This window comes from Perna viridis, chromosome 5, assembly GCF_037379345.1.
Source record: "Perna viridis isolate PV_CMFRI_1.1 ecotype Kerala chromosome 5, ASM3737934v1, whole genome shotgun sequence".
Classification (NCBI taxonomy): domain Eukaryota; kingdom Metazoa; phylum Mollusca; class Bivalvia; order Mytilida; family Mytilidae; genus Perna; species Perna viridis.
In genome coordinates, this window is record NC_142449.1 from 12,261,462 (window position 1) to 12,827,585 (window position 566,124).

The 566,124-nt window shown below is 32.5% G+C and overlaps 21 protein-coding genes, 4 long non-coding RNA genes and 1 pseudogene across 55 annotated transcripts; 12 read left to right on the forward strand and 14 right to left on the reverse strand.

Annotated features, from left to right (window-relative positions):
• Window positions 1-17,085: 17,085 nt before the first annotated feature.
• LOC148616061 (adhesion G protein-coupled receptor D1-like) lies at window positions 17,086-24,044 on the forward strand. Of its 4 annotated transcripts, none has more exons than XM_088582728.1 (10): window positions 17,086-17,151; window positions 17,417-17,520; window positions 17,987-18,086; window positions 18,936-19,028; window positions 19,330-19,454; window positions 19,903-19,969; window positions 21,155-21,240; window positions 21,503-21,629; window positions 22,255-22,448; window positions 22,624-24,044. In XM_088582728.1, exons 1-10 carry the CDS (start codon window positions 17,110-17,112, stop codon window positions 22,775-22,777), a joined length of 1,092 nt encoding a protein of 363 aa, XP_088438854.1. In that variant the 5' UTR covers window positions 17,086-17,109; the 3' UTR covers window positions 22,778-24,044. The 4 variants fall into 4 exon arrangements, with proteins under 4 accessions (XP_088438854.1, XP_088438855.1, XP_088438856.1 ...); XM_088582729.1 differs by having other exon boundaries at window positions 22,627-24,044; XM_088582730.1 differs by having other exon boundaries at window positions 22,255-22,452; window positions 22,624-22,759.
• A 3,042-nt stretch (window positions 24,045-27,086) lies between these two features.
• LOC148616062 (uncharacterized) lies at window positions 27,087-33,418 on the reverse strand. The gene is made up of 2 exons (XM_088582732.1): window positions 33,252-33,418; window positions 27,087-30,922 (listed from the first exon to the last, which is right to left on the reverse strand). Exons 1-2 carry the CDS (start codon window positions 33,273-33,275, stop codon window positions 29,042-29,044), a joined length of 1,905 nt encoding a protein of 634 aa, XP_088438858.1. The 5' UTR covers window positions 33,276-33,418; the 3' UTR covers window positions 27,087-29,041.
• A 60-nt stretch (window positions 33,419-33,478) lies between these two features.
• On the forward strand, window positions 33,479-46,130 carry LOC148616063 (lon protease homolog 2, peroxisomal-like). 2 transcript variants are annotated; one of them, XM_088582733.1, is made up of 17 exons: window positions 33,479-33,631; window positions 34,732-34,822; window positions 35,242-35,437; window positions 35,656-35,771; window positions 36,058-36,210; window positions 37,005-37,192; window positions 37,546-37,644; window positions 38,194-38,268; window positions 38,620-38,805; window positions 39,087-39,234; window positions 40,016-40,143; window positions 40,939-41,171; window positions 41,660-41,919; window positions 42,389-42,601; window positions 43,336-43,533; window positions 43,991-44,101; window positions 44,643-46,130. In XM_088582733.1, the coding sequence occupies exons 1-17, from the start codon at window positions 33,525-33,527 to the stop codon at window positions 44,751-44,753; spliced, it is 2,613 nt and encodes an 870-aa protein (XP_088438859.1). In that variant the 5' UTR covers window positions 33,479-33,524; the 3' UTR covers window positions 44,754-46,130. The 2 variants fall into 2 exon arrangements, with proteins under 2 accessions (XP_088438859.1, XP_088438860.1); XM_088582734.1 differs by having other exon boundaries at window positions 40,016-40,095.
• Window positions 46,131-47,922: 1,792 nt separating this feature from the next.
• LOC148616064 (EKC/KEOPS complex subunit TP53RK-like) lies at window positions 47,923-52,571 on the reverse strand. Its single transcript, XM_088582736.1, has 2 exons — window positions 52,278-52,571; window positions 47,923-48,429 (listed from the first exon to the last, which is right to left on the reverse strand). Exons 1-2 carry the CDS (start codon window positions 52,486-52,488, stop codon window positions 47,939-47,941), a joined length of 702 nt encoding a protein of 233 aa, XP_088438862.1. The 5' UTR covers window positions 52,489-52,571; the 3' UTR covers window positions 47,923-47,938.
• Window positions 52,572-52,580: 9 nt separating this feature from the next.
• LOC148616065 (ganglioside-induced differentiation-associated protein 1-like) lies at window positions 52,581-70,029 on the forward strand. Its single transcript, XM_088582735.1, has 5 exons — window positions 52,581-52,717; window positions 58,249-58,441; window positions 58,729-58,902; window positions 60,130-60,330; window positions 65,877-70,029. The coding sequence occupies exons 1-5, from the start codon at window positions 52,598-52,600 to the stop codon at window positions 66,200-66,202; spliced, it is 1,014 nt and encodes a 337-aa protein (XP_088438861.1). The 5' UTR covers window positions 52,581-52,597; the 3' UTR covers window positions 66,203-70,029.
• Window positions 70,030-72,327: 2,298 nt separating this feature from the next.
• LOC148616066 (uncharacterized) lies at window positions 72,328-76,559 on the reverse strand (annotated as a pseudogene). Its single transcript, XR_015922103.1, has 2 exons — window positions 76,431-76,559; window positions 72,328-73,629 (listed from the first exon to the last, which is right to left on the reverse strand). The product of XR_015922103.1 is annotated as an uncharacterized LOC148616066 (transcript).
• A 4,004-nt stretch (window positions 76,560-80,563) lies between these two features.
• On the forward strand, window positions 80,564-114,516 carry LOC148616067 (maestro heat-like repeat-containing protein family member 1). 11 transcript variants are annotated; one of them, XM_088582738.1, is made up of 41 exons: window positions 80,564-80,734; window positions 81,120-81,265; window positions 83,319-83,450; window positions 84,075-84,237; window positions 84,721-84,819; window positions 86,398-86,552; window positions 88,079-88,219; window positions 90,011-90,103; window positions 90,810-90,888; window positions 91,090-91,203; window positions 91,459-91,532; window positions 92,192-92,314; window positions 93,113-93,217; window positions 93,677-93,821; window positions 94,390-94,572; window positions 94,722-94,777; window positions 95,506-95,613; window positions 96,041-96,160; window positions 96,684-96,806; window positions 97,977-98,129; window positions 98,613-98,744; window positions 99,294-99,416; window positions 100,293-100,372; window positions 100,933-101,170; window positions 101,581-101,691; window positions 102,657-102,792; window positions 103,168-103,280; window positions 103,773-103,925; window positions 105,143-105,297; window positions 105,703-105,859; window positions 106,419-106,556; window positions 107,129-107,220; window positions 107,491-107,628; window positions 108,109-108,229; window positions 108,712-108,858; window positions 109,290-109,478; window positions 110,225-110,380; window positions 111,448-111,582; window positions 112,008-112,110; window positions 112,623-112,688; window positions 113,348-114,516. In XM_088582738.1, exons 1-41 carry the CDS (start codon window positions 80,677-80,679, stop codon window positions 113,428-113,430), a joined length of 5,136 nt encoding a protein of 1,711 aa, XP_088438864.1. In that variant the 5' UTR covers window positions 80,564-80,676; the 3' UTR covers window positions 113,431-114,516. The 11 variants fall into 11 exon arrangements, with proteins under 11 accessions (XP_088438864.1, XP_088438870.1, XP_088438873.1 ...); XM_088582740.1 differs by having other exon boundaries at window positions 80,584-80,734; window positions 107,144-107,220; XM_088582741.1 differs by having other exon boundaries at window positions 80,584-80,734; window positions 107,147-107,220.
• A 1,530-nt stretch (window positions 114,517-116,046) lies between these two features.
• Window positions 116,047-132,532, reverse strand: LOC148616068 (uncharacterized). Of its 2 annotated transcripts, none has more exons than XM_088582751.1 (14): window positions 132,393-132,532; window positions 130,089-130,272; window positions 129,085-129,163; window positions 123,850-123,906; window positions 123,481-123,592; window positions 123,147-123,188; window positions 120,991-121,067; window positions 120,587-120,696; window positions 120,184-120,280; window positions 119,471-119,553; window positions 118,522-118,702; window positions 117,077-118,171; window positions 116,590-116,682; window positions 116,047-116,346 (listed from the first exon to the last, which is right to left on the reverse strand). In XM_088582751.1, exons 2-14 carry the CDS (start codon window positions 130,232-130,234, stop codon window positions 116,212-116,214), a joined length of 2,307 nt encoding a protein of 768 aa, XP_088438877.1. In that variant the 5' UTR covers window positions 130,235-130,272; window positions 132,393-132,532; the 3' UTR covers window positions 116,047-116,211. The 2 variants fall into 2 exon arrangements, with proteins under 2 accessions (XP_088438877.1, XP_088438878.1); XM_088582752.1 differs by having other exon boundaries at window positions 130,089-130,239; window positions 132,393-132,528.
• A 56-nt stretch (window positions 132,533-132,588) lies between these two features.
• LOC148616069 (fatty acid synthase-like) lies at window positions 132,589-170,986 on the forward strand. Of its 2 annotated transcripts, XM_088582737.1 has the most exons (35): window positions 132,629-132,768; window positions 135,837-135,936; window positions 136,946-137,092; window positions 138,596-138,770; window positions 140,232-140,390; window positions 140,731-140,875; window positions 142,432-142,508; window positions 142,825-142,940; window positions 143,777-143,891; window positions 144,291-144,434; window positions 144,850-144,939; window positions 145,603-145,785; window positions 146,757-146,902; window positions 147,322-147,430; window positions 153,696-153,863; window positions 154,257-154,415; window positions 155,165-155,279; window positions 156,101-156,342; window positions 156,922-157,059; window positions 157,289-157,419; window positions 157,770-157,908; window positions 158,110-158,221; window positions 158,547-158,731; window positions 159,096-159,317; window positions 160,742-160,900; window positions 161,647-161,853; window positions 162,397-162,605; window positions 163,002-163,208; window positions 163,568-164,135; window positions 164,768-164,873; window positions 166,297-166,417; window positions 166,656-166,745; window positions 167,171-167,331; window positions 169,738-169,937; window positions 170,466-170,796. In XM_088582737.1, the coding sequence occupies exons 2-35, from the start codon at window positions 135,850-135,852 to the stop codon at window positions 170,660-170,662; spliced, it is 5,529 nt and encodes a 1,842-aa protein (XP_088438863.1). In that variant the 5' UTR covers window positions 132,629-132,768; window positions 135,837-135,849; the 3' UTR covers window positions 170,663-170,796. The 2 variants fall into 2 exon arrangements, 1 of the variants encoding a protein (XP_088438863.1); XR_015922105.1 differs by lacking the exon at window positions 164,768-164,873 and having other exon boundaries at window positions 132,589-132,768; window positions 170,466-170,986.
• A 5,367-nt stretch (window positions 170,987-176,353) lies between these two features.
• Window positions 176,354-190,012, forward strand: LOC148616070 (DNA topoisomerase I, mitochondrial-like). The gene is made up of 19 exons (XM_088582753.1): window positions 176,354-176,479; window positions 176,751-176,784; window positions 178,070-178,956; window positions 179,143-179,225; window positions 179,479-179,581; window positions 181,786-181,880; window positions 182,430-182,545; window positions 182,820-182,941; window positions 183,133-183,255; window positions 184,239-184,426; window positions 184,680-184,824; window positions 185,068-185,211; window positions 185,569-185,823; window positions 186,156-186,270; window positions 186,508-186,635; window positions 186,773-186,867; window positions 187,174-187,252; window positions 187,529-187,599; window positions 187,828-190,012. Exons 1-19 carry the CDS (start codon window positions 176,438-176,440, stop codon window positions 187,928-187,930), a joined length of 2,928 nt encoding a protein of 975 aa, XP_088438879.1. The 5' UTR covers window positions 176,354-176,437; the 3' UTR covers window positions 187,931-190,012.
• A 3,417-nt stretch (window positions 190,013-193,429) lies between these two features.
• LOC148616071 (trafficking protein particle complex subunit 2-like protein) lies at window positions 193,430-198,353 on the reverse strand. Its single transcript, XM_088582754.1, has 5 exons — window positions 198,266-198,353; window positions 196,252-196,424; window positions 194,431-194,518; window positions 193,962-194,041; window positions 193,430-193,646 (listed from the first exon to the last, which is right to left on the reverse strand). The coding sequence occupies exons 1-5, from the start codon at window positions 198,347-198,349 to the stop codon at window positions 193,604-193,606; spliced, it is 468 nt and encodes a 155-aa protein (XP_088438880.1). The 5' UTR covers window positions 198,350-198,353; the 3' UTR covers window positions 193,430-193,603.
• Window positions 198,354-198,545: 192 nt separating this feature from the next.
• LOC148616072 (FACT complex subunit SPT16-like) lies at window positions 198,546-227,367 on the forward strand. Its single transcript, XM_088582755.1, has 25 exons — window positions 198,546-198,706; window positions 201,444-201,542; window positions 202,045-202,209; window positions 202,643-202,702; window positions 203,268-203,360; window positions 203,734-203,880; window positions 204,534-204,685; window positions 204,946-205,118; window positions 206,671-206,835; window positions 208,349-208,443; window positions 208,808-208,972; window positions 209,434-209,549; window positions 209,777-209,859; window positions 211,578-211,648; window positions 212,142-212,269; window positions 213,702-213,837; window positions 214,496-214,622; window positions 215,569-215,687; window positions 216,449-216,574; window positions 219,979-220,167; window positions 221,527-221,696; window positions 222,442-222,571; window positions 223,873-224,002; window positions 226,364-226,438; window positions 226,787-227,367. The coding sequence occupies exons 1-25, from the start codon at window positions 198,638-198,640 to the stop codon at window positions 226,948-226,950; spliced, it is 3,147 nt and encodes a 1,048-aa protein (XP_088438881.1). The 5' UTR covers window positions 198,546-198,637; the 3' UTR covers window positions 226,951-227,367.
• Window positions 227,368-231,165: 3,798 nt separating this feature from the next.
• On the reverse strand, window positions 231,166-247,189 carry LOC148616073 (aurora kinase C-like). Of its 3 annotated transcripts, none has more exons than XM_088582756.1 (8): window positions 247,057-247,189; window positions 244,540-244,694; window positions 241,088-241,199; window positions 237,578-237,657; window positions 237,034-237,172; window positions 236,173-236,321; window positions 235,358-235,589; window positions 231,166-233,148 (listed from the first exon to the last, which is right to left on the reverse strand). In XM_088582756.1, the coding sequence occupies exons 2-8, from the start codon at window positions 244,677-244,679 to the stop codon at window positions 233,005-233,007; spliced, it is 996 nt and encodes a 331-aa protein (XP_088438882.1). In that variant the 5' UTR covers window positions 244,680-244,694; window positions 247,057-247,189; the 3' UTR covers window positions 231,166-233,004. The 3 variants fall into 3 exon arrangements, with proteins under 3 accessions (XP_088438882.1, XP_088438884.1, XP_088438883.1); XM_088582758.1 differs by having other exon boundaries at window positions 232,855-233,148; window positions 247,075-247,172; XM_088582757.1 differs by having other exon boundaries at window positions 232,855-233,148; window positions 247,089-247,166.
• A 4,874-nt stretch (window positions 247,190-252,063) lies between these two features.
• Window positions 252,064-277,902, reverse strand: LOC148616074 (uncharacterized). Of its 3 annotated transcripts, none has more exons than XM_088582760.1 (24): window positions 277,685-277,902; window positions 274,581-274,800; window positions 273,709-273,861; window positions 271,732-271,937; window positions 270,598-270,733; window positions 269,767-269,984; window positions 269,049-269,268; window positions 267,911-267,989; window positions 266,686-267,136; window positions 266,242-266,377; window positions 264,507-265,859; window positions 263,641-264,012; window positions 262,168-262,431; window positions 260,502-260,804; window positions 260,130-260,348; window positions 259,088-259,258; window positions 256,990-257,088; window positions 256,327-256,422; window positions 255,838-255,952; window positions 255,236-255,354; window positions 254,940-255,053; window positions 254,473-254,618; window positions 253,109-253,277; window positions 252,064-252,513 (listed from the first exon to the last, which is right to left on the reverse strand). In XM_088582760.1, exons 2-24 carry the CDS (start codon window positions 274,737-274,739, stop codon window positions 252,475-252,477), a joined length of 5,337 nt encoding a protein of 1,778 aa, XP_088438886.1. In that variant the 5' UTR covers window positions 274,740-274,800; window positions 277,685-277,902; the 3' UTR covers window positions 252,064-252,474. The 3 variants fall into 3 exon arrangements, with proteins under 3 accessions (XP_088438886.1, XP_088438888.1, XP_088438887.1); XM_088582762.1 differs by having other exon boundaries at window positions 277,698-277,835; XM_088582761.1 differs by having other exon boundaries at window positions 277,610-277,714.
• A 31,374-nt stretch (window positions 277,903-309,276) lies between these two features.
• Window positions 309,277-310,587, reverse strand: LOC148616075 (uncharacterized). The gene is made up of 2 exons (XR_015921899.1): window positions 310,448-310,587; window positions 309,277-309,567 (listed from the first exon to the last, which is right to left on the reverse strand). It is a non-coding gene; the product is annotated as an uncharacterized LOC148616075 (long non-coding RNA).
• Window positions 310,588-317,923: 7,336 nt separating this feature from the next.
• LOC148616076 (uncharacterized) lies at window positions 317,924-319,524 on the reverse strand. Its single transcript, XR_015921900.1, has 2 exons — window positions 318,923-319,524; window positions 317,924-318,214 (listed from the first exon to the last, which is right to left on the reverse strand). It is a non-coding gene; the product is annotated as an uncharacterized LOC148616076 (long non-coding RNA).
• Window positions 319,525-322,202: 2,678 nt separating this feature from the next.
• Window positions 322,203-361,069, reverse strand: LOC148616077 (short transient receptor potential channel 7-like). 3 transcript variants are annotated; one of them, XM_088582763.1, is made up of 15 exons: window positions 360,884-361,069; window positions 347,623-347,781; window positions 337,224-337,715; window positions 336,369-336,542; window positions 334,386-334,550; window positions 333,417-333,684; window positions 331,911-332,050; window positions 331,086-331,185; window positions 330,175-330,326; window positions 329,285-329,433; window positions 328,914-329,112; window positions 328,158-328,385; window positions 327,778-327,909; window positions 327,223-327,289; window positions 322,203-325,340 (listed from the first exon to the last, which is right to left on the reverse strand). In XM_088582763.1, the coding sequence occupies exons 1-15, from the start codon at window positions 361,052-361,054 to the stop codon at window positions 324,994-324,996; spliced, it is 2,943 nt and encodes a 980-aa protein (XP_088438889.1). In that variant the 5' UTR covers window positions 361,055-361,069; the 3' UTR covers window positions 322,203-324,993. The 3 variants fall into 3 exon arrangements, with proteins under 3 accessions (XP_088438889.1, XP_088438890.1, XP_088438891.1); XM_088582764.1 differs by lacking the exon at window positions 360,884-361,069 and adding an exon at window positions 351,729-351,917; XM_088582765.1 differs by lacking the exon at window positions 360,884-361,069 and adding an exon at window positions 351,445-351,463.
• Window positions 343,169-396,279, forward strand: LOC148616078 (uncharacterized). Its single transcript, XR_015922106.1, has 3 exons — window positions 343,169-344,114; window positions 377,746-377,859; window positions 394,867-396,279. It is a non-coding gene; the product is annotated as an uncharacterized LOC148616078 (long non-coding RNA).
• Window positions 378,372-379,983, reverse strand: LOC148616079 (uncharacterized). The gene is made up of 3 exons (XR_015921901.1): window positions 379,892-379,983; window positions 379,197-379,274; window positions 378,372-378,564 (listed from the first exon to the last, which is right to left on the reverse strand). It is a non-coding gene; the product is annotated as an uncharacterized LOC148616079 (long non-coding RNA).
• A 7,219-nt stretch (window positions 396,280-403,498) lies between the features above and the next one.
• LOC148616080 (uncharacterized) lies at window positions 403,499-415,197 on the reverse strand. The gene is made up of 8 exons (XM_088582770.1): window positions 415,050-415,197; window positions 413,945-414,195; window positions 413,012-413,431; window positions 410,339-410,417; window positions 409,183-409,314; window positions 408,484-408,622; window positions 406,532-406,648; window positions 403,499-405,731 (listed from the first exon to the last, which is right to left on the reverse strand). The coding sequence occupies exons 2-8, from the start codon at window positions 414,179-414,181 to the stop codon at window positions 405,461-405,463; spliced, it is 1,395 nt and encodes a 464-aa protein (XP_088438896.1). The 5' UTR covers window positions 414,182-414,195; window positions 415,050-415,197; the 3' UTR covers window positions 403,499-405,460.
• On the forward strand, window positions 415,145-444,326 carry LOC148616081 (cytoplasmic dynein 1 light intermediate chain 2-like). 3 transcript variants are annotated; one of them, XM_088582766.1, is made up of 13 exons: window positions 415,186-415,309; window positions 422,470-422,543; window positions 424,156-424,272; window positions 425,312-425,542; window positions 427,480-427,667; window positions 428,720-428,813; window positions 429,061-429,196; window positions 429,926-430,037; window positions 431,027-431,128; window positions 431,778-431,870; window positions 435,281-435,398; window positions 437,291-437,362; window positions 439,921-444,326. In XM_088582766.1, the coding sequence occupies exons 1-13, from the start codon at window positions 415,230-415,232 to the stop codon at window positions 440,028-440,030; spliced, it is 1,527 nt and encodes a 508-aa protein (XP_088438892.1). In that variant the 5' UTR covers window positions 415,186-415,229; the 3' UTR covers window positions 440,031-444,326. The 3 variants fall into 3 exon arrangements, with proteins under 3 accessions (XP_088438895.1, XP_088438892.1, XP_088438894.1); XM_088582768.1 differs by lacking the exon at window positions 437,291-437,362 and adding an exon at window positions 437,157-437,177 and having other exon boundaries at window positions 415,187-415,309; XM_088582769.1 differs by lacking the exon at window positions 437,291-437,362 and having other exon boundaries at window positions 415,145-415,309.
• Window positions 444,327-455,639: 11,313 nt separating this feature from the next.
• Window positions 455,640-460,454, forward strand: LOC148616082 (kyphoscoliosis peptidase-like). 2 transcript variants are annotated; one of them, XM_088582772.1, is made up of 4 exons: window positions 455,640-456,192; window positions 456,347-456,462; window positions 458,913-459,008; window positions 459,841-460,454. In XM_088582772.1, the coding sequence occupies exons 1-4, from the start codon at window positions 456,190-456,192 to the stop codon at window positions 460,451-460,453; spliced, it is 828 nt and encodes a 275-aa protein (XP_088438898.1). In that variant the 5' UTR covers window positions 455,640-456,189; the 3' UTR covers window position 460,454. The 2 variants fall into 2 exon arrangements, with proteins under 2 accessions (XP_088438898.1, XP_088438899.1); XM_088582773.1 differs by lacking the exon at window positions 458,913-459,008.
• A 722-nt stretch (window positions 460,455-461,176) lies between these two features.
• On the forward strand, window positions 461,177-463,158 carry LOC148616083 (uncharacterized). The gene has a single exon (XM_088582771.1). The coding sequence runs from the start codon at window positions 461,177-461,179 to the stop codon at window positions 462,176-462,178; it is 1,002 nt and encodes a 333-aa protein (XP_088438897.1). The 3' UTR covers window positions 462,179-463,158.
• A 20,821-nt stretch (window positions 463,159-483,979) lies between these two features.
• On the reverse strand, window positions 483,980-494,955 carry LOC148616084 (ras-related protein Rab-35-like). 4 transcript variants are annotated; one of them, XM_088582775.1, is made up of 3 exons: window positions 494,579-494,955; window positions 488,409-488,592; window positions 483,980-486,196 (listed from the first exon to the last, which is right to left on the reverse strand). In XM_088582775.1, exons 1-3 carry the CDS (start codon window positions 494,635-494,637, stop codon window positions 485,744-485,746), a joined length of 696 nt encoding a protein of 231 aa, XP_088438901.1. In that variant the 5' UTR covers window positions 494,638-494,955; the 3' UTR covers window positions 483,980-485,743. The 4 variants fall into 4 exon arrangements, with proteins under 4 accessions (XP_088438901.1, XP_088438900.1, XP_088438904.1 ...); XM_088582774.1 differs by lacking the exon at window positions 494,579-494,955 and adding an exon at window positions 492,861-493,227; XM_088582778.1 differs by lacking the exon at window positions 494,579-494,955 and adding an exon at window positions 492,399-492,775.
• A 4,553-nt stretch (window positions 494,956-499,508) lies between these two features.
• On the reverse strand, window positions 499,509-512,631 carry LOC148616085 (dnaJ homolog subfamily A member 2-like). Its single transcript, XM_088582779.1, has 10 exons — window positions 512,523-512,631; window positions 507,814-507,873; window positions 506,854-506,959; window positions 506,234-506,360; window positions 506,000-506,080; window positions 504,384-504,517; window positions 503,683-503,825; window positions 503,048-503,246; window positions 500,821-500,948; window positions 499,509-500,471 (listed from the first exon to the last, which is right to left on the reverse strand). Exons 1-10 carry the CDS (start codon window positions 512,589-512,591, stop codon window positions 500,283-500,285), a joined length of 1,236 nt encoding a protein of 411 aa, XP_088438905.1. The 5' UTR covers window positions 512,592-512,631; the 3' UTR covers window positions 499,509-500,282.
• Window positions 512,632-515,185: 2,554 nt separating this feature from the next.
• On the forward strand, window positions 515,186-543,204 carry LOC148616086 (uncharacterized). Of its 2 annotated transcripts, none has more exons than XM_088582784.1 (9): window positions 515,186-515,261; window positions 523,414-523,497; window positions 526,325-526,392; window positions 527,052-527,110; window positions 529,132-529,190; window positions 530,297-530,374; window positions 530,879-537,608; window positions 538,042-538,056; window positions 538,862-543,204. In XM_088582784.1, the coding sequence occupies exons 7-9, from the start codon at window positions 530,886-530,888 to the stop codon at window positions 539,117-539,119; spliced, it is 6,996 nt and encodes a 2,331-aa protein (XP_088438910.1). In that variant the 5' UTR covers window positions 515,186-515,261; window positions 523,414-523,497; window positions 526,325-526,392; window positions 527,052-527,110; window positions 529,132-529,190; window positions 530,297-530,374; window positions 530,879-530,885; the 3' UTR covers window positions 539,120-543,204. The 2 variants fall into 2 exon arrangements, with proteins under 2 accessions (XP_088438910.1, XP_088438911.1); XM_088582785.1 differs by lacking the exon at window positions 515,186-515,261 and adding an exon at window positions 515,652-515,767.
• Window positions 543,205-566,124: the final 22,920 nt, after the last annotated feature.

The window sequence follows — 566,124 nt, forward strand, 5'->3', positions numbered from 1 at the left end:
TACACATTGTATCTGGCATTAACTGAATTTTTCATTCGATACAAAGGTTATGTAAACAAAGCCATACAAAAATGCATTAATCTGCAAATTTTTGGGTAGTTGTATGTATAACTTTATCGAGATATTTACTTGGAAAATCTATGGTACGTTACCGTTTTTTTCATTTAGAAACTTAACAGTATACAAATTTTCTTTTCTTTTTTGGGGGGGTGCTTTCTCAAATCTACGATCAACTGAACAAGTTAAATACTTTTGTCATAGATATTCAGGGATAAGTATGTTAATTTTGCAAATGCATTTAAAATATCTCAATGATAAAAGATTAAATACCTGCAACGATTAGTGTATACATGTAAATTGATATGACTACAACGCCGATGGTCATCGTTTAATTTGACTTACCGTGAAAGACTCGAACATTTTTTTGCAATTAAAGGTAATTCTTCTAAAGTAGATAAAAATAAAGAAGTTACATCTTGTTCAGTTGTTTGACTGAGATGTTTATGCTTGACTGGCAAATGCACATTGTAATGTCTACATAGGACCAGAGCGGAGTCACATACTGGGACTGTAAACAAATAAATCACTAACAAAATATAGGAATAAAAACAAAACTTACCAAAGATTAGAATGCTGTAAAGCGATGAGTGTCTCTTTATCTGTCAACCGAAACGAACCACTTTCCAACTGCTCTTAATCCATCATGTAGCCGGCATGTAATATGAGCTGGCCAAAATATAATGAAAAATAGAAAATTGAAATATTTAAACCAAGAAAATCATTGAAGCTCAAGTGACAACAATATCATTGAACCGTTAACAGTGAGATGATGGTTTGTCATTACATCTGATACTGAGTAATTATTATAATAGCAAGGACAAAGAATGTAGTTATTACCCTCGAGGAGAAACTTGGCTTAACGTTTGAAAACACGCTTCGTGAAACAAGCAGATAACTTGTTGACATGTATCATAATATTTTTAAAATACTTGTGTCATACTATTTGTGTAATTTTACTCGAGGATAATTTCCCCCGGACTTGAGTCCTGATGAGGACAATTCTATAAAAAAAAAAAAAACAATACAGTTTTTTTTTTTTGTGAAATTCAAGGACTGGATCGTTCAACAATTAAAATTTCGATTAACATATAAGTACACTGCAGAGTTAGGTAAATAGATGACCGTAACAATGACGTCTGAACACATTTCAAACCACATGAAGTGAATTGAAAAAGCAACCAAATTGTAGGGGAGCAATATGATTCAGACTGCACATATTTAAGACCACTTTATGTTCTTTGTAAGGGATGGGGGCACGAGACTGCATTTCAAGTAGCACAACAATCAAATATGCAAGATTTCGTAAGAGTCTAGTCGTAATTATTCATGATACTCTTATACTGTTCAAAGGATAATGTGCGTAAAATTTTAATTGGCACACAGGTAATATCAAAATGCTCTGAGTCCTTAACTTTAGATATAAATATAAAGGTGAACTATAAAATCATTTCAAGTTTCCCAATGGAAACTCGTGATTAATGGATGTCGGGGTATTAGAGAGAATTATGGGATTTAGGAGGTTGTTGTTTAGAACCCTTTGTAAGCTGGCTTCTCACAACTCGATCGTCGGTTTTATTTGACTGATCCTCGTTCCAATTTACAGATTCAAACCATTATTCATCCAAAACCACAAACTTTAACATTTCTTTTTTATTAAAATAAATCGCCCAATTTACATGCGAACCGCTGTATAAGCGATAAATATATAAGTAGTGTAAAGGCCAAAACAATTTTTCCAAATGACATTGTACGTCTGGGGCTTTAATTTCAATTTAGATGTTTTCAAAATCATTTCAATTACATCGAATGGTAAAATGTATTATTTCACACTTTGGGGTGCATACTCTAATACCTACCTGTTTGTATCTATGAATAAAACTTAAACAATTAAACACGGAATACAAATTATGATTAATATTTTTCATACGAAGACAAATGTTTGTTCAAGATATTGGTAAAATATTTTAAAATGATTTTCAAAACTGTACTTCGTGGGTTATACAGGTTTGGCAAAATTTCAGATTCTTGTCGCTAAAATTTGCACCCCACTTTCTGAAAATATACTCATTACCTTGTGATCAACAGACAAGTGAATAACATCAGAAACGATCAGAATCCCATGAAAACCAAACACTTTGAAACATTAAATGCATAAACAAAAACAATCAAGCACTAGTTAGCAATTTATGGCAAATTTTGAAGGGCTTCATTGCTCGCAGAAAGACTTCAGACAATTTCACTCTCAGGAACACTTTAGTAAAATAATAAAAAGCTGGTTCCATATCAAAGCGATATCTTCATATCTTGAAACTGGCGAAAAACAATCTTGGCAATTGAACTAAAGAAATTTGATAAATGATTAACACATGTTCTGAACATAAAAATAACTTACATATTTGGAGAGAGTGTTACGTCCCAAGTGAATGGTGGAAAGTTATTTCTCACCTTACAAGGAAAACAAATATAAACTGTCAGTGATTCGTCTACCTGTCTTCTGGTAATATATATCTACTTATGTTACTCATGAATGAACGTGACCTTCTAACAGGAGAGAAATCAAAAGATCATTCATAACTTCAAAAACCTGGGGCCGACAATAATGAGATTCGATTCTTATTTGCTTTCGGATCAGAGTCTTACTTAAGATTTACATACCTACAGAGAAATTTTCAATAGCGAGGATTATTGACGTAGATAACGATAGATATTAATGATTCCAAACAACGCCTCACAGCTATGGACATATTTGTAGTAAATTAGGATTAATTGATCCACTCGGCGCGACCCCCGAAATTAAAACTATTTGTATCACCTGTGTTTTGACACGATCAAATGATGGTTTAAATATTGTTTTTCCTTCGGGGGAAGTATAGCACTTGTCTAGCTAGTAAGTTAACAAAGCTTTAAAAGTGAGAGGTGGTAAATGAATTAAAAAATTAACTTAAGTTTAATTTAAAAATACCGATAAAGACCAATAATATTTAAAAAGATAAATAGATAAATAAACTAACAAATCAAAAGAATAATTTTATTACAATAAATCTGTTAAAATTATTCTACAATACAGTTTTACGGATATATTATATTACGTTAATATACAGACAATTTTTCTCCATTGTTTGAGTTGATATATTAAAAAGGTATTAATTCATGTCAAATACTGGTTTTGGACTTCTTCTTTTAGGGGAAATAAATGAATAGGGACGTCTCCAAGACGGCTTTGTGCCAGTGGATGCGCTTCAGCGTCATCTTTCGTTGGAAGGTCCGTTTGAAAATTTCTTGAACTGCCATCAAATCGTTAAATTTGTAAAAGAAAATTATATTAAAAGAGCACATTACACGGGAATATAAACACATATACGCCAAGATGCTGGATGAGAAACTTGAAAAACAAAACTGAATTATTTTAAAAATTATACAATTCATGAAATCGGTGCCTTCAAAGCAATATCTTAATACCGATAAAACGTATAAAATCGGTATGCAGTTATAAATGTATTATATTAAAATATCCTTAATCTTGGTCAATATATGTTGTAGATTCAGTCTACATAAATAAATGCTTTCAGGATAATACAGCATTTCCTATTGGATAATTAAAAAAGACATAGAAACAATTCGCATGTTATAAAAGAATGGAATTGGGAGAAACTTTATTAAAAATCGGAAGACATTTTCGTTGTTTTTAAGAAATATTTAAATATTGACTGTCATGTTTTTCTCGTACCTTTCAAACATAGTTAATTAGCTAACTTCCAAAGTGAGTAATACAATTCATGTATCAGTACCTTTCGTTTTCCAACCTGTACAAACATACAGCTGTTGGCAGGCCCTTTTCTTGTTTGTGAGAAAATATCAAAAGTCATCTTTAAAATGCGTATACATGTTCTTACAAAAGAAGACACCTTCCGAAGTCTTGTGTCCTATGATAAAGAAAAAAAAAACAACAACACCAACAAAACAGACAAACGAACATGATATTACATTATCTAATATTATATTAGCATAATTTAAAGGATGGGTTAATATTATCACATGATATAAACATCGAATGGAATCACGACTTGGTCGATCGAAATGCTGTTTCAGTCTTCGGTACAGATGAGCGAATTCCGTCGGCCAACTGAAATAAAACTACAAGCAAATTGATTTGGCGAAAGCAGAAAACACTAATCATATTATTGGATCATTTACTATATTAGTGTTCTATTTTTTTTCCTTTTAGTTGTCGTTATTTGCTGTATTCATGCATGATTGTCCTTGATAGCATCTATAGTTTAATTTCCATGCATATCAAGACATTTTTGTTTCCATCACTACTTTTATTTTGTTTCCAATCTTCCAATTATTTATCTTCTGTTGTCTGTAAAGGTTGTTAAAATTGCTTCATGTATCAATTTTGTTTTGCCTCTGACAATTTGTAGAGACTAAAAAAAGCTTTACCATCGTAATTTCTGTCGCCATCTTTTTGTATACAATGCCATTTAGCTATAACCAATCATTGATATGAATACTTACTTACTTACTGCCCTTTACGCCACTGGCATGTAGGGCAGCAACGAAGTTCCTCCACTCTTGTCTATCATTGGCAAGTTTCTGTAATGCGCCCCAAGTCTTCTTATGTTCTTTGACTTCTGCTTCAATGGTGCGTCTCCAGGTGATCTTTGGGCGTCCTCTCCTGCGTTTTCCCTCAGGTGTCCAGAATAGGGCTGTTTTTGTGTTGTCTTTTGGGTCTTTTCGCAGGACATGTCCTAACCACTTCCATCTTCGTTTCATAATGATGGTGGCCATGTCTTCTTGTTGGCATCTATTAAGGAGGTCCTGATTACTGATCTTAAGAGGCCAAAATATTCTTAGGATCCTCCTCAGACTCCTGGTGTGAAAGGTTGAGAGTTTGTGTTGGTCTAACTCTATTATCCTCCAGCACTCTGACCCATAAAGCAGGATAGGCAAGACGCAACTGTTATACACTTTTAGTTTGGTGCGGATAGTGTACTGTCCTGATCTCCAGACAGGTTGCAAGCTATTAAATGCTCCTCTTGCTTTTGAGAGTCTAAGGTGGATGTCGCTCTCCGCACCTCCATCAGTTGTAATTATACTACCGAGGTATGTGAATTTGTTGGTAAAAGGTAGACATTGTTCGTGCAGTTTGATAGGTGTTGGTGTGTTTACATTCAACATCATAACCTCGGTTTTCTTTTTGTTGATGTTTAGCCCAATTTGTCCTGCAAAATTCTGAAGTTTCTTGGTCTTTTCTTGTATGTGTTGGTGGGTGTGAGAAAGCAAAGCTATGTCATCGGCAAAGTCTAGATCTTCCAAGATGGAGAAGGTATTCCATCTGATGCCTCTTGGAGTATCTTTCGTTGTTTGTCGCATCACCCAATCAATGGCTATGATGAAAAGTGTTGATGACATAACACAGCCTTGACGGACTCAAGTTTTCACATTGAAATACATGTCGCTGTTGTTTCCGACTCTGCATCTGAAGTTCGTGTAGAAACTTTTGATGACGTCTATAAGTTGTTGTGGTATTCCGTATGATCTAATTATTTTCCATAAACTTTCTCTATGTATGCTATCAAAAGTTAATATAGAGTTGTCTCTGCCATTCAGTGCTCTGCTCAATAATATTGCGTAGCGTGAAAATTTGGTCGATGCAGCCTCTACCTGGTCTAAATCCAGCTTGTTCTTTTCTCAATAGTTCATCTACAGATCTTGCAATTCTTTTGATGACAACTTTGGCTAGTATCTTACTTGGGATAGAAATCAAAGTAATACCTCGCCAGTTATTACAATCATTTAATGACCCTTTCTTTGGTAATTTTATGATGGTTCCTTTGTTCCACTCATCTGGTACTTTGGTCTTATTCCAGATATCTTGGAAGATGGGATGGAGAATTTTTGCGGATAGGTATGGATCGTTTTTAAAGAGTTCTGCATTGAGATTATCACTACCTGGTGCTTTGCCACTTTTCAGAATTGATATGAATAGACAATAGACAATACTTTATTTAAACCTCAGACACAAAGGTGTACAAGAGGACATGATATAAACACAAACATCACATTATAGCATACAAAGCAACACATAACGTATAAGTCCATACAAGATATAAATACATTTACATATACATGTATATTTAAGTCAAAATACAGGGAGAATACAACGCATTATACCTATAATAAGTACGATATATAGGGGTACTAAACCACATAATTTTAAAGCATTTACATAAACAGTATACACTGGATGAGGTAATTTATAAAGTACGAATAAGAATTTTTAAATAACTTGCAAGATTTCTGTAAAGTTCAACATGGCAAAACATTAACAGCTATTTTAATTTGTGATCCCTTGGATTTACAGAGTGGTATTGAGGAATATATTTTTTACGGAATTTCTTTAAATCTGGATTATTACAAACAAAAAGATAATGAAATTCATCCCCAAGACCGTTTTCACAAAGATGACAAATTCGCTCTTCTTTTGGAGTATTTGTCCATCTCCCCGTTTCAATGGGAATCTTTAAATTAGAGCATCTCAGTTTTGCTATATATAACTTATCGCTCTGTTTCAACTTTAGTAAATATTTTTCTAAACCAAACTCGGTTTTGTATTCTGAATAGAAAAGACCTCTAGATGAATTGCTCATTTGGGTAAACCACTGTTGGATAAATTGATCATGTAATTGTTGTGTAATTAATTTTTTCAAAGCCAATCTCTGCATTGGAATCTGATCTTCCCAAATAATACTCAAGCCATTTTCGTCAAGTATTGACTTAACATAAGATATCCATTTAAATTTCTGCAGAAATTCTAAATGCAGTGCTAGCATTGTTCTGTACATAATAGACGATAATTTAGTATTTTCTAGTAATAAACTATTCCAGAATAGGACCATCTTACGTTTTATTGTGGTCTCCATAGAGAACCTACCTAATTCACCATACACCATATAATTTGGTGTACTAGATCGAACTTTTAAAATGTTTTTACAAAACTGAAGATGCATCTTTTCTATTGCGTCTTTATTTTCAAATCCCCACACTTCAGAAGCATACATTAAGATGGGACTTACAAGTGAGTCAAATAGTTTTAACTGTAAATCAATTGGGATACAAATATTCTTAATTTTATGATAAAGTGCAAATAAAGCTTTCTGAGCTTGATCAACGAGTTTTTTTCTAGCATTACAGAAACTGCCATTAAAATTTAATAATATCCCAAGGTAAGAATAAGCATCAACAATTTCAATATTTTCTCCATACAATTTGAAATTCTGGTTTTGTCTTATTTTCTTCTTACTGAAAATGACCACTTTAGTTTTATTTGTATTTACTTTTAGTTTCCAATTGTCACAGTAATTTAAGAATTGTGTAAGAGCTTCTTGCAAACCTTCTGGGGATTCGGAGAGCAGGGCTGTGTCATCAGCATATAAAATTAAGAACAATTTTACATATATATGTAATGATTCTTGACATAAATCTGAGATTTTCCCAAGACATTTTACATTATTTTCCGAGAAAAAAATCTCCAAATCATTGAGAAATATTGAGAAAAGAAAGGGAGATAAATTTTCAGTAAATTACAGTAAAAATTTTACCTTTAATGTTTGATTTTTGCGGTTTTTGCCATAGTTCTGATCTCCAAACGGTGTCAAACGCACTTTTAAAATCTACAAAAGTGCAGTATAGTTTTTTACCAAGGGAAAAATACATAGTGATTAGAGAATACAATACAAATATATTATCTAGCGTAGAAAAACCTGTACGAAATCCTGCTTGTGACATTGTAATTAAATTAACATGTTCAGCGTACACATTCAATCTATTATTCAAAACAGCGGAAAAGGTTTTACTAAAACAGGAATTCAAAGTAATTCCTCTGTACATTTCCGGATCCGCCCTTGAGCCTTTATTTTCAAAAATAGTAATCATTATTCCAGTGGACCAACTATCAGGAATAATTCCAGTTTCAAAAATTAAATTAAAAAGCTTTATGTAAACAGGCATCAGATCATTTATAGCATTTTTGATATATTCATTTAAGATTCCATCACTACCAAAAGCCTTACTATTTTTCAAATTTGAGACAACTTTTTTTATTTCATCTTCCGTAAATGGAAAATTTAAAAATGATTCAACCTCATCAGATATATTATCAAAATTAAAATCCGGTTCCTGGTCATTTTCGATATTGTCATTTTCATTTAATGCTTTAAAATGATCATATAATGCCTGAAGAGATATATCGTCATTATCATTTTGTTTTTTGTTTTGATTAAGTTTATACAAAATTTTCCAAAGTCCCTTCGAATCTTTTTAGACATATCCCGTAACTCGTCCGCAGCTTTTTGTTGGTAGTTTTCAAATGCTTCATTTAGAGTATTTTTGTGTTCTTTACTAGCAAGCCTCATTTTTCATCTATTTTCAGCATTTTTCAAAAAGCTATGTCTTTTACGTGCTTTATGAAATTTTTTCCTGCTATTTGAACACTTTCTATTATACCAAGGTTTTGAATCTTTATATTTAAAATAATTTTTACGAAATTTTCCTTTACCGAAAGTTTTTTTCGCTGCTTCTGTGAAAATATTATTTATATCTGAAACAATATTATTCATTTCAATTTGTGTAACATTATTAGCAGAAATTGCATTTAATTTGTTCAACACACTCTCCATGTTAACGTTAGAGTCGTCGTGAACATGATTTACATACTCGGATTTCTTTTCAGTTTTCCACTTAATAAAAACTGACTCACGTGTTCCTTCATAAACGGTCTGTTGCTCATTACAAAACGTAGCCTGCAGACTAAACTTAATCATACAGTGACAATCTGAATATAGAGGTAAAAATCCACAAATTTCAAAATCAGAAATAAAAGGAAACATTTTTGATGATACGATTAAGTAATCAACAACACTTGAATCATTACATGTTTTTTCACCTACATTTCTGTCTATACCTACTCTTGAGTTGACAATATAAATGTTATTCTTTTTACACATCTCAAGTAATCTATTGCCATAAGTCTTTGGTCTACATGTACATTTAGATACCCTCTGTAATGAGATTTGGTTATGTATCAATTCTTGAAAATCATACAAGTATGCTAAAATATCAGCATCATGATCTAAGTCAAATAAATTCACCACAGACTCGTCTGGAATTACATAATCTGGTAATACACCCGTTTTTTGAGTTAAAATCACCGATTAGTGCAACATAACTATTTTCGTTATTTACTAAAGTTCTTAATTCGTTTTCCATTTCTTCAAAAGCTTCCAAACTAGAGTAATTCGAATTTTCAGGTGGTACATACACACATCTGAATAGTATATCAGAATCACTTAGAATTAAAGAATTTGATATCTTAAACCACTGAACAAACTGGCTTTCAGTTTTGTAAAATTTTAATTTTTTTACCTAAACTTTTTTTTGAAAATCACTATTATTCCACCTGACGCTTTTTTAAATTGTTGTCTATTTTTTGTGACATAGTCAAAACCTTCTGGTAAATCTATATTATCTAAATCTGTAAGTTTTGTTTCTACAAATACACAAATATCATGTTCATGCAAGATATCTAAAAAATCAGGAGATAATAATCTTTTCTTTAGACCACAAACATTTAAATAACAAATTTTTAAATTACTTTTAATAATGTTAACATCATTTTGGAGATTACTACATGTATCTATATTGAGGTCCCTGTTAAGTCCGAGGCGTCCTCTTGCACCAACCCCCTATCTGACGGATGCCGAATGAGCAGTTACATTCGAAAAACGAGGAGACGGCCCCTGTCTCTGTCTTTTATAAGGCGGCGAGTTACCAGAAATGGATACTTTTGGAGACGTGTGGTGGTTAGCGGCAGAATCATTTGTTGTATCGGTGTCGGGAATATACAATTCATTGTCAATATACAGCCTATCACGGATAAGGGTAACTTGTTTTCTCTGCTGCTTCGCAGCTTTCATTACCGGATATAACGGTTTACGAGCCTCTTCAATTTCTGCGGGGAATTGCTCCCGTATTCTATAGGGTTTACCTTTATGTCTATTGGCTATACTTAAAACATAATCATGATCTTTATGGTACAGAAATCTTGCGACAATTGGTGCTCTTCTGTAGTCGCCCCTACTTTTAATGCGGTGTACGTTTCCGAATTCGATCTTGTAATCGACTCCCAACTCATTATAGAAGAAACAACGTAATAGCTGTTCAGTATCCTCATTTCGTACTCTGTGTAACCCTGCAAAAATCAAATTGTTTTTCATAGAACGACATTTGAGGTCGAGTACGGCGTCCTTGAGACTTTGAAGCTCTTCTGAATATTGTGCCACTGGTTGTATAATAGGCTGAAAGATAGGCTTCTCTTCCAGTTTACGTATTCTACTATCCTGGTGAATAATATTTCTGGTATCGGTTTTTACCTGGCCGTTTATCTGATCAAACAGGTTACTGACACCTTGACGGCTTGTCTCACAATCTGATATTTTTTTTACTGGATTCAGTAGCTTTATTTTCTAATGTTCTGACTCGGGAAGAAACAGCCAAAAAACTCTGTTTTAATTCATCAAGCTTTTTGTCAATGTTTGTTTCAATGCGCTGTATTCTAGAATCAATACTAGTAACTATTTGTAGGAACATGTTTATTATTGTACTGACATCATCATGGGAACTTTCTACAATTTTTCGGCTCTGCTCAATCAACATTGAAGTATCGCTCAAAGACATTTTGATTTGATTGGTTGATTGTAAAGGTTAAGAGTTCACATTTACTATAAACAGCTGACTTTACTACGAGTCCAAAGTCCATTTCATTAACAACTTCGTAAACACTTCTTGTTTGTACTGTTTAGCCCCCCCGGTTATGATCAAGGCGGGTCACAATGAACTCATTTATTCAAAATTCAAATATCAACAGATATTACAATATACTAAAATGGATTGAAGAGCTCCCAAACGAAACGTTTTTAGCAGTTAGATAAAGTTTGAAAAGTATATTCACGTTTGGCGAAATTAAGTGTCCAACAATATCGAAAAACTAACCAAAATCCATATTTTTTTACGAGAAAAACAACACTCCATTTTCACAATCAATCACGTGACGTACCATTGATAAGAAGATATGATATGATATGATATGAAGAAATTCATTATAACTACTTACTCCCATTAAAATTTGATTAACTGTATTTAGCAATATAACGATTGCTACATAACATCCAATTTACACGGTGAATGTTCAATACCCGAAATATTAAAACAGATTTGACATTCTTCACCTTACACTGGAACATATACTCCAAGACAAATTATCTGATATGAAGTACAGAAATCTTTATGTAAATATCGGCAAATATAGGAGTGTCAGCAGTGGGATGATTCAAATACGTCAAAATCCAAAACCATTGGCCTAAACATGAACACATGAAACAGAGACGATTTGTATACACAATGTAACGAACCGAATGAAAAATATTACCCTTAAAACTGAAGATAAGGACAACAAGAGGCTCCCAGGAGCCTGAATCGCTCACCTGTTTAAATTTTGTCTTTCAATGACAATATATTAAAAAAAGAAGTTGTCTAACAATTTTGATTCAAGAAGATTTTGGTAGGACTTATCATAAGGATCTTTTCAGCATTTGAAGGTTTCTTTCTATCTATTATAGTGTTCAAGATATTGGCTGTAAACTAAAACAAATCATTTTTCACCTTTCAACGGATATAACTCTTACAAGCAGTCGTCTAATAACTTTGATCCCTGAATATTTTTGTAGACTTACAAAAGTCTCCAGGGATCAAAGTTGTTATAAGACTGCTTGTAAGAGTAGACTTTTTTTATAATAAGGATCGTTTCAGCAATTGAAGAATTTGGCTAAACCAAACGGTTTTGGAGATATCATTAGCAAAATCACATTTAAACTAGCAAAAAAAAAACCGTCGAAATAGGGCAATAACTCCAACATTGCTTAACAGATTAAATCAAAAATTTGACCACAGATAGATCTCATCATGCTACATACTTTTACTCTATTTTAGAATATGGCTTAACCTAATGATTTTAGAGATATATGCGAAAAACTACTGTATGACCCCTATGTTCTATTTTTAGCAACGGCGGCCATGTTTCAGGACGGATCAAAAATCTAAATATAAATTTTGTGCAAGATTACCTAAGGAACATCTATGCAAAGTTTCATATAATTTCCTTGCATAGTCCTCGACGGCATCCATAAGAACTTTAAGTTATAATTCCAATTTTTGGAGCGTGGTTCACGGTACTTGGGACCTTTAGAAAGGATATTACTCAGAGATTCGTTTCGATGATGGTTAAATCTCCCGTAACGACGTGACCAGAAGGACCATATTTGAATGGAGAGTTTTTGCAAGAACAGTCAGGTGGTTTAGCCTTGAAGTCCTCAATCTCGAGGTTCTGCAATAGCCTTTTATAATTGAAAATTTTGGATGCAGTGGGTGAAGTATAGGAATATGAAATAATTGGTATGGATTTGTCTTTGAAATATGGGGGAACTTTGTTGGTAACGTTTTTGTGATGGAGGATGTTACCCAAATTAATTGCATCTATTACCTTCTTAACAAACGGTAGTGGAAGAAATGATCGTTTTTGTTCATCTTGACTTTTCACACAAACTGGTTTAAAGAGTCTGTGGAAACCAATATCCAAAATGATGGCAACAAGTCTGTATAATGATGAGGTGGGGTCAGGAACAGGAGTGTCAAGACTTGTTTCGTAAAGGGAGTGTAGTAGAGAGGTATAGAATAAAGTTTGGTTCTAATGTGATGAAGTCCAAGAGGTTTCTGGATGAATGGAAGGAGACCATCTATGGAGACATCATGTAACTTAGGTGACGTATAGTGTCGATGGCCATGACTCCTTCCCCGTCTAGGATTTTTGTAAAATAAATTCATCACATTTATGCTATTGTTATATTGGCTTGAAAGGTTTCCTATACTTTTGATGTTGTCATTGCATCCGTAAGGTATTGCAGTACCTTGTCTGCGTATCCAGTACTCCTCTCTTTCCCTACGATAGTTTTTACTTAGAACGGGACTGTTCGAAGGATGGTAATTTTTTTCTAAAATACGAACTTTCATAGAGAGGATTGAATGATCTTGTTGATTAAAGTGTTAATAAATTGTCGGGAATTTGGTGGTGTTAATTCACGAACGATGACCGCACATTCTTTTGTTTAATCGTTCTTGCGATTCTCCGACATATTGAAATTTGCAATTAGAACTAGTGAATCTGTGAAGGACGAACTCAAAAGAACAAAAGACACATCTTGCTTTTCGTTATGCTGTTTGATGATTCTGAATTTAATTTACGTAAGAAAGGATTAACTGTGCATTGTGAAAACTGAAATCTGAAGATTCACGTAACAATAGTCCTTTCTGTATACTGACCTGTATTTTGGAGAAAACCAGACATTCATTTCCCACTGGAATAAACCAATTCAAACCATATCAAGAACGATAACACTTGCAAAGTGCCAATTTCAAACACAATCTATATCATATTTATCTCAAAAGTGCAACTGTACTTGTTTCTTAATTTAAAAACATTAAAATCAAAAAGAGAATTGAGTTGGTCATTGACATGCATGAATCACCTACCGTCTGATTTTTAAAGATTGCTACTTATTGAAATACATGTGTATTTTAAAAGCAGAATACATTATCACTTATTCACTTAAACAAATTATGGTCGTTAATATGTGATTATCTCAATTGCAAGGACGGAATAATATGTTTATATTCAAATATTTACTTTTCTTCAAATTTACTAATTGGCTTCTGTGAACAGAAATATAGATGCTGCTTTCCCTACAAAAACAAGATTATACACATTGTAGACTGCTATTTTAGTTCAACAAAAACTTTCCTCAATTTTTTTTCATGTGTTCTGAAATGTGAAAATGTTTCTATCAATTTATCAGTATTAAAAGAGTAAAAGACAAAATCAAACAACAATATTAAGAAATTAATAAGAAGAAAAGTTCATTAAATCGAAAAATGATCGGTAAACAATTATACAGTAATATACTCACCCTTGAATGTAATAATGATTGATACGCTGACTTTGTTGCTGATCTGATCCGAAAGAAAGAATATCGTTTAGCTAGATCCTTTGATCTCAGTTTCCGCTATATAGATGACGTATTATCTTTAAACAATCCTAATTTTGAGGATTTGATACATCGCATCTACCCAAAAGAACTTGAGATAAAGGATAGTACAGACACTGTGAAGTCAGCCTCATATCTTTACCTATACTTGGAAACCGATGAAATGGGAAAACTATTGACCAAACATAACGACAAACGTGATGACTTTTCATTCAGAATTGTTAACTTTCCTTTCATCTGTGGCAACATCCCTTCAGTACCTGCGTATGGAGTGTTCATATCACAACTCATACTTTATACCAGAGCTTGCCGAAAGTACGCAGACTTTTTGTATGAAAACTGATTTGTTCAACGTGTCACAGTTTTCATTTCCTCTTTCGACTACCCCGGGCTTGACTTATTATGAGCAACTCGGCAGGTGTTTATAGAAAAGCAGAGGACGCTTACCCTACCGGTATACCTGGTCCAGGCTCCCAGTTTTTAGTGGAATTCGAGTTGCTCATTTGCTTTTGTTACTTTTTACGTATCATTTAATTATTTTATGTTCTTTGTTTTGTATGCTTTTGTTTTCCATTTCTGGTCTTTGTCCCTAGATAACATTCTTTTGATTACCGCTAGAATCTTGGTTCCCTTGATTACTCTTTGTCAATAAAACAATAGTCTTAAAATATAACCGATTTAATTTTATTGGTCGATATTTATTGACTGGTCGGTGATCATCATTATGCTGCTACAAAAAATACTCAAAACAAATATTGACGGTTTCCAGAAGATTTTTCGAATTTCTAGTAGAATAGAAGAAAGCTTTAACACGAAACTCTGAATGGCAATTTTAAAAAGTAACAGGAAATAACAGTTTTTAAGCTTCTGAATTTTAAAAAGTAACTAATAGATTATACATCATTTCAAAAACTTTTGATTAAGTTCTTAGATAATAAAGAATGATAAATGCTCGATAATATATACTTTTAGTCAGTCCTGGTTAATTTATCTAGTTACCTTCTAATACTGTTTAAATGATCCTGATATATATGGTTTAAATGGTCCTGATATATATGGTTGAAATGGTCCTGATTGTCCTTATACTCTCCAAATTGTCATAGTCTGAACTCCGAATGTCTGAACTGTCTTTGAGCAGAGTTGTATGGCATCAGTAAGGATTTATGGGTAAGACTAATAAAGTCATTTGCTCAAACATTTGGGTGCCATTATGTTGTTGTCTATTTTGGCAATCCCTATCTTGGAAAATGCTACAATTGGATTTTTATTTAATCATCGAAGCCAGCAAATGTTTTCAACAATAATCCCTTATAGTAAAAGGAAATAACAGTTTTCAAGTTTCCGGATTTTAAAAAGTAACTAATGGATTATACATCATTTCAAACACTTTTGATTAAGTTCTTAGATAATAAAGAATGATAAATGCTCGATAATATATACTATCCATTCCATAACGATCGAAATTTTATCGATTTGTGAATTGGAAAATTATGGTCGATAATCAGACATGGTAAGGTTATAACTGTTTAATTATATTGGCTTTGTTCGATCTGGATATAGATGATGAAATGATTACCTGACATTTGACAAAGGTCCGTGCACGTAAGCCCTTGAGAAGGCGTGAAGGGCTCAATAAATCAGAATACGTTTAATTAAAGGTACTTATACTTCATCATCTTTGATCAGTGTTCTCCGCCCTTTTAATAGGATAAAGAGACCACTTCCATCACATCTCAATCTGTCAAACTCGTCTCGTTTTCATTAGTATTCTGATTTCCATACAGGACGCCTGTTTTTTAGAAGTAAGTTACTATTTGAATATATTCATTTCATATGATTTTGGTGTATTTTTCTTAAATTATACAATAGAATTTACATATGCAAACAAAAATGAAAACCTGATTATTGCTTTTTCATATATCATGTCTCTTTTCCTGTGTACTTTTTTGTACTTAGTAGTTCAATGTGCATATGAACTCCAACTCTTAGTAAGCATAATTTGTAATCTTTATCATAGTTTTAAAAAGTTAAGAAATAAATCTGTCATCATCTCGGTTAATTCAAAGTCATTGTTTTAGTAGAGATGTTATCGTTTTAGAATTTGATAATTTTTGGTTATTTAAATCTAATTTATTTCATGAAAAATGTAGATTAAAGAATATATAGAAACTAATGTTAATGTGCTCAATATGTTTTTACCCACATAAATTGACAAGCCAGGAAAATTATGACAAATCTCCACGGCTACTGTAATTCATTTTCATGTTGCATATGTAAATTTGTGTGTATACTGTGAAAGTACTTTTATTCGTGGGTACCAATTACTGTGGTTTAGAGAAAAAATATTAGTTCGTGGATTCTTTAATTCGTGGATTTGAAACTATATCAGAAAAATAAATGGAAAATTTCTTTTTCGTCGGCAACGAAATTTCTTGGTTTACCAAACCCACCAAAACCACGAAAATTAGTACCCAACGAACAATAATACTTTCACAGTGGTTCCTACGAATGAAGTTTAAATTTCTCGACATATTGGGACGACCAGTCGTTTCCCTGGCTTTTGTAGCGCACTAAGATAAAACTGATTATTTGAACACTTCCAAGGCATCAATGTTTTCCAATCATCGTCCGTGTTTTGCACGACATGAAGTAGACCATTGTTTTAAATCGTACCAATGTACCAGTGCTTCTTGTCTACTGTTGCAGCTATTTTCGCTCTTTTATAAATGTTATTTCCTTGGTCTTTGTCACTTAAAATTACGCTTCCGATTTTAACTTTAAACAGGAGGATTTATTAAGTTATACTTATGCGAATAATATATACATTTTATTGTGCTTTATTCATTTTTTCTACATGCTTGACAGGTTAAAAGAATATTATCTTGAAACAATTATGGCAAATTATATTTTCTTGATGGAACTGGAAAACAAGACTGTAAGTATAAAAAATTATTAAAAAATCATAGATTATTTTATAAAATGTAGAAATAAAATGGAACAAATAAGATTTCTTCTCAGTAAGAAAACATGAAAAAAAGTTTGAACATACTTACTCTAGGACTTTCAATGTATTTGCTTAAAAATATATGACGTTCTTATCACCGTCTTATAGTTGCTTAATTTTTATTTTTTGAATTTTATTTTTCAATTTGTCTGCATTTACTCTATAAATACACAGATGTGTTTTTTATGTTTTCAAGGTGACCGACGGAGAATATGCAAACTTAGTCAAGTTAACTGTTACAGGTTGTGGTTTCTCATTTGTTGGAACAATGCTCTCGTTATGTCTTATATGTTTTCTGCCGTAAGTACTGTACATTTTGAGCATCTCACAGAAGCCTTTTTCATATCTAAAAGGGAAAATATTTTAGTATGTTCAAAAAATAATATCAACATGCAGACCAATGTATTCCATATTGAATCTAAAACATTTTTTCGGTTTTTGTTTTTGTTTGGCGTTCCATATATATCAAAACATGGATAATATCGGATTATTTAAATATTGAAGTGCACTTCTAATGACAATATTATCATAGGATCCTTAATACTTCCAGTTCAAGATTATTTGTCACTGAAAAATATCCAATCCAAAAAATACAAGCAACATTTTTATCATACTTACCAAAACATGGTATTTGTGAAAGTTAACAAGGCATGTGACATTTTCTATTTCTTCTAACAGATAGTCTTCATTCTAGAAATAACACATGTTTCAACATTACGAGAGGTGTATACTAAATTTAACTAATATGATATCAAATACTTTGTAGCGTTGGAAACGACAGCACTTTTATCTTGACCAATCTTTGTATCAGCTTATGTACATCCCAGTTAGCCTTCATAGCTGCAGAGAATGCTTATCCAGAAAAGGTAAGGAAATTTTAATGCCATCAAATTGATCATGTTAAGATATGCAATAAGTATCTTTGTTGTGAGAATAACTTTCACTTCCTCAACTCCTTGTCACAGCATCTGTCAAAGTTTTTGTTGAATCATTATTTATTTTTATGTGGCTCCCTTCAATGTATGTGAAAGTCAAATTCTTTCGAATGAAATGGCACAGTTGGCATTTTGGATATGTGTCGTTTAAGATTGTTTCCAATTACTTAGGGACTGAATCGGCTCAAGGAATATTGACACTATCCATCTAAAAATATGCATTTTGTTTTTGAATATTTATGAGTATCTGATCGTTCAAACTAATCATCGATTGCATATTGGTCACAAATCGAATAGTTCTCAATTGATTAGCTCTGTCATTGGAACACGTCTTGATTAACATCTCCAGAGAGTTTAATCGATTGCTTTGATGAGTAAAAAGTAACGGCTTTTATTTATTAGTGATCAGTTAGTATGTCCTAGAAATATCCTTTCTGTTCATTTTAATCCAATTTATTTAACAAAATCAAGGATTTTTTAAACCAGTCACTAATCATGTCAGATTTTGAACAGGAAATTGTAGTAAAACTCTTTTAGAAGTTTGATCGACAAATACTCGATTTACAAAGCTGGTCAATCATTATCATTCGATTTTTGACCCATAAGTGATTAATGATCAGTTTGATAGATAGGTTTGTCGGGGTGTTATCATTTGTAAAAAAAAAGGCCTACTACAAAATTTAGTGTACTAGCCCAATTTTACTTATAATATGTTTTAATGATAATGCTGCACATGATTTATAATTTGATTCATATTGAGTTTTTTTATTTCAATTTCAGAATATCTGTAAATCTGCTACAGTTGTAATACAGTACCTGTTCTTATGCGTCCACTTTTGTTCTCTATCATATGGAATACATCTGTGTTCAAAGGTAAGGTCAATGTTACCGGTATCATATAATTTCATAGTCCTTGTATACCTCTAAGATTGGTAGGGGAACGTTTTAATGAAAAGAAACAAAATAGTATTGTTCGTATCATTGTTTTTTTTTTTTTGTTTTTTTTTTTGTCTTTTTGTTTTTTGCTTTGTTTTTTGTTTTGTTCTTTCACTTTATTTGATGTCGTATGTGTAAAGGAGCAGACAACTGAATGATTTAATTAACGCATCAGTGTATGAAAATAATGTAAATATGTTAACTCAAATCAGTACTTAACCAACCAATCTTTTTTCAGCTGAAGAATGTTGGTGAAATACAGAAAAAGCGACCATTAATTATCTTCATGTGCTGGGGAGCGCCATTACTGATATCACTGTGTACACTTATGCTAAGGGGAGAGTATTTTGGTAAAGGAGCGTTGTAAGTACCAGCTATAGTCTCAAACTCGAAGACTGTCATCCAACTGATAAACTTGATTTCATTTAACGTAATGGGGCGACCATTTGATTCTAAGGGAGATGGCAAATTTTGTGGGGTCAGAATATTTAATTTAAATATTTTGAGGGTAGGAAAATTTACTTTCAACCACATCGGGCAAGATTGTTAACTTCCATTTCATTGTATGAAGTATCTGGACTGAGGTCTGATTATTTATTTATTTATGAAGTGTAGGCCAGAATATTTATTTTTAACTTTTTTGTGGCCAAAATATTTCCTCCAGAATCTACCAGATCCCCCTCAGAATCAAATGATCGTTCCCTAATGACTTACTTAGGTCTTCACGTATAATCCTTCATGACTAACTTCATGATTTGGTCTGTCTTTAAATCCTCTTTGTTTGTATTGTTGTCATTTGTAAAATTTTCAGGTGTTGGTTACCTTCAGAACATGGGACAAGATGGGCCTTTTTGGGTCCTGTGTTGATAATTCAGATTGTAAGTAAGCATTAAATGCTAATAAATGAATGATGCGACCGCTGCATAAAGATAGAAAGATTATTTGTCTTGTCACTCTCTTCCTCGATGCGTTTTTATACGACCGCAAAAAAAGAAATGCGGTCGTATAATGCTATAGCGCAGTCGTCTCCCGTGTCGTCGTCAGTAAATTCAATAAAAAAATAAAACACACGTAGAAGATAAAACACATGTACTAGTTTCTGTACAAACATGTCTTGTATTAAGTTTAATGATATTTAAAGTGTTTTTAAATTATTTTACTGCTAATTGTAAAAGACAGTCCAATTTCAATACTAATTTATGTATGTTAGTGAGTAATTTAAATAGCTCTCTAGGTAGAAATCTGCCCTACATTATACCAATGTGTCCCACTTAACTACTTCAGAACACCTGTGTGATCTTTTGGACACTGCCTTTTAAGTTTGTATAAGTACAAATATTTGTAAGTTAATAGCTGTCAATTATGATATTGGTATAATGTAGGGTAGATTTCTACCTAGAGAGCTAAACTACTTAGTGGCCTACCAAGATTTGTATTGAAATTAGAACTGGTCCTTTTCAACTAGCTGTAAAAGAATTTTCGACATAGAAAGTTGCATGATAAAATTACAACATAAATTGTATAAAGCGTTTTAAGTGGAGTCAATTAGCCATCAAATGTTCTATGGAAATGTATTGGGAATTATAGTTTTTTTTTTAATATTACAAGAAAAAAGGTCGGTAACCCATAATTTTCTTTTTGAAATATGAAATAATGTCAGTTAATTGTTATTTATATAAATTAAGAAGAAATTTTATCTACCTGTTTTTTTTTAGTTTTCGAAATAGTGAAATTCCCCTCAGAGTCCAAAAAAAAAATTGCCTCCATTAAGGATTAATGATCTCGAAATCAAGATCAGGATTATTCTCAAGTATGTCATAAAGGTCATTCAAGGTCATCTTCCATGAAAACTGGGAAACTTTATCTACAAGAAATAATACGCGTGATACACCATAAACTTTTGTACCCGAACATACTTCTATGACATTTTATAATAGTTTTTAAAACCAAACACTCATTATTGATATAGATTTTTTTCTTGAACGAATGAGCTTTATGATAACGATAAAACATTTCAAAATAGATCTTGGTCCCTAAAACGTTATTGTAATTTTTACTTTTAGATAAACTGGTGTGTGTTTGTTCTCATGTTGACCACACGTTTTGCACTTGACGTAAAACGAGGAGAAAGTATCCAGAGTATTTTGAAGTATCTTTTTTATTAATTATATACTAGTACAATGCAATCAACAACAAAAAATTGAAACCTGTTGAAATACAGAATCATTATATTTTTTTTCATTTATTTTATTTTTTTTTTTTCTTCTTCTTCTTCTTTTTGATGTTAGAACATTTTTGGTGTTTAATTGGAAAATGAAGGCTAAGTATAAGAAAGTTATTCAAATCATTTTCGATGAAATTAAAAACTATCGATTTGACAAGCTTGTAATGCACAATATTTTGATTTTCAGACAGCAGTGCATAACAGGAGCATCGTTACTAGCTGTACTAGGATTAACCTGGACGCTAGGCTTTGCTGTCACGTTTGGTTCTCCTAAATTCCTTGTATATGTATTTGTCTTCTTTGCATCAACACAGGTAATGTAAAGGACCAAATTTACCTATTGCAGCGTATATTTTTTTTCAAATCTAAAACTTATTATTTTTATAAGGTTATACGATGATGTATTTGTTGCGTTTCACCATATCTGTTCCTTTTTTTCATTGTACTAGTTTTTAGATTTTTTCTGGCTCTCAATTTTAAATTTGGGATAAGAATTGTTTATATGACAATATATTTCATTGCATTGACTTCTTTCTGGCTGGTCTGCTTGTTTCGTGTCCCTTCCCGAGAAAACTTTAATCAAGAATCGCCGGAGAATTCGATTGAAATAAAGAAGTCTTAACCTTTCAAATTATGAAACCTATTATTCGATTTAAAAATGTATTTTCGATTAGAATGTTTTCAAAGAAGCTAAAAATGTTGCATCTAAATTTGAAAAGTCTTGTATGTTTAACTTGGCAAAATACATGAAACAAATACTAGTAATATGAAAAATTCAATCATTTTTCACGGGCAAATATTTTCCACGTGAATTTCACGTGAAGGCTCGATTCATCAGAATATCAAGCTCAATTCAGGTGAAATCCATGTGAAACTTTGAAAAAAATTGCCAGTATATGGATGCAAAAATACCAACCATATTAATATTGAAAATTTCAGGGAATGATGTTATTTTTCTGTCATGTTCTGACAAACAATCAAGTCCGCAAAGTACTATGTGTGCGAATGAAACCACGAGATCCTGATGCAACTGTATCTGTTGATTACAGCGAAGATTTTACCAGAACTTCCAACATCTTCGAGAATAGTGACAAGAAGAACTCTGTATGTAGGAGTGGCCGCCGTTCATCTGGGTAGGTACGTAGATTAGTAATATGCAACTCATTCTCAGTAATGTTTTCTCATTGAAGAAAAATCACCCCTGCTTTATGTTTTATAGATGTAACGAGTAGTATATAATCATTATGTTTTTGTCATACATGTATGTGAAAGTTCAACTAAACCCATATAAATTTTTTTTTCTTTTAGCAGATCATTCGAAGACAACGAAGTAAAGATTATCCGCCGCAGATCTGACCTGACTACTCAAAAAGAAAAATTTGGTCATCAACTAGAGGTCAACCATGACAACTATGCTCATCGAAGAAGGCGATCTTCTGGTCGCAAACTAAGCACCGAATAGTTCAAAAACAGATATACATTAATTCTTCTGATAAAAACTCTTTTCTTAATATTCGAATGATCACAAGATAGTATATGAATACAACAAATTCCTGGAACCAAAAAGAATGAGATCAACAATACCGAATAAAAACAATACTTAAAACCAATCTACCAAAATACTAAATTTACTTGTTCTTACTTTCTGGTGAAAAATCATGCAATTATACATCTAGGTATTTTCCATGAACTCTGGTATTTCTATTTTCAAGTTTGATTTTGCACCCGCCGATATATCTCGTATAAAATAAAGAAAGATAAAGTACTATTTGGTTAAACAACGGACTGTAATATTTCTTTTGCAACATATATATCTTCATTCCTGATAAAACTAAATCCAAATTACCCATATTCCATAAATACCGCTTATTTTCGTGATTGGTGGTTTTTAAACATTTTTGCGAGTGTTACATTTCGCGTTATGTTAAGTTGACAATATGTTTAACTCTCAAATGTGCATATTCGCGGGTACTTCCTTCCGCAAATAATTACTCATCGCAAAATTCGATGAAATATATAAACCGCGAACATAAGTATAATATTTGGATAAGGTTTTGAATGAAAATATCAAAAGCATTAAATTCTATGACTTGTAACCCTAACACTATATGTACATTCGTTTATGCTGTGAATAGTATAACTGTTGTATAAATGAGTTGATTAATTTCACGTTTGTGTCTTTTCTGTAATTGCCGGAATCTAGTTTAGATGAAATAAAATTCGTGCACTGTCTTTCTACTAATACAATATAAGGCCCGACTAATCCAAGAGAAAAATTCGGTCATCAATAAGAGGTCAACAATGACAACTATTCTCATCAGAGCAGGCTATCTGCAAAATAGTTTCAGAACAGATACATATATATTCATCTGATAAAAAAACTCTTTTCCTCAAATTCGAATGATCACAAAAAAAGAATATCGTGTCGTGAACATATTTGTTCGAATTCTTTTAGATCTTTTTCTAGTAAAGAAAAATAAAAACCACGTTAATTGGGCTTCTTTTGATATGCTTACAGCACATGAATTCCTGTCAGACAACCGTTGGAATTCCCATGGAAACCAATTGTGCACCTCTTTCTGTATTGTTACGAGTTACAGTTCATGGCTAGAGTAAATAAAGACCTTCAAAACAATATTTGGTAGAAAAGTTTTATAACAGCTTCAGATATTTAGACGATATTTTGGCTCTTAACGACGACTTCAATACTTAAACTAAAGATATATATTCTGCAGAACTTTCTTTGAATAAAACAAATATTGATAATAAATAATGTCCGTTTCTTATTCATATCAATAATGGTAAAACTTAATACTAAAATTTGCGATAAAAGGGATGATTTTTACTCCCTACCCTTTTTAGATAGCGACGTCTCTGTCACCATCATATGGTGTTTACGTATGGTTCGATTTACTTGTATTTGTAACAATGTTTCGGATTTTAACGGAAATATCTTTATATTACAGAGAATTTTCTACATCAAGATTTTCGATATCATAAGCTCATAAAAACATTCACACTTTTTTTTCAACCAATACAAGAAACTCGTTCTCAAATACAGATGTACTTGTAAACTATTAAAACATGAGGGTATCTCCCATCCTATATTTTATGGTATTATTCTTCGCAGAGTATTGAAAGCTTACCCAATAAGCTGACTAATCCATTGAATAGGCTATTTCGTATAAGGTATATAGGTCTGATACTGTTGTCAAATCGTTAAGGATATCATTTTTGATTCGCTCATAGGGTCTTTTAGATTGATTGATTGATTGATTGATGGGGTTTAACGCCCGAGCAGCAATATTTCAGCCATATGAACATGAAATGGGTGATGAAATGAAAAATGGGATGGGACACAAGGAAAATGGGGTCGACAAATTTTGATTGCCACTTGTAATGGGGAGAGGTGGGTATGATCGGACAATTTAGCCTCCTGTGGCGGAGCCCTATGGTTCCTACTCCAGGAGAATACCACAGTAGGGTTCTTTAACGTGCGAGGAACGTGGCATCTTTCCCAACACGATGCACTACTATGGTTCACGGTCAGGTTCTCCGTATTATGGCCAGAGATATCTTATAATGTATATAAGATATATCTCATAGACTTTATAAAAAATCATATATTATATAAGATATCTCGTAAACTTTATAAGATACCTTATATTCTTTATCAAATATCTCATATATTTGATAAGATATCTTATGTATTTAATGACATATCTTATAGCGAGCATCGCGAAGCGGGGTGAGCTCTACGATTATTACGTGTACTTTCTAAATTTCCATTAAGGTTCCCAAATATATGAACGAAAAAAAAAGCCATGTCCCGGAAGTAACAAAAAGTGACTGTCCTTACGGAGAAACTTCATCATTTCCTTCAATCAAATAAATAAAAATATATAGGTTAAGGTTACGTTTCAGTAAAAATAAATTAATCATTTCGGATAGTTTTCAGGTCTTTAACTTTTTTTTACTCATTTAAAGAAGTGAATGTAATGTAAAAAAGTTCGGGAAACACGTGGACGTACGTACGTGTATCTCCGCTGTTCCACTGTTGCTGTTGTCAAGAACATAACCCGCCTTGGAAAAAATATAACTCCGATTGTATTACTCAAATCGAAGCACAGCTTTTCTAAGATAGTAAAGGCAATCACTTTCTTGTTTGCAGCTGTCAGTTACGTCTGAATTTTGTTTAAGTCACATGATATGCGCAAAATATTTCTAGAAAGCAGAGGCACTTACCCTACCGGTGCACCTCGTCCATGCTCCCAGTTTTTTAGTGGAGTCCGAGTTGCTCATTTCCTTTTGTTACTTTGTATGTATGATTTTAGTTACTTTATGTTCTTTGTTGTGTATGTCTGTTTTCCATGTCTGGTCTTTGTCCCTGGATTGCATTCTTTCGATTACCTTGGTTCCCTTGATTACTCATCCCCACCATTCGTGGAGAAGTGTAATATTTCCGGTATCTGTACAAATTGATCTGACCGGCTAAAACTGAAAAGGATGTTACTAATAAAAATTGTAAAGTGTGGCGAAGTGTTACATAGCTATCGACTATTAAAAGGCGAAGGGAAAAGGGGATGGGGTTGGAATTTTTGGGGAAAAAATTATTTCATAGTCACTCGTTTCAAGCAGTTCAAAATTAGCTCCTTGCTCACTCATTGAAAAAAATCTCCGTTATTTAACAAGACAGATTTTCAAATAAAAATATTGATTACGCTTGCCTTTGAAATTCAAATAGAAATATCGCACTTGCGAAACAAAATTTTTTTCCGACCCCCACCCTTTTTCATTTTTGTAATGTTTATATTATTTTGACGAATCTCACACAGACAGTACACGTGTGGTAAAGCTCTTGGTGCTCGCTGATTTAGGGAATGCTTACTCCATATTAAAGAGTATAGATATCTCATGAACTTTTTAAGACATTTAATAACTATACTGAAACCATATTTATATTCATTTCATGTCCAAGATATCTCTTTATAAGATATCTTATAAAAGTCATTAGATTTCTTATATAGAGAAAAAAATATAAGATATCTCATATCTTTTTTAAGATATCTTATAAAGAATATAAGATATAAAGTACAAGATATATCTTGAACATGGAATAAATATAAATACGGCGTGTCATAAGACTACTACAAAAATCCTTGCCTGGATATAGCTGAAATACTAGTACTGTTGTCTGGACATTAAACACCAATGTTTACAATGTAACTCGTAACAAGGTGTATCACGCTGTTTGGCATGGCCCTTTACTTGACGAGGTCGATTTATTACGTTTTATTTGTATCAAGCTCCCTTTTAAGTTTTGAATGACAGAACACTTCACAACTTATATTTTTTCTTAATATGTGTAAATATCCTGTCAGGAGTATCAATATACTTTAAGATTTTTACTACCAACAATGATATCATTATGCTCTTTTTCTTTGCAATTGTTTTATGAGCAACTTCGTGTGTGTTTCTAGACACTAGTGCACCTGGTCTATGGTACCAAATTTTAAAGGAATCTGGGTTGCTCATTCGTCTCTATTGTTATGGTTATTTCGTATGTGCTTTCCTTGTCTTGTCGTTATCTTTGACTTTGGATTATGTATTTTTTTCTCAAATTATCCTTTCATAAACGGTCATTCTGGAGATAGTTGAAGCATAACCAACCATAAAAACATTAAAATCCAGTAATTTCAAAGAACAGAAATCATTTCCTTTGCACAAAGTAATCATCTGCATTAAATACATATTTGAAAAATAAAATAATAAACAAGCAAAACAATTTTAATGAAATAACTAGTTCAACTTAACAACCTTATATATGACAGAAATCATAGGTATAAACTGATTACAGAAACAATTATTATTTTCTGTTATGATAAGTAAAATATTTCAAATATGTTTTGAGTTAAAACTCAAGGCGAACACATTAATATATTTAGTCACATGGATGATTATCTGATGAAACTATAAAAGTGTTTATGAATGATAAAACTTTAATAAAATTCTGAATATGGCTAGGCTGTCTGGAATGTGTTAAAGTGATATCAACCAAACAATGAAAATGTGTTTCAATACCAACATCAGTCATTTATACCTGTCCTTTTCATTAGGTAATTCATAGCATTGTTCTTTGAGTCTAGCCAAAACCTTTTATCAGAATTATTTGTAACATTTCACTGAAATTATCTCCCTTGATGAAAAATATGATGACATTTTCGATTATTAAAGAAATAACATAACGATATTGATTTTGATCTGTAAGAATGACAAGACTAATGAAGTACAAACTACTTTAAACTCTAATGTATTAATGAAATTTTTAAAATACTTTAAATTCAGAAATAAAGCATAATAGCAACGGTTACAATCCAATCATCCTTGTAAATAAAAGTTACTAATAAAAAATCCGAACAAATAATTTGAAACAATTTCCATAAAATAGTTTTCATTTTTCTGAGTTAACCAATCAGGACTCAAATAATGCTATAAAATGTCAATGTCACAGCAAGAGGGCAAGTGCACAATTGTCTATCCATAAAAAGTTTGATGTTTCAAATATTTAATACTTTTTGTCTAAAGACTTTCCTAATTTTTCTCAAGACAACCTTTAATGAATGTACTGTTAAATCTTAATATAGTTGAAAAATCACCAAACTGAGCCTTAATGACTTTATATACATGTAGATACTGAAAGTATCAATTATTTAAAAATATATATTAAAAAAGGGTAAATTGAACTTCTCAAGAACACTGATAATTGTTCATATTTCAAAGACAGAATTTGGGGTCACCAAACCTTTTTTATTGTAATATCCAAAAAACTAAAATTCCCAATTACATTTAATTAAACAATTTCCTGCCAATTATCTCCCTTTAAAAGAGACTTTCTAAAATAAATTTTACCATACATGTAATGATAATTTCTGTTAACATGTTTTGCAGCTCATTATTTTGTCCGATTTTGCAAGGTTACAAAAAGATGCTCTATATAATAGGTCAGATCTACCTAGTGATGCCAAACACAAAGGTTGTCACAAGAGCTAAATTGTCGTACCAAGAATCTTGGAGGTGTTTTTTAAGTTAAGATCTTATTTGTGGTATTTGTTAGAAGGTGTGTCCTGTAATATACACACAACTTGCAGACTCTTAAATGACTTTAACTAGAATTTCATATATAATGAGTCCTCCTATATTTTTAACCTGAGAGTCTTTTGCAGGCTTCAATAATTGAAACATTTCATAAACTGAAATATCAAAAATTTAAAAGCTTAAGGGCACACAGAAGCAACGACTGTAAATCTTTGCATTTTCAAGGGCTAAATTAGAGTAAGAAACCAAGATACAACTCCCCCTACCCTTAGCCTCTAAAGGGACATATTTATAGAGCTAGTTAAGCTGGAAAAGAAGGCAACAAATATTTTTCTTAAACCCTCATTGTTTTTGTTATAAATCAAGAAGGTATATTTATGTTACTTGACCCTTTTTTTCTTATAAAAGACATGGTGGGGAAATCTGTAGATTGAACCATATCTTTTACATATCTATTATCTGTTGAAGCAAACACACTGGGTAAGACTTTGCCAAAGCCACATCGTTCTCAGAGGATAAAATTATAAAAAAAATTATTATCACAGATGACAACTGAGTAATGAACTCAAGGTAAAATTAAAACAACTGTCGTTTTAAAAAAAGTTATAAGTCTGATATCCGAACAAGAGTTTCAGTTTCCAGTGAGTCGTTTGTTGACTGATTGAATTGTTTTCATGTTAGTTTCTAACATCCCAACACATTCTGGAGAAATACTCTTACAAAATGAAACATCTAGGGATTTAAGTCGCTTACAGTTCATTTGTAAATGGTGCATACTTTTGTCTGTAAGAAGATCACAACCAACAATATCTAAGCTTGTCAGTCTTGTAAGATGCTTAGACACTGCTCCTATAGCATCATCTGTAATGTGCAGACATTGGGATAGACAAAGGTGCTCTATGCTCGGATTTTTAGAAGCAACTGCTAAGACAGTAGCATCAGTAACATTTGTCATGGAAAGGCTAAGAGAACGAAGTTCTTGGAATTTGATCACATGGATTAAACTACCATCAGTGAGTTTTTTACAAGCGGACAAATCAAGATCTTGGAGACGGCCCAAACAATCAAGGGTATACCCTGTTTTTGTATCAAAAGCCATTTTTTCTAAGTCACTTGCAGAGAGTTTTTCATTCTTCAGTCCTGTGGGTTTCTTGAATATGATGTGGTCCTCATAAATTCGTCTAAGTCTGCCAAGGTCAAAATCATCAGGGTTTTCTTTAGCTTTATCTATTATATCTGTGTCAGCGTCCTTGTACCCAACTAGCCCAACATCAGAGACATCACGACACCAAGCAATACGAAAGTATCTGAGGTACTTGAGAAATTTGCATACAGCTTGTACACTTATATTAGTAATCCCAGTGGAACCTATGTCCAGATGGACTAAGTTTGGTGCAGCTTTGCAAAGGGAAACTAAAAAATTGTCTTTAACATTTGAGCAACAATTGAAATTGACATGGGTCAGAGTTTCACTAACTCTATGACATAAGCCTTTTATAAGCCCTGCAGAAGAAATATGATAAATTTCTGATACATCTAATACCTGAAGACTTTGAAGTCGGTGAATGTTTTTGATGGCATAATCATTTAGTTGTCTACATCTGCCCAGTCTTAAAACTTCAAGAAATGCCAAGTTTTGAGTGATCAATTCAACACCAGCACCACTGATATCAGCACAACCTTTTAATTCTATAATTCGTAAATGCTTCTGGTTCTGACACAATGATTTCAGTCCTTCATCAGATATGTCTTTGCATCCTGTTAGATTAATCTCTTCTAATTCTAAGTTCTGGATGGTAGCAATCTGGTCAAGGGCAGTATTTGAAATACCAGTTCGAGAGAAATCCAATGCTTTAATCTTCTCTTGTTGAATTTCTATGAAACTAAGGATGTTGCTAAAAGTCAGCAAGTTGTTTGATACAAAGCTTGTCTGTCCCTTTGGCATGTAACTATCAGAAATAAATGTCATCTGTGCACTGGCAAGATGCAGGGATTCCAGATTAGGACATATTGTTACCATACGATTAAATGTAGAATCAGCCAGAAATCGTATTGACGATAGGTTCAGAACTTTGACATTCTGAAGTGTACTCTTCAATTTTTGAATGTCACCATTCAGTTCCAATATCTTTCCAGACATAAATAAGGAATTACACGAACTCAGATCTAAATGGACAAGATTCTTACAATGAGACATAATATCAACAAATAAACCTTCAGTAATATTACTCCCTTTCAGAGATAGACTTTTCAATGACTCACTGAAATTCTGACATGACTTGAGCATTATAGATTTGGATTCTAGTGAGCTATCAAACTGGTCCAACATCAGATTAGACATTTTCCTCCTTATCATGTTTGGTATTCGACTTTCAACCATTGTTCCATAAAAATGTATGACAATATCTTTCTGTAGTATAGGATCAAGTGAGGCTTCGTACCAAACTCTGCTCACCAATGCAGCATCTTTCCTATCAGCAACGCTAAGGTATCTCATTATGTGGGTAATAACCTAATAAAATACAAAATTTAGTTTAATTAGAAATTTGCCTGAACTCAATAACTGTATTGTAAGTCAGTGTAGCAATGGGCTTTCTGAAACACCCTCCTAGACCGACAGCCACACGTCTTATCTGTCACATTACCATTGCATTAACGATCTATAGCACAAACTGACCTCTTATAAACCGTTACGGCCCCTCTAATCTTACAAGTGGCCACAACTTTAAATGAAAAACATAGATCTGACCTCTTGTACTTAGCCATGTTTGTGTACTTCCGGCAATTTTTTTTGGGTTTCACTTTTTCAAAAATTCTGATCATTAAACCTATTAATTTCACTGGTATAGATTTCTAAATTTGTCAGTAGTACTCAATAATTATGTGTGTAGATGTGCAATTAGTACTTCTTGCAAATAATGAAAACTTTAATGTAACTACTAAATACTAATATACTGAATAATTAAGTTCTAATAAAAATTATCATAAACTAAAGAACAGTTTAGAAATGAGGCAAAAATAAATTACATTTTAAAAATTTGAACATCAATTAAGTTTTCCATGTAAAAATGAAGAGGTTAACTTGAGTTATGTAAAAGCTTTGGCCATATATTCAATAAAGTCATCCATTATACTGGTTTAGCCCTGTTCCGGTGGTCAAAACCAAAAATTGATGGACACTATTTGCTTCTATCATGATTGTAAATGCTGAATTACTTAAGGAATGAATGAATGAAAAGGGTCATTAGTCACCATTATTGTCTCGGTTTAACCTGGTTCAAGTGCCAAAGGTGAAATTCTTGGTCATGCATACATTTAATTATCATCTGACTTGAGAGTGCCTAATACATAGCAGACCATTAATCAGTTTAGTTATATATTATTGCAGGTTGAAATCAATATTAAAAATACATATTTAATTTGGGAATATAAGGTTTTTACAGGTTACAGTAAATCATAATGGATAACTTATAAAAAGTATATTACACCCTATATCGAATGTTGAGCTGATTGACGTATGAGAGTAAACACCTCTTGACCTGACCTTGATATGTACATCAACACATGTTCTTCATTACAAAAAATCAGAATTTGCCAATTGTGATTGCACCAAAATGAGATATATGTAAGACATAATATCATTCGGATGAAATCTTATCCTGGAGAAATTATTTCAAATTTTTTTTTTTTCCAGAGGATATTATTTCACTATGAAAATTTTTTCACACCTATCAAATTGTTTCAACTACTTGAATAAATAATGTTAACTATAATTTATTATGAAAAAGCTAGAGGTATTCCTAATTGTACACAACATATAATTTCATACTACGGTATTTAATAATAACCAGAAAATAGTTCACATAGAGTGAACAGAATTCATAACTGTACATACAAATGTACATGTAGGATATTATTTCATACTATTATTAAATAATAGCCTGAATATAATTCACATATAAAGAGTGAACAGACTTAATACTCTTTATAAAATGGACAATACAATGTATTTGACATTGTCAATTAAATAATATCCTGGATGAAAAACTGTGTAAAACATCCCATGAAATATCATCCAGGATACCTACATGTACATGTGTTAATATCTGAAAACATCCAGGAGAACATGTCATATCAAAAACTATCCAAACTGTCAACAACAATAACACTATAACCACAAAAAACCAAGCCCCACATTTTTTTTACAGTTCCTCTAAAAAAACCTTTCAGATACTTGTACATGTATGTTTAATCATCATATGGCTTGGTATGGAAAGAATTTAATTGCCATGGAAAACATTTCACTATTATAAAAAAATCCCCAGATAAAATTTCATATCATTTGTTCCAGTGGAAAGTATTTCACACAGGATACTATTGGATGTTACATATACACAAGAAAAAGGAGAAAGGAGTATAAAATAAGAAAACATAATTATATACATGAAATCTCATTGATTCTGTAAAAATAAACATGGAAATTTTTCGATCTCAGAGGTACGAGCAAGAAATAATTGTATGAGAGTTTTAGTACAGAACAACATAAATGAAATGGCCAATTTTATAAAGGAACTTATGAGCAATTAAAAAAAATAATTATAAAAAACTGCAAACAAGCCAAGGTGAATTCGAGTATAGATCTGGAGAGGGTTGTTTCTGGTGCTCTGGACCTTAAGTTTGTTACTCATTTCGCCCTTGGGTTTCTTTGCAACCCTATGTCTGATTTGCAAATTATATAAAAATGATCCAGTTGAACATTTAGAACACAACAGTCAGTACATTGTAATTAGGGGGTTACATAACTTACAAATAATAATAAATTTTAGTTTAAAGCAGTATACCTCAGGGGGTAATTTGTAAGCCATTTTGCCGGTTTCTTTGATCAAGTTGCGTTCTAAGCGAATACTTCCTTTCTTAATATATTGTAAGGGGTGATGCTGAGCGAGACTTCCATGCCAATGTCACCAAACAGTTTGTTTACATAGTAAATCGGAACCTTGTCTCCTACGAAAAGGCAAAGTAAACTCCTAAGAGACTCGCATACGATATCATGTGATCGCAGACGAATTATTGTTGTCACGTGATATTTTGTTCCACGTGATCAGATACTGAAAATGGCGTCAAATATTGCGATTCCTCGTCGACTTCCCTTGCTTGTCGTCGCAGACAATGTACTCCTTCCAGGATCATCAATGAGAATTCCTGTTCGGAATATGAAAAAGTAAGCCTTTACTGTTAGAAACCCAAATAGTACAAAATTTGACTTGGTAAGTTGGTTGCAGGTTGCATAACTTAACTTTTGCCATTTGTTTTGCAACACACAGGCCGAGACTGGGACAAAAGTCTATGTGATATACAACAGAAATGTGGTGCCTCCTTGATATTAATGGTATTTTATGCGTCATAGCTTGGAAGTATTGAGAGTTTGATTTCAATCGTTCACTTCTTTCTGAGATTACCACACAAAGTTTGGTATTTTCATATCTTCTTCACTAAAAGTAAAGAGCATTTACATATGATTAAGGTGTTGCCTATAAAGGACGGAGCTCATTCTTTGTTAACCATGGACCACCATGTTGCTGTGGGCAAAGTCTCATTCAGTGAGAAGAATGTGTGAGACTCTCTCCTGTGAAAGATTAATATATTTCTACACAGTCAATAATCTCCAAATTATTTGTAAATAAATAAATATAGAATTGTATCCATTGACATATTTATACAATGTAGATAGAACAGCACCTCCACACTTGCACAATTGTCTACTTACTTGTCTACAAATTTTGTCACTTCTGTCACAGTCAGAAATTTTTTTAGCCATTCATAGTTCTGGTCTTACATTCTACATATATGGGATGTTGCTGATGTTCCATCTGTCTTCAATTATCATTTAAATGTTCTGAAGTACAAACACTAAGTAATACATTTGTACTTGTCTTACTTACAAATGTATTAGCGACAAGAAATGGCAAGAACTAACAAGATTTTTGGAAAAAGTGACAAAAAGATTTTTAATATATTTACATATCAACTGTGTCCTCTAACAGGTTGCACTTGCCTTGTGTTACCAGACAAATTTGAAACGTGTATTCTTTTCACATGTTTTATGTACACATGAGGTGTACTGTTGAGTCCCTGACGTATAAATACCATAGGCAAGAAAGAGAAATTTTGTAAGAATCTATTTATGATATGAATTTAGGCTTTGCCTATGAGGGTCGGAGCTATCAGTAATTGCTCCAAGGAAAAATATTCTGTTTTGATGCTAACATGCTCTTAAAAACTAGGGTCCGTAATTATTTGAATTTGTTTTTTATATTTCAGCATGAATATGGTGAAGAGTAGGCTAATGAGCAGGAGTACCCTCAGTAGTACGATAATTGGTGTCATACCCCAGGAATCTAAAGATGATCAGGTAAGTCAAATGGTTTCTTATGATGATATTGGAATCCACATATACACTTTATGTTTATACATATAGGATTTATTCAGTGATGCTACATGAACAAAGCAATTTGATTGCCTTTTCAACAGGTTTCTTATTTTTTTAAGTTTGACCCTTAAATCACAGTAAAATATCATCTTTTCTGCCACAATTGTGCCTGTAACTGTATTCAAAATACAAGTACTTGCTTTGTAGATTGAACAGATATTTGATATATATTTGATGTGTTTGATTTTTTTATGCTGGATAATTTGCATGTACATGTATATATCATGTAATCTTCAAATTCATGAAAAATAATTATTTTTTAAATACAAAGTATACAATATTGAAAAATGTAAATTGCACTTTAGTTTTTATCCTGATATATCTTCTTTTTATATTTCAAGGATGATGATATGTCTACACTACATCCTATTGGTACAGCAGCAGTGGTTGTCCAGGTAACAGGAACCAACTGGCCACGCCCATCTTACACATTGCTGGTTACAGGCCTTTGTAGGTTTAAGATGGATACCCTTTTACAGGAATCACCTTACATTGTGGCTTCTGTCACACAGTTAGATAAACTCAGTGATGGTTTTGGTAAGTAGTGATATTGTTGAGAGAAAAAAATTTGGCCTGTATGAATTTTGAATCAAAAAGATTAACAATAAAACAAAATTGTCCAAGGCTGCACCACAAGAAAAAGATTTGCTTTCATGAATTCAAACATTGGTTGTTATTGTTGCTTCCCTAAAATGACTAAATGAGCTCACAGTTTGATAGTTTTGTATTATTCTATTTATTACTTGTGTTTTCAGAGGAGATAGCCAAGAAAAATGGTGATCTTGATACATTGGCTGATAATTTTAGAGAACAGGCTGCTAAACTGGTTGATATGTTGGATATTTCTATTCCTGTTGTTGCCAAATTGAAGGTAACGTTCACTATGGCTAAATGATTGCATTCTCTTACTCAGCAAATTGTAAGATATGTCTTCTACATGTTACAATGTACATGTAGTTATTTGTAATTGTATTTATACTGGGCTAGGATTGTTTTCAATACATGCATCATATTCATATACTGGAACAATCTTGATACATGTACTGGTACACACAATGTTTTTAATCTTTCAGAATCCAGTAAAAAAAACTTGTTATAGTAAATTGAAAATAAAATTAAAAAGTGTGGTAGTATCAAAGATTGTCCTTTTTGTTTAGAAAATGCTGGAAAGCTTACCTAGTCAACATTTACCAGATATTTGTGCAGCCATTGTCAAGGCATCTTATGCTGAAAAAATACAAGTCTTGGATGCTGTTGATCTTAATGAAAGATTTAAAAAGGCATTGCCATTGCTGATGAGACAGATAGAGGTATGAATTCACAACTTAATTATGTAGAGTTATGATCTCACAACTTAAAAATGAAGAGGTATGATCTCACATCTTAATGTTGAGGTATAATTTCACAACTTAATGTAGAAGTATGATCTCACAGTGTATGTAGAAGTATGATCTCACATCTCAACGTAGAGATATGATATCACAACTTAATGTAGAGATATGATCTCACATCTCAACGTAGAAGTATGATCTCACAACTTAATGTAGAGATATGATCTCACAACTTAATGTTGAGGTATGATCTCACAACTTAATTTTGAGGTATGATCTCTCAACGTAATGTTGAGGTATGATCTCACAACTTAATTTTGAGGTATGATCTCACAACTTAATGTACAGATATGATCTCACAACTTAGTGTTGAGGTATGGTCTCACAAATTAATGTAGAGATATGATCTCACAACTTAATGAATGTATATGATCTCATGGCTTGTTAAAACTGTTAAAGTCAGCTTTAAACGTCTTTGGGAATTATGTATTAATTCTGAATTATTGCATAAAATAACACGGAGGTTAGATGCATGTAGATTATCGCTTTTCCTTTATATAATTTTGGAAATGAAAAATGGATCATAAAATATGGTACCGGTATGTTTTAACTTGATATGACAATAAACAGTTATATTTCCACCCATAAACTCTTTATTTAGGCATAGTACAAATATGGCTACATGCATTTGAAGAAGGTAGAACATCTTTTGTGTTATGGATACATTTTATAAAATAAATTCATAGATTAAAAATGTGAAAATAATCTTTCAGGGATTAAAGCTACTGCAGAAGGCAAGGAAAGATAGAGTAGGAGGTATTGAGATTGTCACACGTAAGAAAGGTGATCCCTTTGGTCGTTCTGGAGGTATGAAGCGTGCCCTGAATAAAATACCATCAGATCTTGATGAGGATGAGGATGCTGATAGTGATGAAATCAATGATTTAGAACAGAAAATTAAGTGAGTTGGTTATTTTATAATGGTCCTGTATTTAAAGGAGGTTAATTATCCATGCTATTTGATATCAATCACATCTGCAAGTAGACTAATGGTTAACTAAAGAAATGATGAATGATTTCAATCATTTTTAATGGAATGGGAAAACAAATTTAGGAGCCAATACATATGGCTTGTGAAAATTGAGGTGTCATAATTCAGCTTTAAGTAATTATATGTAGCATTTGCAAGAAAGCATACTAGATAAATTGTTTTGGATGGCAACACACTGATCTGTCTTACTATTTTCCCTCATTCTATGCATTAATGCTCCCCATATATTATGTAGCTTAAATGGAACAATACAATTCTTGCAGGTCAGTTCGCATGCCTGAACATGCTTTGAAAGCTTCCATGAAAGAAATAAAGAGACTGAAGAAGATGCCTCAACAGATGCCAGAGCATGCTATGATCAGGTGGGGCTCTGTATACTCTAGCTTAATAAGAAAATGATAATAAAAGTAGAAAAGTAATAGAGGTAGTGAAACACAACAAATGAATCATTGTATAACCCCTATTAATACAGTAAATACAGAGATCACCAATAAGTCTTCAATAAGTGTAACAACATCTTAAAGTAAGCTCTGAATAGCCCCTGACAACAAAATTAATAAAATCTGTGGTAACAGAACAATGACACTCCTTCAAAATGAACTAAAAAGTCAAATTCTTCCCTTTGAAGTATACAAAGAAAAACGTTGGTTAGTGAATATGTTAGTGATGAGTGTCGTTAGTGAATATGTTAGTGATAAGTGTTGTTAGTGAATATGTTAGTGATAAGTGTATGTACAGTCTATAAGTTTATGATTATTTTTTGTTGTGGTGTAAAACCATCAAAAGTTTAACTAATACTATAGTGAAGCTTTCCATCTTATTTTTCACTGCAAATTTATGTATACAGCGTGGATATTGAACTTGCATATTTTTTTTTGCAATTTAATTGTTAAGACTTGCTATACTTTTAGGAATTATTTAGAGCTGATGTCAGAATTACCATGGTCAAAGTCAAGCAAGGATATATTGGACATAGAGCAAGCAAGGTCAGATTTATTTAGGCCCTTGTGTTGACTAAGGGTTAGCTGTATTAGTCTTGTGGTCCCCTTAAATAAAACATGCTTTCAATGAAAAAATACAAATGAATCAATTTACAATACTGGTAATAATTTGCCACAGCAAAACATTGACTGTTAAGGACAAGAAGTTACTATTAGACAAGGCAGCACATTCTTTGTTATATTCCTGATAAAGCTACTTGAACTACTTGATGTGGATATTTATGGTATACAGTTTTGGACTAAAGAATAATAGATTTATCAAGATTTTTAAAATTATTTTAGGTTTAAGTAGATTTTAGCAATACATGTGATAGAGTCCATTCTTTGTTTCTTCAGGCGTGACCTTGATGTGGATCACTATGGATTAGAGAAGGTTAAGAAGAGAGTATTAGAATACTTGGCCATCAGGCAATTAAAGAATTCACTGAAGGGTCCTATCTTATGTTTTGTTGGTCCTCCAGGAGTAGGAAAAACCAGCATTGGCAGATCAATAGCTCATACACTGGGCAGGGAATTTCATAGGTAATAATCTTTTTTTTTTATTTTCAAACCCTGACATTATTGTTACAATTTTTACTTCCAATTTTGTCTTTTGCAGCTTAATGGTAGTGTTTTTTTACCTTTTCAGATTAAATTTGAAACCTTGGTAAGTGACCTGATTATAAAAAAGAAAAATATTTTGATGTTTAATATGTATTTTATATAATTGCAAGGATTGTAAGAACAAAAATGTATTTGAATAACTTTTCTGTGTTAAATTTTATATACCTGGTACTATGTGTGTGTATAATTTATGATTGTAGAATATCATTAGGAGGTGTTTGTGACCAGTCTGATGTTAGAGGTCATAGAAGGACATATATTGGATCATTGCCAGGAAGAATTATACATGGACTACGATTGGTTGGAACCAATAATCCTGTCTTTCTGTTGGATGAGGTGGACAAACTGGTAGGGTGTATTATAAAATTTATACTTAAAAAATAAATTGCAAAAGTCAGAACTGAAAGCAATACAGCATTATTTATAATTGTTTGTAAATTTTTTTCTGTCAAATGTTAGTTTTGATATGTTAATTTATTAGTAGGATGAAAGCTACTTTGTCGATTTAATTTATTTATTTTTCATTGGTAAGTGCTGCATTTGAAAAAAAGAAAACATATCATTTTTCCAGTTGTAGAGCACCGAATAGCTGAACTTTTCAAATGTGCTTGGGTTTGTTCTGATTATAAGAAATTTTGTTGGTATTTTTATTCAGTACATATTGTAAGCACAACAAAACAGATACAATATCCTTTAAGTCCTACCTGTGTCATATTTTCATTATTTTAAAGTTTGATAACAGATTATTTTTAACCTTCCATAAAACATCATTTTAAGTTTGTGTAAATAATTTTAATATTTTATTTGGATGACTGATATGATAATTTTGATATTTTATTTGGATGACTGATATGATAAATTTTAAATCTTATCTTGAAACTGGTTATAAATTTTAAAATTTTAAACTTAATATTTTTTCGATTTATTTTTTTATTTCCTTTATTGTTCACACTTTTATTTCACTGTAAATTAAGTTTACTAGTTTCTGGGTTTATATGTATTTTTAATGTATGTTATAAAGGGCTTAGAGTATTTTATTGTAAATATATAATGCGCAATAAAAGAAGCTTGTAATAATAATATTAAAATGAAATCAATATTTACTGACTACAGTTACCATCTTTTACAGGGAAAGTCACTACATGGTGACCCAGCTGCAGCTTTGTTAGAAGTGTTAGACCCAGAACAGAACCATGCCTTTACTGATCAGTATCCTTGTTGTTTGTTGTATATTTCTAATACTACTGATTTTAAAGCGTAAGTTTTTTTGTAAGAATCAGGCAAAATAGGAAAAATTAGAAACATGCAAGACAAAACCCCACCAATCTCACAATATGATTTCACTCAAGGATACTTTCTCTATTTAAAAAGACCATTATTTGATCTCTGCATTACTGGATTTGCTCAAATCTTTCAATGTAATGTTAGAGGTAAATGAGGTTTTTAACAGCGTAATCTGTTTGATATGCTCATTTTCAGTGCATTTCAATGAAATTACCAAAATGATATGGAAATTTTGCAAGTATATCAGGAGATAGACCTAGTGTAAGGGACATAACTCTTTAAAATCATTGAAACGTTTGTATTTAGCATTTTACATCAATGTCATGTAAGCATCAAAGTAACTTCGATTAATTTCATTCTGTGTCAAATGAAAGCTTGAGAGCCTTTGGTGAAATTGAATATGACACAAACACATCACTGACTTCATAAGTTATGTCCCTTACCCTAGGTCTACCTCCTTAAATTGCATTTTCAAAATGTTGGGTTTTCTCTTCCTGATTCTTACAGAGATTGACTCTTAAAGGTTAAACACATGGACAGAATACAAGAATTTGCATTATATCAATATGAGTGGCATTTTTTTTGTATTTAATGCCTCTTGACTCAATGCAGTCTAGCTAAGGGAATAACCCTGTTCTCTTCAGGTGAATATTTACTATTACTAATAGCTTTTCTCCCTTGAAAATTGTAACATTTTTGATTGGATATGAGAAGCAACTTACTATATGCGTACTATTCCTTTGATTAGCTTTCCTAACATTTCTTCAGTTATTTGAATGTGCCATTTGACCTTTCACAAGTGTTGTTCATAGCAACAGCCAACAACATGGCTACCATACCACCACCATTGCTAGACAGAATGGAGTTGATTCAGATTCCAGGTTACACACAAGAAGAAAAGTCCCACATAGCCATTAGACACCTTATACCAAAACAGTTTAAAGAGCATGGTCTTTCTGCTGAACAGCTACAGATTCCTGAGGATTCTACCAAAATGATTAGTATGTACTGTGTGCAATAGAATTATTTATTGTGCTAACCTGTTATGATATGTACATGTACAGCATATATGAACAGTAAACCTTTCTAATAAATTATATACTCTACATGTATGTCACAGCCAGGCATTTAAGAACACAAAAACAGGAGTTACTTTGCCAGCTTAGTTGTAGATTCTTCACTGTGACATACTGTAAATTTACAATTATTCTTTTGTCTAGTCATATCAGAAATATGAACAATAAAATAATAATAGACTGTTGAAATGAATAAAATATAGTTTCGTGTACATTTTACATTCAAATCATTCAGATATCCAGTTTTAGTGATTTGACTCTATTTACAAAATAGTTGGAATGAAATTTTGTTGTAATCTTGAATGTTTCTCTATAAAAAAAGCATTTGTTTATGAAAAACCCCACTAAGAACAAAAATAGAGGTTGACTTTTATTAGAATATGTAATATTTATGATTGGTATTTGTTGATTAGTTTCAAAATACACTCGTGAAGCTGGGGTCAGAAGTTTAGAAAGAAGAATCGGTGCTGTATGCCGTGCTGTAGCTGTCAAAGTCGCTGAGAATATATCTAAGGTTAAACATGATAAACAGGAGTCAACTAAAACTGGAGAAAAGAAACAAGTGTTGAATGAAAGTCTGCCAGATAATCTATCACAGGATGCCACAACAATGGCTCATCCACCTGAAATGCCTATTGTCATTGATGAAGCAGCTATCAAGGATATTCTTGGGGTATTGAGCAATTTTTGTATTTCTGCAATGCATCCAAACATACATGTATTCTTTACTGTATTTACATGATTTTGATGGGAACCAGTATTTTTCTTTTAAATTGATCTATAAAGTACATAGTACATTTTAAATTTCCTGATATTTTTCAATGGAATAGCAATGGTACAGTATAATTGTTTCTGTGAACTTTATCTGGTTTTTATTATACTGTTTTTGTTCTGATCTGCCTGATCTCTATTTTCCATTAATCAAAACAAAGGCCTTCTTCTAATCTCAATATTAACTATTGCTTAGCCGTAATGATGAATTTTCTAATAAGTGTTGCCAATTCCATACCAATACTTCTTGTTGGCAAACCTATATGCGTAGATATATTCTTTTATGACATTGTAATAAAAGTATTTTATTGTCGTGAATTATTTTATAAGTGTGAATTTAGATTATTAATTCTCTTTATATTCTTACTTAGCCACCACAGTTTGAAAGTGAGGTATCCCAGAGACTTGTACAGCCAGGTGTAGCTGTTGGGTTGGCCTGGACAGTTATGGGAGGAGAGATTATGTTTGTTGAGGCCACCAGGATGGATGGAGAGGGGAAGGTCATACTGACTGGTCAGCTTGGTGATGTCATGAAGGAATCTGCTAATCTTGCCATGAACTGGGTTAGAGCCAATGCTAAAAAGGTGTTTATCTTTTGTCTTTTATAACGCTACACAAATGTTAATAAATGTACACTATGGGTGTTAATGTTTTAACTTTGACACAACTTATAACATGAAATTGCACTATAGTAAACTCCACATAACTTGATATTGGTAATGTTTTCTATATCACATATCACTATCCTTTTTAATAGTGATGTCTTTTTTTTATTGTATGATATTTTTATTTATACAGTGGAATTTAATTTTTAAACCATTCTCTTTTTCACTTACTTTTGAAATAGAAGTTAATTGAAATGTTCTTTAATCACTTGCTTTTACTATTTGTAGTTGAATGTAAGTATTCAATCACTCAATTTAAATGCTAGTTTACCACACAACACAGATTTCATTAATCAATGTTCATTTGTACATTTCAAGTCTCATTGCTTGCTTCATACAAATATAACTCTTTGTTATTGTCATATCTATTGAATAATGATTATGTTTAAGCTATTGCTTATTGTTCAATAGTGTTTTTATTTAATATGCAATATCAAAATTGTCGTGTGAAAATAAGTCTTTAACCTTTATGCTTACATCAAAACATACTTTAAAGTGATTATTTTGATACTAAGCCCCTACCTCCTTCCAGAAAATAAGAAAAATATGAAGACAATCAGCAGAAATGTACACTTAATTTGGGGCGATGTTGAGCTCTTCTAAGAACATACTTCTTAAAAAGTTATATTTATATGAAAGAATTCTTTTTTCAGCTGCATTTAGGAAATGGGAAAAGTCTGTTGGCAGGGAAAGATGTACACGTACATTTCCCTGCTGGTGCTGTTGGTAAAGATGGACCATCTGCAGGTGTTACTATAGCAACAGTATTAGTGTCACTCTTCAGTGGGCGTTTGGTCAGATCTGATACAGCTATGACAGGGGAGATAACTCTTAGAGGTTTAGTTTTGCCAGTGCGTAATTACATTAAGCCTATTCTTTCAAACTTTTGATTCACCTTGGAGTACTCTCTAACAATGCTTGTCAATTGCAGAAGATTCCTTGAGAAAAATAAGGCCACATAATTCTTGGTGCTTCAATGTAAGTTGGCCAATAAAAATGTGTGTCTTAAATGTATATATGACATCAAGTTAAGTTGAAACACTATTATTTGTAACAGCTATATTAACCAGTTCAGCTACATATCTTCTTTACTTGAAAAAGACTCCCATATATTTCTTTTTTAAAAAAGCTTAAGGATTGGGCACCTTTTAAAAACATCAACAGTATAGAGTTTAAGGATATTTTGTTTTTACTTCTGTGGTCTTATTAACAGTACTTTTCACTGTCACTAACAATGGATAATTTCCTCAGACCAGTTATTTCTCAAAGTTTGTATCTCTGATGTCAATTGTTTACTTGACTTGTTAGGTTGGAGGTATTAAAGAGAAAGTACTTGGGGCCCACAGAGCTGGTATCAAAAGAGTAATTCTTCCAAAAAGGAATACAAAAGATTTGCATGAAATTCCAAATAATGTTAAGGTAAGAATAAACAAAAGATATTTGAAGTACTTTAGAAATTGGAAATTTGACAAAGCAGTACAAATCCTGTTTTACTGGCTGGAGGTAAGGGAGATAATAAGATAATGTTGTCTTTACTTTTCTTCAGTTCCAACATTTTACATCCAAAGCAAACTTCTTTTTCCAACTGAAACATTACACATAGATGTAGAACAGGTTTCTTTTAAATAAAGTCAGAACTTCTAGTATTTCCAGTTCCATATGAAAATTAAAGTCTTAATGAAGTTAGTTTTGTTGGCAAATGGCTGTCAAACAGTTTAGGCAAAATTGAAGAAGCAAATTTACTCATTAAAATTACAGGATATATAAAACGGAACATACTTTTGATTCTTGTACATGTATGTCCTATAGTACATTTGTTTTTTTGGTAAATTTTTCTCTTATCATTACAAGATTATGATGTACAGGCTGTCCTTTCCAATTTAAAGGTAGAATTTTTGTTTCACATCAGATCTAATCAACATTATTTAGTATGTGCAGTGTATTCTATATTTTCTTTCAGAATGAGATGTTGTTTATATTTGCCAGTAACTTGGAAGATGTTTTGAATGCAGCATTTGACAATGGATTTCCAGCTTTGCCAACTAATGATCTATCACCTAGCAAATTATGATTCTTGGATACAATATATTACTGTTATAAAGATACTGATGAAATAGAATGAAGTAGTGTTTATAGAGTGCTTCCTTCACATTGTCTCCACCAAAAGAAAAAAGGGAAATTGCTTTAACTTTACAATTCTTTTTCCTTTATACAACAAGGGTGTTATTACAAATTTCAGCATTTTTAAGATTTTTTTTTTTTGAAGACAGAAAATATTTAATATAGACATATTCTAAATTGTAACTTCACTATGCTTGGTGGACACATTGTTGAGAGTGGAGGATTAAAACTTTTGTTGGCAGTTGTATATGCAAGTGAGCATTTAAGTTTTTTCAAACTGACATGGATAATGTAAAGATGGATAAAAAGAATAGATGATATCCAGAGTGCTATATTTGTAATTATCTCAGTAATTACATGTACATAATCAGAGACATAATATTCCTGATTTATTTTTTTTTTGGATTGGTTATTTGTATTGATGGCAGAATGTATCTTTTGTTTTTCTGTTTAATAGTTCTTGTTTATGTTGTGGGGCTTACAATGCCATACTAAGAATATTTTGTACATTTTATTAAAAGTGCATTGAACTCCAAATTTTTTGGATAAATGTATATTGATAGATGTAGCAAATCTAGCATATTTCTTGTAAAAGTTATACAGCTGTATGCATTTTTACTAGTATCATCAATGGTGAAAGCAGGAGTAGTTTCCTTTTAAAAATTATTGAGACTGTGGGCTATTTCAGAAAATTGTGTCCAGGAAGCAGAACGCCCAAGACATCTAGGGGTACCACCAACACATTAAAATAAGATACATTACAAATGTTTAATAGAAAAAATCTGTAATTTTACCTCCAACCAGCACATTAATAAATCAATGGCATTCTCGTCCCTGAAGACAGTTTTTTGTGGAATAGCTCTGTACAAATACTAGATAAAATCACTTAGGTTCAAAGCTGAAAGAATGGTTGGACATGTAGAAACTTATTTATCCTATGAGCATACGAAAGTTTACTGTATGTACATCTCTATTTCTTGATTGAGGTTTAGAAATATGATATAGTCTGTTTCATGAATGTTTATGTATTGATTTCTAGCTGGAAATAGATCAATGCTTGTGTTTTATTAATTCTAGACCTGAAAAATTGTCTTTGTATACTAAGATTATAATCTTGGGTTAAAGTTCAATATTTTTCTCCCTTTTGGAAAAATGGAGTCTTGTTTTAAAAATTCTAAAAAACTTATAATTTTCTATTGAAGTAAGAAAGCAGTGTAAACAATGAATTGTATATATATTTGTTAATTGTTGTGATATTATTTATTTGTAATTTGTTATTATTCATCGTTTTAATGATGCATAAATTAAATGATTTTTAGAAGAATTCTTTCACTGACATACTTTTATTATTTCTACATGGACTTACATAGATTAACTGATAAATCAAACAACTCTGGTCTTATACCATAAACGAAATAACTTTGTAAAAAGAAATTGAACGCAGAACAACCGGCTCCCAGGAGCCTGAATTGCTCACCTGGTTAAAATTTGTCCTTCAAGGGTAATAAATTTTAATTTTAACAAGGAGATGTCCAACAATTTTTACTCCAGAAGCCTTTGGTAGGACTTATCATAAGGATCATTTCAGCAATTGCAAGTTTCTTTCTATCTATTATAGGTTTCAAGATGTTGGCTGAAACTGTAAAAAAAATAATTTTTCATCTTTCAAGGGCAATAGCTCTTACAAGGAGTCACCCGACAACTTTGATCCCTGAAGACTTTTGAAGGCCTTATAAGGATCATTTCAGCAATTGAAAGAGTTTGGCTAAACCTAACATTTTTGAGATATATGCGAAAAACTACTGGGAGACCCCTATGTTCTATTTTTAGTAATGGTGGCCATGTTTTTCGACGAATCAAAAATCCCCATATCAGTTCTATGCAGGATGTCCCAAGAAACATTCATACCAAGTTTGGTTTCAATTGGTTAAATAGTGTCAGAGAAGATTTTTGAAAGAAATAACATTAAAAATAGCAAAAATCGTTGAAAAAGGGCAATAACTCCAACATGGCTAAACAGATTAAAACCAAAACTTGACCAGAGATAGATCTCATCATGCTGAACACTTTAATCCCTTAGTCAGAATTTACCTAAACCTAACGGTTTGGAGATATATTCAAAAATCTAATGTCTGACCCCTATGTTCTATTTTTAGTAACGGCGGCCATGTTTTTCGATGAATCAAAAATCCCCACATCAGTTCTATGTAGGATATCCCAAGGAACATTTATACCAAGTTTGGTTCTAATCAGTCAAGTAGTTTCAGTAAAAATGAAACAATATGAAGAGTTTTCTGCCCTTTAAAAGGACAAAAATGGAAATGTAAGGATAATGTCCATGAACCTGGCAACAAGTTCAGTTTCTTATCAAATCATTCAGAAGACACTGACTTATCTTTTATTTTCTAACACTAAATAGCAAGTGGTTATTGCCCCTTTTAATAAAAGCCAAAAAAATATAGCAAAACAAATTTAGTGGTTGTTAAAATTGTACCATTAATTTCTTTTTACACAATGGAGGTGGAGTTTACAGGAGTCACAGTGACAATGACTCCACCATTTGAAATATGTATAAAATATGTAAATATCTAAAATATATAGTCTTCAACTTATAAAAAATACTGATTGAAATTTTGTATTACAAAGACTATTGGTGTAGATCCCTCTGACATGTGGTTGGGGACAAATTTAACTCAACCTCTGCAAACATTTTAGGAAAAAGGTCAAATTGCTGGTGGCAATAATGCAAGGAGATATAACTTGTGTACAGACTATGTCATGTGCATTTATTAAATATCAGCATTCTTCAGCACTCTGGATCTTTTCTTGGTTATACTTTGAATGTACACTCTTTTTAACTACTAGCAATCATCCTACATTTATTATTAACTATCTCAATGACTCATAATTTTGTCACATATTGAAGCAGAATGGAATATACTTGTATCATTAATCTGCAACACACCATAATACACTTACACACCAAATATTATTTCAATTTCTACGAACATTTAGGGAAAAAACTTGTTTGTTACATCCTGGGTTACCTGATGCCAGTAGAGGACCAAAAACTATTGAAGTGGACAAACCCATATATGCTTGCATAAAAATAAAATACAAAGAATTTGATATTTATTATCCAACCATTGTTCTCTTCCTACCACGGAGGCGCACCTCGTCTAACTTAGCTATTACTTCCACAGCGCCTTTCTTATTTGAGTTTTTGTAACTATCAATAATAGCTTGAAAAAAGTCATCTGTGTTCGGATGTGTGCTTAATATTGCACGTTCTAGTACATACAAGTCTACACCTTTCTCTTCTGCAAAGTTTTCAAAATGACTAAGTCCAAAATCTATCATCACTATATCCAGAGAATCAGGGGAACCTCTCAACAACATATTTGAAGTAGTAAGATCACCATGAACAATGTTGTTACTATGCATAATTCCAAGAATTTTTCCAATTTTCTGCCCAAGTGGCCTAAGATAATCATTCACTCTGTCTTTATTTTCATTAGCTTGTATTCTTTGAATATATTCTCTGATAGTTTGAGAGTCAATGATTTCTTCCATGTAAATGCTAGAATTTTCCATATTGGTGAAGTAGACTGTTGGCGTACAAATTCCTGAGAATGAAAAGAAAACAACTTAAAAGAAAATAGTATGAAGACTCTAACTTTCACTGAAGTTATTTCAACAACAATTTGAAATTTTAGAGTCATTTTCCATTTAACAATTGGTAGGAATGATGGTGATGCAGGAGGTTATTGCAAGATTTTAAAGACATGCAAAATTATTAAAAGATAAATCACTTTTCAAGCTATCCAGTCCTGTTTTTTTGTTACAATAAGTATTCTTCATTACAAAGTCAACAAATATTTGAATGACATCTATATTTCTGACATGTCTATTTTGTGCAACTGAGTGACATATTAGCTACCACCACCATACTGGTACTCTTGAACCAAAATTGACAACTGTTCACCTGACCTGAAGTTTGGTTATGTAAATGTCATGATAGATAAAACTGTAAATCATACATGACATGACTGACCCAAATAACATTTAGCTTGAAATATTGTAACTACATGCACTTAGATTTATGCTTCTTGAGTTTTCTATCTTCCTTTGTAAATCTCAATACATGGAGGCAATGAATACCTACCGGTAATAAAGAAATGAAGAACCAAGTTTTTATTTCTGTTTGGAAACTTTAAATTATATTGTTTGTTCCAAGTAAAATTTTATTTTTATGATAATCTGATATGTATTTGTACAAATACAACTGTATAAACAATTGATTTAAAGCATGCTGCAAAAGAATGTGTCTTGTTAATATGTGTAGTCTTCAAATGTCCCTTATCATCTACTGAAAACAAATTAAATTCTGATGTGCTTTTAGTATCATTTTTTTTTTTTGTCACATGCAGCATATAACATCATAAAAATGTTAATTTTATCTGTACAGTTGGAGAATTTCAAGCTCTTACTATTACAAAAACAAAGTATGTCAAAAATCCTACTATAAACATAAAATTTAATGTGTAAAATACCATTAATATTTGTCAGTCCAAAGACTGTGAAAATATATTGGATTTGTCTCCTCTGTACAAAGCTTTATATTAAAATGATAATAGTTAAATGAAGTAATACAGACAGAGGAAATTCAGACTAAATATTTAAATAATCGTGATGATTTCAATTGCATTTTAAAAACTAAAAGATTAAAAAGTAAATTAAAAACTACAATGTTTAAAATATAAATACCTGTTACTGTGAAATAAATTTTAATTGAATAAATAAAATAGATAAAATCTTGAAGTTTAACACATCTCCATTGAACATACAAGATGTATGTCACTGTAAACTAATGCACATTCCAATAAATGAATTTCTGATCATTCGTAGATAAGTTAGCTCTGAAAGAAATAAATACATGTAAATGTACAAAATGTATCATTACATGCAAGATAAATATCTTACAGTGAATTTTTCTACCTAACACCACATGAATGTAATGACTAAATTAAAATTCATGTTTCTGCTCAGCATGAAAAGGTGAATAATTTTTCAAGATCTATTTTTGAGATACAAATTGTCAATAAACTGCATATTTCTACTCCTTACTAAAGAGCGGGAGGTAAATAGTAATCATGATGTCCATCCGTCCGTCAGTCTGTCATCTGCATCATGTTCTTAACCACAGCTTCTCTGAAACCACTGAATAGAATTTGATGAGTCTTTTACAGATTCTTTATTACATGATGTCACTGTGCACCTCTTATTTTGTCTTCCTATCTGAATGACTTTTGAGGTTTCCTGATGCAAAACACATGACCGTTTGCTTTTAAAAAGGAATTTATCAACTAAACTTACATGTATATGCTCCAAAAGGGAACTAAATGGTAGAAAAGTCTGAAAATGATCAAATGAATAGTAAGAATCTGATATACATGTACAATGGATAAAAAAACTGCAATATGGCGTATAACATGTTTCTGGCATGTTAATTAATCCATACTCCCATATTGTCATGACATCACATCGAAACATGTGAAATGTCAAACTAAGATTTAAATGGACAAGCAGCTCTGAGACTAATTGGGGGTTATTGGTATATGTTTTACCATAAGTTTCCTCAAAAGTATTTCAGGTTTCACCTTTCTCATTATAATGATTTGAGATCTCAAAATTTAATAAAATGAGATAGTGTTGAAGTGGTACAAGGGTATGAATGACTGATATAGTAAATAAAATGTCTCATGGAGTGCAGATAGATACATGTACGTCCACAGAGGTTGAACCTGATAAAGAGACAAAGTTTAAGCTTGATACAGCTCTGAATTTTGCTTGTGATTTAATGTACATGTTACACAAACAGACCAACACACAGATGGACAAAATGCTTTCTATAGGTCCAGGAATTTAGTTTCTGTATCTTTATGGTATGATACAAAAAATAATCAAAAGCCTAGATCAAAAGAAATAAACAACTCACAATGTCATTCCATTTGTGAAAGAGTTTTTGAATTAAAAGTGCAAATTTGGGAATTTGCCCCATACTTGTATGAATTAAATCAAATAACTCAAAAATGTAATGCAAAATATAAAAAACATCAAAAGGGAACTTACATTAATAGAAATAAACTATTCAATTAAGTTTATAGAAAACTGCAAGAAGCTCTTTCATGTTATTGTGTAAATATGAGAAATTTCCTCCCTTTTTTAAGAAGTATGTCCCATTACATGAAAAAAAAAAGAAGAAAAATCAGAAATTCGTAAAATTTAAAAGGGATATATCCGGAGCTCTCTTTAATCTAATGCAATAATTCACCGAAGTGAAAATAGGTGCATCCACTACTGAGTTATAAATAAATTGGCTGAAAATTGTGAACCTCTCTTTTTTTTACTACAGCAATGCTAGAGGTTGTCTGGCAAGCTATTTTCTGACTTATTGCCATCCTAACCTCTAGGATCTGACACATTGAAAGCCACCACAAATGTGAATTAGCTAAACATGTGTTTTAAAATATTTTAAGTCTTTTGTTTACATGAAAGAAGTTTAACCTACCAGAAATAGAGCGATAAAAATCCTAAAATTTGTTAAATACCTAGAAAACATTTGTAATGAAGACGGTTGTCAAAATGACCAGCAATTTTGAAATAGGTCACTAATTTTTATGGAATACAATATATTTTTTACTAAACAAACTTAAAGTTGGTAAAGTCAATTCATTGATTAATTTGATATGTTTGTTTCGCAATTTTAAAACCTGTAATTTTATCAACCGGAATTACACACTCAATAAGATAAAAACCAAATATGAAGTTCATTATAACTGCATTTACTAAGGATTTCCAGGATTGCTGGATTTTCTCATTAGGTTGGTCATTTTTTTTTCTTCAATTTAGTCACCTTCTCCCATGTTATGGTATTAAAACTGAATAAAACGTTTTAAATGGTAAATAGTATACTATAATTCGGCCGATTTCAAAGAACATTGGAACGAGCGTTAAGCAATAGCGCTCGGAAGTAAGAGGTTGGGGTATGGAGGAACTGAATTCCAACCTCTTACATTGTAGGAGTACCCTTTTTTATGACAAGTATTCTGTAATATTACATTTTCAAAAATTAATAGGGAGAATTCATCATTACAAATAAATATTTCACCAAAGTTTTATTGAAATTGTTGCACTTGTTTAAGAAATATGCAATAAATGTAGTATGACAACAGAAAATCTCCCCATATTTGAATGAATTAAGTCCCATAACTCAAAAACAAAAAATTAGAAATCTATAAAAATCAAAAGGGAGTTCACACCAACCAATAGAAACAATTCACAAAATTTGGTGGACGCACTTTGAGTTATTGTGCAAAAGTACATGTATGAATGACAGGCAGACAGACTTCTGTAAACCTTAATACGACCCATGTATAAAGACACGCATTTAAATAAAGTATTTCTGATTTACCATTCATTCTACATCTTAACAGTGCTCGAACTTCCGACTTAATTCTTAGAGCAGTAAGTGACTTGTCTAGGTAAGAGTGCCTGTACGATTTTGAGAATCTCTCCTTTATTATGCATGGCTTTCCATAAAAGGTAGACCTGTACAATTTTGCTTCTGCACCCTGTTTAATCAAGATCTGTGTTATTCTTTCGTTTTGAAGTTTTTGTTCCATTGTGGACCAAAAAATGTTCAACAAAAAAATTTAGTCGATAGTAATCAAACGCTTGAATCAGACGATTCATGTTAGCTAATTCAAAACATTTTGCAGATTCAGAGGGCAAATGTATGTGTTTTCAACCTCCTACAAAAAGAGCTTGTTGAAGGTCTACACAATGACACAAGTTGGGGTGAAGAAGAAATTCACTCTCTACTATTTCCCAACATCTTTTTCTTCGCAAAAGGTAAAATGTATACAGTACTATAATAATTCTTCAATGATTTTATATAAAATAAAACTTTAAGTCTTGAAAATCAACGTATATAGATTAAACCTCCTGAACTTGTCTTGGCTGAGTGCTATAATTTTCATCAGGGAGCACATTTTTATAATACATGTATGTCCCTGGTTTCATTTATTCTTGGTCAAATATGAAAAAGTAAAAACAAATGCATTTGTAACCTTCTTGATAGGTATGGTTGGACTATGTTGATTGTTCAGTTTGGACCACTCTCCTAAATCCCTTTTGCCTTTGGGATTTGGCGCTGGAGATATTTTTTGTGTAGTTCACCACTGAATGGTGGTTAAAACAAAAAATGTATCTCCAACCCTAAATCCCAAAAGGGATTAGGGCTGAAATAATATTTTAAGCTCAATTATCAAAGAGAAATATGCTTCAAATTTCCAAAATGGCATGATGTAAGTACACTGTTGTGATGAAACATGGTGTCAAAATTCATCATTTTTGTATCCTAATGTTTATTTATTAATCTCTGATTACTATACAAATACAAATACTTTATTGGCACAAACTCAATTACAGTGCATGGTTACGGCCTATTACAACAATAAATCTACATTACAGTGAAACATGATAAATTTAAGATATAACATTTGCTTAATATTTCTGTCATATTCAGTATTATTGGAGAATTATATCTCTAATTTTAAAGCAATTCAGTATAAATGTGGAGGACATTCTCAAAATAGTTTGTGATTTACTATTTAAAAGAATACTGATTTTGGATCTAGTATTGTAATCTATAAAGCCAGGAACCAAAGTATTTACTTTATCGATTAATTTCTGTCTTTCTTGTTCATAATGAGGACAATGAAGGGGGAAATGTTTTTCATTTTCAACATGACTTAAATTGCATACCCTACACAAATATTCTGAAACAGGTACATTCACTACATTTGTATGTTGACCCTTTTCTATCATAAGTTAATGGGAGCTTGTCTGCATTTTTGAAATAGCCACAAGTTGTGAAACGTTTGCAACAATATCTACATATGTTGGTCTTAGTCCCATCTTATATGTGATTCTAAAAAAGTCTAATTTTGAAGATTGAAATATTACTCATGGTATATTTTAGAAATAAATCACATAAACTCCATTTTATCATTATTTTACTTACAACAGGCTAGCCATTAATATCGCAAGCGATGGAGTATGCTTGGTTTATTTTAATTCTAATAGGGCCAAATTGTTCGTGAGGTAGTAATTTTCGGGTTTTCGTGGGAAGACCAAACCAAGAAATTTTGTTCCAAACGAAAAGGAGATTTCCATTGAAATTAAAACTGAAAACCTAAAAACCATGAATTAAAGATTCCACAAACTTATGTTTCTTCCCTAATCCATGAAAATTGGTTTCCATGAATTAAAGTACTTTCACAGTATACATGTACCTCTGTTTCCTGTTACCCAACCGACTCATATCTTGATTCCCTGACTGACTTATATTCCAGCTAACAAACATCAAAAAGTACCACCAAACAACTTGACATTATACAGATGGTAGTCGATTTTTTTTCTTTCCACACAGTCCAGTTGGTTATTAAGTCGTTTTTGATGTTGTTTTCTATGAAATTCAGGAAAGAATAATTAAATGAAATTAAATGAAATTTTGACCTGCTGACCAATTTTTTTTCCCGACGTTCCAGGAAACAGAGGTGTAATTTTATTTGGCTTAGGCCAAGTTTCTTCATATTTTCAAAAAATCACAGCCTGTGTGTAACAAGGTTGGCAAAATGCCGGCATTTATCCATATTTTCCATGCCTTTGACAAATACTGGTTAATACCAGTAAATGCTTGCAAATGCTTGTCAAGTGAGTTAACCACACTGGAAGTTATATATTTCACTGTTTCTGAGATTAGTTTCAACTGAATTGGTCAAAGGATTTTATTCTTCAGATATAGTGAAACCTACTTTTTTAAGCTTTCTTGTACAGTTAAATCATTTTTGACATCTTATTGTTTTCATCTCTGTCTATGTCTGGCTAACCCACCTAACCGAATAAATAGTTTCTTAAAACCTGTTGTTCTATCAATTCATGACATTTATATCATAATGACCAAAGGGTTTTCTTAATTAAGGCTAGGTGCATAGGTAGAATTTTGGTTTATTCTGGCTGTTCAAAAATAGAATTTTACTGGTGAAAAGATTAGAAATTTATGTTGGAATAGCCAGAATTCTTATGCAAACAGCGGATTAACTTTTTTTATAGTGTAACAACATTTTTAGTAGGTACATGTATGAGGTAAATACAGATGAAGTCCTTTTTTGTAAAGAAAGAAAGACACTTTTTATAAATATTTATTTTAATTAATACATGTATATGCAAGTTTATTAATTGAACACAAACAAAATTGTATAGCAGCAAAATATTTGTTTCTTATAAAACAGCAAGTAATCATGATCATTGTTACATTGAAAAGCACTAATATACAAATGTATGTATATTAGGAAATTATTAAAATGCAAAAGGTCATCATCATATACCAAGTACAAGATAACACAAAAATTCAAAATCAAGTTCTCTAGTCTTGTCTTGAGGACAGGTCGACTGTCGATCTCTCTGTATTTTCTTTTCCTGGGAACAAGTTTTCCACCAGCCCAGTATTGAAGTAGAGTGTACAAGTGGATGGCTTCTTCGTGTTGCAGAAGCTTAATCATGTTGAGGATGTTTGGATGGGGTGATTTGACAAGTTTCTTGAGCTTATTGTGCCAACCTTCTATATGGTTTGTCATTCTTGGTCCTTCTGTTGAATAGAGGTTCCAAAGAATACTGTTTGGATTCCACCCTGTGAATTGTGACATAATCAGTCAACAGTTTTACTGGAATGTTGATCTCTGAATTGTCAGTATCTTCCAAAGAATTGAACCATACATCCTTTAATGAGTTTGAAGGAAGTGCACTATAATTATAGTACTGCTGGTGGGTGAACGACAAGATAAAAGTTCTGCCAACTCTTCTTCAAAGATGTTTGGAATTGATGTCAATTTCAGTCTGGACCTGGTTTCCATAGTTAACTTTAATCTGCATTCTGTCTGGTTGGTGGTTGTGGTAGACAGTAACCTTAGTTGGAATGTTGTTGCATGTGTTAGTGGTTGATGAACAGTCACAGGTTGAACATCTCCAGTTACATATTTCGCCTCGTATGGTCTTGTAGCCATTGTTAATCCTGTATTGGTAGTAAAGTCTGCTGGTTAATTATGGATACATTTGCCACGTTAAACTAAGAATGACAGCATCATGATCTTGCAAGTACTTACAATGAATCCACAGCTTGCAGTGTTCTGGTTAATAATGAGTAGTGTTAAATGCATAGCAGTTCTCAGTTGTTCTAAGCTTGCAAGCTTGGCATACCTGCATATTCTCATTTCCTTACTGTTATTTATTTATTGATATTATAAGTGTAGTCAAATTTGTCTGGTTATATCATTGATTGCCGGTAAGATCATCTGTGTTTAAGTAAATGTAACTTTTGAAATATTAAAAATGTGAAAAAACTTCATAACTTATGTTAATATAATTTGATTAATTTGAATTTTTTCAAAGCATTTCATAACTCAGAAACAGTTGAGTTTAGCTAAAATCTGGCGATGAGTAAAATTGTTCAGCATGATGAGTTGGACCTATGCCAAAATTTTGATAAAGATCCATGAACAGATGTTTAAGTTATGGGTCCTGAAATAGATCTTTTTCCAGAATTTTACATTTCCAACTTTGAAAATACTGGAATGATGGTAACCAAATATGGCATGAAAGTTTATTAATAGGATATCCATAACAATTTGTGTGTGAAGATTTTTGATCTGTTGAAAAACATGTCCACCATGACTAAAAATTGTGGATTTGTATAAATAGCTTGAAAACCAATTGTTTAGCTGAATTTTCATGGGATGAAATTGATGAGCATGGTGATTGGTGATACGGGCCTATGATGAAATTTTCAATAAGATCTGTTGATTGATTTTGGAGTTGTTGCCCATGAAGAGTGAAAAAATAAATATGGTAAATACAGTATGAGAGATTTATTTTAAAATATGGAAACCGGATGGACAACTAAGATGTTCTCTATTGATTAACTGATTCTTGTGACAGTAGTACAGTAAGGTCAAGAGACCAGCTTTAGAAGGCTAAAAAAACTTTTTCTGACCAGGTGAGCGATTCAGGCTCTCTAGAGCTTTTAGTTTTTTAACCAAAAGTATGCTTATAAACAGTGACATTTGGAATCTGTTTTTGTATACACTCCATATGAAGTAATATAGACTAAGCTGCACACATCATCACATGGCTCGAATTTTATCCATTTATTTCCATTTGAGGAATGACATAGCATACTACCAGCCATATGCATTCCCTTATTTTCAAAGCATTATTTCCATCAAATCCCAAAATTAGAGCTGAGACTCTATTCTGTAATTTTGTCTCTGCATGACATCAGGGCCTAATTTAGAAGGAGAAATTAAAGAAAAATCTCCTTGTTTGTGCTGACTTCTCCCATTTGTCTTTCAGAATAAGAAATTTTGGTATAGAACTTCAATATAGTTATTTTTCAAACAGAATTTACTAAAACTAGATTATGCCATGGACTTATCCTCTCTGGAAGCGGATCATGTCACAGGACTGGTACAAAATGTTTCCAGATACTGGTAGTCATTTTTGTTTTATTTTGAGAAATTTCTTACCAGGCTCTGCTTCTGTCTGGTATCGATATTTGTTTTTTATTTTTCAGGTTAAATGAACACTAATTCATACAAATACAAAGTGTGTATACTGAGTTGTACATGTATATACACATGTGATATGTGCAAATGTACAAAATATTTGTCCAAAATGTCACCAGTGATTGGGATTAAAGGGAGCCATTCACTTTTTATCACATTCCTGCTGAAAATATCCCATTAAAAACAGATTTTTTAAACAAAGAATGATAAAGAATGGCCTATTGACATTCTGAAAATCATTTGAATTGGCCCAATCTCAAAATTTGAATCCCAATCACTGTGTCATCATGCAAAATATCAGTTATGAAATGAATTGCATTAGAGGATATAGATGGTTAACAGGAAACACACAGTAAATTTATTTTGGTCTTGAGCAGAAATTGTATGTTATTTCAGGCAGAAATGTGAAGTCCAAATATTTGGTATACATGTATCAATAAAGTAAAACACAGACAATAAATATATTTTTGAAGGTAATTAAATTTTGTAAAAAGTAATTGTAGTACAGACATGATTTTCTTCCTTTTTTTTAATCCAGATCTTACAGTTTTGATTCTTTTTAAACTGCGTAGTTACTTTATGTTTGCTGTTTTAAGCTTTGTTTGTTGATCTAGTAAAATCATGTTTTGTAGTACTAGGTACATACATATAAAACTTACTTGTAGTTAAAAACTTTGTATCTACATGTACAAATACATGTCTGCATTTGTTTGAATGATAACAAAGATAGTTATTTTTATTGAAATCTTTTTGTTTCAGGTTCTCCTTGCATTTTATGAAAAAGAAGTACCATTCAAACCCAAGATAGTCAGTCTTTTCTCAGGACAACATAATTCACCTTGGTATGTAAAATTAAATCCAGGTGTCCATGTCCCTGTTCTTCAAGATGATGAGACTGTCATTACAGAGCCAGATAAAATAATCAAATATATTGACTCATCTTTTCCAGCTGGTAAGTGCTTTGTATTTAATAAAATTGTAATTACATGTATTTGTTACAGTTATTTCCCTTTGCATTTCATTTCTATTTGATCTAATTTTGTTCACTATAATTTCAGACCAAACCACAAAGCACTCCATCACTGTGAGGTTTCATGTATACACCTGTAATAAATAAAAAAAAACAATTTTATATAGTTCCTATAAATATAAGGATTTGTGCTAGCTGATTAAGGCAGATTTGAGTAACATACCATATTATATGTATAGTACTGACTTTGTTTATTAAATTACTTACAGAGGGCCCACTACTTGTGCCAGAAGATGATTCACAACTGGGACAAAGGGTTGCCTCCTTACAGAAGAAGTTGGACAATATACAGATGGATGTTATAACATATGGTATTATTTACCATCCCCACCTGTCAGAATCAGGATGTAAAATTCCTGGTGCTACTCAAAGAAGTATGAGAGGTATGCTATTTTAACCAATATCTTAAGTGCATGACTTTTGTATATAAATAGCACCTCTGGTAGTCTTTAACAAAATAAATTTTGATAAACATATTTAATATGATGAAGGTGAAACCTTTTAATGCTCCCAAAGAAACATTAATAAAAACAAATTTTTTGTCAGCTCTTATTTGATATGTTATACATCCAAGTATGGTAAATTTTTTAAGTATATATATTTGCCCTAAAGCATTATACTAATTGTCATGGTCTGATATGTCTATTGGCCAAAATGTCCGGCATTCATTAAGAATTATTGGTTTTTGTGGTCTGAAATGTCTTTGGGTCGAATTGTCTGGCATTGGTTAACATTATGGTTCTTAAAATTTGCGAAATGTCTTAAAAGATTTCTTTTATTGTATTTAGTTTCGCTGCATTCTGTTCCATTTAGTATAGTTTAATTATGTATTTATACGATTTGATTCATTTTATCGAATTGCTTCGTTTTAATTCTTTCTGTTATCGATTATTTTCGTTTCGTTTTGGTTCATTTTCATTTCGCAGTTTTTATGACCCGAGAATTATGGGTAATATTGATGACGTAATTTTCATAAACATCCGGGAGCAGACTATAAGGCCACTCCTATCTTGGAAAAACTATGATTCGATTTGTATTTAATTATTGAAACTAGCAAATATTTTCTGAGACTGGTTTGGCACTCATTCGCACATACACAAGTATACGCAAATGAAGCTCCCATTATGCTGTTTTTCAGCTCCCGAAGGGAGCGCATAGTAAATCGAGTATTTATATAAAATATGTTTTTCGAAATGGAAAATGGTACAAACTTTAAAAGTGGTGAACCTTTCTGAGGATGAACTAGTAGTTTGTACTAGGCAGGTCCTAATCTAGACATTCAATGTCAAGGGGAAGTTTTAGAAAATTCTGTCAGAAAAAAACAATACTGGCAATCTATTACAAAAGCTTCTCCCTGTCTAAGACAAATAGGAGAAGTGAGCACAAACAAGGAGAAGATTTTGCTCATTTAGCCCTCTAACTTAGGCCCTGCTTTAACACTTACAGTTGAAATGTTTTCAAGTCTTATCCATGAAATATTTATTGCCGGCAGGATATTTAGTATATAACTATATTTTTGTGATTAAACCTTGAATAGGAAAACAGAAATACATGTTGGTGGGTCAAAAATTGTTCATCATATTAATTAATGCATTCTGTATAATTTGTAGAAAACTTTGCCAAACGCCTTAGTGTATTGACACAGCTGGCTGCTAAACATCCTGCTTTACGTGATGCCTACCTCACCAAGAGTCAGACAGCTGCTCAGAAGTTTGACATTATTACTGATGCTGTTCAAGTTCAGAGACAGTTAGAGAATCTGAAAGATACCATCAATGAAATAGAAACTCAACTGAAAAACATGAAAGAAAGTAAGTTCTTAACATTTTAATTACTGTGTGGTACCCTATGAATAAATGATGGAGTAATTGTTTTTTTTAGTTCATTTGTATCTCTGTTTATATGATTATCCATCCATAAGAAATGATAGGATTATAGAATTAATTTTAAGAATAGTCCTTGAAATGGACAAAATTATTACATGGACTTTTGTTTGTTTACTCCAGCAGATGCAACATATTATCCATTTTGTATCCTAAACTCCTCTTATACCACTTAATCATTCTATATGAAACTTTTGGGTAAAATAATTATCCAACTAAAGTTTCGATTGTATGCAAATGAATTAGAGATTTGTTTAGACTAACTTTGACTTTGCCATTGACTCAGAAGAAGTACCCATTCTGTAGACTTGCTACAAGTACCTCTTTATCATGTATATGACACAGAAAATCTATGTAATTATCATTTTTGATAACACCACTACTAATTAGTTGATTTGCTATCAGAGGGATACATGCAATCAACAAACTTTTTCATATGCTCTTTTATATAAAGAGAGGGACTTGTAGCAAGTCTATCCATTCTGTAGCTGGAGAATATTTATTTTTTTGCCTCTTACATTTAAACTTCTGATTTGAGTAGGATTTTGGGTTTTAATGAACACATTAATATTAAATACAAAAATTAGAAAGTAATGTGTACATACATAGGGATTTGTAGAGGTATCCCTTTGTGTGCTTTATAGTTTCAATATGCAGCTTGTATTATTGATGCAGAATATGCTTTGGAGTAATTTTTTTAAATATTTGAGTTTGAACATGACAAAAAAAATGTTTTAAGTGAATCAGTTAATTGATCACAAAAAAATTTATATGTTTCATATTTATTGATGCTTGTAAAACTACTATTTTAATATCCATCTCAGTTAAACACATAGTGTGCATTCAATTAAAATCAAATACAAATTCAAATTCACAAATCCCCTCACATGTAACAAAGATCCTAATGGTAATTTATTTGAACTATACCCTCAGTAAGTGGATGGTATTTTAGCACCAGGTCCATCCATCTGTTAGTCATTCTGCTCATCCATCAAAATTTCTTCAAAATTATATTGACTCCCAATGGTTGGATTTATTTTTCTAGGAATCAGTTTACCCAAACTTTTAGAGAATTATGTTGACACTAAAACCAAGATATATATGACAAAGTTGAGTGAAAAATCTGTCACCTTTCTACATAATTACATAATATTTTGCCCAACTATTACAATTAACATTTGTTTCTTTGTGAAATAATATAAATCTGTGTTTTGTACTTTATGCCTAACTGTTTTCAAATTTTATTTGACAGTTCTTTTTTTATACTCTTCCAAGTAAACTTGTGTCATTTATATAAAATTACATGATTAGTAAATATGTGTAAAAATTATAAAATGCATCAGTAAATATATGTACTTACTGGTACACCTAGTAAATATATGTACTTACTGGTGCATTTAGTAAATATATGTACTTACTGGTGCATCTAGTAAATATATGTACTTACCGGTACATTTAGTAAATATATGTACTTACTGGTGCACCTAGTAAATATATGTACTTACTGGTACATTTAGTAAATATATGTACTTACTGAATGACCCAGTCATTACACATATTTACTAACAGACATCATTCTTTAGTGAACACTTAGCTTTTTAAATTTGCATATGAATGCCTATTCATTATAACAATAATGTGAGTGCAATCAACAGCACTATAACTAAAGTGAGTTCTTTGTTCCTCAGGCAGTGTTTCTGTGTAATTTGTCTTTTTCAACCTTTTTGAAAAAGTCTTCAGTTTCCTTTTCAGTTCCTTTTCTAAATATTTATACTGGCAAACGAAGTTAGGGGTACAAAGGTTTCACCCTGTCTGTCTCACTGTCTGTCAATCAGTCCATCTGTCCAAACTTTTTTTTTTTTTTTTTGGACAAAAACTTTAGAAATGATGGCTGTTGAACTTTTGCATTATTCAGCAAAGCTTGTCCAAAACATTTTTTCAAAAGGTTGAAAAAGACAATTAAATAAAGTAAATTCATTTAATTTGGAATTGGATAATGTAGCTTTATTAGCAAAGTGCTATTACAATTGTTTGTTGTATGTGCTTTACAATTGATGACCATATAGCATTCAGTGGAATTATGAGCATTAGAAACTCCAACAAATGAAACTAAAAGTATTTATTGCCACATGATGCTACTCTTTAGCTAGATTTTAAAAGGATGATAAATACATGTAGCATATCTATAGCTGCCCTTTCTAAAAAAAATATTCATTTTTCAGGTCCATTCTGTGATTTAGAAATAATTGTATTGATAATTTGATACTCCAGTTTAAATTGGACATAATTTTATACAGTATGATAGTGAGGTTAAAGTTCATGGAATGTATGTGGCATATTTGCCCTTTATTTAAACTGGTTTATAATTGATTTGGCTGTCAAAGGTAGTATGTTTTATACAATTTATGTACTGACACAAATACCTTGCCAATTAAAGTATAAATATATTCTAGAATAATATTCTAAATAAAGTAAGAATTAAATGAAACATTAAGAGAATTGAACATGGATAGTTTTCAGTTGTACTGATAACTTGATTACTAGTATATTAGTGGAGAAATTTGGATCAAACTTTATAGGATTTTTACTAAATGTCATGCTCATCTTCCACTTAGGCATTATGATTTGTCATATTTTATAGTTGTAATGGGACTGATGCCATTGGCAATATTATATTGTAGGATAAGGTTAGGGCTAAGATGTGTTATAGTATTAATTTTTAGTCCAGTTAATTCAAATAAGTAGTGGTAACAAAAGTAAACAAAGTTTTAAAAAAAAACTATATTTCTTGAAAGTATCAGAAATTTTGAACAAAAATCTCCAATGTCTTTAGTGTATCTTTAGGTTATTGTTATCACTTTCTGTCTGTCGCCTTTGAAATCTCTTTTTAAACTTCTGTGGGAACAGTTTTACCACAACAATCTTGTATATAGTGTCCTTAGCTGCAGTACATGTAATTCTTATTAAGCATACATTGTTAACCTTAGCGGCTGCAGTTAATTTGAATAATATTTACAATTTCAACTAGTATGACACAGGACAAATAATTATATCCCCAATCTGTACTTCCTGTTTTTCACAAAAACTTAAATTTTAGTCACATTTTTCTTGTCTACTATTAATCATGTATTGAACAATATGCTTCCTATAGGGATGTTGTATCATTCATTGGATACCTTTTTGTGCTGGTATGACTTCTACTTCCTGTTTTGCTGAAGAAACATGAATTTTCCTTACATTGTTATAGAAAGTGGGGGTATCACTGGTGAGCCATCGCTCAAAGATTTCATATTTTGAACTGCTTTCTACTCTTAGAGCCATACTTACCATATAGCAGGTAATTTTGGCATATTTTAGCTGTCTTTCTAAAACCGCCAAAATAAATTATGCCAAATATTACTCTGACTTTAAGTATTAAGTTTATCACTTAGCATCTGCCAAACTTAGAAAGGACAAAATTTTAGATATACCTTTTTTAACCCCAATATTGCCAAATTTTGCAACTGCCAAAATAACCCACTGTTTGGTATGTCTAAATTGCAATCGGACCACTACAGATAGCAATATTTTCCAACCAACCCATTTCTCCTTAGTCTGAATATTTTCCTTCCCTTTATCATTTTGATTTTTGTTTCTATTTGTTCATGACCTTATTATGCACTAGATATTTGTGACTGGATGTCAATGAAGAACAATCAGTCTATATTGAATTGAAGTTTGATTTCCATGAACAGCCAAATTTTATCATATCCTGTATGCCTGTACGGTATATGCCTATATTTGGACACCTTATAGAATATAGTAGAAAAATTAAAGTTATTTAATTTAATACCTACTAAATCTGGTCAAAGTTATACTGTAACTTTTTTATAGATTCATGGAAAGTTTTGTCTTTGAGGACCGTATTTGCTAATTTTTTCTCTATGAAACAAAATACAGGAACTCATAATCGATGAAATTTGCCTATTGCTACAGAGTTTTCATACGTCTCATGTTTTTAGTACCAGGTAGTTCCCTTAAATGACAGCTATTTCCCCAGGAGGATTGAAATACAAGTTGAAGTCTTCTGGTATTTTAAGATTAGCAATGCTGGATCTTTGGATCTTGTATTTACGTCAAGCCTGTGAAAATCTGAAGATTTAAGCTCCATTAAGGTTCTAGATTCATATTGAAAACACTGGATAGCAATAAGAAATGGATTAAATTGTTTGTGCTTTCGGCTAGGTTTTGAAATAATTTAGTCAGTTATCAATTATATTTGTTAAACTATTTAAATATTTTGTTTTTTAAGAAATCTGATATCCAATATTTTCTATAAAAAGTGTGGAATAAAATGGTATTTATTATTCATTTTCAATCTTTTAAGTACACAAGAAATTGACTATTTGTGTAAGGTATAAGCAGAAAATAGATTCCCTTTTAAAAAATGATAACATAATTGTTCTGTTTAAATGGATATGTGAAGTCGTCGATTATATATGAAGGACAGTGGTGGTATTGAATGTTGGAATAGCTATACCTTAAATGGCTAAATTGTTGGTTTATAAAAAACTCTACTTTAGAGGAAAGGCGAAAGATTTTTATAAAAAAAAAAAAACTTGAACTTAGAGCTTTATAGGTTAAGAAACCTTTTATACTCAGCAAACGAACAAATCACCGCTTACATTTATTTCTTTTGAATAAAAAAATCTGTTATATTTAAAATATACATTGGAAAGAAGTGGTACATTTCTTCTTATGCTTAGTATATTATCAGTTGTTTATTAACTACAGGTAATTAATAAACATACACAATGTTCAGTGGCTCTGAAAATGAAAAAAAAAAACCTGGACTGTTGTTTTGTCATTGACATATTGTTTTGTCATTTACATGTTATTGTACATGTAGGACTGTTGTTTGTCATTAACATCTTATTGTACATGTAGGACTGTTGTTAAAGTCATTTGTGGGCACTGATTTCGAGCAATAATTTTAGAATATGTACTTGTGAATTAATTTATTTCCTTTTAGGGCAATGTTTCTTATCATTTTAAGGTTGGCATGGATTTCAAAGAATCAAACATTTCCAAATGTCTTTTATTATGTATGTAACCAACTTGGATGTCGATTGTTTTCTTCACAAGATTTGGTTCAGAATGAGAGTTGTATCAAGCTTTAAATATCGGTCCTGATTTGATCATAGTTTGACAGTCTGCATGAAGAAACAGTAGTCCATTTTTGTTTGGGGGTAGAGGAATCATCTTAGCTGTCTATTTCATTGTTAGTCTGTCCACATCTCTTGTTTGAGCTGGATTTACTTTTTTTCAGTACTAACCTTCAATGTACTGGTACATGTATCTGTATTTTGTCTCCAGAATCAATTTTCTCTACAGTTACTGATGCCATGTTATTTTTCAGCCAATAAAGACTTTGAAGACAACCTATTGTTTTTTGGCCCTATGTATACAGTTACTGATGTTATTTTATTTTTCAGCCAATAAAGACTTTGAAGACAACCTATGGTTATTTGGCCCTATGTATACAGCTGCAGACATAAGTCTAACTGCATTACTTAACAGGTTTGCGTTACTTGGACTTGAATCTCTATATTTCCCTGTGGATAGATGTCCCTATATAAATGACTACTACCGTAGAGTGCAGAAACGACCTTCATTCATAAAGTTACAGAAAGAATGTTCAAATATCCGACTGACTTTATTATGGGAGAATGTCAAAATGGTGTCACCGTACGTGGCTGGTGTTGTTAGTATATGTATGGTTGGTGGTGTAGCTTACTGTGTGTATCAAAAATATAAATAGCAACCTCAGAACCTTGTGATGTAGTCTTTTCTGTAACCAAAATCTCTGGTATTGTTATTATAGAATGGATGTTTGGATGTCAGAAAATGCCCAAATTATATGGTTCAGTACCATGAAAAGAAGACTAAATTGTTTTGTTTGGAAACTTCCACAATGCCTCAATTTACAAAACTTGCCTAATCTCATACACATTAGAGTCAGAAACATATATATACACAGGCAAAATTATTTCACATGATTTTCACCTGAATTGAGCAAATAAACTAAGTGACAGAGTTCACGTGAAATTCAGATGAATGGAGCCTTCACGTGAAATTCACACGAAATGTTCAAATGAAATTCATGTTTAGTGAATTTCACATGAAAATAATGTGAATTTCACATGAATTTCACGTGAAGCTCGATTAACATGAATTTCATGTGAAGCTCAATTAACATGAATTTCACGTGAAAAATATTTGCCTGTGTATGTTTTGTAAAACTATAAAATTATTTTATGTCAGTTTTGGAAAAAAAAATGTAAGTTTTTAAATGATACTAAAATACATGTTATCTGTTGTAAGATTAGATAAGTTCCTCTGTTTTAGTACTTAATATAACCTTGTATTATATTTCATCGATGAATTGTGAGTGAACTTTTTAGACTTGCATGTTTTCTCCATCTTTGTTTTGCTAGATTCTTTACACATTGCTTCAGTAAATAATGTCAGGCCTTGGCACAAAAATAACTTGAAAAAAATACTCTAGACTGATAAATTCATATCTTCCTTGTCACTCCAATCAAAGTTAAGGGATTGTATAAAGTCTAAAACATTTTCGAATATTCTGAACAGTTTTTTTAGAAATTTTTCATGTTCCAGGACCTGGTTTAAGGTAGCAATAAATGAAGTTGGAAACAAAGTATACAATTTTTGTGAGCTTGAAACTGCCCAATCATCTGCTAATGATTATGTTCAGTGTTTTGAAAGAATTTTTATTTAACTCATTATCACATAAAATTGAAATAGAAAGCCTGGGTATTTAAAATGTTGAAATACGATCCTCAGAAGTAAAAACGTCTCTACAGGAGATGCAAATATTCAAGTGTTTATACCATTACTGGTATATTGATTTACATGTTTGACATTACTATTTAGTTTTTTACAGTGTGCATTGTCATTATTCTATAATCAGAAGTTGTTTCCTGATATGGCACTGATATCTTTTAACATGGTGTTTATTGTATGAAATTGTCACAACTGATTTTTGTTTTGCCTCCTATCTACACCACAACCTACATTCAGAGCAAACTATTCTAACAAACAGTTGAGATAATCTCAGAGTGTAGGAAGTAATGATTTTAACATTCTGGACATTTCAGTAGAAAATTTGGCATATTGGAAGAACTAAAAAAAAAAAAATATTTTATGTTTTTTGTAAAACAGCCAGGGTTTATTTATTTCAATTTGTTACTTTTCAAATATACAGAAAAATAACTATAAATTTCCATATAATAAGTAACCAGTTAACTCAGAACATGGAAATGTATGGCCTTAGAGATTGTAACACCAAGTAGTCATTAGAGAGTGATTAAATTTTCATTGCCTTATACCAGTGGTTGTAAATATCTGTACCTATTAACTAATTTGAAGTCATCAGGCGAAGTATCATGACTTTACTAGTTATAGATATAGCACCCGATGGTTTGGTTTGTTTAACATGACAAAATCATATATTGTTCAAACAGTGTACATTTTAATCTTTATCTGTCAAAAATTGCACAAAGAGTACAATCTTTATACACAGCCAAATACTACACATGACAATGATACGGTTTCATTCGTATGATTATCATATAATTCAAGCACCATATGATCACATGTTTCAGTTAACATGATTATTACATTATTATCATATGTTTTCAAGCCAAAATTAACATAGGAGCATCATATGATTATCATGTGTGGCACATTTGGCTGTGTATACTTTATCAGTTGTGTACAAGTACATCCCATCACAATGTAAAATGAAAGAAATGATTGTGAACAGATGAATAATAGATTTCAAGTATTGCAGCTTGATTGTTAACAGAGGGTATTGAGGATCCTAAACAACAGTTTATTACTGTTGATAATTGTGTGAAACTTCAATTATTAAGTAGCACTCCAGCTAAAGATCATGCAAAATGTGATTCATGGGTAAGAAGTCTACATATTTTTATTTTTGATATTTTGTTTGAAATGTCATAGTAAAAAGAAATTAACATGTGGTTTTTCATATAACCCGTACTCTTAGGAGATAAAAATTGTATAGAATGCACTGTAGATTTCAAAATTAAGGGAGATAACTCTGTAAATGGGGCTCAATTACAATAGAATCTACTGGATTTTCAATGTGAATTATCTCCTTAGAGCAGGCAGATTTGAATGAATAATTACACATTTCATAGTATAGACCCATGAAACATCTTAATTACAAAAGTAAAAATATGTAGAGCAACAAAAATAGATAGTAAATCTTTAATTGGCTAAATAAATGAGAAACATTGATATGGTAATATGGTGTGTCTATTAATATGCACTAATTCATACATTTTCTGAAAAATGGTTTATTAAAATAAAAGATGGCCTGGAAAATTGGTTTCACCTCATAACTCTGCCTACCAGTGTGTGTATGGCTTGGTAAATATTTTCTGGTTTCTCTATTTACTGTTTATATGACATGTTGGAAGGTGTGTGACTATGTAAATATTGCATGGCTGTGAGTTGAACTTCTACAGGTATTTTATCAGACAATGAGTCCAAGCACGTGTTGCTTGACAACTTGTTTCAGGATAGGTTCTCAGTATTGACAAGTTGTCAGTAGACTAGGCTAATTTTGTTAGGAAGTGAGTCTGACTGGCAGTGAGTCTGACTAGGTAATTTTGCCTGACTGTGTATGTGGCCATGTAAATATTGACTGGCTTTCTCTATGACTAGATTAATATTGCCTGTCTTTATTTGATTTTGTGAATTTAGTCCCAACATTCTCTATCAGTGGTTCTGGGTACTTAGTTTATTGACCAACTTCAATGCATTATTATATTTAGTAGCATGATTGTGCAAAATTGTTATTTATGGTTGACTAAGAGTTAGGCTGGGTTTATGTGGATTTGATCTGTGACTGGTTGAGTAAATAGATTTATCGTCTCTGCAGGTGTATTACACAAAGCCTGTCGTTTAAGGGCTTCATCGGTTTTTAAAGATCTGGTTTCTTGGATTTTCCCCTTATTAAACATTCATGTGACCTTGAAGGAGAAATGTATGCTTATTGTAGCCATTATTAAAAAAAATTGTGTTCTATAAATTGAGAACCTAGACTGTTAGGCCAAAAATAATGATATGTCTGTTTTCTTCTGCCCTACCTACCCTTGTTTTTTGTGCCTACCCTAAACATTTCATGGCCATTTTGGCTCAAGCACTGTTAAATCTAGATTGTTTCCCCATTAACTCACTGTAAAATGTTTTTGAAAAATAAAATAAAATTAAATCCCTTTCTACCAGCCCTTTTTTTCATGCCAGTAGCAGGAAACAAGAATATTATTTTTCTTCTGCCTAATCTGTATGTTCATTTATGTCTTATTTGTGGTTTCTATAGATGATGTTAAGCTACCCTATTTATTGGGAAGACAGAGCTTAAGCTTGTAGGGACTTGTGATTTATAGTGTTGTGGCATTGTTTATTAAGTGTACATGTATTGTTGTTTTGTACACTGTTTGCATAATGTGCAATATTATATTTATGATTATTAATGTCTGTGCTAGTTGTGTATATTAAATACAGATGAATTAAAAGTTTTATTAGACTGTTCATTGCTTTATTTTTACAGTCAAATTAATAATACATGTATATGCCAAGTTTTTTTACTGAGAGATATACCACAGTTAAAATTTTCTTTTCTTCAATACCCAATTGTATAGTTTATAAGGGACTGTTTATTTAACTTTATGGGTGGATTTGATTTTTTTTTCTTAAAAAGTCATGTGATTTTCAAGATTTTGAAAATAAATAGATGTTTTTAATAGCTTTTTTAGACATTTATTTAAAAAAAATTCAAGGATTTGATAAATGTTAAGAGCAAAAAAATCTGAATTTCTAAAGAAATAAAATAAATAATTTGATGATCAAAAAGTAAAGTAAAATGATACAAAATTAAAAAAAAAACAAAAAAAAAAAACCAGCCCAACAGTAGGGTCCAGACAACCCACTGACAAGCCAGACAATATTAATACAAATGAAAAAAGTCAAGCTAACGGTTCAAGATCTTGTAGGGAAAAAAAGGATATTAAAAACACAATTTCAAATTTCATTTTGATCCGACTGTGTTGATGGTTTTCGCTGAGACCATTCAATACACTATTTCTTTTATCTCGATGTGTAGATGTCATTATGAAGTAATTAAATAAAACTCTGATCTTGTAACGGAGATAAAAAATATTTTTATCCTTTCATACACACATAAAAATGATGTAAGTGTGGTGAAAATAAATATCTATAATCTTACAAGAGTTTAAAATACGTTGCCATATATATGATGCAGTTTGTGGCGATAATGATAATGTCACATGGTGTGTAACCGTTCTTTAAGTCATGACCAGTATAGTTGTAGAGGTCATGTTGCTTCGATTCATATTCCATTTAATCTTGTTTATTTCGATTAACCACCCAACCCCGCACATCACACTGCGTTGGACAGTACTTCGAGTGTTTACACCTGACTGAATAAAGTCTCAATAAAATTCCATTTTCATGTTTTTTTTTTCGTGTGTATTTTGTTTGGGCTTTCCTGTATAAATTTCCTGGTTCAGATTTCATACTGAAAGGGGTTATAACAAGGGTGTTTAAGATCGATGAGGTGTTATACAAAGACGAAAAATTATTTAAAACTGGGCGTAATCTTGGTTTCCGGTTTCATTTTTGCCACCTCTATACTTATTTTTCACTCTTCGAGTTCACATAAATTTTTAAACCCCAGTCCTTTCGGGTAGACACGTCTTATGTTTTTTTACCCCTCTTATTTCCTATTTGTAAATAGGCTGTTACACATTATGTTTTTGAATGATATTTAAATGAAAACTACTGAATCACATCTTTTCATACGTAAAAAAATGTTTTGGATCATAAATAGAGTTATTCGACACCCTTCAGTAGTCATGTTTTCTCATAAAAGTGGACGTTTTAACTTTTATCTTCAAAATTTGGAGTGCGGGACCTTGTGTCTATGACAATCTGGTACCCTGAAAGACCCCGGCCTTATTTACTATTTACACTGGATTGTACTGCCACCAGAACTGGCTGCATGAAATCATACTATATAGCACCACTTATTACTATAACACATCTATGATGATTTGGGGTTTTTACGGTCTTGACTATCCTTACTGATCTCGCACGACCGCCCCTTGTGGGAATTGTGTTAGTAATGCCAGTTAGTAGTAGAAGGTAGCGGAGCCCAGTCTTCCCGATACCTGACCGAAGACCTCAGAGTATGGCCTACTAGCGGCTGGGCTGCTGTGTTGACGCTCTGGCCTACTCCCAGACCCCAAGTGGGTCCGAGAGCGATTCCCCACTCTAACTATTTGGGAGTACGTCAACGTGTAATGTGAAAACATATCTTAATCACCTAAGTACCTATATAATACCTCATAATGTTAATTACGCACGTATTCTGATGGGTTATGTTCCATACAGGCGTTACTAGATAAGCGACTTCTGGTACGAGCAATTGTCGCGACTGTTTTTATACAACTACAACAAAAAACAGATGTGATACATGGCACTATTGTTGTCGACCGTAGATTTTTTTCAGAATTATTGACTAATTGTGTTATGTACATGTCTGTTCATAAAAGTCCTTGATCAACTCGCAAGTTAACTTTTTAATGTCCACATTAACATGATCTTTGCGGGCGGGGGGGGGGGGATTTTGGTTTGTTTTATTTGAAACCATCATATCCCTGTTCGGTAACTTGTTTCAGATTTCTTTTTTTTTAATCTTCCACGCTATATACAAAGGAAACGTTTTGTCATAACTTTCGGAAGTAAAACCTCTTTTCGGTTGATATTGAACGATTGTTGTTGCTGAAGTTCTAATAATTTTTATTTAAATGGTTTTTAAAAGAGATTGTTTATTTTAATAAATAAAACATGACAAGGTCATATACATGTACATAAACAAGCATATGAACAAAATTCCTCCAAATACAACAGATTGGAAATAAAGGAACGATAAAAAAATATTATTTTTGCACTGAAAGTGGAATGGATATATTTCTTTCATTTCTCCGTTACATCCCGATAAGTTCTTGATGGTCATTCTCTGTAAAAAGAGATGGAATACATCACCAGTAACTAAAATGATCAATGAATGACAGAAAGAGTAACAAAGAGGCAGTAAATTCCACGTCATATAGATGTATATTTCAACGCACTTTACACATTTTTACACTGAACAATATCTTTCTGATGGAGGTATGGGAGACATTTCAGCATCTCCTTTATGCCCTGTTCAACACTGATAGTAGAATGGTAACCGATTTTCCGGATCTTTTCGTATGACACTTCGTAATCTCTTTTGTCTTTATCCTGCCCTGAATTAGATTCAGTTATTGTACAACCTTGGACGTGCTCTTGAATCAGTTGGGCAACGTGAGATTTCGTCATATTCATTTTTTCATCACCAACGTTATAAGCCTGTCCTTGCATTAGATCATAATTCAACACTGTAAAGACGAAAGCCCTGGCGGCATCACGCACATGTAGAAAAGTACGTCGGAAAGACCCTTCATAAAGATCGAATTCCTTTAGGGTTAACGCCTTGTATGTAAGATCATTGATCAATAAATCAAGACGAAGTCGAGGAGATAGACCAAAGACAGTAGCCAATCTCAGGCCGATACCACCTTGCCTGATAACAAGCTTTTCGGCGTCTGCTTTACTGCTTCCATACAGCGTTAGGGGGCAAATGTTAGTTTCCTCTGTACAAATGTTATCAACTGCACCGTAACAAGAACCAGTACTGGCATACACTAACTTTTGGTCGGGTCTTAATAAGTCAACAATGTTCCTTGTGCCAACAACGTTAGTGTCAATTGCACTGTCGGGGTCTTTGTCACAAGCTGGATACCCTACGATGGCTGCGAGATGTATGATAATATCTTTGTCAAACATTGCTTCTTCCAGTGCCTTCTTATCTCGAATGTCACCCTTGATGATGTGGAGCCTTGGATTTGGCATTACAGATAACAGCGACTTAATTCCCCACAGGAAGATATCGTAGACCGTGACATCGAATCCCTCGTCCAACAACATAGGGACTAATGTTGAGCCCAAATATCCTGCTCCTCCGGTGACCATGATATGACCCCGGGAACCTCCTTGTGCTTCGGGTTGTTGTTCTCGTTCCATGTTCTGGAAATCAAGAGAAAAAAGATATTATTGCTACGAATTCAAGCAAATCAGTTTCATTGAAACATTAACTATATAATGATGATACTTAACTAAACCTGCATCAATTTTATGTTGTAAAGTCTTTAAATTGCTAGACTTACTACGTTGTATTATTTCTTTCATCAATGACACTCTAAAACCTTAGGGAATCATTTTATTACAAAGTAAGAACGAACTACTTGGTATTTTCTCAAGTGTCGCCCGACCTATATTGTGTCCAGTTTTGGAAAATGTTTCCAGTAACAAGCCTGCGTATATACGTATACTGATCTAATTATGTTCGAATCGAAGAAATTAACAGAGAAAACTTGTGGTACAGTATTCAGACATGCAATATGAAACTGATCCCTTGCCTTAAGTTTTTTAGGGGTTGTTAGAACTTTGTACCATTGTACCTATTTAAACTGCTTCGTGTGTATTTCAAAATGAATAGCATTGACATTTAGATAGTATCGGTTTACTTGACGGGTGAATGCACACTAAAAATTAAATCAATGATGCCGCTTAGCAACAACCATAATATAAAGTATTCAAAGAGTCGATATGTGGAATAGAGCGTAAATGAGTACGATGCACTGAGTACGGTTGTTTTTATCCACTCTGAAAATCTTGAAGAATTGATTAAAATATTGTTGGGTATTTAACCGATTTACAATGCTTTTAATACGATATGGTAACTGTAGCTACAGTGGCATTGATCATCGAATAAAATAAATTCTTCTTTTACCATTCCATGATAGTTTGTAAGGTTTTATATCAGTTCGAACATCATACAGAAACAATTTCAATTAAATCAACCACGGAAGCTTCAAGTTAATGAAGACATAAAACCTTTAAAACATTTTAGCCATGTCTATCCATTTTCAGGACCAAATATATGCATGACCATGGATAGAAAAATGAAAAAGTCATAAAAACAACATTTTAAGGCAATTGTGAAAATTATGTATCTATCTCGTGAGCCTTTTGGTCCAATGCAGGGCGACAACATCAGCAGAAACTTAATATCCGTGTTTATGCTCACATCTCCCATTTGTCCGAACAGGGAGAAATATTTGTTATAGATTATATAGACAAAAATGTCAATATTGTTCTGTTTTTCAAAACCTCATTGTCATTGATGTCTAGATTAGGCCCTGCAATGATATTGTCCTTAAAAATCCAAATAAATTGCATACGGAACGATTTGCAATGGTGCCCATGACTTATATAGAAATGCACATGGTTTCATGTGTAGATCACCGTCAGAAACCAATTGTTAATTACGCTTAATATACCCATGCTCACAAAAACACGTTGTACATGAAACCACATCTTTCCAAGATTAGTTCTATACATTTTTTTTATTTCACTATGGTTACTTAAACAAGAAAGAAGTTACACATGTACTAAAGAGCTTTTACAGAATAACCATTGCTTAATGGTAAAATTTTAATTATTGATGCTATCTTAAAAGTCGGCTAAATGACGCATGATTAATAATTTATAGAGAATGGACACAGTTTGAAAATATTTTCAGAATATTCCGACGAGTGAATTACTCAAGTATATAAAAAAATCTGATATTCTCTCTAACAAACCCCAAAATACCATCGCCGTATTTGATATACAGTATGTGGTTAAGTCCGTTTTCCCCATTACATTATATATAAAGTAAATATTTAAAAACAATTCAATTAAATCCATACTAATCGCATTTTCGTGAAATTTTAATTTTAAACAGAAATAATTGAAGTTTTAATAGATTTTTTTTCTTCTTCCGATATTCAAGAGAAATATATATGTATAGATTTAATCACTAGGGTTATGTAACTATTTGAATTCAGAAATTCAGTTCTTTTTTCATAACACTAGCAAAAATCTAACGTCGTAAATTTTGATATCGTTTTGTCTTTGATCTTCTAAGAATCCTTTTCTTGAGGTCGGGATATTGTTGAAAAGGATCAGCCGCTTACCCCGGAAGATGCACGGATACCTGTTTGGTTTTTATGAAGAAGTCGCTAAAATTATATAGGATTTTGAATAAACTTGGTTATATTTTTCCCACTACATTTAATTCTCAATAGGAACTTTCCCTTTCACATACACCGGCAAGGCCACATATTGTATCGTCGCAAAAACCTACTTATTTTGTTAGGAATTTCCAAATCAGTAAACGTATCATAACCAAAATAAATGTATACTAAATAAATGCAAAAAATAACAACACAAAAACAAAAAATGTTCAAATAAAAATAAATAAAGAGATGAATAAACAATAGTACTCATTATGTGTGACATTAAAGAAAGATACAACGATATCTTTGTGAGTAAACTATAAATTTGGCTTCAATACTATAGTAGGAAGTAAAGAAAGGTAATTGTGATGGCAGTTATCTGATCAAGGAATCAAGGACGCAATGTGTTCGAAAGCAGTCGACAGGGACCCTTCGGTGTTCTAATAGGTGATTCGACGAAATGTTAAATACACATACAGGAAAATAATGGAAAACTTCTAATCTTTTCTGGTTGACACAAATTAGTTGGACAGTCTTTGCTTTAACCCATGAATTTCTCCAAAAGAGGAGAACAATTAACCTGGCAGGTGCGAACTCGAACTCACATATCTGATATTATAGTGTTAGTAATATAACTTAGTAAATGCATAATGTATAACAAACCAACTCAATGGAATTAAACCATTAATAAATACAAATACGGTGAGTTTACAAAACTGCGAATTTATATGACATACAGATAAGTTTTATAATGTAAAAACTTACCAGACTATTAACCACTTGTGTATGTCCCAAATAACTACTCCAGAAAAGGCAGACCAAACTATCAGTGTTATACACGAGTGAGTACAATCATTGGTATTCATTACAATGTTTGCAGTAGACCAATCAGGAACCGAGTCAATATTAGTAATTTTAAATTTTCCGTTTAGTAGTCGATCATTTAATTTTGTTTGTTACGTCTAATTCAATGCAGTACTCTACATGTAACAGTGTTCTGGGTTTCCATATGTCGTAAACAAATAAACTAAACACAAGAGTAACAAAAATTCGGAAAATGTCGTAAAATTTTTTTTAGAATGTTGCTCCAGTGGGTCAAAATAAAATGTTTTTATCGAAGAAGACAAATCGTGACGAGCAAAAAGTTGCATTACTTGATAATGAAATAAAATTCGAAGGAGATTGACAATCATTTTAATTATTTTTTTCTCCACAGTAGCGAAAAAAAAATTATAAAGAACTCTTCTAAACATCCAAATATTTTAGAAATAAAACAAGAAAAATGCATTGTAAGAAAGCATATTTGAATTCGAACATGTTATCAATAATATACACACCAAGAAGGCTACAGGGGTAGATGGCCTTCGGGCAAACATTGTTAAAAAATTGTAATACGGTTTAAGCACCTCAATTAACCACTCTTACCAATTTATCATTTGATTCAAGTTATTTTCCTGAAAAAAAGGAAGGAAGCGCAAGTGACCTCCTTGTATAAAAAGAATGACTCTTTACCAGTATCAGATTACATATAAACCAGTAACTGTATTGCCAATACTCTAAAAAAATCTTGGAATAAAATCAGCTTTCAGATTACTTTGATAGTATTCTTTATTATCTGTTTTTGCGCAATTTGGGGGGTCATGGATGTCCGGGGGGGGGGGGGTGGTCATGGATGTCAGACCACAATTTTCTAACTACTAGAAGACTGGCTCGAAGCCCTTAACAAAATCAATATATTGTCGAAGTTCTTATTCCGTTTCACCACTTCGGTCTTATTTGTCTAATCAAAAACAACAGATTAAAGTCAATAGTATCCTGGGCAGGATACTAGTAGGTTGACGTTCACAAAGGTGTCCCCTAAGGTTCTATATAGAGACCCTACTATTTAATGTATTCATAAATGACATTTTTATGTGTGAGTGTGAATGATGGTACGCTGTATAAATATGCAGATGACAACACTTTATCCTTTTGTACAAAGTTGCAAACAAAATGGTACCTGTTTGCCTGAATAAGTTATTAGTTTATATATATACTCTTTCAGATATTCCAATATCTTGAACATACCAAAGTCTCAGACTACAAGGTATGGAAAGAAATCTTCCAAATATGCCGCAGCAACGACGTGATACGACCTAGCGGACCATTTCAGGACTGAAATAATTTTCAACATTTTACTACCATGCTCCAGTCCTGGATTGGGTCGAATTATCGCTGTGCAGTTTGCAAATTGTTTTTGTGTTTGGTTGAAATCTTATGCTAATCTCGCTTTTAACACTAGTGCTTAATTGTCTGTCCTTGTAAGAATCAGGCAGTAGGTGTAATATGATATGAAAAAAAAAAAAACATCATTTTGATATTGTAATTTGACTATTTGCACAATCAGAATCAAAGAAAACAGACAAGATTTCCATATCATGCTGGACCATTGAGTTACAATTTCATTGAAATGCACTGAAAATGAATATTTCAAGCGCAGATAACTCTATCAAAAACCTCATTTTTCTAAGATTCTATTGAAAAAATTCTGACCGATCAAATCCAATAATGCAGAGATCAAATAACGGTCTTTTCAAACAGAGGAAACATCCTTGAAGGATATTCTATTGTCAGATCGGTGTTTTTTTTACATGCACGTTTCTGATTTTTCCCTTTTTGTCTGATTAATCTAACAAGCACTTACACTTAAACTACGTAACTTTGTACGTGATGTTGGCTCATCTTTACAGACTATTATACCATGTAACGTTAATGACTATATCAAAGTGGCGGCGTCGGACCAGAATGAAGTATTTACTATTATAGTAATACTTTCGACACAAACATGGCCGATAGGACTTGAAAAATGGAAACAGTTTTTCCTTATCTTTCGTACTTTTTAGTTTGCAGACCAGATTTCCATGAAGTGAGTATGGATTTGCTAGTTTACCAAGTTAACACACGGTTGTAAATATCCCTCAACAAATTTGACGGTTAGTATACAAACTTCCGTAGCTCAACCTGTTTTCACCATGGCCAAACGTCGACAGCGGAAGTTAAGGTCATTCCAAATTGTTTGGGAAATTGTGTGAAGTCAAGATGCGCCAAAGTTTTGCTTCATATTGCTCATATCAGTTGAAACCTCAAATTCGTTTTGAAATATTTCATTAATATGTACAAACTTGACACAATGACAATTTTGTAGGGCTAAACATTAGGATTACTCCACCAATTAAAAGTTTCTTTCTTTCTGTCCTTTCCAATTTCCAGACTTGTCTCCAGTCCTACTACGACACTTTTCACTCCCTTGGTGGTATTAATTCAATGTGGATCCTGAAAAAAATTGAAAGATCTTCTGGAAACCCTCAATTCAATATTATTGTCAGAATACAATTGCATTAAAACCTATGATTTTTTAAACTCTACATACCTCTATTCTCCTTACTTAAAATATCGTCGCAAAAACATTATGCAACCTTGTTACTCCAAAAAAGACGGTACACCTAGATACAAATATGTAGTTCTTGGTAGAGATTCCTCATAATTTGTAAAAAAAAAAAAAAAAAAAAAAAAAAAAAAATTCCACGCAAATCATATTCCAAATATACCCAGGAAAATGGAAAACATATTTGTCCAGTGTGGTGGACACTTTTTTAAACAAACGGTCGGCATTCCTAAGGTAACAAATTGTGCCTCTATACTTGATGGCCTATTCCTTCACTCTTAAGAGGCTGACTTTATTGCTGATCTGATCCATAAGAAGGAACATGTTTTCCGCTATATGGATGACGTATTGTCGTTAAACAATCCAGGTTTCTAGGATTTTTTACATCTCACACCTTATGCCAGAGCTTGCCATAATAACATAGACTTTTTGTACCGCATTAGACTTCTCACAATTAGGCAGAGGACACTTACCCTACCGTTGCACCAAGTTCCGAACAGAGTCTGACGTTCGAAATTCACTCTAAACGCTACAGCCAGCCCTTTCAGAAAATGCAAGAATCTTGCAACGTAGGGAAAAAGTGAGTAATTTTGTCACTTTAGCGGCGTTGTTAAAGGAAGTATGATTTGAATAACGCCCGAAAATTTTCGAAAGGCCTGTCTGCGGCGGTTAGTAAGATAGGAAACAGACGTCTGGCACTGCATGTGTGGAACTTGCCGGTGCACCTTCTCCATGCTCCCAGTTTTTTGTGGAGTCCGAGTTGCTCTTTTACTTTTGTTACTTTGTATTTATCATTTTGGTTATTTTATTTTCTTTGTTGTGTATGTCTGTTTTCCATGTCTAGTATGTGTCCCATGATTACATTCCTTTGATTGCCGCTAGAATCTTGGTTCACTTGATTACTCTTTCACAACACTAGAAATTGTCCCGTTTGACGTAAAGGAACCGTCAACTTTATTGCGAATGAAATAAATCCGCTTTTGACGCTTATAATGTCGAATAGTAAAGTGTTTGAATTTTAAAAAAGGTACTATCAAATCCGCTTATATATGTCCCAGGGACTCCTTTTTTGGAAATTTTATAGAGGTTGATTTATTCTCGACAGACACACGTGTGACTGACGTAACGTTGCTCAGGAACTTGTGTGTGTGCTTTTTAAAAATTTTAAATGTGCTTTAAGAAGTTTTTTTTTTTCATTTTAAAAACCTGAAAAGTATAATTTAGCCAAATATATAGGGAAGATGTTTTTTTTTTATCTCAGTACACAGAACACAGAGCCAATTAACATTGGAACAACTATGGGGCTACAGCAATCTAATTAAAATCAGACCTATCAATTGTTCACCTCAACGATTGAATGGAACAATTGACATGTTTTATCTTACTAAGATTAGGTATTGGGTGTAATATGATAAAAAGTCCGTGGAGACGTAGAGCACAATACCGGATTATCGATCATTTGCATTCCGGTAGTGTTCTGTGATTTATATTTTTTAGACGGAAGTGCTTTCTGTCAACAAATCACATGATGTTGAAAGTTTACATTATTTGAGGGGTGTTATTCTTATTTATTTTGATTGTCATCTGATGATAATGCCCGGGCTAGATGATGATGCGATTAGAAGTACCGGTGGCCAAGTTGATGGTACATTTTTTTCCTTTTTTAAAATATAATATCGATAGTACGTGCTGTCTGACTGATGCCAGTGATGGGTGTTTAAAACATGTAAAGAAGTAAATCCTTTAATGCAACTGTCTTACTGCAAGTAATGATAATGTATACCTCTGTTCATATTATGAAGTGGACAAGGTTGAATATATAGATTTATATAAAAATCTTTTTGTCACTATTTTCAACTCTTGCTTTTTCTACTAGACACGTTGATGATAGTCCATAGGGTAACAGCCTTAAAAGTAAATTCCTGACAACTTGGTGAAAGTTACTTGAAGTCTAATTAGTATCTGACAGAAGATATATATTTTTTTGTATAAAATAAAGGTATGATTGCATTATTAAAATATGTTTACAGATCTTGCTTTGGCCATGATAGATGCTGCTTATGACAAAGAGTCTGATTGCAGAGACCAAATATGTGATGCATTGTTTGACCTTGGTAAGAGAAGACCTGGTCTTGTTCTTAGCTCTTGTTACTCATACTTAAAGAAACATAACAAGGTTTGTAAACATTTGTCTGTCTTTATCATTTCCTCATCACACAATTGCATGTTTACTGCGCAGTATGATGCACTTGAAAAAAAATAATGATGGTTCGAGTAGGAAATTGAAACTGGGCATTTAACATAGCATTTAAATGACTTTATATGCCTACCTAATGCAGCACAGTATTAATATGTACTAGTGAGAAGAAGCACCACTTTAAGACTTGACTGTAATATTGAAATTATTGTTACACTACTCCAGAAAATATAACAAGAGTGGATATGTTGAATATGTCAAAGAGACAACAATCCCAGCAGGATGAAAAATGTTGGCCCAGGGCCACCAGTGGGTCTTCAATGAATAACCCTATTACCATAGGATAGGCTGCAGCTGGTCTCAAGACAATATACACTGATACAGTGAAATAGTTGCCCCTATATACTCCAGCAACATAGAAGTAAGCTGAAAGTGAAAACAAAAAGAATTCATACTGAGGCCAGAAATTCCTGACTTGGAATAGGCGCAAAAAAATTTGGTGGGGTTAAAGTACTTTGATTTGATCACAACCCTCCCCCTTTTCAAAACTGGCCACTGTGGAAAAAGATATTACACTATTAAACACACCTAAAAGGTCTGAGTCCCTTGTTAAAACAGAAATAAAGATACTGATTCTATTTTACACAAATGCATAAACAAAGGACTACTAGCAATTAATGGACATACCAACTGCAGATCATAAGAACCTACCAAAACATTATGTCCTCATTGTATGTAAAATCAATCCCAATTTGGTTAGAACCAAGGAACATCATAAGTCATACAATAAGGACACAACTGGTGTCGTGTCGAAAAACTGCTTTTAATCATAGTGTGTTAGCTTCTATGTAGAGACCCTATGAGCAAATCTATGTTAATACCAAAAAATGCTACCTCTATTAATTTGACAACAATATCAAAACTATCCCTTACAAGTTAGCCAGTTTAATGCTTTAGTCAACTTATTGAGTGAATATTGAGCTTTCCCTGCTTTGTGAAGAATATTGTTTGCTAGTGTGGTAGTGTTATTTAAGACCTAAAACGAGAATCAGAATTTTGCAGGATTAAAAAAAAATGCTTTTGTAATATTAACTAACCTTTAATGCAGTTGTGGATTATTGTGATTTCAAGGTATTATGTTTTAATGAAACCTAATTTCTTTGGCATGGGGCATGTAAAGGAATTTATTTTACATGTACTTCAGAATTGTTTGCTTGATTTTGTATTTTCAGTATGCAGTACTGCAAATGTTGATCATGTGTGGCACTTTTTCCTATGTATAAGTTACTTTTTTTGTGGCAATACTAATAAAAAGATCCATTTTTTTGAATGCAAAACATTTTCTTCTGAAACTCATTATCTACAGTGTTCATACTACAGCCATTACAATTACAATTTAAATTGGTTTTATGTGACTTCACAGTAGGGATTGTAAATTAAAGCACGTGCATTACATGTAAGTGGATTGTTGTTTGGTAATTATTAGTGATTGAATTTAGGATATTCTACCATCAAGTTAAAATTCAGATCTTTTAAGCTTGAAACACCTTATAGCTAAAGGTCTCAATAATTGAATAAAGAAATCGTTTGCAATAGAAAAAAATGTAAAATTCTTTATATTGTTATGTACAGAAGTGGTTAGACCACAGAACAAAACTAAAAATCCTTTAAGTCAGGCTGAAAACGAGCTTTCAGTTTTTGTTCTCTCCTCACAGCCTACTTAAAATTGTTTCGACTAAAAAAAAATCTGAATAATGGTGGAGAAAGCAAACACATAATTACACATTGAGACTGTGAAGTTGTAGGATGTTTCCAACAACTACCAATTGAAACAGAAGGCTAAGTGTGCCATCAAACCTTGTTTGACCCACCTTTCATTTTGAAATGGCTGTACCAAGTCAGGACCATTCCAGTGGTATCAAACTTTCCAGTTTGTACCCTGATATTGCCATTTGTTATGCAGACTTTTGTTTTAAATACTGCTTATTATTTTGTTATTACATTTCATTAGAACAAATGTTTACTATTACAGCTTCAGACAGGTCATAGAGTAGTATTGCTACAGTGTATGGAGAGGATAATAAGGGAAACCATCAATGATCTAGATGCTCCACTCGCAGTAGATGTGATCAAACAATGTGCAATGGAACTTACCAACTCTAAGGTACCCTTACATGTGCTGACTAAAACTCAATTCAATCAAACTGGTAGTTATATGGTTATTAAACATGTGGTAGATAAAACCAAAATCTTTTAGACAAACTTTAAGATTAAAATACAAAAGAAACTGGAAATGGAAAGCAGCAACAGGTTAAGGCAGTTTATGGGCCTTTAATTAGAAATAACCCAAACACACATAACAATGATCATATAAATATGATTCTACATGTACTGACTACAACTCTTAAATGTAGTAGACAATTTGTACTGTGTCAGAATAAATGTACTCTATAGCCATAAGAGGTATCATTCTACTTGTACTAATGAAAATCAATAAGAATTTAAATGGAAATATTATTTCAAAGGCAAGAGAACCTGCCAATATGACAAGATGGTAAATTCTCTCCATAACCTTTTATTATACCCAATGCAATAAATTTTGTGTGATGTAATATTTTTAAAGTCATGAAATGTGTTGTTCTGATAGTTGTTGATTTCAACAGGATGTTTTGACTGAATATTTTTTTAAAAAGATACATGTATGCCCTACTTAACATAGAATAAAGTGTAGATATAATACAGCAATAATCTTTCAGTATATCTTCAGGCAGGAATATCTTTTTTACAGGAAATAATGCCTGAATGGCAGACAGCAGCCAGTGGAGTTCTTGTTGCCATGGGAACTAGGTTTTGTGATGAGGTCATGGATGAAATGTTACAAAGATTTCAGCCAGGTGTATTACCCCATTTCTTTGTTGTACAGACAATTGGAAACCTAGCAACTTCTAATGGTAAACTTACAATCATCTTACAAAAGAGTATTTGTTGCAGGGACATTGGAGAAACTATTTATAATATCTACTTAATGTAATGAAAAAAAAAGCATTCAGTGACAATGAATAAAAAAAGCATTCAGTGACAATGATCACAGTTTTATCTAGTTTATGTCTTCATTGATTTTAGTTCATCACATCTTAAATAGAACAAGCCATTAGTTAATTTATAATACCCCTCTATTTCTTGCTTATTTTATTGTTGTAATATCATAAATGAAAAAACTGACTATATATGTTGTAATGGCATGCTCTTTTATAAATGTTATAAACTATAATCAAACAACGTATTAACTACATGTAGATAAAACTGCAATCATTATAATTTTTGTGAACTAACAAGCTCATAAGCATGGTTCTAGATACATGTAGAGCTATATTTATATATGCCAAACATTGTATTGTATTATATACTAGATACCAATTATTGTATTTATACAGCATATGGAATGGTACCCCATTTGACTGCTGTTCTAGGAACTATGTTACCAATGTTAGGGATGGCAAAACATGAGAACATGAGATGGGTATTCTCCTCAGGTATGTATGTACCACTTTGATAAGGGTATTACTGTGTATGGAGAGTGTATGTGGAAAAAATTATCTAACCTGACATTTAGTTGTTTCAGAGGAGTATAACTATTTACCCTTATCCGTCCATCTGTTTGTGCATCACCCTTCATATGGTCACAGTTTTCGTTGCATCTACTGATCCCAACCACCATCATATCATGGCAAAAACTTAATATAGTATACCATATCATGGAATGGGATTTTGGCTTGGGCAAAAACAACTACCTGCTTGATAACTAGGTTTATACTTCAAGTAAAGTGGTAGTTGTATTGAAAACATGTTTTATTCAGTCATTCCAAAGGTTCATCCAACACTGGCAAAAATCTGATGAAATTTGCTTTTGTCTGATAAAAATGCACCGAGCATGTGACCAAATGTGTGGTTGACAATTTCGTTGCACTTTAGTTGCCACTAGCAATGTTGTCGATTAAAAAAACCATGACAAATTTGTGTAAAACCCCTTTACTATTTTTAGTTTTCAAGTAAACAAAATGGGGTATCCTTTCCTGCCACACGGGGGGTTTTCTTAATTTTTTTTCAGTAAAAATACATTGAGTTTCGATCACACACTTCAACATTGAATTTTAACCTTGGGTGGGTCTGCATTATGTAGACAGGGCAATACCAGGAAAGCCTCCAAAAGGCAAAGAGATTGCCATAGAAGAAAAAAACGAGAAAACCAATTACGATGAGGCCATCGGCAAAAAATCCAAACCAAGAGGGTTCAGTGAAAAATGGAAAAAAGGGCAAGATTGGCTTCAGTTAAACAGCAATAAAAATGTGATGACATGTACTATGAAATGACAATTATCTAGTCAATGACTTTGCTAGAGACTAAACATGTTTAATTATTAAAATAAAACTTCAACAAAAACATGTTGGCTTTTGTTTGTTTGTTTGTTTTGGTCCAGTTAGTCCACTATCATTACTAAACCAAATGTCCAGTAATGTCACTGTCACCTTTGGAATGACTGGAACTTTATAATGAATGATTGGGGTGGCCTCAGTTTACAATTTATCCTGAAAGCATTGCCTTCATATAAAATACAAGGTGTTTACTGCACATTTACTGTATTTGTGTACATAAACATTTTTGCCTGTATTTTTTTAGGCCACACCAATAATTACTTAAGATTACGATGGAACAGGGAAGTTCCTGTGCATTTGGTGTAACAATATCAAATGACTTTGTCAGGGCATATTGGGGATAAATTATAATTAAACAAATTCTACCTATATCTACTGTTTTATCTGTTTTCTTTGCTGGAGAAAAACAATATTAGAATATTTATAGATATTGCCCTTGGATCTTTTATTTGTTTCGCAGAAAGAAAAAAATGTGTGTGGATATCCAATTAGAAAATGATTATATTAATGATCAAAGCACTTTATTAGCCTGATAAACAAAGACTGTTGAATTTTTACACAGTGTTTCAAGGGTTTACTTTTTCTTACTGCCTATTAGAACAAAACTGAAATCATATTTGTCTATCTTCTTCTTAAACAATAGAACCAGAAATCTGAGAGTATGTTTATTTTTTCAGCATTATCTAAGTTCAGTGAAGCCATTATTGATTACTGTGCTAACACTGATAAAGCCCCAGATCCCTCAGTCTCTAAAGATAGGTTTGAACAGGAGATTGGATCTGCATTTGATGTTCTATTTAACTCCTGGTTACAGATAACTAAAGAAATGAAGGTAGGTGATATTTATAGCCTTTATATTCTAGAATCATCTTTGAGTACCAATTAACACACTAGTCCCTCTGGTGCATTCATTGTTCCATATAGAACAGTTATAGATCCTAGTATTGCATTAATATTCCCATAGACTTCTCTAGTGAAGTACATATTTTATGATTTTTAAAAAAAAATATGTAAATTGATTCAATAAAACTTTCACTCGTGTAGCATTGCTAAGAACATGTGAAAAATAATTTCCTGCAAAGAAAATAGGGTGAGTCCACGAAGATCGGACAGAAAAGTAATTTTGAACTATAAATAGCCATTTTCTGTACTTTTACTTTCATTTTGCACTCGTCAAACCAACCTTTTCAGTGGAACATTTTTATGTTAATATGCAAACTATTTTCTTTGAAAAAAGTTTGGCATCATATAGTGTGATGTTTGTTCTATTTAATAAGTCATTGTTCATATCTTTTGACAAAACATAAGTTTGTAGAGAGGCAAAAAGAAAATGCACTTTATCTTAATACCCTCCATGTTTTGATGTACACCCGCTCAGTGATTTGCAATGCAAAACTGGTACCTATAGTTAAAGCGAGTATGGTTATACTGACCACATGTAGCATTGATATTTACAATGAGTACACTGGCCTACCTGGAGAATTAATTGTTACAACGAGTACACTGGATCAACTGGAGTACTTACTGTAACAGTGAGCACAATGGTCCATCTGGAGCATTAATTGCTGTGGTGAGAATACTGATTATAGGTTACCAAAAAAGTGAAGGTAGGTGGTATTTATAGGTGAATTGAATTCCATTGGGTAATACCATTGTAATACTGCCCACATCCAGCATTTATAGTTTCAATAAGACTGAGTACATCTGGAGCATTTATATAGTTCCAATGAGTACTTTGGCCATCTGGAGCATTGATTGTAAAAAAATGTTCATTGGTGCGTCGGGACATTTATAGTACACTTACCCAACTGGAGCATTTATGATTACAATGAGTTAACTAGCCCATCATGAGAGTTTATTGTTACAATAAGTATACTGGTGCATTTAGTTACAATGAGTACCATACACTGGCCCATCTGAAGCATTTATGAATAAAAACGAGCACATTAGCCCATCTGAAGCATTTATAAGTACAATGAATACATTAGCCCATCTGCAGCATTTATAATTATAGTGTGTACACTAGTCCAGTTAGGGTATTTTTTGTCACTAAGGTACTTTTTTTAGGCTTGTTAACCTCTCATCTTACACGATAAATTCAAAATCAGTTCATGCATTCAATATTGTGATTTTATAATTATTAACACAAGCTCAAGTAGAATTTTATTTGAGAATGCAAAATGAATACTTTATCCATACCGGAGAAAATTTTAAAACCCATGCGTTTTTTATATTGATAGAATGTTCTCAGTTAAATGCTGATAATTAAGCCAAAGGTATGATATTATACACATAATTCAATCAGCAAAATTGTGCTGTCATTTGTTGTATAACAGAATACTTCTCTTTTTCTTCCAGTTAAGGGTAGCCATTGTCGAGGCTGTCGGTAACATGTGTCATCTAATGGCAAGAGACAAGCTAGAGGAACAACTGTCAAAGATTTTACAAGTTATTTTAGGGTTATACAAGAAACATCCAGAACCCATCCATATTACTCAGGTATGCTTTATAAGTGAATGAATGTCATTACATGCTTTTTTTTGCACTCAAAATTCTTGCTGATAAGTTAAGATTTAAAATGCCTCCTAAATTTCTAAAACTACCTTACATCCAGTAGAAAAAAACTAAGAAAACAATGAATAATATCATTATGTCATTATGTAACAAAAATATGCACACAATTAAGATTGACATTAAATATTTGTCGTTCTGTCAAATTCAAAGCTTTGGTATTTTAACCCCCCACCAAAAAAAAAAAAAAAAAAAAAAAAACAATCCCAGTACATGTACTTTAATTTCCTTTCAAGGTATTATATAGTACAGTGGAATCTTTCTGAACCTTTTGGATGTTACAATTTGTTGGTTGGTTGTTTGTTTCACCAAGCTGTGGAGTACATTTAAATTGGTATAAAGGGATTGTAAATAAAACTGACTTGTTTAGACAGGTTTAAAGATTATTCAGGGTTCAGGTTAGACAGGTTTTAGGATTATTTAGGGTTCAGGTTAGACAGATTTTAGGATTATTCAGGGTTCAGGTTAGACAGGTTTTAGGATTATTCAGGGTTAGGTTTAGACCGGTTTAGGATTACAGTCGAACTTCACTCGCTCGCTCGAACTCATATGGCTCGACCACCCGGGATTTCTCGAACACAATTCAAAGTACCAAAATTTTTTCCTATATAATCATTATAAATAACCTTGGATTTCTCGAACTTCGATTTCTCGAAAACTCAAACTGACTAGTCAGTCCGTTCGGTAATAAATCTCAGAGAATAAACCTTGCTAACTCGAACTCGTCAGCCATTTTGTCAGCTTGGGTAATAAAAGGTGTGAAAAAATGAAACCCTATCATTAATCGGTGTCATTTTAGTTAATTACAGTTAATATTTAAGTCATCACTAATTAGGTAGTTTTGATAAAAGTGATTGAAGTTTGAGAATGTTTCAAAGTTGATATGATGAAACCATGAAAGGAAATCGGATGAAAACAAATTATTGACCAATGTACCTGCACTTTGGATGTTTTTAAAAGAAAATACAGCATTTTTAATGTCTGTAAATCAACATAATCTTCCGAAAGCGAATGAAAAAGATCCATGAACTAACTCAACTTTGGAGGAAGTAAGCAATTTCTAACGATAAAGTCGAACTCGGACTGCCAACGAAAGAAATCCGGAAATATACGAACTTTAATTTCTCGAACTCCCGATAGCTCGAACACATTTCAATGGTCCCTTGGATTTCGAGCTACCGAGGTTTGACTGTATTTAGGATACAAGTTTAGACAGGTCGTAGGATTTTTCAGGGTTTTATTCTGACAGGTTTATGATTTTTCAGGTATTTTTAAACAGGTTTAGGATTATTCAGGATATGGTTAGACAGATTTAGGATTATTCAGGGTTTGGTTTAGACTGGTTTAGGATTATTTAGGGTACATGTTAGACATGTCGTAGGATTTTTCAGGGTTTAGTTTAGACAGATTTTAGGATTATTCAGGGTTTGGTTTAGACAGGTTTAGGATTATTCAGGGTTTGGTTTAGACATATTTTAGGATTATTCAGGGTTTGGTTTAGACAGGTTTTAGGATTATTCAGGGTTTGGCTAGACAGACTTCGGATTATTGAGGGTTAGGTTTAGACAGATTTTAGGATTATTCAGGGTTTGGTTTAGACAGGTTTAGGATTATTCAGGGTTTGGTTTAGACATATTTTAGGATTATTCAGGGTTAGGTTTAGACAGATTTTACTGTATAATGCTTTCTATAGTTGTATTTACTGTATTTTTATTGAAGGGTTTATGTAGTGTCCTTGATGCCGTTTGTTTAGAAGGTAACACAGTGTTAGAACCACACCTTGATACTGTACTTGGCTTCTTGTTTCCTCAGGTAAAGTATCACCTCTGTACAAGTGATAGTGTATGGGTAAAAGAGTAACTGATAATAATGCACACAATGCATTAATTCAATTTTTGCAAATTTTGCAAATTGCATAAAAATAACATGTTATTGATGAATGTTGTGTTAATGCGCAAAATTTAGAATGGGGGGGTTGCTTTTATATCTTTACACCCATGCAATGAGTTGCAGGGGTATAATGCTTTTGACCAGTCTTTGCATCCATCCATCCATCCATCGTAGAATGTTGTCATCTATATAACACTTCCATTTTGATGAAAGGTTAGTATCTGAAAAAGTTTGGATGGGATTGATTTTCACAGAGATCAGTTAAGAGGACCACTTTTTAGGCAGTTGGACTTGGTTATACATAATTGATTTAGCCCTGTGGTTTGGATAGTGCCGCCATCTTTTAATAGATTTCCTTCAAGCTTTGGTAAATGGTTAGTAGCAAGAAAAGCTTGGATGGGAATGATTTTTTAAGAAATCAGTCAAGAGAAACTACTTTATTTGGAGAGGTATTGGTCTTTCTAGAGAGTGCAAGTGTTGGTGGGTGGGGTATTGTGAGCACGCTCCCTAAGATTTTTTGATTTATACCTGAATGCAGGTATTGATGACATGAGTCAAAATAGGTGTATTTTACTGAGGTATGGAAATCAAAATTAACAAGATATATTTATGTTTAATAATATTTCAGGTGATAAACCCTCCAGATTATAAGAATCCACAAAGTATTAAGAACCAGAATGAAGTACTAAGATGTCTGGCTATCATTGGTGAGGATATAAACCATTTTATTTGATACATGTTTTTTGCTAGTAATTATATTTAGTATGAAGTTTCAAGTTTTTCATGCTTATTTATTGTAGTTAATGTATCCCTTATGTTCCAATGCAGCTTTTTTTAATTATTGATTAAGAAAACTGATGAGTGTTTGGTTTGTATATTACTGGTAAATATTTCATTTTTTTTCCTAGCTAGGTCATTCTCTGGAAAGCTGACTGGGATATTGTTGTCAAAGCTAGAGAGTGGCAATGAGAAGATGAAGATTGGCATGTTGACTGTATTCAAACACCTTATTAATGCTGCTAGTAAGTTGATATTGTGGTATTGTTGAAGTGTCTTTAGAGGGGTCATGACCTCACACTTTATGGCTACTGTTTGATATTTCTATTTTAAGATGGAGATTGTTTTGTTCTTTTGAGCCAATCTGACATATCAGTGTTTATGTGAAAGAGATTCCATTTTTGTTTATGAATCCCCCCTGAAATACAAAAAATGTAAGTCTTACTTAAATCATATATATTTTCGTAAAATGTTAAAAATAATGTAACTGTTGTTTATAGCTGAAGCAATGGCAGACAAACAGGAAGTAGTGGTTTCTGGTCTAAAGATGATGTTAGGAGAACAGAGCAATAAGGTAAGTGAAGGAGATTTTAAATTAAGATTTCATGACAGTAAAAAAATTATGATTAACTGCTTTCAATAAAATATTCTTTAGTTCTTATTTTTTTAAAACTTAAGTTAAAATTGTACAGATCCATTTTAAAATCAGGTGTGTAGTATTACATCTTATTTTTTTTTTGCAGAAATTTTTGTAACAGTAATGCATTCAACACACCTAGTAAATGCACTTGACACAAATAATTTTTAGATTGGGTTGTAAAGAGAGAAAAGTACTTGACTTGTTATGTACATGTAGGAAATAAAAATAATGGGGAAATTGGTCGGTGCAATTTTTCAAATTTTTAAATGATTTAAATCTCTTTTCACCTTCCTATACCTGCCTAAAAAGTGTACAGAGAATGTTTCAAAAGTGTATTGAGTGCAGTTCTGCAATGAAAAATTTTCCTGATGTATTACAATTACTACAGGACCTACTTGGTTTTTAAATTCATAAAATGTTCTGTTCTAGCATTATGGGTGACCATTTGTCAACCATGTTTTATTAAGAGATATTTTTATTGATGTATCAGATAACTACTACCATTTAAGTACTATCAGAAACTATATGGACACCTTCCTCATGTACCAGCACTTTCTTTCATTAGCCTACATGTATTTTTTTCCATATTTCAGTTAAAGAAGGTATTTGCCCAGGTAGTAATAGCCATGGCACATCATGGTTACCTGGAGTTAGAAGGTGGACAACAGATGATTGAGTTCATTGTAAAACAGTGTGCTCTCAAAGATGAGCCTCCTGTAAGTATCTAATAAGTTGAAGGGATTATCCTGAAGTTTACATTAAGGAGGTAGACCTAGGGTAAGGGAAACGACTCATGAAATCAGTGATATGTTTGTATCATATTTAATTTCACTAAAGCCTATCAAGCTTTCATTTGAAACAGAATGAAATCAACCAAAGTTACTTTGATGCTTACATGAGATTGATGTGAAATGCTGAATACAAATGTTTCAATGATTTTTAAGAGTTGTGTCCCTTACCCTAGATCTACCTCCTTAAGGAGTCTGCTATTAAAGATGGATTCTTGAGACTCCTAAAAAGATTTTGCTGCATTTCACTTTTCAGAAAAAATATGTGTCATAAAACAAAATTGATAGGGGTATACAATTGTATATGAACCCCTAGTCTGTCAGTCAGTAAGTGCAATCTCTCTAATCTGCTCAAGGTAATCTAATGAAATTTTATGGTAAGATTAGGCATCATATGAAGATGTAACTATTGTCCAATTACCTCTAAAATAATATACTTCAACCTTATAGTTTTGCATGTTACAATCTCATTATCACAACTACTCCTGATTAAGATAAAATTTTATAATAATGTTATGCAGACATGCCTGAAGGAATACTGTTATTGTAGAAATTCCTCCAAGGGGTGATAATCAAACTTAAGTACATTTGAAACTGGGTTATTTTCTTAGTAAGCATGCTCAAATAATTTCTATTTTTTCTTGAATACTTATATTAAAAGAATGTAAAGTCTAAAAAACAAAATATGTGATAATTCACAATATTACCACACTTACATTGGTTTAGGGGAAGAGATCACCAGACCCAGAATATGTGACAAGTCAAGCTCTACGAACAATGTGTGACCATGTTCTACAGTTACTGACCACTACTGTTGAAGACATGGAAAGTGTAAGTTGTGTGTCAATCTGTATCAGGGTGATTATTTCAATATGATGTATTAGTGTAGATCACGTATAATAACTTTGAAGCGTCACATATTATCATGCTAAGTAATATTCATTTCTACCATTTACATTCTTTGAATGAAAGGGGAAGTTCTTATCTACTCTTTATTTATTCACCATACATTGGTAAATTTATTAAAAAAAGAAATTGATTTTAAAACACTGCATATTAAGGCATATGACAAGAAGAAGAAACACTGCATCTAGATATTGTGCATGTAGGTGAAAATGGTAGCACTATTTAAGCCTTAATTGCCAATTTGCCTAGTGATACTTTAAAATATTTGTCACATTAAAACTATGTACTGACACTAAGTACTACCCCACTAGTTAGAGAGACATTATAGTGCAATTATCTTGTCTGTCTGTTCTTCTGTTATTTGTAATACTTTATATGTTAAAGGTTCTATGGCCTTATCTGTTGGAGTTAGTGGTACCAGAACAATACATGGATGCTCAAGGTGTTGTATGTAAATGTCTGGCTCACTTAGCTACAAAGAAAAGGGAGGAGCAAGCAGAGGATTATGAAATAGACTATGAAACACAAGGTAATGCTGGTTAAACCTTTGTTTATTGGCAAATTTAATGTTCTTTCATTATTCTTACTGGCTTATATTTAATAATTCAGGCTACTGCTGTAATATTAAAAAATGCTGACAATTTTAAATTTCAAGGTTACATCAAATTGACTGTGACATCAATAAATAGAATAGTGCCAGTTTTTTATATGTCAACAGAACATCATATCTTGCCCTATATCCTGCCCTATCAGGCACACTGTGATATTTCCTGCCTTGAATTCAAAAGCGCCATTATTCTGTATATCACTTTTGGAATTTTTACACATCAAAATTGAGTTTGTTTGACTTCTTACATAGTGTTTGTTAGAAAAGCTATTAGACTCATCCTCCGTTTTTTAAGAGTTTTTTTTATCCGAAATAAGAACTCAATACCTATTGGAAAAGCAATGACCGGTCAAACTTTTATATTGTTTTATACAAAATTTGTGAGGATCAAGAAAGAGTAAATTTTTTTTTTGGAATTACAAAATTTCCATCAATTTTTTTCAATTGATCAGTCAACATTTAAATGATGTAAATTTTCTTACAATTACAGCTAACATTCCTAAAGCAGAAGCTTTGATTGCGAGATTGATGGTGTTAGCAGGTAGACCTCAGAACGGAAGAAACCGAGGGATACATGTGTTAACATTAATGCAAGGACTGGTACCTAACCTTAATGACCAGCTGGTTGAGCTGTGGGATACGGTTATACCTAAATTGGTCCAGTACTTAGAAGGTTTGTGTTATTTTGCTATTGTTATTTTTATTTTTACAGTAATTATACTTAAGCAAGTTTCTATGTATTAATGTCTTGGGCACTTTTTTTCATCTCTAACCAAGAAAAATAAGCATCTTTTATGTATTTAATTTAAAATATAATTTCAGATGCCAGTAAGGAGGACACATGGAATCAGAAAAACTGGGAAGATCTGTCTCTGAAAGTAAGATATTTATCTTTTTACTCTCTTGTGTCTTTCTATACTTTTTGATGCGACATGTATTTATCTACTGATCACATAAGGCTTGTGTTAACATGTTAACATTAACAGCTTTGATCTACATGCGCATTAAAAATGGTATTTTTATCATGACAATCTGATGCTGAAAACCAATTTTTTTAGGTGATGCCATGATTTGTGTTGCCTATGTTTTGATATTTATCTAGTTGTTATCATAAATTCTATGAAGTGCTTCCAAGTTCTTAAGACCACAGCCATTGTAAAAAAGTGACAAACACATGACCAACATTTTGTGCAACTTATAGGCTGTGTCTATACAAAAATATGAACCAACTAGTCCTATTAGAATCGAAATAAATCACAGAAACTCCTTTTTATCTTTTTTTTTACCATAGGCTGGCCATTTATGTTGTTATTTAAAACAATGCATCATAAATGACCAGCCCATGGTAAAACAATGATAAAATTTAATTTCCGTTATGTATTTCTGAAGTAAGTAGTTGTAAAATTGAACAGTACCAGAATGTAGAATGGTAGCAGACTTTTCAGAATTTTTGCTGGGTAGCTGAAAAGTCTGTTTCTGTTCTGTATTGTAGATACTTTGTAAAAAATACTGTCTGTTGATAAGCTATATCTGTAGTATTACTTACAATAAGCAATTTTCAACTTCTGTGCTTTTATGATTTATTCATTGAATTACTTTTTTTTAGCTTTTAAGTAAAAGTTTAGATGTAGTTGAAAATGAGGAATGGATAGCAGAACTTGGTGAAGTGTTTGGACAGCAGATACCTATGTATAATAACTATTCAGAAGAAAAGGTAGAAAGACCTCATCGTAAACATATCCCTTTTGTATACATTGTGGACATCTAAGCATCTTAGGGGAAAAAAAGTAAAATAAAATGTATACATCTTGATTCATTGGTCTTTAAAGTTCAATGTACAATTTAGTATTTAACTTCCATTTCTTTGCTTCAACAAATTAATTGTTTTATATTTGAATATAAATTCTGTAAAATTTAAAGCACCTGGACCAGTAAATATGCTCATTCCATAACTGTTTATGCATAGTGTTTTTTTTTAAAACAAAATTTCTAAGATTTTTTTTAATCCCTTGTAAATAAAAAGCTATTTTGAAAGCAAATTGTTTTTTTTTTAAATTGATAAGAGAGATTTTTTTAATAACCACCCTTACATCGTATACCTTTAGTATTTTATATAATGTTTTAAATATTGGCATTTACAGAATTTCCTATACAAATGTCTGGGAGTTATTACAAGAAAGTCAACAAAAAAGGACTTTGTCTCAAAGCATTTAGATGTAATATTTGGTACAGTTAAACATTCAGATCAGACAGAAAGGGAGGTAAGTCCATATAAAAGGAGATTTAGTCTATTTCATTCATTAGACAAAAACACAGTGCTTTTCTTTTTGCCTACACATAAGAACCCTGTAGTTTCAGTTTTCTGTTGTCAAATGAAACAGTCAGCAATCTTAGTACAAGGTATTACCTTTTTTACCCCAACTATTCAGTATTAAAATATTTGCTGTCATTTAACACCTAGTGTACACCTACTGTGCTACACTTCCTCTTAGGTCAGATGTGCTTGACTTAAACATTGCTGTGTTTATTGCATTTGAAGAAGGAAAACCTATAATCATATGATAATTCAAGGACAGTACAAGGACACTGCTTTGAACCATACAGCTCAAAGTATGGTTATGATATATTTTTCCTTTTAACTTTCAATAGGTGGGACCCCTTTAACTATGAAAATTTAGACTTTGATCACCAGGCTCAGATCTGCTGGATGCAAATTTGTCCACTGGATTATCTGTATATATTGTAGTAAATTTAGTCGATTTGAAAATAAATACTTATTTATAGGGATGTGCTATAGCCATGGGATTCTGTGCTGCCTCACATTTAGATGCTGTTCTTTCTAAGTTAGAATCAGTAGCTAAGACAGACCTGCAGCAAAAGTCATCAGGCTTGTTTAGTTTCATGAAGGTATGATGATTATACAGACACAAGCCTTCATATGAAGACATCATAAATCTTTGCAAAATAAGTTTGTCAGAAAGTTACTGCAGATATTAAGTTAAGAGATATAGGTTTGTTTGCAAATGGGACAGTCATCCACTAAAAGTCAAGCTAAGAACAGTTCTACTGGTCACCAAACCATATTTAATAATGGGCATAACCCATACTTTTAAGCAAGCTGTAAAAGGCAAAAAATAAATGATGTGAAACTATTTATAAAAGACAAACAAATCTATAGAAAAAATACCATATAATGAATAACAATGAACAACAACCACTGGACTATAGGTTCCTGGCTTGGAACAGGCACATAAAGTATATGGCGGGGTTAAACATGTTTGTGAATGCTCAACCCTCCCCTTAACTTGGATTGTGGAGGGCAAGACAACAATAAAACAAACTATAAATATCTGTTGAATTCAGATTTAGCATTTGAGATCAATACAGAATACAAACACTTTAACAAATAATACAAAAGACAAGAAGGTGTATCTATCTCAAAAGAGTACTCGCTTTTTCTATAAGGTAGTCCAAAGTCCAAAAGCAACCAATAAACACACCTTACTTACTCAAAGGAAATTATCAGTAAAAACACATCCATCAGGATTTTGTGAAATATATCATAAAATGTTTTAGTAAAATAAGGTCTTCATGCAAATGCCAAAATAAAAAGCAATTATGTTCACATGGCACATTAACATAATAATATTACGTGGGATTTGTTAATCTTGAACTATGTGAAAGAACTATTAAACACCACTGGCATACTAGAAAACATGGAATAGAGTATCTTTGTAAAGAACAGTTGTCTGTATGTTAACCAACAAGATTCAAGTTCTTGTTTGCTATCCTTCATTTTTAAGTGTTTTATCACAAAATTTAAGTTTTGTATTTGTACTCATTAGCATATTTTGATGATGAGAATTTTGATAAATCAGTACTTTTTTTCAATCTCCAGAAGATAATGGTAATGCTAATTATGTCTTTTCTTGTGCTTGACATATTTATGCCAGTTATATGGGCTGTCCCCCATTTTAGCAGCTATTTTTGATAATGCCCTTTGCAACTGGTATTATGGTCATTAAATGTATCTCAAAATTCAAACTTTTGATACAATTTTCATTTTCTTATATTTAGGGTGAGAAGTCTGAAGTTGATGTCGAGCGAACGAAAGCTACACTAATGCTATGTTATGGTTTTGTGGCATTATTTTCACCTACTTCTCTCATTGTATCCAGAATGGAAGCAACAATCCTAAGAAGTATTCAGCCATATTTTGCAAATGTCAAGGTGAATTTTAAATATAAATCAAAGGTCCTTTATTGGTAAAGATTGGGATATTTTATCATTTTTAATGATTTTCTCTAAACTTGAAGCAGAATTCAAAGATGCATGACCTGTACCATATGTCACAGCTTAAGTCTTATATGTCCCAGGATATTTATTGCATTTGTCTATGTCAACATGAAACCATACCCAAAATTGACAAATTTACGTAAATAGATTTTTATTTTAATAGGCCTAGTAAATGAAGAAATAATTTTATTTTATGCAATTAAATCTGAATTGTATATATTCACATGACAATATTTCAATTTACAATCAAAGCATATTTCATTGGTTTGTAATCTCACAGATTTGAAATATTATAATATTAATAGTCTACATATACAATATACCCTAGTTTTGCCTTCTTGTAGATATTATGCAGAATATGTCAAGCAATTCAAAATTTCATCCAGTGAATGTAAGGGTCCAGTATTTAATTTTCAGGATGCACTGAATTTAGATCTTAGAAGATGTTTAATCAGGACTATAGAATTGATTGGGAAAGCTTTTGATCCAAGAATCATGAAGAAATCTCATTCATTCATTCCAAAGCAAAAATTCTTATCTGCACTTAAGGTAATTGATTGTAACCATGGCTTTGTTATTGGTTTAGCCTCTGATAGTGGTTAAAGAAAAGATTTTCATTAAAGATAAACTGTTATATACAAACAAGTACCAACAGGAAGATTTTTATGGGCATTTATTATTACAAGGGTCTTGGTTGTCATTTTACTTTATCTAAAAGCATTTGAACATACTCGTAACAAAATTCACATTAGAAACAAAAAACAAATTTAGATCAGATCTTTTAAATGGTAACCATGTTAATTTTTTATAATAATAAGAAAATCTTTTCTTTTTCCCCTTTTGCTGGGGTTCAAATTTGCTATTGAGAGTGGAAATTCCAAACTTTAAAAAATTTGGAATAAAGATTACTCTAGGAAAACCTAAGGTCCTGAATACAGCTCAGTTTAAATGACTAAAGGTTCAGGACCTAGGTAAATGAATTTTAAAAAGTTCTGGGTCAAAGGTCTGAGACCTTGGTCCAAACAAATTTGAACTCCTGCCTTGGTTTAAGATTTAGCTTTTTATGCATGCTTATTTATAGTGTTATTTGATTGTCAGGATACTTCAGTTAAACAAAATCTAATCCGAACCTTGGACTTAGTTGGTGATGCTTTACACCCAGACCATCTTAAAACAACATATAATTTTAGTAATCGTGGTGAATTTATCAATCACTTACAGGTATTTAAAAGTTATCTTCCCTTTTTTCCAATTGTTGATTAATGCACCCATCAGTAGTTACTATCCTTCATGATAATTTAACACTCCTATGATGGAAATCTTTACCACTATCCTTGCTTTCTACCATATAGTATTTTTTCTGAAGAACAAGACTTAAACATGCTAAATTGTATTTCATTACTTTTTTTTACTACTGAAAATGTATCTCATTGCAAGAAGATGAATACGGGTTTTCTTTGTATTGTATAAAATAATTATATTGTATAAAAAGATTAGAAAAAAATAGGGGAGTTGATATAGTAAAATTAGCTGTGAAAGTAACAATGTTTGCAGGTACTTTCTGTTTTCTAATACATAGTTAATAGAAAGAAATGAGAGATTAAGATTTAGTTTTCTGGTACAACATATGATCTATTCATTTCTTTATGTTACTATGTTTCCTTTTCTGCTTTCATACAGTTCATCAACTTCCTATGACCTATGACCTGTACTGTTTTACAATGTAATTCAGAACATGTTTACAGCACAACATATTTCAAATTTCTTTTCTTTTAGAAAACTAATTACTTGTATATATTGATGTTAGAGCATTTTGTTTTTCACTTATGATTAAAACAATTTATTGGGAAAAACTTCTAGCTTAGTTTGTCAAATATATATGATTTCAATCTAAAAATGTTAATGTAATTACTGGTACATATAAAAAATATTTTTAATACATTTTTGTATAAGAAGTTTAATACTTGTACTATCAATATTTTTCATGTTGTTTTGTAGTTTAAATTTGTATATAATTATAGTAATCAGTTATTAAAATAATTAACTTTCGTCGTTATTTAATGTTTTTCTAAGTGTTTAACTTTTTGTTCTACACAGACATACATGCAGATGGAGAGCACTGCCTCATTAGCAAATGAAACGAGAGCTCTGGCAATGAATGCCTGTACTACCTTAGTGTATCCTTTTATAATTAGTCGTTTTCTCTGGTTTTATATGTCATGTTAAATGTATGCATTGGATATTAATCCATTTGATATATACTAATACTGCATTTATTTTTTTAATCAATATTTTTGAACTCCTAAGTGGAAGAAGGGGAGATTTATGATTTCAGGATGTATGACAGTCATGGTGGAAGGTTCACTTGTTTGATCTTAAACAGTACACATATAAAAAAAATTCAAATATATTTTATGATAATTGATTTCAGAAGTAGCATGCTTTCTGATCGGATAAAAAAAATTGTTTATCATCTCATGGACCAAATTTGGTAATGTGACTATGACATCATCAACCTTTTTACTGATTTACTTGTGAATTTTGATACTGAAATTAATTTATAAGGAATGACTGTACTATATTGCAAAAAAATTGAAGCTGAAGTACAGAACTAATTCAGTGATGATAGATGTTTTTGTCCTCCTCAACAGACCCTACCAAGGTACATGGGGACTTCGATTATGACACTCAAAATTTGCAGTAAACTTACACATTTAATGTTCCTTAGCTATTATAGTAAATTAGATCCTCGTTTATCTGAGGCAGAAGAATTAGATCTCATTAGAACCTCTGTAGACTGTATATATCTTCTACCTCCCGATGGTCTACCAGCCAAGAAAAACAAAGAGGAATCATATGAAAAGACCCTGGAGATTGAGGTTCTGATGCAGGCAACCTTCGAAGCCTTACATGATCTTCTGAAAGAAATGTTACTGAAAGATCTTACTCCCAATGGTCTCAATACTATATTTAAGGTAATGTACTGTTATTTGATGTAGTTCCATTAACCTAAATTAAAAATGGTAAGTTACTTTACTAGATACATGTATGTCAATAATAAGTGGGTATATAAATTAAATGTACATGTATATTTTTGAAAAAAAAATACCTTGTAATTCTATATTATTAAAATTACTTATTCCCTTATTTACTTAATTTCTTTTTTTTTTTTTTGCATAGTGGTGGATATAGGAAATATTTTGCAAATTTTATTTATCTGAATAATATTCAATTATCCTTCAACTTCTATCAAGGAGATGTGTCTCTGTTTTTTTAGTTAGACAGCATCATTTCTACACAACAGGGATAAAAAATGCTACATACTACTTGTTATCAATATTTAAGAAAAAAAAGGTATAAGTCACAGTGTGATGTCTTTTTACAGCAATTAAGCAGATGGTTTTTATCAATAGAAGAACATGTAAGAGAAAGAAGTCTTAATACACTGTTGATTGTAGAACAATTTTTGTTGGAAAATATAGAACCAAGTTCAGGGGTAAGGCGTTATACTATCATTCTGCAGTATCTGTATACCCATACCATTTAGAGTAATAGGTTATTTATATCTTAAGGTCCTCTTAGTCTTAAAACTTGATACAAAATATATACTTATACCCCCGCTCTTGTAGGTATGCCATACGGTGGGATTCAATTTCAGAAAATTCGACATATTTCTGTTTACCGAGGATTTTGTTTATTTTCCTTATATCATGATTGAAAGCGGGGGTATCACTAATGATCCATAACTCACATATTTCTTGTACTTGTACAATTAATATACTTGATATAGAGGTGTAATGTATACAGAAAAATGACAGTTTTGAAGTAAAGACAGAAAAAATATCATAGTGAGCCCTAAAAGGTGAGATTCGATGTTCCATTAAGAAGCTCAGAACTGACTATTCTGTTTATTGATGATGTCACAGTCAATTTGACCTAACTTTGTCATTGGTAACCTTGTTTAGTATCAAGGTAGTATCCTTATATAGTAAGAAAATGGATAAACTGTGAAATTGCTTATGCATGTATAGAATGACAGAAGTTTTGAATTTGTAAGTTTCAATAGTACCATAACAAGCCCAGTCTACTCTTGAATCTTTCTATCAAGACTTTCAAGCTTAATGTTAATCTATTTTTGACAATGTATGACAGATATTTTGATGTTTATAAACACCGTCTTTTGAAATTTGGATATTTTTAGTACTACGACAAAATGGTTAAAATTAGTTATCCATACTAGATGACTCTCAGAACTTCAGGTCTCTTTGATCCACCAATCCATGATACACCAGGGTTAGCTTGATATACATGTAGTAAATATTCTGGTACTTAGAACATGAGTCAAAGTTGGAGATAAAAATTACTGTCATGTCAACTTTGTTTTTAAGTGAGCATATTGGAATTCCATAAAGGTCGCATACTTTTGCAATTTTCAGGTAAAATATAGCATTTGTATTTCAGGGTATTACTGATTTTCCTACTGAATGTGTGATACTTGCCAAGTTAGTACCTAGATGTACTGATCCCTCTATCAAAGTTAGACAACTGGCCATGGATTGTGTTCAGTGTACACTTAGAATTGCTTCCAAAATTACAGGTAATAAAAGTAAATTAAAACAATTGTTACTGAAGGTATTAAAGGTGTGTAAATGCGGTAACAAACTACCTCAATGGTAGGCTTTTGACTTAATGGTAATCAGAATTTTGTTTTTGTCATAAACTGGAGAAACCACACACTTGCTTAACTGTAAGAGAGACTATACTTCAATAAATTTGTCTGATCAATGGTCCTTTTGTAAATTTCTGGATTATTTTAAGCTTTAACTAAAAAAAATCATGTCCTTTTAGAAGATCTTACTGTATTTTCCACACAATAAAAAATAACACCCGTTTGCTCAAAATTGTTACTGAGTAAATGCCTTACAATCTGTTGAAATAAATATTTTCTATTCTAAATTGCTGCATATTTCAGGAAACTCATTAGACAAGCCAGACCAAATGATAGAAGCCTTATCAACCCTCAAAAACAGACTGGAAAAAGAAGACTCTACTATTTTATTCAGTGTCATCAATGATCTTGCAAAGGTAATGTTACTTTCACTATGACCGCACATTAAAATGGACCAATAACTATAAATAAAATACAATACATAAAGGACTTGTAAATTAGTAACTTGCTCAAAGGCTGTAATAAATTGAATTATGTCTTTGTCATATTGTGAGGTTCTTAGATCGATGAGGTCATCTCAATTTATGGATTTTTTTTTCTCAGAGTCATGGGTCTAAAATTTTCAATTTGTAATCAGTACTCTTTCTTCTTGCATTCAGTCAAATGGCAATGCTTCTATGTTAATTATAACATTATAGTGCATAATGATGAAGGCACTGAAATCTCAGTAATTTATCCTTCCCTTTTACAAGCACAATCAAGAAAACTATGGTTTTGGATAATTTGCAACTTGAAAGGCAAGAGACAAAAGTACCGGTAAGCCAAAAAAAAATATACCAATGTAGAAACAACAAGTGGTAATTGGAAAGAAATCACCCAAGTAATAAGTTCACCTGTATTATGTTCAGGTCATTGCCAAGAAGCTTCCCAGTGGACAGTTAGTTGAGTTTTTAGATAACTTACAAGAAGGTTTACTGGATCCACAGTCCCATAGCTCGTCAGGAGCATGTGTTGTATTAAATGGTATTCTCAAAGCCAGAGGGAGTGAAGTCAGCAAACAGGTAAAATTATTCACAATAATAATCAGGGCAATCTAAGAGTGTTACCAAAATGATCAACTTTCGTTACAGCATGTTTTTGTGTCTGTCGGCCGTTAACTTTTTAAAACCTCTCCTCTGAAACTACTTGACAGATTGTAACCAAACTTTGCATGAATGTTCCTTAGGGTATATTTAACAGTTTTGGGGATGTTGATCTGACATAAAAAATACGGCTGCCATTACTGAAAATATTTCATAGGGGTCAAATTGCAGAATTTTGCCAGTACTCAAAAACAGGAGGGTTTAGCTAAAATCTGGTGGGGGAATAGAATTGTTCAATATGATGGCATGTACCTATGCCAAATTTTTGAGAAAGATCTATTTTTAGATGCTTTAGTTATTGGCCCAGAAATGCATTTTTTTCCCAAATTTTACATTTTCAACTTTGAAAAACTTCTCTGAAACTACTGGATGGATTGTAACCAAACATGGCATGAATGTTTCCTAGAACATCGTTAACAACCTGTGTGTGGGGATTTTTTGAGTGTTGAAAAACATGGCTACCATTACTTTTGTGGAAACTAATGGGTTTAGCCAATATTTAACGGTGTAAAGAAGATCAGCAGGGTTAGATGGACCAATGCCCAAATTTTCATAAAGATCTGTTGATCAGTTTTGAAGTTATTGCCCTTAAAGAGAGTAATAATAAAATATGAGAGATTTATTATATAATACGAAAACAGGGTAGATATCTAAGATACTCCCTATTGGTTAAAAGATTCTTGTGACAACAGTACAGTAGGGTCATGAGTCTAGCTTTAGCAGGCTAAAAAAAAACAGTTGTTGGTCTTTTTAGCCTTCTAAAGCTCACTAATGAGCGATTTAGGCTCTCTAGAGCCTCTAGTTAACTTAAGTCATTATTTTTTTACCCTTGTTAGTCATCTTTTATACATTTTCTTATTACAAAAATTGAGACTGATTTTAGATGTCCTTCTTATTTACCACAGATATCCATCTTATTTGTTAAACACCTGTGTAATCTTTTGGAAACTGTCTCAAGTTAGAAAAGCTGTCAGTTTCTGAGTCAATTATGATATATTTCTAACCAACCTCTCTTTCTGACAAATTTTTTATAGATGGATTGTAGGTTAGGCTTCAAACAAACTTATGCTCATTTACTTTTTTATTTTAAGATGTATTCTTCCTGAAACCTTCATTCATTTTATTTCTTGTTCAAGGTATCTGCTATTATTAGATATCTCCATGATAAACTTGGACAAATAGAATTTGAACAGACCAGGACAGGAACACTCAGATCTGTGAGAACACTGGCTGGTCACCACCTAAATAATGTTTTAAAAGCTTTACTGAGCTACCCTCTGCCTTTTGATAGGTAAGTTCTGGTGACATGATTTGGAAGAATTAAATGACATATTGAAAAAGTTAAATCACCTTGTTCATTCATATACCTTGTTAGTACAACTTTTCCAAAACTGTTTAATGGAATTTAGTTAAACAATATGTTGTTGGATGCTTCAAAGGAAAGTATACCTTGCTTAATGGTTTTATATGTTCAAAGTTAGGGTATCACTAAGCAAACTTCATCACATTTATAGTTCTATCAGTTTTCTATGTTTGGATAGCAGCATAGTGGCAAATTGGGTGATTGTGCCCTAAGTGTTTTTTTAAAACAATTCTGGTTTTTCAGTTATGACAACTTGAAAGGTTGCATGTCAGGCTGACAGGATTATTAACATTCATATCCTCTATAAACACATTTATACTATCCGTATTACAGTAACATAGTAGCTATATGGCAGATGTTATGTCAAGATGCAGGGCTGACATCAGGGTTGATTGATCAGATGTTAGACATGCTACAGAGACAGTTACCATATGAAGAAAAAACAGAAGGTGAAAAGATCACTAAAACATCAACACAACAAACATTAGCTGTAAGTTTACTATTGTGAAGTACTTTAAACATATATATAATCATGGTGTCATTAATTTTGTCTTTGTAGGTAAGAGCTTTGTTTTGGACATGCGGAGGCTGAAAATTCAATTTCTACAGCTGCCTCCTGTCTTTTGTTTCTGTCATATAACTTATATTAGTTTGATGGATTTTTGTTAAACTTTGTTAGATTGATTCAAAAGTGATGAGAAGAATATCTATCAATTTTAGGGCAATATTGAAGACTGATGTTCCTTAGATGGTCCTTCAAGAAATCCTGTAGTTCCAATTTAACATTACAATTACAAAATTCACAAACATTGCCAGTATGTCAAAGATTAGTCACCATGACTTAAGTAAATATTTGTGAGGTGGGGTCTTTAGCATAGCTGGCCTTTCTTATAGCCTATATATTTTTTGTGTATCTCTTATATAACCTTAGTGTCAGACTGTCCAATCAACCTGCAAATTATCTCAAAGAAAAAAGAAAGTGTAAATGTTAAACTATAGATTCCATTAGGTTAAGATACTGTTAGATATAGATTTGTTTCACTTTTTAGGTGACATGTGCATTTAAGATTCTGTTAGATGTAGAAGAAACAGAGGAAGTAGTATTGAAGAATTACCATAGATTGTTTTCTGCTTTGTTACAAAGGGTTGGATGTTCCTTGGATTGTAAGGCACCAAAACAAGCTGTTGTAAGTTCATTCAGAGAACATTCTTATCAAAAGATTATAAAGTGCTCGTTTGATGTTTTCAAACTAGTAGGTGCCATTGTGATAATACATTTCCCCATCTCCTTGAACTGAAATGTTAATGGTAGCTCAATGTAAAATTACATTGTTTCTCTGAAGTCAGAAGGTCACTGGGAGACATAGCTGAGGTCAAGCTGAGGAAAATGACAAGTGTGAATTCATCAGGAATAGTCCATTATTATTATTGATCTATAATATTTAAATATGAAATGATCTGTTTCAAAAATATCTATGTATTTGATGTTACATTGTACATAGATTTTTACATTTTTGATAACCTACTTGTATGGACAATTTTTTTAAATTATAGAATAACATCAGATTTGAAGACTGAGAAAAAATGCTTTCTATTGAGATGATAGGTTTTTTAAGAATCATTTAGTGAGTCTAGTAATGTCTTTCATTTAAAACATAGTTTCACAAGTAGAATAGATGTTTGAGTTCCATTTTAACAATAACAAATTATGTGATATTTTTTCAATGAATTAAAGATAGATTATCCTTTTAACATGAAGGTTTTATTAAAACAGCAGGAAAAAGAAGAAAAGCCAAAGGAGAAAAAGAAGAATGCACCTCCTTCACCTTCTAAAGTTCCCCTGCCAAGTCGGTAAGAAACGTATTTATATACTTCATTGGCATGAACAAGTTTTTGAAATTGATGGCTATATATAAGCTGTTTAAAACTGTTTTGATCAGAATTGTTTATTTTAATTGTCTGGAATATTTTCAAGATAATTTTTTTATTACATTTCTATCCTTGCTACTAAAAATGGGAAGATTTCCATAGCTTTGAAGTTTCCTCAGTTTTCTGAATAAATCATTGAGACAAAATGTGTTTACTTTATATGAGTAATAAATTTATACCTTTCTTCAATAGAGCTGCAGTAGATTCTTTAAGAGCATTTCTACAGAGATCGAAGTCAGAGGATATCATAGAGGGTCTTGAGAAAGAGGATTGTTGGGATATGCTTGATGAGGAAGATCGATACCCAGAAAGTGTCACTATACTTTGCAGGTAATAGAGGATGAAGTAATGGTAATCAATGTGATCTTAACCTTTGACCTTAGAAGCAAGTTAACTTGTAATACTAAGGGGAATACAAAGCAAGGATCTTTTTCAGTTTCTTATCTCTAACAACATTAAATGTTTATAGCTTGCATCTTTAAGTTTTGTTAAATTATGAAGAAAAATAAATCCTAGTTAATGTAAAACTGTAAAAGGTATTTCCATTTTTTAAAGTATCAATATATTCAACTTTGTCCTCAGGTTCATGTTATTGTCTAGTGATTTGTTTCTGTAAATTGTTCTTTTCTGTGAAAGATGACCCATTGAAGGTCATTTTGTATGTGAATATTTTCCTGTGGTTTGATAATAAGAACGTCTGAAACATTTGTTTATTATGAGCATGATATTTCTCATTTTAATTTTTCTTTTTAAAGTAAGATTGAAGTTCTTTTCCATCTATTGTTTCAAAGTTATTTGTTGTCATCGCAGGAAACTGGTAGAAAGTGAAGCAGGAAAACCTCACGTATCTAAAATAGTATCAGCACTGATGTCAGGATTGTCCAGTTTATATGACCCACAGAGGATTACTGTAGCGGCTTTCTTTTCTGAGGTAAATATAGTTCTGCTTATCTACTATCAGTATTTCATTTTGTTTAAGTTTAATGTATTTTGGCATTATGATAAGGGAATCAGAGAGTAGAACATTAGTGGTTCTACTCCAGAGTGAGTCTTATTTTATCAGTTTGTAGAGAGTTGTCTCCCATGCTGTTGAAAAGTACATGTATTTGTTTCCCAAATGTACCTGTACCACAGATCTGGTACAAAATGCAAAAATACCAATCTTATAATTATTGGAAATTTTGATTTGCTGTACACATGTTTCAAAGGGTAATATCTCATCAGCAGCATTAGGATGTGTAGGAAATACAAGATTTAAAAAAATGTAAATTGTATAAGTAATATCAAAATTGAACCAAATAAAGCACCTATAAGGTAAAAGGAGCTATATCTTTTATTGAGAGAGACCTTTCAATTTACAGTGGACTAAGTCTTAAATTAGAAACTTAATCATCTAGTTATCTATATTTCCAGCTAATCAACTTGAAGTGTGCTGGTAATGATGATATGATAGAGATGGTTATGAATAGTTTATTGGGCAGACTGGTAGACTCATCACACATGGTCAGGATGTTGTGTATCAGAGGTTTGGGCAATGTCGCCAGTAATGATAAAGTACAGGTAGTGTACTATGGCTTTTAGAACATACAGATTAAGGAGGTAGACTTAGGGAAGGGACATGACTCTTGACATCAGTTTATATTAAATTAATTTTCTCCAAAGTATATCAAGCTTTCATTTGAAATGGAATGAAATCAGTCTGAGTTACTTCGATACTTACATGAGATCGATGTTAAATGCTGCATACAAATAATCCAATGATTTGTAAGAGTTGAGTCCCTTACTGTAGGTCCTTCCTACTTAAGTGGCATGGGAAAAAGGAAACTGTTGCTAAAAAAAAACCTGTGTAATTGATAATGCTGTATATTGAAAAAAAACTTTATTAGAAGGGAAACTGTTGCTGAAATAGACCTATGTAATGTACTGCATGTTTGCAAAAGCAGGTTATCGTTTTGTAAGCCTGTTAACAGTATTTCTACTTCTCATTTTAGGTACAGCAGTACTCTACAACAGTATTATCAGCCATGATGGCGGGTATGGATGATAAAGAAGACCCAGAAGATCTCATTACAACAGAAGCCATGTCAGGTCTCTCTAAGATCCTGTCAGAGATTGATGAAAGTCATATCAGAGCAATACTCATCAATGTATCACTCAGAATCAGACCTTGCTTTGAAAAGGTAGGATACATAATGATATACTGATAATACTATGCATTGGGTGTAAATACATGAATAAAAGGACTTATGCTGTGCAAGAAACAGTCTCCATAATTCAAGAGATTTTTATTAGTACTTGTTATAAGCACCTCTTATGTCTTTTGTGTTTAAAGTGAGTACCAGTCTTTATAAAAATCAGACAGGAGGTGATTCATGCATGTTAGGAACCCACTGAACTCCATTTTATTTCTTGTTCAGAAACCATTACAGACCACATAACCAAGTCTTAGTTTTTCATTTCGTGGTTGCGCTTTTGAGATAAAAATTTATATAGATTGTACATGAAATTAGCACTTTGCAAGAGTTATCATTCTTGATTTGGTTGATTTTAATGGGAAGTTAAAGTGTGGTTTTCTCAAAAGTACATATCTTAATACAGAAAGGACTATTGTCACAAAAAAATATAGCATATGTAGACCAAAAAAGCATCATCTGACCCATGGGTTTTTCTACACCATGAACCACTTTACCACAGACATTGTCTGAATTTTATATGGACTGTTACTTAATTATTTATCAGGAATGGCTGAAGAAAAATGTTCACTTATCTCTAAAAAAGCTTCACAGATTATTCAGTGTAAACCTATCAAAGTCATGACTATTTAACAATTGAAAACAATCCTTAAAGAACATACATTCAGTGAAGTTTTGATACTGATGTAGTCTTCACTTACAAATTTAGGACAGCCATTTGTTTCTCTTCACAGGATAGATCAACAGTAAGAGCTCAAGCATTCATCTTGTTTGGAAATTTATCCAGATTTGGTGATGGGCCATCAAAGGCTCCTTTCTTAGAACAAATACATAGTAACTTTGTCAGTCTACTACTCCATCTCAATGATCCTGAAAATGAAGTCAAAAAGGTAATAGAACTGTTTACATAGTAGCAATCATAGACACAACTTCATTTGGAGTTTATCGTGTGTTATAGCAATATTTTACCTGTTCTGTTATTTTTTTTTCTATATGTTTCTATGAGTTATTGTATTATAATTATTTCTCCTTACAATTGATACTTACCACTTTCAAGTTTTTCTACACTTCATCGAAATGGATATTATATCCTCACTCAACCAGTTGGTGGAATATTAGAATTGCCTTGTCTGTCCCTCATTTTTATGATTTTGGGTGCTGTCTGATATCTACCTCCTGTTTTGTTGGTCATTTCCCCCTATATTAAATAATATAGAAAATTTTGTCACAAGAATCTTGGTTCCTAACGTTTTTTTATGCCCCCGTAATGATAAGTTTGGGGACATATTGTTTTACCCCTGTCCGTCCCATAAGTTTTCTGCTCTTTTTTTGAAAATCCTTGAAGATATTGAACTGATTTTTTGTATGCGAGTCTTTCATGATTAGTTACAGAATGAATTTCGTTCCACTACGCTGAGTTTTACCAAAAATATGGGCCCTGGACTTTAAAAATTTCATTGCAATAACAGTTTTCCACTCTTTTTTTTGTAAACCCTTGAAGATATTGAACTGCTTTTTGGTATGTGAGTCTGTCATGATTAGTTACAAATTGAGTATAAGTTTCATTCTTCTACGCTGAGTTTTACCAAAATAATGGGCCCTGCACTTTAAAAATTGTATTGAAATAATAGTTTTTCGCTTTTTTTTGTAAATGCTTGAAGATATTTGACTGGTTTTTGGTATACGAGTCTTTCATGGTTAGTTACAGATTGAGTTTAAGTTTCGTTCAGCTATGCTGAGTTTTACTCAAAACCACATGCGGGGGCATCATTTGTGTCTCACAGACACAATAACACATCTGGCAAAGTGCTTTTTACAATTATGAGTTATGATATAGCTGTATGAAGGTTAAATGCGGGGGCATCACTTTATCTAGTCTTTTCGGAACTTATACAGAAGTAATGCAAACAGTTTTTAAAAAGCAGTTTTAATGTTCTGTATTTCTATTGTCATTTAGGCTTGCAAATTCTCTCTTAGACTCCTGGGGCCGCTGTTAGAATCAGAGGCTATAAACAACAAGTTCCAGAAATATCTTCTAGAGGATGCCAACCTCATATATGGAGAGTTTATGAATGATCTTGCTAAATGTATTGTGAGTACTATAGAGAACGAAATGATTTTTGATATTTTTTAATCTTTAAATTTTATAGTAAGAAATAATTCATTGAAACATAAGTTTATCATTTTTTAAAACATGAGCTAACCTTTCAAGAAGAAAATTACATTTTTTAAAGGATTTGTTAAACTAGGAAAGCAAGTTAAATATTTGGAGTTTCCCCTTTGAAGCTCAGAATTTAAAAAATTCCTAAAATACCACAATTGATTGTGATCACATTTTGATTCGGAAAGTTAGGCGTCATATGTAGATGTGGATTGAAAAAGATACCAACTGCTGGATCCCTGCAAAGAAAGACAATCATAATCTTTTAAAATTAATCATTTTTCTTGTATACTCAGTCTCATGACAGGTAGGAAATAAGATGATAAGTTAAAACAAGTTTATACTTTTACTTTCAGATTCAAGACTTCCCTGACAAAGTTAACTTTTATGTAATGGGATGTTTGTCATTCTACAAAAGTATGTGGTCAGAGATAAAGTGTAATGCTGCTCTTTTTACTGGTTTGTATGTTACTTGCACTAGGTAATATGATTACTTATTCATCTTTTGAGGAAACTTATTTTGCATTTATAGGCAATCTGCTTCAATATGATATGACCTTTGAAATTTCTTGTACTTGCATACATTTACAAAAATTGTGTATTTGTTAAATTCATGAATTTAAATACATGTAGAAAGCTTGAGGATTTTTAAAATTTTTTAGGTCAGCTGTTGAAAACCGCAATAACTAGAAAGAGATGTTCAAATATTGTTTTCTAACACTATATGCGAGCAGTTGATCAAAATGATGAAAAGCCAAAAACATGATTGCTTATTTTGTTTCTATAACTCAGGCTGTTGTTTAGTAGTTTTCTAAATTGGAGTATTTTGGTTCACCCTTTTCTTATACAAGTATTGCATTATGGTCAAGTAAATTATTCTTGCCTGTAAAAAGACTTTTTTTTTTTTTTAATTAGATTCAATGAATGTAGTCCATATTTCTGTTTTACAAAAATACTAAATTGAATTTTAGGTTATCTGCTTGGAAATCTCTCTAAAGATAAACAGTCATCTATTTCAAAAGAACATGTTTGCTCAGGTAAGTTCAGGATTATACTGATCTTCCATCTTATCAAGAATTAAAAACAAGTACTGTCTTTTAAAAAGACAGCCGACACGGTAAAATTTTGTTCTTTTAACTTCTAAGTTTCTACATTTTTTTCAAGAAAATAACCCATGGCACTCAATTTCAAATTTTCAATACAGATTTTTCGAACGCCACTAAATTATAAGTATTTGGCCAGTCGGGAAACAGGATTGTCTAAGTTTCTACATTTTTTTCAAGAAAATAACCCATGGCACTCAATTTCAAATTTTCAATACAGATTTTTCGAACGCCACTAAATTATAAGTATTTGGCCAATCGGGAAACAGGATTGCGTTTCCATAAAAGGGTGTCCTTAAGGTCAAAGGGTAAAAAGCGAAACTATACCGACTGCGTTGGAAAAAAGTCATTTATGATTCAGTTCTTGGTTTGCTATCGAACACAAATTATATGAATAATTTTCAAGTGGTGGTAGATGACTATGAATAAATTTGTTAACCTTTCTAGAAGAGAAACTAGTTAAGTCAGATCTGTATCTGTAACATCTATCAGATTTGAAAAAACGACATCATGTTTACAACGAGCTAGTGTATAATAATTAAAATTAAAGGTTCGTTGATACCGGAAACTAATAAACATGTTCTCTTTTTCAGCTCTGATCATCTTGTTAAAAGATCCATCCTCTAGTGTAAGGTCTGCAGCTGCTGAAGCAATGAGTTTGCTATATGAATACTAAGAAAGAAAGATGCTTTGTTATTCATAGAAATCCATTAGGAATGCCTAACCATTAATGGTATCTTAGAATTATACCTTAACATGTGCAATATAAAACCTCAGCAATTATTGTGGGTAAAAAGTGACACTTTGACCATATGTGATACTTTTATAAGATATACTAGTGCTCATGTGATTATTTGCCATAGAGATTGATACAAATTGTTTATTACAAAATAACTTTTATTTTGATTGGAAAATGAATGATTATATGAACTTGCAGTATAATTTAAATGGCATTTTATAACAATTGGTCAATCACTGTTAACCTGAAATACTCTTCTTGCTTGAAATGCCATAGAATGAACTTTGTTTTATGACTGATTTATAGTTTTTTGTGTGTAAGGTATGTAGAATGCTTTTATATATGCTGGTAACACATTATTTAATGATTTCCTGCTTCATATTCATTACATTCCTCAATGGTTCAAAGACATAAAAAAAAATACAATGTTTGTTTATAAAAGTAATTGTCTCATTAAGTCCCTTGCAATGTTTAAAAAAATGACTGCATTCCTAAAATTATATTATTTTTTAGTCTTCAACATGAAAAAAATAACTGAATATATCAAATTTTCTCAAATGAAATCACTTGACCAAAAATTGATTTTTGAAATTTTGCTGGAAGTTTTATGTATAAATTTATTTTTTTTAAGATTTGCGTAAGTTCTTGTGTATTTAAGACTTTTTTTAATTGGCTCTACAATGTATATTTTATAGAAATTTTACTTCATTTTCTACAAGTATACATTAACACAAAGACTTTGTGGTTGTGATATTCAAAATGAGTATGTATCAGTGATGTCTGCATCTACTGTTTCTTTTTCTTGAGGACTTGTTTAAACTGTTTGCATCAGTTTTGTTTTAGCAATGAAGTAATAAACTTGATTGTTCATTTGAGCATATGCTTTTGTCATATTAGTAACAGCTTTGATCAAATGACCTGTGTATGTCAGATTATTTATTTTTGTTAAGTCTATCATATTTTATTTATTACAATCAAATTGTTTTGTTATAATATTTGAAAATATAAAATTAAGACATTACATATATTTAGTTGAGTCTTGTTTATCAGAAATAGTACCAGGTAACTCTTGGTATAAGGCTGCCACTCAACGAGATTATACATGTAGTATATTTGAATCACCTTGTCTGTCCTTCCAAATTTTGCCACAAACCTCTCGGCTCCCAATGGATGGATTAATATAAATTTGATGTGCTGCTTTATATAGATAGGGCATATGTTGCACTATATTTTGGTTGCTGTTCAGCTTCATGTATGAGTGGTAGTTTACCTAGCACAACAATGTATTCAACTTCATGGTTCTTTAATAAAAAGAAAAAAAGTGTTTTGTCATCAACTAACTACTGCAGTATCCTTCAGGACCAAATAGTGTTTGTCTCATGGTTGAAAAATATAATATATATAATGAGAAAATTTGCTATGTCTTTCAAGCAACTTTCAGAGGATCAACCTGGCTTTTAAACTTGATAACCTATAAGAATCGTTTTAAGATGCATTGATAGTTTTATGGGATGAAAAGTTCCACAATTTGTTTCTGTGTATCACTGTTACTATCAGGCGTACAAGATTCTTTACAGGATCTTTATTAATAAAATACTTATAAGGCTTGATACAACCAGAGGTCAAATCCTGGACAGTTGGGACAAGTATTGGTACATCTAAGAGTTTTTTTTAATCATTATATATTCTCACCAAAATGAAAGGAAAGAATTATAGAATTGAAATTAGACACCAACCATATATGACCCAATATCAAATATTTAAATACAGGGGTATATAGGAATGACCTTGTAAATTCATCAGTTTACATTACATCTAAGTACTTCTTATTGTCCCATGCCACTACATGGACGGGGACATAGAAATACAGGTGTTAGTGCCTGCATGCATCTTGTCACACTTTGTAGATGCAACTCCTCAGAAACTTGTCAAGCCATTTTGTTCAAATTCTGTAACATTTTAAGTCATAGTTGATCTTACAGAACCACCATTTTGATTTGAACAAGAGATACAAACTATGTTGCATTTGTACATGCTATTTTATAGGAAAACTTTGTGGATGCAACTCATTGGAAACTGCTAAACAGATTTAGGATTGTTAGTCACCATAAGTAGTTGATCATATTGGGTCAAAGTGGAAATCAAGTTCAAAGGGTCAAAATTTGATTTATTTCTATCATAACCAATCTTCCCTTTGTGATATGGAACATTAAAGTGCAGTTTCATAGAGATCCATACATTTTTGCTCAAGATATTGTGCAGAAACCATATGTCTATGTATGATGATTGAAAATGGCATAAAATTTAGATCAAAAGTTCTCCTTTTAAAGAAGTATTATATCTGTAAAAAAATAATTACAAACTGAACAATGAAACAGTCAACATGAATGTTTAACACTGTGCTGAAATAGTGATTTTGACTTAACATATTGATCTGGACTAACTGTTCAGAGACTTCAACTTAATGTCTTGAATATGTCAAAAATCAAGAAAGAGTATGGAAATATGCTAATAAAACTGAGCCCCTTTTGTACTGAAAATACAACACTAGTACACTGTTTTAAAAGTTTTCAACTTGCAGTAACTAATGAATAATACTGACACAAAGACCTTAAAACATACAAATGTAAAATCTTGAAACGTGTATGCAAAATGTTATCATAAATTTTATCAGTTTTAATATACATTGTGCATGACTGTAACTTCTGTTTTAACAGTCTACTGTTCTGATACACTTAAATTCAGTAGTTTTAAAGCTTTCTCAATCAAGTCTCCTTTTTTGTCCTTTGATTTACAGGAAGCACCTCTTTCTTTCAACCAGTTTATCAAAGTTACAGTATTCACTTTGTTCAACTGTAAAATAAAAAGTGTATATGTAGTAACAAAATCATTAAAATGTATTTTCAAAAAGATTTTAAAATTGTATTGTCAGGTGCAGGTGTAAATGAATTAACTACATGTATTGTCAGATAGAACAGAAGCCACTATGACTAATTATTCAGTAGATGCACACAGTTGATCTTTTAATTAATAATAATTAATACTAGGACTACCACTGACATTTGAGTTGATAATAAAAACTCTATCATCAGATACCTGATTTGACCTTGCAAGGTTCTCAACATCTATATCTTGAACTTGCTGTTTGGGTCTTGGTTTCTTTACACTTGGAGTTCCATCTCTATTGGACTGCACAATATTTTATATAAATCTTTTTAAAAAGTGTTAGTAAAGAGGGAATATAATTATCATTTCTCAGTAAACTGGACCACCAGGTACTGCAATTTCACGCTTTAGGAGTTAGTGTTTGTTATATAGTAATTAATTGAAGTAAATGTTATAAATTGAATGAATTGCAAAAACAGAATATTATAATGAAATAGAGGGAAACATTACTTTTGGGAGTCATACACTTTACCTGGTATGGTGACCCCTGAAATATTTGTAAAATTCACTATATTTATATTGTACATCTTGTAAAAAGGAGACTCTTACACACAACTTTAAGCATGATTCTTAAGCCTTTTTATACTTTTTTTAAACTACTACCACTGAAAATGTATAATGGAAGTTAACTACTTGCAGTCATAGGTCTTTTCATAGCTGGAGTTCCATATGGTGTAGAAGAAGTAGATTTACAACTCTTTGGTGTAGATGGTATTTTTATTATGGACTTTGGTGTAGATGGTATTGGTATTTTCATAGTGGACTTTGGTGTTGCAAGAACTAATCCAATAGGCTTCTGAAATTTTGGTGTGGATGGTGGTGCAAATACATCTTTACCACTGTTTGTACTATCAACACTAGACAATGTTTGTAAACAAGAGCTTGCTGGTATTGTTGTTCTCACAGAACCATTTGAAGGATAAGTAGACTCTCCTTTTGAATTTCTACTTGCAGACAAACCACTGGCATTTGATAAAGTACAATTATTCTGAAACTTTTCTCTCTCAATAAGATTGTCTTTTGGTTTCATTACCATATTCTGCTTTTGACTAACAGCAAAATCGTTTTTCATATGCCCAGTGCTCAAACCACTTTTAACAGTTTTTGTTGGTTCATTGTGAGTTTTTCTAGTGCTAAACATGGGGACTTGTATGTGTCTATTTTGTTCTTTACAAGAAGTTTCTGTAGTTTGAGACACCTCACTGGTAGGATTTGTCCTTACTTCTGAAGCCTGTGATATAAGTTTTACAGGTTTTGATTTTTGGAAAACTGGCACTATTTTCTGATTCTGTGATTGTTCTCCTGAAACTTTCTGGCTTGAATGGCTATAAATTGATGGTTTGAAAACAGGTACAATTTTCTTTATTGGAACCTGTTGGGTTGAGCTGTGATTTAAATTGTCACATTCATTCCCACATGACATCTGAACATCAACATGTCCCTCAGTAAAGATTGATTTCTGTTGCCTGACATCAGTGTTTCCATGTTGACTAAAATCAGGTATACTTTGTGTTCTATACTGACTCCCAGGAGTATGAGATTGTGGAAGTTGTGAGGAGATTGAAAGATCCTGCCACATTGAACATGATATATTTTCTTGAGTTGGTTGTGTAAAATATCCTCTTGATATGGCAGTTTGAGAAACAAGTCTTTCAATATCACTTCCATTTCGGTATATCACTTTTCTATTTGGGCATTTTGAGGACAGATTTTGATTTGTTTTTTTCACAACCTAAAAAAAAAAAAAAGAAAATAAGGCAGAAAAATATTGTATAATTTTAAGTTAAACTAAAAGTAAAATTATCAGCTCTACTGATCTGTGGTATGTGGATATTTTTTACTATAGAAAGAAAGCCTTAAAAAATAAATAAAATATTCTATTTCCAATAGATTTTTCCCTGACAATCAAACTTTACTGTCTTTATGTTCTTTTAACTCAAATTACTGGTATTTCAAATAGGTTCTGAAATAAATCTGGTAATACAACATATCATCCTCATCTTCTGGTAGCCTGTAACCATACTACAAATATTTGCCAATATACCTGTACTGGTATATTGTTATACTTATATATACTTATACCTGAGTAACTTCTTCTAGATCAAGAGTTGGATAGTGTGCTTTATTATGAAGTTTCAGTGGGAACCCACAAATCTTGGGCATCTTTTTCTGTAAATCTTGTAGGAATGTGATCAGTATTGGTTTGGGGTCTACTCTTGGTACTCGCTGTATATCTCTAGCTCTTAGGCACACTCCTGGGTAGGTACTTAAATTAAGGTAATATTGAGAAGGGTGCTGTCATCTTTATACACTATGCAGCTGATTATTTAACTAAAAACTTTCTTTTACGAACACTTACTCTACCGATGCACCTGGCCTACGCTCCCATTTTTCAGTTGAGTCCAGGCTGCTCATTTAGTTTTGTTTCTTTGTATACACTGGTTTCATTATCTTTTTGCAATGCAGGTACCTTTGGTTTTGTAGGAGGTAATTTTCATCATTTCCTTATATAAAAATGTATGAAATTTTAAAATTCAGGAGGTACCTTTCAGTAGCTTAGGAGGGTAAAAGTACCTGGTACCGCCTCTTAATGAAAGGCCTGTGTATATGTTGTTTTGGTTGTTTCATGTTGGTTGTTGTGTGTGTCTGCTTTCTCTGTCTAGCTGTTATTCTTTGATTTCCTATTTCAAATCTTGGTTCCCCTGGTTAATTTTTTCTATTTCCAAACAATTTTGTTGGTAGCTAAAAATATTTGCTTTATTGATGAACATGAAAAGATAATCCTGAAACTTACATGTATTTACTCATTCAATTGATATAAATATCAATTTTAAATTCTTCCCACTACATCTTTACTGGGCCAGAACACCAAGCCACCTCGTGGAAGTCACCTGTATTTTATTATCTACATAGTGGAGTTCATTCTTTGATAACAACATCAAAATACTATAATGTAATTAAACTCTATTCTGGTACCCCCATCCCGTTTTTTTCCCTAGAATAGCCCTAAATACAGAAATCAAAAGGATATGTAAACAGTTTTTCTCCAAGGGGTCTGAAATTAATCTGGTAATACAACATATCATCTTCATCTTCTGGCAATCTGTAACCATACTACAAATATTTGCCAATAAACAGCATTGTAAGTATAACCATAGTATCAAAGATCAAATACTAATATTAGTTGCTAACTAGATTTTATAGGTATTGAAAGTATAAAGCATAATTAAGTTTTGTTTTTTTTCATGAAGTAATCTGGTCTCGTTCCAATTTATCTGAATTTAAGACCACATGATTTTGCTGATATTCAAATTCATAGAAAAAAAATCTAAGGGTTTTTGTTTTACATCTATTCACTTTGTTGCCAATCAAAAAAAAAAAAAAGGACAGGAAGTGTAAGGAACATGAATTTTTAGAGGAAAAAAGACTTAGTTGACAAAGAAAATGCAGTTTGTCTCTCTGTAAAGGGATAAAATAATTATACACCTTGACACTTATTAACATTACAGATCAGAATTCAGTTGTTCAATATTAAAAAAAAATATTGTACTTCTACTGTAAACATTTTGAAAAATTTTTTATTTGTTAAACTCTTGAACTCTTAACATATGTAAAACATTATTTATGATGCTCTTGTCAACTCTGATTACTAAAGTTAACAAATGCTACACCCATAAAATTACCTACACATGAAGAAATAATTTTACTGCAAAAAGAAATGAAACTGTTAAAATTGATAGTTACATGATTCTTCCAGTGTCTTTTGATTTCTTTATATGATCTAAATGGACCATCATTTGGCAGGCTGTGTGAAATGCTTACAATAGTTCCTTTTTTCATACTGAAAAATGTTCAAGGAGAAGACATACTTTATATAATGTCTTTCAACTGTCTTATATGAAGCAAGACTCACTAGTTTTTGAAACTTAAAATTTAATATAAAATTACCTTGTCCTCCAATTCCAGGGAATATAAAAAACATGTTCATTCAACGAAAGAGAGATAATAAAATATCAAGTACCATGTATATCACTTCTTAAAATCTTTTAGTAATCCTGAAAAAACTTATTACATTTGCACATGTATTTCATTTTACACAAATTTATTTTTTTTTCTCCAAGTTTAATATGTAATGAATCCCCTTTACCTTGGGAGAATATGACACCAGACCATAGGTATCATATGATGATGAATAACAGCAGATTGATTCTGTAGGAAGTTATTGTAGCATGTAGCTGGTATATCTAGATCTTCAAGCTTAAAAAAAAAATATGGTTCATTTCAACAAGATTTTCCTAGAAATGACAACAAAGACCTAATACACGTAAAAATAAAAAAAATTTGATGGTCAGCATTCAAATGTCAAACAAAATGCAGTTCATATCAAATTTAGTTATGGGAGCTAGGACAAAAGAATATTTCCATCATGTAGTAAAAGTTACATGATGAGATGACAAAATGAATAAAAACATTATGATATATACATGTAGAGTTTTATGTCTCCACGAAAAAAACTACAATCCAAATAGTTCATAAGACGTAATAACATACCTTTAGACTAGGAAATCTCACTGTTGATGCATCAACAGTGAAATATAGTTCACCAGAGGTAACTGAGACCTCCAATTCTACAAATGTAAGATAATTTTTAAGTACATATAATTTTTAATTTTTTTTAAAAGGACATTAAGTCATTGGTTCTTGTAACTTTTATCTGTTTTCATTTAAAAACATACATTTGTAGACCAGGTTCCCAACTGAATTTGTCTACTTGCATCCTTTTTCACTCAGGCTGATGAAATAACGATGTATTTTTGATCTTTTCAAAAAATTTCTACACATTACAATATTTAATGTGTATATTTTCTTTTATAGCATTTGATCAATGCTTACTTGAAATACATCTTCAAATTGAAACAAAATTATCTATAATTCAAGCAACAATGACCTTAGAATTAAATTATTGTGGATATTTCATAAACCATACTAAAGGTCTCACTAACCACTTCTAACGTTTCCATTACTTTACATGTTAAAAAAGTAATTTTCAAAGTCTCACTGTGAATTCCCAGGACAAATGACATCTTAAAGCTGCATACCGTTGCGAAGCTTGGAAAATAAGGCTTCCAAAATCATTATGCTAATGGTACGATCATAGTAGAAATTCTTCACAAAATTTACTTGAATAAATAATACTGAAAATCCACATTTTTACCTGTTCTGCTAACTGACAGCATGGAGGCAAATTACTCACACATGTAAACAATATTCATACACTTTTGTAGTTAATTACATATATGATTTTAAAGTACACATTCTCAGCTTTATTTTGACTACTTTTAATCATAATACACACAAATAATGCACTTACAATGCATATGTCTAGGTTCAGTGTGTTTTTGGTACTACATAGGGGGATGGCCATTTGACCTGGAAGTGGTTAGTGAGACCTTAAAAACATTTTATGAGTTTTTATGTTTTTCTTTTTTTACATTTTATGAAAGCTTGTGGTATTGTGAGTCTAATAAGACCAAAACTATCAAAATCAGACATAGGACTACAAAGAAATGGTCATTTTTATATCATGCCCCTCAGTGATATTTTCCCTAAATTACTAAAAAATTACAATTTTAACTAACTTGTCACACCAAATTGATACCTATGATAATTCAAGAAGTTGTAATAGTAAATATCATTTATCATTATGAAAAAATAACAGATTTCAACAATTTATATGATACCTATTTCATTACTGTGTGATTCTTAGTCTGTGCTGTGTGACTATTTGAGTACTTTGAATATCCCAAGCAGTGACGTTGTGTATTTCATGGATGACGTCAAGTTATGAGTCACTGTTACTGATAAAAATCTTGTTGCTATGTTGTTTTTTAAAATACCTTGCACAATGCACCTCTTAAAATATAGCCAGATTACCAATATCACAATACTGATTTTATGGGGAAATGGAAATAATGACCAGGAAAGGCAATTTTCCTCAAATTATGCATTTCTCTGAAATATGCCATAATTTAATTTATGGTCTCACTAACCACTTCTAACGTTTCCATTACTTTACATGTTAAAAAAGTAATTTTCAAAGTCTCACTGTGAATTCCCAGGACAAATGACATCTTAAAGCTGCATACCGTTGCGAAGCTTGGAAAATAAGGCTTCCAAAATCATTATGCTAATGGTACGATCATAGTAGAAATTCTTCACAAAATTTACTTGAATAAATAATACTGAAAATCCACATTTTTACCTGTTCTGCTAACTGACAGCATGGAGGCAAATTACTCACACATGTAAACAATATTCATACACTTTTGTAGTTAATTACATATATGATTTTAAAGTACACATTCTCAGCTTTATTTTGACTACTTTTAATCATAATACACACAAATAATGCACTTACAATGCATATGTCTAGGTTCAGTGTGTTTTTGGTACTACATAGGGGGATGGCCATTTGACCTGGAAGTGGTTAGTGAGACCAAAATTATCTGAATTATCTCCCTTGTCACAATCTAGAAAAGCACATTTCATTAATTGTTTAAAGTATCAAACTTAGCATTTGGCACAAAAATAGCAAAAACAACAAAACAAAAAACCATCAGTATAAACTAATAGTATATTTTCATTAAACAACTTATTTAAGATTTTAGTTTTCATTTTTTACCTTATAATTTCTAACAGCTACTTACTGATTCCATTCACATAGCCTGCTGAAGTTAGGAAATCTCTTCCTAAAAATAAATCCCAAAGTGTTAATTAAAAAGCAGACAGTTTTTAAGGTTCACATTTCATAAAAATATTTAAAAAATGTTTTTTTTTGGTAACTAAACTGCTTAAACTTTGTCATTAATTACAGTAGTTATGAACTTCAAAGGCAAAGCACAAAAAAAAGACAAAACAAAAACACATAGAAATCAAAAGAAAACATGTTATCAAAGTAAAAGTGCAACACAGACCAGGTGCACTGTTAGACAATAAATTGAATGATGACAAAACAATCACATTAATTTTTTTTTCTTTCACCTTGAACAAGCCATGGCCCTGCTTTGTTCCAGTTTGGTGCTAGCTTGGCAAGAAGTGTGTACCTCAAACATGACTGATACTGAGAAGGGGTCACATAAGATGGTTTGCTAACCTGTATAAAATCAAATCAGATTCTTTTCAATTCACTTCTCACATAGATTACTGTTATACATTTGTAGTTGGAAGAAGACAAAGAATACTTCATAATATCAATATTATGTTCATGTTTGTATGTTTTGTATCTATAGATTAAAAAAGTGATTATATGATTGATTAACAAAAAAGAACATCAATGTTTTTATCTCATAGGCACAGACATAGACATAGAACCTATAGTTGGAAACATTACAAACAACATAAGTTTTTTACCTCTAGTCCAAGTTTCTGAAATCTTGCTTGAAGTCTTCCGGTTTTGTACAATGATATCTGAATTATACATATGAAAAAGGTATAATAAGCACTATAGTATACTTAAAAACATAAAGACACTATTTCAATACCATTCAAGTAGACAAACTCTTGGACTGCATGATGCATATTTTTTTATATTACCATCTGCTTGCTTCTGCAGATACTGGTGTGTTTGCAGCTCTCAATGAATGGTGTCTAGTTCTGAAAAGTGTGCAATGGAAGAGATGATTCTTTGCATAATTCGTCTTCTTAAAGTGTAAGTTCATGATTTTTTCAAATTTTGCATATGCATTTGGAATACTATACTGACCAATAAAAACCAACTCTTACATCTCAAATATTTATAATGAGTCTAAAATTGGCACTGAAACATTAGAACCTCTATTACAGAGCTCATGTGATTGGTCACAGGTGGCGTTGTATTCGATGTGGGTGTTGCCAAAAATCGAAGTGATCCAATATAATCCGATTAAGTCAATTACATTGGGCAGTGCAAGGTAGCCGATTGTTTTACGGTCAGTGGCTCTGGTAAAAGTCTTTTTATCATCCATGACCTAAGGAAGAAGTTTTCACTGTGTGATCAATGGTTGCTAAACATAAAATTCCCTATTACAGCTTTAACATACGTATGCAGCAGAGTCAATTTAAAGTAGTCTGTGGAGCTCACTTTAAAGCTGCTTTGAAAGAAGTCTGATGGTAATTTATTTGTATTTTTCCATCTGTTCTTTAAAACAATCGTTATTAATTATAATTTAAAATTTTCAGGTACTAACGTATCATCGCAGATTTTGACGTTTGTAAGGTTTTAAAAAAAAGAAATAAAATCCACCATTCTTATTATTTTTCTCTAGAGCATTTTCATTCCCAATGAACTTTTGGATTAATTTCAATTTGTACAAAGATACGTTTTTTTTTCATGTTTCATGAAAATGGGTAGGATACATTGTGAATAGAATTTAGCCCACTATGTGCAAAATTTATACGAAATATTTGTTATGCTTCTAATTATTCTTCAATGTAATAATGAATTCTGACTGCAGGAATTTAAAAAATGTAATATAGTTGATATGGAAGTCCTTTGATCTTTACATTTGACAGACAATGAAAAAACTTTGCAACACTTTTTATTGACAATAAAGTTATTTAGAATATTGTCTTATATTATTCTTAATTCTTTCCCACACTTCGGTCGTATGCTGGGTGTCATACGTCAAAGGTAATTATTACCCCTTTTCTTATGTTTATTGCCCTTATTTCCCGTGTATGTTTTTTACCTGTCAATCGTGTTATACGGCAACGTAAATTATTACCCCCCTCCTTCCCAATTTCCTCCTGTGTGTATTGGCCCGATTTTCTATGTATAGTCTGACGTCTTACTTCATAGGTATAGAAGAGTTAGAATATTATCTATATTACCAGTGTCGCGCCTTTTCTTTTTCTGTTTTTTTTTTATGTTACCATTTCAAAACTAATTCTTTTTCGTGTAATAAATTATTCAATAATTTATTATTATTATTGTAATTATTATTACTATCATAATTATTATTTTATTTATTTTGTTTAATTATAGTTATAAATCTAAATATAACATTATATACATTATTATTTACACATACTTTTTTCCTGTTTCAAGGCAAATTTTTGATTGTAACAATTTTTAATTATTCAATATTTGTTCAATTTTTTTTTTTTTAATTTTACTTGTTTTTTTCATTAAACATATATCATTTCATTCTTTTAACTATAGTCATAAATCTAAACATTACTTTTTTCCATAAAGCACTCTCAAAGCACTCCATGTAAGACCCATAAGAGTAGTAAAGGACTTAAAAAACCCCAAGTCGTAATTTTTGTAAATGGGTCAATTTGTATTTTGAAAAATAACTATTATGTTGATATGCAACTAAAAAGAGATAAAAAGAAAAGAAATTAAGAGGATTGTGAAAGTTGGTGAAGAACATTTGGACAGAATTTTCTTGTGTTTTTAATTTATTTATATATACATGTCATTCAAAATGTTGCTCTAAAGTGCATGTACAAGTACAACACATAAAAGCACATCTTCGTAAAATACATAGTAGTAGGGATCGAAATATCACATCTCACTACATTTTGCTTCACGGGCCTGTATCACAGGAGGGCAGATCCAGAGAACACTCTACGATCAGAAATTTTCTTTGCACGAAATCTCAATTTTTCACAAATTCTACACCCTTCCTCCAACACCCTCAAAATTCCTTCTGCGCTTTGCCTAGTCTAAATGATGCTATGTACTTACACCCTAACAAGAACCTGGGTCCACTCCTGTTTTACTTATTTATTTGGCTGAATCATGCATGTGCATGCTCGATTTTATTTAAAATGTAAGTCAAAGAATCGAAATATTACTCTTCTAAATATTGGAGAACCAGTAATTTAGGGCTATGTATTTGTTTCATATTATAAATCCCGTTTTATGTCCATAGACAGTCTCACTAGTCAGGGACTTATATTTCACTCCCTGTACAGGGCTAGTATGAAAAAAAAAAACTTTCTATGACATTGTGTCTACAAGTTGAGAGAAAATACTCCTATTTGTATAATTACTGCTAGAAATTCTAATTGTAATCCTACATAAAAAGGGGGCGCCGTACTCTGTTCTATCATCAGAAGAAATGGTCAGTACTGACAAGTACTTGAATAACGAAAGCGGAATATCCATAATGAGCAAGGTTCCATTGGCCCTATATATGCTATTGAGCTTGTTAGTTTTTAGTATAATATTTGTCTAGTCTACCTTTTTAGGCTCTTCTCATTAAGCATTGAAAGTGCAATTGCATAAATACGTATATAACTTTCGATAATTTGGTCGATACAGTTAGTATACAATATGTTAACAAATACATGTACATGCGAAAAAATTTGGTTGCATAGAGATATCAAAAAGTCACTAATTTATATGTATATATTGTATTTAATAGGTATCCGAACTAGCGAGTCATTAATAATTTCTAACATACAAGTACAATTTTTGTTAAAAAGTATTCAAGCAAAATAAATTACATCATAAATTTACAGTAAAAGTACTTCATGTTTAAATAAAAGATAAACAACAAAAAAAAATAATCATTGCAAATTTTGATGATTGTTCTACCAAAAATTAAATACTAAAATTTTAAATTTAGTTCACTATTATTTTTCTTTAAAAAACAATTTTAATATATATTTTAATGAAGATTATAAAAAATGTACATTTAAATCTGCAGAAAAAGTATCTATATCATCAAATAACCCCACCCCCCATTCTATAACATATAGACAAATACTTTATCAATAACAATTTACAGGTAAATTTTCCGCAGATCAAAGCATTTGCCCCCAGGGAATTAACCAGTCGTTTGTCTCGATGATATAAGGTAACAACCTAATACACAAGCTAATTCCGACATGCAGGCAAACAAAAACACCGCTTGTTAGTGGTAACCCATTCTTGAAGTACACTCAATTGGCTTGTTTGTCTTTTAATTTAGGTTTTATTTTATATTAAAAGATGTGTTTATTATTCAAAATTTCATGAATACAAAAATATCAATAAACATATATAATAGCAATGTAAAAATTGTTTTAAAAATAACAAAAATAGAATTAGAAAAACTGTTTATCACAGGAGCCCCCACCTCATTTGTTAGTAGTGATTTTTTTTTTTTTTAGTAAATCAAATGTGTCTGTAAGATACTAATGATGTCCCCGCTCACTAGATTTGCCAAATTAGGAACATGTTTATCTTTATTTGAAGACATGATTTGCAGATTCAGAAATCCTTCCAAGACTTCTGTTACTCATGGTCTGGGGATCATTTGGGGATCAGAAATTCCTAAATATATACACATGTACATATTGTATCCTGGCCACATAGTGTCATGAAATTCTGTTTGGTAGTGTCAGACTAGTTGTGATGAGAAAAAGGGGACCGATGGACGTATTAATGGACACATAAAAAATGTTAATACCCCCCCAAAACAAATCCCTAGCTTTGTTGCTTGGGATAAATTTCTGACAAAAATAAGTTTAATTATCACCCAGTTCTGTAATATTTCATGAAAATCAAGATCCTATGACCTTGCACACCATCATTATGTGTAGAAACATCCTGCAAAAAATATTTTAGATGTAGTTCAAAAACTACAGAAAGCCATACAAGCCATATAGCCCCACTTTTGATGAAAATAAGTATGTCTAATTTTCACCAATTTATGTAATATTTCATGAAAATCAAAATCCTTTGGCCCTGCAGACCTTCATCATGTGTAGAAACATCCTGTAAAATATTTTAGATCTAGTTCAAAAACTGTACAAGGAGAAAGCCGAAAAAGCCATATAGCCCTGTTTCTGAGTAAAATGACTAAGTGTAACTGTCACCAATTTCCGTGAAATTTCACAAAAATCAAAAACCTTTGGCCCTGCACACCTTCATCATGTGTAGAAACATCCTGTAAAATATTTTAGATGTAGTTCAAAAACTGTACGAGGAGATAGCCGGGTAAGCCATGATCAAGTGCAATCCGGACAGACAAACGGAACGACGAACGGCACAACGGACAGACGGACAGGGGCAGTGTTCTAGGACTCCTTCTTCCCATTACCCAAGGCAAGTGAAATTTGGGTCAGGGAAAGTTAAGTACTTAGTTACACTTTCCTGTGGCAAGTTGAAAACTTCATATGCTGTAAGGATTTGTTTTCTTAGGAAAGCAGTCATTGACTGTGGGAAAGTTGATTTTATATGGATTTTTCCCGAGGAAACCTCAATTTCTGAAAAATCCTAGAACACTGAGACAGTGTTGCTGGGGCTTAAAAAGTGCAAAAGTATTTTTCACGATAACAACAGCTTGTATATTTTTTTGCAGCGGGAGTTTAATCAGAGTTATTTACCCTCTCATATGCTTGTGATGTCATAAACATAAAAAGTGGCGGACGAAACAGATATTCTATATGATAGAAAAAAGCAAATATCTTTGTTATGCCTTATCTTCGCGATGTGATATTTTGCACAGTTACTTTTTTTGACTATCTGAATTGATTTAACCCTACTTATGAAAATCGCGAACTTACCCTTTAAGTCAATTTTTCAGAATTGCTAATAAGACTGTACAACTGTAACAATTATCTTGTTAACAAAATTCAAAGAAAAACTCTATTACAGACAATTATAGTTACCTGCACTATGACATGAAACACTGAGTCCAGCTCAATTGATGGAGATGCTATAACATCAGGCTCAGTAAAAATAATTTCTCTAAAAAGAAGTAAGAAAAGTAATTGGCAGTATTTTTCAGCAGTTACCAGTGTTTCTGTTAATGCAAATTTCTGTGTAATATGCATGCATAAAAAATATCTTTTTTACCCCCTAAAATATTACCCAAAGGGTCACCTTGAAGCAGGTAAAAAATGCTCAGATTTTACATTTTAAGATCGGGTTCCCATGTTTACTCCCATAAGAAACCAATTAAACATAGCATTAGGCACAACTTAGCTGATTACGGTAGCCTTCAGTAAACTGGTTAGATGTAATTAGCTGAGGATAGCTGAATGCTAGAAAAAAAAAAGGGCTATGTTGTTGAACTTTTTGTTTACAAAACCCAATAATTTGAATAAACAGACAAATCCAGAAAACAAGGATGGTCCCAACATTAACAACAATGGAAGCTCAAAAGGTGCATTGCTAAAAAGGACCTTCAATAACTGCTGGTGAAGTGAATATTTCTATCATTCTATAATACAACAAATCAATGAAATCTAAATTTTGAACCATCAGTAAACAGTGTAATCCTTTTGGATTTGATGGTTCTAAACATATTCAATGATCAGTTTTAGTTCCATGTCATTCTAGTGATAACCACAGATTGTGATCCCAAATAGTCCGTGCCAAAGAGTCATAATGACCCTTTCATCTCAAAAAGCTCAAAAATACTGAATTACACTGTTGGCGCCTATGCTTTAAAGTTACACATTCTTACAAACAAGGTTACAAACACAAATACTTATTCATTCAAACACATTAACACATTTATATAAGATGTCTTTAGAAAATTAAGAAAAAAATACTCATAGTCAGGAGTTCCGTTTGTTTGCCAAGTACAATTGTTAATTCATTATTGTCCACAAAAATTAATGCCTAGGCTTTTGTTTCCACAATATGAACAAAGAAATGAACAATTTACCTGCACTTTATAGTTTGTATTTGAAACCTTGATGTTGCCGGCACTATTCCACTGACACTGACAGAGATTATACATAAATCTTCTAATGCTGATGGGTCAGCAAACAGTACTGTGTTGGCTGCTTGGCTTCCACTAATTCCAGACATGTTGACTGTACGTTTTCAGAAAAAAACTAGATCTAAAGCTTATTATAAAGTATATAGTATTTTAGTCAAATAATTATGTCGTCTTGAGAGGCTAATTTTTATTTTGCTTGGTCAACTACCTGAAAAAATGCCTCAACAAATGTCATGATTATCTGGATTAATTGTATGTATGCTGCATTCTTAGACACAATTAAAACACACAATCTATATGATTGTCAATCTCATCACTGTTCCATATTTTTTCTCTTGAAACTTGTTCCATTAATTCATAAGTTATAAGTGCCATATAACACCATACATATGATAAAGAAGTTCCTTCAAAACTGGAGATTTGTCATTTTTCAGGTGGAGATTTGGTTTGAATACTGGAGGTTTTTAATCTGTTTTTTTTTTTCTCCTAGCATAACAAGTGAATGATGTGTGAAGTTCATGGACAACCTTACACTTGAAGTTTGTTTCCTTTAAAAACTTTGCTGAGTAATCTAGAAAAAGATTATCTACCTTTTTTTTATTGTAATGCCATAAGTTATCTCCTAAGGTAAGCACCATCTTCCTTGACAACATATTTTCAAATTCTACAGACCATTACCAAGACAATGGGAAATTGAAGTGCAAGCTTTCTTTTCATTAACTGCATACCATGAGGTTGAATATTTGGGGAAATGTTGCAAATATTCAATAATGCTGATACCACATTTCCAAAATCATCACAATTCTAAAGGAGTATTATTTTCTTTACTTATTGCAAACGAAACTTGGAAAATATACAGTACTTTTGAAATTACAGAATATATATAAAATAAGAATTATAAGGGAGGTAACTGACATTTTGAATCAAGAATGGTAATTTTAAAATTTGTTAACACACGTGGCTCTACATAATTTAGACTGTTTAATTGACAGAAATTAACAAATTAAATTAATCTATTGAAAATGATTGGTTGGCTGTCCATAAAATGGTGATGTATCCAATCGGGATCCATTTTTTTTAATTGTCAATCATCATTGATAACCCTGAGCAGCTGATTGCTCCACAGAGAATATTTACCCGTCATAAAACATTTCTTTACCTGTTTAGACAGCAATTAATAACTTATGTCAAATTTATGGCTCATTAAATAATCAAAGGAATGAGATTGAAACACAAAATTTTGGGCTTGAATACTGGGGTTTCTAGATATTTTTTGGCAGTTCAGAAAGCGGTAGATTTTCTGTTCCCACGGTAGAACTGTAGAAAGATTCTCATTCCAATAGAAATGACCTACCAGCGGTAGGTTCACATGTATGTAACACAGTTTTATCTCATTCAACTATTGGGGAAATAAATTAACACCCTGTTTGTGTATATCTGGTCAAAAATGTTTCAGTCACGCCATGCACTTCTAGAAAGTTTACAACTACCGAAGCAGGTGTTTCAATACAAGTAAATGTACAGTATAAACAGATAAATGTCCAATGTTCAGGTACTAAAAGATTACAAGTGTCGATGAATGAATGGCTTTAAACTTATGGAACTATACATGTAAAGTGACTCATAAATAATGTAACTTAATATCACCAGCATCATCTTTAATGATACAATGTATAAAACAATAAAAATTGACTACAACATAATGTGAATTAGAAAATAAAGTGGATTTTACATCAAGCCTTTTAGTTTCAGTAATTTGTCAGATGTTTAACTCTTGAGACCCAAGACTAATGGTTCTAGTAGACCTTTGAATTTTGAAAACTGGAGGTTGGGCAATCAATCCCTGTATTGTATTTTGAATTATGCAGTGGTAGATTCAGAAAGGGCAGAGGGGGCATTGCGTCCCTGTTTTATTAGATAAAATGTATATTATAGCACAGAATCTTTATTTTCCATAAATTTACCACCCAACCTAAATTGTATGGCTCACTCTGACCACGGTCTGGGACTGGATCCGCCACTGTGTCTGATTTTTAGAAAGACTGCTACTTAAAATTACATTGTTTCATTGATGTCAAAAGGTTATTCGGAGACAAATTGGGGATCATTCGGAGCAAAATATCAAGTGCAAATTCATGCATTGCAAGGCTCCCAGTATTTGAGACTAAGAGTAAGACAGTACGAGTTAGAAATTAAAAAAAAAAGCAAGGTTGTGTTCCAGTCTAAAAGAAAGTTATTGATTTGTACCAATGAATTTTTGTCGTGGAAATGCAGACTTATTCGATTATTCTAATAGCAATTTCTCCCATTTATTCTATTTCCATAATTTTGCAGAAATTTCGTCTGCTACAGGTGTTTGCTCGTTGTCATAAGTAGGCTTGATGCCCTCGTAATGCGCGTTTTACGTTTGTACTACTCTAAACGCATCATTGACCGTGATCAGAATCAGAATCGTGCGTGCTCGTTTACGCTTACCAACGAATGCTGCGTAATACTTGTACTGGATGAGAAGTTTGGTTCTTGTCAAATGCTTTTGTTGCAACAGAACAAGAATACACAAAAAAAATTAGAGAGACAGTGAATATACTATTGACGTAGTGAACTCCTGAGCAGCCTCAGCAGGGTAAGATTCCCGCTATCAAAGTTAGTGTGGGTGCATTCGATTCGGTGACGTTATAATGTACTTGTATATCCCATTGAAAGGTAATAAATCTTTATTTAAAGTGCTATTCACAACAATTTGGTAACAAATAAATAGAACCAAACAAAGAGATATTTTTGCTAAGTCCTGAAATTTAATTGAAGTCTACATGCTTTAAGAGATTATGTAACTGGTAAATAAAGACAGTCGAAGCCCTAACTGGTTTAGTAAATTTCCATATTCAGGCGCATAGCTGAGGCCAAATTGAAAAAAAAAAAAAAATTGGCAAAATTAAGTGCAGGCAAAAGCTTTTTTGCCTAACGGCAGCTATGCACCTGATATTTCCTTGTGTTCTTCAGTTATTATGAATAAGCCCTATAAAAATCAACATTTTTTTACTAAGCATATATTAAATGTTATATTTGATCAGTATTGATAAAACTTTTGGTGAATAAATCATTAAGTCCCACACTGTCATGAACCATGCAGGAAGAGACAGAATGCAACAGAAACAGAAAATGTTTGAATTTTCCTCTGCGTGCCATCAATCTTTTTTAAAATTGATGTGTGAAGAATTTTAACTTAGAAAAAGGATCCATGTAAAGTCTTCATTAAACCTAATCTATTCTTTCTAGCTGTTTCAATTGTTCGATTCAAGAGAACAGATTGATTGACAACTTCTTAAAAAACTGCTGCACAATAAGTTGTTGGCATTAAACTCGCAAATGTTTACAGGCTAATGTTCTATGCAATTCAAGATGTCACAATAGTTACACTTACCATAATAAGTAACATTTATAGATCTATATTATTCTTTCTGTAAATTACTCCAGCAGTGCTACAGGTTGTCTGGCAAGCTATTTTCTGACTTGGTGCCGTCCTAACCTCTAGCATCTGGCATGTTTAAAGCCACCACAAATGTGAAATAGCTACACATGTGTTTTAAAATATTTGAGGTCTTTTATTCATATAAAATAAGTTTAACCTACCGGAAATCAAGCAATAAAAATCCTAATTTTTTGTTGAATACCTAGAAAACATTTGTAACAGAGACAATTATCAAAGTGACCAGCCATTTTGGATTGGGTCACTAATTTTATGGAATACAATATATTTTTGACAAAACGAACTTAAGTTGTTAAAGGCGATTCGTTGGTTAATTTAATATGTTTGTTTCACAAATTTTAAAATTCGTAATTTTATCACCCGGAATTACACATTCAAAAAACCAAACATGACGTTCATTTAAACTGCTTTTATAAAGGATTTCCAGGATTGCTGGATTTTCTAATTAAGTAGGTCATTTGTTTTTCTTCAGTTTATTTACCTTCTTTGTGTTATGGTAAAGAAACTGTATGAAATGTTTAAGTGGTAAATATTCTACGATAATTCTGCCGATTTCGAAAAATGTCGGAACAAGTGATATGCAATGTGGCACTCGGAATAAGTGGTTGGGATATGGAGGAACGGAATTCCAACCTCTTACATTGTAGGAGTATCTGTAAATTTGCAGGTACAATGTATGTTAATTTAAATATTTTTAAGTCGGCCTATTTATTGTAGTAAATTCCTGTCATTATAAGTCATCTTATGAATTACACATATTTACTAAACACACAAGGAATTACACATAATAACTAAAATGTTTAGTAATTACTAACTGATTATGCATATTTACTGTAACATATACAGCTATGTTAAGACCAACAAGAGTTACATCCATAATTTTGTTATTTTTGGCTCTATTTACTTAATTTTTGTACAAAATGAAAGCAGAATGGTTTCATTTTAAGATTTTTATACACAGTATCCACAGATATTATACTAAACTTCCCGTGACATGATTTAAAGTCATTCCATTTTTCTGTAAAAAATGACACCCAATTACCAATAAAAAGTGATGTCAAATTTTATTTAATGTTGATGGAAAGTATTTACAAGTCAACAATTATATGTGACATGAACTATGTAGGCTTGTGGCCAATGTGTGGGAAGAAAGCCTGATATTGAATGTTAAAAAATTGGTGAAACCACATGCTAGGGAAAGTTGCCCGGAAACCTGGACAAATGTGGGACTTGAACCCATTGGGGTGTTGGCCTTGTAAGTATACATGTAAGTACTAAGTTCAGCATCTTCATTACTCTGCACCTGGTCCATGCTCCCAGTTTTTAGTGGAGTCCAAGTTGCTCATTTGCTTTTGTTACTTTGTTTTGTATGATTTTAGTTACTTAATGTTCTTTGTTGTGTATGTCTGTTTTCTATATCTGGTCTTTGTCCTGTCTTTTGATTACTGCTATAACCTTGGTTCCCTTGATTATTCTTTCTGCCACCGTCCCCCTTGTTACAGTACAGTAATTCATGTTGCTTACATTTTGTACATTGGATCTGACATTTTGAAAATATATGCCAACTTGATATGTACACTAATACTAAACAGGATTAGACAATAACAGAGGCAAATACAAGGTTTTTATTTACAAGGTGTAGTATTTTATGCCAAAAGAAAGTCTTTCAGATTTACTTCACAGGAGGTCTATTTAAGTCTATTCAGATACATACAGATAAATATATGTTGATGAAAGCTGAGCTGGAGAATGGATATAGTAGTCCCTTAAGCCTCATCTTCCCATCTGTGGTAATTTTGAGAAAATAAATGTTGTATTTCTATCAGCTTCATTCCTAGCAAAACACTTAAGTGATCTCAAGGTAGAGCACTTGCCTTTTGTGCGGGAGATCGTGGCTTTGGTCTATGACCAAGTCACACCAAGGACTTTAAAATTGGTAGTCACTGCCTCTCCACCAAGTAGGCCATATCTAAGGGGATAGAATGACAACTAGTTAGCTCAGTGTTAGAATCATGTGTCTGAGTGGGGTGACCTGCATACCTGCTATAAAGATCTGGCTCAAAGGAACTTTTGAATATACTGATACATGTAAACTGGTAATAAATACTTCACTTGGTTTAGTATTACTACTGGTTAGTTATTTTAAAATATAGTGTTATTAAATCTTAATTACCGGTTATTATTTTTTATATATATTTATGTAGAGCCTCTGGGAAAATGAAGTTAAAAAATGGGAGTCGATTAGAAGGAAAGGCAGTAATTGCTGGGTTGTCATGTAGACTTCCAAAGTCCAGTAATACTGAGGTAATTCTTCTGTACCTATTGTATAACTGTACATCAATTTAAATATATGTTAGTTTTTTTCCTGCTAATTTAATAAAATTTTAACAAGCCAGAAAAAAATCGGAAAAAATGTCAGTTTTGCAATAACCTGAGCAGAAGAATTCTTATAAAAATATGAAAAGCCATTATATAGCCTTTCAAGTAAGTAAGATTTGCTCTAAAAAAAATCCTGTTGTTGTCTTCGTTAGACAAATTTACAAAATTGTTCAAAACCAGTGCATAAAAATAATAAATGTAGAAGCAAAAATTAAAACAGTCAACTTATTTATTATAAACTCCACTTCTTTGACTTATTGATAGCCATGCATACCTATTACTTATACTGGTACACGTACCTTGTTCGATTCAAGTTGATACAACTGTCTTGACTATATGATTTACAAAATTGTTTCTACATGTAATTTGACATTCACAAAAAGGCAAAACATGAAAATATAACGAGAAGACATGTAGGTATGGTGTATATGTCATAGAGACGACAACCGCACTGCGGTGAAAATGTTCGCCAAAGGCCATCCATTTGTCTTCATGAACAACGAGGAAATCCTCATACCACAGGGCAGGCTGCTGATGGCCCCAAAACATCATTGTAAGTATTGAAAAGATGAGAAAGGTAAAAGCAAAGGATTTTTTACTTTAACAGAATTCCAAGTTATCAAAATATTTGGATGGGAAAGAATTAAAAACATTTTTTAAAAATAAAAGAAGTATGCAATAATTAGAATAAGGAACAGTATATTTATAACCCAGTAACATAGACTAGACCAAGAAAAAAATGTAATGAAAGCATCCTCTACTTTTCTAGTTACACCTGCTGAGTTGTTCATATGAAGCCAGTTAAAATGGAAAAAATTAAGCTTTGACACTTTGAACAAATCTTTTCCTATGATCGAAACGCACCATAATGTTACTATCAACAAGTTCATGATGGGATGTGGTAAGCTGTAATGAAGTAATGATTTTTTTTCAGGAATTTTGGAAGAACCTCATTGATAGAAGAGATATGATAGATGAAACAAGATGGCCCATTGGACTATATGATACTCCACCTAGAGCAGGTCTTATAGATGATATTGATAAGTTTGATGCAGGATTCTTCAAATTTACCGAATCTGAGGTCATTATATAAAGCATACAAAATAACTTGTATACTGGTATACAGTTAAATGCAAAATGAATGCTTAAAACTTTTTTTTCTTAAGAAGGTATATATATATCTTACCCAATTTTAAAATATTTTTAAACATGACTGGTTGTGAATGGTGGCTGCATATAACTTTTTTCTAAAGAAGGTATAGCCTGGTTAGTTAGTTAGTAATATATATATACCTGGTATATAATTTTTAAACATGACTGGTTGTCAATGTTGGCTGCATATTATCTGAAAACATGATTTTTATTGTCTCCCACCGCTATGCAGAAGGAGCCATAGAAGTACTGGTGTCTGTGAGCGGTCTGTTACACTTTGCAACTCCTCAGATACAACACAACAGATTTTGTTCTAATTTTGTAGGATTGTTAGCCACCATATGTGGTTGATCATATTGTGCTGCCATTTTGGTTGGGCAAATTTTATAGGAGTAATGAGACTTTGTTGAATTTGTGCATGCTACACTATAGGAACACTTTGTGTATGCAATTTCACAGATACTGCTCTATAGATTTTGTTCATATTTTGTAGGCTTGTTAGTAATCAGATCTTGTTGATCATATTCCTTGGCCATTTTGATTCTTCAAGTTTTACCTAAGTTATGGGACTTTGTTGAATTTTGTACATGCTGCACTATAGGAGCACTTTATGGATGCAACTCCTCAGATACAGCTCTACTGATTTTGTTTGTATTTTGGAGGATTGTTATTCACCATATGTAGTTGATAATACTGCACCACCATTTTGATTTGACAAATTTTACAGGAGTGATTGAACTTTGTTGAATTTGTACATGCTACACTATAGGAATACTATATGGACACAACTCTTCAGATACCATTAAATGGACTTTGTTTCGAATTTTTGTCCACACCCCACCGTGGAAGGAGACCTAAAAATACCACTGTTCATCCATCTGTGAGTCTGTGCATCTGTCTGTCCAAACTTGTGGTTGAAAACCTTTTGATGGATTTTGTTCAAATTTTGTAGGAATGTAAGTCACCATTTGTAGTTGATCATATTGCGCCGCCTTTTTGATTCAAAGAGTTTTATAGGAGTTATAGGACTTTTGCACTTTTAACGTTTTTGCTTGGGTGGGCATATGGCTAAGAGTTGGTTGTTATATTACTTGTGGCTGTTTTATCTAGTTTTGTCAATATTGGAAATAACAAGCCTTTGCTAGTTTTAAAAATAAAATACGTACTAAATTATTTTACAGAACATTCTAGTGCATGTAACACAACACAAACATAGTCATGTAAATATTTAATTGGTTTTATTTACATTTTTGCTACTACAGTAAACATGTCTTCATTATTATTGAAATAAATTCTGCTATTTGTAAAGATGTTTGCTTTTAATCCTGTAAGTTCACAGTGCTTTTCCAAAGTCTTGGGTTTGAGGACATTATTCAAGTTAAGCTTGTTGATTATTGCTTTATGTATAAAATCAAATGACTTCTTATTTTAGGCTAATGGTATGAATCCTTTACTACGCCATTTAATTGAAGTATCATATGAGTGTATTACAGACTCCGGAATTCCATTGAGTGTTTTACACTCCAGTACGACTGGGGCGTACACTGCCTGTTTTATATCAGACAATGATGCTGTAGAAACTTCAAGATGTTTAGATTCTAAGTATTGTAAGTAAGACCACTCTATTTCTTAATAGTCAAATGTACAAGTCAAGTTAATTATGGTGTATATTGCATTTACGGGAGACACAGGTCTTTTCCACTTTGAAAAGGGTATACAGTGAAACTTCTCCAAACTGGCCATCACTGGGACTAGAAAAAATGGCTGGTTTATAGGGGTGGCCGGTATCGTGAAAAATAGCAATGCATTCTAAGAGCTGTTTCCATTAATGTGTTCAATAACCCTACACCTTGTCAGTTTGTTGGTCGAGACATGTTTAATGCCAATTCAAAACTTTTGGCCTTTTATTACATTTCAAAGCTTGCATCATTTGTAAATGATATGATTTTACAAACGGTACTGCCGACAAAATAATGTTCACGGTTTTGAAAGAATGTTTATTAAAGATCAAAGGGCTATTGATAATAATTAATTATTTGTATTGTTTTCGTAAATTACCTATAAATAAAGTCTAATACTTTCACCCCTATGTTGTTTTGGCTTGGGCACAGGTCACATTAATTGACAGTTAATAGATCATAAAGATCGTACTATTAAATGACCCCGGTAGCCTGACGTGTGTACACACCAATTTAACAGCCAACCAGTGACAAAATATAATGTCTGGATTAAATTTGTTGTTAAAACTACTGTCTCCTTCAGTTATCATCTGTCCATTGATGAAATGCAAACCGGTCAGTGAATGAATTATTAATTACGTAATATTACGTAATCATTTACAGTTTTGTTGACACATCTATTACAGGTGAACAATAACCGGGCGGCCAAAATTGAGAGGTTGTTTTTATTTGAAATATGTAATTAAAACTGAAAAACCGGCCGATGTACAGTTTTAGGGGGTGGCCAGTCTATTGAAGACAAAACATACAGGTTTTAATGTATATAGGCCGGGACTTTTGAAAACGGCTGGTTTGGAGAAGTTTCACTGTATGGACTTACACTTGTTTCAGCCTTTTTAATATTTTTCGCATTTACCTATACCTGTATTTAAAAAGACTTATTGGCATTAAATTATAATAAAAAGATGATTGAACTCAGATTCTATTTGTAATTTTCAATAATTTCTTAATATGAAAATGAGATATTTCATTGTCTGAATACAAAACTGCTTTCATAATTGCAGTTGTTGATGCATGTGGCCAAATAAGTCATGTATTTTTCATTTATTTAGTTGATTTTTATTCATTTCAACATGATTTTGCTCTTTAGTTTATATATCTTACTTTCATAAACTGTAAAGATGGATTTGTGAGCAAATAAGCACAACTTTTACTAAATTGTACATATTATCCATTTGGATTTGACAAAGTTCATTTTCTGAGTCATATTGGTATGAACCAAAAACACCCCTGTAGAATTCTGGGAATGCCTATGCCTGTCTTTCTCAAGTTAAACTAATGCTGCCTTTCATTTTATATTCGCTAACCATTTTGATATTGTCTTGATAGGTACTACTGCACCAATGATTACTGGTCACTTAATGAACCAGTTTCGATTTACTGGACCCAGTGCCACAGTAGATACAGCTTGTAGTTCTAGTATTTCAGCTTTAGATATGGCAGTTACTGATCTAATAGCTGGCAGATGTCAGTTTGCCTTGGTTACAGGTAAATAAATCACAGTTAATTTAAACAGCAGTTTTGATATGCCTATAAAACAACAGATTTTTATTTTATAAATGGAAGGAAAATTTCAATTTGCAATTAACCTTAAATTTACTTTATAGGAAAATGACCTGTTATTTTCATCCTAATGCATTGTATATGTAAAGAAACTGTTCTAAAAATTCAATTTTGTTCCTTAGTCTTTAGAAGTTCAATTATAAAGGATGTAAATGTTTTATGTAAGCACTTTATCTTAAAGAACATGTAAAGTCTTTGACATGTTTGAAAATAGATGTTTATGCAATGTTTCGTACCTTTGATAATAAACTGATTTTTTTCCAAGGTTGCAATTTGCTGTTAAATCCAAGCTATTTACAACAGATGTGTTTCCTTGGTATGCTTAGTCCTGTAGGACAAAGTTGTGTATTTGATAGTGATGCCAAGGGTTATGTCAGAGCTGAGGGGATTGTTGCCATATTGTTGACAAGGTAGATATATAAACAAGCAAGATTTGAATAGACCCAGTATGATTTCAAAATACAGCTTAGGGTAGCTTTTAGATAATATGGAGCAGGATGAATAAATAATCCTGATTTTAATATTTTTGTTCTTTTCTGTACATGATCGTAATTTGCTTGATCTACTTGGTAATGTTTTCTTTAAGTTATCATCAAATTTTATCCTAACATTTGTAAACTAAGTTTTAGGTTACAGACCACCAATTCAACCAATGAGCATTTGGAACGTACGCAAAAATAGTCCTACGCAGAAATTACCCCTGTTCCTCATAGTGCTTTGAAAAAAGTTCTCATCTTATTTAAAAAATTTAAACAGTTTCTGAAAGGAAAAACCTTTCTGTACATTTTATAGGTGCATTTTGCTTCTTGTGATGTGAAGCCTAATCTCCATAATGATTTTTAAATATACCCCTATCTTGTGAAAACACTGGGATTTCCCATGCTATTTATAGACCCTTCACTTCCGGTGACCAGTACTGCACTGCAAGTCTGCTAACCCCACATGCCATTCTGAGGATTGTGAGCTGACATATGTAGAATCATGCTGATATATAGTCCTCTGCAGGTTAAAGTTAAGGTAAAGTCCAGAGAAGCCATTGAATATTGTGAAATTAGCATAGAAGCCTATGGAAAGTGGAATTAGTGGTTTTTAGCCTTTATGAGTAAAGAAGTTTCTTCCATAGAACTTACTTTCTTTGACTGAAGGAACCTTTAATTATTCAGATAGGCCATGTGAGCTATTGCGATCTCTTGGTGTACGTTATTATCTGATGTCGTCTGTTGTTAACTTTTCTTTAAAAGCCTTCTCTGAAACCACTTAGTGGATCATTACCAAAAATTCTCATCAGCATCCTTAGGGTATGTACTTTAAAAATTTGTCAAAAACATGGTGGGTGTTGCTATTTTTAGACCACTGGGGTCTAGAAGCAACTTCTACATAGACTCAAAAACTATAAGAGAAATTGGAAAATTTATGTATTTTTTCTTCTTCAGCTTAAGAGCTCTACAAAACTATCTATTGAGTCAAAGTTGTCAGATGTCTTCTTATTAGAGTTATTGCCTTTGAAAGCGAAGAAATGATGTTTTTTTAATACAGTTTTTAGCCAATATCTTGAAAATTATTATGCATAGAAAAAACTTTTATTTGATGAAATGATCATTATGGTTAGGCCTATTAAAGTTTAAATTGGATCAAAGTGGTAGGATGACTCCTTGTTAGAATTATTGCCCTTAAAAGGTGAAAAATGACCTTTTTTTCATTTTTATGCCAATATCTTCAAAATTTTAATAGATAGAATAAACTTTCAATAGATGAAATGATCCTTATGATAAGACCTACTATAGGCTTCTTGTGTCAGAGTTGTCAGTCAACTCCTTGTTAGAGTTGTTGCCCTTGAAAGTGAAAAAAAAGAACCAGATGAGCCAGCGATTCCGGCTCCTGAGGCCCTCTAGTTATTGTATTACAATATGTAACCATGAACTATCATCATGTGTCATAATTCCGTGTATTGATCTATTTATTTTAGACAGGCCAGTTTATGTCAGAGAATTTATTCCTCTGTAATAGATGTAAAGACAAATTGTAATGGATATAATCCTGAAGGTATTTATTGTATGTAGACTAGCATAAATAAGGGATTATATTTCTATTGAGGTACAAGAAAAAAACTACTGACATCTACGTGTAATTTATTTTCAGTAATGCTCTCGTAATATGCGTTTTTGTTATTTGGAAAGCGATCTAGTAAAACACATTTTTTTTATGAAAGATTTCCTGCAAAAAAGTCCTTGCATAGTATATGAATCTCTTAAGAAAGTAAAGTTTCTAATTTCTAAGTCTTGTTTCTAAATCTCAAGACAAGTTTTGTTCCTAAATATCATGATGAGAAATGCCACATGGTGTCTTTTCTTTTTTATAGGAATAACTTTCCCTAGCAAAGACTGTCAGTCTGCTCTGATGAAAGATGTGTACAAAAGAGCTAAAATTAAAACTGATGACATTGCTTACATGGAACTCCATAGTACTGGTACTCCTGTAAGTTCTTTTTGGATTTCATTTATGTGTCAAAATTATTTCTAATACATATAATAACAATCCATTTGGTTCGCTTAAAAAGGTTACTGCCGAAAAAGTAGTTACCTCCAAAAATAATCAGTATGTTTGTGGGTCCATGGGTCAGTGACAAATCAACTCTGACCTTTCACTTTGTTGTCTTTCCTAAACTGGTTTTTGACATTTGACATTTGGGTAATCAATCTTAAAGAGGATGTTTTGCAAGGTTGTCCTTTTTTTTGTCTGTAAATATTAGCTTTGACATACCACATGGTCTTCTCAAGTCAATGTGTCTTATACCATGGTTGGTGGCCTTTGAACCTTGATGTCAAGGTCAAGTAAGTACTTGTTTATTTTTTTGATATAACAAATGTTTTTGAGTTGTTACTCTAAGATAGGTTTTTGATATTTAATATGAGTGTAAACCATCTCATAACCACCTTAGTGACTATTGACCATGAGCTTGACTTTAGGGACAAATAAGTGCTTATTAAATATGTACATACTGTTACATTTGTCTTGTATAATAAATTTTGATATTCAACATGTCTATTAACATCAGTTCATAATAAAAAAAAAATACCACTAATCATTCTTCATGTGATCTACAACAAAGGTTTCCATCTAAATAATTCATTAAATTAGCAGAAAAAAATAACGATGGTTTTAGTAAACTAGGCCAAGTTCAGAAGGTTTGGCATACATATATTATCTTTGCATAATAAATAACTACTATTAAATACTTGCAGCCATGCTGATTTAATTTTTTTTTAATTGTACTTTTACTCAATTTGAATCTTTTACTTTTGTTCATAAAGGTTGGTGACCCTATAGAAGTTAGAGGTGTGGCTGAGGCTATTTGTTCAAGTAGAAAAGATCCCCTGTTGATAGGGTCTGTAAAGGCAAACATGGGCCATAGTGAGGCTACTGCAGGTACTAACCTGTATTTGGTAACTAATAAATTATTTGGAATGATTCGATAATTTGGGTACAATAAGCTTATAAAGGGGAAAAGGAGAATTTATTTTACACTGATATGTTAATTACCGGTAACAGCAATCTGTACAACTATTTGGTTCTTGAGTTGTAAATTAGCATATGTAGAGAGAATGTTTTGTGGTTAAATTGATAGTTTCCAAACTGTTGTAGGTGCTTTGTAGATATTTACACAAATGAAGATCACTTCACAGGCATGAAGACAGTTTTTTTAAGATAATTTTTAAAAGACTATAGTATAGTGAGCACCTATGCCTAAGACTCAGGGAATATGATCCCCTGGTGAAGATCCAGAATATTTTATATTATGTATTTGATATCTTTTTATTTGTTTAGGTCTTGCCAGCTTGGTAAAATGTATCTTAGCAGCATACCATGGTGTTATACCTCCACAGATTAACTATAAAACACCTAATCCTAATATTGAAGCAATAAAAGAAGGAAAAGTGGTAGTTGTAAAAGAACTAACTGATCTGAAAGGTTTGTTGCTTATCACTCATTCGGATAAGTGGTTAATGTTTTGTCCCATATCAAATGTTCCTATTTCAACTTTTCATATACCTGGGTACAATGTTTATGTATTGATTTTTTTAATTAATTTTTGATAAGGTTTTTTCTTTAGGAAATCTTAACATTAATGAATAAATCTTCAGTTAAAATAGTTGTGTTCTTTAATCAGACCTGATTTTTAACTGCTTTAAAGCAGAATTCTATCTTTTTCACTACCAGAATTTACCTTTAGGATTCTTTTTTACCTCCATTTTACCTTTGTTTACTCCTGATTTCACAAATTCCGCTTTCTTGGTTGGTTCCGTAAAACCATGTCTGTTCAATGAATGGTGGAGGAAAATATAAGTATGAATTATTGTATGTAACTAAAAGGTTTTTGTCTCAGATGGATATATTGGACTTAATTCCTTTGGATTTGGTGGAGCCAATGGACATGTTGTTTTGAAGCCATTCAAAAGTAAAAGAAAAGCAACTGGTAGGCTGTATGTAATATTTGCATAGAAAAACGGAGAGCGAGTGATAGTCACTTAATTCCTTTCTGCTTTTAAAATCTTGCAAGTGTCACTAGTTATTGAATCACTCGTAAACTAAAGAAATGTCTGTATTCCATCAAAAATGTACTGTAAATGTTGAAACTGTCATAGTATTGTGTATTAGTTTATATCACATTTGTGGTTATGAAAAAAAAAAAACAACATGAAAATAACTCCTTGCAAAAATTTCCTGATTTAATTTTGTTTAAGACACAGTTTGCACCTTTGCATTGTGCAAGACCCAGCAAAGTGCAAAATTCTTACAGTCTTTACAGCAGATTCAATTGGAGTGATTCCATTTTCAATTCAAGTTTTAGGTAGGCTACTGAGTAATGGAAATATCTCTTTAGAAATGAATCTGCACTACATTATACCTATGTGTCCTAATTAATTACCACTGAACATATGTGTGATCTTCTGGTTTTTACACTTGTTTTTCTTTAAAGTTTGAATAGCTGTCAATAATGATGACCATAACCTCTAAATTACCACCCACCACTGTTTTTGGGTAGCTTGTATTGTGACTTGTATTGAAATTGGAATCATGCTAATTCAAGCTGCTGTAAAAATTATGAAAACTCACTGCATGTTTTGTTTGATTTCAGCAAAGCAATTCTGTTTGATTCCAATAACTGCACATACTCTAGCTGAAAAGGAAGCAATTAAAATGTTTGTGTCTAAGTACAAAGATGATGCAACTTTAATGGCTCACCTCAGTTCTTCACTATTGAGCTATGATGTAAGAAGACATTTACGAGGTTACATAATAACTGATCCCAACACTAAAGGTAGGTATTCTACAAATTTATAACTCCACTCAATGAGTGAATGGTATATGGGAAGGACATTGTCTATCTGTATGCCATTCCATTGGTCCATTCAGTCCATTTAAGTTTTATCACAAAAATCTCAGCTCCCACTGGATGGATTGATTCCAAGTGTTTGTGGCTTTATATAGAGTGGGTGTACATTGTAAGTAATTCTTGTTGCTGTCCATTATCAACTCCCTGTATGAGTCAGGGTATACTTAACACGACAACTTTGTAATTTCAGTTTTGTGAATTTAAAAGGGAATTAATTACTAAATATGCCAAAAGCCTATGATGTATGGTTATGCTATCAACGAGATCAATCATTCTGCACTCTCCTTTAAACGAACTACTAACAATTGCAAAAAAATGAATATATAGAATCTACAACAATAACGAGTTGATTATGGAATTTCTCACATCAACTAAAAAATTTATTTCACAAGATGTGAGAAGTTCATAATCAACAAGCTTTGAGTGTAGATTTTGTTTTTCTAATGCCCTAAAAAGGTAAAAAATACCCAAAAATAAAAAGCGTGCGAAACATTCTGTTTCCGATTCGTAAGAAACATGTTGACGTCACACAAATGCAAACATTCCAAACAAAAGAAACCCGACCATTTCAAAGGTTTTTTCACTTAAAATCTTCCGGAGTCCCTTCATAATTCTTATTTAAGGTAAGAAAACACCAAAATTATATCATTTTACTGAAATACAACTACAATGGCAATCGAGATGATTCAAGATGGAGTCCAAGACAAACGATTTCTTTGCCAATCGAACTCTGAGAACAAAAAAGTCACTAGTGATGAGAACATTTTTTTGCCACACCGGTCAAGCGGTATGAAAATTGAAGCAAAATTAGAGAAATAGACATTTGGACTTAAATACATGATTTATCAAAATTAAATCAATTTACTTTGTATATGTTGTACGTCTTGTATTTCCAGATCTGATGAGTAGATTTTCAGAGAACGCTCCTTGTTTTCCCGAGCTATGGCTGTGTCTTCAAGATTTTGTTTGGGATTTATTAGAAGTAGACCCTCAGTTACTCAACAATGGCTGCTTTATGAAGTCAATCATAGAATCCCAGGCAGTGAGTATTACAATTTATCATTCCCCTACTTCTTTCAGTTGTACTGATATTTAACTGAATCTTGTATGATTCCAGCAGTGATTTCTGTATGGCAGATTTTTTTCCAGTTATTCTTTCAGAATTGGTATAGCTTTTTAAAATAAATTTGTTGAGGGTTTTTTTTTCTTAATTAAACTTGAAACTGTACTGTAAGTAAACTGTAAAGTACAAATATTTCAGGGTAAAAAAAACATTTAATTTTTTTACATGTAGTGCTGTTCATCTGCTGATTTGTAATTGGTAACTTCCAATAATTTGGGAGTCAAATTAAAGAAAGCCTCTGTATATCCAGCATGTTGAAAAGTGATGTACTTGTAAAAGAGGTGATTTTCTTTCAGTGATAGAGCCTGTAGCTCTTTATTAATAACTTTTTTTCATAGATTGTGAAAAATGTGCTTGGGCTGAAGATGGTAATGACAGAAGCTTTGAAGTTCTCCACTAAACCTACAACTTGTAATGGATTTATTAAGGCAGTAGCTGTTCTGATAGGTATAGTACTTGTGTTGTAAGCTTCAGATGCTTAAAATACATTACTTCTTTCAAGTTCTTTTAGAAGTTGCTACTTTATTAGGTGACAATTTTATTTTAAATTCTATCTGCTGGATAAAGTTTTACTGTTTATTACTTTCTATTTGGTTATTTTCTTGTATTGTATTTTTGTAACATGACATGTTAATTTTCTTTTAACATAACCATTTATAGCCACATCCTGATATATTAAATTCAATTGTAACCTATTAAATATCCTGCCAGACATTTTTGTCTCACCTTCGACTAAAGTTGTGGTTGGTTTTGCTTTTGCAGCAACGGCTTCCACGAACTTAATGTTAAGTTTTCTGAGAAGTTCATTAAAACATGAACCCCTTATGCTAGGTCAGTGTTCTTTAGTATACAGATACATTACCATCATTGCATCACAAATTTATGCCTATTTTACGCACATACTTCCGCAGTCATGGTCTGTTGACTAAGAAAATTCAATATTAAAGTTTAACATTAAGTTTTCTGATAAGTTCATTTCAACATGAACCCCTTATACGTAGTCAATGATATTGGTGTACAGATGCATTACCATCATTGCATCACAAATTCATGCCAATTTTATGCATGTACCCCCACAGCCTTGATTTCTTATAGTTCATGTAGACATTTTATTTGTACTCCATACACTGCATGATTTAGTGCTCCCTCACTATAATGCCCTTCTTTAATGGCGGTCCCTCTTTTATTGCCATAAATTTCCTAAGTCCACTTTTCCTAAAGTTGTATAGATTCTATGCAATTTATTTCCTCAATATATCCCCGAACTCTTTAGTCTGGTCCAAAAGGTGGTGATATAATGAGGATGCACTGTATTATTAAGCTCTTTCCCTGTCAAGGGAAAACCTTTCTACTATTTGTATGATTATTTTTTTTTTCTTCCACCACATTTTGACTTTGTCATTTCAAGACAAATCAAGTTGAGTTGTATACCAAATAAATCTGTGTAACTACAGAAGGTACAGAGTCACCCTGCTAAGCAAACACATGTTGTTACAGAGTTATTTCCCTTTCTTCAAAAATAAAATTTGCACTTCTCCTAGGTTTCAATAAATAGATCAAAACTTTTTATGTTATCATAATTTGTAACGCTTCATGGTTTGAGTGCCAGAATTTAAAAAAAAAGTATTATTTGTGTAAGAAGAGTTATAGACCTTTGAACTTTAACCAAAAACTGGAAGTTGATAACCAGAAGTGCTTTCGAGATAAAACTAAGCCAAATGAAAGTTCGTATAAAAGTAAGTCAGAATATATTTACTTTGCAGGTATAAAATAAAAGTAAATGATCTTAAATTGAGTTTGAAAAAGTCCTCCCCTTTTTTTTTCTTTTTTTCTTTTGCATATATCTTGAAAATGATAAAGAGATAGAGAAAACAAAAATCAATTAGTAAAATGATTAGACTGTTATGTTTTACAACTTGAGACCTAAAAAGAAGGTCAAGGTCATTGGCCAGATTCTCAAAAAAACAGTATATCGTCATATCGGAATGGTTTTACCTAATTTTCTGGAATATGATATAAGATATACAACTCAAACTGCTTCTATTCACTTTCTCAGCTCATTCAGCATCATTTGATACTTCACGTTGTAACTTATCATGAAAAATAACGATTTTCCAAAAACTGCTGAAAAAAACACCAATTCGCAACATTTTTGAAAATTCTAAAATCATGTGTTCAGTTAACCTAACAACACCTAAATGTCACATGAAAAAAATATTTGAGTTTGATTTAGCTTTGAGTTATTAAGGGGTTTCCCTGTCAAGGTAAAACCTAACTGATATTCGTATGATTTTTTTTTTTCTTCCGCCACATTCTGACTTTCTCGTTTCAAGACAAATCAAGTTGAGTTTTATACTAAATGAATCCGTGTAACTTTAGAAGGTACAGAGTCACCCTGCTAAGAAAAAACATGTATTGTTAAAACTTAGCACTTTAAGGGTAATTAAGGGAACCAAGGATATAGCGGTAATCAAAAGAATGTGATCCAGGGACAAAGACCAGACATGGAAAACAGACATACACAACAAAGAACATAAAGTAACTAAAATCGTACAAAGTAACAAAAGCAAGTAAGCAACTTGGACTCCACTAAAAACTGGGAGAATAGACCAGGTGCACCGGTAGGGTAAGCATCCTCTGCTTTTCTAGAAACACCCGCCATGTTGCTCATAAAAAGTCAAGTCCGGGGTAGACGAAAGAGGAAAGGAAAACTGACAATTAAAACAAATCAGTTTTCATGGCGCAGATGGATACACAATAACGATCCACGAGTGTCATGATGACGGCCATAAAACTTCTGTAGTGATGACTTCTATATTGTAGCAACATAACCCTTTTCCAGAAGCCTATTTGTTAGAAGTCTAGTGTGATACAAAAAGTCTGTAGTTTCGGCAAGCTCTGGCATAATGTGTGAGTTGTGATATGAACACTCCATACACAGGTGCTGAAGGGATGTTGTCACAGATGAAAGGAAAATTGACAATTCTGAATGAAAAGTCATCATGTTTGTCGTAAAGTGGTCAGTAGTTTTCCTTTACCATCGACTTCTAAGTGTAGGACAAAATATGAGGCTGACCTACAGTGTCTGTAGTATCCTTTATCTCAAGTTCTTTTGGGTAGATGCAATGTATCAAATCCCTGAAATTAGGATTGTTTAAAGATAATACGTCATCTTTATAGGAAAAACTGAGATTAAAGGATCTTGCTAACCGATATTCTTTCTTTCGGATCAGATCAACTATGAAGTCAGTAATAAAGAGATCAAAACTTTTTATGTTATCATGTTCTTGAACACTTAGTGGTGAAATGTTCTGAAGTCCAAGAGGGTATGAACACTTTGTCAAGAGTTACGGCCACTGTCTACTTTCTAGTGTTTATCTGAGATTTGGATAGGAAAATATAACTCACGAACAATTTACCATTAAAAACTTAAATGTGATAAGGTGTTGTATTTGCATGATTTCTTTTAGAAATTTTATATCACATTTGTTGAAACTGCTGATCAATCACTTAACTATTATTTAACTTTAGGTTATATAGAAAACCTGTTGATCGATATTAGATACTATATTCGTATACAACAAAATTGATTTGTGGTGCAGTTATTATTTTTGGTAAATGTTATACACTTCTATCTTTGTTTTCTGTATTAACAAAAAACAGCATCTACTGCATTTAATGAATTTTTATATGTAACTGATTACAAATACTTTCTATTTTACGACGGTTTTGCTTCGTGGAATGTTTGTCATTCTTTTATTTATCATTTCCTTCCTCCAAATTTTATCTTGTCACAACAATTCTACGTACCGTGGTTTATGCTTTGTTTTAACACTGAAATATATGTAATAATGTACAAATTTGCTTATATGCTGTGAATTTCATATTTTATGTAATCATTATAATTGAACGGTCAAAGTGCCGTAACTCCAAACGATAATTTGTTAAGATTGAGTTTTTTTCATTGGCATACAATAGACAAGCAGCAGAAGTGTTAAATAAGTTTTTTCACAAATGTGGAAAGTCACGATAGGAAACAAACAATGAATTTTCTTTCTTTTGACACTGCTAGCTCTGAGGATCATTAAATAAGAAATTTTATTTCTTCAGTTTGAGTGCCTTCTAATGCGCTTGTAATTTTTTGTTACCTCCCTACCCTTTTACGATATTTACAGAAAATATCAGTGTATACTGTTCTTAATGATTCTTTTTGTCCCCCACCGCAACGTGGAACGGGGACATAGAAATACTGGTGTCCGTCCGTGCATCCCAGGCTTGTGGACGCAACTCCTCAGAAACCGCTGAACAGAATTTGACCAAATTTTGTAGGATTGTTTGTCACCATATGTAGTTCACCATACTCAACTGCTCTTTTGATTCGACAATTTTTATGGGAGTTATGGGACTTTGTTCATTTTTCACATTATTCGCAATAGGAACACCTTGTGGATGCAAATCCTCAGAAACCACTGACCAGAATATGACCAAATTTTGTAGAATTGTTTTTCACTATATGTAGTTGATCATACTTAACGGCTATTTTGATTTGTCAATTTTTAAGGGAGTTATGGGACTTTGTTTATTTTTCACGTTCTTTTTTTTTGCGGATTTTTTGTTGTTGTATGAAGAATTCTTAACCTAACTTGATTTGATTCATTAAGATACATTAACTTTGAATCGCTACATGGACTTATGAAAGCACATAAGTTTTGAATCTGCTATTTATACAAGTGTCAAACATTTGTAATTCAACTTTCTACAGTGACGGGGGACATATGGCTACGCGTAGCATTCTTATTTATTAATATAATCAATCAAAATATTTCACAGTGTAAATTGTTAGTTTAGTGATAATTCTTTGTAAGACTAAAAGTTACTTCTTACATTTTCCACTTTTTTGCACTTCACCTTTTACAATGTATTGATGCGACTACTTGGTAAATGGTATGGCTTCTCATAGTGGTTAGGAATTTTAATCTCCAGATTTCAATTCAATACCTCCTCCCCACTTAATTTTCTCATTGAATATATTCTTGAGAATGTGGAAAAAGTGTCGTGCTTGTACTAACATCAACGAAGAAAAATATTTGATTAATGTGTCTGTTTCCCTGCTTGGCCTTTGTGCCTGGACTACAATCTTGAATTCTGCTAGAATCTTGGTTGCCATAAATACCCTTCAACAACTTTTGGTTAAAGATATTTTAGTTCCCTTTTTTTAGTTTCTTTATGTTCTTTGTTGTGTATGTCTGTTTTCCATGTCTGGTCTTTGTCCCTGGATTACATTCTTTTGATTACCGCTATAACCTTGGTTCCCTTGATTACTCCTGCATAATACTGTCTTTCAAAAATGTATATAAAAATCAGTATTTCAGATGAAATTCCGCGTTGAGTATAGTTTTTTCATTCTACTCAGATACAAAACTTTATTCTGATTGCTTTATGAATGTTCTTTATTCGTATTGCTACATATTACTTGCGTTTGATCACCTCGGAGCATAATACATTCATAACTGTGACCAACTCTAGCTACAGGTATGTGAATCTTGTACGAAAAAGGAAGTCTCGTTTGTATTTTATTCATACCCATACGATTTCTGATGTATATAGATAAAACCATTTATTATGTTGGGGTAAACAATTGCGTTTCCTTCAAAATATCGATATTGTTGTATTATCAAAGATTAAAAAATCCATGTGAGGATGATAATTATTACATTTATGTTTTATAGTTTATCTTGAACTTGATAATTGGAACTGAAAATTCTACTGTCTTCAATTGTACGTTTTACAGGCGATCTCAAACTTGATAATTGGAACTGTATTTTTTATCATGATCTAAAATCTCTACATTTGTGTTAACTAAATGGACTTAAAGCGCGTTTAGTGAGAACCACATGAGTACACATGTAAAAGTTACATGCTTCATATTTGGTTGATGTTTTACACAGCTGGACGTATCAGTTACGACGTCAAAAAGAATGAATACTTGGTTCAGTGTTTTGAGGAGAAAATGATTTTTTTTTTTTATCATAATTCTATTGTATTTTTATACGTTACTTTTTAGTTGGATACTTCTTACTCTGAAAACACTGGGGTTTAGGAATACAAATATTCATGGGAAAGATCTTAGCAATTGTTTTGTAACAATTGCTCTTCAATTTTTTTGACTGATTCTTCTTTTTTTCTGGTTCTTCTTTCTTTGAATTTACTTTTGTTTGGAGGAAACACAAATGGAACTTAAATGATCTCTATGAAGTTTGTTCATCCATCTGTCGCCTTGTGCATTTTGTAGTGGTAACACAAAAATGATAGTTTTATAATTTCATATTATTACAAAATATGAAAGCAACACAAAAATAATATTTAAGGACTGGTTGGCTCAGAATAATGTGTCAGAGGGGGGGGAACTTAGGAATATTGGATCTGTGAGCTAGTACATTAAAATCTGGCTCAGTTGACAGACTAGTATAAAGCAGGGTTTGTTTGATTGAAATATCAGAAAACCAATGAAATATCAATCAGTCTTCAAAAAAGATGTGCCTACTTCATGTAGCAATTTGTTACCCATGTTTGTTTTTGATACAAAATTCTAAAAAAATACATTAATGTTTAATGATTGAATTAATATCTTCAAACATTACATCATGTGCCATTTGTAGCATTTTGAATTGATAAATTTTGATATTATTCAAATTTGAATTTTCCTGTGAAGGACTAGTTGACTGTTTGAAGGCAGCAAAAGTGAAAATAAGTGGAGTTTATGGAATAGGTCTATCAGAGATTGTAGCTTGCTATGTTGATGGATGCCTCTCAAGAGAACAGTGTATAAAAGTAGCCTATACCATAGGGCAAGCTCTGGAGGAACACTCTAGACATTCAGGTTAGTTATAATTATCTTCATGTATGAGTGTTATGATGTTGTACTTATGAAATAAGCAATACTTTGATATTGTATCTTTTTTTCTTGGAGAAGGTAAATATAAATATGATATATTAATGGGTCTTCAATTGTAATTTCCCCATGAACATGTGAAGTTATTATTATTGTTATTATTACAACATTTATAGAGCACATTATATAATAATAATTACTTTAACTGCTTAAAGTTATGTAGTAACTCAATTAATTTTGTGAATACCCTAAAATCAACATTAAATTATTTTTAATTAATTTACTGGTAGAACATTTTTTAGTAAATCTGAATTCATATTCATTCCAGAGTTATGGTTTAAAGTACACATTGTTTACACTGCTATATACTTTCTCCTTCAGCATCAGATTACAAAGTTATCAAGGTGAAGTTGACACTGGAGGAAGTGTATTGTCTGGGACCTAAAGTGAAAGTTCTAACTACATTGTCAAATGGTGCTGCTGTGATTGCTGTACAAAATAATCAAGTAGATCAAATACTTCAGCTCATTCATGACAAAGGTAATTTAACAAATAAATCATGGAAACTCCATTTTATCATTGATTTGCCATGGGCTGGCCATTTATATCGCATTATCTTACCCTGAGCAATAGCAAGGGGTTAAATTACGACATAAAAGGCCAGCTTTTGGTAAACAATAATAAAATGGAGTTTCTGTGATTTATTTCTATTCTTATACGACTTTTCATATTTTTGAAAAGGCACAGCCCGTGAGTTGCACAAAATATCGGTCATGTGTTTATCACTTTTTTATACCATGGCTTTGGTGTAAAGAGCTTTGAACTCGACGTATTAGAATATAGTTTACTAAAGGGGGTTGTTAATGTATAATCTACCCATTCAATGTGATCTTACTGTTTAATATTTCATTACACTTCCTCATGCGCACCTTTTATTTAGCACTAAAAAGGAAAGATGGTATGTATGTCAATAGCTTAAAGTTTTGTATGCAGTCCTCATTTAAGGTTAGACCCCCAAAAAATAATATGTACCCTTGCTGCTCTAGTTTTTTTATGCCTCCTATTTTATGACTATTTTTGGCTCAAGCAATGTTTAAGTGTAGATTGTTTCTCCATTAATTCAATGTACCATGTTTTTTAAAAATAAAACAATTTCCCTACCTTCCTACCCAATTTTTTTCTGCTGGTAGCAGGAAACAAGACTATTATTATTTTTTTGGCTTATTACATAAAATGGTCAATAGTGAAATGGTTTCTAGTAGTATCTGCCAATGATATTTATATTGAAGGTGGTTACTACCAACAGTTGTCTGATGGTGTCATAGTGTATAGCAGACTTCTTGACAAGATGGCAGAAAAAGTCCAGGAGAAGCTTGAAGTTGTAATACCAGATCCAAAACTTAGGTAATACTAATATCATGACTATCCTCATAAAAACAGTGGTGTATAAACCTATTCATAGTATGGTTTACAGTTATAGTTGTCACTTTCCTGTAAACATATTAATTTTTGCTAATGTACCAGTGAATAGAAAAGTGGAAAAAAGTACCTGCTAAATTGAATTTTAATACTATACAATGCTAATCATTTTTAGATACTGCAAAAATTGATACCTGCTAAAAATTTGGTGTTGGGTATGGTGTTTCTGTTAATGATTAGCTATATATGACTGGTCGTTTTTCTGTTATCCTTGATAATATTGATTATTTTAAATTTAAATGTTTTGAACATTTATTTCATTATTCCAAATTTCACAATAAAAACTGTCACATATTTCCTAAAAAGAGAGAAAGGGGTAGTTTTGAAAAAGTCTTCAGTATCACTTATGAAAGAGTAATCAAGGAAACAAAGATTATAGCGGTAATCAAAAGAATGTGATCCAGGGACAAAGACCAGACATGGAAAGCAGACATACACAACAAAGAACATAAAGTAACTAAAATCATACATACAAAATAACAAAAGCAAATGAGCAACTCAAGACTCCACTAAAAACTGGGAGCATGGACCAGGTGCACCGGTAGGGTAAGCCTCCTCTGTTTTTCTAGAAACACCCGCCAAGTTGCTCATAAAAAGTCAAGTCCGGGGTAGACAAATGAGGAAAGGAAAACTGTGACCCATTGAATAAATCAGTTTTCATGGTGCAGATGGATACAAATTAACTAACAGGTAACATCTGAACAAGTGATTAAACATAGGATAATGATAAACTGATTTTATTTTAGATCAGGTTTAATGAAGAATCCAAAACATATTAACAACCCTCAACAGCATGTAGATAGTGAAGTGATTGGTAGCCTTTTGAACAGAGTTGTCCATGCTGAAGACATTATCAAGTCTACTCCATCCAATGTAACCTTAATTAATGTATCAATGACAGGAATACAGGCAGAGACAACAGACAGTATATCTTGCCAACCTTCACCAGTGTCGTTTTTACAGACCTTAGGGGAGATCCACATAAGAGGTAAGAATAGATTAGGAGGACTATGAATTTAAACAGCAAGTAAAGAGCATGAATGCAGTCATAACTTACTTCCAAATGTTCAAGTTGTTTTAGGGTGTAATGTAAAATTTGCTTAAGGGCTAGGTTTTAACTATAGACAAAGCTAGAGTATCTGTTGAGGTCTACCAATAGATAATTGGTAACTCTGGTCACAAAGGGAAATCCATTTTTATACCTCTGTTTTGAAAAGTGGGAGTATACAGTGATAGTTTTTCAATTGTATGATGATGGATTTGAAATTTTGAATTGTATTAGAAAATATGTTTTTTCTAAAGACATTTGTATTGGAACAGTCCCATTTAAACTTGCAAGAATATCAGTAAAATAATTATCATAATTGTGGCTGAGCATTTTTTTTTTTGTATCTGAAACGTACAGAAATTTGTTAATGAAGTTAAATGTCTTAATATTTCATAATGATAAGAAAAAGTGTTGTACTCTTAGACAATAATAATACTCCAGAAATTTCAGAAAATTTGCAAAAATTGTGATAAAAGTACTTGTTTGTAGACATTTAGGTATTGTATATATATGTAACAGGTCACCCAGTGGATGTCAGTGTGTTCTACCAGGTAGATTTCCCACTTGATGTCAAATCACCTTCCATTAGTCCACTGGTCAAATGGGATCATTCCAAGTCATGGTACATACCTGAATGGCCAGAATTTTTTGCTAGAGGTAATATGAATTTTAAGCATAGTAGTAAAATAATGAAGATGACTATTTATACTAATGTCTTAGTAACATACCAATTTATATTATCTATTATGATTAATATGTACAAATAGTTATACAACTATCATAAAACATACAATTACATTGAACAATTCATTACAATTACTACTTATGAAACTAATTCTTGAGAAAAAAAAATAATTCTGTAAATTTTATATTGACAATGTTGTAGTGAAAGATGAAGCTATAATGCCCTATACTATAGATCTTGGAGACTCTGAAGGAATACATACACCCCTAGCAACACTACTTTATCACAGTTGGCTGGCCATAGCACAGAAAACTTCCAAAAACAAGTCTTTGGTAATTATTTTCATTTCAATTAATTAAACCTAAGAGACATTTCTAGATTTTCACATGCCTGTTTGCTAAGTTCTAAATAAAGTTAATAAATACAATATTTTAACTCTGCTGAATTTTTGTATGTAGATATACATGTATTATTTGACAAGTAAATGTCCCCTTAGGTGGGTCGAGTTTGTCCTATACTTTTACAGTTCTTTGCCATTCTTGTGCTTTAGATTGATGCTTTGCGATATTGGAATGCTTAGCTTTAAAATCAAAGTCATGTTTTAAAATTCTTGAATTTTATTTTGTAAGTACATTGTGTAATGACTGTTTTGTCAATTTTTGAATACCTTCTATCTGTTCAGGAATCAATGTTAGAACTAAATAAAGGGATATCATTTACAAATTTGGATCTGAACCCAACACACCAAGTTGATGAACTTTTACAGGGAGCTACCATACAGGTTCTGCATGGTACCCAAAGATTTGCTGTTCACAACAAAGGTAACATCTTAGTATTGCTATATTGTAGGTCCTAATCAAGTCACATCTTCCAACAGCAAACAAAAAAATTACAAAGAATCATTCAATAAAGTTAACTATGTGTCTTACAATGACATGCTTTTGATTAGACACAGTAGAAAATACTTGAATTAAAATGCTTGTGTCCATAATATATTAAATTACTGGATCAGATATTTGCAGGTGTTTTACTGTTTTCTGGGAACTACAGTCTGTCATCTGAGAAGCTTGACTTACCAAAAATTCCTGGTTATGATGTGGATATCAATGAAAATATTGATTATGCTGATGACAGGTATGCATGTTTCCTGCAGACTCACAAAAAACTACCATTTATAGTCATCTTTTTAAAATGTTTCTTTATTGAAATAAATATTTCATTTGGTTGGTTAACAATCAGATATTTATTACCATTTACAGAAAAATATAGTATTTTTAACCTCCAACTAATCTTACATGTTCATGTTGGAGATTCCGTATTTTTCAATGATTTTATGGGAGTCTCCCCTTAATGTAGATGCGTTAACAGGAACATTTTGTCCTTATCTTTGCCTTACTTTTCATGTTACTGTTATTATTTTCTGCTATAAGTTTCCAAAATATTCAACTTTTTTCTTTAGTAATCTTCTACAAAAGACCGAGATAATGTGGGAAGATGATTGGTTAGATTTCATCAATACTGTACTGGAATTTAACATGGAGTATAATGAATCTGGTATAATAAAAGTGATGATTGATCCTATATTTGTCAAGAAAGAAGTTCAAGATTGTGCTAATATACTGGCTGTAACTGAAAAATACACAGGTAGTATTTTCATGAATCAACAGTAAAAACATTTTCTCACTTTAGAGATAAGTATACTCCTATCTTTTAGCCATTTGCACCCACAATTTTATTTTTGATTGCAAACAATGTTTTGATTTTATAAAATATCTTTCAGTATATTTCAGTCATTTTTTGATGAAAAGTATGTCAGATAGGGAATATACTCATCAAGCAGGTCAAATGCTTTCAAATGAAGCACCTATTATAGATGTTTACAGCAGAAATTTAGGATTTTTCATCTAGCCAGAATTAATTAAGAATTTGTTTCTGTCTATTTGGTGTCAGTTTTGTAATTGAATATTTAGTAGACCTTATGATGAAAAGTGTTATTGTTTTATGATAGGTCTTTGTAAAGCTGGTTCATTCTTGGTGCAGAACTTAGTAACACCTCATCCTGACACAGCCAATAGAAGAAGTAACATTGCAGGCTATAGCTCTACTGTAGTTTACAATGTACTGGCCTACAGTATCCAGAGTCATGGGACATATGCAGAGAAGATCATGGTCTATCAGGGTACTAACAATAATACAAAGAAACAGGTCCTGGGTATAGTACTCATGACAGGTAAGTTCTAAGCTGGTAATATACTGTAAACCAAGGGTCCAGAAATTTTGACAGCCCATGTTTTATCAAATTTCAGCAGACGTTGATGTCAATCTTTTACCTGCCTAGATCGAGAATAAATATTAAAAATCCTTTTTGTAGTTATTTAATTATAAATGATATTGGAACTTGTGTTATTCCATCATGTACTCTGTCTTTTACAAAATATCTGAACCAGTGAATGAGTTCGGTTTCGACCACAAGTGGACGTTCTGACATGTAAACAAAACATCGTGTCTCATGGACTTTTTCATCACATTAGCAAACAGCCGAAGACTTGCAAGTGATTAAAAAAATGTTCTTTTAAAAATGAAAATCATGAATACATTTTGGTATATTGATTTGAATGGTTAGTTCAAATACTTCTGTATTAAAAAGATTCAATCGATGAATTAATAAGAACAAACCACGACTGATTCTTAGTTTCAACTCCATGTGCTTTTGTTACCACTGAAAGATCGGTGGGAAAATGGATTTGTCAATCTTTTTTCTTATTTAAATCAAGTAATAGATGTATGAAAATTCTCCGAGTCACTTCAATTAATTTGTATACACAATGATGCTGCACATGTAGCGTTAATTTGATTATGCAATCAACAAATCAGTTACAGGTAAAATCTCAGTCACAGGTGGCTGCACATCGGCTAATTAATATTGACGTACACCTGTCCAATAATTTCCAATAAACAGTTAGGAGACAGGTAGCCAGGATGTTTATAAAGTAATAAAACCACACTGGCTGTAATTTATAAGGGTTGATAAATTTTTTTATGTCCGATATTGGGAAATGGTTGTCGGACATTTGCAAAATTTGTCGGTCAATTAACAGCATTTTTGACCGTTTCCGGATCCTTGCTGTAAACATATTAATTTTTGTGGTGTATTAATTTTCGCTATTTTTGTGGTTGACAGAAAACATGAAAAATTGTACCCTTAAAAAGGATTTTAACACTACGTATCAGTAAAAACTTTTTTGAAACTGCGAAAATTGATACCCACAAATATGTTCATTTGACAATTCAGGAAAATTAGAAGGCTTACAGTATAGCCCAGTTCTAAACAGTATCGATGTAGCAATTCTCACTCATTTCATGTCCTGTTGGATCCAACATAATTTGATTTTAAACTGGACTGAATTTCCAGTGAAACTGGTTTTTTTTTATGAGAGCATAATAATGTTAGGCCTTGGTCCAGTGAGGATCCTTTGGTAAAAAGCCTTAAGTCCATTAAAAATTTAGAGACCTTGGAAAAAACTTAATTAATAATAGATAGGTTTTTTAATTTGAAAAATTAGATTATTGAAGATAAATATATTTAACTTTTAATTGAATATGTAAAAATGCTTTTTTATAAGATGTTAACTGCATTTTAAAGTTTGATTTTAGATGAAGAAGTGATCTGCAAAGAAATTCCAACAGAGGGTAGTAAACCATGGCAGACTGAAGATATACAACAGATAGTTCCTTACTTAGTGGCATTGTACCTGCTGTCTGATTCTATAGAATTTATTACTAAACCTCGACTTCTCCTTTGTCCACCCATAGGTAAAGATAGGACATCAGTTGATACCAAACTGCTAAATTGCTCTTTTAGACCTTAATAAACTAAATCGATAGAAAATATAATGATATGATAAATGGAATTATATTGGTGTCTCCTCCCCACCACTATGGTGAGTATACATATTATGTTTCCCCTGTCTGTCTGTCTGTCTGTCTGTATGTCACACTTTTGTAGCTTCAACTCCTCTGCAAACTACTGCACCAACTATCATGGAACTTTGTATGTAACTAGGATGTGATATGTTGTTGTGCATGTTACTAGGAATTTATGATCCACTGAATTTATTGGAGTTACACCCCTTTGAACTTTGGAATGGGGAGTCATACACTTTTGAAGGCAAAAACAAACTGTAATTTTCAAGAGAATTTAGCATTGAAGTGGGTACATCTTCTTTGTGAGTTTGCTCAAAGTATTTCTTGTTATGTCTGTCCTCCCATCCATCACATTTTTGTTTTTCAGATGATAATTAAAGAAATGCTTATTCAAAATTTTAAACTTTATCACAATGCTTTGAACCATAATATACAGGTCAATGATTATGATGTATATATTTCATTTATAAGGTGTATATTGCATTTAATTTTTAAGAATTGAAAATTTCACTTGAAAGCATCAGAATATTTGTGATCACAAGATCGACTTTCTCAAGTTTGTTAGTCCTTAATATTAAAATTTGCAATTAGGTTTGATCATTTTCATCAAAAAGATTTTAATGTTTTGTTTCCAGATACAGTAGGAATGTACATGATGGCTGTAGCAAGTGAAGATAGTGGTATCAGTGTATTTACCTCTAGCTATGATATTGAGACAAGGCAGATGATAGAATCAACCTTTCCATTTGTTTGCGTCCTACCAGGAGAAAACCTTCTCCAGGGTGTCAAGTCATTGACACAAGGAGAGGGCTGTGATGTCTGTGTTAAGTTTACTAGTGGAGGTAATGAATTACTACTTAGAAAATTTGGTTGAAAATGAATGACATGAAGACTTGAGTGCATGTGTTGTCTAGAAATATTCAGTCCAAAATCACTTAGTTGGCTTACACACAAATGAAGTTAGTTCATTGGAAGAACATGTCTGTTTTAACTTATTAGTTGTGACATAACATAACTTGTATGTATAAAGGGTATCAGTCATAATTGTTTTTTGGGGTTCAATAAAACCACAAATCTCTTCTCCCATAAAATGTAAAGAATCCCATGTATACAATGATGCTCTTGTGTAATTTTTGAATCCATAAAACTACTACTTACAAATAAAAATACCTCCACAGCATTTACTAGTACCAGTGAGCAGTTGTTGTAGACATTTTTTTATGTTTGGGTAATATTACCATTCTGTTTCTTTTTAACTGCATGTAACTGCAATATTTGGTTTTTTTATTTGCTCATTAAAATCATGTCTGTTGTTGAATGTTCTTAGTATATTCACAATATTTGTTTGATGGTGAGAACCTGATAAATGTTAATTTATTGGCTAGAATTGAACACCAGTCTTGATTTGGTTGGGACTGGAGGAAGATTCCTTCAGTGTGCTAAACCACTGGAAATTATAGACATGGAAAAACTTCAACAAAACAAGACTTTCAAGCTTATTGACGTGAAGAAAGCTTTTCTTAGTTTCCTGTCAAAGTCTGATGAAGAAATTCAGACTCTAATGTTTGACATGAGAGATGGCACTGTTGGAAAAGTAGGCTATTGAATTGCTATGTATTTATGTATAGATAATTTTGATTTAAGAAATTTTGTATTTAAAATTTTTCTGATATTTGACACTGAAATATGATTTGTTTGCATTTGGTATTGGTTGGATGAAAAGGCAAGAATACTTAATTTTTTCTTGTATGATTGATATAATGATAATTCATATCAGTTAAAAACAATTAAACATTGTATCAAATTAAAAGGATGATGAATTGCAAGTTGTATATAACCGAAATATAATTAATGGCCTGTGCCTGTAGATTTAATATATTTACAAACTTTCCATTCACATGTTAAGTTTTAAGTTTGTAAAAAAATTACAGAAATAAAGTTGAAACACAATCTTTTGATAAATTTCACATTTCAATGCATCTATTTGCAGCTGATGGAACAGGGTTACCCTGAGACTAAAGGTTTACTCTACAGCCTGGATGAACAGTCACACTTTCTGAATCCACTTCCGATCTCAAAAATCCTTAATATTCTAGAGGAGCCTGGTGTTAATTTGACAGATAGTTTCAAGAGTATGATGGAATCTGATATGTTGGCTATGGAGAGACTTCATAATTGTATAACTACCAAACCTAAGGTAACTTCTAATGCTGGGACTTTCTCATGAATCTTGTCTGAGACCTTTATAATAGAAATGATTTGCTGACTGGTAAAAAAGATGTCTTGGTGTCATATAAGCTGCTTTCTTTTTGCTCCACGGAAGAAGTTGCAAAGAATATAATATTTTTGTCATGTCCATCTGTCTGTCAGTCCCTTTTTTTTTATCTCAACTCCTCAAATTACTGAACAGAATTTCACTAAACTTAATATGTGAAAGTAGTAAAGACACACTAGGGATTTTTCTAAATTGAAAATAAGACAAGTTTTATGTGGCAGAAAACATTTGTTTATTGCATGGAAAGAATTTTCTTGATATTTAATGTCATTTTCCCATAGGACTTTTCTTTGTGGGAAAGAGTGAAATCAGAAAGTCAGGACTCAGCGGAGGATGGCACTTTAAATGAAGGTCTTTTATCTCCGTCAACATTAGAGAAGTCAGAGATAAGAATAAGTCACCTTGGAGACAGGTCTATGATCGTTCAAGTACCAAATGTTGTAATTATCTCCCCTGATGAAGAGAAAGAGGGCACTAATTTCCCACCTACCTCAACCCCTATGGTAAGAGTAAAGGACCCCACAAGGACAGATGACTTGCATGAGAGCTACATAGACTCTCCTCCTGCTACCCCTAGTCTGAGACCATGCTTCCTGAGTCAGCAGCTACCTCCTCAACCAATGATAATGACACCCATGCCTTTACTTCCTTCCAAGAAAAAGAAAAAGAGTAGACCTGTAGACTTGCTGTTTGTTAAGTCGACAAACTCTCCTGTGAAATCAGGATTCTCTCCAATGACTCCAGCTATTAAAAGATTACTAACACCATCACACAGAGAGCCAACAGTAGTACCCTTAAATATGCTACAGAGGAAAGAAACACCTCTGTTTATTGTTCATCCAATAACAGGTAATTTTATATTGTCCGTCTGTCTATCTGCAGTTTCATCAATTATGTTGTCCCTCATTAGGCAACATATCTAGATGAATATAATATAAAGTAACAAGTTTTAAATGCTTGAAAAAAAAATGTGTAAATATGAGTAAGGATGAAATATGGTCATACTTTCTTACAATGAGAGACAAGCTTAAGCTTGTTAATTCATTCCATGTGAAGAAGATATTTTTATGCCCCCGCAATTAGCAGTCCACGACATATTAATTTGTTCCTGTCTGTGCATTTATTTATCTGTCAAAGAAGGGGTACATCGTTCATCAGGCTACTTTCTTCCACCGTTTGTAAACTACAGCTTTGACAATTTGTAGGATATATACTTGTCATGAAGTTGAAGAAGGTTGAAAGATCATCATTTTCATGAAATGTGTCCAAAATTAAAGATAGTTGGACTATACAATGCAGATTGTGGCATCATCTGTGTCTCCCAGGTACAACAAAGTCTCCGACAGTCTCAATACAAGTTGTTTTATTTTTTTCTGGTTAAACACATGTTCCATGCTTTCATTTTCTGCTTAAGTATTTTCTTTAATTCTCCAGATGATCAGTCTTTTCCTATGATTTGTTTTGGACATTTTAAACTATAGGTAAAGTAGTGTTGTTGAAAACACTTGGCAGTCTTTTGACACGGCAGTGCTATGGAATACAGAGGACAAACAGCACTCCAAGAGATACCTTAGTTGGTGTGGCTAGGTACCTATTGTTGGTGCTGGAATTCACTTTGCATGTTGCCCCTTCACACCCTTTTGCATGAGATGTAACATCTCTGTGTAATTTTTTTTTTTTGTAATTTATTCATATTTATACATTTGTTTGATATTAAAAAATGTCATCTGCAAACTACAGCTTTGAAATCATCAATAAAGTATTAAATAAAACCATTGCTAATGAATTTGAGACATTGATCTTTGGAAATCCATTAATATTGAGTTCATGATAAAATAAATCATTTTTAGTTGTACAATATCAGCTTGCCCAGATTCTCAAAGAGTAATCAAAGGAACCAAGGTTATAGCGGTAATCAAAAGAATGTAATCCAGGGTCAAAGACCCGGCATGGAAAACAGACTTACACAACAAAGAGCATAAAGTAACTAAAATCATACATACAAAGTAACAAAAGCAAATAAGCAACTCGGTCTCCACTAAAAACTGGGAGCATGGGCAACAACTGAATTGTTCTCAAAATTGTAACTTTGCCTACAAGCTTTCATATCCCTCAAAACTTTGTTTGAGGATTGTATGTAGAAATCAATTTCTCTGTTTATTCACTTTTTCCGACGCAGTCGTTTTATTTTCGCTTTTTGCCCTTTGGCCTAAAGGATGCTCTTCTATGGAAAAGCAAGTCTACTGATCGCAATTCTGTTTCCTAATTGGCCAAATACTGTGATAACTTAGTGGCGTTCAAAAAAAAATGTATTGAAAATTAATCTAAATAATCCAGTCATTCTCCATTTTGGTTTCACTTCACTCTCAAGGATGGAGTGATCGTAGGGAACGTAATATGGTGACTGGATTATTCGGGTTAATTGAAAATTTGTAATTGCGTGTCATGTGTTATTTTCTTGAAACAAATGTAGAAACTTAGAAATAAAAAGAAGAAAATTTTACTGCGTCAGCTATCTGTTTTTAAAGATAGTACTTGCGTTGTAATTGCAATGCGTCCTTAACTCTCAATGGAGTTATACATGTAGATGTGCATGAAGAAATGCTGCAAGGGGAGATAACCCAACTTCCAGATTTTGAATTTCGGGTCTTGCTTTGGAGCATTATGTGTGCTAATGATCATTAAATATAATCAAAGTAAAGCTTTGTAATTCTTGTAAAGTAAAGTAATTCCAGTAAATTACAAATTTGTTCGAATATTTTGACATCTGAGAATTTTATGCCCTATCTTTTTAGGAGTAAATGTAAAAATGTTATTTGACAAGTTATCATATTACCCAGTAGTTTTCCAAGATGTGTGATGAAATTTAATGAATGAAATATGTTTTTTTTTTTTTTTTTATAAATCTATGTTCTTTTAGTGCTTTATCATGTTGCAAAGTCCTTAAGCAGTCAAGGTTTAATTTATCTTTAATACAGTTTCCTTTTTTTCCATAATTTGTGGTTTTCAGCTATTATAACAATGCTGTTCAGATGCAGCAGACCAAAGGACCATATGTTATTGCTGGGTACTCATTTGGCACAATGATAGCCATAGAAATGGCTTTACAGCTTCAACAGAACAAAAAGAAGGTTTGTTCATTTTGTGCTATGGTTTCATGAGTCTCTTTTTCAAAGTTGTGTGTTATATTGTATCTGCTGATATTCGATACTCAAACAAAATTTTTTCACTGTTCACTTTTCATTCTATTCAAATGTCTGCTTAAAATAAATTGTTAGAGTGACTATCACATTCTAAATTGATCATGTCATTATCTTGAAACTTTCTCAGAATTTTTATTAGTTTTATATTTAATTTTATTTTTTGCAGGTTGACAAGTTGATTTTACTAGATGGAGGACCTGATTACTTCTGTGCACAATTCAGAGCAGCACAAAAACATGCCAAGGATTTAACTGAAGTGAGATCTTAAGATATTTTTAAAGCATTTCTTTTCTAAAATATAAAGCATTTATAGTGTGTAAATTAAGTGAGATTTTTTTTCATGAAAAGTTAGGAAATAGATAATTTTGTCAAAAAGTAAATTAAGATGAATTTTGTCATAATTGTCTTGGCTCCCCACGAATGGATTTATTTAAATTTTACTATGTGGCTTCATATAGATAGGAGATATGTTGTTGGTGATTTAGGGTGCTATTAACTTCCTGTACAAGTAGGGGTATGCCTAACACGACAGCCTGTGCAACTTCAAGTTTGCATAAGCTGGTATTTGTTCATAAACCTTCTTAAATCACTGTTTTACCTATTGTTGTTTATATCAAACTGATACTTGCACTGTAAACAAATTTATTGGCACAGTGGCTAATGATTTATGTTTTCTCTCAGATGGCATTATTCTTAGAAATTGGAGCCTTAATCAACTTTCTAATGATGTTTGTCCATGTACCCAACATAAGACTGGTTCAGAATATCCTTTACCAGTTGCCTAACCAGGAGGCAAGGATACAGACAGTTGTGGAGATGTCCTTCAATAAAGTAGAAATCAGGTATCCGTCAGGGGCTGCTCTGGCTTCCAAAATTCTGTCACCAGAAAAATCGCCAGCTGCCATTTTTTGTCGCCAACTTTTAGAAATTAGCCAGAGGGTGCCTAAATATGATAGTATTAAGTCTACTGATGAATCATCTTTGTGAATTCATCAAAATAACTTCTCAATTCATGACATACATGGATGTACCAAGATTCACTCTTGATGTATGTATAATGCAGGTTTTTAGTTCTAGTCTGTCTATTTCATGTGCATAAAATAATAAAGTATTACTCCAGAAACAAGTATTTTATTTCTATCAAGGACTTTATATAACTATTCTCATATAGTCCCAGATTTTATAACATGTTCACCATTGTCATTTATGGTCTAATTTACCTTACAATATATATATTTTTTTTTTTAACAAACTTGATTCTTTTTTTCTAGTGATAAAATTTCTAGCAAACTACATTTTGTACCATGGACCATTAATTGTGTCCCTGAATAATTATTTTGATATCTGAGTATTATTTCCTTCATTAGATTTTGGGAATCCCCATACTATTTGTTTACTGATTTTCCCACCAAAAAAGTTGCATGGCAAAAGTGTAAACAAATGTCATCCATTTTCTTTTATCAATTCTTTCATTTCAAAGTATTTAGACACTTCCTGATGGGATAATCATTGTTAATTGGATTTAATTTATTTTGTTATTAGGTAAATGTGTTTCTGAATGTATTACAGGGTTGTGAATCTTGTATGTAGCCACGTGCACATGACCATAATTGTGTTTCCCTTTGACCAGATGATGAGAGTTTTGATTGGCTCAATAATATAAGTACATTTGATTGACACCTCCCATAAGGATATTGCCAGTCACGGTCGCCTGGTCTAATTACCTTTAATTGCCTTCAGTTGTAAATTGGTCATGGTCAATTAACTCTGACCAGGTGTCAACCCAATTATTTAGTTAGAGAGAATATCCTTTGCTGATAAACTTCCTGTCAATTTTAATATACAAAACTAGGCACCAAGAAAATCGCTAACTGGTTATTTTTGTCGCCAGATAAAATAAAAATCGCAGCGCGACCCCTGATCTTTGAGATTTACTGACTTATGTCATAGGTGTTGTGTATTTTTAGCTCACCTGGCTATGTGAGCTATTGCCATCACTTGGCGTCCGTCATCGTCATTAACAATTTTTCAAAACTCTTCTTCTCTAAAACTACTTGACCAATTGAAACCAAATTTGGTATGAATGTTTCTTGGGGTATCCTGCATAGAACTTGAATGGGGATTTTTGATCCATTGAAAAACATGGCCACCGTTACTAAAAATAGAACATAGGGGTCTTGTTAGGTTAAGCCCAATCCTGATTATGTAAAAGTGTTCAGCATGATGAGACCTATCTGCCGTTAAATTTTCATTTTAATCTGTTCTGTCACGTTGGAGTTATTGCCCTTTTTCGCCATATTTTTGCTATTTTTAATGCTATTTCTTTCAAAAATCTTCTCTTCTGACACTAATTGACCAATTGGAATCAAACTTGGTATGAATGTTTCTTGGGGTATCATGAATAGAACTGATGTGGGGATTTTTAATCTGTCAAAAAACATGGCCGCTGTTACTAAAAATAGAACATAGGGGTCAGACAGTAGTTTTTTGCATATATCTCCAAAACCATTAGGTTTAGCCAAATTCTTTCAAGAGCTGAAGTGATCCTTATTTTTAGGACTACAAAAGTCTTCATGCATAAAATTTGTCAGACACCTTCTTATAAGAGTTATTATCCTTGACAGGGGAAAATGACAGTTTTTTTTTTACTGTTTTCAGCCAATATCTTGATAACTATGATAGATTTATACTTTCATTTACTGAAATGATCCTTATGATAAGTCTTGTCAAAGTTTTTTGGAGTCAAAATTGTTGGACAACTTCTTGTTTAATTTATTGCCCTTGAAAGGCAAAATTGAACCAGGTGAGCAATTCAGGCTCCTGAGAGCCTCTTGTTATGTGTTCAGGCAGATCAAGGACTCTACCAGTATGGAATGCATATATGCTTATGATCAATACTGTTTTACAGAAAAATCATAAACAATAAAAAATTGCATGTACGACAAAGTTTTATTCTTAGACTCCCATTGTTCAGGTATCCCAAATGCTATTATTTTATTCACATTAGTCATAAAACTTTCAACTTTCTGTTGAAAAATATTATTGTGGGTTTAATTTTTGCCTTTTTCGCTGTAGCCCTGATACAGAAAAAAAAAACATGAACATTTCTTTGGATATTAAAATTATTTATACAGGTTGAACATTCAGTTATCAAAATCACAAACAAAAGTTGTTGCGAAAATAACACAAGATTCAGTAACATGATATCTTCTTAAAATTTTAAGAAATCTCTTCTGTGTCTGTTTTAGTTCTGGGCCTTCAAAGACTAGATGGCTTACAGCTAAAGAAAAGATTTTCAGAAAAATCAAGGAAGCAAGGGAATCTAACCCTAAGATGGCAGATGCAGCTCAAGAAGTATTAACTTGGAAACGACGAGAGCAAGCTGCTGATTTCATTAAGAGTGTAAATATGGTTAAGACATACAAGAATGATCATGGGAAATTCAAAGGTAAAAATTGATTTTAATGAACTTTTGGAACACCCATTAATTTTTTTAAAAATTTAAGATTTAAAAATCTTTGTATTTCTTTATGGCATCATACTCTGAAACATCAAGGGAAATGGATTGAGTATTATTCTAAAACTTAGATATGTTGAAAAAATTATGGTGCCTCAGTATGACAGAATCTGAGAAAAAGAAACAAAAGTTATTTCGCAGGTTATATTACAGTTAGAAATATAGAATCTACCTTTGAAATATTATACTTAACTACTTGCAATGAAAGATTCTGTTTATCTTATTCTTTAATCATTCATTTAAAAAAAAAATCCTATTTTTGAGTTTTATCTCGTTTTAGCATATGTATGTATGGGAATTTCCACAAAGTTTATTGCTACATCATAAAGAGTTAAAATACATGAGAAGAAATGTGGTGAAGCAATTTTTTCTCAAAACAGGTAGAAAAGCTAGGAACTTTTGAAAAGTAAAAAAAAAATCATCAGACCACTATATAACTATCATGATACTATTTTACAGGTGACATCCACCTGCTTAGGATCAAATCTGATCCTCCAATGTGTGACTACCTATCTGTGGACTATGGGCTTCAGGACTGGTGTACTGGGAAGGTTCATATCTCATTTTACAATGGAACACATGAAACCTTTCTCAACCACGATGCTGGAAAAGAGGTAGCTGATGAAATCACCAAGATCTTAACCTCCACGCTTTAAGGAATCTTTTATGATAGTGCTGGAACTATAATAATGAAAGTCCTAGAATATTACTTGTATGTCATTTTTTACTTTCATTTGTAAATATAGTGCAGCTTAATTGTGGTTTCATATTGTTAAATAGTAAATTGTTAACATAGTAATTAACTTTCCAAGGGCCACAACTCTTGGTACTGTAGTCTTAATTGTTATTAAGTACTATTGCTTGAATCTACTTATTTAAAATCACAGATTCATTGATGAAGTGTTTATTTGATATATATGTAAATTCTGGAGTTCATCAAAAGTACTGCATTATTGTGTAATAAACATTGATTTAAATCTTGAAGTCTTTGCTGATTAAAAATACCACAACAAGTGTCTTTTGCACCTATCCTAAGTCAGAAACATCTAGCCTATGTTAATCTTAGGTATAGTGAGGTGCATATATTGCTGAACAGGTAAACTTGTTATTTCAGGGACCAGTCAAAAGCAGACCTTTTGGTGTTGGAAATGTTTCGCTAGTCTCCAATCATCAAAGGCATGGAATGCTTTGTAGGGTTGATGTCTCTTGTGTCCTTGTTTCCACTTTCTTCTCTGTTAACTTTATTTGCGGAACTAAATAATATCATTTTTCAGCTCACTTAGAACAAGGGTAAATGTGAGCTATTGTCATCACTTTCCATCTGCTGACGTCTTCTTCCTGTAGTTTTTCTTTAAAAAACTGGTCCTGTGAGGCCACTAACAGGATTATTACCAAATGTTTCCTGGCATTTTTGGCTGATGTACTTTTAAAATTATGGGGATTATACAGATCAAGTGTGAAGCATATCTGTCATTGCTATTTTAAACGACAGGAGTCAAGTCACCAGTTTCTACAAACCGTGGTATACAGAAAAAAAAAGTATTATAGAACCTGGAAAATAAATGCCACCTTCTTTCTTCAGCAGTAAGAGCTCTATTCAAGATGCATAATGACTTAATCTTGTTCCCATACGTAACACATAGATTTATTGTCCTTGGAAGATAAAAGATAACTTTTTTTAGCTTACAACCTGAAAATCGTTATAGATAGGAACAAACTTTCAGTTGTTGAAATGCTCTTTATGACAAGGCCTTCTAAAATCCTCATAGGGTCTATATTGTGCGACAACTCTTTGAACTCTTTGTACCCCCACTCAACAAGTGGTTGGTATATTGGAATCACCTTGTCTGTCATTCCGTACATTTGAATTTTTGTTTTAAAAAATCCCAATGGAAGGATTGCTTTCAAATTTGGTGTGTGGCTTCAAATAGATGTAGCATATATTGTAAGCTATTTTGGTTGTTTTCCAATATCAACTTCCTGTGTGAGTAGGAGAGTAATCAAGGGAACCAAAGTTATAGTGGTATTCAAAAGAATGTAATCCAGGGACAAAGACCAGACATGGAAAACAGAAATACACAACAAAGAAGATTAAGTAACTAAAATCATACATGCAAAGTATCAAAAGAAAATTAGCAACTCGGACTCCACTAAAAACTGGGAGCATAGACCAGGTGCACTGGTAGGGTAAGCATCCTCTTGGCTATGCATAGCACGACATGTTAAACTTCATGTTGCACTTGAAATGACATATTTTGTGGTGTTTATAACCTGAAAATTGTAATTGATAGAAATTAATATTCAGTTGATGAAATGCTCCTTATGACAAGGCCTATAAAAGTCTTTGTAAGGTTTAAGTTATGTGAAGACTTCTTATTTTGGCAAAAAAAAGCCAAAATTTTTGTTCTTTGGTTGAACTTGAAAACCTAAGATAGAAATAAACTGTCAATTGTTGAAATTATCCTGGTGAGTTCTCAGGGTCTGAATTGTGTTGACTTTATTAGAGTTATTGTCCTGGAAGGGCCAAAAACGACTATTTTTGTGGTTTTTATATGTCCGTCTAAGACGGGACGTATTATGGTATACCGTTGCCCATCCGTCCGTTCGTCGTCCACACTTAGGACAATAACTCGAAAACTCATTCACCTACTTTTAAGAAACTTTGGTGAATTGTCTGTATCTATTGACATAAGCTCCCTTTCGATTTTTATAAATTTCAGATTTTTTGTTTTCGTGTTATGATTTTTTTTACTTAAAAAAAGGAGGATTTTCAAGTTTTCTGACAATAACTCAAAACACTTTATCAACTTTTATGAAACTTTGGTGAATTGTTCATATCTATTAACGTAAGCTCCCTTTTGATTTTTATAAATCGTATAAATGTCAAATATTTTACGTTTCTGTGTTAGGAAGATTCACTCTTTAAAAAAGGCGGAAATGGCCAAGGAAATTTTATTCGTTGAAAAATCGTTGAAAACGGACCATTTGTTATGATGATCAACTAATAAATATAAAAGGTACTTGATTACCTTGACAGAAAAGTGTCTTGAACAAGATAGAAATGTATGGGTGAAAAATCAAGACCACAAACTTAGTTAAACTTGAGGTAGCCCTGATAGTGCCAAATTTTTTTGGTGCATTTTTTATTTCCTTTTTTTAGGGGGGTTGGGGGTGTTTGACAGGGCTCGCAGTATTTCTAGTTTATCATATAAATTCATTAAAAGCATAAGGACAAGTTAAAAGAGCAACGGACGTATCGTGCGCTTAAAGCGCAGCTCTTTATTAGCTTATTAAATGAATCATGATAGAAACCTTCCATTGATGTTATGATCCTTATTACAAGGCCAGAAAAGTCCTTGTGGGTCCAAAATGTGTGTGTTTATATATAGAATGACTTTTTGTTGTTCCTATTTGGTTTCTAGGGAGGTATCGCCAAGCGAGGTTTGCTCGAAGTTTTACCAGTTTTCAATTTTGGCTGTTCAGAGAAAAATAAGTATGATTCATCCAAGACTCACTCCATTCGTATTGTATCAAATGGATAAAACGTGAGAAAATAGACGAAGCATTAATGAGAGCATTAAGTTCTTTCTTCAAAATAGTCATAAAAACAGTTGACATCCGAATAAAACATTTTGAAGAACATTTTACTCGTAATAATAAACAACATCAAAACCGTATTTCCCGCGTAAAACACAAATTGAAAGAACTTAGCAAGGAATATAAAGCTGCAAATAATATTATAGTCTTTTGTCGTAAATTTTATATTGAAATTCTAAAAAAAAGAAATTACGAATTCACGAATATTCCAATTGACTAAATTTTCAGAAAGTGAAATTGTGAAAACACAAACTTGTCGCCTAGTAGCATGGGAGTTCCAACTATGTACTGGCTTCTTTAACTTCACAAATCATCTTACAAATATACATTTAGATTAATTTCCTCTTCAAGTCATTGCTCTACAACTATGCTTTCTATTTTACTTACTAATGCGCTCAATGCCATAAAAAATCTGATTATAATTTTTTGTAACAAAGTTTATTAAAACAGTGAAATTATCTATTTTTGAGTGTAAAAAAAGCTCGCTCGAAGTGCTTGATAAATAACATGCCCATGTGGGATCTTCCGTAACTGTTTAAAGTTTCGATTTTTTTTCCAGCTTTTTACACTACACTTCCACATAATCTTATAAAACAAAAATTCATACATCTTATCAAATGGTCATTTAATAAATCGGGATGTGAATATATTTGTTCGAATTCTTTTAGATCTTTTTAGTAACGAAAAACATTAAAACTACGTTAATTTGACTTCTTTTTACATGCTTTCGGCTAGACAACATTTTTGTACGCTCTGGCGAAACCGTTTATCGTCGAGTTATTGGATGTCCTATGGGGACCAATTGTACACCACTTATTGCGGACCTCTGTTACGAATTACAATTTATGGCTAGAATAAATAATGACCCTTCCAAACAACATTTGGTAGAAAAATTTAATAACAGCATAGGATATTTGGACGATATCTTTGTTAAAACAGCAAGGACTTCAATATTTATACTGAAGATATATATGATCCTGTTTTAGAACTGTCATTGAATAATGCAAGTATGGATAATAAAGAATGTCCGTATTCTTATCCATAATGGTAAACTTAATACTAAAATTACAGTATTTGATAATAATCCCTCTGGATCTTCCCGAACACGGATTTTGTATTCATTCTTTTTATCGGTATTCCATCTTCGATATCCTGAATCAATATTTTGAGGAAATGCTGCCAAGAGATTCGATTTGAAAACTGAGAGATATCATACAGTGACAATCTGAATACAAAGGTATGAACTCCTCAATATCAAATTTGATTAAAATTGTGAATAAATTAGAAGATAGAACTAAATAATCAACAACACTAGAATCTCTGCATGTCTTGTTACCGGTGCCCCTGCCCAAGCCGACTCTTGAATTAGCAATATATAAATTATTATTTTTACAAATTTCCAAGAGTCTATTTCCGTAATTATTTGGAGCACATGTGCATTTTGACACCCTTTCTAATGGAACATTATATTCTGGTAATTTCTCAAAGTCATGCAAGTTGTCTTGTATATCTTCATCATCATTCAGATTAAAAATATTAACAGCAGTTTCATCAGGTATTACATAATCTGATAATGACCCAGTTTTCGCATTGAAATCACCCACTGACGTTACATAAGATTTTTCAGAATTTGACTCATTTTCGAGTTCAAAGAAAGCCTCGGCATTTGAATATTTCGAATTCTCTGATGGTATAAAAACACAACCAAAAATCAAGTCTGATTTCAGCGAAAGAAAGTTTTTTCAATATTTGAAACCAAGGAAAAAATTCACTTTCTGTTTTGTGAAAAAAAAAAGAAAAGAATCCTTTGTTCTTAATTACCTTTCATCTCATTTATCCAGTTTTATTTTTTTTATCTGTATAACCTGAAATTTCAATAAGTTGCATAAATGGGGATGAGCCAATTTACTACCTTGCAATTAAAAGATTAAAGAAACTTTCTTAACAGGATATAATTTTTATTGCATAAGAATGAGATTGGAATACTTAATTAACAGTTAGATGTTGACCAATTTCATTAATTTTCCCTGTGGCAATTACATTCTTTATTACCTTAAATTAATAGTTCATCGGCATAAACAGTACAAACAACAATACAGCGGAAATGTACGATTTGAAATATAAATCATAAATCATGATACGTCTGAAATTATTTAGTTACAATATATTTCTAATATGGAATGCCATATATAAATATTTCCCCAAGTTACAAAGATCATTTGTGTTCTGGACAGAAAGTAACATGTATCCTGCAGTATACACCTATCAAATGTAAATCTTATAGGCTTTTAATTTAACCAGTATAAAGACCGGGGAGGCATAGTTATTTTTTACACATTATATAGACTATTCGGAGGGACTAGTCCCTGTAATATAACGTCTATGAGAGAGATAATGTAAAGAGGAAACGAAGAAACATCTGCTTATCAAACACAGCTATTGCTAATTAGTATAGTTTAGTTCAGTTGACATTGGTTCCAGATTAATTTTACTTGCTCCCTGAAGGAAGTGTGTAATAGCGTAATTTAACCTACTCTCGCTGGTAATTTAATTAAAAGTTGGTTTCAAGACAATTATAATCATATACTGCCATTATAAGAGATAACTTGTTTCAAATTTTGTTTTCACTCTTTGGTCATCCTATTAGTTTAAATTACACTACCTGTAAAGCTCAAGATGTATAATTTAAATTTCCCGCGTTATGTAAATTTTTGACAGGTGGTTTTATCCGGGGATGTGGGCATGCGCAATACAACATTCTGTGGACTTAGCAATTTCAGCAGATTTCCATCGCCATAAAACGTGGACTCAGTTGATGTAAAAATATCTTGGAAATGGAATCTCCGCCGATGACAGAGCAAAATACTTTTACTGAGGTATGTAAAACGTTCTTCTGTACATTTATATTTACACATGTAACCAATAAGAGAGCTAGCTTGCTCCCTATACACGTAGAAAATTATCGTAACAAAGAACAGAGAAAATGACAAAGTCAAGATGGCCGCAAAATTTCTAAGTCCGACTTGGAAAGATGGTGTTTAGTTGGGATTTCAAAACGATATTTAAATGGGAAAGTGGGTGAGTTGAGCATCCCAAATTTATTTACACATAATTGAAGTGACATTGTTCTTTTTTTAATATTCACAGGGAGTTGGTGGTGGAAAAGAAACAGAAGAAAGTAGTGAGTATTTCGACAGATTTTGAAAATTCAGAAAAATGGCTAAGTCCCAACTTCAGCCGGCTTTTTAAAAAATCGCTCAGATATTAAAAAAATGTTAAACTTTTGTGTTGTTAGAATGTTTTAATTAACCATTTCAGTCATATGTGTCTTTAGATGTTATCAATTTATGTTTTAGCTTTATCTGACAATTTGTTTTACCTACCCCCCTTTTTTCACGAACCTATTTTTGGCTTCATAATCTTTGATGTTGTCAGAATTACCAAAAAGAAATACATTTAGTTAAGTGTAAGAAACATAGTAAAAAGTTTTATGTATAAATGTTTTTTCTATAATTTATTTTAAAAAATTAATAAAAAAAGTCTACTTCTGAAGTTGTTTAAAAACCTAGAAAAAACTTATGCAAATTAGAATGCTGCATGAAATTAAGAATTGTGCCTTGAGTTGTTTACCAGTGAGTATTGTTTGAAATGAAACAAAAAAAAGATATTCTTTACAGTATGAGATCCATATGGATTAGACCAAATTATTGTTGTTTAGAAAGCCATTTTTATCGTTCTACATACATGTACTTTCTACGTAGAAAGCGGCATAAAAACATAAAAATAAACAAAAACGTCAGATTAGTAGAAGATGAATGTTGAATGATTCTTTCTTAATGACAGAATAATTTGGTCTACACATGGACAAACAGGTGTTTCAGTAATATGGTTCTAGTGATTTCCAGCCTGGTATATCAGGCTTTCCTCCCCACAAGCCTAACGACCATGCAAGAAGCTCATTTTAGCCAAACTGTTGTAAATTTTGCTGTCACTTAAACAGCTCCACAGAGCTTGTACATGCATGTGTATTCAAAGACTTTAATTGACCTTTACCTTTTTTTATAATTCTTGTATTAAATTTTCAAGAAATGGAAAATACTAAAAATCCAATTCCATCCCTCAACTGGCAGATCAAATGTATGTAGTGAAATTAATGTTTTCTTAAGCTGCAGAAATTTTAAGTTTTACATATAACTATTACTCAACTCAGTCGCTAATCTTATTACAAAGCTATGTCAAAAGTAATGATTTGGTAATATATTTTCTGGTATGAAACCTGTCCCATTAATTCGACAATTTTGTGAAATAAACAAAGTTTTCAAAATCATTCAGAACCTACATAGGTATTTCAGTGAATACATATATGTGTGTGTGTGTGTAGTTACTTTGTCATTTTTAAGTCCATCTGACATTTGTTGATATAGTATTTGTTACTAGTTTGCTCAAAATAATTAATTCATTTGCAGTTGATCATATGAAAGTGAAACTAAATGGGGATGCTGCTAACCACATGAATGGTGATGCTAGTTATCAGGAAAGAGAGCATTCCTCTAGCAAGCATAGATCTGATGAAGGGAGTTCCAAGCATTCCTCTTCATCTCACTCAAGCTCATCTAAGCATGGATCCTCTAGCTCTAGTAAACATCATAGTAGCAGTAAGCATGGAAGTTCTAGCAGCAAGAGCAAGGAAGGAAGTTCCTCTTCAAGCTCATCCCACAAGCATAGCAGCAGTTCAAGCAGTAAGCATAAAGATGGTAGCAGTAGCTCTAGTAGCAAACATAGGGAAGGCCATTCCTCAAGCTCAAGTCATTCCAAATCACACAGTTCTAGTTCCAGCAAGGACAAGGATAGACACAGGGAGGGAGAAAAGCACAAGTCCAGCAATAGCTCTGGAGATAAGCACAAATCAAGTAGTAGCTCTGGAGACAAGCATAAATCCAGCAGTAGCTCTGGTGACAAACACAGATCAAGTAGTAGCTCTGGAGACAAGCACAAGTCCAGCAGTAGCAGTTCCAGTGACAAGCATAAGTCGAGTAGCAGTTCTAGTGACAAACATAAATCAAGCAGTAGCAGCTCAAGTGATAAACACAAATCTAGCAGCAGTTCAGGAGACAAACATAAGTCAAGCAGCAGCTCTGGTGACAAGCACCGGTCCTCATCGCCCAGCAAACATAAAGAATCCTCTAAATCAGAGCACAGAGAAAAGCAAAGAGAAAATAAGGAAAATAGAGAAATAAAATCTGAGCCTATGGAAGTTGATTTTAAAAGAGAACCACAATCTCCTGTTAAGAAATCTCCATCTCCAGTAAAATCTGTTAAGGAAGAGGCAATGAGTGACGATGATGTTCCTTTGGTAAGATTCATGTATAATTCACCATTATTGTTGTTTTTTTAATTAATACATATATGCCTTTATTTATTGTCTGTCTAAGTGATGACTGATTGCTGTCAAGTATTAAAAATTAGGGTCTTTTGATCCTAGAACTACTTGGAGTTGGAGATCTTACATATTTAAATTGGTTACTACTTTTTACCTTAGTCTAAGAGAGTGAAACAAGAGAAGCCTGTGAAGAGAGAAGCCCCAGAAACAGATGATGAAGATGACCAGCCACTCTCAGCAAGGTATTGAATATAGCTTACAAGATTCTCTCATCTTAAACATTTGGAAGTATTAGAAAAAACAGTTAAGTCTTTCTTTAACATTAAAGAAGGTTTTTCCTGTTTTTTATTATGTTTCTGCTCAATGTGTTTGCAGAATTAGATCAATTCTTTAAATTATTTGTATAAAAACTTAATTTATGATATAATATAACCAACCTTGAGGGTCCTTTATATACACTTATATAGAAATTATGTGTGAATTTTACTCATTTAGAATGGAACAAGTTAAAAAGATCAAGAAAGAAAAACCTCACAAGAAAGACAAAAAGAGAAAATCTTCAGGATATGATGATGATTCTGAAGATGAAAAACCATTGGTGAGTTGACTAAATTCATTATATTTTGTTTGGTTTGGCTGCTGAAAAGTTTTGATTGTTCAATTAATAAAAGAAATACTAAGTCAGGGTTCTCACTAGGATTTTTTCATGGTGAGTCCTGGGACTCATCACTTTGGAAAGGTGACTCCCAGATGAACTTGCTGGGTCCCACCATTTTCCTGGTTTAAATCCAGTTTGAACGATACATTCATTATTTTAATGCATACATAGAACTACATATGTATGTACAATCATACAAAACCATATCTCACTGCAATTATGCATGTCATCCATATTAAATTGTGTAGAGTACTGTGTCAGTATGATGCTGCATAGTCTTGAGAATATGTAGATGGAAACTTAGGTAACCCTTACTTTTCATTAAATGTATACCGTTAGGTGCAGTATATGAGGAAATGTAACAAATGTTCAAGAATTTTAATACTGAATTTCCAAAATCATCTCAGTTTTAGAGGAGTAGTATTTCCTTTAATAATTGCAAACAAAATTTATGGGAAAAAGAATGCACTGCTGAAATTACAGGAAATGTGAAGACTGCAGAGAAGGTAACTCATTTCGTATAAACAGTGATAATTTTAAAATTGTTAACACACATGGTTCTACCATTTTGAGACCTGTTAAAATGACAGTATTGTCTAATTGATTGTGGAGTAGAAATAAATCTTTAGAAAATGATTGGTTTACAAAATAGTGGTATATCCAATCAGGATTCATTTTCTAATCGTCAAACCCTAGTCAGCTGATTGTTCCTTGGAGATTATTTACCTGTCATAAACAGTGTGGGAAACCACTGCTTGCCAAATATGAGTAGATGTGTAATTTGGCGAGTTCTCATTAGCTTACACTCCTCAATTTGGTGAACATCATTTGATTGGCGAGTTCCAAGGAAAGTTAACCAGCCAACAGCTTATTTAGTTAAACATCCCTTAACATCATACATTAAAAATATGGTCCCTACATATTAAGAAGTTTAGCTTGAATATGTCAAGTGAATTTTGCACAATTTTATTGACTTGTAAAGCATTGTTTACGATCTGCCATTTTAATTTCCGGTATACAGGATGTGCCAAAACCTACGCAACGGTCCTGATCTTGTATTAGTAGTCAAACGAAATTATCTGGGTAATTTATGAAATGTTACCTTGCAAATTAGTTGTTTAAATTGTGGCAAGTTGGGGCAAAAAATGGTTTCCCACACTGCATAAAACGTACCCGTACCTGTTGAGAAAGCAATTAACACCTTTTGTCAGATTTATGACTCTTCTAATTAAAGAAATGAGATTGAAATTATTTGTCACAATTTTTTATCCTATACTTCATAACTAAATTTTGTTTTGTAAAAAAATTGTATGATGAACATCATGTGTAATTAACTTTGTAAACTTCTGGTTGTCCTTTGTTGTAAAAAACCAGAGTTTTTCAAAGACTTTTAGGATAGTTTAATGATTTTTAAGTAAATTACTGATATTAAAATGCAGCTGATATTGTGAAGAAGTGTCACGTAGACGCGTGATGTTTTAACCTGGCACGTTCAGCAACTTTTTCTTGCGTCCAGGACACGTGTACACGCCTTGACGAGTACCCTGCTAAGTGTAATTATTTGTAAGAACAGGCAAAATGGAAAGTCATGCATGTCAAAAAACCCCACTGATCTGACAATATAATTTCACTGAAGGATGCTTTCTCTATTTGAAAAGACCATTCTCTCTGCATCACTGATTAGCTCAGAAAATTTTCAATAGAATTTAAGAAAAATGATGTTTTTGACAAGAGTTATCTTCCCTTGAAATGTTCGTTTTCAGTGCATTTGAATGAAATTATAACTCAATTTACCAAAGTGATATGGGAAGTTTTTTTCCCTTGATTCTGAGATTCTGATGGTGCAAGTAGTCAAACTTTCAAAATGTTGGGGATTTTCATGCCATGTTTCACTTACAGAGACTGACACTTAAAGAAGACCTTAGTTGGTGTATTTGGTGTCCATCTTCAAACTTTTATATACAGTAGTTCAGTGTTGGATGCTGTTAAATATTTTTTCTAATAGTACAAATCCTACTTTATACACAATAATTGGTAATTAAATGTGTTATACTACAAAATATAAGCTTTTGTTTAGTGAAAAATCTACAAATTCTATAGAGCCTTGTATCTTGTTTAATTTTGTTAACATTTTATTTTTTCAGAAAAAGAAGAAAAAAATAAAGACTGAAGTAAAACAAGAGACAACTTCTCCTACAAAGAAAAAGAAGAAAGCTGATGAAACTGAGGTTTGGAAATGGTAAGTTAATAAATTAGGAATAATTATATTCGATAATCATATCAGTAAAGTATATAAAAACTGTAATAGTGTGGCAAATGGAAAATTTCTTGTTCCATTTTTTGAAAAACAGTACAGTGAAGCTATTCTAAACTATTGAACCCCTTTAGGATTGTTGTGTTAATACAAGTCAGTAAGATCAGGTTCAAAATACAGTACATGTAAACCTAACACAGAGTTTTAAAAAAAAGTATCTAGTTAATTTAGGGTTTGGGTTAGACAGATTTCTAGTTTATTTAGGGTTTGGTTCAGACAGGTTTCTGGTTTATTTAGGGTTTGGGTTAGACAGGTTTCTGGTTTATTTAGATTTGGTTCAGACAGGTTTCCGGTTTTATTAAGGGTTTGGTTCAGACATGTTTCTATTGTGTTTAGGTTTGGGTTAGACAGGTTTCTGGTTTATTTAGGGTTTGGGTTAGGTTTCTGGTTTATTTACGGGAATGTGTAAGACATATTTCACTGCACAAGTATTATAGCAATCAGATATATATTGTATATTACTTGATATTGTAGGTGGGAAGAAGAGCGTCGCGATGATGGTAAAAAGTGGAATTTTCTGGAGCACAAGGGTGTAGTTTTTGCCCCTGACTATGAACCATTGCCAGATAATGTTAAATTCTACTATGATGGTAGGTTTTATGAATTTCTCTTCCGTATGTGGTCTATGGAGTGTGTGCATTTACATAACCAAACTTGAGATTCTTATATACTGAAAATAATTTTTCCATAGTTAAGTGATTTTTATGAAAACTTCTGCATTTCTTTGCCAGTTTCAGTTGTAATTTAGAGGTTTTGGTCATTTTTCAAGAAAAAAGACTTCAAGATACAAACAAGCATATGCATTTATTTCATTTGTCCTTTTGTAGTACTTGGTGTGAACTCATATCAGCATTTTATCTTTAGGAAAACCAATGAAACTGAGCCCTGAAACTGAAGAAGTTGCAACTTTTTATGGAAGAATGTTAGATCATGATTACACTACAAAGGAAGTCTTCAATAGAAACTTCTTCACAGACTGGCATAAGGTATTTCATGATACACTAAGTTTTGTTAATGAAAAATGGAACTATTGATGGTGTCAAATTTTCTTTTTGTGAATTTCAAATATTTTTTTTTAACTATTAATTTTGCAGTAAATGCTGTTTTTTAGATTTATAGATAAATGCTATTAGTATTGTTGAAATAGTATTTTTTATATTGTCTTTTTAAATTACAGGTTATGACATCACAGGAAAGAAAGATTATAACTGACCTGAGTAAATGTAACTTTAAAGAAATTGATGTCTATTTTAAAAAGAAATCAGAAGAAAGAAAAGCAATGACAAAGGAAGAAAAACTGGTACAAAGGCTTATTAAGCTTTACAATATTCAATTTCAAAAACAGGGAGTCAATATACCGTAATTCTGTTATATGGAGACTTAGTTCTGTATAATACCTTGATGTTATTGTCGAAGGACTGCTGGCCTTTGTAGGACTTTGAATTTCTTAGCATTGTGTCAAGAAGTGGTTGCTTTGTCAATATTAAGCACTGTTATATCTCAAATTTTTGGCCCTGTGCAGGTCCGGGTGTTGAAAGAATAGGCCTGCAGCAGCGCCAAGCCTTTCGTAAAAGGCGACTTAATAGTGGTCAGAACCCTAGCCGGGTGCTAGGGTGCTCTGCCCAAAGAGCAACTGGGATGTATGTCCCAGGTGGTGGAATGGGGTACCCCTGGCGTGTTACATGCTGGGGTATTCAGGCTATGATACGAAAAACCTGACCGCAAACCATAGTGGTGCACCATGTTGGGAAAGATGCCACGTTCCTCGCATGTTAAAGAACCCTATTGTGGTAATCTCCCGTAGTAGGAACCATAGGGCCCCGCCACAGGAGGCTAAATTGCCCGACCCTATCCACCTCTCCCTATTTCCAGTGGCAATCAAAATTTGTCGACCCCATTGTCCTTGTGTCCCATCCCTTTTTCATTTCATCATCATTTCATGTTCATTTTATCATCAATTTCATGTTCATCGTCTGAATATAGCTGAAATATTGCTGCTCGGATGCTAAACCCCAACGAACAAACATCTAAAATTTTTGGGGGCAAAAATGAGAAAGGGACTTGTAAAGCCCATATTTTAGTAATATTTGAAAAAATATCAGTCCGTATTTATTATATATGTTAAAAAGATACATGAGGTTAATACTGTTATGCTCATCCATACATATATAAATATTTATTTATGAATTTTATTTTTATCGGTCATTAATTTTATTAATGTTAAGACATTTATTGGATATAAATAAAATAAACTTACAGACTTATAATGTGTTGCTGATCTAGGTTATCAAGAAAGAAAATGAAGAAATGATGAATGAGTATGGCTACTGTACAATGGATGGACACAGAGAAAAGATTGGTAACTTCAAAATAGAACCTCCAGGTCTCTTCAGAGGTCGTGGTGATCATCCTAAACAGGGAATGTTAAAAAGGAGAACCATGCCAGAAGATGTTATCATTAATTGTAGCAAGTAAGGATTTGAATTTTAATTTTAGGGAATGCTATAGTGAGAAAAAATTTTAATTAGTGGCAAAAAACCTGGGGTTTTTATTTCTCCACAAGACAAGAAAATGCCAGTTATCATGAAGGAAAAAATAATAACATCTTTGATTTCTTGGAAATTCATATTACATAGTGCTGCTTTTGTCTACTTATTTCAAAATTGTAAGATCTTTGTAAAGTTTAAGATCACCATATGAATAACTTGTGGGCATACATTTTAGGGATTCTAAAATTCCTCAACCCCCACCAGGACATAAATGGAAGGAGGTTCGTCATGACAACACTGTTTCATGGCTGGCTAGCTGGACAGAGAATATTCAAGGTCAAACTAAATATGTCATGTTAAATGCTGCATCAAGGTTGAAGGTAATTTAATTTAGAAAAGTGATACAATTATTGATTGATCAAAAAGATAAATTGAAGAGCACCATGTGTTATGGATGAAGAATTTCAGTCATTTATTTGAAGTACTTGATTAGATCTACTAAATTTGTACTTAAAATAATTGAATAAGGGGGGATCATAATGATTACAGTATGTAAGGATGATGGCATTTTTTTTTTTGGTATGTCGATATGTATATGTATATAAACATGTATATTTCTTTAGGGTGAGAAAGATTGGCAGAAGTATGAAACTGCAAGAAGTTTGTATCGTTGTGTGGACAGTATAAGAGAAGGCTACAGAAATGACTGGAAGTCGAAAGAAATGAGAGTACGACAAAGAGCTGTAGCTTTATACTTTATTGACAAGGTATGTTTCATTTCATTATAACATTTATTGTGCTAAACCAGAGGTGTGAATTAAAGAAGTTCTTATGTATACAACGTATGTTATTGTGAAAGGAATATTTGAAATTGTAGAATGACCTTCCCAAATTAATACAAATATAGTGCTCATGCTTCCCAGGACATTTGGCTTTAAATCTCAATGCTTCCTAAGCTATCATTTTTTATAACTTACCTAAAAGACCTGCAAACTGATCATTAGAAAAGATTCTTTATTGAATTACAATGAAAGAATTTTTTTTTATACATATACATTTCTTACAAGGTATTCAACTTTAATCTATTCTCTGAAAAATCCTGTAACCTAAATTTCATATTGCAGCTTGCTTTGAGAGCTGGCAATGAGAAAGAAGAAGGAGAAACTGCAGATACAGTAGGTTGTTGTTCACTCAGAACTGAGCATTTAAAACTTCATGAAGAATATGATGGTCAAGAAAATGTGGTTGAATTTGACTTTCTTGGTAAAGATTCCATCAGATACTATAATCGAGTCACAGTTGAAAAGAGAGTCTTCAAGAATTTACAGCTATTTATGGAAAACAAATCTCCTGGAGATGACTTGTTTGATAGATTGACAGTAAGTTAAGAAATTTTTACAGTTTATGTGATTAAATTGACTTAATGGGGTTAAAATGATATTCAGGAGCTTGTTCTTGTTAAGCTATGAATTGATTATAAAAGAAATGATTTGTGTAACAATCTTGTCTTTATTAAGTTTTTTTACTGCTTTGCAAACATGAACTAACCCTAGATCAGATAGTTTTATCATTAAATTATATTTATTATTATAATTTGTCAAAGTACATATATATTTGACACAATTTGAAACAGCAACCTTTAACTACATATATAATTATACAGTGGACTGAGATGTTACTTATTGATTTTTATCTTACCTATTATTTTTAGACAACATCATTGAACAAACATTTGCATGAATTAATGGAAGGTCTGACAGCTAAAGTCTTCCGTACATTTAATGCGTCAAAAACACTACAAGAACAACTCAAATTACTGACTGATCGTAAGTATTCATCCTTTTCTTCATCCAAACTTTGAAATTTTTATAGGCAGTGCAAATTAAAAATTATTCTGATCAATTTTTTTGAATTTTAAATTAAACTTTCAAAACAAATAGTCAATATAGATTGAATGTGACAAACTGTGACCATGCACAGTTACATAACAAATTCTAGAAAAGAATTGTGTTATTCTACAAGCAGTTGATACTTTAAATGACAAGGTGTTTTTTTTTCTTCAGCTGAGGATCCTATACCTGCCAAACTTTTATCATATAACCGTGCTAACAGGGCAGTGGCAGTTCTATGTAATCATCAACGTGCAGCTCCAAAGAACTTTGACAAACAGATGGAAAATATTCAGAACAAAGTAGGTGGGAGGTTGAAATTGTTACAGTTAAATCTCTAACTTTACTAGGAAGAAATAGATCTGTTTAATTAAGCACTTGTATATATGGCTTAATGTATTGCAAAAGTAGATAAAAAAATTGTTTTTATTACTTGTAGATTGAAGCAAAGAAGGATTCTATTAGAGAAGCCAAAAAGGCTGTTAAAGATGCTAAAGCTGATTTCAAGGCTATGAAGTCAGAAAAAACTAAGCAGTAAGTTTAGATCTTCATATCATTGGCTTTGAGTCATTCGTCTCACCTTAAGCAATCAAATCTTGGTTTTAATTTTTCGATTTTGAGACAGAGATTAAGATTTAGCAGTTCTGGTAGAAAAATTGAAAATAAATATTAATTATAAAGGATAGCAACATAAGAAGTAACTAACATTCCGAATTTATTTTACTATACTTAAAAAGGTATTGGCTGTTCTAAAAGGTGATCTGAATTGTTAAAAGTGTCAGTCTTCTTTCTTTTTTTTGATATATTTATTATAAATTGGCTTATTACCTTCCTTTGTAGAACTGTCGAAAAGAAAAAGAAAGCTGTTGAAAGGCTTGAAGAACAACTTACTAAACTCGAAGTACAGGCAACAGATAAGGTTTGTTACAGAATATCAAATATCATAGGTATAATCTGGAATTTACAAGCTGTAATCTTCTTAAATATTGTTTCAAAAACCATACAAAACATCCCCAGCATACCTCTGCATTTTTGGTATTTGAAAACGTACAACTCCTCCTTGAAATAAAGTAACAAAATTCAAGATTTTGGTTTTCTTTGTTTTTTTTTTAACATACATGTGCGGACTTTTCAAGTAACATTTCATATACCTTTTTTAAAGGTAATTATTAAATTTTTATTTTTTGAATTTCAGGATGAGAACAAAGAAATTGCTCTTGGTACCTCAAAATTGAATTATTTAGATCCAAGAATATCAGTGTCGTGGTAAGTATAGATATAGAAATAAGTATATGTGCTCTTGTTTAAATTATGTCAATACTGAAATATCGATTGATAGAAAGTGCCTATGGAAATTGTCCACAACAAATTAAGGACTTGTAAGTGTATGTATCTCAAATTTTGGTAAGGTGTTTCTCTCAAAAAGAAAAAAAGGTAAAATTGAGTATTTGGTGCATGCTCTATTTTAATTAAAATATGTTTCTTTTCTTACAGGTGTAAGAAGTGGGAGGTACCTATTGAAAAAGTTTACAATAAGACTCAGAGAGATAAGTTCAGATGGGCTATTGACATGGCAGATGAGACCTTTGAGTTTTGATGTTAGTCCATGTTAGATTATGATGTCTCCTGACTTTCTAAATAGTAGGATGACTGTATCAAGGAACTCTGCGCATGATGTCCCAGTTCAGTCCTTCAATGTAGCTAGAAACTTTTCTTGCAAGTAGAGTAGCACAGTCATCATGGAGTGAATGATGTAAAAACAGTCTATTTGAATGTGAATTGTGTATGAATTACATCGTCTAGATCTGTCCTTAAGGAGTATCAGATTTTATTTATTTTAATTTATATGAGTTAAGAAGAATATTAGAGTAAATTATCAGTGAAAGAAATAGTTTTTATTGCATTGTATATCTTTAACAATAGGTGATTTGTAAATATATTTGTGTGTGTGTGTATTGGTATGAATGAAATCGTTAACAGAAGCCATGTTCATCTTGAAATATTCTGAAATATTTTTGGTGGGTTTATTTTTTGAATATACACATAGTGTGTACAGGTTGGCAATCAATGTCTTACGTAAAGTCTTTGAGTTGTATGGTTCAATGTTGTTGGCAGTTTTGAAGTGGTGTAATTTATTTCACTGAACCAAAATAAACTTCCAAAACATTGTAGTTCTAATGCTTTGAAACATTTAGGACATTTGTCATCTCCATGGGACCAATTACCATATAGCAGAAAAGTAATTAATTTTTTTTTTTTTTTAATTCAGACCTTTTTGTGTATTGATGAATGAATGCTGTGTGGTGTTTATCTTTGCAACAGTAATCCTGAAATTAAGAACAATGCTACTTAAAAAAAGTTATTTTTACCATTTTAGATGAGATTTAAAGACTTTTGTATGCAATTTTCATCACTTCTTTTTTTTCATAAAGAAACCTATTTTACTTATTTGTAAGATGTCATTTTAATTAATAATTTTGTGTGATTTTAAATATAAACCTTTAATTTTTTTACAAAGAAATTTTCTTGTTTTATTGTGAAAATAGTGTCTTGCGTGACTTAGTTGTTTCTTTGTTTGTTTTGTTGCTAGATGTATTTATTTTCAATAATGCAAAATGCCTTGTTCTCAGGTGTATTTAGATACCCAGATACGCAACACTTCATTTAAAAGACTTTACCTTTTTTTTCAATCAGTAGTCTTACACATCGCTGTCATGTCAGTGGTCCTGGTTTCAGATTATTTGGACAATGCTTACTTTGTATACAAAGTATACAAAATAACAGGTAGATGACTAATAAAAATAATGAATTGATAATACGAAATCTGATCAGTATCTGGAATTTTGTTGTAAAAGGGCAACTTATGTATGAATTATCTTGTACTTCAATAAATATCCAGTATATTTCAGAATGGTCCAGCTTGGTTATTTTTACTCATTGTCTCACTGTCAGTAATTTTAGTGTTTCCGTCCAGTCTTCATTCAGTCGGAAAGAAACAATATTCATAATCTTCAGTACTTATTGAATCATAATGAATTTCTTATTGTATAATCTGTGGTAATATGTGTTTAAAAGTTCGTGTGTTCAATGGAGCAGATCTATTATTTGTTGTTTGGTTGAAAAAATATAAGCTTTATGTGTCAAAATAAAATTTTGCATTTTTTATGATATTAAGTGTGTTAAAATAAAAATCATGCACTTTCTTAGTGATATGCATATTCGTGAATTTAATGATTCAGTCCTGCTGTTCATATCAACCATTTACAATAAATAAAATTAGGCATTAAATTTACTGAGTACTTGTATATATTTACTGAGTACATGTATATATTTTTTATGTTGTAGAGAAAAGATCAAAACCCTATTAAGAAAATATGTTGTTGACAGGGATTTAAAATGAAATTATTTTTTTCCTGGCTTTTTGTATAAAGTAATGAATCATTATTTATAATTCATAGATATGAAATGATCAAGGAAAAATGAAACTCTGCATTTATCATTCAATCGTTTTATGTTTCACAATATCACGAGATACACCAATGCACCAAACACTTGTTTCATAGAAGTGCCATTGATCAGGTTTTAAAAATTGTTACCTACCAGAATGTTATTGGGTCTTTGTTTATTGTTTTATCTCCCATACATTGTCTGTACCGTCTGATATTAAAAATGACAAAAATTGACTTGTTTTCGTTTGCCTGTCTGGTATGCTGCTATCTGTCCATCCAACTATCTAACATATGTGTAATGTACTTAAACTCTAAAAGATTTCAGGTATTTTTTGGTAGAATTACTTATAAATTGTCTGTTTTGATGGGACTTGTTGGACTTGCAGTCACCTAATTAAATGGCATTGTCACATCACATGTCATTCTTTAACTCGGAAATTGTTTTGTTATGTTCGTCCAAGCAGTTTGGTACTTGATAGAAAATTGACAGTTGCGGGAAAAAGAACTTGATAAACTAAGCCTAAGCATATATAAAATGGTGGTTGGGTTAGTAATTCTAAAACTTCATAAGGATGACATCTAAGCGAGGCATGAATATATTATATGACACATAGGGACTGAATAAGTAGGTACAGAAACAAGACACACACATGTCTAGACCTTTGTGACTATCATATATTTGTTATCCCACAAGCATTTTCAATATGTATATAAACTCTAAGCAAGTTAAAAAAGTTACTGTGTGGGATACAAATTTTCCTAAAGTAATTTACTAATGACAGCATATACTGCTGAGAATGGCTTGATTCGACTGCTAAAAATGGAAATAATTAATCAAATTTCTTCATAATAGGAGGAACAAATTTTCAATTTGATGAGTATTAAATACTTTTTATTGAGCTAAAGATTACATAAAGCAAGTACTGTCCACAGCATCAAATGACAAAATATGGCTAGGCCATATCAATATAAAATATCAAATTTCTCCATAATAGGAGGCGCATATCTCCATATCTTCATGTTTGTATCGCATGAAAAAAAATTGTCATTGTATATTGACACTTTGCTTAGTTTGAATGGTGTTGGTCCATTTTTGTATTGCATGAAAAAAAATTGTCATTGTATATTGACACTGTGCTTAGTTCGAATGGTGTTGGTATAGTGGATTACTCAACGTAAGTATCTCCTAAGCACGACTGACTGAATCGAGGGCTACTAGTCTTTCTTTTACAATTAGTGACACATTATTCTGTTCTGAAAGGGGCAAATATTACTCAAGTTTCAGCCGTCATTAAAATATATTTGAGGTTATGAGGAGATTGTAATGGCATATTTAGATCATTTATGTTGCAAGTCATCAAGTAAATGATTAGGTTGGATTTTGTATTTTGTAAATTTAGTATGAACAATATAAAATACACTCTCAAGTTGGATTATCCCCTTGGAGTCATTTGACAATACTTATTTTTTTTCAAGCAGCTATGTATACGCACTGGTATGCTTAACTTGAAACAAAATATTAAGCAAAATCAGAGCAGTGATTTAGGAAGATTTGTTTGTATATGCCAATGACTTACCGTAACTTTCAAACTGGTTGGACCATATTGGCTACATTAAAAAAAAATATACCATTTTTGTATATTGACAGAATAGCCCTTCATTGGAATTTATATATATTACTGGTTTAATAAAGTAATAGACATAACTCAATAGTTGGATTTTTCAGAAATACTAGATACTTATTTTATTCATATGTGCAAAGCTGAGAACATAACATTTTCTAATATGAAAGGGGGGGGGGGGGCATTTTCACCACTTCTTTATTATACTTTCCACTTGCAAAGTAGGGGGGGGGTCTGTAGTGATAGGGGTGTCAGTCCTTCCATTTGTTACCCATTGTTTATACATACTCCTCTTCACCACTAAATGGGACCGACTGAAACTTTCACAGAACCTTTATTACATGTTCACCTTGTGCACCTCCCATTTTAAATTTTAATCTGATTCAGTTTGGGGGTTTCACATAGCAAAACATGAACTTTGTCATTTATGAATGTGGGGACATACCCATCCCTTAATTTTTACTCCACTGAATAGAATTGAATTAAGGTAAAAAGATGCAGGCTGTCAAGTAAGGGAGTGGGGAATATCAAGTTAATAAGCATTTTCATCAGTTTTTTTCGTTTGATATTAAATGCTCTATATTGACAGATATACAATTAAAAAAAAATTGTCCAATGAATCTGGAAAAAAACAATTCCTTCCACCAGATCTCTAACTAGGTCAAAAAAATAATTCAAGGATATAAATTAATCTTAAAATCACAAGATGACATCATTATTTTTATGTGGCTGTATGTACAAATATAGAACGAGGGCCAATATTTGGTGACTTTTTTCCCAAACTGAGAAACAAGGAACAAAATTGCATTACTAGCAATGCTTCAATTTTGGATGAAACATGATATTAATAGCCAAAATTGAGGGTGGCTTAAACGGTCCCCTGGGAAATTGGGAATATGACAACAACCCCATCAAACAATTAAAAAAGAGCCTAATGCCCAATGAATGAAAATTTCCCACATCCCAAGGAACTTGAAACATACTTTTTTGGGTGGAAAATTTCAAGATTTTTGTTTTGGTATTGGATCTTCAATGAATGATGAGGAAACCCTCCCACTACAGGGCAAGCTGCAGCTGGGCCCCCAAAACAACATTATAGACAGGAACATAAAAATTAATAGTAAGTGAAAACAAAATGATTCATATAGAGGCCAGAAATTCCTGACTTGGGACAGGCACAAAAAATGTGGCAGGGTTAAAGTGCTTTCATCCTTTTTTATATCATTGTGGAAAAACTATTATACAATTAAACATATGCAGAAGTCTGCCGACTTATTTTGCTCCGCCTTTAACTGTTTCAGAAATAAAGTGGTCCATACCCTTGCACATTGTCTTAAAAATAAAATTCCTGAGTGATTGAAACTAAAGAATGCACTACCAATTGTTTAACTACAACCATTTATGTGCCAAAAATGCTATATCAATCCAACATTCTAAACTTATGTCTATATCGATCCCCGCTGTACAGGGTTCAATTGGCTAGCTGCAGTTGCATCATGCTGCACTTAGCAAAGTTTTTCACTTTAGTTGTGAACATAGGTGATTCTATTTTCGTGTAATGTAATATTCTTGATCCCAGAATAAACCATATATATATAGCATAAGATGGAATAACTCTTATGAGTAACTCGTGGGTGTGTCTAGAAAAGCAGAGGTGTACCTGGTCCATGCTCCCAGTTTTTAGTGGAGTCTGAGTTGCTTATTTGCTTTTGTTACTTTGTATGTATGATTTTAGTTACTTTATGTTCTTTGTTGTGTATGTCTGTTTTCCATGTCTGGTCTTTGTCCCTGGATTACATTCTTTTGATTACCATTATAACCTTGGTTCCCTTGATTACTCTCTCTTAATTTTTAGAGTTGATAATTCAAATACTTTTCTTTCCTTTGACACTAACCATACACCAAAATTGGAGGGAAGTCCATAAATATTGAGATGCAATCCAGAGGACAATATACTGACACATGGATTGAGGAACATACAGACAAAAACAATAAACTCTTTGTGTGGGATATAATAATAAAACATAAAAGATAGACTTTATTTGCTTTATAACAAATACAGTATTGCACAACTCCATGGTATTTACAGTGGAAAGGAATGTAATAAAAACACCATTTCCTTTTTCTTGAAGTGTCCATCAGTGTATCATTTGGCACAATCTGAACAGATAATTGATCACAATAAAAATTCACAAATGTTCAGTCTTGAACCATCATTGATCTCACTGTGTTTTCAAAAGACCTGAAAAATACATTACAACAGGGTAAGTACAGTCCAACAGGAAGCAATGTAGAAAAACTTATATACATTTTACAGTTCAAACAATGAGAAAACCTGTGAAATATTAAAGATTATAATGGTGGGACCCCATTAACAGGAAATTAGGTATTATATTACGGCCAAGTTGCCAGGACTAAAGTGGCAATGATAAAAAGAAAGAAAATTAATGTGAAGGTAAACCTGGGGTGTAACAAATGAATGCAACTTACACCCCAAAAATCTATTGTTGGTGCTTAAGAAAAACAAGAGCTCTTGTGTCCTAAGACCAGTACTTACTTGGAAGTAATGTTTTCTCCCGGAGTATAAAAGGGATTACACAGCATGTCCACATAAGCATTGTGTAGTTTTCTAAACATCTGTAAAAATAAACTTAACTATGACTGAAGGCATAAAAAAAGCAATAGGATCCAAAAACCATTTTAATCAAATTTTTTCACAATAGTTCAGTTATTTCTTTTTACATTTTTCATGCTCTCATACCGTTTATTTAGTGTATTTATAAATATAAACAGCTATGCTTAAGCAAAAGCACTCGCTAAATGTGAAGTTCTTTGGGTTACTTTTGGACTTTACCTATAAGGCATACAGAATTCCACTAGCAAATTTTAGCAAGTGGAAATAATTTCTACTAGCAAAATTGAATTTCAACTTGCATTTAGCAAGTATTTCCCTTTAAATTTGATCACTGCAAGTATACATTATTAACACATATTCAATTTACATTAGACAGGAACTTATCACTTACTGATCTGATTTCATTGTCCCTGAGTGATGAGTTAGTTGATTCTACAACAATAACAAACTTCACTTTGGTGTTTGTAACATAACCATATCTCACAAAAAGTTAAGGAATATCAACACAGTGTGTTCCACTTAATCACATACCTGTTAATCACATTGCATATTCCTGTTGATAGCATAGAAACTCAAATAACAAAAGCATTTCCCATCCAATTCATGTAAAAAATTCCTCTTATTGGCATAATGTAAGACCAAAAATTAGAAAATTTCTCTGAATTGAATATTTTTTTCAAAATTTACTCAAAATGTAGCTGAATGGGTAAAGCAACAGTACATCATTAGTGAAATACCTCAGTTTTCTAAAGAACTTTGTTTTTACAACAGTATTTTCTCTTTCTTTTGACTAAACACTAAGGCATGAATCGGATTAGACATGATAAAAGAATATGTCCCACTTAAACATTGAAAGTATTGAGACTTTTTCTTCGAAATGATAATTTCTGTTAACTGTATATTCCTATTAATTGAATATTTTTTTTTTCTGACCAATAGGCTGTGCAATTAACAGGAATCAATTGTACATGCAAACAAAAATGTTTTTTTTGTATTCTGCTTGTGCTGCAAAAAAAAATATTTATGTATTAATCAAAACAATTAACCAGCTCTTTTAATGTGGATGCAAGCACCTTAAGCTTCAAAAGTCTTCCTCAAAGGAAAGTGAGTTGACTGAGTAGCATGCCCTTCATCTGCAGTGCTCAAAATCTAGAGAATAACGGCTTAGTGGTACAGTCAAGAAATAAAATGCTTCCAGGGGTGTAGCTTTATGCTTGGTATGCTGGCAGAGGTGTTGAACCTGAACAGATGGGGAAAATATTGGCACAAAATTCAATCTTGTTTTGCTCAGAATTTTTATTGTGATTAAATACCTGAAACAAAATATATAAAAATCAAAAAGGAGTTTACATTGGTTTAACAAAAACAATTGAATTCAACTAAATTATATGAATTTTCAAATATTGTGCAATTATGGGAAATCCCCCTTTTTATGAATAAAGTAAAATGAAATAAAAAATTCATAATTAAATCGGACCTAACCTAGTGGCAGACCGCAGAGTGTTGGCACTTTCCCTTTTTGTTGGAAAATTTGTAATTTCCATATGTAAAATTGACATAAACGGTAAATAATGGTCTAGAACCATCCGTTTTTCTGAGGAACCGCGGCTGGAACCCTTCCTTTTCAAAATGTCTGGATCCACCCCTGACATCAATAGTAATAAACTATTTTCCAAAAATTTAATGATAATGGGTACAAACACAACTGAGTTATAGTCCAAAAAACTGTGAACCCCTCCCCCTTTATCTAATATGAATCTAAATCATAAAATAGGGAATTTACAAAATTGAAATGGCGGTTACATCATTACAAATAAACAATTCAGTAAGTTTCATTGACATTGCTGCAAGGGTTTTTGAAAAACAGAAATTAAACCCATTTTTGTAAGAATTTTAAAAGATCCATAACTCGAAAAACAAAATATCTTTTAACTTTCTTGTACAATATTACATTACATGTACATATACCATACTCCTGTTTATAACAGGGTGCATCCCAAACAATAAACATTAGAGATTCCTAATGAAAATACATATGGTAGAGTTACAAGTTACAAAAGAAATCTTAAAGAAAGTTTTTACCTCCACCCAAATTGCTTTTTATATTTTGCTCATTACAATTTTATCTTTATTTATGCAAACTTTTGGCTATTATTCAATGTACTTCCAACACTGAAATATTTGCTTTTAATCAGCTGAAAAAAAAGGATACACTTTATAGTCTTCTGTGGGATAAAGCAAGCCAAGATATAATTCCCTCAAGTCATTCACATTCTTTCCAACTGAAGATATCTTCTCTTCAACAACATCTAATGAAGTATGCACAGTGTAATAAAATCTAAGCTCATTTTCTGCATGGACTGTCTTTATAAACAATGGATAATTCTACAAAAAAATCATCAATATCTTGTCAAGTGTTTAGAACAAAAAAAATGCAATGACAACAAATGAATAAATCAGAAAAAATGACATCAATTAAAATTTTGCAACTTTTGTAACATTTATTTTTTACAAATCTATTTACATTCATTCCCTACAATGTTTTGTGTGGTAGCACATCATGTGAAATATTGCAGTGGATTTCCTGCATGAATTTAACATGTGCAATTGCAGGGAAATGTAAAACAGTAATGTACATTGTATAAAAATTTTGAATGTCCTGTAAGATACAGTTTTTAGTAATTGCAGACATTTGAACTTGATAAATTATGGTTATTTTTTTGTCTTTTTTCACAAATCAAAGCTATTATTAGACCAAAGAAATCAGAAATTCAGATGTACAGAGTTCAAGAAAGGGAGTATTTTTACACCTTGTAGAATCCTAATTTTCAAAAGAATAAGGGATCAAAATTTGAGCCCAGTGTTCTAAATCACTGGAGGCAATTGCAATTTTGGTGTGGGAAATTTGTTTATTATGCTATACTTTCCCTTTGGCAAGTAGAAAACTTGAAATTATGAAAGGATTTGTTCAGTTTGGAAAGTAAACTTCAAATGTGGGAAAGTTATCACCAAGCAGTCTAGGGTTGGATCCATAGTGATAGATGGTATACCTTTGGTGAGTCAAATAATGTTTTCCTGTTACAATATTTATAGTGGGTACTAGGAAACTGTTATGTTTATCAGTGAAAGGCCTGCAACAAAGTTTTTTCAGCTAAAGAATTGATTCTTTAACAAAGTAACTGGCTATTTAAATCTACTACCTACTACAATGCAGGTAGGATGTCTTGCGTGACAATATTCACTTTCTCAAAGTTTCAATTTAATTTGTGCAAGCTTTTTTAGTTATTATCATATATCTGTGTTACAGAAGTTACTGTTGCACGGCAGATCAACATTAACAATGTACATATAGATCATGCAACAACCTGTGGGACAGTCAAATCAGTACAACACAATGCCCCAAACTATTAGTTGAGGGGGGTTGTACTTAAATACACCTGCATACGCCTGCCAGGCTAAAATACACCTGTAGTAAAAAAGTATATGCCTGCAACATTAATATTGTGTTTTCTGTGAAAATAATGTTATATTACCTTAGTAAGATGTATTTTGTTTAAATAAATTATACTTTCAGGAAATTATTTGTTGATGGAAAGTAGAACTAGCCGATGTAAACAATGATCTGGCAGGCATTTGACAATCGTGATTGGGCATGCATATTTGTATATGAGATAACTATAATTACCAAAGTAAGAGAGATGAAAATACATGTATTGACTTATTCATAACATGTAGGTCTGACTGTCAGAGTTAGTCTTGTCAGAATGTCCAGTCGTTGAAGAAAGAGAAGGAAATTCAGCAGTATAGAATTTGGAAGTAAAAGTACAAAATGATTTGGTACCCATGTTCCGTGACATGAGAAAGATTGAAGTGTAGGCATATTTTTAACCTGCACTGGCTGCAGGCATATTTAAGAAGGACCATTGAGGGACATTAAAAGTTGATGGTTGCAGGTTCAGGGGAAATTTAAACTAGCCTTTTTCAAGCAAATGCTTCTATTATGGCGTATAAATCTTATAATGTAATGTATACATTTTATAGACTGTAGTGTAGAGTGTAGTCTGTACAGTACAGTGTACTGACTGTCTGTAGATTTATAACGATGAAAATTAAGAATAAGTGGGCCGTTTACTTTCTCTCTGACAAAGTGATCAAGGCTAATCAATGTATTTTGTAAGAATGATAAATCAGTGGATTTGTAAAAAGGTAATTTCATCCAAAAATACCTCCTTTGCAATGACAGCTACACACACTGCCATTTCCAAAAGCAATCTGGTTTCCGCAAGACCAATGCTAAGCCAGGGGACCATGCAAAATTACTAATTTGAAGTGTTCAAATTTAAATCAAATTTATATATCAAAAAAGATACAATTTCTCCTTTTGAAATATTTTGTTGCAATAAGGAAAGTATTCTATCGCTAAATAATCCTAAAATTTTATCGATGATTGGAAAAAGAAAGATAAAAGTTCTTACCTCTTCCTGTGCCTGCAGACATAAAATCGTCACTTCAAAATAGAAATATTTTTAACTCCCGCCATTATTGCAATAATCAGCAGAAAAATAATCAAATGGGACATTTCTGATCGATTGTGAACGATGTCGAACCTACACGTCGACAAAGATGCATTTATTAAGAAGATCAAACGTTTCTACGCGGCATGGAATGTATGAAATCATTGTTGTATGGTCTTCTTCACCTGCCATGCATGTCTTGTTTTTTTCCATACATACTCATACACCATGCATGCCATGCCTTTTAGCTCAACACATGCAAAGCTTTTTGATGTTTATCAGTAATATAGATTTTTTTCCTGATACATAGCCAATCTGCATGCCCCACATGCCCTTGTGTAGAGAAATATATCCAGAATCAGAACACCACTGCAAGTCAGATTTCAGTGTTGAGGATTTGTTCTTCAAACGTAAACGAGTATGCGCTAAGTGTTTTTTTCAAATTCATGTAGACTTCAAAGCATCTTAAGTGATTCTCTGTAAAATACAAATTGGTGACCATAAGATGTAATGTCAGCAAGTTAATTAACAAGGGATAGGCATAGCCTAAATCAGTGAGCTTTACCATACACGCACTGTCTATGCGAGACTTGTAAAAATAATAATGGACATTACAAAAAGGGGAGGGGGGTCGACCCGGGTGAAAATTTTTGCTTCAAAAGTGCAATATTTTTTGTTCATATTTAAGCAGAAAGTGAAATCAGTATTTCTATTTGAAAATCTGTCTTGTTAATTAATGGGGGATTTTTTTTTTTCAATAAATGAATAACTTGAATTTTTTTCCCCAGAATTCCAACCCCATACCCCTCTTTGCTCTCAAAATGGTTGATAACTTTATTGCACTTCGAAATACTTTGCATTTTTTATCCCTTGAGTGCATCTCTTGCAACGTCCATTTCAGTTTTGGCCGATCAGATCAATCTGTACATATACCGGAAACATTGCAGTTCTCCACAGATGGAGGGAATATTTTACACATATCATGTGACATTAACAAAATTCAGACGACAGCTGCAAATTCCAAACAAGAAAATTATTGCCTTTCCTATCTTCGAAAAGCTATGCCTTGATTTTGATAATATAATTGGAGTTATATTTTTTTCCAAGGAGATGAGGCTGTTGACAACAGCGACAGTGGAACAGCGGAGATACACATACGTACATCCACATGTTTCCTGTCATATCCATCTTTCATATTCTTTTCTTTTGATAAGTAAAACAGAATAGAGAAAGACCGGAAAACTAAAAGAAAAGATTAATTTATTTTTACTCAAACGTAATCTTAACGTAATAAACGTGATTCATAGTTTCAGCACCATGTGCTTTCATTACCACTGAAAGATTGGCGGGTAAATGATGAATTTGTCAATCTTTTTCTTATTTAAATCAAGTAATAAATGTATGGAAATTTTCCCAATCACTTCAATTAATTCGTATATGCAATGGTGCTGCACATGTAGCATTAATTTAATTATGCATTCAACTAATCAGTTACAGGTAAAATTGCAGTCACAGATGACTGCACATCAGCTAATTAATATTGATGTACACCTGTCAAATAATTTCCAGTAAACAATTAGGTGATAGGTAGACAGGATGTTTACACAGTAACAAAACCACACTGACTGCAATTTATAAGGGTTGACAATCTTTTTATATCCGATATTGGAAAATGGTTGTCAGTCATTTGCAAAATTTGTCGGTCTATGACTGGCATTTTTAACTGTTTCCGGATCCTTGCCACTGAGTGAAAAAATCAAATAAGAATAAAAATGTTTAATAACTTATAAAAGTTCATATATTCAAGTTTGAGAACATAGTTGACTTTTCATAATGGCTTCAATTATATCAAGGTCAACTGAGGTCAGCAGGAGTAAGATCGGGTGACATTGCAATGGGAACCAAGGGAACAGAAACTTGATTCAATCACTGTCGGGAATTTTTAAGTGATACATATATTATAGAAGCAGTTCTGATATTATATTGTTTGGAGAGGTATTTCCATAGAACTATTACTGTTCTTGTAGCCTTTGAATCAGAATCCTTTCTTTGGTATAAAACTGTAAACCAGTTTCCACCAGGTTTGGTGTAAATGAAGAAAATGAAATCTTACCTTAGTTCGTTTGAGATTTCCTAGTCGTGTAATCACTTTAAAAAATAATTTTGATAACAGAATGCCAATATGTAATGGACTTAGTCTAAGGCCTAGAGCACACTCACATGTGTTTACAATCGATTCTAAATATATAAACTATCAGTATTTCAAACTTTTTGTTTTTCCATTGAAAAAATATCTTTGGCCTTTTTTTTTTTTTCTTCCACTTTGTCCATGAAAACTACCAAAATAAGTACCGCATGAATAAAAATGGAACCACAGTATTCAAATTGAATATGATCAGTTGAGTTTGTTCTGTTATTAAGTGAGATAAGGATAATTTTTAAAGTATTATGAATTAGATGCCTTTAAATATGATTGATTGTTTATGTAAATAAGCAATAACCTTAATGAATCACTTCTGGGGTTTTTGATCCTTCAGAATCAAAATACCTTAATGTTACCAATCTATCTCTGGAACTTCCTTACTATCTGTGAACACTACACAAAAATGTAGTCTAAATGTAATTCCTTTTATATCATTCAATACATATATTTTATTATTTCTGCAGATTGAAATGAGATCTAGTCTTCATGTGAATTGAAGATTTTAGGGACTTCTTTTACATCATGTAATCTTCGAAACTTTGTTCATGCTACAATTTTCACAAGAATCAGATTCTACCAGTGCTGACAGCACTTTGATTTATTTGGTCTTGGGTAAATGACTATTGGCTAACATCATGACTTGGCTAAGACAGGATATTTATATTAAATTCAAAACAATTATTACAGAAAGCTGGTGGAAATGATCCTCTTGCTCAAATGGATGCTATGGTTGCTGCTGTTGGAGTTGATGAGGAGATAGTTTACTCTAAGTCTACTGCAGTACAGGTAATTGTTAAATTAAAGATTTTGCTTTGCTAGATTTATCTCTAGAATATAAATCCCATAGCATTGGCAAATAAATTTTGAATTTCCAAACATTTGTTAATAATACCCATGATATTGTCCAAAACTCCTCTTTTATTACAAATTTCTTGTAAGACTTAAACAGTATGGTATTTTTAAAGGGATGAGCAATTAATCAGGAATTTACCTACATCCACTTACATATATCAGCTTGGTTACATATATCTGCTTGTCTAGTGCTTGATGTAGATGGGTATAGCTGAAACTAGCTTTAGACAATTGAAAAAGGTATGTCAAAATTTTTCTTGTCAATATCAGTGCTATGTTCCTGCAATTAGAAGTTTAAGCTTATGATCCATTAATAAAACTTCTACTTACTGGGTAATCTTTGATTACTACAACATACAGATATATTAATATTCATTTCATGGAAAATATAACATTGTCTACATTAATGATCACTCATGATTTGTTTTTTTTCTAGACCTGGTTGTTTGGATATGAACTGACTGACACTATCATGGTATTTGCTGAGAAAAAACTTTTCATCCTGGCTAGCAAGAAAAAGATAGAATTTTTAAAACAGATAGACTCGTCAAAGGAAAATGATCAGGGTATCCCAGCTATCAAATTGCTAACGAGAGACAAGGTATGTTAGTTGTCTCCCCTGAAGCAAAATCATACTTTAAGTAAATTTGTTTGAAAATTGTTAATTTAAACAGAGTGCCATTCCTTCCACTATCTTTTTTACTTTTTTTTCTTTCTGTTTTTTGTTAATTTTGCTCATCTTTTTTTAATAATTTCAAATCAATCATTGTCATTGTTTTTACAATTTCTAAGTGTCAAGCATTTTTTGTTACCTTTTTATGGCCACTCAAGATATGGAGGTATATTAAAATTTTCTTGTCCGTCCATCCATCTATCAAAAGATTTCTAATTTGGTATATGGCCTTATATAGATGGGGTATATGTTGTAGGTAATTTTGGTTTGCTGAATGAGTGGTGTATACAACCACAATGATGCTTGCAACTTCATTTTTCTACAAGTTGCTCATGTATTAATGTTTCTTTGTGTTTTGTAGGGGGACAAAGACAAAGCAAATTACCAAAAGTTGGTTGAAGGTATAAAGGGAAGTAAAAAGGTAAGAAATTATATTATACGATCTTAGAAATTGCTTGAAAACGGGAAAAACTAATGAGCCTGAATCAATTTAGGGTGATCAGAATACATGGAAAGGTTCTAGATTATATTTCATCATGTCAGAATCAAGAAAAATGACTGAGAAGTTGTAAAAGTCAGTGATAATTTAACTGGAACTAGTACTGCTTCCAATTCTGACAATACAAAACTTCACTGTGCAAAACCAACAAAAAATATGTCTGTTTCCTGCTACCCTACCTACCTTAGTTTTTTGCACCTACCCTTAACATTTTATTACCATTTTGGCTCAAGCTTTGTAATAATCTAGATTGTTTCCTCATTAACTGAATGCAAATAAAATGATTTCCCTACCTATCAACCCTATTTTTTTCTTGCTGGAAACAGGAAACAAGACTATTATTTTTTTTGGCCTAATGCAGTCTTGGTATATAGTTCATTATCTTTGCATATTGTCACAAAAACAATTTATTTGCAATTGTTATGTTGTACTAGTAATTATTTTCTAGTGCAATAACTTTTTACCTGAATGTTTTATTTCAATTAAGGGAAAGACCTTGGGAGAATTTGTTAAAGATAAGTTTCCTGGAGATTTTATGGATGGATGGAGAGCTGCTTTGAAAGGAGAAGGATTTGAAAAAGTAATTTTTTAAATAAGAAAGCTTTTTTATTATCCAAATAGAAGTAATAGTGGTTGTCTTTTTATGGATTAGATTAAATAATGTTTTGCATGTGGCTTGTATTTCTTAATATCTAGAATGAGGTATTACATGACAACTTTAGAGCAGAGATTTCGGGAAAAAAGCTTGATTTTGATTGGAAGTTTTATTTAACGAAAATTGTATAATGAAAGTATCCAATGCAATTTTCACAACTGTGCTTATTTCAAAACAAATATGAGCTAGTGCTGCAGTTGTGGTAAGCAGTTTTTTTAAAGGATTTTCAAAAACTATAATTGAACAAGAATTTTTAAATGTCCTGTCTTTATTTTGAAAAAGTGTAATATGCTTGTAGGTTGATGTCAGTGCATCATTGGCTTATGAGATGTCTATTAAAGAAGAATCGGAGTTAAAACTCATGCAAAAAGCCTGTCAAATAACATGCGATGTCTTTTCCAAATATCTTCGTGACCAGATTATGGAAATTATTGATGCTGAGAAGGTAACGTAACCTTATGATTCAGTTTTAAGTTTTGTTGTCTTATCGTGTTATAGCAAACATGGAGTGCAATATCAATCATCCTAATATAGGATTACCAAAATTATGCTACTCAATTAAGTGAAATATCCAATAACATACATATGTATTAAAAGGTTTTGCTAGTAACATACCTGTTTGCTTTTGAAAGATATTTTGCTACCCTGTCTAATATCCCACGACTATGCTTTCAGAAAATTAAGGGCTATTCAAGGAAATAGTGTATGGGAGGGTTGGATGGCACATTACCAAATACCTACAGAATTGAGATGAAATTTTAATAACAATGTATAACTATATATACTTTCAAATACTCCCATCCATACATTATTTTAAAAAGTGTTGTCCAACCCCGATGACATTTTCCTGGAATAGCAAGAGGAATTTTAAGCTTCCAGATGATGTGAAATAATCCATACAAATTTGGGGTACAATGTCAGTGTTTTTAGAAAGGTTGAACAAGATTATGCTACTCAATAATTATTCCTTTGGAATGTCCAATATTATAAAATAGTGTTTTGTTAGTTCTATAAATAGTGATCTATAGGGAGTGATATATCTATTAAATATTGAATGATATTTTCACTTTGTCTAACATCACATGACTATGTTTTCAGAAAGTAAAGCATTCTAAGCTGGCAGATGGTGTGGAACAAGCCCTACAAAACAAGAAGTTTGTTTCAGGGGCTGATCCTGCTAATTTAGACATGTGTTATCCAGCTATTATACAGAGTGGGGGAAAATACAGTCTCAAATTCAGCACAGTCAGGTCAGTATTAGATAAAAAGAGTTCAAAATAAGACTACTGAGAGTTATCAAATACTAAAAAAATGGAATATTTTAGAAATAAGAAAAGATCTGTGATATGAACAGCTTGTATATTAGCATATGTGGTATGAATGTGATGGACATTCTGAGGTTTTATGAATGACTTATTCTCAATTGCTTAACCCTTTTTTGAATAGATAATCTGTCACTTGAAAGAAAAAACATCCTACATGTATATTAATGTCATTTCTTTTTCTCTAGTGATGACAATAACCTTGATTTTGGAACTATCATATGTGCTATGGGAGTAAGATACAAGTCTTACTGTGCCAACATAGTCAGGACACTAATGGTAGATCCATCTGATAAACAGCAGAAAGACTATGAATTTCTTCTGACCGTGGAGGATGCTATATTGGACAAACTTAAGGAAGGTAAAAGCTATGAAAATGATAGCTTTGGTTCAAATAGAACATTATAGAGGATGAAGTACTCATTATGTTAATAAACATGAATTTACAGCTAGTTGAAGTAGACCAGTTCCAGTTTCAGTACAAATTTAGGTAGGGTACTTAGCAGTTTAAAATAGCTCTCTGGGTAGACATCTGCCCTACATTATACTAATGTGTCCTACTTAACTACTTCAGAACACTTGTGTGATCTTTTGGACACTGTCTTTTAAGTTTGAATAGCTGTCAATTATGACCTTAAACTCTAAAGGTCAAGTAAATACAACTCACTGAGGCCATTTAAATCATTGTTAAATTTTCTATACTGGTATATTTTCAAGTTTTTATTTTAGGACATCATATACACAGTCACTGTAAACTATAGAAAAAAAATAAATGATATTAGTATTTACAATCATTTTACAACTTTTCTTAAACAACTTTAAAAAACTGTCTTATATTAAGAAGGTCCTGAGGACTTGTGCATGCATTTATTTTGCAAGTTGAAAATATGGCCATTTTGCAAAAGTGTAATGAATGATACCATAACTTTATGTTCTTAAAACTAGATGTTTCTATGGATATTTTGAAATGTTCCCTATTATCTCACAATTGAAGAGGTGAAATAACATGATTTCCCACCATATTTCTGGTTCCCTGCTAATTTATTACTTTATGTGGTAAGACTCTTACTAAGTACCAGTTGTAGTATTTTCATTTGGAACTTCTGGTTTTGTCTTTTACTAAAGGTAAAGAGCAGAAATATGGCGGGAAATCATGGTATTTCACCTCTTCAATTGTGAGATAATAGGGAACATTTCAAAATATCTATAGAAACAAGATGGCGGATAAACAATACATTCAATGCAAAATTCTCGTAGGAAAAATAAATTTTGAATTTTTTCAATCTCAGAGGTAAGAACGAAAAATAATTGTAAGGGAATCATAGTACAGAACGACATGAATAAAATGGCAAGTTTTTGAAAGGAACCGTCGAGTAATTACAAAAATAAACGCAAAAAAACACAAACAATCTGAGGTGACTTGGGGTATAGAATGGGTTGTCCTCGATAAGACCAAAGTAGCTTAAGAAGTCATCCTCTTACAGGTTATTCATGTCACCAAATCCAATGCTTCTTACTGTTATGCTGCAACACCATCAAGGACACTTGAATAAAAACCATTGAAAGATTTATATGTTATCTATTAATATCTAGACCCATATTGATATTCAGTGTCGTAGGTTAAGGTCACAGTAGGGTTATAAATTTTAGGGTAAAATTACATAGGTCTCGGAGATACAGTGGTAAAATTTCACATGACTAGGAGAATTTTATATGTGTATTTTAGTCAGTGCTGCATAACCTTGAAAAAAACTACATATTTTGTTTTACTTTTGCTGTAAAACAAAAAAATATGCTTTTACTGTATTCATGGGGAGAATGTAGAAATATCACCACTTCCTATTGAAAATACATTAACTTGTTGGTAAATTTTTAAAAATTCTGTCTGCTTTATATTGTTTTATAATTTTTAGGAGAGAAAATGAGTGCTGTTTATGAACATGCTGTAAGTTTTGTGAAGAAGGAAAGACCAGAATTGGTTGACAAAATGACCAAGACTGTTGGATTTGTCATGGGTATCGAGTTCAGAGAAGGTTCACTTTTGCTGTCTGGAAAGACTGGTATAAGGATTAAAAAAGGTATTATTATTAAGGATTTCATTTCTTTAAGTACCAATCTGTAAAAGAATCAGGCAATTGGTGGCACATCAGTTTCCACAGTTTAGTTCAGGGATGAAAGTTTTCCGCTGATATCCGCTTTTTAGGAGCGATTTTTGAGATCAGTGTAAATTCATTGAGAAAATTTTAGGAGGGGGTTGGTTGTATCTCTGATTAAATAAAGATCATCCACAAAATTATCATGTCATTAAAATCTACCCTTTTTTCTGGATGATTCATTAATTTCATTTTAATGTTCTTACACGGCTTTTGTAAACTGGTTCCGTAGTGGATACCCTTATCGGATTCTGGTAAGGACTGAATCGTGAACCAGTCCAGACTGGTTTAAAAACAGAAGTTGTTATCTTGGTGACGACGGGATTATTCCTCGTGGGTCAACGACCGCTCTGAAAGAAAAGTTACAAGGAGCAAACATTTAAAATGAAAATATTAGAGAAAAAGGATGTACTTCAAGTGAAGGAGATCGGTATTTTGTCTTGAATCCCAAAGTTTCTTGATTTGACAATAAATTGAGAAAAAAAAATCAGTAGTTAGCATTTTTTTCCAAATAAATGCAAAATACTGGGGATTTTCTGGGGATTTTGCCCCCATGGGCCCCACCAGGGCTGGACCCTGCTTGGGGGGGGGCTAAAGGCAGCCCCAAATCCCCTGGCCAGATCTTCAGATTTGTTCAACAAAAGTCACTCTCATCTCTGTTAGTCATTTTTGCCTAGAAAACAACTAAAAAGCTTTTTAAGTTTATCCTGAAGCATCTGTGATGTAGATATCTTTTCACTGCTTATATTGAGAGTGCGGGAAAATTTTCCTGCCATTTTTCCGTAGTGCATTTCAACTAAATTTGACTTATCAATATCTTAAAAAAACAAATTTTACAAACACTTTGAAGGTTATTTCTGGTGGTTATCAGGTATAACTAATTGGTTAATGCAATACAATCTCTGCGTTTTTTTTTTCCTTCATGTGCTACATTTTATATATATTTTTCCTGATTCTTAGACGGAGAAGTACTTTACACCATGAGTGGTTGCCATAGAAATAGGGATTCAGATGGCAAGAGACCTATATGGCCAAACTTTAAATGCCTCAAGATTAACAATATTTCTTAGTTTTGTGTTAGATTTTATTGAAATTGCATGATTTGTGTCCTCAGGATTAAAGATATTCAGAGATTGTACTGATAGTTCAGACAGATGGATGTTCATTTAGCACAAACTGATAATAAAATACATTTAAATGGATATGAAGGTACTTAAAACATGTCTGGTTAAGACAGGCTTTTGGTTTATTTCAGGGTTTTAAGGGAAGTGTCATCATGTGGGTCTGAGTTAAAAGTTGAAACAATCACATCCTAACTGCATGTGTCAGTTCAGACAGAAAGATTTCTGTTTTGACAGAAGATCTACTTACGTAGGACAGTGAAGCTCCATTTCTTTTAGAATTAACACTTGAACTTAAATATATTTCATCTTTGTAGGAATGACTTTCAACATCAATGTTGGCTTTGCTGATTTAAAGGATGGAAACAAGAAATATGCCTTATTTATTGGTGATACAGTTTTAGCTAACGAGGTAAACATTAGGATTGTAGATTTGAATTACTGGAAGAAAAATAAGTGTTGAAATTCTTAAATTCTGATTCTTTAATCGCACTGCTTTAGAATGTTCTTAAAAAGAGTGCGGTAAAGAAATGTTTTAAAGGAGTTTTACATTGTGTGTTGACTTCAAGATAGTTAATTTACACAGAAACACATTTTATAGCATGAAGGAATACTCTACTTGTTCATCCAACTTTAATTATGCAGGGTTGACTATTTTTAATAAGGCATCCTCTGGGAAAAATGCATATATAATTTATATTGAATACCTATAAAAGTATGAACTTACATGTATCTGAAAAAAAAAGTGAACTGCATCATCTTTTCTGTTAAACTAGGGGTCATCTGCATCTCTGATGACAACAGGGAAGAAGAGAATCAAACATGTTGGGATCTTCCTTAAAGATGAGGATGACGAGGAGGAAGAGGAAGATAAAGAGGAGCAACAGGAGGCTCTGCTTGGGAGGGGTAAAAGGAATGCTGTATTGGACAATAGAACACGAGTTAGTATTTCTATTAGGATGTTGTCAAAGGAATTCCTAGTGATTTAGAAATTTTAAAAAAATTGTGCTTTCCACAGAACACTTTTGCACAAAAATATAGCATTTCCACAACATGAAATTCTGACAAATTTTTATCATTTAAACTTAGGTTGCTATGGGTATTGGGAAATGGTGAATTTACAGCATTGATGTTGTGTGGACAATAAGACTAGGTTAACTGTTTTGTTTCAGTCATGAACTGCATTTCAAAGTCAAAGTCTGGCATCACAGAAACATTGACATTAATTAGGAGTCAGTATAGAAAACAAAAAAAGTAAAAACAATGGCTTCTTGTCTTCTGTCTTGGTACAGTAGAAATTGATGGTGTCTTTTAAGAATAAGAAATGATGTGATGATATTTCAAATGCTTACTAGTGAAGTGAATGATTAGGGTAATATCACCACACCTTTAATTGTTTTAGATGGATATGACTGCTGAAGAGAAAAGACAAAAACATCAAAAAGAGTTACGAGATAAATTGAATGAAGAGGCTCTGCAAAGAATTAAAGGAATGAAAACAGGGACTGAAGATAAAAAGTAATTAACTTTATTAAATCCTTTTCTATTAACAACATTTGTTTAAACTAAAATATTTGTAAACAATTTTACTCTAATTGTTGTTCTTAATGACTGCATGTGTCATTAATATGATGTTTGTTTTGTTTGAAATGAAACTTGAGTTTACTGAGAGTAATTACATTTTGAAAGAGATTAACTTGCTAATTTTTGGTGTATATTTTGTTATTGTATTTTGTACATTCCAGAGTGAGAAAGTCCATTGTGTCTTACAAAAGCACATCCCATTTACCTCATGAATCAGAAGTCCGAGATCTGCAGTTATTTGTTGGTGAGTGTGATATTAGCACCTGAGTAGTACATGTATCACCTGGTTAACCTTTAACCTTGATACGATGTACAGTGAAACTTCTGTAAACTGAACCTTTTTGGAAAAGATATTTGTGTGGTTCACTCAATTAATATGCATAAGGACTGCTGTCCAAGGGAAAGTTGGGCACTAAAATGTACTTTTTTATGACAGAATTCACATTTACTTTTATGGATTGTCTGTAGTTTCTATGAATATTAGTTGCAATTTACACTCCACAGATTGTGAATTTGTCTATAATGTCTATGTTTTAATCGCAGTAAGTTCTGGATTTATGAATCATTTTCATATAATAAAATAAAATATACATGTATATGGATTGTCATCAAGTAGCATAAATAGGTCTGAAATCAACAGGATAAGCTTATAAATACAATTTCACTGTGCTAAGTTTCACTTGCCTTGTGTAATATAAATTTTTTATTCTTGAGCACTACTATATGGTGATAAGAGGTTATAAGTGCATGTACATGTAATATCTTGTAAATGTAAATACACAGGGAAAATTGTGACATGTTTTTCATGTTTTGAAAACACCATGAAAAATATATGTTTCTGACTTACAAAATAAGTCATGAAAAACAATTTAAGTAAAAGGCATTGATATTCATATGTTTTTCAGTAAAATTTGACATACAAAAGAGTATGGTTTTCTTATAATTTTCGAAAGCATATGATTTTGTGTTTTTAAAGCAAGAAAAATTATTTTTAACACACTGGTCATAAACATATGTTTCCATATGTTTGAAAAACATATGAGAACATATGGTGCAATTTTTCCTATGTAAATTAAGACAGTTGTTTTTATTATGATCATTAATGTTCATCATTTTGCTTTTTAAAACAACCACCTGACAGATTTTAACCAAACTTTATTGAACCAGTATATAAGATGACTTCTACTTACATGTAAGAAAATACATGATGTGGCTACCAATAATGTTGTGTAATTTTATGGGATTGTTAACAGCATCATTGTGTCTCCTTGAAAGCTTTGATCATTTTAGACTAATGCATGTACCAATATCTAGGCTACTGAATGATTTATGGACATGAAGCTCTTTAGGTAGACACATGCCAAACATTTTTCCAGTGTGTCCTGCTTGATTATCACATAAAACTTTTATGATCTTTTAGACTCAGTCTTCCAAGTTTGAAAAGCTATCAATTAATGTTAATTGTAGAATATTAAGAAGCAGTCTCTCTCAAAATCAGACAGAAGGTTATGCGTGCATGTCAAAAAAACCACCGAATTCTGTTTAATTTCTTGTTCAGAAACAGTTACTGATCACACAACCAGTCTTAGTTTTCCGTTTGGTTGTTGGGCTTTTGAGATCAAAATTACATAGATTGTGCATGAAATTGGCACTTAGCAGGAGTTGTCATTCTTAATGTGGTTTCGTTTAGTTCATTTAAGTGGGAGATGTATGTATGATTTTCTAAAAAGTGCAGATCTGAATTCAGAAATGATTATCGTTATGTGAAAGTATAGCATATGTAGACTGAAAAAAGTATCGTTTGTTTGGTGGGTTTTTCTTCACTATGAATCACTTTACCATTTGCTGTGTCAGAATTTTATGTGGACTGGTACTAATATAGTCATTCACTAATTAGCATAGAGACATATATAAAACTGTATTTATATGGTTCTTAACTATTTTGATTTACTTATCTTTCAGATAGGAAATATGAGACAGTGATATTACCAATATTTGGAATCCCAACCCCATTTCACATATCCACCATTAAGGTAAAGTTAACTGTTCTTATAAATATCTTTTATACAAAATTCTAGATATTCCATATTTCAATAAGTTAATTTGAGATAAATACTGTAATCTGATTGGTTAAAATAATTTTATTATATCTCAATGGATAAAAAAAATATTGACACGCCCCTATTCAGTTCAATTCAGAGCTACTTTTATCATGTTTAAAGATAAAATATGTTTTAAAATTAATTTATAAGAATTGGCAATAATAAAAATTTTGTCTATTGAAAAATAACACAAATTTTCCATGTGCATATTTTGTTTATTGCACTTTGCACTATAAACACTATGCACATGAACATTTTATTTTACAATAGACAAAATTTTTATTATTGCCAATTCTTAAGGGAAAAAGAACCTTTAAAAATAAAAGAAAAGAGTAGATAAGAAGTAATGATATGATCTGTGTAGTGATTAGTTTCTCTCTAAGTTTGTTTACATGGTTGTCATTGTATTGGTTTTTTATTTCAGAACATCAGTCAGTCTATAGAAGGTGACTATACATACCTGCGTATCAACTTCTATCATCCAGGATCATCACTTGGTAGAAATGAAGGCAATGTTTTTCCACAACCAGATGCTACCTTTCTTAAAGAAATGTAAGATACTTCAAGTACCATGCTGTTTGTAGGTTTTGGGAATGGAATATATTGAGTAGCCGATCCGTTTAGATTCTTTTTTGATGGGTATAGTTAACATTTTGTTAGGTTGTTTGTCACCATATGTGATTTAATTGTACTGTGCCGTTTTCTTAATATTATTGGCCTTCACTTTTGACTGCCAGGGAGCATATGGTTATAAATAGCCATTTTGTTTTAGCTTTAGCATCTGATTTTAAGGATCATTCACTTGTGGATATTTCTTAATATGTTACGTTTCCTGAAATAATAGAGAAGATGAGTTTTTGATGGTTTGATACAAGGGTCCAGAAATTTTGACAGCCCATGTTGGACATTTTATCAAATTTCAGCAGACGTTTGTTTCTGTCTTTTACCTGTTTATATCAAGAATAAACTTTAAAAAAACCTTGTTGTGGTTATTTAAAGATAAATATTGGAATTTGTATTATTCCATCACATACTCTGTCTTTTACAAAATATCTGAACGAGTGAAAAAGTTCGGTTTCGACCACTCGTGCACGTTCTGACATGTAAACAAAACATCATGTCTCTCAGACTTTTTCATCACATCGGCAAACAGCCAAAACTTCCAAGTGATGAGAAAATGTTGATTATTTTAAAAATAAAATGGCAAATACATTTTGTATATTGATTTGAATGGTTTGTTGATTCTGTATTAAAAAGATTCAATCGATGAATTAATAATTACGAACTACGACTGATTAGTAGTTTCAGCACCATGTGCTTTCGTTACCATGGGAAGATCGGTGGGAAAATGATGGATTTGTCAATCTTTTTCTTATTTAAATGAAGTAATAAATGTATGAAAATTTTTTCCAAGTCACTTCAGTCAATTCGTTCATGCAATGGTGCTGGACATGTAGCATTAATTAAATTATGCAATTGACTAATCAGGTAAAATCACAGTCACAGGTGGCTGCACATCAGCTAATTAATATTGATGTACACCTGTCCAATAAATTCCAATAAACAGTTAGGAGACAGGTAGCCAGGGTGTTTGTAAAGTCATAAAAACCACACTGACTGTAATTTATAAGGGTTGACAATTTTTTTATGTCCAATATTGGAAAATGGTCGTCGGTCATTTGAAAATTTGTCGGTCAATGACTGGTATTTTTTACTGTTTCCGGATCCTTGGTTTGATATCTGTTGATCTAGATATGGTTATAGTATTAAACAGCTATTTTTGGTCATTCATGCATTTATGAACGGATCTCAGAGCTCCCAAAGATTACTTGTACAGGTTACTGGCTTTCATGCGTGTATGATCGACCTGGAGAAATTATTGGCGGGTATGATTGAAGTGAATTTTGGTTGTTCTTTTATGGGCATTTCCCATATATCTTCTACTGTAGTTTAAATTAAATTTTGTACTTTAATTTGGTAACAGAACTTACAGAAGCTCTAACACAAAAGAACCAGGAGAGATATCAGCACCGTCACTTAACCTTAATACAGCCTTCAGATTGATCAAAGAAGTTCAGAAAAAGTTCAAAACCAGGGAGGCAGAGGAGAGAGAAAAAGAGGTTAGTAAACAGCTACACCAGGTCTCACATTATTAACAGTTTAATGGAGAACTTCTGTGATCAAATTTATGTATGGTATTGAAAACATACATTTTTTAAGAAATTTATTTTAGTCCAAACTACTCTTAATACAGTACTTTTATTGCGATACAATATGCATTACCGATACTTTATTTTAACACCATTACAAACTTGTTGAGGCTTGAAGTTGAGTGGAGAAACTCGAGTTGATATTTTGCAATATTCAACTTTCACACATTATGAAACCTGTAAGTATGGTATACTTACAGCTAGTTGAAATAAACCAGTTCCAATTTCAATACAAATCTAGCTAGGTTAGTGAGTAATTTATATAGCTCTCTAGGTAGAAATCTATCCTACATTATACCAGTGTGTTCTATTTGACTACCACAGAGCACCTCTGATCTTTTGGACACTGTCTTTATAGTTTGAATAGCTGTCAAAGATCACACAGATGTGGTAGTTAAATAGAACAAATTGGTATAATGTAGGGCAGATTTTTACTTAGAGAGCTATATAAATTACTCACTAACCTAGCTAGATTTGTATTGAAATTGGAACTGATCTATTTCAACAAGCTGTAAAGCCAAGAAGCTTATTTGCAGTACATTTATATAAAATTGTCCTTATGTTGTAGGGCATTGTTAAACAAGATACCCTTGTGATCAATCCAAACAGAGGAAATCCAAAATTAAAAGATTTATACATCAGGCCAAATATTGTATCAAAGAGAATCTCTGGCACACTGGAAGCCCACAGTAATGGTAAGATACCAAGGAATATTTTGATTACCTTGATTAGGAAGGGTTTTTGATGGTTAATATATCTATGTCAAGGGTCATTTATATTCATATGGAGATGTAATGATTCACCAGTCAATCAATAATATCGATCACAAACAAGAAAGATTTATGTATGGTATCGTAAGTTCTACATCATGTGATCAAAAGTGGTTTGTTTTTAATAATATTATGATTTGATCTGTTAATTTCTATCATACTATACTAGTTATACTTGTGAGTTTGAATTCTACATAATGTTTGAATACAACTTGAGAAAGTGCTAATTAAGCAAGGACGAACAAAAAAGTTGTCCAGTCGTCTCATACCATAGTAAACATCTGTAGAATCCAAATGTAGCTTGTCTTACAGGATAAGTAAAATTATTTAGTACAAAAAAAGATTAAATCTGCCTTTTATGATATGTCGCCAGTGTCAATCATATTAATAAATTTACAACAAAAAAGAATTGAAATGACAATTAAATTTGTCAATGATAACTTGTAATCGATAATATAAAACTAGTTTATCATCAGACCCTAAATATTAAGACACACAAATAGTTGCTATCCATCAGAGGTGTGCTTAGTTGGCATTGATTCAATTGCTGAAATTAAAATGATAACATTGAGATGGATTATAATTTAAGATTGGCTGACACATGTTATGAACATTAATGTGGATTTAACAAATTTTGAAAAGGATGTTAAATAAAGTTGTATTGTAATGTATCATTTAATTAATGTTTTCAGAGGATTTTGCTTCATACTTGTCCATTGAAAAGTTATTGTAGTGGCCTGCATAGATGTATTTCTAAAAAGTGTATTTATTGATATGCTACTGAAATTGTACTTTTATGAGCTCTCTCATTTAATCCAACAAGCACAACTTGAAATGAGTGATATATATAGTAATGTGGTTTGTTTTATAGGTTTCAGGTTTACGTCAGTAAGAGGAGATAAGGTTGACATTCTGTATAACAATATAAAACATGCATTCTTCCAGCCATGTGATGGAGAAATGATCATCTTATTACATTTTCACCTGAAGGTTTGTGTTTTTGTGTTTTTTATTATATTGAAAATTTATATTGTGAAAATAATTAAAAAACACACCTTTTTAATGAAAAGTACTTTAGATAGCAAAAGTGGACTTAAGTTCTGCTGTAATAGTTTTTGTAACAATTTATTTTGAATTGTCAGATGTAAATAGTGTGTCTATGTTGCCACTTTTATGGTATCAGGATGATATTTTTAGAAATTTCCTTTTTTTTTCAATCTTACATTTTGTTGTATATTGCATTTACTGTTTAAGAGTTGTGGCCCTTTCTGAACTTGGGGATTGTAGTTATGTTTACCATACCAACATTCTCTAGTTAACTGTATGTTTCCTTCAGGTTTTGTCTTTTTCAATTTTTCTTACAACCCCACCCCTAAAAAATCTGATAACTTGAGTAAATGTGAATGGGTGTCTTTGAAGATCTTCTACAAAGTACAATATCTCTTAAGGAAGGTTTGGATGAGTTTTTGAGGTTGTGAGTTGAACCATTTAGGAATTAGGGTCTGACAAATTTTTATCCAGTGTCAAATGTTTTATCACAAACAAAAATTAAGCTGTATCAAGCTTGAATGGTTAGTACATATTTGCCCTATTTGTTCAGAATTCAACCTCTGCAGTCATATCAAACTGCTCTGCAAAGCATTATATTATTTTTAAGCCAGGAATGAAGTATATATAATTTTATACCCTGAAGAAAGGCAACTGAGTGCTAAACAATGAAAAACATGTGATGTATTTATTTTACATTACAGCATGCTATCCTGTTTGGTAAGAAGAAACATGTTGATGTACAGTTTTATACTGAAGTAGGGGAGATCACTACAGATCTTGGTAAACATCAACACATGCATGACAGAGATGATCTTCATGCTGAACAGGTATTAACATATTTCACATTTATGGATGTTATTATACCCCACTCAAAGAAGTTGTGAAGGGTATAATGTTTTTGGCCCATCCGTCAGTCCATCTTCAGTTTTCCAGACTTTTTAGCTCACCTGGCCAAAGGCCATGTGAGCTATTGCGATCACTTGGCGTCCTTTGTTGTTGTTAACAATTATACAAAACTCTTCTCCTCTGAAACTACGTGACTGATTAGAACCAAACTTGGTATAAATGTTCCTTGGGATATACTGCATAGAATTGATGTGGGGATTTATCATTTGTCGAAAAACTTGGCCACCATTACTAAAAATAGAACATAGGGGTCAGACAGTAGATTTTTGAATATATCTCCAAAACTGTTAGGTTTAGCTAAATTCTGACAGGGTAAAAGTGTGCAGCATGATGAGATCTATCACTGGTCAAGTTTTGGTTTTAATCCGTTAAGCCGTGTTGGAGTTATTGCCCTTTTTCAACGATTTTTGCTATTTTTAATGTTATTTCTTTCAAAACTCTTCTTCTCTGACACTACTTAACCAATTAAAACCAAACTTGGTATGAATGTTTCTTAGGATATCCTGCATAGAACTGACGTGGGGATTTTTGATTCGTCGAAAAACATGGCTGCCGTTACTAAAAATAGAACATAGGGGTCAGACAGTGGTTTTTTGCATATATCTCAAAACTGTTAGGTTTAGCCAAACTCTTTCAGTTGCTGAAATGATTCTTATTATAAGGCCTTCAAAAGTCTTCAGGGATCAAAGTTGTCAGGTGACTCCTTGTAAGATTTATTGCCCTTGAAAGATAATAAAAAAAATTTTATTTACAGTTTCAGCCAATATTTTGAAGCCTATAATAGATAGAAAGAAACTTTCATTTGCTGAAATGATTCTTATGATAAGTCCTACCAAAGTCTTCTTGAGTCAAAATTGTTGGACATCTCCTTGTTAAATTTTTTACCCTTGAAAGACAAATTTTAACAAGGTGAGCAATTCAGGCTCCTGGGAGCCTCTTGTTTTTCAACGCTTGCAGATATTGACATTATTTTTGGTATATATGTTCACCATGATAAGGTACAAGTCAGGTTTAACTTTCGTTTTGCTCTGTTAATTTTTCCAAAATTACAGGCCTTGAACTTAGCAAAATTTACAGAAATAACAGTTTTCCGGACTTTTTTTCTAAACGCTTGCAGATATTGACATGATTTTTTGTATATTTATTCACCATGATAAGTTACAGGTCAAGTTTACGTTTTAGTCTGCTCTGATGATTTTCACTGAAATTACGACCCTTGAACTTAGCAAAATTCACAGAAATGACAGTTTTCCGGACTTTTTTGCTAGACGCTTGCAGACATTGACATGATTTTTTGGTATATAAATTCACCACCATAAGTTACAGGATAAGTTTGTAGTTGGTTCCCTCTACGATGATTTTTACCGAAGTTTCGGGCCTTGAACTTAGCTAAATTCACAGAAATAACTGTTTTTCGGACTTTTTTTTCTAAACGCTTGCAGATTATGACATGATTTTTAGTATATAAGTTCACCATTATAAGTTACAGGTCAGGTGTATGTTTTGTTCTGCTCCGATATTTACTTTGAGTTAACTAAAACTCAAAGAAATCACAGTGTGGAGTTTGAAACTACCATTCTGAGTAACAGAATTTAGTTAGAAGATAAATGTCTAAAGCCTGAAAAAAAAAGTATTATTCCTTTTTTTGATCGTTGTCCTTCTACATGTATTTCTCTTACGAACAAATTTGAGTATCCAACAAAAGGTTCTTTAATTTAATTAGAAACTAACCAGGGCTTAATAGGATTTTAAAGGTTTACTTTGATAATGAACAATATTTAATACTTATATACTCGAGTATAAGTCAGTTTGCCTATAAGTTGGACCCCCTTTTCAGTCCAAAATTTCTGGAAATCTAGCCTTGACCTGCTTATAAGTCATACTGATTTTTGACACCTGCATTGCGAACAGTCCTTAATTACAATGAGTATTGATAAATATTGATATAAATCATTACAAACCAGAGTTGTCTTTAAAGTAGTAAGTAATTAAATTCTTGACAGGCCATGTGAATTGTTTTAATATGGCCATTTTATCATTCATACTAATTTTGGTACAACCAATAGCCCAACTTAAAATCATAAATCTAGGGAACAACAAAGAATAAAGCCAAAAGTTTATGATAATCTAACAACTCATTTTTTGGAGATATTTCAGTAAGTTATGAGGTTTTATCTTAGGTAAAAAGAAATTCGTAATAAGAATTGTGATATACAACTGAAATATTGATTATTTTAAGGTACATTTTTGGGTCATGTTTTTATTATACCTTTGGGTTTTTGGCTATAAGAGTGTACACAGGTAAAATTCAATACACAAAATGGATGAGTGGGAAAAACAAATAAAAACCATAAAAGGCAGTATTGAGGAAAAATAAAGACTTAACACTAAATATTCTTTTACTGTATCATATTTTAACTGTTGAAGGTAGATGAAGACCGTTTTCCAAAAATTGACATTTGCATTTTAAACATTGGGGTAAACAGCACCAGTATGGCTGTTCAATGTTGGTTTCATGCTCATGTCAATTATCAAGCTTTTGACATTTTCAAGCTGAAAATTTTAGTTCATTAGCTAGATCTTGTCTATAAGTTGGGAACCTTTCCAGCAGTTAAAATATGGCTTACATGCGAGTATATGCGATAATCCAGATTGCCATAACTTGAAATGCTGTAGACCACTGCTTATTTGTACATCATTTTTCCTTCTCAACAAAGTTATCTTGGAATGGTATACAGTAAATATTCCTATTTACCTAGAACTCTAACAAATAGGCTTCTGGAACAAGGTTATGTTGCTACAAGATTGAAGTCATCACTACAGAAGTTTTATGGTCGTTATCATGAACTCGTGGATCATTATGGTGTATCCATCAGCATCATGAGAACTGATTTATTCAACGGGTCATAGTTTTCCTTCCCTCGTTTGTCTACCCCGGACTTGACTTTTTATGAGCAACTCGGCGGGTGTTTCTAGAAAAGAAGAGGACGCTTACCCTACCAGTGCACCTGGTTCATGCTCCCAGTTTTTAGTGGAGTCGGAGTTGCTCATTTACTTTTGTTACATTGTATGTATGATTTTAGTTACTTTATGTTCTTTGTTGTGTATGTCTGTTTTCCATGTCTGGTCTTTGTCCCTGGATTACATTCTTTTGATTACCGCTATATCCTTGGTTCCCTTGATTACTATTTTATCAGTCAATTTTTGTATTTTATTTAAGGGTCATAACTTTGCTTGATAAATATTCAGTATTGTTTCACTATATCAGTTATTTTTCAAAACTGAATTATTTTTGTGAAACTTTGGAATATGTTTAATATTGTAGGCTGAAAGAGAATATAGACAGAAGTTAAAATCAGCATTTAAAGGTTTCTGTGAAAAGGTGGAGAATATTACCAAACAGGAAGTTGAATTTGACACACCATTTAGAGAATTAGGTTTTCATGGTGTACCTTTTAGGTCTACAGTATTGTTACAGCCCACCAGTGGATGCCTGGTCAACTTAGTTGAATGGGTAAGTTATCATTATATATGTGGCAGCATCAAAATATTGTCTGACATTTGATTCCACAGGCAAACATCCATTCCATATTTTCAATGTACAATGAAGATTCTTTACATGTGTTATAGCCAGGAGATAAAATGCATTTTGAAGGTCTTGGCAATAGTTTAATTAGCATTTAACTATTTTTATTATTGTTCTTGATACAGCTTAATATTGTTTGTTTAAGACTTTCAGAAATAGTGATATAATAAATGATGATTTTAAGACCCCACCTGCAAAGTTGGGTGTATATAGTGATAGGAGTTTCTGTTCTTTCTTCTTTCTTTTGCTACACAGAGAGGTAATCCTTTCTTATCCATTACTCCTAATACACCACTGAATGGAATTCAATCAAACTTTCACATAATATTTATTATATACTCCCATTGTGTACCTCCTATTTTAGATTTTATCCAAATCAATTTGGAGGTTTCACATTAACAAAACATTTTGTTTGTTTGTTTGTTGGGGTTTAACGTCGGAACAGCAATATTTCAGCTATATTCAGACGATGAATATGAAATTGATGATAAAATGAACATGAAATGATGAAATGAAAAAGGGATGGGACACAAGGACAATGGGATCGACAAATTTTGATTGCCACTGGAAATAGGGAGAGGTGGGTAGGGTTGGGCAATTTAGCGTCCTGTGGTGGAGCTCTATGGTTCCTACTCCGGGACAATACCACAGTAGGGTTCTTTAACGTGCGAGGAACGTGGCATCTTTCCCAACACGGTGCACCACTATGGTTTGCGGTCAGGTTTTCCGTATTATAGCCTGACAACCCCAGCATGTAACACGTCAGGGGTACCCCATTCCACCACCTGGGGCACACATCCCAGTAGCTCTGTGGGCAGAGCGCCCTAGCCCCTGGCTAGGGTTCTGAGCACTATTATAGGCCTTATACGACAAGCTTAGTGCTGCTGCAGGCCTATTCTTTAACACCCGGACCTACACAGGGCTTAACAAAACATGGACTTAATAATTCATGACTATGGTGACACTAATGTACCATCTCCGATCCATTACTGCTCCTACAGCTCAAAATGAATTTAATCAAGCTTACATAGATTCATAATGAAATATTCCCATTCTTCTTCTACTACTCTAGATTTTGATCCAAATCAATTTGATAGTCAAAAGTTACATGTTATGGTATGGGGGAGTTGGGGATATTATTTTATTTAGCATTGTTCACAGTTTTTTTTCTAGTTTGACATGGTTTTCAGCCATGTAGGACAAGTAATATACCAACAGATTCTTAAAACTGAATTCATGACTCACAACCAAATTTAACAAAACGAATTACTTATCTTTTTATTTCAGCCTCCATTTGTGACATCATTAGAGGAAGTAGAACTGGTCCATTTTGAACGTGTTCAATTCCACTTGAAGAATTTTGACATGGTATTTGTTTATAAAGATTACAGTAAAAAGGTTGCCATGGTGAACTCCATACCAATGAACATGTTGGACCATGTTAAAGAATGGCTGAAGTAAGTTGAGAAGTGTTGATACAATATTTATGAATTAAAAAGGTAACTTAAATATATTAACAGTTGTGTAGTCTTAAGTTCATTGTTCAGTTTGAGAGCAGTTCAAAAAGGTTAGAGTATTCTTCACATTCCTTTTTTTTTTTCGAATAAATAAATATATATACATTCATTTAAGAGACCAGAAAACTAGTATACTTAATAGATTGTTAAAGTTTTTGTTGTACAAGATCAAAATTACAGTCTTAGAATGGTATCATACTCTCAGTGGTGGCTGCAGCTTTATTTTCTGGTGTCCATAGAATTTTTTTTTTTTGTTTTTTTGGAGGGGGGGGATGTTTGACTTGAACTACTTAGGAATTAGGGCCATAACAAACATTTTCATTGTGTCCATACAAGAACTTGACTCTTAGTGAATTGATCTCGAAATGTTCCATGATGTGACATACTATAAAAGGAATGGAAGGGTTGCTTTTGGGTGTTGTGACCGGAACCATTAATGAATAGGGGGCCAAAAAGGGAGCGCTATGGGCAAATTCTTATCATGAGTTAAATACTTTATCACATTCTAAATTTAGAGCTATATCAAGCTTAAATGGTGTGTACATACTTCACCCAACTATTCGGGGTTGGACCTCTATGGTCATATCCATCTGCACCTTGCAAAGTATATCGTTTTAAGGTTAAGGATTATTTCAAGGAATATTACATCATTTCAGAATATTTACACTTTCCTTTATTTTGACAGCTCATGTGATATTAGATACTCAGAAGGTATTCAGAGTTTAAACTGGGCCAAGATCATGAAGACCATTACAGATGATCCTGAGGGATTTTTTGATAGTGGTGGATGGTCTTTCTTGGACCCTGAGAGTGATGTATGTGATTTAGTTATAAGTTATCAGGTTATGGTAAATTATAAAATGTTTATCTTAAATCACCAGGTTGTTTTTGGAATTTTTTAGATGTATGAATATATAGTCAAATTATTACTTATGTGTTTATGATCTACAGTTCTTATATGTTATACCTGGTTTCATCCTTGTTTCTGTGAGAAGTTATAATCTATGGGTATACAAGTATTAATAATTGATTGATTTATTCCTCTTTTTAGCTCATTTGGCCAAAGGCCATGTGAGCTATTGCAATCACTTGGCGTCCGTTGTCGTCGATAATAATTTTTCAAAACTATTCTCCTTTGACACTGCTTGACCGATTAGAACCAAACTTGGTATGAATGTTCCTTGGGGTATCCTGCATAGAACAGATGTGAGGATTTTTGATCCATCAAAAAACATGGCTACCGTTACTAAAAATAGAACGGGGAGAGGGGGGTCAAACAGTAGTTTTTCGCATATCTCTCTAAAACCGTTTGGTATGAATGTTCCTTGGGGTATTGTGCATAGAGATGATATGGGGATTTTTTATCTGTCAAAAAACATGGCGACCATTACTACAATTAGAACATTGGGGTCAAACAGTAGTTTTTCGCATATATCTCTAAAACCGTTTGGTTTAGCCAAATTTAGTACAGTATGATGAGATCTATCTGTGGTCAAATTTTTATTTTAATCTGTTAACCCATGTTTGAGTTATTGCCCTTTGTTTAGACATTTTTCGCTATTTTTAATGTTATTCCTTTCAAAAATCTTTTCCTGTGACACTACTTGACCAATTTGAACCAAACTTGGTATAATTAGTCCATGGGGTATCGTGCATAGAACTGATGTTGGGATTTTTGATCCGCCAAAAAACATGGCCGTCGTTACTTAAAATAGAACATAGGGGTCAGACAGTAGTTTTTCGCACATATCTCCAAAACCGTTAGGTTTAGCAAGATTATTTCAATAACTGAAATGACTCTTATTATAAGGCCTTCAAAAGTCTTCAGGGATCAAAGTTGTCAGGTGACTTCTTGTAAGATTTATTGCCCTTGAAAGATGAAAAATGACAGTTTTCAGCCAATTTATTGCCCTTGAAAGACAAATTTTAACCAGGTGAGCTATTCAGGCTCTTGGGAGCTTCTTGTTAAAGGGAATTTCTACTAGAGGAAGCCTTTAAGAAGTATGTCAATTGTGTGTCTTTACCATATTTTAAACATGTTAATTTGTATTGTGAACTGAAATTTAGACATATCTTGTTATGTGTTATATAAAGTGTTTTGTTTGTAATATATCAGGCTGAGAATGCTGATAGTGACGACTCAGAAGAGGATGAACATTATGTACCTACTGATGCTGAAACTGAGGAAGAGGAGAGCAGTGATTTCAGTGAGGAGAGTGACTGGGAAGGAGAAGAGGAAGATTCGGGTATACATACATCGTTTGTTATTAGTGTGGTTGTTATGCGGAGGTGTTTACATGTACGATTTTGCCGTAATTTCTACGAAAATTGGCCGAAAAATACAATTTACGATTTGTACTGTTGAAACTACGGTTCCCGGATGTTAAAAACATAAATTTGTTTCTTCATTAAATCTTAGATTTAAACCAGGTCTATAGAGCACTTGAATGAAATGGTGAATTGTTATAGTGTCAAGTGCTTAGAAGACTTAATCAGAAAAGGAAGCATGGCTTCCAAGGGATGAAAATATAGATTTCGTCTTAGAAGATAAGTACAGCAGGGATGCCGAAACCAAACAATTATCTTTTAAACATAAAAGGCCTAAATTAAATCAAGTAAAGAAAACAAGTGCATTATATGCATAAAGGTGCCCTTTTTGTTGGAATATATATGAAAATTTCAAAAACTACTGAGAACATGGCAAAACTACTGACTACTTGATATGGAAACTACTGAGGTCACTTATATGGGGTAAACAGGTCTGGTTATGAAAAGGGTAATGTCAGAGTGATGTACTCATCATAAACATGTATATGAAATGAATCCTGTAGAAAACTATGATTTAATCAATTGATATAAATGGTTCACAATGATCATGATAATGAAAAAAAAATGTCTGGCACAACTCGTGAATAATGCAATACCAGTAAAATCCATGAATGTCGCTATATTGAAGAAGGGCACACTGAGAGCAAAATTTCTAGGCTTGTGCTATGGTACATACACAGTCAGACTAATAACAAACACAGACTGATTTTACAGTTCTGTGTACCACTAGCAACTTCAGTACTATTCAATGTAATGCTTCTTTCTCTTAGTTCCAATTTTCAAACTCTTGTTCCTATCTTCTTCTTTCAAAAATGTCATAGACGGTCAAAAAACAGGAAACCTTGTAAACCATTGGAAATCAAAATTCACAACAGCAGTCTTTCAGAAGGTCTGTCGGATATCCCCCGTAAAAATGTGGCAGGACTGGTAAAAAAATCCGGAACATCAGACCGGAAGTCTGGAAAATTTCCGATATTAGTCATTCTTGATTGATCCAAGTCACCCACGAGTCACTCCCTTCACCCTAAGATGACACCAAAAGGGAAGTGAAGTTGCCCTCTCATTTCAGACATCGCCCATGATCGGGATTGTACCCCATCTTTTAGCGGTAGTTTGACCAGAGTTATCTCTCTTCCGATAATAATTCAAACAAAAATGGCGCCTGTTTGAGAAAATAAATTGTGAAAATTTTTGAAATCTCGAATTATCAATTACAAGCAAGTATTTTAATCAGTTGTTTATTTCAAATGTTTAAGACAGGATATGGAATGAACATTCTTTACTTCAACTTACGATAATTCATGTTTTACCATTCACATTTCGTTTCAAAATGTGCAAATTTGTCGTATGGGTTCTTTTGACTTAGGTAAATTTATCTCAATTGATAATTCAGTAGAAAACCCGAAGCATTTCTTTTGATCTTCATGCACATGACAGAGCAATTAATTCTCCATTTCGACTGAAAATTTCTTAAGCTTGGGATGAGTTTGTACCGACCTCTACAATATGTGACTGTCAATAAAATTGTCTTGATTTGTCAGTAATACAAAATGTAAATTTTGAACATGGTTATTGATACTTGTGATCAAGTTATGTCTAGAGATTTAATATTTTGAACAAGAAGTCAATATGGATTAATTGGGATCAGGAAAGAAACAGAACAAAATGAAAATTCCAGCAGAATGTCACAGCCTGAAATTTTCTGCTTCAGTGCTGCTAAAAAAGGCCATATCAATAGGACAATGCAATGCAAGAAGCTTTGTTCTGCTCAATCATATATTCATTATTCTGTAATAAATTTGATAAGGGGTAGATATATAGATTAAAAATTCAATTTCACGAATATATGTGATACCGTCAATCTGTCAGTCAGGAGGCTGATTTCATTTTGTCCAAAATATTTAGTTGCTTACATGTACATATGTAGCTTAAAGGAAAAGTAACATTTATCTCAATAAAAGAAAATTAATATATGAATATGCTGTTTGTATTTTGTGCATGTAAGTAACATATAAGACGTGTAATTTTTGAAAGCATTAGTAAATGATGCGTGCATACATTCACTTCTTCCTGTTCATCCCCACTTTTCCCTAGTGAAAAAAAAATGAACCTTTGGAAAGACTGGCTTCCACCAGTGTTAAATGTTTTATCTCTTTATTACTACTTTTCTGTGTGCAATGTGAAATAATCAAGGTTACCTGTTATATACAAAGAAAACTTCCAGTATTGAATTCTTGAAATTATGTAACAAGTAATGTGTATCTTTTGTGTATTTTCAGAAGAGGAAGAAGAATTAGGATCTAGTGAAGAAAGTGGTAAAGATTGGGATGAGTTAGAAGAAGAAGCCAGGAGAGGTAAGATTACTGTGGAAGTTTTGGTTTTCAGTGAGGTACAACTTTTTATCATGAAGTTCAGTTCAAATATTTTTTCATCAAAAACAAGGATAGTCATATATATCTAGTAAAAAAACTAGTTATCCTAAACATTTGGCATTTACAATGTACCAAATGTAGTTGGACATAATAATATTTGTACTTTACCATGTAACTGGAAAAAAAACTATGAATTTATTTGAACGACTATTAATAAAACATGAATAAACATTTCTGTCTGTACAGTATTTGTAAACATTTCTGTCTGTACAGTATTTGAAATTTAAAATGAAATTAACCTTATATATGATAGACATTTCTTATTTTTAGCTGATGCTGAAGCAAACTATGAAATTGAGGAAAGTTCATCAAGACCCAGATCATCAAAGCACCATAAACATAGTCATGGACATCATCACAGCAGTAGTCACAAACGAAAGCGATCAGATAGCGGCAGTCATGATAGAAAAAAGGACAAGAAGAAAAGACGATAGTATCGGTGACAAAACAAACCAGTTGTGACATTGAGATCTTTTGTTCATTGGTTTTTGAGAATTTAAGACCTTCTGGTTTTGAAAGATTTGTACATAAATAGCTATTACAAACTAAAAATAATCTGATCTCCAGTCTGTATAGTGGTTCAGTTATTTGCATTACTTCAAAATGTACAAAAACCATAGTGGCTATTTTATGCTGATGTATCGTTATGTATGTATACATCAAGATTTCATTGGACCATTATCTTGTCTGTCAGCTGTTGACCTCTATGCTACATATGAACAAAATCTGTCAAAAGAAATGTTGTTTATATTACTGATGTACTATAGTCATTATGTGTATGTAATATGGACCAAAGCAAGTGCTTCATTTATACTTTTTGTTCATGTTCACATAATAAACATGTGTTTTCAGACTTTTTTAAATATATCCAGTGTTCTCCCCAGGATTTTTTGATAGCACTGTATTTAGTGCATGTGATACGACATTAAAAGGTCCTGTGTTCAAAAGTGGCCCATCGTATTTTATGTATTATTTATAAACATCTGTGTATTCAAAATGTGCTTTGCTGTTCATGTTTTATCTGAATTATACATAACTAGATATTTTACCATTGAACTTGAAGTAATAATTACTGAAATACTGTTTTTTTTTCTATTTTTTTATATTTGACACAAAAATTTAAAAAAGATATTTTATTAAATGGTATAAAGTAACTCTTAATAAACATTTCCTCTAAAACATACACATTCAGGGATCTATATTGATGTTAACCCGCAGATATTTGCTGACATCAGACCCATTGGAGATGATCTTCCATTTGTTGAGTGGCCTCTTTGAATGTGATATTCATATGATTAAGAACCAGAGTAGTCTAGTACATGTACATGATTAGATAATTCTAAATCTATAAATATATAGCTTTAGAATTATCTAATCATGTACATGTACTAGACTACTCTGGTCTTAAAATTCATGTTGCCAAAAATGCCAGTTGGCAATTTTTAATGAAGTCAGTTGCCAGGAAAAACTTAAATCTTATTCTTGTTAAGTTGACACACTTGTTTTGTTATTGGTTTGTTTTTTTTAATTATTATTATTAACATGAAATAAGTTTATTCATGACAAAAACCCCGCCTACATTCTTTAAATCATGACTTTAGTCCATATTCATCACACCGGTGGTACTATATTTCTTCATTAATATTCCCACCAAAAATCATAAGTGTTGAAGGATGATACACAACAACTTGGCAATGTGAACAAAGGGCAGGCATTTCCTTTTTCTTTTCAAAGTGTTTGGGAAGTATTTGATGGAATAAATATTATTTTGGTGTTTAATACCTTCTTTATAAGGAAAATCAGTTTCTAAATGTTGAAAATATCTTGTGATTGTGCAACATTTAACCTTGCATTTATAAATAGCCACATGCCTTCGGTTAAGGATGAGCTACCATTGATCATAGTCAGTTTTGATTGGCTCAGTACATATAGGCTAAAAACCACTAATTCCACTTTCCATAGGCTTCTATGCTAATTTCACAATATTCAATGGCTTCTCTGGACTTTACCTTAACTTTAACCTGCAGAGGACTATATATCAGCATGATTGTACATATGTCAGCTCACAATCCTCAGAATGGCATGTGGGGTTAGCAGACTTGCAGTGCAGTACTGGTCACTGGAAGTGAAGGGTCTATAAATAGCATGGGAAATCCCAGTGTTTTCACAAGATAGGGGTATATTTAAAAATCATTATGGAGATTAGGCTTCACATCACAAGAAGCAAAATGCACCTATAAAATGTACAGAAAGGTTTTTCCTTTCAGAAACTGTTTAAATTTTTTAAATAAGATGAGAACTTTTTTCACAGCACTATGAGGAACAGGGGTAATTTCTGCGTAGGACTATTTTTGCGTACGTTCCGAATGCTCATTGGTTGAATTGGTGGTCTGTAACCTATATAGGTATTTGTATCTGATTGACACTTCCCTTAAAAATAATTTGTGGCCAGGTGTGGTGACTCATTAATAATCTTGTTGGCAGCCATAATTATGCGGTCCTGTAGTGAGCAACAGACCATAGCGTGTTTACTACTATCAATTGAGTTAATTATCTAGTAGGATGCTGTAAATGACCTCTGGGCACACATGTTTCCTGTCATATTGATTTTTAATCTGACATTAAATTTTATAGCACAGTACTGAGGTCAATAGCGCTGTAAAGCACAGCACTTTTAGGGCCTGGGGAGAACACTGATGACTGCAAAACAAGGTTCTAAATCATACATGGTAGGTTGATTTCAGAGTCATTGTCTCAACCTCTGGAGTTAAGGCCAAAAAAGAACATTTCATAGAATTAACTATACATTTATAAGCATACTGATGTTCCACAATAATTTATACCACAACGGCAAGCCTAGATCGAATTTTGGGGGTTAAGCCATTATACCTTTTTACATGTAAGAGGGGCATGAAACCAGCATTTTCATGATGATTGAACAATTACTTGAGTGAATGTGGAGACTGGGAGTGATTTCGGGGATTGTGACTTAGCAAACTTGGAACTTGATATTGTCCCTAATGGGACTTGCATCCCCACAGCCTGTTGAACCCTGTACATTTGGGAACCAAGATGGACATGCAATTCATATTTGACAACACAATTTTTATGGTGGATGGACTACGCACTTTTGACACAATTTGCTGCCATTTCTAAAACACCCAACTCCAACAGCAATCAGTACCATTTTTTATTGAGAGCACAACAACAGGATATGACTACTTCTGACAATATGCACATCCCAATATAGTAATTAAATACCTTATTAAGTGTCATAATCCTACAAACTATTGAGTTGCAGACGGCAGGAAATTTTTTAAAAGTTTTGCTAAAAATGTTGTCGTGATTATATTACACTCTATTGAGTTTCATAATACTGAAATATGCTTAGAAAATAGTTTGGACAGACAGGGTGAAACCAATGTACCCCACCATAAAAACTTGGATAGTAAGGGTATATTTTTAATAGTCGAAAATGAGCTAGAAAAAAATCATTTTCTTGATTACCAGACAATAAACATGACTGGAAGTGCATGGATCTCTAAGAAATTGTACCACAAGGTGTCATACCCAAAAGGAAAGGATTGGGTTGATTTTGAAGAGTGACTGGAACTAATTGGACCAAATTTTGGTCAAATTCTTATCCTATGCCCCAAGGTTCAACTTCAATCTGCACCCTGCAACATACATTGGTCAGAACATTTAGAAATCTGCCAAAACTTTAAATTTGTGATATGGATCTCTAAGAAATTGTTCTGTAAGGTTTCACAAAACTAAGGCTCTGATTGTTTTTTTCAACCCTTACTGTTAAGAAACAATACTTTGGCCCCTGGTTTGGAAACAGGACACAAATTAAAAATTTAAACAGTTGAAGTGTATCAAGCATCCCAATTACAGTCAAACCTTGGTAGCTCAAACTCCAATGGACCATTGAAATATGTTTGAGTTATCTGGAGTTCGAGAAATTGAAGTTTGTATATTTCCGGATTTTTTTTTTGTGCCAGTCTGAGTTCGACTTTATCGTTAGAAATTGCCTACTTCCTACGAAGTTCTGTTAGTTTGTGTATCTTTTTTGTTGCTTTCGGAAGATTATGTTGATTTGTGGACATTAAAAATATTGTGTTCCCTTCTAAAAACGTTCAGAGTTCCAGTTCCTTGGTCAATAATTTGTTTTCATCAGATTTTCTTTCATGCTTTTATCATACCGACTTCGGAACATTCTCGAACTTCAATCAGTGTTATGTTAAAGATCAAAACTACCTATTAGTGATGACTTTAATTTTACCTGTAATTAACTAAAATGACACTGATTAATGATAGGGTTTCAGTTTTTCACACCTTTTATTACCCAAGCTGACAAAATTGCTGACGAGTTCAAGTTAGTGAGGGTTATTATCTAAGATTTATTACCCAACGGACCGACTAGTCAGTTCCGAGTGTTTGAGAAATCCAAGGTTATTTATATTGATTATATAGGAGAAAACTTTGGTACTTTGAATTGTGTTTGAGAAATCCTGGGTGTTCGAGCCATCCGAGTTCAACTGTATTCAATGCCGGTCAAAGGTATAAAATGCCCCCTTTTATTATTTCATAAAAAAAAAACTACACAAGTCCTGCATTGATGTACAAAACAAAAACACACAAAAAAGTAAAACTAATGTATCACAATTTTATTGTCTAGGAACATTCACACAAGCATTCAGTATTTAGATTACATCTATACTAATTGATATTCCTTTCAATCACAATAATCATCTTGTATTCAGAATGGCTGTATTATGCAAGAAATTATACATCAATACCATAAAAAATGTGACCTTCTGGCCATAATAACAGAATACCAAACTTTATTTAAGACAGGAACTTAAGCTTGTCTATTACAGTATAGTTCAACTATTTGATAAGAGAAAAGAAAAAAAAAAATTAAGCCAAAGAATCTAGGAATTTTTGTGTAAAGATTAAACAAATATATGTGTATTACAGCAATGCAATATTTATTTATTCGAAATAATTGAATAAAATTGCAGATGAGAATGTGAAAAAAAAATGTACAAACGGGAAATAAAGGTTATGTTTTGAACATGGAATCCAATTTTACCACAACTGAATAATTTCTAAATTACAATATGTACGTAAATAGTAGAATCTGTGTTCAATGGTTTGATATCTTGAATAGCATATTTACAAATATGGTCAATGGTAAAAAAATAATGCAGTTTATAGAATCATATAAAAATGGAAAAAAATACATTTCTGACAGAAGAGATGTCAAGAAAATGAAAATAAAATAACACATTTCAATAGAAAAATTTTTTTTTTACTGAGAACCATGATAATGATAAATATATTAACTGAAGTATGCTAACATATTGAAACATATTTAAATTCACTTGGTTTGAAAATCAAATCTTACATTACTTTGCAAATCTCAGCAGGCTTTCAATGAAGAATTGAATGCAAGCTGATCAACTTTCTCTTAATCATGTTTGTAAAAATCAGACCTTATCATAGCATAGGAAATAACCAACATTAACATAACCAGATATAGTGAGAATCAGATTGAAAAAAAAGTGGAATAAAACTGAAAGAAATTCAGCTTTAGAGTGAAACAAAACCAGGTCAGATCAATGAAAAAACATTACATATATATATAAACAATGCAAGTTTTATAATAAGTACGATCAAGGTTCACAAGTAAAATACATTTACAAGGACATTACAACAGCTGTGTTTAGCTTGTATCATTTTGTATACAGGTCTTCACATTCTATGCATATTACAATTTAACAAGTAATCATTCAGTTAAATCTCCCTCTCTCTTTCTCTCTATACATGTCTAGTTGTGATAAAAATAACCAACTTGCATCTTCTACACATATTTCCTCAACTACCTGAACTACTGTGCAAATAGGTATTTAAAAAATCTCTCAATGCACAAATACAATTGCACATAACTGTATCATTCTACAATACTTGTCAATGTCATTATACAATTTCTTTAACAAGTTTGTAAGTTATGAGGTATCACACAAAGACCATATTTAAAAAGACAGCTAAACAATACACTCTGCAATTATCAGCTGTTTTTTTTAAACTTAACCATAACCAGGTGATGCATTAATGTGTCCCAATTTAACTTCTTGTAGATTGTAACAATATTAAGATAACTGACTGGAAACTCTAAAAGGTGCTTTTCAAAGCACTCATACTGTTGAGGTAAACATTAAAAGCAATAATTTGAAAATATCAAATAAGAAATGTGTGGAAGTGAACTACATGCACTTCTTAAAATAGGTAGTCCACATGAAATTTTGGAATAAATTTGATTAAATGCACAAATCTATATCATGGTCTTGTACTTAAAACAAGTGATTTAAGGAGCACTATAAAATCTGTAATCACATAACCATCTAAAAGTACAATAATCTACCTGACAATAGAAAGTCTTGTTTGGAAAGACACGAGACAGAGTAATACAGAAATGATTATCAAGACTGTTCAGCTCTGGCTGGGGGAGGTGGTGTTGATGTGCTTCCTGATGTAGAAGGATGTTTCTTTGCATGAGCTTTTATCCAGGGGTGCTCAAGAATTCCATCTAAAGAAAGTCTTTTGTATGGATCGTGTTGTAAAAGCTGGAAGAAAAGAAAAGTCAACAGTTGTAAAATCAGTAACAGATATGCACTAAAAAATAACATAAAAGCATCTTTATAATATGATTATCTAAAAATAATATCTCTTACACATATTTTTTTTATTTATACGAAATATTGTGAAACTTCAAACTAGAAATACTGTGAGCAAGCTCACAAAGAGAATACCCACCACTTCAAATGAAATTAAATAAATAACGTTTAAGTTCAATTATCTCCCTTAGGAGTCCTCTAACAGTAGTAATAATCCTTCATGCATATCTACATTTGATGCAAAACCTTCCCACAAAATTTCATAATATTCCCTTGTGCAGTTTAGGAGGAGTTGCCCTTAATAAGTTTAAAATGTAAAACCCTTAAGTTGGATTATTTCCCTTTGGAGTCCTCTGACAGTAACTTCATTCTTCCATGCATATCTACTTGAGAGTAAAAACTATGATTTTACAAACTCAAAACTTGTACGAAGCATTGTCATACCAAATCACATTGGATTTAGCAAACATGCTTACCCATCTCAACACTAGAATCATTGCAAGCAGCATTGAGTTATTTATAATAATTATATAGATGAGTGTTTTATCGATTGTTCCAAGTGTAATGGACTTTGATAATGCAGACTGTGAAATAAATTAGCTAATTTCACTCTCAGTCTTTCTCCCGCCAAAGTGTCACAACTTTGATATATCAATCCGCCAAACACAAAATATAAAATTCATGATGAAAATATCGATAAATTCAGTGTAAGAAACCACCCCTTGCCAAATACGAATAGATGTGTAATTTGACGAGTTCCCATTACCTTATACTCGTCAATTTGGCGCCATTACTTGATTGGTTAGTTCCAAGAAAGTTAACCAGCCAACAGGTTATTTAGTTAAATATCCCTCAACACGATACATTAAAAATATGTTCCCTACATTTAAAGAAGTTTAGCTTGAATATGCGAAGTGAATTTTGGCATGATATGCACAATCTTATTGACTTGTAAAGCATTGTTTACAATTTGCCATTTTAATTTCCGGTAAACTGGATGTGCCAAAACCTACGCGACGGTGCCAGTCTTGTATAAGTATTAAAATGAAATTATCTTGGTAATTTATGATATGTTACCTTGCAAATTAGTTATTTATTGTCAAAATAAAAATGAACAAGAAGCAAATGATAAATATTTTCTTGTTTCATAATGATAAATCTGTTGAAATATAATTTTATTTTTAAAATATGAGTTCAGAAATGGAGTACTTGTTTTGTTACTGTAAAGTACATGAAAAGCTTCAATGGGAGGGAATATTCAAAAATGGAAAAGTTTTTGATAAATTTAAAAAAAAATGAAAAGATAGTTGAAAAAAGAAAAAGAAAGGCAGAAGATAGTCAAATCCAAGAGAAAACAGATAATAGTACGGACAAAAAAGCCCCCAAAAATTTGGCTAGTTGAATTTTTATTTGCCTAGTAAGATCAATATTCCACTAGTAATATATGGCTTCCAACACTGTAAATTGTGAAGAAAATCTATATAATAACTAGGATAATCAATTGGTTATCATGTATAACCAAAATATGATCATTTGTGCCAAGAACGCGTTAAATTCAAGCATTCTTCAGCACTCGTGATATTTTGGTTAATCACTCTTTTCATTTATTATCCTGTTATTATTTACTCTAATCATCAGAGAATGTAAAGAAAAGATTTAATCAGAGAGAAGTCAGATGGCCATAAAACACACTGTGGATGATAGCTATCTATTAATAATCAATTCTATCATCCCAATGTCTATTAAAAGCATCCAATCAAATATCAGTAATAATCAATACACATCCTAGAAATTAAATTGAACTTCGTTAACTGTTTTGAACAATTCACATTCTTTCTTACAGAACTTGATTGTTGATAATGTCAATCATTGGAAGTTTGTATAAGAACACTGAGTATTCATCAAATCACACCTATTTTGACAAAATAGTTTTCATCACACGCACAAAGAGAATTTTTACATGCATATAATTTTTTTTTTTCAACCTAGCACAGTCTCTACCAACCTTCCTATAAAGTTTCATTAAAATGACGAGCTGTTTAGGAGTTGTGCTTACAAAATGCCCCCAAAAATGGTAGATCAAATACAATTTCTTTTTCTTTCTTGAGAATATTCCAGCATATAAAAAAACTTTTATATTTAATAACCCTAAGTATACCTTCCTGATAACATCTTTAGCGCCCTCTGTGACATACGATGGGAAGTGTAAATCAACTTTAGTTATTCTCCTGTATGTTTCTGTGTTGGATTCTGCTTCAAATGGGGGATTTCCCACCAAAAATTCATAGCACAATATTCCTAAACTCCATAAATCAACTTTCTCATCGTGATGCCTGCCTTCTATCATTTCTGGAGGTAAATAATCCAAGGTCCCACACAATGTTGTTCTCCTGCAACACAATCAAGAATTTTATAATTTTACTGTCACTTTATTATGCAGTTTATGTTAATCCCTACATTTTTATTGAAGAAACTATAGTTTTTGAAGTATCTACCATCTACATAAAGTGACGTCACATAGATAGAAAATACTTCCAAAATTATATATCATAAGCAAAGTTTCAGAATTAAAAGATTTTTTTTTATTATCAAGCTACTTTCTTTTGAACAATTTTTATAACTGTCCACTTTAAATCTTGAGTTTGTCATAGCATGTAAAATTCATTCTTAAAGCATTTTTTTAATGCACTAATCCAAAAAAAAATTAAATTCCTTAACAGCCAACTAAAGAAGAATGAACTGAAAAGTTGAAGCAATAAAATTTGATGTTTAATGTTGATCCAGTCACTTTTAAAATTAAATTCTAATTATGAACAACATAAAATGAAATTGGTATTCAACAAAAAGGGGCAAAAGTATGAAGTATTTAGTACACATGTACATTTCCTTTCCAAATACATGTATCTGTAACTCATTAAAACTTATTCATTAACTTTTCAAACTTCAAATGTTCTCTAAAAACCCTCTTCATACCTTGATGAAGGTGCATGAACAGACCATCCAAAGTCTGCTATTTTGACATCCCCAGTCAGACCGACCAGTAAGTTCTCTGGTTTAATGTCCCTGTGTATCACTTTCTTGTTGTGGCAGTACCTCAAAGCATTTGACAGCTGTGTCATGTACTGAAAAATAAGCAAATGGAAATCCATTTTAACACAACTTTGTCTAGAAAAACTGATTATATCATTAGCAGGTTCACTCAATAAACTACATTATGTATATAAAATGTGGCCATTACTTATTTCAAATATTATTTCAACAAAAATTATATATTAGAAGTTCAAATTTTATTAAGGATTAAACACACATTTGAAGAAACTTATTGGTGTATAAACAGGACTAATTCACTCATAAACTAAAAAATAATCCTAAGACTATTTATGTTATTTTTGTGAGTTATTTGGTCTACTTTTTATTCACCAATAAAACCCTTATTAATTCTTTCCAATTAGGAACAACCAGTTACCATGCATTTGTTGTGTATTAGTACTTACCACTGGTTTGTCTAGCACATAAATATTAGTTACAAAGAAATAATGTAAACATTAATTATTCAAAAATAAAAATAAAAAACATCATGTCAAGAAAGTCCAATCAGAAGTTACAGATGTTGTTTTTACTGCTAACACAAATTTGTCATTATAAACAACTCAGATATTTTGCTTCATTTTAGTATCATCATCAGCCTACACACCACTCGAGTGGTGATTTATTGAAGTCATATTTTTAATCAGAACACTTTAAAGGGAGCTAACTTAATGAACACAACAACTCAAGAAGTGAGCATTAAATAAGACAAACACATTAAATTCAGTAACTGTAATCAATACATACTGTGGCTGTAGTGCTTTCAGAAAACCTGTTTTGTCGTTTCAGTTCTTTGTACAGTTCTCCTCTAGGAGCATATTCAAGTATCAAATATACTCTTGTTTTGTCATGAAAGTATCCAAATAAACGTAAAATGTTTGGATGTCTGGAAAGAAAATGATATGGAGTGAGAAACAAAGATGGTTGTAGTTTTAAACATCCTTTGGATAAATTAACCATAAAAAATGCTGAGTTAGATGTGATAGCTCAAGGAAGCAACTACCTAAAGGAAGGAATTTTCCTAAGTCAGAAATAATAAAGATATCACTTTATCTGCTATAAATGCTACACATTTAATGAAGAAGCCTTAGAAGGTTTTTTATTAAAGAGCCTCCATTATACCATTTCTATCAATATTGGTAAAATGTACACAAAAAGATTTAGTAATACATTAAACATTAACCACACACACAAAAACTATGACATGAGCTCACTTGAACCTTCTGTTCAGAATTATGGCATACACTTTTCATAAAAAAAAAGAAAATTAACAAGACGTGGGAAATAATACCTCAAGTGTGCTTGAATTTCAATCTCCCGTCTAAGCTGGTGTTCTACCCCTGCTTTTTGTAATTGTGACTTAAATAAAACCTACAATTACACAACAAGATGGTAATGATAGAAAAGGAATAAAGATGAATAATGCTATTGAAAGATTAATTGATTGATTGTTGGGGTTTAAAGCCCGAGCAGCAATATTTCAGCTATATTCAGGCAATCAACATGAAGTGAATGATAAAATGAACATGAAATGATGATGAAATGAACTAGAGGCTCAAGAGAGCCTGAATCGCTCACCTGGTTAACCATTTGCTTATTTGAAAAAACTTGAGGAATGAGACAGACTAAGTTAAAATCAACTAAATTGTCAAATGCAGGAAATGCTTTTCATAGCATTTTCATGACCTGAACCAGAATTTTGCTAAAGGCAACAATTTTTTGAATTTTTTTTCAAAAACCTGTCTTACGTCCCTGAAGTTCCATTTTTAGTATAGGCAGCCATATCTATTCATGTATTAAAAATCAAAAACAGTCATTTTGAGCACAATACACTAAAGAACTATTATGCTTATTTTCATTCAATGATCTTAAATGGTTTTAGACAAGAAGATTTTCAAAGTTGTACATGTGAAAAAAAAAAAAAAAAAACAACAAAAAAAACTGTTTCAGGGGTCGCAACTCCTACATTAGTCAATGAATGGTTTTAAAAAATTTCGGCATAGGTCCTTCTCATGATGCTTAACAATTTAACCCATGCCAGAAATTTGCTAAATGCAACGGTTTTTGAGTTATTTGCAAAAAACTGCCATCTGACCCCTATGTTCTATTTTTAGTAATGGTGGCCATGTTCTTCATGAATCAACAATCCCATCTGTCAATTTGTGTGGTATACCCTAAGGAACATACATATATCAACTTTCATTGAATTCTGTGCAATGGATTTTGAGAAGAAGATTTTCAAAGTTGCACATGTGAAAATACAAAATAAACTGTTTCAGGGGCTGTAACTCCTACATCAGTTGACCCATCGTTTTGAAAATTTTGGCATAGGTCCATCTCATAATGCTAAACAATATTGCCCTGCCATAAATTTGCTAAAGGCAACGGTTTTTGAGTTATTTGCAAAAAACTGCAATCTGACCCCTATGTTCTATATTTAGTAACAGCAGCTATGTTTTTTCATGGATCAAAAATCCCAACGATCATTTTGTGCAGAACACCCTAAGGAACAATCATGCCAAGTTTAAGCAAGTCAGTCCAGTAGTTTCAGAGGAGAAGATTTTTTAAAAATTTGTCCACAACGACGACGACAACAGACGCCAAGTGATGGCATAAGCTCACTTGGCCTTTGGCCAGGTGAGCTAAAAATGGGATGGGTCCACAAAGTTTGATTGCCACTGGAAATAGGGAGAGGTGAGTAGGGTCGGGCTATCTAGCCACCTGTGGCAGAGCCCTATGGTTCCTACTCCGGAAGAATACCACTGTAGGCTTCTTTAACATGCGAGGAATGTGGCATCTTTCCCAACACGTTGCACCACTATGGTTAGCAGTCAGGTTTTCCGTATTACAGCCTGACAACCCCAGCATGTAACACACCAGGGGTACCCCATTCCACCACCTAGGGCACACAACCCAGTAGCTCTGTGTGCAAAGTGACCTAACCCCCCGGCTAGGGTTCTGAGCACCATTTAGTTGCTTTTTACGACAAGCTTAGCGCTGCTGCAGGCCTATTCTTTTGACACCCAGACCGGCACAGGGCGCTACAGAAAGAATATTAACCAAATTATTTTCGGTCTGAAAAAAATTAGAATTCTTTTTTTCAACAAGGACAAGTTAATTTTTTTGTTTTCACATCCATGGACTAAATTTTAAACTTCAATGTCTGGTAATCAAATAAATTGAACCTTTTATTCCAATATATGCTCAGAAAGGTGTAACATAATGCTTCTTTCACTATACAAAAAGTAAATTTCCACACAAGTAGTCTCCTGTATAAATAACCTACATATGTACAGTTGAGTTCTTTTATGACAAATCTTAATAACTTCATTATATACATTGTTTGGTATTTCAGAAACTTTTTTTTTCAAAATTAGGATTGTCTCCCTTTCTGTTTTTGGAAAGTAGTTTTATCGCTTTATAAATAAGACATTTTTTATTGTAGTAAATTTTATAATTGTTTTGTAATGTTTAATTATTATAAATGATGAATAAAAAGAAAACAATTGTATTCGATGCTGTTGTAGTTGTTTTTGTTAGCTTGCATAATTTCTGATGGACATTCAGTGTTTGTTTGTCCATCCTATTTACTACGTTGAATTGTCGTCCACCCACTAAAAAAATAGTACCACACAGTAAAACTGCTACATAGTATCGAGATCAGTTGCCTTTCTCTTGATGCTGGGAATTTCAAAATTGTGAAGAATTTTAACCATCAAACCATTTTGAGCCAGCAGTAATTTACATAGCATATTGGATCGCTTGTAGTGTGAAAAACTATCGTTTTGATAGTACATGTATCACCAACAAACTTAATCATTAAATCAAAAGTGACTTAAGTTCACAAGCTAAGATGTCCTTAGGCTAAATATCTTAATGGCTTCAATAACATTATTTGATTGATATTTTACTGATTAATGAAACAAAAATCATGTAAGATAAGTCATGCCATCGATGTCGATCTTGTAACTCTTTATGTTCATCATCCATGAAATTGTTGATTTATCAATTACCGTGAGTACAGACACTGTGTCAAATGTTTATATAGTTAAATTGACCCTTCATTTTATCTAGGCAAACTTCAGCAAGAAATCTGTTGCTGGGCCATAAGAAATACTTTGTTATATCCCTGATTCCGCTATAATGAATTTGTTATATCAATGAGAAAATGCATTAGTCTTAAAAGGGAAATCAGGGGAAAGATTAGTGGTCGCCTATTAGCCAATGGCGAGCATTCTTTCTATTTTAGTAGCCCAGCTGGCAAATTGCAAAAACAAAATTATTGTAAAAGTTACAGTTATAACTGATCACCATTCGATCGGAAACGTAGCCTCCCTAGATAAATTTTATCGATAACTAGTTCTAATACTACAGAAATTGTTGATAACCAACGTTGGTTTCTTATTTAGAATTGCTTATTAATTTCCACATCCGGTATTTCGCAAAAAGTGTCAGAATGTGATAGTGATTTAGAGGAGGATTCTGTTTTTGCAAGACTGATTGAATTTTCTAGAGATTAATATATGCTTCATAAAGAATTTCTTTCATTTTCAATGAGATGTTTAACAATAAGTATGCAGACCCATGAACTAAAATCAAACTGACAACAATGGAATGAAGTAAAGTCAGCAAAAAAACACTCATTTCATATATTTCCCAGATTCCTTTACACCCAAAACTAATAAAACTCAGGATCTGGATCAGTCATTCAGCTATAGATTTATATGAAAAATAAAAGCATGCCTTAAAAACCAAGAAAATAGTGTTATAATAAGGACAACATAAATTATTCTTGGAGTACCTTTAAAGCTACAATATATTTTGTTGATTTCTCTCGTGCCAAATAGACATTGCCAAACTTTCCTTTTCCTAATGGTTTGCCAATGTCAAAATCATCCAGTGACCATTTCTTCCTACAAATAAAAAGCAGAGTAATGCTTAACTCAGTAATTACCTATGTTACACAATACAGTGGATTCCGCTTATTAACATAGCCAATCTGCCAATAAAAATTATGCAAATAACCAGGCTATTCTTATAACTGAAATTACGATTTTACTGGAAGTGTGAGTTCAGGTAAGATGACGATACTGTGGATCAACCAGGGATATCAATGTTCAACATTTCTGATCTGGTATTTAATTGTTATAGACCTTCTTATTGTATTGTTCTTTTATCTATAAATAATAATATATATTGTGTTTGTCTTGTTTATTGACCTTCTTTCATTGTGTGTATTTATAAGTAAAACCACGTATTTCTCATCTATAAATAGTCATGTAATTTTCTGACCTTTCTATGAAAGAAAATCCCATATTTCACATTACAGCCAGGATTCAGTGTAATATTCATTATAACTTCATACTTGTCAACAAGTGTGAGATTGTTACGCTTTCGCTTAGACATTGTACTGAATGAATAATGACTTAATTTTCAGTTGATACTTATGCCTAGTAACCCAAGCTCACTAAAAACTGTTCAGCTCATTAAAGAAAATTAAATTTACATTGATAATCATTTGTAGTCGGAAGAATTTAAAAAGAGACAAAAAATACCCCAAGCTGCATTATAAGTGTTCACATTGGTGATGTTTGGCATGTTGCCAGAAGTCATTGTTGACCTAGGTGCTGTTTATTTTAAAGTAATTAGAAATCATTTAAATTGTCTTTTATGTCCATTATGTTTTTAATCCATTATTAACACCACCTGATTGATGATAATCTAGTTTTTACAACAATAAAAATGATTGACATATTTATGACCCAAAGGCTTAAAATAGAATTTGGGAAAACCAGTCTTTACCTGGATGAGCGTCAATACACAAACTGATAATGTAAATACAAAAACACTTCTTTCATTCATACTTTATTTAACAAAATCATTATGACTGGCCATGACATGTTGACAAAATAACAGCTGTATTAGCAAAAAGAAACATATTTTATTATTTACCTGATTGACTCGTACTAATTTGTAAATAAAACACTGCCATTTCCGGTTCAAACAATCCGATAACAAGGTAACATTTTACTTTCATACCTATCACCGGCAAAATTCTCTATGCAATAAACCGAAATGCACCTGCAAGGCCTATGCAAATAAGCGATTTTTTCCCTAATAGAATAGGAAATGGTTTTGTGCAGGAGAAAATTATGCTAATTACCGAAATATGCAATAAAGCGATATGCGATTTAAGTGGGATCGACTGTAATTCTTGAGACATTTTTTCACAAAAACTGGATTTCTACCTGCCAGTAAGAAAGTTGTGAAAGGGACTCAACAGTCATCAATTTTTGAAATTGTGAATTCTGGAAAAAAAATAACAAAAAAAAACCAAACAAATAAAAAAACTTTTATATACATTTGGCATTGAGTTTTTTAACTAGATCATTAGGAAGCCTTTAGCTGCACCAGTACCATTAATGGTATGAAATATTGGACACCAATTCTTTGACAAATTGAAATACTTTCAAAGAAGTACATGTATTTCACTAATTTCAGAGCAACTTAGAACTGTTGGTCTAATTGTAAATATAATCAGGGCTCACGCTACTGGGCTATTCGGGTGAAATAGTGCCCCTGGAGTCACTCACTTTGCCCTCAGACAACACCAAAAGCGAAGTGAAATCGCCCTCTTATTTTCAGACATCGCCCATGATCGGGACGGTACTCCGTCTTTTAGTGGTAATTTGAGCAGAGTTATCTTTCTTTTGATAACAAATCAAACAAAAATGGTGCCCAATTCGAGAAAATAAATTGTAAAAATTTTCAAAATCTATTGAATTATTGGTTACAAGCAAGGATTTCAATCAGCTTTTTGTTTCAAAAGTTGAAGACGGGATATGGAATGAACATTCTTTACTTCAGCTTACGATAATTCTTGTCATACCGTTCACATTTCGTTACAAAACATGCAAATATGTTGTGCAGGTTCTTTGGACTTCGGTTCAATTTATCTAAGTAGATAATTCGGTAGAAAACCTGAAGCGTTTTTTTCTTGATATTCATGATTTATTATAGAACAGTAAATTCTCCATTTCGATGCAACATTTCTTAAGCTTGAGACGGGTTCGTACCAACCACTGCAATATGTATAAATTAAGTTTCAGTCTTGATATGTCAGTAATAAATTTCACTGAATATTTTGAACAAGAAATCATTATGGATTAAGTGATGTCAGAAGAAACAAGAGACTCCTAGGAGCCTGAATCGCTCACCTGGTAGAATTTTGCCTTTCAAGGGCAATAAATTAAACAAGTTGTCAAACAATTTTGACTCCAGAAATTTTTGATAGGACTTATCATAAGGATCATTTCAGTAAATGAAAGTCTAAATCTATCATAGTTTTTAAGACACTGGCTGAAAACTGTAAAAAACTAGAGGCTCAAGAGAGCCTGAATCGCTCACCTGGTCCACCATTTGCTTAGGAATGAGACAGGCTAAGTTATAATCAACTAAATTGTCAAATGCAGGAAATGCTTTTCATAGCATTTTCATGACCTGAACCAGAATTTTGCTGAAGTTCTGAATTTTTTTTCAAAAACCTGTCTTATGGCCCCTAAGTTCCATTTTAAATATAGGCAACCATATCTATTCACGTATTAAAAATCACAACAGTCATTTTAAGCACAATACACTAAAGAACTATTATGCTTATTTTCATTCAATGATCTTAAATGGTTTTAGAGAAGATTTTCAAAGTTGTACATGTGAAAAAAAAACAACCAAAAAACTGTTTCAGGGTCGTAACTCCTACCTCTCCCCGTTTTTGTCAAGTAGCTTGAGCCCTGATAATTGTTAGTTCATTAGAAGCAAACAATGTAAAGACCAATTTATGTCATTATTTCACAACTATGTTTAGTATTGGCAAGTGAGGACTTCCTTAATAGCATTTGTTTAGAATAGAAGATCCTAAAAATACTTGAAAGCAAAAGTGCATTTACCAATATACCAACATTTATTTTACACAGCAACTTGGGTGTACAAAAACAAATAATAAACTTTATATGTCAGTTTAATGCAAAATTCATCAGTAAAGGAATGTTTTTGCAGAACTTTAGACACTTCATCTTTATTGACCTATAAATGTGTGTTTCCAAGTCATGCAGTTCAAAAACCAGCCATTTTCTTTTGGTACTTCCAAATTCTTTAAGATTGTTGGAATAAACATTAATTGCTTTGCTATGTAGACCAAAGAAAATCTGAAGCCAGTAAAGGTGACCAGTTTTTGTGTATCATAATTAATTTCATCACCTGTCTCTAGAAAGGCCTTGAGCTTCTGCTTTATCACCACCTTCTGCTGAAAGACTAGGATTTTTTATCATCTGTGTTGGTCTTTGATCAGTTGGGTTAGTATTAACTTCTTTTAGCACTCTTTTTGCATGAACATCCATTTTCACTTCATAAGACTGAAAGTCAAGAAAATAAGTTTATAACAATGAGTTTAAGTCACACTAAGTTCATGTCAGAATCTCAATTGAAATTATGACAGAAAAAAAAAAACAAAAAGTCATTCAAGAAAAGAAAAAATGCAAAACACGCCAAGTATATTTCAAATCAATTTAGGAGCCAGCTGAGAAAATAATTATCATATCTACGACATATTGTCAGGGTTCAAGCTACTTGGAGAAACAGGGAGAAGTGGAAAGGGATCAAGGAGAGTTGAAGAGAAGTTTATTATGTGTACATTTTTGTCATGAATGTTTTATATTTTATATATATATTTTTTATTAATAATGATGTTACATACATGTACACCTGCAATAAGCAAGCATTTCTTAAGATGTTTCTTTTCTTTTATTGAGATTAATGTTACCATTCTCTTTAAGCTACATGTGTTAGATGCAAAACATTTTTGACAAAATAAAATTGCTAAATGAATGATTAACTGTATCATAGAAATATAACAAGAATTGGTTTGGTGTATATGCCAAAGAGACAGACAACTCCACCAGAATGAAAATATCATATATACATTAGATAACCACATTTTTTCTAGTTATATACAGAAAATCAATTCATTTTAATGAATGAGCAATGCAAAGCTTCTTGCAAAGCATTGTGTTGGACATATTCATTCCCCCTCTGCTTTTTTGCAGCAGTTTGAAAATTTAAGGCAGTGACAATTCTTTTGGAATTCTCATTAGTCATTGTATTTTTTCCTTGGTCAAACTCAATCTATAACATTTATTTTATTATATTTCATTCAGATATCTAGTCTCTGGATATAAGTTGATCAAAAGTATAAATTTTAAGTCCAAAATTTATTACTAACAAATCAAGATTGAAGACTTTATATAAACAATGTAGGAGTTGGTCCAAACTTGTCTCAGCTGAAGGAATGTTATGTTGAAATGGAAAATTACTGTTCAAATAAGAAATGAAATGATCAAATTACCTATTTTGTGTTTTCTATTAAATTATCATTTAAGATACATTGTCTTAACAACAAATTTGCATATTTTGTTACTAAGTATGAATGATTACAAACAGCAGAACAGTCAAAATTTTGTTTGATTTTTTTAAAGTCAATAACGAAACTTTCACTAACAGAAAGCAATCTGTGTAGAAGAGGGAATTATTAATCAGAAATTCTGTCTGGCAGTCAGGGGTATAAATTCTGTGTTCAATCTACAGCATACCATTTTAGGATTCTGGCAATTTTCAACTTTCCAGATTGTCCATTTGATAAATCACAGAAATTGATAATGTAAAAAGGGTAATGCATCCGATTTTTGAAAAGCCCCAAATCTGAGTCAGTTTTGCACTTCAACACCGGTCACTTTCTGTTTTCTTTGCTTCAAAGTCAAACTAATGCTTTGAGTATAGTTGCAAAGGAAAGAAGGAAATTATCTTCATATTACAGAACCCTCACTGGGGTAAAATGATCGTAACGTTGATAGAACGGTCAAAGAAAATTAGAATGAGAAGAAAATTTAATCTAACTTGAACCTGTAACCCACATATATTATCTGATATGTTATTTATGAATATTAGTGGACAATTATAAATGGAGAATACATGTACATGTATATTTGTCTTCAAACTGTTTTTTACAACTAAACAGACATTTGTTCCTTATCTAACAATTCTATTCACTAAAGTTTCATATTTTATATGCTACCATCATATCTGGCCCTATAGAAATCCAAGTTTACAAGTTTTAGAGCAAGGGTAATAAGTTTTTATAAATTATAGAGAGGCGACAGTAGAACAGAGATGGTTTTATAGCGCCAACCAAAAATGTGGAAATTGTCAAAATCTTACATTTTTGTAAGTAAACACATGGTAAAAACAAAACCCTTAACGCTAAATTCTGGATGTGAGAAAGTGGATTGTTGCTATAAAGCAGAAGAAAATCATACCTGGTAAAATTCCTAGGGCTTAATGGAAAATCGCATGTTCATGGGCAGTTGACGATATGGGAGTTTGGCAGTATAACAGGTTGTTAGCATGTACAGAAAATGGGACAATGAAAACTTGTGGCAATATGTGAGCCTGAGTCAGGGCATCAAAATTTCAAATGGTGGTGTACAAGTCCAACATTTTAAAAACAATCACCTAAAAATAATAGAAAGCACAATGACCCTTCGAATTTATGAAGTGTTAGCTTAATTATTAACGTTATTCAGTTATTAAAAAACGTATTTTTAAACCCTTTTTCAACGGCCACTTGTCTTCGATAATTCAGAGATCCGAAGATCAGTGTAGTCAGTCGATAAAATAGGAATAAATACAGAAATGTTGACCAATTAGCCCTTTTCTATTAACCTGTAAATCGTTATTAACTTGTTTTCTTCAACCTGTAAGTCCGCTTCTACTATATTTTCAGTGTATTTCTCTGTCTTTGAGACTTTGTCTTCGCGGTACGATGTTTTGAAAGAAATGCTAAATCAGTTTGGATTGGTCAAAACATTTTTTGAAAGCCGAGCATTGATTGGACCAAATATCAAAAATTGTAGTATTCTTACCACAATCGGGTCACGATGAATCCGGAAACTAAAAATAAAGAATTAAAAAAAGAAAGGATTTCTAGTTATAAAGTAGACTTACATTATTTAAGACTGAGACATTAGCCTACCTGAACCAAGGTGTGTGATATATAGTCCCTGTCAAGATAAAGGTTCTCGTGTATTTTTTTAAACGAACATAGTATTAAGGAGGGAGCCAGCCGGGGTTCCTGAGAAAAAGGAGGTGCTAGGGCATTATTTGTCATTTTTTTGTCAATCTTATACATGGAAACGACAAATTTTCCGATAAAAGAGAGGGGTGCAAACCCCCTGCACACTACCCTTAGATCCGCCACTTTTTTTTTTATTATATACATGTAGATCTACATTTCTTTCTGTTGCTGTTGTACTTTTTATTTCAATTTAATTCAAGATGAATTACAATATTTGAAATTTAAATGCATTCGACGATGGTTCTGGGGGTTAATTGGACCGATTTTTCCCTAATTAGCTTTAATTATAAATGAAGGGTAATATATTAACAAAATTATCACCCTGATAATAAACTCTAAGCATCATGCACAACAAAGTCAAAAGGAATGATTTACAGGGAAAGTCTGTATAACAATTTAATTAAAAGGCAAGTCAAGGGGAAAACATTGTTTAAGTTGGAGACCACTGCAATGGTCCTGACATTTCCGATTGAAATGGTGGGTTAAACCCGGTTTCATAGCGGTTACAAGCCTGTCTCTAGGACAATGAGTAAGAATAGTGGCTACCAGAATTAATGCCATATGATGGGGAAGCTGACATATTACTACACAAAAAGGGAATTTTTAATTTTAAAATAAAAAAAAAAATATAATCGTCTCGTTTGTCAAATGTTTTGTACTGAGAGGACTACTGTCGTCAAATTCGAAGTGAAGGACTAAAGATGAGGTGGGGAAGCTGTGTCAGAAGTCACTTTAGTTCTTGTTCTGGCGGTTAAGTAAGCGGAAGCAATTCTCCAAATTTAGGGTTAACATTATCAATATATCGATATGAAAAATTAAAGGATCTCACTTCTTTAACTTCTTCAAACCTCTTTCAAAACTTTTAACTTCTATACTCACAGCTGTCAAAGAGGGTCTCCAGTCCTACCATGACATGTTACTTCCGTAGTGGTATTAATTCAATATGGATCCTGAAAATTCTAAAGATCTTTTGGAAACCCTCAATTCAACATTATTGTCAGAATAGAATAGCATTAAAACTTATGATTTTTTTCAGCGATTTATTCTTCTAATCCCCATACTATGTTAAAATCCCGACTTAAAAACATAATACATCGTTGGTACTCTAAAAAAGACGGTACACCTAGATACAAATATGTAATTCTTGGTAGTGATTCCTCATACTGTGTAAAAATAAAAAATTACAAATCATCTTCAAATTATGCCTAACATGCTTTCAAAATACTGGAATATTTGATCAACAACATTTTTGTCCAGTGTGGTGGATGCGTTTTCAATAAACGGTCAGCAGTCCAATGGAAACAAAATGTGCTCCTCTACTTGCTGACCTATTGCTTCACTCTCATGAGCTATAAATATCAGCTGACTTTATCGCTGATCTGATAAAAAAAAGGAACATCTTTTTTCTAATTCCTTTAATCTCAGTTTCCGCTGTATAAAGGAATACTACACAACAAACGCGATGACTTTTCATTCCTTTCATCTGTGGCAAAATCCCTTCAGCACCTGCGTATGGAGTTTTCAATGCGCGTAGCTGAGGCCAAATTGAAGTGTAGGCAAAATTACGGCAGGGGGTATGGGGGGCCCCCAGTAGGACCAGGGCGCCGAAGCCCCCACCCCCGAAGCTCCGCGGAGATAGTGTTTTAGAGCATCACTTATTATGCCTCTCCTGGATGTATTTTATCTAAAAAAAAAAGATTGGCAAAAGTGCAGGCAAGCAGGCAAAAGCTTTTTTGCCAAACGGCAGCTACGTGCCTGGCCAGAGTTTGCTGTATGCAGAATTTTTGTATCGCGCTAGACTTCTAACAACTATTAGGTTTCTGGAACAGGTTATGTTTCTACAAGATTGAAGTCATCATTACAGTCGTAGATCGTTACGGTGTATCCATCTGCACCATGAAAACTGATTTGTTCAACGTGTCATACTTTTCCTTTCCTCTTTCGTCAATCCTGGATTTGACTTTTTATTATTAACTCGGCGGTGTTTCTAGAAAAGCAGTGGACGCTTACCCTACTGGTGCACCTGGTAATGCTCCATTTTTTAGTGGCGTCCGAGTTGCTTATTTAATTTCATTACTTTGTATGTATCATTTTGGTTATTTTATGTTCTTTGTTGTGTATGTCTGTTTTCCATGTTTAGTCCTTGTCCCTGGACTATTTTCTTTTGCTTTCCACCCCTCTTAAATACTGAGTACAGACAAAATTTTGGTCAGCTGTGCAGACAAATAACTCTACTTGTTGAATAAGTAGATGATCCTAGACCTATGTTTACCTTTGTATTAGTTTTTATATAGTTTTGGAATCTAAGCCTCAGACATCTCACTTGAATGAATATATATTCAATGAAGCCATACATACAGGACTTCCATCATAGTGGAACGTACTGTGTTTGTATGTAGGATTATCTTTGATTCCTAGTTTTTTGTATCATTCACATTACATACAAAACAATGTTGTAGGAGGCTTTATCCGCAGGGACAATACCATAGGAGAAGAGACATTTTGCAACTTTTTTGTATTTCAGTGGCGGATCCAGAAAGGGTGCAGGGGGTTGGCACCCACCTTTTTGTTGGAAAATCTGTCATTTCCATGTGTTAAATTGAAAAAAAGGCAAATAATGTCCTAGCAACCTCCTTTTTCTGAGGGACCCTGTTTTTTAAGCTAATCATATCATTAAGTCTAAAGGAGAAATTTGTGCAAGGAGTCAAATTCAAAGCTGTATCAATCTTGATTAGTGTGTCCATATTTCTTTAACTATAAGAGCTGCACACTGCAAAGCCTATTATTTCATATTACTTATCGTTTTTATCAAGGATTATTACCATAGACTACTACAATAATCCTTGTTATCATTATAAACCAAAAAACTAAAACCATCTGTTTTCAGAGACACATACATGTATAGTTGATAACCAGATACGTACAACACCATTATTTGATTTGGGACAGGTACATACAATGTGATGGTGGTTCTGGAGTCCTTAACTTTCTTTGATATTACTTGAAGATACAAGAATTTTCTGTTGTTGGATAAACTTTCTTATTACATCACCAGATTTAACCCAACATAAACAACCAGAAAAGGATGATTTTGTGATTATGTCTCTCTCATTCTTGTGGGGCAGAGATAATGCTTTTGTCTTATTTGTCTGACTTTAGTGAGCACAACTCCTCGGAAACCACTGCTCCGAATTTGATGAGACTAGGACACGATACAGTAGTAATGCATATCAAAGGAACATTTTGTGGAAGTAATGCCAATTGAACTTAGTAATTTTATAAAATACACACCAGAAGCATTTTATAAGCAAAACTTCTCAGAAACTACAGAATCAAATTTCATGATACATAATTACATTGTAGGTAGTAAGCACATGGTGTGTAGTACCAACAGTTTTTTTGTCCTCAATATGTTTTGTAGGAGTAATGCAAGTTGATCTTAGTAATTTCATGAAATGTACCACTGAAGCAGATGGTAAGTGCAAATCCTCAGAAACTATATAGAACCAAATTTCCTGAAACTTTATAGATAGTAAGGACACGATATGTAGCTTCTTACTAGGAAATTTTAATTCCCTTTTTTATATTAGTTATCACTTACTACTTGAAATTTGATTAAATTAACCACTGAATCTAGACTGGCAGTGCTACAAAATGGAAATGTACTGAATCAAATTTCATAAAACTGTTTAAGTAGTTATGACATGAATGTGGTCTTGCATATTACCAGGCGTTTTTGATCCTCTTTTTTGTGGGAGTACCAGCAATCATCTCTTGAACATTGAAATTTCATGGAATATAACAATGAAACAATTTGTAGGAGAATAACTCAGAAACTTCGTAGGTAACGACACAATATATAGTTAAACATAATACTAGGATATTTTGATTCTCTGTTTTTGCGGGGTAATGTCCCTTTGAACTTAGAAATGGTCTAAAATAACTACCAAGAAAGCTTTTAATCACAATGGAATCTCATGAAACAGCTAGGCTAATGATATAGAAAACATGATCCTTTCAATTTTTTTTGTGGAGGGTTATGTCCTCTATACTGAAAATTTTTCCCAAATATACAACTGGGCAGCTTATCACTGCAGCTCCTCAACCAAATCTTATAAAACTTGGTAGGTATCATTGTATGGAATAGTATCTGTACCCTTGCTATAGCACATTGTATTTCATGGATTCACAAGGTGTTTCTTTGTTACTTATTGAAGCTCAATTGTTAATACATGTTATACCTAAAAATATTTTCATTACCTTTTCAACATTTCATGGAATGGGAGGGAGACATATGTTTTGAAGGTAAAACTAACTGTAATTATCTCTACTCTTGCATTCTAAATTCAATATGGGAAAAAGGGCAATAACCGTAGAATATTTAGTGCATTGTACACCATTATTGAAATTAACCTGTGTTTAATATCAGTGTTTTTTTACAGTCATTATACAGAAACCCAAAGTTCAACTAACAGACATGAGGACCCCTATAGCCTATTGGTCATAATCATCTAGAGGTACAAAACAATGAGAAGTAATTCGGAATAGGCAGACTTTTGCAGTATCATGATGACCAAAGTGTTAACAAGTCAACAAAAAATTCTTAATTAGATTTATTTATAAACAACATAACATTTCCAGTAATAACAAAAATATGTGAAATTTATTTATCAACAATGAAACATAATGAAACCAAACAAATAAATAGATATACTGCTTTCATATCAATGACATATATACCGGTATATAGATAAAAATGTCAGCTTATTATCTAAATCATTGTCTTAACTTCGCAGAATATACAGGCAATGAATAGAAAGTTAAATACACAAAATCAATTCAAAAAACATAAGCTGACAGAAATAATAATGTCATCAAAATTCATGCTTTCACAACAACAGCACATTTTCAATAAAGACATGAAATTAAAAAAAAAAAAATGCCAACAGTAAACAACGTTTCGAAACAACGCACACAATAAATGCTGAGGTTTTCAGAGCTGAAGTTCACTGTTGTCTGTTAATAGGCTCAATTTCTCTAATAAACTGAAAAAGAAAAAAAATATTACTTTAGGATACAAAAATGTATAATTAATATTTCCATTTCAAGTAAAACGACTACTCAAAGTCACTTAATATAAGGTTTAAGACAGTGTGTATCCCCATCACTCATTAGTCCATTATGACACATGTAGTAGCATGTGTTTCAGCTACTGCATAATGATCAGGGCACATCAAGTCGAAAATGATTCACACATACATAATAGTGTTAAAGTTCAAAGTTCACTACATATAGAAAATGTGAGCAAGCCAAGCACCTAACCTGTATCGTACCAAAACAGTTCATGTGTTCAGATTATAATTGATGAGCAAAATCATACATGTATGTGCACCAAAAGTCTTTAATTATGTACCGGATCTACAATTTTTACATTTGAGCATCAGCGCACCAAGCACAGATTTTATCAACATAATTTTTTTTCACCAGTTAAACCTGAAATCCATTACAACCAAAACACTGTCTCTGCCTGTCTGGGACATTTCTTTAAAATAAAAACTATGTACAAAAGTTCAATTTCACTTCCATTAGACTATGATAATATAAATTCCTAAAGTCAGCTTAATAGAATATAAACCTTACCTGTTCCAACCTCTTCCTGTATTTTGCATCATTTTCACCTGATTTCCTATCTGGTACCCTTCTCTCTTCCCTTTCAATCAACCTTTTCAAGGCATCAACAGACATGATGGCTAGGGGATCCACATTCCTCTTATTGATCAAACTTACCAGGTATTCTTTATAATGAATTCTATAATAAAAATATTTAATTGGACAAATCTTTTCATTTTATTTATTATTCTTACGACAGGTGATCAGTCAAAAAACAATCTGCAAATTATGGGGGATTCCTACACTGCCAGAAATGAGGGCCAGCCAAAGGCTGTACTGAAATTTAATTTTGGGGAAGTGAAAATTCTGAGCCACTGGCCTAAATTGCATGGTGCTGCCCCCCCCCCCCCCCAAAAAAAAAATGTAATTTGTAGGGGTTGAAAGTTGGGAAAATGAACTATGAAATAATCATTCAAATTACAAAAATAATTCAAGCAAAGGCCATTTGTATTAATACAGGGAACAAATAAGAACTTGAATTAATTTATTATTCTCACTAAATGCACCCTTGAAGTAAAAACACCACAAAGAAGGAAAAGTTTTATTTTAAGACTATTTTCATTCTTCTATGAGCCCTTCCCTGCACATAGCCCAATACACCCCAACTTCAGAGTTTTGAGGGTTTGTTTGATATTAATCTTTGATTCGATTTGTTAATGTTGTTGCTTTTGCTCAAATGTATTTCTATTAACCAATCACGAAGGCTATTACATATCTATGCTTTGTTGGACAACAATGTTGGTTGAATTGTATTGTACATGGTCCGAGTCACGCAGGGACGAATTAATCACTTACCTAAGTATCCACCTTTGTCAACGGAAGTGGTAAAAAATAAAAACAAGAAATGACGGTAATTTTTTTCTTTTTATAGCATGAGGGAGTGGTTGCCAAAACATTTTTTTGGGGGGGGCCAACAACTTCATGTCTTTTGGGAACTTTTAGTCACCCTAATACAAAACTGGTAGCATTTGGCGAGTGGGCAACCGGCCATTTCAGGCACTGTTCCTGAATGCTGGTCCAGTGGTACATATTTATTTTAATCCCAAATTGCCAATGATTTTTATGAATCCTTTGAAAAACTGTCTTTCCCTTCTTCTAAAAAATTCACCTCCATCCAATTTAAATTTAAACCCAACATCATATGGTTTTAAAACTTCGTTTTCACATTCATATAAACAAATTAACATTATTCATTATAGAACTAGATAAAACATTCAAATGCTCACTTCATGTGCCTCTATAAATGGAATTGGGATTTCTTTAGCTTATACAATATGTTTAGTTGACAAAAAATACAAGTGGAGAAAATCATGAATAACAGTGCCCTGACTCACGTGCAGAGTCCAGCAAAACCTTCCTGGACCTCTCTTCCACAAGCTTCATCTCTCTTTCCCTCAGGATCCTCTTTCTGTTCCATGACAGGACAGGTCTGACCAGCATCTTGGTCAGGAGCAGTTGTATTAAACTGTATCTTATTGTTCTAGTAAAACAAATAAATTAACAAATGGTAAATCTAATAATTTATTTGTACAATTAAAAGATATATTTTTCTAAAAAGAAAAAAGAATGTAGTAAAAAACTATTTAATATGTAACAGTTTTGTTTGACACAGCCTTCAGACTTTAAATCTTTCATCCAAAAATCTGCGGCAATTAAATGAACATACTCGGTGCACTTAGGAGATTACATAACCATGTCAAACATACAAACATGTAGAATTTCAGGAAAATATTTTTCTTCATCAAAACATTTATGACAAGTAAGAGAAAAAAAATAATTGGTAGAAAAAAGAATGGTATACCTTAAGTAACCTCTGAAGATCACCAAAGTCCTCATCACGTAGATAATACAGACAACTTCTTGGGTGATGGCAGTGAAGTCCCTTGTTACGGCATGAGTTGTATTTCCTACATATCTATAACACAGATAGTCATGGTAATTATAAAATTAGAAAATAAATTTCAGAATAACAATTAAAGCAAGTATTTTAATAACAAACTTGAAGCAGAATGTGGCATACAGCATTAGGAGATATTATACCAAAACATACAGTAACCAATAAAAATTATACTGAATTAAAAGATGTAAAATACTTACCCCTTTTTGATAAAATGGCTGAGAACATCCACTGCAGAATTCAAACCCACACTGAGGACATTTAAAATGCATACATCCTCCTTTAGCCAATGAAAACTTCATTTTACAACTAGGACAGTCTGTAATGTAATAAAGATTTCAATCATCATGGAGGATAATTAGTTTGACAAACATGCAAGTGAAGTATAGGCACACTGAACAAATCTGAAGAAATCTTTTTTTTTATCACTTTTTTATCAAGTTTGGTTTAAATTTATCATAGGCAGTATTATAGATGGGTTGAAAAGGGGTAGTCCCCCTTATGCATGGACATTTTGTTGATTATGTAGAAAATTACTGGAGTGGACACCCTCTTAGGTTAGTCAGCGTCAAAAAATGCGCAATGGAAATGTGTATTAAAGCTTCTGTGAAAGTTTCATTAAATTCTGTTCAATGGTGAAGGAGGAGTAATGAATTACAGGTGGTTCTACGAAGGAAGGACCAACACCCTTATCATTATATAACCCTAAATAAAAAAGTATCTTTATAAACATTTCTACATCATAAAATATATACTATATTCATTTTGAGTGGGGAGGAATGTAGTATGAAATGAAAATTACCAATGCCATTGTCTTCCAGGTATCTAGCCAATCCAGCTGTCTGATTCTCAGGATCATTATCTATCTTCCACTGACGGAACTGTTCACATGTCAAGTCTTCATGTTGTTCTTCCCACTGTAATTGAGTCATATGTTTACTTGAGGAGTAAAACTTGCAACAATGATAAAAAACATCTTCAAATTACACAACTATAGCAAGCACTTGTTAATGTAAATAACTGGCAGAAACATATATTGTTGTTACATGGTCCTGAACATTTACTGAGGTCTCCATCCATGACACACTGAAATAATGATGCTAAAAATGAATTGCTGCTTTAATCAATTTACTTCATAATGATTTAGGTTTATAGTAAAACTAGGACAATGAGAATACTAGGTAATTTAAACATAATTATATGATTATGCAAATTGTGGCTTGCATCTTTTCTGATTGTGGCCTGAGAACCTTAATATGACGAATAACTCATTTCAGTAGGGATTACTTACAATTTTCTTACAGGTAAAACAAGTTCCTTGTTGACAAGTAGGACAAACCATCTTTAATGTCTCATTACCAACAGTCCATATGAAGCCATTTCCACACTGCAGAAAAAAATATGGCATCATTGCTTCTTTTATAATGTAACTGTTTCTATTTGTGGAGTGCATATATTTACAAGTGATACATGGTCACTGTCTGAATAAAACTTTCTTTTGTGATGTCATAAATCATACATTGTATTGAAGTTACCCGCTTCAGATAAAAAGTTTTTCTAGCTTTATACATTATTTTTCTTATCAAATTTTTGTTGTAGTATAAAGACAATAACAGTGAACTGACCTCTCAAAAACTTATATATATACAAATTTTGCGAGAAACAATAAAAATGCTCTGCATACTCTCACATCTTTTACAGTTCTAAGTCTCAACCATAAGTCAAGTTTATGTCCGAGCACTGTTCTTGTCTATATACAGACTTAATTATAAAAGATGGATTTAACAAAGTAAGTGGTTACTCAGTATTAAAACTTACTTCTATTCAGCACTAGGCAATAATATAGGCTATTACATATACAATATAATCAAGAAATCAATGGTGTTCTACATTTCCTTTGAAAATAATGACCATGCAATCAAAATTAAATCTATTTTCCTATCTCATAACTTACATGAGCACACCATCTGAAGTTTGGATCTTTCTGCAAATGCCAGTCACGTAACTTGGAATGATACAACTCCATAATGTCTTGGGCTACTAATGTTTGAAGCTGAAAAGAAAAAAAAAAACAGAAAAATATAAATTCAGGGTTGTGGCAGACAGAGATACGGTAAACATATTAATTTTTGTGGTTGCTAATTTTCGCATCAATTTTTGCAATTTTTAAACCATGATTAGCATTATATAGAGATAAAGCCAGTTTCGCAGGTACAGATTTTTGCAGTTTTCTGTTCATTCCAAAGTTAGCCAAAATTAGTACACAGAAATTTAATACGTTTGAAGTATTAGGTGTTTGTTCATGATATAACCATGTTAACAGTATTATTTCTGACAATCTTTAAGTGTAGGTCACCATTATAAAATATTTCAGAATTATTAAGACAGTATTACTGAAAAGAGTTTGACATTTTGAGAAATCAAAATTTTTTTAAGTGTACAACTTGTTATTGTTTTAGTCTTAGACTTTAGCAGGGATACCAGAGTATTTTTAAGTAGCAGGAAAAAAAGAAAAAAAAGAAAAGTAGTGGGTAAACTAATGAAAATATTGCAAGAGTTCACCCATTTTTCAAAAAGAGCAGCCATCAAAAGACGAGCAAGTAGCCATCCAATATTACCGGTTGTCGGCTTCTATTGACATCCCTGCTAGGGGTTTCGGTATCCAAAAAAATTAATTCATCACTTTAAGTTTAATTTTAAGACCGTACCTCCTATATTTTTGGTCTGAGTCAGCCTAAAATTTGCCAAAACAATACTAAAATTATAGGCACTGTCAGGGTTTATATCTTTTGAAACTCAATCTTAACCCCTAACTGTCAAACAAAGACATAACTGATATCAAGATATTAGCTCTTAAAAGCTTTTCAGCTTACAGCCAATGATAAACGGCAACAAAAAATCCATTTGGAATTATGAAAACCATGGAAAAGTTTCCTACAAAAAAAAGCTCCCTTTATCCTCTTTCAAACAAAATCTTCTATAACAGAACTCACCAGTAATGTAAGGAACTCATCAGTAATATAAAGAATTCAACAGTGATGAAGGTAATTCACTAGTAATGCAAGGAACTCACCAAAAATGTCAGAAACTTACTATTAATGGAAGAACTTACCAATAAGGTAAGGAACTCAACAGTGAGGAAGGGAATTCATCAGTAGTCGAAGGAACTCACAAATAGGGTAAGGAACTCAACAGTGAGGTAGGGAATTCATCAGCAATGGAAGTCACTCACCAATCATGTAAGGAACTCAACAGTGAGGTAGGGAATTCATTAGTAGTGGAAGGAACTCAACAGTGAGGAAGGGAATTCATCAGTAGTCGAAGGCACTCAACAGTGAGGTAGGGAATTCATCAGTAATGGAAGGAACTCACCAATCATGTAAGGAACTCAACAGTGCGGTAGGGAATTCATCAGTAGTCGAAGGAACTCACAAAGAGGGTAAGGAACTCAACAGTGAGGTAGGGAATTCATCAGTAGTCGAAGGAACTCACAAATAGGGTAAGGAACTCAACAGTGAGGTAGGGAATTCATCAGTAATGGAAGGAACTCACCAATCATGTAAGGAACTCAACAGTGAGATAGGGAATTCATCAGTAGTAGAAGGAACTCACAAATAGGGTAAGGAACTCAACAGTGAGGAAGGGAATTCATCAGTAGTCGAAGGAACTCACAAATAGGGTAAGGAACTCAACAGTGAGGTAGGGAATTCATCAGTAATGGAAGGAACTCACCAATAAGGTAAGGAACTCAACAGTGAGGTAGGGAATTCATCAGTAAAAGAAGGAACTCACAAATAAGGTAAAGAACTCGCCAATAATAAAGGGACCTCACCGGTAAAGTAAGGAATACACCATTTATGTATGGAACTCACCAGTGAGGCAGGGAATTCACTAGTTATGAAATGAACTCATTGGTAAAGTGAGGAACTTACCAGTAATTTTAGGAACTCATCAGTAAAGTGAGAAACTGACCAGTAATGTAAGGAATTCACCAGTAATGAAATGAACTCACTGGTGAAGTGAGTAACTCAATAGTAGTGTAAGAAACTTACCAGTAATGTAAGGAATGTTAGGTAATCAGCTGAAGCTTCTACATCTTCCATATCTGGCTGACTGCACAAAGGGCAGTTTAAATTCCTCACATGTCTCTCGCGAATGGATATTTCAAAGTTCTCTCTTACACAATGTAGACAAATTTTGCAATCACAACCCAAATTACGAATCTGAATAACAAAAATGTAAAAGATATGTTAAAACACTTATTGAAAAAAAAACTATACCATAAATTACACATAAGTTGACAAAACTCCTCATAGATCATCGGGAGTACGAAATCGTAAACATGTCAAACGTGGGCAGCCATGTGTGAAATAAGTGGGAAATTCGTTTGATGAATTTGTCATAATTACGAGCGGTAATTAGTAAACAATATTACCTGGTATTACAAAATACAATAAAAAATAATTGTTACCTGCAAATTTGGTTGCAATTAGCCATTTAGATAACACCTTAATTGAATATGAGCCATGTGCGAATGTGTTATGACATACCGTAAATGGGTATAAATATTAAAAGACCGATAACTCCAAAACATTCGATAATGTTTTCCAAGTTAAAAAAAGGAGTTTTATTAATGTATCTCATAAAATTTATTTATATATTTTAACGGTTTCAAAGTCTCAGAGTTTATATTAGCATCATCGTATTAATTCCTAAAGGATAGCAGTAATGATCAATACGATTTGTATTCAATCGCCGGTTTGACTGAGTGATGACTTTCATTGATTGCAGTTAACCATAAATTTTGAATTAAAGCAATCGAAAGTGAACTAAACAAATCTAACTAAAAGCATTGTTGATGAACATTTTTCTTGAAAAATCCTTAGATAAGTTGAAGTGGACGATAAGTAGAGGCTGAAAACAAATATCAACTTATAGTCCAGAAAATATGGTATATGAAGTTCAGAAATGAAAAGATGGTAACAAATTCACTTTAAACAATAAAAAGCAAAAATAGGCTATGAAAATGCATAATCCAAATTTATTTTTCAACATTTGTTGTTATTCTACTATAACTATAAAACTTTTTATCACCTTGGTCATTGGAAACTGTGAGTAACAAATCTGACAATACTGTTTGAGGAACACCAATGAGCTAGCTCTATCTCCACAGTTTCTAACCGCCTCTACAACCTCTTCCAAAGAGGCCTCTATATTCCCTGTATCTACCTCCTCATCCAAAATTCTGGTCACAATCTCAGCTCTACCCCAGCTCTGAAGCTTGCCTTCGACCAATATCAATCTTATTCTTCTCTACAAATAATTATAAAATAATGTATATGTTATGTAAGTTTTATTCAGTCAAGTGTAAATAAAACTTCATTACTTTCCGCAATTTGTAAAAAATTCTGCTTTATTTTCAATGGAAATAAGTATAAAGATATCTACAGAAGTAATTGCACCAACCTCCAAATCAACATTTTTGTCTTTAACAACTGCCTGAAATGAGGTATGAGATAGAACACTATTGGTCACACTGCTGCAAATATCAACTGCAGGATCCTGACCCTGTATCCTGTCCATTCTGAACCTTTCACTGTCACCACCTTGTTGAGGATTATCATCAGATGGCCAGATTCTCTCATGGAACAGCTGTAACCATTTTGAATTAAGTTCATCAATAGCACTATCAAGGTCGCCTTCAGAATGCAGCATAGCCTGTAAAATTTCCTCTCTGGCAAAGTTACCATACTTCTGAATTTCTTTGTACTGTGAAACAAATATAAAAACATTCTGAGAAATATATAAAGAATAATATATGAGCAGCTTGGTATTTCTGAATAAGTCAAAACCTCTGCATGTTCTTCTGCGAAGCAATACACCAGTAAGTGCATTGTAAGATATTTTAATAGTTATCAATGGTCTGATATCACATCTAGAGCAGACTTTCCTGATATGAGTACATGGCAAAAATAATCAGTATTTATTGCATATAGCATAATTTAGCTTTAGGTATTTTATATAATTTCAATGATTTCAAAGGCATCATTGACGCACAGAAAGTAGATGAAACACTTAATACTGGCTATTTTTTCATCACTAAAAACTTAATACAGAGATATGTACAAACCATGGATCCGGAAACTGTCAAAAATGCTGGTCATTGACTGACAAATTTTGAAAATGACCGACGACAATTTTCCAATATCGGACATAAAAAATTGTCAACCCTTATAAATTACAGTCTGCGTGGTTTTATTAGTGTATAAACATGTCCATTGATTTTAACTATACAAAATGTTCAAATGAATTGAAACCATTCATGTTCAGGAAGTCGAAAGACATAACATTCAAATACCCAAGGGTGAGTGAACTAACTCCCTGTATCTTAAGGTTAGTATAAGTGAATACCTCTTTACATTTTGGTTTTAGATGTTCTTGTAAAATATTTTGAAATAAAATGCTTTGCAAGGTGCAGCTTGATACAACTGCAAAGAAATAACCTTGAACAGCTGGGACAAGCATGGACACTACGTCAATCTAGTTACAGCTCTGAATTGATATTATGATATAATAGTTGACACATCATAAGATTCTGACTCAAATGAAAGTGATAAAAAGAAGACATACATGTAAATAAATAAGCAAACAATATAAAGTTGAAAACACTTGCTAATTACTGAACTCTTTCAAAAATGTTTGGATCTCAAACTTTTTAATCCACCTATCAGTGCAATTTATGGAGATCCATAGACTTATACTCCAGCTATTGCCTGAAAACTGATGTTTTCAGTGATACACTTTTCAGCTCAGGTCATAAACCCCAATACCAAACACAGGCAGACCTCTGCAGTACTAATTTATAACAATCCATTCATGTAGATTTGAATTCCACAAAGTAACCTTAAATAGTTGAGGCTGTAATCCAAAATTAATTCCTACCTTCCTTAAGTGGTTTGGGCTCTATTTATAAAATTCTCTCAAGCTCAACCAACTATCATGCAAGTTATCACATGAAATACAAGTGTCTCTGTAAGATCACACTGACAACACAAACTACATGGATGACATCACTATACTATTATATAACAGCAAATTTTGCGTATAAATTTCAAATTATTTTACAACTAACCATTTTCTTTCTGTTCTCTACACACAGTCTAACAGCTTTTAGAAGGTCACAGTTGTTCAGTCTCAAAGCATCTTTACTTTCTGTGACAGATATCTCTCCAACATCATTCTGTTCCATCTGGGCGCCCTGGTTAGTGGCTGTGTGTATCACCCTATCCACTAGTGGCATCCATTTCTCCCGAAGCCATTTAGGAACAGGGGTATCACCTGATCTTTCAACTGCTATTTCCACTTCATCTGCATCTATTCCATCCTTTTCACAGTGCTTTAAAGAAATGACATAGGAACTTGTATTAAAAAAAAAAAAAATCTTATATAAAATGTCAAACAAATGGGGTCTAAATCTACTGATCATATAAAAAAATCAATTCGTTTTCAACCAATCCTCTGTGGTCACATCCCTGTCATATCCATCTTCATGGTTTTATTATGGTCATAGTAAAGTTGATCACAGGCAGTTGAAGATTCATGTTATATTTAGGGATGTCAATTTTGTCCTGAATGACTACTCTTAACCACTGGCTGGGTATGCCGTAACTACCACAGACCCCCTACATCTCTGATATTACATATGATGTTAAATGTTAGATAAAATAGTGTAATATAATTAGACCCATACTTGTTTTTTTGTAAATTTTTAAAAATAAATAGTATGTATTAATGGTATTCTGTATTTTTTTTCACAACCTAGTCTGACAGCGGAGTTTCACCATATCTACAAAATTATTTTTGTCCTCATTTGGATGTTTCCAATGTAGATGGTTATTCCAGTATCATTAACTTGACCTTTCATAGTTTTTCCTTCAATACTTCTTCAAAAGAACTTTAAAACTGACAATTAAAACTCACTATTCTTAACCAACAAAGCATGCTTGCAAAGATAATTGTAATAGGACAGCGATGCTCCAATCAATGGCTTAATATTTGATTAAGAAAACATGTATATGACCTTTTATGTAAAAATTGATTGCTGTTTCTCATGAGCAAAGACAAGGATGGAAAAAACCCAAAGAAGAACAATTATTTAAAAAGTACCTGAGTAGCTAAATAGTAACTTGATACTCAAACCAACCAAGCCATACTCGAATATCCAAGTACTTGTTGACATCCCTAGTTAAATTACATTCAAAGTAATATTTTGGTTCCCTATTATATAACAATAGCAATACTTTACTCCTATTACATAGATCAAGGCATTAAACAAAGCAAAATAAGGGGAAAAAAAACCATTGGTCTTCTTTCAAGATTTATTAAGACATGTACCCTACTGGTGCATCTGGTCCATGCCCTCAGTTTTTAGTGGAGTCAAAGTTGCTCATTTACTTTTGTTACTTTGTAAGTATTATTTTGGTTGTTTTTGTTCTTTATTGCGTGTGTCTGTTTGGTCTCTGCCCCAAGATAACACTCTTTTGATTTCCACCAGAATCTTGGTTCCCTGAATTACTCCTTTAGACAATGTCCATGAAGTAATTACCTTCATGAGTACCAGTAATTTTTTGCCTTCAAATTGCAGTTCCTCTTGATTCCTTCTCCTTTGGATATCTTCCAGAGTTTCCTTAAAACTTCTTTGTGAATTGGATGACATCTGTCCTGAACCTTTTCCTTCACCAGAAAATGGTGAATCTGGTGATTTGGTTGGTGTCTCTTTAGGACGATTAATCATCTTAGCTGTAACATCGATTGGTTTGGGAGGATCTGGTTTGATAATTGGAAATGCCGTTGAATTGGAAACAGGGTCTGGATACTTGGGTTTTGGAAGAGCTGTCTTTAGTGCTGATGCCTGTTTTTTCTCACGCTCTTGTTGTTCATTAAACTGTTTTTGAGCTGCAATCTTTTCTCTGTAAATCTGGATGGGAAGAAGAGAAAAAATAAATCCTTAATAAACAGGTCTGATAGATAGAGAATCTCACCATCAGGTACATGTGTGTATTCATTTTAACAATATGAAGCAGATGGGAAAAAACTGTGTTTTTTAATCAACATTTCACCAAAGCAGCCAAAATATATAAACTGCAAAACTAGTAGATTTTGTGAAACAAAATTTTTGTGGTGTGATGGCAACCATGTATACATTTTTTGTTGTTGCTTAGTCTTATTTTTGTAGTCTATAGCAGTGCTTTGGAAACTGGTCATTTTTTTTTAACTTCAATTTTTGTGGTCCTTTGCTTATCATATAATTTTTGAAAAATTTCATATTGTACAATATTAGGAAAAATACAAGAAAATAAGAGTATGTTAGACTATTCATACATAAGCTCAGAAACGAGGTAACAATTGACCAAAACTCAGAGCACATGACTTCTGTCTTACAACTTAGATTAAACATACAGATCTACTGACCTGGTCATGTACTTCCCCAATATGTTGGCCAACCTCCATAACAACTGTTTCATTCTCATCTATGCTCATTGCCCCTATTGGTTTCGGTTTATCTGTTGTATCTACTTTGGTTGGAGTTGGACTAGTTGTTGATATATCTACTTTGGTGGCAGAATTCTCATCAACATACTGTGGTTGAGAGCTTGTTTTACTGCATATTTGACAGATTTTAGATGCGCTTTTATTGTAGAATGTACAATGAGAACATATCCATGTCCGTGTGTCTGTCACCTGTGTCTCTGCTTTTGGTGAACTTTGGCTGACAGTGGTAACATTTGGAACATTAACATAGGAATGGGGAGTTTTGGCTCCAGCAAACTGCCTATGAGGAATTGGTGGTGTCATTTTAAGAGTATTTTGTTGATTTTGTCTCTCTTCTATTGGTAGATTATCTTGGACCATTTGATGTTGTCCTGAAATTTGCTGGGGTGAGGTGTTTTCCATTTTACCTTCAAATGACCTTCTCTGAGGTGTTACTTGACCTTTCTCTGTTTGTCTCATTTGTGGTTGAATTGCTGGAGACACCTGTTTGTTGATATTTTGTGTGATAGATTGTGGTGATTGTAAGAAGCTTTGCTGGTTAGTTGCTCTACCCTGTGCAGCTGGTGGTGAATGAAATATTCCTTGCTGATCTGGTGTCCTGTTCCCTTGAGCACCAAGAACATGTTGATATTGAGGCGTGGGGATAACTTGAGGTGTTGGGATAATGCTGTATACATGTTGATGTTGGGTTTCTGGAGATATGCTGCCACCTGGTGTCATGGTAGCAGGAGGGAAGTGATAAACAACATATCCAGCAGATGGAGTAACAACACCTGGAGCTCCTTTCATGTATGGTGGAGGGTATATCACAGGCTGACTTAACGGATCCTGAAAGCTACCTCTACCCTGAGATAGGGAACTTTGCTCATCATCACGAATTGTTTGCTCAAGTTCCTTCTCATACTTCTCAAGTTCTATTCTTTCTCTAGTCAACATGCCCTTCTTTTTATAGAGTGATGCATAATCAGGATCTGAGAAAAATTGAGCATTCTGAGAAATCAACTCATTAATTTTCACTTCAACATCCTCTATTTCTTCCCTCAATGTCATCAGATTTATATCTAATTTCGCTTTCCTTCGATTAAGATCGGGTATGTTCATAATAGTAGGTAAAAGACGAGAGGTGGGTGGGCCACCTGGTGCAGCATTAGACATGTTCCTTGGTTGTGTTTGGAATGGTTGGTTACTATGATACTGCTGGTTTCTAGGAAGAGACTGTTGCCCCATGTATGATGCACCTTGTTGATTAGATAGTGGCTGCTGACCTCCATGCTGTAAAAAAAAATATACCTGAACAGACTGTGTTGTCGACGTTACATTGAAATATTTTATTCAACATTACAAATTTCAAACTGATTTATATTTGGCAAGCCTTTAGGATACCAAGGCATATGGTCTTGATTTTAAGTGTTAATTGTATTGCGTGTTGAAAGCATGACTACACCATATTACATGTATGTAGGCTGCTTATTTCTTGCTATACTTTGTTTATTCACCTACCCATACTTGTTTATCAAATCAAGCAACAATAGTTTTCCATGTAATGTATTTTAGTAATGTCCTCAAGGGAAATGGTTTGAAATAGCTCTGGAAAACAGTGGATTACAGTTATTCATTAGTAACAAAAATGTCCGATTCATAAAAGTAATAATACCATGATATTTGGAGAAGTAGCAGACATTGGTATACCAGTATGTGACATTGGACTAGCATACATTGATCCCTGTCCCATTACATTGGTTTGAGAGTACCCTGGGTACTGAACAACATGACCCTGGTTTGACCAATTCCTAAAATGGAGCAAATGTTCAACTATGAAAAAATAAAAACATTTACATTCCACAAATTTGTCATCAATTTTAGAATATTTGCATCAATTAAAGAGGAATAAAAAATTAAGTCTGAGAATATTTTAGACTTCCATGGTAACTTCAATTAAAGCCTAGAAAATTGATGTGTCACAGATAGTTAAGAATATACTACCAGATTTTTTCAAGTTTTGTGACACCAAAACCTACTACCAATTTTTACTAACAACAAGTTTAGATTACCTAATATCAAACTATTTTGAAAATAATGACAATGTTGTTGTATTTACCCAGTTTGAACACTCTGTGGTTCCACCATATGAGACATATCACCACCAGCCATACTTTCACTTGATGAATATGTTCTTGGTCTATTAAAGCTTTCAATTCCTAAATGCTGCATTTGATTTGATAAATTTCCCGTGGCTAGCTTTCCCATATTTTGTGGCTGAGCCTGAGGAGACCCATAATTAACTGTCATGTAACTTTCTCCTCCACCAACTTGTGTCGAACTTCCTTGCACTGAAGCTGCAACAGGTGTTTCACCCTGACATGATAGTCTAGGTTTTTGACTCATCACGTGGTGTTCTTCCACATCACCATTCATGTTGCGACGCTGGTGGTTCTGTCGTCTTGGATGTTGATGCCACTTATCGTCACAGTCACGACAGAGCTGTTTGTTGTCACAAACTTCACACATGATTTCAGCTGGACGATTACCACAGATGTCACAAGCTGAACCTATTGTAACGAAAGATATAGGGTCTGTACTTCTTTTTGCAGATCAATTAAAAATCTATTAAATGTGTTGATTTCTTTTCATCTTCAATTTAAAGTTTTCTTAATTTCTATGGAAACCATGTTATAGCTTATCAAATAAAATATCACCTGGCTATGAAATCCAATACTTATAAAGTCTTCTTTTAAATGTCTGGAATCTTATATCAAAATATCTTTATTTTTCCTTATTATGTGTATCACTCCGAATAGATTTTAAGGATCCAACACCCCTGAGTGTATAAGACAGAGAAATCTCAAACATCCAAGGGTAGAATTTCAAGCTCTGGAATGTGGCTTCAATGAGTTTAGTAATATAAAACATTGAAATCTTATCCAGGGATGTCTGAAATTTCCTAGTCTTGCATTTTTTAAGAAGTATCTCTCACTTTTTAAATAAATTTTGTAATTGTTTTGCCATTTTAGTACATTTTGCATGCGGAAAGTGCTTAGAATTTACATAACATAATAAAACATGTTAATGTGATGTAAAAAATAATGTTTTTATCTTATCTAGTAAATTTCACATGGTTAAAAAAAGTATACCCTTGTCTCAATAGTGAGAAATGTATATTGTTGTCTCAATAGTGAGAAATGTTTTTCTCATGTACAGTAGAAGTAGTTTTTATCTAGCTTTTAATTGAAACACCATATTCTTATACATGTACTGGTACATACATTTTATATAACAACTGACAATATTTTGATAAATATTAAAACAATCATTTATAAGCATACCACTTGGGAAAACTGATTCTTCTGTAGAGTGCTGAACTATACTTTCACTGTTAAATGGTGAGGACAGAGGTGCAACAACCTGTAGTAAAGTGAGACCAAGACGTAAATGTACAGTTCATAACTTATTGATATAATGAGTATACATTTGAGGGATTTATTATGTTATGTAATACAGCAGTAACAATTTAACAACTCAACTCTCAAATAAATGATTTGTACTACTGAAGCGAATAATGATTCTATAAGACTGTATTGCCAAATTCATATAATTTTTAATGTTATAAAACCAATAGCCATGTACTTAAGGAAATTATAAATTTGTGGATTTGCTCATCTCAGAGATCTGAGAACTAAAGAAAGTTGACCTGGAATCCTAAAAGTTTTGAAGTAAAAATAGGGCCATAACTCTCAAAGCAGCACATACAATATAGACCATAGTCTGACCTTGACTGTTTTTAATAATCAAATACATTGTCTTAAAATTTTAAGTACCATTCTGTGTAAGAATCAGGCAATGGGTGGCACATCATAATTCTAAATTTGGTCTTACCGTATTTGCCTCAAACATATTCAACATATCTAAAATAACTGAAAACTTCAAATTTATTCTGAAGCATCTGTGATGAAGATATTTTATGACTGCTTATACAGTATAAGGAAAACGTGTGGAATAATTTTCCTGCCATTTTTCCATGTGCATTTCAACTAAATTTGACCTATCAATATCTTAAAAATGCAAATTTTACTAAAACTTTGATGGTTATATCCAGTAGTTATTAGATATATATACCTGGTTAATGCAATAAAATCTTTGCACTTTTGCTTTATGTGCCACACCTTATACACATTTTGCTAGATTCTTAGACAAAGAAGTACTTAAAAGATAAATCAATGTTCATTCTGGAGAAATCCATTGCCAAAAGAAGAAGTGAGATAGGTGGGAATGAGGATCAATACATGCATACAGCAAAGATATAAAAATCTATATCCGTAAAACAATAATCCTTTCACAGGTTTTGCTTTTATCTAGTGTATACCATATATTAGGAACTTCAGAACACGAAAGAGTTATACAATTGTTTTTGGTTTTTCAAAGTTGCTTGAGATATTTCACTGAACATGGTTACTTTCAGCATACCGGTATTTGTGTTTGCTGAGAATTTTCAGATGACAAATTGGTTGATTCCCCTGATGTTGTTGTAGCTGGTTGAGACACTAAAGCAGACGGATTTCGCTCTATATCAACAGATGACAATGACCTTATTGACCTTCCCTGAGCTATAATTTTGGCTGTCATTGGTATCTGACTGGAATCGATTTGTCCAATACTTGACTGTGCATTGTGTAGAGGCAAATTTCTAGAGGAAGAAGTATCCAATATTTAATCTTGATGATTAAAATACAAAATTTCAAATTTCAAATAGCACCCCATGTGAATAAATGAAGCAAATTTATCTCATTCAAAATGTTGTTTGTCATACTAAATTACAAATAATCTCATTAATGGTCTCTGTAAATCAGCTGATACTTCCAAATGTTTCCACTCAAGAGTACTACAAGATTTCTAATTACAATTTTTAAACACCATTAAGTGGGTCATCTTGTATCTATGTTGTGCTTATATACAGTAATTGTACTTATATTTACTGTGGTTTAATTGTCATGATTTCCCTGATGAGTCATCGTTCACTAAATAAAGTATTTGTGAATATGCATATAAATCATTCAGTACATGGTAACTTTCATCATAACACAAACTTAAATACTAGCAAAAATGTTTGAGAAACATCAATTGAGAAAATCAGTACCCCAGAAAACAAGTGGAAACGATAATTAAAAAAATTACTTCTACATACATGTTAGGCTGAGAAGCATTAGGTGTGTACTGAGGATGTGTCTCCAGTGTAACAAAATTATATTGGGGTTCTGATTGTCCTGTCTCTGCAGTAACATAGCCATATTGTGACTGAGGCTGACTAGGTGGTTCTGTAGCAGTTCTGTATACCTGACTAGACTGAAAGCTAGACATAGCAGATGGGGTAGATTGTTTAGCTTCTTCCCTCACCTCCACAGGCTGAAACAGACATTCATTTCACAATTCATGATAAAAACTAAAGCAATTGACAAATTACACTGGCCTGAAAAACTATGTTAAGGTAGCACAAATATGTAATTTATTAGATCTTTTTAATTCAGACTAGTGCATGAGTTCTTGGAATGTTTACACAATTAATACAGTAACCAAACATTCTTTCCTAAGAAAAGAATAGATGTGAAGCTAACAGATCTACCAGTATATAATTTTCTAAAGGGTATTAAAAGATATTTATGTCATGCCTTACAGGCAATTTGGGTCTTGTTTGAGTCAGCATGTGTCTGATATTCTATAATACCCTAAACATAGTATTGGAAACTTGTCTACTACTGTAAACATACACAATTTCGAGGAGTACCAATTTTTGCTTTTTTTATGGTGGACAGAAATGCGCAAAAATAAGTACCTGTGAAATTGAAATAAATTTTCAGTACTATATTAGGCAAACCTTTTTTTTTCAAATTGTGAAAATTGATACTCGCTAATATGTCTACTTGACAGAATGCGAAAATATTAGCAACTGAGTAAACGTTTACAGTATCACTTTTTCCATTTTTATCTTTTATTTGTTAAAAATTAATGTTTTGCCAACTTGTTGTGCTACTGTTTCCCTGTTGTTTTGTGCCGATTGCTCTCTAACAGTATTAGGAACCAGGTTATCAGAAACACTCCTGATAGAGTTGGGATCTATCTGCAACAGTTTATCTTGGAATCTTTTTAATTCCTTCCTGTAAAACAGTAAAGCCATCTGTATTAATATAGTAATATTTGTACAAGTAAAGTTTAGCAGAATAGATTCTTCACAGAACAAAAAATTCTCAAGATTAATAAGTTGATGAGTGAAAAATCTATTGTTTTGATTTACAATAAGAGATTGATAAACCCAAAAGAATAAGATTAATAAAAGGACTATTGGTTCAATTATGACCTAAGTTAAAAATGTTTAAGTCCTAAAAAAATTGTGAAATTTGATTAGACTGTCCCTAAATCTTTCGGAGTTACAAAATGCATGAGAAAAACTGCTTCAAAATTGTAAAGTTCAACAGAAAATGGGCTATAACTCTTTGACTTATGACTTTATATTTACTGTAAAAATTATAACCCTTACAATTCTGCACAATTTTCTGTATTCACTCTATTCATTTGTGTTTTTTTTACATTAAGCCAAAAAGTGTGAAAATAACTAAATTTGACAGAATAAGTGTAATTACTATTACAAATACAGTTTACTTCTTTGTTCATGGACAATATTGTAGAACATTTGATGTTCTGACTTTCTTATTTCTTGTTTTATTTTAGTGAAAGGTATAACAGCCAGTTTTTAATCCCTTATAAGCGTTTTTTTATGCATGGAAGATTTGCATTTTCCTTACATTATATGTGAACATGGAGAAATGCCTCTAAATTTTTGGGGCAATGATTTGAGTGTTTTTGGTAAGAATAATCCAGACGTGAGCTCCCTCTGTGATACTCAATCGTAACATGTTAAATACTTTAAGTTGGATTATTTTCCTTTGAAAAAGTACAGTTGATTACTTGCTTCACGCATTATTAAAAATAGTGCTTAACTTTAACATAAAATGAAAAATAAATGAAATCTATTGAATGGTGAAATATTCAGCAAGAATTAAACTTACATGGTATATGGACAGATAGACAAATCAGAAGTATGGACAGGGGAATTTCTATTTATCCTCCAAACTTCACATTGATATAAATGACTTACAGAGTATTCTGAGGTAACAATTTGTCAATATAATGCCGATGAGGATGTGAACCTGTCAAATACATGTTCAGTTCTTGTCTTCCAAGCAGTATGTCTGCCAACATTTTAGTCAACTGTTCTGGATTAGTTTCACCATCATCAGGGAAGGATAAACCATCTTTAATATCCTTTGTATAACCCATTATCTTCATTAAATCTCTACCCCCCTGAATAGACAAAAACTGAGTATTAATAAAGAATGTTGGAAAGTTCTAAAGTAGTTTAAGTAGCTTAGAACAACTTGAAAAGCTGTTCCTACAAATTTATTTTAGCCAACAAACTGAATGCATACAAGACATATCCCAATATATTCAACTTATGGAGTTACACAACATTTATTTATCAGCTTTATTATAAATCAACTGCACTATATTACACCACTAAACAAACATAAAAAAAGTTTGACAGACAGGGGATAGCTGCAGTGCATGTGAAAATTCCTAATTACTAGATGAGAGTGGAAATGGAATGGACACATACAAAATGTATTCAGGGTTATTCAATACAACAAAGGTTATGTTTTCTAGATGTCCTATTAATTTTCTGGTACAATTACTACACATCTTTTGAATACATATATGTTGGTTCATTATAAAGTCACCTCTGATACTGTAGTACTTACGAGGTATTTAAAAAGTTCTGAACATTGATCTCATGTATTTTCATTAATAAACATTATTAAATAAAATTATATCTATGAAAACCTCTTATTTGGCTCTAAATATTCTAATATTTTTTAAACAGACTTTTCATGCTTAACTCTAACAACTGAGCAATATGCACAAGATAGTATTATACAGTGGAATAAATTTGGCTGAAAAAAAGAATGATCTTAAGGTTGAACAATGGGCATATTTTTAAATACGGGCAGTGTTAAGATGTTCGGCCATCGAAATAAAAAATGATTTGGATAAAGTTTACTGCACATCTTATCCAACAGTTTTATATAAGTTTCATCGTTTTAAGTCAGGATGACAGGCCACAGATGAGGACCCAATAACAATACCGCCACTTTCCGCCTTTGGTGAAAAAGATATGGATACTATGAGAGAACTAATAAATGTAGCTCAAGATGATTTATATAAGGTTAAATAATTAGCCTCATATTCAGGAATACATTTGTCATCAGTTTTTACAATTTTAAAACAAAAGGACTGGGTTGATTGTGCCAAAAACTATTTGAAAAATACAAACACTGTGATCCTTGTGGACCTAATGATACCGTAACAAGAGATGAAACTTGGATTTATTTTTTTAACCGGATTCAAAAGCAGATAACAAGCTTGAAGGAATGGATTAGAGAAAATGGTGAATGTCCTCAAGTTGCAAGAAGAACTAAGACGATTAAGAGATTAATGTATGCCCTATTTTTTTATGCCAAGGGAGCTGTTGCTTAAGTTTCTGTTGTGAAAGGCTTAATTGTTACAGAAAACTTTTATGCTACAAAAGTTCTGCCAGAAGTGGTTAAAAACCACAAAGCTGTCTGTCCACACACTGGTAATCATGGTATCCAGTTACTTCATGACAACGCACCCACGCAAAAGTCTGCCATGGTTACAGAATATCAAGAGGTGCACAGTATTAAAACTATGTCACATCCTGCATAAGTATCCAGATCTAGCACCCTGTGACTAAATCCATTCATCAAAGAATATCTATGTGGGAGGAGATTTGAAACCCAGTCAGCAGTCAGAAGTATTTTTTTTTCAGTGTATGAACAGTATACTGCAAAATGTCTACCGGTATAAAACAGTGTTTGAAAAGTGGATTGTTAGACTTCAAAAGTGTGTAGATGTATCAGGGGAATACTTTGAAGGAATTTACAGATAAATATAAAAAATGTGATTTGAAATTTGTGTTTATATATTATGAGTCAATAATCAAAACTTATCAAATGCCCCTCTTATGTAATAAATTAATATATTGCTGTATACATACCACAATAGAATCAACTCTGTCTTTAAAGATTTGGTTTGAGTATTTGACATATTTCCACATGTTAGATCTATTTTCCTCTGGTTTTAGAAGATGACGTGTGTATTTTTCTAAGATACTCAAAGCTATGGTGATTCTGTGAAGATGGTCTACATTCTAGAATATTAATTAAAAGTGTTTTATTCTGAGGTCTATTCTAATACTGTCACTGTGTTACCAGTCAAACTATCATTATAGTAAAATGATAATTGAAACTAATTGTCTTTGTAGGAATTTTCAATTTGAAAAGTTACCATTCAAACAGATGGAAGAATAGACACAAAAGATTTTCTTCCATTTGTTCTGCTGATATTGAACTAATGCAAATTGTGGTTTACACAGTAATAATCTCCTTCCAAATTAAATTCCATTCTTTTGGTAAAATACTAACCATTCCATCTTGATGCAACAGAAAATTGTTAAAAGGCAACACAGTGATCAATATAATTAGAAAATAACTATAATAATATATAAATAATATTTGGATTACAAGATTGATTGCTCTTTGCAATGTAGGTAGGAAAAGACGTTTCCAACAATGTTTTGGTAGGCTATGTTACAACAAAAAATGGTATTTTTCTATGTTAGTCTTCTTCCTACCATCTGCAATGTGATCTGGCAAAGCAAATCAAAACTTTAAAGGAGTGTGAACATCGTTTTTTTTTTCATTTTGAAAATGCCATTTTATCACATTTTTGTATGGAGACAAAAGATTACTAGCCTTACCTGGGACGTGCCATTTTCTTCCCTAACACTACTAAGAAGGCACATGATTGTTAAATAATTCTGGTCTGGACACAGTTATTCTGTAAAATCTCAGGAATCATAATACCTACCTGACCATTCAGATCAAGAAGACTTTCCATGTTGATGACCATATACTTTCTGGACAAGTCACAGTCAGCAGTAATAAAGTTCTCAATAAACGAAGCAGTATCCTCTCCATTCTTGATGGCTTCAACAAATGCCTGTTGAATACCTTCTAATGTCTCCATCACAATTTTGTTTTATGAATAGTTTTCAATACTCAAAAGTATCATATTGATTCTTGTAAATCTGCAATTATAAATGGAATCATATTTCTTAGTATTTTCGAGGTGATACAATGCTTTGTTTCATTTTGAAAATAATCTGAAACCATCTAAAACAGGAAAAACATGTTTTTTTTTATAACCAATGGCAGAACCATTGCATTCATGCAGTATACATTGCAGGGCATGAACATTTGATTAATCAAATCTACAATGTATCCTATGTTTAACTGGACAGATTTTTAATGCGTACATGTACATGTAATTATAGTTGAAAGAAGCAACAAACTGCTTGCCATTTCACATAGAAACATTATTCTAATTCCAAGATACCTGTGTGAACACTATCTCTTACATACCATTTGCTTATGCCCTATGATAAAATCCATGACCTCTTGCACTTGAGACACCAACCCTTATAACAATTGATCTATCAATTAATTACAATAATACAATACCTAATATTGCTTCATTCACCTGAATATAGCTGAAATATTGCTGCTCATACATTATACCCCAACAATCAATCATAATATTGCTTCATAAACATTTAATACCAATGATTATTAAGATAAATCTTGATTACATGTAAGTAATAGAAAAAAAATTAAGAATAAAGTTTAAAAAATTGTCAAAATATAAAGCACAGAAACTCCATTTTATCATTGTTTTATCATGGGATGGCCATTTATGTCGCATTGCTTTACCCCGAGCATTAGGGATGGTAAATGGTAAAATGTCGCATTGCTTTACCCCGAGCATTAGGGATGGAAAATGGTAAAATCATGGTAAAACAATGATAAAATGAAGTTTCCATGATTTCTTTTGATTCTTATAGGACTAGTTTCTTCATATTTTTGAATATACACAGCCTATGTGTTGCATGAAATGTTGGTCATGTGTTTATCACTGTTTTACCATGGGTGTGGTCTAAAGAGCTTTGAAGCACGTCATATTGGAATATCTTTACTTCTGTAAAGTTCTACAAAAAGTTTTAATGTTGTCAAATAAAATACATATATGTCAACAAACAGGGATATCATGTAAATGATTGAAACTTCAATAAAAATAAAATCTTTACAATGAATGATGTATTGATCTAGGATAATGAACACAGAATCCTACTACTGTAGGTAGGTCTGGTACACGATTTGAACAAGATGAAAGAAGCATTTGATATGAAGTACTTTGTGGAACCACAAAAAATCTTCAACAGTTATTTTTTGTATGGTGCATCTTTCCAACCCAAACCAGAGATATCAATATACAAAGAAAAAAAGAGAAGAGCTGCAAGGTCAGAGGAAAGAACAATATTCCTTATACCAGTCTCCAGCCCTGAGACAAAGAGATTCTCATTGTATGAGCTGTTTCAATGTTCATGTCAAAATGATGTCACACATTATTGTTTATGCCAATTCCAATATTTTTTTTTTTAGGAAATTTTTAGGTCGATAGGTGGTTTTTCTGATCAGACATATGGGCAGACCTGATTTTACGAGGTCAAGAAACAAACAGAAATTGGCATATCAGAAGTAAATAGGGTATGTAAGTCTTGTCATGTGCCTCTGTGGTTTCACGAGAATGGGCCCTTGTCTACCATTCAAACTCATGGCAGTTTCTTTATTAACATATCATTGGGTTCAATATTTAAAGCAATATATTTTTTTGTGTAAAAGGACAGATAAAAAATGACAAATATCTAGTTCTACAGATAAAATTGTTAAGAAAAGTCTAAAAAAGGAAACTGCATTGTGATGCAGTGTTTCGATTTTCCGAAAGTAAACAATTAAATACATATCAGTCTTCGGATTTCAATAAGAGAGTTCTTTATGATGTCATCATTTACCTGTGATTTGGTTTTGGTTGGCAAAAAATCCATTGAATGGCATGGGACATTATCTTTAAATTATCATAATTTTTTTTATTTTAAAAGATAATTGAAAAATTCTTTGGTTCCTTACACTGCTATAAAACTATTTTTATCCATGGAATTTTCAAATAAATATTCAGCAATAAGACTATATAAAATTTTAAAAATATTTTATTTGAAAATGAGTTTTACATGTATATATCATTTCAAATTTATTTTTTCAAGTAAAAGAGCTATAAATTCACATACAAAATATGAAATATTTTATCTTAATGAAACATTTTACAAAAAAAAAATTGGATATAAAATAACAAAATTATAAAGTATTGGAAATCAGGATTTTAAGCATGAAATTGTCAATTGTTTATTTAGCTGTTTATTTGCCAACCAATTTGACATTTAATGATATTCAAATTAGTGAATATGACATCGTTAATGAGATAGACGAAGTTCTACATTGGAAATTGCTGAAGGGAGACCGAAACTAGAACAAGATTTACAAATTCTATATTCAGTAAAAAAAAGGAAAAATGTAATGAAATCAAGGGTTTTTGCAAATTTGGCAGAATTGATATATTTAATCACCATTTTGCCTTTTGGCTTCTAATGGGAATGGGTGAACAATAAGAAAAAAGGTTTTAGTTTTAATATATACACAACTTTACTAAGATTTTTAGCATTTATCTATATTAATTTGACCAAGTTTATTTTCAATTTCAGGGCCAAATTTGAGTGTTTGATATTGAACAAAGATACCCCTTTGAACCAGTTACTGGAGAAATTGAAGTCACATTTGAATTTCATAATTACATATCTAAACAAATATTAAGCACTAGGTAGGGATTCTATTTGGACTTTGAGATAAAGCAATACTATGCGCGACTACAAAAATCAATCTATTTATAGTCACAAGTGACGTTAAAATTCAAATAAAGGACGGAATTACACTGTTCAAAATACTTGCATTGTAGTTAATGTCCTTTGATTTCCGTATGTTTACAAATGTACAGAATTATGGCAAATTTTGAAGGGGATTTACCGTTATACTATACTTTATAGGGAAGTCGAGATCGTTTTCGTCAACTCCATATTTTATGATCACTTCATTTCCAACTTCGTATCCGACTCATAACGTTTATCAATATCACCATGTGTTCTTATGTCGCTGTCAATAAAATTCTACTTAAATAATTATCATAATTTTACTGCACTTTCACTTCATTTTCAATGAGTGAGTCATAAAATAAGTTGATCAGGGGAGATAACCGTTTTCGGTTGGAGTTTGGACAACTCGACCTAAAAAAGAATCGCCACATTTGGGGTTGGTCCATAAACAGGACGAGAAAAAACCAACAGCACCTATACCAAACGTTCACGAGGGTACACGTTCACCAGCGTACTGGTAAAATCGAACGTAGGTTAATATATTTTAATAAACGACCAATTTAAATTAAAAAAAAAACGAATAAATTTCATAATATGTTATATTGTAATAAAATGTACTCAGTACTTTTTCTCTGTCATGATCTTATGATGATTAAATTGTTTGTAAATGTCATAATTATATATGCTCTGTAAAGGGCCATTTAATTGGAATAAAACATATTCTATTCTATTCTTTTTTCTTCTTCTCAATTTTAACATAGTTTATAAAAAAATAATTTGCGTCTTTAATACGCAGTTAAGTTTTTGTTTGTTTGATTTTTTTCTGACAATCATATACCGTGTGTAAATATTATAACTCATAAGTTACTAATTATCTCATGATTTATTTAGTACCTACACGTGCGCATTCCAGGTGGTTAGGCTTATCTGTGCAGTAAACAAACATGTACATGTAATTTAAGATGTTCACTATTCCCTTTATAGCTTCCAACTTAGATGCAACTACCAATAATTTACCAACGTTAAACTAACACATTTCTATTCTGTACTGAAACTGTACTGTTGTAATGACTACTGAAACAGTATTGTATTTTACAGTGACGTTACAGTACTGTCATTTACAGTAATGTTACAGTACTGTCATTTACAGTACCTTTTCATTACTGAATTTTACAGTACTGTTCCATTACTGTCATTTACAGTACTGTTTCATTACTGAATTTTAAAGTACTGTTCCATTACTGAATTTCAAAGTACTGTTTCTTTACTGAAGTTTACAGTATGTTTTCAGTACTGTGTTAAACAGTACATTTTAAGTACTGTATGTTTCAGTAAGTTTTCAGTATTGTGTTATACAGTATTGTTTCAGTACTACATTTTTCAGTATAATTACAGTAATGTTTACTATGAACAGATGGTCTACCTTTGAAGATTGCATAGACATTTTCAAAAATACATGTTTGACTTTGTTGTCTTATGCGACGTTACAATATTTGTAACGTCATCAGCACCTTGACGTCACCTCATTTTCATTATTTTCAATTTGGCAAACATTAGGAATGATTTGTAGCAGTCCGCAATTTTCACTGAAAGTGATTTATTGATGTCATATATTTTATCCAAATTTACTTTAAATCATTTTGGTATATCAGAAAACAATTAATAAAATGAAAAAATGAAAAATGTTTACATCGTTACCATAGCAACAACCACTCCTTAGCAACCACCAATTTAGGGCCTAATAATCACAAAAATGTCACAATTTGAATGTATTTTTTACATCTAATGGTGGAAATTTACCAAACTAAATGATTACATTAATGAAGTGTGTATTATGGAAAACAATTTAAATACGCTTTTTATACAAACTTTGTCCAGACCATAACTTTTTTGTCTTTTGACCTAGACTTCTAATATTTGGAATGTTGGTATACCTTCTCGGGGCAGAGTGTCACGTACCAGAGTGGGTGACCTTTGACCTTTACCTTTATATCAAGGTCAAATAACATACAAATTTTGGCAAAATACGATACACAATTTTTTGTGCTAATACTTTTTGGTATTTTTACTTAGATATCGACCTGTTTGACAATTAAGTAAATCACATCAAGTTAGAATGACATGTTCTAGATTGGATGACTTTTGACCTTGGTCTTTGACTCCAAGGTCAAATGATATACAAAATTTCGGCCAAATATCATACAAAATTGTGTCCGGGCTATAATTTTCTTTTGTCTTTTTTCTGAGACATCTGATATTTGTTCTATTTTTAGTAACTGGGGTTATGTTTTTGTCACAGATCTATTTTTTTGTGGAATACCATACAGAACAATTGTTTTTGAGGAGAATATTTTCAAAGTTGTACATACGAGGAATGCCAAAAAAACTTTTATAGGGGTCATAACTCCTACATCAGTTGTAAATATCGTTTGCAGAATTTCGGCATAGGTTTTCTCTTAATCCCGGACAATATTATCCTCTGCAAGAATTACGCTAAAGGCAACGGTTTTTTGAGTAATTTAAAAAAATGTCTTTTGACACCTACGTTCTATTTCTAGTAACGGCGGCTATGCTTTTTCACGGATCACAAATCCCGACAGTCTTTTTGTGCACAATTATCTAGAGGAGGAGAATTTCGAAAATTTGTCGACGTGGAGGGACGCCAAGCTTACTTGGCCTTTGGCAAGGAGGGCTAGAAATAACAAATGTTTATTTACTGGCCTGTTACCCTACATCTATTACTTGTAGCTGTCAAGAAACTATGTGAGAACCAAACATGGGTAATCTAAAATTATACATTTCATCTTGTATTGGCATTTAAGAATAAATTGCATAATTGTAAAATATGAACTACTTTACTTTATAGTCAACAAGTTTACATGAACTTTCTACTTATTATTGCCCATACATGAGATCAGAAGTAAACTTTAATACAGTCAATAAAATGTAAACTATAGGTTGCAGACTTCGTTTGGATGCTGATTTAATATCCTAATGTATCCGTATATGACTTCAGTTATATAATTTAATGAGGTATGATACCATAAGTACTAAATCGTGATGTTTTTACAAAAAAATAAGTTTTTTGTCTTCTTTTGCATATTCCTTTATATATTTTCCCTATATTCAATTATGTTGGAACACAGACATAAACATGTAGGTAGATTGATAAGAGAAATACATTTAGAAGGACCTAGATAAAAAAGGAATTAGAGTGTTAAATCAGGTGTAGAAAAGATTGCAACAAAAATGAAATTTATAAAAGAATATTGAAAATTATTTTTATAGGCATTAGAAAAGATTGCAACAAAATAAAATAAAAGATTTTTGAAAAAGTCAACAATGACAACAGACAACTACAACGAACACAAAGTGATGGCAATAGCTCACACTGACCTTCGTCCCAGATGAGCTTAAATATACGATGAGAAAACCAACCTCTTCTAACTAAATTCTGTTACTCAGAATGTTAGTTTAAAACGCCAGACTTTGATTAATTTAAGTTTTAATTAATCTGAATTAAATATCATCTATTGGTACAGAATGTAAACTTGACCTGTCACTTATCATGTCATTATCTGCAAGCGTTAAGGAGAAAAGTCCTTAAAACGATTATTTCTGTAAATTTTGCAAAGTTAGGGCCCGTAATTTCAGTAAAATCATCGAAGTGAAACCAAACACAAACTTGTATTGTAACTTATCACGGTTAATTTATAATAAAAATCATGTCAATATCTGCAAATGTTCAGAAAAAATGTCAGAAAAACGGTTATTTCTGTGAATTTTGATGATTACAGAGCCCGTAACTTCGGAAAAAATTATCGAAAAGTATACTTGTCCTTTAACTTATCATGGTGAACTTATTAACCAAAAACATATTTCAATATCTGCAAGTGTTTAAAAAAAGTCCGGAAAACTTAAGATGGACTGATGGACTGGCGGTCAGACCGACGGGTCAAAAACATTATACCCTGCGCAACTGAATTGCATGGGGTATAATTATTTAAGCTCAGAGTTCTTCTCCTTTGAAACTGGGAGATGGCAAAATGTAATGCGACAAAACCGTATATGTCTATTATGTAATACTAACAGTATTGGGGATGAATTCCACTACATTTTAGAATGTAATTATTTCTCTGATAAACGCAGAGAACATATTTCGAAAACTTTTACTAACAGACCGAATATACTTAAATTTTGTTCACTTTTTACAAACAAACGAAAACCAGTCTTGTTGAAGCAAAACTTTGGGTGGTATTTTGCCAAAATGTGTATCTTATTTGACCATGAGGTTGACATGGTAAATTCAGGTAAAATTTCATCTATTCTGGTACACAACACTCCACCTTGAGAGGATATACCAACATACTAAATATTAGAAGTCTAGGTCAAAAAGACAAAAAGCGTTATTGTATGGACAAATTTTGTATGAATGGCGTATGTTATTTGAACATGAGGTCAAAAGTTCAAATGTCAACCATCCTAGTATGTGGTGCCTGGCCTTCAGGTTTTATAATCCCATACCAAATATCAGAAGTCTAAGTGAAAAGACAAAATAATTTTGGCCACGACAAATTTTTGTATGGTATTTGGCCAAAATTTTGTATGTCATTTGATCTTGGAGTCAAAGGTCAAGGTTAAAAGTTATCCTATCTTGAACATTACACTCTACCTTATGTGATTTACTTACATACCAAAAATCAGATATCTTGGTAAAGACAAAAACAATATGGTCAAGACAAAGTTTTTATGGTATTTTGCCAAAACTTTTATGTTATTATGTTATTTGTCCTCGGGGCCAAAGGTCAAGGTCAAAGGTCACCCACCTAAAACATTACTCCCTGCCTTGATGTGATATACTTAAATGCCAAAGATCATGTATATAAGTAAAAAGACCAAATGATAATGGCACAGATAAAATTATGTATCGTATTTTGCCAAAATTTGTATGTTATTTGACCTTGAGGTTAAAGGTCAAGGTCAAAAGTCTAGCACTCTGGTATGCAACAATCTACCCTGAGAGGATATACCAACATACCAAAAATTAGAAGTCTAGGCCAAAAGACAAAAAAGTTATGGTCTGGACAAAGTTTGTATGAAAAACGTTAAGAAGAAGAAAAGTCCTTACAGGGGGTGATTTTGGGTGCAGATGAGCAAAAAACAAAGATATGCTACATATTTTTATTTTTTATATGTTTCAGTGGAGAGCACCTACTACACATCAATGCATACATTTAATTAATATCTTCTTGCTCTTGCTAGCAAAACGGGTCTGAACATAGCCTATTTTCGGACATTTCAAATTGTCAAAAATTAAGAATTTTGGTTGCTATGGTAACCAGATCTAAACCAATCTGATTGCTTTGTACTTTATTGTAAATTGTTTTTCATAAGACATACTTTATTAATATAATTATGGAGTTTGACAAATTTCCACCATTAGATACAAAAAAAATACATTCAAATTGTGATGTTTTTGTGTTTTTTGGCCCAAAATTGGTGGTTGCTAAGGAATGGTCGTTGCTATGGTTACGGTGAAAACATTTTTCATTTTTTTTATATTAATTCTTGTTTTTCCATTAAATCCTACATATTGCAAGTCAATTTGGTTCAAATGTCTGCCATCGATAAATCACCCACTGCATGATTCTTAGGTGGACTGCTACATAAATACTAAACTATATAGGTTGATCCAACTGGGGTTGGTATGCTAGCTGTTAAAAGGCTCAAAATTCAAAGTTCTTTTTTATAGAAAATCACTAGATTTCCGCCCTCTTTCTTCAGTCATGTTTCGCAACCGTTGCATATTTTTCTGGACTCACCGCTTAATCGAGTAGCTCGGGTTAAATAAAAACTTGGAATTCAGTTTAACCCTTTGACTGCTAGAGTTTTCTCTAAGAGAGTGCCATCGTCTGAATATAGCTGAAATATTGCTGCTCGGACGTTAAACCCTAATAAACAAACAAACAAACAAACAAACAAACTAAGAGAGTGCCAGACGTATTTTCAAAAAATCGTCTGAATATAGCTGAAATATTGCTGCTCGGACGTTAAACCCCAACAAACAAACAAAAAACAATTTTGAAAAATTGTTTTCCGAGCTGTAGTTCTATGACGTTTCTTTGTGAAACGATGGTATGACATTACGATGCTGCCTCTAATAAGAAGCGCCAAGAGGGTTGAATGAATACCACGCACTTGTTTCCGATTACCATTTTTTTAAATTGCTTTTCCCTTGATAGGAAGTCTGAAAATATATGGTTGCGGTGATTTCGAATAAACCTGTAAGTAACACTATTGATGTCAACAATGAAAAACAATACGGAAACAAAGTACTACGTCCCGTGTCCTTGTGAATATCATCTTGGCCGATCCTTGGCCCTCAAAGGGAGTATAGGCAAAATATCATGGCACTCAAGGGGTAAAGTGGTTTTTGTTATCATGAAAATGAATGATACATGTATATTAAAATATATTTAAGAAACGCTGCATCATTCCCGTCACACTGTCAACTAAGAGATATGATCGGAAACAGATCGATCGGTTATACATGTTACGTATTGCAGCTTGCATTATTGTTAATTGACAAGACAAGACAAGATTTTATTTATAAACCTCAGACAAACAGGTGTACAAGAGGACACAACAAATACATATATAAACAATACAAATACATATACAAGATACTGCATATTATAAAAACAGGATCATAGTTTTTAGAAAGTTTGACAAGTTTTTGTATAACTCAGTATGACAGAACATTAACATTAATGGAGTAAGTTTAGGATCGTGAAAACAAATTGTATTACTTTTTCGACAATTTCAGCAAACTGCGACATTCACATAAAATCAAAGATGTCTATCAAAATAATTATCTTTTGCAAAGGATATGTAGTTATATATATATCATTTTGATGACCCATTTTTCAGAAATACGAATAGCAATATTTCGACGTATGTGTTGTAGCTAGTTAGTACACAATAACACGTATGTCAATGATGAAAAATACAACACATCCAATCTTACACAGGACAACATAAACTAGATGGCGACACTTTAACCAGTAAAAAAGAACAATCGAAATTTTGATATGCACGATGCATCTATAAACATGCTGATAGCTTAAATGTTGCCTTTTGCATAATTTTCTGAAAAAAAGGTTTATTAGAATAAAAGACGCCTTACTCTATATCCTTTGAAAATGGTAATAACTTTGGTAGACATCTTTGTATTTTTGCTCAAATTGTCGAAAAAGTAAAATAAATGTGATCACGATCCTTAACTTGCTTCATTCTGGATCAAGCTGCAGGACTTGAGATGTATTATTGATCAGTTTACCATCATTTTTCTCACCTGACAGTATGACGAGGTGTACGTGTGGTGCACCATAATATTTAGGTTGGTTGACAAGGAACAGCTAGATGAATGAACATTAATCATTCCGACAACTAAAAGGTTTCAGATACATTTATATCTGAGTTTCGCTCACCAAATTGACCCGGTCTAATGTTGTTAAACTTAAAAAATGAAATTTGGTGGATATGATGCGTACAAGTTGTAATTTTGTACATGTTATAACATGTACAAAATTTTCCTATACATAATTTAATTTATATGACCCCCACCCCCGACAAAACAAAAGTTAAACATGTACAAATTTTGCCTCTACATGCTTTAACATGTACAAAAAATGTCAAAAAATTATTTCAACCATATGTAGTACAATATTTTCAAAATGACATTACACTTTAATTTTATGTATGCTTAATGACTAAACAATGATAAACGTATATTTACAAAACACATGCATGATTTATTTACATTTGTACTTATTGCTACAAGCTGTTGACATTTGGCACTTGGAATTACACATCACTTTCATTTTTCTGCACTTACACTTTCAACTCTTTTACAATCTTTCTTACAATTACAATACAGGTGCCCTTGTCCTCCACTTAATGCCAACTTACTAACAATCTCTTTCGCGTTATATTCATTCATAGGATCATCAAACACTTCAGTAGTTGTTGAACTGACAATGCTCTTCTCCTAGATCTCTATAACGAGTTCTGTGCCACAGGGCCGATCACCGGCCCAAAGTAGTATAAAGTAGTAGTCCTTTCAGCGCCAGATGGCCGATGCATCGGCCCCGTCAAGAACTTGTTGTTTCCTTGGCGTCACAGTAGTAAGGCCTTTGTGACGACAAAGCGTGACATCGGGAGCCAAGAAGGGGAGGGTCCATAAAGGAAAGTTATTTACTTGGCTGGATGATTGGCGGGAGTACCGTCAACGAGTTTCTCTCTGATGCTGTTACATGTACTGGTTATCATAATAATTAAAACATACTATTTGTATGAAATGCTTGTATACATTTCAGGGCTAGTCAAGAAGATACATAAATTCAATAAACAGTGTACATGCATTCATTTAAATATATGAACCTTGGCTAACATGAACCCCATGTTCCCAATTAATTGTTTGTCTTTTAAGATTGCAATTGAGTCGTTATTTTATTTATATCAGTTGCTAGAAATAAATGTTTGATTTTTTCTTATTTTTGCCCTATTTTTTTCTATTATAACTTTTTTCTAAAATATAAAATAACACCATTGAATACATAGATACGCGGGCCTATATCGGCCACTCTGTTTAAACTTGATTTTTCAACTTATTATCTTTTAATGAAAAAAGAGTGGCCGATATAGGCTTCCATACACACGATCATAATTTACTTCACATAAGTCGATAAGAATAACAACGTACGTACTATATCTAAAAACATGGCACAAATAAAGTGGTGGCAATAGAAATGATAAGTTTTTTAAACCAATGTACATCCATTTTTTGTCAAACTTAACTGCCTCTATCCCAATAATCACACTTTTGGCGAAAACAAAAATGTTAAATGTTCGCCCGAAAAAAGACACAATCGGTGTTGTCTTTGTCCGTATTTTAAATGGATTGGAAATTTAAGCATTGAAAAATAACGTAATTTGAAAATCTGTAAAAAGCTTTCTTGATTTGTTAGTTAAACCCCCCCCCCCCAAAAAAAAAAAAAAAATAAATAAAAAAATGGTGCGATGGGAAGGACTCGCCATGCATGTATCATGTCTGTCTTCCAATGTTTTAATTGCACTAGAAGTCCTTATATACTGCATTACATCTGATTGTATGTAAGACACAGTAAAATTATGGCCATGGATGCCTGCAGAAGAGATATCTTTCGATAAACGTGTTCATATATTTTGAAGCTTGTAGGTGAAACTCCTCCTAAACCTTCCTTTGAACGGAGAGACAATTGGATGAAAACTAAATAAAATATTGTCGTTATATGTAACGGGTGAACAGTAATGTATTGTTCATGAAATCATATTTGTCTGATAATACTCACTGCCTTGTGTGTTTTTCGAAAAAATATTAAATGTACAATCTAAGTTAAAAAACTACTACAAAGGTAGGTAAAGGGAGGTAGCATATTTTTTTTTATTATTATTTATCCTTTCCTGTCGACAGTGTCGTTTGCTTCTTGTTCATTTACGTTCACATTTTGTAATTGGTTTTTAATGTGTAATGTTAGCTGCCCTGTCAATATTTTCAGACTTCCTATCAAGGGAAAAGCAATTAAAAAAAAATGGTAATCGGAAACAAGTGCGTGGTATTCATTCCACCCTCTTGACGCTTCTTATTAGAGGCAGCATTGTAACGTCATACCATCGTTGCACGACCAAACGTCACAGAGCTACAGCTCAGACAACATTTTTGAAAATACGTCTGGCATTCTCTAAGAGAAAAATCTGGCAGTCAAAGGTTTAAACTGAATTCCAAGTTTTTATTTAACCCGAGCTACTCGATTAACGGTTGCGAAACATGACTGAAGAAAGAGGGCGGAAATTCAGTGATTTTCTATTAAAAAAAAACTTTGCATTTTGAGCATTTTAACAGCTAGCACACCATCCCCAGTTGGATCAGCCTATATAGTTTAGTATTTATCATTCCTAATGTTTGCAAAATTGAAAATAATGAAAGAGTAATCAAGGGAACCAAGGTTATAGCGGTAATCAAAAGAATGTAATCCAGGGACAAAGACCAGACATGGAAAACAGACATTCACAACAAAGAACATAAAGTAACTAAAATCATACATACAAAGTAACAAAAGTAAATGAGCAACTCGGACTCCACTAAAAACTGGGAGCATGGACCAGGTGCACCGGTAGGATAAGCGTCCTCTGCTTTTCTAGAAACACCCGCCGAGTTGCTCATTAAAAATGCAAGTCCGGGGTAGACAAACGAGGAAAGGAAAACTATGACCCGTTGAATACATCAGTTTTCATGGTGCTGATGGATACACCATAACGATCCACGAGTTCATGATGACGACCATAAAACTTCTGTAGTGATGACTTCAATCTTGTAGCAACATAACCCTGTTCCAGAAGCCTATTTGTTAGAGTTCTAGCGCGATACAAAAAGTCTGCGTAGTTTCGGCAAGCTCTGGCATAACGTATGAGTTGTGATATGAACACTCAATACGCAGGAGCCGAAGGGATGTTGCCACAGATGAAAGGAAAGTTAACAATTCTGAATGAAAAGTCATCACGTTTGTCGTAAAGTTTGGTCAATAGTTTTCCTTTACCATCGATTTCTAACTGTAGGTCAATATATGAGGCTGACTTCACAGTGTCTGTAGTATCCATTATCTCAAATTCTTCTGGGTAGATGCGATGTATCACATCTCCGAAATTAGGATTGTTTAAAGATAATACGTCATCTATATAGCGGAAACTGAGATTGAAGGATCTAGCCAAACGATATTTTTTCTTTCTGATCAGATCAGCTATAAAGTCAGCCTCATAAGAGTGAAGAAATAGGTCAGCAAGTAAAGGAACACAATTTGTTCCCATTGGAACTACGACCGTTTGTTGAAAAACACGTCCACCACACTGGACAAATATGTTGTCGATTAAAAATTCCAGCATTTTGTAAACATCTTCTGTATATTTGGAAGATGATTTGGAATTATTTCTTACAAAGTATGAGGAATCTCTACCAAGAACTATATATTTGTATCTAGGTGTACCATCTTTTTTGGAAAAACAACGATGTATAATGTTTTTAAGTCGGGATTTTAACTGAGTATGGGAAATAGAAGTATACAGTGTTGAAAAATCATAGGTTTTAATGCTATTATATTCAGATAATAGTCTTGAACTGATTGTCTCCAAAAGATCTTTCGAATTTTTCAGGATCCACATTGAATTAATACCACTACGGGAGTAACAAGTGTTGTGGTAGGACTGTAGACCCTCTTTGACTCTTGTGAGTATAGAAGTTAAAAGTTTTGAAAGAGGTTTGGTGGTACATTTTGCAGACCCAGCTATGAAACGTTGTTTGTATGGATTCTTGTGAAGTTTAGGAATCCAGTACATAGATGGTAAATCACAATCATCGTCCTTGGTAGAGAGACCAAAAGACGATAACACAGATTTATGGTTTTCCACAATCTCTTCTTTGGAGAGAGTGGTAGCAGTGTAGGTCATATCACTGCTATTATTTTCTACGTCTACCTCTGATAATAAACATTGGATATAAAACGTTTTGCAGACAAAAACAATGTTGTTTTGGGCTTTGTCTGCTGGTTCGACAACATACATGTCATGTATAGTAGACAATGTTTTTGCTACATCGGGGTCTTGTAGCCTTGGCACTCATTGACCTACTTAAAACCTTCTTTCGTTTCAAAATTAAAGACCTCACGGCCTTTAACCACTCTGACAGAGAATCAATGTCTTCTTGTTCTCGTTTTATCCATTTTCTTGCATAGTCCTCGACGGCATCCATAAGAACTTTAAAGTTATAATTCCAATTTATGGAGCGTGGTCCATGGTACTTGGGACCTTTAGAAAGGATATTACGCAGAGATTCCTTTTCGATAATGGTTAAATCCCCCGTAACGACGTGACCAGAAGGACCATATTTGAATGGAAAGGTTTTGCAAGAACAGTCAGGTGGTTTAGCCTTGAAGTTCTCAATCTCGAGGTTCTGCAATAGTCTTTTATAATTGAAAATTTTGGATGCGATGGGTGAAGTATAGGAATATGAAATAATTGGTATGTATTTGTCTTTGAAATATGGGGAAATTTTGTTGGTAACGTTTTTGTGATGGAGGATGTTAGCCAAATTAATTGCATCTATACCTTTGTTGACAAACGGTAGTGGAAGAAATTATCGTTTTTCTTCATCTTGACTTTTCACACAAACCGGGTTAAAGAGTCTGTGGAAACCAATATCCAAAATGATGGGAACAAGTCTGTATAATGATGACGTGGGGTCAGAAACAGGAGTGTCAAGACTTGTTTTGTACCGGGAGTGTAGTAGAGTGAGAGGTATAGAATAAAGTTTGGTTCTAATGTGATGAAGTCCAAGAGGTTTTTGTATGAAAAGAAGGAGACCATCTATGGAGACATCATGTAACTTAGGTGACGTATAGTGTCGATGGCCATGACTCCTTTCCCGTCTTGGATTTTTGTCAAATAAATTCATTACATTTATTTTATTGTTATATTGGCTTGAAAGGTTTCCTATACTTTTGATGTTGACATTGCATCCGTAAGGTATTGCAGTACCTAGTCTGCGTATCCAGTACTCCTCTCTTTCCCTACGATAGTTTTTACTTAGAACGGGACTGTTCGAAGGATGGTAAATTTTTTCTAAAATACGAACTTTCATGGAGAGGATTGAATGATCTTGTTGATTAAAGTGTTGATAAATTGTCGGGAATTTGGTGGTGTTAATTCCCGAACGATGACCGCACATTCTTTTATTTAATCGTTCTTGCGTTTCTCCGACATATATTAAACCACATAAGTTGCATTCGAATGCATATATCAAGTTTGTTGATTTGCAACTTAAGTCATCGTGACTTCTTGTATGGAAGGTTTTGTTTGTAAGGGAACTGGAGAAGTAAGGGTCGGTTATAAGAATGTTGCATGTTTTGCAATTTTTAATACCACATTTTGATATGGTACAATGTGGTTTGATAAAATGAGGTGACGTCAAGGTGCTGATGACGTTACAAATATTGTGACGTCGCATAAGACAACAAAGTCGAACATGTATTTTTGAAAATGTCTATGCGATCTTCAAAGGTAGACCAGCTGCTCATAGTAAACATTACTGTAATTATACTGAAAAATGTAGTACTGAAACACAATACTGTTTCATTATGTTCTGTTGAATCCCTTTTTAAGACCTGTACCTTGGTGAATGTTGTGTATTAGGTCCCGTTAAACCCCTTTGTAGGACCTGTACCCTGGTGAATGTTGTAATTAATGTCCCATAAACCGCCATTATAAAACATTTTTGTTCATGTTGACGTATTCTTTTCATTGGTGGGGTCGTAATTTTTCACCTAGTTCAAATATTTACTACCTGAGGTCACTGGAAAGCTAAGACACTAGATAATTGAATTTGAATATATAAAAGCCTGTTTGAAGTACGGTATTCAAAACAAAAACTTCCAATTATATGTGAAATTGAAGAAAATATGAAATTTCCGAAAATTCCCCATTTTATGAAAAACTCATTATTGTCATATTGAAACTGAAAAAAAAAAATATGCGCCTTAAATGAGAAGGTATGTTGGATACATCGATTATTAAAACTATAGTACCCAGCATGTATATTGTACATCGTTTATACATCAAAAAATAATATTTGGTTTCATAACGGGTGATATAAAAGAAATTCTAAAAATTCCCCTTTTTACGATTTTATAGTAATTGTTACCCCTAAAGGAAAATCTAATCGCCTGAATTGATCAGATATGTTTGGAACATCATTATATTAATTGTGAAATCCTAAAATATGAGTTTTTCTGTGTCGGTATGCTGTGAATGAAAATTCTGTTTGATACTGAGACCAGTTTACTTGGGGTAGGGGTTTTAAATTCTTTCTTAAAAATTCGTTTTTCGTGGTTTATTTATGTATGAAATCAAATTATCTATCGAATGATACAAAATTTGAGACGTTTTAGTTGAGTAATAACTTGTAGTGTCGAATTTACGTTACTTTTGATAGAAAAATCGAAGATCCCGTGTTTTGCATTTTTTGATAAATTGGATTTTTCTGACTACAGAAATCGCTAAAATTCATCAAAAGAACCCCAGAAGTATAAAATATGATAATACTAAACAGAGATTACCAAACAAGCCATTTTTCAACTGAAGCATTAATATACTCTAGGGGTTTTGACATGGAAAAATATATCAATTTAAGCGACTTTTCAGCGGGGTAAAGGTATTTTTTTTTTCATTTTACCCCAAAACCGTAAGTGTAACCGTAACTTTCTTTGTACCATTGTAAAGCTTAGACATTTGGCTACATTACGATATACCCCAAATTATATTGGCAATTAATAAATGATCTTAAAGACAGAGAAAGAAGGGATGAAAGTTCCACAGTTGCATCATCAAGCTGGTTGTCACATTTTAAAAATTTAAGTGACCCAAAATCTAGCTGTATTACACGTATTAAAGAGCTAAATAATATCCTAGAAAATTAATACATTTAATGAGCTTGATTTTATAATTAGCACCTTCTGAAATAACAAAAGCAATTTCTGAAACAAAATTAAACAAATCACCAGGGCTAGATAATGTGTCCAACAACATGATAAAATATGGCCAGTTACCACTTATGAAAAGTCTTCATAAGATATATAATCTTTGTTTGTCTAGTGGAAAATATCCAAAATATTGGGCTCTCGGATATATATCGCCTATCTTTAAAAGGGGTGATAATTCTTGTCCAAATAACTATAGGGGAATTACTGTCACTAATGCACTTGGAAAATTACTCAACAAAACTCTTGACATAAGACTCGATAAATTTTTAAAAGAAAGAAATGTTATTGACAACACACAAATTGGATTTACACGAAAAGCTAGAACATCTGACCATATGTTTATTATGAAAACCTTAATAGATAAGTATTGTAATGTAAAAGATGGTAGGATGTTTGCCTGCTTTGTTGATTTTCAAAACAATTTTCATTCACACAGGTATTAAAATCAAACTAATAAAAAGTGGAGTTGGGTCAAAATTTTATAATATCATCAAAAGTATGTACAGTCTAAGTAAGTCTTGTGTTAAAATTCAGAACCAGTTAACTGATTTTTTAAGTAAAATTGGGAGTAAAACAAGGGACAACTTGAGCCCAAATTTATTCAAAATATTTATAAACGACTTGCCGGCTTACTTGAAAAATACTCCTGACCCAGCATATATGAACTCAAGCCCACTCCACTGTTTAATGTATGCAGATGATATAGTATTATTGTCATCTTCAGTAACAGGCTTACAGGCTAAATTAGATATGCTACACTTATACTGTTAAGATTGGTACTTAAATATTAATACCTCAAGGACAAAGATTTTGACTTTCAACAAAGCAGGCAGACTCATCAAACATAATTTTTTATTTAATAATTCACAAATAGAGTGTGTGTCCAAGTATAAGTACCTTGGCATTACATTCAGTTGCTCAGGCACTTTCTCCTTTGCTCAGAATGAGTTATATCAAAAGGGATTGAAAGCATATCACAAGCTTAGAAATGATTTTGTATCTTTAAATCCTTCAATAAAAGCTTCTATTAAAGCTTTTGATCATACCATCAAACCAATTCTTCTATATATGGATATGGATCTTAAATTGTGAAAACTCTATTATTTTATCTGGTTTAAGTGATCTTGTTATATCAAGTGGTGTTTAAATTATAATTTTTCTTTTTTCTTTTTGTATATGTTATTTATTTATTATTATTATTATTATTATTATTATTATTTTGATCTATCATTAATATCTTCCCATATCTTTTTCTGCTTATGTTGTAATATGTAATGTAAGAATTTTGGGTAATTAAAAGCCCAGTATATGCAAATTTGATCCTTAATTTTCATACTTGAAGCCTAGAGCACCGTCCCTTGGTGTCCTTTGTCTTGTAGCAACTCAAAAGACTTGCTTCTCTGCACTGGGCACAAGGAGGCTTCTAGTGAAAATTATGTCCACTGCATTTATTTATTAATTTATTTATTTTAATGCATTATTATCACTATTGCAAATAGATATGCCCTTAAGTGAATATACATTTACATTCTTTATTCATATAATAATTTGATGATCATATTTATAATCTCCATTATCATAATCCAATTTTGTAAATGAAACTGAGGTGTGCCAGTATGATAACTAAACACTATGTGCTGATTACTATGATGTATTACTCACAATGCAAGTAAAAGCTAAAAAAATGTGACAATTATTTAGTTTGTAAATTAACTGCTGATATTATATGTTATTATATATGTTCAATCAAAACTGTTGTATGTAAACAAAATTGCATTGTAATCATGCCCTTTATGGGCCCTTTATTGGCGAATAAACAGTTCTATTCTATACATATGTCAGTTTACTTCGTTTTGTAGAAAGTAGAAATTCGTAGAATAAAAAAACCTTAAAAAAAATATTTATACCTCAACGTGACATACAAAGTAGCCAAAAATACAAAAATGCTTCGGTTTATTTTTGGCGACAAAAAGATTGGTTAAATGGGAGGAAAATCATTTTTGGTTGATAAGTGGGTTGGGGGGGGGTGGGGGGGTGGGGTGGCTGTGGGTGCACGGGCGTTTATCTAATCCCAAGTACTATAATATATCATACATGTATTTAATTTTACGCTGTTTACGCCATAAAAATAAAAAAAAAACAAAAACTTTTACTATGAACTTTATATGGTGAATAATCTGGTTTCTATTAACAACGATCCAATTAAAAATGGATGCCCTGTAACCTCACCAGTACCTGTTTATTTATATGCATTTACCCGAATAAACCATTAGTTCATTATATCATATTCAATATGGCGATATATTTAAATTGACTAAATGCAATATTCTTAGACGCATAATGAACCCTTTAATGTTTTAGCTAGAAATACAAACCCCGGCGAGATTATAAACATATTCATCGCTCATAAAAATGAATAAGAGCAATGCTTAGTGCCAATGGGAAGATCTGTCTTCAGAAAGTTCATGCAGGGCCTGGCGTATCCATATATTTACAAAAAGGGGGCAGTGGTTCCGATCAAGAAACTTATAAAAAGAGGTTCATGGCGGCAGACAGAGACTACACTCCCTGTTCCAGGCTAATGGTTGATGCTCAATTTTTGCTAAATTTTCAACAAAAGTGTAGCATAACCCCCAAAACCAACCTGATCTAACACCCACTGTATCGCGTATTTTTATGACGGTTACTGTCTCGTGACATCGTTAGCCCGAAGATGACAAATAGAAATGAAACTGCTTATAGACGATGGAATAGGAATTTCGATAGTGCATTTCACAGGAATGGTGTCAGTCTGTGGTCTGTTGATACAGCTTTTTGTAATAATAAATTTATTTGGCCATGTATTATAATGAAAGAGCTGTAGGTGCTTCAGGGCCTTAAAAGTGCATGGCGAGTGTTTCCTGCACAAGACATACTTGTTGTAAAACATGCTATTTTTTTAATATCTTTTGGGGGTTTATTTCTCCGAGTCCATAAAATGAAAATGAAATGTGGCAAAAAAACTTATTTCTTTTCTCATTTTTTTTTCATTTTAGTGCAAAAATGGGTTTCTATGGGATTTTCAATGTAAAACTCATAAAATTTTGCTTCTGGCATCACGGTAAAATTGGGCAAATGAGCTAATTACTATCTCATTTTGAGATTTTTGCACACACAGTGTCATAATAACGGCAAATAAACACCATTCATCTGTTTTTAACCTGCGGCAAAGGTCATTTGGCAAAATTACAGTGTATGTCAATTGTCTCAACCTCTCGGAATACTTCCTTTCACTGCATTGGTATGAAATTCTGAACAATGAGAGAGATAGCTCTTTAATGTGTAAAAAAAACATGATTTCCCATTCTTTTACATATATTTTGAATAAATCTGCCACTTAAAGCCCTGCAGAGTAGAAGAAAAAACAGTTATTTTGGAGCCGGTCATACACCAAATAGCCTCAAAGCCAAAAAAACCTGACCTGATATGATAAAGAAACATCCAGTTGAGTTCTTATGTACCACATAAGCATCAAAACGTGCATTTTAAAATATTTTTTCACTATTTTGTGGCTGTAGTGGTGAAATATTAGTGTAAATAGCATATTTACCAAAACCCACAGTTTTACAACCCTGGTCCTGGCTTGATTTTAATTACAAAATTACATAATAAAGTACATTTAATGTGTCTAGAGCACTTTGGAAGTAAATTTGGGTTCAATAATTCTTTTATAGCTTCTAAAAATGAGTTTTTATTTAAGTACCCCTGCACCAGGTGAAAATGCTCTAATACTTTAGTGACATGTATTAAAACACATACTTCTGACGTTAATCAGATGGAAACCTGACTAGCTGGTGTTTTCTACGTCAGAAACATGCACTGCAATGGAAATAATGAAAAAAAAATTGAGAAAATCTATCAAATATTTGAATTGGGGCTATTTAGAGGACACTTCTTCACCCAATCTGCAAAAAAATGGCTGGGTATCAGAAATTTTATTTGCTAGTGTTTGCTGGGGGTAATTTGATGTTTATTTTCAAAGAATTCAGTAAATCTACATTAAATATGAAGATTTTGGCCCTTTACTCTCCATTTTCTGAAATTTAAATAAAAAATATGGTTTCTATGGTATTTTCCATTAAAATTGCATTTTTGCTAGGGTGCTAGGTATTACATGTATTAAATATGTAACCCGGAAACGAATGTCAAACGAATATCGAACTGAAAAGAAATCCTGTTTGATATTCAGTTTGATATTCAAATCCATTCTATATTCAATATGTAACACGGAAACGAATGTCAAACGAATATCGAACAGAAAAAAATCCTGTCTGATATTCAGTTTGATATTCAATTCCGTTCTATATTCAATATATAAACCGGAAACGAATGTCAAACGAATATCGAACAAAAAAATTCTGTGTGATATTCAGTTTGATATTCAAATCCGTTCTATATTCAATATATAAACCGGAAACGAATGTCAAACGAATATCGAACAGAAAAGAAATCCTGTTTGATATTCATTTTGATATTCAAATCCATTCTATATTCAATATATAAACCGGAAACGAATATTAAACGAATATCGAACAGAAAAAGATAACCGTTTGATATTCCTTTGATATTCATTTAGAGTTGACATTCTTAAAAGTAGCCAGAAATAAATATCAAACGAATATCAAACGGCAAAATTTTACCGTCTGATATTCAGTTTGATATTGAAAAGTTTGAATGTCGAATATCGAATATCCAACGTACTTGATCCCGGTATTGCAACGTACTTGATCTCGGTTTTTATTGCAGGATCAGCATAAAAGTTGAGGCTTCAAAATGTACAGATGAGATTATGTTCTGACCTCTCACAAATCTGCTCGAGAAGTTCTATGAAAGAGTTAGAACAGTTGTCGGGCAGTTCTAGCGCCAGGTCTTCTGTCAGATTTTGTAAAGCTGGTTCCACTAGAACTATTCTCGGAGAGCAGGCTCTGTTACATTTGTGCGAAGAGCTGGTTCTACTTAGTGGAACTGTTCTCGCAGAGCTGGCTCTGGTAGAACTGTCAGAAGACCTGGCTCTACGAGAACTGCTCACACAGAACTAGCCATTGTTGAATCGACTGTTAAGTAAATCAGCGCGAGTTCCTGGGCTGACATTTTCCTATTATAGTGGTTTCTCTCGCAAATGAATGCCAAGTGAACATCAAAAAACACATTTTGTCTCGGTATCTTCGGCAGGTCAATTACGGTCCAATTTACCCTGTATCAAGCGTAAAACTTCCCAATGTAAGTCTTCCCATTCTCACGTAGATTTACGATCCGTTGCATGATAAAGGCTCAGTCGGTTCTCTTCAACCGGAGGCATGATACAGTGTACATATAAGCACGTTTGTTAACAGCAAATGCAATCTTTAAACTGATACAGACAAAGTTATAGTAGAGCCAGTTCTTCTGACAGTTCTAGCAGAGCTGGATGCTAGTTCTTGATAATTTTACTCACTGTTCACTTCCAAAGATGACATTGGTTTGTTGTAATGGTAATATATATTTTCGGTTATAGGGGGTTTCACTCCTAGATTAACTTTTGTTTATTTACCCTCCCATCCTTCCTCATTCTTTACAGAATAACTTTATTTATTTATTTATTGCCATTCTGCGGACTTTTTGCAAAACAAATTTTTACCTTAAAATCAATAATAGATAACTACAAAAAAGAAAAAAAAAGAAAAAGGAAGTCTTTGTCGCCTTTATAGACTTTCAAAAGGCGTTTGATACGGTTTGGCGAGAGGGCCTCTTCTATACATTATCAAGACGAAGTCCCGAATAAAATTTTTAATATCATTTATTCCATGTATCAATACGCAAAATGACGAATTAAATTCCCACACGGTTTAAGACAATATTTTCCCTCTAGTTGTGGAGTTAAACAAGGTGATGTCCTCAATCCTACCCTTTTTAATACTTGACACTTTGTTTATAAATGTTTTTTTTTATCAGCTTAAAAATGGGAACACTGAACCAATATTAACTGGTAATTTAAAAATTATATTACTGATGTATGCAGATGATGTTATTCTGCTGTCAGAAACAGAAAAAGGCCTGCAAAATGCACTTAATATTCTTAATGATTTTTGCATTCCATGGCAACGCGAAGTAAATCCAAAAAAAAAATCATATTCAATTCAAATGGTAAAAGTTTTCTCAACCACTTCAGTATTGATAAAATATGGTAGAAATAGTGAAATCTTACTGCTACCTGGGCATTATATTTAACTACAATGGTAATTTGAATCTATCAAAGATAACCTAATGGAGTAGGGAAGAAAGGCCTGCTTTAAAATAAAAAAAGTCATATCTATAGATGTTCCTTGTAATTTACTTGAGAAGTTATTTGACACTTTGGTAATACCTGTTATTCTTTATAGAAGTGAGGTCTGGGGAACTGGAAACACTTTCAGTGACTCTGGCCCATATGAACACTTACATCTGAAATTCATAAAAGAAATCCTTGGAGTAAATAGTAAAACTACAAACATTGCACGCTTAACAGAACTGAACAGAGCATATCTATATCTAAAAGTTCAATTGAATACAATTTAATTTTCTGGTACCCTGGTGAACGCTACACTCGTGAACGTTGTTCGTAGCCCCACTGGAAAAAACAGCACCCGTGGGCATTTTCCGATACACTTTTGGCTATTGTTATAGTTTTACTTTATGGAATTGAAAATTTTAAAATTCAAAATGATTTTTTTAAAGTGCTTTTAATTGATAGAATGTTTTTTTGGAAAATGTCCAAAAATAAAGCGAAAATCTCGACAGGACGAACTTTCGGAGAAGAAGATGGCGATAATATTAAGAACTGAAAATTGCACGAAATGTGGAAAGTCCGTTTCAATTCATTTCTAGTCAAGAAAATGATGGATATTTTTCTAATGTTTTACGTTTTTCTGAAATCAATAAGAGGTTTATACTGCACCTGAAGACTTTGGATAAAGTTTTGAAAGATTTTATATTGTTTAAAAATTTATTTTGTGTCGTTTTTCGACGGGGGTACGGTAACAAAACACCAAATACTTGAAAATTATCTAATGTCTGTCAAAAAATCCTAAATATTCTCAAAACTTAAACTTTCAGAAATAATTTCAGAATATTGAGAGTACTAATTTATTCTAACAGGAAATTTTTAATTTGGTATCGGATGTGGGAAAAAACAAGTTTAATTTTTTTATATAAATGTCTGCCAAAAAAGTTTTTTTTATATTCTTAAACAGGACGGAGTCTTTCTGTTACATGATATGTGCAGTTTTTTTTTTTCGGGTTTCGGGGTGTTGTAACAAAATATAAAATATCTGAAATTTACTTAATGTCTGTCAAAAATATTTATCATATTCTTAAAGCTTATACTTTTTGCTACATTTTGATGTATAGATATAAATAAATTCATAGATAAATCCAAATTATTCTGAAAATATAATGTAGTTGGAGGTACTGTTCTATATATAATCGTAATCAGTCTCTCAACAGTGGTTTTATTAGCAGAAATCTTGTCAGGTAGAACTGTTCAAGTATTCATCCTGATTGTCCACTTCTGTTTTTGCTGGAACCACAGATGTCTTGATTTCAAGTTTTGGTAACAGCAAAATCAGTGTTCCCCTGATAAAACTAAGGTTAACCATCTTAAAAGAATGTTATTATGTGACTCAGAGGAAGAATTTTTAGACTTGTCTTCTTCATTAAGTCCTTTTTGACTCTGTTAATTGTTATTCATTTCAACTGAGGACTGAAACCTGACATAATTAATCATGCAGGTACATGAGTCTTGGAACAATTTGATGTACTCTATGATCCGTACTCTGGTATAATTAATCATTTATCAGAGAGCTATGATGATTTATTGAAACAGGAGAATGAAAGACATGAACTGCCTGCATGTTGACATGCTTGTTCTCGGTTTCAGTACATTAAAGAAAACTTCAGATTCTTTGTCGAATACGAGTTAATCTGCTAGAGTATCAAGAAAAACAGATACAATTGAATTTAGACACTATCGAGGAAGTTGAATCTTGGAGTGAAACACGTACATATATACATATCAGTCAAGAATTACCACATGCTTTCATAGAAAAAAAAACGCATTACAGGCAGTGAACTTATCAGTGAACTTCACGATACATATCCAGATAGGCATTTTAACATAACATACCTTGGGTAGAGACGTTAAGACAAACAAACAAAAACAATCATAACCGATCAAAGGTATCTTACGTCAGACTGCATGAATAATGTGTATTTCAATTTAACAAAACAGTTTTCACGGATATCCGGTTTCCAAGACACTTGCTGACAATAAAAAAACAAAAGTTGTCATCGCACAGAAAATTTGAAAAAAAATGTCAGGAAATCAGCACAAATGCACCATACAGGCAAACACCATTGGTTAACATCAATCAAAACAAATAAAAAAAACCAGGTTTATGTTAGTAGTAGTAATGGGCGGCACTCTAGATCACTTTAATTACCTTCTCTATGGGGGTTTCTACTGTAAAATGTGCACTCGAGCGTAAGGTCTGTGAGGAGCAGTTTTCATCATCGATCACCATACATGAACTAGTTTGGCCTTTTATTATTTATCATTATTACACAATATTTGTATAGCGCATTATATAATTATACAGTTACTCTAAGCGCTTTACATGTTAAAAAGATATGAAATACATTTACAATTTATCAATACATAAAAATGAATAGCATATAATAACAATTTTGAGCACAACTGCATAGATAAAATTATCAAGCGGATACATATTAAAATAATCAAATGAAAAACCACAATTAATAAAATCAATCCTTGAGTCCCAAAATAAATTGTGTAAAATATTTTAAAATGAATAGAATATATATTACCAACATGTCATGTTGAACATTATGTTAACTTTAAATGCAGAGAAATTTTAATAAAATTTTAAATGACTGAAAACAGTGCAATTAGATATATATTTGACAAAAAGTAAAGAAGGCATGAATAATATATGAATTTTCCTGACGTATTGTCGAATGCACGGAATACAAAATGTCTGTCTTAGATGTGTTACCATACTCAGATAACTTCACAGATATAACTCCTCAAAATCTCGGTCCAATTGTGGCAGTTTACAGTTTCTTTTAAGTCTCACCATGTATGCAGTTACACGCATTAGTCTCTGATATGTTTTAAACCGCTCTATTTCCAAATTACAGTGCAATAGTGTAATTTCCTTTGAATTCCATGATGGCAATTTTTCTCGAATTGGTAACCACTCCGGCCTTTGAACAATAGTTCATTTTGCAAAAACTCTTTAGTCAATGTACCTCGAGTCTGCAAGTCTGGTTGGGCAATACCTCCATTGATTTGGATTTGTCAATGTCTTGATCTGGTCGATACTGTTTTTAACGAATCTTTTCATCTGTTTTGTTGTATTTAGCCAGTGTAATACAACTTAACGGTTTCCTTTATGTGTTGTCCTAAACGTGCTCCAATAAAGGCTGCCATCAGCTCTAATTCAAGTAATGTTAGTGTTTTCACAGGTGCTACACTATTTTTGCCATGACGAAATTCGACTTCTTCTCGTTGCATATGAAGGCTATCGCTCCGTGTGCTGTCATGCTAGCATCTACAAATACATGTAGGTCGTAGTTATTCTTGTTACCAATTGAATCGGCAGAGTAACATCTCTTATATTCCATTGTATTGGTCGTCTTCAGGTCATTTGCCAAGTTGGTCCATAACGAATGTATTTCGGCGGGAGTAGGTTCATCCCAATCTAGTTTACGTTTCCATAGTTCCTGGATAAGAATCTTAGCTCTTAATGTAACTGGTCCTAATAGTCCTAGAGGGTCGTAGACGCGGGAAGATTGTTTTAGGATTTCTCTCTTTGTAGTCAACTCTGAGCTACTCTCAATGTTTGAATCTTTGAACGACATTTTGTCAGTTGCAGTATTCCAACGTAATCCAAGTACTTTAGTTTTGATGTCCGTATCCAGTACATTTTCTTGCTCGGCCTTATCTGGAAGTGCCATACTATTCGATGCCAAGATCGCAAGTTGAAACCTGCTTTGGACATGATTGATCTTCCTTCATTGAAGGAATTGTCTCATGTATGCTCCTATCTCACTATTTGCCTGACGGACATTGGCTGGTATGGCGGGTTGATATTCACGGGCAAAACATTTTCTGCATGAGGATTCAGGATAGCTGATGTTGAATGTGTGGGTTTGGATTGTGATTGATTTAGGGAAATGAATTTCTTAATTTGATTGATTTTGATCTCAAAATTGTACACATACTCATCTGTTTCCTCAAGTTCATCTGCCACATCCTCCTCCGTTGTCAAATTCAGTATTTTTTTCGTTGATTTCCTCTGTTTCTACACGAGTATTTCCGATAAAGTCAATATCTCTTCATGTTCAAAGACTGAATTCTGTTTGAAATCGTCGAATTTCTTTCAGTAATTTTGTCACTACTCCTTTATGTGCATAGCTTTTAACGTAGAATATTCTTGTTACTTATCCTGGTCACGGCACCATAATATGTTGTGTAACTTAGAATAATGTAACAAGTCGACCGTCAAGTTCAACTATTTTAATATACAAGCTATAGTTTACGGCGATGTCACTAACGTTAGCGTCGTATAATACAAAGGTACAAAAGAATATGAACGTACTTCGCGCTTTATTCACGACAGACGGTTTGATTACAGGTTTTACATTTGTAATACATATTACAAGTAGAATACCCTCCCTTTATCAGCTTCTTGCGAATATCGTAGCATTCCTTTCCCTTAAAGTACCGATAGCAATCGGTACAGTTGATCCATTTCTCTTCTTTGTCGACTTGGTGCATCTTTTTACAATAATGACATACATAATTGCAGTCATGTTTCTCGTGGTGATCATATCCCTTTTGGCAGACAGTACAGTAGTAAGATATCGCCACGAATCCTTGTTTCGCCATGTTTCGAAATCATGAGGATCTGGTAATCATCCAAGTATTTCTGAATTTGTTTGAGTTCTTCGATTCCACACTTCTGTAGAGGAACCCTCGCACGACCATGTAATTCTAGAGCCAGCTCTTCATGTATACGTCTTCCTAGCCGAACTAAATTCCACTGGGGATGATTGTCTAATCGGGCTTTAGCGGTAACGATTGATCGAGCGCAACAGAGTTCGTCTTTGTTTCGAATCTGTACAATGGACTGCTTATCTCTAAAAAATTTCTCGGTGTCGATGAAATCAACCCTTTTCCTTCCTTTTCCGGTTGGCATAGCCACATGAATTATCTCAAACGCCAACGTCTCATCCAGTAAAAATTCTTCATAAGAATGAAGGACACGTTCAATCTCGCATAGCAGGAGTTCGCCGGTAAGTTGATCCAATTGAACAAACGGTAGAGTCCAGTGGTGGATTGTTAATAGTCACTTGAATCAGGTGTGTTGGATTGACGAACTCTGTAACTGTCTATAAAATCGAGTCGAACAGCTTTACTAAAAGTTCTAGTATTGATTCTATATTCCCTTCTTCTACTTCTTTGATTTGTACTTTATATTCTATAGCCGTCGTGTTGAATCTAGCAATGTGACTTCGCCCTTTCACGCTTACATCATACATGTCTTCGATTTTGTCTAGTCGTTTTGACTGCAGTACTCCTAATCCACCAATTTGATGCTGATGATACTCGTGACGTCTAAGGTTACCTATCCTATTGAAGACCATGCGACAAACGGTACAATGAAACTCAGTTTTATCCCGATGCCGTTTTTTGTGTCTGGTGAGGTTTTTACGCTCCGTGAATGTTTTGTAGCAAATGTCACAACTGATGACGTTATGGTTCTTGAGCAGTTTAAAGTGTTCTAATAGCTGATTTCTCCTGGCGAAGGTCTGGCTACACTTCTTACAAGTGCGCATTTTCTGAAATATAAAGACAATATTATTTCCTACATGTATTCGATAGAATCAATGCTGATACATGTACATGAATATTACAAAATGAGATTACAGCAGTCGGTCGTGTGTATATTGACAATACCATTAAAAAGTAATAAAAAGACCATTACTAATATATATTGAAAAGCTCAATTAAATGATTATTCCCTTTAATCCGCACCACTATTAAACAGTCGCTGTTATCCATCTGATAATACCTCTCAAAATAAAATAAAAAAACAACTTAGAAAGAGATTTAAAGTAATATGGGTACTAAAATCAATCAAACAATCTGAGACAATTCAAACGCACTATCAATAAAAGGCCAAACTAGATGACGACCGATACTATACCATTAGTCATCACACTGCACAACCACGTATCCGTTATGATGAAAACTGCTCCTCACAGACCTTACGCTCGAGTGCACATTTTACTATAGAAAACCCCATAGAGAAGGTCATTAAAGTGATCTAGAGTGCCGCCAATTACTACTTATGTTTTATATAGTTTATTTGATAAACTGTCAGTTTCTCAGTAAATCAAGTTATCACAGATTTACTCATGTAACAAAAACGGTTTCTCGTCAAAATCCCAGAAACTCATAAACAATCTAATTCTACGGGGCGCCGAATGGAACTCTTGTGTTTTTGTACTCAAAATTCAATTTTATACAGACAAAAGTGAGTTTCGTTCAACAAAAATGAGATCAGATTAACAAAATTTATACCATACTACAAATTTTAATTTTGTCATACAAAGTAATCTTTTAGTGGACAAAAGTTATTTTTGTCATGACAAAATTCATTTTTGTATCACAGACTTTACTTTTGTTACCTAATCTGAATATTGAGTAACAAAAGTCAATTTTGTTTGCAAATTAGTTTAGTTTGGATTCTGTGAACTAATTTGCATACAAAAACTGAGAAATATTATGACAAAATTAAATTTTGTGTTTACAAAAATTGAATAATGTCATCACAAAATCACTTTTGCATGCAATTTAAAATTCACTTTTGTGTATGCAAATTAGTTTCCAGAATGCTTTGGATATGCAAATGAATTCTCCGGATTAAGCCATAGAAGGACATCATATTAGAATAATCAGTATTGTACAAAATGTCCTATATCTGAGATATATACTTTATTAGGTATTACTTACTTTTGCAGAATAGCGCATCAACCATATTATATGCCGTTGCTCGAATTAATATCCAATGTGAAGCCTTCTGACAAAATTGTGATGAGAGAATTCATTTGCTTATCCGAAAGACTCTGTAAACTAATTTGTATACAAAATTGACTTTTGTGTTAAATTTTCACTTCCGTCGCAACAAAAATTTATTTTTATTACAAAATCACAGGATGCTGACTAATTTAATCAACATTTTGCATACAATTTCAATTTTGTCTCACAAAATTGACTTTTGTTATTTAATTTCCATATCAGGTAACAAAAGTCAATTTTCTATGCAAATAAGTTAAAATTTGCATACCTATTTGACAAAAATGAATTTTATTATTACGAAATAGAAGTGATCATAATACAAGCTTATATAACATAGTTTTATACGACAAAAATAATTTTGTATCCTTATGTACACAAATTTGATTTGATTACAAAAAGATCAAGTCCCATTCAGTGCTTCGTATAATTCAGTATATATATATATATATATAATTCGTATAATAACACGGTATGGTACTAAACCCAGCCCTACTTACATACATCAAGCAATTAAACCATACACAATTAACAGACGGTTTATATAGTTAATCTTTTTTATTTGTTCTCAAGATTGCAGTATAGAAGTATATCAATCTTTTAAGTGCAGTCATTAATTTACGAAGATGAGAGCGCAGAACAAAATTGGATAATGTTAAACAGTAAAATAATGAGTAAAAGATAGTGACTAACTGGATTGGAATCTACTATGAAAATCCTTGGTCCGTCAAATTCACGTCTTACCGTATTGACAACCTACCGAACTTGACACTCACTGGATTATGCTGAGTTGCTATTTGGCGGATGCTGCAGGCGGAGCATGGCATGTTTACCCTTCTGTCACCTTATGTCATCCCTAGTTTTTTTCGCAGGAACTCGTGTCGCAATATTTTTTTCCGTACAGTTTTTAAGTTGCAGACTTTGTAAGAATCATGCAAATTCTGTAGTATGTGATGTCTCGGAATGCCGATGTTTGAAGAAACTATCATGGAAATTTTATATTAGGTTTTCGCATTTTGCGTGTGTCTTGTATTTCGATTTTTGATCATTGAAAGGGCCAAAGCGGGAGCTCTCCCTGAAATTCTAAGCGGGAGATTTACCGAGGTATTATTTTCACGGCATATTTTATGTTTAATGCGATAGAACTTCAATTTCAACTTCAATACAATATCACTGCGACACTTTCCCGTGACAAACCTCCTTATAATACAATGATAGTAATAGTCTTAATCAATGGTTCGAGATCACTTTGTTTTAATAAGAACTGAAAGAGTAATCAAGGGAACCAAGAATCTAGCGGAAATCAAAAGAATGCAATCCAGGGACAAAGACCAGACATGGAAAACAGACACTCACAACAAAGAATATAAAATAACCAAAATAATACGTACAACGCAACAAAAGAAATGAGCAACTCGAACTCCACTAAGCTGGGAGCATGGACCAGGTGCATCGGCAGGGTAAGCGTCCTCTGCTTTTCTGGAAACGCCCGTAGAACTGCTCATAAAAGTCACATCCGGGGTAGACGAAAAAAGAAAGGAAAACTACGACACGTTGAACAAATCGGTTCTCATGGTGCATATGGATATACCGTAACGTTCCAAGAGTTCATGATGACGACCATGAAATTTCCGTAGTGATAACTTTAATCTTGTAGCAAAATAACCCTGTTCCAGAAGCCTAATTGTAAGATGTCTTTCGCGGTACAAAAAGTCCGCGTATTTACGGCAAGCTCTGGCATAACGTTTAAGTTGTGATATGAAAAATCCATACGCAGGGGTTGAAGGGTTCTTGCCACAGATGAAAGGAAAGCTGACAATACGGAATGAAAAGTCATCGCGTTTGTCGTATAGTTTGGTCAAAAGTTTTCCCTTACCATCAATCTCAAAGCGTAAGTCAAGATACCAGGCTGACTTCGCAGTGTCTGCAGTATTCTTTATCTCAAGTTCTTTGGAGTAGATGCGATGCACAAAATCCGGGAACTAGGATTGTTTAACGATAAAATGTCATCTATACAGTTGAAACTGAGATCAAAGGATCTGCCTAAACGATGTAATTTATTACCATTTCAATCCGAAAGGATTGAATAAAACGGGAGAAATTTTCGATTCAAGCAGCTAAATCTTCCGCTTCGACACAGGCACGTTTACGAGCAGAAGGTTGTTGAAATTTTGGAGATATCGGGAGACTCCCCGCTGAAAACAAGAGACTTTAAAACGCCCTTGATTACCCGAATGAATTAGAGGGTTCAGTTAATGGCGTAAGATTGGACTTTGCGGACTGAGAGAGATAAAAATTATATTGATACAGGTCGGATACCCATAGCAATTAAGTAATGATCCACAGGTACATATTTTTTAATGAAATTTTCAGAGATTGATTCTCATGATTGGTAACGTACCCGTTATTTAGATTTTATATCCGAATGAATTTGAGGTTCATATTGGCATAACATAGTCCATGATAGCCTTCGTCATTGACTAAAATTGATGTTGTGGGGTACCTATTTTGTATGCGCAACTCTACCTAAACCGAACGCATGATAATTTTACAAAAACTTTGAAACAACCTATATAACCAGAAAGGGACAAAAAGTAGAAGAAGAAAGTGATAACATAATTCAGGTTGCAGTATAAGAAAATAATTGCTAAACATAAGACAAACGATAAACATATTCGGTACGGAGCATCCCGTTTTTCTCCGATTCTAAGCCTCAGCTGTGTATTGTTTTACTCACTCAACACGACAAGAATTCTTTTAATATACGAAAGATTCTCTGAGTTTTTAGTCACTTGTGGTAACTCCCAATATGGTAGAAGGAAATCCAAGTAAGATCATATCCTATCAATTTCTCTGTTGATACATAGATGTGCCTGAAGATAATCAGCCGTCCTTTGGTTATTATTACTTGCAATGTGTCAGTGAAGTATCCATCGAAAAAGATGTCCGATACTGAGAAAATCGAAGAGAAAAAGGGTGACGGTGGTAAAACACGATCAAAATATTTTAGAGATGATGGTAACACATAAATAACCCGAAGAATTTACCGTCTTCACTATGTATTCATATATTTGAAACACACAAAAGCACCATGACTGAAGCAACATCATGAAAACCATCTGAAACTGGTCATTTCTATGGTTTATAAGGTTGATGAAAACAGTAGATACTCACTAATGTAATGTTGTGGTTGAAATTATTTCAATGATTCTGTATAGATTACTGCACTGTCACATTCCCCATTTCCATTCTCATTGGGGTACCAACAACTTCATTGTCAACATAGAGGATAAAAGGCATGATAGTGAGGGGTTGCAAAAATATGCATGTGTGACTTCATTTATTTGTTAAGTTTATGAACCGTTTAACTACAGTTTTGAAATAAGAACTATTATAACAGAACGTGGAAGAGTTTGTCACTCTTTGGTAACTTACTACCATCATGTAAATATGTTACTACACTCTTTCATAAAATAGTAAGTGAAATTACAACCATTCATTTCCTCGCTTTCTATTTTTCAAGTATCGGACATCTTTTTAGAATAACCAAACTTCAAGAACATTCATGTGATCAACGGAGAAATTGACGGGATATAATCTTACTGGGATTTCCCTCCTTCATATTGGGAATGTGGTAATTGTCGTTACTACACTCCGTCTGTCACCAGTGTTAATGGAGGTCGATCTATCTTTCGTCGTTTTGTTTGCTGTTGGTTTTATTTCAGTTCTCTTTGTTATTGTTGACCCCGTTTTCTTTGTTCTTCTTTTTGATACATTGCTCTATACAACGAGGATGGATATCCTGAATATGTCAAAGAGACAACTACCCCACCGGGATGAAAAATGTCATGATAGTTTTTTTTCTATAACGGTGTATGGTTAAAACTAAACTTTCTGACAGTAGCGCCCATTTTGCATCCGTTGGTTATGCATGATTTAAATTCGAAAAAAGACAAAACGACAAATATAATGATTTTATATCACAGTTTATCGACAGTCTGTTCTCTAATTTTATCCATGATTGCATACATTGAGACAGCCAGCCAGACCATCAGCACACTGAATGTTACAATGAGTAAGATGCGTTTTATCGTGGAACATTGCGGTACAGTTGGTCTCACACTTATGGAATGCATCATCACACTGGCAGTAGCAATGACTATGGTGACTTTGTTGATAGGAATCACGACATTGTAAGGCACAATATACATGCATCATGGCCAAGCTAACGAATAATACCAATCGTAACATCTGGATGTATAAAATGTTATACAAATGAAATTCCAACATTAGCGAAAAACAGGATCTAAAGTTCATTTGAACGTTATGATTCATTAACACTGGCCTATATGCCCTGCTTGTATCGACGTTCTGTTATTTAAAACAAATCGAGGTATGTGTGATAATTTCTGTTGGAGACAGTTGACAAAATAAGTCATAAAAAGCTTTCCATATAGTAAATTTGCATACTGAGGTGAACAGTAAAAGTTACTGTTATATTTAAAACATTCTCAAATTAATGACATTAAAGAACAAAGATACCCCACAAATACACCTCCCCCCACAAAAAAGGAAACGAAAGAGAAAGTGCAATGCAATTGAAAAAAAACCTGTGACTTTCCCCTAACTCTAGAAACTTTAAAGACGTGAGTAACTAATAGGGAGAACGTCTTCCTCTAGAAATAATTATCGGTAGACTACCGAAGCAGAATACTATAAGTCTGTTCATCATCTTGTGTTTGAGTTTAATGCTGCTGATGAGAGGTTACTCCTTGAAACACTTATACAGCAGATATCGAAATTTGCAATATTGTATGATTAGTACTTCCGTATTCAGTGTAACTATATATCGATCGTTCATGATTTGCGGCAGAAAAGCTGTTTTTTGCATGTTGAAACAACTTTTATATATTTTTAAATACACAACTCGATAATTTGTAGGTACATTCCGTTTTAACGACATTTTTAGTTACTGCGGTTATAGTACACATGGCACCATTACACACTTCGGTTAATTCAGAAATGACAGTAATGACTGATGTTTAACAAGAGAGTCGTGCTGTACTATAGCAAATAGAAGTATGTAAGGATATTAGTTTGTGATGACAAATGTCCCATAATTCAAACTTACCTTCTATAAGTGAGGTCAGTTATCTAAATACTGTGGAAGCGATATGACATTTGGACGATTAGGATACAAAGATAAGACAAAGAGACCGGACTTCACAAAATGTACTGTTTCTGTAATCAAAATTGGACACCGATCATTCGTGACACATAAATCGAAAATAAAATGGAAAAGGGAGAGTTCAAGATGATTCCAATCACTAATGGATCAGGTAGGCAAGATGAAATCAAAAACTGCAACTGTAGACATGAATTGTACAAAACTTGTACAGATGCTGAACCCGAAAAAAAAACATGGAATTTTTCTAAACCCAGCCCTACTTAAATAGGTTCATTCCACTTTATCAATTTCTTTTAATATTTCAGGTTATACAGGTAAAATGAAGTTGGATAAATGAGATCAAAGGGAATTAAAAGCAAAGGATTCTTAATCAGAACTTGGGTTAGGTGACTATTGAAATATGACTACTCTTTAAATAAAACCTGGATATTTTTTCAGGATATTTTTTAAAACATGAAGTAACAATCATGTTTCTTTTCTCAGATTTTGTTTGGTATTTTTACAAGTGTGGACACTGACTGGTATTGCCCGAAGAGCAAATTTGAACTTGCATACGTTTCGTCTTGAACGTGCTTGCATTGTCTAGAAAACTCATTTATTGATATTATACACGTTGATAAATATCCATTAAGATATGTTACTAGATATCTACTGATATCAATAAATTGGGAACAAATTCCACAATGGCTTGCCATAATCATAAGACAAGTCGTATACATGTACATATTACAATGCTTCTTCCTTGAAGGTGTACTTGCGTGGATGTGTTGAACTTGCTATGTCATGTTAAGATTGGACCATTTCGTTTTATGAAGGTTAGCTTGGTAAAATTCTTGACTCTCAGGTTTTTTAGATTAACAGAAACCAAAAGTGTGGTATCTGTGAATTACATGGATGACCTAATTTAAAAATGGTAGGGCCATAAACTCATATTAAATAGGACAATTCCTTTTGTAGTTCGTAAAATCACATAAAATTTTCATAACTATAAAGTCTTCGCACGAAAACCTAGTGAATATGAACGACGACGACACGGACGCCACCGACGGAGACGCCGCTGTCAGCACCACACCAATATACGTCCGCTATTTTTTGCGGAGACACTATTATATTAAATATATAATATACATATATAGGCAAATTCGGGGCCTGGACATGCTCTATTTTCAATTCCCTAAAAAGTCTGTCAATTACTTTTCCTTAGTAGTGTGTGATTTGCTAAAAATTTACATCTATAAGGTCTTTGTTTTTACATTAGTCCTAATTAAATAGTTCTCTAGGAAAAGAGAATAAAACTGCATAATGGAAAAAAAATCGCTCTTATAGTCATGTACTCAACAGATAATTTTTGAAATTCTTACGAAACAAAATTACAATACCGGCATATGAAGGATTTTAAGGCTAAATCCATCGATACTGGCTCACAGTTTACACTTCAAAATCATTATTTCAATTAAATCCTGTATCAAACAATTTTATCAACTTCTAAACGTTCTATACGTTTGTAGTCTGAAAAAAAAATTCCTTGGACAAAAACTGTATACTATAGAACTTGTTTTGCAGCTGTATAAAATATATCCAGAGGCACTGCCAGTATCATTTAGTTTCAGAACCAACATAACGTGTATGTCCATTCAGCACTTCACAACACTGCCATTAATTTTTTTAAGAATCTCTATTTCATTAAATCATGTAAATTTTCTTTACAATTTAACAAGACTTGGTTATTTTAAGTGTGTTGTATTAATTTCTTGATACTTAACAAGTATGGACACAGACTGGTATTGCCCGAGGGGCAAGTATGTTCGTGTTCATACATGTATTTAAGTGTTTTGATTTCAAAAGCCAGTTAACCGGGTTACCCTTAATGTACTTTTGTACATGTATAAAACATACTTGATTTAGCAAATATAGACTTGATGTAGATTTATTTAAACACAATAACATGTACATAAAGTCATATTGTGACAGTTTTCTATAAATCGGAAATTTAAAAAAATGATAAGTAAACTTTAAGTATTGAAATAAAAAGATTTTACGTGGTTACCATCTTAAAAAAGAGTAATATTTACATGCATAATGTTTAAGTATGAAGCTGATTAAAATTACATATTTTTATGTACATGTTCAAACTTTACTTTATTTGCACAAAGTCATAAACGAAAAAAAAATGATTAAATTAAAAATCATATTAAGAGTTGTCAGTACATGCAGACATATACATATATAGCAAAACTAAAAAGCATTGGAGCTAGCCCCTCGAGAATGTACTTATATGTACACAGTAAATTTATGTGCACATAACCTCTCTATGTATAATGTAGAGTCCCCAAAACTTCATATTACAGTAATGGGCTACTAATTGGACTACCCCAACCCCTTAACGGATTCCTAAATTCCATATGTTTTGCAACAAAACGTCGAAAAGTTCATATACATGATATACGCGTACGTGTATGGAACATAAACTCCTAAAAGATATGTAAAAGGAAGGTCTATTTAACCTTGGACCCCAAGTTTTTGTTTTTCCTCTAGCAAAATGTGAAGAAATATGGACCATATTTAACTTGTGCTCTTAATTAAATGCAATTTGAAGAATCTACCTACCTCCTGGACTGCTTTATGAGCATTCTTCCATTGAAAAAAATATTTAACAATTTGAAAAAAATCGGTTTCAGAACCGCTTTTGAAAACCCAAAACCCAAACCTCATATTATTTTATATATATCTATAGACTACTCCTACAATGTAAGAGGTTGGAATTTCGTTCTTCTGTACCCCAACCAAGTAAGAAAATAGCTATCCAGACAATCTCTAGCAAATAGACCATTTAGGCCTAAAATGTTTCCGGTCACCCTATCGACTCTCCTTCCGATCTTCTGCACAAAGGTTTTTATTTGTGATTTTGAAATAAATAAATAATTAAAAGCCTGCCGATTGTCTTTCAGAGAAAAGAAGAAAATAAAGCCAAAGATGTTCTTTTCTATCCTAGATATAAAACAAAGAGTTAGAAATACTGGTTGTTTTAAACTTCTCAAAAAAGTTTGAAAATTTTAATACATTTTAGCATATTTTCGACAAACAACACCTTAATTAACCTAAAACAATAGTTGGAAAAATGGGAATAGGCAGTTTTCAAAAGTATGATAAATGGTAAGACACCATTTAAACCAGACACAATTAACAGACACTGTATATTCAGTTAGTCTTTTAATCTATTATAACAGCATGTCATTTTAATTAGCTGGTAACACAAATTAACTCGATTTATTCTCAAGATTGCATTGCTTGCTCTATAGAAAAAAAATTGCATTTGCATACAATCTTGTATTCGATAATTGAAATCTATCAATATTTTAAGTGCAGTCATTAATTTACAAAGAGAAGAGCGGAGAAAAAAAATGGACGTTGTTAACCTAAAGAGTAAAAGACAGTGACTAACTGGATTGGAATCTACTATTAAAATCCTTGGTCCAACAAACTCACGTCTTACCGTGTTGACAACCTACCGAACTTGACAATCACTGGATTATGCCGAGTTGCGATTTTCGGATGCTGCAGGCGGAGCAGGAGATTTTTACCCTTCTGCACCACTTAATCTCGTCCCAGTTTTTTTTTCACAGGAACTCGTGTCGCAATATTTTTTGCGTACTGTCTTCTCAGTTTTTAAGGAGCAGACTTTGTAAGAATCATGCAAATTCTGTAGTATGTGATACACCCCAAATAGGCTACACATTTTTATTTTTGTTATTAAGTTGTTAGTTGCTTTATGGGCCTATATAATTATAATTCATTCCAATCTGTCTGTTCCTAAGAAATAATTTACATTGAAAATTCAATAGTTTGTATTGTATTTCAGTGTCTTTTGCAGAATTATCTCCCTTAATTTTAAATTCTATAGTACATTCATTATGATTTATATCTAATACGAATACGCTATATGAAAAGCCACATGCTATAAAATTTCAAACAAAATATCAAAAATAAAAATATGTAGGCTTTCAAACTATGAATCACATTTTGCATGATTCTCAGCTGGAGTACTACTTAAATGGAATTGTATTTTATTATGTGTAGATCGTTTCTGTTTCTTGTATCCGCTTTTCAGCAATTAATATCGTACTTGGATTTGTCTCGGAATGCCAATGTTTGTGATACTATCATGGAATTTTTATATAAAGTTTTTGCATTTGCGAGTGCCTTGTATTTCCATTTTTGATCTTCGAAAGCTCCAAAGCGGGAGATTTACAGCGGTATTATTGTCGCGGCATATTGTATGTTTAATAATAGAACTAGAAAGAGTAAACAAGGGAACCAAGATTTTAGCGGAAATCAAAAGAATGTAATCCAAGGACAAAAACCAGACATGGAAAATAGCCACACACAACAATTGGTCAAAGAACATGAAATAACCAACATAATACGTACAAAGTAACAAAAGAAAATGACCATCATCTCGGACTACACTAAAAACTGGGAGCATGGACCAGGTGCACCGTAGGGTAAACGTCCTCTGCTTTTCTAGAAACTGTCGCCGAGCTGCTAATGAAAGTTAGATCAGGGATAGACGAAAGAGGAAAGATAAACTGACACGTTGAACAAATCGGTTTGAAAGGTGCAGATGGATACACGTAATGATCACAAATTCATGAGGACGACCATAAAATTTTTGTAGTGATAACTTCAATATTGTAGCAAGATAACCCTGTTCGCGGTACAAAAAGTCTGCGTATCTACGACAAGATCTATGAAAACTCCATACGCAGGTGTTGAAGGGATGTTGCAACAGAAATGAAAATGAAAGTTGACAATACGGAATGAAACGTCATCACGTTTGTCGTATAGTTTGGTCAATAGTTTTTCTTTACCAGGTGTAGATTTAGATCTCCAATTAGGTCAAGATATAACGCTGATTTCACAGTGTCTGCAGTATCCTTCATCTCAAGTTCTTTTGGGTAGATGCGATACATAAAATCCCGAAACTAGGATAATACGTCATCTATATAGCGAAATCTGAGATCCAAGGATCTGGCTAAACGGTGTAATTTGTTACGATTTTAATCAGAAAAGATTGAGTAAAACGTGAGAAATTTCCCATTGAAGCGGCTCAATCTCCCGCTTTGACATAGGCACGTTAACAAGCAGAAGGTTATTGAATTTTTGGAGAATAATTGGGTGACTCCCCGCCGAAAACAAGAGACTTTAAAACACCCATGATTATCCGAATGAATTAGAGATTTCAGTTAATGGCGAAAGATGGACTTTGCGGACTTCGAGAGATAAATATGATATTAGTACCCATATACATTATGTAATGATCTGCAGCTACATATTGTTCTAAATTCTTGTTTCCAGAAATTGGTTCTCATGATTGGTAAGGCACCTGCTATTTAGATTTTATATCCGAATGAGTTTAAAGTTCATGTTAGCATAACATGGTCCATGATGGACTTTGTCCTTGACTAAAATTAATGGTGTGGGCTACCCATTTTGTATCCTTAACTCTACCTGAACCGAACGCATGAAAATTTTTACAAAACTTTGAAACAACCAAAGAGGGACAAAAAGTAGAAGAAAAAAATGATAACATAATTCAGATTGTAATATAAGAAAATAACAGTTATTGCTGAACATAAAAGCGATAAAAAAAAATTCGGTGCGGAGACTCCCGTTTTTCTCTTATTCTAAGCCTTAGTTTTGTATCGTTTTTACTCACTCTCACGTGCATGACCAACACTACAAGAATTCTTTTACTATGTGTACGATTCTCCGAGTTTTAAGTTACTTGTGGTGACTCCCAATATCATTATTATTATTTGCAATGAATCTGTGAAATATCTATCGAAAAAGATGTCCGATATTGAGAAAAGCGAAAGAGAAAACGGGTGATTTCAAAAAAGAGTTGGTGGCAAAACACGATCAAAATGCTTGAGAGATTGTGGTAACCCATAAATAACCTGAGTGATGTATCGTCTTTACATATTTGAAACACGAAAAAGTACTATGACTGAAGCAATATTATGAAAAGCATCTTAAACTGGTCATTTCGCTGGTTTATAAGGTTGATGAAAACAGTAGATACTCACTAATGTAATGTTGTGGTTGAAATTATTTCGTTCGATGATTATTCACAACTAATACGTTATGCCAGAGCTTGCCGAAACTACGCAGACGTTTTGTATCGCGCTAGAACTTTAACAAATAGGCTTCTGGAACAGGGTTATGTTGCTACAAGATTGAAGTTATCACTACAGAAGTTTTATGGTCGTCATCATGAACTCGTGGATCGTTATGGTGTATCCATCAGCACCATGAAAACTGATTTATTCAACGGGTCATAGTTTTCCTTTCCTCGTTTGTCTACCCCCGACTTGACTTTTTATGAGCAACTCGGCGGGTGTTTCTAAAAAAAGCAGAGGACGCTCACCCTACCGGTGCACCTGGTCCATGTTCCCAGATTTTAGTGGAGTCCGAGTTGCTCATTTACTTTTGTTACTTTGTATGTATGATTTTAGTTACTTTATGTTCTTTGTTGTGTGTGTCTGTTTTCCATGTCTGGTCTGTCCCCGGATTACATTCTTTTGATTACCGCTATAACCTTGGTTCCCTTGATTACTCTTTATGTATAGTGACCTTGTGTTTAATCTATCTTCCTCTCGTTGTCATATTCCCCATTTTCCGTTGTAATTGGGGTAGCAATAATTTCATTGTCAAAAGGAGGATACCAGGCATCATTGTGAGGGGTTGCGAAATATACATACGTGACTTCATTCTTTTATCAAGTTCATGAAGCGTAGAACCACAGTGTTGAAATAAGAACTCCTATAACAGAATGTGACATAGTTTGTCACGCTTTGGTAAATTACTACCATAAAGTAAATGTGTTACTACACTCTTTAAAAAAAACAGCATGTGAAATTACCACCATTCATGCTTTTTTTTGGTTCGCTTTCTATTTTCCGAGTATCGGAATCTTTTTAGAATATATATTGCAAGTAATAATAACCAAATTTCAGGAACAGTTATGTATCAACAGAAAAATTGACATCCTACTGGGATTTCCCTCCTTCATATTGGGAATGGGGTAATTGCCGTTACCACACTCCGTCTGTCACCAGTGTTAATGGAGGTCGATCTATCCTTCGTCGTTTTGTTTGCTGTTGGTTTTGTTTCGGTACCTCTTTGTTATTTGTTGATCCCGTTTTCCTTGTTCTTTTTGTTTTGTTACTTTGCTCTATATAACGAGGATGAAAATTGTGAATATGTCAGAGACAACTGCCCTACCGGGATTAAAAAATGTTTTGGTACGTAGTTTCGTTTTTTTTTCTGTAACAGTGTATGGATAAAACTAAACCTTCTGATATTAATGCCCATTTTGTACTTGTTGATATGCATGAATTTGAAAAAAAAGACACGACAAAGTAATGAATGATTTTATATCATAGTTTTTCGGCAGTCGATTTTCCAATATTATCCATGATTGCATGCAGTGAGACAGCCAGCTAGACCATCAGCACACTGAATGTTACAATGAGTAAGATGCGTCTTATCGTGGAACATTGCGGTACAATTGGTCTCACATTTGTTGAATGTATCATCACACGGACAGTAGCAATGACTATGGTGACTTTGTTGATAGGAATCACGACATTGTAAGGCACAATATACATGCATCATGGCCAAGCTAACAAATAATACGAGTCGTAACATCTGCAAGTAGATGTTATTAAATGAAATTCCAACATTAGCGAAAAACAGTTAGTCAGCAGTAAAAGTTAATGTTATGTTTAAAAAAACCCTTATTTAGAACATCAAAAACATAGGCTGCCTTCATATAAAGAAAGAAAACGGGAATAAAATAGAGACAGAAACAACAAACAGAGTCTAGGAAGTGTAACACACGCATACACATACACACGTACATTAACTAACTGGGACTTTCTTCAAACTCTGGAAACAAAGACCTGAATAACCAATAGGGAAAACATTATTATAGGTAGTCTCCGGAAGCAGAAAACTATACGTCTGTCCCAATTTATGTTTTCATCCTTTCATATGCTGCTGATGACAGGTTACTCATTTAAACAAGTGTACAGCAGATATCGAAATTTGCAATATTATATTATTAGTACTTTTGTATTCAATGTGACAACATAGCGATCGTTCATAATTTGCGACAGAAAAAACAAAACATTTTTCATGCCTAAACGAATTATATACATTAAATGCACAACTCAGTAATTTGTAGGTGCGTTCCTTTTTAACGATGTGTTCAAAGTTACAACGGTTACAATACACAATGCACTATCACACAGTTCAGTTAATAACCGGAGTCTCGTTCTCCGGTAAAACAAATAGAAGTATGTAAGGATATTAGTCTGTGATGACAAAGTCCCATTTTTTTGTATTCAAACTTACCTTCTATAAGTGTGGTCAGTTATCTAGTTGGAAAAGATATGACATTCGCGAGTTCATGGACGATATACTACGAAGATAAGACAAAGAGACCTGAGTTCACAAAATGTACTCTTTCTATAATCAAAATTGGACACTGATCATTTGTGACGCATAAATTAATAGTACATTACATTGTTTCGTTAGACTTTTGTTTTGATGAACTAGCATATCAATAATGTCCGTGTAATTGGAAAGCACAATTCGCAAAACAAAAATATGCAATTCGCCACTGATCAGTAGACCCCTTGGTAAAAGCACACGGACATACAGATTCGACCTCAGAATTAAGATTAAGTCAATTAACCGGCTATTTAAATCCACTAAATGGGGTTTCATAGTATCTCAACAAGAATCTAGCTCCAATTTCCTGCAAAGAGGTACATTTTTACCTCATAGTTATTTTACAACTTTGCGATACTGAGTACTTAATGCCGCCTCTTAATGCAAATTAGTTCACCACATCCAGAAGAGCTTATTTTCTTGAAAAAAAAGTTATATAGGATCCTCGGTGGAAGGGCTGATAAACAAAATTACACCTATTATATAAGAATGCAATAAAAAGTCTGTAGAGACTGGGCTACACAACCAAATATGCCACTTATGAAAATCATATGATAATTGACATGTCATAATCATGTGATTTTGGCTTGGAAACATGTAATAATCATATGTTTGCGGAAAAAAAACCAAACGATTATCATATGATAATGATAATGATTAAAGTTTTATGTAGGTCAGTGAGTGCCAATGCTACATCAGTTTTCAAAAACACCGATGTAGCAAAAACATTGTCTACTAAACATGAAAATTATGATGTCGTATCAGCAGACTAAGCCCAAAACAACATTGTTTTTGTCTGCAAAACGTTTTACATCCAATGTTTATTATCAGAGATAGACGTAGAAAATAATAGCAGTAATAAGACCTATACTGCTACCACACTCTCCAAAGAAGAGATTGTAGAAAACCATAAATCTGTGCTATCCTCTTTTAGCCTCTCTACCAAAGACGAGGATTGTGATTTACCGTCTATGTACTGTCCTAAACTCCACAATAATCCATACAAACAACGTTACATAGCTGGATCTGTAAAATGTACCACCAAACTTCTTTCAAAACTTTTAACTCACAGTTGTCAAAGAGGGTCTGCAGTCCTACCACAACACTTGTTACTCCCGTAGTGGTATTAATTCAATGTATATTCGAAAGATCTTTTGGAGACCATCAGTTCAAGACTATTATCGAATATTATAGCATTATAGCATGTAATGATTTTTCAACACTGTTTACTTCCATTCCCATTACTCAGTTAAAATCCCGACTTAAAAACATTATACATATTTGTTTTTCCAAAAAAGATGGTACACCTAGGTACAAATATATAGTTCTTGGTAGATTCCTTATACTTGGTAAGAAATAATTCCAAATCATCTTCCAAATATACAGAAGGAGATGTTTACAAAATGCTGGAATTTTTAATCGACAACATATTTGTCCAGTGTGGTGGACGCGTTTTTCAACAAACGGTCGGCATTCCAATTGGAACAAATTGTGCTCCCCTACTTGCTGACCTATTCCTTCACTCTTATGAGGCTGACTTTATAGCTGATCTGATCCGAAAGAATGAATATCGTTTAGTTAGATCCTTTATTCTCAGTTTCCGCTATATAGATGCAGGGTAGGAAACTCGTAGAAAATATTTACCAGACCACAGGGTACATCAAAAAGTTACCTGTCTTGATTAAAATGTACCAGCCCCGAAAATTTATGCAATAAAATGCCAATCAATTTTCCTTTTCATATTCTAATGTATTTTGATGTTACAATGTTAGCATGACAAAAAAGAATAATTTGATAAACCTAAAGATGTTCTGTAATATGTACGACTTATGACTTGTGACTGGATGAAAACACACTGCAACAAGTGCATATATAATTGAGACACTACTGGTGACTTTAAAGAGCATTTCATTTTTAGCGGGTTGATTTTTGGTCTACAATGTAATTCAGTATGCAATCTGAAAAGTTCTGCTTTAAGTAAATAAAAATTATACTTTGATTTCATTTATTGTTACTTTACTTTTAAAGAACTCGTTACGAAAATAGAAAAGGGTAATCCCAATAACCTGTTAAAATAGGACGACCACCGGGCTGTAAAAATTTAATATTTGCCGCCCGATAGTAAAACAGGCAGTCTCGGGCGGTCGGGCGGGCTATAAATTCCAACTCTATTAGATGACGTATTATCATTAAACAATCCTAATTTCGGGGATTTGATAGATCGCATCTACCCCAAAGAAATTGAGATAAAGGATACTACAGACACTGTGAAGTCAACCTCGTATCTTGACTTACACTTAGCAATCAATGGCAAGGGAAAACTATTGACCAAACCTTACGACAAACGTGATGACTTTTCATTCAGAATTGTCAACTTTCCTTTCATCTGTGGCAACATCCCTTCAGCACTTGCGTATGGAGTGTTCATATCACAGCTCATAAGTTATGCCAGAGCTTGCCGAAACTACGCAGACTTTTTGTATCGCGCTATACTTCTAACAAGTAGGCTTCTAGAACAAGGTTATGTTGCTACAAGATTGAAGTCATCATTACAGAAGTTTTGTGGTCGTCATTATGAACTCGTGGATCGTTTCGTATCCATCTGCGCCATGAAAACTTATTTGTTCAACGCGTCATAGTTTCCTTTCCTCTTTCGACTACCCCGGACTTGACTCTTTATGAGCAACTCGGTGGGTGGTTCTGGAAAAACAGAGGACGCTTACCCTACCGATGTACCTGGTCCATGCTCCCAATTTTTAGCGGAGTCCGAGTTGCTCATTTGCTTTTGTTCTTTAAATGTACTATTTTAATGACTTTATGTTCTTTGTTTTGTTGAGTTATTTGTTTGTTTTCCATGTCTGGTCTTTGTCCCTGGATTACATTCTTTTCATTACCGCTAGAATCTTGGTTCCGTTGATTACTCTTCCACAACCAAGGATAGAACGCAAGAACCCTGGATAACAACGTAGTACCAATTCGAACAATGCCAATTCAATAAATGGATATAGTATGGAAGCCGTCCTGTCATACACTATATCAATTAAACAATTGACTTATACAAGCAATAGACCCCTTCATATACAGTCAACATCTAAGTAGGATACAATAGTAAAAAAATATAGTTATATAAGATTAAGATTTTCATTGAAATCTGAGAATAGAGGATGTAGAAACAACTCAATATATGTACAATTTTTATTACAAACATAACAAGTAACATCATGACGTTGGATACAGTTATCTCCGACCGACAGAGCAAGCTTGGGGTTTTAACAAGCGGTTTATAAGCACATATAAAACAGGACGAAGTGTAACACTTCAAAATGTAGTTTTGCACTATTAATACGATGTTAATATAATTGATGTTTGCAAGTCGATTTCCAGTTTAACTCATCTCAACTTGATAAACTATATATTCGCAAAAGGCGCACAATGAGTTAACTGAAAGGTATATAAGTATTTACAACAATTGAAATGATTTATTCCAATACATGTAATTTCTCACTGTTTCCTATACCAACTTGAGAAATGCAGCTGTTTCCTCTCAACAAGTAAGCATGAAATTATTTTTAGTTTATTTGACAAAGTTATTGTTACATGTCGATAAGAAGGAAACAGAAAACTGTTTTAAAGGTAATTCCATACTTTTAGTTTATCGTACACCAAAACAAAAACTTGTGTAGGAGATAACATATTTATAAGCTAAGTAGAACAATTCTCTCGTTAAAGTACATTTTTAAAATTACAAACAGATGGTAGATTCACCAGAAATTAAAAAAAATCAATGCATTTTTTTAATAAATCTTACTTAAAATGTAAACAAAATATTAACAAACAATAAAGTTATATAAAGTCATATACTATAAAGCATTCAGAATACATTTTGGTTTCTTCTAAGCTGGAATGCTTTGAGATGCTTGAAAGACAGAAGATAAACATTTAATGTAGTGCATATTTAAATAACAGCGAAGAATACAACCATTATTTCATAATAAGCATTTCTCCTTACCAACTAATAAAAAAACAAAAATACATAAAATATGGTTGTGTAGTTTCTATTTTAACGAAAGTTGGACGTGCAAAGAAGTGTTATATCCAGAAAATAATTTATCACACAACATGGACAAAACATGATGTAACTTCGAATTGGATACACGGGTATGAAGATTTTCACATTATTCTAAGATCAGTTTAACATATCTAGCAAATAAATTCAGAAGCTCAATTCATGTCAATATTGCTATTGTTTTGGTCTGAGAAACTATGCCTGCATGAATTGGAACTTCTGGCCATTTCCGCTACGTGTCCCGTGTAACGAGAAAGGATGAGTAGTTCCGAATGTTCAATCATAGATGACATTGCCAAATCTTGTATACCTGATGTTGCTGAGTTAATATTCTGCCTATAACATGATCTAACGTTCGAATGAAAATTGCACTAATCTGTGTTGATCACATTACCGATATAGGTTAACTCGGAGTATTCCGATTTCGAAATAAACGGACGGAAACAACTAACCACTTTAACTTGAGTTTGTTAAAATGCAGTGAACGGTTTTTGCCTGAATTTTTAAAATCAAATTTAAAGTAAACAATTTGAATTTTCTATAGACAAAACCTTAGGATTGTTTTTGTGTAATTTATTGACATGATGCTTTTCTTAAATCCATTAATAAATACTTGACCTCTTAACAAACTCCTGGGTGTTTAATCTCTAGTTGATTTCACGCCCTATTGCTAGTATGCTGGAAAAGTTCGGTTGATTATTTGGAAAACAAGTGCAAATCACTGGAGCGGCCCCTTCTCGGAAACTGCATTAACCGAAGAAGGAAACAACATGTTCCAACACGCATTTGGTCTAATTTTAAAATTGGTTCAGATATTCTTCTAATACGTTTATACAAATAGCCTTCACATAAATGGTTTAGATATTATATTAATGACCTGTGAAATGTTACTTTACAGTTGAGATTTACATATAAAATACAAAAGTAACCATACACACAAAACATATAGCTTACGCGAAGATATATAAAAGTGCACCGCTATTCTTGAGTAACATACGCTAATTAGCATTTGTAGGTTATCAACCAACAGTATAACAAAAATAAACAACTGCAGCCGTTTTAAAAAAAATCGTTAGAGTAATATCAGTCGTAAGTTATGACGTCACAATATGTTGATCTACTATGACATCATAACTTAAGACTAATTTTACAATTACAATATTTCAGTAGGATAACTGGAAGGAACACATTAGTCCTTTTTACAAAATATCGTAATTGTAAAATAAGTCATACATTATGACGTCATAAAACGTTGAAATACTGTGACGACATAACGTCATACAAACAAGTTCTGATTATTCAGAAAAAGACTCAGTAAAAATACATATGGACTCTCTGAATAATGTGTATAAAATCATGTTCAAAAAGTTAATGGGACGGTCATACAATCTTTTAGACTGTGTGGTTAAGGCACAACGAAATACACACATTTAAATGGACACATTGGCTTTTAAAAATAATAAACAGAAAGATAATTTATACATAAATGCACCTACAACTTGAGGCATATATATTTTTCAATTGAACAGAAAAAAAACTACAGGTTATCAAACATATATGAATTGCTAGGTCTTATTTTTATCAAAAGATAAATTTCCAATGCCTCATATATACACGCTATTCGAATCATCCAAATATCATAACAAAAAGTTTATAGACAATAAAAACTAACATTCAAAGAGATATAAACTTTAAATAAAATGATACAATACAAATTGTGAAAAAAAATCATAACATATACGAAAGTATAAAATTACGTAAAATATACTCTTTCATCAGTTACCTTGGTTTTTGGCAAATGTAAACTTTTAGTCTAGGACAATACACAATTAATCACAATAACAATAATCACAGTTCAAAATCTTCATTATGTTTGTATTTAAAATATCACAACTTTGGTTTTGAATCAGTCAATGTCTACTTTATCGTCGTTTTCACTTGCCTCATTTTTCGGTGGATCATTCTCGTTATTGGTGATGGCGTTGTCATCTTCTACAATGGGACACGTTTCTACATTGATGTCAGCTTCACATACAACTTGATTTCTTTCATCATTTTCTTCGTTTATAGACATTTGACTTACTGGTGTCATGGGTGGGTCTTTTTTAAATTCTGGCGGTGCTTTATTCCGGATCCCAAAAATCTGGTCGAGTTTTGAAATAACTTCCTGATGTTCCTTTTCACGCATTGTTAAAGTGTTGAGCATTTCATAACGGAAACTAGATATATCCTGTTTTATTTCTTCAAAGTCGTCTGGAGAAAATGGATAAAAAAGAGTAAATTAATAAGAAACGCAAAGGAAACAAAACAACAAACAAACAGTAAACATAACAAAAACGTATACAAATAAAAATTGTTATTGTTAATTATTCATTCAATTATTCATTCATTCAATGAGCAATTATAAAATTATTTTATTTGATAAAACGATATAAAAATAAATTATTTAAAATTTCGTTTATAATTTACATTAAACATCAAAAACGGCAAAATTCAATAAATTAAGAATTTTGAACTAAAGTGTGATTTTCAAATATCTCAAGTATAGTGCTCAGAAAAATACAAAACCTTCTAAAAAAGTACCAGTAAAAACCTATAGATAAAATCATAAGTCAAATTAACTATAGATTCATAAAAAATCTCAGTGGTGCTGAAAAGCATGTATTTTGTTTTTGTATTCTGAAAATACGTCATGGTTTAAAAGACTAATCAAGGGAACCAAGGTTATAACGGTAACCAAAAGAATGCAATCCAGGGACAAAGACCAGACATGGAAAACAGACATTCACAACAAAGAACATAAAGTAACTAAAATCATACATACAAAGTAACAAAAGTAAATGAGCAACTCGGACTCCAGTAAAAACTGGAGCATGGACCAGGTGCATCGGTAAGGTAAGCGTCCTCTGCTTTTCTAGAAACACCCGCCGAGTTGCTCATAAAAAGTCAAGTCCGGGGTCGACAAACGAGGAAAGGAAAACTATGACCCGTTGAATACATCAATTTTCATGGTGCTGATGGATACACCATAACGATCCACGAGTTCACGATGACGACAATAAAACTTTAATTTACACATTTATTCGTTTAACGTTGTTACCACTTGACATTACAAAACCAAATTTAACATAAAAGATACTGTCATTGGTAGATAAAATCACTTTTCATTACTAGTATGCGAATACTTTCATTACCTACAAGGTGAAATGGTTGAATTATAGCATTTACTATTGATGCATATAACTTATTCAATTTTAAGAAACTTAAATAACCAGATCGCACATACAAAATAATTCCCGAGTCAAATATGCATTATAAAGTACCTGTATTGTTCGTCTGAAGTAGTTTATCTAACTGTTTTATTTCCCTACCTCTTTTCAAATTAGCAGAAGAATTTGTAAGAATAACATCTGAATATTTTATATATTCATTTTCTTTAAGAAAGAAAGAAAATGGTTATCGATGTAATTTTGGAATGTGTTCCCTTTTATTTGGCTGGTAAGTAAGCACAAAATACAATATCAAAATATATGAACTGACAAGAAAGCAAAGTAAAGACTGTGTGTTTACTTGAAACAAATCTACAATATTTTAAGGCCATTTTAAAAAGTATGTGGGTAATGAAAATATTGGCATACATGCTGATATGACTTACATAAAAGGTATTTTGAAAACAAGGCATGTTTTGGTGAAATCAAAGGCATGCATCAAGATAACACAAGAATTAGAAGAATATTAAAGAACTCTTAAATGCATTCTTGGACCACAGCACTCTTCATATAACAGGCTATATAATCAAGGAAATCACAACTTGTACACGACATACAAAATGTATGAAACGTACAGCATGCAATGATTTAAAACTGTAGAACGTTTATTCCTCATTTCACAATTTTAGTAAAAATGAGGGAAAACTGCTAAAAATGATCAAATATCGAATATTATCGGGTAAATACAAGGACATATGTAAACTGGACTGAAATCTAATTTTCAATTTTGTAAGGGAAAACTTAGCTTTAGAGATGAATTTCAAATATATTTTTCATTTGAAAAAAAGCAAACAAATAACGGTTTACAGTAGATGTGATGCATGTTCAACACCATTGCACAATATCCTGTTTTAGTATACCTTTACCTTCGGTGACTTCCGCTTCCCTCTGCATGTCAAATATATATCTCTGGACAATTGTCTGTATCACTTTCTGCAAATAGATTCACTTCAACGTAATGCATTGTTTGTATTAATTTTACGTTGTGTATATACGTCTCATTTAATTCATAGAAAAAAATGCCTGAATTTACGGAGGAGAAGTAATACAGATAAGTTGAAACTTCTGATAGGCATGGAAAAAATTAATCCCTAAAGTATTTGACAGATAAAATAGAAAAAAAAGTTTTTTTTCTTTCAGGGAACTTATCTATATTTCTTTTTTTTTCAAAAAGTTCACAATATTAGTTGGAAGAAATATAAAAGCAGTCATCTAAGACAATAGATGCTTTTGTATGTTTGTGTAAAAGTACAATGCAACAAAAACCTTTTAAAAAGATAAGTTTGTAACATTAATCATACTACCCCGCATAAAAATGCATATCTTGTTAAATAGAGATGAATTTATCATCTAAAAGAAAACTAACTGTATATAATAAGTAATTGTGAAATGATATATATATTATATTCCATAACACCTACATGATAACTCTGTTTGCCGGATAGACTTTCAGTACTCCGTCGTCTGTCTATATCTGCTGGTTTTAGATGACCATCACTACTCTGCAGATGCAGATTTGATCGAACATTACCCCTCGGCATGTGTTTACTATTCTAAAAATATCAAGCATACAATACGATCACTGTTTGTTAAAGAAATAATGTATTTAGAAAGAAATCTCGTATTTTATTGTATTTGTTTTAGATAAAAACAGACATAGAAATCTGTAGTCTTGAGTGATTACATGATACATTTATTTACTGATATCCTTCATTGACTGCTGTCTTTAGCTACATATTTCAAATACATTTTCCCAAGTCCTAAGTAAATAAAACAAGAATAATCTACACCCGATGCTTACCGTCCCATTCTGGCGTCCATTGCTTTCAGGTGCAACATCAGGGTTTGCGTCCTCTGGTGTTTCGTTGTTGTCACTTTTACACATTTTTGAACAGCATCTTGTAAATTTGCTAAAAATTGCCTTTGGCAGTCCTAGCATGTTTAATGGGACTGGTAAAACCATTCCTTCCCCTATGTAGTCCATATATAAAACACTTCTTGCAAACTTCCATTCAGCATCGGCATCTTCCTGTTACGAAAATAGTTTTGACGACGTAAGATAAATATTTGATGAAGCTGAACAATATTCAAATAATTCCCTGTATTAAGCAAGGGGCTACAATGTTATAGTTATTTTGTCATACTTGTTGTAACTCATTAATACTGGATTCGGCTTCCAATTTCGATATTTTTGGTTTTTAGTACTTTTTGTACATAATTTATTGTTGCATTTTAACTTTCTATTTGGTTCTAATGCTGCCGATGAGATGTAACTCCTTGAAAAACATGTACAGTATATCGAAATTTTCAATATTTATATGTTTGGTATTTTTGAATTTAGACACTACAGGGTCGATTCCACTGCTTATGTAAAATATGTCCCCGGCCAATGGGATTCACTACACAGTAGTCAGCCTTGTCTGACCAGAACAATGTATCATATATTATTTGCATAAATTTTGCCGCAGCATGGAGCTTCTTTATCAATGTTTCAAGGTGCAGAAAGCTAAATTCTCAATGACTATAAATTTTGACCATTCAAGAACAATAAACTTACAGTGATGTCTTGGTAAGATCTGGTCATCATGGCAATCAACATATTGAGCAACACAACAACCATAGATATATTGTAAACACCATATATAATATAACCGATGTCTTCCGTAAGTTTGTTATCGTATTGGTCTAACTTGACAACGTCGGTATCACCACGACCAAACATCGACCAGAAAACAGTTCGGAATGTGGCTAAAACACTGATAAATATAAATAGCATCTATGGTAATTAGATTAGGAATAATCAATGTTTGCACGATGATATTTGAGAAATCCAGTGTATTGGCATCAATATTGAGTATACAAATAATTCACTAACAAACCATTTTTTAAAACATTTTACGGCACCATGGACCTGATATTTATACTTACTCGGCAAAGTTTTCTTCTGCTTTGGTGGTAAAGTTATGCCTTGTAACTTCGATATTTTCTCTCATACTGTAGTACCAGAACAAGTTGTGTAAGCCAACCATAAATGCTGAGAACACCAGGACTATAAATGCCAAGAACTTCAGGATATCCTAGAAGGACGAGAAAATTATCGGAAAAAATAAGACAAAAGTTTGTAAAAACTGTTTCGCAGGGCGCAGATTAATACGAATGGAGAGGTCCCTTAACAGTTGGGGCAAATATGGACACACCATTCAAATTTGACACGGGCATTGGCAACTTGTAGAGCAATTTGAGAAACATATTTTCTCATGGTCAAGTAATATGCGCATATCAATAAAAACGTCTGTTTGTGGGCCCCTCTTGGTTCATCTTTCGTAAACAGGTTAAATTTAACCCCTAAAATCAACCCAAGACTGTCTTTTGTGGTACAGAATGTTGTGAAACAATATCATAGACACTCATAATTATGCCTTTACAGGAATAATATACTAGTAGATAAATTATGCCACCCTTTTGGTCCCTCTTTCCAACATGTTTTGAGCTTTTTTCTCATAGTACTACGTTGAAATTTTCATGTAGAACCTATCCAATGCTAGTTTTGGATAACTGAAATTAATGGATTTGTTTTATGGTTTCCTAATTTGATACCGTTCTTTATAAAAGAGTCTTTGAAATATTAAGCAAACAAGACGTAGGTTTCATTTCATTTAGACCTTGATTGCTAATTTGCAACATGTACTTTACTTTGAGGTGCTGTATTGTTGTCTATAGCCTTCCATCTCAAGTTTCATCTTATGATATAATATTATGTATATTATGGCGTAAGATGACACAATAAAGAAAAAAAGGGATATATGTAAATTCATTACCTTGATCATATTTCCCAGTGAGATTTGCAGTGGTCCTAAAGCCTCATTAGCTGGAAGTAAGTAGGATATCCGAGAGAAGCTGAGTATATTAGCCAGAGCAAACAAACCTTCTGCCATATTAATGGGATCCCATGCATCCCAATAAAAGCGGTCTAAAATATGATGGCTTAATTAAATATATATCTATTTATGGTAATGAGGAATTGAACTTACCAAAGAAATACAAAGTTGTAAAGATAAGCTATATATATAATATATATTCATATATGATTCACATTTCAGTTGATACTTCTAATATCAGCTTTCAAAATTTTATAATATTAATATTTTTTTTAATTTGAAGTGCCTCTACCAAAGTCATGACCACTGCAGTACCAGCTACCCCGTTTGTGTTGTATATATTTTAACATTTTAATTTTAATTTTAATTCGGACTTGACTTGATTATGGATCGGATAAGTGTTCGGTGATTTTGTTTTACCCTTATTTCCTTCTTTTATACATAATTTCAAGCCTTTGAACATTTTCAATCAACGATTTAAATGTCTACAGAAATCAATAACCATCGATTTTATAACAAATGTCTTATTGAAAAGTCATTGCAAATCTTGATAGAAGTTACTTCATTTGCCAATTAATGTAAATATGCAACTACCTTTAATTTAAGAGCATGACTATTGAATTAAAAGCTTGACAGAGTGGTACATTTAAGATCTTAATAGAAGTTACTTTATTAATTAATATTAATCAATCAATTAGCCTCTTTTAAGACTGAGCTATGAAGTCTTGCTAAAAACAAGCTGACCCAATTTTAAGTGACAAAATCATTTCCAGCTTTGTCAGTAATCGTCAACATTAATTTAAAAGCAGATATGTGTTCAATCATAGAAGCAATTAAAATCCCGTATTTACCTGCATTGAACCAGTAAAAAGGCCAATTCTGGTCTTCGAGTAAGTCATTTGCTAGTGCCTGAACTGATGCTGATCTTACATACTGAATACCAAAGTAAACCTAATGGAACAAACGGAACCAAATCATAGCACAAAAAATTGACAGGTGTCTTTTTTAGAATGATTCCGAAATAATGCTTGTGATGATGTATCCTGCAGTTTATTGTTAGGTAAAATATTGAAAAAAGTTCACTTTTTATATACATCACTTAGAGGATAATTCATAATTTTTATATTCCTTTTAATAACTTTTCATGGAATCAAAACTTGTTCAGTTACTACAATAACATTACAACAAGAAATATAACCTTCAATTATTGCATTTAAATCAACAAAATGTCACAATAAATGTATAAATCGCATAATGGTTTAAACAATATGTAATCCGTATAGTAAGTGTTATGATCATGCACTACATCACACCAGTATATAATAAAATATACTCTAAATATATATATATATATATCACTTTTTTCAATATTAGCCATTGGATTTTTCTGACTGATGTATTTCGGAGGTTTTCACTACAACTTGCTTATAATTAAATAAATAAAATATTTATTGTTTTTTAATCAGCTACCAAGGGTAATGAAACTCAAGTGACACACAAATGACAAATATAAACGACGATCAAAAGTTCTTTTTAGTTGATTTTGCCCTTGTGATGTATGTTTAGTGATTTATAATTTTGACATATTCTCTGTAATATATTATTGAATCAAATTTGTAGTCATTGCTTTCGTATTCATTTTAATTTATGATCAGATGGTGGTTTACTGTTCTCACCTTGAACATACAAAAGTATCGTAGAGTAAAGGATGAGAAATAAAGTGTCAACAGGGTAATATCCATCAAGTTGTACCATGATTTTGCGTAGGCTTTCAACCCTTCTGTGAATATCTGATTACACTCCTGGCACGCCATACCTTTAATTTAATTAAACATCACACAACGATTGCATGTCGTGCGTTTATTTAAGGAGGGACTTAAATAATCATTGAGTTGAACAAGAGGTATAAGTTAGGTACAGATTAATAATGTAATAACCGTATATCTCTCAACTATAAAGTCTCATGACACGAATAAGCATACATTTATCTGCTGATGATGACAATGAGTAATTATTAAAAATAAACACCGTCCGAAGGATAATGATTTCAGCTGCTACTATTGTTTCCTTTTTCCGCAAATACAGATTATCGACTTTTCACTGAGCAAATATTTACATTTATATCATGTGCATAGGCTTTGTACAAATATACCAGAAATTCCGAATGGTTTAACGTTTAACAGAATATTGAGATTAGCTGTGTCAGCAAATCATTGTGCAATATTACGATATCGAGCTATATATAGTTTTTGTGAAACAATCACGCTTTTGAAATTCACTTCGTTTTGGAAGAGACATTGTTAATAATGGTAGTATATCAAAGATAAATCGAACATAACATTAACTTTTATTGACATAAACATAGACAGGAAACTTGCGACCTAAAAATGTTTATAATAAAGGAAATAAAGCACAAATTACACCATTTTCTGTATTAAAGTTAAAATCAAAAAGAGTAATCAAGGGAACCATGATTCAAGCGGAAATAAAAATAATGTTATCCAGGGACAAAGACCAGAAATGGAAAACAGACATACACAAGAAAAAAACATACATTAAGCAAAACGATACATGCAAAGTAACAAAAGTAAATGAGCAACACGGACTCCACTTAAATATGAGAGCATAGACAAGGTCAGCCGGTAGAGTAAGCATCCTCTGCTTTTCTAGAAACTCCCATTGAGTTGCTCATAAAAAGTCAAGGTCCACGGTAGACGAAAGAGGAAAGAAAAAATATGAAACGTTGAACAAATCAGTTTTCATGGAACATGGTGCAGATGGATACACCGTAATGATCCACGAGTTCATGATGAAGACCATAAAACGTCTGTAGTGATGACTTCAATCTTGTCTTGTAGCAACCCAACCCATTCCAGAAGCCTAGTTGTAAGACGTCTAGTGCGATACAAAATGTCTGCGTAGTTACGGTAAGCTCTGGCATAAAGTATGAGTTGTGATACTGAAACTCCATACGAAAGTGCTGAAGGGATGTTGCCTCAGATGAATAGAAAGTTGACAATACGTAATGAAAAGTCATCGCATCGTTTTCCTTCGATCTATAAATGTAGGTCAAGATATGATGCTGATTTCACAGAAAAAAAACCTTTAACAACATTCTCCTTGTATATGAAAAAAACTCAATATTTCGCAATATAGAGGGGACAAAATAACAAAGTACTCACCTATGACCCAGGTTGTAATCATAAGTTGTGTGATAGTTGGTATCAAGGGCCTCATGGGAAAATCAAGCCCATATAAACTCTGGTTGGTTGCAGCAAACAACTGTTGGTATTTTGAATAAATATCTGGATATTCTGTTTTAAGAGTTGTGTCTCTTGAAACCGTCTGTGATGTTTCAGCCGTTGACACGATAATAAGAACCAAAAACGCCATGAAAGACATCGTATGGCAAATAAACTTAACACATGGGTATTTAAGAATCCGTATACACTTAAAAAAAGAAAAAAAAAGTTTTGGGAGAATGAATCATGTAAATGAAGAACAAGGTAGTAAATCATGCTATAAAATGCAATAAAAAATATCTTGTATGGTTAAACAGTAACTGATACGATCACCATGTGCGATCTTTTCACTGGTAACATCTATAAAGTATTTGGCAGATTCAAAAATATAAGATCGTACTGAAAGTACCCACCGAAATCCCAGCATGAAAATAGGGACGGTGAACAGGGTACAGGGAGACAGGGAGAAATTGGGCAAAACAAAGAAGAACGTGGACTTGAGAAAGGAGAACAGAGTTCGGAGAAATGAGAACGGCCCCCTGTCTATCCCTTAGAATAGAACAGAGTAAAAATTTCCACGGATAATGATCGCGGTAAACAAAGTATGATAAACAATTAAACTTATTCAGCACTGTGTTATTTTGTAACATTGTAAAAATGACGTCATTTTTGTATATTGAAAGTACGATATCCGCTATCATACACCGGAAGTTTTGTATCACCTTTGGAAGTGTTATCAAAGTACAAGTAAACACCAGTGCAATTAACACTGGAAATAGTTCAAACCGTGCTCAATAGTCTCCCTCGTATTAAAATTAGCTTTTATTATCTATTATGTAATGAGAGGTTCCCAGACACAACATGCTTTAATGATCGTTTTTCTGTCAACACTTTCAATAGTAAGTTTACCTTTCCTCGTGGTGCTATTAGATATACAGCAACAAGAAATGGGTAAGCCATGAAAAAAAGCATAAACAATAAGATACGTTTGGCCCAGCTGGCTCGTTCTAAAACTCCTATACCCTCGTACCATGTACTGACAAGTCTCTGCTGACAACTTGAGTGGGCAACAAACTAAAATTAGAATGACGAAAGACGTTTCAAAGGCAACATTTTTCTTATATTTTCATTCTTTTTAGTCTTATACAATAGTCGAGTCCGTTAGGCGTCGAAATATGTAACATTGTTACGTTAAGGAAACTCGTATATATAAATGACATGCGGCACAGCTTCGCCCTAGGCTTAAAATTGTTTTGTCGGAAATGACGTAATATTTGAACAGGTCTGTTCGAGACATCTCCGCAGCAACATTGTGGTGCATTGCATCATCAACAAAATTGTTATTGAGTATTACAAGTGGTAAATTGAATGTGATTTTACAAAATGGAGTCATACAAGTCACTTCAATTCTTTTTTTATGAGCAATACAATTGTTTCCAATGAAACAAATTGAAAATGTATTTACATGAATTTCAAATGAAAATAGCCGGTTATGAATGTTTGACCCCTATACTTTATTAGCGTGGACTACCGCATACAAAGTAATCCGTCCCAAATTGACAGTTTTTACACGACGGCATAAAACTTCGAGAAAACCCATTGCTTTATCTGTGAAATTAGTTTTGGCATATTTTGAGAAAACATGAAATATGCATGAAGAAAAGTTCGTGATTTAGGTTATCTTTTAAGAGCTCAAATTTTACCATTTAATTGTAAGATAGAATCATAAAGTGCTCTTAGATAAAAGAAATTTAAAATATTCAGAATGAGTTATATAAGAAAAAAATTATCATTTGAAGATAAATTTTCTTCAAGTAATCAATAGGTTTGAAGGTGATTACAAAAAAGCAACAGTATTTTTATATTTTAAAGCGTGTTCATTATAATCTCTGAAATGATCTTGATCGTACCACGCCTATAATTGCACTTCTACAGACGTGATTAAAACAGTTATTTTTAGCATAATTTGACTTTGCACTTTACATATTATATTATTTTATTTGTTCTAGGTTTTGATGAAAACAACCTTCAATATAAAAGTCCAGTTCATTCAGTTGTGACATCAAAAGATTTATTTCTCATATTAATGTTATTTTTAAATGGTAAAACCATGTTTTTAGCGTATTTTGTGCTGTAAATGACTATAATGTAGTCTTTTAGTTCTTTTTGTATAGCAATTTTTGGGGGTTTGGCATGTTATATTTCACACCCGGTCCATGCTCCCAGTTTTTAGTGGAGTCCGAGTAGCTCATTTACTTTTGTTACTTTGTATGTATTAATTTAGTTGCTTTATGTTCTTTGTCGTATTTGTCTGTTTTCCATGTCTGGTCTTTGTCCCTGGATTACATTTTCTTGATTTCCGCAAAAATCTTGGTTTCTCTTTAATTGTCCCCATCATTAGTATCACCTTCAACAAAAATTCATCAATAAACTTTGATTATCTTTCGTGATAGATGGAAACTAGTTTTGATAATTTTTTATTCTCTAATAGATAACCAGCTGCGAATTATGACTTTACATTGTAAATCTTTCAATTGTTACTCAAAAGTTTTTTATTTGCGTGAAATGTTATATAAATGATAGTTCTATACAACAGTTATAGCATGAACACATTATAACTTTAGTTTTTAGACTTTTGAGAAGATAAAGACCCATATTCAATACAGGCAGAGAGCTTGAAGATTAAACAATATATTTATGATATACAATATTTTTTTAAATACCATTATATGTGTATATTTTCGTCTTTCCAAATTTCATTATGATAGAGATATATTATTGTCTTACTTTGCAGGCAAAAATTAGTATTCATTTTTATCGAACATCGATAAAGTGAAGAATTAGAACATGTCTTAAACTTAATTAAGAGACCATGTTAATGCAACAACGAACCTTCTTTTCGTTGTATCGAATGGCCAATTTAAATCTTGCTAAGCTTTCAAATTTATTATCTCTCTGCGTTCCTGTCTTGTTAAGAACTAGTTCCAATTCTTCCTGTGTCCTTACGCGGCCCAGTAATCGTACTACATACTCACTCAGGCTATCTGACAAATCTTTGTATTCTCTCTGTAATGAAGGAATCATTATCGATTATGAATTTCTTAAAAATCAGTCTGGATGAAGCAGTGTAACTCAACGACTAATAAAAAACAAAACAAAACAATACTAAACCACCTAATAAAGACAAACAAATAAAACAAACAAACAAAACATAAAGAAGGAATCAAGGGAACCAAGGTTATAGCGGTAATCAAAAGAATGCAATCCAGGGACAAAGACCAAACATGGAAAACAGACATACACAACAAAGAACATAAAGTGACTAAAATCATACATACAAAGTAACCAAAGCAAATAAGCAACTCGGACTCCGCTAAAAACTGGGAGCATGGACCAGGTGCACCGGTAGGGTAAGCATCCTCTGCTTTTCTAGAAACATCCGCCGAGTTGCTCATGAAAAGTCAAGTCCGGGGTAGACAAATGAGGAAAGGAAAACTATGACACCGTGAATAAATTAGTTTTCATGGTGCAAATGTATACATCATAAAAAGGAAAAGGAAAACATATCAGCAAACACATTATATTACTAATATAAATAGATGGTATCATTGATATTATTACAATATAAGACCAAATAAAAATGAAAAAAAGGAAACAAACAATCAAACAGACAAACAAAAAGAAAGATAACCAAACAAGACAAAACAAAATAATGGTATATTTCATAGTTTTAAGTCGTATTTCTACCTTGAAGTATTTTTCCATTCTTGAAAGATGCTTCACTTCTGCGCCCAACTCAAATGCTGTAAGTATTGGGTCTTTACTTGATAATGATATGTAAGCCTCACTTGCAAGACCTCGGTATGCATTAAGTCGATATTTGGCAGACCGTAACTTGTCAAATTTCATCTTGTTTGTACATTCCTGGCACGCACATTGAAACTTGTGTGGTTTGTTGATTATCTCCCCTCGAAGCATCAACAACTGTACAATTTCATACTGGTTCTTATGTGCTGCTAAAATCAGAGGAGTAATATCTGGCGAAAACTGCGATTCTTCATAAGTAGTCTTGTAGAAGTAGTCATCATCACCAAGTTTTTTGCGTTCTTTCCACATTTCAAGGTATCTTCTATGTTTAAGAATTGTTTCGGCGATCTGAATATGACCTGCACTGATGGCTTGAAGCACAGCTTCATAAATATGGTGTCCACTTGACCGATCCAGCAATACCTCGACAATCTTCAAGGGAAAAACAACCATATCAAGTATGAAATTTTAAAATTTTCAGGAATCAGGAAGACATTTTGCCTTTGTTAATAATACACAATAGCACATTTTGGTTAAATGACATAACCCAATTGAAGAATATTTGTTATTGACATAAACCAACAGTAGCTATCAAAATCAGATGCTAGTAAAGGCAGATAAGTAGTCGTTTCATTAGATTTAATGTATTTTTTGTTGCGTTATTTCATTAACTCTCCTACCAGACATGTTGTAATCTATTCCAATTATTATACACTAAAGTCGATATTAACATACATCGAAAACATCATAAAATTTCTTGTTATTATGTATCGGGTATTGTGTTTCAATTACAATGATTGAAAACGCTTTTGCTACTATCAGATTAATTGTGTAGATTTTTTTCTAATTATTTGAAAAAGTTTGTAAAAGCCTTTGATTAAAGAGACTAGCGTTAATCTTCATTGTAGTTGGCATTGTTATCGTAAACAGAAGATTACATATATTTGATACTTTTTTAGTTTTTCTTATGAGTATTTCTGGGTGTAATAAACCATTTTTTTCAAAAATTAAAATAAATTGCGGATCTTAAATATCGATAAAAGATTCACGTATTTTTCATCAATAGTCAGACTTCATTTATTTGCAAAATGCTTTACACCCTTTCGGTCAAAATGTGTCGTTTATTGTAAATACATACAAATATGTCTCACGTATTTGTAGTTTTATTTGGAAAAAACTTCGATAACACATAAAACAATTTAAAAAAATGAAAACATCATTTTTGAATGACAAAAAAAAAAAAAAAAAAACCAAACAAACAAACAAACAAACAAACAAACAAAAAACAAAAAACAAAAAAAAAACAAAAAAAAAAAAAAAAACAACTAACAGTCAGATTGATAGATCTTAATTCAAATTGGAATATTTCGATTATCCATGATTGAGACTGACATTCCTTGCAGTTTGGTCTAATTGTATTTCCATCTTTGCTTAGGCTTCGAACTTTTGTAAGATCTTCGCTAGTATGAAAGCTGCCTTCTTAAATGACATTTCTGGGTTTTGATAAGCATGCATTTGAATGAATACTGATATTGCTGTACATCTTACAATATTGAATTAGGCTAATTTATATCAAATGGAATATTCTGAATTATGAGCATATACAATAAAATCACATCATCAACACATTATCATATGAATACATCGCTTATTGTTTCGTATTATCGTCACTGATGAAATACTAATACATTCGTTTAGTACGTTAAGAAGAACACTGAAAACATAATAGGACGTAATTGAAATATATATGCATTGTAATGTTTATTAAAAAAGGTTCTATGGATACTTTAAGAAAAAACAATCCCACAAACATTGGGAGCACCGGAAGGGTATACTCCATTTTATTTTACAAACAAAAACATTTATTCCTGATGACAGTTTAATATGCATTAATGAAATGTATCATGGTATCTGAAAGTATATAACCCGATTCAAAATGCTTCTCTCTTAGAACTTTACACCCTGGCAAACTCCCGAATGACGTATCAGGACAATTTTACTACTTTCCTTTGCCTAATCAACTTCAATGTCTTTACTTACTTCTTTTCGGCATTCATTATCCTTTATCTATAAAGCAGGTGTTCAGTGTAAGGAAATCAAACATAGCACGAACTTTTTATTCGAAATTTTAATGAAATATCAACAAAGTTGAGTTTGGATCAGCTGTAATTTGATAAAATATTTTTGGTGATATATCATGTTTAGCCACTTTTGTTCGGTTACATAGGTTACAACACATTTTAGGAACTATTTTAATTCATGCAGACATAGCTTTTTACCTGAATTGTATCCAAAAAACCAAACAAAAAGAAGAAAGGTAAAACACACACACACACACACACACACACACACACACACACACACACACACACACACACACACACACACACACACACTAAAGCTCAGCCCTTAGATTCGTTGGAGTTTCAAGGAGTTACCGCTCATTAGCAGCAGTTTACATATATAAAGTGTTTATTGTTGTTCTGACAGTCAAAGCGAGTAAAACTGCAGGGAATAACGAGAGAGTCATTTTTATTGAATGACCACTACCTGATGAACTGCCTTGTATACTGAACAGTTGGGCTGATATCAGACAAATAGTAATTAATCAAGCCTCAAACGTTAGAAACGTCACAACGTCGCTTTCGACCAATCAGGTTTTATAGAAAGCGATACACCCAACAGCGAACTTTTCATATCACTAGTTCATTGTCCGTGGTCTGATATCGCAAATATCGAAGTTGATAAAACGACCAAATAATAGAAAATAGAAAGTTTAAACCTTTACTCACAGTAGTCAAGCAAGATAGTGTTGAAACAGAGGAGTACATATTTGGTGTCTGTACAACATTTGTCATCGCATATTGTACACGCGTGTAAATTTGGCAGTTTTTTTATTTCTAAATTACATAAAATGCCCGCTTCCAAAACACAATACAATAAATGGTACTACTTTTAAAAAAGAATGTCAACTACAGTTGGTACTTGATTCGAACATTCAAAATGACGGAAGACATTTATTTGCAAATTTTGATATGCTGAACACATGTTTTAAGGAATTAACTCTCATCAGCAGCATTTTAAAATTAAATGCAAAGTAAGATCTAAATCCCAAAATATTGTATACAAGAAGTTCTCAAATCCAAAAGTATTGAAATAGAAATTCAAGGCCAGCACCAAGAAGTTCTACCATGCGCAATACATGGAATGAAGCTTTGGTGTTTTACAAATTTTTGATAAATAATATATATATAATGATTTTACTCACTACTAATAAATGGATTTTACATTCGTTTTGTAATTTTAAATTTTATTTTAAATCTATGTATATGAAAGGTTGTTATGTGGTGTAATTTTTTTTTATCAGGCGACCTTTATTTTTATGCCTGTACCATGTATAGTTTTACTACTGTATGTTATGTACCGGTATTATGGCTTGATAACTAAGCATTTAAGGATCAACATTTTCATGAATATAACATTTTTCAACAGATTCCAAACGGGTATTTTTGGTATAAAATGAATCTGAATGATACTATATTCAGGCGCCTATTAAATGCTTATGAAAGTTTGCATGTTAGCACAAGCCACAAAGAATTCGACTAAGTTAAGACTGTGAAGGAGGGCCGTTTCTACTGATATGACGCAATAAAACGTAAACAGAAAAAGGGAAATAAATACGTATTTTGTTTAAGCTTAAAGTGTTAGATGTTTTATTAGACACGTAAACCAGCTCTGTTTTCTCAAAATGGTCGTAGTAAAGAAAGGGAAAATTTAGTCAGGTTGTATGTTAACATATTCCCGGATTTCGATGCTATAATCAACGGAACCAAGATTTTAGCGGAAATCAAAATAATGTAACCCAACGACAAAGACCAGGAATGGAAATCAGGCAATCAAAACAACGAACATAAAGTAACTAAATTAATAAATACAAAGTAACAAAGTAAATGAGCAACTCGGACTCCACTAAAAACTGAGAGCATGGACCAGGTGCACCAGTAGGGTAAGCGACCTCTGCTTTTCTAGAAACACCCACCGAGTTGTTCATAAAAATTCAAGCCCGGGGTAGACGAAAGAGGAAAGTGTTTATAGTACAGATGGAAACATCGTAACGATCAACGAGTTCATGATGACGACCATAAAATTTCTGCAGTGATGACTTCAATTTTGTAGCAACATGTCACTGTGCCAGAAGCCTAATTGTAATAATTGCGATACAAAAAGTTTTCGTAGTTACGGCAAGCTTTGGCATAACGTATGAGTTGTGATATGGAAACTCCATACGCTAGTGCTGAAGGGAGGTTGCCACAGATGAAAGAAAAGTTGACAATTCTGAAAGATAGGTCGTCACGTTTGTTGTAAAGTTTGGGCAGAAGTTTCCCTTTACCATCGATCTTTAAGTGTAGGTCAAGATACGAGACTGACTGTATTGTAAATATTCTAAATCTTGTATAAACTTAAGACTCAATATTTATGATATTCGGATTATGTTTACAACACTGCTAGCGTTATGTTGTAAAACAGCCCAAACGTCGAGCAAAAGACATTATTGCATGGTTTTATTTGCCAAAACAAATTTCAACTGTTCAAATTTGTATCAGTTAACATTCCTTATGAAAGCCCAGCCTTATACATACTTTTTATTAAAATGACCTGTACAAAATATACATGTCCAATAACAAATTTTGTGTTGACAAAAATTGTAAACTTTTATTTCTACCTTGCAAGTTAGTACCAAGGAGTTTTTCAGGAATGACTTTTCAATAAACAAGAACAGCTCTATGCCAAGGGTAAAGCGAGTTTGATTAAAGAATGTTTGAATCAGGTGCCGATCCTTAAATTCAGAATTATTTTGAATGAAATTTTATTTTTCACAAATTCTACCCCAAAAATATTCTTGCCACGCTTCACGCGACCTTACATTTACGTCACCCTAAACATAAGCTGGTATACTCCCTCCCCTGCAGTTTATTGCCACAGTACCGGAAAGCTTTGGTATTGGAAAATAACCAAAAATCAGAATACGTGTGTATATTCATAGTGTCATAATGGTCTTTAATTTCGTTATCATGATTCATTAATTAGATATACGAGAATGAAGTATAATTAGTACTGGTATGATAATTATGTTGTCATTAACATGACAATCCCAACTCTAATGAGTCTGAATTATAACAGAATCTACGTAATTAAATCCTTATAAAGTTTTCATAATTCATCTTTATTAGTCATTCTTGTCTCTCCATAAATGTATATCAAGATACTTGACTCAGGCCTTATACCCTGACCTGACTATAAAGACTTAAAGATAATATTAAAAGGAAAATATTCATCTATATATATTACATTTTTTTACATGTTTGATACAGCTTGTCAAACCATTTGTCTTAAAGAAGTCATAAGCCTGTTCACCGAACCTAACTAGCAGCTGATTTTAGGTTACAAACTAACTAATCTACGACTTAACAATACAGAGTTATCAACAGCACCAAATGATATAAACGTGATTAATTACAGGTTCAACTATGAATGAAAGAGTGATGATAAGTGCATATTCATTGTCGACTTCAACTTTCTATCAAAGGGATTTAATTCAACTAGTATGATGTCCGATTAAGAATTCGAGAACCTTTAAGGTAATGAAAGAGGTAAAAATACGATAATAGTTAACAGGTTAACTGTCAGAACAGAAATAAAGTAGAAATAAAGAAGTGATGCATTGAACTAATTGTTAGGGCAAATCTAATGTATGTCGCCAAGTTTTGATCAAAATCTAAGGATCCACTGTTGTTTATGGGTTCATGTAGATTAAAACGACAATTTCTCTAAATCAACTAGTTCAGTTATAGCTCTCTGAATAATGTGACCATAGACAAGTACGATGTTTCTTTACATACCAATAATGTACATTTCATATAGAGAAAATGCAATCATTGATATTGCTTTTAGTCCAAATGATTACTGCTTTCATAAAGTGTATCAAACATTAACTGTTTAAGTAAAATTTGTTCTCTTAAAACGAATGCTAACATTCTGATGAGAAATTTATGTTAATTGACCGAAGTTCAGCAATCCAATATCGTAAAATAGATACAATAAGTAGAAGTATAATATTTTACAAGGTCTTCGTTTACCATTTCCTTTCTTATTATTTCAATTATACTTTTAGACTTCTCTATTTCTTAAGAGAGAGATTATCTAAGTTTCCACATAATAGGCTAGTGAAAGAGATATTAATTCAACCACGATTCTGGCGGCAATCAAAAGAATGTAATCCAGGAACAAAGACTAGACATGAAAAAAAAAAAAAAATAAATAAATAAAAAAAATAACCAAAATAATACATACAAAGTAACAAAAGTAAATGAGCAACTCGGACTCCAGTAAATGATGCAGCATATAAAATGAAAGTTGATAATACGGAATAAAGTCATTGCGTTTGTCGTAGAGTTACGTCAATAGTGTCCCTTCACCACCGATCTCTAAGTGTAGGTCAAGATACTTTACTGTGTCTGTAGCATCCTTTAACTCAAGTTCTTCGGGGTGCATGCGACGAATAAAATCCCAGCAACTAGGATTGTTTAACGATATTACGTCATCTATATAACGGAAACTGAGATTAAAGCATCAAGATAAGCTAACGTTCCTACTTTTTGATCAGATCAGCTATGAAGTCAGCCTCATAAGAGTGAAGAAATATGTCAGCAAGTAGAGGATCACAATTTGTTCCCACTGGAATGTACTTTGTCCCCATTTAAAGAAATCAAACGTTATTTACTTTTCTTTCTTAGTCGTGAAAAGAGTTTTCCTTGTGTGATTTTTGATCAGGTCAGTAATCTATTTTTATACAACTTCACATATTTGACACTGTTATATACATTATTTTGGATGTGACAATAACAATGACCTTTATTATCCATTGTTTACTTAGAAATAAATAAGTATACGTATAGAAAGATAACGGCAACTGAAAAGAAAGGAATAGGAATTTCTGACGGTGACGAAATATTGTCAAATTATTTGCCTATTGTCAATTGCAGATAACTATGTTGTACTATAAACTTTGCACTTTAGATGTTTGATATGACTTATTAGTTAAAATTATAAAGCACTTTGAATATTTGAATAACATTGACAGTTCATTTATATATCAGTTATAAAATGTAGGTGCGCAGCGTGGCGTATAAACAAAGTAAAGGCACCATTACGGCGTGGGGTCAAGGGGCCGCATAAGATCCCAAGCGGGTCCAGGACAGAGCCGGGGTAGGGAGGTTCAGAGGGGCGAAGCCCTTGACGTAAAATGATCTTTTGCTGTTAAAAACTGAAATGTTTACTCGGTAGACGTGATTAATTTAACAAACATAAAGTCGGACCTCCATGCATGTCTAGCATGTGATATCAATTGTAAAAAGAGACAGTATGTAATGATTTATATAAAAAAAGTAAAATCAAATCAAATTCTGGTTACAAACTTGATGATGGACATGCCACCGTGATTATCAACTGAAACGGTATTGCTCATGTCCTGATCAATGGCGGATCTAGAGAGATAATTCCTGGACTTCGTTCAGTACAACAGCGAGCAAATACTAGTATTATCCCCTTTCGTCTGGTACTCCTCTGGAAATTCCCTCTGGATCCGCAAACTTTGATATAATTCAAATATTATTTCACCATGAAATTAAATACATGTAATCTACCTGTTGGGAACTTGAAAAGATGGATATCGCCCTCCTTAACGCCCCGCAATTCCCGACAACATAGGAAAGTATATTTTGCAGAGACACTGATAATTCAGAGAGCTATAGTTTCTGTTGGGTTTTCAATGTTTTGTATATTATTTGTAACTTTAAAGTCGTTTTCAGACTGAACAGCTGCACTCTCAGTTATGTCGTCAATTCGGAACGTCTCCCTCATTCGTTTGAAAACCTGACCAAGTTTTCTCACTTTCCGTTTTGATTTAGTCATGACTTCCCTCTGGTCGAAAGCGGCGCTTACTTTGTCTATTAACTTAAGCAGTAAACCGTAAGCGTTTAATACCACGTGATGACGTACCGGAAAATAGAATCAAAGGAGACAAGATTCGAGCGAAATCGAAAGAACTTATTCCCAGGATAAAGACTAAATAGGGAAAACAGACACACACTTGCAATAAAAAAAATAATACGTACAAAGAAGCAGAATGAAATGAGCAACCAGAACTCCACTAAAAGCAGCGGGGGCATGGTGGGGTAAGCGATCTCTGCTTTTCAAGAATGGTCCATCGAGTAGTTTGTTAAATGTAAAAAAATGCCGGGGTAGATGAAAGATAAAAGGAAAACTAAGACATGGTGCACTCGGGTGGGTAAACAATAACGATCCACCTGCCCATGATTCGAGAAGCCTAAATGTTAGAAGTGTAGCACGGTACTACAAATGTCCGCATATTTTCGGCAAGCTCTGGCATAACGTATGTGATATGAAAACTTCATATGCAGGTGCTGAAAGGATGTTGCTACCGATAAAAGGAAAGTTGACTATTCGGAAAGTCATAGTGTTTGTCGTATTGTTTGGTCAATTGTGTCCCTTTTTCATCGATCCTTAAGTAGTGGTCAAGACCCAGTGTCTGTAGTAGCCTTTATATAAAGTTCTTTGGAGCAGATGAGATGTATGTTATACTCGACCGAAATTAAGATTGTTTAAAGACATTATGTCATCCATTTAGGAAAACTAAGACCAAAGAATCTGGCTAAATGATGTTCCCTTTTTCGGATCAGATCAGCTATAAAGTCAGCTTGATAGAAGTGGAGGAAGAAGTAAGCGGAGAACAAATCTTTCCGGTTGAAATCCCGGTATGATTAGAAGATAATTTGGAATCGTTTTTTTTTTTTTACAAAATATAGAGGTTCTCTACCAAGTGCCACGTATTTGTATCTAGGTGTTCCGTTTTTCTTTTGTTTTTTTTTGTTTTTTTTTTTAGTAACAACGATGTTTAACATTTATTAGGCGGGATTTCAACTGAGTATGGATACTAAGAGTAAAAGAAGTGTATAGAGGGTTGAAAAATCATAGGTCTTGATTATCATGCATTTATTATTGAAACATTATTATCGATCGTTACATGACAGATATGACTTGTATATGCAAGGAGTGTATAAAATTGCAATATAAATTCCCGTTATATTGGTTCTGATTATTAATCTATCTCGTCCATATTTTTAAAAAAAATATGCCAACATTATGTGTAGGCACGTGCATACAGTGCCTAACGATAGCAATGCCACTGATTTAACGCATTGTCTAAAATAGTTCCTTTCACTACACGATGTTTTTTGTGAAAGAAAAACAATGAAATTCAACAGAAAGTTCTTTTGTTAAAAAGATTAGTCGCTATGGGACTTTGATAGCTTATCATAAAAATAATTTAAATAATTTATTATCAACAGAAACTTTCAAATTTATTTTAGTAACAAAGCAGTACTGTAGGTAATGACGCCAGCATACATGGTAGGCGATTTGAAATAGGTAATACAATTTAAATGCTTATGAAATAGTACGCGGTAGATGGTATAATTCAAGTATGAAGGAAACTCAAAATACTTTAATCCAACATTGAGGTTGAATAATGTTCAAAATTCTGAATTAAAGACAAAATATCTGAGTAGAATACAACACAATGTACGTGTTCTATAAGACCAAATGCATATAGTTCACCGAGTTCGTTTGCACTGATGATCAGAAAAGGAGAGAAAATAATGTGTATATTGTTTTTTTTCTTTACTTCTGCTAGATATTAGATATCCAATTTAAAATAATTCCCAGACATACCGAACAACATAATTAAATATTAATTTTACATTTGTAGAACCATTTAAACAATTATCAGTAAGTGTTAGGAAGTACCTTTTTCCCGTCAACAACTTACTTCCTGGATTATAGATAATATGTTAAAAAAGATTGAAATTAAGTAGTTAGAAGTTGATGAAATACTCGGCTTATCTTCCTTCTTCATATGTTTTTAAAATTCAATTTTAGATCATTATTAACGAATCATACTGCCTCGTGCACGATCTTGTATTTCGTTTAATGTGCCTGTTTTTTCTGTCTAGTCTTTATCCCTGGATTGCATTATTTTGATTTCTACTATAATCTTGGTTCCCTTGATTACTAATGTACGAAACACTCTGCAATTGATAAGAATAACCACCCAAGTTACAGTCATCTCATTATATTTTACAAACTAATAAATTTATATAAAAAGATATATAATAATAAAAAAGTAGTAAATGAATTACCAAAAAAAAAAAAAAAAAAAAAAAAACCACAAAAACAAACAAACGTAAAAACATTTGCTTACCTCAAGATGTTCATTTTTGACAGCCAAACGTAGAGCAGTTCTTCCTAAAGCATCAATACAATCCACATTAAGGTTGATATTATCAATCAGAAGCCTCTTGACTGTTGGTATATCACCAAACTCTGCAGCATGAAGGAACTCTTCTTCTTGATCTGCAAGCTGCCAACGTTTACAAGATTTATTTAGTAAAAAGACATTTACAAAAACATTTTCCTGTTCAGTAAATTTCATCTTTCACTTATATTCCCTTTTCAAATTTACCACGGATAAGTAAACGTAGAAATTATGATTGTTTATCACTTTAAATTCCGACGACATAATTGACCAAAATTACCCAAATTGAGCAATATTCATAATTAGAAGTATTATTCCATAATTCAATAAATCACTCATAATAAGGCACTTGCTATATCTAACAGAATACGATAGGTGTTTGTTGTTTGAAATGGTTACAGAATAAAACACGACTTATTCATGCACAAGTGGTACAGTTCTGGATTACGTCATTTCCTAAGTGATAACTAAACTAGTTTCTGATCGTACCGTAACAGTGTCCGATCCCTTTATACCCCAACATGAGATCACTTCATCGATTTCATAACACCATATCGAATAATGTAAAGAAAATGAATTGCTTTAATCTGTAACAATTGTAAACATTTCCTACGCTCAGTAACATCCCTTCCAGCCTATTACTAAAACAAGAGGTTTGATTTTATTTTCACATAGCATCATTATCTTCTAAAACAGGCGATAAATATAAGTACGTTATAATCAGAATATTTCCATATCAGATGTAGCTTCATTTAGTATCAGTGCGTCTATAAATACAATACAATATGTTTTAAATACCAAAAAAGTAAACAATAAGTAGACTTCGAAATACAAATATTCCACTGATTGGTTGAAATATCTTGTGATACAAAGTTATGGGGTAATGTTTCCTCTGATTTGTAAATTCTTTTTTTTGACATAACCTATTTAGAAAAGCTATCAATTGTTTGTTGAAATGATCCATAAAGCAAACTAGGGTCTAGGTCAAACGGCTGCAAAATGGAACACTTACCAAGTAAAAAAATATGTGATCAAAGGTGTGCGGATAATTTCAACTGTTATGCGTATTTATCGATATTCTTATTTCCCTACAGATATTTTCTCCGCACATCATGAGGTGTAAAGATTCTGAGGAAATAAAATACATTTTGATCCTTTTTAAGTAATCCTAGAATCAGCTTTTGATTTACTACAGTTGAAAATCATTATATTCAAGGCGCTTGTATGTTTCGCCTTAATATTTTCGATTGAATTTCATTAAAGAAATAATCTGATTAATTTTGAATTCTATCAGAAATATAATAATACAAATGTACTCCAACATTTCTTGTCCATCTGCTAATATATAAACTTCTAATGTCATCAGGTAGTTTATACTGATAGTGTGAAATGTGTTATTATTAATAACAATTTATTTTCTCTGCAAAAATCGTAAAAATGTAGATACATCTTCTTCCCCAAACCTCCATTCAAGATTTTCATGACCATTTACTCAGAGGTCTTTATCATTTTATTTATGTTAATTTATGGAATATATTATTAGTATGTACTACTCTTCACAACCAATTTGAAATAAGCTTTAGACTTTATAAGATTTACTACGGTCATATAGAGGTCTTCATCTGGAACGACCAATCCCACATTGCGAATTTGTTGATGTTTGTGCAAGATAGTTTCACATTTTTTTGTATAATTAAAAAACGATTCTGGGAAATTATCTTGTTAGAAACTTTAGAGTTACACACTGATCCATTGGATTATATATGATTTAATGAATTGTGCAGTTTAGGAACTGAATACATTCCAATCATAACTTACAACAACTTAATTTGAAGCTTCCTGATAAGTTCTATCTGGACACAACGTATAACCTGGCATGGTTCTATGACGTCATTAAAAGTAACGTTTTGATTAGGAACCAATCATCATCATTTGGACGGTCACCAAATAGAAATTGAATTATAAGGATTTTTTTTCTAATTTTAGGTTTCTTAACAAATTTATTTGAAAAGTCATTTACTCTCTCTAGAAATCACAACTTACGGATGAGAAATAAAATCAAATGTTTTGTCAAAGACTTCAGAATCAAAGTTTTACAGGACACAGACTTTTGTTTTTTCACATATTGATGCACACCATTTAGCTATTTTATTCCTTTTGCTGATAAAATCTCCAAGGCGGCATGGGGGAAAAAAAAAAGAAAAAAATCATATGAAAGGTCAAATTGATGATTGATCAGCTTGTTTGCTTTCAAACATTTTCTGAGCATTGAGGCTTCAAATTTAATAAAAAGTTTCATTTATAAACTGATTGCAGTCATGGTGAATGATTTGTATACTTGTGTCAGAGACACAAGAGTATTTCTGATATTTAAAAAATGTATTAAGTATAAAATATATTGCTATAGTTTACTGTATTTTTTTAAACAAGTTATGACAGTGCAATAGAATATAATTTATTGCAATGACGCATTTCAATCAGTTGTATTGCTATGATAAGGTGTCCGTACCTAGTGATGTTTCTTAAGAAATCAGTTTGTTTACACTGAATATTAAAAATATTTATCATGAAAATTTATTAGGCTAATAAACGGCTTTAAATGGGTGAAATATAATGTTTTTTTTCGTTTGACAAATCAGGGTATTTGGTGAAATAAATTAATAACCAGGACTCAAGTAATCCAATAAAATCAGGTTCACAGGAAGAGTAAGCGTCCTCAACTTTACTAGAAATACCAATCGAGTTGCAGATATAATATCAACTCGGATTTGAAAGTAAGAGGAAAACCATGACCTTATTACTTCCCTATGCATCAAAACCACTTTTTTTTGCTTGCACACAAAACCTTAATGTAAATAAATAGTTTTAGTTTCATGGTAAAAAATGATTACGCATATGGATGAAAAATATATAAATAAACAAAATAAATTATTGGAAAACATTTCCGTCATATCGTCATATTGTCTGATTGTTAATCTATAATTAAATAATCCTTGTCATCCACTTATTATATTACTATCCAATGTGGCACAATGTTACCGTTACCATGATTTAGATAATAAATAACCTTTTTCCAAGTGTTATCACCTAGTCTTATGTGACACAGATAATTTAATAACGATCTAGTGTGCATAGTTTTAAGAATTAATATTCAAAGTCTCGGTTTTATACAAATGTACATTATGTACAATGATGAAAATTTTAGTGTACAACACCAAAACTGTTTTTGTCCTTCAGACTTGGTTATTCTGTACTTTTAAACTATGCAAATTTCATTTATCTTATCATGGAAATATAGAAAATGCAAATCACAAAGTAATAGAAAATCAAGGAAGTTCTTTCTTGTAAATTTAACTTTAAGGTAATACCAAAGAAAAGAAAAGATTCTATAGCATGCAATTAAACAAGAGGGATTATTTATAATTAACATAGTTGCTTGAATGATGTAGAGATATCCGGCTTTATAACTCATATTGACTGGAAAATGAAACCTGATTAATATGAAACTGCAGTCGTTATTTCAAAATGATATCCGTCGTTATCAGGGGTTTGGTCTGGAAAAAATAGTGTATTCTTCCAGAAGCTTCATTTAAAAAAAATTAACATAAAAAAAACATTGCACGTACTCCTGTTCATAAAGGACATGACACATCACACAAACCGAATGTATTAAAGATATCGACGACGTCACATGTAATGCATGCTTTGGCTACATATTTACATCTGTTTGAAGGGATGACAGAATTATCCTCGATTATATGTACTCACAATCGTCACGATTGAAAATCCTTGATCACACAAACCGAATGTATTAAAGATATCGACGACGTCACATGTAATGCATGCTTTGGCTACATATTTACATCTGTTTGAAGGGATGACAGAATTATCCTCGATTATATGTACTCACAATCGTCACGATTGAAAATCCTTGATCACACAAACCGAATGTATAAAAGATATCGACGACGTCACATGTAATGCATGCTTTGGCTACATATTTACATCTGTTTGAAGGGATGACAGAATTATCCTCGATTATATGTACTCACAATCGTCACGATTGAAAATCCTTGATTTTAGTCCGCTCATGACAGCAATTCATGAAAAATAAAGTCGCAGTATATGATCGTGACACCTAAACTTATCCAATTTTTAATGACCGTTTCAAGTAACCAGGAACATTGTATTGCTATTAAATAAGAATTAAAACTTTGAATCATTCCATTTCTTCCTGTAGTACGCAGTTAACTTACTATATCATTGGTGAGTCTTTTATCACGCATGAATGAACCACAAGGTTAGTGGTATATCGTAATTGCCTGTCGGCAAGCCCATTGACATCAATGCTTGGTGTATTGAAAATATATTAGTATGATAAATGTTTTATTCAAGAAATTATTCAAATATTTTTTTATATAAATCTCAAGTTGATACCGATACACATTTATAATTATTGACTTTATTATAATCGCACGTGTCATTGTGAATTCTACAGTTATTTGTTTTTTTTAAAGGTAACGATATTTTAAAGTATCAGGACATCAGACTGCAATTTGACAAATCAAGCAGTGAATACGTTAAACATAGTTAAGTGGAGTCCGAGTTGCTCATTTACTTTTGCTACTTTGAAAGTATTAGTGTCATTAGTTATGTCCCTTGTTGTGTATTGCTGTTTTCCATGTCTGGTCTTTGTCCGTCGATTCATTTTTTTTTATTTTCACTAGAATCTTGGTTCCCTTGATTACTCTATCAAATAGTTTCTAAGAATCATTACGTAATTTAAATTTCTTAAAAGAAAATTTCTACCCATGCTTCAATAAAAATGAGCACAAATAACATTTTCACTCTGAACTGTAATCTTAAATATTGCTAAATCTAAACTGTTTTTGTGGTAGCGTTCCTTTACCATCGGTCTGTAAGTGTGGGCCAAGATATGAGGTTGACTTCACAGTGTCTGTAGTATCCTTTATCTCAAGTTTGGGGCAGATGCGATGTATCAAGTCCCAGAAACAAGGATTGTTTAGCGATAGTACGTTATCTATATAGTGGAAACTGAGATTAAACGATCTAGCTAAACAATGTTCTTTTTTTCTGATCAAATCAGCCATAAAGTCAGCCTCATAAGAGTTTAGGAATAGGTCAGCAAGTCGAGGAGCACAATCTGTTCCCATTTGAATACCGACCGTTTGTTGAAATTTCTGAAATGCATGCCATATGAACGTGCTCAATCATCTTTCTTTATCATGAAATACAAAATATGCCAGAAAAAAACTGTATAAACAAAGAATCCTTATAAGAGCGATTATGACTTAATCCCTATAAACTCTTAAGGAGGTAGACCTAAGGTAAGGGAAACAAGTCTTATAAATCATTGAAACGTTTGCATTTAGGCTCTTTATATCAATCTCATGTAAGCATCAAAGTAACTTGGATTGATTTAATGCAGTTTCAATTGAAAACATAATAGGTGAAATTGAATATGATACCAACATATCACTGATTTCAAGAGTCATGTCCCTTACCCAAGGCCTACCTCCTTAAAAATTCTTTAATGGAATTGTGTATTAATGAAAATTTAAACGTTGTCGACTATGTAACGAGAAAAAAAATATGCCATTTAACAAACATAAAACGATACGGATTTCCCTTTGTTTTACTTTTCATTTCCTTCCTCTTTTAAAGAGCACTAGCTGATTATTCTAATCCTTATATGTTATTTTACTTAATTAAAACAGAAAAGTTGCTGGCTGGTGTTAATGATTTTTAACTGTGAGCATGCTTATCGTCACAAGTCATCTGTATTTATAAAATATCAAACTTTTTTTTTAAATATTACTTCAATTTCATCAAATGATTCAACATATTGCTGCGTTTTAACCTTAAGGTGTGTGGTCTTATTGTATAGCTTTATGTGATCAATATTTAATTTTTGTTCCTATCCCCAGGTTAAGTGAATGTGTTATGCACTTGTGAAATTACGTATAAATAGATGAATTAAATTTTTAATTTTGTAATTTTAATTTTAAGCCATAAGACAAAGGTAACAAAAGAATTTTAGGGAACAAATATAGACCGTTTCGTAGATAGTTGTGTGTAGTCAAGCTAATTGCTTAATTCTTTTATCTGCTTTTGTCTTTAATAAAGCTACAATTTTATTTTATTGTCAATAATCTAAGCACGTGCAAGTAAAGCAAAACAGAGTCTCAAAGACGATGAATAGAAACCATTCCCATTAATCAAACTCTGAATAATCATATACACATCGTATGAAGCTTTCTGTGAATGAACCGGAAAAGAGGTGAATATACTTCCTTCTGATTCCAGTATCACGATAAATTTTGCCTAATGTACCAAAATCACTTGTGAATAAGAAGATACAATGTTATATAAATTAGAATAAAGCGAATGTGAAAATTAAGCGTTAATAAATTGTATGAGTATCATCATGAACCCGTGGATCGTTATAGTGTATCCATCTGCACCGTGAAAACTGATTTATCCAACGTGTCATAGTTTTCATTCCCTCTTTTGTTTACCCCGGACTTGAATTTTTATGAGCAACTCGGCGGATTAGCTTGACTACACACAACTATGCTCCCAGTTTTTAGTGGAGTCCGAGTTGCTCATTTACTTTTGTTACTTTGTATGATTTTAGTTACTTCATGTTCTTTGTTGTGTATGTTTGTTTTCTATGTCTTGTCTTTGTCTCTGGATTACATTCTTTTGATTACCGCTAAAACCATGGTTCCCTTCATTATTCTTACGAAAACTGGTTTTGTTTTGTTTATTGGTTATGTTAGCAGAATTGACGAATAAACATATTCCAGTTTTGTGTAATTTAAGCTCCCTTCCCCTTTCCGCAAACTGAGTTTGTTTCTTGTTATATTGCCACTGTTGAAAATATTAATTTAACACGAAAGGCTCATGAAAGATTTTCTTAATTGAAGTCGATAAAGGTGAAAGGAGACTTTAGCTTAGATAAGACATTCACATTGTCTTAAAGGTAAAACAGGTCCAGAAATAATAAGAAAAGCATACAATATCAAATAAATCCATATTCAGTAATCAATGTAATGAGGATCAGATCAGTAACTAAACGTTCTTATTGTTCATTATAGTTTTAAAAATAGAAGACAACCAATATCTCCAAATTATCGTTTCAATTGCTTCATATTTCATCTGTACTAATTTGCCTAACATTTTGTGCTAACAATACACCACCTACCATTTCGGGGCACCTTAATTATTTAACACTTATTGAGCTTCGTTCTGTTCATTTTGTGTTAGAAGTTAGAACACCAGAAAGAGTCGTTTTGCACTTTTAAGGACAGAAACTACTTTAAACAGTTGTTTGAAAACATTGACCTTTTAGACGCTTTTAAAGTTAAATTACAGACAGACAACAGCTGAAGTAATTATACAAACCTCTTCGTGTTTCATAAAGAGCAGGACTCAAACATATTGTAAAACTTGGTTTACAATACACATGAAACATTATGAAATCATTGGTAACTGTTCTTAGATTTTAACACTTTGTCTATGGATGTGCGAGCATTCTATTGTTGACGTAATATATAATATGTCTATCTCCTAAATTATATTTTTTTATGGATGAAGATAATTTCTTAACATCTTTAGTTATTGTACATTGTACTTATTGTACTTTTAATGTACATTTGTTTGTAGAGGTTAAAGCGACTCGGCATATCAATTTTAAGATCATTTGCTTGTGTTTTGTTCTCGTTTTACTTGATATTATTACAATAGATTCTACTGAGTTATAAACCGCAGACTCAATGGAACTCTGTCATGAATTCTTTTGACTGTATTCATGTAAGTCAGATTAGTTCATTTAGTACTGGTGTACCACTAGTTTATTTAATATAAATATTAATGCAGTTTATGTAACGCATTAAAAGTAATATTAATTTACTGCTCATAAGCAATAAAAGCACCGTTAATATTAGATTCTTGTGTCTTGAATATTGACTCTCAAACCTCAGATTTATTGTGATACTCTGCTGAGTATCCATTCTTCATAATGTCTAAGATATTCAGACACTAAGCTAAGGCGTTTCCCATAAAAGCATTATTCCCGATAATATACAACAGTGACAAACGCCACTGGTCTTCAAATCAAAATGTTAATAGACACTTAAGACATTTATTATTGATACAGATGATGTAAATATTGATTCTAGAGAATAGTTGATATAATATTTCTCCTGACAATAAATGAAACAATATTCAGATATTTCAGGTAGACAAAAAATCACCTGTCGTCTGTAGATGCTGTAAACAATAGACAACAAAACGATCATTTATCATGATATACAATAACGTTATATTAATCATTGTGCTTAAAAATGACCAAAGATGAACAAATATCACGAAAACACAATTATCCTAATAATATGTTAATGGTACAAATAAGAAACAAAAAGAAAGTTTCCTTTAAGAAGGTAAAAATGAAATAAAATGGTATTTTGAACGTAAAAAAAGGAAAAAAGCAAAGATAATTATAGCAATAGATTTAGCATTTAGTAGGAATAGAGTTATTTCACTCTCCTTTCTCGTGTGTCGTTTCCATGCCGAGTCACATCACAGATTTAAGATAGTAGTCACTGCTTCTCAGCCAAAAACGTGGTATTAAGGGGCAAAGAAATAACTAGTTGGCTCATATTCGGAATAATGTGCCGGAGAGGAGTAGATTGTTAAAGAATTCACGAAATATCTGCCATGGAACATTAAACCACGCTTAATAAAATATTCCAACCATCAATTAATCAATCGGTCTATGAAAGCAGTACTTTGTTATCATATTATTTTCATTCGGATTCAAAAGATTGAAGTGGAAGTGCTTCTGTAATTAACAGTAGGTTGTTTATGTACAAAATAAACTAACCAACATGTTAAAACAGCATTACTGGTCATTAGAAGGAAGGTGTAACGCAAACTAGGAAATCATACACAGGAAACTGTCAGAAAAAATATTTGATTCTTAGTATGAGGAACAAAATGATAAATTAATATGTTGCAAGTCTAAGAGAAAAATTTCAAAAACAAGTGGCAATGACAATAATAAATGAAAAAAATGATAAATTAATATGTTGCAAGTCTCAGAAAAAAAATTCACAAACAAGTGGCAATTACAATAATAAATGAAAAAAATGTGCCTAGTTTTCATACTACACCCTTTGACCAACATAATGACTGTTTTGTTGTGTATGTTTTATATTAATTAAGTTAACTTTATTTTATAATTGATACATGAAATCGTGACAAGACTAAAGGGCATGTCATGGGTCAGGTAGCTTACGTACAAGATCTAGGACTTGATTAGTTACATATAGCATAAGAAACAGGTGGCAAAGAGAGAAAAATAGGAATGATAATCGGGAAGTCAAAGGATGGCGAATTCATTGACATAAAACACTCACAAATAGTAAAATCTGGTCCGACAACCATCTGTCGTCTCGCCAATAGAGCTATCACTAAGTAGGGTTATTGTAGATCTAGTTATAAATAACAATTGTGTACTTTTTGCTTTAAAATTCAATTAGTCATATACAAAGTTGTCGACCAACGTCGTCACAAAAGACGCCTTTGTTCAGTTCTTCAAGTAATTCAATCATTCGTTTTTCTGCATCTGTTATCACATCAAAGATATTAGGTAAAACCTATAATGCTAAGACTGAGATATAAAAACTATGGCAGCCACGTTTAATGCTCAATCTGTATATTCCACCTGATGTGTCTAGTAGATTAACTCTAGCAATGGCAGAATTTTATTTCGAATCTGATAATGGCAATAGTTAATCCTGGATAGCAAAGATGACAGAAAAAATGAGTCACAAAATATATCTTCACTGTAACATATCAAGGCTGTTGTATTCAAAATATGTAAAATAAGAATAACCCATTGAATGATTTTTCAGGGGACACATAATAAAAAAAAATAAATAGTGGCTCGGGTTTCATATGTTTAATGATAGGTATGTCTCTTTTCACGTTTTTAGACACAGATTTAAAGATCGATCATTTGTTTTTATTGTTACTATTAATTGAACTAAAGTTAAATTATTTACAATGTCCTAGAGTTTCAAAATTGACATGTACTATTTGCCAAAACAACGTTTTCTTCTACTCTAGCTTATAGACTTCTCAACGTATATAAGTCTAGTAGAGAATAACAAGCCTAGCTGTTTTTGAATATTCCTTGTCAGAAAAAAAACTCAGATTCTTATTGTTTCAAAGGTCATAGATTAGAATTGTTTAGAAAACCACTATTAGGACTTTAAAATATTGAATATGATGTTGTTAAAAAGTTGAGAATTCACGCCAATTATTTTAAAGGATTTTCCATTATTTGCATATTTAAATAAAAAACTGTACTTTTAAGAAAACAACCGTATTCATGAAGCTTATAGATCAATTGCTATAAGCAATTTTAAGAGTATTAACTTCACTTATCAATAACAACTACATAATCTTAACATGGTTATGAAAGCATGGATCAAAGTCGATAATGTCATTAAAATAAATCAGTTATCTGATCCATTGCATTAAATGTTAGACCACGTTTATCAAACAAGAAATTCCTCGGATTTATAGAAAACCCTAAGAAATAGTTAATATATATATATAATCTATGCATACTATTGTTGTTGGTACTTCAGCTATGCTTTGTGTATTAACAACATACACAGTAAAACAAATATTATTGGCAATAAGATTATTGGGTCAGCAAAGACAAAGGTCTCCCTTTGATAATTAGTAATATAGAAACCTATTTTGACATAACATTTAAGTGAGTGACGATTCAAGTTGGGAAAATGCAATGAATGGCTTTATTGTGTAGTGAATAGTAACACTCAATTTACCATGATCTGACGAGATTGTAAATTGATTAACGACGGCGCTTTGATATGGCAATTATGTCGGCAAAAATTCTTAAATCTTCCTCAGAAAAGGGTTCACCAAAGATTATTGTTACTAACTGCAAAATACTTAAACACGCAATTTCAACTGTAAAGGTGAAACAAATATTGAAATTAAACGCTGGAACCGTCATATCAGGCACAAAATAATGTCAATCCTATGGTACAAACTGATTCAGAGTGTACGAGTTATCAAGGGAACCAAGAATCTAGTGGCAATAAAAAGAATGTAATCGATGGACAAAGACCAGTCATGGAAAACAGACATACACAACAAGGGACATAAATAATGAAAACAATACTTTCAAAGTAACAAAAGTAAAAGAGCAACTAAAATCTGGGAGCATGGACCAGGTGCACCGGTAGGGCAAGCGTTCTCTGTTTTTCTAAAAACACCCGCCGACTTTTTCATTAAAAGTCGAGTCCAGAGTAGAATAAATACGAGTATTCAGTTTGTACTAACTTGTATTCTAATAAGTGAGAGAAAACAGAATAATATAAACTTAACTAAGAGCACGGGTTATATGAAAAGCCACATGTTTACTTCTGTTTACTATGACATTTCAAACAAAATATCAAAAACAAAAATATGTCGGCTTTTTACCCATGAATCACATTTTGCATGATCCTTAGCTGGAGAACTACTTAATAGGTTAAGTACTACAGTTGATAATATTGTTGTAAACAAAACTACTTTTTATTATAAGATATAAGGAGATTTATTTTTTTTCTTCATTTAAACAAGTTTCCGTTATTTTCGATAGAACAATGGAACAATAGAACCAAAACAAATAGCAACAAAGACCTTCGTGACGTAAAAAGGCTCTAAATGAATGTTGTAGATCATCTGACGGCTGGCTAATACCTCGTACGTTCGGCAGCCTTCCATTGCATTAAAATGAATTTTATAATGAAAGTACATGATTGAAATGATCAAAGTACATCCAAACGTACTCTGAACCCCTAGAGCAACTATTCGGGGTTAAACAATTTTGATATTTCCAACTTATTATTATTGCTAAGTACAAACTCGTTACTGAATATTTCGATTCGAATCACATTAGCATATAAGCCACAAAAGTTTACTGCGCTTATCAATTTAGAATTATTTTCTGGTCGAGAAACAATTTGTCGACAAATTAAATAAAAATAAGTAAAGGTCATATTACATTTTTTTTTCAAAGTTTAACATAATGGCGATAGTTACGGATCTGAACGATGGATACTCAAGTATCGTTCAATTAAAAATTTTCAACAAACGCTAATTGACTCCGTTTACATTGATTTTACCTCGCTAATTATCGTGTGTATGTGTGTTTTCTTGATTCTATTTTCTATTTTACAACAATAACTAGTAGCATTTAATACCCCGGTTAACGACCCAATGAAGTTCGAAATATGTGCGTCCATTTGGAATATATATTTAGATTAAAAGCGAAGAAATTTTGTCAAAATTTGAGTATTTGATTGATAATTGTTTAACTTTACGATATTTTACACTTTTCAATAAATTATTCCAGATAAATGGACTTATAAAAACCTTGGCAGCATCAGCGTCTGTCATATCCTAAAAACAAGTGTTTTAGGTGCCGCCTGTAAATATGCACTAAAAATGTTACAACTTCTTCAAAATGTTAAGATTTTTAAGTTTCACTTTGGTAATATAGACCAAATAATTGTTGATTTACAATTAAATTACATGAAAAAGATCAAAAAAGATTTTGGAAATTTCACTTTTTACCATACACATCGCTCGCAATAGTGAAAGAAATAGCTTCTCTTGAAAAGAAAAAAAATATGCAATGCGTTTTTTTTTCATCCAGTAAATATTATAAATTTAGAAGTTATACAAGAGATCTATTATGTGAAAACAACCACCTTCCCAAGAAGCCGTATTTATTTTTCATTATGTTATTTTTGCGAAACACATTGAACAAGTTTTAATGGATAAAAAAGAGCTTTTTTGTTTATCAGATAGCTATACATAAGCAACAATTTTTGCATATTTTATAAAGAAGGCATCAGAGTAAATGTAACACACATATTTTATATTTTTCCGCTCTACACATAATAATCATTGATTGTGTGGACGCCTCAGCACTGAAACAATATATAACCATTGTTTTTTTCTTGTCCCAATCTGCTTTGATCTCGATTGTAAATTGTAGCAAACTATGAATTTTAGTAGTAAAACACAGCTCATGTTTTAGCCACTTCTAAAGGAATGGTGACACTTTTACGTGATTTATTGATATTAATCTTACTTGTGAGCTCTCAACTGAGTTCGACATGATGCTGATTCGAGTTGACCCGCCTCGCCTCTTCCACATTCTCCTTTTACTGCCTGACATGGTCTGTAATTTAATATTAGACACAACATGAAGTTTGTTTGCTTTATTGTTAGAAACTGATTTACTCTTGCTAGTCCATGCCATATTTTGTTTTGTTTTGAAAAAAATCTATTTCTCCAATAAAGAATAAAGTTTCGTATTATCTGAACGACAGTTACAATACCAAATTCTTTGAATCAATATCAACATTTAGTCCAGAAAAGTGTCACTTTAATATAATCCATGTCGTTACCCGGAACAATTCACGGTTTTGCAAGAGACATCAAACGACTTATCGGGTGTAATTCTCTCTATACAGATTAACATATCGGTATTCGTTCTCATGAATATAACACAAATTTTTATAAGTCATGTCATCAGCAAATTGAGAAGAAGAGTGATATTTCCAATGGTTGACGTCAACGATTATTATAGACAGTTGATATTAACAGGTGTATACTGGTCATTCATTCTGCAGCGATTGACACGCCAGTTAACGGAGCCGAGCAATGTCTAATGAATCGATCCATGAATGAATAAAGTATTTACCTTGCAGTTTTTCAATCGTACTTTTCTATTAAGTAAATATCATTTTTTTTTGCAAATTTCGCAATTAAAAGTTGAAATAATGGATATTAGGTATATAAATGATGATTATTCCTGATATAAACGATTTAATGTAGATTTCAGGATTATTAAAATGTTAAAGTAAATATTCATTTTTATATTGATATTCTAAATAAAGATCATCACTCATAAATAGATTATTTAGATGGAATATAACAAGATTCCAATTAAAACGTATGTAGTTATATGATCGAAAGTGAACAGTTACTCAGGGTCAAACTTCATTTTCAGTAATAGATTTTACAAAAAAAAAAAAAAAAACACCAATAAATGGATTTTGTTTGTGGATAAAACAGTACATTCTCTCATGAATAACGTGGACGTTGGTTACTGGCGATATTCTTTTTTACACCGTAATATAAATCTTAGTTTTTGGTATGTTTTTAAAGAAACAAATATTGCTGTTTTGTCACTTTGACATTCGAGAATTTGATATTTTTTCAGATGTTTCCCTTTATCTTTTAGCACAAATTTGTTAAAATCAATTGTTTTTGATTACTGTTCCGATTCTTAGAAATAGTGAGGAGATACAGGATACCTTTCCGTGAGCAGCTCTACATTACAAAACATAAATATGTTTACAATAAGGTGACCATATGAATATTCTCCTCAACGGTAGTTTTAATCATAGTCATGTGTTAGTTATCAACCTTTGTCAACATAAAAATAATGTTGAAATATGAGGTTATTTGTATGGCGTGTATATATTTATATAGTAATTTTATAGAAACTTTTAACTGCTTTAAGCAAAAGCTGGTATTGGAAAAAAAGAAACGGAAGCTATGAATTAAGCGACAACAAGGATACAGCTTCATGTATTTTGATATTTCATCCTTCTTTATATCATGTAACAACATCGATTCAACTCAATTAAGCTCTTGTAAAGCAAATTACTTTGTAAGAACTACAAAGAATATGATGTTGACAAAGTATACCTGTCTTAAATTTCAACCTGATGTATAACTTTGTCATCCAGAAATCAATATTGGTACTAATGAACTGCTTTGAAAAACTCTAAAGAGACCAACAGTAAGCAGAAACTCAAACATTTCTTATAACAACTTAATGCTTTTGCTAATTACGGTCATCTACGTAAAGAAAAATAAACATTAAGTTTTATGTCGGCATTAAAGGCATTTATTATGTAACCAGTTTCATACTTTTTATTCTTTCATCCTTTTATTTTACAAAGAAATATTTCGTTCCTAGATCAGAAAAAGGAAGCTTTGATCCTCTAGAAGGATGAGCTTGATGTAAGTACACATATATTAAAACCTGCAAGCTGTACAGTACTTACACGTACTATTAAACTTCTTCTGTATTAGAGTGAACGATTGTTATAATGAGCTTTTGAGAAAATATATTTTATCATTTTACAATTCCATGCTTTTTAATTAGTAATCTATGAAAATCAGACACAATGCGATTTATCTATGCCAAAAGCCCATCAAATTCACGGTTTTTTTCTTTCAGATAAAATAATTTAGTTCGGCTGTTGTACCTTTGAAATTTTTATATGCATTGGGTTAGTAGGCAATAGTTTTGATTCTGATTTGATTGATTTAAGTGGGGGATAAATGTATAGTTTATAAAAATAAAATACAGACCCGAGAACAGAAAGGGCTATCGTTTCAATAACACACAACAGATGTGGACCAAAAAACATTGTTTGTCCACAATCTATCACATCTACCATAGCCAGCGTCTGAATTGTGATATGGATTAGTACTATGATCCTGATATAAGAATAAGTTTAGAGTAGTTATTTATTGAAAATATTGTAAGAACTTTTAAAATGTTAGTAAATTGTTATAATTTCTGGTATGTGTCTCATAAAAAATCTCACGTTGAGATTTTCCTCAAAGCAAACGTTTTTTTCACAAATCTCCAATTTAAAGTGATTTTTTTGGTTGAAAATATATAGTTGAGAATCTTCATGAAACCGAGCAAAGATGGTGCAACTTTAAGAATTACATTGTTGATCATTGATGGACTTTTAACCATCATCTTAATTACACGGAACGAATAACTTAGATGAAAAAAAAAATATTTAAAAGAAGAATGAGATTGGTGAGTAATCTCAGAATTAGTTTTAGTTTAATATCAGTGATGAGTTTGCAATTATTGCTATATTCTGATGAAACTACATCAGAATTTTAAAGTATGCATCTCATTGTTCTATAGAAATCAAGATAATTTATGTGGGTGTGTGTGTGTGTTATATGAATAAAAAAAGGATGAGAACCAAATAAGATAACGAGATATTGAATTATTAATTGTAACTAAATACTTGTACATAGATACCAACTTGGTAAGCCAAAATTAACAGCGAATAATTGTGTTAAAGTTGTCGTATTGTATTACTAAATCGTCGTTTTTACCTACATAAAACAAAATATTTTGGCAAAAAAGATGCAAAATTAAAAGGTTATTATATAAATAAGTGTATAATGCAAATTTTCTCCGATTGGTTCATTCTAAGCCCGTACTTAGCATGCATATTGACCTCACCGGATGCACAGTTCATCAAGATAAATATAGTGGAGCTAAATATTTTCTGTGAACTTAACCTAACCATATCCTATTTATTACATCACTTTTAATGATAAAATAATCATTTCAAGGAGACAATGTACATGTATTACATTTGTTATATTAAACTGTGGCACACGTTTTGCATGAAAAATATATATAATGAGAAGAGAATATGGGTATAATTTACAGAAAAATACGCGATGGTAACGTATCAAAAATTATTGTTGCCATTGGTTAATACATGTGTGTAATAAAGCAACATAATTGACTAAGAAATGGGCAATGTGAAGACATGATATACTTTCATGTAATTTAATTACAAAAGACTTCATTTTGGAGGTTCAAATCTGATTTTCATGTGCAGTACAGCATTTTAAGATACATGTCACAAAGGAAGATGAGAAATAATTCTGTATTCTATGCACAAAAACAAGAATCATGTTCCACATTTGAAGTTAAGACATTAAATCCGTTGATAGAACATTCTAATGACAGTTCAGTTGACACAAAAATAATTTACATGATATCAAACGAGCTTGAATGACATTAGCGCATTGTTTATTTATAATATCCTAAAATTAACTTTTTGATAAAAGTGCTGAGCTTGTGAAGTGTCTGCAATATGATTTACGGAATAATCGATTATCGATCGGTTGAAAAGTTTGAAATAGGACTTAACCTAAATATTTTTTGTTTTGTCTTTGTCTTTATTTTATTTTGTTTTTTTTTTTCACAAAACACGAATTGCAATAAAACCAGTTACAATAAACGTTCAGGTAAACTGCCAGCTTAAATTGTTCAATGGTGATCATCAACATGCTTTTACTTTATAAAAAAATGATAAATGGTTTATTTCTTATCTCAAGTTCCATAAATCATGAATTTGTGAATTTGAGTAATTTGAATATTAATATCGAGAAAAATACCGAGCCGTAAAAACGAGGACCCTTCAGAAACATCAAAATCCTAGTACAATAAAATTGAAAATAGGAAACACAGACGACAAACAAACACAACGAATAAAATAGTATAACGGTTAATTTAAGAAATAAATCACGGAAATTCCATTTTATCATTGTTTTGCCACGGGCTGACCATTCACGCCACGTTATTTTATCCTGAGCGAGGGGTAAAATATTGGCATAAATGGTTAGCACGTGGTAAAACAATGAGAAAATTTCCGTGATTTATTTCGATTATATCAGTACAATTACGGTACTTTTTTTTTACATTGTCGTGACCTATTACGGTAACCTTAGACCCGCCATATTTGTCCATATTTGCCTGTACGCTATGTCAGTTGAAATGGTCGCCAGTGAAACTTTGCTTTGTATTTTTTATAATGACAGAAATGGCGAATAAAGTAGAACGATCGTAGATATGACAATAGTTATTTGCATTATAAGGTCATAGTGTTCACAAATGGACAGATACAATGTTCCATTCAATGACGATCGATTGTTTTCATACATGATGGCGTACGTGCACATGGCGAGTGTCACCGTGTAAATGTTTAAGTGTTTTTACGGAATATAATATATAATTTTTCTAAACATTACATTTGATATTTTTATGGAATATGAATTTGGTGTACATTTACGCTACAGAAATGAATGAAAACAGCTAATTCACTTCGGAATGTTGCATTTGTTTATTTATATGATTTAAGGTGGGCAGTAATTACACATACACAAAGCACGCCCAATAAATCTCGTGCTGCTCATATAACAATCAACCATATTTGTGGTGACCAAAAGTGACAAATGTGTCGTCGAGTAAAAATTGTAGCCTACTGATCACATATTGCTCGGTGTAGCAACCTTTGGCTTTGTACTTTGCAGTGTTAAAATATGTGGAATCGTAAACTAAAACAGTGAAGCAGCGAGATTCAAGATAATTTAAAAGATCATTAGAATTTCACAGAATCCACAAATGATTAATACCACTACACGAGTAAGCAGATTTGCAGTCTTTTTGTTGTCCTTCCTTCATTGGGTACAAAATCTTGGTGACTCGTTCAGACAACTCTAATATGGAATATTTCTAATGGCATATTGGAAAAGACTGGTTCTAAATAAAACGTGACTGATAGGGTACGCGTACATGTACATATGTAGCACTTTATATAAGAAATAAAACAAATGATGATCTATAACTCATTTGAAATTTCAGGTGCTCAAAATTTACAATTCATGAGAACTTCCGTATCGCCTGCTGTACCAACACTATACCAAATCAGTGTAACAAATTACCAAACACTAATCCAATGCAGAGACTTTTTAAAGTCCTTTTCCTCAGATCCCTGATTCAGGAGTCTGTTACGCATATATTTATGACGTGCAAGGAAATCAGAGTAGTTAATACTCGCTCTAGCATAGCGAATCAATTGTGAAATATAAACACCAGTTGCAGGAGATAAAAGGATATTGCTGCACGGGTAAGGACAATTTATGATTTTAAAATTAAAGTCGTCTCTTTTGTCATAAATCTTAGTGCTGAGATGACTACTGTTGTCAAATTCGAGATGTAGTTCCATAAAAAGATGCAGAACAAGCGGTTTCTGAAGTCTCCTTTATTCGAGCTCTGGTGGATATATTGATGATAACAATTTACCTAAAGAAGGGTTGTTGGTGGACAATACAGCACCAATATATATGTTTGTAAAGTTAAAGGATTTAGTTCAAAATTATTGATGATGATAATTAATCATGACAATTATAGTTGGCACGATACTATATTGCGTATTGGTATTTGTGCCGTTGGCTGGAGGACTTATTTTTACAATAAACATATCTTTATCTTTGTCTTTTTTAAAATTCAGTCTCATATGAATATAAAAACAAATCGGTTAGGAGAGTAGCACAGTTATTGCCCAGCTTGTTGAAAAAATAGCTTCTCAAAATGGGACAAATATGCTATCAATGAGGAAATCAGGCATATCGCAAACCTGCTTTCCTGTGTAGCACACTTTGCCCTTCTGTGATGTTTTAGAATAATACGTGAATTTGTAACCAGGAAAAACATGTTTTTTTTAAACAGCAAAATATAAACGAATAAATCGTTTCAAACGATTTTTCAATTTATCATGTGGTAACGTAAAGAGTTGAGAAGTCAAAAGTTAGGGGAAAGAACTAATTTCCGAAAAGGTGCGAGATTTTAGGTTTTTGGGTATATCTTCAGAATATTTAATAATACACGTACGAGAATAGGTGGTATTGCAACAAGCTTGCCTTGCTGTCCATCCTTCACCGCGGACATACCTCAGGTTTATGTCCTTGTCTCTTGCTAATACGAATATGATATGGATTTTGCCATGTATTATTCTGTATGAATCGACATGGTATACAAAACTGATTCAAGTCTATAGCGTTTTAATATAACGATATTCATATTTTTAATATTATGGGAAAGAAAAATAAATATACTTAAGAAAATAGTACAATTGTTTTTGAAATAATAATTAATTTCAACAATAAACAATAAAATTCAGTAATTAAAAAATAATGTACTGGATATTCTTTCTCTAAATATAACTCACTTGTTTTCTCGCCACCTGTCCATTTACAACATTAGCTAGACTTGCCATTTATTTCTGAAATAGTTAAATGCCACAGTAAATGTTAATCATTTGGATAATTTGATTCATACAGTTTCCACAAACTTCAATCTCGTGCTATTTTTCATTTAAATCTTACTACATTAATGTAAGTGTTAAAATACAGGATATTTGATGTCATTTCAGTGAATTTTATTAGAACGAGCAGATCTTAAGTTCTTCTCATAGTCACTTAAACAGTTTTAAAGAGTAATCAAGTGAACCAAGGTTATAGCGGTGAGCAACTCGGCGGATGTTTCTAGAAAAGCAGAGGACGCTTACCCTACCGGTGCACCTGGTCCATGCTCCCAGTTTTTTGAGGAGTCCGAGTTGCTCATTTGCTTTTGTTACTTTGTATGTAGATTTTAGTTACTTTATGTTCTTTGTTGTGTATGTCTGTTTTCCATATCTGGTCTTTGTCCCTGGATTACATTCTTTTGATTACCGTTATAACCTTAGTTCCCTTGATTGCTCTAACAAAAATGTCTACGATTTTATACTTAACCTCCTGTTTCACTATTTCCCATGCCACTTTAAAAAAATACAAAGAAACATCACTTAATGAAATTTCCAAATAAATGTATCAGTTATGATTATAAGAGCAGTATAATATCAACTCGGGACAGCATTTAAAAATATACAAATACCTACCCTACATTGTTAAGTGTTATATGAAGTGTATATTGAATTATAAATGAGTAATGTTGCAATTTTATGATGGCTGTTGTTTGTTACCGTGATGTCATTTAAAAATTTGCGACACGACCCCTGATCAGAAAGGAATTGATATTTTGACATTTAAAATGACAAAAACAACAGCTGCTAATCATCTTGTTTTATTGCTTACAATCAATACATTTTATTTTCATACACTGTACGATTAAAAATTTAGATGATGACGAAACACACAAAAAAATGTTTATCAACATCACAAATAAAAAATGCAGGTGATCTTTTTATAATGTAGGTTATCAAAGTATTTTATAACATTAAAAAATAAGAAAGTAAGAAACGAAATTAACGATTAACAAACGCAATTTATATGACAAATAATTTGTGTTATTAATTAAAAAAATCAATTATTCTATTTTGTCTGAATACCATCAGAGTAAATTTATCATTAGAAATATTAACACACTTCTGATATCATTGTCAAATATAAATCCATTTGAACAGTATTTTACGAGACCAGTATCGGTAACAAAATATAAAAATATATATATATTGCAAATTTTGAAATGATGTGCACGTGTTTCATGAAGTAATGCCTCATCAGCAGCATCAGATTCAAATATATTGCAATTCAAAGTTAATTGTAAACAAAAAACTCAAAACCAAACGCATCGAAATAGGAAGTCAAATCCATCTCCAAGAGGTTCAACATGTATGCAGACAAACAATCACGAATCTACATGTATGGTTGTGAATATAGAGTCATTGAGTGGATTATATTTTATATTTAAATGCTCAAATACTCGTGCGAATTTGTGTGATTTGTCCCTGTATATACGATTTATAACATCATTTTAGAGAGTAAGAAAGGGAACCAAGATTATAGCGGTAATAAAAAGATTGTAATCCAATGACCAGACATGAAAAACAGACAAACACAATAATAACAAGGTAATACATACGAAGTAACAAAAGTAAATGAGCAACTCGGACAAGATGGTACTTGTCTTGATCAGATAAAAGAACTGAAGTTGCTAACTTTAAAATTTGGTTTATTACCAAAAGTCATCATCAGGATAGAACAAACAGCTGTAACAATGTGACTGAACTTTTTCAAAATAAGTTAAAATATCGAAAGTCAGCTTCTCAAATTTCTCTCATTCTTCTTTTCGACTTGCCCAATATGTTACTTTCGTGAAAATTTGATTTTCGAAAGATTATCATTGCATTTTAACACAGAGTTAAACTAAAACAATTATGAGTAAAGCACACATGGTGATGGTCAAATGAAATAGGAGGTGCATGGTACCATGTCAAACAAAATTTGAGCATGCTTCATCAAATTCCACCAAGCGGTTTTAGAGGAGACATTGATTAGAAGGTACCCATCCTCTGGTTGACCAATGACTTAATCAATGTTTTGCATCATAAAAAGTCCCTCAGATGGAAACACGGTGTACAATGGTATCATGTAAAAAGATTTTATGAATGTTTCATTTATTTCTTTTTAGCGGTTCTAGAGGTTCTTGATGAGTGGCGGAATAGAAGATACAGGTATTCTGGTCGATCAATGATTTAGTTCATGTTTTGCACCAGAAAACAAGAAATGTCATTCAGATGGGAAAATAAATAAAGATGCACAACTGCATCATGTGAAATACAATTTGAAAAAAAGTTTCATCAAATTCTTATCAGCAGTGTTAGGTTGCACTATACAAATGGGATTTAGGTGCACTGTTTCGTACACAAATCTGACCCGGTCTAATTTTGTAAAACTTAAAAAAGGTGAAACTTGGTGGTGGAAATATTGATTGTGGGTAGTAGAGCAATCGTACATAAATAGATACAATACTTGTGAAGGTAAAGAGGTATACAATGTATACTCTAAGCTATCCGGAAAGATTCAGGTCCACACCGAATTGGATTCTCTTCCCTGCACAAACAGGCTGTTTTTTAAAATGCAAAATTTCGCTCGAATTTAAAAATTAAAAACATGAACAAATGAGCAGAAAAAGGTACACTTTTACAATAATACCATGCCAACCTACTTTTCTTTTAAGTGCCTGTTATTTTAGAAAACCTGTTTTTTTGACAATAAATTTTGGGAAGACACCCATACTTTTTTCGGAAACCATAGTGGTGCACCGTGATGGGAAAGATGCCACGTTCCTCGCAGTTAAAGAACCCTACTGTGGTATTCTTCCGGAGTAGGAACCATAGGGCTCCGCCACAGGAGGCTAAATTGCCCGACCCTACCCAACTCTCCCTATTTCCAGTGGCAATCAAAATTTGTCGATCCCACTGTCCTTGTGTCCCATCCTATTTTCATTTCATAATCATTTCATGTTCATTTTATCATCAATTTCATGTTCATCGTCTGAATATAGCTGAAATATTGCTGCTCGGACGTTAAACCCCAACAAACAAACAAACAAACATAAAGTTAGGTAAATCACCATAGGTCTACATGGCTTCTTCTGCAATAGTTTGAATATTATATACGCTTTGTACTGCAATTACAATAAAACTATGTGTTCTCATAAATTTATTATTTCAAATTGAGATCTCTTAGGTAACAACTGAATAATGACGATTTGGTCCGAATACAATATTGCAATGCTTGCATAGCCTTTTCTTATTAACAATCTATCACAATTTTATGATAAGACGGTTGAATTATTTCATTAGCGCATCAACGATCGACATCAAGCAACCACAACTTTAACAGCTAGTACATATATAATTTCTTTCAATGTGATAAATGATTCTAGAAAGAAATTTAATTTTTACTCGTAATGAAATTACCAATGCTAAAACTTGAAAGATTTGTGAACATATTCTGCTACAAACAACACTAATAACAATAATGTACAAATATCCTGTCGGTTCAAAAGGTATACATGAAAATTGTTGTTTGATTGAATGGTATTTCCTAAAGTAAAATTTATTTTGACCCTATAAAAGGTACTTGTACCTGCGCCCAAAAGTCTAGCGCGATACCAAAAGTCTGCGTAGTTACGGCAAGCTCTGTCAAAACGTATGAGTTGTGATATGAAAACTCTATATGCAGGATGCTGAAGAGTGTTGCCAAAGATGACAAGAGAGTTGACAATACGGAATGAAAAGTCATCGCGTTTGTCGTATAGTTTGGTCAGTATTTTCATAATCATCTATCTATAAGTGTAGGTCAAGATTTGAGACTGACTTCACAGTGTCTGTAGTATCCTTTATCTCAAATTCTTTTGTGAGAAGATGTATCAAATCCCAAAAACAAGGATTGTTTAACAATAATGCGTCATCTATATAGAAACTGAGATTAGAGGATCTATTTAGACGATGTTCGATCAGTATAAAGTCACCATCATAAGTGTGAAAAAATAGGTCAGGAAATAGAGGAGCACATGTGTTACCATAGGAATGCCGACCGTTTGTTGAAAAACGCGTCCACCACACTGGACAAATATGTTGTCGATAAAAAAGAGCACGCATTTTGAAAACAACTTCTGTATATATTTGAGATGATTTGAAATTATTTTTTAACAAAGAATGAGGAATCTCTACTAAGAACTACATATTTGAATCTAGGTGTACTGTTATTCTTTTCTTTTTGAGTAACAAAGAAATTACGATATATCTTTGTCGCCATCACGACATCCTACGTCGAATTTACAATAACATGTAACTTTATCGTAATTTCGGTATACAAGTCGTAATTAAGAAATTCTATTAGTTTTTTAATTTGACCTAACCGGCTTCACTAGATATGAGAATTGAAAAGTCGAAAGTTAAATGCTCACATATAAAGAAAAAATTCTCTGGATCTAAGGTCTAAAATAAATTATAAACTCTTCAGAATACCCCCAAAAAACCAAGTTCTGATATTGGGAGTAGTCATGATAATTTTGATGGTTATTTCACATAATTATTCAGATGGAAGTCGAAGCTTTTGAAGGAAATTGGTAGTGCACTTGAACAATTGAATAGACATTGTTGTACTAGATCGACATGCTTAGCATTATATTAGCACGTCATGTCACACAACACGGACACACTCTATTGATTCCGAGAAAATAAGCACCAAAGAGAGATAATCAATGTTAGTCCTATATCTAGGACAAGACACGCCGTTAAAAGTCGTTTTCTATTAACCACTTTCCAATCGAATTGCCATTGTTGGGGACAATTTTATAAAATCTATATTTCACAAGCATATCATATCCCTTGAAGGGTTATCGATCACTGGTTTGTGTTCAAAAACTTATTTTTTCTGTTGCGTTATTTACTTTTGCTGAATACAAACCAAAAATTAAAAGTGTCAATTTATCATTTCAAATCTTGCAACTTTTAGGAAATGTGGTTCAGGTACCCTGCATTGACATTTATTGTCCAATAATCATTAGAAAATAACTACTTACAATTAAGTATTTAACACATTGGTTGTTCATAAAAGTGCCTCTTCGGAATATTTTCCTCAAACATGTAATGTGTTTATAAGAAAGTATCGGAAATGACGTAATTTGGAATATCAAAATGCCAACAGAATTTGCGTTTTGTTTTTCTTTAAAAAAATAATTTGAAAACAAAGAAGCAAGTGGATATATAAAATTTCACTCTAATATATAAAGTAATACCAAAGTTCAAGTGTGTGTTCGAAAGTCAATAAACATTAAGGACAAAACCTAAAATAGTATCATGAAATAGAAACAAAAGTAAAAAATTAAAGTTAACCTAAATACTAACCAATTCTCAAATAGTACAGAGTAACAGTGAAGAGGAACTCTATGGTCACTATGGAACTGGGAGGTTCGGTTTTTCCATCCCTTAATTTCACCAAGTTAGGAACACAGTGGCCATTTTTCCGATTTATTCTTCACTTTGCTATTTCAAGTATTATTTAATATTTATCTCCGATTTTCGTTTATGAGTTGTAACTATCTTTATGTATATTCTGCTACGTATTTAGCTTGAACATATTACATCTTGTTTTGAACTACTGATCAATTGAATATAGTGGCCTATATTTATATGATTGCTTTGAGGATAACACGATGTTTCGCTGTACGAATTTGGTTTAAAATTGTTCGATATCTGAACGAAAGAATTTTAAAATATTAATGATGAAATTGGTTTTAGATTTTATTCAAAGTTATAATTCATAGTCATGACTATCAAGAGAACAAAAGTGAATGAGCATTTTAAACAAAGCAGTGATAAGGCTTAATGATGATAGAAATCTCTAGGTCAAATATAAGTCAACTACATGCTATTAATATGATTGGTAAATATATAAAAAAGTAAAACAGTGTCATGGGTATAAAGTTGAAATTTTGGTGAGAATCAAACAAAATTGGAAAAATCAGAGACATGCATGTCAAAAACTCATTGATCTGAAAATATAATTTCACTCAAGGATGCTTTCTCTATTCGGTATGACAATTATTTGATCTCTCTGTCACTGGATCTGTTCAGATATTTTTCAATAGAATGTTTAAAAAATGAGGTTTTGACAGAGTTATCTGCCCTTGGAATGTCAATTTTCAAATAGTTCATTCAATTTAGCGACGTGATACGAAAAATCTTGTCTTTTTGCCTTGATTATAATGATGCAAAAATAGTTTTATTAAAATTTCAAAATGGTAGGTTTTTTCTTACCATGTCTTACCCACTGCCTGATTCTTACAGAGATTGACACTTAATTCATTAAAGGCAAGAAAGTTTATGTTCACAGTAAAAAATGATTGCTTATCTGCCTCCTGAACTTATAGTAAATGACTTTGACCTTGAGTCCTCATTATATATTTATAAGCATCGTCAACTAAATATGTATGGACCAAAACTTTGCAGTACTTGGCTTAACACCTTTATGTGATTGATATATATCGGATTTCGTTACACCAAGGAATACGTGCACATTACATCAGACGATAACATCCCAATATCTTCTGAAATATTCGAGGTTATGCTGAGAATTACTTGATTTGTATTTTTCATCTGTATATTAACCTAGTAAAAAGTCGGAAAAGCATGACAAACCATAGCAATGTTAAATTATGTAATACATTTCCCGTCTAAATACTCTTAAATATTTAAGAATGGCTATATTTTTTGAAATCTGAACGGCGATAAACATCAGAATGTAAATAAACTTCACATGCAAATATAAGACAATATAACACTACTGCTCTGTTTATGAAGATTTTATTTTAAAAGCTGGTCCAACTCTGTCCTGTCGGTATCCGTAGAACTTTTTGTATTATGATTTTATTCTTAAGTAACGTTAGTCATTATATTGGCAGAAAGTGACTAGAAGGTGTTTTTTTCTGTTGATTTCACAAAGCTTTGATGAGAGTATAGATCTATCGTTTCTCGTTTGACATAATTTCTATTTATCTGTCAAACCTATCCTGTTACATATTATATATATAATCATTAAAGCTTCGTATTACTTGATGATGGAAATTTATTTTTCATACTGTATTATTGAATTGAATTATCAAAAGTAAGATTTTTAATATCAAAAACATGATTAGTTCTTCACCTTTCACGATCTCAGCGATGAAAGTTAATTCCATGTAGATTTTTCAATATAAAAAAAACATGCTTTCATAATTCCAATCTTATTACCATGTGCCTTTTTCGTGCATCATGATTGGTTCTTCACCTTTTACGACCTCAGCGATGACAGTTTATTCCACGTAGATATCGTAAACAACATGGCTACCATCGCTTCGGAAAAAAATGGAGACGTTTAGAGGCTTAAAACGGTATTATCTGCTGTTTTGTTCCATTCATTTTCGATGTTGTATGTTAGACAGTAGTAAAGAAGTACAAGTTATTTTTTTTTGTGACATAAGCAAAGTCTTCGATAGGGTATAGCATAAGGGAAGTGCTGATAAATTGAATCATTACTGTATATCTAGTAAACTGTAGTAAAAAAAATATAAAGAGAAAGGAGAACAAATGGTCCTTGTGAGTTAGCAATATCGAGATCGGAAAAAAAATGTGGAAGCTTAAGTGTTCGAGGGAACGATATTATTGAATTTTTTATTTATTATCTTTATAAACAATATTGTGGGGGAGATCATTGAAATATTAAGCAGACGACACAAATAGATGATTCTTGTGCCTCTGTAGAGATTCTTGAAATTGACATTTACAATTTTCACACATGGTCAAACCATTTTGCAAATTACAAATGTACAAAGTTTTTATCTCAAAAGTGCAACAGCCGAAAGACTTAAGTAGGTTGTAATTGTTTCCAAGAAGAGATATCGGTTGGTTTGTGACATGCATAAATCTCATGCTGTCTGATTTTCATAAAGACTGTAATTGAAAAAATCTGAACAGGGAAACGTCAGACTATTTACAAAAATCTGATCTCGGGTATGCTTCAGAAACGGCACGTCGATAAAATTGGCCAGAATTGGAATACGCACAAATACCACTTTTTATTCTGATTATTTTTGTCGTCGAAGATAAAGACTTTGAATCTAGTACCTAAGATATTAAATTATTGAGATCTTTTGTTATATTTGATATTTACTAACGTTGCCGTAATATAAAGTGCCCTTCTTATTATTACTGCGGCTGTAGAATGGGTTTAAGTGTTTCATACAAGACTAAGGCTAAATGCAGTTTCTTTAGTGGCGTCTCCTTATTATATTTGTGCTGCAGACGAACCTTATGAACATTATACACTTAATATTAGTATATATAATGATAATTACCAAAATTGATGTTCCTGTTGTAAAAGATTTTCATTTGTTTTTATTTGGCTCACAAAACTAAGACAATTATTAAAATAGGGTTTTTCCCTGTACATAAGTTTTTGTTGAAAAACAAATATAAAACATGTAAGGAAATTAAATATTGATTATTAATTATTTACATTACATATTTTTTCTCATTTTATTTAATTTCATTCTTTGCTTACCTGCGTACCGTAATCACTATATAATTCTTTGATTAATAGTTGTTCATTACTTCTTCTGTAATAATTTTATTAAAAAATCACATTTTTCTACCATTTTTATCACAGTATTGTATTAGTCATTAATTAATCAAGCATTATAAAAGGAAATTGTAGACTGTTAATGACAACGTTAATTGAAGTCCTAAGAAATGTCATTAATGTTTCAAAATATCCCAAAGCCAGTCAACAATAAGTATGGATGCAAGACATGCCAATGATAAATCTGGAAATTTCCAAAAACCAGTCAACGGGAAGTCTAGTCCAAAGACGTGTCAATGAAAAGTCTGGAAATGTACTAAGACCAGTCATCGGTTAGTGCGGTCCAAAAACGTGTCCATAATAAGTCTAGAAATATCATAAGACCAGTGAATAGTTAGTCTGTAAATGATCTAAGACCGGTCATCGATGATATCTTTTGCGGGTAAAACAGTACAATCAATTACAGAAAAACACAAATCAAAAAGATTGAATTGTTTAAACAGTCTAAAAAATCCAAATTAAGATTAAACAAAATCGGCAAATTAATTATAATTTATGTAAATGCCTTGTTGGAAAAAGAACGAAAGTTTTGCCATATTGTTATATTTCCGCATTTCAAATCAATATTTATGTAAATACCTATCACTTCTATTTTAATGAATATCTGCATAGCAAATAGAATAGAATAAAAACACCAGGGTCTTACATTAGCAAAAACGCATATTGATCTTTATTTGATACATCATGAAATTAGTTTTGTTTGTCTCTTAAGGGTGAATTAAATGTATGAAATGCGTAAACCGTCTCTGTAAATTAGCTTATTTTATGATATATGTCTGTTTTTTTTCAGATATTTTTAATAAATCATTAAGAATTGGATTGAATCCTGTATTTGTTGGCTTAGGGAGTTTTCATGTCTCAGAATGGTAATAAAAAGGGATTATTGCCAATCTTTTTTCACAAACTTTTGCCAGTTGTTTATTTCTTTCAATTTGATTGGCAACATATCTAATATGAATACCATCTTTATGAACAAAAAATTGTTTATATTTGTAGATTAGTAAACAAATGTATTATGTTCTTTTAAGTTATTGAAAAAGTCAATTTTATTACTTTCACAGTTCATCTGTATTATTTTTGGTAAAATCTTTTCTTAAGACACAAGATCTTCGATAGTATTATATCGTAATTTATCTTCCCAAGGAATTTCTGTCCACCTATGCTCATGGAATTAGTCATACACTTCTTTGTTCAAACATTGAGAAATATTGAGAAAAAAATTGATTTGTAGAATTTTTTTCTCGTGCCTTTCAGCCCCTGGAATGCACCGACTGATTTTGTAACTAAAGTGTTTCATTTTGATTGTGTTTCGTTATGAATTATTACATCCATTACATCACTACATATTTTTTTCAGAGCTTAAGGCAACGTCGACTATAATCGAAGCCTTCAAAAATACTACTTCATCGAAAGTGAAAATATCTAAGTAATGTGAAGTCAGTTACTGGCATAACTACAGATCTTGTCAATGTAAGTATAATTAAAAAAAATGATGTTCTATCAAATATGAATAATTGAAACTGTTTTTTTTTATTCGTCAGTCAGTACTCTCAATGTAAAATAGAGACTTGAGGAAAATTGCTTCTCCCCAGATTCAACAGTACGCTTCACCCCCATGTTAACAATTGGGTAATTGGAATACCAATTTACAAGGAGGGCTCGAAACGTTGATGGAATACAGTTATAGCCTTATGGAAATTTAAAGGAACCAATTGTCTTGGAAGCTGATGCAAGTATGCAAGGCTTAGGTGATGTGATGTTACAATATATGAAAGGGGTGTTGCTTATACGACTTACCCAGCTAGCACAAACACGTAATAAAAATGTTTTATAAACGTTTCCTTTAAAAGACTGAAAACATTCATTTTAGAAATGTCTTTAAAACGTAAAAATGTATGGTTGCAGAAATGATATAATAACGTTTTCAACAACATTCACTATAATGTTATAATGTTTTTCAATAACATTTTTTCAAAACAATCTAAATTATGAATCTTTTAATGCAAAAATTGCATACACATACAATAGGTTTAAGATGTGATAAGAAATTTGTAGAGTTCTCTATATTTTGTAGATGTAGCAACAAACTAAACGAAATTTCAAAGATAGGTTTTGTCAGTTCGCTTATTCATCTTCAAGCATCTCGAGCAGTGTCCATTTCCGTTCTTTGTATTCCTGAAAAAAAAAGTACATGATTAATGGTGTAGTCACGATATACATACCTAAAGTAGTTATCAATAAAACTAAAGGAAAAAATTATACATACTATCAATTACATATTACTTGATTTTTTTGCAACAGGTGTATGTGTCAATCATGGAAATACCATTGTCTGCAAGTTTAAAACATGCTGTTTTGTATCAAGATTTTATTTGCACTTTGAAAAACCATGAATTGAGTTTTTAAGCTGAAGTTGTGGTGAGCAGAGCTATGCACACCCTTGAAATATATGTCCTCTTCAAACAGGAAGTGGATATCCATGGAACCAAACTTCATACATGTCTTCTATAATTAAAATTTTATTGAAGTTCAGCAAAAAAGCATAGGTGGATCCAAGAGGGCCCAGGGTCCCCCTAATATTTGAAAAAAAAATGATTTTATAGAAAATTAATGATACTACCAATAGTGAGCCCCCTCAAAGGCCATATTTCCCCACCTTTTTGGAGGTTCTGCATCTGCTACTGATTTATATAAAACAGTGATTGCATATTGCGGTCAAATGAGTGAACAGATACACTGAAAGACTAGCAAATGCCATGATTACTTGTCATGGTCCAATCAGATTCTCATCACTATATTAAACTTACCTTGAAAAAAATTAATCATCAAGGCTTATTGGAAACATCAAATAATTAGGTATGAGCTTCTCTTGTCATCCTTATTCCCTGCAAAAGAGAGAGATCATGTGTATTCCTATAAAAATAAATATAAAAAGGTAAGCATTATAGCATCAAAACTGTGAACTTTATTAACTCGTCTCAACCCCCGGAGAGGGTAAAAGTCTACAATAAAAAAAATAAAAATAAAAAAAAAAACAAAAAAAAACAAAAAAAAACAAAAAAAAAAACAAAAACAAAAACAAAAACAAACCAAAACAATACAAAACATATAAATAAACAATTTTACAAATATAAATATTCAAAAAGTCATAATATGTTCAATATTACGAATCCAATTTTGACAATATATGTAGTGAAAATGTTCAAAAGTTTCTGCCAGTTTGGCTTTCCATACATGCAGGATATAAAGTAATGTTTTAAATTCTAAAAATAACTTGCAAAGTTTCAAAATAAATGTCCTGGTCAGATTCAATGCAAAATATCAGCCTAAGTACTGATAAACAGAATCACAGTATTCATAACTAACATGACGATGGAAAATGGTTTAAACATACATCTAAAATGCAAAACGGTTGGAAAGTACACACTTCAAAATGATTGTAAACTGTTGACAACAAACATCTATAGTCATTCAGAAGATAGTTGTTCTCTTTGACACATACCTTAAAAGAACCAAGTTTGGTCAGGAATTAACGTAAAGTTGACCGGGTTAGTATCTAGGACGTTCTTTTGTAAGATAATGCGCGCACTGATAAAGATTTGATCTGACATATTTCAATAGCAGCATGTGGCATATAATTTACACTATTACCTATATCGTGCATTCATTTGTTCTCCATAGTCATGAGTTCTCGATAGCGATGCGCATAGGCAATATGACATAAAACACGAAATTGCATGTGTGGTCTATTCACAAAGAAATAACCAACTGAACACTTCCTTGATTCTATCGGGCTTTGATTTCGCTATGTTGCGTATTAAGGTATGTATAATACCAATACACTTTATTACCCCTTGAATTTACCTTTCTCTTTAAATCCCCCAAAAAGCTTATATTTTAAGCGCCCACCTATCCCAACACACATTTTGAATATTAACAAATTTTATTGAAAGTGGTAGATTATATATACATTGGTTATGCGCAGTTATGTTATAGTCAATGCTATGTCAGTAAAAAATGTATGGTGAGCAGTACTGCACCCTGAAAATATGAAATATCGATAAAATTATATTGAATTATTTATTTTCTTTATTTTCACTTTCCAATTATGTCTCTCATGCCCTCCATATTGAAAGTCATATCCCTATCGAGAACTGATGACGTAGTACCCATAAAGTCATTAATAGGTCACCTAACTAAAATGTGTTTTTTCTCACTAAGTAAACATGCAATCTCGCCAATCTTCGAAGAAAATAAAAACAAAGATCAGTTCTTAAAATGAATTTAAAATTGTAGCTATCTAAGTTATAATGGCTTGTAGCTATTTAGTTGTTCAACAAACAAGTAAACAACATTGATATGCTATCGAGAACCGATGATACCAGGATATAGGACGTTCTTTGTGACGCTCAAAATACACCTATTTATACAAAGTTCGGCAATATAAACATATCAATTAATTCACTGAGACACTTATCTATCATAAGAAAATAATCAAAGTTAAAAACTTACTTCGTGCGGGGTCAACACCTAATTGTTTGATTATACAAAACCGGAAACGGAGAAACACGTAAATTTTCCGTAGCAGTACAAATTTTCGGAACATTACAAAAACAAGCAATGTTTATAAAAAAGGTAACACAGACTAGTATTTGTTCAAAGTACTTTGGCATACAGTTTTTAACTATCTAATTACAAAGAATTGTACTTACATCTTGTTGGACAGATACAGTTCTTTAAATCGTCTTCAAAATAGTGTGCGCTCCTTGCACACGTGTGTAGGATAATACGCACACTGATAGAGATTTGCTCTAACCTATTTCACTAGCAGGATCATCTATATATCATCGATGTTGATTAATTAAAAGACAAGGAACCGTAAACTGGGACAAACTAGTTGTAAATTAAATATGCATGACAAATTGAGAAGACAAGTAATAATGCATGTGTATAATACTTGTAACCTTGTTCGGTCATTTTTAATTTTTTTAAATAATGATGTAATAATATAGCCTCTATTGCCTTATAGTACTAGATTATCAGAATTTTACTTTCATGGCCTATTTAGTTTTTATTCTATTGTTTGATATGTATGAAAAAAATGTTTTTTAATTTGTTTAAATATGTAATTTAAAATAGTTTAGAAACGTTATCGCTACGGTGTATCCATCTGCGCCATGAAAACTGATGTGTTCAACGTGTCACAGTTTTCCTTTCCTCTTTCGTCTACCCCGGACTTGACTTTTTATGAGCAACTCGGTGGATGTTTCTAGAAAAGCAGAGAACGCTTACCCTACCGGTGCACCTGGTCCATGCTCCCAGTTTTAGTGGACTCCGAATTGCTCATTTGCTTTGTATGTATTATTTTAATTACTTAATGTTCTTTGTTGTGTATGTCTATTTTTGCCCCTGGCGTACATTCTTTTGATTACCGCTATAACCTTGGTTCCCTTGATTACTCTTTAAAAAAAATAATATATTAAAATATTTTTCTCACATTTCTACAACTATTTATTGAACATTTCAGAAAGCCTTATTAAAACCATATCTTGAAATGTGTTTAACCTGTTTCAAAGGAATATTTTCTCGTAACATATAAGAAACATTTTTATAACATATCCAAATAATGTTTAAAAATAGATTCAAAAGCATTACAGTGACATGTTATTTAAACATTTCAAAAACATTTCAATAAACAGTTCTGAATATCTTTTTCAAACTTAAACGATAAAATGTTTCAAAATCGTTATCAAAACATTTTGAAAAAAAAACATAATGTTTTAGAAACGATTTTAAAATGTTCATTTGAAAATGTTGTAGCAAACTACCCATAAACTCTAAATAAAATATTCGAAAAAGGTTCGTGCTACCTGGGTAAGCTTTAGGACCGATTCAGCAAAATATGAACAAGTATAGTTAAGAAAAATATAACCATTTGCGCCAGTTTTGGCGATGGCATAAAATCAACAGACTATTCTAATATGTTCTATTTTTTAATATAAACTGATAAGAATCCATATTATTATTGCAGACGTCAAAACTTCAGTGCAGAAACAAAGATGGCTTTGACCATTTACAATTTTCGATTTTTGATGTAAGTTAAATGCAATAAAGAAAGAAAGAATGATGATATTTGGTGTAGATAAGCACGTGATAAAAGTTTTAAAGTCTGAAGATATTAAATTGTTATTGGTGGAACTTGTTACTTGTACAGCGCTTCCGGGTAATGTAGTTTAGAATGTTAGATATGCGGAACAACTTCTTTGTCGAGAAAGTCAATTCCACTTTACTGACTTTTTACAATGGTTAATTTAGAAAGTTACAAAATAACCTTTTTTTATGGGTAAATTCAATAAATCAAATTCTTATGGTTTAACTTTCATGGTAAGAAAAAATCATTTCCTCTTTCTCCTCGATGAAAAGGAATAATTGTACATTGTACCTGACTTTGCCAGTTATTCTGATGGACATAGTATCGAGCCAGTGCCATGACAATGTATGACATCAAGGTATCGGTGCACATTTACAACCATGCAGACTAAATGTTAATAACCGATTTTGTAATGTTAAGGACAATTGCAAAAAATGTAGACTTGATATTCAAAATTCCGAAGCTAAATATAAAAGCAGACACCGTTGTAAATGTTAAATTATTGATTATTATCGGTTAAACATTTTTGGTTGATTGTCAATTATTTTCTACTCATGTATAGTGCCTGGCTTTTGATAAAAATACAGAAATGTGTACAGTATTTCATCAACATTTTTATATCGAATGCGCATTGTTTGTTCGTTAAACATAATTTAAGACATAGTTATCCTGTGAATGCACAATACAATTTCGCTCGGACAATATCAATTTACAGTAAAATGCTTAACATCTTTAAAAAAACCTTTTGAACAGATGTAGCTTCCGTTATGCCAATCGAATTCATATAACAATGTGCACTGAAAGGTGAGAAGATTTTTTTTGCTATGTCCTTATGCAGATGAAAGTTCCTTTGAAGAATGTGGTTTATGTCAATGATAATCCGATCAATAATTTGTATAAAGTATTTATCTAAGAAAAGTATGCTGATGACTTTAAATGTGTTGCCACTAAAGTATTGTATACAACATCAGCCACTTGATTTTTAATAAACATTAAAGCAATCCTCTTCTATGAAATAGAAGTCCTTGAATATTATATTGATTTATATTTGTTGTTTAATTATGAAGGTAACTGAGAGTACAGAAGGTTACAATCATTTTCATAATATAAAATTCAGATACTGTGAAAGATCTTTAATTCGTGGATACCAATTTTCGTGCATCAGGGAAGACACACAATTTCGGGGATTTTTGAATTCGTGGTTTTGAGGTTTTTAGTATATACATCGATAAATATCTTCTTCTCGTTGGGAACCAAATTTCGTGGTCGGGCTCAGCCACGAAAACCACGAAAATTGGTACCCAACGAACAATTGTACTTTCACAGTATTTAGTAACAAATCCATGTGGTATTTTTTTTAAATTTTCAAAAGTTAACTGTAACAATTGAATTGGGAGGTTTTTTTTTCTCTTGTCGTGAAAGTAAGTGAATTGTATCATATAAAAATCTCCGTTTAACGAAATTTTAGTCAGAAAGTTAAAGGTTTTGATGCTGTTTTAGATTTTATTAGATAAATTTCAAGAGATGATTAAATGCAAACCAGATAAAAATGTGAATAGTTAATGTAAGTTGGTCGTTGTTGACACATAAGTTGTGTTGATGTTGCAGCAAAAACATAACAGCAAGTAACCATGTCTGTCGTCAACCAACATCTTTCTAGTTTAATCGCTTATCTAACTATCATCAATTTTTTAAAGTGTGGTGTTTTTTCCAAGATATATCTTCATCTTATGGAAAAAAATAGTCTAGGATCATCTTGATAATTCTAGGTTGCATAGAACACATACCTACTGATATATAACTCCATATATTTAAATCGATTTATTTGTAATAATAAAATTGTAGTGTAATACTCCGACACGAAATCATTACAATGATAACAAGAAACCAATTATACCTTATACATGTCCTTTATGTTAAATATTCTTTCCTTTCTCAACACGTTTACTTTTATCACATCAATTGTGCATGACTGTATGTTTTCAAACTAAATACGCTAATGTTAGTGTTCCAACAAATTTCAGCTTTTATTAGTTTTTGTATTGATTTTTTTCATTAAAATTCCATTCGAATTTAGTAATATGTTTTTCGTGCATTATAATAAGTTGTTCATTTTCTACGACCTTTGTGGAGAGATTTAAAAAAAAACTATGTAAATTCTATGAAAACGTTGTAGCTATCGTAAACAAAACTGGATGCCATCGTTTCGACAAATATCAAGGACAGCATTTTGTTAACTGTCAGCCGGATTCAACAATTTGCAATGTCAACTTCATTTGAATAAGGGTCTAAAAAGGGAAACCAACCAGAGAATACATTTTACAATTTATTTTGATTTGAATTATAGGGAGTGAACACTGTTGTAAAAGAATTCATTGTTGTGTAAAATTGGACCATTCACTCACAATCCTGACATGAAAGTGCTCAAGACTTTTATTGTTTTGTTAGTGAATGGTCGGATTTCATGCATTGGTAATTCTTGAAAAATAAGTGTTTATTACATACAATGTTGAAATTAATTAATCTTAAAAAAAATAGTTACATTCTTTAATATGTACCTCAAAAAACAACAGTTATATATTTTTATAAGTCGAGCTAGTAAACAAATATAATATTATGACTTTTAACATATATTCGTGACATGATAAGGCAAACTAACATGAATAGTGCAACTAATTTAAAAGCTAAAAACAAATTTATGTTTTGACCCTTGTTTTGAACATATATAAGAGTAATCAAGGGAACCAATGTTATAGAGGTAATCAAAAGAATGTAATCCAGGGACAAAGACCAGACATGGAAAACAGACATACACAACAAAGAACATAAAGTAACTAAAATCATACATACAAAGTAACAAAAGTAAATGAGCAACTCTGACTCCACTAAAAACTGGGAGCATGGACCAGGTGCACCGGTAGGGTAAGCGTCCTCTGCTTTTCTAGAAACACCCGCCGAGTTGCTCATAAAAAGTCAAGTCCGGGGTAGACAAACGAGGGAAGGAAAACTATGACCCGTTGAATAAATCAGTTTTCATGGTGCTGATGGATACACCATAACGATCCTCGAGTTCATGATAACGACCATAAAACTTCTGTAGTGATGACTTCAATCTTGTAAAATATTGTCTTTGCCGTTGGTAGTGAAAGGGAACAGTGTCATTGACTTTTAATAAAACTTATGATGTACAAGTAAAAGAATAACATTCTACACCTTTATAATAAACTTTTTTTATACTTTTGATTATAGTTTATGTACATTAGTATAGTGAAGCCAATGAAATATGTTTACATCAAACTGAAAAAAATGTAAAACAGAACCTTAACCAACATAAAATAACCAAAATAAAACAATAAAACACCAAAAAAAGACGTTCAATTATGAAGGGTGAAGTCGGTTTAATTTCTTACTAATTACATTCAAAATGTAGCAAGGTGTCATGACTAGTGATAGTTGCTGCGTTACTTTTAAATTGGGCAGTGCATATGTTATATATAATAGTCATTAAGAATATAATTACTTTTCGTAAGTAAATGATTGTTTCCAAAATAAATGATTTGTTTTCGGGTAAAAGAGGAAAGAAATTGTTTATAATACTCTTCAGTAAAAACAAATTTCAATAAACAATAATTTGTAAAGTGTGCAATTAGATTCAAGCGTAAAATTGTGCGCTTTCTTGGTTTTCTTTCGTATTTTTAAAATTGTATTTCTTTTTATTTTGTGTATCTAACTTTACTTCTACTTTGCATTTATCTTACTATTCTGAACATCCCATTAAGCAATTTTTAAAACAAATTTTCTGCAGTATCGTTTTTTTAAGATGCTGTATGTATACATCGTAAGAAAATGTTTGTTGATCACTCCTAATATGCTCTTTTTTATGTTTACGAAATGATATTCATTTTTGTATAGATAAATGTTATCAGAATTAAATAAATGAGCTTCTACACTTTTTTCATACCTAACAACACAATCCAAAAAGTGACATAAATAAAAGTGGACAAAATTGCATAATTGAAAAAGACCAAAAAGGTATTAATTGGTATTCATCATAAATAAAAGACCTACCTGTTCCGTGATGCCACACCTGTCTAGTGTCTACCTGTAGTATTGTTTTCGATCGATCTGCAACGAAACCAAACCATAATTCACCTGACAAACCGTCAATCTCAGAACTATAAATCAGTAGTCGTTAACTGATTACAATTGAATCGTTTATGTCAAGTCCTGATGAACAGTATCGGTTATGTATCGGAGTTCCATCATATATCTTATCTACACGAAATGATAGATGTACATGATATTGATGCCGCCATCTTATTTACAACATAAGGGTCAACTGTCAATCCAATCAACGATTCTAAAATAATTCGTGGTAAACGTAATAACGATTGTGAAATAATATGTTATTAAATTTGATGCATACGCTATGCGTAATGTAAAACGAAAAGGTATAACTGAAAGATAAGTTTTCAAATTTACATATTTTGCATATTATTTTTAAGTGAGAACTCAATACCTTTAATGAATATGTTATTTAAGAACCGTTGTTAAGAAATTATACATTAAGAAAAGGTTCAAAGTGGCTCACCTTCAGTACTCCGTTTCATTTCTATATGGCGGCTTAGAACCACAAACAATAGTTTTAAAATACTTACAAAATAAGAATTCGTGTCAAAGTATCAATTTAAATTTTCGAGAGATTTGTGGGTCAGGAATGCATCCAGGATTTCGGGTAGGCATATAATCTAAATGTTATAGCCTTATGGAGTGAGTAGAATTGTTTTGAGAATTATCAAGACCCTGCTTTTTTTAATTTCAAGGGGTTCATTGTCATTGTCCGTTCTAGGAATCCACCACTGCGTTGTGCTTATTCTTTATAGGATCAGAACAATTAGATAACTCACAATATTTTAAAGATTTTCAGTACTTAAATGAGGTACCTAGTTTCATCAAATATCTCAAATCTGATTATCAGACATGTCACAACACTGTCTATTTTAGTTTTATAGTTTAAGTAGTTATCATTTCAGTAAATTTATTCTGAATATTCCAAATTTATCTCATTAGCCTTACAATTATACCGAAGCCAATGAATTCTTATCTGTGCTATCCTGCTTTGGCCTCTCTACATCTAGCTACCAAAGACGATTATTGTGATCTAACGTCTATGTACTGAATTCCTTCACTTCACAAGAATCCACACAAACAACGCTATACATAGGTGGATCGGCAAAATGTACCACCAAACCTATTTCAAAACTTCCAATTTCTATACTCAGAGCTTTCAAAGAAGGTGAGGGTCTCCAGTCATACTACGAAACTTGTTATTTCCGTAGTGGTATTAATACAATGTGGATCCTGAAAAAAATTTTCTGGAATTGAAGATTATTATGAGAATATAATAGCAATTAGCATTAGAACCTTTGATTTTTCAACTCTTTATATTTCTATTCCTCATAGTCAGTTAAAATCCAGACTCAAAATATAATACCGTTATATCGTTACTCCAAAAAGTACGGTGCACATGGATACAAATATGTAGTTCTTGGTAGAGATGCCTCATTCTTTGTAAAAAATAATTCCATACATTTAAAAATATACTGAAGAAGATGTTTTCAAAATGCTGTTTTTTTTTTTATATCGGCATTCAAATGGGAACAAATTGTGCTCCTCTGCTTGCTGGCCTATTCCTCCATTGTGTGAGGCTTACTTTATCTGATCCAAAAGAAGGAACATCGTTTAGCTAGATCTTTTAATCTCATTTTTCGTTATATATATATATATATATATATATATATATATATATATATATATATATATATATATATATATATATATATATATATATATATATAGATATATATATGACTTATTATCGTTAAACAATCCTAGTTCCTAGTTTCGGGGATTTGATACTTTGCATCTACCTCAAGTAACTTGAAATAAAGGATACTAAGAAACTTTGATGTTCTAAGAGATCGATGGAAAAAGAAAACTATTGATAAAACTGTACGAAAAACGCGATGACTTATCATTCCGTTTTGTAATTTTTCCTTTCATGTGGCAATATCCCTTCTGCACCTGCGTATGGAGTTTTCATATCACAATTCGTACGTTATGCCAGAGCTTGCCGTCATTACGCTAACTTTTTGTATGGCGCTAGACTTCTTACAATTAGGCTTTAAACATTTTAAACATCAGTTATTACCACAACGATGTTAACAAATGATAGGACAAAGGATTCAATAATAATTGTAGACTTTTTTAAATGACATTTCAATCAAAATTGATTAGAATAAGGAACATGATATCCTATGCCTTTTGGTTTTAATCTATAAGTGTTTGTTTTGTGAAACCGAGAAAAACAAGATGCTACCTTTTTGTGTTGAGGGATTAGAAAGGTTATTTCGCATTTCGCCGCTAAGACCGGGGTCAATATTCGTACTTGTAACTTTTTTTTCACAAATTCAAATATTGAATAAATACTCATTTCTTAAGTGCAAATTCGTTATTATCTGTTACTTGTCTGTGGTAAGTATCGATCCACTATTCGTATTCCGATTTTTCTAAATTTGAATATTTGTTAATACCTAATGTTCTAATAGTTACGATTTGAAGATTGGTCATGAGTTACTCAAAGAAAATGATAATGAAACATTTTCAGCTCATTTTTATTTTAACGTCTCAATCATCTTTCACTGAAAGCATTAGAGGAAGAAGGCGCGAATTTTAAATGCATTTTTACATTAGTTATTTTGGCACCCTATGAACTAATTATTTTTTAAAAACCTAAAAAGTTGTTTCATTTTGTTTCCTTATTTCTTCTTTATGATTGATTGATTTTGATTTATTTTTCAACTAAACCAAATCCAGAACAATAGATTTTTCAAAGTGCAAGTGTTCAGCACAATCTATTTAGTTTTTATCTAAAAAATGTAAAAACCGAATGAAAATCAGACTTATTACCATAAATTGGGATACTTTGGTCGAAGTTTCATTTTGGTTTATTTAGCGCCTCTCTTGATAATGTCAACATTAATACACCAAATTATAAGGTCTGCTAATATTTAGAAAACAAACTAATGAATGAGATATTAAGGGAACCAAGATCCTAGTGAAATCCAAAGAATGCAATCCAGGGACAAAGACCAGACATTGAAAACAGACAAACACAACAAAAAAATAGAGGAATTATAATAATACATACAAAGTAACAAAAGTAAATGAGCAATCCGGACTCCACTAAAAACTGGGAGCATATATCAGGTGCACCGGTAGGGTAAGCATCCTCAGCTTTTCTGGTGTTGCTCATAAAAAAGGCAAGTCCGGGGTAGATGAAAGAAGAAAGAATATGTATGGTGAATATGTCAAAGAGACAACAACCCAACCGTGATAAAATGTCAACCCTAGAGATGGAAATTGCTACGTATCACAATAAAATGCCCTCAATACAGATTTGAATAATATACATGTATGTTAATGATTGGAAAGATTAAAACAATAATAAGAGTGAAGAAAACTTCCCAGATTTATGGCTTACGTTTTTCCCTGTACGAGTTAAATCGGAACGAAGAATCATATTTAATTATTAACGTCTAGACTAAAATGATAAATAATCTTTCTCCTTACATAAATTTGGTCAATGTGTGATTTTTTTATTCATGAACAGGCGGCTGAGTGCGCTTATGATCTGGTTTAAACAACCATTTTCGTCGGAAATGATTGAACAGTCGTGATCATTGCGAATTGCAACTTTGCGGCTTTTACCTTGATATGGCCATTTGTTGTACAGACTGTCTTTTTTCCTTATTGCTTAGATAGAGTTTACTACCTTGGTTATTTTGTTATATTGTCTTTCATGGTTTTAATGAATAGTGTATGAATATCTCAAACTTCCTTAACTTTTGACACGAGAAAGATTGAAATTCGAACAATCATCGGCTTTTTTCAATTATTATTAGCATAAGATTGCATTTTTCAATAACAAATAAACTTTTGTATGTTCATACATTGAATACATGTAAACCGAATATTATTGGTCTGACAAATTTGTTTATATAAGAATTGTCAATAATAATAATTTTCTCTATTGAAAAATAAACTAAATTTTCCATGTGCATATTGTTTATTGTGTGAAGTGTAATAAACAAAATATGCACATGGAACATTTATGTTATTTTTCAATAGACAATTTTTTTATTATTGCCAATTCTTATAAATTAATTTTAAAACATATTTTTATCTGTAAACATGAGAAAAGTAGCTCTGAATTTAACTGAATAGGGGCGTGTCATCCATTGAGATATAACAAAATCATTTTAACCAATCAGATTACAGTATTTATCTCAAATTAATTTATTGTAATATGTTATGAAATAAATTTCATACAACCAACATATACCTTAAGAGAAGTTCCTTTATATCTTAGATTTTAGGGAAAATTAGAAGAAAACATCATATTATTATCTAATCAATGTATATATCTTTCATTGCTGTCTTGGAGGGATATACTACCTACAGCATTTTAAACTACTTTAGGTTCAATAATTATGCAACTTTACTTTACAGGTTTTCTACTTTTTAACCAGGAGAAATTAAGAATATCTTTTGTATCAGGATAAATATGAAAACATACAAAAAAATCCAGTAAAAATAAAAAAAAAATCCGGAGGTACACAGAAAACCAAGCACTGTGAAGTAGGTTATATATAAATCACTGAGTTATACCCAAATAGTTGATGTAATGGTCAAATTGTCAAGCAAAAGATGCGAGTTTTTAGCTGTAACTCTACACGCTGAAGTAGTAGGAATCTTACTACAAATAAAAGGATAGTTGAAGATAAGAAATTAAGGTCATTTGGGTAGAGTAATCTATGAAACCAAAATTTAAGCGAAAAGCAAACGAATTTATACAAAAGACAAAAACTAGACAGGGAAAACAAACACACACAACTAAGTACATGAAATAACCAAAATGAAACATACAAAGAAATAAACGGACTTCCCTTAAAAACTGGGAGCATGGACTAATAGTTATACGGTCTTTACATTCAGTTGAATGATTTCCTCCTTTGTTAATTTCAAAATGAAGGATTAAATCAGAAAAAAAAAGATGTTTGCATTTTGTAGTTTCTTTGATTTTAAACTCTTTGGCATAGATGGGGTGAAGTCATTAATTGGGGGATCATTTAGTTTTAAATATCATCTATATAGTTTAAATTGATATAAAAGGACTGAACCAAATTGCGTTCCTATTGTTGGATTGATTGATGGATACGCAAGTCCATCAACCTTGAAAATATGTTAGCTTTATGTCTTTGGATTCTTGGTTTCTTTAGACTTGTAATCGAAAATAAAAGTTAGAGTTAGACTGGAATATGTTCTTAAATATAAACAGTTTGTTTTTCATAGAAGTAGGTTCGTTGGTTCAAAACTTGAAAAAAAACTCTGAATATGATTAACATAACATAACCGGACTAATTTTTCCTCAAATTTGCTTATGAATAATCGGTATGTTTAATGACAACTGTAATTTATCCTTTAAAGTAATTTTAAAATATCAAGGAAACGCCCACCAATAATGACCCGAGTTATATCTTGTTTCTTTTCAGGCTTTCTTATGATTCTTTATATTTCTTGACTGACACAACAAAAATAAATAAGAAAATAATATTCTCGTTATTGAATGTTTAATGTCCCTTTTTTATGTTTTAACCGAACATCGCAGCCTAGATATAATTTACAGTTTCAACGAAATGGACCTTAAGTAGTAAACTGGAATGGTATTTCTTTTAAAAATTTATCTTATTAATTAATATATAGTAGCATGTTTTAACTTTGATGTTAAATAATGTTGAAAAATAATCTGTTTCGTGAACAAGTGGCTTCTACAGAAAACAAATCATGCTTCAACTTAAGATCCACTAAGAGATGATTAATTAAACAAATAGTTTTATACTACATATAAAAATAGGAGATCTGGTATGGTTGTTCTTTTGTTAATATTATTCCCAGTTGAACTGCCTTTTTGTATAGGGTTTTGTTCTTTAACTTTTAAATACAAAATTAACAAAATGATCTATTATGAGATGTTTTAAACACAATTATTAAGGTTGAAAATTTATTGAGTGGTGCAAAATTTTCTCTCTTTTGTGTTGTACAGATTTGGTCAGAAACATATCGATTTAATTTTTATTCTTTTCTTAAACAAGTAGTAGGGAAAAGCGAGTCAGACTTAAACACAGTTTTTTGTGTTCTTATCTTCTCAAATTCCTTTGAAAAGTTTCTTTTAATTTGGTCATAATTGTGATCAATTTTATTGTTGTTAAAAAATGCCCGTGTTTTTGCCGACTAGTAGATTAAGTATTTTATAAACATACCCTTCACTGTATATTAAAAGTAATCCCTGAATAGAAAACTTTTATGAACTATAGAAATTCGGCATGATTTGATTTCTCAGCAGAACTTTAAAGTTTTTTTCCCTCAAATCAAATAAGAATGTATTATATTTATTTTCTCTGTTATTAAAAAAACTGGTTGAGTTTTGAAATATATGAATAATTCAACAATATTGAATGTTCTAAGAAATCAACATTGAATATGCGTTTTTATATATATGTATAGTTTTATTTTCTTTAACAATTTACAATTGTTATATGTTGTTCATGGTATTCATTGATAATATTGCTTTGTATTTTTGAAATCAATGTTATTAAATAAACTATAACTTTGGAAAATGGCTGTCTGCTTAATGAAACGCTATAAAATGACACATGTTTCCACCTACTGTTCATTTTCAGTGGTATTTTGTTTTCAACTGTCCATTAAAATTTTCATATCATTATGGAACATTATAGAGAACTTTTCATTCAAAATTCGGACTTTAACCTTTGGTTGACACAAAAACGCATTATGCCATTTTTTGTATAAAAATGTTTTTCCCTAAATCCTTAGAAATATAAATGTGCATTGAAGATTTGAGATTTGGGATATTTTTAGTCTTATATTAGCTGTTTTGTGCAAAAAATTAAAACGCTGTTGTTGTTTCCCATGAGGAAATCCTGTTGAACAGCATGGTACCTTTTTAAAGTATGCCATTCTGTTGCGTAAATGTCACATTCAGGTGTTCTCTTCCTATTTGACTTTGATAATTAGCATTTCAAACTAAATGAAACCCGATAGTGATTCCTCTGTGAAAAGGAAATCATTCATTTCATTAGTGGAACCAGCTAATTGATTGATGTTTCTATGTACTAAACTGAGAAATCGTGCTTCCCTTGTTCTATTAAACAATAATAAAAGTCACAAGAGAAAGTCGTAGTCTGGCTTATATATCAGAGCGTGTTGATAAGTATATTTTTATAGAGACTTTGATAATGATAAAGATAATGAGTAACTGTAAATGATAAAGGTGTCGTTATCCACCACATCTACTCATCCAGGTAAAATCAAAGTACATGTATTAGATACTGTTTAAAACACTGATTTATTATTCATTAAACGGGTGCAACGTAAAAAAGAAAAAAAATAAACAGGCATAAAAGAGCTAAAAGAAAACAGTTTTTTTTCAGACCCCATTTAAATATAGGGGTGTATATATGGTTCATTGTGCACCTCATTCTTAAGTGTTTTGCAAGTTATCATAATAAGCAAGGACAGACTGAATGTTTCTGCACATGAATTGAAAATATACATATTTGAAAATAAAATTATGGCGGTTATGATGGGTTGTTTGCTCAAATCTGAGATGCTTGAAATGTTTAAAAAAAAGTTTAAAATTATTGATAAATTTGTAATCAAAGACATAAATAAGTTGCATAGTTGCCGACAAACATGTTCTTAATGTTCTCTCTGAAACATAATGTTTAGGTTTATGTGATATGAACAGAAATCGACAGAAGCCAATGAAAGCAGCAGATTTTAATGACAATGATAAAACTTATAGATGATGTTATTTTGTAATCTGTATTCACATTATTTACTGTTAGTCCATCTTTCATCTCTCATCATGATGTCTTCAGGTGGTCCAAACAAGATGTTCGTCTTTAAACAAATGTTTAAGTTAGAGATCTTTTTGGTTTATCACATTCAATATTGTATTTGTATGTTTAAGAGATTACTTATGTGCTTTGGTTTTCATGATCACACAAAAAGGATTAGCCTGCAGCTACATCTAATTAGTGCATGAACAGTATATCCTTTTTCCTTTATTGTAAAATAAATTAGCAAAGTTCACTGAAGTAAAGGTATCAATAGAATATAGTATATAATAATATACTAAACTTATACTAGAGAATAATACATTTCTTTTACTTCAAATTAAGGGAACAGCAATTGGGACAAAAAGTTGCGCCTACGTATGCCACGTTAGTGATAGGATTTCTAGAGGATAAGATTTAAGATATTCTCAAAGACGACTTTGATGAGGAATTTAGCTTAATATACAGAATTGGAAACGTTTCTTGACGTATGTTTTATAAAAAAACGGGAAGATTTAAACAAATTATTCAATCAACATCATTTACAGCATTCATACATTCATAAAGTTTAGAATGGAGTGTGATTTCAAAAAACTACCATTTTTGTACATCTTAATTTTGACAGACGGAGAACTTATCATCACAGACCTCTTCTGCAAAGAAACAGATACACATCGAACGAAATATCCCATTTAATCTGGCTATACATGTAGTTTCGAATGTGGAACAAAATAACTCAACGAGCTTAAACAGTATTTTTTTAAACAGGATTACTCAATGAACCTTATTCATGCCGCAACAAATAAAGCCACAGATATATACTCCTTGAAGATTTAAGGAGAATTAAGAATAAAACAAAGAATGACAGCAACATAGTGTTCGTCGTCAGCCATAATCTTAGAAATCATCGTATTGTTTAAACAGCTAAAAAGTATCTTCCCATTCTTCACCAATCCCTCAAAATGAAAGAACTTGTACCCGGATTGGTGATCATTAATAGTCGTCGACAATCTCCAAATTTAAAACAGTTACTTACTAAAGCGGTGCATGCTATGTATCTACATAGTAATGCAATAGCTAGTAATGTGGTAGAGTTCCAAGAGTACTTGGTGTGGCTGTATTTGTATACCATTGCAGATCCTATATTGTCTTACCCAATACCATCAGAGGTTGTCCAATTCAGTTACATTATGTTCGCGTTATAGATTTACTTTCGAGGAAGTATCACTCGGTTGACGAAAACAATATTTTTTTGTATAGCCTACTTAGACGAGTGGTCTAGGGCGTCGGACTAAGTGCAGGCGGTGTTGCCATAGATGGCAGAGAAGAGAAAGTGTTCGAATCCCGCTGAGTTCTTAACTAGGTTTTGTTGCATATTTTCCTAATATTTTTGTGAAGTCAGCCTCATATCTTGACCTACATATAGAAACTTTACGACAAACGGGATGACTTTTCATTCAGAATTGTCAACTTTCCTTTCATCTGTGGCAATATCCCTTCAGCACCTGCGTATGGAGTTTTCATATCACAACTCATACGTTATGCCAGAGCTTGCTGTAAATACGCAGACTTTTTGTATCGGGCTAGAATTCTAACAAGTAGGCTTCTGGAACAGGATTATGTTGCTACAAGATTGAAGTCTGATCACAACAGAAGTTTTATGTTCGTCATCATGAACTTGTAGATCGTTACGGTGCATCCATCTGCGCCATGAAAACTAATTTATTCAACGTGTAATAGTTTTCTTTTCCTCTTTCGTCTACCCCGGACTTGACTTTTTATGAGCAACTCGGCGGGTTTTTCTAGAAAAGCAGAGGACGCTTACCCTACCGGTGCACCTGGTCCATGCTCTCAGATTTTAGTGGAGTCCGAGTTGCTCATTTGCTTTTTTTACTTTGTATGTATGATTTTAGTTACTTCACGTTCTTTGTTATGTGTGTCTGTTTTCCATGTCTGGTCTTTGTCCCTGATTAAACATTCTTTTGATTACCGCTATAACTTTGGTTCCCTTGATTATTCTTTCGTCATAGAACTGACTGAATAATTCTTTGGAAAATGATTTTTTAATTTTGTAATCTATCAGACACAAAATGGTGCCATCTGATATCGTGTTGTGTCCTTTTGATGTTCATGACATATATTCTGTCCATGTAATAATCCTTTTTCCACCTTTATCATTATTGCAATTTCGCTATTAGTACTTCCTGTTCTGACACTTAAGCAATTCAAAGCACAAGCTATAAAAATACTAGTACTGGATGGGTCTACATCGACGTTTATTTAACCTATATTCCAAACACAAAGTCCACTCGTTTGCAAACCCAATACTCCATACATTAACGAGTGGTAAGTGATTAGCTTTTAATCGAAATATTTACAAAGACTACAAAAAGACAATCAAGACCAATTATCAAAGGTTGGTCATTTGCATACATAATTGTCATGAGATCATGTCAATCGCAAATCAAATAAATACAACAAAGTACAGCAATGTTACTTAAGTATATCCAACTGTTTTAGGTGGAAAACAAGTGTACGTCAAACCCCAATCAAGAACAGTTATCCATCGGATTGTAAATATTATACATCCTTATATTTTTTGCCAAGATATATGTAAAGCTCGGACTAAATTGATTGTAATGTTGATATAAAAAATCCTACTATAATTTGTTTAATGTGCATAATTTACTTTATTGATGTTGCAGTAAATCTGTAATAGGTAGTCATTTATCTTGATTCTTTCTTGTTCTTTCTGTTTGAAACAAAACATGTCAAATGTTGTGGTTTTTATATAACTGCACTTTTAATACCACTATATAACAGATATGACGACTAAATGAGAGAAAAACGCATATTATTTGCTATTGACATTACACAAAATAAGTATATTATCAGTGTGAGTGCATGATCCTTAAAAAGCAACACAATTAATTATTCATACTTTAGATAATACGTTTCATGGACAGACAAAAACCTCATTTTTCTAACATTCAATTGAAAATTTTCTTATCATATCCAGCGATACAAGGATCAAATAGTGGTCGTTTCAAATAGAGAAAACATCCTTGAGTGACATTATATTGTCAGATCGGTGGGGTTTTCACATGCATGTTTCAGATTTTTCCCATTTTGCCTGATTTTTACATATACGTGCACTTAATTTATTTAGTTCAAACGATGAACCTTTATAAAATTCCTAAAGTGCTTTTTTTTCCTGAATTTTAATTCACTTCAGTAAAAATTCCTTGAGGGATCTTACGCTATAGTTTCATCAATTCCATGGAAAAACCGACAATGTAGGATCTAAGACAACAATTAGAATTTGATATTTTCTACCATAATCAATAATACTTAAATTCTCAGGTAGGTCTGTCACGAAGATAGTGATATGAATATACTTTTGAATTTTATACACACACAAAACAGATAATTTTATTCAAAGAAATTATTACTAAATATGAAAATATGTTATTTGTCTTTGAATAGGCTTGACAATCTGAGCTTTCTCTTATGGAGAGTGTGGTAATGAAGAAGTCGCCTCAAACCAATTTAGTTCTCGGGTGATCGTGGGGTTCCGTGATCCAAAAATTAGTTAATTTATTTCATACGATTTTCTGTCGAGATCAGATGTTCACACAAGTAACCATACAGGGCAAGTCGACAAGAAGAATGAGAAATAAAATTTTGAGAAGCTGAATTTCGATATTTTAACCTATTTCGAAAAAGTCATTTTGAATATACAGCAGTTTATTCTATCCTGAAGATTTTGGTAATAAACCACGTTTTGAAGTTAGCAACTTAGTTGTTTTATCTGATTAAGACAAGTGGAGTCCGAATTGTTCATTTACTTTTGTTAGTTTGTATGTTTTATTTTGGTTAATTTTTGAAGTACATTCTTTTAATTGATTTTCGCTGTAATCTTGGTTCCCTAGAATACCCTTTAAAATATTATTATAAATCGTATATGCAGTGAAAATGCACAGAAATTCGCACGAGTATTTGTACAGTAAAATATAAAATAAAAATCCACTCATGAATGACTTTATAATCACGGCGATACATAGAGGTTCGTGATTATTTGTCTGCATACAATAGAAGAACATCTTAGCGATGGATTTAGCTTCCTATTTCGATACTTTTGGTTTTGAGTTTTTTTGCATACAATCAACTTTAAATTCAGATCTTGCTTTTTATTTGAATCTGATGCTGATGAGACGTTACTTCATGATACACAGATCAAAATTTGCAATATATATAATTGGTATTTTGTGTATTTTTTTTACCGATCCTGATCTCTTAAAATACATTTGAAGCATGTACTGATAAACCTTTTCAAATGTATTTATAAGAAGTGTGTAAATATTTCTAGTAATAAACATACTCTAATGATATTCTGATAAAATTTGATTATTGATTTTTTGAATTAATAATACAAATTATTTGTCATATAAATTGTATTTGAGCATGTCAATTAATCGTTAATTTTGTTTCTTACTTTCTTATTTTTAATGTTATAAAATACCTTGATACTCTTTTTTTTGTTTCTGTCATTTAAATGTCAAAAGAGCAATTCCTTTCTGATCAGAGGTCGTGTTTTATATTTTCAAATGATATCATGGTAACAAACAACAGCCATCATGAAAATGCAATCATTTAACGTTGCTAGTTTATATTTTAATATACGCTTCATATAACACTTAGTAATATAGGGTTAGTATATATACTTTTGAATGTTGTCCCGAGTAGATATTATAGTGCGCTTGTAATCATAACTGATACATTTATAGGGAAATTTCATAAGGTCATGTTTCATTGCATCATATCTAAAGTTGTTGCATGGGAAATAGTGTAACAGGAATTAAGTATGAAGTGTCGTAGACATTTTTGTTATTGAAAAGAAAGAAATACTTACGCTGTTGGTCTGGTCCACTTCCCGTTCTCGTTTTTGTTATTGAAAAGGGAGAAATGCTTACACTGCTGGTCTGGTCCACTTCCCGTTCTCATTTTTGTTTTAACCTTACTAAGTAAGTAATAAGTTAGTTAGTAGATTAAAACGACGAACATGACATCAATAACAAAGAAATAACACAGTAAATAACTTAAGTACCAACAAGTGATTCATGGTGCATTAAACCAACCGAACAACATTACGTGTTGGACAACATACAATGTTTTATACCTAACTATAGTTCTTTCTATATATAAATTTGTATTTTGAAGAAACTATACATTATCCACATCAAGAACGATAACTCTTTGAAAAGCTTTATTTCATGTATTATTTCATGTAGTATGTGACAGTTTCGGACTGACAAGAGTGAATGGGGTAATAATTACATGCATGAATAGAGGTAGAGAACGTCTAACTATAATGATAAACGAATTAATGGTGTCAACCGTGAAACTTGTGAGTAATGAGTTTGGTCTAATGGCCACGTAATCTTGGTCCAATAGTTATGTTTTTAAGAAGTTGAGCACCGTACGGTATGGTATGATGTGGGTGCTGCGATATAAAAATTCAAGCTGCTGGGCTGAGTGAATGTTACCACAGTCAGACATAAAAATGACAAATTTTAAATGAAAGTTATCGCGTTTGTCATACTTTGTATTATGATTTTTCATTCTTCGTCGATCTATAACAGTAGGTCAAGATATAACGCTTTAATGCAAAACAATTTCCTATCTGTGCACTACGGTCTACTAAGTTTAGGGGTGTTAGTTAATTTTCTCGATGAAACGAACCTTCATGTTCAAACATAGGTCATGAACTGGCTAATTGAAATAGTTGTAAAGTGCCCGATATTTAGGGTTTTTTGGCATCGCAACGATGTGTATTCATACGGTTTCGCAATGTTTGTTCAGTTTCACCAAGATACATCAGACTACATATAGTACACTCCATACCGTAAACGACCTTTCCTTAAGAACAGTCCAGAAGAGTTTTGGAAAACAAGTTTTGCCAGTTAGAATACAGGTAAATTGGGGTGAAATAATCAACATATCACATGTTTTGCAAGTTGTGTTTTAGCTAGTTTTCTTCTTGATGCTCTGTATCAAGATCTATATGATGCTGTCATCAGCGAACAGTCTGAGTTTGCTGGAGGTCAGGTACTCAGGAAGGTCATTGATATAGACCAGAAAAAGGACTGAACTCAAGACTGTTCCTCGGTGGCACTCCAAGTCACTGGGGCACTGTCAGATGAATTTCCATCCAAGACCACTATTTGGATTCTGTTTAAAAGAAAAGCTGACATCCAGTTTAATGTTTCATTTTGGACCACATAGTAGTTAAGTTTGTATAAAAGTCTTTGATGGAGAACTTTGTTAAAGGCTTTGGCAAAGTCCTTTATGATTAAATCAGTTTGTGTATTTTGGTTAGAATTTGAGGCGATTTCTTGTACAAATGATAGTACCGATAACTCACAAGATCTAGAGTGTCTGAATCCATATTGTAAATCGTAAAGTATGTTATTGTTTTTAAGTGACTAAACGTGTGTTTAGTGACTATATGTTCCAAGATTTTTCAGCTGATGAAAGTGAGGTAGGACGGTAATTTACATCTTTGTATTTTACTCCATTTTTTGAATGCTGGGGGAAGATTTAATTTTTTTTTCTATGTATGTATTGTAGACTTGTCTTTATTCTTTTTGTGCAACTTTTTTTCAATTATCTTTATTTATCACGATAATTCTTATTCTTATTTTGACTTAAGATATAGCTTGTTTCTTTTGTTGATAAGCTTTCTGAATTGTAGGGTACACATGGGCGGCGGTGTATGTAGGCAAGTTTTTTATTTATGATGTTGTCTTTGATTGACTTAAGTCAAGTTGTTTTTTTTTAATAAAATATACATTTCATCAACACTTGAAATTTATCCTTTTCGATTTTTAATAGTTGTTTTAATGTTTTATCATGATCTTATTGAATATTACTCCAGTGGCCTTGATCATATTATAACAATTTCCTTGGTTGTTGTCTTACTTTTTGCAGTCAGATGTCATGCAGATTCTGCATAGACAATATCATGGTCACTCAACCCAAGTGAAGGTAAGGTGTCTACTTTATTAATACTTGATGGATTGTTTACCAGTACAAGATTATCTTTACGTGTTGGTAGTGTAACAATTTAATGTAAATAGTGGTTTCCAGTGATATCAATTAGCTTTTAATGAAAGTCAGCACCGGGTCTGTTTGTAATGCCTTGTGGAACCGACCAGTCAATATGACCTAAATTAAAATCCCCATCTATCATAATGTTGGAATTAGAGTTTTGATTTTTGTATCTGAGTTTTGGATCTATATTTAGAGATACGAGTGACGGAATCTTTGGAATTAGTAAATTTTAGAATATCGGTGAGTGCTATGCTTGATTGTTTTAAAATATGGTTAGAAGTAGAAGTTTAAAAATAGCAACTACCTTCTGGCTGAATAAAAGTCAATTCTGGTGTATCTCTTAGGATATTCCTTGGAACAGTAAATTCGTGTTCCACTTTGGACAGGAATACTAGTATTTGCAATTTCAAATCGAATTCTGTAATATCACCTGACAGAAATATTTACAATTTCATACGGGATTCTGTAGGATTACATGATGGCAATATATCCATGGTCAGAAATACAACGAAATTATTGACAGCTTGTGAAAAGGTAATATTGACCAGTAGTCTTGTATAAAGTATATGCAGTATTTAGTAAGTATAACCACATAATTAGATCAACCATGGCCTTAATTTGTCCGATGTCTGGACTGGGTCATCTTGCACCATAGGACAAGACAGAACTTGCAGAGGTAATTTCACTTTTAGCCAGAGTGCGTTTCTGAGAAGTCATGATTTAATAATGTTAGAAATCCATGAGTTATATGTAGTCTTATGAAATACTTTAAAATATACGCTACCAAATTAATAATTAAATGGATTACTAATTAATAACTCAGTGTACCTCATCCGTTCATAAACTTAAGACTTTGAGTTAATCTCAGTTCTAAGGATATTGATGTGAAAAGTATTCATTAAATGTATAAACATATACTTTTGTAGCATAATGAATAAATTTTATGATTTGATCTGTGTATCTGATTTCCCTTTGCCACACAACTCCATATGAGATTATATAGGTGTCATACAGATTTCAGTAGGATCACATGACAATAATATTCACAATGACAAAGGGGATTCTGCAGAACCATATAATAAACTATTTACAATGTCAATTATGTAGGATCAAATGACTGGAACATTTACAGTTTCTTTAAGTAGAACCTATTCATTTTATATGACAGACTCACAGACAATGATTCAAATAATGCAATTAAATATCAATATTTAATTTGGACTTGAATCAATTAGATGTTTAGTACTTCTCTGCGTAAGAATCAGGCAAAGTGTGCATAAGGTTTGTCACATTAAGAAAAAATGCAAAGAAATTATTGCATAACCCCAGTGTTTCTACTTGATAACCTCCAGAAACAACCATGTTTGTTAAGTTTGCTTTTTAAAATATTGATAGGTCAAATTTAGTTGAAATGCACTATGGAAATATGGCAGAAGAATTCCCCTTATTTTATCCTTTTATAAGCAGCCAAAAAGTATCTATGTCACAGGTCTTTCAGGACAAAATTTATGCATCATTTCGGATGCTTTCTAGATGTATTGAATATATGAGGGAAAGAAATGGGGAATACACTGATAAGCCACACACTGCCTGATTTTTACACAGAATGGTACTTATATTGTTTTAATTTTCGACTTAGTTATGCTGGTATAACCAACTTTTGCATAATTTATGCTTTTTCATTAACTACTCCGCAGTCCATGAAGCCTAACCTGTTCCAAAGTTTTACATATATGTTGCAAAAACTTTGTAAAAATGGAAATCTAGCATTGAGCCATCACCTCTTTATTTATATAAAAAAGAGTGATCCTGAATAATAATACCAACAGCATAAGCAACTAAAGAGATCAACAAGATACACAAATTATTATAGAAAAGAACCTTTAATGGAATAAAAGTAAAATGCATAACTTACATAACAGAAAAGATAAATAACCTAAACAAGTCAGAAAACTTAACTACAATAACACTGATAAATAATGACTAGCATAAGGCCATTTACAAGATGAACAATACAGCTACTTAGTTGTACTTCAGAAGTTGTCCATGTAAAAATCTGGCTGATCCTATGACATGGATGGCACAGGGTAAATTTTATCACAGTGATTTTTTGTTCCAATATTAGTATGTCATATGTCAGTCAAATAGTATAAAGTTTGTTTTAAATTGACAATGGATGGCACAGAAAATGGTTCCCTACCAAAACAACCAAATTTATCAAATGAATTCCAATGCTTTCATTGCAGTTTATTTCTGTTTTTTTTTCTATAAGTGTATTTATAATATGACAAAAAAATTTTGAAAAAAAATTTCGCATGTGCCATAAACTGCCTTGTTTTTGCCTGGACATCCTCTTAAATGCATAAAATAGGAATAACACAAACACATAAAAACAAATTGTTATAAGCAAAAATGCCTTTCACAAGTAATGCTATGGTTAAGATACTGTATGGGTATTTTCATTAGTGCTACATTGATTTTTTCACAAAAAATAAGATATCAATATTTAGCAGGCATTTAATGTATTATTACCAGAAATTTAGCAAGCTTTCCTTTTTTTACACTATTCCATGGACTTGGCTAAAATGGTAAAAAATTCAACCTCTATGGTTTAAATACTGCTTTGTTTGACTTTTTATCAGCTTGTAGTTTCAACATTAACACAATAGAAAGATGTTTGTCTTGGTAAGAGCAAGATGATATAGTCTAGATGAATAAGATATATTCCAATATATTTTGTGTTATAGTCTTAAAAGACTAATCACTCTCAGATAGAGTAAATATATTGTAATTCAATGATTGGGATTAAAATACTGTGAATGAGCCATTTTCCATAAAATTCAGAATTTCATTGGGCCATTACTTGACAATCTATGAAAACAATTCTGATTTAATTGGGACATTTTCGGCTAGAATAAAATAAATGGCTCATGGCCCCTTCTAATCCCATTCACTGATATATGCATACTAAAAATAAATTAATGGCTCATGGCCCTTTCTAATCCCATTCACAGATATATGCATACTAAAAATAAATAACAGATCAAAATCTAACTTTTACTAAGAAATGTAAAATATACAGATACAATAAAAAAACTCACAGGTATGTCTACATGCTAATTTGTGACCTGCACTCGGATCTTTCATTGTAAATGATATAAAATATACATTAAATGCATTGTTGATCTGAAAAGTTGCTAAATAAAAGTCCTGATTAAAATAAAAAAGTGTTTAACAGATAGGTTAAAACATTCACTATTACTTTAAATAGATTGCTTTTCATCAACATTTTTTACGTAAAAAAGCCAAAATTTCAAGGCATAAAACAGATTTACATAGAAATAAAAACCTCCACATGCTCTGAGTATTTGAAAGCTTATATGCTGAGTCATAGAAGAATCATCAATATCTTTGAAAATTTAACACTAATTGTAGCATTCTTAGATACTCCATTGTAGTTTGAATAATGAAAAGAAATGTGGCAGTATATGAGAGAACATTACACGAAAGACAGGTCTTTATACTACTGAATTATATCAAAAATAACAAAAACCAGAGAAAGATAAGAATATAAAGGCCTGGCTTTTGTGCAATTTGACACACAGTAGTTCAATTGATTCAAGTAGACCATTACTCACAACTGTTTAAGTGCACTTGTGATGATTAGAATGATTTTCTTACTGGTGGGGTTAGTTGTATCTAAAGGAGTTATGAAACATATATATACAGTTTTGCTCGTTACAAAAAAAGCTTAAAAAAATGCACAAAACAAACTTGCATTACCGGTATGTTCAACAAAATGAATAACAAATCATGAATAGCATAGCTAACCAACATCCCTTAAACAAATGAAATCTTTAATACAAGTAGGTAAACACATACTGTTTACTTTAAACAACAAAGTATTGCCTAGTGATCTTCTAATGCTAATCCTACATATAGATTTAAGTGACAGCGGACTTTTCTGATAGTCCTTCAGCCATTGTGATAATTCTTTGTTTTCCACATAGTATGGATGTAGTCTGGGAACTGTCAGTACTCCTGGTACCTTCTTTATACCAGAAAGAAACAATAACTTTAATAGTCCACCATTCTCACTGTAAAAAAGTTATTGATATGAAAGTTGTTTATATATAGGGTGTTAAGACTTGTCAAGAGATACTGAATATTACATGTCAAAATCTGTATCACATACTGTATCAACCCAAAACTCCTATAAATTCCAAGGGGCCACAGGCCCTTGGGATGATGTAGGTGAAGGGTTGATACAGTATGATACAAATTTTAACAGGTCATGTTGATTATATCATATGTTTTAACCATACTTCATGTATGGTCTGTGAAGGGGTGCCTTATGAGGTATGTAATAATTTATCACAAAAACACCCTCTACATAAACAGCTATTGTGTTTATTTCATTGAAGGTTCTGAGAAGTTTATTTTATTGAACGTTATGTGAAGTGTATTTCATTGAAGGTTCTGTGAAGTTTTTTTCAATGAAGGCTCTGTGAAGTGTATTTCTTTGAAGGTTCTGAGAAGTGTATTTCGTTGAAGGCTCTGTGAAGTTTTTTCATTGAAGGTTCTGTTAAGTTTTTTTCAATGAAGGTTGTATGAAGTGTATTTCATTGAAGGTTCTGTGAAGTGTATTTTATTGAAGATTGTGTGAAGTGTATTTCATTGAAGGTTGTGCGAAGTGTATTTCATTGAAGGTTCTGAGAAGGGCATTATTGTGTTATTATGCCTCAGACATCATTAAGTGGCAAAGCCCTCTTGACATTTTAACATACATTAATAAACACCATATGACATTGTTTTAACCAATAATAATAACATATTGAGGGGAGACAAGCCAGGATATATTTACCTGAATATCTGAGACAAGCTATGATATATTTACCTGAATATCTGAGACAAGCCAGGATAGTGATGAAGTGGAAGCTCTGGACAGTATCTAAGTAACACTTCTATTGTTTCTGTATTCTTTCTTTCAAACACAGCAGCAATACTTTTCAGACTGAAATAAAAAGAAGAGAAAATTTATCTAATGATGACAATTTTTAGGTGAAAAAGGACCATAATTCCAGAACAATAGTAAAATTCTCACTTTATAGTACTCACTGGTCAATGAAGTGCCAAAAACATGTTGAACTATGAACTGTAAGTGCACAATATGTATGTAGGCTGATCAATAGTCAAAACAAAGCTGAGAATGTGTTCCTTAAAATAATTTTTGCCATTTACTACAAATGTGTGTGAATATTTTTCACAATTGCAAGTAATTTGCCTCCATGCTATCAGCAGAAAAGGTAAAAATGTGTTTTAGTATCATTTATTCCAGTCAATTTTGTGAGAAGTTCTACTACCTTGATACCTTTTACATAATATTTTGTAACCTTATGTTTCAAGCTTTGCAATGGCATGCACCTTTAAAACATCATTTGTACTGGGAATTCAGGGTGAAATTTTGAAAATGACAATTTAACATGTAAATTACAGATAACAAATGAAAATCAGACCGAAGGTTATTCATGCATGTCAAAAACCCATCAAATTCAGTTTTACTTCTTGTTAAAAAACAGTTACTGATCACATAATCAGTCTTAGTTTTTCATTTGTTTGTTGAACTTTTGACACAAAAATTATATAGATTGTACATGAAATTGGCACTTTGTAAAAGTTATCCTTCATGATTTGGTTTCATTTGGTTGACAATTGTATGATTTTCTAAAAAGTACAGATCTGAATGCAGAAATGATTATGGTTATGTGAAAGTACAGCACATATAGAGTCAAGAAGCACCGTATGGTGTGTTTTTCTACACCATGAATCACTTTACCATTGGCAGTGTCTGAATTTTACACAGATATTTAATATGTTTTGTACAAAACAATGCAGTTCCTTTATATATGCACAGAGCAGAAGAAAACAGGAAAAATATGTTAAATGTACATGTATCAAATCATGAAAAAATGACTCATAGCAGTATTTGTTATAAAACTTACTGGTAGCATGTAACTGATGTAATGAGAGGGTCAGATTTTGTAACGTGTATTAATACAGTATTTATTCTGCAATCTTCACTTCATCAATTCAAATACAAATACAAGGTGCCAATTAAATGTACATTTTTGCCTGCATATTTTAGGCCATGCCCATAATTATCTTAGATTAATATGAGGCCATTGATTCCAAAAGCATTCTGTGAAACAATATAAAGTTAATTCAAATGGGCACAATAGGAATAAATTATGATTAAACTAAGTCTACCTCTATATAAAATCAATTTCAGCACTTTTTTAGTGCAGCAATAAAATTTCCAAACTCATGATAAACAAGAGGCTCCCAGGAGCCTGAATCGCTCACCTGGTTAAATTTTTGCCTTTTAAGGGCAATAACTCTAAGAAGGAATTGTCAGACAATTTTGACTCCATTTGATTCATTGGACACATTTGTAAGCCTTATAATAAGGATCATTTCAGCAATTGAAAGCTATTGGCTAAACCTAACAGATTAAAATATGCTGTCTGACCCCATTGTTCTATTTTTAGAAACAGCAGCCATTATTTTTTCAGCAATCAAAAATCTGTCATTTTGTTAAAGATACCCTAAAAAGCAAAAATGTCAACTTTCATTGAATTCTGTAGAGCAGTTTCTGAGGAGATTTTTTAAAGTAATAACATCATAAACAGAAAATGTTTTCCTGGTACATTCATTTCAAAGTGAAATGTTGAGTTAAACCATGATCTTACTTATAATGATAATAGTTATTTCAAAATTTGATTCTAAAACCATTTTACATCATGTTACAAGTCAAGTTAATAGAAACATGTTTGACAGTGAAGAAGTTACCTGTTATCACCATGCGGTTTCTTCAGTATGTTAGCACCTTTACCCAATAAATACTCCACTACTTGTGACCTGTTCATCTCCATGGCTAAGTGTAAAGCTGTCAGACCTTGTTGAGTTCTTAGTCTAGGATCAGCACCAGCTAAAAGAAAATTTTTCCAAGTTTTAAATCATTTCAGTGAAGGTTTCTCAAATTAAAGCCAATGGACTTACTGAACAATAAACTGGAAGACAGCTGTCCAGTAAAGTTGTGACTAGGACATATTTCATATGCATGTAGTGCAGTCTATAATTCTAAATACCAAATCCGTTCCAATATTGGGTTCCCAAGTTTCATCCAAGCAAACATACAGCAGTAAAAGTTATAAGCTAAATGTCTAAAGATATCCTATTATCTACATTGCAGATTTGCATTAAATAACTGTGAAATTACTTTCACCTAATGGGTATCAAAATTTTTGACACAGAAATTTTGCTACATGTTCAGTAGTTTATTTGGTTACTCATGGATCTAGTCATGGAAAACAGTGTTTCAGTCTGGAATAAAATTCCAAAGTTATAAGTAATTAAACCATTAGCATTGGTATCTCATTTCAGTGTTGACTTGAATATATACTTTGGGGTTAAATCTATCTGTTTTGAAATCTCCTCTCACTTAATTAGCAGCACTGTGTCACACCATTCGTAAATGATAAAACTTACAGGAGAACAATAAGATAACAGACTCCAGATCTCCAGACATAGAAGCAACATGCAGAGGGCAGACTCCATATATATCTGTTGTATCTTTCTTACATCCTTGCTCCACTAGGTACTCCACTACAGTGTAATGACCTGAAAATAATTCTGCCATGTACAATCCAACCCACAGTGTTATAATTCATTGTGATGAAAAACTATAATTTTTATTGCTTTCCATTTGGATGTACAAATTCATGATTTCTATGTATTTTGTTGGTTAAATATGTTTTGAAATTTACATACAAAGAAAAGAATTAAAAATTTGATTGTTTGATCAATCCACATACATGTACATGTAGACTCAAAAATTAACACTCTGCATCCAATAAAACAGGGGCGTAGCTAGGCCTATTTTAGTTGTACGCAAAATTACGGTGAGGGGTCTTGGGGGGGGGTGTCGCTCAAGGCCCCCAGTGAGTCCGGCAAAGCAAAGCCCTGAGGGAAACTCTTGAATTTTAATGATTTTAGAGCAGTTTTTCAGAGCCTATACTACGTTCATGGTATGCATATGTGATAAATAACCTTTATTTCATCTTTAAAATGTGTGTTTTTATTTTTGCTACTTTTTCCGAAAGTACGCAACTGCGTATTTGCGTATAGGCAGCTACGCTCCTGTAAAAGGTATCTGCTTATATATTATCAATAATTCAATAGTGAAATTTATGATCATCAAATGCAAGAGTAGATTTATCGTTGATATCTTATAAGATCTATACATCTAGTGAAGATGATTACATATAATTCACTTATCGCTATTTCATTATACATATGAATAGTACATTAGAAGGAAATATCAGTCAGAACCATTAAGAAACATATATTACAAAAGCAATAAAGATGTATATCTTAGCATTTTCTAAGGAATTTTATACAGTTTGTTTTGATTGGCTAATAGTAAGAGTACATTTGAAGTAAATGTATTCACAGAATAGTAATACATGTACATGTAGTTGCATATGATTTGGGCAATAATAGTTTTATTTTGTGTCATATTCATAGAAAAGTTACTATACAGTTTCTACATACATGTACATGTGTATTAACTATTTAGTAAAACATTCACTTAAGTATATTCCCATCAATACATGATGAATTAAATACAAAAACAAAATCAAACCTTTGTGTGTAGCTTCATAAAGGGGAGTAACTCCATATTTATTAGAAATATCAATATCACAACCAGCATTGCATAAAGCCTGAAAAAGAAAACATATGATCAACAAAAAATAAGGCGTCTAAATGATACTCTGCCACATTGTGTTGTATTTATTTTCAACATGTTCAAATGGACACATGCTTGATCAAACTTACATTCATTAATATTCAAAGAAAGACAATTTCAATATATCAAAATATTTTTGGGGTAAAAACAGCTTAAAACTACCATACATGTATCTTTTGTGTCAACCATCCAGCAAGCAGATTTTTTACTTTATGATGCTCAATGGTTATCATCTGGAAACTGTCTGGGGATGGACAAAGTTTTCAGAGGGTATCACAAAAAATACCATGTGATGGGGTATAAAAAATGATTTCTGACCCAGAAAAGAGTACATTTTTAATGATTTTTTTTCTTTTGGAAAGCCATTACAGTCAATAAAAGCTACATTATCAGTCAAAAAGTCATATACATGTACAAAACTATATATATACTATGTATGCCTGCTGTCAGTGCTTGCATTGCAAATATAATTCTTTGGCACCTTTGAAGCCTCACTGGGGGTCAGCTTGTAAATACTTATTTCTCAACTGACTGACGCTTGTATAGGCATGTCCATGTAGAAACAAGGCAAATGCTATGATATGGACAGCACAAGAAGCAAATTGAATCCCATTATTTTTTTTTCATAATACAATATCATTCTGTTACAATGTATTCATCTCTTTCATTTAGTTTCTCAATAGGCAGTGGCTATTTGATGGGACCAGGTTGAATAGCCTGTCGACTATTCAGTCTATTATGGACAAGCTATTCAACCGGACATGAAAATATAATGTTAATTGCATTGTACTATCAATCAAACAAGTAATGTAATTAGACATATAAAGTGTAATTATGTACATGTATAATCACAAAGATACATTGCTGATATTAATTGGTAATATATTTGTTGTATTTCAAGTCATAAGTCATTAGCTTACTTATAAAGCTGCTAAAATGCTTCGGACATTTTTACTCCTCACAAGAAGAGCAAAACCAGTACTTTAACTTCAGTGTCTGTTTTACTCTTACACATGGTGAATGAACCTATTCTAAACAATGAATGACACATGGTTTTTGCTTTTTTTAACCAGTCAGTTGTTTACATTATAATCTCAGAATTCACTTGATATAACTTAATGATTTCTTCCAGCTTTGTCCTCTGGAATAAGTACAGTGTTATTTATGGCAGCTGATTTTGCCTGACGAAACATATAAGCATCATATGTTAAAATTCCTTGAAAGATTTCAAGTTGAATGTTTCAGCTTGACCATGTTGTAATTGTCATGCCTATACATTAGTGTACTGGACAATTCTACTACAGTCTGTGTGGCCCCTTTTATTCCTCCTCTTTTGTGTCATTATACTGGCATGGAGTAAAACAATGGTAAAAAAATAAGGACCATCGTCCACACAATTATTGGAATTTGTATCTCTTGCCTTTTAACCAATCAGGGTATCGTTAGTTAAAAAAAAATTGTAAAAGAGCACTAAAAGCTATATCCTTTGACTGCATTTCCATTTTCAGTATCTGATGCGGATGCGGATGTGTAATTATCATCAGTTCCAGTATCTTTAGTTTCAACAACATTTTTACCTAACTCCAGTATTTGTATAATTCTTCCAAAAATTTCATCCTGTTTTTAAGTTGCTCAGTATTGCCCTCTGATGTTATAGTTGCGATTTCCGGAATTAGCCATAGAAATTTGCACTTTTTCCAAATTTTGTTGATTATGCAGGGGCGAATCAAGGATTTCAGGTTAGGGGAAGTAAAATGAATTAAATCAAGATATCAAGCAGAATAATTTGCAATTTTAGGGGGGCGTACACCTAGCACACCCTTCCTGGGATTCACGCCTGTTTTGTGAACTGCATCATGGGAGTCAAGTTTCACATTCATTGCTACATGTACTTGTTTAATGTTAGAATTCTCCATTGTTGGAAATAAACTTTATTATGAGAGAAGTCTTGATGAGTAAAATTTGAGTTTCCCTGTGATTGACCCAACATGTATGTCTTAGAGAGCAAAATATGAGAAAGAACACACTTTTCATTTCATCTACATATATGAACAACTTTATTGCATATCAAATTCTTAATTTAAAATATTAAACTTTTTTGACAAAATGAAAATCAGATTAATTTGTAATGTAATATATCATATACATAATAATGATGTATGATTGCACAATTTTAGAAAGTCCATCAAAATCTGGTTGAATAGCCAATCTATCAAGGAAGAGCTATTCAACCAGGTACTGTCAAATAGGCTTTTCTACTGGATCTGGTCAAATAGCCTACACATAATGGATTTGCTATTACAGTCAAATAGCCATGGCCTTCTTAACATTTGTACATTGCATCTACATATACATTGTGTATAATAACACAGGATTACAATTAAAATAGCTTGACCACTTCTGGAAATTTCACAAAAAAAAACTGATGTAAATTGATAAAGGATCAATGCATTCACATTTTGATGTTTCTTTTCATTACATGTACATGTACAAATAATTATTCACTATTTTAGAAATTGTTATTTCAAGTCAAGCAATGCATTTCATTAAAGACCAACATTTTCCTACCTTCACAATATCCAATCTGCCTAGTCTTGATGCTAAAAACAATGGAGCATGATCCTGACTGCCAATATTTACGTCACATCCAGCTTTGATCAGCTTCTCTACAATTCCAATGTTTTGGCCTTTAATGGCAGCATACAAAGGTGTTATATTGACATTATCAGCAATTTGAACATCAGCACCATTAGACAATAAGCAATCAACAACATCTGAGTGTCCATTTTCAATAGCCAGGAGAAGAGGGCTTTGTCTAACAGTACATGTTGTTTCATTGATGCATGCATTAGCTTCAATTAATATTTCACAAATCCGTACATGCCCTCTCCTCGCTGCACAGGTCAGAGCAGTGTCACCATGTTGATTGTATGAATCTATGAAAGATGTGAAAGACACACTCCTACCGTCAAGTCTTGATTTCTCTTCCTGAAATGTACGAGATATCAAAATTTACAAGATTTCAGTTTAAGTCATACATGTATATCTGCAAGACTTATGCTTCACAAATAAACCAAAGACACACAAGATACAGTACAGAATACTAACTTCATGGGAAAACATTATTACAATGTACAATGTAGATCAATGGTCAACATTCAAATACATGTAGCTACTGGTAATGGAAATGCTTAATTTGACATTTTTGGTCCCTTACAAAATGTATTTCAAATTGATTAGGACCATAACTTTGAGGATAAGAAACCTTGTGTTACAAACTTTTTATTCATTACTGCTAAGCCTAATGATAACAATAGTTGTTTTTTTTGGCTGGTAATGGTCTGGAAACATAAAATTATACATACAAATTATGATTATTATTAATTAGATATACCATTATATGATTGTGAATTGTTTGCAGTTGAGTAAAATGATGAACATACAAGTACATGTGCATTGTGTATATATACATGTAGACTCTAATAGTATTATGTATTGAACCTGATTCTGTAGAGCTTCTATCAATACTTCTAAAATTTCTTCTTTGTCAAGCTCACATGCTGTAGTTAGAGGATTCCAGCCTTCTACAGTACAGTTAGGATCTACACCGGATTGAATCAATGTTTTTACTTTAGAAACATCCCCTCTGACTATTGATGTAAACAAGTCATGCTCAGTTGTGCTTGGTGTTATTATTTTCTTTTTCTGTCTTCTGTTGTCTATGAAGTCAAAGTCCATTTTTTCTGTTAACCCTGAAAGAGTTCACATAGATCTAGAAATGTGTACCAATATACAATGTACAATAATGGAACACCTGAAAACCTTTGATACAGTATTTATAATATTTGCACATACATGTACAGTCATGAGAATGGGATATACATGTACATGTATGTCAGTGTAAATACATTGTATGTTTTAGGAGTTCACACCATTATAGTGTAAAGAAAAGTTTGTTCATGCTACAATGTTTATGCTTATGAAAATATAAAAAGTAACATCTTAGATACATATATTCCCTTAGTTTTTTATTTGAATGTTGTTTTATGTATGTGATACAGTGTAACTACATACATGTATACACAGTTGTTGGGCACAGAATCAGAACAATGTGTTCATGTTGGGTGACATTTCTACCTGCAGGCTGTTGCTTCTGTGATCTGGCTACTAGTGCAAGTTGCTCAAATGTTTTTGTCCTGAAATCCATGAATATCTGCCAAAGGCATAGGCCATTATTTACCATTTATCAATCAATCTTGCTATCAGTGGTTAGCTTTCTCACAATATGAGTTAAACTTCTTTTGCAGCTTTGCATTAATTGATCATGATGTATGTAGATCGTCTCTGTTTCATGTGTTAATGTTTATGTTTTGATTTCGATAATGACATGTTTGAATCATCCCACTACTGACGCTTTCAGTGGGCGGTCATATCAGAAAACAGCTCCGGACACTAAATCCCAAAACTAAAGGGAAAGAGCATGATTCATGAACACCCCTTTTCTGCTTATATTATAAATCATATTATCAGATCCTTTTCGATTTGAAAGAACAAAAAATGGAACTAATTCAATTCTCTTAAACAGTTTGAAAGTGGAAAGACTCACCAGGGTTCAGCTTCGAAAATTAACCAAAAAGCACATGTAGTTTTCATATTCAATGTTTACATTTTGAACAAAGGTCTAGGTCATACATTACATCATCATGATTCATCCGCTGCCACGAAGGTTCTTGTGATGTCTACGCTTGCGCACATTTTCATCATCCGGGTAACTTTTCGGTCCAAGATGGCGCCTGTTGGCGAGCGAAATGACAGATTGGGTTCATCAACGGCCGATGACGATGAAAGCGAAGGCCAAAATCTTTGGTATACGATTGAAATAATTACTAACACGAGTAGTTTACGGAAAACAATTTTTTAAGGGCATGCTATTTTAGCCGCCACGAAATTCTTATCATTCCATTGGCATCATTCAGCATAATTTATCAGGCCCATTCATTTCCATTCCAAGGAGTGTTGCTGATGCAAATTTACCTTTGTTTTGTTTTTCAGACGATGACAACCTGCCCAAATGAAAAATTTTGTTCATTGGAAACATGTTTTTATGAAAAGAACCACGTCTTTTATTATATCAATTTCATCTGAAGGTGGAACAGTTTCCTTGAATTTTAGTGTTTGTCTGACTCATTGAAGAATGAAGTTGCAAACTTTCCAATAAATTTGAATAATGTGAAACCTTTACAAACACTCCTGACAAAACATATATTCAAACACCTTTAATAATTTTTTCAGCCCTGTGATATTGTTAACTTCCAACATTGTTAAATTTTTGCAATATACAATTTTTATTGTCGTGGTCTGAAATACATGTATGTACATGACAAAATGTATGGGCATTCATAAGGATCTATAGGTTGTCATGGTCTGAAATTTCTTTTGTCTGGTATTTATAAGCTGATTATGTCATTTTGGTAAACTTTCAGGTGCCATGATGTGACCACCCTTATTTTAGGAAAAGCTAAGATTAGATTTGTATTTAAACTGCCAAACAAGCTAGTGAATTTGTCTGAGACTTGTGTGGATCTCAATTACATTTACAAAGTAAACAAGAATGAAGCTGCCATGATACTATTTTTAAACTTCAGATTTTTACCTGCGCAAATTGAATATTGAAGGTTTTTCCCGCCACAAGTATACTGAACCTAGTTGATAATACAACCTTTAACGTTCCATTGGAGTGTACTACTAATGATGTTCACTCTTAGCAAAATAATTAGTTAGTGTTTAACATAGGCAGGTGTCAATCAGGCTTTATGGTATAGATAGGATATCGCAAAATTACAAAATGTGTAACCATTTTCACTTACCCATACTATAACATTACGGAAATCACATTGTCACAGATTTCAAATAGTTATCACTATAAACTTTGAAATGAAATTTTACTTATATCATCAACATTTTAACTCAAAGAAAGGTCTCAAAAGTTTAAACATTTGTTTTTAATGTTTACATCTCAACTGGTTATCTGCTTTAAAAGTTACATTTGGGTCTCCTTGTACCATGGTACATTTTAGTTAACAGATTTCTTGACTCATGAAGTAAAAAAGGGTAACAACGAAAATACGATCCATAATCAAGACAAGACCAAATTAAACCTGACAAAATAAATATTACACCTCCGGAGTTGCTGGTACCCCAATATTCATTACTTGGTACGGGCATTTCAAATGAAATGGTGGGATAAATCTAGGATTTCCAGTGCTCCAAATCTCCCTTCTCCATTGCGACTTAAGTATACCGATGGTGAATAAATAACATTTACATGTTATAATGTCATGATTGGTAAATCCATGGTTACATTGGCACAAAGAATAATTTACAAAAATTCGTCATTACTCATTGTTTTTGAAGAAACTGAGTATTTTTCAACCAAGGTCTGATACACTACAGCTAACGACTATTTTGATGATTCCACTCGCCCACCGTGGATATATCAAGTTGTCCATGCTTTGCCCACCTTAATGCCCACGGTGGACAGATGTCCACCTGCCCACCGTGTCAGGTGGACAGTACAGTGTCCACGGTCATGGTATCCAGTGGATGCGTGATAACCTGTTGATTGGATTTAATCCATGATCAGCAATTTTATTACAGAGTTCAAACGGTTGACAAATAGGAGGACAGCGTGTTAATCATTACCTTTACCGTGAGAATCAATTTTTCTTTCACGCATAATTGGCCTCAAGCCAAAATTGTGAGGTGGACAGTTGTTTACTTCGGAATTAAGATAATTAGGTTTTTATACGAATTAAATGCTTTGAACTCTTGTGTGTGTTTTTTTTTTTTTTTTTCTGAAGGCTGACATCGGAATTGAGTCTGTCATTATTGAAATGTAAACCTGGACTAATTGGAAAACAAAGGTGATATAATTTTCAAAGAAATTCATAAGGCCTTGACTTAAACATTTCCAGTTCCTACATGTATCATGTAATAATATTGTACATCCGACCAGAATGTTACAATTCTAAAATACGGTGTTCAAGAAAATCAAGTATTTGCGAACTCCTTATTTTACTGACTACCCATTTAACGCAGTTGTATTTTCTCAGTGAAAGAATTGGTTTGAAGCAAGCGCATGTAACTTTAACTTATGGTCTATAATTAACCAATTTCAGTATCATGTCTTTTCAAGAAAATTTGAAAGTGGGAAGATAACATATGATCCAGAAATAGTTCATGAGTTTTCAAATGGCAACGGATTTAACCATGTATCATCCGAGCACACTTTAACCGAGTATAGTAATGGGTGAAAATTTCCCCTCTTAAGTTGAATATGCAGTTAGTTCTTTAAGATTTAGCGCAATTATTTCTTCCGTTTTTTTCCCCTTCACTTAGTTCAACAATTTTGACTACGATTAGTTCTGTTATTATCTAAAACAGTAGCATACAAATCATAAATTACAATATTAAAAAAAGTCAAGTATTCGCGAACTACTTATTTTACTGACAAGTTTCTTACGTAATAATTCTTACGGTTGGCTTTTATATACTTTCGTTTTTAAACCAACAACAACAAAAAAGCTTTAAATGCCTCAATTTCTTATGCAGATTTGATAAACGCCTATGTAATATCATAGTCCAATCATTGCTTTTCATGTTTCATCAATAGGCGTGTCCCTTTATTTTGAGCATGGTATGAGGTTAATTGACATTTCGTTGACATGGCAACAGTTATCGATCAATGAACAACATGCCTTCTTTGCATAGATAATAAGACTGAGTAATAGTACACAAAAGTATTTAAAATTCTACACAGTCATTCATAAACATGTAACTTTTGAGATATATAGAAATATAAATATTGTTTTTTTTTTAAATTTTTCATAACCGCTGACGTTTAATTAAGGGCAATCGTATTTTTCTTTTAAATAATAAAATATTCACCGTTCTTGTAAAATCATGCTCACTACAAGCATTTTTTTCTGTTTACAAAACATAATAATCTTGTTATGCATTTTTGATATTTCATATCATAGCCACCTGGAAATAAAATTAATGTGTTTAAAACAGTAACTTATGTAGTCAAATCTCACTAATTGTACTGGAAATAGTGTGTGTATTATCTGTGTAATGTCACTACTTGATACCCGAGCGTGTCACACTTGGCCAATATGCAGGAAGTGGTCGATCAACTGCTAATTAACGAGACGGAATTGTTTGGTAATATTAAAGAATTAAAAGAAACATGATTTAATTTTCATGATTACAGAAGCGTAGTAGGAACATCCAAAGTTTTTTTTTTAAACCAAATTTTGTCATTTAAAACCTCTTTCAAAAAAAATTGTGTTTGGATAACCCAAGTAGGATCTAATAAAAAAAAATCCAATTGTTTTACTACAAAATTTACGGCTTACTATGTATAGAATAAATTAAACTGATTGGTTTCTTTTTTTTTAACACTAGTGTGCCGACTTCAAATGAAGTAGACTTTTTTCTGAAAATCTCCAATATATGTCAATACTAAAAAGGGACAAAATGAGATTTTGTATGTTTTGCGTTATTTTGTCTTTCACTTGTAGTTGTAAAAATGGATACATCATAAATTATCTTATTTGAGGATATCTTTCAAATTTTAGTAAAATTCGTAACACTAGCCCTCGTTTGGTTCGATTATACATAAACATGTCCTTTCTCGAATTCCATGAAGGTTGCACTCATCTTATATCTTATAATTTTTTTTTTTTACGGTTGTTGACAAAAATAAACCACTTTATAACAGATCAATCTTAATTAGTACACATAAAACGTCTAATCATGATTAAATCACTTACAGTCGAACCTCGTCAAGTCAAAGGGACCAGGCAAAAATGTTTGAGTTATCCGAGGTTGAGTATAACCTGGAAATTGTTTGGTTGATGATTGTATCTGCATTTACATCATTTATTTTGTTTGTACATGCTCATGTTCTTAACTTTACAGAGTTCCTCATGATAACTTGCATTTTATATCAGCAGATATATTAGTGTGTTGTTTGTCAGGTTTTAAATACTGAATACAGAACAGCATCACATGTCCAGAACATGTTGCTTTGCATGTCTCACAATCAGGAGATGCTCTACATTATTACGATAAAATTTCAGATTCACTTGCGAAACGACTGTAGTTGTGGAAATACATGTTGTTATTGTCTGTTTGATGTTTAATTGAATATCCAGATACATGTACCAATGTAATTCATCTGTATTTTTTAATTTTTTTTATTAGAATATCTGATATCACTGTTAGTGTGAATACCGACACGAGATCAATAAAGTTTGTTTTTTTTCACTACACACGTTATTTTGGATTAATCAAGAAATAACGAGTGTCAACAAATAATTTCAAAAGCTGTGCTAATCATTGTAAAACACACTTCAGTGATGGTTTGTAATAAAGCAATCAGTTTTCCAACTAATTAATTGACTTTGAGACATCAGGGTTCATTAACCTCAAAGTCCTATCGAGTGGACTGATGGAAAACCTCAATTCATCCGAGTTCGAGTCATCCTAGGTAAATTGTATTGGAGTAAGGGGAGTTTTGCTGGGACTTTGAAATTAGTTCGAGTTATCTGAGATTTCAATTCTTCCAAGTTTGACACATCGAGGTTTGACTGTATATGTCTTCTCAGGTACTTGTGTCATTTTCTTATACACGCAGCTTGACTGTCCAGTTAAACCACACCCTCAATATTCCTATAATTTATTACCTGTCTGTCAACGATACTGCATCTATCCTTAAAACCACACCCTCGACATTTAATTTAATTGATTACCTGTCAATCAACGGTCCGAGAAGGAACACCTGCATCTTCAGCCACCTAGAGAAATTCGTAGCAACATGATGCAGTGCCGTAGAAAAAATGGGATGCAGTTGTAAATAGTTGTATCTTTCATATGGGGTCGCACATCCAATCTTAGCTGATTTTCTTTAGGAATTTTAAAAAGTATAAGCAAAAGGAGGGTGCACTTTTTTCCATCATATGGCCGTAAAAGTATTTATCTCACAATTCATCTTGCAAGATTAATTGTTTCCAAATTCATATAAGTTATGTTGAACTATTGAGTATTTCTGAATACATTCTTATCCATCAAGTAACATTTGATTAATGTTAAATCAAATTTTCTAATATAATTAAATTTAATTGTTGACAGGTAATAGCGCTGCACTGTATTCAAACGTGCCATTACCGTTAATTGATTAACTGTCAATTTAAAAGAGATCAAATGGCACCTGTCAAAGGTTATCGCGGGTACTTTGTTATAATTCATTTGTTGGCAAGTGATCACGCTTCTCTGCTTTAATCTCCGCCCTACAGGTAATTGATAACTCAATTATAAAGAAGCTGTATTGACACCTGTGAAATATTTGTTACCGCAAGCTCATACAGTTAGATACGCTTCTTATAATACAACAGGACTGTAATATTTATTACGTAAGAATGAGTTTTAATTCCAATTCCTGTTAAAACAAAACAAGATTTAAAAGTGACCACCAGAATGCGTGGGCAACGTGGACAGAGATCAACCATGTGTCCACCATGGGCCGGTGGGAACATGTCCAAGGGAATTGTCAAAATAGTCCTTAGCCGTAGTGTATCTGATATCAGGGGTATGAGGAAATGTGTCTCAAAAAGTGTGTTACCAAATTATTTTTCAGATAACAGACCTTGAATGTCATAAATATCTGAGCAACAGAATCCTATTGTTACTCTGATATTTATGGCATTCAAGGAAATCAGAGTAGTGAAACAAGCAATTGGGTAGAGGATTTCTATTTTGTCTGAAGCTTCATGTAATATAACATCTAATATTTAATTGCATTAAATTTATTTTCTGATGCAGCATCTTAAACACTCAACAGTTGCATGCAAAAAGTGAGGTAAATTTGTGATATACACATGTATAGAATAGAAATGTCTCTATAGTTCGAAAAATGTATCACTCTATCACAAAAAAAAATCTCTTGAATTATTTCTTTGAAAAATCTGGCAATGATAATTTTCTTTAGCATATTTTTTTTCTGTAGATCATGTTAACTTTCATTTCCTGATTTAATTTGACATCAGTTTTCCTATCATGACCTTAAAAATTGAAGTAATACTATAATTAAAAGAAAATTTTGAGTTAGTCACTTATTTTTCATGAGGGGAACTTGATAAAAATTAGGTTTTAAAGTTGACAAAGATATTTGTATTCGAGAGAGATACACTTCATTTACTTTGAAATCAAGGAGTAAATTCTTGTCACGAACTTACTCAGTTGTATTGCTACAAACATTTGATATCTAGTTCAAGATAAAATATTCTGTCATTCTTCATTAATATTGACCCGTGTTTTATGGTAATTTTTTATCATTTACATTTATTTTGTCTTCTTCAGATAATTTTTCACCATTTCAATAATATAAAAATATGAACTGAAAATCTTGTACCAAAAAATCAAAGTTAGATAGGTTAGGGTATCATTTTTGTTTTTTATACATCAGAACTTTATTAGTACTGTATTGATGGATTTGCTCTAATTAATAATTGGAGGAAATCAGTGAATTTATTGAATTTCATTTTTGGGGAGTTCTTTTCAGTTCAGGTATTGGTTTCAAAGGTAGGCACTTCCTTTTTGTAACACCTTCCAGTGCTGAAAAAAAAAATTCTTAACGGATGAATTCTTTCCGCTTTTCTGGATTTTACTGTTCCAATTCTTTTTTTTACTGTTTATTTATTTCTGTTTTTACCCATTTCCACTGTTCGAAGACCTTGTAATATTTAAAACTAGAAAACAGGTTAAATTTTCATGCTAGCATCAGATATGATCTCTGGTATCAGAAGGTGAAACTAGATGTTGAAGCAATTAACAGGGGCCTGTATGCAGAAATTGATTCACTCTTTTTAGTTTTCTGTCATTAGAGTTTGTATTATACTAACTTTACATTTATAATTTGCAATGTTGATTTGGATTTTTGACTCTTATTTGCAACTATTTTTCAGGTCAACCATCTTGGGAGAAGTACAGTCAAGTTCTTCTACAAACTTGCCTACATCAAAATCTATCTTAGTTTTGGGTATGTGAAGTAAGATAACATGGTTTACCTAGAGCGCACACTCCTGGCTGATTAGGGCATAAAAATGGCTCTGTTTTCATTCACTCAGGATAAAAATCAGCCCATGGCTACTAGATTTTGAGGTGGGCTACCAAACTTTTGGGTAAAATTTAGTTGAACATATAGAAAATATTAAACAAAAATATGGTCTGGGCCACCAGTTTGTATTTCCTGATTTTTACCCCTGTAACTGCACCCTCATACTGTACCAAAAGCTAAGTAAAGTCACTCTCTTGTATTCAGTCTTTTAGCGGTATTCAAGGAAGAAGTGTCAAAATATATTAAATATTTGGTTACAAGCAAGTATTTTAATAGCTTTTCGTAACAAGTTTTTAGCTTGACAAGACAGAATATAGAATGAACATTCTTAAATCCAGCTTATGTTCATTCACAATTTTAAAATCTTATCATTCATACTTTATAGCCAAATTTGTTGCTAAAAATTTGAAAAGAAAAGGTACTCAATCTCATGTTTATTTAATACAGTCAGTCCATAATATGCAGACTAATTAAGCCAATTACACATGTGGCTTAAAGAATAAGTCACATTTATATCAATAAAAGAAACTAAATACCTTACATACATGTATGTAACATCACATATATTTGTATTATATATAATTTATTAAAAATATTTTTAAAAATTGCAAATGATTCGATTGATTAATGAATTAAAGTAAGCTTATATTGTAAATTTTAATTCAAGAAATCATGAATTGTTGCAGAGATTTAATCTTCATTTGTAATGTTGTATGGTTAGGTCTCATTGTCAGAACACATACATGTAAAAAATTTCACTGATAAGAAGTATATTTTATAGATATATTGCCTCAGTTAACAGATGAAAAAATAGAAGTAGGATGTCACATAGTCACAAAATTAGAATTTTACAACCCACAGGAGGGATGCAATGTTATTGACCAGTGTATCTGTCATAACATGTTGTCAATTGCATAGTGTCTCTATTTTATGACTGAATACCTTCTTATATAGAAGCTTGGATGGGATTAATTTTCACAGAAACTGTTTAAGTGGGACCACTTTTTTAGAAGGGAAACTAAGTTAAAAATTAATGATTTTTCTCTGAAAAGTAAGATAACCTTCACTCCTATTGAATTGTGTGATCATGCAAGGCAGACAAATGAACTAAAGTACTTTGTTTCTTTGTTTTTTTTTGTTTTTTTTTTTTCGAAGTGGAAATTAGGAAATATGTAGAGTTGTATTGTTATAGAAATTTTCAAAAAGAAAAATCATTATGTCATTTATTAAATGTATTTATCTGGTAGTCCTTATTTTTCCCTACTTTTCATCCATGTTTAATTTGAAAAAAAAACTTTAAAGCAGGCAGTTCCTTTTTATTATAAAAGATCAAGTCTGATTGATTACTTCAACACTGAGATATTTTGTACACCAATGAGATAAATCCAGTTAAGAAAAAGGGCTAAACATGATGTAATGTCTGTTTAAAGGAGGAAAAAAATAAGTTGACTCATACAAACCTAGTTAGTTCATCAATAAAAATATGCATGATTATTGATATATATTTTTTCTTATTTTTATTTATTTTTTACAGGCGATGTAGAATGTGGTAAGACCACATTGATTGCCAAGTTGCAGGCTACAGAAGAGCCAAAGAAAGGCACAGGATTAGAATACTATTATATAGATGTCAAAGATGAATATAGAGATGGTATGTACCAAAACTGGAATTAGATTCATACAATGACCAACAGAAAGTTTACTTCCATTGATTTTTTTCATTGTGACTTAGAATTTCACAGTCCTAACTTAAGCCTAGTAAATCTAATAGAGAAACTGTTGTATTGTCTATTTATACAGGATTTATCATAAGTTATCAAAAAACACCTAAGCTATTCGAAATATTGACTGGTCAGTTTTGAATGTATTTGTTCACATAAAGAAAATGCTATGATGATGTTTCTGTTTTTATTTAGTGATTTGCATGTCATATCACCCGTGATTTGGGCAAGCAGCTTGAAACTTAATTATGACAAAGGAGACCTGTAGATTTTGAGGATATTTGTACTTAAGTCAAGTTTTTCATGGTAGTTGATATTGGAAATAGGGATTCTCTTAAAATGCTTAGTAAATTAAAATGAAGCTGCAAATGTTCATATCCACCTATTATAGACACACCTAATTTCAAGACAATTGTAAATCGTGCACAGAAGTTCATAGACAAAAAAAGACACTCTGTCGTACCCTTAAGAGAATGATGAAACACAAATGACAGATCTTTAGAACATTTGTGTTCACTACAGTGTACAGTAACCCTTCAAATAAGAGAATGATGTAAACACACATGACATATCTTTAGAACATATGTGTACACTGCAGTGCACAGTAACCTTTCAAATTAGAGAATGATGTAAACACACATGACATATCTTTAGAATGTATGTGTTCACTGCAGTGCTTAATAACCCTTCAAATTTTCAAGTTCTGAGAGTTTGCAAGTAGTCATTCTCATGTTCTTCGGACATAAATCTTGTTAAGAGAGAACAGGTTTTTTCTTGTTATGTGGAATTACAAGTTTACCATTAGCATCTTTTAGTAAGCATTGTAATGTACATATGTAAGTGTAAGTTGCAATGTTTTGATGTAAATTTATTGAGAAATTAACTATGTATTAAAAATAGTTGAAAATTTGTAAATTTTTAAAGGACTTATGAACACTGAATGATATTCTTTTTTTTATTTATTTGTAGATCAAAGTCGTTTAGGAGTATGGGTGTTGGATGGAGATACCACTCACACTAGTTTACTTAAATTTTGTATAACAGAAGAGAACTTTGAAAATAGTCTAGTCGTTTTAATGGCATCAATGTCCCAGCCATGGTCAATATTAGAGTCTTTAGATAAATGGGCTAATGTTTTACAACATCATACAGACCGACTTAAACTTACACCAGAGGATAGACGGGAGTATGAAGAAAGTTGTAAGTAGACAATTATGCTTTCAGTTGTTTAGCAACGTTAATAAATGATAATGATAAAGGTGAAAACTTGGTATTGTGTGCATAAAATCTTCAAATAGCTCATGAGCTGCCTGAAATATTCCTGAATTAGCAATTGCCAAATTTTTATTGCTCAAGGATAAGGACTTGATTTTTAAAAATGATTACTTTGATGCATCTATGCATATAAAATTAATTTTTGCTTCTGTTTCCATAATTATTAATCCTTTCTATTGCAGCATTTAAATGTGTTGCTAACTCAAAAAACTGTAAAAAGGAACTTCACCTTGCCTATGCTTTCATTTATTAAAACAGATATTTCTCTGGAAATGAACAAAAAACCTTAAGTCTAAACCTTTGAAAACAAATAAGGTTGTTTGAGGGCTGTTCCATTAGAGGATATGAGGTTCTATGGAAGGCACTTTTTCACCAGAGGAGTTACGGGAAGCTCTATTGATGTTTTGTATTAAACCATATACTTTGTCAAGAGGCCTGAAACATCTACCCATATACAAAGAAAAAAAGTTCCTTCCACCCATTCATCATATGTTTTAATGGAACAGCCCTGATAAACAAGATTGTTTGAAATTAAAACCTTTGATAAAGCAATAATGCTTTTAAAGTTATGATTTAAAAATACTTTTCTATTATTGCTTTTTATTGAATAAGTACATGTTAATACATGTAGTTAAACAAATGTTTCCAATCTTATAAAGGCATTATTGATATGTCACATGTCTAAATGTGCTAGATTGAGAACATACTATACAGACACATCCAAAGGAATACTGCCTATATATTGTGTGGGAATTAGAAAAAATAAAATTACACTTAAAGATAGTTTTTGATATAGTATATTAGATAATTGCTCACATTAAAGGTGCAATACCTGCAATAAATATTTTGAATTGTGACAACAATCAACATTTAAATAGACCAAATGATTCATATAAAGTGCATGTCAAAGAAAATCAATACACAGATAGGGCATTACACAGAGTACAGGTATTTGTAATCAATATCAAACCAGCTGGCTCTTTGAAATTGATTATATGGGTGTCTTTCTGAGGATGCAGATAACATGTGATACATTTAAAAACCTATGTAGGTTATTGATCTGTATTGTAAAGTATGTAAAAATAAGGCAGATACTTCACATTTAACTATTTTGAGTCACTTAGTATGTTAATTTTTATATACATGTACAATATACTCTGTCAGTGCTTCATCTTCAGATCAACTTTCATCAAAAGCTTTATTTATCTTTATTTACATTTCAAGAATATGTGTTATAGTATTCTGTGGAAAATACTTGTAACCATGTATGAATAATGAATTTCCCTTATATGAGCTATTTTCATTCAGATAGTTTTTTAAACAGTCTATCGGTTGTTCAATAAGACAGTCATACTAAGTAGCTTACACTAACATCTATTATAGTGTGAATAAAACAGGTAGAAAAAAGTGCAAGTATGAAGTCATTTATATTCCTTTTAGTCACTTATGTTGTTAATTATAAGTTCATGTTTATCTGTGTATAGATTTGTAATAGATAAATGGAAAGTTGGCTCACACTCTCTGTACAAGATACCTGCTATCAGTAGGAGGTAATTCTGCAAATAGGAGACCGATTCATTAAAAAATAATGTGATAGTTTGTATGTACCCAAGAAAGCATTGACATAGAAATAAATGCATTCCTATAAACAACATGGAAATAAACAAAATGTTACATTGTATAAAATGATTTAAGTTCCAGTGGTAAAAAATAGGAAATACAAACCCAGACCATATTTTTGTTTAATATATTCTATATGTGCAACTAAATTTTACAGAAAAATTCGGTAGCCCAGCTAAATTATTAGTAGCCATGGGTTACTTGGCGACTGCTAATTTTTATCCCCGAGTTCTTTCTTTCAGTGATGAGGTATTTTCAAGAGTATGTAGAACCTGTAGAAGGACAGACAAGCCAGTCTGCTCCACGAAGAGATTTTAACCCACTACATCCTCAAGCCGTACATACAGATAGTGATAAAGTACAGTTACCATTGGGAGATAATACACTTACACAGAATCTAGGAGTTCCTGTTGTAGTTGTTTTAACTCAGGTAAAAGGGAGATAAGAGATAGGTAAAATGAAGATAGAAAAATGGCATATTACACCTGCAAATATGAAACGACACAGTCCAGCCTTGAAAATGAAGGAAAACTTTCTAACAACTGGTTATTTGTCACATGTTAAATGTAAAAACAAAAAGAAGTCGAAGATTTGTATGGGATAGAAGATCAGATAGTAATACTCCCACTCAACAAGTGGATGGTATATTTTCAGTCTGTTGTACCTTCCACCATTTGGTGTATGGCTTTACATACATGGGGTACAGTCCTTGAACCGATCCGTGCAACAATTTCACGGATTGATGCTCATCAACTAATTGATGGCTGAGGGATTGATGACCGGTGACCGATCTGATCACAGTTTTTTTAAAAGAAATGAAAAATAAAAGTATAAATTGATGTTTAAATCTATTACATAATGTAAATATGTGTTATATGTGGAAACAAGAAAACCGTAAGATACATTGACCGCTCTGTGGTCATCTGATGCGATCACCAGTTAAATGGATCGGTTTGAAGGATTGATGACTGACTGGAAACTGATCGGTGACTGATCACAATTTTCTTTGCACGGATCGGTTCAGGTACTGTATACATTATTTTAGGTGTTGTTTAATATCAACTTCCTCCTTTGTGGGACTATTTTTCACTATATGGAACTATAAGCAAAATATTTGTCACAAAAATCTTGTCTCTCTATCAGTGGATTGGTTTCATATTTTATGAAGGTGTCAGATAGATGGCATACATTCTAGGCGATTTTGGGTGTTGTCTGATATGAGTTTCCACTATAAGTGAGGGTTTACCTAGGATGCATGTTTTTATTACTCCAGTCTCCCATAGTCATATTTATATATATCTATTTCATATTTTTAAAAGACATTTGATCAGTTTATTTAAAGGACATGAACATTCTTATTTTCCACTTTATTAGGTTTTATATATAATCTCTTAATGGCTATACCAATCCCATAAGAAATAGGACATTACTGTTTGGTTATGAACTTATGATCATCTAAATTATGTCTGATTTCCTTTTCAGTCTGATGCAATCTCAAAACTAGAAAAGGAACATGACTATAAAGAAGAGCATTTTGATTTTATTCAACAACATGTTCGCAAGTTTTGTTTGAAATGTATCCTTTTCTATATCAAGGTTCAAAGAAAAATTTTCTTAAGCATGTATATTGAAGGCCACAAAAGTTCATTAGCATCTTACTCCCAATTTTTTCCTGGTAAAAACCCTGTATCAGTGATAATCTATAACTGATGTTCACACTTTAAACATACAATATAAACTTGTACTCATTAAAAACACCTTAATCCCTGAAATATGAGACTGATTGTATCACTATGTATTTGTGTTCCTTGACATGTTATTAGATGGTGCTTCCTTGGTATACACATCAGTTAAAGAAGAGAAGAACTGTGATTTATTTTATAATTATTTAGTACATAGAATTTATGGCTTTCCATTTGATACTCCTGCGTATGTTGTAGAAAAAGATAGTGTTTTTGTGTAAGTACACCATATATATATATATATATATTTTTCAAATGCACCTATTGTAAATTAATGTAAAATCTGGTGTTCTCAATCTATTTAAAAAACATACCAAAAAAAAGATATTTTAATCTGTAAGTGTAATGCTCACCTTTGATGTCTTAAGTATTTTTGAAAACTGTATAATCATTTTTACTGTTACTTTGCATCAATAAATTTGTTTATTCATCAGTGTATAAAACCGTTGACTGTAGCACATTTTCAACGAAATGTGCTTCATGTGCAAAATGTGAGATAGGTCATGCAAAGCTTTTACAAGCCAATGAAACATAAAATGTAAAACAATAAATTCTTATAAACTACATTAGATTAGTTTCTCAAGGTTATTATATTTCATCTGTATCAAAGCCTCCATAATCAGGATAGAAATTGGATAATACACAGTAATTAATAATATAGTGGGTAATAGTGGATGTGGCCTGTATAAACAAATAGGAGTTTGTTTCATCAACTCATGAAACATCATTTATATAAAGCCAATTATTTGGTGAATTATCCAATGTGCTGGTTAAAGTAATTATTTTTGTGCAACTTGAAGCACAACTTTATTCATGCCACATGCACTCTCTTTTCAAAATAATAGAAATAAAGTGATGCTGTAGAAAATTCTTACAGATGAGCACCATTCTACTCATATATTTACATAGTATGTAGGATAAAGGTTGGATTTTTTAAAATTTACAGTCCAGCTGGCTGGGATAATGAGAAGAAAATTAGTATATTGTTTGAAAATTTACATAATATGAAACCAGATGACCATTATGGAGACCATATAGTAAAACCTAAGATAGGAAAGGTAGGGTTATTATTTGTCTCTCACATTTTGTTTAGGTTTAAGTAGGCTTATGTACACACATGGGGGATACCTATGATGTTTTTATTTACCTTTTCAAACACCATATGTTGCCTAGGAATATTTTTTTTATTAAAACACAATTACAATACATTGATATAAAGAATGTTTCTGTTACATAGTACAACTTGTAATCTTTTGTATACTATGTACTGTCACTGTTTCTTAGCTTGAACTTTCAAGTCATAAAAACTTGTTCTTATTATCATGGATGATATCTTGGAGGAACATATGGTAAAATGATTAAGCATATTTTTATGACTCAATTGATATGGAAAACATTGTTGGAGACTTTGTTGAAATTAGTCTTTTGCTTTCTAAAGCCATGTCTAAGTCTGACAAGAAAATAAACTGATACATGAGACACACAATTAAATACAAATGAATGTTGGTAAAGCAAATCTTTTGAAATCGGCTTTTTAAAAATGATTACATGTTATTTTATAGATAACAGTGATTTATCAAATATTTACAACTTGTGTAAAAAAAATTCAATAATTCACAAAGTAATTTCACTCTCAAACTTTCTCCCTCCAAAATGTCACAGCACAAAATTTAAAATAATACGTTGAAATTAGCATAGAATTATGTAGAAAATCTAAACAATCAATAGGATAATAAATTGGTTATCATTAAAATATAATTAATTGTGCCAAGAACATATTAAGATTTAATTTGTGCACAGAACGACTTCCACATAGACACTTGTTACATCTAGACATTCTTTAGCACTTGTAATCATATTTTGGTTATTCACTCTTTCCAGTTCCTTTTATGCAGTAAACAGGAAGGTATAACTAAGTCCATGAGTACTATAGTTCTAGTATAGAGCACATTCCCTCCGTACAAACCTTGTCAAATAGAATTTGGTATTGAAAAACATAACCCTTTTATAACCTGTACTCTGAAGTGTTTTTTTTTTATATTAATAGACTGTTCAGAGAGATGCAGAAATAGTTGTAGAAGATGAACAAGTATTTTTACTGAAACAACAGTCCATACTGAACAAGGCTCCAGCTCCTGGACCACAAGGGGTTTGTATATGTATTTAGTTTTTTGGTCTATCAATACAAGGATTTTATACATGGTTATCTGTCGGGATGTTTATAGAAATCACCTAGTTTGTCTGTCTGTCTGGTGGTCTATATACTATCTGAACCCAACTCCTATCGAGGTGTTGCATATATTATGATCTAACTTAATCTGAAGGTTGGACATCATATGTAGGGGGCATGTAGCAAGATAATTTTTGGAATGCCTGCACAGGAGATAATATGGGTATTAAGACTTATCTTGCATGTTAAATGGGGGTAACTGTTTTTTTTGTCATTCCAGTTTTTAAATACAAAATGCTAAACAATGTATTTGCTTTTGTACTTGTGTTTTGCTCAATGAATAAGCTTAAACATTGTAAACAGATACAAATAATATACAGAACGATAAAATAAATACTTAGAACATATTATATTTCATTTAATGTATTTAATTAGAGTGCTGAAAGCTTGCAAGTTTTTTTCTTCTCTTAGATGGCCTGACTACTTTCAAAAAATATTTCAGGAATTCTAACTCATACTTAATTTCCTGTAACATGCTTGGTGTTTAAATCTGTAGAGAGGTACTTTAAAGCTTTTTATGTTTATATTCACATGATGTAAATAATACATAATGTATGCTATTTGGTAGGAATCTCCAGGACGCCCAGCACCAGGTGGTACAACTTCTACACCTCCAAGACAACAACAAACAATTACACCTACTACACAATCTCCAAAGAAGGTTGGTTTTACTTTGTCTACTTTCTGTACTGCACTTGTTCTATTTTGTCAGAGAAATCATATCCTGTTTGTCAATTGTGAATCAAATCAACATGTGAACTGTACATTAATCTGTATGCAATTGAGCACAATATCTGTGCTTTAGTAATATGGGTTCAGTCTGGAACATTATTTATTTTAAGAACCCTCCATTTGAACATGAAACAGTTATATGAATGTTCTATTTATTTTTTCTTTGTCCATAGGTTATAAGGGGATTAAACACATGTAATACATTGTTAAGGCATGTAAAAGAAAGCTTATGTATTAATCAGATTGGAAATGAGCACACCACTTGTCTATAGAAAATTACGGAGTTTGGTGTTACAGGACTTAATACTTATGGAAAGGTGCAATAAGCTTATAATAAATTTGTTCTTTTTTTGTCATATATCACATATTTATGAGTAATAAAATTAAATTATCTTCAGCATTATGTTAAGTTAAAAATAATCAGCTTGTTCACCCATTTTATTTTATATAGCATCATTATGTTTCTTGAGAACTAACCCTATCTGCATCATAGGACTTCCAACAAAAATAATTTAATGGAATTTGTGAAGATGTCTTTTTTTTCGAAGACCTTCATCAGTTAAATTTCAGTTGTTGTTGTAAATTTAAAAGTCATATCATATAAAATAGAATACTGATTTTGATAGAGTCCATATATCTCTGTCCACTCTTTCTTAAGTAATGTTTTTATTTCTGGATGATTTTGATAAATTGTTGTACAAATTTTGCTCATACTAAGACTATTATTATGGGCTTTAAAATACGGGTCAAGTTTGATAACAGTTTAAGAGTTATGGTCCTTTTTCACTTAAACATTTGGAAAGTATCATTGTCTTATAATGTCTATGAAACTGGTTTATCTTTCTTTTTTTAAAAATACTTTCTTTAGCTTGAAAGCATTATTTCACTGTCTTTTATTTTACAAAATATATACACTTTCTTGTTAAACAGACCATTTTAGTGGTTTAGATAAACTTTATAATAGATGCAAGAACTTTTGTTTGTGTTTTTATTAATATTGTATACAGTTTGTAGCACTTGTCGTGTGTTTTAAGTTTAGTATATTTTATGTTTATTTAGCGCTTGGTAAGTCTAAACATTCTAGTGTGACTTTACTAACTAGCCATATCTATACAGAATGTTATACTGCACCTGGCATGCTATAGATTCTTTACCATTTTATAGAAGTTTAAAATGAAAGGGCCTGTTTTCATACAAGAAGAGGGAAATTAAAACATCATTGCTAGCTGTGTAGTTAAATAGGTTTATTGATTTGAAATTTTTTCAAGTCACATTCTCAGGTTTATTTACATGCTTATAATCAAGATTCATTTAAGAGTCCTTTAAAATGTTTTATTTATCTAAATAATTTTTGAAACAATGATTCTAAATACCGCATTTCACATTTTCTAATTTGATTATGTCTCCCCTCTGGTGGGGAGACATATTGTTTTTGGCTTGTCCCTCACAAAGTTTGTCAGGGCAACTCCTCTGAAACTACTGAACTGAATTTTATGAAACTTGGTATGTAACAAGAACATTATATGTAGTTGTGCATATTACCAGAAAAATTTTTATGCCCCAATTTTTGTAGGAGTTGTGCCTCTATGAACGTAGATATTTGCCAAAAATCCTCATAAATTACCTTGCCAGTGCAACTCCTCTGAAACTACTGAACTGAATTTTATGAAACTTGGTATGTAGCGAGAACATCATATGTAGTTGTGCAGGATATTTTTATCCCCCAATTTTTGTTGGAGTTTTTCCCTTTTGAACTTAGAAATTTGCATACCCTTTGAACTTAGAAATTTGTCAAAAATCCTCATAATTACCTTATCAGTTAAAATTCTCTGGAAGTACTGAACCGGTTACGGCAACTTCTATGCAGCCTCTCAACAGAATTTTATAAGCTGTTCTTTGGACATGATGGATACTGCAAGTGGATCTAGTTTGCGGGAAGGGGGAGATATGTGTTTTTGCAGACAAAAGCAAAACTTTAATTCTAAAATGATTTTAAAAAATAGAAAAAAATATTGTGGCACCATTCTACAAATGTCTCTCAGGCCTGGAAAGTCCTGTATATTTTGCACAGAATACCTGTTTGGTCTGAATGGAGAAAAGCCTAATGCTTGTATCAGTTTCTTTCTATATGTGTATATTGCTTCATCATCACAAAGAGGAATATTTGATTAGATCTATATTTTATAGTCTACTTTTGTGCATTGTAATTTAGATGTATTTAATACATAGATATTTATGCTAGAAAAAATGCATATTGTATTATAGGTATGTTTTTGTGGCTGATGCCTATTCAGTAGAATTCAAAACATATTTGCAGGGATATGACAAGTATTTATATACTTGGCTTCATTACTTTTGTTTGAATTATTTTCTTGATCATTACTTTTTTTTCTTGTTCTGTTGTTTAGAGGAAAGTCAGATTTGTATGTCTCAATAACTCTAAGCTTTTGTGTGATTGGTCTGAATAAACTTTTGACAACTTTGGGAATTTTTATGAGTTTGAAAGCTTGCCTTAGTGTGTTTGAAATATTCATAACATTATAAAATGATAAAATGTAATGATGCTGATCAAATGAGTGTAGAAGCTAATATGGTATGGTATGGTTAATCAGCTGATCTGTGTATTATGCTGGGTGGTATTTGATGTATTTTTATGTATCTACTAATTCAGTGGGAGTACTAAAATCTGTGTCACTGGTTTTCTATCATAGAAATTTTATTAAGTTGATATATTTGTGATTCCTTTGACAATGTCACTGTATATCCTACAATTGATAATCCACCAGTACATTTATCTCTGGAAGTAGTTTTCCAGGACTTATTGTAACTTTCACTGAGTCCACAGATAAAGTGTTTGAAAATAAGTTAAAAACATATATCTTTATACCATAAAGAGTAAAACTGATCTCCTATTTAACACTTTAAATTGTAATAATCATTTCACTCGAAATATAACCTTTTGGTTCATTAATTAAAAAAATGTTACCCTAAGTCCCTCCCTGATTTCTGAGTAATAAATCCATCCCAATGTTTTTGTTTGCTCCAAGTGTTTTCCTGTTCTCTATCAGAAACAATGAAGGAGAATCATAAAACATTAATAGCTAATTTATTTGTAATATTTGTATTTGGTTAAATATTCTGGTATCTAAACCAATATAAAATCTTGAAAAGCCTCCATACAATAGAAAGTCTTCATTTTTGCCTCAGGATAACTGTCTTACCTTCCATTAAAGTAGAAAGAAACATTCTATGCATGTCCTTTAAGTATTCTTAATCTTTTTCCTTCACATTTTACGAAGAATGTAGTTTCCAAACATTCCAGTATTTATTGTTTTACAGATGGATGGAGCAAAGGCTGGCACCACACCTGGAAGTGAAGGAATGCTGGCCAATTTCTTCAACAGTCTACTGAATAAGAATCCTAAAGGAGGAACACCAGTGGCAGGAAGTAAAGCAGGTATGTAGCAGGCCTAATATAAGGATACTTCTCCCTGATTATTTTCAGTTAATAGTTCACTTGGATAGCATTAAAATCGTAATTTCCTTTAACTTCAGATGTGATAAAAATTAATCTAAATTATATAGTCATGAACGTGTAAAATCTAATTGTTGCTTTTGATTGCGTCCATTGCATCACATCTTTTTGTTGACGATGAAAGCTAGACACTGAACTTTGAATGGTGCTTTTGAATTATGAAATCAAGTATTCATAAAGATAAGATTTCTTTACAGTTGTTTATTATATTGGTCAAACTTAATGAAGCATAAACATGCTCACTGGGTCTATTCTATTTATAAAAGAATTTCATAGGAAGAGACTTCAAAAAACATCAGAAATCAAGACACTTATTTAAGGAATGACTGTTATATGTTTTTTGGTTTGTATAGAAATAATCTCAATCACATGGTGCACACTAAATAACCAGTGTCGCAGGTTATTTTTAAGTGTGCATCATGGGCATTTAGGTGATTTCTTCATCGACCGAAAAATATGACAGTCATTCCTCATAATTTAATTTTATTATCAAATTTCAACAAGCAAATCATTGAAAAAGGTTGATGATGTCACAGCCATTGCAAAATTTGGTCTCTGAGGTGATGGACAGTTTTTTCCAATCAAAAAGTGTGTTACTTCTGAAATTAAATTATTTTAAAATAACCTTACATATTGATTGAAATAAGCACAAAAATTACTTCTATCAAAATCTTCGCTTTCTACCCTCCCATACTGAAATGCCATTAAAAAGTATCTGTACCATCTATATAATAGTCCTTCTAGGAATTTTTTTAAGTGCCTCTGCAATTACACAAACTATTCAGGATCACATGATAATGACAGCAGTAGAAATTACTGAAGGAAAGCAAAACAAAATTTTGAGTTTCTAGTAATCTTTTAGACCTTGTTTTTCTCTGTCAACTCAGGATTTCAGGCCCTCATTAGAAAATTATTAAAAATACTGCTGACTGCTGAATAAATATGAACTGTAAAATTGAAAAACGATATTACTAGAAACACAAATTTGTTTATGCCTTGGTATTATTAACTTAAATATTAGGGGGGTAACAATCCATCGGTGCATCACAATCTTTTTGGTTATGATGTGGAAATTGATGCCATTTTTACTATTCTGAAAATATTCCTCATTTAGCTTAACTGGAAATCAAAAATGAAGTAATGACTGCTAAATATGTTGTTCCTCAATCACAAACCAATTTATTTGGTGTTCTAAACATTTTAGAATTGGATAAAGACTAGTAAAATTATGTATTTTTTTACATAATTTGTTGAACTCTAAATGAATAAACACAAACAAGACATGTTTGTAAAAATCATGATACGAATTAGATCATCAGTCAAAAATCGTGATGTGTATCAGATCATGACAGAGCGGAATGCAGTGTTCTAGGATTTTTCAGAAATTGAGGTTTCCTGGGGGAAAATCCATATAAAATCAACTTTCCGACAGTCAATGACTGCTTTCCTAACAAAACAAATCCTTACAGCATATGAAGTTTTCAAGTTGCCACGGGAAAGTGTAACTAAGAACCTAACTTTCCCTGACCCAAATTTCGCTTGCCCCGGGTAACAGGAAATAGGAATCCTAGAACACTGGGAATTGTTACACCCCTATTAAATATGCATGTTAGCCTGCATGTTTTGTTATTGTCTTGATAATTTAAAAATTTGTAATTTGCATTTGTTTTACTATACCAGCCAATTCACCAACAACTCAAGGTAAAATTTTGATTCAGAAATTTTTAGGTCTTTCAGACATCAAATCTGGTAGCAGGTTCAGATTAAATGAATATCCACTCTTTTTCAAGTTTTTTGCTTCCCCTGAATTTTAGGTCTGGGAGGAAATCCTACCAGAATTAGCCTGCATGCAAATTTGGATGGGGACATTAAATTAAAGTCCCGAGGTAACTAGTGTGTGTGTGTGTGGCTTTACCTTTGAGCTTGATTTAAGTAAATGGCTTAGAGTGAAGTTTTCTATCATGTTTTTATTATCTAGATTGCACTATATGCCTTCTGTAGATATAATCAGCGCCTTAACAAGAAACAATTGTTTTTCTCATGATATTACAAACATAATCTATACCCGACTTGCGGACCAACATTTTGTCAACATTTATCTCCCTTTGGAGCAGGTGTCTATTCGGAGCACGTAAGGTTTTCCATCCGATATTGACGATACTTTAGAAAATCTCGAAAGTCAAAAGGGAATTTGTCGTTCTACTGACCCTGCCAAAAATTTTCTTTACCCGGGATACAAATGAAAATCATCCTTATGTAACCTACCAACAAAGTGAAACACCCTGTAAATTTTAGAAATACCATTGTGTTTGTCTGCTGGGGATTCCATTTTCATTCAAGTTACTTCTTTTTTCTGCACCCGAATCCGAACATCGATTAGAGAGACTTCGAAATTACACCTTCTTTACGGGAGGTAACTCTGCAAAGACCGGATAAAATAGGCTGCATCCCGAGCTCCACAAGTAGGGAATAACACAAGACATTTCAAACGAATGATTGTAAGTTACAATTGTGACAATATAGTGATTCTGTGGCCTGCTATAAATTATTTTTTTTTACCACTTGCATTTTTTTTACTGGTATCATGCTGTTGTCCAGACAATAACTTGAGTATAAGTGTATAGATCTGTATGAAAATATACCACAAGATGCCATACCACAAAAGGAAGTCTGGGATTGATTTTGGGGGTTTTGACTTGAACTATATGAAATAAGGAGCCAAAAAGGGGTTAGAAAACTATATGGAATAAGGAGCCAAAAAGGGGTTAGAAATAATAGAAACAAGCATTTTCATTATGTCTGGACAGTAACTTGACTATAAGGTTGCTAAATCTCTTTGAAATTGTACCACAAGGTGTAATACCATAAATGGACGGCTGGGATTGATTTTTGGGTTTGTTAATTGAACCGCTTAATGAGACATTCTAGTTTACTGCAATGTACCGGTACTCATTATCCTACTATCTTGTACCATAATGAGACATTCTAGTCTACTACAGTGTACTGGTGTTCAGTATCCTACTAGCCTGTACCATAATGAGACATTCTAGTCTTATACAGTGTACTGGTATTCAGTATCCTACTAGCCTGTACCATAATGAGACATTCTAGTCTACTGCAGTGTATCGGTAGTCAGTATCCTACTAGCCTGTACCATCATGAGACATTCTAGTCTAACACAGTGTACTGGTACTCAGTATCCTACTAGCCTGTACCATAATTTTTAAACATTTTTGCCTTAACACTTAAACAATTGACTTTCTCTAGTCTAAATTTACAACAAAAAAAATTATTGTTGAAGGAACAAATTGCTACATTTCCTATACCAAATAAGGTTGTTTGCACTATTATTTTTAAAAGTAAAGCTTTATCTTTTTGTTGTTAAATTTTGCTTTGTACATTTGAAGTTTTAAAACATTACAGTAATACTCACCACTACATAAACATTCTTCTAAAATTTGTAGACTTCGGTAGATATACATGTACAATGTATATTACCTGTTCTTAATTGTTAAAACATGTTGGCCGTTTTGTGAAAAAAATCTACATATATTACTTTACTGCATATTTATAATATAAAGTCTTAGTTGTAGTGGCTAGTTCTTTTTTTGGTTTGATGATATGATGTAAACTTTCTATTTAAAGCTGTTGGATCTGAAAAGGAAAACCTTGTACATTTCCTATACAATTTAGGTACAATTGATTGTGGTGGTTGTTGCTTCTGGAAGCTTCAAATTACAAGCTAAAAGTGTCACTAGGGTTGAGACATGCATAGAATATGAAGTAATTGTAACTGGATTACTATTTAATATCGTATCAGGTCTTGTTCAGTAAAAAAAATTCCAACTTGAATACTGACTAATTGGATAGCTGGAAATGGGCCAATTAGGAATTCTCCACTTAATTGATACAAGACCCAAATCCTTGCATTTATCTAATATTTCTGTACGGTAATTGGGCATTCAACTTAATGGAACACAAAGAATGTAGATTAAATCATTTTGTTATAATTAAGTAAAAGCTACTTTGGGTGTGTACTATGATATTTGTTTAGTATTGTAAATTTTAACAGTATTGTTTATTTGATGTTTAAATTTTATGCAAAATTTATAATAGAGAAATGTTTCTCTTCAATTATTTATCTGAAAATATATGCAAGTTTTGTTTTAGCTTGATTTCATGTAGTGTTTTTTTTTTATTATTATTATTTTTGGATGTTTAGTGTTCTGGCCCAGGTTTGATAAAGAATCTCAAACTGAGATTTTTCTCAAATCCTTCCTCAACTCAATTTTTTACCAATCAGAACACTTGTTGAAGTTAAAGTTTTAGGAAAAACTCAGGATTTGAGAAAATTCTCAACTTGAGATTTTTAATGAAACCCAGGCATAATTTGATAATATATTGGTACTTTTCTTAATGTGAATTTGTCTTCTTTTGTCAATAGATAAAGCTGCTGTCTCTCAAGATGCTGCTGCTGAGTTAGAGAGAATGAGACGAACAAAGAAAACAATACCTGATGTAAAACCAAATGGACCTGATAGCACGGCAACGTGATCTCGTTTAATTCTAGTATTCTTCAAATCTACAGCACTGGCCCAAGACAATAAAAATACCATACACCTATGTTGGTCAGTTGACTAGGTCCCAGTGGACACAAAAAATGCCAAAGGGACCATTAATGAAGTTTACAAATTTCCTTACAACAGCAGGGAAAGTGTAAATTTCATCTGCTTTGAAATTGTGGTTGTGGAGTGGAGTTATGTCCCTTTGACACTAGGGTTGACATGATCAGCTTCACTGGTCATTATGCTGTAAGTGCAAATTGTTGTCTGATATCCAGTTTTATCTCATTAAGTAGAATCTAGTCAGCCTGCTTCTCATTTAATGTTTTTTTTTTCATTTCTTTCAAAATTGAAATATTTTTGGCTGTGTAATAACAAAAGGGGAAACTACTCTCCCTTTTCTAAATTATGATTTTGTCTTGGTATCTAAAATGTGCCAAAAGAGTGAGGATAAAAGGATTGATTTGAATAAAACTTATAAATCCTTTTACATTTTTGCTGTATCAGTAAATTTTTGATAATTATTTCTTTAGCTAAATTATGTTCCATAAAATAATGTATTGTGTTCACATTCCAATATTGCATAATTTTCACCATTTCACATAAAAAGATTCATTTAAATAAATGCTATTTATATACATGTTGTTTAAACTGCAATTAATTGCATTTTAAACAAAAAAAAAATTAAAAATTACTATAGAGTCTTTGGAGAAAAAAAAATGTGTAAAAGTTTTGCCCTTTTCAAAACAAAAAAAACTTGAATATGTACATATGCGAATAATTTTATTTAAAAAAAAATAAGACAGAAAAAAAGTATTATACTCAGAAAGTGTGCAGTAATTTTATTTTTCTATTGAGAATGACTAGTGTTTCAGAATTTACAATATTGTACTTAGCACTGTCAAACTTTTTGACCACACTCCACTGGTGTAATTATGCTCACTCAAACCTAGAGATGAATTATTGTGCAATAGATTTATAGTGCTGACATCAGAACTTCTCCAATAGTATTGAACATTCTTAGTATGCTTATGTGTCAATTATCAGAAAGTGTAAGTTATTTATGAGCCCTAGCTTAAAAGCTTTGCAAAATAGTTATTACAAAAAGAAGAAATTATTTATCAAAAAGATTTACAACATTGTAAAGAAATATACGTACCGAAGCAACATTCTTGCTCAACTATTCAAATAATTTTAATTTTAAGCTTACTGTGTGTAAAGCAAGGTGCATAAAATAAACCAAAGCATGTCACAATTAGAAGTTGTCTCTCTCAGTGTCACATAAATCGTATGTCATTACATCTTATACATTTTTTCTACTATTGGAGAAGTTTTGATAATTTTAGAGGCATTTTATCATTTGATTGTCCACTTTTTTTATCATGAAAATCCTAGTATATTCAAACTATTCCATTTGCATCAGAAATAATGTATAATATTCTATCAATAGCTGATGTACAGAGAATGTAGAGTTCAATAGGTGATAAACTAATACCAGATTTGTTACTTTGGTGTGATATGATTGGTAAACAATATGTGGAAAAGTGTCAACTTAGAATCTATTTATAGAACAGATGGTTGTTTGAATCATCTAGTTATATCTGGCAAAGTATGAATTTGAAAAGTGGCTAATAATTCTACTTTCATTTTCATATTTTTCACAAGAATCAGGAAAAAAGATTCTTACATTAAAATCATACTTTGGGATATTTTAAGCTTATCATATTGATACAGGTGGGAGTAGCTTAATTATTATGTGATTGATGAGAGCTTTTGCCAAAATGATAAGTTCATTTGCAAATGTAGAATAAAGAAATTTTGTTCTACTTATCATTGGAAGCTGTTACACCTGATAGTGATACTGCAGTCCTGAATTAGGGCCTAATCTACAGGGAGACGTGAGCCAAAATTTCTCCTTGTCTGTGCTTACTTCTCCTATTTGTCTTTGACAAGGACATTATTTTTTTAATAGATTTCATAGACAAAAATGTCAATATTGTTACCTTTCAAACAGAATTTTCTTTACTTTTTCCTTGTCATCAGTGTATATAGAGCTATCCTGTACATGAGAAGTACAAAATTAAGACTTAAGAGTAATATTTATGTTTCTTTAAAAAAGCGTTTCTTCAAACTTTTACTCCGTATGATTTTTCCTGAGTTGATATTCTTGCAGATATTGTTGTGTTGTATGTACAGAAAACCTGTAAATGATTGTTATTTATTTATGTAAACATTTTATGTAAATCATGAAGCTAAAATATCTTTAGTTTTGTGGGTGTGTTATTAATATGCAAATTATTTGTTTTTTTTCCTTTGCTTGAATGAGTGATTGTTGAATCATGTGTATTTGTGTATATGATAGTGCCATTGTATATTTTTTAAATTGACAAGTTAGAATGGCTTGTTTGGCTTTAATGTATAGTATTAAAGAAAAATGGGGGGACGATCAAATTTATTACAGATATGATTATACCTATACAGATTTATTGTTTGACTTGAAATCTGTTCTTGCTTTGAGGATTGCTGCCATTACCTTAAAGATGGCCTCCTCATCTTGCTAGTTGGACAGAATATGATTATGTATCGGTCCTCTAGAATTGTAGTATCTCTCTATCAAAATTCATTTAAGTTGGTGTATTACTTTACTGGTGCTCTTTAAACTTTTTCAAGGTTGAATTTTTTTGCTAGAGGTTGCTTTTTACACATATATTGTATGTTGAACACTTTATCTACCTGATTTTCACTGTGTTCCAGTCAAACATACCACAGAGATTTTTAAAAAATGAAGATATTTGTGACATGTAAGATAGTATCATTTAAATGAGTCCAAATATCTAAATTTTCCATTTTAATTAAATTTTCATAAAGCAGATATTTTAAAATCAGAAGATCATTACTGATAAAATTCATTAAGTTTTTTAGTTTTTCTTTCATTTTTAAAAAAAAATCCTTCAATGACAAGTAGATTTTAAAACCCTTGGAAAGAAAAGAAAGATTTTAAACAATGAACATGTTAAATTTAATAGTAAATATCTTGATGTTTGAAGCCTTGACAATTATTTTGTGGAGAACTTCTCAGAATCTAATTGTAATATAGATTTATAGCCTACAAATAGGTAAGTGGTATACACACAACTCCTTATTCTTTCAAATGTAAAATATGTCATTTCAAATATAGCATAATTTATTATTTTGTACAATGGTTAAGGTTTTTTGTCAAGTTTTATAATTTTTACTAACAATAGAAGCAATGCCATGTCATTATATTTAGTATCTTGCCAGTATTATATCAGTGCAAATATTTCCCTGTTCCTGAACATTACCTTTCAACTGCTTGTTTAGGTAGGAGCTATTATACTGTCCACATACTTTTATTCATGGTTAGCAAATCTAGGTTGTTTTTTTTTTTCAGAAAATTTTGGTTTTTGTGAAAGGTACGAAATTATATAGTTTCACCATTTTTTCTTTTGATAAATGTTTGTTTGAAAAGAAAAGAACACAAAACCATGAACATTGGTAAACCACAATCTTACACTAATTCCTCTGTACTCCAACATTTCATGTTCACAGCTGATTCACACTGCGATGTTTATTTACAATTATATGGGGGTAATTGTTGTTCCTTTATTTCTGTCAAGTTATGACAGAAGGATACACAGGTATTTCCTGACATATTAAGAAAATATCTTGATTTAAAAGGAAACATGTCTTTTTCTCTACTGTAGTTGTAGTCAAATGACTATTAAGTATCAGAACTACTGTAGTTGTAGTCAAATGACAACTAAGTACCAGAAAGTCTCATTAAGATTTTTCAACAGTACATATATTCTGTGATAATATTAATTTTTTGCAGGGTTTGTATTTTAACCCATAATTTCGAAAACTTGATCGTAAATACAAGCTTAGAGAGTAGTGCTGGAAATATTAATTACGGAGTTTTGAAAATGAGGAGAATACTTAACTGGATGTGTCTCACTTGTATTGTATCAAGTACTAGTAACAGTGTTATATTTTAAGTGCTACTAGTTTAGATGTATTATTACAAGTACGAAAGTATAAAATTGTACACATAAAAAACAAAACTATGGTAACTGAGGTATATATATATATGATGTATTTTACAATAATGTGGTGTAATGAAATCTCAGTATAGTTGAAATACTCTCGCTCTACAATGTGCCTGATACTATGAATCAAATTATCGCTTATTCTTCCTTAGGTGCAGAAACTGGGTCATGGACATTGTACAAGATACTTTAAAGAATAAATGTTTCAAAAGACCATTAAATATGTTGCAGTTGATTTTTGTAAGTGTCTTGAACAGTCACAGGGTCACTATATTCAGAGGCCACCAAATGGATTGCATTTCAACAACCGAATGTTCAGTCAGGAGATTTACAGTGAACGAATATTTTTTTTGTCTTTGTAAGAACTATATGAACATCAAAGCAAACGAATCTAATGCTAATATGGTGTCCAGTTCACTTAAAACATGATTTATTTTTTCAGGAAAAAGTGAGTGTCAAAATTAGAATATTAAAGCAATGCACTAGATACAGAAACCGAAAGAAAAAGACTGATTACTAAAATTAAATAAGCAGCTCCCCTCCAGTTAAAACTCAGAACAGGGTGCATCGACAGGGTAAGCTTTTTCTGCTGGGTTTGTACATAGGCTACCGAGTTGCTCATGCCTTGTCCCGTTTTAGACGGAAGGGATCTTCTAAACTTCAGAAAATGTAGGTATATGAGACATTAAAAACCTTTTTTTTTCAGTTTTAAATGATGTGTAAGCACTGGAGCATGCTTGAAATTGCATTTGTGAGGAATTTGAAAGCTGTCCTATTATGTCAGGAGATCTTTATGTTTTTTTTATACCAAGTCTTATTTTTATTCACAGTTCGGGATGGGAAGTTAGTGAGTACATTCTTTATTTAAAGAGGGTAACCTAATAAGAATAATTATAATTATGATTGGGGCCCTCAAAAACAAATTTTAAACAACTATGCAACATAAATACAAGATTATACACAAAGTAGAAGGAGTTTCTTGTCTTCTGCATTAAAACAATTTAAACTATTCAGAATAAGTCTATGCATTTGTGTAGATATTGGAGCTAAGTGAAATGGAACAAAGGTTGTCACCATAAAAAACATTGATTGCATAACATTTTGAATTGAAATTACTGAATAAGTATAGGATCGATAGCATTTAATGCATGCTTCTGCTTTAGGGACTCTATATTTAACAATGGGGGCAGCTGCTTCAAAAACCGAGAGCTTCAAATGTGCAACAGAAAAACTCTGCAATAACAAAAAATTCTAAACAAAATGTTAGTGGTGGAAATTCGTCATTTTCGAATTCAGGGAAAGAGAACAATACTACAGAAGTCACGAAAGATGTTAGAATACGAGAAACCAAAACACAATTTCCAGAGGATCCTGCAGATCAAACAGAACCGGACGATTTACTTCTAAGTAGGGATTTTGTTGGAAGTGATGACGAAAGTGACGTTATCGAACAATCAACAAATACGCAGTGTTCTGTGGTGGATAGTAAGAAAAATTTGAAGGACAAACGTAATTTTTCTAAGAACGGTCAAATCAAGTTATCAAAACCAGTCCCAGCTGACATTTTTGCTGGTGTTGAGAGAAAAGCGAGGTTCTATTTATCAGGTATAAACGAGAAATCAACGCGGAAAGTAATCTTGCTTTACCTGGAAAAATATGGTGTAAAGGTAACATATTTAAAATTGTTTAAGGATAAACACAATACCGCGCAAATCTCAGCAAAATTAAATGTCACAGAGGAAACTGCCAACATCATTGACACTGACAATTTCTGGCCGACAGGTGTGATGTGCCGCCGGTGGCTCAGTAATAGAGAATGGCAAGATAAGACGAAAAAAACTCCACTGAGAATAAATGCAGTGCTTAGAAAAACGTCTATGCTGTTTGCATATTTATATAGTTGTATTCTAGTGTCATTAGGTATTACAATTTTCGACATGGAATATATGAGGCGTAATAACCTCTACTATATTGTTTACGGAAGCATTGGAAAAGCTACAATTTAAATTTTGCAAACTCCTGATAGGATTAAATTCCACTAGAAATTATATGATATTGTGAATTGGGCATACTTCCTCTAAATATTTGACAATAAGAAATGTCTCATACTTTCCGAGGATATTGGATGGAAACTACGATAAGCTTTCCTGTATACTGTATAAAATAATGTTGCCTTTAAGTGATGAAAACAATGAAGTATCAAAATGAATGATATTTATTCAAAATACTTTAAATGAATGCGAGAGAACATTCATTTGAGTGCAACAGAACTTTCCATCTTAGCAATTGCTTAATAACAATTAGAATAATATTCAAAGACTCCTCATCATATTGACTGAGTCTACGTATACATTGAGTGCAAAGTATTCAATTATTAGGTTGAATTATTAGGTTCCACCACAGATTTTTGTATTAATGATGTACTAGACTTATCAAGTACAGTAACATGACATAATAAATCGATTAACTGTCTTCGACGATGAAGGAAGGTCTGATCTGATGATGATGACACAGTTTTGTTAAACAGGATAGTAAGGCATTTAAAATTTTTCCTCCCTACCGGCGCACCTGGTCCATACTCCCAGTTTTTTTAGTGGAGTCCGAGTTGCTCATTTGCTTTTGTCACTTTGTATATATGATTTTAGTTACTTTATGTTCTTTGTTGTGTATGTCTGTCTGGTCTTTGTCCCTGGATTACATTCTTTTGATTACCGCTATAACCTGGATTACTCTATCAAATATGATATGGTCGTTTTGTACCAAGTCACTACCAGAAGCTTTTTGATTGTATCCTCTCCCATTTCACTTCGTTTGGACCACCAGGTTGGAACAGGTTGGTCTCCTTTCCGCAATATAGAACGCTCTGATCATATTGTTCATTAACAAGGAAAAATGTTTTCAAATCATAGTCATTAACTTTTACTGTTGAGTGTAGCTCCTTGATGAAAATGCAATACACACAGCTTCTGGTGTTCGGAATATTCGTTTCAACGGTAGACTTTTCTCTGCTTTAATTTTTGACGCTTAATATTTTTTTTTCAAAAAGAGCCTGAGATCACACTAAGGCAAGATTTTATGTCAAAGCATGTACACAGCCAAATGTGCCACATATGGTGCTCGAATCATATGATAATCATATGGTAATCATATGACAATCATATAATATTTAACGTATGATAGACATGCGATTATTATGATTCTCATATGTTAATTTTGGCTTGAAAACATGAAAATCATATGTTTGTGAAAAACATATGATTATCATATGTAAATCGAAACATGATTATCATATGGTGCTCGATTTATATGATAACCATATGATGCAAACTATATGACTCTCATGTGTGACTCATTTGCCTGTGTAGCCTTCTTATACTTATAGTATTCAAGGATCTGGATATACCGGAAGTATCTTATAGCGCTTATAATCTGTATGTTTTATGCTACATACCCTCTGGCCTGCCGTCACAAAACCACTTTCTACGCAACTCACGTTATTGTTTGTAAGCAGACTTATCATTGGCCGCCCAGTTTGGTCTAGTGTACGGATTGTAAGTAGTTCTTATAAGAATAACTTAGTTAGTTTATTTTAATAATGCAGAGCATAATTGTCCGTAAAATGTTTCAGCGACATGCTCATTATCTATCGGTTGGTCTAACTTCTCCTTTAGAAATGATTTGTAATTTTGAGTTTCACGTTCTGTTACTGTCAGGAAGGTAGCTTTGTAATTTCTTAGAGTGTGTAGAATATTTTATTGGTAAGTCGATATTAACAACAATAGGTAAGCGATCTGATGTCGAGCTGAAAGTACCCTCTTCAAATAATCCATAGGCCCTGAGCTGTCTTATTTGTGTATCTTGTGTATCTTCAAATATGACATAATTGAGCATAGTATTTTTTACAATGAATGTATGTTCACCCGTTCTTTATTTGTACTGTTCAACAGTGTGGTACAGAGACAGACAGTGATTATGTCTGTATAAATTTAAGTTTGTAAATTCAATGTCTTTCTCAAGACTCACCTGCAAGAACAGCATTACCGTAACTGCTATAGTAAGAATACACATCGTCAATTTCAGATAACTCTTGTCTATCTGTATCAATTGTACCATATGTTGGTAGATATAACACCAAATACTAAAATTGAACCATGCGTACATGTTATACAAACGACTCATATAGAGTAAGTATCAGTCGTTTCATTTATAGTAATAACAAGGGATGTTTGTACAAAATTGAGATACCGCCTTTACTATGGATACACATTTACTCTGAATTCAGCTCATCGGCTTTGGAGATATTTATAAGATATATCAATGCTAGACATATAAGATATGCTGTTTGGCTTAGATTGTGTGCAACTCAAGACAACCAGTTGGTTGAAAAGTAACACCAAGAAGCTACTTTGGTTAATTTGATATGCGTTTGGTTTATGATGTAAAGGAAACGGACTATCAAAACAATATTTCATTATTCAAATATATGTTATGGTAATATGATACATACTATTAGACGGTTGTTTACTATTTTTTGTATACAGTGTAATTGTTTCTAAAAATCTTTTCCTATTAAACTATAAAACAGATTTGTATCCAACTTTGTAATCATTATCCGTAGTTTTCAGGATTACTACTCCGATGGTTAATAAAATAGTAAAAGGCAATCGTGTTCGTTCACTGTATTCGAGTTATTGATATGGCGTTACAAAAGTTGACGTAAACAAGATAGATATGTTGTAATAAGACACTTAGGAAACGTTACTGACATGAATTAACTATGACACTATGGGCACCGAAATGAATGAAATTGAATAAGAAATGAAAATTCAACATACAAAGCGTAATGAAAATTGAGAAAAATGTTAACAAAATAAAATTGTTCAGACCAATTAATATAATTTTTTCACTTAATTAGAGCACTGTTTGAAAACTCGACAAAAATTGCTCGATGTCCATTCACTTATTTTCTGCCTTGCCTTGATCTTAGCATCACTTTCGGTAGGTGGCTACTGTAGTTCCTCTAAAGAGCTGACCTCTTAACTTATACAATTGGGAAATCAATTCATGTAACCATTACTTCTACGAAACATCATTTCCATTTTTCTGCTTAAAGGCTCGTTGATGTTAGTCGGTGAATCGTCTTCTAGTTGGATTCAAACTCCAAAGCAGTTCCAGTTCCGAATCGTTGACGTTCCTCCACTATATGGAATGGCAAAAGTAGTGCCGGCATGGAAGAGACCAATGCTCCGGAGTTTGAGTTGGACTTCATCGCCAACTTTTATGTTCTGATCATTTTTGTCCGGCAGTTGTTCTGTGAAATTTACGAAGTGATTTCAGGTACTCGTTTTTCAAACGCTTCCTTAAATGGTCAATAGTAGTTTTTGTATTAACGAAAAAAAAATTGAAATTCGTATTTGGATGTTCTAAGTTCACATTTGAATCTCTGCTTTAATAAGGTAGACATGTAATTCTTCGCACAGAAGATGGAATGGGGGTTAACAGTTTGGTATGATCTATTTCTGATGAAATTTCCATGATCGGCATGTCATTAAGAAAGGCTTCTATCTCGGTATACACAGTCTGTAGAACTTCAATAGTCACGAATAATCTTCCGAGCACTTTCCTCAAACATGATTTTGTTAGACCAACCATTCGCTTCCAAAAACCTCAATTCCATGGAACGAGTTTTGGAATGAATTTAGATGTGGTTCCAAGATTATGTAATCGGTAATGAACAGTTTCGGAACGTGTCGGGCAAAATAAATTCCATTGGCAATAAATGATATATTATCATGTAGGTAGTCGTATGGAAGCGGCGGTAGATCTGTTTTTGTATACGAACGGCCTGTTAGTTTTCGGCATTTAAGGTTATTTCACAAAGAAAACTAAATGACAAATAATTCACAATTATAATCCAAAACAATTAAAGATTATAATAGTATAGAGATAAAACAAACACAATATACCAAGAAGATAACTCTAGTCATAATATCCCCTTTTTATACTTACCTATAAATAGAACGCCATACTATTAAATGACACTAATCAAAACATTGTTTCTACTGGGGTCAATTCCGCGCCCTGGCCTTTAAGGACACCCTTACTAGGTCAAAGGGTCCTCAAGTCCCTTCATTTTCAAGGGTACCCCATGTAAGTCCACTTCCGGTTACTCAAGGCCCATTTCCTGTCATACCCAAGGTCCAACCTCCCTACCGGTCACTTTCGGTCCATGACCACCGGATGTAACGTCATGCACATGCGCATTTTGGAGAGCTACCCCTGAAAAATAATAGTTTATATCTATACTACTGACGGTCTTCAAGCATTGACGAATATTTGGTATCCAATATGACTAACAGATGAGAGTTGCAGTCGAATTTACTCCTCCATGTAAATGATGTTCGTGTGCAACTAACTCTGTTTAACGGTGTTTTAATGGCAAAAGAAATTAATATTTTGCAAATTCACGAAGAGTGTAATTGTCTCCATTCCCTCAACAACGTTTTATGTCATTGACTAAATACGATCCTAGTTGACGTATAATTGACGATTTTCTCGAGGCATATAATTTCATTTTTGAATTCAGACCTTTTCACATTTGATATCCATTTCAAGTTTGCGGTATTTATTTTGAGTTCCCCAGATCTTCTGTTTTCACAAGTTCCTCTACAATTTGCAATAAACTCAAACGTATGCAGTTATTCTTAATTTCTGAAGTGAAATAAAACGGTTCGGATCTGTGAAACCTCATACTCCTCGTGCTACGGATACCAATGCACATGTATCGGTACATATATCGTTAAAATTCTGTTCTCTCAGCTTAATCTCTGTTGTTTTGATATTTTCATTCCATGCCGGCCATTGATTCTCGTTGGTAAGCCATTTTGGTTTTGTTTTTCACAATTCGTTTGTCATAAAATTCTTTGTAGTAATCCTTTGAGTAAACAAGCCGGCAGGGTTTTCAATAGATAGAACCGTATTTCTAGATTTCATTATTAATTAATATCTTGATCTCCTTAATGCGGTCAGCTTTGAATGTTTTGAGTGGTTTTGACGAAGCTAGCCAGTTGAGCACTGTTTGGCTGTCACACCAAAATGCAACCTTAATATTTCCGATTTCATCGAGTATGCGCTTTGCGAGTTATTGATTTTAATGCCCCAGTTCTACTCTCAGATATGACTAGAGCTGAAGTTCCGTTTTGAAATATGTAGGCGCATACTCCATATGCTTATTGACTTGCATCAGTGAAAATGTGCGATATTGTTTCTCCGCTTTTGAGTTCTTTATTAAAGTAATATCTTGGTATTTCATTCTTCACGCAATCTTTCAAAAATCTGGAAGAAGCGCTTTCCATTTGTAATATATATAATCAGATAGGCAATTTTCCCATCCTAATTATTTCTTTTCCCACGGTTTTTGCTACAGCAGTTAAGCGCGTACTGTATTCGGGCTAAAGTTTCGTAATGGATCGAATATCTTTTCTACTTCCTGCGTCTAGATTAGGCTGTCTTTGAACAAAATCTTGTCTGTTTCTACCTTCCGTCGAAATCCTAAAATTTATATCAGATCATCATTGTCTTCATATTTGTCATTCTCAGCCGTTTTGTCGTAGAGTGACGTTGTTTGACGCCTATAAACAAACGTAGGTTTAATCCACTACTTGCAAGTCTGTTACGGGATTCCTCATAAAATTTCAGCAAATCGGAATGATTCACGGAACTAGTAAGCATGTTCATAAATACAGATTTGTCTTGAATATGTCTGTAGTTTACATGGGTTTGACTTAAGTTGTTTTAACATAGTTGCAGTCAGTATGAATGACAAGCAAATTGTTCCAAACAAATCGCCTTGAAGCCGTAGGTTATTAACGGACTTGAAGCATCACTCAGGTCGCTCATCCAAAAGAATCTGGTAGCGTCTCAATCTCGTTTGTTTAATTCAATTTGTTAAAAGGCATATTCACGTAAGCGGAAACACGCAAATATACATTTAAGGTCATTCAACTCTGATGTTACATGAGGCAATCATTTTGATGACCCCAGACAGCTGCTGTCGTACACAGACGGATATGTGTCTGACCTGTGGTCTCCGTATCGTATTAATTTTCTTCTATAGTGAAGTGCATATTTTTAGGATTTTTTAAAAAAAATATGTAAATTGATTCAATAAAACTTTCACTTATGTAGCATTTCTAAGGACATGTGAAAAAATAATTTCCCGCAAAGAAAACAGGGTGAGTCCACGAAGATTGGACAGAAAAGTAGTCTTGAACTATTAATAGCCATTTTCCCTACTTTCACTTTCGTTTTGCACTCACCAAACCAACCTTTTCAGTGGAACATTTTTATGATATCATGTCAGATTTTCTTTTAAAAAAGTTCTTCATCTTACAGTGTGATGTTTGCTCTATTTTTTTAAGTCATTGTTCATATCTTTTGACAAAACATTAGTTTGTAGAGAGGCAAAAAGAAAATGCACTATATTTTTATAGCATCCATGTTTTGACGTACACCTGCTCAGGGATATGCAATACGATACTGGTACCCTGTGTGATGCAGGATGTCGGATACTACGTATACATTGTAAGATGTCGTAAGATATCTTGGCATCTTCTGGAACCTACTCTATAAATGCGCGTTTCTCCTGATCAGCGTTGATTTCGGCGTAGATTTTGAGCATATCACGGTATCGATTTAGTCTGTTAATTAAGCTCATAGTTTTCTTCTTTACGATTTTTTAGTTAGTACTTGAAAACCATATCCCCATGTAATTTCTTTGTTTGACACACACATTGACTCCAAATTCCAAAAACGCTCTAGATTATTTTCCTCTACCTTTTCATTGAATAGAATGTTCATCATTGTGGTGTTTGTTGAATGCGCTGTCTGACTAATTACCTGTTTTGAGAGTAAGCGGCTTAATTTTTTATTCGAATGCTGTTTGGCCTTTTTCTCGTACTTGTTTTATTTCCTAGTATAAGTTGGCTCTTATAAGTAGATTCAATTCCAGTTTATTTTCTGCTGACAAGGGATATGCGAGTTTAAGATTACGCAAGTATTGTAATTCCGAAGCTTAAAAGTGAGCAATGTTACTAAGCCGGGCTGCTATCCTTGGGACGATCAGCACTTCTATCGGTAATGTATTACCATTCTCAGTTTCCAGTTCAATGATAATCTTATCTGTGTGTCTTATGTCCCGGTTTTCTCCAAACGTAGATAGGTTGATTGTTGTATTTGTTTTAGTTTGATTGGAGATGTAAGGCTAGTAACCCGGAAATATAAATGATTTCTGAGACCCTTTATCTCATAGAATGTTAGCTGGGGCACTGTTTTGGTAGTTCCAGACTAAGGCAACTGCTGTCTTCAACAAAACGTCTGTTGTGGCGTTTGCGGTTAATGTATTCAACGCAGACAAGGATTCAGTATTGACTTAATTCACAACGGTGGGTATATTTTGCTGAACGCGTGTAGGCTGGTCATCTGGCATATTGGCTTGGTTGCAAACACGTGTGTGTTGCTTCATGTCACATACGCGACATTTGTATTTTGAACGGCATTCTGGTGCGTTGTTTGAGCCTAAGCAGTTGAAACAAAGTTTTTTCTCGGCAATTGCATAAAGGTTGTCGACACAAGTAACTATAGTGCAGGTGCGTGGTTTTTATCACAAAATGCACACGTTTTGACGGCGGTGGGAGGATTATCATCCCTGCTGTATCTGTCTTTTATTTTTCTTTTTAAATGTTTGTCCCTTGGTGTCGCTATTGTAATAAATATTCAGTTGGTGACAAATCATCTGTCTCAATAACCACTTCTAACGTTTCCATTACTTTACGTTTTAAGTTAAGTTTTAAGTTAAAAAAGTAATTTCACTATGAATTCTAAGGACAAATGACATCTTTGAGTTGCATACCATTGCGAACCTGCGAACCTTGGAAAATAAGACTATCAAAATAATTATGTTAATGGAACGATGATCGTAGAATTTCTTCACAAAATTACTTGAATAATTAACACCGAAAATCCACGTTTTTATCTTTTATGCTAACTGACAGCATGGAAGCAAATTACTCACACATGTGAGCAATATTTGTAGACTTCTGTAGTAAATTACTAATATGATTTTAAAGTACCCATTCTAAGCTTTATTCTGACTACTTCTGCTCACAATACACAAAAATAAAGCACTTACAATGCATAGATCTAGGTTTAGCGTGATTTTTGTGGAAGTGGAAGTGCGACCTAAAGAACATTTTATAATTGTATATGTTTTTCTTAAAAAATAATGAACCACAGTGTTGTTTGCAAATTTATAATTTATTAATATTCCGTTAGAAATAGACAAATTCTGACAGGGTGTGAAAGTGTCCTGCATGATGTAATCTAACCATCGATATATATTTCGTTATAAACTGTTGACCCATACATGTATTGAACTTGTTGACCTTTTTAAGTTTTTCTATTGATATTTTATGGTATTTTTTAAAATCTCCTCGAAACTTCATTACAGATACTGACCAAATTTTGTATACATGTACCTTACGGTATTGTGCATATAACTGATCTTGGGATTTTTTTATCAATTGACAAACATGACCGTGGTTATTAGAAATAGACATTTCGGATATTGCAAATTTCATACGACTAAAATAATTCGGTCTTATAATGATAATGGTATGACACTTTCGTTGTTTTTCGTGTAGTCGTCATCCGTAAATACATGGTTTTCGCGCGTTATATTGAAAGTCAGTTGATTGATCATTATAAGTTCAAGCACATGAAGAAGGTTGTTATTACTTTAAGTGGTTCAGACCTCAACCATTTTGGAATCTAGGACCAAAATGTGACAATTTCAAGCATTTCATAAAAGTTAAATATATAATTCTAGAAAAGGTATATATATGTCCATAATGTTATTTCATATTTTTAATATCCAAAAGGTCAGACTGGGATTATTTCTATCAGATTTTTTTTTCATTTTAATCAGCCAAACATAGAAACTGTGGTTTCCGTGTTGTGATTCAGGGTCCTCGGAGCCTGTATTCCTTTTTGAAAGGCATATGATTAAATTATAAAAAAGATATTCTTTCAGAAGCGTACAGTTCGAAGACTAAAATACTTTACACTTAATAGCATTACTACTTTTAAATTTTGAGCCGATATTTAAAACAAATAGACAATTGCATAAATAAAATTAGAAGAAATGGTTTAGGAAACGTATTTCAGCACAAAATCACGCGCAGATCCTTCTAATTAAATGAAGATTGTATAGATGAAAATCCATTATAACTTTTATGTTATGAACATCGATCGTATGTATGTGCTGAGGATAGATCATAATTATTTCTAGTCTATGTTAAGTAAATACTGGTGCTAAATGAAATATAACAAAGATTGTCACCATAAAAATGTATTGTATTGCATAACATGATTTTTCGATAATCGTATCCTGTCGGCAATTTTCAATTCATATGTAATAGATATCGGTTAAATCTTACACGAAACTAACAAAACCATAACCTTCTGAATAAAAGGTTTTTTAAATAACTTAGTATATGTTCGATCGTCATCTAATGCGTGCTTCTTCTTAGGAACCCCATAATTCACAATGGGGACAGCTGCTTCAAAAACCTTACAGCAAGGAAACTCTGCAACAACAGGAAATCCTAAACAAAATGTTATTAGCGAAAAAAAAAGAAAACGTCATCGGAGAATTTAGAGGTAGAGAACAACACTACAGAAGTCGCAAAAGATGTTGGAATAAAGACTACAATTTTAAACAGACCAACGCTGCCTCCCATTAACCCACTGTCAGTGAAAAATATTTCTAAAGAAATAGGAGATACATCTGGAGCTGAGAAAACGAGAAGAAAGCGAGAAACCAAAATACAGTTTACAAGGAAATCGTTTAAAACTCCTGCACATAAATCAGAACTGGACGATATACTTCTAAGTAGTGGTGTTGTTAGAAGTGATGACGAAAGTGACTATATCGAACCATTAACAAATGCGCAGTGTTCTGTGGTGGATATCAAGAAAAACTTGAAGGATAAATGTAATTTTTCTAAGATTGATCAACATGCACTAATGGTAAGTGCGTTCTATAAAATTTGAGATGTCAAGGTCAAACACGACATTTTTTCATTGCAATTTTAAAGGAATGAAATGTTCTGATTGTTACATTTCTTTTATTGAACTACAACCGCTACTTGTTGCTTGAATTTTGTATGACGTTTAATTTCAGATACCTTATGAAGCACAAGAGTCCATTGAGAAACTTGCATTTCAATTGGTTACACCGACAGAAAATCAACTAGAAAAGATCAGGGCTATTTTCATTTGGATAATTAACTGTTCAAGGTATTGTTTAATTAAAAGCTGTTATGAATAACCAACACATGATCACATCTGCCAATGAACGTGCACGAGTTAAATCTTTATGAGTTATTCAAATTAATTATCCTATTTCTTATATTAATTTTCCCCATTATTCGTTGCTATTTTTAACGAAAAGTAAATATTTTGTGTGCATGTACCGCAGATTTATATTCGTGTCGTGACTTTTTGAGACTGGTTGGCCGGAAAAAGTTCTAAGAGTGAAATTACATAATTTATTTCACAGTGTCAATTATCAACAAAATTTACACAGGGAACTTTTATTAAATCACTGCTGTCTTTGTAAAAATGCATAACTAATCAACATTGATATCTAGCTAGCTGAGCATCTAAACATGCTAAGTCTTGTTCCCATTTTATAATATGGTGCCGTCATTTGAGACAACTCGACAATGTCTGAAGTTACAAACTAGAAAGTGTTCATATGAAAGCTATGCGAATTGTATGACCGGCGGGACCAATTTCTATTAATAACTTTATGAGAAAACGGGATTGGGAAACTTCTGGACAGAAGGGAAAACATATGCTTATATTACTATGTAAGAAAACGCCACAGTATTCCGAACTCGGTAGATTCCTTGCAAGAACATTATACTAGACAATCACAAAATATTTTAGAAATTTGTACGAGAATTAACTTACAACGAAAATGAAAATGAAATGAAATAATATTTTCCTTGGCACTTGATTTACCTATTACTATAAACGTATTGTATGGCTCAAATGTTCTAAATGCCGAACAAAATGTAGAAGTTTTTCTTAAAGTTCAGGTGTTTTTTTTATAAAAAAAAATAACAGGTTTATAAATGCCTGACATGCATCTCTTCATTACTTTTGTAATTCCATTTTTATTCGTTTGTTTTATTTACCACTCAGTTAACAAATCATTCCACAAAGCATTTGATTGATAAACATCTTCTTGCAAGTTTACTGTTAAGGACACGGAACTTTGTGTAAGCTATTTTACATCTTTCCAAATCCTATGATGAGTTTTGGTTTGGAAATATATTTACTGTATTTGCTTGTGCATATACTTGAATTAATATGTCTAAGTCTCGTTTCCATTTCGCCGTATAGAGTGTCAAATTAAGTGAAAAAATCCATTTTGCTTTAGTAATATTTGCATGAATTAAGTTGGATTATAAAATATAAAATTAAGAGTAAATATTGCTTGTATTGCAATATAATCTAATACAAACGAAGTACATGTGGTAGGATTCAATATTATATGTACAGGTCGATCTAAAAAGGTTTAAATGTCCAGATAAAATGATTAAAATATTTGATATTATTAAATAAAGTGTTTAAATACAATAGAAACCGACGGGTTTATTGGGCCTCATATTTCAACTGTTTTTGTTTTGCGAGAAAAAAAATACTGGTTTTTATACATAATTTCAGTGGTCTTTATACAGGATTTGCTGGTCTTAAAATGGATTTAGTTGGTCTTTATAAAAAGTTTTAACTTCCGGTAGACCAAGTAAAATCTATATTCACACCAGAAAAAGCCGTATAAAGATAACTGAAATGCATATTTGTTATATTTATTTATTTATTTATTTATTTATTTATTTATATTTTCATTCAGGATGTTTTCAGGTATTGATAAGTATCCTGGATGTTATTTCATGGATGTTTTACAGTTTTTCATCAAGGACATCATTTAATTGATAAATATTATCCCGAAAATGATTTATTTCCAGGAACATGTACATTTTTTACAAAAAAATAATATATTATTTACAGGATACTATTTAACAATAAAACTGTATCCAGGAAAACTTTCTATAACAAAAAAAAAAAAAAAAAAAAAAGAAAAAAAAAACTAATCACGTTGTTAAAAACACTTAACAATGTTTATGAATTATGAATTGTGTTTACTTTATCTGAAAAATATTCAGGATATTATTTAATAGTTTGAAATTTGTATCCTGTGTACAATTAGGAATACCTCCAGCTTTTTTATAATAAATTATAATAAATATCATTACTCAAGTAGTGGAAACATTTTAATAGGTGTGAAAAATCTTTCGTAGTGAAAAAATATCCTCCGGAAAAATAAGTGAAATAATGTCCACATGATAATGTTTGAACCGGACAGTATCATATCTTACACTTGTAACAGCAATGTAATGAAATAAAGCTACAAGTATGTTAATATTGTATAATGTTTCACAAGGACCCAGAAATATTTTTCTCATCTTTTTATTAAAACCGGAAGGTACCCAATCATAATCTGAATCTGTGCAGGCAGCAATTTATACTTCTCTCGGTAGTGGATTATTAAATGCGAATAGTTCATGCTATGTACATTAACTTTCATAAAATCTAAGAGAAGTGCAACCTTGCAGTTGATAAATCTGTTTCGATCTCTTTAAAATAAGTCTAATGAGAGACTACGCAATTTATTACAGATTCGATTCTCAAGACTTATTGACAAACAAAGCAGATACCGCTATAGGGATCAAGAGATTGAAAGGATGCGCTTATTTATTTGATCTTTTATGCAAGTATGTTATACAATGTAGACACATATCCTTCTTTACCTCTTCGTTTTGATTTCATGTCTAAATTAATATTCATTTTATAAATAATATAATAGATAGAAATGAATAGAATGAAGAAAGATCTGATTGATAAAAACAGATTTAGTTGAATATATATCATATGATTCGATCACAAGGCCAAATAGAACTAATAAGTAGATTATCATCCCCTCCCTTCCCTAAAAAAGGGACAAAAATAAAAAAAATAATTTCCAAGAATTGTAACTCACATGATCACCATGTTTAATATTGTATCCATTGAAATCAATTTCATATCAAAACTCACACGTTATGCCAGAACTTGTCTAGACTACGCAGACTTTTTGTATCGCGCTAGAATTCTAACAAATAGGCTTCTGGAGCAGGGCTATGTTGCTACAAGATTGAAGTCATCACTACAAAAGTTTTATGGTCGTCGTCATGAACTCGTGGATCGTTACAGTGTATCCATCTGCGCCATGAAAAGTGATTTGTTCAACGTCTCATAGTTTTCCTTTCCACTTTCATCTACCCCGGACTTGACTTTTAACGAGCAACTCGGCGGGTGTTTCTAGAAAAGCAGAGGATGCTTACCCTACCGGTGCACCTAGTACATGCTCCCAGTTTTTAGTGGAGTCCGAGTTGCTCATTTGCTTTTGTGACTTTGTATGTATAAATTTAGTTACTCTATGTTCTTTGTTGTGTACGTCTGTTTTCCATGTCTGGTCTTTGTCCCTGGATTACATTCTTTTGATTACCGCTATAACATTGGTTCCCTTGATTACTCTTATTATAAAGAAATATCTTTTATCTTAAGGTCAATTAACATAGAAGTACAAAGAATCGAGGGGTTCATTAAAGGTTCCAGCTACACTCCAGAGACAAATTTCACAAGGACTACACCGACAAACCATTCATGGAATGCGGTAAAAATAAGTGACAAATGGCACTTGATTGATTGCTCCTTGGCAGTTAGGTATAAGGAAGACGTTATTGACGAATTTTGTTTCCTAACCGAGCCATCACTCCTTATCAATACACACTTTCCATACATGGAGAATCATTACGACAATAGCAAAACATGGCAATTGCTGGAGAATCCTGTAACTCTCGATGAGTTCAGCAAAACTGTTAAAATCGAATCTTATGCTCGTTGGTGGGGAGTACAACCCTTGTCACATATAAATGAAATGATTGACGTAGTAGGTCCAACTGATATATCAATTAAGAACGAAAGTGGAAATTTGGATCAAGTAGAAAGCGTTATTTTGAATTCAAGTGATGGCAATGTCCAAAGAGGCTGTGTATTCACAAGAAAGTCACACAGCTTTACAAATATACTTATAACCGTAAAAACTAGATCACTTGGAAAATTTCTTCTCCAGATCTATGGCAACATTCATAAGTCAGCAACAACACTTTATCTCTAATGACATATATAATCAACTCCATGGATTTCACAGATTTATTGTCTTTCCCAGATGACAATTTTCTTTGGGGAATTAAAACAAAGGCCTTTGACTATGGTTTATGTCAGGAACATGTTTCAACGATTCCAGTTTCTTATGTAACAGAAAGAGAGCTCGTTATACCAATACAAACATCGTGGCATGTCTTAGCTCTTCTTGAACTTATTCCTGCACAAGAACAATCGAAGGAAGAATACTCTAGATATTGCCTTGTTGAAGTTTCAGAAAATGTTATCAACCTCAAGGTTAGATTTCCGTTCAAGGACTATTACAAATTGATGTTGTTTTTCCAAAATAAAGAAAATCGTAATCACAAATATACGTTGGTTGGTACTTTTCTCGTAGATGCCACAAAGCTTACCAACCCATGTCTTCCATTTCCAAGAACTTACAGTAAATATGCCGAATATTGCTGTTCCCTCATACAACGTTTAAATGGAATATTACCTGAGAATTCCGCTGTCGAATGCAAATTTAAGTCTTCAATGATTGATAAGGCCTATGTTGAAAATGAGATAATGCAAAAGAATGGAGACACTTTTTATGTTATTGCAGTAACCCCGAATGCAATGGGAAGATTTCGAGTAAGTGGTAGGACGAAAAACGATACAGTTGAATGGATCTTAATGGAATTTCAAGTAGCGCCTAAAGACGGCGATACCGGAAATGACATAATAAAAAAAAATGATAAACATAAAACCTCGTTTTTACTCTGAGTGGCGAGGACTCGTAAAGCGTTCAGAGTTTGCAAGAAACCATGAAATATTTGCACGGTCGCATACAGAAACAATTATTGTTATCAAACAAGAGACGGATATGACTATATCAGATGTTCATGGGCAAATGTTGAGTTGTAAAGCTACATTGGTCAGTGAAGCCAAGGAAGACAGTAGTGAATACATTTTCCTGCGGAGAAGAAACAATAGTGAAATTATTCTGACTGTAAGTCCTCCTCCTACCGGACATTATGTCCTTAAATTGTTTGGAAAGGCAAGTTTTCAAGAACCACGCCATAGTCTATTAATGCTGTACAAGATTAAATCTCTCATAGGTTCACGGAACAAGCCTTTCCCAAAACACTCCGGTTTTTGGGGATTTACCAAAGAGGCAATCGAATGTGGGTTTCAAACTGCAAATACCAGGTGTTCATCTGAAATAACCAATTTTTCAGGAGAATCAACAATGCGATTTTTCATCAACCAACCACTAATTGTGGATCTCAAACTAACTCTCGGGAACCACGAATTCAACTACAAGAAGTGTGTTCTCATTGAAAACGAAGGCAGCATTCTATCTTTTAGAATAAAATTACCAACGGCAGGATATTACAAATTCACAATATTCAGTTCAGTTAGGTCGCGAAATTGTACAATTGGCACATTTCTTTTGCATTGCAATGATCCAGCAATACCTTGTCTGCCATACCCTTCTACATTACCTGCCACACAAGAATACAACTGTAGGTTGATTGAACCTTTAAACAGAATGATCAAAGCTAATACTAAAGTGACTTTCAGATTTAAGTTTCTGGTAAAAGCCACAGTGAACGGTCGTGCAATGAAACAATTTTCTGACGAGTGGGTGACAACAATAACGACTCCAGATATTGGAAATACATTAGAAATAGATGGTATTACACATGATCAAAACCTTCATTCCGGTTTGTACAAGTTTGAAGTTTGCTGAATTAAAAATTGCATAAAAAGATGAAATTTTATGCTTGAATGCCTATATTTTCCACGATTTTTGTCACTATTTAAAAAAATGCTAGAATCATATTTAGTGATACTAATTACAGCGAGCCCTATCTGTAATTTCAGAGGGTAGAGTCGGTGTTCCCTTGATCACATGATCATTGCCTGATGAAGTACCCAAGGTAATTGACTGAAAAATTGACGGAGAGATTTAAAATTATTATCAGACAATTCATTCACCTGTTGAAGGTGTCAGACTTTGTCTTTTGTGATTAGTTTTGGGTATATTTGGTTTTTTAAGGTGTTTTTATGTTTAACCTGTTTTTCCCTTTTTATGTAATGCCTCAAGCTTGAACTGTTTTACTGTAACTTTTACTTGTTTTTTTTTCTCATTTTGTAAGTCATGTATACTGATCATAACCTTGGTAAGTTGAAAAAAATGTCTTTAAACGTTTTGCTGAATGCCAATGAAGGGCATTTATAACCGTACTTGTGTGTTTATGTGTTTGATGTCATGTTTAAGGTGTTCCTCCTAAATGTTCTATAGCCAGATATATGCTCAACTCAACCACATTTGACTATACATAACAATAACAACACTTACCATTTTCTGAATAAAGAAAAAAAGAATTAAAAAAAAAATTTAAGTCAGAAGACTTAAATGGAAATATACATAACATAGATAATTGAATGATAATTCATGTACTTCTCATGAATGTATTGGTGATGAGAAAAAAAATCCACTGATTGTCACTTAAATAAAACTTCAAAATTTTCAACCAGCAAAATAATTTTATTATCTTCACACTGTCCACATTTCCTATCAATCTTTTATTAAGAGAAAGTTTATTTAACAAGTAAGTTACTGAGGAGGCTGTCCTTTTAGAAGTGGGGATTGGATGGTGAAGGAGTTGAAGGTAATGATGGTTGGTACTGCTGAGACTGGTGATAAATAGGGATTGAGAACATATGTGTGTATCCATACGGCATGTGGTAGTTCTAAGCTGCTGGTACAATTGCTGTAGGTTTTGTGATGGTACGTATTGTTATACGAAACTTTACAGGAGGCTGGTTCTTATTTTCATCATCAACCATTTTGAAAGAATGTTTTCTTTTCTCACTTGACTCAAGTGCCTCTGGAAATTCACTAATGTCATGTTTTGGAATCTCATCATCATAATAATTCTTTAAGGCAAGCAAGTCACGCATAAGCTGATTGCTGTTCGTTGCATATTTTACAGAATCAACAGCCTTAAGTATTGGTTTAATAACAAACACGAAAGTTATGCCTCAATCTTATTCTATTCATTTCAATTTTTACCTTAAGTATTGTAAACTTTTATTCCTTGATTTATTTCTCCTGTTCTTTTCCCATTCTCCTAATTTCAGTTTTGTGTCTTTCTTTCTTTTTTACAAAACTTAGGACGTGCAAGGATCTTTTGTGCACTATGATAACTCTTTGTTGCCATCAGCTCTATGACCACGGATGTGACAGTTTGAACAAGTCTGGTTTTTCTATGGACCTTTATGTTCAGGCATTGGAACATGCATTTGTAGATTCTTCTATTAGATCACTAAATCATTGAGCTTCTTATTTAAGTCTACAAGTTCCTCTGACTGTTTACTATGAAGCTTTGATATACATGTTCTCCCTTTATCTGACTTGTCCGTCAATGAAGACTCGTCGGAAGAAGCTTCCTTAGTGCATATTTCAGAATTTAAGTTCCTTATGGCTGCTTCAATTTTTCTTCCTAGGCCAAGAAGTATAACTTCATTTAAAACAAATATTTTTCAATCTCATAAAACACAACCTCCAGTCAAAGAGTACATTAATTTCTTAACGTATTCGATCAACTATTGGAATTACTTTCAAAGTATCTTATAGAATTTTAAGCACTGTGATAATATAAGAAGTAATTTTCAAAGAATACCTTTATTAAGCAAATATGTGTTGTGTTTACAGCTTACTCTTAAAACTTAAAGAGGCTTAAGGAACAAATTAGATAACTTGTAAAAATCTACAGTTTCAACAGGTGAATAGATTGCCTGACAGAAAGTTTATGTCTCCCTGTCAATTATCCAGTCAATTACCTAAGATATTTCATCAGTTAATGATCATGTGATCAAGGGAAGACCAACTCTATCACCCCAAGTTACAGGTAGGGCTCGCTGTAAATGAGTTAAAATTCGATATTGGGAACAATTTTCATATGAGATCATATCTTACTGGTTTGTGAAAAATTCAGGCTAAAACATTTGTTTTATTGTTTGATTTTTGTCATTATTCGGTTGAAAAGCTCATATTATTATATATATTCCTAGTAAACATGACACAACGAACAACAAGTGGCACACCCGTAACATTGACGAAATGCAAGTGATGTACATATACATCGCAAAAATGTACTTCATGGCAAGTAATAAAAACCAACACTAATTTTAAATTTGCCGACACCCCGTCGTACGTGATGGATGCCGCATTTAATTGCAGTGTAAACAAAAAATGTACATACATCATTCAATATTCAGATTCATCTCGAATACTTAACCCAATATTATCCCTCACCGGTAGGTAGGAATTTCGAGCAAACCTGTATCCGATGTCAATGCACAAGCCTATCTAAGGACACGGTGTCGGACCTCATCAAAGTAAAAAAAAATATATTACATCAAAAATCTTTACAATATTTACGGAAGTTTGCTAGTTTGAACGACGTCTACGAAGTGAAATACTTGTCAAACACACCCTACCATTACGGAAACGTACCCAAGCCTGATTGGACAATAGAAAATATCGGAAACACCAAATACTAATACGTGCATACCGACAATACAGTATTTTCCCACTATACTATTCGAAACGCGGGAAAATACAATTATTATGAATGTTAGAGGGAATGGGGGATTAATCCTTTTTAGGTTTGTCTGTAATGCTTTCTTTTTAAATATCTAGTCGTCCTTGATTTTCTGAATTATTATTTTAATCAAAGAGAACTAAAATACATGCTTATCTATAATGCGGCAGATAAAAGGCATATGTAACAAAAAATCATACTGATTTAAATGAAAAGTATTCCGTGTCGGATGTTGTTTAAATATTGTAATTCCTGATTTACAATTGTCGGTTTTGGTGGACATGTGTTACAGCAGACCACTAGAATACCTATAAGGACGGTCTAGAGTTTGGTCGGATTGGGGGGGGGGGGAGGGCATGTGTCTTGGCGGGTGTTCCTAAAAGCAGAGGACGCTTACCATACCGGTACACCTGGTTCATGCTCCCAGTTGTTAGTGGAGTCCGAGTTGCTCAATTGCTTTTGTTACTTTGTGTGTATTATTTTAATTACTTTATGTTTTTTGTTGTGTCTGTTTTCCATGTCTGGTCTTTGTCCCTGGATTATATTCTTTTGATTACCGCTAGAACCTTGGTTACTCTTTCGGCAGACAAATGAAATACCTTTATATGCTACACTTGTCCGATCTTTTCCTACATTCGTATGAAGCAGGATTTTTAAAAGGCCCATTACAGAAAAAAGAAAGCAAGAAACCCAATCTTTCAATTTCAGTATCCTTTATATAGATGATGTATTGTCTCTGAATAATCATAGTTTCAAGGAATACGCACATCTAACCAAATGATTTAATTAAGACAACTTATACACCTTCTTCAAGACCTCAACTAATAAATAGATGATACAGGGGATTTGAAATTTTTAAAAATATGACAAACATGGTATTTTTTTTACTTCTCAATTGTTAACTTCCCTGTTCAATATACCATCATCTCAAGCCCAAGGTGGATTATACATTTCACAAATGATATGTTACTGTCGAGCATGTGACCTGTTCTCTTTAGGATACTAGGTAACAGCTTAATCAGGGAGTACATTTAGCCTTCCTTAATATCATTACTACATAGGTTTTACAGTCGTTATCATAATTTGATTGACCGATATAAAATTGCTATCTCATGGAAGAGAAAGATGTCTTCTGTAAGATTTCTTGCCTAAACGGATTGAAAACCGACCGAACCTGACACTAACATGCTGCAGTCACACTACCATTCTGTGGGGCGTTGAAAATACATTTCAAGAGAGATTTTTATTTATATTTTTTTAAATCTTAAAGTCAATTTTTAAAATTTATTGCTATAAGCATTTCCCAGACAGCATGCTTCCGTTGGGCCAATGTTGGCTCATGGTTGGTTCGTGGGCTCTTAGTTGCGTTGCAAGACAACGTTGACCCAATGTAGCAGTGTATGGTCATGGAAAATATTTCCCTTGATTTATTTTTTTTCCGAAATGGTTTCTACTTGACAAGCCAATGGATGGTTAAACATGCGGTTTTGAAACTTTCAATATTTTCATTATGTAAAAAGATTCTTAGTTGGCCAAACGTTGGTCCAACGTTGGCCCTACTACATTCAGAATAACCATTGCATTTTACGTTTCTCTTTAATAACTAATTTTTAGAAGCTATTTGTACGTCAGAGTATGGTTAAATTTCATTTTTTAAATCAAAACCTTGATTGTATAATTTGTATTTTTCTACATTTGTCCAATCCAGAACCAACCGTGAGCCAACATTAAAACCAATGTCAAAACAAATTTGGTAAAGCACATGTTAAAACAGGCTTCATATAATTTTTGATGCAAAAATGTATGTCGATCTCAAGAAAAGATAAAACAAGAAAACAAATATTGTGCTGTGCATGTAAACTGAGATATCACGTTGGCCCAATATGTATATATTATTGTACTTTTAAAAAAAGTTTTGTTTGACCTTTTCACAAATTCTGTTAACTGCATATTTGATATTTATGTAACAAGTAATTGCTTTTAATATTTACTTACTTAATAATTCAAAAAACTTATTATGAATAACCAAATCTAAATTATAATAACAACAATAATATATGTGATTATCTCCCCTTTATGCATCTTTGTAACTGAGAGCACACAACACTTTTTTTTTAAAACAAAAGATGTCTTTAATTTTGAACAAATGTATAAATAGTTCAATGTTAATTCTACCTAAACAAATAACAGTAACAAGCTTAATCATTTTTCTATTAAATGCAAAAATTTGCAAAATTTTCAATCTTAGATAACAATGCGTGTAATATCGGCGAATTTTATAATAGATTTTATTTGTTTTAATCTTGTAAACTGCAATCAGCATGTCATTGATATATTTTAACTGGAGAGAAGAATTTATACGATAAACTGAGTGGAAATTGTAGCACTTACTCTTCAAGAGAACATAGCATTAACACTCTGCGATATAATTCACAAAAGTCTGTTTTAATATCTTCAGGAGTGCCATCGTCGAATCATTTGGTTAGGCTAACGTTGGGCTTATGTTGGGTCAACATTGTAAATTCTTTGAAGATCAATGTTGGCATTACGTTGGGTCAATGTTGATCCAACTACTGTTTGCCTCCTTTGGGCCACGTTTGGCACCCTACGTTGGCCCACGTAGAAATGCTGTATGGGTTGTGACTCGTATTGGGGTGCTGCATAACTAGACTATTACGGGATTATACTCACTTGCAATCTTGTAGGTTCCACTGTCGGAGCAGGACATCCTTTCTATTCCGAAACACCTGATTTCAATTCCGATTTTTTTATATTGCGTTTTGTTTTTCTTTTATTCAGTTTTGATACGTAACCTTTTTTATTCGGTTCGATGATCGTGTATGTAGATCTTCGTTGTTTCATGTTTCACTAGAAGCTGTAAAAACCTTGTAATATAGGCGATGTGATAGGATTTTGTTGTTGAGAGCATATTTCCCTATTGAAGGCTTTTATGGTGCCCTCCTAATCAGAATATTATTTATATGATTCCTTTCAGTTGCTATATTTGCACTTTGTTCCTTGTCAAAATCGCATACAGATTATGAGTGTTGTGGTTTTAACTCAATTTTACTAAGGTATCCCGCCACATTGGCAAGCAAGAAAAATGACCGTGAACAGATCGTTGATTTATGTAAAGTATTTCAGCTGGATCGTGAATGGATGGTATTTATCGCGGGGTTACATGGATGGTCAGTATTATTATATTTACACTGGATTCAAGATACTTTTTTATCTAAAATAAGAACATATTGTGGAGATGGTGGATAACCATAAATCTGTTATCCTCTTTTAGTCTCTCTATCAAAGACGATGATTGTGATTTACCGCCTATGTACTGGATTCTTAAACAACGTTACATAGCTGGATCTGCAAAATTTATCACCAAACCTCTTTCAAAACTTTTAACTTTTGTACTCACAACTATCATATAAGGTCTCCATTCTTACCACAGCATTTGTTACTCCCGTAGTTGTATTAATTCAATATGGATCCTGAAAAAATCGAAAGATCTTTTTGAGACCCTCAATTCAAGATTATTATCAGAATATGATAGCATTGAAACCTATGATTTTTCAACACTGTATACTTCTATACCCCACACGGAGTTAAAATCCCAACTCAAAAACATTATACATCATTGTTTTTCCAAAAAAGATGGTACACCTAGATACAATTATATTGTTCTTGATAGAGATTCCTCATACTTTGTAAAAATAATTCCAGACCATCTTTCAAATATACAGATGTTTTCAAAATGCTGGAATTTTTTATCGACAACATATTTGTCCAGCGTGGTGGACGCGTTTTTCAACAAACGATCGGCATTCCAATGGGAACAAATTTTGCACCTCTACTTGATGACATATTCCTTCACTCTTATGAGGATGACTTTATAGCTGATCTGATCCAAAATAAGAAACATCGTTTATCTAGATCCTTTAATCTCTGTTTCCGCTATAAAAATGACGTATTATCGTTAAACAATCCTAGTTTCAGGGATGTTATACATCATCGAATCTACCCCTAAAGAACTTGATATAAAAGGTACTACAGACATTGTGAAGTCAGCCTCATATCTTGACCTACACTTAGAAACTATTGACCAAACTATACGACAAACGCGACGACTTCTCATTCCGTATTGTTAACTTTCCTCTCATCTGTGACAACATCCTTTCAGCACCTGTGTATTGAGTTTTCATATCACAACTCATACGTTATAACAGAGCTTGTCGTAACTACGTGGACTTTTCGTATCGGGCAAGACTTCATACAATTTGGGTTCTGGAACAGAGTTATATTGCTACAAGATTGAAGTCATCAATATAGAAGTTTTACGATCGTCATCATGAACTCGTGGATCGTTATGGTGTATCCATCTGCACGATGCAAACTGATTTGTTCAACGTATCATAGTTTTCCTTTCCTCTTTTGTCTACCCTGGATTTGATTTTTTATGAGCAACTCGGTGGATGCTTCTAGAAAAGAAGTGGATGCTTAGGCTACCGGTGCAACTGGTCCATGCTTCCAGTTTTTAGTTAAGTTCTAGATGCTCATTTGCTTTTGTTGCTTTGTATGCATTATTTTGGTTGCTTTATGTGCTTTATTGTGTGTGTGTCTCTTTTCCATTTCTGGTCTTTGTCCCTGGATTACATTCTTTTGACACACACACGACCACACACACACACAAAAGCAATCAAATCTTTTTGAGAAAAAAAATCCGTTTCTCTGCGACAAAGTTATTTCGACAATTACATTCATTTACAACAATAAATACATCGGCAAAAAATATCGAGGCATCATCAGTGGGATGATATAAATAAATCAAAAGAAAAAAATCATGATCTTAATGTTAACACATGAAACAAAGACAAATAAAATAGATTACACATAAAAGTTAAGATAAAGAAAACAAGACGTCACACACACACACACACACACACACACACACACACACACACACACACACACACACACACACACACACACACACACACACACACACAAAACTAAAGCATTAGCTATGTGATTTCCTACATGAGACCATGAATAACATCAGGTTCTCCGAAAGGGTAGGCATGTCCTGCTACTCCAGCAACACCCGTAATATTGTAAGTGAGTGTAATTCGGTTATAATCTAGCAACAATTATTCTTGAATTGACAATACATACTTTTTGCAACATTTGTATTATAAAATTCATACTTATTTGATGTTTAGAAATGATTTTGGTATTCAGTTACTGGCACCATTTGAGAAAAAGAGTTACTACTTTTTACATTTTTCTATCAATCGACCTATGTAAGTTTATCAAACTCCAACTGAGTCGTTGGTCGATTTGTTTTTAGGTCGAATTCCATTTAGCCTGTAATTTTATTTTTACTGCAGATTCCAGTGACAGGATTTCAAGGAACACAAGCAAGATACATCTTTGAAAATTTAAAAAAGAGCTAAAAGCTACATTTTTGTTTGATTTATTGTGTAAGTATTATTTTTTTTTGTATTGTGCAAGTATGGGGATTTTTTTTTAAAGTGGTCACATGTAATACTTTAAACTATCAAAATTTCTTTTTGAGAACTAGAGTGACAACAGTATTTTATTTTAGATTTAAGTATAATAGTGGACCCTGCCAACGATGGTATAAATTGTTGAATAAACTTTCAGTGCGGTTTTAATTAGAAAGTATGTTTAATATCAAAATTGCAATACGTTTCTTTTCTTTTTTTATAATTTGAAACCATATTTCTATTTAAGTCCAGTAAACATTGAAACGTGTATTGGTAATGTTTCACCACAGAGTACAAAAATACGTCAAGTCGACGAGATCAAAAGTGCAGATCTAAAGCTAGCAATGGCTGCTACTTTAAGGTGAAAGGAAGAGTCTAGTGCGTTAATCTTGCCCTGTTAGTACAAAGCCTCTACCTTATAAAGACTGCTTCAATGCCTATCCGTGGCAATTAATGTCATCTGGGTTCTAGCATCACAGTTGGAATTGACGGTGATCTCAGAGGAGCAAGAGCCTTACAGGTGCAGAGTGCAGATCCACCGGTGTGTGGATATAGCCTGGCTCTCACTTACCTTGCCAAAGCTATGTGTCAAATAGCCTCACTCCCTTGTGGAAGACTTTGGATATTTGGATTGGTTATGGAAGTTAATCCATTCGGAAAATCCGGGAGATAGAAGCAGTTGTCTAATGTTTGAAATCCCACAACATAAAAACAGCTGGCCCTCCAAACGCAGGGGGTTAAGCATGAAGCTTACAGTCCTAATTTGGAAAAAACTATTTTACAGAATTACAGACAAAGAAAATAACTACAAGAGATAACCAACGCCAAGAAAAAGACATGCACTCTGAGCTTTAACACCGCTCAAACCACCGATTCTGCAAGGGAATCTATCATCTATCACACAGAACGTGTGAGGAAAAAATTGCAAAAATTGCAAGGAGGTAGTACAACAATTTACAAAATGTTAGGAATACAAACTACTTGGAATAAAGCTTGCTAAAAAAAATCAAATTTAATACTTACAAGGCCACCGTATGTTTAGGTCAAACGATAAAAATGCAAATCATACTTCAGGAGTAACCACCATGCTGTCACTGACAGCAACACCTCGCATAGGATGGAAACAAACAAATGAAAGACTCATAATAGTCAAATTCAAAGCAACACATAAACAAATAACTCTTACCGTTATCATGTATTATGCACCGACTACTTTTTTGTATTGACATCGAGGAAGAAAAGCAACCGATTTTGCATGAAAGACTGCAAATGAACGATTAATTTATCACATCACGAGGAATCAAATTGATCATATCTATGTAAATAAAAAAATTCAGAAGATCGCTACAAGATGTCATTGCAAAAGGTGAAGGTGAAGCATGAAATCACCAGTTAGTAATAGGAAAAATCTAACTCAACCTCAAAAGATACAGATACATCACTGCCGGAATAAACTACAAAGACAAGATACAAAGCAGAAAACTCCGTTACAGACACTAGCCGGCACTTTAAGAGAAATTGCAAAACTTTACACTGGAAGAGGAAAGTTCACTGGATGAAAGATTGGAGAGATAAATGATGCATACATGACATTGCTATAAAGAACCATGGGTAATAAGACATGGAAACCATGAAAGAGAGGATAATCATTAACTGTTTTTCTGATAATATAGTTTTGATACTTTATAATTCTTTCATGTTCCTGGTTTCAACAGCTCTTTCTGTTTTTTTATATGGTCTTCAAATACAAGTCTTTTGTCTTTTCGCAATTTCTTCTTGACTTCACTATTTTTTCGTTGAGTCTCTGAAGATTATATGTCTTATTGATCTTGTTTGATCATTAAGTAGATTGAGGCGAAAATGTTCAAAAAATCATATTGGAATGAATGGGCACTCCTATTTGACAAACAACTGAGAGACAGCAAGCAGGTTTAAGAAAATAGATCATACATAGACCAAACAGCGACCCTAAAATCTTATAGAACAGTTTCTGGACTATAACTTACCACTATTCCGAAAATTGTTAACTTCGAGAAAGCATTTAGTGTAGATCAAACATCACTATGGAACATTATGAAGCACGTCACAAATACGTCTATATCATCTGTAGCACATACGGAACGGGCAAATATGGACAAAAGATGAAATTTTGATTAGAATGGAAGTAGTTAAAAAATTAAACATTTGCAAAATGCATTATCAAAGATTGCATCGTGCACATGGTCAGACAAACAAACGGACTTACAGTGTAGTTTAGATTAATCAATATATTTTGTTTCTGGAGGGTATGAAAAATATGAATTGAAATCCAAAATAAAATGAAATAGACAGTTCACAATGTCATATCATTTGGTGGAAGAGTTTTTTCAGTCCTAGTCTTAAACGAAAATATTGCCAAATGTTTTTGTACGAATGAAGTCTCATAACTCAAAAATATAATTAAAAATTCAATTCAAGCGCTGGCTTCCATTAATAGAAATAATCAATTTAACAAAGGCTCATGAAAATTGCTGAAAATGCTTTCAAATTATTGTATACATATGGGAAGCCCCTTTTATCAACAAACTCCAATGACATCAAAACGGAAATCAGAAATTCAAAACAATCGACAAGGGAGTTTACATCAATAGAACTGTTTACATAGTTTCATGAAGATGAGAACTATCGAAAAGTGCGACATCTCCTTATTAGTCCCATAAATCGGATATTTAGAAAAAAGAGATGAAAGGAACTTATATTAATATATATAAACAAGACAGCGAAGTGTCACGAATGTTGCAGCAAGGGTTTTGAGTTAAGGTCCGAAAATCAACCCATTTTTTGCCGGAAAGCTGCCTATGAAAACAGAAAAAAAAGACACGTAATATTGCCCTGTTGAAGCAAAGTTCTATATACTTAATCAACATTACGTTCAGATTTCCTTTCAAAGATTTAAATTGATGTTTATTTTTCAAAAGACTTTTTAAAAAGGTGCTATCAAACTTCTTAACTCTTGGTTGTAACTCCGAAGAACGTATGATGAATGTTCTGCAATACTGCTGATCGCTAATGCAGTTAACGAATGGGCTCCTTCCCGCATAATATACAGTTGAATGCAAATTAAAATCCACTGTTGTAAAGGGACCTATAATGGAATAGATAGAATGTACACGTATAATCATGCAGAGAGGGTTTATGCACATGTAGTAAATCCTGCTACTTCGTCTATGTTCCGCATAAGTGACGCTGCAGAGAATGCACACAAATTCTTATGGAAATTGGAATAATCGAGAAAGGCGAAGGGACGAATCAAAATTAAAAGTTCACTATCTAGCCTAAAATATCTGTTATAAAGCCAGTTAAACGAACAGATTGTGCCAGAGAGAAATACAAATACTAGCGTTGACACATGCAGAAACAGTCTTGTTGTCGATTGGGAGACTGATATGTCTAAATCAGATATACAGAAGGAAGACCAAAAGTACGTAACCTAAGAGTCATTTCAATTGTACGTATTTTTACATTTTGAATTCGACTTGATGACCATTAACTACTTCTCTCCAAAGAATTGATAGTGGAAAACCATATCCTCTTTTTGTTTCTCTACTAAAGACGATGATTGCAATCGTCCGTTCATGTATTGGATTCTGAAACTCCACAAGAATCCATACAAACAGCGCTTCTTAACTAGATCTGCAAAATGTACTACCAAGCCTCTCTCAAAACTATTAACTTCCATAGTTACAGCTGTCAAAGAGGTTATACTACCTCCGTAACGTTTTCAATTCAATGTGGATCCTAAAACAGTTGAAAGATCCGGAGAAAACCATCAATGCTAGATTATTATCGGATTAAAATAGCATCAAAATCTATGATTTATCAGCCCTTTATTCTACTATTACTCATACTTAGTTAAAATCCCGAGTCAATTATTTATACATCGTTGTTGCAATGAGAAGAAATTGTGCTCCGTTACTCGCTTACCTATTCCTTCAATCTTATGAGGCTGACTTTAAAGCTGATCTGATCCAAAAGAAGGAACATCGTTTAACCAGATTTTTCCAGTTTTCGCTATATAGATGACGTAATGTATTGTAAATAATCCTAGGTTCGGAAGTTCACACATCACATTTACTTGAGATAAAGGACACTACAGACACTACAAAGTCAGTCTCGTGATTGACCTACACTTAAAGATCGATGGAAAGGAAAAACTCATGACTAAACTATACAACAAACGCGATGACTTCTCATTCCGCATTGTCAACTCTCTTTCTATCTGTGGCAATATCCTTTCAGCACCTATGTATGGAAATTTCATGTCACAACTCATTCGTTATACTAGAGCTTGCCGAAACTACGCCGACTTTTCGTACGGTGTTAGACTTCTTACAATTAGGCTCCTGGAACAGAGTTATGTTGCTACAAAAATAAAGTCATCAATACAAAGTTTTATGATTGTCATCATGAACTCAAGGATTGTTATAGTGTATCAATATGCACCATGAGTACCGATTTGTGTACTACGTTATAGTTTTCTCTTCTCTTTCGACGCTAACCTTACCGTTGCATCTGGTCCATGGACTTCATTTTTAGCGAAATCCGGATTACCCATTTATTTTTGTTTCTTTGTCCGTGTTATTTCGGCTTATTCATGTTCTTTGCTGCTTGTATCTATTTGTCTAGTCTTTATCCTTAGAACATATTCTTTTGACTTTTGTTCGAATATGTGTTCATTTCAATTTTTTTAATTTCCACCACTTAAATATCTCTCAATAAAACGCTTCTAGGGTGCAGTTTGATTCGACTGCAGAGGTTTAACCCTGAACAGTTGAGATAACTATGGTCCACTGAATCTTTATGCAGATACAGTTGATTGCGACTCGATATTTGAAACTGGATAAGAATACATCCAGTATTAAATTGGACCCATGTTCGCTCCTTATTCCTAAAACGTTTCAATCACAACCTCCAAAATCATTCTCAACCTTCCTTTGAGGGTATGGCACTCTGTAGTACAATTCAAAAGAGAACCATTCCCTCTAACAAAAGTTATCATCCAGGAAAATGTTTGTTTAACACATGTCCTAGAAGCCATGGCCAAAGACGACGGACACCTATGGAAAAAGATGTAACCGATCCTGTTGCAGCATATCCACTGTCAGACAGATATAATAACCTTTTGTCTAGTTTACAACAACCCTTATGTGTTCGTTACATTAGAACGAACTTTTTTTCACTGACATTCACCCTTCTAAAAGATCTTAGAGGTTTTGGACTCGAGGAAGAGAAGTCGGCCCCTTTTCGATAAAATAATTATTGTCCAGCTTTATACCTGACGCGGCCAAATTCCGTCTTTTTAAACCTGCTCGATCTGAACCTCTTCGCAATGATAATCGGAAATTTATACATATTCCATATTCCAACAAGGGAATAAATGCTATTAAGATCAGCAATATTCTTCATCGTAAAGAGGTTGTTTCCAAAATTTGACCATATTTCAAAAATCAATCTGTTCCTATTGTCTCTTACGGCTACACTAGGACAACAAGTAGTTAAATTCTCAACCATAAAAAAACATTGCAGAATCTAAACATTGGGGAATAGTTAAAATCCCTCTGACATGTGACTGTGCTTCCTCTCTCTTTAATAACAGTCCTTCTGGTCTTGTCATCACCGGAGATTTGAATATCATTGATTAATTGGTTGATTGATTGGTTGATTGATTGATTGATTAATTGATTGATTGTTGGGGTTTAACGTCCGAGCAGCAATATTTCAGCTATATTTAAGCGATGAACATGAAATAGGTAATAAAATGGACATGAAATAAATATCATTGAGCATGAACTCCTACAAAAGGTAGTTTCTCATGGTTCAAAGTTCAGAGAACCACAGCGCCTCGATTAGAAACTTAATATCAAAACGATAATGGATGCTGTTGAAGATTATGCCAGATCATCGATAAAGAGAAAAAAGGACCAAGAACTAGCAATCGAGTTTTTGTGATTGGAAAGAGTAATCAAGGAACCAAGGTTATAGCGGTGATCAAAAGAATGCAATCCAGGGACAAAGACCAGACAGACATACACAACAAAGAACATAAAGTAACTAAAATCATATATACAAAGTAACAAAAGCAAATGAGCAACTCGGACTCCACTAAAAACTGGGAGCATGGACCAGGTGCACCGGTAGGGTAAGCGTCCTCTGCTTTTCTAGAAACACCCGCTGAGTTGCTCATAAAAAGTCAAGTCCGGGGTAGACAAACGAGGAAAGGAAAACTATGACCCGTTGAATAAATCAGTTTTTATGGTGCACATGGATACACCATAACGATCCACGAGTTCATTATGACGACCATACAATTTCTGTTGTGATGACTTCAATCTTGTAGCAACATAACCCTATTAGAGTTCTAGCAAGATACAAAAAGTCTACGTAGTTTCGGCAAGCTCTGGCATAACGTATGAGTTGTGATATGAACACTCCATACGCAGGCGCTGAAGGGATGTTGCCACAGATGAAAGGAAAGTTGACAATTTTGAATGAAAAGTCATCACGTTTGTCGTAAAGTTTGGTCAATAGTTTTCCTTTACCATCGATTTCTAAGTGTAGGTCAAGATATGAGGCCGACTTCACAGTGTCTGTAGTATTCTTTATCTCAAGTTCTTTGGGATAGATGCAATGTATCAAATCCCCGAAATTAGGATTGTTTAAAGATAATACGCCATCTATATAGCGGAAACTGAGATTAAAGGATCTAGCCAAACGATATTCTTTCTTTCGAATCAGATCAGCTATAAAGTCAGCCTCATAAGAGTGAGGGAATAAGTCAGCAAGTAAAGGAGCACAATTTGTTCCCATTGGAATGCCGACCGTTTGTTGAAACACACGTCCACCACACTGGACAAATATGTTGTCGATAAAAAATCCCACCATTTTGTAAACATCTTCCTCTGTATATTTGGAAGATGATTTGGAATTATTTCTTACAAAGTATGAGGAATCTCTACCAAGAGCTATATATTTGTATCTAGGTGTACCATCTTTTTTTTGGAAAAACAACGATGTATAATGTTTTTAAGTCGGGATTTTAACTGAGTATGGGAAATAGAAGTATACAGTGTTGAATAGAAGTATACAGTGTTGAAAAATCATGGATACGTGCAATCCGATCGTTGGTACGGAATCGTTTTGAAAATCTCCAGAAATGTGTCAATAAAAGACCCAAGTCCGTATTCAACGATCGTGAGACACTGAAATGCCTTTTCTCACTACATGAGAAATATGTTATCGTCCCTGTGGACAAAGCTTCAAACAACATTGTATTTGTTTGTAAAGCGCATTACCTCAGTTGCCTTATTAAGAAATTGGGCATTGATAGTAACATACCAGGTAATGCAACATACAAACGTACTACTTTTGATAAAGATGAAACCCTAAACAACCACAAGTCCTTCACGTCTTCTCTCAACATCGAAACAAAATGTGAGGACACCTTACTTTTATTGGATTCCCAAATTTCATAAGAATCCATACAAAGAAAGGTATTTAGCAGGATCTTCATCTTGCTCCACGAAGAAGATGTCAATTCATCTAACAAAGATGTTGTCTGCAGTGAAAGATAGACAATATGCTTATTGCAATACCATCTACCCTCGTAGTGGCATTAATCATATGCGGATACTTAAAAATTCTGAAGATTTATTTCAAAACCTGAAATCCCGCAACTTTTCGGAAATTAGTTCTCTCCAAACTTTTGACTTCTCAACTTTTTACAATACGTTACCACATGATAAATTGAAATCTCGTTTGAAAGGACTTATTCGTAAATCGTTTGCTGTTTCAAAAACTTATGTTGTTCTTGGTTACAAATCTACACAATTTTCTAAAACATTGCAGAAGGCCAAACTGCGCTACACCAAAAAGCAGGTTTGCGAGATGCTTAATTTCTTCATTGATAACATATTTTGTCCATCAACAACCCTTCTTTTGGTTAATGGTTACCGTCATTATATCCACCAGAGCTCGTGATAAATGAGACCACAGAAACAGCCTGTTCTGCATCTTTTTGGACCTACATCTCTAATTTGACAACAGTGGACATCTCAGCACTAAGATTAATGATAAGTGAGACAACTAATTTTAATAACATAAGTTTTCCTAACCTGTGCAGCAATATTCCTTAATCTCCTGCATATGGTGTTTATATTTCACAATTGATTCGCTACGCTAGAGCAAGTACTAACTACTCTGACTTCTTTGAACGCCATAAATATCTGCATAACAGACTACCTGAATCAGGGGTATGAGGAAATACATCTTAGAAGGTCTCTTATCAAATTCTTTTTAGATATCAGTTCTTGGTTGAAAAATACTCAGTTTCTTCTAAAACAATGAGTAATGATTGTTTTTTGTAAATTGTTCTTTGTGCTGATGTGACCGCTGATTTACGGATAATGACAATAGTATGCAAATACTCTTTAATAACCACTGGTATAGTCACGCCGCAATGGTAGAGGGGGGTTTGGCGCGCTGTAAAACCTTGATTTAACTCACCATTTCGTTTCAAGTGCCCGTATCAAGTCAGGTACCAGCTGCTTCGGTGGTGTAGTATCTATTTTGCAAGATTTATTTTGGACTTGACTTGATTATGAATCGGATTAGCGTTCGGTAATTTTGTTGTTACTCTTTTTCCTTTTGTGTCCCCTAATTCTTAATCTACTCGAGTCCCAACCCCTAAACTTAATCACATACACCACATAGTTCAATTTAAGAGATCTACACACAAAGTCAAGTAATTGTTCAGATATCATGGAAACTTTTTGGTTCCTTTTTGGTCCAACACTCCTAAACGGTTCAAACTACAAAATCAATGCCAGTATGACCATAGTAGTATGGAATATAGTGGAACAATATCTAGTCAAATATAGTTAAAGTTAAATATAAACTTGGAAACTTTATTACTTGATTGAACGCCTATTTCTACATATAAAATATATTCAATGGCGTTTTACAATTTAAAAAAATATACTAGTATATAGTATAAATATGATGCAATACAGTATGTACACAATATAATCATACAAAAATAGTGAAAAATAGTCTGAAAAGTACATTGATTTTAGTTTACTTTTGAAAATATCCAAAGATTCACAATTAATTAAGTTTAAAGGTAACTCATTACATAGTTTTGGACCTACAGTGCTGAAACTTCTATCAGAAAATGTTTTCTTTCTATTAAAAGGAATTACAAAGTAACCTTCACTGGAAACAGATGATCTCAAAATTCGTTTAGACTCTTTACGTGACAAAAGATCTGTCAAATATTGTGGTGCCTTACCCACTGAACAGTTGTACATGTATATTAATGCTTTAAAGATTATTCTTTCTTTAATTGGCAGTAAGTGTAATTTAAACAATGCTTCTTTTGAACTGTCATATTTTCCACGATTTATTACAAGTGTGGCACACATATTTTGAATTCGCTGGAGTTTAGATAGCTCGTTTTGAGCAATACCATACAAAATTACACAACAATAATCAAGATGTGATACTACCAAAGATAACACAAGAGTCTCAGTAGTTTCTTTAGATAAATACTTCCGAATGCTGTTGATCTTAAAATAATTGAGCATAGCAGTTTTGCATTTCTTTTTAATATGTTCTTTAAACGTTAAAGACTCGTCTAGAAAAGCACCTAGATACCTGATACAAGAGTTTTATTTAATAACATCGTCACAAATATTAATATCTATGGTGGAACATGCAAGCTGGGCACAGCTACCAAAGAGTATAAATTCAGTTTTTGCACTGTTTATTTTCAATTTATTGTTATTCATCCACTTGTTGATGGTAATGGCACAGTTTTCGAGTTCATTAATGGCTTTGATTTCTTCACTCGGTGATGGTTTGAATCGTCTATTTGCTGCGTGGAAACCGTAAACTGCGATGGTAGGTTCAGCAACATCAAAAATAGTACCAGCATACGTCAGATATAGCCACGGACCAAGACAACTTCCCTGGGGGACACTACAGTTGAGGTCACGAATTGATGAAGCGCTAGAGTTTACTCGAACTTGGCAACTACGCGGTCTTAAGTACGAATCTACCCATTGCAAAGCTGATTCAGACACACCATACTGTGATGCAAGGACGTCTAGTAAAATGCTGTGGTCAATAGTGTCAAACGCAGCACTTAAATCTACTGATATCAGTGCAGTGACCTCCTTCTTTTCCATGCCGTCAAGAATGTCATTTACGAGCCGAAGAAGTGCTGACTTGCCTAAATGATGTTGACGGTATGCAGACTGATTTTTCGGAAGATCATGTTCATCTACATGCTGCTCTTGTTCAGTCTGTAAAGAGCGGCCTTTTCTATTAATTTAGATAGGAACGACAGATTGCTAACTGGCCTGTAGTTGGAGAATGTAAGTTCAAGCCCAGATTTTTTAAGCAAAGGTCATACTACTGCTTGTTTCCATTTGGAAGGAAAAACTCCTTGTGAAAGCGAAAGATTCACTCGTCGCGTGATTTTGGCAAAAGCTCGTTCATATATGTTTTTAAAATTTTAGTTGGTAAGATATCCAATTCACATGACTTGGTTTGTAACTGGTTAATAAGTTTTCTAATTTAATTTTCGGAGAGGTTGTCAAATGTTTCAAAAGAGTTAACCTCTTTAAAAGAATGTTTAAAGTTTTCATAGTCCTTCAGTGAATCACGTATTTTCTGGATCTTTTCCATAAAATAATCGGCGAATTTGTCAGCCAGAGAGCTTCCGTTTTCCACGATTGGCATTGCATTTTCAGAGGTGCTACCGGTTAATTCTTTTACGAGTTTATAAAGTGTTTAAGAGTCACCTTTCGAGTCAAGCACTTTTTTGCTGATTGTCAACTGTTTTTCATTGCGGAGAGCATAATGATATTTATTGAGAGCTGACTTGTAGTTTTCATAGTCATATGGCTTTTGGTGTTAACGCCAAAGTTTTTCTAAGCGACGCATAGTTCGTTTTAGAGACAAGATGACATCGCTAAACCACGGTTTCAGTGTTCTACATACTTTAACTTTCTCTATTATAGGTGCGTGTTTATCTAGCACATTCGTAATCATTGTTTCGAACTCGTCAACAAAATTGTCAATGGAACTAGAAGCTATTTCTATTTCATTAGCGAAGGCAGTCGCGTTCATTTGTTTGAAGTTTCAGAACGAAATGGACCTACTTTCAATATTCTCTTTTTCATGACCACTTTCACCGCACAATGATCTGACAGGAATTGACCTGGCTCACAAAAGAGTAAATTAACGCCGTTTGTAAGCTCCGTGATAATTAGAGCAAAATACTGTTGGAAAGTCAACATGTTGAAATAGTCCGAAAGCGCATAAGGAATTATTGAATTCCGATATAGCATTTCTTTCGTCATTAATGTGTAAGTTGAAATCTCCCATGATGATTATATTCGAATATTTTGGAACGATTTCTTCTAAAAACTGAGAGAAGTCTAGAATGAATTGATTTGGAGTAGACAGAAATGGAGGTCTATATATACCAACACAATTAATAGTTATGTTTTTGAAGATTAACTGCCAAACTCCATACTAAAAGCTCGATTGAACACCTGAAAGCAGTCTGCGCATGATAATCTCGCTGCGACAGGAAAGAGCAACACCGCCACCAATTCTGCTTTGCCTGTTAGCAACACTAATCTCACTCCCGTTTTTATTTCGATCTGATGTTTCGAATTGGTGTTGTTTTTAATCCCAGTACCACGTTTCGGTCAAAATCGCAGTCTATATTTCTGATCACGGAGTAATTGACCAACAAGTAAATCTTTTCTAATTAATCTACAATTTACTGTTAGGCAGGTGACATTTTCTTTAAAATTACTAACTGTGTTGGAACGTTTTGGATGTGTTAGGTTTGATAAATTTACACCCGTCGGTTTCCTATGCTTTAAATGAGATTTATATTTGGTAGTTCTCGATCGTTTTTCGTCTGAAGTTTAATATACCCAAACCTTTCAATGTTGATAAAGTTTCATGATCATGTTGGCACAGAGCGATAACTCAACAGTTCACTTGCACTGTATGTCCGTTTAACAAGGCCTACGGGGTAGTCCATAGTAATGTGTACTGAGAATATCTTCACCCGACAACACAGTCCTTTTTTGTTTAAGAAAAGTTTCAGACACTGATATTTCACAAATGCAATGTAAATTCCGAAAAATAAGTTCATATTCATGATTAGTACATATTTCTGTATATCCACAAAAAAAAAAAACAAAAACAAAAACAAAAAAACAGTATGAAGAAGCACTATTTATCACTAAATTCAAAGTTTTTTTCTAGAGATCGATTTAGCAGCCTTATACTTGGCGCGCACTTTTAACTTGCATCAATTATTTGAAGAAAAAAAACATGTTTTAGTCCCTTTTGGCCTTTAGCTCCAAGAGCTGGTTGGGGCCATTATTACAAATATCTGTACCAACCTTCCTATTGTTTTTTGAAACCTCGTGGATTTTATTTTTGATGAAGATCAACGAACTAGACTACATAAGTATTCGAGCTATCGTACAAAAAAAAAAACAAGTGTCTACAGACGAAACGACACTTATGCCGACAGCGCCATACCATTATACAACCGCATTTTTTGCGGTCGAATACAAACATAATATTGTTTCAGATAATTATTGCTGTTCGTTCAGTTTTCAAGATAAATTCCAGGAAATTTTACTCCAAAAGCAAATATTTCTGTTCAAAGTTTGCCGCAGAATGACCAATATTGAAGACTCATATGTTACTTTTATCTAAAAATGAAATCAGACGTTAAAACTATGGACATATTTCAGTCAAATATATAATATTGAAATCAGAAATATCAGATAACATGAGAACTTATACTACACGTGCATACATTACTGAAATTTGAATGTGATAATAGCTAATATAGATAAAGGGAGTAAATGGCTTTGTGTATAATTATTGGCTATCGAATAGGAATAACACAAACCATTGAGATGAGTTGGTGCGAACGAGACTTATATCCACGTACTTTCAACAGCTGTATTAAGAAGTCTTTTATCAAAGTGTTGTCAGGGCCTTATAGAAATAGTAGCACAAACAAAACTTCAAAGATTATATGATATAAAATAAAACTGCAATCATAAATTTGCATTTTCCATATAATGAAGAATTTTTTTCGAATATGATAAAACAGAATGCCAATTGTAACTACTTATTTTAAAGATATAATAGAGAACGATGTAATCAATGCGAATTTAAACTTTGACCTTAGAAGCACTGAGACTGGTTTCAATCTGTCAGGAAGTTAACTTGTAGTACCAAGGGTAATACAAAGCAAGGATCTTTTTAGTTTGTAGGATTATAGATCGAATCCTAAAGTTTTCTTTAATTATCAAAAAAAATAATCCTAGTTGATGTAAAACTGAAAAAGACATTAGGAATTTTATTTTTTAAAATATCAATATATTCAACTGTTTTCTTACAGGTTACACCTGTCTCATATTACATATAAATCAATAGTTAAACAGTATCCAACTTCACACATTCGCAAATATTGTAAAATTTCATCTTTTTAACAACTGTTTAAACCTACCAAAAAATGAATTTGCAATTGCATTCAAAGACTATTTTAACAGTGTACCTAATACTACACTATACTCAATTACACCAATTTTAGCTTCAGAAAAAAATTTCCAAGAATTACATACGATTTTCCAGAATACACATTTTTTCGCCAATTTCACTTGGTCAAAATAGCTGCTTAACACACTTAATGTTTCTTGACTTCTTGATATATTCCGCAAATGCTAAATTTACTAAATTGAAAATTTTTACTTAACAGCTATCAAGGCAAAAGAGAAGTCCCTAAAGTTTTTAATTGATTTGAAGACTTGATCTTATGGCAAGCCAAAGTGGACAAAAAGCCAATTTTTTTATATTGAAAAATGATTCTCTAATATTAAAAAATATGTTTTAATATCAAAAATTCATTTTTTAATATCAAAAATTCATTTTTTAATATTAGAAATACAATTTTTAATATAAAAAAATAATAAAAACGATATTTTTTATATTAGAAATTGATTTTTTTTAATATAAGAAAATGATTTTTTATCATTAAAAAGTCAATTTCAAATATTAAAAAAATCAATTTCTAATATCAGAAAATTATTTTTAATGTATAAAATTGTACTATCGTTTTTAATATTAAAAAACGATTTTTAATATTAAAAATTCAATTTTTAATATAAGAAATTCATTTTCTAATGTTAGAAATTCACTTTCTAAACTTAAAAAATCATTTTTTAATATAAGAAAATCAATTTTTAATATTAAAAATTCAAATTTCGTTATTAGTCTGAGGCTTGTAAACATTTTGAATATTAAAAAATCGGATAAATTTTAATATAAGAAATTACATATTTAATATTATTAATAGATTTTTTAAAAATAGAAATTTAATTTTCAATATCAGAAAATGTATTTCCAATATTATAAAAAGATTTTCTTATATCAAGAAAAGGATTTTTTTATACCAAAAAATCATTTTTCTAATATTAAAAATTCAATGAGATTCTAATATTTGAAAAAGAATTTTTCTTTATATTGAAAATGATTTCTTAATAAAAAAAATTTAATTTCTCATAATAACAATTCAATTTCTAATATTAACAAATCATTTTTTAATATTAAAAAAATATGGCTTTTTGTCCACTTTGGCTTGCCATATGATCTTACATTTTATGTGCAGCAACAAAAAATACATCATTAAGGTGAATAATTGCCTGAGAAATTTAGTGATTCTGAAAGAGATATTGAATGATATAAAAGGAATTAGATATGGACTATATTTTGTGTAGTGGTCAGAAATAGTGCGGAAGTTTATTCTGATGAACCCGGTGACATAAGGTATTTTGATCAAAAAACTAAAAAAAAATGAAAACTGCACATTTAACCATTGTATGCCATTAAACACCGTAGTCATAAATCTAATAAACCTAGACGAACTCGAATCTAACAAGAAACAGTTACCATATGTGTCAATTAATACATCTAAAATATAACCCTTAAAATATGGTCCCGTAGTTTTGAATACTATGAAGCAAATACTAACAAAATGTACACAAGTTTCTACGATGTTGAAAAATGTACACATTTCGACACCATCAGCCCAGATTAGTAGGTACACGAGGGCTAACTACTACAACAACGACGTTTTGAAGGTTCTTCTGTCTCTGGTGTTATTCCGGGTCTTATAACATTGCCAATCTCCCGCCTTAAAGTCATTCTGCCCATTGATTCTTGATGTAATACTCGGGCAATGTCTTTAAACATTTCGAAAATGCCTACATTGTCTTTACACGAGATCTGATACACTCCTGATAAAACGTTTCCACACTCTCTTTCAAAATTTTCAATGTCAGTTTTATCTACTTGGTCCTCACCATCGCCATCCGCCATATTACCACACAAAAATATTTTGGCGCCTTCAGCGTTTATGACAATGTCAAGAATATATTGAGACAGAACTGAGAATGTTTCCTTGTTTTTTACACTGTAGCATAACAAAGCAGCATGGGCACCCCTGTAGAAACTGGAACCAATAAAACTCATCCGTTCCATGCCACCAGTATCCCATAACGTAACCTACAATGAAAAATTATTACCTTAGAAACCAACGAGCAATATACTCAACCTGTTGTTACATAATATGAAATAAAAAACGACTCAAAATTGCTTTAGCATCAATGAACAATTAAAAATAGCTGAAATGGTTTGCATGCTTGATTTTCATCAGCAACTATTCGACAACGCTGAAATTTTCGTTCCCACGTCGAGTGCAGCGATGTGTTCTCTTAGTCATCGGAAGGAAAAACAATAATTCATACTATTTATAACCCCCGGGTAGGTAAGTGTTTTAAAGCCGTCGTTTATTTTGAAATGTGTAGAGATTCTGTAACTGTTATCTCTATAACTATAATCACAAAATTGCAATCAATAGCGAAAGCATAAAACAGAGTGAGTCACTGCAAGTAATATCTGATGAATTTTCTAAAGTCTGTCAAATTCTTATGAGTAATTTGGTGATGTCGGTATAGGTACATTGTGCAGTAATAAGCTATTAAACTCGTTGCATATGGCATTTAAAACAGGATAAAGTGTATGGGACATCTCCAATGATAAAAGCCCAACCAATCTTACCTGCACAAAACCAATAGTATCAGACTCAATACAGTAGGGGCTAGACATGAAACTATATTGGGTCTGAACATGAATCGCCAAACCAAATTTCAACCAAAAACAGCAGGGAGCTGCTAATTCTTTTTCAAATATTTTATTCTATTTTATTTCATTTTTCGTTCTTGCGTGTACTGGTATTATTCATCTCCTTTATATTCTGACATAACGATGATTTTAATCATATTGTAATCATTGAAATATTTTTCTTTTAATTTTAATCGGAACAATTTTAAGGTTTTAAGGTTAAAATTTGATAAGACTTTACCTCTGAACGACAGAACAGCCTAAATTGAGTCTTGTTGTCTCCAGCTTTGTCATGTATTTTACAATAGATATGTCTGGGGAAAGTTTCAATAATTCTCAAATGTAATTTATTTGAGTCATCATATAATAAACAGATGGTTGCTGCATTTACATGTCTGGCAATCATCAGATATTTACCAACTGTCAACAACATAGCTTCTATTATCACTCACTAATTGGAAAGCATTAACGATTTCCAGACCTGTATCAAAAGCCTTGCCGATGATGCTCTATCATTAAATTGGGTATTATAGTAGGTGTTGATGTATGTCTGTCGGTCTGTTACCACTGTATATTGACTTTTATTAGGAAGAAATTGACACATAAATACCCAATGTTTAGCTCACAGTTTCATGCTTTAAGGTCAAAATAAAACTTTATTTTATCAGGTTTATTCGAACTTCTACTATTTCATCAGCAAAACATCAGAACGTAACTTATATCAAGAGGTAATTCATCCTTACAATGGCAGGGCTCCTCTGTCCACTTATGTGTGTCCACCACGGACAAAAATGGAAATAGGAATCCTGACATTGTGAGGATGGAGGTAATTTATAAACTGTACATAACTAAATGTAACGATTCAATCTCAAGACTGAATATGTTTGGTTTTGTCCAACAAAACCACTTCGAAAGAGCTACAATTCATTTCATAATGAAAACCAACGAATTTTATGTAAAGGTCATATATGTGCGAGTTCACCATTTAGGTAACGATTGAAATACAATGTATACATGTATATGTGTGTTTATATAAACAAAGCAACGTATAAAGCATGGTATTTAATCAAGTGGTATACTTTCAGTGCTTGGTGTGGAATGTATTTGACTCATAATTATCATAATTCATGTTAAGTACATACAAGTATTTCTGGGTGCTTGAAAACGAATCACAAGTTTTCTCACATACGTGTACGTTAAAATGAGCCATAACACAAGTTATTAATGATACTAAAGTGTGTACTAGTACTCTATACGTCAGATGCATGTTAAAAGACCAAACTGATTATCATAGTTACATTTATATAAACATGTATAATGGTATCCTGGTCAATAATTATTACTAAATACTTTACTGAAGCTGTATGTATGTAACAATGAATAGATTTATGGTACATTATTTGTATTATTTTCTTTCAAATCTATACAAGAGGGACGTTTTTTTACTTCGTTCACTTCTATTTCACATCATCTTCAACCAATTCATTTTCTCATTCTATAAGGAACCGATTTCTTAAATATATATCATGCATAATTACAAACGAGGGCCCGGGTTGTACGATGTTAACAAAATGAATTCTAAACGTTGACTTACTTTAACATTTAAGCCATTAACACCAAATGTTTGAGAACATTGATCTAGTCCAATAGTAGATTTCTTGCCCGATTCCTCTACAAATGTCCCATTTAGAAATCGTCTAAATATTGAACTCTTCCCAACACCATATTCTCCCAACAGAATAATCTTATACGTCGGTGTCCCTGTGGCCATTGTGTATCTGAAAAGGAAGGTACAGATGTGTAATTACTATTACTGCTACAGACATCGTATTTAAAAACGATTAGTTATTAATCTTTATCTTCAGTATGACTTTATTGTCAGTTTCACTACATATAAGTTTAGTTTTGCACGGTTTCGTGTAATAAATCTGAAATATATACCGGGCTAACTTTAAGCTGATCATTAGCACAGGAATTGTAAGTAAAGTTAATTTTGTTTTATGTAAATAAATATCGCTAATATATATTCCTTTGTTGGGTTTAAATGCATTTAGGCTGTTCATCCTTTTTAATCAAGATTCTGTATGTACACCACCAAATTCGGCTAGTAAGATGTAGATTAGAAAATTTTCTTTAACATGCAATAATATATGAAAGTTGATACATCTTGCTGTGTTCTGGTCCCCAGTCATGTGGCAGGAACTTTGTATGAACTCGTGTCCGGTGACGGGATCTATTGTGTACATACAGTATTTTTATACCTAGCTGCTCTATGTTGCAAGTTTTGGTCAATTGGGTTAAGAATTAAATAGTTCCAATGTGCTTATCCTTAGCTGTATAATACCACTAAGTCGGGGGGTGGGGCTAATTTGTGATCCCTGACTTAAAAATAGTTGAGGAATGTTGATAAATTGATAAACTGAATTTCAATCCTCGTGTTTTATACTCATTAAATATTCGAAACAAAAAACGTAAGGTGTAAAAGAAACTCTCTCGGTGTTGTCTTATTAAAGTGTATATATTTGAAGGGTAAATTAGTTATAGGTAATCCATGAAATGCGTCTTAAAAAAAAGAAAGTACATCGTGTATGTATATGAAATTAAAGGACTTGGCAAGGTGCCTTTTCTGTATTGTCCTTCAAAGACGTAAAACGTGTCCAGCTAGAATGTAAAAAATGTAAATATTACAATTGTGAGACTACCGTTTACATGCTATAATAGAACCCTACAACCATACATAAAAGAAATGCAGAAATGCAAGTATAAGTTGGTGCCTCCCTGTTTTAGACTTGCTACAAATCCCTCTTCATCAATGACACAGAATATTTATGTAACCTCTCTGATAACTACTATTTATGTAACCTCTCTGATAACTACTAACTCCTTTAAAGAGGCAACATTTAGTAGACTTGCTATCAAAGAGATACATGTTACTATTCATTTATTCTTAAATTTAAAGAGAGAGACTTGTACATGTATCAAGTCTATCCCTGCGTGTGTGAATACAGGTTCTCCGCTCATACATACTTTATATATCTAATATTTACTTGATACTGTCAAAATATACAATAAACATTTGTTTAAAGAAAATGCAATTTCAACCACAACATTGTGTTAAAAATATATCAACAGTAATTGCTTCAAAAGTACTTTTAAAGGTTCGGGCTAAATATGCATGATAGGTTGTGTAAAAGCAGGAAGGGATTGGCATACTGTGTTTTACGAAAGAGAAAACTAATCAACAGATGTAACATTATGTATGGGTAGCATTATCATTTTTACTAAACATAAAACAAATATAAAGATTGTCGTCATATTGTGCTTACCTGCCATGCGTTAAGAAGGGATAATTATTTGCTTCCATTTTAACAAACAATAAATTAAAATTGATTCTACTTTTACGGATACTATAAATTCATACATAAATCTACACTCAGAAGTGAAGAATAGGAATATTTGTCAACAAGATACTGGTGTCTTATATACTATGTACATAAACGATATTAAATATCCATCTGACAATGCATTTAAAAGGATGGGTAGGCAGAAGTGGGTTTCATAAAATAATCAGGGTATGTCACCGACCCCAAAGTTATAGAGCATGAAATCATTTACTTATGTACAGGAATGCAGTGGTATTACGGAATCTGAGTTTATACATATCAAACTATTTTAGTTGAATGACGGGACAGACTGTGACTAATACATGTAAAATGACACAATCTATACAGGTATGACAATTAAGATTCATCACCTTAAATTTATATCAATCTTAAATAAAACATGTACAGTGTCTAAGGAACATAGATTAAAGTCATATAATGAGCTGACTTCAAGGTTAAGAATAGATTTAATGTCTAATGTTATTTTCATGACATTTTATAAAACTTCCTTTCAATCTGGTTGATATCATACAAGACTTATTAGGAAAAGCGCATTTTTTATTCGTAAAAATAATGAGACTGGACTCCATTGTCCATCGCCTAAGACCTGGTAACTTATTTTTTTGACATTATGCTCTCACATCTAAATGTGGACTATGTCATATATGGTATAATAATGCCATTGTACAACACCTTAAAGGTCTCAATTTGAGCCAGATATGACCTAAGAAAATGACAGAATACACAGCGATGTTACTTTACTGGGAGGTCTGTGACTGAATGAATGAACATTCAAACAGCAGCAGATCCTTACACTGCATTATCTATTTTCTATCATTATAAGTTTTATTTATACCACAGTCATATATCAGAAATATATTCATCTGCACAATAAATATTAAAAGAAAAAATAGGTTCATCCTGTCAAAGTTATCAATCTGACAGTAAAAAAGTGCTAGATTTAAAGAAAGTAAAACCCTAGTCTTTATATTTTATGTACAAATTAATCAACATGTACTTTAAGAGAAATATCACAACAATTTCGTTCTAAAGAAAAAAATGAAAACTTGAAGTTGATACAGAATGTGCCATTCTCTGTTACAGGGTTACAAAAAATAACAATGCAATGAAACCGTGTCAAGTGGTTAAAGAACAGTACTATGTATTGACTGGTTGCTGGTTATAAGGATTACACGTTTCTGAGGAGGGAATAGTAATCACAAAATCAGTTCATTGTTTATGCCTAAAATACAATTATTGAGTCTTGCACTTTGTACATGTAAATATGTGTACTTAAATATTTTATAACCATTGCACTGCATGTGTAACCACTGTCGGTTTCATCATTATTCGCATTTACACTTTGTCTCTAATATTGAGAACAGTACATAAGTCAATATATTTATACACATGCACTCACTGCAGATGTGTTACAATATGTTCATCGATCCTCTGTATAAATCGATTGAAGTTCTAAAAAAATCACTCACAGTCACACCAACAACACAAAAAGATATAAAAAAAACAGTCAAATACTGTGAAGGGTGTAGCTTGATACGACATCAGGGGTCGAACACTGACCATAAGGAACACAAGCATTGACACAATGTTCTAACTAATTTGATACATCTATCAATATTGTTCGACACAAAACAAGATAATAATGAAAATAGTCAATTATCAGTTTATTAGTATTTCAAAATACTTTAATCAACAAACATTATTTTCGTGAAACAACCATTTTATGTATAATTCTTCTGAACTAAGTTTCTTTCAATGTAATAAGTGATTATATAGGTTCAGTACATTAATTTTTAATTTTAGTAGTAGGACTTATCTATTTAAGTAATTGACTTATCGGAAATTATACCGGAAATTTCAACAAAATACTTCCTCTTCTTCGAATACACTCGTTACAAATTGAAAAGCATTTGAAAAATAAATTCTTAATCACTAATCAATAGACAAATGACATTTCTTAATCATAGATCTGGAATCATTATTTTTTACTAATACAAGCAGTTTTCTTCACCTCACATGGGTAAAACATTTTCTTTTCTCTATTAATGTATTATTCAAGTGTTGAACCGAATCCGACATGGCAGAGAAAAGCACGTAGATTATGAATTTTAAATACTCCGCTTATCAACAAAAGAGTTAAAGATAGAAAGTTTTTTTATATCAAAGTAATACTTTCCTACCTCAATCGACGTCATTTCAAACAAAAACCTTTATAAATAGTGAAAAGTCAATCACACACAACGTTTACTTAATCCACGAAATACACATTACTGCAATGTTTACGTTGAGAAGAAATGTCAATATTTAGGTCAACAAGTAAATCCATCATGGCATAGTGTAAAAGGTGGTTTTCACAAAGAAAAGGCTCCCGGATAACACACCTATTTTGCTCAAGTATAACCTGTAAATACACTTAGTGATCAGTAATAATCATAGATAATAGCCACCATACACATAAAATTGATGAGAAACAGGTTCTTCTGTTAATACATCTCTGTAAATTGTTAGATATGCAACCAATTATTCATTACACGGATAATTACATGTATTATAACAACTGTTATAAAGTGGTATTAGGCAGTGATCCTTTAGTCGTTTGCACAAAGTTATGAAAACATAGTATGCGGTACAGCGTTTCTTACTTTGCTCCCAGTGAGATTTGTACGGAGTCCTTGTGTTGTAAATAAGACAGTTGGTGTTTCCAGAAAAGCGTAAGTCTTTTAACCATCTTCTGCTGTTTCTGTTATCAAGACGAGGAAACCATGAGTATTCTGCTCCGGCCCCTCAATGAAACTCCATGCTCTCAACGTAAGGTGCGTTCAATGTGCCTCTGTGCAAGCTGCTAGTTTTTGATACTGATGAAAGAATATTTAGACGACAAGAGATCTGTATGTAACAAGAATGGATAGCTTGCCGACATAAAAGATGTTCTGGGTGCAACGGGGTCTACAGCTAGGAGTAAATCAACCAGTCAATATTGGTTTATTCCATAAAAAACTAAATTATCCTCCCAACTGACCAAATTGTTGAAAATTTGTCAGTTAAGTGGTACTTTAGCTGCTCGGTAATAGGTTGTGCAGTTAAGGCACTTAAAATCTCACAAATATTAAAAGTTGATCAAATAGAAAATTAAAGATTATCTTAGTCCCCATTTTGTCTGTTGCATATTTTATATGCTCATATTTTCTTTAATTTGAAAAGCGATTATTTCAGTTCAGAAAAAAAAATATACAAAAACACACAATTGTATATAGGCAAGTATTTTTATAGTAGTTTGCTATAAAAAAAAATCCTTGATATAGCGCCCGAATGTTCGGTAATACTCTTTGTCAGTTGAAACAGATTCAACTAAGAATGAGCAATACTACGATAAAGGACAAGCATCAAGTAAATATGCCTTTGTGCACGATGCATTAAGTGTAGTAACACTTTTTATTTTAAAACATATTCACTTACTTTACCAGAGCGGTAGTCGGTTCACCATCTGTCAAAGTGATCAAAGATTAACATCTGTATCTATTAGCGTTAAAATAATAGCTATGTCAGACAGTAATCGAATTCATCGGGAAGATATAAATAAATCTGTTAATCGGATTAATCACTTTAATGATCTATTTTATCAAGGAGACTAGATAAAGCTCATCAACATTAGACATGACGTACAGATGATCCATAAATAAACTTCCGCAGTGGCGGATTTAGGGGGAGGGTGCAGGGAGTTGTCATCCCTTCTTTTTTATAGGAAACTTTGTCATTTTCATGTGCATTAATGTGTAAAATAGACAAAAATGGCCAATAATGTCTAAGCACCCCTTTTTTCTGAGGAACATCGGCTGGCACCCCTCGATCCTTTTCAAGGTGTCTGGATCCGCCCCCGTCCCGGAAAACAATTTCGACACTGCCGGGCCCAAGAGAATGTTTAATACATCTGTAGTACTATCAAATCGAAGAGTTCAAGCAAACAATGGGTAAAACATTGTAAAAACAAAAATAAAAAGTAACTGCCGTCTATCTACTGAAGACACTGATGTTGAAGGAATCAAGAGTTCCAATCTGACCAAATAATAGTATATATAAATATATGCAAAAAAAAGTTTACACAGATTTTGGTCGTGGGTCATTTATAGAATTGAATGTTGAAAATGGATAGAAAAAAATTTGTTCTCAAATAAGGTTAGAAATTGCGTGTGGTAGTAAAGGCAGACTTCGACCAGTCAACAAAATCATGTAGTATGCTAGATTTATAGAGAAAATATGCATATTGAAATAAAGATAAACCACGATTAGAACACTAAATAAACTGTTTTTCACGGTATTTAAATTTCAAACTACAAACGTACAGAACAACTGCACAACTTACGATATATTGTTATTATCCATGAAATTAACTCCATAAGTCATCAACGCTCTTCCCGCCATTGTTCAAACAACTTCACACAAAGTTATTAAGATAATCCTATCTAAAAACCCATTGAGTAATATCCATCCAACTGCATGCATTAACCAAAGCACATTCAAAATATATACAATCACATAAAATGTGTATACACAGTAGCAAAATTGAAAGTGATTTTGAAATTTGATCCCATTTACACATCAAGCTCCAGTGAAACAAAGACCCGTTCTAATTGGCTACTTAAGTTGTCTATTCCCATGAGGCATAAATATCCAGGAAATGTTTAATCAAATGTACTTAAAACTCTACGCTAAATCACCACCAGAAATTATGTAATCCATTTATATGTGAATAAGGAAACAACGTATGGTTACTTTTCTCTGTAGGTTTTAGTGTGATTTCTGCCATTCCCAGCAGTTTTAATGAGCATTTACCCTAACCCAACACGCGTACTTCTTTGTTAGCCAGATGTTCAAAACGACAAGTTTTTAGATAATTTGCTCTTTATCTGAACAAATCAATACACATTAAACTTTCTGTTTGTCCGAAGCTTAACAAAGAACGTTAAGTTTTTACTTTAAGCACTTATTATTAAAAAATGTTCGCCAAATAAAAATGCTTATATTTGCAGTTGTTATTGAACTGCAAGATTTTCACGTACTATGTGTATGCTTATTTCAAACAACAATATGCTGAACATTATTATAGATAACATGTCCGGGCAAGCCCAGCCCTTGATTGAGACAAACATAAAATAAAAAAATAAATAAATGAAAATTAAATTTCAAAAACAAAATCTTCTAAAAACATGAAATAAATCTGTTATTACAATACCTATATTACTTTCCACGGAGCAATTTGAAAGAAGTTACAAAAAGTTTCTGTCAGACTAATGAAACACTTTTTAACAGATCACCATTGGCGAAAAACGTTGATGTGTTTCTCGTATTAAAGTTTTTTTTTATGATATCTATACCTTCTATATCTTTATCAAAATTTAAATTTAAAACCTTATTGATTCTACAATATCTTCCCTCACTAAAAAGTCTACAAAATAATGGTTTATATGAACAAGAGGATCCGAGAAGCCTGAATCGCTCACCTGGTTAAAATATGTCTTTAAAGGGCAATAAATTTAAGAACAATTATGACTCAAGAAGACTTTGGTAGGACTATCATAAGGATCATATCAGCGATTAAAAGTTTTTTTTCTATCTATTGTAGTTTTCAAGATATTGGCTGAAAAAAGGGGGGGGGAGTCCCCTGACAACTTTGTTCCCTGAAGACTTTTGAAGGCATTTTTAATAAAGGTCATTTCAGCAATTGTATCTATGTATCAAGTATCTATACTCCAAGCAACATTCATACGAAGTTAGGTTCCAATTGGTCAAGTACTGTCAGAGGAGACGATTTTTTAAAAAAGAAATAACATTAAAAATAGCAAAAAAAATGTTGAATAAAAGGCAATAACTCCATGGCTTAACAGATTAAAATGAAAATTTGATCAGATAGATCTCATCATGCTGAACACTTTTGCCCATGTCAGAATTTGGATAAACCTAACGGTTTTGGAGATATGTGCGAAAAACTACTGTGTGACCCCTATGTCCTATTTTTAGCATTAACGACCAAGTTTTTCGACGAATCAAAAATCCCCACATCAGTCATATGCAGGATATCCCAAGGAACATTCAGCTTAATGAGAAGTTTGGTTCCAATTGGTCATGTAGTGTCAGTGGAGAAGAAAGAAATAACACTAAAAATAGCAACAACAAAAAAATGTCGAAAAGGGCAATAACCCAAACATGGCTTAACAGGTTAAAATGAAAATTTAACCACAGATAGATCTCATCATGGCGAACACTGTCAGAATTTGGATAAACCTAACGGTGTCGGAGATAAAACTACTATCTGAACTATTTGTTCTATTTTTAGTAACGGCGGTCCGGTCATGTTTTTCGACGAATCAAAAATCTTCACATCAGTCTTATGCAGGATATCCCAAGGAACATTCATAAGTTTGGTTCCAATTGGTCAAGTTGTTTCAGAGGAGAAGAGCTTTAAAAATCGTTAACGACGACGAGGAGAACGAACGCCAAGTGGTGGCAATAGCTTAGATGGGCTGCGGCCAGGTGAGCTAAAAATGTCTACTCCCTGATGTAAAAGGTTTGACTAACCACCTCCAAAACGAAATACCGATTTAAGGTTGGACTCTGATGATTAAGAACTTTTTTAAGCTCACAACGCGAATGCATCCCTTTCCACTTCACATGAACCCTTAAGTTAACAAATCATGGGCAGGTGAGGGTCCTTTTGAATCTTTGTCAATGATTTTACATAATGCACATCTACAAGTGATGCCCAGCATTCCTATAAAATTCTTGATCGTTTAAGGTGTCAAGTTGCGCTTACGGGGATTGAACATGTAAAATCAATAAGATGCTATCTCCGTTTTCCGTCCTTCACCAGTTACTTCTTCGCGCTCATCTACATATGATGCCCATTCTTTTTCAAAAAATCATTGCGCTTACAAGACGGAAGGATAGAAAGACACACCAAAAGAGGGTAATTCATCTTTTGTGATGGTGTATAAAAGGGTTCAGTAAGAGCATGTATTAGGAACTTGCTTTGGATTTTCATCAGGTACTGTAAGTAAGTTATGTGAAGGAGAAATTAGAATTCGAAATGACCTGTCAAAAAAATTCAATAGCACCGGCCTGGGTGGGGGAATTTCCAGTTTTTCTATCTATATAACTAACCAAACTTAGAGTCACCCAATTAAAGATGCGACACAAGCCTGTGTATCAAAAGTACCTAATAAAGAATATATACAACGCCTTTACCATATAAAATTGTGCTCTTTTTTGTAACGTTGATGACCTACCCATTGCCACTTTGCTTTATTATCAAACAGAAAGTTATCCTGTTGACTACGAATCCCAGAAATAGACTAATACACGTAGCAAGTTATTTACTTTATTTGTAAAAGTATCACATCAATTAGTTTACTTAAAAATAACATGCTAATTTACAATGAAGTGTGTAATATGAATATACTAAGAAGCTTACTTATAAGTATGAACTTTAAACCACAACAGGGCAACAAGTATTCCAGGGTTGATTACTGTATTGAATCTCTATCTGGCTAGGACCCATGTAATGCATACCAGAAAATAAGGCAAATTAAGAAAGGGAGGACTAATCCATTTTCAAATTAAAAAGTGTATAAACAAATGAGAAGGCTGACATATGGATAGTTAATGGTTTCATCTTTCTGTCATAACTGAAAGAGATTTCAACTGAAGACCAATAAAACTTACCTCAAATTCAAACCAGCACAAAAACTTTGAAGTTTTGAGGATCAATGTTACTTTAGTGCAGTTGTATGCAAAAATATGGCACTTTTTAATGCAAAAGGCTATCAGAATTCACTTGTTTTATCATGACCCTTTACAATTCAGCATACAGAGATCATGTTTCAAAATGCTGATGCCAATAGGAAAATAAATTATCACTTATTTTATTATAATTTAATGAAAGTGTCAATTCCAAGTGTTGGAAAGAGAAATGAGAATTTTGTAACCTAAAAAGTTATGGGTAAATTAATAATGATGTTCTGGACATCAGCATGATTCAGAAAAAAAACTTTGCTAAGGGAAACAACCTGTACTAGGAGATAAATACTGTGCAACCAATAAAAAAAACTAACAAAACAAAACTGAAATTGTTTCATTAACTATATTCACTTCTCATGTGGAAGATGTCTACACAAAGAAGATTTGCTCATAAAGAAGAAGGCACATTGACACATGAAGTAATCCAATATGCAATAAAGAATATTGAGCAGTAGAGCAAGATATTCAGGATTTAGGAGCATTGAAGACAACAACAATTGTTTAGATTCTAACATTACACAATGGGTGACCTTTCAATATGATTCAATGGTTTATTAGCATTTTCATTTTCAATATGAAGAAGACCCAAGTGTATTGATATGATAACATGAATAAAATAGCAAAAGCTAAGAATACCACTATAATCATATTCGATCATTTCACCTGACGGAAAAACACAGCTACACAACACAGAGAATACAGTGACATCCTCCCAGTCAAAATTTCTGCTTTTCCATCAATGAAATCTTTTCAGAACAGACCAGTCAATTTCTCAGAACATTAACTTCCCATCAATAACAAATAATAATAGAAATTAATTTGAAGACTGATAGAATTTCTTATGTATTCATATTTTACAAATATATGGTAGGCAACACTAGAAGCAATAATGTTATCTCATACAATGTTATACTAACCATAAATGCTTCAAGTCATATCAACTGTTGCAGAAAACAATATCAAATTGATTAACGATGCTCTACAATACATAACAAGACATTATGGAGACAATGAATACATCAACTTGACAATACTAGTAGTAGATGAACCCCATAAACATCTGAATCACACTTATAAAAGCAGAATAGTATTTTCATACAACCACACTATAATTAAAAAAAAAAAAAACAAAGAATAAAAAAACAAAAACCAAAATTTGCAGTGAAGTTTCAAAAGAAAATTATGAAAGTTTATTATGATGGTAAAGGGTGAAAGGTAGAACATATTTTATCTATTTTGTAGTACTTCAATTGAAAAACTTTTACAACAATTTAAGGAGGTAGACCTAGGGTAAGGGACAAACTCTTAAAAGTCTTTGGAACATCTGTATTCAGTGTTTTACATCAATCGTATGTAAGCATCTTATTGACTTGGACTCATTTTATTCTGTTTTAAACGAAAGTTTGAGAGGCTTTGGTGAAATTGGATATGATCCAAACACATCACTGATTTCATGAGTTATGTCCCTTACCCTAGGCCTACCTCCTTCATTAGGAAGCTTACAATTGTACGATTGTAAAAAAAAACTTGTTCTGAAAAGCTCTGAAATAAAAACTGTTAATATATAACAATCTACAGATAAATGTTTTATTGTACAAATGCACTGTAAATGATTTAAGCCAGTCCTTCCCTTGTACAATAATAGGTCTGCAAGAATAAATATAACATCTGCATCTAAATATATGGAACCAATAAAACAGAGTAACAATTATGTAACTAAAAATAAACAGTAAAATAATCCTACTCTGCAAAATGAAAATGTTGAACTTACATTAAAGAAAGGCTTTGCATTCAGAGAAGGATTTACAATCTCAGTATCAAAAAAAGTTCAATTTGCAGTAGATAACAAAATTGTTCTTCCCTGGTCACACATTTTACACACCTCACTCAAATATTAAGTCTCTCTCACATCAGCTAATTGTTTAATAGGTTATCCAGAAGGCTAAAGGGTACAAATATGGATACATGTATTTCTTCAGAAATTTGACCCTAATATAATAATTGAGGGGTAGTTGCTAATTATAAGATAAACATCTTTCTCGTTTTCATACTGGCGTGACCAATAATAAATAACAATATCATTGTAAAGACAATATAAGAAGTTTTGTTTTGACAATAAAATACTCTTTTAATCTTAACTTCATTACTTAACTTCATTAGCCATCAAAACAAATATATTTTCCCAACTTTTTATTGACCTACTGGATGACCTCTATAATCCCAATAACTTATCACTCACAACACCTTAATTTAAACCCTAATCTATGACATCGTTATTGATGTGCACATTGTACTCTAGGTCCATGACCTTCTTCATCATCATCGTCCTCATTGTAAGCGTCACCTCTGTGACGTCGTCGTCCACCTCGTGTCTCATCAAACTCCACCAAGTCAACTTCTTCAACATCGTCTCCTGTTGGAATTTCTCTATCTGGTCTGTTAGGAAGCAGTTTCTCTAATTTCTGAAGTATTACAAGTATCTATATAAATTACAAACTTTCTTGAATCTTGTAATGGTTGACAAAATTATAATTCAATAAAAAAAATTAGTTTTAGTCGCATTGGTGAAAATGATTCGCTTTAGAAAACCATAGTCCAAATAAAGGAGCAAAAATTCCTTACCATCATATTTGTAGTGAAACAATTTGTGAGCTTTAACAAAACCCAATGACATTTAAGAATCAATACATACAAAACAACAGCATAGGACTTGCAGCCATTTCGTTTGTCAGTTTTTTTTTTCATTACATAATATCAAAATTAGAGCAAAATCTCATGCCTTATTGCTTTGAATGAATAGTCCATACATACCTTTAGCTGGTCATGATCAGCAAAATTTTGTGGTGGAAAGGTAACTTCAAATGTAATAAACATATCTCCTTTTTCAAATGGATTTCTGTATATTGGCATACCTTCACCTTTAACAACTCGCACAGAACCTAAAATAACATCATTAAAAAACTACCTTAAAATACATTAGAGTGAATGGTAACTTTCAAAATTCTGAACTAGGACTATTTGGTATTTTTTTATTTCCTTATATAAGCAAAGAACATAATTTTTGTGTGAAGAGATCATGATAAACAATGTTTTTTCCTTCCCAACTATTTAAAACTATTACTGTATTTTGGTGTGTATTATGCGCACATTTTTACATAGAAAAAATTTCCAGAACAAGCATGAATATATAAGAATTGGCCACGAAATGAAAGACTTTGGTACGAGAAAAGACACTGCGTAATGTAAACAAATCTGAAGTGAAATGTTACTGAAAGAAATTTTATCTAATCATCAAATACATCTGTAAGTATTGAATTTTCAGTGATATGTTCTTCACATCATGTTCAAATGCCTTAATCACATGTTCCAAACAAAGGTTGTACAATATTTCCTCCTTATAAAGCATGGTTAAAGATTAAAATGAAACAACTAAGAACCAAAAAGTAACCTCCTTATCAAATACATTTAAAGCTGAAAATGATTATTTTAAAACTTATTCTGGTTGTTTCTTATGATTTTCTATCTCAAAAGTATATATTTAAATGAAATATTGCGAAATTTGAGTTACAACCAAAACTGGAAATGTCTGATTTTCCTGACTTTCGATTTTGTTTTATAAGCCATTTCATACATCCTGTGTTAATTTTATCAAGCTTCGAAATTAAAATTATCCAATTTATGCAGCTACTGATCTTTACATGATGTTTCAGTCTGCATTAAAGTTTCTTTCCTTCACATTTTCATAGGGAATACCGCATCAGAGGTAAATAAACTGACCGATCAAGTGCAAAATATCAATCTTTTGTCTTGCAAAATTTTACTGCAATCTAAGTCTAAAAAACTTTTTTTCACCTTTTAAGACCTCCAAAATTGCACTGTGCATAATACTTTGATGTGTATTATACACACGAAAATACGATAAATCAAATTAAACTTAATTTCATGGGAGGAGCTTTGATGGTATTTCAATCCAAAGAAGATTAGTAAAAATGATTTGCAATTTTTATATAATACATTGTTCTGTAAAGTTTAAGTAATATAACCAGGTATTTCTTGCTTTCAGAAAGGGTTCATTTACAGTTCGCCAACTTTTCAGTGTGCTAGCTCAATGAAACAGCAGCCAAAAAAAGACATAAGCCCTAAGATTAAATTGCTCTATTTCTTATATGATTTGCCTGTGGCATAAAAGCAGGAATAAAAAAACTTTTTAAGTTTCTTGTATTACAGAATCATGGATCAAACCTATAACTTCCTGAACTCTGGACTCATGGGCTAATATTATACGACTGAAATAGTTTACATAAAAAATGAACCATACAAATCTAATAAAATGCATTGTAGATAAACACATTTTTATTAATATCCTTTTCAAAGTCGAAGCTGACACTTTGCTGAGAAAAAAAGTATGGACTTATAGTCTGAAAAATATGGCAATTAGCAGTGAATTTTCGAATGTTCCCTCAGGCACATGAAATAACTTCAGTGATTTCACTCTTTCAGACTTTCTCTTGACAAAACATCACACTTCTCTCTTGTGAAAACTGGTAATTTGGAATATCAATCAGCTGATTACAAAATGGAAAATTTATTTGAAAATCACAATGAAATCCTGAGAAAATCTATATAAATAGAATAATCAATTAATTATGATGAACAAAATATAATCATTGTGTCAAGAATGGGTTGAGATTTAACATGTTGGAACAACCACTTGTCAAATCTTGGTATTATCCTGCACTCATGATCACATTTTGGTTCTTCACTCTTTCCAATTACTGTGAAATTATTTCGATTCATGGATACCAATTTTTGTTGATTACAGTAGAAACATAAGTTCATGGATTCTTGAATTTGTGGTTTTGAGGTTTTCAGGATACATGAGAAATCTTCTTTTCGTTTGAAAAAAAATTTTGTGGTTTGGTCTACCCACGAAAACCACAAAATTGGTAATCCAAGAATAATAGTACTGTCATAGTAATCATCCTATTATAAATGCTCCCTATGACTTTGAAAATGTAGCATAAGAAATGTTTAATACCTGGCTGTATAACCTGTCCTGGTGGGTTTTTTATCAGTAAATCTCGTCCATCTAATTGTTTAAGTGTAAACTGGAAGCCACATAAAGCTTCAGATAAACTAACATTATAGGAACATAACAGATCTTCTCCATCACGTTTATACAGTTCATGGTCTTGTGTTTGGAGAACTATAACAACATCACCGGGTTCTACATCAGGCTGAAATCATATAACTAGGTTTAAAGTTTTGTTTCAATGAAATAAATCCAACAAGTAGTTAACATGATGTGTAAATGTCTAGTCCACATTCAATATTGACATAAGTTTAATCTCGACATTATTCTGAGATTAAATGTTTCATTGAAAATTTAGAATTTTCATTTATCTCTTATATCTAATATGATCTTTTTAAAACATATACTAGCAATCTAATAAATAGATCTAAAAAAATAACTAATTCCATATTTACTATGTTTCATTGCCGGATACCTTGGATTTGAAAATTTTTACTAACAAGCACACCACTAATCTAAAAGGTTTCCTCACTGTTTACATGAAGAGGTCATTTCAACACTAACTATAGCAGTGATGTAAAAAATTAAATATACAGCTACACAGGAGACTAATACAGTAGATATATATATAAGACACTCACCAACTGATCTCCTTCTCCTCGGAATGGTATTTTCTGGTTATCTTTCATGCCTTTATCTACGTGGACCTCTAAAACTTTACTCTGTTGTGTAACTTTCTTTCCTTTACATTCTTTACATTTATCTTTGTCATTTATAACTTCCCCTGATAATGATAAATATAATCTTTGTCAATAAATAAAAGCCAGATCTATAGCATTTTTGAATTACCAGTAAATAAAATAGTTCTTTATTAAAAAGTGCTTAGTCATACTTAACTGAAAAACACTCAAGTTTTTTTCCTAACACATAAATTGTATGAGAAAAATAATATCATATCTACATGTATATCAACAAATGCCCACTAGTTAACCACAAAACCACAACTATAATATAAGATCATAAATTAAACTGAGATGTCTAACAAAAATTTGTCATTCTCAAAGCCCATAATCAAATTCAACAATATGGCACATCTACACAAAACTTATGTCAAAATATCAAATTGCTGAGAAAGTTGCACAAAAAACTATTATATAAAAAGGTTATAAGGACAAATGGACATAGGTAAAATAGTTTACAACCTCCAGCGAAGAAGGTTTAAAATAAATAAGACAATGATAAGATGATCATTACTGCACTTTCTTATCATAAATTTATAGATGTAAAAATCCTCACCCAATAATCTTAGTGAGGCATTAAACTGATTTAATCCATAACCCACCTTCTCCTCTACATTCAGGACATATAGACTGCATTTGCTGGACCATCCCAGGACCTAACTGTCGTAATGTTACCTTCACACCTCTACCATTACAAGTTTTACATCTGTGCATAGCTCCCTGCTTGCCACCAGCACTATAGTGGAATAAGAAAACAATTATTATGTTAAGTACATGTAACACACACAAAAAAACCTAATCAACACAGAATATAATGTTCTTGTCCAAACATGACTATAAAACATTTATTACACCTGTTGGGCACTTAACCAACAACATAACTATATACTAAATACTTGATTTTAGGTCATGAAAACAGCAGAATTAACTCTACAGCAGCACATATTGAGAATAAAACAAAAAACCTCAGAGTTGGGTTCACAATTTCTAAAAGTACAGCCAGCCTAAGTTTTAAGTCAACCGATTTTTTATTTTTTTCCAGAAGAAGAAATGACAGATTTTTATATGTCATGAGATTAGAAACCTACTTTTTAAGTAATCACTAAAGAGGTATTCATGTCATGGCAAGAGTAATACAGTTGAACTTCACCCTATAGAACTCTGATGGCTGTAACACATTTCAAAGTAGCAAAATTTCCGCCTAATATAATCAGTATAAATAACCTTGGATTTCTCAAACTTACTAATCAGTGCACTCTGTAATAAAATAAGAGAATAACACTCACAACTCAAACTCATCAGCCATTTTGTCAGCTTGGGTAAAAGGTGTGAAAAACCGAAGCCCTACCATTAAGTAAAGTGTCATTTTAGGTAATTACAGGTAACATTTATGTAATCACTACCATATTCTTCCGTGAATACCGCACACTTTTTTCAACTTTTTCTTTGCTCCAGAAGGGGGATGCGCAGTATAAACCAAAACAATGAGTTTCTAGATTTTTTTCTGGAGACATAATTTTTAGGTCTGTAATTTTCGGGAATCAGAACCGAAGTTGTCAACTAAAGACAACATCGAGCCATTGTATTTTTGCGAACAGTTTCATGTGAAATAAACAAATAAAGTTTTACGAATGTTCCCAACTTGGCATGATGAGAGAATCAAAGAACATGAAATGAAAACAAGTTATTGACTCACGAACACGCTCTGAAAGCTTTTAAAGCAAACACAGATTTTTTTAAATGTTTAAAAATCAACAAAACCTTTCTAAAGCGAAAAATAAGACAAATAAAATAAAACTAACAAACTTCATTAAAATTAGCACTTTCTAAGGATGAAGTTGAACTCAAATGGGAAACGAAAAAAAAAAATATACGGAAATCTTGTAACTTCAATTTTTCATACTCCTGATAACTTAAACACATTTCAATGGTACCTTGGATTTCGAGCTACCAAGGTTTGACCATAGTTAAAATCAATTAAATGTTATAGGTTTATAAGTCATATCTATTAATGAATGTCAATCAAGGTGGATAATTGAACGTTACTAGTGAATGAAAAGAATGAACCATGGAAACATTAATCTGTATTTCAACAAATGTTACTTCACGTTTTTTCATTTCCATTCATATTGAAAACATAAGAACAGGAAATCATTGCAGCCAAATTAAGAAGAAGTTAAATTGCAGGAAAAGATTTAAATGATTTATAGAATCTTACCCATTACACTTTGGACATATCACAGTTTTGCTCAGCTGTAACTTGGAAGTTTTCCCATTGTACAGATCTTCTAATGTGACCCTAAAAAAACATATTACTTTATCTTAATAGTACACTTTGTGAAATAATTAACAAATTCAAATTGAAAGTAGTTACATAATAAAAATAAAAATAATCTTAATTTCAGTTTAGATCACTTTTCAAGTTTGATTAGAATATCTGCAGGACACTCACTTTAATGGATGATATGTATCCTCTCCTTTTCTCCGGCCACGCCGACCTCCCATGCCCCCCATTCCACCAAATGGACTGCCCCCAAACAATCCTCCAAATAAATCTCCAAACACATCAGGGAAACCACCTAAAACATAAACAAAATACAATGTACAAAGTTTGCCCACCTAAAACATAAACAAATACAATGTACAAAGTTTGCCAACAGTTCTCCAATGGTTCTAGCAAGAACTACCATCAATACTACATTAGTAATACACTGACCAACAATGAGTACCGCTCAAGCCTGGGTCCACATTTGAAAAAAATACATGGATATCTTGACCCTTCACTTTCTGACCTAAATATCAACAGTGTCTTTCTGATCACTTCAGCATTTTTGCCAGATTCATTAAAATTTATGCAAGGCAAACTAGATTTATGCAATTAGGTAAGAAAGACAAATGCTTATGTCCCAATCCTTTGCAAAAATAATCAAGATTGCAATGTAAGTGATATTCACTGATTTAATACTGCTTTTCATATTAAGGAAGTTAAAATAGGTGTATGAAAATGAAATGCAATTCAGTTTGTGGAAAATGCTTAGTATTTTTTTGTCATTGTTGACTGGTTAATATTACCTGATGATCCAGCACCCTCTTTGAGACCTTGTAAACCATATCTGTCATAAATTTCTCTTTTCTCAGAATTGGACAACACCTCATATGCAAAACTTATTTCTTTAAACTGTGAAATAAAATTTATTTAAAATCAAGAAGAATGGACAGTTGAACTATTCAGCTGAACATTTTTGTTAAGTAGGTCAATGGTATAAATATTTTACTCACATACATTTGTACATGTAAAGCCACACAATTCATTGTTAATGCACTACAGGTAACATGTACCATGTATATAATAATTCACTTTTAAGAAATGTATAAATTCTGAATTCCAAATATAAGTCCTACACATATAACAGCTCATCATGAAACAGCACCATACCAATAACAGTCAAAAATGTATACAATGCAGGTCAGTGAATGCGAAATTTAAATTCTTCTACAGGACATTACAGAAATTGATCAGACTAAACCAATATTCACCGGACTGAATATTTTCAAAATATTTTGTAGCAGGGGAAGCTTATCGTACTCCATAATCAATTATATTTTGTCCTATGTCATGATCATGATCTTTACCATTTGGAAACTGAAAAAGTAGCAAAAATATCCAAACCAGATTTTGGAGCAGCACTGGACATTCAGTCTGGAAATCAAGGTTTTTCACCAGACCTGCCGCAATTTTATTGAAATTGTCCGTCTGACAGAATTTTAAAATCAATGATGGGGGTTGAAGGGCACTTTTAATTCTACCCAACCATGCATTTGAAATTTAATTTAGTATTTCCTATGAATGTTAGACAAATCCTTGTGACATAACAACCACTCATAAAATTTAAAAAGAAGTGCCTTCCAATTACTTTAATATCAATTCTAGACTAGCTCTTAAGGAAATACAATGTACTACTTCAGGCAAAACCTCAAGTAAGTTAAAATCTATTTTGACCAAAACCAATATCAGATTACAAATATACATACCTTTTCACCAGCTTCTGGATTTTTATCTGGGTGGTATTCTTTTGCTAGTTTGTAGTATGCCTATAAAAGTTTTTTTAGTGATGTCAATTCATAAACTCTAAGCATATACATGATTTATTACACATTAACAAAAATCATCCTAAATATTTATTTTATTTAACAGTCAAATGACCTATATTTTATGTATATTTCAACTGATACTGAATTGAAATAGTTGTAATCAAAGACACAGCATACAGTCAAACTGCAAATGTACTTTTCTAAATTGTAATTGAAATAAGTGGTTTTAACTACTACAATGTGTGTCCTACCAATAGACATGGTGACATTTGTTACCTAATTTTCATAATCAACACAATTTTCAAAGGAAATACTGAATAAATGCAGATGACATACATGTAATTGGTTACCTTCAACTACATGTAACCGTTTTCAAGAGAAGAGGACAAAACATACAAACATGTAAAAAAGAAGAGATTTCTTTCATGAAAGTTAATAACAATGCAGACTGACACAGAGTCAGTGTTCATTCCAGAAAAGTGCATAAGGGGGCAATTGGCCCAACTGACAGCAAAACAGGTCAATTTCAGAATAAAGGGAGCCAATATGCAGTATGATAAGGGGAAATTTTTAGATAACAGGAGAGATTCAGCCAACAAATAAGTAAAACTCAGGTTTGTATACACTTCATAGTTTCATTTTAGGTGAGAGGTACAATGTAAGAGGTACATACATTTTTAAACTCTGAATGGATAAAAAGAAATACAAGTATCAGTGTGGGAAACCATTTTTTCCCCCAACTTGCCATTCTGGCTGGTGGAATATTGATCTTGCTAGCCAAATAGAAATTCAATTAGCCACATTTTTTGGGTTTTTTTTTTATGTACAATCATCTGTTTTCTCTTGGATTTGACTATTTTCTGTCTTTCTTTTTCTTTCTTCAACTATCTTTTCATTTGTTTTTACATTTATCAAAAACTTTTCCATTTTCGAATATTCCCTCCCATTGAAGTTTTTCATGTACTTTACTGTAACAAAATAAGTACTCCATTTCTGAACTCATATTTTAAAAATAAAATTATATTACAACAGATTCATCATTATGAAACAAGAAAATGTTTATCATTTGCTTCTTGTTCACTTTCATTTTTACAATAAACAACTAATTTGCAAGGTAACATATCATAAATTACCAAGATACTTTTGTCTGAATACTAATACGAGATCGGGACTGTCACGTAGGTTTTGGCACATCCCATTTACCGAAAATTAAAATGGCAGATTGTAAACACTGCTCTACAAGTCAATAAAATTGTGCATATCATGCCAAAATTCACTTGACTTATTCAAGCGGGAATATATTTTTAATATATGATGTTAAGGGATGTTTTACTAAATAACCTGTTGGCTGGTTAACTTTCCACGGAATTTGCCAGTCAAATAATGGTCCATAAATTGACGAGTGTAAGCTAATGAGAATACACATCTACTCGTATTTGGCGAGCGGTGGTTTCCCACACTGTAGTATATGTTTTTTTTATTGTGTTGATTCAAACTGTAATTAAATTTGATGTTACAGCTCAAGTTAGAATGTTTCTGTTCTTATCAGGATTATATCAAACCCGGCCCAGGCCCATGGACAACAATGAACAGTTTTATCTTCACTTCAAATTCTCTAGGTTTACCAGCCATGTCCATTTGTTTTCAGTCAGTTGGCTCATCTGAAATTTACTGGGTCCCGTCAATAGGATATGGGGAAATGATCGTGCCCCTGCACACAGCCAGCAGTTTCACTATATCGTTTTTGGCCTGTGCAAAGTTTCAACTTTCATTTCTCATATTTACTATGAAATGGTCAAGGCAATTGGCTCTTTTAAATGAAACCATAAAAAAATCTGGAAATTCAGAGGTTGTCAACCTATGAAATACTGTACGCCAGCTGGACCCACATGCCATACTTTTTGTGCGCCATGCATAAAATATTCGTGCCAATGGGGCAAATGTACGGCCTGGAATGAACACTGCAGATTAATTACAACACACGGGGCCAGTCTTTGCAATATAAATTTCTAACAAGCCCAAGCTCATTTTTTTTTAATGTACTTATATACATTTGTAGCAATCATTGGCATGTTAGCCGATTTCTGCAAGCCCATCAGCATTTTTATAATCCATGGCGCAAGGCTCACGCTACTTAAGAAAAACAGGGAGAAGTAACTTATCTAACAAAGAGACACCAGGGAGAAGTGAATGTGTATGCGCATCATTCACTAACACTTTTTGTTTTAAAGTAATATGATGTTACATACATGTGTACAATAATCCCAGAATTTTTATGTGTTTATTTTCTTTACATGTATGTAAGTAACTAAATATTTGGACAATATGAAATCAGCCTGCTGACTGAATGATTGCCTGTATTTATATATACACACATGTACATCAATTTTTTTTTTAAATTTCTATTCCTCTACCCCATGCCAAATATATTACAGAAGAACTAATGTACATGTATGCATTGTATTTGTCTTTTTAGCAGCACAGTGTTAGAAAATTTCATGCAGAAACATTTTTTTTAAAAGTTCAATTTTGTTCAGTTTTTTTCCCTGGCCTCACTCCATGACTTCTTGATCAAAAATCAAGTCTCTTGCAATAAGTTGATTAATAGTACCAATATTATGTTCAAAATTTATAACTGAATCAAGATAGTAACTTTATATTGACACATTGTAGTGGTTGGTACGAATTTGTCTCAAACTGATGAAATATTCCTTTGAAATGGAGAATTTACCGTTGAATTATGAAACAAGAAGATCAAATTAATTGCTTTGTTTTTTCTACCAAATTATCAATTGAGATCAATTTCCCCCCCAAGATTGACAAGAAACTGCAGGACAAACTTGCATGTTTCAAAACGAGGTATAACAATTAAACATCAGTTATTGTAAGCTAGAATGGAGAATGTTCATTACCTATTCTGTCTAAACAATGGTTATGAAAAGCTGATTAAAATACTTGCTAGGAACAAAATTTTTGATTCATTTCGAAGACTTTTAGATTTTTTTCTCTCGAACAGGTGCCATTTTTGTTTGAATTAACATCAGAAGAGAGACAACTCTGGTCAAAAGACTGCTAAAAGACGGAGTACAGTCCCAACCTTGGGCAATGTTGGAAAATGACAGGATGACTTCACTTTGCTTTTGGTGTCCTCTTAGGGCAAAGTGAGTGACTTCAGGGCGGCTATTTCACCCGAATTGCCAAGTAGCAGGAGCCCTGCATGGCTGTCAGTCAATTCAAAAGATGGCAAAGACAATTAAAAAGCCAAAAACTGAAGTACAATGTAGTGTTTGACTTAAAATGGGTAATGTACGTCGGACATGACCAGTACTTCTAGCTGCCGGTCCGGTAAAATCTGTGTGATTTCCAGTAGTTTTTTTTTTATTAGACACGCCTCAACTGGAACTTAAGGTTTAAAGATGGCATCCCAATCGAGGCAAATTTAAATTGGATCAGAGAAATGATTCTGGCTTCAGTATATAATAGGATGCCATCCCTGGAAAGCCCTTAAAAAGGAAGCTTATAGATGCAGAGGTTAAAGAGTAATCAAGGGAACCAAGGTTATAGCGGTAATCAAAAGAATGTAATCCAGGGACAAAGAATCGACATGGAAAACAGACATACACAACAAAGAACATAAAGTAACTAAAATCATACATGCAAAGTAACAAAAGCAAATGACTTCACTAAAAACTGGGAGCATGGACCAGGTGCAAGCTCATCAACAGGAATATGAGGAAAAACGTAAAATGAATCCAGAATGGAAAGTTGGCTGTCTGTGGCTGCTTTTTTTGGTCCCACAGATAATTGTTCGATTCAGCAGATTTTGTTAGGTTGCCAGACCAAATGTCCAACTGGTTGAAAAATGATTTCACCAGGTTTGAGCCTGCTTCACGGGTTTGACACTGGATGGTGAAAATGCTTCAGGGAAGGTGAATTATTTTATTCACTAACCCAAGGGAAAGTGCATTTTGAAAAAATCTACATGTACAGTATCCTTTTTCGAATTAGGATCCTCAAATTATGCTGTCAGTTGCGTCAAAAATCAGATTGTTTACATCAGAAACACTGGTTATGTGTGAAATATTCTGAACTACCGTCTGTTGAGAGCTATTCAAAATTGTGAATCAGACTACTTGAAGCTATAAAGGATATTGCTTGTGCTGCTGGTAAGGTGGAGCTCACCAAGCTCACTTTAATTTTAAAAAACAATCCCTACTCCATTACCCATATTAAGTATTCAATGAGCTTTGTAGAGGCCAGGCTTAAGAAATGCAGTCTAAAGCACAGTGAATGTTCAATCCTCAACCACAGCTTCGAAAATCCTCAAGTGGACACCTGGGTGTCGTGCACTGAACTGAATTCGGTCTTTGAACACGTTATGGAAGCCTACCAGACAAAGTCTCTCCAATAAGGTTGGCTCTGCAGTGATCCCTGAAGAATCATTCAAAGGAAATGAGCAAAACCGCTGAGATTTATGATACACTGCGGGGTAAGGTGGTTCCTGGAAACTATGACATGACGAAAACTGAAAATTATCATGAGTCATGGGTTCGGGAAATTTCCTCTGCCAAGAAACAGAGAGGTCAAGTGACACTGGAGTGATACTTAACCAATGCAAAACACATTTATCTGTTTGTTTTCTGTAATACCTTTTTGATTTCGCCGTCAGATGCACTTTTACTGACGCCTAGAACTTCGTAAAGCTTTGTGTCTGCCATTTCACGAGGCTGTGAGAACTACACTGACCCCGTGTGGCAAAGAAAGCGATCTAAGGGGAATAACTCAATTTTCCCGCAATTTCTTGCTTTTTTTCATAGTAGGACCAGAGAGTGGTTTATTGATATAAAGTCCCCGTTTGTGCTCACATACATTCGGAGGTTGTCATGGAATTAGATATAAAAATTTCTATCAAGCAATAGACCTGTAATTAAACCGTTGGTGCATGGCTTTGTGTCTGGCCAAAATATTATCTTTGGTCGCATCACTGTTCGCGAGAAGGTTTAGTTTAAACATATTTATTTGCTACAATATCAGCAGCGGGCTTGGACATAAGTTATACAACCTTATCGAGGTCATCTCCCGGTATAAACAATTATTATAGTGGTATACACAATGGTGACAATTAATTTATATATATATATATATTACTACAAAAATCAGATCATTCATTGACCATAATAGACATACAATATTTACAAGGTGACGGGAGAGAGAGAAGTGTTGTTTTTTATCATGAAAACGGACATCACTTATTTTTAAAATTGTTTTATGCATGGAATATATGGTTCCTTCATCAATTGAATTAATATCAATCATAATAACATATCATGCCCCCAAAACGGCTGCATAGGAGTTAGAAAAGGATATAGAATATAAAAACGAGATCTATAATTATCAGGATTATCATGATTATATGACCTTGTAGTTTGTATACGAAATTTCGCCATTTCAAAATGTTTTCTTTTAGCAGACATAAATGTGTATTTTAAATCTCTGCTTTTAGTTTGCCAAATATTAAGTGGCTGTGAAAAGAAAACAAAAACAAAACAAAACAAAACAAAACAAAACAAAACAAATAAACAAATAATAATAATAATAAAAGACAAAACAAAACAAAAAAAATAACGGCAAAGTTGACGACATGACGGACCAATAGACGGAAGGACGTACTAAATATACCTCCTGCAAAGCACCGTTATAATTATAACTCATACATCAATTATAGTCTTGTTGTTCGCGTATTTACATTATTAATATCAAAATTATCAGTAATACTCAACAGCTTAGAGGTCAGAAGTATAAGTAAACGGATCTGCATACCACAAGGTTACACAATTCCACTTAAGGAAGATTGAAATTAATCATTTTGGGAATTGTTTAAAATACAAATAGGTCAAGTACTATTCCTAAAATGGATCCGATGGGTAGATCCTTAACTGGAAATAAATCATTATTCTTCTACTGCAGTTCTAAATGTCGGGTTATTGTCCTTTTTCGAAGACGGAACATATGTGATCACCAGATATCTTTATCTAAAGTTTTATTGTAGAGTTGACACAAAACTTCTGCCAGATCATATAAAAAAACATGTTTGATTTACCTCTCTTTGTCCGGAGAGTTCCAAACTAAAAAAAAAATGAAAATGAATATAACATCAACTTTACAAAAAAAAAATGATAGTATTTTTTATTTGTACAGGCGATGATATACATGCATGAGAGACTGTAAAATAAAAACAGGGGCGGATCCAGGATTTGAGTTTAGGGGGCGTTAATGAATGACATGCAAAGGAAGGCAAAAAATATTATGGGGTGAAACTTGTGGTGAAATTTTTTTTCTTACCTATTTTTTTTTTTTTTTTTTGGGGGGGGGGGGCATTAGCCCGGCACGCCAATCCTTGGATCCGCGCCTGAAAAATAATATCTACCCATCCCTATTGGAATTTCTGAATCCGCCACCGATGAAAGTTTAATTTTGATTATTCGATCTATCTAATCACGGATAAATGGATTTCAACAAAACGTATCAGTGCGCATTAAGTGTCAGTAAGCAATGACATTTTTTGTTGGTCAGATAGATGTTTGTTTGTAAGCAGAGCTCAAGTTCAAATAGATCGTGGTCGTTATATATTTGTTACATAAAATAATAAAATTTGACCTTGGAAATCAAAATGTAACTTAGTCAGTTTTGAGAGATAATGTTTATAATTTAATTAAAACAATACAAAAACACAAAACACAACCACACAACATATCTGGCATGTACAAGCTCTACATATATCAACTCAAATATAACAATCCATCGCCGATTAATTTCTATTCAGCAATGCAGCACACATGATTTTTTCTTTTAATATTCGCTGATTCAAATTTGCACTGCAACTAGAATGTGCCAGTCAGTGGAAGAAGAATTTGAGAAGAACACCTTTTTTAAAGGTCAAACAATATCTAAAAAGTGACTTATTTATATAACTTAGTAATCTTCTTTATGTCTTGCGTTTGGATTTTTATATGTCATATTACTTTTATTTGCACTTTGTTTTGTATTTCATAATGCCATAACCATTTAATATAAATGTGTTTGTGCTGATAAATATTGTCTATTGTCTATATAGTTCTTGATTGTCTGAGTATGCTCTACTTCGTCATAGTAAGTAAAATTTTGATACTGTCACCTCTTTCCGTACTGTCGAGGCTTATCAGATTAACATTAACAAAAATAAAACAAAACCAAACTTTCACCTCGAAACATTAAAAAAATACAAGGAAACTTTCTTGTAACCTTAACGCCTCCGTCAAATGAACGGAAAGTCAATCAATAGTCCATGATCTAAGCGGCCTTCAGCCTAGTTAGCGTGTCAACACAGACAACTAGTCGGCGACTATCTGGTGAGTAAATAATCACTTATATTTACTCGGAAAGGAAATAATTTGCTAAAATGCGATTTTATGATATGGATACATGATCTGTTTTTCTATTTATATAGAAATTTGAACTGGCAATGTTGTTGGTGTACCATAAAACCATGTTTTCCACGACGTGGGCAACTGCATGGACAACAATGCCGAATAAAATGGCTGCTTCCTCGTTGTTTAATTGGTCTTACTAAGTTCTTTGAAGTTTTTTTGGCATTTTCATGACTGACTGATAAATTATGAATCGTTGTTATTTTCATGTCAATTCTGCTTATTAAAGTTTGTGGAACTTTAAAGCCGAAAAATGTGCCTATTGACTTTAGTGCACCATTGGCCATGACAAAGACGAAGTTCTATTTTTAGACAGCCGTGCCTTTCAGACTATCGACCTATTATTAAACATGTTATGACAGAGAAGAGCCAATTGTATATCTGTTTTCAACAGTACAGATTCAATGCCAATGGAGAGATATGCACAAGTATGTGCTGGTTTTAATTATTTATTTTTTTGAAGACTAATACTACAGTATATTACTCGCTAGGACAAGAGTTTAAAGAATATGGGCTTTTGAAAGAAACAAAACATTTATAATTCAGTTTGATAAAAAGATCTCAACTTTTGAATGGCTTTGTTTTTTCAAATTATTTTGAAGTGTATTTCTATTACAGCACTTCTAACCAAAAAGTACTATTAACAGGAAATATGTATTAGAAATGGACAATTTGTTCAACTATTGTTTGCATGAAATGATTCCCAAAGTCTTCCTTATGTTAAATAATCCTATCGAACATAAAAGATTTGTGCAAATGAGGTTAGCTAATATCTATGTCACTAATATGTTCAGTTAACACTGAAAAATATATTTGTATGTATAGTATACACCTTGAACTGTTCTTTTTATTAAATGCTTCAGACCATAGGTTACTTGTCAAAAGAACATAGAATTGTGAACAGTTAAAATCTCTTAATGCATATAAATTGAAAAACATTTGGCGAAGTTAATGAACCCGGAAGTAGTTAATTTCCCTGTTATATGTACCTGTATCAGATCTAACTATGACAATGCATGATATGAGAATATTTCGCCAATTAAGGTTGCATGTGAAGAAAGGAAAATTTACAGATAAACAGTATAGATAAGAATGTTCAGTCAGGTTGAATTTCTTATTTCAACCCCTGAATTATTTGGATTGAAAATTGATGGGGTTCGAAATGCATGTAATATTACAATTAACTTAAATTGTATAAACCTTTTTTTCTGACAATATATTATAATTCGGCTTTTAATTAATGTGTACATTTTGTATATTGGTTATTAATTATTGGTTAATGAGTCTTAATAAGCTGTTGAATGTTGAATGAGATGATTAAAAGAATCAATTATTTGTGTCATTACAGCAGCAGGCATGCAGCCTCATATTTATTTATAGTCTATGTGTTTAAAAAATGTGTTAAATGATGTAAACATACATGTATTAATTCAACATGAAACAATTAGTGTTCCTTGCAGTTTTTGATACAGGCAGGGTAATCCAAGTAAAAAGTGGTACTCTAGAACATTAGAGGCAAATTTGAAGACAATATTTGATCATTTAAGGGTTAACATTACACTAATTTAGGGAAAATTTACAGAAAAGGGCAAGATATTTATAAAACCTATAAAAATTTGAAGGGCAAGATTTCAGGGCTTTTACAGTTTTTGAGTTACAAGAGGCCAAAGGGGACCACATCCTAAGAAATAGACTTTTTCCATTTTTGGTGCAATTTTGGAAAAAAAATGTATTTGGATTCCATATGAAAATCCCAGCCTGAATACAAGAGCCTCAGAAAGTTTTATAACCAAATAAACCCTATCATTTACTGTTTTTGAGATAATAAGTTACAAAGTGATGCATGAATGCAACTTAAAGTGGACCTTTGTACTTGAATTTCAAAATATTGTGTAATATTGTGTTCAAATGAGTTGTTGTGTATCAGTAAGTCCCTATGATTAGTGTGTCAAAAACTAATGTTGTATCCACACTTGCTTCAAGTGAACAGAGTGTATCCACACTTGCTTCAAGTGAACAGAGTTCAGGGTTGTATCATGCTGTGATCGACAAAGCTTTTTTTGAAGTCTGAATGTGTCTTCAAAACATACCAATACCAGTTAAAAAAATACAAATTTTTGCTCTCGTGTTGCATGTACAAAAATGTTATCTTAGTTTTTTTTAGGGCATGTTTGTAGAAGCAAAGGTATTCTTTTCTTTTCCTAATTACAATTTTGATTAGGCAAAAGAAATACTAGAAGGCCACATTTGAAATAATGTTGGTTTTCCCTTACCCAACCCTACCACCTGGCTTTGGGTATGTACAACATGTACATGTAGTTTTTCCAAAGTTCATGTAAAAATTAGTTCGAATTAGTGAAATGGGGCTTTGAAAATAAAAAAAAAACTTGCTAGAGAATAGCAAAATGGTGATTTTTTATGAGTAGGTACAATGTACATATACATGTAGATTAAACAGAAACAAACTATTTTAATTCTGGCCTTACATGTATGATTCATGCTACCAGCAAGAAAAAAATAGGATAGGTACATTTGTATAACTTGAGCCAAAATGGTCATGAAATGTTTAGGGTATGCACAAAAAAACAGGGTAGGTAAGGTAGCAGGAAACAGACATTATATCTTTTGCTTTACTAATTACGTGTAGTTTGCTGCAGGTTGTTTGGTCTTTGGATCAGTGGTCGAGGATAAGAGGGGGCATGCACTATTTATCACATTATTTTAGTTTATTGTCCCATTAAGATTTGAATATTTTACAATTTTAAAATGTTTTAGAATGACCCATTGATATTCTGAATGTAATAAGAAATGCCTCAAGCTCAAAATAAAAAAAAAAAACTAGAAATGTGTATTATGGTTAACTTGTGCCTGTTTGTTCAGTCTTTCACATTTACACACTTAGGAGAAAAAAGAAATAATGTCTACTTCCAGTTACCAAGGCAAACAAATTGAGGTTGTTAAGTAAGGATTTTTTAAGAAAAATTATCTACATGTATATTTTTTTTACTTTTTTTTTATTAGATAAGTTAAGTTGAACATACTTGGATGAATACATACTTTAAAGGATAATCATTATATGCTTTTAGTTATATACATGTAACCAGGCTATCTCCCATACTTGTACCACATGGCTTGGAGGAGCCATTAAGTTGATGAAATCAACCTGGTTCAGAACAGGATAGAAGCTTATTCTAGAATTTTGGACAAACTTGGTACCAGAAATGTTTTTTTTTCTGAAATTTTGATAAGAATATTTCCTAGTTGTTGTTTTTAGTCAAGGTGTGTTGGGTATCAGCCAGGAAACAAGTATACATACACATGTATTATTTGGTCCACATGTACATGTACATTGTCACTAGGACAAAATGATGCTAGTTTTCCTTTTTTTCTTTTTATTGAGGTGAACATTATAAAATTCAGACCTTTTGTATATGAGTTGTGGGACTTATATATAATTCATAAAAAGATTTATTTTTTGGTCATTTTCAGACTTTAACCCAATACTGCTTCCATTTCTATTGATGAAAGCCCCCTCATAATTGTTATAAATGTATGATTTAGGTTTTTTGCCATAACTAAAAAATTATGTTTATTTTTCACAATCTTATGGGTAGGAGCACATTTGGAAAAAAAGTCATACATTTTGTATACATTATAAATGTTTTTTTTAAAAAATGCATGATATATTTCCTAAAGAACTTACTTGTACTAGAAGCAAGTTTTATTTTCCCAATTCCTTACGGGCTTGGGAAACAGAGTACCATGTTTATGAAAACATCTGCTGAAATTATCAGCAAATACTCTTGATATCAGATACAATACAATGGATTTTAGCCACTCTAGTATCATATTGATTATGTTGTCAGTTTATCAGATATTATCAGAGGAGTAAACAGCTCCTCGTTGTCAAGACACAGATGCAGAAGCACAAAATCCATAGAAGGAAACTACTGAATATGCCATTATCGGCTTGCCTTCTATAATCAGAATTGCCAGACATATTGTGTAGTGTTAGTTATAAAACTGATGGTACTGTGTAATAAAAGTATAGTTGTTTGTGAACATGTCATCTCCACATCATTTCTTAAGTGTCAACATTAATTTGTTTGATTCAAAACTTTTTAAACAGACCTATTTTTATTATAATTGACAAGTACATGTGTATTTAACTTTGAAAATTTTGCTATGTCATTGAAAGGGATAAAAGAGATTGAGTTAACATATAATTTTATCACTACATCCAGTGATCCATCTAGGAAATTCAGACAGGGAGCACAAAATAAGTGAGGGCCTTTGGTCCTTTAAAATCTTACACCACAATCTGAAGGACTTACATTTTTGGTAAAATGATGTTTTTGACATTGTTTTTTTTTCATTGCTCAAGAAATCGTTTCTATGTATCAATTACCCTAACAGTCATTTAAGGATTATTTCTTATTTTTGGATAGGTATTATGAATAATCTGGGTTGCAACAGTTTACACTTTGGTTGTACTGAATATCCTAGTTTGGTCCAGTTTGCACTGTGGCCGAAACCAGGATATTGAGTTTAATCCATTCAAAAATTATAAGTATTCCTTATTAATTTACACATGATGGGTAAATTCATTTATAATGGATGACAGTCCAAATTTAACTACACAGATTCAGATTCAATATTTATTAAAGTCTCACCACTTGTACAACATAAGACACGTCAATATTATAATAAAACACAGTACATGTATATACATGTACAGTAATTAAAGATTATCATATATTAAAAGTACATGTTCCATTCTATAAAAAATTATGAGAGACAGTAAAACATAAATTAGCTGAATAAGACATATATAAACGCACTTGTAAAAAGTAACTAAGCTTGAAAGATACATTGTTATCATGAATACTGAAAACTATTTCTTCTATTTAAAATATTAAAACAGGTTTTGGCAATTATATCAAAGCATTCAACACTTTGAAACATAAAAACAAATTTGTCATCATCAGATAAAATATCAAACTCGCTATTTACACGTTTGACCTCATATAATAATTGTTCTCGTAAATCTATGTATAGAGGGCAAGCTAATAACACATGTTTCTCATCCTCAATCTGATCATTACATATAAAACATACTCGTTCATTGATCTCTTTATTTTCATAATGACCTGTTCCTATACATAAAGAGGCTATGCCACACCTAAATTTTGCAAATGCACTTTTATGTGTTTGAGTAATAGTTTTACTCAAATATAATTCTGTTTCAAAAGTAGTTTTAAAAAGTTTATAAGTTCTTAATTTTTTACCAACATCATAGGATAAAATTCTCTGTTACCATTTGATTCTATACTTATGAAACAATATCTCCTCAAGTTGAGGAATTAAATTCTTATAAAATATATTATGGCAATCTGTATATAGATCTAAGTCACATTCTCTGAATTTTGCCATAATTCTAAAACACCAATTTTTTGTATTACTGATAGCATTTCTATGGCACCATATGAAAAAACTATGGTTTATTCTCTCCATGGGCATAACATTAACTCTAGCCTAGTGTCTACACATGTAGTTGATTCATAAATAAATCTTTATTTTGTAAGGGATTATTTGAATCATGTAGTACAGACCAATCAACATCAATGACATCATAGTGTAACCAAGCCAGATTATACAAAAATAACCTGGTTTGCTCAGAGAGAACCAAGCAATCATAAAGCTTGTTACAAATTAAATCCGATTTTATGGAGATATTTGAGGATTCATCTAGAGATCATAGGGTTGCTGTGCCCTCAAAGTTAGCTTGAACACTCAGTACTACATTTCTGATTACATCATGGTATATGCAAACAAATCTTGCAAGAGTTGAATATAAAAGCTTTTAATAATTGATTGAATTATACATGTACAATAAAAGTACTATTCATTTATTGTACATTGTTACCTAATGGGTGAATAGTAGTATCTTTGAGTACATGTACATGTACATGTATATGGTTGTATAGATTTGAACATGACCTACTGTAGTAAATTTCAAACAAGGAAAATACTGAAGAAGCATATAATACCAACTATGTATTCCTACTAGATATATGTATATGGTGCGTTTTGATGAGAAGATTTTTTTTTTTAGATTTGTTTCATAGTTTATTTCAGAATACTCAAAGAATACTTGTTTTAAAAATTTTCATGTTGATAGGCTTACATTGAATTAATTTAATTATCATGTACAAATGTACATGTAATGAGATTATGTTACTAGAACTATTGCTGTTGTAACATCTTGTTTATATTTTTATACCCCCACTCTAATGGCTATATCCATTGGTCAGTCTCTCCATCACATACTTTTGTAACAGATTTCTTAGCTTTTGCTGGAGGGAATGGTTAGATACATGTATTTGAGATATTGCTTTTATATGATGACTGGCTTTTCATGTTTGTCACCTAAGAACTTCCTGTTTAGAGTAAACAGTTGAATGGAGGTATTTTTAATATGATATAGTGTGCAGCATCTGTTGACATACTTTTTCGTTCATTGAAAAATGCTGTTATTTGCATGTACATGTAGATCTCACGAGATTTTTATTTCCTCCAAATATGGTACATGAATATGTATAGGAAAATTTGTACATAGAATGCTGTTCTGGTCTTGACTTCCTGGCTATAGTATTAAAAGAGGAACTTGTTTTACTACCTTAGAAAAAAACTTTTTTACTCAGGAAAATGTGTGATGTTTATGGTGTTTGATAACCAATTGAGAGAATAAACAATGTATATTGTACAAAAGATTTCTTAGAAATCTACTCAGAGTTATTGTTTTTGCCATGCTCATTTATCTTGTTCATGGTAATAAAAATCTCAAATGTAGGAGTCATTAAAAATTAAAACATCTTGAAAGCAGAGAAAAAAAGCTAAGAAATATATTGATTAGTAAGGTATACCTGGCATGACCTCCATTAATTATTTATATAGTGATATAATTAGTTATTATATCTAATGACAAGTCAGTGTTAATTCTTTGTCATATTTATTTTTTTGATATGTGTTCTTAGATGTGAAAATCTGTATTATGTTTAAGACACACATACATGTACATGCATATTGTTACCATGTAAAAACAAATGTACATATCAGAAGGCTCTCTGAACTGAATGCTAAATAATACAAAAGCTTGTCAATCACTTTTGAAAGTTCTTTACATAACTTGGTAAACTGAACCCCTATTTAAACCAAACTAAGGCTAAAAAAAAATATCTGTTTCGTGCTACCCTACCTAACCTATATTTTTGTGCCTACCCTAAACATTTTATGGTTATATTGTCTCATGCTCTGTTACTGTAAAGTCTAAATTGTTTCCCCGTTAACTCAATGTAAATTATTTTTGAAAAATAAAATAATTTCCCTTCATACATATACCTACCCTATTTTTTTTCTGCTGTTCGCAGGAAACAAGACTAAATTATTTTTACCTAAATTTATTGAATCCAGGGGGAGTTCATTTTAGACTGGTTTTACTGTATTAATTAACTCTGCTTTTGATTCAGTGGTCACATGAAAGTTTTTTTTCATGCGACTCAAAAGAGATCTTTAAACATGCGAGTTGTTTTCTAATGGTTAAATCCTATTATGTACAGTCAAATAAATGAGAAAACATGTCATCAAACTGAACATGTACTTTAAACTTCCCATGTAAAGATTATTTTAAATCTTTGAGCAATGACATCTCTTATTAGTGTATTCTAGAATTGTTTAAAGGACTTCTTAACATTTTGTACTCAGATATCCTCATATAAATGTATTATATTGCTCTTAATATTGTTAACACATTCAGAGAAAAACAACAATGAAATAATTAATCTGAAACATTATGTGATAAGAAAGTCTTCTGGAAAGATGTTACATTGTAATACATGTTCTTGTAAGAATTCCTTTGAAACCACTTGCTTTGTCAGTATTTGGTGTAATTGCCAACAATTTCCATGCAGCCACTTTCTCTGTAAACAACAGCCATGCTTTAAGCTGCTAAAATGTTAGTATTCACTGTCTTGAGAGCAGACTGATATTAGATATACATATTGATCTGTTCTAGGTCAAGAGATTACAGAGCAGAGAGAAAGAAAGAGTTTGAACAGACATGATTACAATGTAAAACCAATACTACTGCCAACACGAGGTAAGACCTTTGTTGAATTTAGGAGTGTTACATTTAAAGATACTTTCTTATAGCTTATTTACCACCATGATTTGTTTGAAAGTTTAGTTTATTTTGACTTGATGGCCTATAGTGATAGGGAGACTATTGTACAGGCATGTTGAAAAAGAATATGCTGAAATGTTGTGTATATGATGTTGTACATTTTGTAGCTTTCCACTTGTACAAGTAGTTCTGCTAGTTGTTTGTGGTGCTAGATATATAATACTTTGTGTTGTGTAAATTGAATTTTGGCCATTAATCAAGAATGAAAGTTGTTCTGTCTGAACTTGGTTTGAAGACATTTATAGGATTGGTATGTAATTGCACAATATAACTATTCAAGAATTTGTTCAGCTGTCAAACTATTTTTCTATTGACAAATTGTTACTGTACCTAGAATTTAGAAACAAATGATAGAATACCTGTAGGTGTGCCAGTATTCTTAAATCAATAACTTCAACACTAGTATGATTTGCACAATTATTAAAATAGTAGGATTCAACTCTAACTGTAGGCCAGAAGTCTTGTGCCTACTTAATTTGAGAGAGTACTACCTTGGAATTTTTATTTGTAGTCCTTCGGGCCCTGCCATGAAAAGTGGTGGTCGCCCTATAGTGATCACCCTATAGTGATCACTCTGTCTGTGCATCTGTCTGTCCTTACCAACTTGTGTCCAGGCAGTAACTTGTTTGATGTAGGCTTTTGATATTTTGCATGTGGGGAGATCACCTAAAGATGATGTGTTACATGCCATGGATGGTGGTTTTGACCTTGAACTTTGACCTCAAGGTCAAATTCTTGTTTTTCAGTGACAAACTTGTGTCCTGGCTGTAACTTTTTTTGTCTTTCAATGTGGGCTTTTGATATTTTTTATGTAGGCACATTGTAGTTCATGTAAAGATGATATACCCCATACCATGGATAATGGCCTTTGATGTCCAAGTCATGTCACTAATATATATGGCTTAAATGCAAGGGCAAGCCCAAAGAGATGGATTCCATCTCAATGATTTCTAGTTAATTCTTAAAATTTTACTGGTTTTAAGGACAGGATAACAAACTAATTTTGAGGACTACCTTTTTTATCTATCTGAAAGTATTGTGAGCTACCTAGTACCTAACTACAAAAGTTAATGTCAAAAGCTGAATATAGTACTAGCTAATATTGTGCCATCTTCTGTAAATGAAACCACCTTGATTAAACATATTTACACTGAATCTTGTTAGGCACAAACAGGTCCATATCATGCTGAATGATGATAAAGAAAGTTTTTAATAACCAACTATTGAAATGGTAGGTGTAAACAAATTAAGAATTAAAACCTCAGTTTGAATGGGTTAACCTACTTTGCAAAAGGTCTTTATGTGTATCATGTAAGCTTTAATTCATTGAAGCAAATTTACATATGCCTGTATCATGGAATGTGTGCTGTATCACTAGTAATGTGTCCCTCTGTGTGAGATAGTTGAAGGTTTTCATGGTTCTATTGAATTACAAAATGTACAAAATTTACATTCATGTTGAATAGTCTTTTTAAATCTATGAATATGGAATCTAATGAAATTTTGCCAAATCCCATAATTAGTACTTTGTGCTGATGAAATATGACATGCCATGCGTAAGTACTTGTTTACTTGAGAGAATACAAATCATATGACTACCATATCTCTGGCTTAATTAATCTTCAGTTTGAAGTTCCCTTGATTAATTTAATTTTAAAATACAACAGATGTATTTCTACAAAGGATCCATACAGTTAAAGTAATTAAAAAATACTGTTGTTGTAGGTTAGTGTGGTTGTTTCTTTGTTCCCATACTCCACAAGGTCAAAATTGGTTTTAAGATTATGGGCTGCCCTGTTATTTAAATTTTTTCAATCTATTTTACAAAGTACCCTTTTTACTAGATTTAGGGATTCCATTCGCTATGAATTCATGGTCCTTGGACTATCTTTCTTAGGAGGGATCTTTGTGTCCAGGATTACAAGCATTTATTACATGATCTATCTATTCAGATGCATATTCCAAGATTTTTTATTTTAAGTTATTTTTCTCAGGGTTGCCAAGTGCATAAATTGATCAGCTGTCCATAATTTGCCTTTCATATTTTATGTAGATTAAGGGAAATAAAGCTGGAGTAGAAATAAGAAAATTTGTCGAACTGCCAGGTCAAGTGGGCAAGTTTTGCCCAAACCGAACTGGCCTGGAGTGAAATTAACTTGCCCTGATGATATGACAGAAACAAAAAAATCAAATAAAATGGTTAGCCCGGTTTTACTTGGTGTGACTTTCATGAAACTTATTTGTTCAGGACGAGTGGGAGAGTGCTTACTTTGACCCAATAAATAAGATATTTGAAGTCCTGGTAACCAATGGTTGAGTATATTTTAATTATGTTGTACACATTTCTTAAAGCTTTCTGTTGATATGATAAACATATAAATTGCTTCTATTTACCGTGTTTCAATTAATATACATTTTTGTACATGTAGTTGACAAAGATTTGAATTAAAGAATATGATTTTATCCATTTTATTAATCAGTGAAATAAACTGTAAAGCATTTCAGTCTTCTTTTACAATGGCAACTCTGAAGGTTGGTAGTCTACAGACAAGTACCGGTATTCATGAAGATGAATGTTGTGTCATTACATTCATAGTTTGTATTTTCTCTTTTGATACCATTATTTGCTGTTCACATCATCTTTAGTACTTCATGCCATGCAATGAATATCAAGTAATCTTCTAAAGAATTCTGCATACCATGTTGTATGAACTGATATAAGGGTTATATTGATCAATTGTAGGTCGAGAAAGCAAGGAAATTGTTCCAACAGACACACAGTAAAACCAATAATACATGCCAACAGAGAAGGTAAGCTGTGTGTTATATGTCTCTTCACAGATGTTGTTGTTTTATTGTCAGTGATAAATAAAGTGCTGCCTGCCAAGTCTGTAGTCAGTGTTTCTGATCAGCTTTATAGTAATGTATGCTCTATTGTGCTTTGGGGTTGATGTAGTAATGTCAAACTACATGTATGTATATTTGTAAGAATTTGTAGTGTTCCCTGTACCTTTTGTAAAGGACAATGTAATCTTAGTAAAAAAGGGGCACTCTAGCAATTTGAAGGCACACCATGCAAATATTTACATCTTTTTAGGGAAAATTGACAGAAAAAGGCAGGGTGCCAACAGTGAGCACCTGCCCAAAACCATCTGTAGGGAACTCTAATTACACTTGTATGTGTTAATAACCAATTTAAAGCCTCAATCTAACTTAGTTGGTGCTGTATGACAACTATGTTTGTGTATGAGCAGATACTGGCAATAAGTTTAAACCCACTTCAGAAATGATTATTTCAACAGTTTATCCCCTTGAAGAATAAAAATATATAGTTATCCTAATCTTATAAGGTTTATAGCAGCATTGTGTCTTCAGGCCTATTACTGATTTAGCAGGAAGATGAGCTACTGAAATATTCTGTAGTCTGTATTTTGTACTGATAGACTGATACTGGTTTCTTATTGATCCAGGTCGACAAAACAAAGAAAGTGAACCAACAGTAAAACCAATACTGCTGCCAATAGACAAGGTAAGATGTCTGTTAGCTTCTCAGGGAATTGGAAAACAATTATTGTTAGCAATCTTTGGTGAGATATTTAAGCAGCTATTTGCCAAGCTTATGATGATGCCAAGTTTTGCTTTCTTTGGCATTTTATCCCATTTGAAACTCTTGGCTATTGTTGTGTATTATTTAAAGGCTTTAGTTATAATTGAACATGTATACTGTTTTCTTTCATTGATCCTCTGATTGTAGTATTCATTATGATACTGAGGGTCCTTTCTAACTAGTCTTATGATCATTAGATTTTCCTTGTGTAATACTTAATAAGTAATATACTCTAAAAATGGCATTTGGTTTTTGATATTTACTTATTTTGTTTATGAAATCTTCAACTGTTGGTTTCTAGACAGAGTGAAGACTTGCTACAAGTCTTTCACTACTGCAGACATGTATAATATGATAAAAAATACATATATTACAGAGAGACTTTTAGCAAGTCTACAATAATGTAAAATATGGCAAAATAGATCTAGGATAAAATATGAATTATATTGTCTGTCTGTCATAGTGGGTTTTTGAAGTGTGACAATTATATTAGTTTTAATTTACATCACTCCTTCAGAGGAAACATGACCATGGAACCCTATCATTCTGTTAGTTAAACTGTGTTACTAAATAAAATTATACATGTATAATTTGTTCCATCTTTATGTAGGAAAAATGTATATTTTCAATGCAGTGCACAAAAAAAAAATAAATTAAAAATAATCAGGGGAGGTAACTGTAGAAAACATAAAGTTTCTAACACTGTATTGGAAAACTTTCTAAGTTTTGCTCCTTTTTTACAGTAATGGCGAAATTTAAATTAAAGTTTACATTGTTAGAGATTGAATTTGTTGAATTCTTATAAATACTTGAACTGAAGATGTATCATGAAATTTGCTGTAGTGTGGTGGCATCTTATGTACTAGTAAATTATTTGAAAGTTTTTTGTTTACTATTTTTTTAGGGAAATTATTTCATGGAAATTATATCAGCAGATTGTATTTAATCAGGCTGTTTTTAATTGACAAGTATATTTTCAGTACTCACTTTTGTATACTTGGCTCTATTAATCAGTTAAGCTAAATGCCAGGTCTTATTAGTTCTATAGTAATGATAGGTCTTTGTATTTTTTTTTATGATTACTGAAAAATGCCCTGTATGCAATGTTGTGTTTATTTATGGAATAGCTTACTGAAACTTCAGTTTGTAATTCTTTTACCATGATCTTGCCATTTATGTCTAATGGCTTTGCCCTGAACACTGGATAGGTCAAATAACAGCATCATTGATTAATTTATGGTATGGTAATAAAGTGAGTAGATGGACTGAAAGCCTTGCAAGGCTGTATTACATCTACCTAGAAGTCTATCATGACTCAGTTTATGATCTACAATATAGAAAACATTTCTATGAAAATTATGTATTATATCATAATACACATATGTATCTTTATACAGACTCAAGAAAAAGGCAACAAGATGGTTCAAATGAATAATATTTTTTCAGTAGAATATCAATTTGAATTTTCACAATTTCTTGTTATTCGTGTTAATGCCATACATGTTTATATCATGATATTGAATTCTAAAATAAAACAAAGGTACACTCAATTTCTGAGTACTTAAACATATATTTCTGAGTGCAATTTTTTTTATGTTATGTGTCAATGATTTATGAATTGAGTTTTAAATTTGTTGATTTCATTAAAATCTCTAAAGCATTCAATTGAAATTTGTCATTAAGTTATGAATTAGGATTTTTGGTTTGATCAAATAAAAAAATTGGTATCCCACAAACAATAGATCTTTCATAGTATTTTTGTAACTTTTTTGCACAGACAGGAAAATGTATAAGCTAAACATTATCATTGTATAGACCTATTTTCTTGTTTATCTTTGGCAGACATTGCTGTCTGGATCTATGTTATATGGTAAGATTAAAATATTCTGTAGTCATTGTAATGTACTGACATATAGACTAATACTGGTTCCTTATTGATCCAGGTAGACAAAGCAAAGAAAATAAACCAACAGTATAACCAATACTGCTGCCAATAGACAAGGTAAGATGTCTGTTAGCTTCTCAGGTCCTCAATATGTATTATTGGTTAAATATTCTTTATATGTGTGTTATTGTATAGGGTTGAAAGAGTGTTCCACTTTGTTCATTATGTTCTTTAGATATTTAGCTCTGCTTGGACACTATGTTCTAATCATGTGTTTGTTCTTGAAACCTTATATTTAGATTTAATTTTGGACTTGCTGTTTTTTCCCTGAAGTCCTTATTATTGTTTTAACATGTTTACCAGTGAATTCCAGAGAGAATGTCTTGTAATATGTTGTATTGACTATTGGCCATTAATAAGGTATATACTGTTCTCCCTGTTTACCTTGCTGGCAAACACTCATCAATAGATTTGTTTCTTTTTCTATGCTTGATATGATCTTTTTACAAGTTATTGGTTTTCCTATCTTTTTGCACTTACTTGTATAAATGTAAGTGTTAATACATGTACATGCTTGTTGTTGCTCTTCATCATTAAGATGATGAATTTTTAATTTAGACCTAGAGAACCTGATCCAAAGTACATGTACACATCTGGAAGCGGGTTCCACAAAAACTAAATAAACCATGAACAGATATTGGATTTTCCTTGTTATTTATATAAATATTGACCAGATTTTTTGTTTAGATGAACCACTTTATAGTTCTGACATTTAAATTGAGTATTTACCTTTAAAGAAACATACAACATTTTTTGTAGATTTAAACTTGTCTAATGCTGATATGTCAGATAACTGCTATTAGTCCTTTGTGTATTTATATAACTTATAATCAGTTTCTTTATTTCTGTTTTAACAAGGAACTCAGACTTTTTTGAACTGATCAATTGTGTAACATTTTTTAACTTTAAAAAGAGGAAGGGTTGTGATCATGCCTAAGTACTTTAACCCTGCCACATTTTTCTGCACCTGCCCCAAGTCAGGAATTTCTGGCCTCTGTATATCATGTTTCTTTTATGTTGCTGGAGTCTATAAAGCCTAGAGGGCAATTATTTTATTGTACCTGTGTGTCATATAGTTAAAGGGCCAGCTGCAGCTGTTTGTTCGTATTTTTTAGGATTAAAATATAAATACAATAAATAATTTATTACTTGTTTATTAAAAGGGCAGTAACTCTAAAAGAGATTCCATTCATAACACCAAACCAGAGGACTACATGGAATGAATTATTAATGATTTAAATGTAAGTACAGCTGTTATAAATTATAGACTGTCTGAATCCTTTAAAGATCTTGTAAATATTATATTATTTAAGTATTATTAGATTTCTATTACATAAATGAAACTAGATAGGGAATTCAGAGAAAAAAAATCACTCAACTCAAATTGCCCAGAATGGTTTAACAGATACACCGTTTTATTGACATGGTCAGAGTGGATCACTATGTTTTAAAGTGTCAACTCAAAATTCAATGCATAGGTCTGAGAAGACTGGTTAAAAATTGCAGAAAATAATTACTTTTCACAGGAATTTAAAATATATATTGGAATGAAAGCTGCATCCCATTGTAACATAACTCATTTTGTTGCCAAAAAATTTTACACAGGATACAGGCTATGACATATGTTGAAGGTTATTTTCAGTAATTGAACATTTTGTGAAAATGAAAATATCATAGGAAAAAGTTTGATTTGTCATTTTTCTGCCACAAAAAACTTCATGTTTAAAAAAAAATATATATTTCAGTTTCATCATGGCCAAGACTAAGACGTCAACACAGCCTGACAGGAGATGTGACCTATGTGGATTCACCAGCAGGAATTCCTATATATTCAAGAAACATCGCCTGAGATGTAGGAGGGAGAAGAAAAAACCAAAAGGAGGTGTTACCAAAATCAAATTCAAACCCACTGGAGGTTCACTGCTCACCACCACCTCTAATTTACCCTCACCAACTAAACTAGCAAAGGATAATGGTTTGAAGAAAGCCTCACCCACCCGTGGAAGAAATTATAAATGTGAAGATTGTAGTTTTGTAACAACCAAATCAAAATCATTCCTTTATCATCAGATACAAGACCATAATAAACCCCATTCCATCTATAACTGCAGTGATTGTGAATATTCAGCCAAACATAAACACAAAGTTCAACGTCACCTAAAACTTGTACACAAGAAGCAAGTTACTCTGTTTGATATCAAAGTTGAATATGAAAATGAAAAGGCTCATGTAAAAGATGGTAAAGAAAAGGTATATGAGCAATATGAGGAAGTTGAGCCTCAATCAGATCCAAGATTTCAATACAATATTGACATAAATAATCCAATGGAGGAGGAGATTCCTGATGATGTGGTTGTGGTTCTTCCTGAAGCTCCAGAGGCAACACCCGAGGGCAATAAAGACCACATAATGGAAGTTTCTGGTGCAGATGAAAAAGTATACAAGTGTGAATACTGTTTGTTTAATAGCAATGACAAGAGCAAAGTGGCAAAACATGTGGTGACCACTCATCATAATGCAAAGATGTTCCATTGTGACCAGTGCTCATTTACTACTGGAAGAAAAATAGAATTAGTTGCACACAAGGCTAAACACAGAAAGATGCCTGCACTGCAGTGTGAAGATTGTTCATATTCAACTGACCATAAGCAAAATTTTGACAGGCATCGTGAAAACCATAATGTTGACAACACCTATAGATGCCAGTTATGTAGTTTTTCTGCAAGTAAAGAGTCAAGCATTACCAGACACATTCAGACATGTCATGATAGCAGTGCTGATAATTCTCAGACTTTGTCACAAAAAACTTCATCTTCAGACTCATCAGATATGCAGGAAGCAATGTCTGGAGCAGCACCTGATGGTAGAAACTTTGTCATGGGAGTTCAGTCAACAGGGACAGAACAATATTATGCACACTCCAACACCTATAACCAAAATACCTCTGTAGATTATTATGGAGACAACGATCAAAGTTTTAACTACAGCAATTCAAGTCTTAATTGGACAACAGATAATGATACCAGCCTTAACTACCAGTCAGCTTCAACAAATAAATCTTCAACAATGCCAGTCAAGCGGAGTGAGAAACTAGCATCAAAACAGGCAGCAGTGCTACAAGGTCCAGATGGATCTTATGTATGTCCACTTTGTGGCTTAAAGTACAAACGTTCATCTGATCTTAACAGACACATGAAACAGAAGCACAGTATTAGGATGAAAGATTACTTAGACCAACAACCAACTATGGTGCAGACTTCAAACCTTGACCTACCACCAGCACCAACTTCTGATGGTATACCACAACCCCCTCCACTCATACCGGCACCAAATCAACAGATTAATCTAGAACAAGATCAACAGACCACTGGTTTCCCAATAACAGAGGATGATACTGTTCCTCACATGGAAAATCGTTTGCAGCTGATGGATGGTTCATACACTGAGGCAAATCTGAAATGTCCCTATTGTCCTTATGAAGCTAAATGGCAAGATGAATTAGGGAAGCATTTGGCAATACATCAAGTAGAGAGAAGATACAGGTGTCCACACTGTGACAAGCAGTACAAGTATGTAGGAGATTTAAATGTTCACATTCGTAAAGACCACAAGAAGGAGCCAGAGTCAGGTGACTTAATCAGGGTACCAACTATTCCAAACAAGAAATCTTCTCCATCATTATTCAAATGTCCATCCTGCCCATTTACATCCCAGTGGAAGACTGAAGTGGATCGCCATTCTAAATTACACAGGGAGGGCAAACCTTACAAATGTAACTACTGCAATTACCAAACTCACTGGAAAGGTGACATTCGAAGACATCTATACAAACATCATCCTGACATAATGGCAGATGACCCAATTTTGGAAAGTGTTATAACTGTTGATAAGGATAAACTGACTCCCAGCCAAGAGGTTCTTTTAGAAATGGACAACCAGTCAAATGATTCTTTAGAGAACAGTGCTAGCTTTTATGCTGACAGGTCAATGAGTAATACACCAGAAAACAGCATGGACCAAAGTTATGATCCTATGGGACATGGTTATGACCACAGTGAGTCTGAACCATCAAGTCACGAACCATCACCAATGAAAGAAATGTCACCTGTTGGTGATGGTGAAAATGGAGAAACACCAATATTCAAATGTGACTATTGCCCTTTTGTGACTAATGCACCATCAAAACTAAAGGCACATGTGTCCACACATATGAACTTGAAACAATACATGTGTCCAATATGTGGAAGAAGGGCTAATTGGAAATGGGACATTAGGAAGCATATCAAGAAAGCTCACCCAGAGACCACTTTAGATGTAGTCAAACTGAGTAGGCAGGAGGCTGAGGCAACCATTGAGAAGTATATTAACTCTAATCCAGTTGTTAGGCGAGAACATCATCTCAACGTTATAGCTGGTCTGCCCCAAACTGTACAAGACAATAATGCAGAGCTGAAGTCTGAAAGAAGTTTTAAATGTGCTGCTTGTGGATATGAATCAAACCAAAGATGGATTGTCAGTAAACATATCAGAACTGTCCATGCTGGAATGGAGGTCAATATTATTTACCGTCCCAGTAAAGATAGCATGAACAACACCATCCTGACTGTGCCACATGCTGGAAAAGAAGAGCTCAGTGAACCAGTTATATTTGGTGATGAGCGAGCTGACACCAGCAGTCCAGCTCCAACTCAAACTATTCTCAATGTACCAATGATGAATACAGGAGCTACTCCTTCAAAAAAGGACCTAATGTCTGATAAACCATTTATATGTATGGATTGTGGTAAACAGTGTGCAACTAAAGCTGACATTGCTAGACATTACTACTACATGCATCGCAACATGGCTGTTAGAGTTGGCTATATAACAGAGAATGGTATTGTACCACTTGACAAGGATGATCCTGGACCAAAAACAAACACACAGCCTCCAAATCTACCAATGAAAATCATTGAGGCTCCAACAGAAAAATTTCTACCACTTGATATCAAGCCATTTATGTGTGCTGAGTGTGGAAAGAGAGCTGCTCTGAAAGGAGATGTTAAAAAACATTTCAACTACATGCATCCAGGGATGGAAGTTAGAATAATTTATGTAGGAGATGGAATGTTGGAGTCTGGTATGGTTGAATCCCCCTATCTTGTCAGTACTTCTTCAGAAAGGATTGAGTCAAAACCTGTAGAATCAGTAGGAACATTAAAACTACCAAACACACCAAAGAAAACACTGATGTCAGCTAATCCTAAATCTTTTGGGTATACAAAACCATTTATGTGTTCTGAATGTGGAAGACGATCCAACTGGAAATGGGACTTAGGGAAACACATGAGAATTAGACATGCAGGTTCAACTGCCCATATCATTACATTGTCTGAGGCAGAAGCAAGAGCTACTTATGAAAAATACATGCAAGAGTTCAGCCAGTCAATCCACACTTCACCTGTGAAGAAACATCCCAGTACTAAATTAAATGAGAAAGAATACCAGCTGATAAACTTTAATAGAAGTGCTTACAGACAGTTCAAATGTTCTGTCTGTCCTTATCGATCAAACTGGAGAAGTGATCTGCTTAGACACATCAAACGCAAACATGGAGTCAGCAAAGGACATTTGATCATACTTAGTATTGAAGAAGCCAAGGAAAGTTTAGATAACTATGATTACAACCCTAGAAAGAGAAGGAGAAATACTACAGGAAGTACTGGAGATGGGGAAACTAAAGAAGGTGGAGATGAAGAATCCAAACCCAAGCCAGCTAAATTTTCTGAAGCAGATAAAATGGGAAGGATATGGAAATGTGCCAGATGTTCTTTTGTGAACAAGGACAAAATGATTGTGGCCAGGCATCTTTATAGTCTACACAGAGTGAGAGCATTCACGTGTACTAAATGTAACTATGCAACCAACCATAGAAGCTCAGCCTATCGTCACATCAAACAGAGACATGAAACAGACAATATAAGCATCTGTAAGATAGGGATCAAGTACATTAGATATGATCCTTCCAGACATACGTATGTCAAGTCTGCAAAGGAGAAGGCCAAAGCTGAAGGAAAGGATATTGATATGTGTAGTGCTGCAGCAGTGGGAGAAAATGGACAACTCTTTCCAGGCTTCAAAAATGATGATGAAGAAAATCTAAGGGATGAAAATTTAAAAATGGAAGAAGGGTTTGAAGATGAATTTGACATTACACAAGATGAAGTATCTGATGAAGAAGACAACGATGAGGAAGAGGAAGAAAAAGATACATATACATTTAAAGAGACATTCAAATGTAAACTTTGCACATTTCAGTCTGGATGGCGATCAGCAGTCTGTCGACATATCCGTCAAAAACATAAGTCCACTAACTACCAGAGACATATCAAATGTGTCAAAAAGTTTGTAAAAAATAATGGAGTGGAAGAGCAAGAAGAGAAAGATCTGAAGCAATATCTTTGTACTGTGTGTCCATATAGAACTGCAAAACATAGCTTGCTAATGTTGCATATGAACTGTCACAAACCTCAAGCTGGAGTTCAGCAAGAAAAGTGCAAATATTGTCCATACTATGTCAAAGCTCCTCGCCTAATCCAGCAACATGAGAGATTACATTTAGAAGAAGAGAGAAAGAAACAGAAAACCTCTGATGCTACGACTGACACACCTCCAACTCCTTCAAAAGATAAAAATGACTCAGTGTTTGTACATCCATCCACTCCACCAGTTACCAAACGTCACCAGTGTCAGAAATGTCCATACCGTACCAACAGCAAGAATGATTTCTATTACCATAAACAATTCCACAGACCAAAACCTACATCAGAATACAAATGTGATGAATGTGACTATTGGGTAGGATTAAAGAGGCTTTTGAAACAGCATAAGAAGGTCCACGATGCTGATTATAAGGATAGAAGGTCGTCTACATCATCCATTCAGTCATCACCCTGCAAATCTGACCTCTCAGAGTCAAGTTATGTGTATGACTCAGTGCAGCTAGCTATCTACAAACAGAAAGTTATAGCTTCCAAGATCCAACCAAGTATTTCGCATTCCCCAGTCATGTCACCAATGAAGATAGCATGTACAGTTGGGAATCGTCCTGGTTATGTTATGAAAAATGGCGGATATAGGAAGGTCCATAAGTGCTCTAAATGTCCATACCAGAATATCAGGCTCAGGAACTTGAGACTGCATGAGTTAATGCATGGATACAGAAAAAGTAAGAACCAGTTGATGAAATGTCCTGATTGTGACTATTATGTAGGTTCCAAAGGGCTCCTCTCACATCATATGAAAGTACACCTGCCAACCTACACTGCTGACAATGCAGACAAGTCCAGTACTGATGCGGATGTGGAAGAACTTACAGGGGAAGACACCGAGAAGGAATCTGATATCTCTGACATTCAGTTTGAAACCAAAGTAGACACCCTGTATGAAATTGCAAGGTTTAAGAAATACAGCTGTGAAAAATGTCCATATGCCAGTGCTAAAAGGTCACACTATGAAAAACATGTTGAACTTCATGGGAGTAAACAAAGACACATGTGTAAATACTGTGACTACAGTGTACCATCAAAGAATCTTCTGGTCCAACATGAAAGACTGCACTGTAGCCCAAACCAGAATCTCCTAGCCATACAGTCACTGTCAAACCTTCTACAGCTGCCAGATGTCCCAGCTGATGTTGCATTAGCCAGTGCTCTGCCTCCTATTGATACAAAGAAATCATATAAGGTTAGTGTGACTCATGATCACATGGAATTGTATGAGAATTCCAATCAATTAGATATAGAACCTAAGAAGTTGTATCGCTGTGACCGGTGCCCCTATGCAAATGTGAGAAGAGATCATTTGTTGACACATCTTAAGTTTCATATGCTAAAGAGTACCTTATCCTGTCCATACTGTGATTACAGTGTCTCTAAACAGCACCACCTAGCCCAGCATATCAAGGTACATTTCTGTCCCCTGCCTGAATTGTCTAATTGGTTGACAGAAAATGGCCAAATTGATCGTGTAAAACAAGGTAAAGATCCAGACATCAGCGAAGCATTATATGTAGCTCAGCTGTACAAACGAGATGGGGATATGGAGGAGAGCATTGATGCAAAGCCTGATGTAGAGTCTCAAAATGTCAATGGTGAAGTTAAAATGGAAACAGATGAGCCTGCAGATAATAAACAGGGCGATGAAGAAAAAGAAGACAATGATAAAACCCCAGTGAAACTGAACAAACCAATTGTACGAACTCAGTCTCCTGGTAGTGATACAGATAATGAGATTTCATTCAAAGACAGTTCAATTGTTATAACACCCACTGTCAGTAAGGAGGACAGAGATAAAGAGATAATGTCTGATGACACCGAGAACAACAATGGCGAAAAGGGAGATAACTATGTCTGCCAGTACTGTGACAGAGAGTTTGAAAAGTCCAGTGTTCTCATTCAACATGAAATGCAGCATCTTATTGGGAATAATTTTGAGGTTGGTAGTTTATAATGATACCATTATGCTACATGTAATTTGTGTAGTTAAGATTTGAGGATTCAAACATCAGATTTTTTTTCATAACTTCATGATTAAAGAAAATTCAGAGTTGTTGTGTCACGGTTCATTTAAAGAAAACATTGGATTTCATGCAAAATTATTGAAAATAATAGGTAATTAAATAGAAATGGAAGTACTGTATATACTGGCATATACAATCAAGGGAATAAATTAGGTTTGAAAATTAACTTGGTGAGGGTCATAATCATTTATATAACCACCGAGTTGTTAAAGGACTGTTGATGTGTTCTTTTATAATTTAGAAGTAAAAAGTTTAATTCTACTTATTTGACCAAATTCTACAGTCTATTAATAAGTGTTTATCAGCATTTTATGTATTATAATCATTGTAATTTTTTTTGTATTTCAGGTCTACCTCAGTCAGGTAAGTCAAGTTTAGAGGTTAAAGTGTTATAATTTCTTAACCCTTAAATTAAGCAGTTTGTTCTAACAAACAGCTTTACAAAGCATGTACAAATTCTACATTGAACTACAAATGTCTTCTCAAGTAGAACACTGTGACAATGACATAAATGATACCAGAATGGGATAAAAAAATTTTTGTCTTCATGTTCAACTACAAAGATATTTTTTGTTCCACATTACCTATCAGAACTAGAAAAAATGGTACCCTGTGTATAATATTGAAACCACAGTAATACAATTATACTTTTACCTGTATTTCAGGTATAAGTATTTGAAAACAGTGTTGTTGATTTCGATTCATTTTAATTAATTTAATTTAATCATGTACACATTTCTTAAAGACTGTACATATGTTAAATATAATTCCCTATTTTTTGTCTATGAAACTTGCTACATCAAACAGAACACTATGTTTATACAGAAAAACATTTATAATTGATACAAATGTATTCCATCAAATTATTTACTACAAAAACCTCCAGCCTAAAGTTCCCTACATGCATGATTTCAGATATAGCTTTATGGTTATGAAATAGAAAAAACACTAAGGTAATTACTGTCGAATTTGAAGCTTAGCACTGATATAAAAGAAGTAATGTATAAGTATTAGGGAATATAGCAGTGGCAAGCTCATGCAATATAATTATTTCTCATGCCAGTAGTTGTAATACCAGTGTAATAAGCCTTTATTATAATGCTGTGCATAATTTAAGAGGTACTTGTATAATGAAGGTATACTTGAAATAAAACATCATATTTTTCAGTTTTCATCTACTGATGGAGAAGTAACAGAACAAGACGTAGATGAACAAAATCAAACAGAATCGGGAAAAGAAGAAGCAAAATTGTCCACTGCCATCTCAGAAAATGGAATGGTTGATGTGGAAAATAAAACAACAGACTCGAGCGAAGACAATGTTCAGGATGTGACTGAGGCAGCACAGCTTAGTGGTGAGAATGAATTCACCTCACAAGAAAATGGTGTTCAGCTAAAAAATGTTGAGGAAAAGATGGAAGCTTGAGGAGAAATGACGAAAGTTATATTAATTAAAATTACTTTTATTTTGTACATTTCAAGTCTAAAAATATGGTTTATCCTGGTATTGAGCTGTTTCTGGTTATGTCAGCTTTGAAGGTATATATATTTTTTTGTATTCGTCTGTACTTTTAATTAATTAGTTTTTTTTAGTATTCAGTAGATGCATGTACTTTATAATTCGTAATATTCTTTATTATCTTTAACGATAATGTAGAAATTGATGTATTTTTGTTTAATTTTCAGCAATCTTAAATCTCCTGTATAATTTGAATCCATTCTGCCTTATTCATTCTAAAAATTGTTCTTCTTTTTTCTCTTTTAGAAATTGTTCTATAATTTGTTATGTTGTAAATGGAATTGTATGGTTTAATTTTGGCTGTAAGAGAGGTGCTCTTAAATACTATGCAAAATGAATAATGTTTTATTGATTAGTTTTGTATGCATTAAAGAAAGACTGATCAGAGGTCAAATATAATGAATGATATAAGTACTTTGCTACAGGTTTTATATTATTACACTTTTATAATATTTTAAACAACTTATTGAAGTTGACAATATGTCAACAAAAAAAGATTTTTTAAAAGTTAAATCAATAAAGCAAAACATAGGTCCTAAATGATTGAAAAATCTATTGTTTGGCACATTTTTTTTTGGACTGCCCTTTTATTAAAATTTTCAGTTGATATCCAAGGTTAAAAATTGTAGACCACTTGGGATGAAATTAAAAAGAAAACTTTCTGGCCTCCAGACATCAGTATAAGAAAGAGAACTCTGACAGTTATGACATTTTAAGATGTACATGTATGTCATTACACATGTAGGATTTATTTTGTCCTTTAGGAGTGTTTTTAGTGAGAAGAATTTTTTATTCAATTAGAAATAAATTTATGCACTTTTGTTTTTTAGTGAGAATCATTAACATGTTAAGTTAATCAGTTCCAACAATCACAAGACAAAACCAAGATGTTTCATGCAATCTTATGTTGTTTTTTTATTATTCTTTTTTGTGTCCACTGTTGCACTTTATACATGTATTGGTATTTCTAGTGAAGACAGGTTTTTTAAGTCTACATTCACTGTAAGGTTGTGTAAAATATTTTTTCATGAAAAAAATAACTTTGTTTTAAGTAGGTCACAGGAAACGAGATATTTACTCTTATAAGTCTGAAAGTGCTTTTCTGGTAAACATTCCAACAGATGCTTTATTTGCACAAGGAATTTGGCTTCATTATGTCTCCCTTATGTCTTCTCCCATTTTAGTGGGGAATACTATAATTTTGGCCCTGTCTGTCTGTCACAGTTTTGTAAAGACAACTCCTCAGAAACTACTGCACCAAAAGGGTTTATTCGTTTATACCTGTTCTGGTCCTGTTAAAGCCAAGACAAATGAGATTTGTGAGCTCTTACCACAATGGCTTGTAAAAATAGTGTTGAAGTATATTGTTTGTACACAACTTTTATTAATTTCTCACAAAATTTTGAGGTTTCCAGGTGGTTTTTCAATCCAAACATATTGACAACATGCTTCAGCAGACAGAATATACAGTCAAAAATTGTTTTGACACAATAGGCCTTCATAGTTATATTATAGGATATTTAAACTGTAGAAGCATGTGGCAAATTTCTCCTGCAAGGCATAAATTTATGGAATAAGCATTTTTTCCCTTATGTGGCAGAATTTACACATATTGGGTCAATTTATCACTAGGTTACTGTGTCATGTGGATGACCTGCTAAAAAAGTCATTGTGGGCAATTTTACTGAAATTCATGTAATATGCATATTAAGCCAATTTTATTTTCTGGACCTCATTTGATATTAACTGAATATACCCTTTTCATGAAATTTTGTAGTTAGTTAGGATATGATATGCAAATGTGCATTTACCAGGAATTTATGATCCACTAAAATTTGTTTGAGTTATTCCCCTTTGACCTTTTTAACAAGGGCAGATGTATGTTTTGTTGACAAAAACAAAATGTATACAAGAGGACTCCACTGTGTTATTTGTTACTTGTTATTGTTTTATTGCAATCATTCCATTTGTGTCAGTTTTGGTCACAAGCCTTGCTAATTGAGTGATGAAGTTTAATATTTCCATAATGTCATTCTTATCTTAGTGGTTTGAATAACAATCTTTGAAGTACTTGTTTTTAAATGTAAACTCATTTATTGAAATAAAATCCACATGTTTAATAGTATAATCTTTATGTAGAAATTTTCATTGTTTGTCTAGGAAAGAAAACTTCAGGGATGCATTGAAGAAGTATTATATATTTCTTTGTCATTGAATGTCTAATGATGTTATTTTTTTCTATCTTATCAAGATTGGACACTTGCAAAAGAGTTTTGATTTTATTTCAGTCTGTTATGTGTTTTTTGTTTGCAACTAATACATTAAATCTTGCCAATGGACTATGTTGAATTGATATTTTTTTTTTTTGTTGAATGATGGTTTCAATTCTGTAAACTGATATTAAGCAATATAGTGTTTATATATAATCATGTTTTATCAATGAAATGTGACCAGTATAAATATGCAGAATTGTACATTAAGTAAATGATACATACAACTTCACACTTATCATGGGTCCTTATGATGACTTATTAAAGAAAATTTACATAGCATAACTTATTTATTTTTCTCACGCCTATGACCTAATTCCCAAGTTCTGTCTTAATAGAGAAAGAAACTAAAAACGGAAATAAAGTTAAAAGAATGACATATCCTGTTAATGGTTCAACTATTTGTTCCTTTCTATTAAAACTTGTTATGGTTAAGTTGCTACTGACAGGCTGTCTTTGTGTTTCTTTGAAAGTCAACTTTGATTACTTTAAAATTAAAAGTATTTTAATACAGTCTGTTTTATTATTACAAATAGTTGAGAAAAATAAATCTTAAAAATAATTTTCCACATGCTTTTTTGTAAGCCGGTCCTTAAATAGGGGACAATATAGTATATTGGAGCCTACTTTTCTTTCACACTTCACACACTAACTCACAAATACTGCCACCAATTTTTGTGAAACTTTGGTGAATTTGTTTCATTTGATTGATGTGATTTTTTTATCAGTTTCCAATTTTACTTTTCTGAGCAATGGGACTTCATTTGTACAAATATGGGGTGATTTTATGTTTTTATATGGCCACAAATTTTTTTATGTTTATTAATTGTGTCAACCTGTCAAGGTCATGGTCAGGATCTTGGCATTTGTTAATTTAAGTTTATTTAAGAAAACTTGATTAAAACTTATCCAACCTTTTTGTGCATATAGTGCCTAGGAACATGGCGGAGGGTCCTATAGTTTTTGGAGGTTTTTGCCCTACCCTTCCCCTTTAGGAAATAAGGCACTAAAAGCAGAAAAATAGGTGGTATCATTAGAATTGATAGAAACACTTTATTGCTGATCAGATATTTATGATTTAGATGTCAATCTTCCTCTTGAAATTCTAATTTGATTTTTTTACAGGGTAGGCTTATCTTCAACTGTTTTGGAGTTAAAGTGGTATGAAATTGGGCCACGCCACTCTGTGGTTGTATCATGCAGCACTTCACTAGGCCATAACTTAAAAAAACATTCATTAGTTTCACTGTAACTTTGCTGATGTGTTTGTTTATATAAATGAAAGCTTCCAGTTTGTGATACTCTTATATGTTACACGTGCCTCCTATTAAATATCAAAAAGTGAACTTGTAGTCCAATATTCAATGACACCGATTTTGGCTTGCTACTAAACTTAACTCACAATCAATCAGTGATTTTGTAATTTCTCCCCATAAAACCTTTGCGTAAATATATGTATGGACTTGGTTCAAAAATATAAAAAAAAATCACAAAAACTTGGAAGAATTTAGGTCGATTCAGGGGGACTATGCAAGGATGATGTTTTTCACATCTTTTGACATAGTACATCTATATGTGTACATTATTCGCAAAATAAGTGTATTCCTTTTTCGAAAATATACTTGACATTTTAAAACTATATTGCGTTGATTTTAAAAGCTCATAAGAACTTGTGTTGTAATGTTTTATATGTACGGACTTGAAATAAAACTTTTGAAGTTTGAACTTTGTTGTGTAACGCAACAGTTCGTCAAACAGCAAACTTCAAGTGAGTCCGAAATGGTACGAACTCAAGCGAAGTTGTGCTATTCTCTTAGATCAGGTGACTTCGTAACCTTGATACAATTTTGTGTTTCTCAATCAAAAACTCGGAGTTTAGGAGTTTCTCAGCTATAGTAAAAAAAAAAAAACAAAAAAAAAAAAACAAAAAAAAAAAAAACACGTAGAACACATGTATGGTATTTAGGTTACAGACCACCAATTCAACCAATGAGCATTTGGAACGTACGCAAAAATAGTCCTACGCAGAAATTACCCCTGTTCCTCATAGTGCTGTGAAAAAAGTTCTCATCTTATTTAAAAAATTTAAACAGTTTCTGAAAGGAAAAACATTTCTGTACATTTTATAGGTGCATTTTGCTTCTTGTGATGTGAAGCCTAATCTCCATAATGATTTTTAAATATACCCCTATCTTGTGAAAACACTGGGATTTCCCATGCTATTTATAGACCCTTCACTTCCGATGACCAGTACTGCACTGCAAGTCTGCTAACCCCACATGCCATTCTGAGGATTGTGAGCTGACATATGTAGAATCATGCTGATATATAGTCCTCTGCAGGTTAAAGTTAAGGTAAAGTCCAGAGAAGCCATTGAATATTGTGAAATTAGCATAGAAGCCTATGGAAAGTGGAATTAGTGGTTTTTAGCCTTAAGCTGAAGCCATGGCAAAATGAAAAGTTTCTTGAAATAGCTTTAAACTACTTGAAGATCTTGTTAACTTTGCCATGAGAGGAATACACTACAAAAATCCTTCAAAATGTGCATTTTTTTAAGTTATAGGTCCAAATTATGGAAAATTGGTCTTTTTGGCTGATTTTTATGTCCTATCTTGTAAAAAGTGTAGAAAATTTACTATAAATATCAAATATTAAACTTTGAGGGCTATATTTACCTAAATATGGTGGTAATAAGCACTTGAAATCAAGTTTTGTGTAGATTTGAGCAAAAATTAGGTTAGAAATGAGGAAAAACTCACTTTCATTACTGCGGTTAAGGCCATATAAGCATTCCCCTATGGCAACATGGAAAATCCATTATTGAGTACTTTTTTTGCTTTAGGTGCCCTTTACTGGTCATGTTTTAATGTGAAAACACTGTATTTACAAATTTAAAGCCAAATATATCACCTTTTGTGAAAATTTAAAGATTTAGGATTTTTGACATGTGATCAAGAAAAAGGGGGAGGCATGTCAGAAATAAATTTTTAAAAATAGACCAATTTCTCAGAAAATGATTACTTTTAAAACTATTTCTTCATTAATATTGTTAAAAAACAAGTTGTGATTGATATTTTTTATTTGAAAAGTCAGAAAAAGTTCTTTGCAAATATTTAATGCATTTAAGTATGGTAGAATATTGTCACTTTTTTGCTCGCACAACTTGGTTACCCTATATTTAAAAATCAAATATTTAAAAAAGTGCTTGTCACATTTCACTGAAACTTTGCAAATGCATTCAGTATGTGTGTAGGAAGATACCTGTATAGTTATTTATTTTTTGTAAGACAAAAAGTGACTGTTTAGGTTACAGACCACCAATTCAACCAATGAGCATTTGGAACGTACGCAAAAATAGTCCTACGCAGAAATTACCCCTGTTCCTCATAGTGCTGTGAAAAAAGTTCTCATCTTATTTAAAAAATTTAAACAGTTTCTGAAAGGAAAAACATTTCTGTACATTTTATAGGTGCATTTTGCTTCTTGTGATGTGAAGCCTAATCTCCATAATGATTTTTAAATATACCCCTATCTTGTGAAAACACTGGGATTTCCCATGCTATTTATAGACCCTTCACTTCCGATGACCAGTACTGCACTGCAAGTCTGCTAACCCCACATGCCATTCTGAGGATTGTGAGCTGACATATGTAGAATCATGCTGATATATAGTCCTCTGCAGGTTAAAGTTAAGGTAAAGTCCAGAGAAGCCATTGAATATTGTGAAATTAGCATAGAAGCCTATGGAAAGTGGAATTAGTGGTTTTTAGCCTTTAAGAGGTACATTTTGATTTCTTATGAAGCTAGAAATGACGGTTCAATTGCACCTTTCTGCAACATTAGGTTGAGTAGTAATATATCATTATGCATATTATATACGACTGTAGAGGACTGGAATTTCAAGAACAAGAAGGCTCTAACAATATTAGCGGCTTAATAAGGAAAAGTGGAAAATTTTCAACAATTCTGCACACCAAGAGTAATTTTTCACCGGACATGGATATTCGAATATTCATTAAATGTTCTTTAAATATGATATTAGGTACACAGATTAAACGACTTTTTTAAGGTAAGAAATTTGACACTATAACCATAACCATTCATTTTGCTTTCTATTCGTTTTCCGTTTTGCTTTCCGTTCCGAGGACGGTTCTTCGTTTTAGACCATTTGACAAAGGTCTCACTAACCACTTCTAACGTTTCCATTACTTTACATGTTAAAAAAGTCATTTTGAAAGTCTCACTGAATTCCCAGGACAAATGACATCTTAAAGTTGCATACCGTTGCAAAGCTTGGAAAATAAGGCTTCCAAAATCATTAGGCTAATGGGACGATGATTGTAGAAATTCTTCACAAAATTTACTTGAATGAATAATACTGAAAATCCACATTTTTACCTGTTCTGCTAACTGACAGTATGGAGGCAAATTACTCACATATGTAAACAATATTCATACACTTTTGTAGGTAATTACATATATGATTTGAAAGTACACATTCTCAGCTTTATTTTGACTACTTTTAATCATAATACACACAAATAATGCACTTACAATGCGTATGTCTAGGTTCAGTGTGTTTTTGGTACTACATAGGGGGTGGCCATTTGACCCGGAAAAGGTTACTGCAATTGTAAAATGCTCCAAATATACATAGAAGGTCTGAAAAATTCCCAACGCCCTAGACCGCTCGGCCAGCTAGGCTACATAAAATATAACTTTCGCTGGCCGGGTCACTCCTCCTCGTAGGATTAATCTAGGACTGCAACAAGAGGTTGTCCATTCATTTTCATCATGTGCTAATGTTCGCGCTCTAGATTTACTTACGAGGAATGATCAATAGGTTAACGAAAGCTATCTTTTTATATAGCCTAGTAGGCCGAGTGGTCTAGAGCGTTGGACTTATTGAAATATTTTAAAATGTTTATCAGTTTTTTATAGCCAGCAAAAAAGTGGCCATAGTGGCCAAAAGAGTTCCGGTATAAAAATGGTGTGCACACAAAACACAAAATGGGTAAAACAGTAGTCGACTAAGTAATAGTCAGTTAGAGTAAAATTTCACTTAATATATTCTAACTAGCTTAGAACGTAATGTTATTTTTAATTGGCCGGCATTTGGAGGGCCAATTGTGATGTCACGACTTCATGACCATTCTGAACGCGTTATTTGCTATGTAGAGTTGTATATTTTCATGATAATTATACTATAGTTGCATGTCTTGATAAGCATATTTTGATTTAGTCATTGTACCGTTAGTCTTATATCCAGAAGTTTATCTCTATTATGATTTTAAGTGATTCGCTATAGGAAAGGTGATGAAGTACAGTTGGTGTTGATTTGGTGCTTAATTTAGGTTAGTTATGTAAGGTATGATAATTAAAATAGTTGGTGCATATATGTGATGCAGTAAAATTCTATATGATTCAGCAAAAATTAAAAATAAATAAAATTGGATTTTAGCCTAGGTAAATTGATAATGTCTTAACATATTTGTAAATTTAGCCAAAAGAAAGAAATATTTGTAATATTGAATAATACATAATATGTGACAAGAGACTAAATAGGTTTGAATTGTTGGTGCATTGTACTTGCTTAATTGCCTTGCAAATGATTTACGTAAACAACTGACTCTTTATAGAGATTGGTAAAATGTATTTAATTGCTTTAGGTAATAGTTTCCATTTTTTAAGGATAAATAAATTAAAAAGTATTAGACATAATAGATAAAGTAAGTTTGAGTAAACGTAATCTTATATAACCAAACGTCTCATATACTCAGGTGTTATGAATATTCATCTTTGGTAATCAAATGAAATTAAGAGATTTCATTGGTAAATAAAGACAGGTCCGACAGCACGTGATACTGGGTTTTTAAGGGAGCTCAACCCAGCCCTGGTATCACTGTGTACGTTTAGGACAACAAAGAGTAAAAAATTGATATCTTTATTTACCAGGTCAGCCTCGAAAGCACACAGTGTTCGATGGGCCACGGACACAAAACCAAACTACACGCATGCCAAAGATAGCAAGAAAACACCAACACTCCACTAAGACTCTACCATGAACTAGTAAATGTCACTCCACTCGAAAACTATAGTCCATAATTACGCGTCAGACGGGGAGGCAGTCGACATCTCGAGGAGCCATGCCATGCCCTCGACCTCTTCGCTCCGACCGCACATTTTACGACATTACACATAGTTGGTGTTAAATTGGTGTTGAACAGTATATAAGGGCTTTAATTTTCAGATTTTTTGGGGGGAAATTGAAGATTGATATTAAGTAGAGGAATAGAATGGGATAGCTAGTCAAAAAAGGGATTGAGACTTTACATATTTGGCCGATCAAACTTGATATTCAGGGATATACGGTGGCAGACTGAATGTAAAATTCGATCTATTTTATGTGGTTAAGGGATGTGTTTCTGGAGACAAGTGATGCAAGAGGAATATTGTTTTTGAGAATTGCAACTTGCCGTAACTGGAAGTTAACTCGTTATTGTTGATGATGTTTCTTTGACGTTTTGATGTATACTTGCCTTAACAGGAAGTATTTGTATTCCGGACAATATGTTCCGACGTTCCGAGGTTATTGTGAATGATTGACGTTAGTAAAACTTGCCTTCGGATGCACTTACAGTTACATTAAGGCGCACTGTTTCGCACACCAAGTTTCTCGGTCAAATTTTGATATTTATTTGATGTTTTTTTTTTTTATCTCATCATTGGTTTTCATACCTCAAAAATAGCATATGAGGATGAAAGTATAAAAAATCATGGAGTTTTCCCAAAACTTAAGACTGGGTACTAAAAGGCTTGTTTTGACTTTCTTTTCTGCATTGCAAAACTTATTTGCACAGAAAAAGTTTGTTCGGTTATCCATTTTATTACTATAAGCTAAAGAAATAACATTTTTTACTTAAAAGTGGTTAGAATAGCACATATCGCAAGAAGATTCAAGAATATCTTCTATGACGTCGCATTCAAAATGATGAAACTTCAGAAAATTTGGTTGCTAAGGACTTATTTGCACTAAACAATTAAATTTCTTGACACAAACTACATTTTCTTACTCAGTGCACCTTAACCTACATAGGAAATTGTGGTTTCTATGGTGAAAATCCTATTTTTTCAGATGTAGGGTTCCCAAAAACACGTCATAAGGTAGTACAATACAGTTAGGTCATTTCTGAAAATTTGGTTTTTTATTTCGTTAAAAAAAAACTGTTTTGAGGCAGTGGCAGTCCGCACAGAAATTTCTTGTGTTTTGTCATGAAAAAGTGCATATTTTTGAAATCCTTGGTGTGTGGAGGTTCAACTCAGTGATTATTGTTATGAAATCCATAGCCATGGTAATATACTGAAATAAAATATTACTGAGTTTTAGTACAACTCAGGGGTGCCTTTCCATAACTTACAGTCAATTACTATGTTTTATAAAATATCAGGCACTTAGACACTACCACAGGATGAAAGCGTGCATGGAGTAGGTGGAAAAAGGGTAAAAATAAATAAGACCCTTTTCGATTCACAATTTTAGTTCCAAAAGTTAGTGCGAAATAAGATATTTTGAAAATCAGCCATCTGATGCTGAGGAGAGAAGCTAATACGGTAGGAGACTGAAACGTTCCGGATACAATTCTTCATTTAAATTACACCTGTTTACCATAACATATATTACATCTGTCTATGTATAAATGCTTAACTACATTTAAACAATATATCCACCAAATTTCAACTTTTAATTTTAAGTTTTACAAAATTTGACCGGGGTAACTTAGTGTGCGAAACAGTGCGCCTTAATGTAACTGTATAGTGCACCCTTAACAGGAAGTTATCGTGTTCCGGACATAGGTCCGAGGTTCCGGAGAGTGGTCCGAGGTTATAGATTGTATCTTGTTGACGATAGTATAACTTGCCTTAACAGGAAGTTATTGCTATATGGAGAATTCCTCGCTTGTTGGTGTCTGTTGTGTTGTTCCCCTGTGCCATGTGAATCCAATCCGTATTAAGGAATTTAATAACTTGATTGAGCACACCGTATGTGTGACTTTTCGTAATTTCCTGATGTCAAAATAACTTTTCATCCTGTAACATGTATTTTCTGTATAATGGTAATAAATTATAGATTAGTGACAATTCTCTTTATTTTGAACCCGCCTGGAATTGTGAGCAGCTTGGCTTCTGTGGTTAAAACATACCAGCCAAGAACTTTGCATATACTCGGCTGCCATGGCAGCTGCTTACACTTTTACAACGAGGGGTTTTCTGATAAAGCTGTTATTAGTAGGAGTAATCACCGTATTAATACCGTGCATTCACACCAAAGTGAACAATTCAAGATTCTAAATGATATAAGCAACATTTTGGGTGCACCGGCACCTAAAACAGAAACCGTCAATGCGTCGGTTGAAATGAAACACCACTTAATAACAGAGTGGGAGTTTTGCATTTAGCTAAAAAGAAATAACCTGACCTATAACGTGCTTTTTTCAATAAATCATTAAATTAACCGTCTCTATATTTGGGTACGCTGTTACTTCTGTGCTATTACATATTTACCTGTTGCCGTATATAAATAGATTAATGCAATTTAAAACATTTCCGGAATTCCATAGATCTCAGTTCGTTTGAAATGTGGTATTTATTACCCGGCCCCAACAAAGAAAATGCATTGTAATGTAACCAGAATAGAACAATGACAAGGACACATTTTTAGCGTGAGGACAAACTTGTACGGTTATTGTTACCAAATGGGAAGTTTTTAAATTAACTCCATTGACATTGCTTCTTTACACATAGGACACATGACTTTGAACTTCAGTAGTATATAAAATGCTTTACGGGAGTACAATTAGACACCCCGTCAGAGGTCTTCACCTGAACAGATTGGACAAATATGGCAACAAAGTTAAAGCTTGATACAGTCTTGTATGGCATGTCAAAGTGGATAAATATCAAGATTTTGTAATATTAGAAAATGAATTTTTAATATTACAAAATCATTTCTTTAATGTTAAAAAGATTTTTTTGCTTGCCATAGTCTTGTCTTGAATTTTGATTGTGATTAAATGTTTGAAACAGGATAATATTGTAATCAGAATGGAGACAGTCAAATAGCTAAATTACTTACAATATGACTTAAAATAAAAAGAAAAGATAAGAAGACAATCAGACGGATGAACAAAGTGCTTCCTTTAGATACAAGATTTTTTTTTGTTTCTGTGGGGTATGACAAAAAATAAAAAATCTAGATCAAAAGAAATAAACATTTCAGAATGTCATGACATTTGGTGGAAACGTTTTTAGATTTAAAGTCTAAAGATGGGAAATTGTCCCATATTTATATGAATTTAGCCCCTTAATTGAACATTTTAAAATCCAAAATAACTTTGTGCGTTTAGATGCGAAAGGTTCAGGTAAAAAGGAATAAGAAACAAACATTTTCCAGAGTAATCATAAGGTGGATATCAACTACATGAGTTCCATGTTTTGATAAAATAACATTTCGTTTGGTATTCTTGTGGTTGATACATTAATTTTGGTAGTGTAATTTCCTATATTTATTTAATTGTAAAGATGTTTGATTCTCGGTTTCTCACATACAAGAATAATGAGCATTTTGCTTAAGTACACAGCCTCATTTATTTATAGTCAATAGGCCATATATGGAAACACTAACCCAACCCCTTATGCGGAATTTATGGGAATATGATTCTAGCTGCAAAAACATGTCTACATTCACAATTTAGCTGTTTACAGTTTGAAAATTATCACAGAGAATCAAATTCGCTGCAAAAATAGGGTCAAATGCTTGAATTTGAATATTTTATTTTTTTTACCAGTTGTTTCACTTTGAATCGCAGATTTCAATCAATAATCAATCAGTAACAGATCAAAACGTTTGACATTATAATTAAGTATGAGACCACTACAATGATCAATTGTATTTTTTAACAAGCATTTAATATGTTTTATTATGTCAAAATATAGTTTATTTTTTTCATTGGCAAACTTATACTAATTTGCAATTCTGGTCGAATTTGGATGGCTAGCTTATGCTTCGATTGTTCTAAGTAGTCCAATATTTCAGACAGTTCACCGGGGCCAACTCGTCTTGAAAAAAATGAAGATGATTTTAAGGCACCTTCGTATCTTAAACTTACGCATAGTTTCATTGTCAAATAAAACTTAATGATTTTATATTGTGAAACGAAGTAGTGGGGATAAGAAGTAACATTGGTATTATTTTTCTAAGCATGGAAATTTATTACAGTTCTTAATCATGTTTAGCATGGAGATTTCTTTACATTAATGACCTGTTTGAAAAAAAGCAAACAAACTAATTTGTTGGTGATTTTTTCTCCAGTGGCCAAAGCCTTTGTTGACATATCACTACAGACATTTTGTGGCATTTATCGAAAGCTGATTAATCGATATAAAGTTTATGTTTCACAAATGAGAAAAGATATTTGTTTATGCCTTGATAACCAACCGAACCCGACACTTGCTTGCTACATTGGTGTAGCTCTTTTTTGATAAACGGTTTCAGAGGATCTACAGAGCTAGATTATATGACAAAGTGGTGTAAACACATTCTTATTTCTTCTCATTTTTTCCCATCCAGGACACGGCATTCTATGAGCAACGCGGCGGTTTTTTTCTAAAATAGCAAAAGACCCTTACTTAACTGGCCCTTGCTTCCAGTTTGTAGTGAATTCGTTTTACTCATTTACTTTTGTTTCAATGTGCGCGTTATTTTGGTTATTTGATATTCTTTTTGTGCTTATGTGTGTATTACCCCTGTTTAGTCACTATCAAATGATGATGTTCTTATCGATTGCCATTTCTGGTTCTCTTGATTTTCTATCCTAATTTGCAAATTTTTAGTCACACTACCATCACGTTATGGCGTTGAAATCAGAGGGAAATATATAACATATTTGTTTTTTTTTAATTTTGAAAATATGTTCTTCACATTTAATCAGTAAATTTGTTCATCATTATAAAAAAAGTTCAGCGTTTAAAATTTGAATTGTCCTATGTAATACAGTGATTCTTGACCTTCGAAATTCATTCGTCAATTTTTTTTTAAATAATTATACACCATGGAACATTGTAAAATTAAATGATATCACCGTTGGTTTATAATAGGATATTTTCTTCTGACTCCACTTTGAAAGTGCGTGTCAAAGAGCTACATTATTGTAGCTAGACTCTAACAGGATTTTACACTATTGTAATGTTACGGATGAATCTAACGGAACAGAGAATGCTCAATTGTATGGGAGTTCATGTTGAAAGTTCTTTTTTTTTGTGATGTCTTGTTTCCTTTATCCTCAGTTCCTCAGGTTTTGTATGCCATTCTATTTACCCTGTTCAATACTTTGTTTATTGTAGATTGTTTCTCGTTCTTGCCTTTACCTTTAGGCCATGCATTTGGATTTGGTGTCGCTTAATTATCCTATTATTGACGCTTTGCTATTTTTACCCGATGTTTATTTGAGTTTATATACACATATAAGTGGAGGATTGATTGAAATATGTCTATATTATACTTGTGACAACTCGTTTTAAGATTGAAGTTTTATTTCTACAAGGGGCCCCAATGATGTTATGATTTTTAGGATCCACATTGAAAATGATACCACTACGGGAGTAACAACCGATACCTTATTTGATAGCTTTAAGCGTGGAATTTAATATTTCGGGGATTTGATACATCGCATCTACCCTAAAGAACTTGAGATAAAGGATACTACAGATACTGTGAAGTCAGCCTCATATCTTGACCTACACTTAGAAATCAATGGTAAAGGAAAACTATTGACCAAACTTTACGACAAACGTGATGACTTTTCATTCAGAATTGTCAACCTTCCTTTCATCTGTGGCAACATCCCTTCGGCTCTTGCGTATGGAATGTTCATATCACAACTCATACGCTATGCCAGAGCTTGCCGAAACTACGCAGACTTTGTTCGACAGGCATTTGCAGCATGGAATAGTTCGGACCACACTATTGTTTATTGGGAACTATATTTTTTGTCTACTTCGTTAACCTGATTTAAAATATCACAAACGAAATGCACAATACCACTTCCTAATAAAAATCGATTTGAAGTGGTATTATAGGAATTATTTAGCAATGACCTTTGCAGGTTGCATGGATGGATGTAATCGGTTGATTGATTGATTGTTGGGGTTTAACGTCCGAGCAGCAATATTTCAGCTATATTCAGACGATGAACATGAAACGGATGAAAAAATGAACATGAAATGGAGAAAAAAGGATGGGTCACAAGGATAATAGGGTCGACAAATTTTGATTGCCACTGAAAAAAGGGGGATGGGTAAGGTCGGGCAATTTAGCCTCTTGTGGCGGAGCGCAAAGGTTCCTACTCCTATCGAATACCACAGCAGGGTTCTTTAACGTATGAGGAACATGGCATCTTTCCCAACACGGTGCACTACTATGGTTTGCGGTCAGGTTTTCCGTATTATAGCCTGACAACCCCAGCATGTAACACGCCAGGGGTACCCCATTCCACCACCTGGGGCACACATCCCAGCTGCTGTGGACAGAGCGCCCTAGCCCCCGGCTAGGGTTCTGAGCACTATTTAGTCGCCTTTTACGACAAGCTTAGCGCTGCTGCAGGCCTATTCTATTGACACCCGGACCTGCACGGGAAGGATGTAATCGGACTGTCTGAATTACTTGAGACCGTGTATGCGGAAACTTCATCTGAATTAAACAAAAACAAAATGCTACCATACCCTGCGGCGGCCGGACACAACAGCTATGTGAAGTCTGTAGTGTGACATTGAAGTTAATCATCCAGAGGTCTCAGTTTGTTCCACTCAAGCTATCATGTGATCAGATGCAGTGACATGTTTTAGGCTGGGTCTTCCTGAGAATTTGTTATAGAACAGGTATTTTTGAAAAATACATGTATGTTATATCATACCGTTGACAAAAAACATTTATTATCAAGTTGCGGATGTTTCCAATGTAGGAAGCTGAGAACCTATGTTTGTTTAAAAGTCCAAAATTTTAGGAAATAGACATTGCTTTCTTATGAGCAAGAAATTAATTAAACTAGTTCTTTAATTAAGTAAGCTTTGAACAAATAAATGCTTGATTGCTTCGAAATAAGTAAACGCATCTGAAAAAATTGTCATAATATAGAATAAGGCACTAATATGACTAATGTTATTTATAAAAATATCCTTGAGAAAATGAAGAAAAAAATATTACAGTGTTACAGCAATACCATTCCTATTCGATAGATACACATTAACAGTGAATTTAAGACGTTATGAAAATATAATAACTGTTTCGCAATTAAATCGCTTAAAATTTAAACAGATATCTATTACATAGCAGGAAGAATTCGTTATGTCATTATGGTTATATTCTATACAAATCAGATTGTGATTTTTAATTCATATTTTCTTTGGTTCAAGGTTTTAATGAGAAGCTTGAATAACTACTGGTGGAATGACAAGAGGTGGAGATACGTAAGAAGGTCAGCGAGTTCAGTGAGTGTTGGCCATGCCATATTGTGCCGAAATTAGCCATACCATGCAAGAGTTTATTAGACTCAGCTAATTCTAGAAACCGACACAAGAAAGAGGGCGGATCAAGACGAATTCAGGTCTGTAAAGACACAAAAAAAAAAAAAAAAAAAAAAAAAAAAAAAAAAAAAAAAAAAAAAAAAAAAAAAAAAAAACGCTGACAGAATTTCTTGCTGAAACAAATCTCTTTATTGAGAAAACCATTTTACGAAAAAAAAAAAACAGGCGTAAGTTAAGTGATGACTCAAGTGTCGATGTTGATATTTCTAGAGAGTTAGGTGTTAAAACTATTTTCTCAATGGATGACAAGAAAGTTGACAAAATGTCTTTCTAAACGAAAGACCAAGCTATCGTTCTCAGCGCCAAGTCAGCGATCAAAGTTGATGATGATATCATCGCTGTTGATTTTCAACTTGTATTTCAACGTTTCCTAGCTAGAGAGAATGGAATGTACCATAACAAAGCTGAGATATTCACATATAAACTTTGTAGCCGTCCCAGTTCAATTTTTGACTCCAACGGTCTCATGAGAATGCCTCAGAAGTTGTCACTAGGAGACGCAATTTTGACAAAAGGCAATTATGTTGCAGATGAGAATCTTGATAAAGACTTATCCTTTGTAATTAGTAGTGGATCTATTTTCCAGCGGATAAACTGGACTAAAGGTCAGTCTTTTGCAGACATAAATTTTGTCAGAGATATATCGACTTCATTACGAAACCACGGTACTGATGTCATTGTTGTTTTGTCATTTGGTATTGCACTGGTCCTGAAGCAAAAGATGCTATACATCAGGGACGTACGAAAGGAATTGTTGGTACAGAGCTGACATTTTAGAGCTTACACCGTTTAAATCTAAAAAGTAGATATTTAGGCTAACAGAAAGAACAAACAAGCATTAATAAACCTTTTAGGGGACAGGCTGACAGAAAATAAAACAGTGAAAGCGAAGCTGATACAGATGTTTACAGCAGTTCAGTCTCCCCAAAACTGACAATTTTGTTGGGAGAAGATACATATATCTTTATTATATTGTTATATCATGCGGATGCGTCGCCCAATGTTTACTGGCATCAAAACTATACACGAAGTTATGGGATATTTTAAAAACCAAACCATGCTTGGCCCTGAAATGTATGCCCTAATGCCATTGGCTCATGCAATAAGTGGTTGCAAAACAACATCTCGCATGTTTCGTGTCTGTAAAGGATTCATATTAAAAAAAAAAAAAACTCGAAGAAAGTGACTCTGTTAGCTCACAGGCGCATGCATTTTGCAATACAAAAACAAAAGAGAAAGTTGTAAATGCAGGCGAGCACACAATCTCGTGGCGCACTATTATGAAAATTTGGACGTTCTTAGGTACAGAAATGTACAGAAAATTTGTTATTCATGTTAACAAACAAGACATGCGTCCAATTGCCCACTTACTCCAACGTTGCTGAATTTCATAGCATAAGGACATACTTATAAATGCAAACTTGGAGAAAAGGATGAATTAAATCCATCTGAATGGAGATGGAAACTGAATAATGAAAGGCTTGTTTTAATGAAGTGTTGTAAAGGTGCTGCCTCATCAGATCTGCGGAACATCATAAGATGTAACTGCAAAACAAAGTGTGTAACGAAAAGGTGTAGAAGACTGGAAAAAGTGGACTGGGTTGTTCGTCTGCTTATGGGAAATGTAAGGAAAACAATTGCTCTAAACTCCAACATTGTTTTTGATAAATGATACTCTTATATATTGACAACCGATGTCATGAAATATTTATTCAGAACGGTATCTTCATGTACCAACTGTATGCTTTTATTTGTTAAATAATTGACATCTTAAGGAAAATCAAATTTTCTTTTAAGTTAAAAAAAATGATATTGTCACAAATTTTTTGCATTTAGAAGTTTTTTTGGGGTGCCCAGATCACTTTATGTATTTGCCGTTAATGCATTTTTAGCTTACATACGAAAATTTCACTCTGTATCCGCTATGTAATAAAATTAAACAAATCTTTCAGCTCATATCTATATATTAAGAAAGCAATTTTTACCCCCCCTAAAAAAAAGGCATTTTCCCGTTTTCATTAAATGATGGAAAACGGTCACAGATTAAACGTTCCAATGAGAACAAATTGTGCTCCTCTACTTGTTGATTTACTCCTTCACTATTATGAGGCTGACTTTATAGGTGATTTGATCCGATGAAAGAATATTATTTAGCTAGATCCTTTAATCTCAGTTACCGCTATATAGAAGACGTATTATTTTTAACCAATCCTAATTTCGGTGATTTGATACATCGCACCTACCCCGAAGAACTTGAGATAAAGGATACTACAGATACTACAAAGTCAGCCTCATATCTTGACCTGCACTTAGAAATCGATGGTAGAGGAAAACTATTGACCAACCTTTACGACAAAGGTGTTACTTTTCATTCAGAATAATCAAAACTATCCTTTCATCTGTGGCAAAAACCCTTCAGCACCTGCGCATGGAGTGTTCATAACACAACTCATACGTTATACCAGAGCTTGCCGAAACTACGCAGACTTTTTGTATCGCGCTAGAATTCTAACAAATAGGCTTCTAACACAGGATTATGTTGCTAATAGATTGAAGTCATCACTGCAGAAATTTTATGGTCGTCATCATGAACTCGTGGATCGTTACAGTGTATCCATCTGCGCCATGAAAACGGATTTGTTCAACGTGTCATAGTATGCCTTCACTTTTTTGTCTACCCTGGACTTGACTTTTTATGAGCAACTCGGCGGGTGTTTCTAGAAAAGTAGAGGACGCTTACCCTACCGGTATACTTGGTCCATGCTCCGAAATTTAGTGGAGTCCGAGTTGCTCATTTGCTTTTGTTACTTTGTATGTATGATTTCAGTTACTTTGTGTTCTTTGTTGTGTGTGTCTGTTTTGCATGTCTAGTGTTTGTCCATGTATTGCATTCTTTTGATTACCGCTACAACCTTGATTCTCTTGATTGCTCTGACAATATTCCGTCCTTTTTGGACTAGAATGACTATAAATTGCATTTTGTTTTTGACGGTTCATATAAGGTGAGCCGGCATTGGCGAGTCCTAATATTAGCCATGATGTAGTCACTGTCTATAACAGAATGCAATATATTCCCCTAGCCGGTTATTTTCGATTTATACGAGAAAAAAAGCTTGTTATGCGATATTATATATATGTTAAAAATATTCTTCAAAAATATTAAACAAAGGGGGATTATTTTCACTGCTCATCATGATTTGCGATACGGTCCAATCAAATTTTAACACGTGCGTCAGTTGATAAAGCGATATTACAGGGGGAGGTTGGCATATCACAATATTAATTTGTTGACATCTTTTAATAGTGAGTTATGATTTATTTGTAATTTTGTTAATTCTCTTCAATATGCAGTCATTTTTGTGTAGTGTACACATGTACGAAATTCCGAAACTGATAAACATTGTCAGTTATCTGGTTTATATCCATGCTTTATTTTAATATGACGTGTTTCAAAACTCTTTTGGCCACAGCCATGGTAAAAAAAGTAATAAACACATAACCAAAATTTCGTGCAACAATTAGAAAATAAACATAAATCACCATCCCGCGGTAAAGCCATGGTAAAATGGAGTTTCCGTGATTTATTTTTTTTTAAGTTATGATAGTACTTTATACGCATAGCCAGTATTCAAGACAATATACCATTAGTTGCAAATTCGTAAGAGCATCATGACTTTCCAATATTTTTGTCTTCAGCACGCCTATAAACTCTATAAAAATGCAGCAAATCAAAGCAAAGTACAGTATTGATTTATTTATATAATTTCAGGACAAATGTTTAAGAGATTTTGATAACGCTGTATATGTACCTCATTTCATTTGATTGTTTACTGAAACGTTTGCCGGTCGTCGTCATGTCATAGTAAAACGTAAGTTCATTGTAATTTCATTCGTCTCATGAGAAAAGATGACCCATACGCGGGTAATTGGCACATGCCTATTGCAAACTGACCCAATAATTTCCTATATCAAGTCAGATACATCAAAGGAATTTTGTGCAAATTACCGATAAACGCATTTCCTTGGAGATGTTTTCAATGATTAGCTCTAGCAAATGGTAAAATTCTTTAATCAGATTAACGAATTAGACAGAATTAATGGTTCTCCAGGAAAAATGGAGTAGTCGGAACAATCCGTGCCCGTTAGTGCCTGTAGAGCACAGCTTAAAATATGTCTATAGACAATCCTACCTCGGGGATAAGTGCATTGCATTTGCCTCAGCGATTACGTGTTATTCTATATATTTCACGCTATGTAGAAATAATGAGGCTGTCTTCAGTGTGACTTTTTTCTTCTCGTGTCATAATCTGGTTTATGTTGAATCCGGGTCAGCTTAACTTCAGTGAAAGCAAAGTGTCGTTAAAAAGACACCCTGAAAAAAATCCACTATTGTTTTTAGCGGATATTGAACCGACTAAGGTACAAGACCACAACTAGTTTTTAAGTGCATTTCTATATACACATTTGAGCACATTATATATATTCCACTGACGCAAACTGAAATAAAACTTCTTTGGAATAAGTATAAGTACAAGCCTAGATGTGTATATAAAACTCAGAGAAAAAAAATTACCATCATTACCATGAAGTCAATACAAATGACTCGTAGATGGGGTTACATGGCAAATGAATTGAGTAAAAGTCCTAAATTTAGAGGAAGGTACCTACTATTAAAGTTGGAATACATACAACGAAAAACCAAGGATAATTATTTGTGGTATCATACCCGCAGTATATCAATATAGAATATAATAGAATATATTTAATTTCAATTAAAAAACTTTTTGCAGATCATACGACACTTACATGCAATAATGATGATTAAACAGTGACAAATATAATATATATATGATAAAATGATCCGATAAAGAAACACGGTAAATTCACGAAGGTAAATCATCTTGAACATACTTCAATATAATACAAAAGTAAAAAAAAAGGCAGCTACAAATGAACATTCAGACTTAAGTAGGATTGTGGCTACAGATAAAAAGGCAAGAATTGTTTGCTAGGAAATTGATTCCAGCTCCTGATGATGTATGAGATTACGGACATTACAAGAGTGATCATAGATCTCACCATTCGTAGACAACTGACGAGGCAGTCAGAAGTACAACGATTTTTTTAGCTTCAAAAATGTTATAATCAAAATTACAGCTTTCAATGTCACCAGAAGTGAATAAAGTGAATTATGTGAAGAGTAGTTTTGTGATTCAATCAGTAGTGCAGTAAATTAAAAAGAAATGGCGAAAACAGCCAGCAAGAACTGTCGGATAATATTAATAATTCAAACAAAAATACGACGACCAAAGGAAGATAAGTAGAAAGCAAGTGTAAGGGCCTTGAACTGTCAAATAAAAAGATGGAAAAACTCATGAAGAATTCAACAATTCCGAAATAATCCACTATCAGTCGGCATACTAGTTTCCTCACAAACCTTCATTACTTTGGCTGTTGGAAAACAAAGATGCAAGCTAAGTAGTTAGAAGGGCACTATGGCCTACATTCTTTCAGGCTTTAAGATAGCACCGACGCTACGATGATACAAATGGCAGCATGATAAGGTCTTACAAAACTGACAGAGATACTTAATAAAGCAATCAAATTAAAAAAAGGGATAGATACAAGTGAGATTCATGCAGCAAGTCAAAAAGAGAAAGTTCCTTGCAGAGAGTTCTAAACAGGAACTTCTCCGGGTCGTAGCAGATAATGGACAATCAAGGCGGACATAAGTGAATAAGGAGCTGGTATTCCCACAGGTTACCAAAGACCAGACATAGTACTATGTTCAGCACAGTCCAGTGAACTGATGCTTCTTTTGAAGTTCTGATGAAGCTGTAAGATGGATGCTTGTAAGAACTCTGCAGATCTTATGACAACATGCAGAGTTGTGCCAGCGGGCATGGCTCTCCCTTGTGGTAATTTGTTTGCTGAAAATCAGAGCGCAAATTCTCCAAAATACGATAGCATTGCAGCATGCAAGATAAAAGCAAGCAAAGGAAGCTGTTCATTTTGCTGGTGATGGAATTTCAGTTGATATTCAGGCTTGGAGCCGGAGATGAAAGAGTTAGATATTTGAAACCTCTTTTTATCCACAAACCAGAGAAAACATGAAACAGCCAATGTTGTGGGTCATGAAACGACATCAGATAGCCGAGTACAAACAGCAAAGACGAACAGTAAAAGGATTATAAAAGTTACAGTTATTGACATATTTACAGAAAAAACAGTTGTTCGTTATTACAACAACATAACCATCATTATAATAGGTACTCAAATGAAGCATCTATATAAGAGAATGTCATTTTCAATTGACAACATAAATATGATTTGTTTTTACTTTCTTTTTAAATCACAAATTAAAAAATACACTAGGATATATTTTGTGAGTGTATATTACCCTCAGCTAAGTATAGACAACATGTAATACAATGCATAGTTGATATTTATGTATATTTCATTTACTCAAAACAAAACGGAGTGGACAAAAGTAAATCAAACTTATTCAATTTTTTCCATATATTCTATATGTAAATATACATGAATATAGAGTGAGTGGGCATGCTTTAACATTATATGAACTGTACATTACTATAACGCGTGTAACCAAAAGTCAGCTTGAGAGAGAGTAATCAAGGGAACCAATGTCACAGCAATAATCAACAGAATGTAATCCAGGGACAAAGACCCGACATGGAAAACTGACATACACAACAAAGAACATAAAGTAACTAAAATCATACATACAAAATAACAAAAGTAAATGAGAACTTGGTTTCCGCTAAAAACTGGGTGCATGGACCAGGTGCACCGGTTGGGTAAGCGTCCTCTGCTTTTCTAAAAACACCCGCCGAGTTGTTCATAAAAACAAGTCCGGGGTAGACAAACGAGGAAAGGCAAACTATGACCCGTTGAATAAATCAGTTTTCATGGTGCTGATAGATACACCATAACGAATTCACGATGACGACCATAAAACTTCTGTAGTGATGACTTCAATCTTGTAGCAACATAACCCTGTTCCAGAAGCCTATTAGTTAGACTTCTAGCGCGATACAAAGTCTGCATAGTTTCGGCAAGCTCTGGCATAGCGTATGAGTTGTGATATGAACACTCCATACGCAAGAGCCGAAGGGATATTGCCACAGATGAAAGGAAGGTTGACAATTCTGAATGAAAAGTCATCACGTTTGTCGTAAAGTTTGGTCAATAGTTTTCCTTTACCATTGATTTCTAAGTGCAGATCAAGATATAAGGCTGACTTCACAGTGTCTGTAGTATCCTTTATCTCAAGTTCTTTAGGGTAGATGCGGTGTATCAAATCCCGAAATTAGGATTGTTCAAAGATAATACGTCATCTATATAGCTGAAACTAAGATTAAAGGATCTAGCCAAACGATATTCTTTCTTTCTGATCAGATCAGCTATAGAGTCAGCCTCATAAGAGTGAAAGAATAGGTCAGCAAGTAAAGGGGCACAATTTGTTCCCATTGGAATGCAAAATATTTTGTCCATTAAAAATTCAGCATTTAGTAAACATCTTCCTCTGTATATTTGGAAGATGATTTGGAATTATTTCTTACAAGATATGAGGAATCTCTACCAAGAACTATATATTTGTACCTAGGTGTACCATCTTTTTTGGAAAAAACAACGATGTATAATGTTTTTAAGTCTGGATTTTAACTGAGTATGGGGAATAGAAGTATACAGTGTTGATAAATCACAGGTTTTAATGCTATTATATTCAGATAATATTCTTGAACTGACTGTCTCCTTTCAAATTTTTCAGGATCCACATTGAATTAATACCACTCCAGGAGTAACAAGTGTTGTGGTAGGACTGCAGACCCTCTTTGACAGTTGTGAGTATAGAAGTTAAAAGTTTTGAAAGAGGTTTGGTGGTACATTATGCAGATCCAGCTATGAAACGTTGTTTGAATGGATTCTTGTGAAGTTTAGGAATCCAGTACATAGACAGTAAATCACAATCATTGTCCTTGGTAGAGAGACCAAAAGAGGATAGCACAGATTTGTGGTTTTCCACAATCTCTTCTTTTGAGAGAGTGATAGCAGTATAGGTCGTATCACTGCTATTATTTTTTACGTCTACCTCTGATAATAAATATTGGATAAAAAACGTTTTGCAGACAAAAATAATGTTGTTTTGGGTTTTGTCTGCTGGTACGACAACATATTTGTCATGTATAGTAGACAATGTTTTTGCTACATCGGGGTCTTTGAAAACTGATGTAGCTTTGACACTCATTGACCTACTTAAAAATTTCATTCGTTTCAAAATTAAAGACCTCACGGCCTTTAACCACTCTGACAGAGAATCAATGTCTTCTTGTTCTCGTTTTATCCATTTTCTTGCATAGTCCTCGATGGCATCCATAAGAACTTTAAAGTTATAATTCCAATTTATGGAGCGTGGTTCACGGTACTTGGGACCTTTAGAAAGGATATTACGCAGATTCAATAATGGTTAAATCTCCCGTAACGACGTATTCAGAAGGACCATATTTGAATGGAGAGGTTTTGCAAGAACAGTCAGGTGGTTTAGCCTTGAAGTCCTCAATCTCGAGGCTCTACAATAACCTTTTATGATTGAATATTTTGGATGCAATGGGTGAAGTATAGGAATCTGAAATAATTGGTATGGATTTTTCTATGAAATATGGGGGAATTTTGTTGGTAACGTTTTTGTGATGGAGGATGTTAGCCAAATTAATTGCATCGATACCTTTGTTGACAAACGGTAGTGGACGAAATGATCGTTTTTCTTCATCTTGACTTTTCACACAAACTAGTTTAAAGAGTCTGTGGAAACCAATATCCAAAATGATGGCAACAAGTCTGTATAATGATGAGGTGGGGTCAGAAACAGGAGTGTTAAGACTTGTTTTGTAAAGGGAGTGTAGTAGAGTGAGAGGTATAGAATAAAGTTTGGTTCTAATGTGATGAAGTTCAAGAGGTTTTTGTATGAAAGGAAGGAGACCTTCTATGGAGACATCATGTAACTTAGGTGACGTATAGTTGCGATGGCAATGACTCCTTTCCCGTCTTGGAGTTTTGTCAAATAAATTCATCACATTTATGCTATTGTTATATTGGCTTGAAAGGTTTCCTATGCTTTTGATGTTGTCATTGCATACGTAAGGTATTGCCGTACCTAGTCTGCGTATTCAGTACTCCTCTCTTTCCCTACGATAGTTTTTTCTTAGAACGGGACTGTTCGTAGGATGCTAATTTTTTTTTTCTAAAATACGAACTTTCATGGAGAGGATTGAATGATCTTATTGATTAAAGTGTTGATAAACTGTCGGGAATTTGGTGGTGTTAATTACCGAACGATGACCGCACATTGTTTTATTTAATCGTTTCTCCGACATATATTAAACCACACAAGTTGCATTCTAATCCATATATAAAGTTTGTTGATTTGCAACTTAAGTCATCGTGACTTCTTGTATGAAAGGTTTTGTTTGTAAGTGAACTGGAGAAGTAAGGTCGGTTATAAGAATGTTGCATGTTTTGTAATTTTTAATACCACATTTTGATATGGTACAATGTGGTTCGTCATCGTTGTAGTCAAATAGAGAGAAAACGTGATTAGGGGGAAAAGGTGTGATGGTGACGGCAAAACACATAAAAATAAAAGCTTTATTTGCTATTCAAATAACAAGATATCATTTGACCCTTTCATAAACTGAAAACTTAAACTTAGAAATTACAAATGTTTTCCTCGTATGTAAATTCTTTCTTTTTTGCGTTTTGTATGAGAACTAGCTTATATTATTGAGCAAAATTTGTCTTTGAATCTAACGGGCACTGAAGGAGGTAATACTCAACATATTCAACATCTACAAAGCATATTTGAGATGATATTTACTCATCATAAGTCATGATTTTGACAAAGGTGTAGAACATCGTAGTGGGGTAAATAATACATTAAGGTTTCTTGGCCAGTATTTAGGTACAGTGGACCGATACTTATTCCTAGTTAATACTGACCTTAATTTAGATATGGAATCTTATTGCAATGTCCGTTGTTTTTTTTTTCATTTCTTAATAGTAGACAGAATAAAACACCCCCTTTTAACATACAATCTACAAAACGGCAAAACCCCTTTTATGTCCATCTTTTCACGGATCATTTTTCGTCACTAGCAAGTATGATACATAGTTGTTTATGGTAATTCTTGATTGAAATTTTAGATCAATTTAAAGAAAAAAAAATATTGGTATTTCGCTATTCGAGAATAACATTATCTCAGTTCTTCATCATTCAGTCAAGTTTTTGTCCAACTCGTTTAAATCACGACTATGACCGTTAAATTATGTTTCATCTGCAAAAGTTTGTATAAAGAGTAAGAACTGAATAATAAATGGAAAGGAAACAATATATAACAACATATATCTGAACCTTGAGGAACACTAGCTGAAAGTGATAAATTTAAAACAACATTTGCTTCCTGTTCAGACAGCGTTGAAATAAGAGTATGTCCTTGAATTCAATTGGATTTTTAGTTAATGTATTGTTTCTCTGTGTCACTTTTTTTTAAGCACTTAAACTATTATCTATGAGCTAATAAGTGATACAAGCCTATAGTTGGACAGTACCGAAGCATCTATAAAATTAACATGCGCATTGTGGTCACTAAAATCATACCCTTTATCTCAACATCAGAAAAACGATAAGTCATTGTATCTCTAATTATAATTATAATCCAGCTAAGAATCATGCAGAATGTGATTCATATGTAAAAAGCCTATATATTTTTATTTTTGATATTTTGTTTGAATTGCCATCATAAACAGAAATAAACATTCAGTCTTTCATATAACCCGTGTTCTTAGGAGATAAAAATTATATAGAATGCACTGTAGGTTTCAAAATTAAGGGAGATAACTCTGTAAATGACACTCGAAAATAATAGAATCTATTGAATTTTAAATGTTGATTATCTCCTAAAAGCAGACAGACTTGAATGAAAAATT

Excerpts from the sequence above, each read along its gene's own strand:
- LOC148616072 (XM_088582755.1), top strand. The coding sequence starts at position 198,638 with ATGTCGAACCTACACGTCGACAAAGATGCATTTATTAAGAAGATCAAA. Across the intron at positions 208,444-208,807 it reads ATACAGTTTTAGCTAACGAG|GGGTCATCTGCATCTCTGAT; the intron begins GTAAACATTAGG and ends CTGTTAAACTAG. Across the intron at positions 209,550-209,776 it reads ACAGGGACTGAAGATAAAAA|AGTGAGAAAGTCCATTGTGT; the intron begins GTAATTAACTTT and ends TGTACATTCCAG.
- LOC148616077 (XM_088582763.1), bottom strand. The coding sequence starts at position 361,054 with ATGGCATGGACTAGCAAGAGTAAATCAGTTTCTAACAATAAAGCAAAC. Across the intron at positions 334,551-336,368 it reads TTCGATACAACGAAAAGAAG|TTTGTTGCCCACTCAAGTTG; the intron begins GTTCGTTGTTGC and ends TTCTAATTTTAG. Across the intron at positions 327,290-327,777 it reads CCGGCAAACAGAGTTATCAT|AAAGTGATACAGACAATTGT; the intron begins GTAGGTGTTATG and ends ATCTATTTGCAG.
- LOC148616081 (XM_088582766.1), top strand. The coding sequence starts at position 415,230 with ATGGCGCCTGTTGGCGAGCGAAATGACAGATTGGGTTCATCAACGGCC. Across the intron at positions 424,273-425,311 it reads CAAAGATGAATATAGAGATG|ATCAAAGTCGTTTAGGAGTA; the intron begins GTATGTACCAAA and ends ATTTATTTGTAG. Across the intron at positions 427,668-428,719 it reads TTGTAGTTGTTTTAACTCAG|TCTGATGCAATCTCAAAACT; the intron begins GTAAAAGGGAGA and ends TTTCCTTTTCAG.
- LOC148616064 (XM_088582736.1), bottom strand. The coding sequence starts at position 52,488 with ATGGAACAAAAACTTCAAAACGAAAGAATAACACAGATCTTGATTAAA. Across the intron at positions 48,430-52,277 it reads GTTAAGATGTAGAATGAATG|GAATTTGTACGCCAACAGTC; the intron begins GTAAATCAGAAA and ends TTTCATTCTCAG.
- LOC148616085 (XM_088582779.1), bottom strand. The coding sequence starts at position 512,591 with ATGGCAGACACAAAGCTTTACGAAGTTCTAGGCGTCAGTAAAAGTGCA. Across the intron at positions 506,081-506,233 it reads GATACATATCATCCATTAAA|GGTCACATTAGAAGATCTGT; the intron begins GTGAGTGTCCTG and ends ATGTTTTTTTAG. Across the intron at positions 503,826-504,383 it reads TCCTGAATGTAGAGGAGAAG|GGGAAGTTATAAATGACAAA; the intron begins GTGGGTTATGGA and ends TATCATTATCAG.
- LOC148616068 (XM_088582751.1), bottom strand. The coding sequence starts at position 130,234 with ATGTCTGGAATTAGTGGAAGCCAAGCAGCCAACACAGTACTGTTTGCT. Across the intron at positions 120,281-120,586 it reads TGGTGTCATATTCTCCCAAG|TATGAAAAAAGGAACTATTG; the intron begins GTAAAGGGGATT and ends AACATTTTTCAG. Across the intron at positions 119,554-120,183 it reads AAAGACACTGGAAGAATCAT|TATGGTTACAGATTGCCAGA; the intron begins GTAACTATCAAT and ends AAATATTTGTAG.
- LOC148616084 (XM_088582774.1), bottom strand. The coding sequence starts at position 492,946 with ATGGTTAAAAGACTTACGCTTTTCTGGAAACACCAACTGTCTTATTTA. Across the intron at positions 488,593-492,860 it reads CAAATCTCACTGGGAGCAAA|ATACACAATGGCCACAGGGA; the intron begins GTAAGAAACGCT and ends CTTCCTTTTCAG. Across the intron at positions 486,197-488,408 it reads TTAATGGCTTAAATGTTAAA|GTTACGTTATGGGATACTGG; the intron begins GTAAGTCAACGT and ends TTTTCATTGTAG.
- LOC148616063 (XM_088582733.1), top strand. The coding sequence starts at position 33,525 with ATGGCGTCAAATATTGCGATTCCTCGTCGACTTCCCTTGCTTGTCGTC. Across the intron at positions 33,632-34,731 it reads CCTGTTCGGAATATGAAAAA|CATGAATATGGTGAAGAGTA; the intron begins GTAAGCCTTTAC and ends TTTATATTTCAG. Across the intron at positions 41,172-41,659 it reads GGATTCTACCAAAATGATTA|TTTCAAAATACACTCGTGAA; the intron begins GTATGTACTGTG and ends TTTGTTGATTAG.
- LOC148616086 (XM_088582784.1), top strand. The coding sequence starts at position 530,886 with ATGGCCAAGACTAAGACGTCAACACAGCCTGACAGGAGATGTGACCTA.
- LOC148616074 (XM_088582760.1), bottom strand. The coding sequence starts at position 274,739 with ATGGAGACATTAGAAGGTATTCAACAGGCATTTGTTGAAGCCATCAAG. Across the intron at positions 273,862-274,580 it reads TTCTTGATCTGAATGGTCAG|AATGTAGACCATCTTCACAG; the intron begins GTAGGTATTATG and ends TTAATATTCTAG. Across the intron at positions 257,089-259,087 it reads TAACATTCCTTACATTACTG|CTTCAAACATTAGTAGCCCA; the intron begins GTAAGTTTCTTA and ends TTTTCTTTTCAG.
- LOC148616070 (XM_088582753.1), top strand. The coding sequence starts at position 176,438 with ATGGAATCTCCGCCGATGACAGAGCAAAATACTTTTACTGAG. Across the intron at positions 181,881-182,429 it reads GAAACTGAGGTTTGGAAATG|GTGGGAAGAAGAGCGTCGCG; the intron begins GTAAGTTAATAA and ends TTGATATTGTAG. Across the intron at positions 187,600-187,827 it reads CCAAGAATATCAGTGTCGTG|GTGTAAGAAGTGGGAGGTAC; the intron begins GTAAGTATAGAT and ends CTTTTCTTACAG.
- LOC148616061 (XM_088582728.1), top strand. The coding sequence starts at position 17,110 with ATGGCAAATTATATTTTCTTGATGGAACTGGAAAACAAGACT. Across the intron at positions 18,087-18,935 it reads AGAATGCTTATCCAGAAAAG|AATATCTGTAAATCTGCTAC; the intron begins GTAAGGAAATTT and ends TTTCAATTTCAG. Across the intron at positions 21,241-21,502 it reads AGTATCCAGAGTATTTTGAA|ACAGCAGTGCATAACAGGAG; the intron begins GTATCTTTTTTA and ends TTTGATTTTCAG.
- LOC148616083 (XM_088582771.1), top strand. The coding sequence starts at position 461,177 with ATGATAAACATAAAACCTCGTTTTTACTCTGAGTGGCGAGGACTCGTA.
- LOC148616071 (XM_088582754.1), bottom strand. The coding sequence starts at position 198,349 with ATGGTCCCCTGGCTTAGCATTGGTCTTGCGGAAACCAGATTGCTTTTG. Across the intron at positions 196,425-198,265 it reads TAGCTGTCATTGCAAAGGAG|AATTATCCATTGTTTATAAA; the intron begins GTATTTTTGGAT and ends ATTTTTTTGTAG. Across the intron at positions 194,042-194,430 it reads GGGACAATGAAATCAGATCA|ATGTTTAGAAAACTACACAA; the intron begins GTAAGTGATAAG and ends TTATTTTTACAG.
- LOC148616082 (XM_088582772.1), top strand. Across the intron at positions 456,463-458,912 it reads TGGATAATTAACTGTTCAAG|ATTCGATTCTCAAGACTTAT; the intron begins GTATTGTTTAAT and ends AATTTATTACAG. Across the intron at positions 459,009-459,840 it reads TTATTTGATCTTTTATGCAA|GTCAATTAACATAGAAGTAC; the intron begins GTATGTTATACA and ends TTTTATCTTAAG.
- LOC148616067 (XM_088582738.1), top strand. The coding sequence starts at position 80,677 with ATGATAATGCCCGGGCTAGATGATGATGCGATTAGAAGTACCGGTGGC. Across the intron at positions 90,889-91,089 it reads AAGATGTCTGGCTATCATTG|CTAGGTCATTCTCTGGAAAG; the intron begins GTGAGGATATAA and ends TTTTTTTCCTAG. Across the intron at positions 94,573-94,721 it reads ATTGGTCCAGTACTTAGAAG|ATGCCAGTAAGGAGGACACA; the intron begins GTTTGTGTTATT and ends ATATAATTTCAG.
- LOC148616073 (XM_088582756.1), bottom strand. The coding sequence starts at position 244,679 with ATGGATGTTCATGCAAAAAGAGTGCTAAAAGAAGTTAATACTAACCCA. Across the intron at positions 237,658-241,087 it reads AATATATTGTAGCTTTAAAG|GTTTTATTTAAGTCACAATT; the intron begins GTACTCCAAGAA and ends GTGTAATTGTAG. Across the intron at positions 236,322-237,033 it reads CTGAAAGCACTACAGCCACA|TACATGACACAGCTGTCAAA; the intron begins GTATGTATTGAT and ends CTTATTTTTCAG.
- LOC148616080 (XM_088582770.1), bottom strand. The coding sequence starts at position 414,181 with ATGGACTTTGACTTCATAGACAACAGAAGACAGAAAAAGAAAATAATA. Across the intron at positions 410,418-413,011 it reads GCAGATTGGATATTGTGAAG|GCTTTATGCAATGCTGGTTG; the intron begins GTAGGAAAATGT and ends TTTCTTTTTCAG. Across the intron at positions 406,649-408,483 it reads AAACCGCATGGTGATAACAG|TCTGAAAAGTATTGCTGCTG; the intron begins GTAACTTCTTCA and ends TTTTTATTTCAG.
- LOC148616065 (XM_088582735.1), top strand. The coding sequence starts at position 52,598 with ATGTATGTGTTTTCAACCTCCTACAAAAAGAGCTTGTTGAAGGTCTAC. Across the intron at positions 52,718-58,248 it reads CATCTTTTTCTTCGCAAAAG|GTTCTCCTTGCATTTTATGA; the intron begins GTAAAATGTATA and ends TTTTTGTTTCAG. Across the intron at positions 58,903-60,129 it reads TACTCAAAGAAGTATGAGAG|AAAACTTTGCCAAACGCCTT; the intron begins GTATGCTATTTT and ends TATAATTTGTAG.
- LOC148616069 (XM_088582737.1), top strand. The coding sequence starts at position 135,850 with ATGAAGTTAAAAAATGGGAGTCGATTAGAAGGAAAGGCAGTAATTGCT. Across the intron at positions 144,435-144,849 it reads AGAACTAACTGATCTGAAAG|ATGGATATATTGGACTTAAT; the intron begins GTTTGTTGCTTA and ends TTTTTGTCTCAG. Across the intron at positions 162,606-163,001 it reads GAGATGGCACTGTTGGAAAA|CTGATGGAACAGGGTTACCC; the intron begins GTAGGCTATTGA and ends ATCTATTTGCAG.
- LOC148616062 (XM_088582732.1), bottom strand. The coding sequence starts at position 33,275 with ATGGCTTACAAATTACCCCCTGAG. Across the intron at positions 30,923-33,251 it reads CTTACAAATTACCCCCTGAG|GTTATTACCCACATAATGAG; the intron begins GTATACTGCTTT and ends GTATTTTATTAG.